The sequence below is a fragment of the Xenopus laevis genome, chromosome 1S, assembly GCF_017654675.1.
Source record: "Xenopus laevis strain J_2021 chromosome 1S, Xenopus_laevis_v10.1, whole genome shotgun sequence".
NCBI lineage: Eukaryota > Metazoa > Chordata > Amphibia > Anura > Pipidae > Xenopus > Xenopus laevis.
Window position 1 is genome coordinate 30,522,227 of NC_054372.1, and position 562,867 is coordinate 31,085,093.

At 36.8% G+C, this 562,867-nt stretch overlaps 1 protein-coding gene across 2 annotated transcripts; it reads right to left on the reverse strand.

Annotated features, from left to right (window-relative positions):
- Positions 1 to 23,190: 23,190 nt before the first annotated feature.
- Positions 23,191 to 449,577, reverse strand: sgcz.S (sarcoglycan zeta S homeolog). Of its 2 annotated transcripts, XM_041579488.1 has the most exons (11): positions 448,631 to 449,577; positions 285,981 to 286,077; positions 218,951 to 219,012; positions 218,764 to 218,828; positions 178,984 to 179,175; positions 96,552 to 96,653; positions 56,069 to 56,156; positions 49,452 to 49,574; positions 44,251 to 44,323; positions 35,688 to 35,811; positions 23,191 to 23,965 (listed from the first exon to the last, which is right to left on the reverse strand). In XM_041579488.1, the coding sequence occupies exons 5-11, from the start codon at positions 179,173 to 179,175 to the stop codon at positions 23,771 to 23,773; spliced, it is 897 nt and encodes a 298-aa protein (XP_041435422.1). In that variant the 5' UTR covers positions 218,764 to 218,828; positions 218,951 to 219,012; positions 285,981 to 286,077; positions 448,631 to 449,577; the 3' UTR covers positions 23,191 to 23,770. The 2 variants fall into 2 exon arrangements, with proteins under 2 accessions (XP_041435422.1, XP_018098649.1); XM_018243160.2 differs by lacking the exon at positions 218,951 to 219,012.
- Positions 449,578 to 562,867: the final 113,290 nt, after the last annotated feature.

Genomic DNA, 562,867 nt, shown 5'->3' on the forward strand with positions numbered 1-562,867 from the left:
TTTAACAGGAAAAATGTCAAGAAGCTATTACTACAACACTAAACATTAAAACAACACATTAAGGGGCAGATTTATTTAGGGTCGATTTGAAAATTCAAATTCAAATTTTTTTATGGTCTAAATGGTCAAATTCGACTAGTGAATTATCCAAACTTGAATCTAAGTTTTTTAAAAAAATTTAATTTGATTTTTGAGACTTATCAAACGCTGGCCCTAAGAATTCATATTTGACTATTTGTCACCCAAAACCTGTCAAATTCATGTATAAGTCAATGCGAGAGGTCCAGTGACCAATTTGAAGATGTTTGTATCCTACAGAGCTTATAATTAAAGTAATTTTGGATATAGAACTATAAGCAAAATAGGCAGTGGAACACAAAATGCTTAATTCTCTGTTTTATTTTTTCTAGATAGTGACGATCAATTATTTTCTCCAGACATGGACTTGCGGCGAATTTCTGCATTTTGCCATTTGGGATTTTTTTTACAAAACTGCGGTAAAAATTTGCCGCAAATTAATTCACTGTGATAAAAATGTTGCAGAAACAAAAAAGTCGCAGAGACAAAAAGTTGCCATGAGAAAAAACACCCAATGACTTTATTGCATTTGAAGTGAGAAAAACATGAGAAAAAAAAAATACATTGGCTTTAATGCATTTGGACATAAAGCCGCCAATACAAAAAAAACTAAAAAAAGTCTCCACATAAAAATACACCCTATCCCCCATATGTAATACAGTATAAGGCACTGAGTTTGCCCAGGAGTAGTAACCAAAAGCAACCAATCAGATTTTGCTTTTTGCAGTTTGCTTTTAAACAGGTGACCAGTAAATGCTACATGCTGATTGGTTGTTATAGTTTACTGCACCTGAGCAAACATAGTGCTTCTTATTACATAACCCCCATTGACTCTAATGCATTTGGAATAAAAGTCGCCAAGACAAAAAAGTTGCAGAGACAAAAAAGTTGCCACATGAAAAAACACCCATTGACTTTAATGCATTTGGAGAGAGAAAAAAAGAAATATGCGTAATAAACAATCGTGTAAAAAAAAATGAATGCCTATTGACTTCAATGCTCTTACACATTTTTTTGCTGTTTTGCAGCAAAGCAAAACAGGACAGATTTGCTCATCACTATTTCTAGATACTCTCTTTTAGTGATGGGCGAATTTATTCGCCAGGAGTGAATTCGCGGCGAATTCGCGCATTTCGCCGCGAGCTAATAAATTCGCGAAACGCCCGCGAAAATTCGCGGTAAAAATTCGCTGGCGTCAAAAACGAGACGCCGGCGCCGTTTCGCGAATTTTTCGCCGTTTCGCGAATTTCGCCCGAAATTCGCAAATTTTTCGGCGAAACGGCGCAAATTCGCCCATCACTACTCTCTTTTACTCTTTCTAGATAATTCTGTGAATACATAATACACAATAGAGATAATAGTAATAACTGACCCGGTGATAACTTATTTTTGATCTTACTGTTTTTTAACCAGAAGGATTCTTTCTGTGTAAAATGCTTAATTGTTATTTTTCTAGACTATGGATACTATTAAGCCTATCTGTCCCATTTCTCTGAAAAATTTGCTAAAAAATTTCATGAAATAAAGGAAAACTTGCAAAATGCATTAAAGTGAATGGAAGTTTTTTCACTGCGCTTCCCTCCATCAATGGGGGGTTATTTTGCTGCTTTTTTTTGCACATAATACATTGGAGTCAACAGACTTTTTTTGTTGCTTTTATCACACAAAATGCTTCAATGTTAATTGTTTTTTTTTCTTGGTATATTTTTGTGCAAAATAAATTAGAAAACTGGCTTTTTGCTGTATATGTGTACAAAATAAATTAGGCAATCACGGTGCTTTTTTCATGCAATAGGCATCGGCGTCAATGGGTGGTTTTTCTGCTGTGTATTTTCTGGTTGTTTCACTGTGAATCCATGTCTGCCATTGCAGAATTCCCTTCTTTTGTCTATGCTTTGAATATGAGGCACACCTCTCCCTCCCAAAAATTAATTGTTGAACTGTGGTGAGTTGAATAAATATGGCAAAACTATTTTCTTTCAGTGCTATATGTGCTATAACATTTTTCCTTTGCTTTCAAAATAAGACATATCTCTTTTTATCCTCAGGTTATGCCACTAATCCTGTCTTGCATGGATGAATACTTTTGATTGATTTCTCCCCCTATTGATAGCAAGTAAATGCAAGCATAATGCAAGCTTCAATACCAAAAGATATTTCCTGATTATCTGTGTTGTACATACAGTATTAGCGTGGTTAAGGGTAGGAACAGTCAGGGTTAAAACTTATTTTAAAGGTTATGTTTAGAATTGTAAGATTCAGTCAGTATGTGGTTACCTGTCTAATGACTTGCTTGAGCTGATCATTTCTTCCAGGGACTCCTAGAGGCCTTGTTTTCATGTTGTTCTGAGTGTAGTAAAGGAACCATAAATATTCTGTTACCTTTACTGATTTTAGCAACCTTTTATTTTATAATATAACCCTGTTTTGGTACACTTAAATTTGCGATTAACCCTTTGCAATCCAGGGCCCTGAATTCTCTTTGTGTATGAAAGATACTAGTATCTGGGATTTACAGTGAAGGCCTCCACCTAGTGGGCTCAGAGGATTTCAACTCAGGGAAATTCCACAAGGAACAATGTTGAAGTAAAAGTTGCAGTAAAACAAATATAAACTTTGTATAGAAATGTAATGAAAGAAAATGACCAGTCTAATACATAATGCACTCTTGCTCTGTGGACACTTGGGGACCTATCTAACTCACTAGTAGATATTACTCTGACTGTCCCTCTAACACAGTCCTTTTAATATCAAGCATGAAAGTGCTTAATGACCACACAGTTCAATTCAATATCCCTTCCCCAAGAGTTCTTATACACGAGGTAGCGCTACCAAAGTATATCTCCCTTTGGAAATCCATATCCGCTCTCACATGGCAGGTGTATGAGCAAGACCTGTCCTCACACAGGGGCCCCATACTTGCAATATCCTCCCTTGGATTGCTCACTCACCAGGGGTGCTTTCCGAGTCATTCACACTGGAGATTATAGGCAGCTCTGCAGCAGGATCAATCTCAATAGTGGTAACTTTCACCTCCTGATTCTCTAGCAGCTTGGCAGGGAACAGGATGGTCTCTTTGTACTCCAGAATGGCAGAACTTTAATCTACATCTACACAGAATGAAACAGCAGCCTGTCTGCACTCCTCGACAGTTTCAAACACTGGTTCTGGTTGGATGCTGCAGCAGGGGCACTTTTAGGCAACCCCTTGCATTTGGCTCCAAACCTAGGCTCTTCCTAGATCATCCTCTTTTCCCCAGACATACTCTGGTGCTTCCATCCAATTTGTCACTTTTCTGCCTGTAACCAGACTCTGTGATGTCACAGACAGAACAGGGGGAAGGCATGTCTGATCCCCTACAATAACATCATTGAATTTGTATACACAAGCTCCAATATCTTCATTGCATGGCATATCCTGTAACTCTGGCTATAACAATGACAAGAATCTTGTTATGTTAACACCTGTACCCCCATAAGTAATAAAAGGCTCTACATTTGCCCAGGTGCAGTAACCCATAACAACCAATGCAGGCAAATATGTTTGCTTTCAAAAAGGTGGCAAGCAAATGCTTTCTGCTGAGTGGTTGCTGTAGAGTACAGCACCTGGGCAAATGAAGAGTCTTTTATTACATAAACCAAATAGACTTGGACAAGTGGCATCATTGTCAAACAGAAAGCAGGCGAATAATCTAGAACTGCGGTATCTGGATCAAGGTCCTCTTTGATATTTAATTTTTAGCTTTTAACAAAGTAAAAGGTATAAGAAAACATTTCCAAAGCAGCCACATAGGCATAGTTCAAAAATATCTATGGCAACAAATATTTGCTCATCTGAAACCTGATTTAATTGGCTTTTAAGCTGGGCTTCCAAGTGTAAAACATTATTATTCCCAAATACTTCCCTAAGTGGCCTTATGACTGGGCCCCCATAAAGGCTCTGAGCCTCCTTCAATGGGACAAAAAACATCAACAACACCATGTACAAAAACCCCTGATGGGACAGTTATTTACAGTAACAAATAGAAAAGTTTTCTTTTATCTCTTGACACAGTAGTTTCTTTTTAATGTCATTTTATTTATTGTGTTTTAGAAACTCTACAGCACTATATTAAAAAGTTATGTATTCAGTGATTTGTCGCCAAAAAGATTATTTTATACAGAATATGATTCCCAGTTCTTTGAGCTATTTTTTTTCATCCGGCACTGTCATTGTACAGATGTAGTCAATCCATCAAAAACATATTTTGTTTTCATGCTCATTTCAGCTAGTATATGGGGAAAAAGCACAAAGAGGAAATGTTGAGTTTATCAGGTTTCAAAATGGGGTTTCGTTTTTTATTTGATGTGTTACTGTCCAAACTCTGAACTATAACTTTGAGATAGTGATGCTCTTTAGTTGCTGAACTATTTCTAATTCTGAGATACTCTAGTAAAAACAGTGGAGGCAATGCACAATATTTGTAAGTGTGTCACTATAGCTGCTTTAACCAATTGACCAGAACTTACAAAACAGATGTGGATATATAGCCCAGGCACAATTTATACCTTTCAGTGTGTGAATTTTAGTTATTTTAAAACTTTTCAATCCTAATGTTGCTGCAAAAACAGCTTTTTCTTTACTATGTAACATCAATTTTCTTTGTTGGTTTATAAAATAACGAGAAGACAAAATCAGCAGCATAGAGAGATTGGACTTACAGGAGATCATCTAGTGGCTAAAGTGTTTATCAGGAATGGCAGCTGCCGGCTATCACAGTCCATTAATACTTTCAAGCAATTTGAGCACTAGCGTGATTCCAGCCAGCACCTGTAAATCTCTGTTATGGTTATTCTATTTCTAAAACAATAATTCTATACATACAATTAGAGAAACTGCAAATGAAAGTTACAGTGAAGGACAGCAATAGACAATTTATAACGGCGTCTGTGAAAAATTTTATTTCATTTTTATTTTCACATCTGTTTATAATCCAGCCGACCCTTTTCATTTCCTTGCACTTATTAACCCTTGACAGTCAGATTAGCAACGGCAGGAAAACTTTTAGAAAAATGAGAAATATGGGCAGATTTAGGAGCAATCTTACCAGGAACAGGATATCACGAATGACACAGAGTTTGGAATCAAATATGGCTCCAACATTTTATGCTCATTATTATTGAAAAACATTCCTGAAAAGCTTAATTCAAACTAGTATGTACCATTAATGGTCTATATACCATATACAGTATCCATTTACTCTAGAGAAGAATAAGCATATACTGGAACACTGCGGTAGAAGGTTTTAAATGTTGGGTTGAAACTAAATTTCAGAATCATTTTGGTAACTGGTTTTTGATTTCTGTTTTTAAAACAAAGCTCTGCGCGTGGTCACAGTGTTTTCATATATTGTGTCTCTATACAGTCCCTGCCAAGGCTTAAACACCTTTTAAGTAGAAAAATCCTTTTTTCTAACTAAACAGGGTTTAGTTTAGTGCAACAACACATCCCCATATTCCCCAAGCTGGTATCAGGGAGGTCGAAATATAGGGGCCCATTCATTAAGTTCGAGTGAAGGAATAGAAATAAAAATACTTCGAATTTCGAAGTGTTTTTTGGCTACTTCGACCATCGAATGGGCTACTTCGACTACGAATTCGAATCGAAGGATTCGAACTAAAAATTGTTAGACTATTCGACCATTCGATAGTCGAAGTACTGTCTCTTTAAGAAAAAACATTGACCCCCTAGTTCGCCACCTAAAAGCTACCAAAGTCAATGTTAGCCTATGGGGAAGGTTCCCATAGGCTTGGCTATCTTTTTTTGGTCGAAGGATAATCCTTCGATCGTTGAATTAAAATCCTTTGAATCGTTAGATTAGAAGGATTTAATCGTTCGATCGAGCGATTATTCCTTCGATCCTTCGATCAAACTATTTGTACAAAATCCTTCGACTTCGATATTCAAAGTCGAAGGATTTTCATTCCCCAGTCGAATATCGAGGGATATTCGACCCTTGATACATTTGCCCCATAGTGTTGTTTTACTCGCAAAATCATAAAGGAAATTGCATCGGTTGATGTTTATTAATCATGTATGCTTTCTTGTTCTTCACTTTATATTTATATTCTCCTAGGCATTCCTTTAATCACTTGAGTGAACACTGTGCTGTTCTCTGGTTATTTTGTAACATACAGTGGCTAATATCACAGTCTCCAGAGCAAACTAGATTAGATAATTAGAACTGCTACATTACAGGGCTGTAGTGAAATGAGAGCACTGCTCTTTTATTAAAAGGTCTGCTATGTGTGTTTGGCTATTTTCTATTGGGACATTAATAAATTAAATCAGGTGAATGATGGTCTGGGTTTATAAACCCAACTCTTTGCTGATTTGCACAACAAGTAAATGCTGTTTAAATTGGTATGGTGTAAAAAATGTTGTTAGGGTTATTGTAGGAAATAAATGATCTTGTAGATTGTTAGGGTGAGATGTGCTAAAAGGAGCCAAAAAGCCCTTCGCAATTTGAGACATGCAGCATAAGCCATGCCTCATGATCCAATCATAGCACTGTCTTAATACCAAATGTGAGATTTTTAACTCTCTCACATAAGGCAATATGGGTGAATACATGTAAATAATTTATAGCACATACAGATGAAGCCACTTGGATTTGTGAGATAAATGCGTCATGACTCATGGTTAATTGAAGAAACTGCGTTATCTAAAGTCATCTTAACTCATTTAATGCATTTAACCTTTCCATTAGCATACCAAAGCACCATTGTGAACAATGGTGAATGCTTTAATTAGATGGGATGTTGTGACGCAGTTTTCTGTGTTAAATGAGATAAATGGGATATCTGTGTTTAGTTATTCTGTGTCAAACAGACAAACCAAAGTGGCTGCATCTGTATACGTACAGCACACAATACCTATATAAAAAGAATTTTCAAACAGATTGAAAAATCAGCATTCTTTCCTTTAGGAGAGATTCAGCATCTACCATACACCTACAGTACTGTGTATGTAAAAAAAGGGAATTAAGTTTGCCCAGCTGCAGTATGGTATGGGTTACTGCACCAGGTCAAACTTAGTAGAGGTCATTTACATTGAATGCAGTGTGCAAAGTGCAGTTTTCCATTATTTTCCACTTTGCACAATTTGCACAATTTTTGAGCACAAAGACCTGACCTTAAATAATGAACTCTATACAACCAGGAAGAGCAGAGGGAGGCTCGCAGGCCTCTAGTGTCTTTTATTACATATCCCAATCTTAAAATGGCTAAATTGTCAATTCATAGAATTGGTATTGTCAGGTTGTTTGGCCAGTTTGCAGGGCCGGATTTCTCTCAGTGGAGCCCTGAGGCCCCGTGGTCCTAGTGCCCACCCTTCCACCTCCGTGCGCACCCACCCCCCGCGCAAGGTTGCGCGCAACTGCCGTAGCACTGTGGTACTGTATGTTCCCAATGCAGCAAGCTGCCCTAGGCCAGGGCCTTTGTGACCTTGCCTCAAATCCGGGCCTGCCAATTTGACAAACTGTTGTTTGAATCTCCTTGCATTGTATCTGTCAAATGAAAATTTGGTTTGCTAATTCTTCCCATCTGCTTCTGTCGATGTTCTTTGGATAAACAAGGGAAAGTTGTGCTCACCAATATTTTTTAAAACCATTAGGCGGGGGTGCAATGAGGGTGTGACCACAAAATACATATAGTCAACTACAAGAGGTCCTCTGCACTCAACCCATTATCAATATATTTAAGACAGAGACATTTTGTGCATACTGCTACTAAAAAATGCCTTACCCTTTAAACAACACAGGGATTGTTTGTCCATATAGTGCAATATATTTAAGATGGCTAACTACGTCAAAGTCATCCCATATCTGGCCAGTCCTTCGCTTAGTTTTCATCTGATTCATTAAGAATTCAATTGCTTAATTATACATTTTACAAAGGGTAAGGCATTTTTTAGTAGCAGTATGCACAAAATGTCTCTGTCTTAAATATATTGATAATGGGTTGAGTGCAGAGGAATCTTGTAGTTGACTATATGTATTTTGTGGTCACACCCTCATTGCACCCCCGCCTAATGGTTTTAAAAAATAGTGGTGAGCACAACTTTCCCTTGTTTGTTATAGTTATACAGGAGCAGTGACCAGCTCCATGTTGTAGCTCCCACCCTTCCCAGCTATAGTCAGGTGATCCCACTGGTGTCTAATAAAAGGGCAGCCAAGTTTGGGAGTTTTACTTTGAAAGCAGCTAGTAAGTTGCAGGTAAAACTTAGTCCCTTTGTAAAATGTATAATTAAGCAATTGAATTCTTAATGAATCAGATGAAAATTAAGCGTAGGACTGGCCAGATATGGGATGACTTTGACGTAGTTGGCCAGCTTAAATATATTGCAATATATGGACAAACAATCCCTGTTTTGTTTAAAGGGTAAGGCATTTTTTAGTAGCAGTATGCACAAAATGTCTCTGTCTTAAATATATTGATAATGGGTTGAGTGCAGAGGACCTCTTGTAGTTGACTATATGTTCTTTGGATGACATACAGATCTAAATTTCACTGCAATTTGGCTAATATGAGCAGATAAATGTGTATATGATCCATCAATTGGACCAGCAGTTAAAACTAAAAATTGCCCATACCTGCCTTTAGCAGCAAGCTGTCACTGATGGCTAGGAACCTTTAGTTGTGCAAGTCACGTGAATAAAAATAAACCAGAAAACCAGGTCTAATTACCTATAACAACCAATAAGAAGGGAACATTTACTTATCAGCTGTTTTAAAGCAAAATCTTATTGGCTGCTATTAGTTACAGCACCAGGGCAAATATTTTGCTTTTCATTACATAAGGATAATATAATCAACAGCACATGGTAGTCAGGTACTGTACCTGCTGCAATCCATGGCAGGTAAGGGATTAAAAAGAATAACATGTATTTCAAGCAATACATAACTTTCCTACTACAAAAATGATGATGATAGAGTATATTAAAGCTAGCTAACTCCCCCCACCCATATTTTATTGGACACTACAAAAAGAGGGACTCATATTATACCTTAGAAATGAATGTGTGCAGCCTGAATAACTTCTTCAAAAGCTATTCTAGCCAAAAAAATGGTATCACATCCAAGCAGTATGCCTGATAGTCTAAGAATCATGGCAGTCATAAATCAGCAACTCAGATATGGCGGATGGGTACATGGCAGCATCACATGAATATCAAGCAGCAAATCTAAAGGACACAGGGAAACCACAAGGAGAAAAACACAACTCTCGGTAAGCATATAGAAGATATGGAAGAAATAATTTTAAAGATAATAGGTGACATTATTGTCAGTAGTGATTGGCGAATTTATTCGATAGGCGCGAATTCGCCGGCGAACGTGCGCCAGCATCCAAAAAACTGAAGCTGCCATCAAAAATGAACGCCAGCGCCGTTTCTCAAATTTTTTGCCGTTACGCGAATTTTGAGAAATAAATTTACTGAGAAAAACATTGACCTTTCAATAGAACCAAGCACAATGTCAAGAAGCTAACTGTCATTCTTCATGTTTTCTATGTGGGGTTTTCCACAGAATTCCAGCATAATTGCACAAACCCAAACCTGGTGCAAACATTTGGCATACACTGCAAAGCACAATCTATGATGCAACATGGTTGCACAGTATGCACATGTATAAATTGTACACTTTGCATTCAAGAAATTCTGGCCATTATGTTGGAGGAAAATTGTCTTAATCATACATTATTCTCAAATGGGTACAGCATATAAAGGTGCAAAGGAGCCAAATACTTTTTGCCTGTCAATGGTTACTTTTACTGGAGCATTTAAACACCATGCCTTTTGTCATTCATAAACCAGCTTTAGGTGCAATAAACACCGGGCACATTCTAATGCAAATAAATTACACTTGTTTTTACAATTATTATTTCCACCTGTATTAGTAAACTGGGCCCAATATTACCGTATATACTCGAGTATAAGCCGACCAGAGTATAAGCCGAGGTACCTAATTTTACCTACGAAAACTGGGTAAACGTATTGACTCGAGTATAAGCCTAGACACAACTACAGCCCTGTCTCCCAGCAGCGCAAATTCCGCCAAAGCGACCCCCCCAGCGATCAACCGGACTTATTTGCAAAGTTGATGGTGACAGAGAATTGCCAAACGGATTACTGTGTGCATTGTCCCACTGTCCCACTACCATGTGCAGAGGGCGCTGTGTGATATTGCAGTCACTGTTATTCTTTCATATAACCAACAGAGGGTGCTGTGTGATATTGCAGTCACTGTTATTCTTTCATATAACCAACAGAGGGTGCTGTGTGATATTGCAGTCACTGTTATTCTTTCATATAACCAACAGAGGGCGCTGTGTGATATTGCAGTCACTGTTATTCTTTCATATAACCAACAGAGAGCGCACTGTTATTCTTTCATATAACCAACAGAGGGCACTGTGTGATATTGCAGTCTCTCCCCAAGCGAACTGTTGGTATAGGAATGATTAAAAGTGACTGCAATCTCAGCTACTGCCCGCTGACTCAAGTATAAGAGGTAGACTTTTTCAGCACATTTTGGATGCTGAAAAACTCGACTTATACTCGAGTATATACGGTAGTTCTTTTTTTAATAAAACAATACTTGGCGTTTCACATGCTTCCAGGGAAGCAGACTCATCCAGTTATTGTCTTAGACACTCAAGAGAAGACATTGGATGCAATTGACATGGCAGATGTCTTGGTTGGTTGGCTTCCATGGATGGTAATAACTGACTCCAAAATCTAACACTGGTAAGTCACAAGGTTTGCTTCCAGGGGTGGTATCCTTGTTCTAAGTCACTTTGGATTGTAATGAAATACAGTGCATTATACATGAACAATGAAAGGTAAATATATATCTCGTTAGCATGTATAAAGCCTATTCATTTTCCTTAGGCAGTAAGGTGTGAGAGTATAGCATATTGCGTGAATACATTTATCCTCTGCATATTTCCATTTATTCATAGAAGTAGGAGATATTCTGGTAAGATTTGAATACAATAAGCACTATCTATATTTGACCACCGGATAATTAGGTTTTATGTAAATCTATGGATAATGCCTCCATGTCAAGCAAAATAATATGGTGGCTCTTTTGTGCATGTGTAAATTAGACAGGCACAGAGCAAATGCTCAGCGCATATAATGAACTGTCTAGTGGAAATAAACTGAAGAAAATCTTATAGAATTTGTGTTATCTTAAAGTTCAGGTGTAAGAAAATTATTCTTGGGGAAAGGTTCATCAGTTCAAAAACATTTATACGTGTCTTCCTAAAGCATGGAATTCAGATGATCTTCTACTGTTTATTATGTTACAGATATTGACGTTGGCCATTTTATTGTGTAACATTCATATAGCATTACAAAAATATTGGATAATTCCCATACAGGTAAGAAGTAATTCATCAGTAAAGTGACACTGTAGCTTTTTAAACAGTGTATTATGCAGAAGCACAAGAATATTGTGTGAGAGCTTCACAAGTGTTTCATGCAGCAGTTTGTGCATCAGACAGTTAGGGGCACATTTACTAATGGTCGAATATCGAGGGTTAATTAACCCTCGATATTCGACCCTCAATGTTAAATCCTTTGACTTCGAATATTGAAGTCGAAGGATTTAGCGCTATTCGTTCGATCGAATGATCGTTCGAATAATCATGGTCGAATAGTCGAACGATTTTTAGTTCGAATCGTTCGATTCAAAGGGGCAAATTCACTAAGATTTGTAGTTGCGCCAGCGTCCGCTTTGCCGCACTTCATCAGGCGTATTTTTGCCAGCGCTACGCAAATTTACTAAAATCTGAAGTTGCGCTCAGGGGAAGCATAAGGTTGCGAAGTTGCACTATCGTTAATTCGCCAGGCAAAGCGAAGTTACGCTAGCGATGCTTAATTTGCATACGGCACCAAATTGAAGTTACAATGGAGGAATATGTAGCATCACTACACAAGCCTGGGAAACCTTCAAAACATCAAATAAAATTGTATTTTGCCCTACACATGTGCCCACTGTATAGTTAAGTTGCCATGAGTTAGGAAATGTAGGGGGGAAAGGGGTAGCCCCAAAAAAAATTCGATCTTTTTCAGCCTATCACCCATAAAAAAAGAAAAACGCCAGCGTTTTTTGGGACTTAGAAAAATTTGTAACTTTTTTTGAAGCAATCCCTATCTACTCTATTGCACTTCGCCTGGTCTTAGGTGACGAAGGAAGTCTGGCGTAAAAGGCAGCGTTCGGAAAAATGCACGCGTCAGTGAATTTGCGTAGTTACATCCGTTGCGCAGATTCGCCAGGCGTAAGGGTGCGAAGTAACACTAGCGAATTTACGCCAGTGTCCGTTAGTGAATCAGCAAATTAACGAAAATGCGCTACGCTAGTGAATTAACGCTAGCATTAGGTGCTTCGTTCTTTAGTGAATTTGGCCCAAAGTCGTAGTCGAAGGTCGAAGTAGCCAAAAAAATACTTTGAAATTCGAAGTATTTTTTATTCTATTCCTTCACTCAAGCTAACTAAATGTGCCCCATACTATTCAGAGCAGAATTGGTGCTGCGATGCCTTCATTTGGCCAAATGCAGAGATGAGAACATTTTTTTCCCCAGGTATGGATTTGAAAATTCTGCATTTTGCCATTGGTTAATATATTTTCACTAAACTGCAAAAGAAAATATCATAGACTCTAATGTATTTTCATGGAAAAAGTAGCCACAGGAAAAAGTTGCTACGAGAAAGTCGCTGCATAAAAAAAAAATGTCCAATGACTTCAATGTGTTTCACAATTTTTTTAGCCTTTCCTGAATTTTCTCATGAATTCAAAAGATTTTTGGGAAAAAGCAAAATGAGACCTATTCACTCATCATCACTACAAGTTCATCAGCACTCAAGCTAACAGAAACAAGTTTATCTTGTTGTTCCATATAGACAAAAACAACAGAACCAGAAACTTTTCTTTAGGAAGGGTGACTATATAGAAAGCTAACCCCACAGCCATGGCCCGCCTGACATCACAGGTAGTGATGGGTGAATAAATTCGGCAGACATGAATTTGTGAGCAAAGCAAATTTAATCAAAACTGCAGTTTTTAATCAAAATCCTCTGCATCCAAAAAAATTTCCGCACATCAAAATTGGCGTGCGCATTAAAATTGGCGCGCATCAAATTTATTTGGACACCCATTGACTGTAATGCATTTGAACCAAATAGTCGCGCATATAAAAATTGACTCTGGCATCAAAATTGTTGCGCGTCCAAATAATTTTGTCGCCTATTGACTTCAATGCATTTCGCAAACTGCATAGATTCGCCCATCACTTATCACAGGCTCTGCTTCCTCTATAGCTACACCACTGTTCATATCCAAATCAGCAATCAGAGTTTTTTGATAAATAAGGGGAAACAACAGAGCATATTGAAGTCAAAATTGTCACTCTTATAGTAACTCACAGTCCATTAGATAAAGAAGTGCAACATCAAAGTTGAGAAGATGATAACTAATTTTAGCATCAGAAGCACGTCAGAATTTGGCAACTTGATAGAGCTAGAGTGTTTTGTATTTAAAACCCTGACCTAATGTATGATTCAAAGTGCACCCGGTTGTAGCCTCCACAATACCAGAATGCAGAATCATCATCAATTTTTGCTTTTGGACTGTGCAAAATATGATTTATCGTTTCATTTTTATGTCCATTCGATCTTCTTTTTTTTTTAATAAAAGCATGTTTTCATATATTTGAACACATTTCTACAATAAAGCAAACCTTGGAACTTCTATTTAAATCTGTATGAAAATCATAGCTGCTACTTATGTGCGTAATCTTTACATTTGTCATCAAAATGCCTCTATTACTTATTAGACATTGTACTAAACATAAAGGCCTTCACATTGCCTTAGATTGCTCTATATGTGTTTAAGCTTAAATTGTCCCCTGTGTAGTTTTTTCGCCGCAACTTTTCTCCTCCCTTATAAACTTGAAGTTTCTCCTGGTCTCTTAGAGCTGAATTCCAGCCATACAACTCTTGCCTGTACCCACAACTGAAGAGAAAGTTACAGAATCTGAAATCAAAGTAAATTAAACAAGGCAAGAATATTCCATAAAATATACACTAAGCACACTGTACGCACACAAGATGTACAGTATGTCTTCTCTAAGACCTCAATTGAAAGCCTAAAATAGGATTGGCAGGTTTTACCTGTGTCTGTGACTAGATAAAGAATAATTCATTGTTTAACTACAGGGGTGCAGTACAGAAAGTATTTACTCCGTGTCAGTGTAAGATCTTGCAGCAATCAGGAAAGGGGGGATCTTTAAATCTTTAGGTGGAATATAATTCTCCTTTAAAAACAATAATAAAAGACAAAAAATAAACCCTTGTTTACTAATTGAGGAAATAGAGCATAGCACAAAAATCTGTATATTCCACCATGTTTCTTCTTACGCTACAAAATTCTCTTCCAAAAATATCTGCATTAGTGATGGGCGAATAAATTCAATACTTTGATCGAATGATCGAAGGAATAATCGTTCGATCGAACGATTAAATCCTTCAAATCGAACGATTCAAAGGATTTTAATCCAACGATCGAAGGATTATCCTTTGACCAAAAAAACATAGCCAAGCTTATGGGGACCTTCCCCATAGGATAACATTGGGTTTGGTAGCTTTTAGGTGGTGAACTAGGGGGTCGAAGTTTTTTTTTAAAGCGACAGTACTTCGACTATCGAATGGTCGAATAGTCGAACGATTTTTAGTTTGAATCCTTCGATTCGAAGTCGTAGTCGAAGGTCAAAGTAGCCCATTCGATGGTAGAAGTAGCCAAAAAAACACTTCGAAATTCGAAGTATTTTTTCTTCTATTCCTTCACTCTAAGTTAATAAATTGGCCCCTAAAGGTTACAGTCATATGGCAAAAGCAGTTTCTATATGATTGTTAAGTAAATGAGCCCATTGTCTTACAATTAAATACAAATTTTAGCTGGCAAAACCAGAACTGTCATAGATATTAAATATGTTCTTAAAGGGCATGTAAAGCCAAAAAAATAAAATCCCATTTTTACTTTAAGGAAAAAGAAACGTATCTCCAATATACTTTAATTAAAAAATGTGTACAGTTTTTATAAGAAACCTGACTGTATGCAGTGAAATTCTCCCTTCATTTACTGCTGTGGATAGGAATTGTCAGATGGACCCTAACTGCTGGGCAGGGAAACGATCATACTTATGAACAGCAGGGGGAGCCCCCGCCTTACTTCCCAGCCATGCAGAACGCAAGCAGCTTTGTTTATGATGATCCCTATGCAGCCCAGACCACACTGAGCATGTGCACAGTCTTAGTCTTGCAAAGATGTTTAACAAAGTTACAAGATGGTGACCCCCTGTGGCCAACTTTGAAAGCATAAATTATTTGTTTGATTAGGCTTGTGGTGCAGTAAGTTCATGTTTATATTTAGTATACAAAATACAGCATTTCTAGCTTCAACCATCGGATCCTAACGGTGGCTTTCCGGGCTGTCGGATCGCGGGACCACATCAATGAACAGATTCGGCCACGATCCGACAGGATAGTCCCTATCCAGGATAGTCCACTTTCGGCCAGATCTCGATCAGGGAAGCCCATCGAGGGGCCCCATACATGGGCCAATAAGCTGCCTACTCGGTCCGTCGGCAGCTTTTATTGGCCCGTGTATGGGCACCTTTAGAGTGTGGAAAATGTCCTGAGACATGCACCAAGGACATTTTAAATCAACCAGAAATAGTGGGAAATAACCAAATTACCATTTTTAGGCATCTAGGAAATACAGAACAGAATCAAGTTTTGGCATTTGTTTCTTTTAGCAGGACATTTCTATTTCCTCAGAGAGAAAACAACACCAAACTAAAATACACCATCAGGGTAGCAAATTTTTTTAAATGAACAGAAAATCCTTGTTATCATCACTGACTGCTCAAAGAATCACTTTGGATTCTTAGGTTTAACAGTTAGCTCATTTTTGCGGAGGGACGGCTGTAGTTTAGGGAGTTAAATGCACTAAACAATAAATGTACAATATTTAAAATGCCTCTCTGCCTTTAAAATACCTCTCTGCCAGGTGTTGTTTGAATTTATGTTAATAACAAATACATGTTTGCAAACTCTAGAAACAGGGCATGGACTCAAAACAAATATAGATAAAGCAAACAGTAAACACATACTGACAGAATTGAGCCCGAAACCAAAAATAAATGAAAAATGTTGCACATTCATTATTCAGAGTTGCAGTTCTCTAAATCTTTCCCTAAGGTTACAAATGGGCATCAGTAACATTTTGTGATTGTACTTTTTTCTCTTGTATTATCATAATAATTATATTTTCCTAACAACACCGCACCCCACCAGTGGAGCAGTCCCTATAATGTATTATCCCTGAATAAATGAACATTTTTTTTTTTTTCGAAAAAACATCTAGATTGAGAAACTGTTTTGCACTGCTCAACTTTGTTGACTCAGTAACAGTAGCAAAAATGTAAATAATAGAAAATAGTTGCAACTAAAAGGCAGAAATAAAATCCCAAATACAATACACAGTGCATGAGTACATGTCATTCTATCGACTTGTAAAAATGTGCTTCAATTTTCAATAAAAAAATATTTCTTGTACTAACATAATGCCAATGCAAAACATGTTGTACATTATGGTTTGAGCTTCTGTACCAGCCCAAGGCAACCACAACCATTTAGTAGTAAACATCTGTGTCTCCAAAGATGCCCCAGTAGCTCCCCATCTTCTTTTCTGCTGATTCACTGCACATGCTCTGTGCTGCTGTCACTTACTGAGCTTAGGGAACCACTCACAATATACAGTACACATAGAATAGAAATGTCATAATATAAGACTGATTAGTAATTAATACAGATAATTACTACATGGCAGCACAGAAACTAGTGTAATTAGCTTCAGAATTTAATAATCAGCCCTGTAGCATCAGCTTATATTACAGACCAACCTCATTTTCTGCTGGATAATTAGTGACGAGCCCTAAGCTTAGCTTCTCAACAGCTGCTCAGAGCCCACTGAGCATGTGAGTGTCACAGACACTTTCCAAGATGGTGACCCCCTGTGACAAGTTTGAAGTCCTGGTGCCAGGGGTGCTTGTCGCCTCAGGCAGCAGCGCCCCACTAGGTACCAGGGGCAGCAAAAATGCTGCTCCTGGTACTTTAAGAGTGAATTTCCGGGGGGGGGGGGGCAGCAGCAACTGCTGCTGCCTCAGGCCGCGGAGGGGCCAGGATCGCCCCTGCCTGGTGCATAAATATCAGTACAAGTATAGGATCCGGAAACCTGTTATCCAGAAGGCTCTGAATTACTGGAAGGCCATCTCCCATAGACTCTGTTATCATTAAATAATTACAAATTTTAAAATGTATTTTTCTCTGTAATAATTAAAACAGTACCTTGTATTTGATCCCAACTAAGATTTTATTAATTAATCCTTATTGGAGGCAAAATATTCGTATTGGGTTTATTTACTGTTTGAATAATTTTTAATAGGCTTAAGGTATGGAGATTCAAATTATGAAAAGATCCCTTATTCAGAAAACCCCAGGTCCTGAGCATTCTGGATAACAAGTCCCATACAAGTATATCACATATGGCATTTTTTAGAGTTCAGTTCTCCTTTAGGCAGTATTTGGCATGTTGGAAGATGGGCGAAGAATAAGAGCGCCAAAGCCTTATGGTTTCAATTTTCACAGACTGCAAAGGAACAAGCAATTTATTGTAATATGCTGCAGACCCCATCATTTAAGGGGCTCAACCAGAAATGATTCTATATATGTATACTTCAATTCTTGAATATATTAAAGGAAATGGAAACCCTTAAAACAAATTAATGTTAAGCACTTTTGCAATTTGCAATTTTTTCCCAGAGTTTTAAAATATTAATAGTTTTTAAACCGCTAATATAATACATGGAATCAACAGTGCCACCTTGCTTTTGATCACTTGTTTTGTCTACGTTTTAAAGTTTTTATCCAAAATTTACCACCTCAAAGGAGAATTCAACAGTTTTCCAAAAAAAACCCTACCCCCCACCCCACGTAGACCCCCCCTCCCTCCTCCCCCCAGCATAGCTGCCCTCTGGGGAAATGCCCCTAACTTTATACTTACCCCTTGGTGCAGATTCAGGCATTGGAGTTCCACACGGCCGTCTTCCGGGTCTTCATGCCTTCTTCTGGCGCTTTAGCAGTTTTCGCGAGTTTCGGCGAATGCACAGTTGTCGCAAATCAGCAAATGGCTCCAACTGCGCATGCACCACCGCTCTGCCAGTCTCCCACTCAGCTTACCAAAGACCTGGAAGATGGCTGCGGGGAAATCTGATGCTTGAATCTGCGCCGAGGGGTAAGTATAAAGTTAGGGGCATTTCCCCGGGGGGCAGCTATGCTGGGGGGGAGGGAGGGGGGTCTACATGGGGTGGGGGGGTAGGGTTTTTTTTCGAAAATGGTTGAATTCTCTTTTAAACCTGGCCAGCCCACTTCACCATCGTGTATGCGGCTGTGCATTGATGTTGCGCAATTGAGTGCCAGATGAGTCCGATCTAGGGTTTGGCAGAAGAGGTAGTTGCCCAGCGCCCCCCAATCATTGCACCCTAGGCAGCTGTCTCTTCTGCCTACCCCTAGTTTCAGCCCTGCCCCAGCACTCCATTACATAACCTTAAAAGAAAACTAGAACCGAATTCTGCACACATTGAAGGGGTAATGTCTACATTTAGTAAAAAGAGACACTTTTAGTTACATAATTTGTACAAAATATGGGCAAGCTGTCACTCCCCTTCCCAACTCCAGCCCCTTTAAGGATAGTCCTTCCGTTAAGAAGGTGTTTAAAGGCCTAAAAAGCTGAATGGTTTCTTTGGAAGAGTTCACACCAAATAAAGAGAAAAGTAGGTATGCTCTTTCCCCAAGGAAAACACTCCCTTTTTTTTACTGCCTTGCACATCAGCTTACGCATACTTTGTACAAATCATGTAACTAAAAGTGTCTCTTGTTAATAAATGTAGACATTTTCCCTTCAATGTGTGCAGAATTATGTTCTGGTTTTCTCTTATATAATCGAGTGCTGGGGTAATGTGTTTAGTATGTGATACAAGCCACACCTACGTGCACCCAACTGGTTTTAATTGAAATTTGGGGATGAGCTGCATTTTTCTGTTTATTATTAGCTGCCACATTGGATTTGTACATGACTAACTATACAGTTCAGTATTTCTAAGAAAAATACTTTTTAGACCTAATTTTGTTAATGCTGTTAAAATGATTTTAGCTCTTTGGTCATAAACTTTTCTACTCTTGTTTTGTCATATATTTGGACAGCACTGACAAGCAACAAAATAACAGTCATCAACAAACATATAATCTCACTAAGGACCTCAGCATCCTGTGTGCCTTCAGTTTTCATTCTACATGTTCAAAAACAAGGCAGATTTCCAATAAAAATCCTAAAGATATAGAATTTTTTCTGGCAAATTCAAACTAAGTGCATAACATTTTTCAAGTACAATAAAAGAATAATTATGGATTTATTTGTTATAGTAACTTGTGCTCAAAGAATTTTAAGAATGAAAGGCTATGACGGTTTCAGTGTCACCTGCGTATTATGATAATAATTAAATTCAGTATAAAAGTGGCCTTTTTTAGTAGTGGGTTTATGGAGAGATGGTACTGTATGGTAAACAAAACTTTGCAAGTCATTAAATAATACAAAATTTCCCACCACACTGACTGAATACTGAGTAGAATATTTTATTAAAAAGTGCCTACAGTTTTATTTTTTATGAAGATGCCATTGTTAAAAAACAAGAATGGGATAAGAGAAAAAGATATTTTTAGGGAATGGGCTTGGCATTGGACTTGCCTGACATGAACACTTGGCAGCAAATTGTACTTTCTTTTGTACTTTATTTGATCTGAATGGTTAGTGGCAGGTCGGGAGATGGGAAAGTCCAATTGTACGATGATGATTCGTACGATCGGATCTTTGCGTCTGTGGCCAGTTTAAGTTCAGTAAGTTACAGCAGCAAAGAGCATGTGCAGCGAATCAGCAGAAAAGAAGATGGGGAGCTACTGGGGCATCTTTGGAGACACAGATATTTACTGCTAAAGGGATGTGGTTGCCTTGGGCTGGTACAGATGCCCAAAATATAATGTACAGCATTTCTAGCCTTTTTCTTTAGTTAAGCTTTAGTTCTTCTTTAAGTGTTACCATAGTTAGCATTTAGGTACACGGGGAGATGCAATCTCACATCCCATATTCAAAAATGTTGTAGTTTGATTGTGTGCATGCAAACTGCCCTTTAACTGTCTTGCCTCTCCTTGATGGTATCTAGTTCCATAGAAGCATACCAATCCTATTTTAATATCTGAGGCATAGTAAAGAAACTTTTCTAGGTGAAAGACCATGATATCTATCTTTACTTGATGTCCCTTGATGTTCCTTCAAAGCATAGACAGAGTAATACCCTTGAAAATCACAGTGATTATATTACCAAGGAGCCCTGTCTCATTTTATAATCTCTAGAAGTATAAAATAACACTAAATTGAATTCTTATACACTTAAATATTCTTTCAGAATTATGCTCACTACAAAGGAAAACCTTTTCTGATATAGTTATTTAAGATTTCTCTTAACCGTCAAAATCACTCGACGGTCTCTGCTAAGCAGTGGCATAAATGCCTAGGAAGCAGACCCCAGTCACTGGGGCAGGCCCGGACTGGCAATCTGGCAAATGCCAGAGGGGCTGCTATAAGGTCCCATAGAAAGTCAGTATTTAGTGGGCTGGTGGGGGCTGTTTGGGCCTCTATGTGGGCTGATTGGGCCTCTGTCTAACTGAAATGCCAGGGCCTATTTTAATTCTCTGTCTGGACCTGTACTGGGGGCCTGGGCCTGCTTCCTCGTAGTAGTATCTGCGGCAGGGGCGGCCTGCAGGAATGCGTGGTGCAGAATCACTAAAGGTATGTGTGACAGGGGTAAGGGAATCATAGGTCACCTGTGATTATGTGCATAGGGGGCCCAGAAGTTTTTTTTTGCAGGGAGACCTGGGCAATCTACAACGGAACACGTCCCCAATGTTCCCAATGTTATCATATTGTGATTAGTGATGGGCAAAATTGTTTTTGCTTTGTCGGAAAATTCGCAAATTTACAGCGAAATTCAAGAAATGGCAAAATTCACAAAACGCACTGAAGTCAATGGGTGTCTAAATAATTTTTATGCGTGCAACTATTCTCACACGCGCCAAAATCATTTTGACGCAACAGATTTTTTTGCCAGGGAATTTTTGACGCAGTTTTGCCAATTTATTCGCTGGTGGCGAAACGTGGAAATTCACCGCAAATTCGCACCTAGCAAATTTATTCGCCCATCACTAGTCATGCTTACTGTTAGCAGTTGTATACTACAAGACACTGCCGGGTGATGGCTGATTCAGTTAATGACTATAAGAATGGCTTGGATGATTTCTTGGACAGACATAATATCAAAGGCTATTGTGATACTAAACTCTATACTTAGTATAGCTATGGGTATATAGAATTTAATTAAAAGTAGGGAGGGGTGTGTGTATGGATGCTGGGTTTTCATTTGGAGGGGTCAGTAACGTAACTTGGTGGGGGCGGGCCCTGGTGCGGGCCGTGCAGACGGGCCCGCCCCCACCCTCGTCTGCGCCATTTTTCTCTGCCGCTGCAGCCGACTCCAGCCGGCTGCAGCGCGCATGATCTTCCGGGGGGGCCCTGCGGGGGTGCGGCCCCTGGCCCATTTGCACCCCCTGCTCCCCCGGTAGTTCCGCCCCTGGGAGGGGTTGAACTTGATGGACTTTGTCTTTTTTCAACCCAACTATGTAACTATGTAACTATGTAACTATGTAAAGACAGGTGTAGACTAAAACTGGAATCTAGAGCTCACCATACTGTACCTGTACCAATAATATTGTACAAAAAAACTTTCATTATTGTAGCACACAGATCCTGATTCATATTGGTAGGTTTGGGGATCATACAGGTTTAAAAACTGATGTACAGTGTTAGCCAGTGCTTGGTGCATCAGCAGCTGAAGAAGTGAGTGTCACAATCGACACCCTAAATCCAGAACCAATGCTAAGCACCCTGTTCACGGCTCTTGCATCTGCCTTTAACAGCCGCCTTTCACCTCGGGAGGAGCTCTCGGCTAATAGGATGCCACCAGGTCTTACAAATAGAGGTGCCAAGCTAGGGGTTCTGGACGAGCAAAGGGGCATGATAGTAAAGCAAAGTCTTTTTGGGCAAAAAGGTCACAGTTCAAGGAACAGACAAAAGCGAAGTCAAATCTGGGGGGGGCAGGGCAGGCTGAGTACAAGCAGAGTCAGACAGGCAAGGGTCAAACCAGGAGATCAATCAGAAGGGATGAGAATATAGTAGAGTCAGTAATCAGGCAGGGTAAGGATTTCAGAAGTCAGGATCGTCAAAACAGGCAAGGGTCACAACAGGTATCAGAAAACAGATTCACAAATCAGGAGCAGCAGGAACTCAAAAGAATGATCCTATAACGGGCAATGAAAAAATACAAAATGTCGAAATATTTAAATTTAGCACCATTGCGCCCGGCGTCATGACACCAGCGCGAATGCACCTATAAATACAGAAGCCACACCACTAGACCGCCATTTTGTAAATGACCACCTTACTGCAGTAACAACTTTATAGAAATTAGGGAGAGTAAAATAAGAAGGAAAAATAATCTTCAATTAAAAATTCTTTTAGACAAATAACAATAGACAATAAAAAAGGAATGATTAAATGATTATCTGAATAGTAATAACATATAAGTTCATCAGCATATCCCACTCACCTGGACCATCACAGAGTCTGTCTTAAAATAAATCAAGGAACATTAGAAAGAATTGTGATTAAGGGGCTGATTTATCAACATTCAAATTTGAATTATTACCGTGATTAAAATGTTTTTCCTCTAAACCTCACAATTTCAAATAGGCTTCCTTTCATGTTTGATAAGTATTCAGCAAAAACAATTATAAAATTCCAATCCAATATCCACAAATAACCACAAAAAAATGAGGCTTTGGATTTTTAAAAACATTTCTTGGATTTAATTGTTTAGTAAAGGCAATATCACACAATACTTACTGTATTTTATTTATTATTATGGGTTTTTTTTTCTCTTTTTATTTTCATCAAGGGATAAAAGTATACACCCAAAATACTGAATGGAAAAAATACTGAATGGAAAATTGTGCTTTAAAACTTTTTTTTACATAGTTATTTTATTGTTTTTTTCCCCAAAGTGATTTTCCAGTGAAGTTGATTGTGTTCTATATAGATACTGAACGTTTTCTTTGTTATAGGTTTCTGCAATATTTAGATCTCTGTGCTTCCCTTCCTTTAGCAAAGGCACCTGTGTAATACACCAGCAAAAAATGGACATTTTCATCCAGGTTTTCCACTGAACGCTGAACTGATGCAATGCTTTGAATCTTTGTATCCACCTCAGTGCTGGTTTCTTGTAAATCCACAACTGAAAGCAGGTTGGAAGAGGCCCTGTAGACCATCATTGGCTTCTGCCATATCACAAGGGAAACCAAGCAAACTGGTAATCAGAGAGTCAGTAGCAAAAGGCTATTCTGGTATGAGGAAACATGTAGTTCCTTCAGCTCCACAGGCAAATATTGCTATTTAATTGACACGTGGAGCTAGCTCCAGATGGAGAAAGATACAGTTTCCCATTCGGACATATGCACAGTTCATAGACAGTTTGCCGAGGCCCTACTGAATTAGGTGTCGATGATGAATATGAACCATGTGGTAGATTTCCAAGTCTGATATTGTCTGCATTTAAAAATATCTAAAAAGGAAATAAGAGAATATTAATGGCTACAAACGATAGCAGTGGTGATCCAAAAATATTTACAATTAACATCTGTATTTTCATTCCGAATAGCATTATGTACCGTATATACTCGAGTATAAGCCGACCCGAGTATAAGCCGAGGTACCTAATTTTACCTACGAAAACTGGGAAAACTTATTGACTCTAGTATAAGCCTAGACACAACTACAGCCCTGTCTCCCAGCAGCGCACATTCTGCCAAAGCAACCCCCCAGCGATCAACCGGACTTCTTTGCAAAGTTGATGGTGACAGAGAATTGCAAACGGATTACTGTGTGCATTGTCCCACTGTCCCACTACCATGTGCAGAGGGCGCTGTTTGATATTGCCATCACTGTTAATCTTTCATATAACCAACAGAGGGCACTGTGTGATATTGCAGTCACTGTTATTCTTCCATATAACCAACAGGTGGCGCTGTGTGATATTGCAGTCACTGTTATTCTTTCATATAACCAACAGAGGGTGCTGTGTGATATTGCAGTCACTGTTATTCTTTCATATAACCAACAGAGGGCGCACTGTTATTCTTTCATATAACCAACAGAGGGTGCTGTGTGGTATTGCAGTCACTGTTATTCTTTCATATAACCAACAGAGGGCGCACTGTTATTCTTTCATATAACCAACAGATGGCGCTGTGTGATATTGCAGTCACTGTTATTCTTTCATATAACCAACAGAGGGCGCACTGTTATTCTTTCATATAACCAACAGAGGGCATTGTGGGATATTGCAGTCTCTCCCCAAGTGAACTGTTGGTATAGGAATGATTAAAAGTGACTGCAATCTCAGCTACTCGGGTCGGGTGCCGCTGACCCGAGTATAAGCCGAGGTAGACTTTTTCAGCACATTTTGGATGCTGAAAAACTCGGCTTATACTCGGGTATATACGGTAATCAAATGCAATGATCTGTGGGAGGACATTCAAAATATTAAAGACTTGTTCCTAGGGATGCACCAAATCCAGAATTCGGTTTAGGATTCAGTCTTTTTCAGCAGGATTTGGATTTGGCCGAATCCTTCTGCCCGGACGAACTAAAACTGGATCCTAATTTGCATATGCAAATTAGGGGTGGGGAGGGAAATCAAGTGACTTTTAGTAAATCATGTTTTCCCCTTCCCACCCCTAATTTGCTTATGCGAATTAGGATTCAGGGGTTCGTTATTCGGCGGAATCTTCTGCGAACGATTCGTGGGTTCGGCCAAATCCAAAATAGTGGATTTGGTGCACCCTTACTTGTTTCAGCATATGCAAATTAGGATTTAGGAGTTCAGTCTTCAGCCGAATCTTTCGTGAACGATTTGGGGGTTCGGCCAAATCTAAAACAGTGGATTCGGTGCCCCCCTACTTGTCTCAGCATGCAAAATAATTGTCAAAATTGTTAAATCTAGCAAGCAATTTGCACTGGGCAGAAACTTTGACTTTGAAAAATGTCTCAATTTGTTATTATTTTCCTGATTGTCCTGACATTCAGGAAAGCGGCAATAAATTGGGAGAAGGTCTGCATTGCTGGGAATCATCGATGGATTCCCAGTTTGGACCTGGATACATTTGTCCTTTCATCTTCAACTGATCTAGAAAAGCAAAGAGGAAGTCAAAGTTGTTCAAGTATAAGGTAAAATTGTAACAACCAGACAAAATAACTAGTGATGGGCTAATTTGTCCCATAGTGCCGCACCGAAAAATTTGCAAAACTGCGAAAAATTCACAAAATACATTAAAGTCAATGGCCGTCAAAATTATTTTGACGTGAGTCAATTGAGATGCCTGCAACAATTTTTATACTTGCGCCTATTTTGTCCAAATGCATTAAAGTCAATGGGTGGCAATATTAATGCACACAACTAGTCTGACCCGTGCCCAAATTCGCGCCTGCGTATTTATTCGCCCATCACTAAAAATGACTTATTTGTAAAGGGTCCAGTCCACTACCATGTTTTACAGTCCTGATTGTGAACACATTCCATCAGTCATTAAGCTACACTGTGGCTGGAATAGACACCCTGTTAATCTTTGAACAAGGTTGTGGTTTAACAGAGAGAGTGTTATATGCAAGAGATCAAGGATTTTGCCAGTGGTTTTGAGTTAGGGTGGTGGCAGACAGGGAGTTTAGTCGCCCAATGACAAGTCTTCGCTTCTGCAGGTGACCAATCTCCCAAAATGCCTTCCCGCTGGTGGGATAGAATACAAACCGATTCGGAAGTTGTCCAAAGTTTCCTTGAGAGAAAACTTCAGAAGCAATTCGAATGCTGACATGAAGGCATTTCAGGGAGATTAGTCACTGCAGAAGTGAAAATTAGTTGCTGGGCGACTAATCTCCCTGTCTGCCACCACCCATAAAGATATTTGTGACTTATATAGACTATTATGTAGCTTGTTTTTATCACCTGCTTTATATTAACTTTCACTGTAATTCTACTTTTCAATGTCCCAGCCACAACAAGACCCTTCATGCAGAGTTTAATTACTGATATTGGCCCCATTGTTCATTTTTTTAAATAAATTTCATTGCCTAATATGCTCACTTTTAAATGCTTTTATAGAACTTTAACTTTGATATTTTGGAGCAGGTGGCACATTAATGGTTATTTGCTTACCACAGCTAGAAAGAACAAAATGCAATTTCAAGCTTAGTTGCCATGTTGTTTGGCCACAATGCAGCTCTTCTTTTCAGAATTTTCCCAGAATTTCATTGGGGAAGATGGGCCCGATGCAGTTGCAGCCTACAGTATGTATGAAAATGATGCTAAAAGTTTTCTGGTTTGCATTTTCAGCATTTAGCACGTGATGTGTGCCGTATGTTTTTAGCGCAGTTGCACTGCAGTGATTATGACAGGCCATCTGGAGCTAACGTCTGATTCGGAGGTGGACATAGTTAAAGGTAAGTCCAGGTTTCCTCTGCGTCAATTGGTGCAACTGTGCTCTAGTCAGAACTCTTATAATACAGAGATGTAGTCAATTATATCGTGCACACCTTAATCATTGGCTGGAGGGAACAGCCAATAGCTAATTGTGCCAACTGTCAATCCTGAGTGAAACTGTATCATCAGCAAAATTATATTATATTGTTATTTGTTTCTTTCTGATATCAGAGAAAGTCAGATATAAGGAAGCTGTATGAAAGCATGCATCAAAAAACCAATAACAGCTAAGACAAACAACAATAGCGAAAATAAATTTTAACTCTTGCCTTTCTTATTTTAAAATCTTCTTCCATGGCCTGTGTTATACTAGTTATTCCTATTTCTCACCCATCGTACATCTTATGCATCAATTCCACAAATGTCCACTTCAATGACATATTTACTATAGTGGATAATGATTTCAGCTTTTCTATAGACACATTGCCCTTCAAAGACATGCTTTATTTTTTACTAAATAAAGTAACATCATTCATCTCTCTTTCAAAAGACAATTCCTTTGCTTACAGTTGTGATCACATTTTTGGTATATTTCTCATATTTTTGCCCTGAGCACATCCATCATTTTTCTTTCCATAGCTACACACTCAATCATACTGTATCTGTAAATGTGTATGAATGCCGTTTGCCGTCAGTGTTGTCCTCTATGTATTTTGGAAAGCTATACATGTACAATAGTATAAAACTATAAGGGCACCAGTAGTGATGGGCGAATCTGTGCCGTCTTCGCGAAACGGTGAATTTTAATTTTGAATTTTTTTTCGCCGTGGCAGATTTTTTGCAGGTGAATTAATTCGGCGTGTGGCGAACATTGGAAATTTGTGTCTGGCGAATTTATTCGCCCATCACTAGGTGCCAGGTTTCTCAGTTCAAATTGTTTTCCACTGGATATATGAAGAGAAATTAAAGTTAAAATTCGTGTAGCTCGTATGTCATAGAAAACCTAAGAGTATTGCAATTCTGAGCTCTTTTATACCTGTCTGAAAGGGCGTTGCATTTTTTTTTATCTTGTAAATGTTATTAATTTAATGTCTTGAGAGCAAAGTATGTGGTGATGGTGAGTTGGGTTTCATACTAGTGGACAGACAATATACTGTATATATATATATATATATATATATATATATATATATATATATATATATATATATATATATATATATATATATATATATATATATACATACACAGGTATAAGATCCCTTATCCAGAAACCTGATATCTAGAAAGCTCCGAATTACGGAATGGCTGTCTCCCATAGACTCCATGTTATCCAAATAATCCCAATTTTTAAAAATGATTTCCTTTTTCTCTGTAATAATAAAACAGTGGCTTGTACTTGATCCCAACTAAGATATAATTAATCCTTATTGGAAGCAAAACCAGCCTATTGGGTTTATTTAATGTTTAAATTAATTTCCCTAGACGTACTCCATGTCAGTACGTTACGGGATAGCCCCTCCTCCCTGCTCCAATTAGAAGGAACCTCCCCAAGCCTTTAAAAGGCCACCACACCCACCTACCGGCGTCTTTTTTTTCCTTCTCTTATGCTCTTGGCTTTGTTCTCTGAACAAAGGCCTCAATCATTAGAAGCAAATTTTTGTTTTTCTCTTTTTATGCCTAGGAAAGCATTAGGCCTGCCCGGAAGGCGTCCTAGGGACAGGGGTTTTGGTCCATGGGACCTTTTTTCCCCCCAGCACACTACCTCAGACCTGGAGTCTTCTGAACTTCAGCTCCTGAATCAGGTAAGGCACTGAGGTGCAATGTTTGCTACTCCTTGTCTGCCTGTATTTCAGTTGCCTTCCTGTATTGCTATCAAGAGCATTGGGTGGCAGGTGCTTGTCCCCCCATTCGTGTGCCCTCCCGACCTGCCCAGAGGGCCTCAGGCGGCACTGGTGTATGTGGCCCCTACACCCCATTTTTACGAATGGGCGAGGGAGGTGGCAGTTAATTTAGGCTAATTAGTTAGGGGCCTGAACCTTACTGCCCCCTGTTACCTTTGTTTTATTTTTGTTTTAATGGGGGCAGGTCATGGCCAACTGCCTCCCTCAACAGACTTTCCTAAGGTGGAGGTAGTTAAAATAATAATAAAAAAATAAAAAATATAAAAAAAGTTTCGCTATAGGCTTCATATTATAGCAAACTTGGGCCTGTGCAGGAAGCACCAACACTAATTATCCAATTTGCCTCAGTATAACCCACGCAGTTGCTTTGGGTTCCCTGCCTATACAGACACCAGCTGAGTATAATCAACCCCCCACTGAGTGCAGACACCAGCTGAGTATAATCAGGTCCAGCTAAAGCAAGTGGAGATGGCTCCGCCCACTCTCTAACTCAGCAAGCGAGGAAGCTGCAGCCTCAGGTAAGTCCTGCTGTTGTCAGTAAACTTGTGAGGCCTGTTTTCCTGTTAACAATAGAGTGTCCTGGAATTTGTGACATTAAAGGGTCAGCTTCCAGCCTTGCATAATGAGCAGCAGGTAAGGAGTGTGTCCATATGCTGTTCTGCAGTGTACTAAAGTCTAACTAACTGCTTGCATGCTATATATTCATATGCTTATCTGCACTGTGCCTGGTTATGATTGTTTCCTGCCTGAAAGCACAAGCCATTTACAAATAGGACACCAGTAGCCCTATTGAATATGGATCACTGGGCTGGGGGGGCTGCTAGGCTCTGATATATACTTGCTATAAACATCAGATAATCCATAATATGTATTGCGCTATTTTTGTTCTGCATTCTATGTTTCGGCTATTGCTCACATAGAAAAGGTAGCCATAATGGAGGTCGAGCAAAGGTCTGGCTGAATGCTAGGGCCCGATATAAGCTTGCTCTATACAGCAGCTAATCTAAACTATGGACCTCATGTTTCCGTGATTGTACCTGTGCTCCTATTTTGTTCTACAGCTTAAGCTCTGGCTATTGCTCACAGGTAAAACGTGGCCCTACAGGATGTAGAGCACAGGTCTGGCTGGCAGCTAGGCCCTGAGACATGCTTGCTCGAAGCAGCAGCTAATCTAACTATGTATTTCATATTGCTGTGATTGTACCTGTGCTACTATTTTGTTATACAGCCTATGCTCTGGCTATTGCTCACAAAGAACACGTAGCCCTGCGATATGTAGAGCACAGATCTGTCTTGCTGCTAGGTCCTGATACATGCTTGCTATAAGCAGCAGCTAACCTAATTATGTATTGCATGTTTTCTGCAGTTTACGATTTGGCTATTTCTCTCATGGAACAAGTAGCCCTAATGGATGTAGAGCACAGGCCTTTTGAGTTGCTAGGCCCTGAGATATGCTTGCCCTAAGCAGCAGCTCATATAAACTATGTATTTCATGTTACTGTGATTGAATCTGTGCTTATATTTTCTTCTGCAGTATATACCCTGGCTATGGCTCACCTGGAATAGGTAGCCCTAAGGTATGTAAAGCACAGGCCTGGGAACGGCTAGGACCAGATTTACGCTTGCCCTAAGCAGTAGCTAATATTTTATGTATTACATGTTGCTGTGATCATATCTGTATGCTCCTATTCTCTGCAGTATGATATGCTCTAATTATTACTCACCTTGAACCAGTAGCTCTAATAGATGTACATCACTGGACTGGGTGGCTATGAAGGTCTGATATAGGTTTGCTCTGACTGCAGCTAACCTAAACTATGCATTACATGGGGTTGTAATTGTTTCTGGGGTACATTCAGGTTTAATCCAGATGAGTACTGATAGGAATACCTACATATGAAGGTCTTTTCATTCTATGGCATTGCTCCTGGGATAAGATATGGCTTAATAAATTAAACACTAGGCAATATTTTTTCCCGATGGCAGGTAAGCTTAACTTTGTCTTGATAAGCACTACAGGAGTTCTGAAGCCTGTCTGTCATAAGGATTGCTGGGTTAACAATAACCACAGGTATGTACTACTTTTGGGACCATTGAATGTAAATTTTTCCAGATTCTTGTATCACCGATCACTGCCTGAACGAATGGAGGACCAGATAATTGCTTTGCCCAGTCAATTGTGCAGTCTATTACTACCCACGCAGCTCAAGCTCTGGGGTCGGGTACTGTGCTCTACCAGGAGCTTAGGACTCTGACCGAGGTACATATTATTATCACATATTTTAATATATGCTTGCACCATGGCCCACATCCTGCAGGGGGATTCTACTGCCTTCAGAACAAATGCTCAATAAATGGATAAACTCCATAATACAACTGGTCTACCAAGCAACATATATGTTTGCATCTATAAGAGGGCCATAGGCAGGTGCATATATTTTATTATTAAGGCATGTATATGAGTGTGTATATATGTTTGCACAGATATCTATATATGATTTGTGTCCTTGGGATGGGTTCTTTTTTGGAACCAGAAACGTTGGCTCAATAAACCTATATTTTTATGCAACATATAGTATTTTTGAAGATTCCTGGAACAATCAGTACTTGAACTCTTCATCCATAAATTTCACTATAGCAGCCAGGACATCTGGCTAGTTTCGAGGGGTGCAACCTGTGGAAATTCCATATTCATAGGTTTAAGGAAGAACAAGGTATACAGTTCTCTATGCTTGGCTGAAGGATCCCCAGATGTATTTCTATCATTTTTTAGGGTGACTCCTTGGTGCCTCCTACAAATTAGAGAGGGGAGCCACTACCCAGTGTTATTCCTATACTATTTCTACTGATATTCTTAATGTCAGGATAGAGGGGACATTTTATCTGCCAATACAGGGTGTCTATAGAGACAGGGTACACATACATATCAGGCCACTGGGAATTTGCATAAGGTATATATTTCAAACCAAGGGTTTTCAGGCTATAGGAGTCCTCCAAAGTGTCTTGTTAGTCCATAGAGATGACCTCTGTTCAAGTCTGGCCCAGGATAGGGATATTCTGCTTATACTACCTTATACTATCATCAAAACGGCTTTGTGACTTAAGGCTCTGTGTCCAGAAGGCACTTATTTTGGGCCCATTTATTTTATTTATTTATTTATTTTTTCTTCAATTCTCAAACCCCTAGTTAGTGGTTTTTTAGAATACAGGGCCGGCTGTTCTTCCACACCAGATAGGTAACTGATTGGACAGCAGATGGAGGCATCCTAGGAGCGTTAATTATTTTCCCTCTCTATGTCTGTGCCCTCTTGGAACACCAGCAGTTTTGGATCTTTCCTCCTCACAGTTACATACTGCAGTTGCTACTTATCCTATTGCTTCGGCCGAAAATGTACTTGGCTCTTCTGAGCAGGATCATAGTCTTCCCTTAAGTGGGACGGTTGCAGTCATTACAGTAGAGTGTAATCTCTTACCACTTCCAGTCATTAATTTCATTGAGAATGAATTAAGGATAGTTTATGTATCTGTCCTACAGGTTTGTCTAGCTTCAAATGGGAGGCTTGGAAGTATTTTTTTTGTCTGTTTTGACCATGTCTGTCACATTATTCCCTATGCTAGGGGGATTACATTTACACCTGCTGAAAATTGTGTCTGAAACATTCGCACAGAGCTCAATGTCCAGGTAATTTCCAGATACAACACTCCTATTATCCTGGTTTGTTCTCGGATTCACATTCCTGTGCTACTCCTGATACATATGACCCAGCATTACTCTAGTAGATCAGAGGCCCTTCTGACACTTACTGGAACATCCATAGTGTCCCTCCAGTTCCAAGGTCAGCCTCAACGATTAAATATGTAGTATAGTTGATTCCACATCTAAGTGGGTCCCTTATGGGTAGAGAGAACACAGGTTTGTGGGTGACTATAAACATTTATCCAGGGCATATAATCTGCCTCCATAAATCTTGGAATTAGTCCTTTAGTTGCACTGTGGTTATTGGGATCTGTAACCTTAGGGGTATTCAGTTATACCTCTCAGAGTACTAGGTTGGGTCAACCAACAGGGGCTCTTTCTTAGGTACTGTAGTTGCTCAACTCTTTACAGTTAAATGAGTCTGCCTCATCACAGGACCTTACACAGGGTAAGGAATTCTAATCCCAATTATTTTCTCAGGTGCCCTTGTCTCCGATCTTTAGGATCTGCTTTCTGTTAGAACAGTCCTGACTAACATGCATTCTGATATGAAGATATTTATGGTACTGGCCTTGGGTACCTGAGGGTACATTGGATATCCTACATTTATGGATATATCCTAAGCAGATCATTTCTATATTGTGTCTGTTTTGGGTTCTTACTCCTACCAAGTGTTTCTTACAGGTACCTTGCAATGTGCACTGAAATTAGGCATACATGTGATGAATGCTTTTTGGTGAGTAGGAGAGTAAGTATTTCAGCTTGCTGAATTCGCCTTTTACAGGACTGTCTTCCTCTCTCTCTCTTCTGGAGGGTGAAGTGGTGGTTAGTGAGCTAACTTGTTCCTCACTCTCAGTGGGCTAACATCTCTCTCTCGCGCTCTCTCTCTCTTTCTCTATAGTATATGCTATACTATAGCTCTATTCTTAGCCTGGTGAACTTATTCTGGGGTTTTCACCTGGACTCTCTATATTAAGGTAAGGAGTTTGCATGATGGTGGACTATCTAGTCAGAGATACTCCTTTCCTTATTACAGTTTCTTCTTAAAGCATATTCCCTCCCATGGGATAACGTTAACTTGCTATGTCCCGTAACGTACTGACATGGAGTACGTCTAGGGAAAAAGGAAGATTATTTCATACTTACCGAGATCTTCCTTTCCTAGACGTACTCCATGTCAGTACACCCGCCCTTTCTTTTCCGGTAATTTAAGAGCTTGTTACAAAGACGCCGGTAGGTGGGTGTGGTGGCCTTTTAAAGGCTTGGGGAGGTTCCTTCTAATTGGAGGAGGGGCTATCCCGTAACGTACTGACATGGAGTACGTCTAGGAAAGGAAGATCTCGGTAAGTATGAAATAATCTTCCTTTTTCTAGTAGACTTAAGGCATGAAGACCCAAATTACGTAAAGATCCGTTATCCGGAAAACCCCAGGTCCCGAGCATTCTGGATAACAGGTCCCATACCTGTATATATAAATCCACTGGACTGGCACTCCAACCTGTAAGCCAAGTATGGGATCTATTATCTGGAAACCAGTTATCCAGAAAACCTTGAATTATGGGAAGGCCGTCTCCAATATTTTCCCAAATAATTCTAATCTTTAAAAATGGTTTCCTTTTTCTTTGTAATTATGAAACAGTAGCACTAACTTTGAAGCCATATAGGTGGTTCTTCACAGTGAGGACAGTGAGGTTATGGAATGCACTTCTGTGGTGATGTCTGATGTGATGGCTGATTCTGTTAATGCTAAGACTATTACTATACTAAACTCTATAGTTAGTATAGATATGGGTATATATAATTTATGTGAAGGTATGGAGGGGTGTGTGTATGGATGCTGGGTTTTCATTTGGAGGGGTTGAACTTGATGGACTTTGTCTTTTTTTCAACCCAATTTAACTATGTAACCGTGTAACTTGTACTTGATGGTAATTAAGATGCATTAATCCATATTGATGGCAACAATCCCAATGGGTTTATTTAATGTAATGTAATTTTAAAGTATGGTGATGCAAATTATGGAAAGGCCACGGGTCCTAAGCTTTCTGTATAATAGATTATATACCAGGCACAAAAGGATAGATAGATAGATAGATAGATAGATAGATAGATAGATAGATAGATAGATAGATAGATAGCACTGGTGGTGCTATGAATGAGAGGTGAGTACTCAGAATAATTTTATTTTTACAGGGAACTATATATTGTTCTGCTGCAATATATTTGGTAGGTAGAGGTCCAGCTCACTATATGTGTGTTCTTTAAACGGAATATAATTCCCTATTCGTTCTAATCCTTTCTTAACAATATTCTTGTAGATGGCATCTCGTTACTCGTAGAATGCAAAGTGTTTATTGCAAGTGAGAATACCGCAAGAGATGGAACTGTTTCAACTTTGTTTCAACTTTGCAGTAAATACGAGTGAGAGGTGATACTTTAAAGTTTGTCTATTAGTGCTGAGAGGTCCATGACCATCTACAATAATGTGTGACCCTGATTTTATTTGTTTATATAAACTATAGTAGTCTTTCTGAAGCAAACACTCCAGTTTTATCAGTGCAGGGCAACACTACATTATTTATTCATTACTTAAAAACACTTTCGTTTTTGATGTTACTGTTCCTTTAAGCTGGTGTGTTAAATAAATTCACACACAACATTCAGTTGGAAACCCAGTGTACTGTCCCTTATCTGGGTGAAAGGAGCTGCTGTTGCTACTTCCTAAAGAACACAATTATTTTTACTATGATCAGTTTTGGAAAGTAAATATGTTTATATGTTCAGATGGTATGCTTTTATTTTTAAAAAAAATCTAGTGTAGCATGTGCTACAGTCATTATGGCTGTAATTATTTTTTTATTGTTTTTAGTTTATTAAAACATTTGAGATTTTCAGCCTTATTGAAAATGAATGGGACAATGAGCTTCTCTCTGGCATGCAACTTTTTTTTTCCAGTGAAAAAACATGTGCAGGAATCCTTTGTCTCGTTTTTACTTAAATAGGCTAGCATTAGAGAAAAAAAGTTGCGCAAGTTTTGTTGCCTTTTTTTTGTCATCCATGTTTTTTTTTCCCACGAACTGGGATTTTGATAAATTTGCCCCTATGTGACCTAATCTCTGTCTATCTGTAACTTCCCAATTATTTTTGCCACCGACTAACATGACACCACAGTTTTTGTTTTGTGACTTGCTATATCCAAAAGTATACTTACCTCCCCATCTGTGGACTGTAAGTGCAATTCTTTTCTACAGCTGGCCTTAAATTCCCCTGCAACCGCACTAATGTGTACTCCCTTTGGTGCTTCCATTGTTAAAGATCTTGTTGGAGATTCAAGTCTGCAAAATCATAAAGTGGAAGGTCTATTGAGACAATAAAAAGACAGGACAGAATATCCAAATGACCATTGAAAGAAGAAAGACCAACAGAAGAAGAAAGTGATTGCAGGCTGATAAGAAGGGTGTTTTTTTAGGTAAACGACTAACTGTCATTTACTTTTGTGGCCAATATGTTTTTTTTTAAAGTTCACAAATACTCCTTGTTACTTTTCTTTGGTGTTTTGTAATTAATTCCATGTTGTATCCATACTGTATATCCCTGACAGTCAGTGAGACAGTTGTTGCAATCCCAGCTGTTTTTTGCACCAGTAAGAACCCATATCTTAATAAAAATGTGATGAAAATGGTGCACATTTTAAAAGTTAATTTAAAATATGTTTTATAAGATGCTTATTGCATTTATAAAGCAAATCAAATTAATGTACTCTTCATTTTTCTTAATTATTATAATAGCATCGTTTTAGCTTTTCCATTAAATAAATCATCTAATTTATAAAGCACCCCATCATCTTTTTTCAAACATATTTAGTGGGTTCAAGAGCTACACTGGGCTTTTATCACAATGATAATAAGTTGTGATTGCAGGACACAGCAGAGCATTATATAATGCATTAGTTATTAGTGCTTTTTTTATAATTAAGGTAGAACACTTTTTCAATATGACCTCAATCTGTTTGGCTAATGCTTAATATAGGTCTATATTACCCCCTAAAAGCATTAGATGCTAAGCATGTGGTTGGCTAAAATATTTTAAAATATAAAATCAAATAAATGCAAACTAGAAACTTGTTGAAAAGACACGTAGTTAACCATAATATATAAAAATGAATATGTATTTAAGAAAATGATATTATTTTTCTGCTGTATTCACTCCTTCAGCTGAAGAAACAGTTAGGAATGTAAAGGTTTGTGTGTTTGGGGAATGTTAAGGGAAATAATAATACGATTAGAGTATAAAGCAAAAAGGGATATAAAGGGCATGATCCAAATCCACCTTGGTGGGGCTATGTAACAATTTAAGTGATAGACAAAGATGTATTTTATAAAAAGCTTCTATTCAATAATCCAGTGGGGAGATATTTTATAGAAGCTAATTTTTCAACAAATGAGATGCTTTTGACTCTTTTCTTGAAGTCTGTTGCAAAAAAATAACACAATCGTTTTTTTTTCACACATGAACAATTTCCTTCTCATTATGCCCAGCATTAGCTTTTAGGATTATCTTGTGGACATTATTTGAAAGTCACTGGCATTAGCTAAGAAGCATATTGACAAGCAACAACAACAAAAAAAAGGTATTACATTTGATCTTCATATCCTTCCTTTGGAGCCCAAGGGTGAAAACAACCACAAAATAATGTGCCTTTCTTTTGTTAAGGTGATTAAGCCTATTGTTTTCAACTTGTACCTAACGCTTTGTGTTTTATGCATATATATTAGCAATTAGTATGGAATGTTTTAGGCAATGGTTTTGATTAAAAGCTACATTGTTTTAACACAAGGAATCAATTTCCCATTACTGCTCACTGCCAACATAGTTTCTGGAATATCTGTATTTTTTTTTTAATTTAAAAAGTTCTGAATTAAATCAATATTTGTCTTATTTTAAATGATTATGCACTAGATTGATTTTCTGGAGAAAATAGAAAAAAAAATCCAATTTCTTTTCAGTTGAAAGGAATATATGATCTTGTGAAGCTGATACAAAGCAATGGAAAGCCAAAGGTGGCTTTGTGTAAAACCTAAATAGGGACAGAAAGGGAGATGCACAAGTTGATATATTTTAGGAGACAATGTAAACATATTATAACAAATTAGTCATTTAAATTGCAGGTATAGAGGCAAGAACATAACCTGAGGGATGCTATTCCTGTAAAGCCTATATCACAAATGACACCAAGAAACCATATGCAATATTGAATATGCTAATACTTAAAGGACATATTGGTTTATTTGTATGGAGAATGTTTTGTCTGATGGGCATGTTATTGTCTACTTCTTGCTGGAAAACAGCAGCATTGTTATGCCTTTCTGACCTTATCACTTTTTTAGCTTTCTAACAAAGAAAAAGTCTGACATGAGTAATGGTAAGATTATTGACTAGTGGCTTCCATTGTATACATTTACAACACTTATAGCAGGGAAATTCAATAGAGATATAAGTAGTAAGAATGATAATAAAAGCCAGTTAAAGCAGACTGCCCTCAATCATGGTAATTCATCCAGTGATAAGTGTAAAACAGAAGGTACCTGCTCCACAAATAGGAGGATAATAAGTGCTGCAGTTTACAGTGGATGTTGCTATCAAGAGGAAGTTTTTGAGTTTATTTTTAAGAGAAGAGAGATTCTTTCTGGAGGGATGGCATTCCAAATGTGATGGGCAACAAAATAGAAGGGTTTAAGGTGGGAAACAGCAGTAGACGTGAGTAGTACAACCAAGTGGATGTTCTGAGTGGAATAGAGGTGTTGCATGAAGACACAAGAGAAAATATATTGCAGAGAAGCACTTTGTAAGTCGTGAGTTGGAGTTAGGGTCTGTTATTCTTGCTTAATTGGAAGTGAATTTGAGAATTTCAGGAGTAGAGGGACCTGTTAACATTTAGGGCAGATTCACTAAGCTCGAGTGAAGGATTCGAATGAAAAATACTTCGAATTTCGAAGTATTTTTTTGGTACTTCGACCATCGAATTGGTTAAATTCGTTCGAATTCGAACGAAATCGAACGAATCGAACGAAAAATCGTTCGACTATTCGACCATTCGATAGTCGAAGTACTTGCCCTTTAAAAAAAACTTCGACCCCCTACTTCGGCAGGTAAAACCTACCGAAGTCAATGTTAGCCTATGGGGAAGGTCCCCATAGGCTTGCTAACCTTTTTTTGATCGAAGGATTTTCGTTCGATCGTTGGATTCAAATCCTTCGAATCGTTCGATTCGAAGGATTTAATCGTTCGATCGAACGAAAAATCCTTCGATCGATCGATCGAAGGATTAGCGCTAAATCCTTCGACTTCGATATTCGAAGTCGAAGGATTTCAATCCGAGGGTCGAATTTCGAAGTATTTTTAACTTCGAAATTCGACCCTTAGTGAATCGGCCCCTTAGAGTTTTGCAGCAGAATTTAAGACACTAGAGCCCATTTAGTAACCCTGGGTACATTTTCTCATGAACAGTAACCCGTAATAACCAATCAGTGATTGCATTTTTTAGCAAGCTGTACAATAAAAGCAAACCACTGACTGGTTGCCATTGGTTACTGCCTAGGTACAAATGTGCTTAGTGTGTATAATCAGCTACTGAAGTGGGGAGAAATAAGATTGGGAGACCAGTTAGTAGCAAGTTGCAGTAGTCTAGGCTTGATAGAATGAGACCAAGGCTAAGCAGCTTAGCCCTGTCGACACTATGGGGTAGATTTATTAAGGGTCGATTTGAAAACTCAAATTCAAATTTTCATTTTTTTATGGTCAAAACTGTCAAATTTGACTAGAGAATTATCCTAACTCGATTCGAGTTTTTTTAAAAATTCAAATTAGATTTTCGAGATTTATGATTCTCTTTCCCTTTAAGAATACCAAAATCCAACTATTCACCACCTAAAACCTGCTGAATTACTGTTTAAGTCAATAGGAGCGGTCGATAGAATTCGATTTGAGTTTTTGGGTCATTTAAATTCATCTAAGTTTTAATAATTCAGCCAGGTCAAATTTCAAATTCATTCAAATTTAAGGGAGTTAAAAAAAACTCACATGAATTCGAAATTCGACCCTTGATAAATGTGCCTCCCCATGTGTAACTGTGATATCTGATTACTCCTAGGAAGACACTGAATTAATAAGATTTAAGCTTTATTGGTAATGTAGTAATATTGTTTCTATTAAGACAATTCATTTTTGGTAACCTAAAACTTAAAATACCCAGTGATTTTATGGATATAAAATACATTATGTTACATTTAAAACAAAAATGAACACATATATCTGTTAAGAGTTTTTTCAATATAACTTAAATTGTTTTATGCTTTACATTGTTTATTGTGCATTTCATCCTGTTGCTGTTTTTATCCTCTCATTCTAGTGTAAATAAAATGTCTTAATGCTAAGAAGAAAATAGTGTTTACAAACTAGAATGATACCGCTATGTACAAAATGTAATGTTGTGTTAAATGTATTACTTGAGGCTGTAGTAAAAAAATATCTCTTGTATCTTACACTCTTATGTTGTCTTACTTTGTAGTTCTATTACTGTCTTTAATGGTAGTTTAAAATAGGTACAGTGCATTGAAAGTCTTTTTTTAAGGTATCACAGTTAGGAGAACACATCTACATTAAAACTTTTAAAAAGCATAAATGTGTTACCTATATATAAGTCCTATATTAAGGGGCTGATTTATCAAGGGTCGAAGTGAAAATTCAAAGTAAAAAACATTCGAATTTAGAACTATTTTTGTGTACTTTGACTATTGAATAGGCAAAAATTCGATTCGAATTTGAAAAAAGTTTGACTATTCGAATATCGAAATTTAACATGTAGGGGCCCATTTACTAAGTGAATTTTCGAATTCAAAAACTACAAATTTCAATGTAATTTTTGGGTACTTCGACCATCGAATAGGCCAAAATTCAATTCGAATTGAAAAAACTTCGACTTCAAAAATTGAAGTACGGTCTCTTTATAAAACTTCGACTTCGACACTTCGCCACCTTAAACCTGCCGAATTGCTGTTTAGCCTATGGGGGACCTCCTATAACCTTTCTGAGTGTTACGTTTTGAGTAGTCAAAGTATTTTTTTGTAAAATGGTTCGAATCGCTCGATTCGATCGAAATATCAAATTGATGGTCGAATTTCGACGTTTTTTTACTTCGAAATTCGACCCTTAGTAAATGTGCCCCGTACTGTCTCTTTAAAATTTCGACCATTCTCCATCTAAAACCTGCTGAATTGCTGTTTTAGCCTATAGGGACCTCCTAAAACCTATCTAGAGTAATTTGGTGGACTTAGAAAAATGTAAGTTTCTGGGGGAAAGAAAATACTTTGTTTTGAATTTGATTAAATGCACTATAACTTTGATTTGAACTATTCAAATACAGCCTATTCACCCGAAGTTAAAAACTATGATTTTTTTTTAATTAATTTCGATTAGTCTTTTTTTATTCAAATTTGAAGTTATGGGAGTTCAAAAAAAAACTCCCATTACTTCGAAATTCGACCCTTGATAAATCTGCCCCTAAGTTCTCTTTTAGCAATATGATTGAAAAGGACCACCTTTTGCAAAATATTAAATAGCATTTATATTGTTAATTTACAAATGGAAGAAGAAAATACTTCTACAGGTATGGGATCCATTATTTGGAAACTTGTTATTGGAAACCTGTTATTTGGAAATGCCTATAGACTCAATTTTAATAAAATAATTTACATTTTTAAAAATGATTTTACTTTTACTCTGTAATAACAAAGCAGTACCTTGCACTTGATCCCAACTAAGATGTAATCAATCCTTACTGGAACCAAAACAACCCTGTTGTGCTTAAATAATGTTTTAATATAATACATTTTTTTAGTAGACTTAAGGTTTAGAGGTCCAAATTACAGAAAGCCCAGGTCCAGAGAATTCTGGATAACAGCTCCCATACCTGTAGTACCTCTGAGTAGGCTGTGGCCAAACACAGCAGTTCCTCGAGCTTCATTTTTATTTGTATTGTTCTACTGTTAACTGTTTTTAACTGAAAACACCCCGCTCATTTTGAGCGATTTGTTACTATCACGCTTTGCTGCTTGTAAGGGGCACATGATGTACAGGAGGACTATGGAAAATGATAAGGAATAATGTGGCCAGAGAATCCAAGGATATTATGCAAGACAAAAATTGACAGTACAAGCCTTATAGAATGTAAGGAGAACAAAACAAGATGGAAATAATAATATATCCCCCAATTATTAGTTTTATTACCAAAAATACTATTTGGTGGACATGTGCTTTTTATATTATATCAAAAACAAGATATCACTGTTATACCATTTCATTTGTATTATTACAAATATTCTAGTAATTCAAATTCTTCTATTACTGCTAACAAATATTAACCAATATTCAATTTCAAAGTGAAATATACACAAACCAAATCAAAAATCTTTACGATGAAGTGCATTAATAAGCCATGTATAGTCTCTTACTATCGAGGCTTAAGCAATACATGGCTACAGCTTTCATACTTTGGTGTGTTATGGTCTCAATATACTGTAATTGGGAACGAAACTGAGGTAAGTAATAATTAATGCAGAGAACTGGCTAGTGAACATTGTCATTGCTCTTTGCACAGGCAGCCACGTAGAATGCAATGAATGATTTTTTTAATGAAATGCACCTATGATCATACAGCTAACTAAAATAGAGAAAGTCACATCCAAATATACAGAAACAGCGCATGAGTATTGCATTTTATGCTGGGGACTACTCAAGGACTACTCTGTTTACAGTATCAAGGAAGCTTGAGGAAATATTCTCTATGCTAAAGGGCTGTTCCAGAATTAACAAATACCTGAAAGTGATTGCCTATCCATCTCCTTTCAAGAAAGAAGTTTTTGCAGAAAATATTGTAAGTTCTCAGCAAGCTTATCTTTTCTCCTAACTAAATGACCTTTACTACTCAGTGTTCAAGGTTTTTGGAGGGTATCCAGTGAATATGTGTTTTAGAATGCCATTCTTGTTTAGACTTTCATGAATAACTCATGAGCAAACACTTGGGGGCACATTTACTAAGCTCGAGTGAAGGATTCTAAGTAAAAAAAGTATTTTTTTGGGTACTTCGACCATCGAATAGGCAACTACGACCTTCGACTATGACTTTGACTTCGATTTGAACGATTCGAACTAAAAATCATTCGACTATTCGACCATTCGATAGTCGAAGTACTGCCCCTTTAAAAAAAACTTCATACTTTGGCAGTTTAAACCCACCGAGGTGCAATGTTAGCCTATGGGGACCTTCCCCATTAGTTTTCTATGGTTTTTTTTGTTCGATCGAATAATTTTTCCTTTGATCAATCGTATGATTTGCGGTAAATCCTTCGAATTCGATATTCGAATTTGTAGGATTTTACTTCGAGGGTCGAATTTGAGGTCGAATTTGATTTATTAACCCTCCATATTCGACCCTTAGTAAATGTGCCCCCAAGTGTCCTTCATTTTCTATTTTTCATAGCCAATTGCTAGTAAAGTCTACTGCAATATTTTCCTTAATTATAGTGAATAACTTCTTTAATTTTAAGAAGCAGAATATCTATATAGTTTTTCATTTTATATTAACTATATAATAACTGTATTTTTAAAGCAGTCTTTTGTACTGCTGGTGATGCTGGTGAAAGTTTTTAACTTTTTGGATATTGTTTGCCTAGAAACCCTCTGATATAGAGGATACATATTGGTAGGAGAATGGTTGTTTTTCAGCTCAGGTTCAACCCGGTCAGGGCCTGTTTACAGATATATGAGGAATTAGCACCTAGTCATTTGCTAGGTGCTGCTACATCATAATGTGGCTAATCTCTAGTACATAATAGATTCTACAGAAAATATCTTCTCTATGACTGCAGAATTTTAAACTAAAATTGTTCCTTCTTGTTGGTTTAATAATTGAAAAATTACTTATTATCACCATTTATTTAGGGCCTGATTGAATTAAAAACCCCAGTTTTGACAAGACACATTAGTACATTTTAAGCAGAGATACAAGATTCCTGAGAACCTGTGAAAAGCCCACTATGGAAAGCAGAGGGATGTCAGGTACTATCACTTCAGACATGGAACAAGGTGAGGGAGGGGGTTAAATGACTCAACCCAGCCTAAAGGGGGTTTAGGTAAATGGTTCCTGAGACTCAGAGGCAGACTATGGTGACCACAGGTGAATTCACTTTGCCTATCTGGAAACCAAAGGTAGCCAGACTTTAAACTAAGAGCCCGCCTGCTTGCTCAGAGTTGCAGGGGCAAGTAAGATGCATAGAAAACAACCGGTCACCAGTTTGAAGCCAGGCAGGCTGTGACAGAAATGGAGAGCATAAGTCTGGCTCTTTGGACCCTTCTTGCCGGAGAGGATGATAGTGTTGTAGACCTTGAAGCAAGAGGCCTCGGTAACAGAAGAAGGTGCAGCTATTTAGATTCAGGTTAAATCTCATAATTGTTCACTCTAGGGATGAGTGGTAGAGTGAGGGTAGTTTTCAAAGCAGCCCAAAGCTCCACTTAAGAGAATATGCTGGGCCTTACCCACCACCATAGCAAATCAAGTGGATAGGTTTAAGGATAGAAAGATCCCAAGAGGTGAACCAGTTAACCCCATATTAAAGGCCAATGCATGTTACCTGCTTCTGTATTTTACTTCTACTAAAGATGTAGAAAACTTTGCCCTTGTTATTACCTTCCCAAAAGCTTTTACATTAGTACCATACCTAAGGTCTTGGGAGGGTCCCGCTCTTATGTGTGGTGTTTCCACAGAGTGCTCAAAAATGGATCCTTCTGTCCCTGCAATAAGCAAAGACAAAGAGTTATAGAAATAGAAAAGAATGATTGGTAGTCATGGTTATCAACCATCAATTGTAAAGTTTACTTTGTAGTATTTAATGTAATGGTATTATACAACAGACTGGTATGCCAATCTCCAACTCTGTATTTATTCTACAAATCTACAAACAGCTTAAAAACACAAACACAAAAGACAATAATGATAATTACAACATTTGTTCAGTTACTGTACGTGTAAAATATCCTAGAAGAAAGTAGAGATAGACACAGTTAGTCTAGTACTCTATCTAGGATGCCGCTTGTTCCTTGCTACAAAAGATTCATTTGCTGCCTACCTGGTGCCAGGATTTGGAAGGTGGTTAATAGGGTAGACACACTATTCAGCGAGATTCAATTCAATTCAGCGAGAAAAAGTTAACTCGTGGTTTATCACGTGAAAACTCATAGACTAGCTTTAATTCAAGGAGAAAAAACATTTTCTCCAAAATCATTTCCAGTTTTTTCCCATAGACTTCAATAGAGTTTTCACGTGATAAACAGTGAGATACGTTTTTCAGAATTGAACTGCATCTGTAATTGAATCTCGTCCATGACTTTTCACATGTTAAACCTTTTTCTCACTGAATTGAATCTGGCCCATTATTGGATGTAGATAAATATGATCCACTGTCATATTTGTTCTAACGACATAATTAAAGGTCAATCTTTATCTTGACCTAAACCTTATCTTCATGCTTATTTATCCACACCAATTCCTAGCATCCCAAGATATATTGCAGATATTTATGTTTTTGCACTGTGACAGCTGTGATCTACACATCAGTGCACCCATTCTGTCTAATCTAGTGAATAAATTTGCTTGTCAGGAATTTGAGATGAATTTCCGTATTTCTCCTCTGGTGAATAAATTTGCGAATCTCCTGTCCGAAAAGTCGCTTGTGTCAAAATCGCTGCGTGGCAACACTATTCGGATGCCCATTGACTTTGACACCAGAGTCAAAATTGATGTGAGCACCAATTTACGAGTTTCTCATTTTTTTCACAAATTTTTCATTGTTTTGTAAATTTTGCCGGGAACAGGAGAAATTCGCCCATCACTAGTCCAATCTCCACGAGAGTGCCAATGTTGACTGGCCAATGATACATAAAGTGCATTTTGCTAAATCAAGAAGTAATGTTGATATTGTTTGATATGTTGATATTGTTTAAATAATCAGGATTAGGCCTGTGTCAGCACCTTATTTTGTTGGCAAAATAAACACATGAACAAAAATCAAAATTCAAATTAATTGCTTTTTATATATCACATTTTACTTTCAACTTAGAATCTTAAAACCACTGATTTTATGGCCAATACATAATGCTCTATCCTGTTCCTGTATTTGACAGATGAAAAAAAAAAAATATTTAACTAAAGGAGAAAGATAATGAGAATGATTTTCAGTATATTCTTCTGTATGACATCCAAGCAACAAGCAACACAATAACATTTCTTAGATAGTTGAAATCAATCAAAACATTTTTCAGTAATAAACAAAAAATGTTGGTATTGATGCTTCCAAAGGTGGAGGCCTGGGTATTGACAATGATAATCCCTTAATAAGGGGAGCAAACTGTTCTATGGTATAAAAAAGCGACAAATGAAAGTGGGACTATCACAGTGAACCAGTCCTTGCTGATTGAGAACATTATGTACAGCCCATTCAGTGGTTACTGATGGGTCATGGAAGTAAAAAAAATGAAATATGAAATTTAGGTTGCATACAGTACCTATATATTCTAAATGCATACCTACAGTATATGTGTATTTACTGTAAAATATACTGCTTGTTGGTTTCAATTTAATCTAAGCTCTTTCTAAACACAGCCCTTCAATTGCTTGGATAGTGCCTAAGAACATGATTTTTATTTAGCTGCTATTTTGGTTAATTCTCTGAACACTTTCACACTACATTAACTGCCAAGGCCTTGAATGTCATTTAACACCATACTGTGGTGTATTAATCTACATTGGCACTTACTGCTTTCCCCCTTAAGCTAAGATTCTACAAAACCCAAAACACAACAGTAATTTACAGTTTCCTTTGGACTCAAAAAAGACATTCAACTTTGGCTACCTTTATTTTACATCCAAAATGCCCCAAGAAGATGTAATTCTACAAGACGTTTCTAGGAGAAATGTGTAATTTTAGTTATAGATTTGTAGGGGTCTGATAAAGCTCATAGTTAGAGCAACAATGGCACTCATTTTACTATAGCTTTACACATGGCAACAAATTAGATTTAAATACTAATATCTATCTATCTATCTATCTATCTATCTATCATCTTTCTATCTATCGATCCATCAATCTATCTATATATTTATCTATACATACATATTAAATTGTTCGATGTACACAGCTATGGGTGCAGGATTCCTTAGATAGATTAATGCTTCAACACAGATATGTATATCAGATAGTTTTGTGGATGGTCAAGAAGCATAGGTAGCTTTGTCACCCGGCTGGTATTTTGTTGGTCTAACTGGTAAATTACCAACTTGTTCCAGGTTCTTTTTTTATATATTCACTGGTAATATACTTGTTGGTAAACTTGTAATTCCCTATCCTCACCCCACCTCCCAGTACTGTTATGTCCCCTAACCTGCCTACTCAACCCCTACTTCCACTCTTATCCCTGCTCCACCACAACCAGCTCCCCAGAGTCACTTTCAATTGATCCAGTCTCATGCCGGGCCACTCATTCCCTGCCCCCATGATGTGAATAGCCGACCCCTTTGTTGTCACCAGCTCCCTCCACTGCAATATGTCTCAGCAGAGATGGCAACCCTAGGCAAAGGTCAATTCTCGTTAGGCCAAGTTACTATTATTATTATTATTATCTTGTGCCTATTATTAAAAAATACCATTACCTATTGTACCAGCAAACTGGGCAAGGTAGCGCATAAATCAAGTTCAAATCAAAGAAAATATAAACAGTTAAAGGGGATATAATTTACAATCTACATGCACTATTTTCCTTACAGTTATAAAAATAGATGATCCAGTTCTCTCTGCTGCCTCAGGCAAAAGGACAGCCCTGCTCAGATGCTGAAAAAAATCTATTGGTCTCCAACCGCATTGCCCTCCTTACACATTCTAGAATAGTGATAGTAGGACTGGGCTGAGGCTGCCCTAGGCAACCCAGATTGTCTAGCTCTATAACTGTAAGAACAAAATAATGTATGAATATTGGACTTGCTTATTTTTTTGAATTATAAAAGACAGTTAGACATCACCTTCATAAACGGAACTGCTCTCTGTAAATGAGCAAAACACATAACAGTAGGTATGGAATTTTGATTGGAACAATTATACTCCCATTTAAGATGCACATAAAGAGGCAGATTTATCAAGGGTCAAATAGTAAGTTTGAATTCAAATTCACATTTTCGAGTGTCAATATTCACGCATTCGAACTTTAATCCCCCTCTGGGAAAGCAACTTCGAATGTGAGATTTATCACACCTCAACCATGGAAACAGTCCTAATTCAATATTCCCCACCTAAAACCTGCTAAATTCATTTACAAGACAATGGCATAGGTTCCTTGAGCCATTTGGTGATGTTAATAGCATAACTGACATTCAAGGTTTTTTTTTGGTAGAAAAACTCGATTCGAATCGAATATAATTAAAATTTTCAGGTCGGAACCATTAATTAGAATATTTGACATTCAATTTTTTTCTTAAATAACCTCCCAGTCGAATTGTGAGTATATTCAAATTCAGAAAAAATCACATGAATTCGAAATTTGAGCTTTGATAACTGGGCCTCCCTGACTATAAATAAGCCATAAAAAAGGCATGTGTATAGTCAGATTTAGGCATATTGTGTAAATGCAATTACATTTTTGGCCATACCTTCTGGTAACCATAGAATCAATGGAGAAGCAAGAGGGTGTACAGAAGAGACTTAGCATTAAAAGTTAAAAGAAGGAAATATGAAATAACTGGGGGTACCAAAAGTTAAGCACCCCACAGTAATTGTATTCACTTATCAGATACCCCAGCTCGGAGTCCTATTAGCAGAAAACTGCACTGTGTTAAAAGGGAGTCCACCAGGAATAAGAGGAGTGTATATAAGATGTTACCCTTACCCTTCAATTATTCCGGCTTGAGCTCCCTATAGCACTGTGTGTGATTTAATCCCTTTAAATCTCTGATTGCTTGCTAAGGGATACTGCAGTGCACAGATTGCTAGATTGCTAACTAGACACCCATCTTAGAAAAACACAGATAAACGCTGGATAAGGTAATGTACATGGTGCATGAAATATAGGCTAAAATGTGTCAGTAAAGATTTACTCATTATCTCACGCTGGAAGAGTGATAAATATAGTACCAGAAGCAAAGCAATAGACTGTTCATAAATAGATAATGTGTGCGTTAAAGTAGTAATATATTCATCCAACAGAAAGGTATCAGACAAATACATATTGTACTAGCTAATAGTGGTATAATAATTAAATATTGATTGATTGATTCTACCTTGGCATGAACAGTCAATGGATACATGCTTTCACATATCGTTATTTGCACCAGTGTGCAGCATGTGCAATAAAACATCTTACTGACAAATACGTTATATTTAATCAAATAAATGATGCCATGCTCAGTTAAGGTCATAAACTGTCTAAACATTATTACACTGGTAAAAGGGATTTGTGTCTTTGTGATCTTATATTTGCTTGTTTTTATTTCTTTTATGCCTTTCTTTGCATATTGTCCTAAATAAGAGAAGTCAAGAGAGACAATAGTCCATTTACACTGAAAGACAACAAACAGCAGCAGTTTGATAAACCCAAAGAACGCATTTTCATATGTAAGGGGCCTTTATGTCTCTGGGGTCTAAAGCAAATCTTAAATGGGTGAATTAGTAGACTATATTCTGAGATACTATGTAGTTGGTTTCTATCTTTAAGTGGAACTATGTTATTTACAAGTCTGAGTAGTCAATTCTCAGAAGCATGAGTCCCTACAAGGGTAAAGTGTTTCATTCATGTCACTGCTTTTGACCAAGCACTATACATTCTTGGTGTTTTCTAGATCAATGCTTGGGAACAACACAAGGATGCAATGCTTTACCTGTAACTCTGAGCCGGTCAGCTCCTATAACAATTTCCTCCTCATCTGCCATAAACAAAATCTTCTCGTCTTCGTGTGACTTAACTTCAAATCTTTTGCACTGGGCTTCCACAAAGTCTGCCCCTAGGAAGAGGAGGTGACAAAAATAATTTAGCATATAATGCAGGCTTATGCTAACAGATGAAATGATGGTAGTTGTTTTTTATACTACAATGCTTTGTAAGTCAAGGATGGCATTGACCCTTATGACTCATGTTGGAGTGCTCCTCTGTTATAGCATACTCTGTATATATGGCCTGGCCTGGTGCACACAGATCACCTGTAACTGCCCAGGTGCTGGAACAAAAATTCATAGTATTAAGCAACAAACAAGTCCGCACTCATAGGTCTTGTATTGTGAAAAAAGAAAAAAGAAAGAAAGAAGAAAATGTATTTATAAATACATTTTCTTTTTTCACAGTACAAGACCTATGAGTGCAGGCTTTTTTATTGTATATATATATATATATATATATATATATATATATATATATATATATATATATATATATGCAACACACTCTATCCACACTCTAAGGTAAACTCCTTCTACGCAGTTTGGTGCACATTTATAATTTATGTATATCCACTAATATCAGGAACCGACACACCCATACATATTAGGTCCAATGTCCAAATTAAACGTATAAAGACTGGAGGGAGCGGATATCTAACAAAATAGAACAGAACTCTACTTCCTGCTTTTCAGCTCTGAATGGAAACCGAGAGAGCTGAAAAGCAGGAAGTAGTGTTCTGTACTGTTATGTTAGACATCCAGTCACTCCAGCCTTTATACATTACATTATAGTTACATTTTTTGGCTAACTAACTATATTAGAAACATTTTTTATTTTGTACAGCCTATCTCTTTACCCACTTTTTATTTTTATACTGAACTGTTCCTTTAATATGACTTAACTTTTTCACATATGAGTGATAAATGACCTGCAGTGAGCACCAATCATTTGGTCTTTTGGTGTGCTACCACAATTAATGTGGACATGGTCTTGTGGTAACATGGGTGTGGTTTAAAGTGAGTGTGGTTTAAAAACAGGGAGTGGTCAACACTGGCTTCCATTATCGGCCCTCCACCATGAAGGCCAGAAATATTCTGGCCCACGGTACCACAGAAGTTGGACAGCACTGCTCTACTTAAATACCATCTGTACCATGAACATTTAACCAACATACTATATCATTTATGTCATAATTAGTGCATTACATAAATTAACACACTGAACAAAGCTGAAATCCTAACTAAAATTCACATTTGTACCATATCTGCAGGTCTAAGAAGAAGTTTTACCACACACGGAAGCTTGGTAACTGAGAGGGGTGCTAGATGGGGTTAGAATAGTTCAACATCTCCCTAATTAGCAGAGACTGATAGCAGTATGATAACATCTGGAACTGGCACTGGCACTCAATCTTAAATTATAAACTCTGGTCAACAGTAGCAAGAATATTCCATGCTATGGCTCTTCAGAAGGAAGATTTAGGGTTATCATAGTTTTTTTTATTTGTTACACCCACGGCAAAGGCCTGCCACTGTTTTGTAAAAAAAAACTAGCTTCTTCCCAATGTAATATTAAAAAGTCATTTGACCTACTTAAGAGGAAGAGCTCCAAGCAAAAAACTGTTTTAACACAGCTAAATGGAAAACATATTAGTTCATTTAAATAAGACCCAGCAGTTCTCACGTTCATGCTCATAATTTTCTTTTTTAAAATAACTGCTTTAGAGGAACATTATTTATTGTGCAGATTAAATATATTTTTGTTACGCCAATAGAACGCAGAATTACAGAGCTCAGCAATTTTTTTGTTGTTCCTTCTGCATTTGACCTCCAGGTTAATTATATTATTTAATAGTGTGCTTTTTTTCCTGTCTAATAGATTTGAAGCTAATTATACAAGAATAACTTTAAGAAAAGTTGAAATTCATTAATTGTTTCCAAATAATTCTGTTTTTACCAAATGATTCTTAAAGTTTCTGTCCAAAATACAAACAAGCCCCAAAAAGCTGTACTTTTTGTATGATGTAGTATTGTACAATAATATAAACATACATAAGGTCTATGCAGTGAACAATATCTCCATTGACAGTAATGCTTATGTCTCCATTAATTCAAGGCAAACAAAAATAGCAGCTCATGTTGATATGTATCAATGCAAAGGTTCTGGGCCCTCCATACTGTTATTTAGATATACAGTATAAGAGAAAAGAATTCTACATCTATTCCTAGTAGAATAGGATCTTTTATACCTTAATGTTTATGTAGCTAGTGTATTCTGAAGTCACCCTCATGTGTGTTTATAACAGTTGCTTAAAGGTTGACATATGATTTAGAAGGGCCTGGAAAAGATCCCTTAACTACACTCAACAAGATTCAATTGTGAGTGTCTATTCATTTCAATCAGATGGGTAGTAGAAAAAGCAAGACCAAGGCAGCAAGTCGCCTCGTAGTTTAGATAGCACTTTGACTTTGATATTGAGTTACTTCTGACCTCTTATGACTGCAAAATGCTGCACCAGTTTTATTCCTGGGTTTGGTTTCTGGGTAGCAAGTCAACTGTCTTATTTCTGTGTCATGTCAGATCCCATTTAGAACAATATTAATTAGAACTAGAGGAATGGGAATGGGATGGGAGTTTACATGGACTACAATGCACTTGGAGATAGCTGGACATTTTACAACTTCTGTTGAAATGATCCTTATATTTAAAATATTGTAAATTATTTTGTGTTGCCCTTAGATACTTTCAGAAATTATAATTATGAATAGGGAAATTTTTGCTATAAGATTTGAGCTTGATAATGGGGTCAAATTGGCTAAAATGTTGATGTGCGTCCATTGTTGCAATAAAATGATGTCTTATTATAGTCTTATTATATTCTAGCTCTCCTTGTATAATTATTGTCATGTTAGATGCTCATATAGTTTTCACATTATCCCAGATGTCCAACACTAAGTCGGGGCAGTTCTGCAGAGTTACAGTAACGTGTATTTCTACTTTCCTTTAAACACAATTTTTAAAAAATGTATTCCAGTTTATTTCTCAGTGTAACATCTAAAAAAGGAAACTGTATATCCAGAATGCTCTTAATAACAGGAATGTGACCTCATAGAGACTCCATTGTTACCAAATGTTTTTTTTAAATTGATTTCCTTTATTTTGATTTCGCTGTAATAATAAAACAGCACCCACATTTGATTGTAACTCAGCTACATGCAGTTTCTGGCACCCGATTATTGTGCACTTCATATAGTTACAGTTATACAATACCCTGCCTCCACACCGCTGCAAAGGCTCACCCTCTGGGAATACAATAGTAACAGTGCAGCTAATTTTAGTATAGGCTTGCATCTGAATTAACTTTTTTTTGCACCTAACAGATGTGCTGAAATGTTTCATATGCTAATAGATTGTTAGGAGTCATGAATATGATGATGATGATCTAGCCTTTATCAAAGTGTTTTCTACATTCAAATGGATAAAAAATAAACCAAGAAATGCACAATACAGAAACACAACTAAGCAAATCCTCATAGGACCATACTGCCATTAAACCTCATTGGGCGATGTGGCCAAGCATTGCAATGATAAAAACTAACACTGATACTGTTTTCTGTCAAATTGGTTAGAGCTTCATAAAGCAGATGCTGTGACACAAGTTAAACTCTGCACTGGGATGCACTCAACAACTGATACTGATTAATGAGGCATTATATGACTGTGTTAACAAAGCAATACATGAGTATTTTTTCTTCAAATGCAATGGCTTTATGAAATTATATATACTCTATAAATCTTCTCAAAAGGGCACAAGCTAATGACCCGCAAAGTAAATTTGTTCTCCCAGGTACTGATCAGCAGTCAGTCAGATATAAAGATTATCGCCCTTTATTATAACGGCAGAAAAAGCTCTATTGTGCCCTGCAGATCATCCAAAAAGAGCATTACACAATGAAATGAGCTGCTTTACATAACTAGCATAAATATCAATTAAACATAGTCTGACTTTATGGCCTTATATTTACATATTTGGAGGTCATTGTAGACATCTGTCTGCAAGCTTGGGAAATATTTTACCAAAGTTAGCATTTAATGTACACTATATGGGTATGTACACCAAGGGGCAGATTTACATATGGTCGAATATCGAGGGTTAATTAACCCTCGATATTCGACTGCCGAATGTAAATCCTTCGACTTCAAATATCAAAGTCGAAGGATTTACCGCAAATAGTTTGATTGAACGATCAAATGAAAAATCTTGCGATCGAACAATTAAATCCTTCGAATCGTTCGATTCGAATGATTTTAATCGATTGAACGATTTTTTATTGACCAAAAAATTGTTAGAAAGCCTATGGGGACCTTCCCCATAGGCTAACATTTCACCTCGGTAGGTTTCAGGTGGCGAAGTAGGGGGTCGAAGTTTTTTTTAAAGAGACAGTACTTCGACTATCGAATGGTCGAATATTCAAACGATTTTTAGTTCGAATCGTTTGTTTCAAAGTCGAAGGTCGAAGTAGCCAATTTGATGGTCGAAGTAGCCAAAAAAACCATTCGAAATTCGAAGTTTTTTTTATTCTATTCCTTCACTCGAGCAAAGTAAATGTGCCCCTAAATACAGGTATGGGATCCATTATCCAGAAATCCATTATCCAGAAAGCTCCAATTTATAAGAAGGCCATCTTCCATAGTCTCCATTTTAATCTAATAATTCCAAATTTTAAAAGTAATTTACTTTTTTCTCTTTAATAATAAAACAGTACCTTGTATTTGAACCTTAATTTATCCTAATTGGAGGCAAACAATAATATTGTGTTTGTTTAATGTTTAAATTATTTTTGAGTAGACTGAAGGTATGGAGATCCATATTGTGGAAAGATCCCTTATTCAAAAATCTCAGACATTCCAGGTAACAGATTCCATACCCCTATAGTAGCCTTCTGCTGCACATTATTTGATGCAGTAAAACAAAGACTATTCTTAAGAATTCTGCCATTGTAACAGATAAATTGCATGTATGAATTTTGGTCTCTGCTGACCATACAGCAGAAGAGAGTGGTGTGTAGTGATGGGCGAATTTGCGCCGCTTCGCTTTGTCGAAAAATTTGCGAATTTCGCGCGAAATTTGCGAAACAGCGAAAAATTCACGAAACGGCGCCGACGTCTCGTTTTTGACGCCGGCGCCCGTTTTTTCGACGCCGGTGCCCGTTTTTGACGCAAATTTTCACGGGCATTTCGCGAATTTATTCGCTGGCGGCGAATCGCGCAAATTCGCCGTGAATTCCCCCATCACTAGTGGTGTGATATACATAAATTCTTAACAGCTGACATCAAAAGCAATGCCAAGCCCCTGGCATTTAAAATACAGTAACAGTAGCATAGTATTGTAACTAAAAAGTAGTAGGTTTGCTTTCTATTAGAAAAATGAGTTGTCTCTTACTAAAAATGATAGCAAGAGGATAAAGATAAAGAAGAAGCAAACCATGGATAGTCCATTTCTCCAACAGGACACAATTAAAGGCTAATGATATTGTGCATTAGAAGTCCAAATTTATCTCTATATTTTCTGAAAAAAATTATGACAAAATCCGCACAGGTTTTTTGGGCTTATTTATTAATATACTTTCCCAAAAATTTTGTTTGAGGGAAAAAATTCGAAAAAAATTGTGAAAATCAGATTTTCAAGATTTTTTCGGATTTTATACCCGAAAACTCCAAGAAATTCAGGGTATTGCCAAAAACCCAGCGCACATCAAAAAATCAAAGGGACTTCTCCCATTGACTTATATACAACCTCGACAGGTCTGAGATGCTGGATTTTTCAGGATGGAAAAGAGGACTTTTCCATCCTCTGGGTTTAATAAATTCTGAAAAATTCGTGATTTTTTTTAAAAGTACGATTTTAAAAAAAAAATCACAAATTTTTCGTGATTTTTGTATTAGGAGTTTAGCAAATAACCCCCACAGCTACCCCCTGATCCAGAAATAGCTTTGCTATGCCTTTCCTCTAGGAAACTCACTTAATTTCAAAAGAAATTACTGTCACAACTTTTAGCCACAACATGAAGGATAATAGTGCTAAATTGACTCTCTCCAACCTTAGCAGTTTTACAGATGACTTCAAGAGTGGATCAGGTACACTCATTGTCTTACCTGTTCTCTCTAATGTCTAAAACCCCCATTTGAAACCTCTCCGATTTGCCTCAAAGGGGGAAAAATTCCTTCCTGACTCTAAAATGGCAATGTGACTAGTCTCTGGATCAACTTTGAGCTACAGTATCTTCCTTAACCCTGTATTCCCTCACTTGCTACATATACAGATCTATGGCTAGTTGCTTATATGTTGCTAATATGAATGCTAGTAGTGATGAACTGACACGTCACTTTCACTTTTTTCCATGAATGCAATTTTTTCTTTTGCCGTTGTCTCACATGATAGATTGCTGCAACAAAGACAAGCTTGAGAAAGGGTGCGTGTTGCCCAGAAACGTTGCATAGATATGGGACTCATGTATATTGATATTATTGATATTTGTTAAGATGGTACATATTACTCACCTACTGTCATTTGACCTGTTAACTGCCCATTCTCATTTCTTGCATTCACTGTAATATTTCTGTCCGACTGGAATACCACTGGGCTGTCCTGGAAAACAAGTTTTCAAAACATGACTGAGCAACGGTAACAGTCATATATTAGAAAAAAACATAAAGCATCTTACCACTCAGTAAAAAAGCTACTAAATACATTTCCATTTATCTTCAAAACCTGGATTGTTACAATCTTATAATGCAAAAGGCTAAGTTTTTCCCCAAAAAACCTTTGATTTTTCAAAGTCCACCAATTGACTCCAAATAGGTTCTAGGAGGGGCCCCATAGGCTAAAACAGCAATTCAGTAGGTTTATATGGTGAATGGTCAAAGTCAAATTTTTAAATGATAAATTTCGATATTCAAATTTTCGAATTTTTTTCAAATTCGAATTTGGACTATTCCCTAGTCGGAGTACACAAAAAATAGCTTGAAATTCGAATTTTATGAGTTCAAAAATTCACCTCGACCTCTGATAAATCTTCCTCCTGGGGGTACATTTACTATGGGTCGAATATCGAGGGTTAATTAACCCTCAATATTCGACCGTCGAAGTAAAATCCTTCGACTTCGAATATCGAAGTTGAAGGATTTACCACATTTCCTTCGTTCGTACGATCGAAGGGAAAATTGTTCGATCGAACGATTAAATCCTTCGAATCAAATGATTCAAAGGATTTTAATCCATCGATCAAACGATTTTCCTTCCCTGTAGGCTAACATTGATGCTGGATAGGTTTTAGGTGGCGAAGTAGGTGTTCGAATTTTTTTTTAAAGAGACAGTACTTCGACTATCGAATGGTCGAATACTTGAACGATTTTTAGTTCGAATCATTCGGTTCGTAGTCGAAGTAGCCAATTCGATGGTCGAAGTAGCCAAAAAAATACTTCGAAATTCAAACTATTTTTTATTCTAATCCTTCACTCGAGCTAAGTAAATGTGCCCCTTAATGTATGTTGTCATGTCAAAATAAAATGATGGTCAAATATCTGCTTTATACATTTCTTTCACCAGAGTTACTAATTACAGAAATGTGCAGCCTCTGTCTTTGTGTTTACAATTGTACATTTCCCCAGTGCATATAAACCAATTTCTGCATCTGAATGTTAGCCATTAACGTTATATAGAGTCCATACAGAATTAAATAACAGGTTCTGAACAGGTCTAAAGGTATAAACTGCATTAAAAACTGTTCCCAATATCACCCTGGCTTGTAACTTTATTAAACATGTCTAGGTATTCCTTTACTGGCATCAAGTAATACGCAAATAATTAAATACAGTAATAGCAGGGAACCCAGACAAAAAATAAAAGCTTATTTTGTTATCATAGTATCTCAACATATATAGTGATCAGCAAATCAGTCCTGTTTTTAAAAATATACAAAACCATGAAAAATTTCACAAAATAGTGAAAATCTGTGAAATGCATTGACATCAATGGGTTTTTTTCACCCAAAATACATTGTAGTGAGTCAGTGTTTTTTTCTTTTAATACATTTTTCATGCAAATCGATAGGCTGTGTTTTTCTTACATGCTTTCTTGCAGTGAAAATTTTGGCATGGTTTTGTACAATTTACTGACACAAATTTTGTGCAGAGTGTGCCTGGTGTAAAAACCAGTGATGGGCGAATTTGCAGAGTTTTGCTTTGCCGAAAAATTAGCGAATTTCCCACTAAATTTGCGAAATGGCAAAAGATTTGCGAAACGGCACTGACGTCTCGTCAAAAACGACCATTTTTTTCTGCCTTTTTTTTCGACGCCAGCAAATTTGCACTTGTCGTATAAATTCGCCCATCACTACTCATCACTACTGACCGCACAATTTTTTATGGGTACATACAGAAATGCTAAACTCATGCTAGGAAACGTAATAGCCATAGACATGTCTTGAAAGAGAAATATTACGTCAATAATAACTGAATAATAATATATCAGACAATAAAAGTCTCTCAGAATCTCTAGTTCTGGATTACTTGGAAGGAGTCCCCACAGCTGCAGTTCGGTGTATGGTATTGATGATGTAGACTTATGCGTTTGTTTGCATTATTAATACATATAGTGCATAAAAAATTAAAGAATGTCTACTTAACTTTCTAACTCTTTTGATAAGTCCTTTGAGCAATATCCTTTAGCAAACAAGTAACAGTGGTTTTGCTGTAACAGACTAAATAAAATTTATAAAATACTTGACATAGTAAATACTTAGAGGCATACAAGAGCATGCCACCTAGTGCTTAATTGCTGATTGTCTTTTTTGTTAAAGGACCAGTAACATCAAAAAATGAAATTGTTTTAAAGTAATAAAAATATAATATACGGTTGCCCTGTACTGGTAAAACTGGTGTGTTTGCTTCAGAAATACTACAATTGTTTATATAAAGAAGCTGCTGTGCAGCAATGGGGGGCAGCCATTCAAAGGAGAAAAGGCTCAGGTTACACAGCAGATAGCAGATAAACTCTGTAGAACATAATCTGTTTTCTGTTATCTATTATTTATCCTGTGTCATATAGCCTTTTTTCAATGTCCACCATTGCTACTCATTGCTATTAAGCAGCTTGTTTATATGATTTATAGTAGTGTTTCTGAAGCAAACAGATCAGTTTTACCAGTGCAGGGCAGGGTAATAATATTTTCATTACTTTAAAACACTTTCATTTTTTGGTGTTACTGTTCCCTTAAAGCTCTACTGCGCATTTGCAGCCACGAGAAGAAAGAAGAAGCAGGAAGAATATCAATCAGTGGTGCTCGCTGGAAGAACCCCCATGCCGGAGCGGTTTTCTGCTTATAGGAGCTTGGGGTGTTAGGTAAGTAAATACAATCACTTGGGGGTGCCTAACTTTTGATGCCCCCAATATTCCTGGGTGGTGTAAAATAAGTGCTGCCATTGGTCATTTAGTAGACCCTATGTGGACCGGCAGCCAAAACTTTCTTCCACCTCAAGGATTCAAAATTAAGCAGCTGCTTTGAGGACACTGGGAGCAACATCCAAGGGGTTGGTGAGCAACATGTTGCTCACAAGCCATTGGTTGGGGATAACTGCCATAGAATGTTCTATTATGAAGACAGAGAATCATCACATTTATGATTTCACTTTTGTAATAAATATTGGTATTACATTTAAATTGAATTCAGGAATGTTCAAGAATGATGAGGGCCAAAAAATCCTAATGAGATCCAAGCAATATGTCATGACTTTATTTAGTCAAATCGCAAACATAGAATCTCTAAAAAAAAGTTATGATGGTAACACATAGGCTGGGAGGACTGGAAGTCCCTTCCTTCAGTAGATATTATGAGGCAGCACATCTGAGACAGCTTTTAGCTTGGGCAAGTTGGTATCTTACTACTAAATGGGGTCTTATAGAGAATGAAATGTCCATTGTAGGCCATTTAAATCATTGGGTCTGGTCAAAGCCGGGTCCCTTGCAGGATAGGGAAATTTTGTTTTCATCTACACAGCATACACTCTTGTTATGGTATAAATTAAGAGAGAAGCATAACTTAGTCTCTGCAACTCAACAACCATGAATTTCACCCTGGGGTTCATCAGAATGTGATTACCAAATGGGTATCCACAGAAACACAGTCTATTGGTGATTTACTGGATCTTTATACCAAGGAGATCTTGCCATTTATTGAGCTAAGAAAGCCCAAGAGACTTTGATTTTTTTTTTTGATTTTTTTTTTTTAATATTTGGAACTTAGGCACTTTGCAAGGCCTTTCTGTTATTATTGCAAAATTGAACCCTCCTACGCCTTTTGAGCTATAAGCAAAATCTGGCCTTCCACAAAAGGGGCTAACCTCTAAGATATATCAGATGCTCTCTGAACCCCAGACAACACCAACACCTAGACATTCATATATGGCAATGCAGAGCACATTGGAGTAACAAGCTGTTAGCCCCCACACACCCCCAACCCACCTCCGGATTGCTAGGAAGCCAGCTTCTATTATTGAATTGTCATGTGCTTGCATGCACCAGGTCTATAGGTCACCTTCAACTGTAACCATTATGGGACCAGGTGAGATTCCGACTTCAGACAGCACAGCAGACTGATGCCCAGAGTTCCTGGTTGAGGGGGCAGAGATATTTCAGAATCACAAAACAAAAGGTGTCTGTGTTTCTCAACAAAAAACAGATTTGCAATTCCCTGTTTTACTTGCATCCTTAGGTTTCTGCACCACACATGGAACCTACACATGAAGAAGCCAATGAAGTAAGCAAACCCAATAGTGATGTATTACTGGTGGAATTTCTATGATTGTAGATGTTGATGATTATTTGGTGTGTGGTGTGTAACGTCCAATGGATCGGAGGGGGCATGTCTTTAGAACTACCTAGATACCCAGTTAATATTCAAATGTATGCATGTAAAACTTTTAGCCACATCTCTTGATCATTGTAGGGCATGGTACACTGATGAGAATTTTCATAGTGTATTAACAGAGTTTATAGTGTAAGCTTTCATTCTTGGTAAATTATCAATCATGCTATAATGACATGCTAGAGAGGATCTGTCAATTGAAGATGTTGATTCATTCATAATAAGCTATTACATTAACTTTACCTCTAGTCAAGAATGCTTATAATCTGGCCATTTAAGGCACTTGAAATCTAGAGCTGGAGTGCAGTGATAGCAGAAGTACTTTTGCTCTGAATGTTGATTGCAAAATCTGTTTATAACTAATGCATGGTAACCTCAAGGTCACTTATTGATGGTAGGGCATGACAAGCTGATATTACTTATAGGCTTCATTAAGCACATCCAAAACAGACGGTAGCTTCAGGGTTCCCACAGCAGTTGCCAATGTGGTGCATATGTTAATTACACTCACAGCCATGGAACGTGTGCCAACCTGACACAGAAAACTTTCAGAGCAATTGAATCCTATTTGTGTTGGGGTGAATGTCCAATTGCATCAGTTTTAACACATAAGCTGCATTTACTTCAGGTACATCACCTCAATTATGCATTGATGTTTACATACTGTATCTTTGTAACCATGTTCTGTGCTAGGGGGCCCTGGACAAATATTGGATCTTAAAAAGGAGCTTGACCAAAAAAAGTCTGGAAACTGCTGACCTAACGGTATTGTAGTTCAGCAGCTGATTACAAGTGGGAATTCCAAAACATTTTTCTCACCTGTGGATGGCTGAGATGGGTTCAGAACGCAATAGTCATACGGCAGCAACTGTTAACATAGCTATATACTTTTTAATAACACTGACTCAATTTAGTAGCCTAGCAAATAAATCTAAGTAACTTCAAAATTAAGGGAAATCATTATTCATGACTGTGCATGTAAATAAGCTTAGTTCCCCTTTAATAGCTAGAGTAGACTTATACTGTGGTTGCTACAGATTTACTGGGTTAGCACAATGGCTGCATGTTATTTTATAACACTGATTGAGGGAAACATGTTTAGTAGCTTATGTAATAGATACTCATTAGTATTAATGACATTCACACTTCATAGGATTAATATTATGCTGCCTGTACAGTACTTTATTAATGCCTCCAGATACACATACATATTGATTAACTGTGTCACTGACACCATTATTCATGGGCTGCCTGACACTGATTACCAATAACCTTTATTTTCAACATCATTATGTTTAGTTAGAGTGGCTGCAAATTGACTGTAATAAAGTGGCAGCAATGAAGTCAATGAAAATTACAATATAGTCATTTAGAGGTGGTCTAGACATTGTTGCCAGTTTTGCTACAGTAACTATTCAAGTGTCATAGTAAATTGAGCAAATTTATGTAAAACACCACCAAAGGTCTAGTTTACTAATGCGGGATCTCTGAGCCGGCAAGGGCAAGACACACAGCATATAGAGACTGTCCCAACTCTGTGTGCTCCATTCTGAAAGTGCATTTCCTGGGAGGCCATGTGCTTTGGGGATATGCATGTATAATTTTATATTTAACTAATTTTACAGTGTTTATATAATCTTTTAATCGTACTACAGAATCTGTCGGGTAAGTCAATTATATCTTGAAGTGGGCTGCCTTTTCCCGTATGTTTCAAATTAACAGGGTATGTGAGCTGCTTATTATCTAAATTCTGAACAGAATCCATGTTCAGCGTCCAAGTCCACTGTGGTTAGTCCACTCTTTTTAATAATACACGGTTTATGTTTTAATGATCAATTAGATGCTATCTACAAATGTCAAGTATAAAGTAGAATTCCAGTATCTATGGTCAGTGAATGATGCAAACATTTGGGTCTGCTATGTTTATTTTTTGTTTTTAATATTCACCTTTGACTTTTAGTTATTGTGCCACAGTTGAGGAAAAAGCCCCTCAAGTTCCCTCTGAAAATCTGCTATAAAATCTCTCTAGACAAAAATGAATGACAGTCAAATTAAGAGGCAGAAAACAAACCCGAGCACCAAGATGGCAAGGAGGAAAGATGTAAACTAGTCATGCATGACAAGACGCTGATCTCTGATGTTAGGGCAAACAATTGCTGACAAATAGCAAAAAAACTTTCCAAGGTATGTAATCCAGTAATAGAAAAACTATTGATAAAGCTGTGGACAACCTCCAAATGAAAGTGGGTAAAATGGGACAACAACTTACTTCAAACGACAAACTCCTCAGGGTGTTAGGGGAGACAAATTCTATTATGTAGAACATCACCTTCAACTAATAGACCTGAAAAGAATGTGCAAGAGATGGTGCAAGAGATGGAAGTCATAGTAAATAATATTGCAATGGCCACTATCTCATTTGCAATCCAAACTGAAGCCCTGCAAGTAAAGATAAAAAGGACTAGCTGTGCTACTCTAAAATATGGAACACCAAAGCCCCTGGCCCAAAAAAGGCAACAGGTAAACAAATTACATTATACAAGGCAATCCAAATGTTACATTGCCTGGATGTGGATGGCCAAAGATTACTTACTTTTAGGACTCTTAGCACTATCCCAAAGAAGAAAGCAGTTAATCAAGGAGGCATTCATAACATACAACCATTCCATCAAATTTAAAAACCTTTATACATTCATGGAGACTGTTAAAATTAAAACCCACTGCAGGTATAGTTTGTAGTTGTATATATTGTAGAATAAAATCGATTTACAGTTCTTGCGTATTACTCCAATTAGCAATAAGCCGAACCAGAGTAGGATTCCTTTTTACCAAAGTCATTTTATATAAGCTTATTGGAATATGTTAACATTTGTTATTTGTATGCATCTCCACTTCCAACCGTTATTACTGTCCACCAACACCAGCAACCTACATTGGTCAAAAATTGCTATACAAAAAAAAACAGATTGATTTCACCCACGCTTGGGGGCCCATTCATTAAGTTCGAGTGAAGGAATAGAAGAAAAAAAACTTTGAATTTCGAAGTGTTTTTTTGGCTACTTCGACCATCGAATGGGCTACTTCGACCTTTGACTACGACTTCGACTTCGAATCAAATGATTCAAACTAAAAATTGTTCGACTATTTGACTCTAAAAATCGTTCGACTATTCGACTTTAAGAAAAGACTTCGACCCCCTAGTTCGCCACCTAAAAGCTACTGAGCTCAATGTTAGCCTATGGGGAAGGTCCCCATAGGCTTGGCTAATTTTTTTTGGTCGAAGGATAATCCTTCGATCGTTGGATTAAAATCCTTCGAATTGTTTATTCGAAGGATTTAATCGGTCGATCGAACGATTATTCCTTCGATCGTTCGATTGAAGTATTTGCGCAAAATCCTTCAACTTCGATATTCGAAGTCGAAGGATTTTCATTCCCCAGTCGAATATCGAGGGTTAATTAACCCTTGATATTGGACCCTTGATGAATTTTCCCCTTGAAGTCTTGAAACATCTCCTTTCAGGTAGTTCTTTTTAACCACAACCTTTCCCAATGGATCCACCACTCCACACTTGCAACTTTTACACGCAGGTAACAGCCTCCTCCCTTTGTACTATGGCATCTACTTTATTTTTAGTGTGCGTTCCACCATGGAGTGCATATATGTGTTAATTTATGCTACTCCTTTCACCCAATTTTGAGTTTCCTTGGGCACTTTCTACTTGTTATTGAAGTGGGAGTATTAATTCATTGTTGAGTGGCAGACCATTTATCCTTATGGGTTGAATGAAGGAATTTAATTAGCCCCATTCCTGAAGAGAAGGTGAGCTGCTGATAGGGTTAATTGTGATGTGAGTAGTTTAAAACCACCTCCTTAATTGTAATTAACCAATGAATGGATAGGAAACATTTTAAACATCTGTTGGGATTCAAGGGAAATGTTTTTTGGTTTAATTTTTAAGTAAAGAGTGCCTGAGGAAGTTTAAAATTGAGTGAAACGTATAGCATAAATGCACATAAATAAGTAAAGTTTTGAATATTTGTATAGTTGTATTCGTAAGCGCTTATGCACTCCACTGTGGAACGCACACTAGAAATAAAGGATAGTGCAAACGAGGAAGAAGGTTGTTACCCGCAGGTAAAAGTTGCAAGTGTTGAGCGGTGGGATCCATTGGGAATGGTTGCGGTGAACAAGAACTGCCTGAAAGAAGGAGAGGTTTCCAGACTTCAAGTGTGGGTGAAATCAATCAGTTTTTTTGTATAGCAATTTTACAGCGCATATATATATTATATATATAGTAAAATGATCAATATTTACCTAGTCAGATAGTTTTTAAAAGTCTAGTGCCATTAGAATAATTATAGTAAAGATCTTATCTTATTAGTGCCATTAGAATAATTATAGTTAAGATCTTATTAGTTGTCTTGGTTTACTAAACGAGGACACATTTTGTCCATGTTGCTACAGTGTATATCAATTCTTGAATAAATCATTATAGGACTGCAGTCTCTTAAAACAAGGACACAGCAACCAATGTTGCATGAATTATACTCATGCGACGAAAAGGGTCATTATAACTTTAATAATGTTTTCTAAACCACTCTACTTCAGTATACTTTCACATATGGAGACATATTATTTTGGTATTGTAGCTATACACTTGTAGTACTTGTGAGATAAGATTTTTTTACTACTGATATTATGCAATGCACTCTGCCCTTCTTTACCTGATCGATGATCCGCTGCTGAATATCTATCATGCTGGATAATATTCTATCATCACATTCAAATCTAAACCAAACACATGGGGGCACATTTACTTAGGGTCGAATATCGAGGGTTAATTAACCCTCAATATTTGACTGTCGAAGTTAAATCCTTCGACTTCGAATATCGAAGTCAAAGGATTTACCCGAATTCGTTCGATCGAACGGATCGAAGGAAAATTCGATCAAACGATTAAATCCTTCGTTCAGAAAAATTGTAAGGAAGCCTATGGGGACCTTCCTCATAGGCTAACATTGCACCTCGGTAGGTTTTACTTGGCGAAGTAGGGGGTCAAAGTTTTTTTTAAAGAGACAGTACTTCGAATGGTCGAATAGTCGAAAGATTTTTAGTTCAAAACGTTCGATTCGAAGTCGAAGTCGAAGGTCGAAGTAGCCAATTCGATGGTTGAAGTAGCCAAAAAAACGTTAGAAATTCAAAGTATTTTTTCTTCTATTCCTTCACTCGAGCTAAGTAAATGTGCCCCATGGAGTGGAAAGTATTTCAAAAGTCATTCGATAGTCAGAACAATATTTGCCAACTACTGTGAGCAAGCAATGCAATCCTCCAAAGCTACAAATTCCCCTGTGGCTGCTTCCTCATCTTATATTCACCATGTTTTCAAATGACTTACCTACTGTGGGTCATAAATCCTTTTTGTATATAGCATCTATTGTCATTCTATTGTACAGCAGTTTGAAATTTAATGGCCATTTATACATACAGTATATATGTATAGCTTAATGGGGGCACTAGATTTGTCTCTCCAGCGAGAATCTTGTAACTTGTGTTTACTGTATAATGCAACTGAAACTTTCTCTTATAAGATCTATTTTTAATTTGTTGTTATATGAAAAGTAATAAAAAGAGTTCTCTCTCTCTCTCAGCGAGTTTCTTTCACGGTTGGCTAAGGTGTATATGAGCTCACAAGAACTGTCTCAGGAAAAGAATATGTATTCACAATGCCCTCTTCTTTCAGGCTAAAAGGTCAGCTGGAGGATTGATATCTTATTAAAAATCCCAACAATTATACATCCATTTTAATAGCAATACTACAGTATACACAGTATGTCAGTCAAACAATTTACAATAGTATCTGTCTGGCTATTTATTTTCTCTGCACTATTCTTCTATTTTGTTTCCAAAATGGTTTCATGCTTTATAAAAAGTGATGGGTGAATCTGACCTGTTCTGCTTCACCAAAAATACGTGAAACAGCGAAAATTCAGAAAAATGCATTGAAGTTTATGGACGACAAATTTTTCATGATGGGCAAGGCGTCGCAGCAAATTGTTTGATGCACAACTATTTTTTCCACCTATTGGAGTCCATAGGCGTTATTTTTGCAGCAAAACTTGGCAAACAATTTTGCTCATCTCTATTGATAGCTTAATCAACCCCTAGGAACTGGATAACAGTTTAAATTTAAAGCCTATGAGCTGCAATCTGCATAGAATTCTGCTGTCTACACCATGCTAAAAGGTGTGCAACCCATTTAAATGTTGATTTTATTGACGCCCTTGCTTATGCAGTGTGCATTTGTTATTTACAGTAATTATTTTTGCCATAGTATTCAAGGCAGTTTTTACTGTAGCTCTGTACTCTTGTGGTGCAGTGGCAGATGTACTGGAGGAGCAAGGGGTGTGCTTGCACCAGGCACCCGCTTATCCGCCAATAAGGTCTCTTCTAGAGGAGGGTGCCACATTTGTTTTAGGATGGCATCTCTTTGTCTTTATTTTGCTTCCTTGGACATTTTTTATAAGAGGCCACTTCAAGCATTTGCACCAACATTTTTAATAAAGACAGATATAAAACCTATACAGTATGTCCCCGCCCTATTCAAATTGACCTATGCATTGGGGTATTAACAAAGTTTCACTAGGCAGAAATGAACATTAGCGAAAGTTTACTATGAAATGCTTGCCCCGAGGAATTTATGCCAGTGCTCAACTGTAGAGATGTAACTTCACATTTTGATGAATTAGCATATGCGTTGCGAAATTAATGTCTGGTACACATTGTGGCGAAGCCTTCAAAAATTCTCCTTTTAGTGAATTTCCCCCCAAGATCCTTCAAGAAGATATTTTGGTTGATTTCGGTCAATTTGACACATTAGTGTTCAGAAACAAGAATTTTTTTGGTACTGTCCAGTTACAGTCTTGGAAATAAAAATGTGTCCATTGGAATAAACTGTTGAGAAATGGTACAGCAATTCATTGTAAATAGAAGATACTGATTGAATACTGTTTTTCAGCTGCACTGACTTTTGAAGAAAATGTCTCCCAGTAGCAGAGCTATAATTTTAATCAGCAGAAAGAGCTGCACTACAATTTCTGTTCTGAGAAATAATCATATCTTCTTGAAAGAGGTAATAAAACTCCTTACATTTGGAAACTTTTTTTTTTATTGTAGAATCTGAGTTACTGTATGTCTTATTTCTGTTCATTTGTACAAGGAACTAAAATAAATAGATACATATATTAAAATAAATATAGGTTGGCTACTTTTATTTTATCAAATGCTAACCTTATTATTATTATTGGTCCTGAAACCTTTGTGATTGGCAGCTGTGTTCATTTCAATAAATGGACTTCCTTTTGCTACAAGACAGCAGTGGGTCTCTTATCCAATACTTGAATTATATATATATATATATATATATATATATATATATATATATATATATATATATATATATATATATATATATATATATATATATATATATATATATAGTTTCTTGTGGGATTGGACAGCACTCCCGTCTTCAATAATTACCCAGGTGCAAGGTAAAAAATAGTTATATTGAAAAAAAGACCAGCAACACTGGGGTTTTCATACAAAACCCAACGTATTATTATGTTATATGCATAACCGACGTGAAGTTTAGTCCCCACTGGGACCTTTTTCAAGGTAAATATGCATGTAGTGATACACAATTTATACCCACCCTCCTTGAGCATGTGTAGTGTTTGAGAATGAGAATTCCCAAGTGGATTTAGACTAAAGCAGGTTAAATGTAAACACATGCAGTAGTTGAGAATATGTTAATGTTTCTGACCAAACTGATCTAAAACTGTAAAGTATTTGGAACGGCTGTTATCCTGTAAATGTATATACAGTATATATATAAATATATATATATATTTATTTATTTAGCTGAGCTCTATTCTGAAGCAAAGGCTTATTTTCCTTTCAGTGCAGCTTTATGAATAATGCAGAAGCTACCAGTAGTACTGCATACTAGTTTTCAGACAAAAGACCTCCTGGTCCTGGCAATCGCATGCAAATCTCACATGAAATAGAACTCTGAATTGGTGTGCAAATGATAAAGCATGGATCAAAATCAATGCACAGTGCCTTATTTTCCCATTTATAAATCTGCTTGAGAAATAAATCTACTACACAGTATGCCTTTTTTTATCAACAATTGGTGGAATGATGTCTTTCCATTGTAACCAAGACTTCTGATCCTTCAAACTTCCCTTTTCTACTTCTCTCCTTTTCAAACGTTTGGAATCCATATATTTGATGTTATAACAAATGGAACATGGATTAGAAAGGCCTTTGTTTCAGTAACAAAATCAAACTTTCATCTCAAAAGCTTCACTAAATAAACAAAGATGACATTGAAAAATGCCTGGGGAAAGCAAAGAGACCTACAGATAGGAGAGGTTAGCAATGCACAGTATCAAGAATAAATGCATAACAAAACAATGAGACATTCACAGAGACCGAAGGACATGAAACTTAACAATTTTCACCATAGTAACCACTGTAAAATGGTGCTTGGTTCTAGGAAATGCATCTGATATTGAAGACATTTAATACAGTCATCATAGCTGTCTGAATTTGTTGCTTCATTGGAACTGTACTTTGCCCTACCCAGACTCACCAGCAGCTTACCATATCCTACCATGCACTCCATTTAAATTGATAACTAGGGATGTAGCGAACTGTTCGCCGGCGAACTTGTTTGCGCGAACTTCGACCGTTCGCGTCCGCCGAATGTTCGCGAACGTCGCGCGACGTTCGCATTTTGCGTTCGCGTTCGATTCGAATACAAATCGTTCGACCATTCGACCATTCGAATTCCTTCGACCGCTAAAAATCGAACGATTTCCATTCGTTCGAACGATTGTAAGCATTCGATCGAATGAAAAGCATTTGATCGAATGCTTCGATCGTTCGATCGAACGATTAAAATCCTTCGATCGTTCGAATCGAACGATTTTAGCGGGTGTTCGAAGTTCGCGAACTGTTCGCGAACGTTCACATTTTTTGCCGGTGTTCGCGATCGGCGTTCGCGAACACCAAATCGACAGTTCACTACATCCCTATTGATAACACAGTTTTTTCCATTCCAGTTACTAGCTATTTCAGTGCTCAATTGAACCAAATCTTGGTCACATTTTTGCACCTCATAGTACTTTCTGTTCAAGTTTAGGTACATTACCCCAAAAGAGTTGCTTTTATTTAACGTACTCAATTAAGAACATTAAGGATAATGAAATAAAAAGTCTAAAGTTATGCCACATCTAGTAACCTATGTTTTTAAAAGCTAAACAGTAAATGCTGCCTGACTATTGGTTGCTTTGGGTTATCAGTCTCAATCTTTATTACATTACCCCATAAAAGTGAAAATACCTTATTTATATGATAACCATCACAAATATATTTAAAAAAATCCACTGAACTATACAGGTTAGGGGGTTATTCATGAAAATCTGAATTTATCTGATTTTATTAAAATAAAAAAGTCTGACCAAACTAGAATCCATGATTTGAACTTATTTAATGTTAAAAAAGTAACATTTCATTGGATCTGGGAAAAACTCAATAAAATAGAACAAAAACCCGAATCATATTATGTTTTCTTATTTTTTTCCTGAATCGCTTCAGGAATTGATTTTTTGGAGTTTTTTTTACCGAAAAGCCCAAATTTTTGGGATTTTTGCCGGAAAATCCAGAAATAGTCAATTTTTTTGGGCTAATTCCAACGCAAACCACAGAAACTACCAAATAGGATAGTGATCTCTCTCCCATTGACTTATATACAGCCTTGGCAGGTCTGAGATGACAGATTTTTAGATTCAGACTTTCTGCAGCCTCGGGGTTTGATAAATTTAGAAAAATCTGAGTCTTTTCTGGATTTTCTAGTAAAAAAACTAAATTTTTTAGCATTCAGACTAATAAATAAACCCCTAAATAATTCCTTCTCTTAAATATTTATTTTCTCTGATAGTTCTTGAAATAGTTCTTAGTTTAATAGTGTGCTTCCTCAATCTAACTTTTTCCTACTGCAGATGCAACTGCCAAAATGACAGAGGGACTTACAGAAAACTTTTGATATACACCACTGTAAAAAGAAATATTGTAAAATAGATTTATAAAACAGACACTACAGTTTAATAGTAGTTTATATTCCCCTTTTAGAAATATTGTATTAGTCGAAATGTCTAATAGTATGCCATATGTACTGAACCAATCAATATCAAGTTGCTGTATGCTATTTCTACTATTAATCATGAGAAACACATATTGGAAAGAAATGTACGATGTAAACTGCAATTTGCTTTGAAAACCATTAGGTCAATAAAAAACTGAAAAACGTTTGCATATAGAGTAATATATGCCGAATGCTGCTGCAGTGCTAATATGATATATTAATTGTGGTGCATGGTGCATGATTTTTAAAAGATGTAGATTTTAGCTGTTTGACAAAAACTTCAAGCAGAAGATTTATTTTTTAGTTTCTTTATTGAATTGTTGATATAATCAAGAGAAATGGCAAACAAGTAAGCAGTAAGGAATAGTAATACCTACTTTTAACTATTCCATTTAATTTGCTTGCTCCCAGAGTCTAAGGTTTTTAGCCTTAATCTGTCTCACACATTTAGTGAATCCTGAAGTCATTCTGCTTTCAGCATTCATGTGTCACCTTGATTCCTCATATGGGGTAATTAGAGGGCCTTTTATATGGCTTGGTGATCTGGTAGCTTCAGTCAGTAATGGTAATTTAGAGATCTGAATTTGTATCACTTATATGATTTAGCTTTTTAATCATCAGGGGAATCACTGACACTTGTCTTTTGAAGCTCAGAGATGCATCTTGATTAAGTGCTTCTGGTGATCTTTAATGTGACAGTGGAGGCCTTATATTTTCATGCATGGGTTGGTTCCTTTGGGAGAATTGTGTCAGCTTGTGCAAAAGGCCCCCATCAGGTTTATTCCTTTTGCTATTTCTGGATAACATTGCTAAAAAATGAATTTGTTAGAAGTATTTTTCTGACCCACAGGGAAACGGTTAGAGAAAGAAAATGGGTCATTTCATTCAAATATATGTAGCTGAATGTAGTTGAATGCATAAATATAAAGTATTCCTAAACCATTCATTAGGCCTCTGTACATTCTAGTAAATTACTTGGTATTTTGCATTTAACACCTCTATAATTATATTGTTTGCAAATTGTTTTATAATTTTGAGCTACCAACTTGTTCGAGCAGCTGTTGATTACGGTGTTAGACCATGTACTAAGGCAGCTATGAACTCCCTTTGCAACTTTACCCCAAAACACAGAGTCTGATAGGCAAGCACCACTGTGGACCTTACACCTAATGCACAATTCAATGTGGTATGCTGAGGTGACAGTTTCAACCATGGAATATAAACCAATCAACATGCCATGAAATATTCTGTGCTCTGCAGGGCTTTAAAGGAGAAGGAAAGCTCCAAGACAGTTTATTGCCAACATATTAGCCACAATAGTGCAAGCTAGAATGCTATATTTATTCTGCAGAATGCTTTACCATACCTAAGTAAACAGCTCTAGACATGGTCTCTGTTTGTTTAGGATAGAAGCTGCCATATAACCTTGGTGTGACATCACTTCCTGCCTGAGTCTCTCCCTGCTCACTTACAGCTCTGAGCTCAGATTACAGCAGAGATGGGAGGAGGGAGGGGGAGATGAGCAAACTGAGCATGCTCAAGCCCTGCCCTGGAGGTTTCAGCTGAAAACAGGAAGTCTGATACAGAAGCCCATGTGTACACAATAGAAGGAAAGAAATGCTGTGTTTCTTTTGACAGAGGACTCAGAGCAGCATTACTCTGAGGGTTTACTGGTGTATTTATATAGACCTGTCTGATAATGCATACTTAATTTTAGCCTTTCCTTCTCCTTTAATGCCTCATAAACTGTGCATTCCATAAATTAGTTAATGTACAAAAGTAGGCTACCTTGAATAAAAAAAAACATAAACAATTCTGAGAAACCTTTGCACGCCTAAAAAATCTTAAATTGTGTTATAATAAGCTATTATGGATGAGTAATTATTTTGCTTTGATTCATGTTTGCAGAAAAAATCACATTTCATCAGGCTTGAAAATTTCATGAATCTGAGATCAAATTCTGCCTTGCGCTTTGTTTCACCAGAAATTTTTTTTCCCTGCACTAAAAAAAAGCCATTGACTCCAGAATATTTGGAGGTTACTGTATTTACTAAAGTCAGATTTTTTCTGGATGAAGTTTTAAAGGGAAAAACACAATTTTTTCCTGGGAAAAAACTAAAATTTTTCGAGATTTATGAAACCCAGAGGCTGCTAAAAGTGTGACTCAAAAAATACTTCATCTCAAACCTGCCAATGTCAAGTAGAAATCAATTGCAGATGTTCTTTTTACAATTGGAAGATATCATGATCTGTGCTGGGTTTTGAGCGAGTCTTTTCCTACACTAGATTTGTTTGAGGTCATTTATTGATTAATACAGTAAAAATGTTGATTAGAGTTTGGTCCAAGTGGTTTTAAGAAAATAATGAGAAATATTCGGATTTTAGTAAATAATCTCCTTGGTGTTGAAAAAACACCCTTTGACAACAATTCATGTGGCACAAGAAAAAACTTGAGAACCAATGGCCATTGAGAAAAAACATGGCGAAAAATACGTCCGTTGACTCCAATGCATTTGGTGAAATTTCACCATTTCACAATTTTTTTGCATTATCACACATTTTTCCCACTGTTACACAAATTTTTCTCTGAAGCAAAAAATGTGTAGAAATGTCTTGTTTACATTTTAAATTCCTTTACTTGACTGTTTGCATCATAGTCCCTAAAGTTTAATACAACGTTAAAGGGCCACATAACTTTGTTCCTTGTGGACAGCGCTGGATTTGCAAAGAAGGTGACACTAGGCTGGGCACCTCTTGTGCCCCCCACCCTGATATATGCACTACCCCCACATGCTCATGTGCCTCCTATTCCCAGCTCAAAATAAAAACAAACTGCTCAGTCTGCTGTTCCGCCCCGGGTGTCCACTTTGGGTGTCCTGTTGAAACCCGGAAATATAGATGTCGTACCCACAAATGTGCCTCCCTAGGGCTTTGTGACCTTGCCAAAAATCCAGGCCTGCTCTTGGATTCATTTATTAATACAAGTATGGAACCTATTATCTAGAATGGATATTTGCACCTCAGTTATCATAAAGTACAAGGTACTGTGTTATTAATACAGAGAAGAAGAAAATCAATAAAGAAATTAAAAGATGTTTGATAAATAAGCACAGTGTAGTAAAATAGAATTCCTGTATTTAAGAGCTGTCTGGATAATGGGTTTCTAGATCCTGTATAAATTCAACAAGAAAGCCAAACTGCATTATGGCTCCAAATAGATATTGAAAGCAGAAATATATTATACTTTCTCTAATATATTGTTATAGTTAATCGCGTAGCTGATCGCAATTACTTAAATGTTACTTTTGAAAGGAAAATGACTTTAGAGCTGTCACACTTTCAAGGTCTCACATGACAGGCATAAGAACATGTATAATTTCAACAGGGAAAACCAACATTGAAATTGCAGTGTGTTTCTCTATGCTAGTATTTATGAAAATATTACTTTGGAGAGATCTTTACTAAATTATATATTTCATTGAAGGGCTTTGGAGTATGCTATCATTTTCATTTTCTTTAACATGCAGCCATGACTGACTTTTAAATCCTTTAACATCATTACTTTTTTTTTCTAGATGATATTGAAGAGGCAAATGAGACTTGTATTGTAATGGTATTATGTATTCACAGAATTTCAGATTTTAAATTAGAGATTTATATCTCTTTTTTTTATCTTTCCCTTCCCCAGTCGAACAGTATGATATTTTAAAAGTTTTTTTAAAGGTAAAAATGCTGTTGGTGTAGTGGGGTCGGTGGAGCGCCTGTCTCACTCACAGCAAGGGATTTCAACCAGATAAATGAAAAGGTTTATTAATATCCAATGTTTCAGTTCCTAATTGGAACTTTCATCAGGGAAAACCAAAAAACAACTTGCAGTGTACATTTAAAGCTAAGAATTGGCGCCAGCTGTGGTTACTAGGCAACCGGAAACAGGAAGTGCAGGTCCGTGAGAAGTGACAGGGAAGGAGAAGTGTAGCGCAATATTGCTACTAAGAACAGCAGGGTACTGACCTCCTCAGACGCATTATATTTCCCAGCTAAAGTGCGCAGAAGCATTCAAAGGCATGACCTCTTGTTTTTACTGTATATGGTCATAAAACTCCTCAGTAACTTATAATATCCATTTAATTTACAAGAAGGGGTACTTTATTCACTATATAAACTACACGTTCCTATGTCAGTACACGCCATTTAAATGGAACATCACTTCTGAACCTCCACACCCCTGCAGCTCTTCCTATATGCTTCCACCCTTTCTGTCTGACTCACATGCTCAGATTTTACTTACACAGCACAGGGCACTCCTCCTCTCTCACTCCCTGTCAGATATGGGCCCCTCATAGCTTCCTTTGTGCTTGGTATGGTCTCTCCCTGATCTGATCTCTATCACACAGTCTCATGTTTCACTCCCTGTCTGTCCATGTCTGCTCTGTGTAGCCCCCCTCTCTGGTCTCCCTACCCCTCACATGGTCTCTCTCCATTTTCACTCACTCCCAATTTTCGCATAACCTCCCTCTCAACTCACACTCCCCCACCCATCTTCAGTCTCCAGTCCTGCTTTAAGTCTCCTTACTTCCTTGGCCTTTCCCCTATGACATCACCTATCACCTGTGGCAGAAAGGGCAGAAAAAAGTAAAAGGAATTCAAATACAGGTACTATAGACCAGGCTACAGGGACAGATTACAGCAAGGGACACAGACTACAGAAAGGGGGACAGAAGCAAAACAGACACATTTTGTAGTACATATAACCGAGCCAGACATCTTTAGGAATCAAGACACTGCACCCAGAAGCTGTAGATTATAATGCATAATGTACCCCCTGCTGTAATTTGTAAAGATATTAATAGTCACCTTTGGCCTCGTGCTTTTATATGGTCACACAACTCCTCAATGACTTATAATGTCTTTATACATTACAGAAGGGGGTACATATATATATATATATATATATATATATATATATATATATATATATATATATATATATATATATATATATATATATATATATATATATATATATATATATATCCCATGGGACAGGCCTCATTTCAGGACCTCGGTCCCCGTAAAAAATTGACCTGTGAAGCATCCCCTTCTGCTCCCCATGGAGCAGTTGATCAGAGCTGCACTGCATTATTCTACAGGCAGGGGGCGCAGGAGAGAGCAGACAGCAGGTTGATGACATCATGACTGAGGAGACTGAAGAAAAAAGGCGGACCAATGCAAACCTCTGTGGACTCTGGACTTGGCTGACTGATCAGGGAGGATCGTGTTCCCTATGCTGCATATTCCCCCTCTCCCCCCTCCTCCCAGACAATAAGTGGCAGGCAGAGGATGCTGGTAAGGTTTTGTTTATTTTCTTTGTCTGTTCACTCCCCCCCCCCAATATTCCCTCATCAATGCTCTAGCAAAGTTTTAGCTGGTTCACCTAGTTTCTCCCATTGTGCCACCATTAACCATTTCCTTACCTTTAAATGATCAAATTTGCCTCTATGCCATCCTACGATGGGTTTTGGGGTATTGTACATGGAATCGCCTCTATGCTGCCTACACACCAATATTACAACTAAAAAAACACTTGCTGGTTCAGGAGTGAAATTTTATATTGTAGAGTCAATTATTTGCAGTGAAATGTAGAAATAAAAAATACATCATAAAAATCATAACAGAATCCCTTTAAAGAGTATTTACTTTTTAAATGGGGCCAGTGACCCCCATTTTGAGCAGAAGAAGTGCAAATAATATAAATAAATATATATAAATAAATATTAAAAAAAGTTGCTAGAATTGGCCATTCTAAAAGAAACTAAAAGTTAACTTAAGTGAGAACCACCCCTTTAAAGCAAATAATCATAAAATAATTCTACTATATGATGAAACACGGATTAGATTTAAACTACAAAGATTTTTACCATTTGCACAACTACAGACATAGAGAATACAGACATAAAAGAAGAGAGATTGATCAATGCACATTCCCTGGTCCCCTGTCATATAAGTAATCTATGCAGATGCATGTATTTACAAAGACAGGGTTTTTTTTAGTTACAAAATAATGATCATAAGATTGATAAGCCACCATACCACGTCAAGGTAAAACCCATATGGAGGTCCATAACTATTTACCTCTGGTCATAATACTCAAATGCTAAAGCCTCCCGGCATAACAGGATTACCTGAAATAAAGGTCTCCCACAACCTTTCCTTTTTGCATTTTGCATTGTAGCAGATCTATTGTCTTCGGAAGTTCAGCAGCTATGCTGCAGGCCAGGCTTCCGCATGGTTGCAGCACCCCCACACCGTCCCATGCCTTTGGAAATGGGTGTTGGTCTGGGCAGTTTCTCTCTCTTAAAAGCCTCAAGTCAGGGAGGATTAATCTCATGGAACCAATGCTATGGTCTAGGTAATCGCTCTCCTTTAAAAGCTAATGGCGGGGGAGCACTAAAGCTCCCCATAGACGCGACAATTCTTCTTGCCGAACGACCGATTTTAGGGAAGTCTGTCCAATCCTTCAAATTATCATGCGGTTAGTGGGATTCGAACGATCGTACATCTTACGATTTTTCGGCCGACATTTGTCAGGAAATTGATCGGCCAGGTCAAAAAATCTTTGTCGGTCCCAGTGCAATGTATCTATGTTTGCAGGGCCAAGCAGGCAGCTCCCCTTTGTTTTCCTGGCAAATTGGTCTTTTTATTTGATGGTCAGTTCGTACGATCGTTCCGAGAAAATCATGGTCTCACAATGAGGATCTGATCTTTTAAAAATCTCAACATCTATGGCCAGCTTAAGCCCTATGATTGAAACCAATGCATAGGTCTGGAGACCTTTATTTCAGGTAATTCTGTTATGAGTAGTATGACTAGTGGTAAATAGTTAGAGATCGCCATATGGGTTTTACCTTGATGTGGTATGGTGGCTTATCAATTTTATGATCATAATTTTGTAACTAAAACCCCTTTCTTTGTAAATAAATCCATCTGCATAGATTACTTATATGACAGGGGGCCAGGGAATGTGCATTTATCAATCTCTCTTCTCTATGTCTGTAGTTAATTTGGCCAGATAAGTAGCACTTACATTGTATTTTAGTATATTTTTATTTAGCCATGGAGTGTTCCCACAACCTTTCCTTTTTGCATTTGCACAACTAACCATGTTGTGAGCTGCAAGGAAATGGATATCTATTAAGATTATTTTTCTCTTATTTCTTTGGCAAAACTAATATTGTATTAATGACAATTTGCATTAAAGGTGATGAAAGACAGATATGTACAAAACGAATCCATCATTTGATCACAGGCAGCACAGTTTTGAAGATGTTGTGACATATTCTTTGTCATATTCTTGACAGATGAAGACGTTAAAAATTGCAGAAGTTATTTTCTTTCATATGAATGTTTTGCACCAGTTATTTTCAGCATATAGATTAAGCAGCATGTCATTAAATGAAAGAGAAACTTATCAAGCAAGTAGTTGCTTCATACACAAGCTCTGCTGTCTGTAGTGCGTAACAGTCACTAGCTTGTCTTTTATGCCAGTTATGAAACCAACGTTTCCTGTAGAAACCCCACCAACAGCAACCTTACTAAAAAACATGTGCCAATGAAAGCTATGGCAAAACACAGAGGGTGGCCTAGATGGACTGTAATTTACAAAATAGGCCTTTCAAGTCAGCAACAAACACAGGAATTTTACACATGGTTTCTAGTGGGGAGCGGGATGATGTAATGAGTCATGGCACAAAAATGTACTGTATAACCACAGATCTGTGGAAGGAGTTGGACTAGGAACCAGATATCTCCCCTTGCAAGTATTTACAGTCCACTGTTGGAACTTGGTTTTAAGGACACTGTCCTCTAATATGAAATTGTAAATTGGTGATTTTTTTTTTTTATTGGGGTAGTGATTTTTTTTTTTTCCATAAATAGATAAAAGGTTAATTTTTGTGAACCAGTTAAGAACGTTAATTCCTGAACTGGTCACTATTGAGGGGGTATGCATTAGGCTATATGCTGTCCCTCTCTGGGCCCCATCACTCTCTTTTTTCTAGTATATTTTTTAAAAAAAATTGTGCCTTTTGGACCTGCAAGAACTTGGTCACCTACTTTTTACATGACACCCAAGTCTTTCTCTAAATATTTCTGCACAAGTGTTATGGTAAGAGTATTTTCTGGCTCTTCTTTTCAGCAAAGATGGTTTTAATATGTATAACAAAATGCACATGTCCCATCAATTGCATGAAATAGTAATATCTACAGTATTGTATTGATTCTAATTCATTGATATTTATACAGTATGTAACAGGGAACATGGTTTCAATATTTCATTTAAGGGAAGTCCTTTTGGAGGTATACCTTACACAATACAATAAAACACGTAGAGTTCTATACATAGGGAATGGACAAACCCTTTATTTAGTATTTTTGCTTACTCACATATACTTGCAAGTCTTTGAACATGTGCTGCTGCCTTTTACAGGTACTTGGGCAAAGGGGTGGATTGTACAATGTAGCCAAATAAAGGCAGTATTTATTCTAAAACATGAAGCTTGCTTCCATTGGGAGACATATTCACTCTCATGTGCTCACACACATACACACACAACATAAACACTATGTATAAAAATCATATACACACTATACATTATACACAAACAAACACTATATACATTGTATGTAATCTGTATTAATTATACAGTTTATTTGCTGTTGCCAGTCAATGCCATGTTTGACTGTCTGTAAGTACTTTGTATATAATTTGTAACACTATTCCACATAATAAACAGCCAAATGTTATTAAAGATATATCAAATATTAGAGAATAAAAATGTTTCAAGGTTTCAATTTGAAAATGAGTCTGAATCACTAGTATTTTATAATTATGTTAAAACAGCAAATGCTAAATGTTCCATTAAATCAGGCAGGGTCAAACTGGCCCAACCGCATACTAAAAAAAATCCTGGTGGGCTCTGATCCTGTGGGGGTCTGTCACTTGCCCACAATCCAGCCACCATTGTTCAATTTAGAATTCAGATAAAATGGCTGCGTGATCCACTGTGGAATACATAACATTCTTTAAATGTTTCCCCTGGAGGTGCAGCAAAGTGGAGACAATGGGGGAAGCAGAGTGGAGGCAGGGTAGATCGCCCTTGACTTGGGTACCTGGTGGGCCCTGGATATCCCAGTCCAACTCTAGAATCTTGTAAAGTTTTGGCAAGTGATGAGAGTGCTTGATGTCCATCATGTCATGGTAGGGATAGAACTTGTAGTGATGGACAAATTTATTCACCAGGTTCAAATTCACGGCGAATCCCCGCGATTCGCCACCGGCGAATAAATTTGCGAAACCACCTTGAAAAATCGTCAGCATCAAAAAAGCACATTTTTTGCTGTTTTGTGAATTTCCCGTGAAATTCGCAAATTATTTGGCGAAACGCCACAGATTCTCCCGTCACAAGTAACTTGAACCCCATCAATGAGTATATGTTAGTTTACACTATGGTTCAGTTCTACTGACACCCCCCAAAGATGTAGATTTTTTAATTTTTTTTATAAAGGCTGTTTTTTTATAAAGAAAAATACTTTCTCTTTTAATTAATGCTCTAAGATAATCACTTCAGATAAGGCATTATGCATTATTCTCCACAGATAACATTGATTCAGAGGAAGTATTGACTAAAGAATTTCTTATAATCTTTAAATAATCATTTGTACTTGACATAGCTGCAGACCATATTTTATGATAATCATGGTTGATTAATACTCAGGTGAAGATTATGTTTCTATAACAATTGTGCATTTGTAAAGGCTGCAAGATGGGGCCATACATATTTTAACTTATTCAAATATTCACTTTAAAACAATGAAATTACCTCGAATTTCAACACATAATTAGAGAATTAGAAGAATATTACAAAATACAATCGATCTATATAACTTTTGCACAGGTTCGGCAACAGGCAGCTTTTGCAAGATAAAAAGAGACCATCTTCTTCTTATAATAACTAGAAATTGAACTACAGGTGAAATCAGGTTTATCCTGACAAAATATATGACAAAAGTTCCATAATTCAATATTGTACAACAAAAAAAAATCCACTTATTTTTCAGCACCACAAGTTCTTGCAGTATACTTATGATTAGTGATAGATACACTTTGACATATAAATGTCACTGCATAGTGTCATGAGGAACAATGAAACCAAAGCTATGTGCAAGTATGTGGTGGAAATTGCTTGGAACATAATGCAGAAAAGATTGATCATTTTTAATTACTGTCAGTCAATGGCTTAATGGAACAGTTTGTGCAAAACAGTGTGACCAAGTAAAATCTCAATTTACAAAATCACTTTTCTCAGTTTTGTATCATGGGAGCTTCATTAGCCAAGGGAAAAATCTTTTTTATATATGTATATTTGGGTTCCAGTGAATCATATATTTTGAAAAGCTCATGACCATAAGTAGTGTGGCCATAATATTAACTACAATATGAAAACAGATAAAGGTTATAAGACATACTTAAAGGGGACCCGTCACCCAAAAAAACTTATTCAAAATCCTATTTAATCACATTAGTCAAGTAAAATGAACTTTAATTACACAATATAAATTATTTGAATCTTGTTTCCTTCAGTCTGGGAATTCTTAATAATGGCAAGCAGACAGGGGCCATTTTGTGGACACTGTTATTAAGACAAGTCTTGCATCATCTCAAAATCTTGTTTGTGCACCAGAATGGGGGACCTGATGTCCATCCCCATGCACTGGCTACACAATTAAATGGTGAAGAGAACGGGGGAATGTGTGGAGAGCAGTGACATCTAGGAAGTGCTGAATGAAGTGAAAGTAATTGTCTGCCCCACCTCTATACCTAAGGCATAGAGGAGGGGCAAACAATATTAGATTGACAGCTGAATGAGCTCACAACAGCTATGAATGCTTTAAGAAAAATAAAATTAGACTATTATACAGATTTTTGTATCTTGGCGACAGGTCCACTTTAACAGTATGAATCAATTTGAAGACCAAACTTAACAGAATAAAGAGTAGGTTCTATAGCTGCAGGCATTCCATACATGTTAAAGATTTAGGGCTTGCTGGGCATAGTCACCAATGGCAAACTGCTGAGTTAGCCATTACAATTATTTTAGTAATTATACCGGTTAAACAGAAGTTAAATGCCATTCGTGGATCTATATAAACCTGTTGGATGAAACATTATTATTTAAAATGACTGAGCCTGGATATAAAAGAAAAGATCAAGATGTACTTGATTATTTGATAGAATTTACACAAGGTTGCCAAAGATACACAGATTTGGACCCCAGGGACCCAAACTTGTCGGGTATTATGATTACTGCTTTTGTTGGTGGGTTGTTAGATAAAGTAAGTGATGAGTTGAAACTAAGATGTTTAGATTATGAGCAAAAGCAGTGTTGGACTGGGATGCCAGGGGCCCACCAATAAACCTGAGACCGTGGGGACACTTTCCAAACTTTTATTCCTCCCTTCTTCACTCAACCTCATTGTTCTCCTAATCTTTCATATCTACATACTATACTCTATTCTTCCATTATTAAGCCCCTTCCCAAATAGGGAATGACCATGAAATAGGCCAAATGGTTACAAGCAAGAGGGCCCACTGACACCTGGGCCCACCGGGAATTTTCCTGGTATCCTGGTGGGCCAGTCTGACACTGAGCACAAGGCTTTAGATTAGGTAGCAGAAATAGCACAAAAGATTTATGAATTGGTATGTGATAAAACTATTCAGAGGGAGGAAGATAAGGCACATATGATGAACAAAACAGAGGCTTTATTTGGCAATAAATTAAATCAATAATAGCTTATCTGTGATAAAATGACTGCTTACAACAATTAGCAATATAGTATTTTTAAACCGACACAATGATAATAAGTGAATAATGAGTAACAAAGAAAAGGGAAGTTGGGTAAAACTTCAAAGGTTTGTGGTCAAGTTAACCTGGAGATTAATGAACATGATATACTCGCTAATATATATTCGATAAATTCAAAAATATGATGTCACTGATAAAGCAGTTTTTAACTAATCATATGAAAGAAATGATCAATAAATATATATTGATGGTTACTCTGCACTAGAAAAACTCTTGTAACAGTAGGTTGGAGAGATATCTCCTAGCTGCTGAATGCACTGTATTTTGCACTTGATATTTAATCCTCTCTGGGGATAAAGGCTGAATTAGACACTCAGACTTTTTGTTGCTTATATAATACAGTATGAAGGGGTGTTACCTGACCTTAATATTTGTAGTAGATTTGTCCAACCTTTCCTATGTTAAACACTCATTCTGAGAGGTAGAGTCTACCTTTTATACTCTATGGCAGATTTCCCCAACCTTTTTTTTACCTATGAGCCACATTCAAATGTAAAAAGAGTTGGGGAGCAACAGGAGCATGAAAAATGTTCCTGGTGGTGCCAAATAAGTGCAGTGATCGTCTATTTGGTAGCCCCTCTGTGGACTAGCAGCCTACAGGAGACTCGGTTTAGCAGTACTTTATTTTTTTCTTTGTATGCAACCAAATATTGCTCCCAAGACAGGAATTCAAAAATAAGCACCTGCTTTGAGGCCACTCCAAGGGGTTAGTGAGCATGGTTCTCTAGAGTCACTGGTTGGGGATCACTGATCTAAGGGAAACACACATGCACAATATTTATTGAATCCAACAGATTTGTAAGATAAGAGCTTGAATGGAGAAAGAATAGAACAGATGTGTGATGAAGCACTTTATATATAACCATCCAGGCAAACCAAAATACTAGCATTGCAGATTATTTACAATAGTCATTCAAAGGACTTGAGTTGTTTATTATTTAAGTGTATAGATAACCAAACCACTATAAACTAGGCACAATTGATATTTATCTCAGCACATGTAAATGTTGAAATTCAAGCAAAAAAGAAAAAAATATATACGCGTATGTTAAGCTTAAAAAGCAAATTCAATCATGTTTCACCTTCCATAGGTCTATAGTAAGCTGATCAAGTTAATGAGATAAGCACAAAAGAATTATGCTCACAATTTAGCCTTACATGGTTGAAATATAAATTCCTTCCTGACCCTAAATAGGCAATCACATAGCTTCTTGCATCAATTGCTACTGAATGTTTTATAACCTCATCTTCGATGCAAGCTTTGGAATTTAAGGATCTTTGAATTTAAAACAATTGTTCAGTACTTTCTAAAATGCTCCCAAGTCATAGCTAAAGTAAATGTGGAGGTGGTATGAATAGGTAATATATTAGTTACAGGTCACAAGTAAGTTAAACGTGATAAAGAAAATGTTATTGCCAATTGAATTAATGTAAATGAAAAATTAAATTAAGCTGCAAGGCAAAGTCATTGAAATGTAATTGCTATGAATGTCCTTGATAACAGCTACTTTGAATTGGCTACACAATGGTCAGTATATGATTAATTAATAGTAATGTTATGTTACAAACAACTTGTCTTTATATTATTGTTCTTGTTGTGTGCTGCATCTTTCTCGGTTTGTCTTCTCCCCCCCTGTAGTCCAGGAAGATGCTGTGACCCTTAATCCCCCTCCCCTCTTTAACTGTTCCCAGTTTACAGTTAGCAGCCATATTATGTGCTCCATAACTGACTATCCAACCCTGGTTAGAAAATATTCTCTGACCTACTGGTCTGATCAATGTATGGGAGATTTTCTTCAGTTTTGGAATAAACTACAGCAAAATCTGTCTATTTGTGTCAGTCTGGTTGAGTTCAACTGTCTGTGTAGATCTGCTCATAATAGTGAGTTGTGTCCTGTAAAGGTCCTGGCCCAGATCTAAGGGAACTATCACTAAGGACAGTGGGTTGAAACAGAACAAGTAACACACCTGTTTAAAAAGGGATTTGTGGACTAGCAGCCTACAGGAGACTCGGTTTAGCAGTACTTTATTTTTTTCTTTGTATGCAACCAAATATTGCTCCCAAGACAGGAATGCAAAAATAAGCACCTGCTTTGAGGCCACTCCAAGGGGTTGGTGAGGAGTGGGTTGAAACAGAACAAGTAACACACCTGTTTAAAAAGGGATTTCACAAATTAAGGTTCAGATTGGAAGTAAGTGTGAGCAGTTTAATGGTCACTCACTGCTGCAAAGCAAGCAAATGTCTAATTAAATTTTAAAAAAAAATCTAAAAATGGTCTCTCTTTTTCACTGTAATATACACTATGCACTTGTTGAAAATATTTAAAATCTTACTGCATAAAGTACAGTATATGTTCTCAGATTAATTTAAAAACGTGGCAAGGGTTACCATATTTCCCAGCTCCTTCCCCGGGCAAGGGGTGAACGGTGGCGTTATGGGGTTACCTTATGTAAATAATCCTTGGGGGGTACCCTAACATCAAGCACATACAAACTATATTTGTAAATGCCATAATCCCCAATCTGAAACTGTTAGCTGTGGTTTGCAGCCAAATTTCTGGAAAAAATGCATGTTGAAAAACGGTAAGGCCCGGACAGTATAAATCACAGTGCAGCAGCAACATAATACCTTCTTACCCAGTTTGCCATCAGATTTATATCAGATTTAGATCATTAGTAGTCATATGGAGCCCAGAAAATATATGGAGCACTGCTCCAGGGAATATATCTACCAATTCTATCCAGTGGGAGGGCCTAAAATGTTGGCACCCCCGTGAATAGGGCTTTTCGTGTTCTTTAATGGTTTCTCAATAATCTCAGTTTTGAGTTCACAGTGAATCAGAAAAGCATTGTGGTTTATTGTTCCTTTGTAATATCAACAATACAACGCATAACCCAGTCTTCCTATCCCCTAACTTGTGCATCATTAAGATGCGAAAGTTAATTTCAGGAGGCACTTCTTGATGTTGCTTTTTATACCAAGTATCAGATTTTTATATTTTGGTGCAGAGACCAGCATTCCTTAGGGCACAAGTGTTTCCAAAGTGAGCAATGACATTAAGTGGCATGCTATGTATGCTCTTGCACCTTTAGCACTCTAGCACTTGTTCCCCAAAGAATTAAAAATACCCCTTATATTGTGACCAAATGAGTCTTTGCCAGTGAAATGTAAAATGTATTACTTTAAGAACACTTTGTTTAAATCTACTCTGCCTCAGCATACATATAATAAGAACGAAATAATACATACAAGGCATACATAGGATTACCATTATTCCCAAAGAAAGATATTTTTGGCAGAATTAAATTGCATTTTTATCAAAACAGGTATTTAGAAAGTGGAATTCACTATTTTGTACATGATGCAGAAAATCCCCTGTATAATTTACAGCAGCTGCAACTCATAGATGAACATATTTGATCACCATTTGCAGTGACTGGTGCCTCTGTTACTAATACCTGACCTGGTAGCCAGTTCCTGCACCCCAGTGACCTCCTTTGCTAAATCCTGTGATAATTCAGCATAATATCACTGATGGCAATGCACTCAGTTAATTTGAGTTGAATGAGTGAAGGAGATAGGTCAAAAAGTGTAATGAACAAAAAGATACAGCCAGAATAAATCTTGGAATTTTTTATTAAAATATAGAATTGAATGTTTAAGTGACATTTTTTTTTTACCATGATCTAATCATTTCTTATTTCAAACTGTACCAAGCTTTGCAAAATCCAGCACATAGGTACCCAAATGTACACTGGAAGGCTCATTTACCATTGCCAAGGGGTACTAGTGATTGTACACTAAAGGATACATTTCTCTTGGGAACCTGATACAGAGCAATTGCACCCATGGAAATAGACAATGAAAGGTCAACATCACACAAATGTGCAGACCTTTGCTAAATTCTCCACCATGTTAGGGATCCAAAATTATTCCCTTTGGACATACAAGTGTAGGCTCTAAAGCTTTACAACATCAAGATCACTGCCCAATGTTAGTTAGGTGTGAAAAAAAAATAAAGCCCCTTTGGGCATATGAGGATAAGAGGTAGGGATGGGCAAATTTGAATTGTTTCGAAAAAAAATTACCCATCCCTAATAAAAGGCTCTAAAGCAGGGATTCCCAACCTTTAGAATCCGTGAGCAACATTCAGAAGTAAAAGGAGCTGAGGAGCAACACTAGCATGAAAAATGTTCCTGGCGTGCCAAATAAGGGCTTTTATTGCCAATTTAGTAGCCCCTATGTGGATTGTCAACCTACATTGAGACTCTGTTTGGCAGTGCAGCTGGTTTTTTACAACCAAAACTTGCCTCCAAGCCTGGAATTCAAAAATAAGCACCTGCTTTGAGGCCACTGGGAGCAACATCCAAGGGGTTGGAGAGCAACATGTTGCTCACGAGCTACTGGTTGGGGATCACTGCTCTAAAGCTCTAAAGCTAAGCAACAACACCAAATAAGCACACTTTTTCCTAATTTTCCACCCTGTTAGGGGGGCAAAATAAACTGATTTGATATACCCTGTATGACAGCTATTGGCTGAAGAGGCTGTCCTTTTTCCCCAATACTTGGGATAATAAGCTGGTGTCTTGATTAGCATGTGTATGGTTAAATTTTTGGTCATGGATCGGCAGTGTGTCATTCATAAGCAAGTAATTGGCCAAATACAGCAAAGCAAATTTTCTATGGATAAGTAGATCACTATTAATCAAGTTTTCCAACATTGCAGGTGAGGAGTGATCAAGATATTGTAATATGGAGAAGTTTATTTTATATTAAAAAACACATTCAAATATTGTTCAACATTGTTCAATTCAATGTTTCCTACAAATGTTATAATTGATTCTGTTTCCTTATATGCCATTATAGTAATCCACTTCCAGCACTAAGGATCTTTTTCCTGGCCTGTTCCAATGCAGCCAGATGCCACTTTCACGTTTACATTTATAGCAGTGATTTGATTGTTCGCTATTTATATAGCAGTTGATAATCTCAGCATATATATTCCTGCAGCAAGAATTTAAGACAGGTATACTGTATATAAGATAGAAGTTTTATTTATAAATTGGAATGTTTTGCTGTTTTTGTATCAGCACCTGCAGTTTTTAAATTGTATTTACTCTTAATAGAAGAGATATTTACACAGATATTTACACTTACAGATCACATGAGGGGTCTCCCATGACTGTAGTGACATCACTAGTCCCAATTAGTGTGACATTTGTCTGAACATGTGTTTTTCTGCCCTATATATTTATGGAACCATGACTGAATGGCTGATTCAACAATATTTTCAGAAGTCTTCTAAAGTAAGCCTTGCAAAAGAAAAAAGCAGAAAATAAATGGTTTAAACTAAATCTTATTTGTTTGGGGAAAAATAATACTTCTAGGGAGCCAAAAGGTGAAATATACCTCTTCTAAAATAGCTACAACAGCGCTGGCCCAATCTTTTCATAAAACAATCAGAGGAACTGTAATTATAAGTTCACTGAAGCAGGGGCTTTTCATGGGGGGGGGGGGTAACAAAGCACATAATACTTGTCTTAAAACTTTTGTCCTTTCAATACAAAAATAAATAAAAAGTATGGCTTAGTATAGGAGTGTTGTAATGTTTATAATGGTGTATAACATTTAACTTGTATTTAGCCCAGCCACCTTCTCAGTTATTAGAAAACGGTCGATATTTTATTGATTTAAGCACCAGTAGTAACAATGCTTGATTGTAGCACTGTGCTAATAGAATTCAGCTTTTTCCTTTTAGGTCTGATTGTTCCATTTCAGATCTATTTGCTCAAACTACCTGCATTTTTTTTCATATTCCAAGTCAGAATTTTAAAAAAGTATTGCTGCTACTGCTACTAGTATTAAAAATAATGCCAACATAAATAACAGTTTTTGAGAAACATAGGGGCACATTTACTTAGGGTCGAATATCGAGGGTTAAGTAACCCTCGATATTCGACCGTTGAAGTTAAATCCTTCAACTTCGAATATCGAAGTCGAAGGATTTAGCGTTATTCGTTCGATCGAACGATCGAAGGAATAATCGTTAGTTCGAAGGATTTTAATTCATCGATCGAACGATTTCCCTTCAATCAGAAATTGGCTAGAAAGCCTATGGGGACATTGATGCTCGGTGGGTTTTAGGTGGTGAAGAAGGTGGTCGAAGTTTTTTTAAAGAGACAGTACTTCGACTATCAAATGGTCGAATAGTCGAATGATTTTTAGTTCGAATTGTTCGATTCGAAGTCGTAGTCGAAGGTCGAAGTAGCCAAAAAAATACTTCGAAAAAAAATTTGAAGCATTATTTTATTTTATTCCTTCACTCGAGCTAAGTAAATGTGCCCCATAGCGTATTTTACTCACACACACAGAGCAAAAAAAGATCCCTCCTAGTTTCTCCTAGAACTGCTTGTCAGTAATGTTTGCCCAAAATATTCCTCTGATTTGTAAATGCAAGCATGCAAGCTGCAACTGTAACAAAAGAGTTGTACTGGGCGTGGGAAATGTGAATATATTGTCCTTGACTACAATTTTACCAAATGCAACAAATAGTGCACACATGCAGATTGTGCAAGTGGAGTCCTGTACATCTAGTCAATATCAAATATAAAACACCATCAGGTCCCCTTGCACTTTTGTACTTTGCATCTCACTGACATTAAAGCTGGCCAAAGACGCAAAGATCTCATCGTACAAATCGAGGATTCGTACGATTTTCGGAAAACGTGTGTGGAGAGTCCCGACATTTTTAGTCCGGCGGAGATCGTCGTTTGGTCGATTGGACAGGTTATATTGTCGGCTGCAGGTAATATTTCTGCGTGTATTACCGATTGTATGATTTTAACTAGCTTTGTTGGACATAACTATCGTACGATTGCTGTCAGGGGCAGAACATCGGCTGATCTGTTCTTTAACTACTTTATTTGGTCAGAAGACTTTGATCTGAATGGTTAGTGGCAGGTCGGGAGATGGGAAAGACCGATCGTACGATTGGATCTTTGCGTCTGTGGCCAGCTTAATAGACAGGTCCAACAGATGCAATGTTCAAAGCTCAAGAAAACTTGTGTGACTTCCAAATACACTACAAATATCAATAACTCGTAGAAGTCAATCTATTGATCTGCCAGAGTGCAAAAAATAATAGTAGTTTGCACTGCTATTTTCAATTTTCCACTCTGCCTTGCACTGGAGATGAGCCTTACTGGCTTCAGCTGGAGAATATGTAAACCACATTTTTAAGAATATAAATTCTACTGTATTAACCCATATCAATTAACGTCTTCATTTTCTAAGTACGAAAAAGGTAACTTTGCATGTTCTATGTTTAGTTAAAGTATTAAAAAGATTCTCTTTTTACTAAAACTCATTTACAATAAAAAATAAAGTAAAATATGAAGCTAAATATTTGATGAAGTTATCTTGCTTGATGGTAATGCATTTACAGCCGTCATTGAAAGAGCTTTCTTGAGCCAAGCACTCCATATGATTCCTTTGTTTGGAAATTCAGTTGAGAATTACTGGCTTTCTCAGGCTTAACACCTTTCAAGCATTAGCATATTTTCTAGGCTGTATTACTGGCATTTGATGTTTTATGATAAAGTAAAAATATGTGCACAGCACTGAACTTTCTTGTAGGAGGAATTTTTTGTATGAAAACTGCATCATGTAGACTAATTACTTGCCTCATGCAAAGCCATTTAGATAATGTTCCAATCAACATCAAGTCCAGAACATTTAAGCTTATTTGAACATCACTTTCTGCATGACGAGTTATATGGCAAAAGAAAATGCTTGAAATATATAAACAAATAAACTGGAAATCTGAATAGCAACAAAATTCCTGAACAGATAAAGAAGTCTTACTGAGACACTCCAAGCTAAGGATTAGCAGGTGTATTAATACATATAACCTCTAGATTTGTTTCTACATGGAACATGCATAATACATTTTTTTAAGATGTGTTTATAAATGGTATAGCATTTCTTTAGCACGCATGTAAAAAAACGTTTGATTGGAATAATGAAACCTGCACAGGCTTTGAATCTAGTGAGGAATAGATGCATCTCAATTTCTTGCCACAATGCAGTGTTTTGAGGCACAATCCTTGATGGGCTTTTAGGTGCAAAATAGAATGCGGACAAAGTGGGAGAACAACACTGCTCTTGAAAGTTTATTACATTACAAATTTAGAATGATAATAGATGGTGTAGGAAGGTAATTATTCAAAGGTGTATGTTTGTTGGATAGGGCTTACGAACACCCTTCTTTCTCACTATAGCTCCTGAGCTAAGGGTAGGTACACTAATCAGTCACGCTGGTTGCTGGGGGACTTGATTTTAAATGCACTACAAACTTAGAATGCTCACAAATAGTGTAGGAATCACATACAATGAGGGGCCTCGATGTGGCATGTGAGCTTACATATTTCGGCCAAAGTGTGGTACTAACACCTCATTTTCTGTAATAATTATTTTTAAAGCAATTTTCCACTTTCTCTTTGTGTACAAATATTGGCTTTTTATCGTTTATAGCAGCTGTGGGTTAGACCGAGCGCTGGCAATTTTTTTTTCTGGGTAAAGTGGGAGAACAGCAACAGTGGGACAACAACAATGAACTTGAAACAACTGAATTTATTGCGAACAGGCAGTGGTTTGAATTAGAGACTGGAATATGAATAGCAGAGGCCTGAATAAAAAGATTATAAAGTAAGTAACAGTAGCAATACAATTATAGCATCATAGAGCAATAGTTTTTTGCTACTACGGTCAGTGATCCCCATTTGAAAGCTAAATACGTAATAACATACTTAATAACACTACTTCCTGAGCATGATATTTTTTTTGTAAGCTTTGATGTAGCCAGCCTATATACATCCATTTCACACGAGTCTGGTCTTAATGCTACTCGTTTGCTTAATGCTACTCTAGTCATTTGAACACCACAGACTACACTATGCCACAAAAAAGCCTTCTTACTAGACTTGCTGGAGATTGTACTTATTTCCTATTTGAGGATTCTTTCTATATACAACAACGGGGGACTGCAATGGGTAGTAATGTTGCAAATTTATACATGGCTTACCTTGAAGAGACTACAATCTATACACACCCATTGTACCGACAGTAAGCTATATCTACGCTACTTAGATGATCTGTTGATCACTTGGGATGGTACGTTTGAAAGCTTAGGTGAGTTCCATAATTTTCTCAATGGCATGGAGCCTACATTGAGATTCACTTGTGTATCTGACAGAATAACCCTTAATTTTTTGGATGTCCGAATTATTTGGAAGGGCCCCAAACTGGATACGAATCTATTTAGAAAAGAAACAGATAGGAGTAATCTTCTACTTTACAGCAGTTTTCAACCTGACTCACTCAAAGCTTCACTGCCCCTGACATAGTTTACAAGATTGAAGCATATTGTAAGTAAAGAGGTGGCGTACCAAGGATGTGCATTTGAAATGACAGAAAGATTCAAACAGAGAGGTTATCCAGATGAGGTACTCAAAACCAATATGGATAAAGCACAAAAAAAAGTAGGGGTGAGTTACTTGCTCCTGCCAAAAGAGATGGTAAGAAGGGGCCTTTGTAACAAGTATACTACTGCTAGCAGACGGTTTTCAGTGGAAGAACCAAGAAGGGGTGGAAAAAGGCTTCTAATGCTTAAGAAACTTGAGATGATGTGGATCCAAAGACTGGACACTATTTGGCCCAGAGGCCTAAACAGAGAGTTCACACCTGCCAAGTTAATTTTTAGGTAGAGGATTGAATCCTGTGTATATTTTGATTTTGAATATGAGATTGCGATTGTATACCACAAAACTTAAAAAAATTTTCCCTTTTCATTTTAAGGTTATTAGTACCAAACACTCTGAGTGCCGACATCATTTCCAGCTTACCATTATGTTAGGAATGTGCTAAGTGCGATATGTGGAATGAGTCATGTGAGCGTCTCAGGTAACAAGTATTATGAATATATTGCGGATATCTTACAAAATATGTTGAGTGATATTGGTCTTCAAATTGTATTGCGGATATCTTGCAAAGTGTGCCGAGTAATATTGAGTATGTGACCTTTTGCATAAACCAATCACCTTTCAATTTTTCGCCCCCTTTTCTTGTCAAATCCCTTAAAAACATTTTTCCTTAAAGGTTTTTCAAAAAAGTATTTTCAAAACATTTTCTTGCAATTGGTCCTTATTTTATTTTTATTTTAGATTGTTCACAAAATACAGCATGTGATATGTGATATGAAATATGATGAGCACTTTGAACACAATTGACTTTTCATGAACAATTTATGAACTTCACTAAACAAAGTATAACACTACAACTTTTTTAATGATGTCACAGGAAGGGGAGTGGTTTCTTGTTCCACACCTCCTCCTCACTCTTTAAATATGGATTTGGAATTGTAACACTAGGCTTGATAAAGGGCCCAGGTGGCCCAAAAGTTGCCCTGTTTTAAATGTTTTTTGATACAATAAACTTCACACTTCTTCAAATCTAAAGTGTGCTGCTGACATCTGTCTTCAAAAAATATAAAAAGTATGAACAAAAAAAAGAGCTGAACGATGGGCTAAGAAATACATATACCTTTAAAACCTCTAAGAATGTTGGTAAATTTCTAGCTGAAAGAAAAATCCAAAAAACCTTTAAAAGTCCAAATGATTAAAAGAGATCCAATGAGATAAGCAAAGCTCCCACTGACTATCACCTAGACATCTTTTACTTTTTTTGCATTAGAGGTTTTCATGGCCTTTATAAAAAATTGTCCCCCGCCCAGGGGCGATCCTGGCCCCTCTGCCGCCTGAGGCAGCAGCAGTTGCTGCTGCCCCCCTCCCACGGAAATTCGCTCTTAAAGTACCAGGAGCAGCATTTTTGGAGGAGGCTGAAAAAAAAAAAACTACTATACTTAATTCCAACCGGAGTTCGGACTCTATTAGCACCCACCTTTGGTTGGGGATAACATTTTAGCCCAACAGGTGCCCTTTAATCTCGAAATTTAGAAATAGCATGAATTTTGCTAATACAAGATAATAGACCCATACCTGTATATACTGTACAAATCAGTTTAGGGAGCTATAAAAAATAAAAGGACTAAAAATGCTCTGTCTTTCCATTGTCTAATCAAGAACAGTTTCCATGTTTCTTTGGTTACATGAAAGTCATTGGCTTTAACAGGGAAATGAATATGAGATCTCTTTGCTCAGAAGCAAGCTAGCCATTTGATATTTACTTTATTGATTTGATTAAACAACATTACACCATTTGTCTCTAGAAGTCCATGTGTATAAATCTAATGGCTCTGCTGCCATAAAGGTTGTTTAATAAATTGCTGATCTACATTCATACACTGAATCTTGTTACTCTTGCTGAATCAAAGTAATTGTTATATTTAACTTGAGACGTTCCATTGTCTTGTTTGATCCAAATCGTAATGCTAATCCACAGCTTCTGAAAATATTTATTAGAATTAATGAAATGGTTTATGAAACACTGCACAACAGCTGTGATGAAACTACCCAAGCCTATAAAGAATTATATTCTAATTATAAAGCCATGGATTTAGCGAAGCATTGTATCATAGAAAAATAAATATCTATTAGCAAAGTTAGATGAAGGTTTCTGTAAATTAGCCATCATGGCTTTTTTTTTTTGTTATCTTTTTGGAAAGCTATTATAATTTTAACTCTGTATAAACATATTACATAATTACATATACATTATATTTAGCACATCGAATTCCTCTTTGACAAATGGAATCGCCCGCAAAGTATCTCTATGTGAGCCATGTAGCAGTTGTGTCTGCTTTTCCCTGCAACATTACTCATATTGGTATACCTTTAAGTAGCTAGCTATATTCATTGCAATACTCTACATTGAGCTTCTCAAAACTATGCTAGCATATCCTATTACGCTAACTCATTCATACCACTATATTAAAATACTGTATACTGTATAAAACCAGAACCATATTCAATCGATGTTTATTCATACTGTATAGCTCTGGTATCCTTAATTGATTTTTACCAGGATAATATGTGCAATGAGTTTGTATCTTCTCCTTGAGTTTGTGTGATTGTACTGTTGGTGCACCAATCATTCTTTTCCTTTAACAGTATTAAAACAACCAGATAAGTTAACTAACCAATGGAAAAGAGATTTGAGTGAATTTGTGTGAGAGTTGAAGGGGACTGTATTCTCCACATAGGTAGGGACTGGTGTGAATAATTATCCATAATCATACATTGTATTAAATATAGAGTAGTTCAGTACATGTGCACATAAATATTACATGCCAATACAGTAATTATGTTATGTGCAGAGAGCAGTGGTATCTGAACCTCCGGGATACCATTTTTATGTTCCAGCTGCTTGTGCACGTAAGCATTAGCAAACAGATACTTGTATAACAGTGTGTTATGGCTGATATACTGTACATTTGTGTGGTTCCTTCAAAAAATGGCCACTGTATTTGCAATGTCCCTGGTCTGTGTAGGATACAACATTCATCCTTTTACAATGTCTGTCCAATCCAAGCAGATGTCTACTATAGCACAAAGAAGATGGAGACATACAAAATAGTTGATGATCCAAACAAAACCAAAGATGGAGAAACACAGAATATTTGGTGGTCCAAACAAAGCTGTACTGCATTAATTAGCTAAGAGCAAGAACATATTACACAATTGTTTTTTTGGAGGACATTTTTGATATGCACACCTGATAATGGGGTCCACTAAGAAACAAAATCCTACACCATATATTTTCCAATATGCAGTGTGAAGTAGAGTTTTGCATGGGCCACCAAATAATCTGTGTGCGTATTTATTCTTTTTACTACTGTTTGTAAGTTTATATTCCTCCTCTTAATATATATTTTCTATGTCTTAGGGGCCGATTCACTAAGGGTCGAATATCGAGGGTTAATTAACCCTCGATATTCGACTAGGAACTAAAATCCTTTGACTTCGAATATCGAAGTCGAAGGATTTAGCGCAGATAGTACGATCGAAGGATTATTATCGAACGATTCGAAGGATTTAAATCCAACGTTCGAAGGAATATCCTTCGATCCAAAAAAGTTAGCCAAGCCTATGGGGACCTTCCCCATAGGCTAACATTGACTTCGGTAGCTTTTAGATGCCGAACTAGGGGGTTGAAGTTTTTTTTAAAGAGACAGTACTTCAACTATCGAATGGTTGAATAGTCGAACGATATTTACTTTGAATCCTTTGATTCAAAGTCGTAGTCGTAATCGAAGGTCGAAGTAGCCCATTCGATGGTCGAAGTAGCCCAAAAAAAACTTCAAAATTCGAAGTTTGTTTACTTCGAATCCTTCACTCGAAGTTAGTGAATCGGCCCCTAAATGTATGTTTCACTGTACAACAACATTTTGACAATGGCCATAAAATAAATACTGTAACATTTATATTAAACTGAAACAAAATACACTGTTAGTTGCATATATGCATGAAAATAATGCATATCTGTTTATCATTTCTAGCAGCTGGTCAACTCCAGAATACAGCTTAGACTGAGCATTGGCATATGGGTGCATCTAGCAGCCAGTCAATGCTATTTTGCTGGTGATTTTGTTATTTTATAACTGATGGCATCACTGAGCAGTAAAAAGATAAAATTGACAGATTATTTTTGACGTTTGTGTATAAATCCTTTGATTCCTTTATTTTAGATGTCAGTGCTGTTTTCTAGCCTTCCTTCAAATTCTCTTCAAGCCTACGCCTTTTGCTTGATATTCACACTTTTTCCAATATTCTTGTACTAAAATATAAATTCATATGCTTATTGCCTCAATGCTTGTACAACAGGAAATGTGAAAATCAATATCTCATACTTAATTTCAAAGTTTCTTTTTTCATTGGAAATAGGAAAAATATTATATTATGTACAATTTTTACAACATTTGATACAAAAATATGGCTTAGAAATAATAGCAATGTTTATCACTTACCTTCCGAGAGTGGATTTCCTTCACATACAACGGGAGAAGAAATTCAGATATACCTTCTAGTCGTACTCCTTTTTTGGTTATTCTTAAATTTCCCATGCCATCCTGCAAGGGTAAAAAAAAATCTGTTCTTTAAAAACAATATTTTCCATTAGCTTAATAGCAAATTTATTATGATGGCACATCAAGTTTACCAATACATTAGGGATGACTTAATTTATTTCAATAATTTTTATATTTTACCATAAAAAACGTTTTATGTTCCTCAAATGTGTTGTCATTTATGACCACAGGTGCAGAACACATATGTAGCGCATGTTGACACCATTCATTAAAGGTACTCTAACACAATGCTTGTGCTTCTGCATAGCTACACTAAGCCAATGACCAGTCTGCTCTGATGAATTTTGCACCAGTGTGTCTGTTGGCACTAGGGAACCCTGGAGGGTTAATTTCAGGGTTCCCACACTAGGTTGGGTCAAAAGGAGCATTATACTTGTGCCAAAAGAATCAGATTCTGATGGCACTTTAATGGCAACTGAGAAATTATATTAATTTTGACAGTGGCGTAACGACTAAGCGCTGGGCCACAGGGTCATCTTCTGAGGGGCCTGGTGCTAAAACCCCAACCAATACCTGTAACCAACTCCCTCTTCCCTTGCTTGCCTTGCTCACCACCTGCTCCCTGTCAGGAAAGGACAGATAAAGAGGAAGCAGACCCCAAGGTCCAGGTATTCCCCACCCCCCAGCTTCCTCTATTGTTACTCCACTGAATTTTGATGTATCAGCTGTAACAGGCCCAACTTCCCAGGCAGCTACAATGCCACTAGAATTCTGTAAAAAAAATGCTGCATCATGGGAAAAAAACATGGTGGCTCGTCTCTGAAAATTGCTGTTTGCGTGCATGGTAAATAAACATTCTTTTTATTTTATATCTAAGAAACGTATTGAAAATGCAGCTGTTCCTTCAGAATTACAACCCATTCCTTTATAATTTCCTACCTTGACTCTGTACCTCTCAGTCAGTTCCATACTAATAACATTCATTACTGTAACCCTCAATCAGAACTAATGTAAGTCACAACTGCTCATCTTCTACCTTTCATCTCTACTTATTACTACATTGGCTACCACTGCTATTCAGGAAGAAAATGTTACAGTGATTAACCTTTACATTTGTACATAACTGTGCTCTGTAATTCATCTTCAACTTGTTATGCACATAGAACAATTCTGCATACAAATACAGTATGTCCTATATCGATACATAAGGATGTGGGTGCCTATACTACTTGTTTTACCCATAATACTCTCAATAGGGTGTATCATTATGTATATATAGTGTAATGTATGTGTGCTATTGGGAGTGAGGAGATTCAACTGATGTCTATAACCCAGGAGATATCTCCTATTACTTGTGTTATAAATGTAATCTGAACTTTTTTCATTCTCTGAAAACAAGAAATCCAGAAATCCAGAAAAATACAACAAAAGGCCAGTGCCAAAACATGATATCTGGAAACTAGAGAGAACCGTGGATGCACCAAATCCAGGATTTTGGTTTAGGATTTAGGCAGTTTTCGGCCTTTATTAGCAGGATTCGGCCAATTCAGATTCAGATGAATCCTTGAGCCTGGTCAAAATGAATCAGAATCCTTAAAATTACATGACATTTCATCACATAGACATGGAAATACACGCTGCATGTGTTTTCCTTTCACCCTTCCCCAAACTAATTTGCATATGCAAATTAGGATTGCGATTTGGTTCAATATTTGACCAAATTTTTCACAGAGGATTCTGGTTTCGCCAAAAATCCAAAATATAGTGGATTCAAGGCATCTTTAGAAAGAACCGATTAGAATAAAGTATTTAAGCAACAATGACTGCAACCTTCTAACTTCTACTTTTAGCTTCTAAAGGCATACTTCCCACCATTCTTCTGAGGTGACATCTCAGACTGCACAGTATTTATGCTGTTGAGTATTAGGGGTAGAACCTAGTTTTACAGTAAATATAAAAGATAAATGCAGACAAAGCTTTTTTAAACAGGGGACCTGTATGGGATGGGGGTACCTTCAAAGATGGATCCTAGTAATGTTGAGTGAAATACATTACTGTAAAATGATAATATGCCAAATTTTGGTGATTTCAAAATAACTCTTTTTCCAGAGAGCTGGTATTATTGCTCAAAACACAATAGTCAGATTATTAATGGCCCACAAGTTACATTTTCAGCTTCTAGTCCCAGACGTTTATGTGTGTATTACATAATTTTTGATAGAAGACCATCATTAAAGACTATGCCTGACAATAAGTAATTTAAAATGTATGCTAACAGGGCAAGACCTGAGGATCTCTCAAACAGCTGTTAAGATGAGGGAGGAGGTATTTTAACAGCTGCTGTTTATTATAGCAGGATAATTCATATTTTGAGCATTTATTTAGGTTTGGTTAATACAGCCATTAATGTGAGGTTATTAGCCTTACAGAGGCATAAAAGCAATTTGGTTACTTTTACATCTAGTAATATCCAGTGAATAGGGATGTCGCGGACTGTTCGCCGGCGAACTTGTTCGCGCGAACATCGACTGTTCGCGCTCGCTGAATGTTCGCGAACGTCGCGCGACGTTCGCCATTTTGGGTTCGCCTTAGCTGGCGCTTTTTTTTGACCTCTCACCCCAGACCAGCAGATACATGGCAGCCAATCAGGAAGCTCTCCCTCCTGGACCACCCCCACACCCCTTGGACCACTCCCCTTCCATATATAAACTGAAGCCCTGCAGCGTTTTTTCATTCTGCCTGTGTGTGCTTGGAAGAGCTAGTGTAGGGAGAGAGCTGTTAGTGATTTGAGGGACAGTTGATAGTAAGTTTGCTGGCTAGTAATCTACTTGATACTGCTCTGTATTGGAGGGACAGAACTCTGCAGGGATTTGAGGGACATTTTAGGTTAGGTAGCTTTGCTGGCTAGTAATCTACCTTCTACTGCAGTGCTCTGTATGTAGCTGCTGTGGGCACTGATCTCTTCTGATCTCATCTGCTGACTGCTGCAATAACCCAATAGTCCTTGTAAGGACTGCTTTTATTTTATTTTCTTTTTTGTTTTTTTACTTTGCTACTATAAGAGCCCAGTGCTATTAGTCTAGCTGTGTTGGGGAGTGGGACTGGTGTGCTACTGTGCTGCTCCTAGTAGTTCAGCAGCACCAACCCGAGTAATTTTTTTTATTTTACTTATCTTACTGTTCTTTAACGTGTCCAGTGCTGTTTGCTGTTCTTCATAGTAGTGCACCAATAGTAGTGCACTTGCAGGCATTATTTGCCCAGTGTGTTCTTCAAACAACTATTCCCATAGGGAGGAAGCACACCAAACATAGGATTTTGCCTTTTAGGACATTTATTCAGCAGTGTTGGCACAAGCTTTCGGGGTCAACCCCTTCCTCAGGTGCACCTGAGGAAGGGGTTGACCCCGAAAGCTTGTGCCAACACTGCTGAATAAATGTCCTAAAAGGCAAAATCATATGTTTGGTGTGCTTCCTCCCTATGGGAATCGTTGTATGAAAACCAGGCTTGGAAGTAGCTGGAGGAGTTGAATGCACCCTAAAGAAAAAAGGAAAAGTAAGTGGTGTGCCGAAGAATATGTATGCTGGTATTCTTCAAACAACTGCCATCTAGCTGTGTGAGCTTTTTCACATTCTGTCTAAATATCAATAATAATACCGTCTCCAGAAACACCACCCGAGTGACGTTTTTCAAGCAGCAATAATATATTCCGTATCCACTGCTGTAGTAGTGTATACGTTGACCTTGTAGGCATTGTTTGCCCAGTGTGTTCTTCAAACAACTGCCATCTAGCTGTGTGAGCTTTTTCACATTCTGTCTAAATATCAATAATAATACCGTCTCCAGAACCACCACCCGAGTGACGTTTTTCAAGCAGCAATAATATATTCCGTATCCACTGCTGTAGTAGTGTATACGTTGACCTTGTAGGCATTGTTTGCCCAGTGTGTTCTTCAAACAACTGCCATCTAGCTGTGTGAGCTTTTTCACAATCTGTCTAAATATCAATAATAATACCGTCTCCAGAAACACCACCTGAGTTGTTGTTGTTTTAAAAATAATGCCAGGCAAAGGCAGGCCGCCACGCAGAGGCACTAGGGGCCGTGCTGCTATGCTATCCTGTGGCCCTAGGAAATTGCCCAGTTTTAAAAAGGCAATGACCCTGAACTCCCAAAATGCTGAAGAGGTAGTTGACTGGCTTACACAGCACAACCCATCCTCTACCGTTTCTAACTTTACCACAACATCCTCATCCTCCACTGCTATGGGCACCCCACGTAACACTTCCTCCACCACCGGCGCCCCTTCTTCACTGGAGTCAGAGGAGTTATTTACACATGAGTTTTTTGAACTGAGTGATGCGCAACCATTATTGGCAGAAGAAGATGAAGGAGATGAGGACGTTACACCAGATTTAATTCTGGCAGAGAACACAACAGAGATGGACATAATGAGTGATGAGGAGGTCCCCGCTGCTGCTTCCTTCTGTGAGCTGTTAGAAGAAATTGATGCATCTGAGGAGAATGATGATGAGGAGATTGATGTTTTGTGGGTGCCCAGTAGAAGAGAGCAAGAGGAGGATAGTTCAGATGGAGAGACGGAGAGTCAGAGAGGCAGGAGGAGAATAAGACTTAGAAGAAGCAGGGAGGACAGCTCGCAGGGAACAGTAGGGCAACAACATGTATCGGCACCTGTGGTCAGCCGGCCAACGCACCCGCCAACGCCGCCAACTTCTACTGTTACCGCCAGATTGCCAGCTTCAAAAAGGTCAGCAGTGTGGGATTTTTTTAATGTGTGTGCCTCTGACAAAAGCGTTGTAATTTGCAATGAGTGCAGTCAGAAACTGAGTCTTGGGAAGCCCAACAGCCACATAGGTACAACTTCTATGCGAAGGCACATGAACGGCAAGCACAAAGCACTTTGGGAGCAACACCTCAAAGGCAACAGACAAACTAAAAGCCACCCTCCTTCTGGTCCAGCATCTTACTGCTCTACCTCTGCTGTCCTTGACCCGTCTGAACCACCCTCCACTCCGCCTTCCACCTTGACCACCAGTTCCCATTCCCAGTCATCTGCCCCCAGCCAAGTTTCTGTGAGGGCCATGTTTGAGCGTAAGAAGCCAATGTCTGCGAGTCACCCCCTTGCCCGGCGTCTGACAGCTGGCTTGTCTGCACTCTTAGCCCGCCAGCTTTTACCATACCAGCTGGTGGACTCTGAGGCCTTCCGCAAATTTGTAGCAATTGGGACACTGCAGTGGAAGGTACCCAGCCGCAATTTTTTTTCAAAAAAGGGAATACCACACCTGTACCACCATGTGCAGAGCCAAGTCACCGCATCTCTGTCACTTAGTGTTGGGCCAAAGGTCCATATGACTACTGACGCATGGTCCTCCAAGCATGGTCAGGGCAGGTATGTCACCTACACTGCCCACTGGGTGAACTTGGTAATGGCTGGGAAGCAGGGAATGTGTGGCTCAACAACAACAGTGGAGTTGGTGTCACCGCCACGGATTGCACGCGGTTCTGCCACCACCTCTACTCCTCCTTCGCTCTCTACCTCCTGGAGGTGACAAGCTCAACTAGTAATTAACAACTATTATTTGCTCACTTGACGGTATCATTCATTAAAGCTCTTTGCGTTTTTTTGCGTTGCAGTAAGCGCCGCGTTTCGTCTTTGCGTGTGAACAGGCTGTAACCTTTACACGACTTGATTGGCATGTAGACGCCGGACGTTTTAAAGCAGTTTATTACACAGGTTTAGAAATGTAGTGTGATTTCTGCCCTTTACAGCACAAAACGCAGCGCTGTGTCAACAATGTATTTTTCAGATACATTTTTGCCCTTGATCCCCCTCTGGCATGCCACTGTCCAGGTCGTTGCACCCTTTAAACAACTTTAAAATAATAGCTTTAAAATAATAGCTTTTAAAATTCGCCTTCCCATTGAAGTCTATGGGGTTCGCGACGTTCGCAAACCGTTCGCATTTTTGACGCAAGTTCGCGAATATGTTCGCAAACTTTTTTTCCGACGTTCGCTACATCCCTACCAGTGAAATTAGAATTTCCTCGAGTTTTAGGAGTATTCTTTGTCTTTGCTTTAGTTTTGCATATATTCACTGCTAGAGCTGATATTGGGTTAGAATTACAAAAAAGACTTGAACATCTGGTCAGATAGGGCCTAATTATTTAGACAGAAACAGTGTCATCAGCATATACATTTGCCCCCTGTTTTCTATAACCCATTATAATGGGGCTGATATTTATTAGGTAGGCAGCAAGCGTATTTTTTTTTATTTCTGAAGCTATTTTAAGTTAGGTTTTCTGCTCCTATTCAAGTTGGCACCAACTGCCTACCCTGTGAGTATTCAGCAGAGAAGAGTGATCTATGTTCACAGATGAAATCTTTACTAAAAACTCCATCCGTGCATATTTGTGTTGAATATTCATAGAGCAGGCAGATTGTACAGCTGCAGCATCACTGTGTGACTACATCTGGAACACACCATAAGGTAGACAATACAACCCCATATTTATCACTGAAGCAATTTAGTCTTGGTCAAAAGAATCCCTTCAAAATTCCAGTTTTTACCATATTTTTCTTTAATATTTTAGGAGATAGAGCATTTGTTTATTGAATACGTTACTAAGCGGTTTCATCCTTCACTTTAAACAGGAAAGGAAGATCATGCCTGGAGAGATTGCTAATATGCTTGTTGTTGCTTTCTCAGCAAGAACTTGACAAAAATTTAAATATCTGTTGATGTGGAAAGTGCTGTCAGATGGTGGGCACATACTGAGATGCTAAAAGTACATTAAGATCATGTCACAGTTAGACACAAAGCAGCTGTCAGTTAAAAAACAAATTTTTAAATGGAAAATAAGAAATATTCCTTATGCATATACTATAAATAATTAATAGCAACGTAGTCACTGCAGTAAATTAAAGCGTAATTAAAGTTTAATATAATTAAAGTTATATCTAAAACTATGAGCAAAAAAAAAGAATACAGAGTTGAGAAAAAAAACACAAGCTTGAAGTAAGTTTGCACAATATAGTCATAGACTCTTTAGAATTATTGCGTGCTGTTCAGAGAGAAAATATCTGTTAGTTAAAAATGCATATAATAATAGTTAATGTATGGTCCACAAAAGACCTGGGTGGTACCATTGACCAAGTGCAGATATTAAAAACCCTAAAGGAGAATAATGTAAAGCAGGTGTGCAACAGTGCAAAAAGAGAACAAAAATAGATATGGACAAAGTCCACCAATTCTTAGCTGCTGTCATTCAACTAGAGATGTGAACCTTCCCAGGCTGAATTTTTGATCATGCCATGCCATACCCTAGCCATGCCCCATTGTGTCAACCCAATGCTCCCATCACAGACTTGCTCTTTCCAAACCAGAAATCTAAATACGGGACATCACAAAAAAATATTTAAGGGTTGATATGACTGTGCAAAAAGTAAAATGCCTATAGCAGAAGATGCTTAAGAATAAAGTAGCCACGTTTGGAAATTAAACTTGGGATGGGACCTGTTATCCGGAATGCCTGGAAGCTGGGGTTTTGTCAATAAGGGTTATTACCATTATTTAGATCTCCATACCTTAAATGTATTAAAAACTAATTTAAACATAAATTATGCCCTACTGGGTTGTTTTGTCTCCTATAAGGACTAATTAAATCTTAGTTGGGATCAAGTACAAGGTACTGTTTTATTATTAAAGAGGAATAGGAAATTATTTTTAAATGTTATAATTAGGAAGGTAATCACTTAAAAAATGTTTTTACTATAAATAGATAAACAAAACATCAAAAATTGAAAGGAAAGGGACTTCCAGCAGATTGACTGCAAAACATTTATTCCAGGTAGTGGCAACACAACATGTTTCGGGTCAAAACCCTTTGTAGTGTACAAGGACCATAACTAGTGATGGGCGAATTTATTCGGCAGGTGCAAATTTGCGGAGAATAAATTGGGAGTGAAAATTCGCCTGCGTAAAAAAAATGGCATTTTCGCCAAAAAAAGGACGTCGACGTCCAAAAAACGGACACCTGCATCAAAACCGGACGCCGGCATCAAAAACGAGACACCAGCGCAGTTTCACAAATTTTTCGCCGTTTCGCGAATGTAGCACGAAATTCGGTAATTTTTCAGCGAAGCAAAACCGCACAAATTCGCCCATCACTAACCATAACCATGTGTTTCTATTTAAAGCAAAATTGACCTTTAATCCATTAAGTCCAAGTAACTAATTAAGGTGAGAGCGAATTATATGACGTGTTGCCACTACCTGGAATAAATGTTTTGCAGTCAATCTGTTAGAGCTTCTTTTTCTTTAATTTTTTGAAGTTTTGTTTATTCAGCTGCTGCTCAGACCAACTAGAAGGATTTGGACATGTACCTTTTATTGTTTTGTACAGAACACCAACCCCATTTTTATTTGCTTTGGACTTAATATGCAGTAAATGGAGTCTATGGGACACAACTTTCTGGATAGCAGATTCCATACTGACATTTATTTTTCAACTATTTAAGTACAGATGAAACAGTCTTAAATAAAGTTTCTGGTAGATGTATATTCAAGTGGGTCAACTGTGACTGACACCGCACTAAATTTGTTCAAGGCTTTTACATTGCACAGAATAAGCTGGAGGCATTTTGCAAAGAATCACACTGTACATTTTATTGCACCACTGTTTCAGATACACAGTAAACCACATGAATATACTGTACATCAGTCAAATTTCTCATACATTAACCACTAGTCCTTTACCAGGGCCAGTCTGATCAACCAGGTGTAAGAACAGTCTCATGGAAGCAGCTTGAAGTAGTGGTGACGTCAACCCTGTATGTAATTACAGGTCCTCACCTTTCTTTTTGTCATGTAACTGCCACCTTGATCCCCATATTGTACCCAATACAGTGCCTCAGGTTCTCCAGGCCTCTGCAGTGTAATTATCCCCTAAAACATATTGTTGGGGCCTTGGCTTCCCTATTCACTAGTCTCTATCTTTCACTTCTAGGGTAAGTTTTACTTCTATCCTATCACTAGCTAGTACTGTGGAAGTCACAATATATGCAAACTCTGAATAGCATGTACTGTACATCAATACATAATTAAGAAAAACATACTTCAAAAAGGAACGAATACATAACATGAATTTAATAAAAAAGGATGCTGTTGCTCAGCCATTTTGACATTTACATATATAGGAAATGAATAACAAGAAAAAAAAACTGCTTTCGCTGATGCAGCAGGTACATTTTATATTCATCCAACAGAACTGTAGGCAATCCAATGAATTATGAGACACAATGATAAATGAGCCATAGTAAGTTTCCAATTTGTTAAATACAACATGCCATTACTATACCTTGAGCCATTCGCATACCTTAAAGGAGAAGTAAACGCTTGCTACTAATATCCCCTACCCCCTACCCTACATAGACCCCCCCCTCCCTGCTCTCCACCGAAGGGTAAGTAAAGAGTTAGGGGCATTTAGCAGGGTGGGGGGTCTATGTAGGGTAGGGGGTTAGGAGATTTTGGTAGCAAAGGTTTGTTTCTCCTAACTGTAGCAAAGGTTTGTTTCTCCTCTGTCTGCTAACAACATTTAAACATGAAATAAAGCCAATAGGAATTTCTGCCACTTATATCGGTTCATGCAGCTTAGTTACCATCAACTAAAAGCTACTGTTTTATTATTACAGGGAAAATGGAAAACATTTTTAAAAAAATAAAATATAGAGAGACAGAGGGAGGGAAGGTAGAGTGATAGAAGGCATGGAAGAGCAGCAGAGGTGAGAAAACAGACTAGGGGTAGGCAGAAGACCCTTTAACAGGTACCTACCAGCGCCACCTCTACCGTTGCTCTCTAGGCAGCTGCCTCTATTGCCAACACCTAGTTCTATCGCTAGACAAAAATACTGAACATCAGTTATATAGTGTATCATTGTAAAGGTACAATGAAGCAGGTTAGACTGATACTCTGTGGTATACACAGTCATAATATGTTCCTCTGAGTCAATCATAAACAAGGACAAACTGCTTGAAATGTATTTCTAACATGCATTTTGGGAATCATACATTTTGAGGCACATTTCTGCAGAAACTTTTGCAAAGGACCATTTTGTACTGCAAGTAAAAAACAGGTCTTTATATATCCTGCAATTTTTATTGCAGATTGTTAAAGGAGAACTAAACCCTAAAAATGAAAGTGGCTAAAATGCCATATTTTACATACTGAACTTCTTGCACCAGCCTAAAGTTTCAGCTTGTCAATAGCAGCAATGATCCAGAACTTCAAGCTTGTCACAGGGGGTCACCATCTTGGAAAGTGTCTGACACTCACATGCTCAGTGGGCTCTGAGCAGCTGTTGAGAAGCTAAGCTTAGGGGTTGTCGCAAATTATCAAGCAGAACATGAGGTTGGCCTGTAATATAAGCTGATGCTACAAGGCGTATTATTAAATTCTCATGCTAATTGCACTGGTTTCTGTGCTGGCATGTATTAATTATGTTTATTTAATACTAATCAGCTTTGTATTGAGACACATATTTTTGTGTACTATACTGTATAGTTTGAGTCAGCCCCTATGTTCAGTAAGTGACAGTAGCACAGAGCATGTGCAGTGAATCAGCAGAAAAGAAGATGGGGAACTACTGGGGCATCTTTGGAGACACAGATCTTCACTGCTAAAGGACTGTGGTTGCCTTGGGCTGGTATAGAATCCCGAAATATATTATTCAACAATTTTTATTAAAATTTTTAGCCTACTTCTTTAGTTAAGCTTTCGTGCTTGAAGTTGGCGGTGTAATCTTTTGGAGCAAACATAACTTTTTCATACACTGCACAAGGGTGCAAACTATAAAATTAGCAATCCAACTCACTATGGTGGATTTGGCAGCTCAACAGTTTCGGGGTTCACTTAAGCTATATTAAAATTGAGCAAAGGCATGCATTTTCACATTGTGAATATTTATCAATTACCAACTTTTATTAATTTTCTCCCTTAAGGTTTATTCACCAGTGGCAAGTATATGGTAAAAAAGGCAATAGCTGGTAACATAATAAGTAAATAAAATAAGAACATTGTTTTCAAACAAAAACTTTCCTTTTTCTGTTCTGATTTGAAATGTTTGAAATGAAAGTATGCAACAGATGTTACAGCAAATGGTGCTTACATTTCAAATAATATGAAAAAATATTCTGATAACAACTGCAGTCTTTCTGTCACAAGTAAGGTAATGTAAAGTCTAATCTTATGTACAAAAGAGCAATGAAACGCTTTGAACAGAGGACTGACTTAGCATTATGTATATCACTGCTTGGGTGAATGTTATTCCTCTTAGACATTTGTCACATATTTGCATTTATTTATTCCAATGTATTATTCATTGTAAAGAAGATACATCAGACAAAGGCATTCAGCCTTTTGTGTTTTCATACAGGTAGGTTGTTATTTCATTTAAGCACATTAAAGAAACATTTAATAAGATAAAGTTTGTATTTTATGTTTCTGTGTTCTGGATTCAATCATCTTTACCACCACCCCCTATAAAAAATCTTATGTATATCCTATATTTATAGGAAAATAAACTACCCAGTTGTCATAAATAATTCAAATGTGCATTTATACTAACTAAATTAACATACTACTAGTAGCTTCTGCTACATCAGAAAGAGATGACAGTAAAAAAAGATCATCCAAATCGTACCATTGTTACCAATGTAGAGGAATAGAAATCTTACTATACAAGAACTACAAACCCATGGGTTAAGTGCAAATAGAACAAGGTGGACTTTATTCAATCTTTTCCTGAGATATATCTGGATCTAACATAGAGCCTCCTGAAGACGTCTGTACTTGGGAGAACTCTAACACTGAAAAATAGACAAGAACATAGCCAGACATACAAAATATGCAATTGGTTAAGCATAGTCAAGATTCAGGCAAAGTTTAGGGGAGATGGCAACTGAATGGTCAGGAATAGATAAGAGGAGAAGCATGCCTTAAGTCTTGCATCTCTTGGTTGTGACTGAAAATAGAAAAAGAGACAAAACATTGGGGTATATTTATCAAAGAGTGAAGTTGGACAACTCCTCAGTGAAATTCCGCCACTCTCCATTCATTTCTATGGAATTTTGAAAGGCTATATATCAAAGGATGAGCTTTCACTTTCACCAATTGATAAATACTCTTTTAAAAATCCCATAGAAATGAATAGAGAGAAGCAGAATTTCACTCTAGTGGACTGTGGCGATCTCTAACTTCACTCTTTGATAAATATTCCCCATTGTCTTTGACAATCATGTGAGGTGAGTTAAACTGATTTAAGTATATTATTTCGTTTAATGTGGCTTAATTCACTGTGAGCACAGATTTATGGGTCAAATAATAAAAAAACTACTGTAACATAAAAGACTAGTAATGCCAAGTTTTGCTTAAAGATTATTCAACCTTTATTATTCAAAAGTTTCAGCCTTAGACCGTAAACAGGCAGCTGAGAAATGATGTCTCAGCTTGGAAAGCAGGATCAAGACAAGTAGTGAGTAGAGGCTGGCAGGAAGGGTTAACTTTCTCAATGAGAAGGACCAAGGTCAAACAGGCAAAAATCAAGCAAAATCCATTAAACAGACAGGGTTGTACTCAGCAGACAAAAACACAAGTAAACTCTCATCTCAATGCTGCTGTTAAACAAGGCCTTGCACAGGTAGAGGAGGAAGTTCGAGGAAGGTAAACGTTGTCAGATCACTGATGGGACCAATGTGGATGCATTCTCTGTAAAGAATTTCAAGATGATTATGGGCAATGCATTTATATAAGATGACTATACAGATCATTTGTCTGCCAGAATACATGTGCTACCAAAATGTGTGTAGTACAAATGCCCATAGACTTTTTGACCATTAGCTATTGATTATAATTTTAATTGAAGCTAACCGCTTTCACTTTGATGCATTATATTCTGATTATTTATCTTTGTTTATTTATATTTTGTAAATTTTATTAAAATTAACTAAATAACTAAATTAACAACACATATCAGGTTAAAATTAAGGAAAGCCAAACATCCCTTGAGGGTAAAAAGGACATGTAAAGTCAAAAAAAATAAAATCCCATTTTTACTTTCTTTAATGAAAAAGAAACCTGTCTCCAATATACTTTAATTAAAAAATGTGTACCGTTTTTATAAGAAACCTGACTGTATGCAGTGAAATTCTCCCTTCAATTACTGCTGTGGATAGGAATTGTCAGATGGTCCCTAACTGCTGAGCAGGGAAACAATAATACTTATGAACAGCAGGGGGAGCTCCCGCCTTACTTCCCAGCCATGCAGAACTCAAGCAGCTTTGTTTATGACGATCCCTAAGCAGCCCAGACCACACTGAGCATGTGCACAGTCTTGGTCTTGCAAAGATGTTTAACAAAGTTACAAGATGGTGACCCCCTGTAGCCAACTTTGAAAGCATAAATCATTTGTTTGATTAGGCTTGTGGTGCAGTAAGTTCATGTTTATATTTAGTATACAAAATACAGCATTTCTAGCCTGAATCTATTTTAGACTTTACATGCCCTTTAAAGACATCCATAGGCTTATACATGAATGTATTATCATACATAACTATATGCTCTATGAATTCTTATGCAATGACTCCAGGTTGCCTCCCATTTCACCACATCAGGCTCTACACAGATGCAGCCAGTTTCTCCACAAAAAATATTGTTTTACCAAATACAGTTCAATGGGCTATTTCTTGTGCAGAGTTTTCAAGTTGGCAAACTCACAAATTCAAGTTTTTTAAGCCTATAAACTTGAAGCACTCACATAAATATATTCCTGTCTGCATCTTTTTATGGTTGTCTTTTAACCTTTTCTGCAGGGATGTTTACCTGTTCTCTTCCCACCAGACTACATTTTACTGAAAGGAAAACAGAGTACTCTTTAATTGTTCTTTTGTTCTCAGTTTAGCATTTGATAGAGCATTCATTTACTTTTCCTTGCTACTCTTATGTACAAATTGATCAAACAGCATTATTAATTTGATTTATCCTGGTTGGTTATGGTTTTCTCGCTTTCACTAATGGAATGATATATAGCAAAGTCAAAATTCCAGCCTACTTTAACATTATGTACAGTATTTTAGTGACGGCACCATTAAATATTGTAAATATATATATATATATATATATATATATATATATATATATATATATATATATATATTATAAATATACTATATAATACATAAACCAACCTAAAAAATGGTCAGCATGCTGCAGTGAGATGTACAGTAGAATGGGGTCAGCCAAATATTAAAAACACTTCCACGCCCCAGACCTGGAGGTAGGACCTACAGTATAACATAGCCAATCAAAATTAATCATGACCTATAAGACCACATGACTTCCTCCTCACCACTGTTATTTTTTTGTCCTACTGGACAGGGAGGTAGGATCTCCCTCCTCAATCTTTTTTTTTTTGGTGAATTTTGATAGAAGTCAAACACAGTTTTAGTTTTTTCTTTTGTATTTTTTTTATTTTTTACCTCTGTGTAGATTCACAGGTAATTTACTTGATGCTTCAAAATGCATAATCTGTAAATTATTGCTTATTAGGAAGAAATCCAGGTGTGGGCCTACCCATGGTCATAGTCCTGTGCTAAAATAGTCCCCCTGATGTATGCCCAGCAAGGCACAAGATTCAATCTAGTGCTTTTTGGGAAGAGATACAGGTGTGGGCTTCCCACATTGTTACCTGTGAGCTTTTTGGCCTCCCCTTTTCTTTTGGGTTACGTGAGGCTTTACAGAACTTCTGCAAAAGGGCCATGGGTATGAATATGGGCTAGTTATAACAGCCTGAAGCTGGTGAGTATGATTCTTCAGTATCCACTATGTGTTTAAAATGCTCAGTGCACTGGGAAGTCTGCAAGCAAATTAGCTAATTATGTCCCTCAGCTGAATGCTATCAGGGTTTTGGCTGGAGTTTCCATCACGCTGACTAGTCACCATCTGGTAAGGGGCAGATGTTCCTTTCAGCCCCTTTGCTATTGTTGTTTAATATTTCAAGTTTTGTATTAGTGAACTTGGATCCCCTGTGCAGACACATCCTGCTGACTAGTCACTGCTATCAGGTAAGGTGCAGATACTCCTCTGGGCCTCTTTGCTATTGTTGTTTCTATTGTCCTCTGTGCAGACAAAGAGGTTATATTTGTCTTTTATTACACAGGGTGCTTGCAGGGTTGGCTGGAGGGTTGCACTGCTGCAGCAGTATGGTACCCCCTTCCTTCCTTACAATGAGTATGCTCCCAACAAGCAGCCTGCCACCAGGGCTCTGACAGGAGTATTCCTACTGTCTACCTCATGTTATCTGTTTGGGTGCCGATGTTCTTCTGACTTCTTGTATTGATGTCATCTGAGGTCTTAGGTTTGTAAGCCTGAGTTCTCTGTGCAGACACACTAGATATGTGTGCTCTTATTACACCTGGTATTTAAAGGACTGGCTAGGGGTTTGTTCTGCTGTAGCAGCATTGTACCCCATTTTTTCCTATGATGTTTCTGCACTTAACAGGCAGTTTTCCTATTTATATGGTGCCTTTTTGTGTGATGTAGGCTTTCTCTTAGAGATTCTAGTCCCATCTGGTGGTTTTAGTTAGGAGCTTTGTTGTAGTTCAACTACATCTACAGAATTTTGGTGGCTGTATGTTTCCCTTCTTTAATTATTGGTATGTTGAAGGATACGTACTGTAATGTCTGCTGGCACCTTAACAGGCTTGAAGGCAGATTGTAGTCTATGGTCCTTGATTTGGGTGGCCTCTGGCCTCTCGCCATGGAGCTTGGCTTGTGTGGACTCTGGCTTTCACTATTGCCCTTGGCTTGTGTAAGGGCCCTTGTTTTGGTCCTTGCCTAATGGATCTGTTACTTGCAGCTGGGGACATCTCCCCAAACCCTTGTCCCACTCACTCATTCCTCCCCTCACCTATTCCCACTCTCAGGCATTTAACAATGTTTCCAGTCTCTAAAACTGTACGCACTGCTTATCCTGCAAACCTTATTTACATAAAGCCAGCACCCTCTCTGTCTTTCTCATGTGCCCTCTGGAATGCACATGTTAATCTGCAATAAACTCACAGCAGTCCATAATCTCTTTATATCCAAATCCCTTCACCTTCTGGTTATCACTGAAACATGGCTCTCTCCCACAGACACTGCTTCATCTGCTGCCCTCTGCTATGGAGGCTTCTCGCTTAGTCACACCCCTAGACCGGATAGCCGCCATGGAGGTGGGGTAGGATTTCAAATGTAGGTTTAAAAATCTAACCACACCAACTTCTCTCTCTCCTTCACTTCTTTTGAAGTCCACAGCATTTGTTTGTTTTCTCCAATCTCTCTGCGTGTTGCTGTCATATATCATCCCCCTGGTCCCTACTCTACTTTCTTGGATCACTTTGCTGCTTGCCTTCCACACTTTCTCTCCAGCGAGACACCTGCTCTCATTTTAGGTGACTTCAACATCCCCATTGACAACTCTGTTTCTCCTGCCACCTCTAAACTCCTCTCTCTAACTTAATTTGATCTTTCTCAGTGGACCGACTCACCTACCCACATCGAGGGTCATGCTCTTGATCTTATATTCTGCCACTCGTGCCATCCGACCAACCTTACTAACTCTCCTTACCCCCTATCTGACCATCACCTACTCTCCTTTCAGATAACACTTTCACCTGCACTATCATAATCATCTCTCTGTACCCACACGTATAGAAACCTTAATGCCTTTGATCCACAATAATTATCAACAGTATCAGCACAGCCCATCTCACATATTAATTATTTTTCCTGTCTCAATATGGCAGCTTCTCTCTACAAAGATGCTCTTTCAACAGCTCTTGACTCCCTTGCTCTTTCTACCACCCATCACAGCCGATCAGCTAAACCCCAACCCTGGCACGCTAGTGTAACTCGGTACCTCAGAAGATGTAGTAGATCAGCTGAGCGACGGTGGAGAAAGTCACGAACTGATCCTGACTTCATCCACTTCAAATTCATGCTCTCCTTCTGCAATCGAGCTCTATCATTAGCTAAAAAACAATACTTCACTTCTTTAATCTCCACTTTGTCCTCTAAACCACAGGGACTCTTTGACACATTGCCCCCTCCACCCCTTATACCCATTAATGTAACTGCCCAAGATCTTGCTCATTTCTTTAATGAAAAAATCTCTCTCATTAAGCTGAGCATACCGTCTGACAACAATCTCAGACTAACGTGCAGTTCACTTACATCCACTTTGCACGCCTTCACCCCTGCAACACTAGATGACTTTAGCAACCTTCTAGCCTGCTCAAAACCCACAATCTTCTCCCTTGACCCCATACCCTCTCGCCACCTTTATCCAATCTCTGATACACTCTCTCCTGCACTTACCCACCTATTTAACCTTTCACTCTCTACTGGTACTTTTCTATCCTTATACAAACAAGCAACAATCACTCCTATCCCCAAAAAAACTTTCCCTTAATCCCACCTCTCCAACTAACTATCATCCAGTTTCCCTTCTTCCATTCACATCCAAACTACTATAAAGGCTTGTTTACAAATGCCTGAGTCAGCATCTCACTCACAACTCCCTTCTCGACCCCCTGCAATCTGGCTTCCGCCTAACACACTCAACTGAAACTGCAATCACCAAAGTAACCAACGATCGTCTACTGGCAAAGTCTAAGGTTACTATTCCATACTAATCCTTCTAGATCTCTCGGCAGCCTTTGACACAGTTGACCACACACTCCTCCTAGACATTCTATACTCAGCTGGCATTCGTGACACTGCTCTTTCATGTTTTACATCTTATCTGTCTGACTGTACCTTTAAAGTTGCCTTCTCTAACTCTACTTCTACTACGTTCCCTCTCTGTTGGAGTTCCTCAAGGCTCTGTTGTAGGTCCTTCGCTGTTCTCGCTCTTTACAACTTTACTAGGAAAACGTATTCAGTTGTTTGGACTTCAGTATCACCTTCATGCTGATGACACCCAACTCTACTTGTCTACTCCTGACCTCTCTCCTTTCCCAAGTCACAGACTGTCTCTCTGCTGTCTCCTCCTGGATGTCACTGCGCCACCTGAAACGGAACCTTTCAAAAACAGAACTCATTATATTCCCTACAAGATCTTCCCCTGTCCCTCAGATATCACTCACAGTAAACAAAACCACCTTTCATTCCACCACACAGGCACGCTGCCTAGGAGTTATCCTAGACTCACATCTGTCTTTTTCACCACATATTCAAACACTTGCAAAATCCTGTCGTATTCAACTGTGCAACATTGCCCAAATATGACCATATCTCAGTTCAGAATCAACTAAAACACTGATTCAGTCTCTCATCATCTCCCACCTTGATAACTGCAACCTACTCCTCACAGGTATTCCAACAATAGGGATGTAGCGAACCGCCGATAATGTGTTCGCGAATGCCGTTCGCGAACACCGGCAAAAAATGCGAACAGTTCGCGAACTTCGAACATCCGAAAATCGTTCGATTCGAACGATCGAAGGATTTTAATCGTTCGATCGAACGATTTTCGTTCGAATCGAACGATCGAAGCCATTCGATCGAATGATTTCATTCAATCCAATGGCTTCGATCGTTCGATTCGAACGAAAATCCTTCGATTTTAGCGATCGAACGATTTTGACGCGAACGCCTATTGGCGAACGTCGCGCGACGTTCGCGAACTTGCGGCGGACGCGAACAGCCGATGTTCGCGCGAACAAGTTCGCCGGCGAACAGTCCGCGACATCCCTATCCAACAAGTCACCTTCACAACTTCAATCTGTTCTAAATGCGGCCGCTAGACTCATTCATCTATCTCACTGCTCAGCATCAGCTGCTCCCATATGGATGTCCCTTCACTGGCTCCCAATCTCCTCTATAATCAAATTCAAATTACTAACACTCACATTCAAGGCCCTTAATAATGAAACCCTCCCTATATTTCATCTCTGATCTCCAAATACACTCCTTCACACAACCTTCGCTCTGCTTCTGATCTTTGCCTCGCTTCTCCTCTGTAAGGGTTACAGCGTGGAACCGCTGTGATAGTGGATAGCCATTCCATTGGGAGAGGATATGGCGGAAGCCCAGGGGTGTACCCATAGATGGTAAGGGAGGCAGACATGGTGAAAATAAAGCAGGTTTACTTGGAGCTTGCAAATAACACAGGAACAGTTCAAAATAAGGTAATTACCAGGAAGGTGAGGATAAGGAAACAATGCTGGAACAAGGCAACACAGGAGCTTGGGATACAGGTAAGGAATCACTGGAACAAGATACAGCGACCAGATACAGGATACGATTACAATTAATGACTCAGCCCTGAGCAAGGCTCAGGGCGGGGTTAAAGGGACGGTAATTGGGAAACACATGAGGGTAAACGAGGTGGGTGGAGAATGGGGAGGAACACAGTAGAAACTGACAGGTACATGAAACACAAGGGTAAGGATCAGCCTCAAAGAGCCCCCAGTGGCTCAAAAGAACAAACAATGTCCAGAATCTGGGAAATAAAGGTTCGAGTCCCGGGCTGATCCTTACAGTACCCCCTCCTTAAGGGTCGACCTCCGGGCGACCCAACGAAAGACCCCCATCCTTTTTAGTCCAATGACTGGAGATGGGGACAAAAGTTTGCCAGGGTCAAAGGCTGGAGAGCCGCCAGGGTCAAAGGCTGGAGAGCCGCCAGGATCGGAAGCCAGATCAGAGAAGTCGCCAGAGTCAGGAGCCAGATCAGAGAAGTCGCCAGGGTCAGGAGCCAGATCAGATGGATGGCCAGAGTCAGGAGCCAGATCAGAGAAGTCGCCAGGGTCAGGAGCCAGATCAGATGGATGGCCAGAGTCAGCCTGCATAGCAGAAGAACCAGCCAAGGCACCCATTACAGGCGGCGGACCAGCAGAGGCACCCATTACAGGTGGCGGACCAGCAGAGGCACCCATTACAGGTGGCGGATTGCCCAGGACAACAGGAAGACCACCACGAATAGCAACAAGACTGGTAGACTCTGGAGCACCAGAACTATCAGATCCTGCAGCAGGAATGGTAGGTCTAGAAGTAGATTTGTCCGTGGGCCCAGAGGCCATGGTACACAGGTCCTCACAGGCTGAACCCAGCAAGGCTGTTGGCACAGAGGCTGGAAGCGGCAAGGCTGCTGGCACAGAGGCTGGAAGCGGCAAGGCAGCTGGCAAGGCTGCTGGCAAGGCAGCTGGCACAGGAGCTGCAGGCGGGACCGCTGGCACAGGAGCTGCAGGCGGGACCGCTGGCACAGGAGCTGCAGGCGGGACCGCTGGCACAGGAGCTGCAGGCGGGACCGCTGGCACAGGAGCTGCAGGCGGGACCGCTGGCACAGGAGCTGCAGGCGGGACCGCTGGCACAGGAGCTGCAGGCGGGACCGCTGGCACAGGAGCTGCAGGCGGGACCGCTGGCACAGGAGCTGCAGGCGGGACCGCTGGCACAGGAGCTGCAGGCGGGACCGCTGGCACAGGAGCTGCAGGCGGGACCGCTGGCACAGGAGCTGCAGGCGGGACCGCTGGCACAGGAGCTGCAGGCGGGACCGCTGGCACAGGAGCTGCAGGCGGGACCGCTGGCACAGGAGCTGCAGGCGGGACCGCTGGCACAGGAGCTGCAGACACAGGAGCTGCAGACAGGACCGCTGGCACAGGAGTTGCAGACTGGACTGTAGGAACTGGAGCTGAAAACGTAATGGGAGACATGGAAATTGACAGAGACAGCTTTCGGGGAGCCGGCACAGGAACAGGCAGCTTTCGGAGAGCCGGCACAGGAGGCAGCTGCTGGGGGCCCGGCATTGGAACAAGAGGCAGCTGCTGGGGGACCTGCGCTGGAGCAAGAGACTGCTTTCGGGGAGCCGGCACTGGAGCAGGAGGCAGCTGCTGGAAGACTAACACTGGAACAGGAGGCAGCTGCTGGAGGACCGGCACTGGAACAAGAGGCAGCTTTCGGGGAGCCGGCACAGGAGCAGGCAGCTTTCGGAGAGCCGGCACAGGAGGCAGCTGCTGGGGGACCGGCACTGGAGCAAGAGACTGCTTTCGGGGAGCCGGCACTGGAGCAGGAGGCTGCTTTCAGGGAGCCGGCACTGGAGCAGGAGGCAGCTGCTGGAGGACCAACACTGGAACAGGAGGCAGCTGCTGGAGGACCGGCACTGGAACAAGAGGCAGCTTTCGGGGAGCCGGCACAGGGGGCAGCTGCTGGGGGTCTGGCACTGGAACAAGAGGCAGCTGCTGGGGGACCGGCACTGGAGCAAGAGGCTGCTTTCGGGGAGCCGGCACTGGAGCAAGAGGCTGCTTTCGGGGAGCCGGCACTGGAGCAGGAGGCAGCTGCTGGAGGACCAACACTGGAACAGGAGGCAGCTGCTGGAGGACCAACACTGGAACAGGAGGCAGCTTTCGGGGAGCCAGCACTGGAACAAGAGGCAGCTGCTGGGGGACCGGCACAGCAGACAGGACAGGCTGGGAAGCCGGCACAGCAGACAGGACAGGCTGGGAAGCCGGCACAGCAGACAGGACAGGCTGGGAAGCCGGCACAGCAGACAGGACAGGCTGGGAAGCCGGCACAGCAGACAGGACAGGCTGGGAAGCCGGCACAGCAGACAGCCAGTTGGGAGCCAGTCGTCGGGAAGGTCCAGCTGGACACTTGGGTAGCCGATGCTGCTGCGAAGCCTCCTCTCTTGGGGGTACTAGGCACGGCAGAAGCCCCATTTTGGGAGGCACAGAACATGACAGAAGCCCCTCTTCTGGGGGCACAGGACAAGGCAGAAGCCCCACTTCTGGGGGCACAGGACAAGGCAGAAGCCCCACTTCTGGGGGCACAGGACAAGGCAGAAGCCCCACTTCTGGGGGCACAGGACAAGGCAGAAGCCCCTCTTCTGGGGGCGCAGGACAAGGCAGAAGCTGGGCCAGGACTGGAGGTAGCTGTTGCAGAGGGGTAGCAGGACCGGGAACTGAAGCAGACCGCTGTGGGGTAGAGGGCCCAGGAATAGACTGCGGAGGGATGGCTGGTGCTGGAACAGGAGCAGACTGCAGAGGCATAGCTGGCCCTGGAACAGGAGCAGACTGCAGAGGCATAGCTGGCCCTGGAACAGGAGCAGACTGCAGAGGCATAGCTGGCCCTGGAACAGGAGCAGACTGCAGAGGCATAGCTGGCCCTGGAACAGGAGCAGACTGCAGAGGCATAGCTGGCCCTGGAACAGGAGCAGACTGCAGAGGCATAGCTGGCCCTGGAACAGGAGCAGACTGCAGAGGCATAGCTGGCCCTGGAACAGGAGCAGACTGCAGAGGCATAGCTGGCCCTGGAACAGGAGCAGACTGCAGAGGCATAGCTGGCCCTGGAACAGGAGCAGACTGCAGAGGCATAGCTGGCCCTGGAACAGGAGCAGACAGCGGTGGGGATTTCAAAGGCCAAGAAACTGGAGGTGGACGACCAGACACAGGCCAGATAGCAGTTTGTAGCTCATCTTCGCTCGAATCTGAATCTTCCCAGCCCACATCGAAGACTGAATCCTCCCAGTCATCGTCAGAGAGAAAATCCTGATAGACATCATCACAGAAATGGGAGCTGACTTTTGCCTCATTCTCCCCACCCCAAGGGAGTTGTAGTTCCACATCGGGACAAGAAAGCATGGAGGGCTTTCCCAAGGGCTTCTTGTTTGGCTGAGTCATTCTGTAAGGGTTACAGCGTGGAACCACTGTGATAGTGGATAGCCATTCCATTGGGAGAGGATATGGCGGAAGCCCAGGGGTGTACCCATAGATGGTAAGGGAGGCAGACATGGTGAAAATAAAGCAGGTTTACTTGGAGCTTGCAAATAACACAGGAACAGTTCAAAATAAGGTAATTACCAGGAAGGTGAGGATAAGGAAACAATGCTGGAACAAGGCAACACAGGAGCTTGGAATCCAGGAGCTTGGGATACAGGTAAGGAATCACTGGAACAAGATACAGCGACCAGATACAGGATACGATTACAATTAATGACTCAGCCCTGAGCAAGGCTCAGGGTGGGGTTAATAAAGGGACAGTAATTGGGAATGGGAAACACATGAGGGTAAACAAGGTGGGTGGAGAATGGGGAGGAACACACTAGAAACTGACAGGTACATGAAACACAAGACACACAAGGGTAAGGATCAGCCTCAAAGAGCCCCCAGTGGCTCAAAAGAACAAACAATGTCCAGAATCTGGGAAATAAAGGTTCGAGTCCCGGGCTGATCCTTACATCCTCTCATCACTTCTGCCCATTCTCATCTACAAGACTTCTCTTGGCTTCTGCTGTTCTCTGGAACTCTCTGCCTCAAGCCGTCAGATTTTCTCCTTCTTTCCAAACTTTCAAGCCATCTTTAAAGACCCACCTGTTTAAAGAAGCTTATTCAATGTACCTTAATTAATCAATCATTGCTGTGATAAAAAATCACAAAAATGTTTCTAAAATCCTAATGTCTCAATCGTACCCTAACCTTTAGTTTGTAAACTCTAATTTGTAGGACCCTCTAATCCTATTGTACTCTGTAACCCTTGTTTGTTATCCACACTTTACTCCCTGTTTGTTATAACTAAGGTAAAGCACTGCGTATCTTGTTGGCGATATATAAATAAAGGATGATGATTGGTATTCAGCAGCTGCCGTTGGTCATATGTTGTTGGTATTATAGCTGACCTTTGCTTCTGCCTTGCATGCATTGTTTTTGATCTTGTGGACCAGTGTTTTGCAAGTTCAATAACTGGCTTGTACTCCATTGTTTCATGTGTAGAAATTGACTTTTGTGTCAGGTGCCAGTGCAGTTGGTGGCCTTGTCTCCAAGGGTGGCATTCACAATAGCTGGCTTATGTACTATTGCTTGTGTAGTAGAGTTCCACTCTGGTGTTTTGCATAAACTGCAGCTGATGGATTGGATTCAGTAGCTTCAATGTATGGTCACAGGTTTGGTTCAGTAATTGCACTGTAGCATTGTGCAGCTTGAGATGTAGTGTCCTCTGCTTTTGTGGATGTTTTCTAGCACTGTAATTGGCTTGGGTCCCATTTGCTTGTGCAGCAGTTGGCTGGGGCAACAGTCTATCTTACTGGTAGATGGCCTTCAGTCACATTTGGCTGGTGTGTGTATGTACTGCTTTATTAATATATAAATAATATAGAATCTTGCATGAGGCATTGGTTGCAAATAAGCTCCTTAACAGATGTTGCAAATGTGAACTGACTCTTGAAGAAATGTAAACTAATATCAGAAAATATTATGTTAGGAGCAGATTATATTCCAGTTAGGTAAAGACAGCCTTCTTTATATATTTCTGGCTACCATAAAGATGCAATTTAAAGGAAATAGATGCACTCCATAGAATGGGTATTTAGTAATGGGTGAATTTGTCCCGTTGTCAATTCTCGGGCGTCAAAATTTAAATTTGCCGCCAAATTTTGCCAGCATCAAGGCTTTTCTTGACGCCGGTGTCGGAATTGTCGCCGGCATCCAAAAAGCCTTGATGCAGACAACATTTGTGAATTTATTCGCTTGTGGTGAAACACGGGAATTTGCGCCTGGCAAATAAATTTGCCCATCACTATGGGTATTCTTTCTTTCAATTTTTACATATCCTGAAGTTAAAATATGACCATAATCACTGCTTACAGAAGTAACAATATGACTTCCAAACATCTATCATGGCATTCTCTTACAACGTTTTATTTTACCCTAAAATAACAACTTATTCAAGCCTAAATTATTATATTAAATTCTTAAAGAAGTATTATTATATTAAAGTGAAAGTTATTCTGAAGCAAAGACCACACATTTCAGTGCAAATAATTCCAAATCCACACTTCCATTGTATATATTGTTCCCAGAAGGATAGAAAACAGAATAAAAAAATGGAATAAGTTAATGAATGAAAAGTATATATACAGTATGTATATTAGGAAAACATAGCAAACATAGTGTTGGATTTCCCTTACATTATCCATGTGAAAAAGGAAAAACATAGCACCAAACAATGCAGGTAGCTATAAAAATATATTGCATAAATCAGCTTAAATGTAAAACCATGCTTCCTCAAAACAAACCATTTTCATAAAAATATACTTTTTTAGTGGTATGTTGCATTGGGTATTGCTAAATAGAAAATTGCCATTTTAAGAAGTAAGGGCCGCCTCCTGGGATCATATGCTTTACAGTGCTCACAAAAAACAAGGGCACACATACATGTTAGTGCACATCAGCCAATTTAATAAACAAAGTTCTGTCTTTCACTCCCATACTTCTTCCTGTTACAGTTAGAGTTATTTCTGGTCAGGTGATCTGAAGCAGCACAAAATGGTGTCTCAATGTAAGAGATGCAAAAGAGCAATATTTACTGATGAATATTCCAGCTTTTTAAGATTCTTTAATAGGCCACTTAATAAGATATACATTATCTGTTGTATAAGTATTCATTCTGGGGTTATCATTTTCCTTTAAGAGTCAAGTTTAGTGATGGGCGAATTTATTCGCCAGGCGCGAATTCGCAGCGAATTTGCGCGATTCGCCGCCAGCGAATAAATTCGCGAAACTCCCGCGAAAATTCGCGGAAAAAATTCGCCGGCGTCAAAATTTTTTTTTCGAAAAACGAGCGCCGGCGTCGGAAAAACGGGCGCCGGCGTCAAAAACGAGACGCCGGCGCCGTTTCGCGAATTTTTCGCCGTTTCGCGAATTTCGCGCGAAATTCGCGAATTTTTCGGCGAAGCAAAACGGCGCAAATTCGCCCATCACTAGTCAAGTTAAATGAATATCACGTAGAAGTAAAAATCGTTGGATACAATTAATATGTATGAAACTGCTGATAAGAATTAAATACATGTGTTAGTAACATGCTAGTAATTTCAAACCTAGGATACTATCCCTGCACTGAAGAGCTTACAATAAAGCTGGCCATAGGCTCAAAGATTCGCTCGTTTGGCGACATCACCAAACGAGCGGATCTTTCCCCGATATGCTACTAACGGCAAGGCTATATCGGGGGTATTTCGAACGTTTGGCCGTATGGCCGAACAATTGAATTACAATACGCCAAGGGGCCCCAATGGGTCGGTCGGTTAATCAAACCTTCCCGATCGATATCATGGCCAGATATCGATCGGGAAGACCCGTCGGAAGCCCCCATACACGTACAGATAAGCTGTCAAATTGTTACAAAGACCGATATCAGCAGCTTAATCTGCCCGTGTATGGCCATTTTAAGTAATTTTAAATAAAGGGTATTTGCATTTTTCTCCAAAAGAATGGGACAGATTTAGTAGGCAAGGATTTATTGAATGTACCACATGACAATAGATCGAGTGCATTGTTTTTTTCCTGCAAGTAACAGAATTTAAATAGCTGAGAAATGTAAAACACCTTTACCCTTGGTCTGCAATATATCATGCTGGAATGACAAAGGAGTCAAAATGAAATAATGTCAAATCAGAAAATATTCCATTCACTGCAGGTATTCTCTAAAACATTCACACGCTAAAAGATTTGTATAGAAATATGACTTTAGACAAGTTGTGCTGATGATTCATTGGACTTTTGGCATTTCATTTTTCATGAAATTAGAATTACGTTCTTTCTGGTAAATTTCACACTGAATCTGCCACAATCAATTTCCTTATGTTTCTGGGAATATTCGATAGGATTAGACTTAAAAATAGAACTATGGGAGATAACTTATACTACAAAGACTTGTTCTGTCAGCACAAAATTCCCTGCAACGAGAGCATGTATTTACACCACAATTCCTATAAATGTCTTTAAATCTGGACCAAACCAGGTAACAAATCAGAGCCACTATCACTAATTTGTTAATTTTACAAGGCAACTGTGCCCTGTATGCTTAAATAATGTTTCCAAAATAGGTTTTATATGTTTTCCAATTATTATTTTTTTTTTAGCTCAACCTAACGTTGGTTTCATACTGCAAATAAATGTTGTTAGAGGTGTATTGCAAATTTCTGGCTCTTGTTGGAATCAACCAGGTGTAATCTGTCAGCAACAGAACATTTTACATTTATAGGGAAGGAATTACAATCCATCAGGTTTTTAATGAGTGATAATGATAGTTACAGATACTGTCACAGGAAAATATGTTTTTTTTTCAAAACACATCAGTTAAAGGCCATGTAAAGTCTAAAATAGAATAAGGCTAGAAATGCTGTATTTTGTATACTAAATATAAACATGAACTTATTGTACCACAAGCCTAATCAAACAAATAATTTATGCTTTCAAAGTTGGCTACAGGGGGTCACCATCCTGTAACTTTGTTAAACATCTTTGCAAGACTAAGACTGTGCACATTCTCAATGTGGTCTGGGCTGCTTAGGGATCGTCATAAACAAAGCTGCTTGAGTTCTGCATGACTGGGAAGGAAGGCAGGGGCTCCCCCTGCTGTTCATAAGTATGATTGTTTCCCTGCTCAGCAGTTAGGGACCGTCTGACAATTCCTATCCACAGCAGTAAATAAAGGGAGAATTTTACAGTCAGGTTTCTTATAAAAACGGTACACATTTTTTAATTAAAGTATATCGGAGACAGGTTTCTTTTTCATTAAAGAAAGTAAAAATGGGATTTTATTTTTTTGACTTTACATGCCCAAACTGATTTTTTTAATAATTAATTTTGAAATCTGACATGGGGCTAGACATGTTGTCCATTTCCCAAGTGTCCCCAACCATGTGAGTTGTGCTCTGACTTCAGCCACTCTTTACTGCTATATCAACAGATCATCAGCAGATTAAAGAACAATGGGCAACCAGTGCAGAATTTCCCGGACGGGCACCCCCAAGTCATGTGGTCCTAGTGCCCGGCGGTACTACCCCCCAGCGAGTGCACACACGCAAGTCCCGGAGCACTTTGGACGTGTATGTCCCTAATAATTTGCCACCCTAGTCCCAGGCATTTGTCGCCTCACCACAAATCCGGGCCTGTGGGCAACTAACCAGATAGCAGCTCCCTGACACCTCTGAAGAAGGATTTGTTTGCATAGCTAAAAAAAAAACCCTGCTTTTTCGTGCTTGGGTGCTATTCTCATGGGAGCATGACTTGGGTCATATTGAGAAGGAGAGAAATAATAGTGTCTTAAAGCGGGTTCACTCAAATAATAAAAAGCCAAGAGGTTTGATAAATGTGCTGATCTGTAAAGACTATCCTGATCTAGTAAAAATATTCCTGGCAGTCAGATTACAAAATGTAACATATGCAGAGAATAATGAAGATTTAGGGAGGCTTAGCCTACCCCAAAAGAAACTAATTTCTATACAGTATATGCACACATGCATCTTACTATAGGTTTACTATATGAAAGCCTTCAATTGGTTGTTTCCCTAAACTAAATGTCATTCTCCTCTCTTTTTTCACAAGAATTTTGTCAGCAAGTGTGAATATGAAACACAGCTCAGTATTTTTGAATTCCAACATCTTCTTGGAGATCATTCATGTTTTCTTTCCCCACAAACCTTAATAGATAGTACTGTGGGAGTCACTAGAGACTAGGTGAACTTTTTAGGTTTTTTAGTTTTTAAAAAAAATACAGTATGTCTATAAATTACTTAAGGCATAGTTGATTTTTTCAAGTGTTATAACCTGAGCAAACCATACTAATATTAAACTATTCAGGGATAATAAAGTATGACTCTTGCATAATTTATTCTACAGAGTTTTATATAAGATTTGGCAGCATGTCTCCAGCTTAGGGAAGAGGTGAAAATGATCAAATATTATATGAAGTGCATACCATTATTTTCTGAAATTGAGTGGTCTATATTTCTCTGCAGTGGCAAAACAGTCATTGAAAAAAAAACACTCCCAAGCTATATTATGTTCTTCAGGACATAATCAGCTCTCTAAGTTAGAAACCAGAATTAGAATTAGCAATTTTTTTCTAATTTAGCAGAGTTCCATCATGTTCAGATGTCCAGAGAGCTTCTATTCATTTTACAGATGCTCCAACATATAGGATTTCAGTTATATACAATTTTGTAAACCCACATTTAACAAAATGAAAGCTAAACAACTTTACACTATATAAAAGATCATACTACGGTATATGCTATTCAAACAGTATCTGTTCCCAGATCCAATTCCTAAACCAAGAGACTTTAACTTCACCCCTTTTTTTCAGCATTGTTAGAGAGTTACAGCAATATAGGGAATGCTAGGACATTATACCAAGTCTTTCACAAGACTGCATTTTATATCACTTTCCTGTCTTACAGCCGACATTCTTTATTTTATTCCTAAGGGGCATATTTATCAAGGGTCAAATTTCGAATTAAAAAACTTTGAAATTTCAATTCAAAAAGACCAACCGAAATTAAGGTTTTTTTTGATTGAATAGGTCAGTTTCTGATCTAATAGGTCCGCATTCAGCCGAATTCAAAATAATAGCGCATTTGATCGAATTCGATTCAAAATTTTTCCCCAAAAAAAACTTTGATTTTTCAAAGTCCACCAATTGACTCCAAATAGATTCTGGGAAGTCCCTCACAGGCTAAAACAGCAATTCGGCAGGTTTTAGATGGCGAATGGTTGAAGTCGAATTTTTAAAGAGACAGTACATGATAAATTCAAATTTTTGAATCTCTTTCAAATTCGAATCGAATTTGGACTATTCCCTAGTCGAAGTACGCAAAAAAATAGCTCGAAATTCCATCGACCTTTGATAAATCTGCCCCCTAATGTTCTTTACATCTAAAAGTCCTTAAATTGGTTCAAGAACAGTACAGGTAAAGGAGAACAGGATGCCTAAGAGTAAGCCTGTGCTACATCTAAGCCTGAATGTAATTGCTTCTGGCAAGTGTGTGATTCCAAAAAAAATAGAAAATTACCCTTTTATGCCTATTGAGTGAACCAGTACCAGTGAAGACAAGTACAAGTGTTGAATTCTTGTGTTCTTCTTATGTTCAGTTCAAAACCTTGTTTTATTTTTTGGTAGGTCTGTAGCAGTCATGGGTTAGTTTTCATATTACAAATAGTCGATATGCTGAAGACAAAATGGAAAAGCACCTATTGTTTGTACTAGTCAAGATACATAGATACAGTAGTATAAAACATGCTTGCTGATATCTCACAGTTAAATAGATACTTTCATCATAAAAATACAACTAAAAATGTATATAATATTTTTAAATTTGCTTTTTAAAAGAGATTCTTATTTACATATGGTAATGTACTTAATTTACCTCCCAATCACACAGTTCCAGCTCCCTCTATAATTATTTTGTATCTTTATTTACACATAGGGGCCCATTCACTAAGCTCGAGTGAAGGAATAGAGAAAAATAGTTAGAATTGTTTTTTTTGGCTACTTCGACCATCAAATTGGCTACTTCGACCTTCGACTACGTCCTTCGACTTCGAATCGAATGATTCGAACTAAAAATCGTTCGAATAGTCGACCATTCGATAATTGAAGTACTGTCTCTTTAAAAAAAACTTCGACCCCCTAGTTCGCCACCTAAAACCTACCGAGGCCAATGTTAGGCTATGGGGAAGGTCCCCATAGGATTTACAAGGTTTTTCTGATCGACGGATAATTCTTCGATCGATGGATTAAAATCCTTTGAACGAATTGCGCTAGATCCTTCGACTTCGATATTCGAAGGATTTTAATTTGGTAGTCGAATATCGAGGGTTAATTAACCCTCGATATTCGACCCTAGGTAAATGTGCCCCATAATGTTGTAAAAATGTATGTAAAAAATGTATGTCTGATGCTAGGCCAACAGAGAGGGGTGCATAAGGTTAACCCACACATCGAGACAAATATCACAGCACCCCCTTGGCATGAGGAATAGTCTAGAAGACTTCTTGACGTCTCTAATGCAGGGGGTGCATTGGCAACTGGGTAGATTTGGCTTGTGTAGCACCCCTTACCACTGTGTCCTAGACATGTGCCTCTTTTACCAACCTTGCATATAAATCACAGGGAAAATGCTGAAAATGCTGATCAATTCTGTTTTTGTATATGCTATTTTAATTGTGAACCTCACAATTTAGATTGAATGCAGGCAAAATAATAATTCCATACAGGGTCTGATACAGGGTCGGAACCAGGACAAGGACATGCTTGAAGCTCTTACACAGCAACTTGGGATACAGAAAACAAGAGCCAAGGAGATCTTGAGTTTACATAAGGTCTCAAAGGCTACTTAACAATAAGGAGGTCAATAATGTAGCAATCAGTATGACTCACATAAAGATGATGATCATTAATAAAACTTGCCAAGAATATTTTTTCTAATTTGTAAAGTACTGAAGTACATTATTATCAGAAGTTACATACAGATCAATGTTGGCCAAGTTTTCAGGCAGTATAACTTTGTTCGATAAAATTATAATGATGAATCTCCTTTTCTCTTAACTGAACTGTAAATACCAATGACTCTACATGCATTACTAATTGGGAGCAGAGAGCTGTGAAAGGATTAAAACCCATCTATTTTAAGTTAAAACCAGCTGTGAGCAAAAGAGCCTTTCAACACCTAAATAACTTTCCCCTTCAACATTAATATATATTTTAATGCATTGCTTTATCTTTTTTAACCTATGCAAATACCATTTAAAAATAAATCAAAACAGAAATTTAATGAATATCCAACCACTTGGTAATGTCAAAGCAACTGAGTTCTTAACATGTATTATATTTAACAGTCTCTGTATGAAGCAGGCACCCAGAGCTAAAAAAAACAATTCTTTAATTATAGCTTTATGTACTGACACTTGAAAACCAACACACAAATAATGAAATTGCATTTCAAAGCAACTAAAGCGGCTCGAAGCTTTGACCTCTTGTGATTTTAAATTCTAATGTCTTATAACTAGAAATTCTGAAGTGACATGTAAAGTGTTTCATACTGTAAATTTTATATTCAAAATAAGGCAGGGTAATTATTTATCTGGTATACTGTATAATTAATTTTCCTTCTTTTATGTGTTGAAAAAAAAGTCCTGCTGGTTTGCTCAAACTAAGCAAAATGTAAAGACTTTTGATATCATTATTGCTTTTTCTGTAAGAAAAGCATTACCTATACACTGATTTTTCATTTGTCGTGATGCTGTCAGAAATGTAACACAAGGAGGGGAAATTTTCATTTAGCTGTACATAATTATCATATATTAACTGTATGTTTTCCACAAAATAAAACTGTGATAGGTATAAACAAATATTATATATATATGTATACTTTTGAAGCAGGTCCGGACTGAGAATTAAAATAGACCCTGGCATTTCAGGTACACAGAGGCCCAATCAGCCCACATAGAGGCCCAAACAGCCCCCACCAGCCCACTAAATACTGACTTTATATGGGACCTTATAGCAGCCCCTCTGGCATTTGCCAGAACCCACAGATTGCCAGTCTGGGCTTGTTTTGAAGGTTGGGGCAGCACACTCTAGATAGCATTGACACATACCAATTGTGTAAAACGTTTTGGTCGTCATTAGGACCTTAATTAAGGAATCAGATACCAAACAGTGATTAATCTGTAATTTCTAACAAGTAATCAATAGTGCCAAATTTGTGTAATTTGTGTATATGTGTATATATATATATATATATATATATATATATATATATATATATATATATATATATATATATATATATATATATATATATATATATATACTGTATACAACCTAAGGGCAGCACTGATGTAATACTTGCTTAGCTGCACGGGGAATAATTTAAACATTTCAAAAAGACCAGCAACACTGAGCTATCTTATGTGCTACTGAAAAATGCCTTACCCTTTAAACAAAACAGGGATTGTTTGTCCATATATTGCAATATATTTGCAATATATGGACAAACTCTACTCTGCGCCTGCCAAATAAATTCGCCTATCATTCATCTATCTCACCGCTCAATTTCAGTTGCTCTGATATGCATGTCCCTTCACTGGCTCCCAATCTCATCTAGAATCAAATTCAAATAACTAACACTCACATTTAAGGTCCTTAACAATGAAGTATGATTGTTTTTTCTTATGGAACACTTATGTCATAATGCATTAAAGTCAATGGGTGTTTTTTCTAATGGTAACTTTTTTGTCCAAATGTATTAAAGTCAATGGGTGTCTTTTTTCTTATGGCGGACTTTTGTCATTCGCGAAAACATTTGCATATGGCAAAATGCGGAATTTAGCACCGAATCCATGGCTGGCAAATAAATCTGCTCAACACTAGTGAAACATTTTCAAGAAAAACTGAAAGGGGGTTATTTATCAAAGTCTGAATTTATCTCAATAGTTTCTGCTACAAACTCCGATCAAATTCATTCTGTTTTTTTACAATTATTTATTATTACATTTTCCCGAAAATTACCTTTGCAGTAAAAAATCTGATTTTCCTGAATTTTTTTGGATTTTTTTTGGATTTTCATGATTTTCAAAAATTTCGGAATTTTCACCCGAAAACTCAGAAAACTTTGGAGCTTTGCACGAAACCCAGCGCACATCAAAATATCATTGGGACTTCTACCATTGACTTATATGCAACCTCGACAGGTCTGAGATGCCGGATTATCAGATTCGGATTTTTCCATCCTCAGGGTTTAATAAATTCCAAAAAAATTCGCGATTTTTGCATTTGGAGTTTAGTAAATAACCCCCTAAATGTCCGGTTGATCTGATTCTACAAGATATTGTACTCAAGCATTTGCTTCCTAAAATGCGTTTGTGTTTTTCTTTTTTAAGTTATCTGGTCTTGAACCCAACATTTTATAGATAGATCATTAAATATTATAATATAATATATGGTATTTCAATATAATATATCATTATTTTATTGATAGATCATTATTGATAACAAATAATTTCTCACAAATTCACATATGCAATATTTGTATATTTGTATTACATTGTACAAAATAGGCAATTGAATAGAATTGCATAGAATAGAATAGCATTGAATAGTTTAAAAAAAGTAAAAACAGTCGATTTTTTTTCTATTTCTCTATACTTTTGGGGTTGTACATTTTTTTGGAGGTTATAATGTGAGACTAATAATTCTAATTATATAGAAGATGTATATGAATACAATAAATATAGCACTTGCTTTGCATGTGTTTTTAATTGGAATTTGAAAGTAATAATATGTTATCCTTTTCATAAATATTACCATTAGTAGGAAGTAAAGTGGTCTTTAGCCTGATTAAAAACATGAACAGTAAATAAATAAAATCCTACATTATTAAGTATCTATCTGTCATGTGGATTTCAGTGGTAGACTGGCACAAAACTGGACTTCACCCCAAACATAGATGCAAGTAAGGCACAAAACGCGTAAGGCCTCCCTCAGAGATGTTCCTTTTTGTATAAATAAAACTTTTTTACTTGCATGTATTTTTGGAGTGAAGTCCAGTTTTTGTGCCAGTCTACCACTGAAATCCCCATGTCTAATATTGCCTCCCTGAGCTGAAGGTCTGGGGCTTGAGCACCTGGACCCCCTTATTGTATTGGTAAGTTTACCTTACTACTTACATTTTTTGCTACACTGGACCCTTTTTCCCTTGTTTTTTCCCCCTTTTCTTATCCATTGTTACCCCTGCTAAATGTAATTATTAAGTATCTAACAGGAAATGTAATTATATGCTTGTTTACATACATGGGTATAAGTACCTTTTACCTTAAAGGAAAACTATACCCACCAAACAATGTCTCTATAAAAACAGCTGATATGTAAAACCCTGCTTCATGTAAATAAAAATTTTCATAATGATATACTTTTTAGTAGTATGTGCCATTGGGTAATCATAAATAGAAAATTGCCATTTTTAAAAATAAGGGCTGCCCCTTGGGATTCTGCGATTCATGGTGCACTCAAACAAACCATACATGTTAGGTCACATGAGCCAATTAACAATACAGGGATGGAGTGCTGCTTCCAGTGTTACCTCTTTGGTATCAGGTGCCTCTAGGTGTATGGCCCCAACACTGCCAAGGGCCCAAAATATTATCCATGAACAAAACACCAATGGCACATCTGATGCTGTTAAACCAGTTTTGAGTTGTTTATTAGCTCATAATAATGGAAATGTTTTGGGCCTGTACAAGACCCTTTGTCAAGCCAATTAACAGAGAGAGTTCTGTTTTTTTGCTTCACACTTCTTCCTGTTGGTTTATGGCAAGAGATTAGTGATGGGCGAATTTGCGCCGTTTCGCTTTGCCGAAAAATTTGCGAATTTCGCGAAACGGCGAAAAATTCGCGAAGCGGCACCGGCGTCTCTTTTTTGACGCCGGCGCCCGTTTTTGACGCCGGCGTCCGTTTTTTCGAAAAAATTTTTTGATGCCGGCGAATTTTTGCCTCGAATTTTCGCGGGCATTTCGCGAATTTAATCGCTGGCGGCGAATCGCGCAAATTCGCCTTGAATAAATTCGCCCATCACTACAAGAGATGTAAAAGGGCAATATTTAAAAATATGTATATATATATATATATATATATATATACTAGTTTAGTAAGATTCTTTAATATGACACTTAGGGGCGAATTAACCCTCGATATTCAACTGCCGAATTAAAATCCTTCGACTTCGAATATCGAAGTCAAAGGATTTTGCGCAATTTGTTCGATCAAACGATTCGAAGGATTTTAATCCATCGATCGAAGGATTATCCTTCGATCAGAAAATTGTTAGCAAGCAAGGTAGGTTTTAGCTGGCGAACTAGGGGGTCGAAGAAATTTTTAAAGAGACAGTACTTGGATTATCGAATGGTCGAATATTCGAACGATTTTTAGTTCGAATCGTTCGATTCTAAGTCGAAGGTTGTAGTAGAAGGTCGAAGTAGCCAAAAAAACATTTGAAAATCAAATTTTTTTTCCTCTATTTTCCTCTATTCCTTCACTCGAGCTTAGTGAATGGGCCCCTTAATTTGATAGAAATTAATTGGGTTACAGTTTTCCTTTAAAAACACTATTTCTGTATGTCACATAGATGTACATTTCTGCATATAGCCATTTGAACCCTAAATTATTTAAAAAATAATGTGATTATTTTAAACAAGGTTTTAATAAATTAAATACCAAAGGCATGCAGATTATTCATGTTGTCAAATTGTAGCTGCAATCCCAAAGCAGACCCATACAGTAGCATCATAATCACTATTATTCAAATTTGTAACACAGAGAAAGGCCCAATAAGCAAGTCAAAGGAAAATCCCATTGCTCTAGAAGCTTCGATAGAATGTATAAAACGTGCCATCTGTAGTTTAATACAGCCAAAAATACAGTCTTGTTGATTTCTTTAGGCAGAGAAATGAAAGTTTGACAGATAATAAAATGTAATTAGTTTGCCAATATTTTGAGAATAATATTTTTTAAAAAGATCTTAACAGAAGGATACTGCGATCACAACAAAAGGTGTTTACTTGAACATGAAAGTAATGTTTAATATTATGTACAGCAGCATGGTTTAGAAAAATATGTTACATGGTAAAATCAGTTAGCCTTTTTTTTAAAAGGATCCATCAAATGTACCACACTGCTATGTAAAACAGAGTTGCTCTGCATCTTGCACCTCATGCTCCAATGTTAGAGCAATCAGCCAATAGTTGCATGGCTCTAGTAAATTTTTTGCATCTTGAGAAGGACATAACAATCTTAAATACCTAAAATCTTCAAAGGAAACTGTGGTCAGAACAAAAAAATGGAAACAATGTCTAATATTATGTATTACGTTGGAGGTAGGGTCTCATCAGATTTCTGGTAGCATGGGTGATCTTTGGATCATGATGAGGCATGTCTAGATATGTTTTTTTTTTCTTTTTAATTCTTCCCACATAACAGGATTAGCTGGTCAATGTTTCGAGTAATGCAGACATTTTTTATGCAATGTAGGTTTGCTAGCTCTTTCCTCTAAAAACTAAACAACACTTTATGCCACTAGATGCTCCTGACTACACCACTGCATTGTGTGCTGGTAAGTTACGCGACTGACTACCAACCAATCATGGTCAGATGGGAATCCTTGTGATTTGTCTATTAAGTTGTGGGCCAAAATGAGCATTGTGGGAAACAAAAACATTGAGAATGGCACCATACACCATCCCTTGTTCATAAATGAGCCATTATTTAATTTATTATTATACATTATAGGGGAATGGTGATTTTGTTTCAGACAACCCTTAGACAGATGGCAAGTTTCTCACTATTATCCCTTTCAGCTTAGTTGGTTTCCTAACCATCAAGGCATGACTATTTTTGTAGAACTGTCTGACATACTTTTTAATCCAACACATTTACCACACTGCTGTGTAAACCATAAACATGCACCTAAAATGCTAGAAGGACCCTGGCCTACAGGTACATGCCCTTCAGTTATTGTAGTTCTATAATTAATATTTGCTCACAGTACAATATTTGTTAATATATTCCATTTGAATGGAAATATATAGAGTTTATGGTCATAATACGTTCTTAAACACAGCAAACAATTGAAATATAAAAAATATGAATAAATATTTAGAGGAGAGAAAAATTGGAAGGATGCAAAAGGGATTAGAAGGGTTTTAATGGGGTAGGAGCATGGGAAGATGGATACAGTATGCAATATGGTAGTAAGTGCAGTGAGTACATATAAGTGTTATACTAATGAGTTCATGAGTTAAGGTGGATTCATTTGCTGTTGGTTCTCTACTATCTGCTGGACTCATTTGCAGTTGGTCCTCTACTAACTATTGGACTTAATTGCTGTTAGTCTAAATGCTCTTGGAAAGAAGCTGTTAAATAGTCTCTTGCTCCTGGTATGCTTTCAGGCCTTCTGTGCCTGAGCGAGTAGTTGGGCTTGTGCCAGATGAGTAGTTCATGTCCCAGATGACTTGAGTCACTGGTGATGGATTTGATTTTATTCTTCTTGCATCTAGCCATGTCTAGGTCAGACAATGATGGAAGTGAAGTGGTGATGATAAGTTCAGCAGTTTTTACTACCCTCTGGAGAGAGCTTCTTTCCTGCTGTGTGATGCTACCATACCACACTGCTATATATCCAGTTAGAATGCTTTCGATTGTGGCTCTGGAGAAGGTGATTTGGGCAGTCTTGTTAACTCCACACCGTTTCAGTCTCCTGAGCAAATGAAGGCGTTGATGTGCTTTTCGTATTATGGCCTTGGTGTTGTCAGACCATTTTAAGGATTTTGCAATGTCTAGGCCCAGTAATTTTATGCTTTCAACCTGCTCTATTCTGACATTCTCAATTTGTAAGGGTTCATGATCATGAGGCCGTTTCCTGAAGTCTTTAATCATCTCCTTAGTCTTTGCTAAGGTCATGTTCTCTGCCATATTCAACAATATCGCACACTAGCTGTCTGTATCCGGTTTCGTCATTGTCCTGGATGAGGCCAAGCACCATCTTGTCATCTGCAAACTTCTGAAGTCTCTGCAGCATTCGTGAGCACAAAGTGAAACATAGTTTTCCCACTCACAACTTTAAGACTCATTTTGTATCTAATACACTATTTAAACTGAGTATTTTATCAACCCTGATGAGAACATCAATATAATTTAATGCACTTCCATGTATACTATGTATAACATTTACACACTGAGGTTACACACACACTGAATTATATAATAATATACTAATATATTGTGCAGGTTGGCACTAATAAAAGCTTGGCCATGTATTTACAAGTGAATATTAGGTGTAAGTGCTGCTCTACTACTGTATATGGAAAGCCCCATTGTTTAATTGCTTATAGGCTTATGTCAATGCACATACACCCAGTTGAAGTATGTATTTGTTTATGTGAATGAAGTTCTTTCATATTTGTTTCTTTTTACTGAGCCTAATTTGCTGCATACAATATATAAGTAGGAGCATAGATTTAGTGTGTGGGTTGTATGTCTGTTTCCCAGGTGAAAATATGATGATTTTGTTTTGTCTGAAAGTAGATTTATAGGAACTAAGGGGGTTATTTATCAAAATCTGACATTTTCTGATTTTTTTAAATAATAAAAGTCAGACCAAACTAGAATCCACAATTTGACCTTATTTATTATTTATATATTTTTTGGGTAAAAGCACAAAAAATCGGACGAGAAATTGTATTGTGTGATTTTTTTCAGGCTTTTTCCCAAATCGTATGATTTTCTTGGGTTTTTTCCCAAAAAGCTTGAAATGATCAGATTTTTGTGCTAAACCCAGTGCAGACCACAATATACAACCTCGGCAGATCTGAAATGGATTCGGATTTGGACCTTTTGCAGCCTCTGATACAATAAATCTTGAAAATTTGGATATTATAGTAAAAAAACTAAAATCTTTTTGAGTTTTTAGCATTAGGATTTTAATAAATAACCCCCTGTGTGTCACCTTTTTCCCTGTGGAGCATATCAGACCTTTAGTAGTAGCTAGTATGGAATGATATACATCTGAAAACACATTTAACATGTCACAATTAAAGCCATTTGTAAAGATTTGCATCAAGGCTCCTTAGCATATATTATGCCTGCAAAAGGACATGGATGAAGTATACATACAAATATATGTGAATAAAACCCAAAATACATTTCCAAGGTTATTTTTCTACCCCCACCACCCACAAAAGGTAAACATGTTTAAATCACCCTAATGCCCCAAGTCTTCAAAAAAAAACCCTGAATAAAATTCACATTCATTGGAAGTAGAGGTCTATGTGCCACCCTCACCTGCCCCTCATGAATACAGTGGTACTGAATGCAAGCAGCACTGTATTCATAGGGGTAAGGCTGAGTTTGGAGAGAGTTAGCAATGAGAGAACATGATAGTATATTGCAGGATTTGAAAAGCAAGTTCTAGAAGGGAGAGACGGGATAGGTCAAGTTGCCTTTTTGACTATAACCTTGACACAGATAGAAAAAAACTAGGAATGGTCAGCAGCTTAATGTCAAAGTAGGAATAAGGAATTAGGGTACACATTCTGTGTGGAAAGGACAAAAAAAAAACCTGGAACACATCTGAGGTACTTAAAGGGCAGGGACAGAGCAGCTGTCTTAGCGTGCAGAAGCCAAAGTGAATGGAGATCTGCTGTTAGAGTGAAAGAAAGGGATTTGTCACTGTCATACAAGCCAGAGAGTGGAGTATCTTTGGAAAACCACTGAAGAGCAAGCAACCTATTGGAGAGGGAAGAATCTTTGTGGCCCAAAGATTAGCTGTAGAAGAAACCTGCAATTTAGGATGAGGAGAGCAGTCCTTTGGATGCCCTGGAGATCCAAGGACTGTAGCTGGAGAAATAGTAGAACTGGGGTCTCCTGCACTAGTGCTACAGATTTTATGGATGTTTATACATTATAAGCTGGTACAGCTGAACCTGGACAGATTCAGGACATCTTTAGCATCAAATAGTGGTGAGCTAAATTTTTTACCAGTTTTCACCGCAAAAAAGATGCTCACAGATTCCAACTGGTGAAAAAAAAATGTTGCTTGTCAAAAATGTCGTCAATAGACTTCAATGCATTTGCCAAATTTTTTCCTTTGCCCAAATTTTCGGAAAAACGAATAGTGTCAGATTCACCCATCACTATCTGTGAGTACTAACTGCTATATGTTTGGATGTGTTTGCTGGTGTCCTGCTAACCAATGTAAGAACTATGTACTGACATTAAGCCCAAATTGTTTTTTGGGAAAAGTAATGGGGAACGTGGAATTCATTGGGGGGGTCAAGTTCTTTATCAAAGCCGAGGAGGATGGGGGTTTTACGCACAGGTGTGCCAAGGTGATTATGGTCTCCTCGGCATGGGCCCCAGGACAGTCTGGTTGCCTGCTCCCACTTGCCCACCTACTGTATCATTCTTGCAACAGGTGACCAGCATCGCAGATAGTCCATTTGGTGGTGTTTTTTTCTGGAGGGCAAGCATTTTGTGTGGTGTGTGTATTATGTTCTGTTAGAGTATTATTATTCTAAAATTGCTATTTGGTAAAATGTAATGTTTAATAACAACTTTGTTTATAAAGATGTGGCCTTTTACATCCCAAACTGGTTATCCTCATTGTCAATGGTTCTTTGTGAATAGTTGGAGGGTTAAAAAGGTCAAACCTACCAGTTTGACAATGCACAGTCAGGGTTCCGTAAATAAAAATGACAAGTCTTCATACCAGGGGCAACTCACTGGACATTCTTGTAAGCGATACAAAGAGACAGGCATTACTTTCTACTATAATACTACAATACTGCTGTAAAATTTGTAGGTGTAGTGTGTTTTCATGTAGTTGAACTTGACATAATTAAAAAAAAAATCAGGACATATTACTCCCTTCCAAACATTTTTAATCTTATCTTAAATTTCATTGTTTAGTTAAAAGAATAATTATGAGACAGCTCATTACAATACTCTCGTTTATGATAATGTAGTTTAATTTTTCAAAACACAGTTTATAATTACTGTTATTTTCTGTCACAATAGTGGTTCAGCATTTGTATATTCATATTTTTGAGAGGTTCAGTAGCTTTGTTTTCTCTTCATCAAAGAGATTTCTTATCTCTTCCACTCTCACAGCAAAACCACCTACACATTTCTTTAGACAGCTGTATCGGAAATTTAAATGAGTCTCAGATAAAGGAAACTTGATCCTCCCAGGTATCATAAAAGGACATTTGTATCACTGTATATCTGCCATAAAGCAAGACAGAACTTTTTTTTATTTTATTTTTTCAGTAGAGAGTGAATTTGCAAGTGAAGTTATACCCAGAGCATTTTTTTCACAATTCCAGTGTGAATGTCACTGGGAACTGTGGTCAAGTTTTGGGCGATGTATCTAAACACTCACAGTTGTGCTTCTGGTTTCATGGAAATCAGATGCAATTGAGCTGAACATTTCAGGTCAGAATGTTATCATTTCCAGATGTCTAAGGGTGGTGGCAGATGGGGAGATGAGTCAACCCAGCAGCAAATCTTCTCTACTGGTGGGACTAATCTCCTAGAAATGCCTTCCCGCTGGCGGATGGCATACAAATCGCTTCAGATTTCCAAGGTCGTCCAAAGTTTCCTCATGAGGCAGGTGCAAGTCTACAGTGCATATTTACACAAGCCACAGGAAAAACCCTGGAAATGCCACTAGCTTAAAGGTGGCAGTACCCCCTATGCCAATATGTGCAACTATATTGAAGTTAAATTAGTGTGTTTGGTTGCAAGTATCTTTAATCAATGGCATTATTTCATATAGCAACTGTAGTGATCATAAAGCATTCCTATAGTAGAAAATGCATATATTTCACCCTATAGTCAAGTTGTTTGTGTCAATGGTGTGCATGCATGTGCAGTAACAGAGGAATGAGGGGAGAGTGGCTGATGGGAAGGGAGAGCAGCTGATGGGAGAGGAGGTTTAGGAGAGAGGCTAATGGGAGAGGAGGGAGGGCAGATCGGCTGATGAGACGGGATGGGGGAGGAGAGCGGCTGATGGAAGGGAAAGGAGAGTGGCTGATGGGAGGGGAGGGTGGCAAAAGTGGCAGATGGGAGGGGAGGGAGGTGAGAGTGGCTGATGGGAGGGGAGGAGTGGCTGATGGGAGGGGAGGCAGGCCAGAGTGGCTGATGGGGGGGGAGACTGACAGAGAGGAGGAGAGAGGCACAGAGGGGAGGGAGGAGAGTGCAACACAGGGCACCAAACAGGGACTAGAGGTAGGCAGAAGATGCTTTTACAGGTAGGTGCTCAGAACCCCCCTGTTGTTGTGTCCTAGGCTGCTGCTCGATTACTTGCTGCAGGCAGCAACCTTCACAGCAGTGAACAGTATGCAGGGGGATTTCACTTCATCATCTTCTTCATCTGCTGTAATATAGCTACACTTCTGCTTTGTGTGCCACCTGTGGTTCAAACACAGCACACAATATAGCAGTGTAACTCACATAGCATGCGCCAGCCAGAAAAGATGAATGTTTACAAGAAATTCCATATAATATACGTGTATCATTAAACCATGGATAAATATTTCCAGTAATATGACAATTAATAAGATAAAAGGTAATATCATGCCTAAAACCTGTCAAGTTATTCATAAAGCCAATTGTGGGGGCTGGGAAAAAAAGCCATTAATGCCAAAAAATGTGAACAAGTTAAAGAACTGACTCACTATTCTTACTTTGTTTTACCCGAACCTGAGGAGCACTTTATTAATTATTGTTGCTGTATTAATTAGCAAATAATAGGTGCAGGTATGAAATTAATTGGTAGAATCATATTTAACTGTGGATAACAAACAAAAGTTAAAGGAAAACTATACCCCCAAAATGAATACTTAAGCAACAGATAGTTTATATCAAATTGAATGACATATTAAAGAATCTTACCAAACTGGAATATATATTTACATAAATCTTGCCCTTTTACATCTCTTGCCTTGAACCACCATTTCGTGACTCTATCTATACTGCCTCAGAGATCACCTGACCAGAAATACTACAACACTAACTGTAACAGGAAGAAGTGAGGAAGCAAAAGGCAGAACTCTGTCTGTTAATTGGCTCATGTGACCTTACATCTGGTTTGTATGTGTGCACAGTGAATCTTACGATCTCAGGGGGCGGCCCTTATTTTTTAAAATGGCAATTTTCTATTTATGATTACCCAATGGCACATACTACTAAAAAAGTATATTATTATGCTAATGGTTCATTTACATGAAGCAGGGTTTTACACATGAGCTGTTTTACTCAGTATCTTTTAATAGAGACCTACATTGTTTGGGGGGTATAGTTTTCCTTTAATTAATGTACCTTGCTGAGTAACTTAGTTATTTTAAAATTCAAAATCACCTCGAAAATATACCAAAAAAAGTATATAGTCAACTTTATTGGCATTATTATGCTTATTATCTGAAATGCTGTTTGAAAGCAAGAAATAAATCACATTGTTTTATTTTTTTTATTGTTTTTGGCAACCAGCAGAAAAAAAATGTATGCTTCCCGGTCTTAGAAAAATATTTACAAAGGAAATTTTTAATCCCACAACCACAAGTAAATCTTTCAGATTAGAAATAAATTTTGCAGTCAAAATAAACATAAGGGGCTTTAGCACAAACATTTATAAACACAAACTGAAATAGTTGTTATTTGATGTTATGGATTACAGAGATTTGCCTTGATAAAGCCATAGGCAAAACCTGCGTTGGCAAACTGCTAGCATTTTAGCAATTGGATTGGATTCCAAAAATGTATTTTATTAATCTTTTATAACCTTGAATATTTTAACCGTTTTTGACACCATTTGTATTTCTTCAATCTCTTTTACTATAAGGCTTTTGTGGTTTTATAGGGAAGTTCAGCTCTCCTTCAAAAGATAGTAAGGTAGACTCAAGACCACAGTCCTCAGTGTCCTACTTTCTCCTCGTGTGGGGTCCCAGGGTCTAGAAAATAAAATCCGGCAGTAGATTCTTGGGACTTCTCCACCTCTTAACTATTTTCCATTTCCTTGCTTTTATTTCTCAAATGCCGGTTTTGGTCTGTATATTATATAGTGAATAAAGTACCCCCCTCTTGTAAAATATAAGGATATTATAAGGCCGAGTGTTTTTATACAGGTCATGGAACTCCGAGGTAACTTCTAATATCCTAATATTTTTCAACTGGGGGTACTTTATTTATTATAATACACAAGTTTTAGTGAGTCATGTAACAGAAATGACATCAGAACTCACCGTTTATAACTGATGACATCAGAACTCACTGTTTATAAGGATATAATTTACAAGATATTCATGGCTTTTGTGTATTATAAATGGTTTATTAATTCACTTCCTACACCAAACAGCTCGGGCTCAACTTGTTTGCAATTTGTCTGTGATTGCAACTGGTGGATGGCACTAGCACTTTAAATGCATTGATTTAAGGGTGGTTGATCCTTGGTCGATTAATCCAATTGAAGATTCACTTTATACATTGAAATGGCACATGGCACTTTAAATGTTCTTATAAGCAATCGATTAGAGACTTAAGCACGTGGATAACAACATTTATAATAAAGCCTCATGGCAGTAATATAATTATGTTTTAAAATCTATTTATTGCACTAAGCACTTATTTTGTCTATAATTAGGTAGGGGTGTGGAAGGAAGGGGGGTTTACTTCTTTTTCTTGGTGTAAGTTTAATGTGTACAAGTAATTCACACATCCCTCCCTCCAGGAAGTGAAATTGTTAATTAGCAAGGTTCTTACAAGCCAAACCTTTCCGAATGGATTACAGGTAGTTAATAGTGATGGACGAATCTGTGGCGTTTCGCTGAATAATTCGTAAATTTCCCACGAAATGGCAAAAACATTTAGTCGTTTTTTTCCACCGGCGTCCATTTATTTTTACACCGGCACACATTCGCCAGCAAAAATGCGCCCGCGTCCAAAAACGGACGCCGGCGTCCATTTTTTTTGATGCTGGCAATTTTTTGTCTGCAAATTTTTTCGCCGGTTTCGCAAATTTATTCATCGCTGGCGAATCTCGGGAATTCACTGCAAATTTGCGCCTGTCGAATAAATTTGCCAATCACTAGTAGTTAAGAAACCAGAAGATGGCGGCATGCACTGCTTTTATGTGCTTCTTTCTTTGGAAATGCCATTTTCCTCATTATATTGGAAATTAAATATTTCTGGCTTTAGAATAGCCTTTTCATCCCCAGCAAGAGACAGAAATAAAATTGTATACAAACCTCTATAAATGTAACTTCCCATACTTATTTTACACGTCCTGAAAAGAAGGGACTTGCCACAGATATCCAGGTAAAACACTATAACTGATTAACTGTAACATCTGCCAGAGAAAGGTGGCTGCCGTCCCGTTTGCTTGTTTTCCAGCTACTGCATGTACGACCATTTGGGTTACTGGATGTTTGGAAACATGACAACCCACATACTGAACTGCAGTGCTTTTCCATATATCTTTCTGTCACTTCTCATTACAAAGTACTTTGTTTAAACCATACTGTAAACTGATTTGACATACTACTGGAGTTCAATGCCAAAATATCAGAGGGAGCTTTGAACAAACTCACCAAAAGCTGTTTGTAAAATCCAACTCATAATTTAAATTATTTCCATATCTCAGCAAGACTGGCACTGAAGAATCAAAGAGTGTCCAAAAAGCATTTATTTATAGCAATTATTTTTAAGTGAATAAAAATAGTTTGCTAAAAAAATGGTGTTAGCAATTGTAATGACAAAGTATGGGGTGGATAAAAATTTTAATTTCTATATCTAGGTAGCAATGTGACTATTTTTGCAAGGTCGATATAAAGCTACTGTAAAATGATTTATATTTTTTTTTAGCAAAATCTAACATTATATAACTATGTTAAGTCAGGATATTTTCTGAATCTGCCAACATCAAACACCTCAGAAAGTTTCCCCTTATCAACGCTTATCATTATTAACCAATATAGTTGTCATTCACTACAGGTATAGGATCAAATATCCGGAATGCTTGGGACCTGGGGTTTCTGGATAAGGGATGTTTCCATAATTTGGAGCAGCATAACTTAAATCTGCTAAAAATCATTTAAAGATAAAATAAACTCAAAGATTGTTTGCCACCAAGATGGATTCATACCATCAAGTATAGGTTTGGTACCTGGCATCCAGAATGCTTGGGACCTGGGGTTTTCTGGATAATAGATAGTAATAGGCTTTACACTGCCATCAACACTCCTTTCTTCACCTAGAGGCAGATTTCTTAATCTTGCAAATCTAGTTTTTTTTCGCAGTGATCAACTTTTTTTCATGAATGTCTTTTTTTTTAGATGATTTTCATATTTAAAAAAACTCTCAAATAGCTTAATATCTATCATGATTTCTACATTTAAGAAAACTCTCAAATCGCTTAATCTCTATAATGGCAAAAAAAAAAAGAATCATGGAAAAAACACAATGTAATTTTCTTAAATGCTTCTGTCTGTTGTCTGTTCTCATGGGCAGATTTTCACTAAGGCTTGGGGAGGCTAAGCCTCCCCAAACTTCCCTGTTATGTTAAAAGAATAAATCCAAAAAGTGTATTTAACCCCCCCCCCACCTGAAGTGACATACACTATGCCTGATTAAACTAGGGTTTTTATACAGCTCTTACTCGGAAGCCTGCCTCCCTCATAAATAATAGCTTCCATAAATTGCAGGCATAGTGGGGCAGACTGGGAGGCAGAAAATACGCTACGTTCTGAAGCTGGTAAAGAGGTGACTTCACAGGTCACTTGTGTTGGATCTCAGACATTCCTAAGCACGTTTAGTTCCCTTTGGAGGAGCCTGAGCCGTGAGTGAGTAACTTTGGTCTGCTGAGCTGATCCTTGCCCTTCTGTCTCTTGCAAAATCGCCTGGCAGTATCTGGTTTGTGGCTGGAGGCTTTGGAATCTCCCCAGGAAGTGTGCTATAGATTGCGAATGGTCCAATTATATGTTTTATATAGAACATACCTTACCCCTACTAGACTTCATCTGTTGAACCCCGCCATATCAGAAGTCTGTAATAGATGCACTGTGGAAAGGGGCACTTTGGTGCATGTGTTGTGGGAATGTAATGATGTCAAAGCTTTTCGGGCAGAAGTATTAAATAAACTAGATAAACTAGATAGCACTATTGATCTCATTCTACCCAGGACTCCTAAAACCTGTCTACTTAACATACTGGGCCGTGCAGTTCCCAATCAATACACCAGAATATTTGTCTAGGAAACACTCTTTTTGGATAAAAAATTAACAACACAAAACTGGAAAAGTAGAACCCCCCTGAGATCCAAATATGGATAAATACAGTAAATGAAACGTGTAACCTGGAACGTATAATCGACCTCAAAAGAGGCTGTATAACTACTTCCACTAAGTTTGGGATAATTGACTTGATAAAGACCCTCATAATGACTAATGAGCACTGCTTACTAGGCTTGGGCAAATTTGACCTGTTTTGTTTCGCCCAAAATTTGCCGACGGCGAAATGTCGCCGACGGCCATCAAAGTCAATGGGCGTCAACATTTTTTTGACGTGCGATGTCATAGAAGTCTATGGGCATCATTTCCGCAGCAAAACAAGGCAAAAAATTCGCCTATCCCTACTGCTTACCTCTGCGGTCTAGACATCTTCAAGTATTGAATGAAAGATAGTTATGTTTATGTAAATTGTTACCAACAAAAAAAATGTATGATTTATTAATGCCACGTAATGCAAATATGCCTCTGTTGAATATGTGCAGAGTGTGTCAACTTGATCATTTCCACTGCAATTTAATAACTTTGTCTCCTCTATATGTAAGACTAATGTATTGTACAAAAATCAAATATGTCAATTTAAGCTTCAAAATTTGCTCAATAAATGCTACCTGAATTAAAAAAAATAAATAAATAAAAGATGGAACTAAATAAAAAAAAAGTATCCAGAGGACCACTCTGAGTAAGTTTATATCAGTTCAATTTTTGATGGTTTAAGCCAGCCCATGTATGGCCACCTTCCCCACATAAACAAAACACCCTCCGCCTATGTCTGTTACTATCATATATTAGCACATATTGATAAGGGGCCAACATAATCCACAGTGCTGTGCGTTTATTATTGCATAGATTGTTTGTGCATTAGAGGTTCTTAAATCCAAAATATCTTACTGTATTATAAACTTATGATTGTAAGTCTGTATTTGCTAAACCGGTTATAAGGAATACAAGTACATTGTCTTACCTCTCAACTTACCTGCTTTAGGCCCATCTGCACCAGCATGAGGAATATACATCTGAATGCATGTATGCTGTGACACACAACAGTGCATTCTGGTGCAGCGCGGTCACCATTTTGCTACCAAATGTGAAAAAAAAGCATTCACTGGCCCTCTTTCCTTTCCCAAGCTGGCTCTGACACAGAACTGCCTAAGCCTATATCTTTCTTGCTTCCCTGGTTCCTGACTTGCTGATTGTTCCCTGCCTGCCTTGACTTCTTGACTGTCCTGACTACGATTCTGTTAACCCTTATGTGTACACTTTGGATCAAACTCACGCTGTGTCCAGGTTCTCTCTTTTGGTCCACAGGAGAAAGTTCCAGGGCCCCAAATGGGTGTTGGTGAAGACCGGCAGGTCTTGCTCATTTAAGCCTGAGATATTTCAATCAGGCCCCAGGTTTGAAAAATCATGACAATGTTACTTCACACACATTATAGCACCAGTTTTAAACGTACACAGAACTCACCGTATGTCAAATTACTGACTTTTACATAGTTCTATTATCTTGAGGCATCAAGGCCTTACTCAAATTCATCTGATACCATTCAGGTAAAATCTCACTCTACATGTGGGTCCAATTCTCTCAGGACCTCATCCTAATGCTGGAATTCCTAACAGACAGTGAATAGGGACACTATAACCACTAGGGGAACCACAACTTAAACCACATCATGAATGGGTAATATTCTTCCTTAAACTGTTATTGCATTGTGAATTTTAATTGAGCATTGTGAATTTTAATTGTACATTGTGAATTTTAATTGCGCATTGTCCACTTTTAAGAAGTGCTTGAAGGTGTCGTAATCTTTTGGAGCAAACTTTACAGATTTTTCAGTAAGAAGTCTTATTACATTTACTGCAGACTGGTGCAAACTATAAAATTTGCAAACCTTCTTCCCCTGTCGGAAATAATCGCTAAACAGTTTCCGGGTTCACAAAAGCTATATTAAATTTGCACAAAGGCAAATTTGTTCCCACAAAGGCACAACTTTTTGCATTGTGAATATTTTTTCTGTTACCGAATTTTATTGCATTCCCCTAAGATTCTAGAGCTGCTTGCTTTCATGCCTTGTGCTGCTAGGGCATTTCACACATTAGGCTTCCTTGGCATGGCTAGAAATTCTTTGTTGGGGAACCTTACCCTGACTATCTTTAAAGGGTATGTAAAGTCTAAAATAGAATAAGGCTAGAAATGCTGTATTTTGTATACTAAATATAAACATGAACTTACTGCACCACAAGCCTAATCAAACAAATAATTTATGCTTTCAAAGTTGGCTTCAGGGGGTCATCATCTTGTAACTTTGCAAGACTAAGACTGTGCACATGCTCAGTGTGGTCTGGACTGCTTAGGGATCGTCATAAACAAAGCTGCTTGAGTTCTGCATGGCTGGAAAGCAAGGCAAGGGCTCCCCCTGCTGTTCATAAGTATGATTGTTTCCTTGCTCAGCAGTTAGGGACCATCTGACAATTCCTATCCACAGCAGTAATTGAAGGGAGAATTTCTTTGCATACAGTCAGGTTTCTTATAAAAACGGTACACATTTTTTAATTAAAGTCTATTGGAGTTAGGTTTCTTTTTCATTAAAGAAAGTAAGAATGGGATTTTATTTTTTTTGCCTTTACATGCCCTTTAATGTGAGTCCCTAGATTCTTTCACTTCATTATGTTGCTTATAGCACATAAGGAGACACTTGGTCCTGCCTGCCTGTAGGCTATCCTTAGCATTCATATGACACTAGATAAGATTGCCAGTGGATGTAATCTAAGTGCTTCGATAATTCCTTCCCTCAGTGGAAATACTTGAGCTGTTTAATTATGTTTTACTGTATGTAGCTACTGAGATATCAGCATTAGTTGCAGTATTAATCCAACAATTTTATCCTGAGCAAAGCTACAATTAATGAGATGTAGTACACTTTTGATAATTAGCAATCTGCAAAGCTTAAACTAACCAGGTGGGCTTACATTTTGATGTTATTTTTAAGAGTGATAATGATGGTAGGCACACAAGGTATAGTATACAATGTTTGCAGTATCACACACGCTGTTGACATTAATCAGTAGATATTAACTGAAATATGGTACATCTAAGATAGAAAATATCTAAAGTGATGCAGAGGCAATACAGTTATTGGCTAATTAGGATAATTAGCTTTTATATGCTTTCAGAACATTCAGATTTATATGCTTTCAGAACATTCAGATTGCCTTCAATAAGGTTTAACTATATCTTATTGGGATCAAGTGCAAGATACTGTTTTATTATTACAGGGAAAAATGAAATACATCTTAACATTTTGAATTATTTGAATAAAATCGAGTCTATGGAAGATGGAAATTTCTAGATAACGGACAATGGATAAGGCACCCATTCTCAGGGTATTTATCCTTTCCCCCTGGGATAAACATTTGTAGCCAAATAATGTAAGTATGGATAACCTCAAAAAAATGTTTGGAGCAAGACATACTGTATATGCAGCAACAATTAGCCCGCAAGTTGGCAAACAACTCTGTAATATTAGAAAACGAAACATATTAGACTGGAATGTGAACAAGACACATTCCATCCAAAATGTAACCAGCCAACTAGTTCAGGCATTCATTGCAACAGTATATCTAAAACATAACTTTTAATCTCTGTTGCTGTTAAAAACCTGCTAGCACAACCAACACAGACTCACAGCATATACCACTCATAGCTGTGCAGGACCAAGTCCCTAAAATCACACTTACTTAAAAACAAGTGTGTAGAATGCAAAGGTGGTGGATAGTAACTTTTAGTTAGTAAAGAATTTTAATATCCATGGTTCACGATTCAATCTAGCACCGTGTGGGTTAATAAATAGAGCTCAGGTCGCCATCAGTGCCCACCCTTCCCTTCATTAACCCCCTACCTATCTATGTTAGGAAGAATGGGAGCTATCCACACCACCTTAAACCTACGCCGCCCTACGTGTTTCGCTGCCAAGCAACTTCGTCAGGGGCATAAGTGCTGCCCGTGCTCCACTTTCCAGTTTAAATAGGCAGATCGCGTGTTTTCTCTGCACGGTTTCAGATGTCATTCTGACGTCACTACCGGTTAGCCGCAGCCAGTTCTTCTCAGTATTGGCTCATCTCTTGCTTCATCCTTAGGCGTCTCAATTACTGTTTCCCAGTACTTTGCCGACTTTTAACACCACAAGTATATTATTCAGTGTACTGGATGGGATGCCTTGATACTGTATAGAGTATAACTTGACTTCAGGTTATGTGTCCAAGTCGCTAATTATTCTAAATAATCCCTTATATTTGGCCCCCATTCAATGAAAATGCCTTCTATACAAAAAAATAGAAAACAAATTCGAAAAATAAACAATATTCTGAAAATTAATTGAATGTAAATGCATTTTATTGATAATTATGAATTTCATATTAAATATTAAACAATAATTGATCTCCCATGAAGTTAGTGTATTTAGAGCTAAATTAAAGAAATGGTGTGAGGATGAATCCTTCATTTAATCCATTCAGAGCTTTACTTTTTAGCCAATATATCCATTGATAAACCAAATAAGAAGTCGGCAACATTCGAAAATAAGGATAGAATCCCACCCCAAGCCACCCCCAATCCTTCTACTACATCTACTTTTATAGGACCCCCATGGTTAGAAGGCCTGACAAGAGGGAGGCTAAGGGACAGACAGAGGTGGGGATATCGGCAACACCCCTATTAGATACTGAATCATTCCAAGTATTTAATCTGTCTAACATTACTATTAACAATTATCAAATGAGAGCATTGCAAAAGGAATTATCCTTTGCACCAATCAGTTCATTTAATATTTTTAATTGGATTTAAGACTTGAATTTATTTGGCAGGAAACTATTACTACACAAATATTTTAGCAAGGACCCCAAACATGACACCTTGTCTGTGGATGAATGTCAAGCACTGCAAGATCTTTGTTATTTATTGGATGACAATGAACAATACAGGGACAAAGTTAAAGTTCCATTTACTTCTATAAGACTGAAAAGTAACTTCACACCCCCTAACTCTCTATGCCCCAGGGTTGATGTATTCATTGAAGGTTGCACTTAAATGTCTCCATAATAAAATCAAAGAGAGACAACACAATCCACACAATCTAAAATGGCAAGAAAGAGAAGGTTTATAAGAGCTAGAGAGCAATAATGAAATTATAATCAAACCCAGCAACAAGGGGGGAAACATAATTTAATTTTGGATAGAACAGCATATGTACAGGAATGTCTACGACAGTTAACCGATAACACATGTTATGTAAAGCTGAAAAATGATACGACAACAACGTTTCAGCTTGAATTATTTGATATATTGAAAAGGAGCAGAGATAATCATCTGATTAACAAAGAAGAACATACTTTTTTAATGGTAAAATTTCTGGTCATACCTACATTCTACACTATCCCTAAAATACACAAAAACACAACGGTACCTCCAGGTTTCTGGGATAGGTAGCCTTACTGAACCAGCTAGCATCTATGTGGATACAATTTTGAAACCCTTTGTTGGTAACCTACCATCTTTTGTTCAGGACACTTAAGACATTTACAAGGCATCACTTTAAGCAGCCATGATTTCTTTGCATGTTTGGATGTAGAGTCACTATATACAAGCATCCTCCATGAGGTGGGTTTGAGGGCTGTCAAGGACACCCTAAGACAGAGGGGCCAACAATATATACAACATAATATGTTTGTGGTAGAACTCCTTGAATTTATTTTGAAGCACAACTATTTTACTTTCAATTCACAATATTACCATTAAATCAGGGGGACCGCCATGGGAAGTACGTGTGCCCCCAGCTATGCCAATATCTATTTGGGGTGGTGGGAGAGCAACTTTGTGTTTGGGGATGAACTTACTGAATATACACAACATATCCAAATGTGGCTTTGCTACATTGGCAATATTGTACTCATATGGTCTGGAACACAGGAAAAATTTCATGAATTTGTCAGCAAACTCAATATCAATTTTAAGGTGACAGCAGATATTGATAGAAACACAGGAAATTTCTTGGATACATGTATTTTTCGAGGTGCTAATAATAATATACAAACAACATTATATATGAAAAAGACAGCCACCAATAATCTCCTACACGCAAAGAGTCAACACCCACAAAATACCATTAAAGGCATTCCAACAGGTCAGTATTTGAGGGTAAGAAGGCTCAATGTAGCACCCGAGATGACTTTAAGGTCGAAGCTAAAAGGCTATATTCAAGGTTCAAACAAAGAGGCTTTAGCCATAATTCTTTAAAAAAGGTGTACAGAAAAGCTCTTGAAGCTGACAGAAATACCTTATTAATCCCAAGAAAATTAATTTCAGATAAAAAAGGGAATGAACATCTGAAAACCATCAGAATAATAGGTGATTTCAGTGCAGAACATGAGGAGATCAAACAAATCCTCAATAAACATGGGCACATTTTAGAACAGGACGACAACCTTAAAAAAGGTGATAGACCAACAGTCACTTTTAGGCGTAGTAGAAATCTGAAAGACAGATTAACTCGGAGCCATTACAGTAGTTCACCCAAATCAACCTGGCTTTCCAATAAGACTAAAGGATGCTACAAATGTGGAACTTGTAAAGCATGCCCCTGGATAAACAAAACAATCAAGGTAGAAGGCAGAGCAGACGTTAAAGGGTACGTAATTAAACATAAACTGTAAAACAGCAGGGGTCATATATATAATGAACTGTGAATGTGGCAAAAACGAAGTCAGAAAAACAAAAAGGGAGCTGAGACGTAGAGTTCTGGAACATGTAGGTGATGTGCTACATAAAAGAAACACGTCAGTAGCTAACCACATTAATCGATTTCATAATGGCAACACATCAGTGATGAAATTCATTGGTGTGGAACATATTAAATCCACAATCAGAATAGATGATATCAATAGAAAGTTGTTACAATGTGAAGCGCAATGGATATATTGGCTAAAAAGTAAAGCTCCGAATGGATTAAATGAAGGATTCACCTTCACACCATTTCTTTAATTTAGCTCTAAATACACTAACTTCATGGGAGATCAATTATTGATTAATATTTAATATGAAATTCATAATAATCAATAAAATTCATTTATAATTCATTTATATTCATATATATTAATTTTCAGAATATTGTTTATTTTTCGAATTTGTGTTCCATTCTTTTGTATAGAAAGCATTTTCACTGAATAGGCGCCAAATATTTAGGAATTATTTAGAATAATTAGCGACTTGGACACATAAACCTGAAGTCAAGGTATACTCTATACAGTATCAAGGCATCCCATCCAGTGCATTGAATAATATACTTGTGGTGTTAAAAGTCGGCAAAGTTCTGGCAAACAGTAATTGAGACGCCTAAGTATGAAGCAAGAGATGCGCACTTCCGCCAATCCTGAGAAGAACTGGCTGCGGCTAACCGGTAGTGGAGTCAGGATGACATCCGAAACCACACGGCAAAAACACGCTTTAGATATACTGTTGCAATGATTGCCTGAACTAGTTGGCTGGTAACATTTTGGATGGAATTGTGTCTTGTTCACATTCGACTCTATTGTGTTACAGTTTCGTTTTCTAATATTACAAAGTATGGATAACCTGCATGAATCTTGTGGATTCTCAGCCCTATTGATGGGTCAGGTAATAGGGGTCTACTAAGCTCCCATTGTCCCACACAGGCATGATGATGGTCCTGGGTAGTGCACTAAGTGTAAGATAACAATCTATAATACACAAAAGCCATGAATATCCTGTAAATTATATCCTTATAAACGGTGAGTTCTGATGTCATCAGTTATAAACGGTGAGTTCTGATGTCATTTCTGTCACATGACTCACTGAAATTTGTGTATTATAATAAATAAAGTACCCCCAGTTGTAAAATATGAGGATATTAGAAGTTACCTCGGAGTTCCATGACCTGTATAAAAACACGAGGCCGAAGGCCGAGTGTTTTTATATGGTCATGAAACTCCTCGGTAACTTATAATATCCCTATATTTTACAAAAGGGGGTACTTTATTCACTATATAATACCACACTGTAAAAGCAGTATGTGAAAGGGGCACATAAAAATGTGTAGAGTAACATTGTATGGATGGACTCTGGATTTTCAAAAATAAACCTAATTATTAGCTCTGGATGGATGTGGCCATGTAGGAGATCAATTAAGACTTACAGTATAATAATAGGTTTAGTCCAATGTATTAGAAGCAGTGGTTCAGTGGATAGCACTGCTTCCTTGCAGCACCGGGGACCTGGGTTTAATTCCTGTCAGGACATTTTTTTAAATCACCCTATGTGGCTTAATATAGAAGTAAAGAAGTTAATAGGAAAGAAGAGAAAGGCATTTAAAAACTACAAAGCTGCATTTAATGAATATAAACACTATAATAAATATTGTAAATCAGCAATCCGGAAGGCAAAGAAACAAAATGAAGAGTGCATTGCGGCGGAGGCTAAGACTAACCCCAAGAAGTTTTTTAAATATATCAATAGTATAAAGATGCAGGTTGAGAGTGTTGCTCCATTAAATAATGGTACCAGTATGGTTGTAACAGATACAGAAAAGGCAAATGTGCTTAATCAGTTCTTTTCTTCAGTGTATACAATAGAGGAGTCTGAGTTCCAAGGCTCCCTTCATAGCTGCACTGATGGCTCAGCTCAATCTAGTCAGTGGCTGACTCAGGATATGATCCATAAAGCGTTAATACAAATTAATGTAAACAAGGCTCCAGGGCCTGATGGCATACACCCCCGGGTTCTAAGAGAGCTTAGTTCAGTTTTAGACCAGCCCCTATTTCTGATTTTCTCAGATTCGCTTTCATCTGTTATGGTACCTATGGATTGGAGAAAGGTCATGTCAGACAAATTTGATTGCATTTTATGATGAGGTAAGTAAGATGCTTTGTGGGAGGGCAGTAGATGTGATCTATTTGGATGCCAAAGCATTTGATACTGTGCCCCACAAATGACTGCTTTCTAAACTAAGGTCTTTTGGGCTTAATGAAGCCGTTTGCATATGGATAGGAAACTGGCTACAGGATCGGGTACAGAGGGTGGTTGTTAATGGTACATTCTCTGCTTGGAATAAGGTTCTTAGTGGGGTCCCTCAGGGCTCGGTATTGGGTCCACTTTTATTTAACTTGCTCATTAATGACTTAGAGGAGGGTAGTGTAAGTAATGTATCAGTGTTTGCAGATGACATAAAACTATCCAGCCCAATAAATTCCATCCAGGATGTGTCATCCTTGCAACAGGATCTTGACAAACCTTACAATCTGGGCAGCTAAATGGCAAATGAGATTCAATGTTGATAAATGTAAAGTCCAAGTCACTTATACCCTTAATGGGTCTGCACTAGGCAAATCCATTATGGAAAAGGACCTTGGAGTCCTTGTAGATGATAAACTTGGCTGTAGCAAGCAATGCCAGTCAACAGCATCAAGGGCAAATAAGGTCTTGAGCTGTATTAAAAGGGGCATAGATTCACGGAGGGGGTCATTCTTCCACTGTATAGAGCACTGGTAAGGCCCCATCTAGAATATGCCGTAAAGCTTTGGACCCCATCACTCAAACAGGACATTATTGTATTAGACAGGGTGCAGAGAAAGGCAACTAAGGAGGAAAGACTGGCCAAATTGGGGATGTTCACGCTAAAGAAGAGGCACCTTAAGGGGTGATATGATAACTATGCATTAAGATAAAAGGGGATCATATAATAATTTCTCTAATGCTTTATTTACCAGTAGGTTCCAGCTGACACAAGATCACCCAGAAGAAAAGAGGTTCTGCCTAAATATTCGGAAGGGGTTTTTTACAGTGAGAGCTGTGAAGATGTGGAATTCTCTCCCTGAACCAGTTGTACTGGCTGATACATTAGATAGCTTTAAGAAGGGATTGGATGGCTTTTTAGCAAGTGAGGGAATACAGGGTTATGGGAGATAGCTCATAGTACAAGTTGATCCAGGGACTAGTCCGATTGCCATTTTTCCCCCTCTGAGGCAAATTGGATCAATCTCAAAAAACTATCCATCCATGATTAGGGCTTTGTGAGAACATGTATCCCTTATGCCCAAATAAAGGCAGATACAGTTGACTGCACAAGCTGTACAATGTGTTCCACTGCTCAGGAGATATATGATGGTCACTTAAAGTAAAAAATATATATTTTTCACTGTATTTTAAAACCTATAAATACATGGTATTAAAGAAGATCTCACACATTTCTTTCTCAGCATAAACTGTTATTTTTTGGGTGGGGGAATGGGATACATTTTCTCTATTCCACAAGTGTCCAAAGCTTTTAGGTGAATAAAAACATTTGTTAAGCCTCTTTTTCAATCACTTTTAATAAATAGTTGAAAATCCAATTCACCTTCTCTACTATTAATTAAATAAAACTATTATTGAAAATCATGGTACCATACATATAAATAATATGATTGCAATTTTTATAGATACACCCCAAGCAACACAAAATCAAATTGAATTGAACTGCAAACACTTTGGTAACTCTAGGAACATGTTTATGATTTATTTATATTTATTTGTTGCATACCTTGCCATATAGTTACCATTATGTGGATGTTTCACAATAACTGTGAATATGATTCAGAAGACATGCAACAACTATTATTTGATAATTTGTAGGTAGATCGATACGGTCCACAATAAATACTCTGTCATGTCTTTAAACAACACAAAACACTTGAACAGTTGGTAAATGCTATTGGCCTAAAGCATGAATACATCTTCAATGTCCATCTATCTGATTCTTGGGAATTAGATGATACTCGCAAAAGAGCTTTAAGAATAGACCTTCATTAAGGCAGTAATTGCTAAACCAAGAGTTATGTAATCTATTTATCAACCAACGACATACCTAATGTGACTCATTCAGGTCAGACAGTAAAAGTCAGGACTGTGCCCATCCATTTCTCAATTCATTAATTTTTTAACCCTAATTTAGCAACTCAAGTCCTTCCAGAATGAAGAACAAGTATATTTTCAATTGCATGAAATAAATCCAACTTGAAGATGAGCTTAATTTGAAACAGCCTTCACTAAAAAATACTGTGCCATTCTTGCACACTATAGGGATGTATAACTATCACTGCTGCAATGTTATTGTGCATATTGAGAGTTATCATCAAAGATACTTGATCCCCAAACTGTACTTTTTACTTCTAGTCTAACCAGACAAAAAAAAATACAAGAAACTATTGGCATAATTTATTAAGTTATATATGGAACAAGCCCTGTTAAAGCATTTGACACATCAGTAGTGATGGGCGAATTTGCGAAACGGCGAAAAATTCGCGAAACGGCGCCGGCGCCCGTTTTTGCCGCCGGCGTCCATTTTTTCGGAAATTTTTTTTTGACGCCGGCGAATTTTTTCGGCGAATTTTCGCGGGCGTTTCGCAAATTTATTCGCCTGCCGCAAATCGCGCGAATTCGCGCCTGGCGAATAAATTCGCCCATCACTACACATCAGCATCTAAAAAGACCAATAAACAATGAGTTCTGGTCTTAAGGAATAAGACTAATTAGAAGAATGCCTTAATACTATCAATCATTTCATTTGTGCTAATTTTCACGCTGCTACACAGGCCTATCAAAGATGGGATCAAACTTTTATTGTTATAACAAAGTGGTATTACTCTGCTAAATGTTTGTTCATAAGTCTTTTGAGCAAGGTGCTACTGCCCCATCTGGAATGCTTTATTTATGGATAACAATATTTCAGTGTAAACATTTCAATATGCAAAGAGGGAACATTATTCTTCATGAATTATCATCAACACCAGTGGCCAATGCTCAGGGAATGACTGTTTAGACATTGAACTCCCAAGTAACTTGTATATGTTGGATATCCCACATATCCCATAATGTTTTTCAAGGATGTAAGGTTGAAAAGGGCTCACAATAATTTTCCACTTCAGCCTTTCATCTCAATCTCAACCTTGATGGTTTTTCAGTGTATAGGAGATTTAAATGGATTCATTCCACCCAGTATTTTGACTTTCCTATTCTTTTAACCATGACTTGTGACTTATGAGATATATACATATGTAGTAAAGGTATGGGACCTATTATCCAGAATGCTTGGGACCTGGGGCTTTCCGGATAACGGGTCTTTCCGGAATTTGGATCTTCCCATCTTAAGTCTACTAGAAAATCATGTAAAAATTAAATACACCCAATAGGCTGGTTTTGCTTCCAATAAGGATTAATTATATCTTAGTTGGGATTGAGTACATGGTACTGTTTTATTATTACAGAGAAAAAGGAAATCATTTTTTAAAATTTGGATTATCTGATTATAATGGAGTCTATGGGAGACGGCCTTTCCGTAATTTGGAACTTTCTGGATAACGTTTTTCCGGATAACAGATCCCATACCTGTGCAAATTCGTTGTTTGTAAGATTGTAACTAATTAAGTAATGGAGCCCACTGTGTAGGGGCCAGCAAATATGCAGCCCGTGATTTTCTGCACCAATAACCCCTTAATTTGCTAAATTCCAACTGAGAGGGTAAGAGGTAGCTCTTTGCTTCATTCCTTTTAAAGTAGTTTCAAACATGACTATTGCACCTCAGCCCTATATTTTTTAGACCAAATAGATTTGAGAGGAATCTATTTTAGGACTCTAAGGGGCTGATTTACTAAGTTTCATATTTCATTTATTTTCACATATCACATTTTCCAATCACTAAAAATTGTGGATTATACTAATTACTCTAAAAAAAATCATAATTTATTAGACAAAAAGATATTTGAGAATTTCGAGGTTTTTGTTTTAGTATGTGAATTAGTTAGGCATTTTTATTTGTTCATGCCTTTTGCTGTTTATTAGGTTGTTTTAATAAATTACTTGGCATTCATGGTTTTAGATAAATGAAGAGTTTTTTTTCGTGGTTTCTAAAATCAGAATGTTGACATATGTTCCTCTAAATGCCAAAGCAAAGTAAAACTAAACATGCACATACTGTATTTTGAGATCCTCCACTTAGTGTATAGAATGTATAGAATGTAGTAATCTTGGTTATCTGAGGCTAGTTATGGACATTAGCAATCAGGACTCAACAAAAACAAAAATTTTAACCTATTAGTTGATTTGAAAGAAATCATGCAGGTTGACCATAAAATTGCTAATTACTAACTTTCATTTATTACACCTATCTCCCACTGCCCAAGCCCTTATATAGGTTTGAAAAGCTAGAGAGAATGATTACTGCATTTCAATCAGTCTGACCTGTCTGACACTGCTTTTATCAGGGCTTTTGTTTTAATCAATTTATTTCTTTGTGTTCTATAGGCACACTAAGGCTCAAACAGCAGAATAGCAAACTCTGAGAATACACAATAAAGCAAATACTTTACAGAACAAATTCCTAAAACATTCTGTGCATAGCTTAAATATATCTTGCAGTGCATGATTACAAGTTAATGAGAAATATTTTTCAGTTGTAAAATTAGTTGACGATGTAGTGTCCTTATTTACAAACTTTTTGGATAGTCTTTGCACCCTGTAAAGTCTGCGCCAGGCAGGCATGGAAGGAGCTGACTCGAATCAAAGATGCCATATTGTCCAGCATCTGTACAGTATTTGATGTTTTCCAGCAAAGCAATGCCAGCTTTAAAGCTGTCTGCAGAAGTTAAAATATGAAATGCTCACCTTTTGTTTGATAAAGATTTGCATTCTGATATTTTACAGTTGAAATAAACTATTATCATAGACAACTAAGTAAATCTGTCAATATAACATACTTTAACCTAGACTGTAATACAATAAACTAAAATAATTACTTATTAAAAGACAAACACAAAAAAATTATTATGGGGAGATATGTCATGTCCTAACTTCAGAGAAGCAGCTTTCCAGATCACTTTAAGGTATATTCAAGGTATATGTTCAAGGTATATTCACCATACCTAAACCATACCTAAACCATCCCTAAACCCCAAAGTATCTAGAATACAGTATTTACACATTTCTGCATATACAAATCTCTCTGGTTAGCCCTCAGGTACTTTGGTGTTATGGTATCTTAAAATCAAAACAATCTAGAAGCTCCAATGATGAAGAGCAAGTGTAGATTAAATAGTAAGAATAGTATCCATACCGATAGGCCGGCATAGTTCAAGCTTTACCAGTGCCAAAAATTTACCACCAAGGGTAAGGGAAGAGAAGCAGGATAGAAATTCATGGAAGGTGGTAAATATATCAGGGGACTGGAGCGGTAACAATGTCTGAAACAGGATCTAGTATATTGCAGAGTCACAAATCAGACACCAGGTAATCATGATCTGTAATGGGCAGTTAAGTACCAAATTATATATAGGGAAGTGCTATCCAACATCTGTGATGCCAAGGGCCGGAATTTTTCTGGCCTATGTGGTGGAGGGCCAATTATGGTAGCCAATGTTGACTGTTTGACTGTTTAAACCATGCCCATGTTATCACACGACCATACCCACATTGACGGTGGTAGCACACCAAAAACCAAAATGGTTGGTGCTCACTGCAAGGAGGGTATCAGCCATTAGTTTATTAAGTCATATACCGCCTCCCCCCCATGGATATCATACAAACCCCCAAGCACCTGATGAAACACCCTAGGGACCCCCTTACAACTATTTCCAATTGCCAACAAACCCTCACCAGGTTCACCACACACAGGCAGCATAGGGTAGGCAGAGTATGGCACACTAATGCAGAGTAGGGCAGGCACAGACAGCGTGGAGCAGGAAACAGGAAAAACAATTATTACCATGCAAATAACTGATCAGGGCCACTCTACACAATGCCCCTGATTCTCCTGTAGTCTTTGGGGCAAATTGACTAACCTCCGAAAATTCGCCCGCGACGGCTTTGCTCATTGCGCAACCCTTCGGCAGGTGTAGATTCGCCAGGGCAACTCTAATTCACTAAAATCCGAAATTGCGTCCAGGGCACGACCGCTGGTGAAGTTGCACTAGCGTTACTGTGCCAAGCGAAGTGAAGTTGCGCTAGCATTGCTTAATTTGCATACGGTGGGAAATTAAAGTTCAATGGACTATATGTTGCAGCAAATACATTAAACTAAGCAAGCTCGGGAAACCTTAATAAGATAAAATAAAGTTGTTATAATGCCCTACACAGTGTATAGTTTATGTGCCATATGTAGGGGGGAAGCCGGTTATCCCAAAAAAATGTTACACTCTTCTTCAGCTTATCACCCTGAAAAAAGGAAAAGACGCCAACTATTTTTTTTAGGAACTCCTTTCTATGCTATTGCACTTCGCCTGGTCTGAGGTGGTGAAGGCAAGTCTGGGGCAAAAGGCAACGTTCAGTAAAATTGCGTAGTAACGTCCATTAGCCAGAGCGCAAATTGGCCTGGTGTTAGGGAGCGAAGTACCGTTAGAGTCTATCTCCTTCACTAGCGAAGTTATGCCAGCGACCATAAAAGTAAACAATGCAAGAGTTTACAGTCTGAGTATGAAGTGTGAACAATGCAGAGACTTAGGGGTCTATTTATTAAGCCTCACATTTTTATGGTTGAGTTTTTAAGGGGTAAAACTCACATTTTTAGTGGGAAAAAAAATAGTGTTTTTCAAGATTTATTATGCTCCAAAGCTACTAAAAATCTGAATCTAAAAATACTCCAGCTAAAACCTGTCAAAGTCAATCGAAGATGCCCCCTATTATTAATGGAAGATTTTTTTGCCTTCATGATGTTCATGGGTTTGAGGCTGTTTGATGCTAGTTTTCATTTTCAGGAGACGATTTGATAAAGTTGCACAATTTGAATAACCGCACAATTTTGTTGAGACTTTTCCCAAAACATGCAATTTTTGTTCACATTTTTTTTTAAGTAAATGAATGGAGTTCATGGTTGGGAGTTTGATCGCATTTTTATAAGAAAAATAAATGAGTTTTAATATGAGGTGTGAGGATAAAGAAGAAATAACTACAACTCTATGAATTCGTTCTGGGTGAGGTAGCACTATATATGGGAATATCTATAGAAAACTGAACAATACAAGAGTGAGTTGATTGTTGGTACTAATAGTTTGCAATCTAATAACAATCAGTAAAATCAGTAAACTGTAAAGAGAGTCTGTTGCATCTGTTGCATCAATTAACTTAATCTGTTAGAAGTAGTAGCACAATAATAAAAAAAGTCAGCCATCTGCCTTCCTAGTGGTAAAATAAGACAGCTAGAAATCAGCAGGACAAGCCCAGGAGAAAGACAAATCTAGTGTAGATGTTCCAATATCTAATTTGATGGAGACACAAGAGACAGTTTTGACTAATTAATCAGTATGACCTTTAGGGATATCAACTAGAACAAACCTCTCATACAGTTTGCCTCCAAGAAACAATGACTTTCCTTGAAAACTGCCACAGCTCAAAACTAAATGCAACAAATTACTTGAGCAGTGTTTCCCTTAAAGAGAAAATACAGCATTTGTAAGAATGATCTCCCTTTTCTGAACCATTTTTGTTGCTAATTTTTAGCATTTCTGCCCTTACTTTGGACAAATCACAAATGCATTAATAACAATAACATTAAGGAGCAGATTTATCAAAGGTCGAGGTGAATTTTCGAATGAAAACAATTCTGATTTCAAGCTATTTTTTGTGTACTTCGACTAGGTAATAGTCCAAATTCAATTCGAAATGGAAAAAAATTCAAAATTCCGAATATCGACATTTATCATGTACTGTCTCTTTAAAAATTCAACTTCCACCATTAGCCATCTAATACCTGGCAAATTGCTGCTTTAGTCTATTCAACCAAAAAAAAAAAAAAAACTTTGACTTCATTTCGATTGGTCTTTTTGAATTAGAATTTCAACATTTTTTCAATTCTCAATTCGACCCTTGATAAATATGCCCCTCAATGACTACTTGCTGTTTTCCATGCTGTTATCCAAGACATTTAGGGGCATATTTATTTATTTATAATTCGAATTCAATTCGAAATTAAGTCAAAGTTTTTTTTTGGTTGAATGCGTCTGTTTTTAATCGAATAGATCCATATTCGGCCGAATTCGAATTGAACGAATTGAAGGAAAATCGCAATTGATCAAATTCGATTAAAAATTATTCCCCAAAAAAACATAGCTTTTTCAAAGTCCACCAATTGACTCCAAAGGTTCTAGGAGGTCCCCCACAGGCTAAAACAACAATTCGGCAGGTTTTAGATGGCGAATGGTCGAAGTCGAATTCGAAGAGACAGTACATGATACATTTTGATATTCTAATTTTCAAATTTGTTTCAAATTTGAATCGAATTTGGACTATTCCCTACTCGAAAAAATTCACCTCGAACTTTGATAAATTCGCCCCTTAAAAAGACAAAAAAAAAATACAATTAATATTATTTCCTTATAGAATTCTTGGGTTGGGGTGACAATATGAAATCTAAATAAACAACTATTTTTCCATTTGTTTAAAGCAGTGAAAATCCAAATGAAGAAGCCAGACATTCCCTGACCTTCCATTTTCAGTAAACATATGATCCAATTTGTGCCAATTGCATTTATTTATCCGTGACAGAAACCTGATAAAAATCATCTTAATGGTTCATTTCCATTCAGTACCATTCTGAAATCACTTATCTTTATTAATTTTTAACTGCAGCCTTTCAAACACTGATCAATTCAGCCTCACTAATACTAGAATTATATACTTTATCTCTTCTGCTTTGTTTTTATTATTAGATTTGCCTTAGCTGGATTAGCTCTAAGAAGGTCATCTCATTCTTATTCTGTAGTGTGTCTGTTTTGTCGGTGTTATATATTCTTCATTTGTACATTTCATACAGATAGTATAGAGATGTTTTAAAAGGCAAATAAAAATATTTGAGTTTTTTGTGGTAAAACTCATGTATTCAAATTAGAGTTTTCAAAACTCAATTTATTACAAACATAGACCATTTACAAATTATTTTAGAATATCCCCGTCTACAGTACATTGTACTAAAAGTTCATTAATCTATAGAACTCATCCAACTACTTTATATATTTGCTCCATTGGCCATTCCACCATTCCAGTGTTTCTATAACATTAAAAATGTAACAATACACTCATGATCAACCATATATTATGCAGCCAACCATATAGATATCATGTTAGTACAGAAGCATAAATCCTATATCAACATTAAAGGTAGTTAAGAATTTAAAGTTTTACTAATATTTTGTATAATATAATTTCCTGTATTTCTAAGTTATGCTCAATATTGCAATGGATTTGATGAGCTATGACTCCATTATTGTGACATTGCATGCAATAAGAATCCATAGCATTGGATACACTGACTCATTTATATTTACATGGTATACAATAAGAATCTATATTATTAGATATGCATGTCCTTGCCCTTACTTTGCTAAGTGTAAATTATGTACAGTATGGGGGTTATTAATCAAGGTCCGAATTTATCTCAATATCGGCTGCTACAAACTCTGATCTAACCCGCTCGGGTTTTCAACGCTTCTTTATTATTACATTTTCCCAAAAATTTGCATTGTGGGAAAAGCTCAGATTTTCACAATTTTTTTTCGTGAATTTTCCCTGAAACCTCAGAATTTTTCGGAGTTTTCACCCGAAAGCTCAGAAAACATTGTGAAATTGCCAGAAACCCCCGACACAACCAAAAATCAATGGGACTGTTCCCATTGACTTTTATGCAACCTCGACAGGTTTGAGTTGCCGTGCTTTTATATTCGGGCTTTATAGCCCTCGGGGTTTAATACATTTTGAAAAATTTGTGATTTTTTCAAAAGTCTGATTTTATAAAAAAAAAAAAATCACAATTTTTTCTGATTTTGGGGAATTGTGGGTATTCATGGCTTATTAAATAACCTCCTATGTGTTAGTATTCTAGAAAAAAAATGTTCCACAGTATTATTTGTATTTATAGAAAGCTCACTTATGTGCAGTCCTTAGCATCATAATTAGGGGACGTCTTAATGAATTATATCAGTTATTTTTCTAATTTTCTGGCTCTCAGTTGTAAGCTTTACTATGAGCTCTATACCCAGGCTCTTCAAATGAAGGCCAGTGGGCTTGATTTGGCCTTCTAAGGCATTTTTATAACTTCAGTAAGCCTCAGGGCTTCACTGACTTCTATCTGTAATTATTTTTATATAACCCAGCATGCAAATATGCCATGTCAATGAAAATCAACCATCATTGTGAGACAAAAATTGTCTCACAATGTAAGCATCAAAGAGATGGCCAATAAAGTCCTCTCCAGGTGGTGCATCACTTTTCTCTGGAAAAATTCATCCCATCTGCTTTGTGTTTTCATGGATGCCAACAAATGGGAGACTACATGCATGCCTGGTGGCTCTGCATTAGTGATGGACAAATTTATTCGCTAGGCATGGATTTGCGGCACATTTCTGAATTTCGCCACCAGCGAATAGTTTCACGAAACTGCTATAAAAATTAGCTGCGACAAATAATTTACTTGTGTAGAAATTTTTGCTATTAATTTTGACGCCCATTTACTTTATAGTAAATGCCCGTCAAAAATTGACAAGCGCATAAAAATTGTTGCACATTGAAATTATTTTGACGCCCGTTGACTTTAAATGCATTTGGACAAAAAAGTCACAGATAAAAATTGACGCTCATAGTAAAAAGCTCAAAATAATTTTGAGGCCTATTGCGTCATTTTTCAAATATTTTCGCTAATATAGTTTCACTCATTTTTTTGGCAAAGCGAAACAGGACAGATTCGCCCATTACTACACTGCACTAAAGTGAAAGTTTTCTGAACATAGGTCTTTCAGATGGATTTGAAGATATTTAACACAATGATATCCCGTACTCCAAAATTAGAACTATAGTGCTTACCATACACTTCTACGAATCCACAGGAAGCTACTCAAATACTGGCATCAGCACATCGGGTTGTGGCTTTAAACTCATTAGCATCCAAATTATCTCTACTACAGCTACATAAGAGACTCAACCATATTCAAAATATGCATTACCTTATAGCTAGATTGGAAGATAGTCTTGATGCCCATTCAGAGATATGGTCTGCTTGGGACACTTAAAGGAAAACTATACCCCCAAAATGATCACTTAAGCGACAGATAGTTCATATCATATTAAGTGGCATATTAAACAATCTTACCAAACTGGAATATACATTTAAGTAAATCTTGGCCTTTTACATCTCTTGCCTTGAGCCACCATTTTGTGATGGTCTGTGTGTTGCCTCAGAGATCACCTGACCAGAAATACTTTAACTCTAACTGTAACAGGAAGAAGTGTGGAAGCAAAAGACACAACTCTGTTAATTGGCTCATGTGACCTAACATGTATGGTTTGTTGGTATGTTTGTGAGTACAGTGAATCCTACGATCCCAGGGGCCGGCCCTTATTTTTTTAAAATGGCAATTTTCTATTTATGATTACCCAATGGCACATACTACTAGAAAAGTATATTATTAGGAAAATGTTTTATTTACATGAAGCAGGGTTTTACATATGAGCTGTTTTATGCAATATCTTTTTATAGAGACCTACATTGTTTGGGGGGTATAGTTTTCCTTTAAAAACCTACTACAGTCACATCTATGTACTGAGGTTATGTCAAATTAAATTATTTTCTTTAAATGGCTCCCTTATATAACACATGCATTGTTTCTGTAGCTCCACATGTATGCATCAGTAATGTTCATGTTTTATTTTTTTGTCTTCTTTTTCTTTCCTTTTTTAGTGTGTTTTCCTTTTTTTAAATTTTTTTAAAATCATAAATAAAGAGATATAAAAAATGTGGAACGTAACTGTCTTACTCTATCCAAATTTCTTGAATAGAACCCTAGTAGGTACAGGTATGGGACCTGTTCTCCAGAATGCTTGGGACCTGGGCTTTCTGGATAATGGATATTTCCGTAATTTGGATCTTCATACCTTAACTCTAGTAGAAAATCATGTAAATTATAAAGAAACCCAACCGGTTGGTTTTGCTTCCAATAAGGATTAATTATATCTTAGTTGGGATCAAGTACAAGCTACTGTTTTATTATTACAGAGAAAAGGGAAATCATTTTTAAAAATGTGGATTATTTGGATAAAATGGAGTCTATGGGAGACAGCTTTTCCATAATAATTTTTGGATAATGGGTTTCACGATAAGGGATCCAATACCTATATGTAGAATGCATAACCGTTGCTCTTCACCAACCACCTTCACTTCAGCCTTTTTGTGGCCTTACTCTCTAGGGACACAATAAACAAATGAAAGGAAAGAGTATACTGATCAATAGGTGGGTGACATTGGATATGGTGCAGGCATATTACAGGCTTACTTTATAATGCTGTTCTTCTCTAAAGTACTGTAAAACTTCACAGATTCTTAACATGCTTGTACTATTCTCACAATATCAGTCAAATGCAATACAACACATTTTGCTTTATATAATCTAAAATGAATGTGTTTTTAAAATGTGACTTTTTAAATTGTTTCCAGTTATTTAGCAATCAATAAACAATCTTCCTGAAAGCATGGCTTCTGCACCCACTATAATCCTACGGCATGTTTGCGTAATTAATAATTGAGTTAAACATTTTAACTGCAACTAAGAAACACATCAGGTATATGCTCTTTGGATTTCAAAGATGCATGTTGTTAGCCTATCAAATGTCCTAGATAAATATTACTAGTGTTTAACATAGCTTATTTACTGGGAAAATGTAACAATAAATAAGTGTAAAAAAACAGAGTGGATTTGATCGGAGTTTGTAGCAGAAAATATTGAGATACATTTGGACTTTGATAAATAACCCCCTTAAGGCTTTGCTAGGCCCATGCCCCTTCTCTGGATTCCGTCCCACATTGTTTCCAACTTTCTTCCAATCTTTCTACTTTTAACTAATCTCTTAAAGCATGTTTTTTTTAAAGGAGCTTGCCTTCATCTAGCCTATCATAGCTTTAGTGTCCTATAGTGTCCTATACAGTATGCTGCTAAATGCCATCAATGACGCATTTTTAAACTTGCTGACTTTGGATCTTGCCCAACCCAACACCTTCTGTTTCATACCTCTTTCTCATTCATGTAGAATGCAAGATGTTATAAAGGAGAACTAAAGCCTAACTAAATAAGACATTTATTTTAAGCTTCTGTACCAATCCAACCGCAGCCCTTTAGCAGAGAAGACCCATGCCTCCAAAGATGCCCCAGTAGTCCCCCATCTTCTTTTCTGCTGATTCACTGCACATTCTCTGTGCTGCTGTCACTGACTGAGCTTAGGGACCCACTCACAATATACTGTATATACAGAATAAAAATGTCACATTATAAGGTTAATTACTACATGGCAGCACAGAGACTACTGCAAGTAGCATCAGCATTTAAAAATCAGCCTTGTAGCATCAACTTAGATTTATTGATGAGTGAATCTGTCCTGTTTTGCTCCGTAGAAAAATATGCCTTGCCGAAAAATTCGAAACTACAGGAAAATTCGGAAGACGGCAAAAATTTCTCAAACTGGTTTTTGTGGAAAAAATTTGTTACATGACAAATTTTTTTGTTGCATGTAATTTTTGCAGCAAACTACATCAGTGTAATGGTACCTATTACAGCACTATGTTGCTGTTTAAGCAAAAAGTACCATCTATAGATTACATACTACTACTAGATTACTAACACAGGCTCAGATAATAATTAATCTGACCACCAACAGATACTCGGGTGGTTTGAATCCCACATTAAAATAAATCAACCATATAGTTATGTGTATTACACACACTTATTTACACAGTGGGATGGCTCAGATACCTTTGGTTGATGTGGAAGGAGAGAGGAAGGATACAATTACATATGAGTTTTTAGCATATGTTAATAAACTAATATAATATTATTAATAATATTATAGCTTCATTTTATGTATTTAACTTTTTGGTTCTAAGCAACCAGCTCTAAGCACCCTGCTTTCACACTTTCTTTATGCTTAATACTATCATTAATTATGAACATTTGAGGGGTTATTTACTAAAATCCAAATATTTCTCATTATTTTATTATGGGTGAATTTGTCCCGTTTTGCTTCGCCGAAAAATTCACTAAACAGCGAAAAATTAGCGGTCAATGGGCGTCAAAATGATTTTGATGTGCATCAATTTTGATGCCCACGTCATTTTCTATATGCGCGTCTATTTTGTGCAAATGCATTAAAGTCAATAGGCGTCCGAATAATTTTGACGTGTTACAGTTTTTATGCGCATATTCTGACACGCGCCCACATTTTTTTGCTGCATCGATTTTTCACTGGTGATTTTTTGTTGCAGTATTGTGAATTAATTAGCTCGTGACAAACGTGTAAATTTGCCACAAATTCGCGCGTGGCAAATTTTTTCGCCCATCACTAATTAAAACCACTTTGACCAAACTCCCATCCACATTTTTACCTTATTTATCAATAAATTAACTCTAAAAAACTGGTTCTGAAAAATCGGAGTTGCCCCCAAAAAACTAAATATTTTTTGGATTATCACTTGAAAACCACAAATTATTTCGGATTATTGTATGAAACCCAGTGCAGATCATGATATATTCCAATTGCAAAAGGGAAAACCTAGTGCAAACCTAGTGCAAATCATGATATCTTCCAAATGTAAAAGGGACATCATTGACTACATGATCTTGACAGGTACTTTTTGATTCAGTCTCTGGGGGGTTGTTGAGAGTTTTTTTCTACGAATTTTTTTCCCCTTTAAAACTCCAACCAGACACATTTGAACTTTAGTAACCTAAAGAGTTTGAACAACCTTCATTATAATTTTTGGAATAGCAGGACAGAGAAACACAGTGATCAGGATTATGAGCAAGAACACGAATTTAAGAAAAAAACAATGTTTTCATCACTCCAACACATTTCAATCAAGGCATTTAAAGATTTTTCAAATGAATTACCCATTATGGCTTAATTATGGGAAATTACTGTACAACAACAAATATAAGAAGAATATGGAAGTGGATGAAAGGAAAAAAGGACCATTGCCCTAACAGTATCAGATACAAGAGTTAATTAATAAGTAACAACATATGCAAAACAGTTAATTGAAGAGATATATGTGTGTTAATAGAAATTGTAAAACAATGACAAAAATAAGGAAAAGTATCAAAAGTAACTTGAACACCAATGGTCATGCCCCTGCTTATTTTTTCCACAGAATCAGATGGCCACATGTGCATATCGTAAAATGTATTTCAAGTTATATTTTATTGCTTACAACGAACATGCTTTAAAATACAGGAAAATGAATCAAGGGAGAAAATAAAAGGGATCCTGTACAAAACTGAGTATTTCAACTGAAGCCTGAGTGATTGAATTTGAAATTACAGTAGAATGAAAATTTGACCTTACTATAATGAGAGTGGCACATGCCCTGCAGAAACAGATAAGGCCAGAAGAATGGTTCTTTCCAAACTCACACTGTACTCCTTTTATATGAGGGTTGCCTGACCTGATCTGACTTGTGATGTTTTATGCTTTGCTGTCTGAAATGGACAAGGTGCTTTTCTTTCTTTTAAAGCAATGACACTAATAAATCAATGTATAAGGAAGATAGTTTTTCTAAACAAGTTGTTTATATGGTGTGTTTTTGCTTTTGATGTTTATTTAATATTGATTCTATTCAATCAGTAGTCTGTGAAAATGCTATCAGTTTTTCTCAGGTGTATAATCCTGACCAGGATTCTATTATTTCATGCCATTTACATGGGACAAAGAAAACTTTATTTATTAGGAATGAACGAAAGTGTCTTATCCGGTCCAATAAAATGATCCATGTTTTCACATGCCAAATAAATATCATTTAATTTGTTAGCCACACTAAACACTCTACTATCATCTCTTTATAATTACCTGGTGATACAATAATGATACAAGTCTTCCAAAACCATCATTCCAGGGAACTGTACTTAAACTGTAATGTGACTGGAACAAACCAAAAACAAAAGACTTAATCAAAAAGATCAATATTGGAATAAGGAAAACAACTGACAATTTACACTTGAGTAGATCATCACATGAACACCTGCTAGCATGCTCCTTATTCTACAAAAGAGAAGTAGAGATTAAGGGGGTTATTTGTTAAAAGTCCTATTTTTTCTGGTTGGAGTTTTAAAGAGGAAAACAATTTTGTGATTTATTAATATAATTAATGTGATTTTTTTTCAGGCTGCTAAAAGTCTGAATAAAAAAATACTCCATCTTAAACCTGTCGAGGTACATTTTTGTACAATAATCTGATTAATTTGTGGTTTTCAGGCGATAATCCCAAAAAAATCACGTGATTCAGATGTTTTAACTATTTTGAGTCTTTTCACCAGATTTTTTTTGAGTTAATTTATTGATAAATACGGTAAATATGTGGATGAAGTTTGGTCATAGTGATTTTAAGAAAGTTATGAGACAATTTCATATTTTAGTAAAAACCCCCAAGTGAAAGCAAGGGGTAGACAGTAGGAGGTAGACACCTACTCAAGACAAAATTAGCTAGAAAGTCAGTGGAGTTGTCAAGCAAGCCTGACCAAAGAGGCAGCAAACAAAGGATCAGATTTAATACATTGAGAAAAAGGTTTGTCATGTGAAAAGTCATGGACTAGATTCAATTTGAGGTGCAATTTAATTCAGAAAATCTCACGGCTTATCATATGAAAACTCTACTAAAGTTTATGGGGGAAAAATGGAACTGAATTAGGAGAAAAGGTTTTTTTTGCTCGAATTGAATCTCGACCCTGACATTTCAAGTGATAAACAGTGAGATATCTTTTTCTCACTGAATTGAATCTGGCCCAATGTGACACATAATGGTTTAAGAAAAGAAATAATAAATGATTTAGGTCATGTGAACCAAGCACAGTCAGCACTATCAAAGAAAAAGGCAGAAGAACCTGGGAGAAACTAAATGACAGACTTGAGATTTATGGGAATTTACTGGTACAAGTTTATCCTTGATAACAATCCTAATGATTCAAGCATATTTTAAACGGGGGCAACAGTCCAATGAAGTAACAGGTGTTTGCCCGGTACCCAGACAAGCCAGTCAGACACTGGCGATTGTGTAGTCATTTGTATTATGTTAGGGATGTTTCCCAACTTTTAATAAGATAATTATAATTAAATGACGATTCATTTAAAATGAACACAATACAAATAAAAGGGGGAACGTAATTCAGAAATGCCATATACTGTCGTATTAAAAATATAATATGCTTGAAGAAACTTAATGCATTCAAAAAAATGCTTTCAAATTCACAGCACAAAAGGAAAGCGAGCAACGTGGGCAAGGTTACCCCAGCACTAAAATATACTTGTATACTTGTGCAAGAAAAGCAGAATAGCAACTCACATATCTGCATATGTGAACAAAATATTAATAAAATATTAACTATGTTACTACCAACAAGATACAATATTAGTTGTAGGGTTTAATGTTCTGTAATAAAAGGCAGTTGGTCAAAGGATATACAATAAATACTTTTGCAAGGCATTGCATGTAGTCAGAGGATTGTTTGTATACAGTTTAGTTCTTCCAGTTATTTAGAATTAGAAGTAAAAAGAATTCTTCAGTCAATGGCACATCATTAAAATTACAATATTCATACTAGTAAAAGCCATATGGTAGAAAACTGATTACATGTAAAGGAACAAATATTTATATACATTCATAAAACAGAAATGCTGATTCTATTATTCCATATGAAAACAATGTGAGATATTACTATATTGTGATGCATTGGGGAAATTGCTTCACAAACTAAACAAGATAAGGGAAAACTATAATTTGATTTTTCTTTGATTTAACCCTTTCCTTTTGATGCATCAGAGAAAACAGAATTGTTGTTCCTGGACACAAATAGCTTTTTATTTTCATAAAAACATCTGTATTTTGTTATTAGGACTAGAATTATCACATTGGCCATGACAGCTTACTGAGGTGACAGCAAAGAAGCAATGTATTGTTGAATGTTATTGTTAATCACTTCCCATTGGGAACCTAAACATTAATTTCTGCTTCCCGATGTTATATTGTAGATGTCAACATTTTAATTTATAAGCATTATTTGCACAAATGGAAGAAAACAAAAGCATATAAAACTGAAACATTTTTCATTTATTTGGTATTCTTTCTTTGGCAGCTCTCATACAGCGAGAATGGATCAAAAAATACCTTTGACAGTAGCTATAGCTGGTAAGAAATTAATTATCATAACTTGCAGATGTTTTTTTTTTGTAAATTATAAAGATTTAAAAGGCAAAAAAGTAAAAAAAATATATATATACCGTATATAGTATTATTATTATTATTATTGTTAACATGTATTTATATTTATATTGCGTAGCACTGTAAAGTAAATGTGATTATACAACTAAATCACATGAATTATATACATAGAACATGGAGTTACATACATCACAATCAATACCGGTACAAAAGGTGAGGAAGGCCCTATGCAAAGGGCATACACTCTAAAGGGAAGGGAGTAATACACAAGGTGTGGGAGTGGGCAAGATTTAATTAAGTGGGTGCGAAATGTGTTACTGTATGTGGTGTTGCATTTGGGCATTAAGCAGAGTGAGGGTAAGCTTCTCAAAAGAAGTGCGTTTTCAGAGATTTCTTGAAAGCAGAAAGGTAGGGAGAAAATCAGACAGACTGTGGAAGAGAGTTCCAGAGGAGGGGTGCAGCCCTTGCAAAGTCTTGAATGTGAGCATGTGAGGAGGTAATGAGAGAAGAGTTGAGTAGCAGGTCAGTAGAGGAGCGTAGTAAGCGGTTGGGTGAGTATAAAGAGATGTGTTCAGAGATGAGTTCAGAGATGTAGGGTGGGCAGAGTTATGAAGTGCTTTGAATGTCAGGGTCATTAATTTGAATTTGATTCTGAAAGGTAGCGGAAGCCAGTGCAGGGATTGACAGAATGGCGTGGCAGAGGAGGAGCGGTTGCTGAGGTGTATGAGCCTCGCAGCAGTGTTCATTATGGACTGGAGAGGTGACAGTCTCTGGACGGGAAGGCCAATTAAAAGAGAGTTACAGTAGTCTAGACTTGATATGATGAGAGAGTGAATAAGAATTTTGGCAGCATCTTGGGTGATAAATGATCGTATTATGTTCCTTAGGTGGAAGTGACATGATTTAATAAGTGACTGGATATGAGGAGTGAATGACAGGGCAGAATCTAGGATAACCCCAAGGCACCGGGCCTGGGGAGAGGGGGTGATAGTAGAATTTTTAACTATGATGGATACTTCCGGGATGTTACTGGTGTTAGTTGGAAGTAAGAGAACCATATCAGTTTTAGAGAGGTTTAATTTAAGGTAGCGTTGCGACATCCAGGTAGAGATAGCGGACAGGCAGGAGGAGACCCGAGTTAGGAGTTCTGGGTTGAGATCAGGAGATGAGAGATAGATCTGAGTATCGTCAGCATAGAGGTGGTAGTGGAAACCGAGGGAGAAAGTATGGAGGGAGAATAGTAATGGTCCCAGGACAGAGCCTTGAGGAACCCCAACAGAAAGAGGTAGGGGAGAAGATGCTACTCCGTTGTAGGAGACACTGAAGGAACAATTGGTGATGTAAGAAGAGAACCAGGACAGGGCTGTGTCACGAAGGACTGGAGGAGGAGAGGGTGATCTACAGTGTCAAATGCAGCTGAGAGATCAAGCAGTATTAGTAGTGAGAAATGATTGTTGGCTTTAGCGGTTATATATATGTGGGTGTGTGTGTGCATGTGCAATGCTTGTGAAAGTCAAGGTGCAGTATCATATCATTTACCTTCCATCAGCCAAGTGCCCCTAAAAAATGTTGCATTTACACAAGTAATTAAAGAGATTATCAGATCATTTCTATTTCCTTTCCTATTACAAATTCACAGTGTTTTGTCAGAAAAAAAATTAGTTTTTTTGCACAGGAATGCATTTGTCACAAGAAAAAACTGGAATAAAAACACACGCTGACTCCAATGCAAATGGCAAAAATGTGGCAGAATGTAAACAAGAAAAACATGGACCAAAAATGCCCATTGATTCCAATGTCGTTGGTGAAAATTTGACAGAATATTACTATTTTGCAAATTTTTCCATGGTTACACAAAGAGAAACAGGGCAGTTTTTCTCATCCCTAGCTGCCATCTTAACGAAAGGAGATGTAATGAGCTCCATAGAGAGGGGCAAAGAATTTAGAAAGAATAGAATCTCAAAGAACTTATCATCATAATAGAAAAAAAACCTTCATTATAATTTTTTGTTGTTCTTATTCAATCTACCTGAGTTAATTATTGAAACGGCTAACTGGAAGGAAAATACATATGCTAAAGGGAGATAGGGTGTCAAGTAGGGACTTGACACCCTATCTCCCTTTATGTATCTGTCTGTCTGTTTATAGACATACAGTATAGACAAGCTCAAAATGATAGCATTCTAGATTTTAGGATGGGAGGGGAATAATAGATTAGATTCAGATGTACAATATATTAGCAGCCTGTTGCATTTGATTTAAATACATAAGATTGCTTGAAGTGTAAGAAATTGTTTATATACTAAACACCAAACACAAGAGTATAAATTATTAAGAAATACTGGGATTATTTTAGTGCACATTGAATAAATCTTTATCTTATCTATAATGCCCATGCTGATTCATTACAGAACTCACACTGGTATAATGCTGGTGCTGCTGATGCTTGCTTAGCAAACAATTAAATTCATTGACTAAGCTGGCTGTCCAGTGTACCGTACCATGAGTATACTGTGATATTTAATGGTCTACTGTAAACGTACAATAACCATCACAAATGAAAGGCATAAAATAAAAAAATGGTTTTATTTGCATTGGAAAAGTGAATTCGAATAATGCACAAACATGGAGAAAGTTTGAAAATAAAAGAAAATAAGGAATGAAATATTTAATTGGTTGGCAGCTAATTGCACGCAATGCAAGAAATGAGTGCAGTATGAACGTTTTTGCACTCGGCCCAGACACATGAGAGTCTCTGCTTTAACCCAATAAATACAGTATTGCCTTTGTTCTATAATTTGTTTATTATATTGTATTGCTCTATAATTTATTTGTAGCTTTATTATATAATGCACAGTATTCATGTTTGATATGATTTAATTCATGTCTTCGATACACAGAAATAGCAAAAGAAATCTGCTGAAAAGTTTATATTAAAAGGTTGATTTTTTTCTAATGCATTATGATCACAGTGTGAACACTCCAGTAATTGTGTATTGTAATAACCAGGTTTGCCACAAATGACTGCATATTGGTATTGCTTGCATAGCATTTCAAAATGTTATTTTACTGAAGTCGTTAAGCTTGAAGAACCATAATTACTTTAGCCACATACTTCACAGGTTACTGAACCAGCATCTTAAACACATTACATGAGATATTGGGTTGGCACTTTCGATAGATTTATTTTACTCACCAAGTTTATTTAGCAATTCATGAAAATTTAAACAACTTTGTTCTTGACTAATAAAAGTATTTTTCAGTTCATTCTACTTTAACACTAGATAGCGATGCAATGAGCCTTAAAACAGGCCCCAGCCCACACAGTACATCTATTCCAAAAACACATTGAACTTACACATTGTAATGGCATTCTCCCAAGGTCTGTTCAATGTTGAAACATATATTTTCCCCTGGCTACTATAGTACCGCTTTAAGAAAGACATGAACATTGTGGTATCTAATTAATTAAAACATATGTTGCCTGAAGACAAAACATAGGCAAAAGATAATATGCCAACCAATCAGGTGGAAAAATGTCATGAAAGTGCAAGATGGATGTTTTTTTATTAACATATGTACAGATAATGTTTTAAATGCCTATGCTCTGAGCATTTACCATTATACTAATAATACTGAAAACTGTGTTTCTTCAACATAGTGAACACTCATATTTTAAAACATGCCAGCTTTATGTACTGTATATATAGAGCTGCTTTAGGCACTCACTCCAGAGACTCCACGGACACGGTGTAAGATCAAAAACCCGTAATCTTTATTCCACAGGCGTTATCTGTGGAATAAAGATCACGGGTTTTTGATCTTACACTGTGTCCATGGAGTCTCTGGAGTGCGTGCCTAAAGCAGCTCTGCAAAGTAAAGTTTTCTCCCCAAGCTACGGGTTCGAGGCGCAGCACCTGGGCCATCAACGGAGAGCGGTGAGTGCACCTGATTTGAAAGAATATATCTAAGTGAGCGACAGGTTCGGGGCTGTGGAACACGAACCACATCAACACTTGGTGAGCGCGTGTGCAAAAATGAAAACATAAAAGTTTAAGCGCCCAAGAGGTTAATAATATAATTAAGCCTCTGTCTTGCATAAAAAAGGGCATTAACTCAAGGGATGAAAACATAATCATGCCTCTTTATAGGTCCCTGGTAAGGCCTCATCTGGAGTATGCAGTTCAGTTTTGGACTCCAGTCCTTAAGAGGGATATAAATGAGCTGGAGAGAGTGCAGAGACTAAGTGCAACTAAATTGGTTAGAGGGACGGAAGACTTAAATTATGAGGGTAGACTGTCAAGGTTGGGGTTGTTTTCTCTGGAAAAAAGGCGCTTGCGAGGGGACATGATTACACTTTACAAGTACATTAGAGGACATTATAGACAAATAGCAGGGGACCTTTTTACCCATAAAGTGGATCACCGTACCAGAGGCCACCCTTTAGACTAGAAGAAAAGAACTTTCATTTGAAGCAACGTAGGGGGTTCTTCACAGTCAGGACAGTGAGGTTGTGGAATGCACTGCCGGGTGATGTTGTGATGCTGATTCAGTTAATGCCTTTAAGAGTGGCTTGGATGATTTTTTGGACAGACATAATATCAAAGGCTATTGTGATACTAAGCTCTATAGTTAGTATAGGTATGGGTATATAGAATTTAATTAAAAGTAGAGAGGGGTGTATGTATGGATGCTGGGTTTTCATTTGGAGGGGTTGAACTTGATGGACTTTGTCTTTTTTCAACCCAATTTAACTATGTAACTATGTAAGCTAGCAGCACCTGTCTTAAGTTTGGCATCTGTATACTGTACATATAAACAATGTAGATGATAAAAAAAGGATGCAATTAACCATAAAGAGTTCAATAACACTTATTTATCTTTAAGTATCTTTAACAATGACAAAATGAATAAACAAACAAAGAAAAAAAGAAAGAGGCCATCAACTCACTTTACTTTATTCTTCTGATAAATGTTGAAATCAATCTTTAGTGTTAATATAATAGTCATGCATTAGTAGACAAAGACCACCAAATTAGAAAACAAATAGAAAACAAGGAATTGTTCACTAAAATTTGGTGTGCTTCAGAACTAGGGTATAAATCATTTTGTGCACTAATACTAGTGGCTGGTTAATGATATTTGGGACACCTAGGCCACATGCACATGTTCTCCTTCTAGGCTTCTGCTGGGTCTGGATGTGTGCAGATCCAGGAACAATTGAAACTGAATGCGGCAGTGGTGTTACTGGATCTGCAGCATCGGGGTGTATGTGCCTTGCTTGGTTTCTTTTCGCAGTAGGTGCAGCCAACTGGACCCAGCAGTGCAGATTAATTATAAAAAAAAAAAACAAAATTAAAAATTGAAAAAAAGCTAGATGGGCGTCTGGTCACATTGGACCCCTAGGCTATAGTCTAATGCATCCGGTGTATTAAACTGCCCCTGACTAATACAGCATAATAGAAGGCATGAGAGATGGGGTTTCATTTGAACAATTGATGCCCAGCTCCTGCCAAGAAAAGTGTTTCCCTTTTGCTCGACTGTATTATTTTTCTGAAAGAATATCATATTGTCAGGTGTGTCTAATGAGATACAACTGAAGGGATCCCTAGATCTTGTGATGAACTTGATCATCAAGATACAATACAAGAGATCTTTAGGGCGATTACCTACGGGACACAATAAATCTACATTGTGGGGCAGATTTATCAAAGGTCAAACTTCAAAGTTATGTGAATTTTTTTTAACTCAAATAAATTTGAATTTACTCACAATTTGAATGGGAGGTTATTCCTGAAAAAAACAAGAACATCTAATATTCAATCAAATATCAACGACCCGAAAATATGAATCAAATTCGAATCGAGTTTTCCTCCAAAAAAAACCTTGAATGTCAGGAACGCAATTAGCATCTTCAAATGGTTCAACGGACCTCTGCCATCGACTTTTAAATTAACTCAGCAGGTTTTAGGAGGCGAATATTAGAATTAGAACTTGTTGCAGGGTCGAGGTATGATAAATCTCACATTTAAATTCGAATTGGTGATTTAAAATTTAAATTTGTGAGTTTTGACCAAACATTCTAATTCTAATTGTCCATTCAAACCTTAATAAATCTGTCCCACGAAGACTGTTCAGGTTAAATGTAGAAGTATTTGGGGACAGCCCTGATTTTGCCTGAGGGAACTGCCTAAAGCAGGATGAGGATACTGAACTTCTGCTCATTTACTTAACATTCCATAGACAACAAACTAGAACATAACAATTTGATACAATTCTCTTACAAATACCTTACATTTAGAGCAGGTGCTGGTAGGAGCATATGCTTTGAAAATATTCAATGTTTTTTCTCAGAACTGAGCTAAAACTGTTACACGAGCAGTAACCAGGTTAAGCGCAACACAGTACTTCAAGAATCCTCAGTGAAATAGTTTAAAACATTAGCAGAGAATAAAAATGGTTATCTTAAATCAAAGCACCTAATCAATAGGATAGGGGAGATAATATGGTTGTGAGGAGATAGAATGACAGAGGCCAGACAGCCTACACACACATTCAGCAACCCTTCTTCTGTCTAACAAAATTATAAAATTGTACTTAAAGGAACAGTAACATCAAAAAATTAAATATAATGCGGTGTTGCCCTGCACTGGTAAAACTGCGGTGTTTGCTTCAGAAACACTACTGCTGTTTATATAAATAAGCTGCTGTGTAGCAATGGGGGCAGCTGTTCAAAAGATAAAAGGCTCAAGTTACACAGCGGATAACAGATAAGCTCTGTAGAACATGGTGTTATCCATTATTTAACCCGTGCCATATAGCCTTTTTTCATTTTCATGTGCAAGAAAAAAATTAAATATAAAGCAAATAGTTAATTTTGCTTGGCCAATTAAACATGGGGAGGAAGAGTTTCAAAGTTCAGATTTGAGTATTTTTCAGAATTAGAATAAAACACATTTGCCATTGACTTCTATAGAAACTTGCGAATATTTTTCTAGATTCTCTTTCACTTAATACATCTCAGCATTCCCATTCAGATTAAGCAGCTATTTGTCCATTATGCCAAGTCCAATAATGTTATGATAAACATGATACATTCAATCATATCATTTATAACATTAAGATTGTTTCATTTACACTGTCAAAAAATAAGTCACTGCAAACATGCAAAATTCTATGAAATTAGACAACTTATCTTATGCATAGCAGATACTTACTATTTTAAGGAAAACAAAAAATGTGTTCTATTTATTTTCTAGTTATTTTTTTCCCTGATTTACAATAGTTATTTAGACACAAATAGTTCAATGACAGTGAAGGAATTCAAAATAGAGATGTGAAAAATAATGGAAATAACAACCAGCCTACCAAGAAAGAATGGCACTTACCACTGTGAAATTCATAACCTTCAAAATCCATATCGTCATGGCTAAGTTAACAATCATAGTAACCAACAGCAGGAGGACAAAGAAGTACAAGCACCTCTTTCGCCATCCGTAAATCCCCACTGGATAAAATTGAGCATTTTCAGTTCGAAGATTATTTTGTTGTGTGGCCAATATGTACTGTTCGCGTGTCATCTAATAAAACAAAAAAAAAAAGCAAGAGATATATAAATATTCTACTTATACAAAATAACAAGTATTTTTGTGCAATTGTAACATGGTGTATGAACAAGTATAAAAATAGAAATCAGTCTACAAGTTAAACAACACAAATAACCCCACTGTTAAGATACAGAAAATAACAATGTAAAGATAAACTAAATGAAGTTTCCTTGTCATTAGTGATGGGCGAATTTATTCGCCAGATGCGAATTCGCGGCGAATTTGCGCGTTTCGCCGCCAGCGAATAAATTCGCGAAACGCCCGTGAAAATTCGCGTCAAAATTTTTTTTCGAAAAAACGGGCGCCGGCGCCAAAAACGGGCGCCGGCGTCGAAAAAACGGGCGCCGGCGTCACAAACGGGCGCCGGCGTCAAAAACGAATTTTTCGCCGTTTCGCGAATTTCGCGAATTTTTCGGCGAAGCGAAACGGCGCAAATTCGCCCATCACTACTTGTCATTTATTTCTTCCTAGTGTAAATATGCACATATAGACATTTGGTTTAACCAGAATATATTCCAATTTACACCTTCAGGATGAATAGCTGAGCAATGGAATCATACAAATAAGTGTTCAGACAGAGCTGTTGGTTGATATTCTACCATAAATTTTTGGGAATATCAGATAATGAAGGCTAAAAGACTACTTCTAATTTACTTTCCATGAGGATATGTAATTGACACGTTATTCTGAATAAGGCAATTAGATTTGTACCCATGTCTTCATATCTCACATTTATTTACGGTCTGTGGGTGAATATTTCTTCTGAGATGACTTTGCATAGACTTCACATGAGATTGCATTCTACCTTGAGATTTGCTACTGTTGTTTTCAGGGGGTTGCACCAAATGGTACAGAGGCTGCAACCTCACTTCAGTCCAGTAATCTGAAGGAGGTCCCATGGTCAATGAGAGTTTGATCTTTTAAATCAAAATAAAAAATACATAAATAAATGTAGAAAAATGATATATAGATATATATATATATATATATATATATATATATATATATATATATATATATATATATATATATATATATATGTATATATATATATATATATATATGTATATATATAGTCCATCGGATAGAAACCACACTCACCAGTCTTAAGTATTTTTTTAAAAATTTAATTTATTATCATATTGGCGGCTGACGTTTCAGCCTAGTCCTAGGCCTTTCTCAAAGTGTAAAATGCTTAATGAACATCCCATATATACAGGAAATGGCAGGAAAACAGCTGATGTAACAATGATGTATCCCCCTCGTCACCACTGAGCGACTCCATAGAAACATAACATAATAAATACATAGAGAACGAAGATATAATACTTATAACATCAAACAATCAGATCCTTACATCAACACTTATTACAAAACATCCAGATAAAAACAGGATAATGTAACTTTGTTATCTTAATATTAGTCATGTAGCAAATTCTCCCACTTATAAAGGTAACAAAATTGTTGCAGTTACTAAAGTATTATTCTTTGAGTTAGGTTTTGAGGTGGCTCAAAATACTATATGGCCAGCTATCCACAATAAATGTTATAAGTATGCTTACACTATACCCTTAGGCCTTACTTTCCCTTTAGAACATATATGTTTAGTTATGTGTATCAGTCCCACCTTGTTCAATGAGACCATTAGTTTAGTAAATTGTGATTTGCAACATTTAGACATCTTGTGTGAACCAGTCTCAAATCTTTGTTTTAAATCTTGCCACCAATGCTATTTATAAGTTGAAGTCTACATTCTTCTGTTTCGGGAGACTCCTTGCGCTGATCTTATTGCATCACAAACACTGACTGAACTGTATCACCTCCCCTGCGTTAACTCCTGTGTGTTCACCCGATAAATCACCCTTATCCACTCACCCTCAATCATTTTAAAGCAGGGTCACCGGAGTGTCTAACTTTGCCGGTATAGTACATACTATGTTTAGGAATAAAGGTAATAAATTAAATTTTTAAAAAATACTTAAGACCTGTGAGTGCGGTTTCTATCCGATGGACTATTACTTTGATTTTTGATACTGCACCCAGGCAAGTTATTTTGATTTTCGAGAGTGCCGACTTTTGGATGGATTATATATATATAATATATATAAACACAGTCCTACAGATTACTTAAAAGCCCATAATGCTGAATGTTTCTTTGGAAGAGGTCATGCCAAATAAAGAGAGAAGCAGGTATGGTCTTTCTCCTCCCAAAGAAAATACCCTTTTTCACTTAGGTAGGACTGATGCATGGACACTGCCTTGGCGGGGCGCATCAGCTTATGCATACTTTGTACAAACCATGTAACCAAAAGTGTCTCTTTTTGCCAAATTCAGATAAATTCTCTTTAATCCAATTGTTCCTTAAAGTTGTATAATGATAGTGCTGGGTTAATTTGTTTAGTTCAGTATATATATATATATATATATATATATATATATATATATATATATATATATATATATATATATATATATATAGCATATTTATCAAACCACTTTTAATGAACAATAATAATGTATTAGATGTATCCAAGACATTCATCATGTGGTCAGAATATCACGTCACAGTGTTTGAATTATAAATAAGGTTGGGTATTTATTTTACAAAGTCCTGAAACTCAATGAAATTAGGAAACTATACAAACAAATGTAAAGGGAAAAAAAAAGGTTTTGGTGCTTTAGACAATGGACCATTGAAGAAACATTCTGTATGTAGGAAAGTCTTTTAAGAGTTATTTCACAAACAGAATGCTTCACTGTATTGTCAAAAAGATGGATCTATTATACCTCACTTATTTGGTTGGCTACCAAAAACAGAGCAGAATGAATGGATCCCAGAACAGGGTGGAACTAGGGATCATTATAAAACCCAGGCAGTATATTTGCAGAAGACTGGTAGACTTCATTTAGGTTAATGGGAGTTGGAAAGGCCTTTACTATGTAAAACAAACATCTTACTCAAGGATGTGATGAACCAATACAGACTTCTATTAAGTAGCTCCAATACAGGGGTTGGCAAAGTACAAATAAATCAATATTAAGGCCAACTGACCCAACTTTTGTATGACTTTAGTTACAAATCACTACCACACCTACTGTACCCCATAGTTCCCCCTCAGAAGCCTCCACTACCCCCCTGTGGATGAACACTAGCAGAGTGCAATTAGCCTTTCTAGGGACCCTGCTCTTTACCCTCCAGGCTTCCCTTTCTCTGTCATCACCACATAACATGTTAAAGCTTCAGCCTTCAGCCTGTACATCTTCTCTAACCTACTCACTGAATGCTTAATCCCTAATTGGTGCACAATTGCCTGGGGTTCTTACCCCAGTTTGGGCCACAGACTGCTCTTGCTACCTAAACACCTAATTAATAACCCCTGGGATGATTCCTGCAGATTAAACTCCTAATCACCCTAGTTAAGTGCAGTGCCCCTTTCCTTCAGACTGGCCCAGTTTATATACTGCCAGGCCCATCAGTTCTTCTTAGGCCAAAAAGAGGAATGGGTTACTTGTGCACTCCTTTTTACACTCCTTTGCACACTCCTTTACAGTAAGCTCCTGCTGGGGAAATCTCCTCCAGGCCACCTCAGGGGTTGGTGACACCTGCTAACTGAACTGCAACATTCAGACTGAAATAAAATATGGAAAACACTGAAATAAAATATATTTCACCTCCTTACAAGTACATCATCATCATAACTAGTCATGAGTAATAGGGATGGGCGAATTTTTTCACCTTGTTTCACCACGGAAATGACACCCATAGACTTGTATGGTGTCGTGTGTCAAAAAAAAGACGCGCAACAAAAATATTTCGCCGTGCAACAAAAATTTTTTCGACGCCCATAGACTTTAATAAGCGTCTGTAACATTTAGCTGGCGGTGAATTTTTGGCAAAACTAAATGGGTCAAATTTGCCCATCCCTAAGAGTAATGACTAAGGTCTTTAGCTGTTAAAGGAATTTTAGAAAAGATATGGATATATCTATGTAAAGGATATAATTATTGGTCATAAAGGTGTCTTCAGTATGTTTTTCAAGCTATTTCTAGCTGTTAACTAGGGATGAGGAAACTTTTTCGACCAGTTTAATCAGTGGTGCATGACACCAAAATATTTAACAAAGGGTGTCCGGGACTGTGGGGAGGTGCTTGGAGCAGAGGGAACCCTGGGACTGATTACTTGGGGTAAAGGATTGGCTATTGGCACTAAAGGAAGGCTGGTATAAAATGGGAAATCCTTCTCTTTTGACATCATGGGCACCTGGAGTGCTGTGCAGGCTTGTCAGTGTGTCTGATCTCCCATAATGGCGACCGATTATCCTGCCACCCCTGCCCATTGCATTGTCATATTATACTGTATTTTGTTAATTAAGGTTTTCAAATTGTGTTATTTATACTGCTATTTGAGGTGTTTTTTTGCCACGCTTAGCGATCTTTTTTTGGTCGAAGAAAAATCGTCCGATCGATGGATGGATTTTTCGTTTGATAGAACTAATTGCGGTAAATCCTTCGACTTTGATATTCGAAGTCGAAGGATTTCCATTCAGCAGTCGAATATCGAGGGTTAATTAACCCTCGATGTTCAACCATAAGTAAATTTGCCCCTCAGTCTCTATAAAAAGATATTGCATAAACAGTTCATGTGAAACCCTGCTTCATGTAAATAACCAGTTTCATATTAATATACTTTTCAGTAGTACAGTATGTGACATTGGGTAATCATAAATAGAAAATTGCCTGAGATCCTAGGATTCACAGTGCACACAAACAAACCATGCATGTTCTGTCACATGAGCCAATTAACAGTTCTGTCTTTTGCTTCCACACTTCTTTTTGTTCCACTTAGATTTGTAGTATTTCTGGTCAGGTGATCTCTGAGGCAGCACACAGATCATCATGAAATGGTGGTTCAAGGCAAGAGATGTAAAAGGGCAATATTTGATTAAATATATATTCCAGTTTGGTAAGATTCTTTAATAGGCCACTTCATTTGATATAATCTGTTGCTTAGGTATTAATTTTGGGGGTATAATTTTCCTTTAATAGGGTTTCTCTTTACACGCCCACAGTGACTGGGTTGACTGGTATCTGGAGTAACCTATGTTGTAACATGGCAAGGATGGTTTTATCTGTTTTTGAATAAAGATGTGGCCGACCTCCACCCATTAAAAGGGAAACTAGATCTGTTGCAATAAGAATGTTTATATTACATACAAGCTACTGCCTCCCCACAGTCCAATCTTTTCCCCAGAATCTGTGCTAGTAGTAATTATACAGGCTGTTTCACTGAAAACACTTTGTTTACACAGAAAAAAACACAGATGTTATTATTCCTTCAATATCAACACTTTGAATGCACCTGCATTAACACTGCCACATATGGTATCTCTGCATCAAGATCAGCAACCTGACATCCCTGTGTTAAGAATGATTCATCTACAATCTCTGCTTCATGATGGACACAACTAAGCTATATGTTTCCCTTAATTTGGAGCTTTCTGGATAACGGTTTTACAGATAACAGGATGCTATACCTTTAGTAGGAACATGAAGATCATTACATCAGTTGCATGAAGATTGTGTTCTGGAATTTAAGACCTTGTAATTCTTGACACCTGCATAACTATGATGTTCACTTCCACCAACCAATAATAAAACTGAAAACCTTACACTGTCTTTTACATCATTGCTTACTGCTGAAATTCATATTTATGTTCTTGTCTCACACATTCATTACAGTTACCATTTGTATGGTAAGCACTTGTGGGATAGAGGTATCCGTTCCTCAGAGGCAGCGCTGTATCTCAACAGCCATTTCACCACCGACTGTGGCTTTTTCAAGAGGCAAATGGATACCCCTCTCCCATAAGTGCTTGGTGTGCTCAAGGTGGAACGCGGATAATAGGAATATCGGGCCGACGCATCAGATGGGTAGCAGTCCCAGCGGTGACACAACTGAACACACGGTCGGTAAAGAACGTTGTATTTTGCCCGGGCAGGACACTTGTCTCTTTGGAATAATCCCGTGATACACTGCTTACTTGCCTGTGACAATTATATTCTATATATCCCATATATTGTGCATTGGTCCCTAAGCTCAGTAAGTGACAGCAGCACAGAGCATGTGCAGTGAATCAGCAGAAAAGTAGATGGGGAGCTACTGGGGCATCTTTGGAGACACAGATCTTTACTGCTAAAGGGCTGTGGTTGCCTTGGGCTGGTATAGAAGCCCAAAACATAATGTACAACATTTCTAGCTACTTCTTTAGTTAAGCTTTAGTTCTCCTTTAAGTTATTTTAGACACAACTCTTTACTGGGTGTCCACAGATTGGAATGAGTCAGCAATCCTTTTAAAGGACCACTATACCTTCATTCTTTACTGTGCCTTGTAATAGAATTTCCAGAGGCACAGAATATTTACACTATAAATATTAGATATTAACATTAGGAGGGTTGGCAGCAACCATTGTTATCATCCCCCTCTATGTCATGCAAAAAATCCTCAAGCAAAAAAACAGAAGGGGACATGTAACAGTTTTGCTGAGTATTTCAATGTAGATTTGTTCCTTCATGTAACAAAATTATATGTTTTCAAATCATTGCTGTGATTCATAGCCCATCATCAGTTTCTGCATTTTTCTATGTTTGTTATGTTGTCTTCTTAAAACATGCTAGGACAAACACACAGGTGTATTTGCTCTAAAACAGCTATTATGCTGAGTCAAATATTAACTGGCAGCCATGAAACATTGGAGTTCGTGAACTAAAACTGTTCAGTGCAAAATAAATTATTCAGGTAGCAACATAATAGAATTTAAGGATTTGTGTCTTGTTTACTATCAGGCCTGCTGTGCTGAGCAATGCATCCGTATTCTAAGCTCATGAGCATGAAAGCCAAAAAGTGCTGCAAAAGCAGAACACTGATGTGTTGTTTTTAGTGCTCTGCCTTGTAAGCTCTCATGACGAGGAAGCCACACTTTCCTTTGTTTTGGTCTATGCATATAACAGATATGTATCTCAGGGCCCTGTATTTCTCAAATGCTGGCAAGTTTCAGTATTAGTAAAAAAAGTTATTTATTTCATTTCTATGAACATAGAAGGCCAAGCAATAAGAAGATTGTAATATTTGCTTCTATAAGGAATAGGTGGATATTAGAAAAGACACTTTGAAAAATGCATGAACAATATAAGATCTATCGAGAGTACGAGAGTAATTTACCAGATGTGTGGACTGAATAATAACACTTTCTTTTTATTACATCATTGCCATTTTAACTGCCTCTAGGTGTCATCCATGATTTATTATCTTATGCGAAGAAACAGAATAAGGCTGAGCTTAGGAATAGAAGATATGTTTGTAACCTGTAAAATGGCAAAAAGTTAAACAAAAAAATCTTTAAGAGTTTTAGGGACAAAAATAAAACATTACGTCCATGTATTACCTGAACACAAGGATTAATTTAGACTTAGGGGTCTAGTCAAAAGGTTCTGGTTCATAACCTGCATTTGTAATCATCAAGTATGACAAAAGAAAATATGTCTTTAATATCCTTCCTGTACTTGCTGCAATAGTTCATACTCATCGGATCTCATGGTGCTCAAGGGAAGGTTAAGCAAAAGCTACTTTTTTCTTGTATTTCTCTAAAAATGTAACTGTGAGGGTATGTGTATTGAGAACTTCCAATTCCTGTGATTATCATATTTGCGTATTGTTGCATCTTACATGAAAGATTAACATAATTTGGTATTAAAGATTATTATAATTTAATGTAATTTGTGCACGGTAATACAACATGAAAGATATGTGAGATTGAACAGAAGTCTACACATCTGGAATTGGGCTTAATTACAAATGCTGAAAGTGCAATAGGCATTAGTGCCTATAGCTTTGGCAGATATAAAATGGTTGAACATGCAAAGCACAGCTTGCATGCCTTTTTTTTATTATTATTGATTTTCACAAAAAGAAATAGACATAAGATTACAATAAACAATTAAAAAAAAAACATACAAAATTGACATGACTCTGGGAAAAATTCACTTACATAGCCTTAAGTTGTAGTTAAGTATTCTTAAGGGTTACACAAATCCGGATATCACAAGTCAATGCATATAGTGCCAATAGCTTGCAATTTTAGAAATTTTCCCCTAAATGCGGGCAATAGAACATTCGTAGATTGAAGTTTGATTAAGTTCATGCATAATTGAGTTTATTGTCTTGTCTTGAGACTTCCAATTCCTTGCTATTGCCATTCTGGTTGCAAATACGATGTGATATAACAAATAAAGTTGCTTTGTTATATTGTAATGTTAACATTGGATCCATTATTACTAATAATGTTAAGGGTGGGGTCAGCAAAACATTTGTTTTAGTGATCTTTTGAATCACAGTGTCCACTAATTCCCATAATGTTTGTATGACTGGGCACGACCACCAGATATGCAAGAAACTACCTGGGGCTCCACAATTTCTCCAGCAACTATTTGATGTACCATATATACTTTGTAATTTATTTGGTGTTAGGTACCATTGGTAAATTAGTTTCCTGGCATTCTCGAGGTGATTTAGAATAAAACGTGGTGATTTAAGAGCTTCATTCCATTGTTGCATTGTAAAAGTTTGTTGTAGATCGTTTTCCCATTTAAGATGAATCCTCTGGTGATACTAGCAGATTATACAGTACAGAGGTACCTTGCTTCTTAAGGGTTGGATTTCCGAAGAATACTTCCCAAACTGTAGGTGGTCTGTTGATGTGTTAAATCCATTTTTGTGAACAATGATGGATCTGAAGGTATTTATAGAATTCGGTACTCGCCAGGTGGGATTCTTTCTGTATGGAAGTAAATGATTTTAATGTTTGACCTTCCACTAGTTGTAGATGAGAATTTGCACCATTTTGAGAAAAAATATTACGTTGGAGAGAGGGTATGTCCATAGTAATTGTATCCAGTGGTAAAAGTGGAGATGGAAAAGGTGAAATATATTTTGACTTCCGTATCAGTTGCCAGTTTTTTATAATCCACCAAAGATGGGGTCGAATGGTTAGTGAATTACAAAGTGTTACTGGGCTGTTAGAAGTGACAATTTGAGTTGAAGTCCAAGGACATAAAAAAGGAATTTTCTATGTCAACCCAGTGTTTGGTTCCTTTAGGTAGATTTAATTCTGCTAACTGATCCAATAATGTTGCTTTATGATATATTGCAGTGGCAGGGGATGCCAGGCCTCCTTTTTTTAGTTCTTGTTGTAGAATATGTTGTGATAGGCAAGGTTTTTTAGCATTCCATATGAAGGTTGTAAAAACTTGTTGTAATTTCTGTAAGTATGATCGTGGTAAAGCAATAGCCTAGGCACAACTCACATTAAATGTAATACCTTGGGTAAACATATCATTTTCAGGGCATGTCTCCTGCCTATCCAAGATATAAACATTGTTTTCCATGAGGCAATCTCCTCTCTTATTGAGTGTAATAATGGAAAAAAGTTATCTTGTAGTAAATGTTTTATAGTATTTGATAGGTACATGCCCAAGTATGTAATCTCCTTTTGTTCCCATTCAAATGGGTAGGCCTGTTTTAACTGTACAATAGTGTGCTCAGGAATGTTTATCCCCATAGCTTGAGTTTTAGATTGGTTCAGCTTATACAGTGATATGTTGCTAAAATTTTGTAATAGTGTTGGTACTGCCATTTGGGGATTAGTGAGGAACAGTATTATATCATCAGCATATATCCCGATTTCGTGAATTACATTGGCTATGGCCATGCCTTAGCTCGCATGCCTTTTGTCCCCCAGCTCTGGATAGTACAGTGGAGTGAGAAAACAGAAGACGCAAACTAATAAAATGTTCTATTTGTTAAATAATTCAGGAAATCACTAATACAAGTTTTGTACCATCTTTGTTTTGCTGAAAATGCTCCAACCTGTGTAAAAGAGGTGAAAGCAAAGTAAATACTGCAGTGTCATTCGTGTTTCTGTCATTTACCTGCATGCTTCTGTGGGATGGCTCATGGGTGGGTGCCGTGCTATTAAAGTTATTGGCTACTATGACTAGTACTTTTACAGGATGTACTGTACAGTATCTCTATGTCATTTCTTTTAAGTTAAAAATGGATAGTGAAATGGTAAAGTAATTTAACTCTGATCCTTATTCTTCTGATGTCTTCTTTGTTCTTTATCAGGCTCCTAATTGAACAAGGACTATTTTAAATAATTGCACCATCTTCTTTCAAACACCTATTGTTAATTATGCAATATATTTCAGCTATACATTCACCTAGAAGGTTCTATTGTCTCTTTAGACATTAAGAATATATTTCTTTGGTTTGGCAGCAAGAACATTAAAGGGATACTGTCATGGGAAACATGTTTTTTTTTTCAAAAAACATCAGTTATTGGTGCTGCTCCAGCAGAATTCTGCACTGAAATCCATTTCTCAAAAGAGCAAACAGATTTTGTTATGTTCAGTTTTTAAATCTGACATGGGGCTAGACATTGTCAATTTCCCAGCTGCCCCAGTCATGTGACTTGTGCCTGCACTTTAGGATGGAATTATTTTCTGGCAGGCTCGTGGGACTTGGCTTTAACTATTGAGTGCTGTTCTTAGATCTACCAAGCAGCTGTTATCTTGTGTTAAGGATCTGTTATCTGGTTACCTTCCCATTGTTCTTTTGTTAGGCTGCTGGGAGAGAAAGGGAGGGGGTGATATCACTCCAACTTGCAGTACAGCAGTAAAGAGTGACTGAAGTTTATCAGAGCACAAGTCACATGGCTGGGGGCTCCTGGGAAACTGACAATATGTCTAGCCCCATGTCAGATTTCAAAATTTAATATAAAAAAATCTGTTTGCTCTTTTGAGATTTCAGTGCAGAATTTTGCTGGAGCAGCACTATTAACTAATGCGTTTTGAAAAAAACATGTTTTTCTCATGACATCATCCCTTTAATGTATGCATCTTAGCTTTATCACGTAAAATTATAATTGTATTTTGCTTATTGCTACTGTTGTTTTAATGTTGTAAATTTGAATACATATTTCCTCTCTGCACTAGTGGTTGTGGTTGAGGTTACTGTGGATAACGGACTTTGTAACTCTAGGCAGTGTCAATGTCTGCTAAAACTAATAAAACATTTTCTTGCATAAAAAGACTATTAACTTAAAGATGAAGGAAAGGTCTTTTAACTTGGGGTGTCAAAAATTAGGCACCCCCAAGAGATCGCATGTACTTACCTGAAACCCCGGGCCGTTGCTCCTATCAGAAGAAAACTGCACCAGCCCGGGATTCTTCCAGTGAGCACCACAGACCTTTTAACTTGGGGGTGCCAATGGCTTCATTATATTTTACTGCTAGTATGCACAGCCATAAACACCTTGAGTGTGCAGTGAAAATTTGGGTGACAATTTATAAGGAGGTTATCAATGAACTGGAAAGAGTGTAGAGGCATGCAACTAAACTGGTAAGAGGAATTAAACAATTAAAGATTATTAAAGTTGGTTTTGCTTTGATAGGAGAAGAACCATCTAAAATTACATCACCCCATGTTTACCTTGAAAGTAAGTCCATTGGTTTATTAAATAATAAACATAACCATAACATTACATGTTATACCCCTTATTGGGGAAAGCCATAGCTAACTTATCCTCCCAACTTAATTGAGGAAATACTGTATGTATCCAAGAAATACTTTTAGCAGAACTCCCAGAACGGTGACAAAAAAGACAAACAGCATCAACATATATAGCACCAAACGCAAAGCAGAGGTACTATTAAGTAGTTTTACCAGAAAAAACATGGTTTATTGTGGCAGAAAAAAAAGACTCCATTATTTTCTGCCCTTGCTTTCCACGTCTATTAATAGTATCGTGGCTCTACCCCTGTTTATCTAAGGGGCCGTGTTTGTCAGCAAGGAAGTCTCTTTTTTCCTATGAAGAACTGTTGTAACATAGTGGAGAGGAGCTTCTCTAACAAGGTAGAACAATGTATATGCTTTTATAGAGCTAAAAATACCTTAACCAAAATGTAATTTTGGCTTCCCAATAATTCTAATGCATTCACATGGAATTTATTAGTTTTGATAACTTTTCTGCAGTTTGGCAACATTTTCCAGAAAGCAATGTGCTGCAAATGTGCTCATTATTACACATAACCATACAAACAAGTGTGCCCATGTGTGGGAATTTGGAAAGTGGGAGCAGAATATCCAATTCCTGCAGCCATGGACTACCCCTTACCCAGCCAAAAATATATACGCACATTTTTTATGCAAAATCCATGAGTTATCTTTTTTGAAAGACACACAAAACTTCATGAGAATTAGGAATAGTGGGGGGGTAGATTATTTTTGGTCACTATGGACGTGACCAGCCTCTATATATCTATCCCCCACAAGGAGGGTGTTGAGGCAGTAAGGACTTTACTGCATGTGATCTGTATGATGAAAAGGAAATGTAGTCCCTAGTAATTTTCATTTTCATTTTGAACACAAAAGACTTTCACGTTAGGGTATGGTATTATATGCACTTGCGGGGGACATCGATGGGATCTGCCATCACCTCCGTCTCAATTCTTCCCCATGCATTGTGTGGCATGGTGGAGGTACATTGATGATACATTCCTCCTCTAGCAGAGTGACGTGGATCCCCTTGCCTCCTTCCACCAAGTTGCAAATGAAGCATTTGATGAGATTAGGTTTTCTATGAAATTTTATGTACATATAATAACTTTCCTAGATGTGGAAAATATTAGATTAGAATTGGGGTTTAGTACTAGGATTTGTTTCAAACCAACATGATTACACTTTACAAGTACATTAGAGGACATTATAGACAAATAGCAGGGGACCTTTTTTACCCATAAAGAGGATCACCGTACCAGAGGCCACCCCTTTAGACTAGAAGAAAAGAACTTTCATTTGAAGCAACGTAGGTGGTTCTTCACAGTCAGGACAGTGAGGTTGTGGAATGTACTACTGGGTGATGTTGTGATGGCTGATTCAGTTAATGCCTTTAAGAATGGCTTGGATGATTTCTTGGACAGACATAATATCAAAGGCTATTGTGATACTTAATTCTATAGTTAGTATAGATATGGCGCAGTGATCCCCAACCAGTAGCTCGTGAGTAACATGTTGCTCTCCAGCCCCTTGGATGTTGCTCCCAGTGACCTCAAAGCAGGAGCTTATTTTTGAATTTCTGGCTTGTGAGCAAGTTTTGGTTGCATAAAAACCAGGTGTACTGCCAAACAGAGCCTCAATGTAGGTTGACAATCCACATAGGGGCTACTAAATGGCCAATTACAGCCCTTATTTGGCACTCCGGGAAAATTTTTCATGCTAGTGTTGCTCCCCAACTCCTTTTAATTCTGAATGTTGCTCACGGTTTCAAAAGGTTGGGGATCCCTGGATATGGGTATAGTTTATGTGAAAGTATGGAGGGGTGTGTGTATGGATGCTGGGTTTTTATTTGGAGGAGTTGAACTTGATGGACTTTGTATTTTTTCAACCCAATTTAACTATGTAACTATGTAACAGATCAGAACCATCTGTCACCTTGTGGGGAAGAAAGCTATACCATACCAGTCAGGCCATTGACCTGTGTTTTAAGGATTTCCAATGATGATAACATGCTTGATACAGATATGAAAAAAATGAGGCAGGGTTACCCTGAGATAGTTTTGGAAGTTAAACAAGAGGAATCAATCGATTTGAATAAGTATGAAATGGAACACCAGAAAAATGGCCAAAACAGAATAGCTATTGTGGCATATGCACACACTGATTCGTCAGGTGTAAATTTTCAGATTTCATAAGAGTATAAAAGTATATTCCGTGAAATTGGTGTTCCAAGAGTACCCTATGATGTCTTTCTGTAGGGGCTGTTTTCTGCAGGATAGACTAGTGGCAGCAGATATAATCTCTGATACCCTTTCCTGAATGGAGGATCTGCGCACAACTCTTGTGGTATTTTCCCCGTAAGGTTCACAATCACGTGGGAGGATCTGCAGAGAATTTAAATGTATTCAAATATTGTGGTATGGTGGAACTGCTTGAAAATTGTCATGGATGCAGCCCGAAACATCTCAGAATGTTTTCCCTGCATATGAATGTTTTCCATTCGTACTATATGATGACAATGTAAGTAAAGATGTTCTGTAATGTAATGCAGCTCTATTGGATAGTACATACAGGTACAGGATCCACTATCTGTAATCTTGTTATCCAATAAACTCTGCGAAGGTCTTTTTCTATTAAATACATTTTAATTAAATTCTAATTTTTACAAATTATCCAGAAAACCTCAAGTGCCAAGCATTTTTGATAACAGATCCTGTATTATAGTGGAGTAACTAACCATGTGGAGCATTAGCAGCTGACTATATACTGTATATCGTGGATTGAAATGGGTACAATAACATCCTTGTTCCAATCAGTTTCAGCAGATGCCTTTTTTATGCAAAATTCTGATAAAAAAACATGCTGCTGCTGTACCATAGAATTACCAGACAACACCTAAAAATGAGCTGGAAATCATGCAAATCTTGCTACTCCACAAAAACCTCTCAATAGTCCCACTATTTTCCTACTCATAGAGGACAAGTTTGAATGGCTTAAAGTTTTTTTTTTCTCTTCTTGTAGCTCTAATGAAGATTGTAAATCGAAATGCTGTTTTATTCCACTTTCTTCCATTGGTATGCAGGATTAGTGCTCACCAGCAGATGATCATTGTTTGAATTAATTGGTTGCATTTGAATGTGGTTCTGCCCTTACCCAGTTACACAACTAAAACATTTGCTTTCTTTAACACAATCATCTAAGGAAAAAAAAGGATCTTTATCAAAAGCTGTTTCATTCATTTCATTATTGATTCGAAATCTATTGTTTCTGTGCTCTACTCGGTCTTCAGTGTTCGTGATATGCTACTGCATTTGCTATTGCTGATGACATAAAATAACTGTCTTGTTGAAAAGTAGAATCTATGAAGCCAGCTCATATCTGATCTACACTTCTTCTGATTGTAGCTACATCACTACCTGGCATAAAGTCAATTTTATTTACAAAGTTCTTTTTTTCTTTTTGAAATCAATGTATCCATACAGGCCCTGTGCATACATATAGTGTTTTATCTAGAATGCCTAGGATGTTGAGGCTCTCTTGATAAGCGGTTTAAAAAAAACAGAGCAAACAATCTAACATTTGCTTAAAGAGTAAACAAATCTTTAGCAAAATTTTAGAAAATGTTAGTTAATCTTTTGTACTTGATTTATGCTATAGTTAAGGAATAGTCTTATTGTTACTAAAGCGCTATAATAGCTTTCCCTAGAAAAATACAACCACATATAGACCACCTTTTTTGTTTTTACTTAATTTTGCATACACTCTATGGGGCCAATTCACTAAATGACGAAAATGCGCTAGCGATGCCTTCACCGCACTTCGCCAGACAAAGTTTCTCTGGGGCGCCGCTAATTCACTAAAATCAGAAGTTGCGCTCAGGGAGGTGAAAGGTAGCAAAGTTGCGTTAATTCATCAAGCAAAGCAAAGTTACACTAGCGATGCCTAATTTACATACGGCGCCAAGTTAAAGTACAATGGACGTATATGTAGCACCAAATACATTACACTACACAAGCCTGGGAAAGCTTCATAAAATAAAATAGAGTTGTTATTTTGCCCTATACATGTGCCCACTGTATAGTTTAGGTGCCATATGTTAGAAAATGTAGGGGGGAAGGAGGGTACCCCAGAAAAATGTACAATCTTTTTCAGCCTAGCACCTTTAAAAAAGTAAAAGACGCCAGCGTTTTTTGGGAAGCAATTTTTTTGAAGCAAGTCCTATCTACTCTATTGCAATTTGCCTGGTCTGAGGTGGCGAAGGCAAGTCTGGCACAAGAGGTAACGTTCAGTAAAATACGCAAGTTTGTGAATTAGCGTAGTTATGTCCCTTCGCTATAGTGCAGCTTTGCCTGGCGTAAGGGTGTGAAGTAGCGCTAGAGTAGGTCCACATCGCTAGCAAATTTACACCAGCGCCCGTTAGTAAATCAGCAAAGTAACTAATGACGTCACGCTGGCGAATTTTCGCTAGCGTTAGCCACTTCGCCCTTTAGTAAATTTGCCCCTTTGGGTCACAAACAGAAAATGATTAGATTTCTAAACCTTTAATCTTTCTCCTCCTGCCGGTCCAGATACAATCTCTTCAAGTATCAATACAAAATGTCCAACGAAATGGACAGTGCCGCATCACTAGCGGGGGAGTAAACAACAAAATCTAAAGTGCATATAGTGCAGTATGTTATAAAATAATCAAATCCCCCTTTGTGACAAATCAAATGTGGGTGTCTTAAAAGGTTTGGGTTATGTTGCCCTTTAAACCCTTAATAGAGGCCAGGGAAGGGCTGTAGTGTGAGGTTTTCAATCATGCAGTATCCTATTTGCCCAAAACAGACAGCACCAGTTCCATCAGCCGAATTTCCTACTCACAAGATTACACTTTTTTAGATGTGTATCAATAAATTAAATTGCTTCCCACATGGATCCTTAGCAGCAAACTATCAATAGAGAGGTGTATCACCGATAGCGTAAAAATCTTTTATTATCTAAAAATCTTAAACGTTATGCACTTATACTGTGCTTTCAAACAATTGCCTTTCTGTCCCAATGTTTAAACGGTTTTAATGTTCAGTGCATAAAAGATCAGGTAGGCAGCATTCCTTTACCTTGTATCATCGCTCATGCTGAATCCAGAAGTGATGCACTATATGCACTTTATATTTTGCTGTTTACTCCCCCCGCTAGCCGTGCAGCACTGGCCATACACTCTATGGGGCAGAGTGTGAAATTAAATCTTATCGCAGTAAAATTGTAGCACTTTCAATTCATTTCTAAGGGATTTTAAGAGGCATACTTCTCAATAGGTGTTAGAGTTCACTCCACAGTAGGCTGTTTTATAAGGTTTACAGAAAGGCAAATTTGTTAGTATTCATGTTCCCATTAAACCACAATTTGTACAACTCAAGGCAAAGGATATCACTTTTTTGCGACTGCAGATTATTTAAGGATTACGGAAAAAATTTGATTGTACCAAACAATTCATCATCTAAAAATAAAATTGTGGCACTTTTTTTTATCTTGCATGATCTAATTTTTTGATTGAAGATTTGGGATAGCACCAAATGAACAAATATTTTTCATTTGCTGTAAATCGTGACAAAAAAATTTAATTTGCAATTTTTGACTTTGATTTAAGTGTATCACTGCAAAACACAAAATTGTTGCGAACACAAAAATTCACGTCTTTCATAAATCCTGTGCCAAATTATTCCCTAATAATTAGTGATGAATTTGCGTGATTCGCCGCCAGCGAATAAATTTGTGAATTTTTCGCCGTTTCACGAATTTCGCGCGAAATTCGCAAATTTTCAGGCAAAGCAAAATTCGCCCATCACTGCTAAAAATGCCAAAATTTATGCCAATTTCAATGAACATCCAGCTAATGAATTTATGTGAAATAATATCTCAATAACACCAAGAGGCCCAAAAGTCGAATATTGAATTCATGTGAGTTTTTTAAAACTTCCCTAAACTCCCATAAATTCGAAATTCATTAAAAAAAATAAAAAAATTCAAACTCGGATGAATTAAATCGACCTGAAAACTTGAATTTGAATTTGATTCTAATATTTAAAAAAACTTGATTCGAGTTTTTTCTCTGAAAAAAACTTGAATGCCAGGAAGGCTGCAAACTCCAAATTGATCCCTGATCCCTCCCATTAACTTAAACAGCAATTCAGCAGGTTTTAGGTGGCGAATAGTCGAATTTGAGTTCTTAAATGGCAATGGAGTATGATAAATCTCAAAAATAAAATTAGAATTTTTTTTAAAAACTCTAATCAAATTTGAATACATTAACTCTTTAGTCAAATTTGACAATTTTGACCTTAAAAAAAATTGAAAATTCAAATTATCAATTTTAGGGATCTTAAAACTGCTGAAACCCAAATGGGTAAAATATAGTGATTTGCACGCATTTTTAATTTTTTTTACTTTGTTCTTGCTTTAGTAATGGAGCATTTTTTAATGTAATGAACTGATCAAAGCTGACTGCTAGCAACACTTATATACTGTACATGCAATGTATATCAATCACCCCAAACAGGGGAGTCTAACCTGTAGCCTGCAGCTGTTTTGTTAAGCTAGATCAGCGCTAGATGCTGGCAGCTGTAGTCATTCCACAGATTGAGGTCGGATATCACGGAGATACAGTCTATTTTTGCTGTAAGATAATTTATTTCAATGTGCCAATATTTTCCAAGAAGGAATATGAGATTGCAATCTTTTCATTTTGAGAGTGAATGACCTGAATGCTGTTAACTTTTCAGTTAATCTCAAACAGTAACGACAAAGCATTTTCCAATATACTGAAGTAAATAGAGATACTAGTATAATGGGATTTTTTTTTAATAAGCCATAGAAAAAGCAAAGTTTACCATGATGCTTGACAGTGGTGTCAAAACGGCTATATTTAGAAGGTATACAGTATTACACTTTCATGTATATACCCCTTCAATCAATACTAATAGCACGATATTAGACAACCTTGTATACAGAACAGCATGTTACTGGAACATGGAGGTGGGCAGTTGATATTTATTCCTCAACCTGCCAGCTGCATTTAGCAAAGCAGTTCCCATAGAATAAAACATACAGTATACCATAATACTGAATTGAATGTTGCCTGGCACTCTGTAATGCTTAGCTTCTAAAATTTAGAGTCTACATAATTGACATGCAAAAGGTTAAAGGGCAAGCAAAGTCTTCAGCACAGTTGTGTGGCAATATGCTCTCCCTCTGTGCATCTTAAATCACTGGGGTCAGTGCTCACCACATATACATATATGTATATAAAACAATTCTGATCTTTTTATTCCTATTGTATTGAAGTATAGGCAGCAGTCATCTTGGATACAAGGCACTTGGATTTTTTCCTTGTGAACTGGCATAACTAAAGACGAAGCAGGACCTGGAGATTTGCAGGTATGTGCAGATGTTCCAGGTGTGAGGCAGGCCAGGGGGGTCCTGGGCCCACCGTCATGTAGTTACACCATTACCCTTGAGGGTGATTCATGTTGATATTATGCATATGAAGCAATTGGTGAACTTTTGCTGCAGACAGGTTCCAAGTCAAGGAGGAAGGGGCCAGAAGCAAGAGCAGCCCATGGTTTTGCAGTCAATTATTTTAGTTTCTCTTTAAAATGACAAAGTTTCTCATGTTATGCCCATTTCTGTAAATAGTGATGCAATTCATCTGTATTTTACATCTATTTAGACTCACTTTAATTACAGGTGTAGGGAGGGGACTGATACATGCATCCCCATTTATAGTGCAATCCCCTAAGGATTGGTCACCAAGGATCATTCACCACTTCCTGGGTGTATAGCATGACTTATAGCTATCCTGGGTTTGGCCACAAGGTGGCAGAGTGCCCTAATATAAAAGGGTGAGCCTAGGGGCTTTTTGCCAGCAGCTTCCTCAAGGGAGAAGAGGGAAGGAGTGGAATCCCAGGAGAGCATAGGGTTAAGTGAGTATCCGTCAGCACCTTTAATAGTCTCTCTAGGAGAGCCAGTAAGGAATTGGGCTTCCTATATTGAACTGAGGTCTCCACCAAGGAGATTAGTAGGGATTAGAGTCCCAAAGGCATTGTGGCTGAGACAGGGAATAAGAGCCAGTTATAGGGAGCTAGATTTCCACCTGAGTTCCATATCAGTGGTTTCCCCCCAAGAAAACAGGAGAAACTCTAGGAGGACAGTGTGATATCCCCCTCTCAAGTGCTACTAGAGGGAAGACTCTTCTATAGTTCTGTATTGTGAGTATATTTGATTATCCATTTATTTAGCATTATTCTCCCTTTAGGAATTGTTATAACAGTCCAGTTCAGTTATTGTTCAAGAACCACCGTTTTTTTGACTGTACAGTGATATTGCACCCTGCCTCCACACCGTTGCAAGGGCTCACCCCTGAGGATAGAAGGCCTCATCCAGAGCACAATTTGGGGAACAGCTACTAGTGTAGAGCAACGGGGCTATTCATTTAATTATAAACTGACACAAGTTTCATTTCACACAGCCTAAGCCCTGTTGTATTTTTCAACACAAGTTGCATAAAACTCTAAATATGAATTTGCACTTGCTTAGTTTAGATTTTGCACATGGAATACAGAACTTGCCAGAAGGAAGATGTTCTCTTGCTATGCTGTAGGCTGTAGCACCTTGTCAAATGAAATAATGTTAATGTGTCTGCTACCAGGTGTTTCAGTACAATAGTGTGTTATATCAATGCTCCTGAAGGTATGAAAATCACACTTTTTACATTCAAATGAATACAAGCTCTCAAGCAATGAATTCCTTTAATAGAAATGGATTCTCTGGGGCATAGGCTCTTAGAAAAATGCATACATTATTTGCGCAAGATAACATTGGAACTGATAGAAGAATGAACCCCTGAATCATTTACAGAAAAACGGCTTTGGAGAGCCTAGTACAACCTTGACATGGTCACTTTGATTGGTCACCAATATTTTATCAACAAGTACTATTATATCTAGCTAGCTTGGGCTTTTGCTATATATGAGCCAAAATATCCACAAATGGAGATAGGAAAAACAAGCATTAGTACGGCAAACATTTTATGCTTCTAGAAGGTAAATCATTGTCTCTAAATCTGGTCCTTTTGCTATCAACATATTCCACTAAATAATAGCATTAACAAATGTTTGATATTTTTAAGGTTCTGTAAACAAATTAAATATGAAACAACTGAAAATTGTAGAGGTGTTGATTAGTGATGGAGCAATTTGTCCTGTTTAGCTTTGCTGAAAAATTTGTGAATTTACCGCAAAATTTGCAGCAAAATAGGCGTCAAAATAAATTGTCCAAATGCATTTAAGTCAATGGGCGTCCAAACAATTTTTGTGTGTGCGACTATTTTGACGTGCACCAACATTTTTCATCATTTTTCACCAGAGTTTTGAGAATTTATTTGATGGCGGCGTAACGCGAAAATTTGCTGCGAATTCAGGCCTGGAGAATTTATTCACCCATCAATCAAGTAAACATTAAATAAACCTAATAAACTGGCTTTGCTTCTAATAAGGATTCATTTTAATTTAATTTGCATCAAGTACAAGGTCCTTGTACTTTTACTAGAGAAAAAGGAAATCAGTTTTAAAAATTTGGATTATTTGATAATAATGGAGTCTATGGGAGACTGTCTTTCCATTAATTAGAGCTTTCTGGATAATGGGTTTCCAGATAATGGATCCCATACCTGTACCTTATTTGTTTGACTGCACCCATGCAAGTTGAACATTAAAGGAGATCAAAACCTCAAATTAGGGTTCTTGACTCCCGATTGTGTTAAAAACGTGGTTTTAGAAGTATAAAAATGCTAATATCTTAGAATTTTTTTTTAATGAATATTAATAGCAAATGTGCTTAGAGATAGAACATAATGGTGTGATTCACAAAAATCCAAACAATTGTAGTTAAAGGAACAGTAACACAAAAAAATTAAAGTGTTTTATAGGAATGAAAATAATGTATTAGCTGCACTGGTAAAACTGGTGTGTGTGCTTCAGAAACTCTATTATAGTTTATATAAACAAGCTGCTGTGTAGCCACGGGGGCAGCCATTCAAGCACAGGGTACACAGGAGATAACAGATAAGTACTACAAAATCCCATTGTATACTAGAAAGTTTATTTGTGTATCCTGTGCCTTTCTCCTTTTTCAGCTTTGAATGGCAGCCCCATGGCTACACAGCAGCTTGTTTATATAAACTTTAGTAGTGCTTTTGAAGCAAATACACCAGTTTTTACCAGTGCAGGGCAATGCTCAATTATATTGTTGTTCCTTTAATATACCTCTTTTTTTGGTGCTACTGCTCCTTTAAAAATACAAGAACATTTATTGGGACATAATAGAAAAAGCTTTAGGAGAGTCTTGCACTTACTTATAGGATCTTTAGGCTCTAACCTATGAGTAAGTGCCCAAACATTCACAAATGGGTTAAGGTGGCCATACACGGGCAGATTAAAGCTGCCGATATTGGTCCTTTAGACCCATTCGGCAGCTTATCTACCCATGTGTGGGGGTTCCCAACGAGGTTCTCCAGATCGATATCAGGCCAAAAATCGGCCAGATATTGGTTGGTCAAGTTTGATTTTTTTGTACGATCCAGGACTGCATCTGCTAGTTGATGCGGTCATGCAGTCCTGTGACCCGTCGGAGCCCATTCGTTGCATTGTAATCCGATCGGTTGGCCGAACGTTCGGATTCATCCGATATTGCCCAGCCGTTAGTGGGCATATCGGGTTAAGATCTTATAGTGTGTGGCCACCTTTAGGCTTTGTCTCTCAAGTTCCAATAAATGTTTTTGTATTTTTTAACTACTATTGTTTGGATTTGTGGGAATCTTACAACGTTATGTTCTAATTTCAAATATGCACCCCAGACTGGGTGGCGAGACTTTTTCCTTATCTTTATTTTTCTAATTGAACTGCTGTATATTTGGTTGGTGCCTCCACTTTATTTTATATTTTTTGATTTGGCATTCCGCGCCTCTAATCAAATTTTTTCACTTTAGTACTTAGAGATCAACCCTAATTAAATTTACAGTATGTCCTTTTTTTTTGATTTAAATCTCCTATTCCTTTAGCACCAACCTACTAATGCATTCCTGTAATTTTCTGGTAATTCTACAGATACAAATTGACAGTGCAGCTGGTTAATCATTTCCAGTCTACAAATGACCTAGTTATCTATATTTATTTATTTGGATTACATTTTATCTTAGCTTTAATTAGATTTAATAATTCAGAAGAAACCAGCATTTCTCTTAAGCCACAAGTAATAGTTTTGACATCAGTGTCAACTAGGCTTAAGTCAGCATGTCTGTTCTGATACAGCAATTTACTTGGTTTTATGTTGTCAATTAGAATTTTGCATTCCTGCTAAGTCAATACAATTAGATTTCTACAGAGACTTCATTACAGCCACAAGCAGGACCACAGCTGAGGTGTATACAATTTTCTCCATATGATGCCAACTCTGCTTTACAATCAGAGCGACTATAGCCAATAAAGCCACAATAAATCATATCTGCTTAAATATTAAGATGATTATTTTTTTTATATTGCAGCAAAACACAATTATAGCTATAGAAAAGAAATATAATAGTTTATGTTTGAATGCAAGAATATTCTGCAAACTGATTTTTCACAAAGTCTTAACAGTATAGGAAAACTGTCATTAAAGTTTATGCAAAGGCCAATGCTGTGCAAGTTTTCTGCTTTCACCTATGATATTTCATTTTCCATTCTTACTGGGTTTTTTTCTGCAGTTTTAATCGCCTTTAGCCTTTTTGGTTATCATGTTATGTTGTAGCTATTTTGCTTTTGTAGTCTGGTGACATTTACTATTGACACACTAAGATGAACATGTTTCTTAATTTCTTTGTCATCGCATTCCAACCTTTCTTGTGGCTTTGACTGAATCATCGCTGCCCATCGCTTCAAACCCCTTTGATGAAGATGAAAGATCTCAGTAAGTAGACTGACAATTTCTCACACCAGCTACTCCTGTTTCATGACATTTGGTCATGTTTGATGTCAAATTTTCTACAGATATACTTTTTTTCTTGTGTATTCGTTTTAGGGTTTTAGAGTTTTTTTTTATGGCATAGACGCCATTAAATTATTTGCAGCTATCCATAACACAACACAATTACTATGGACACATAAGTTATATAATAAAAAGGCATCTTTAAAATAAATTGAATAAGGTTTTTATATCAATACCAGACATGCTGTAACACTGACTAAACCTTAAAAAATTTGAGGACCACATTTGGGGGCTGATGCATCAAGGGTCGAATATCGAGGGTTAATTAACCCTCGATATTCGACTGGGGAATGGAAATCCTTTGACTTCGAATATCAAATACTGCAATCGATCGATCGAAGGAATAATAGTTCGATTGAACGATTAAATCCTTTGAATCGAACGATTCGAAGGATTTTTATACAACGATCAAAGGATTATCCTTCGACCAAAAAAAGTTAGGCAAGCCTATGGGGACCTTCCCCGTAGGCTAACATTGGGTTCGGTAGCTTTTAGGTGGCGAAGTAGGGGGTCGAAGTTTTTTCTTAAAGAGACAGTACTTCGACTATCGAATGGTCGAATGGTCGAATGGTCGAATAGTCGAACGATTTTTAGTTTGAATCCTTCGATCCGAAGTCGAAGTCATAGTCGAAGGTTGAAGTAGCCCATTCGATGGTCGAAGTAGCCCAAAAAACACTTCAAAATTCAAAGTTTTTTTACTTCGAATCCTTCACTCGAGCTTGGTGAATTGGCCCCTCGGTGTCGGCTGTAAATATTGATGGGTGAATCTGTACATAAAATTTGTGGATTTACTGTGAAATTCACGAAACGGCAAAAAATTTGTGAAATGTAGTGATTGGTGAATTTGGGGCGTTTCCCTGAAAAATTCCCGGATTTTGTGAGAAATTTGCAAAATGGCAAAAAATGTGCAAAACGGCGCCGGCGTCTCGTTTTTGATACCGGTGTCCATTTTATTGGTAGCCAGTGTCCGTTTTTGGCAAAATTGCGCCGACATCTAAAAAGTCGCCGCAAATTTGCGCCTGGCGAATAAATTTGCCCATCACTAGTGAAATGCATTGAAGTCAATAGGCGTCAAAATAATGATGTGAGCGTCAATTTTTATATTTGGTCAAAATGCATTAAAGTCAATTGGTGTCCGACTAATTTTGACGCGCGCCAATTTTTTATGCGCATGACAATTTTGACAGCAGGTTTTTCGCTGGCGAATTATCATTGCAGAATTAATTAGCTTGTGGCGAAACGCGGAAATTCACGATTCCCGAATTTATTTGCCCATCACTAGTTGTAAAGGGATCAGCTAGTCAGTAAACCTTTTTTTAATGTCTAAACTTACTTTAAATAGTGCCCAGAATAACTTTCTCCCTGTGTTCAGTCTCCTGTTGTTTCTATCACAAACAGCTTAACTGCAGTTCATTTCAGCTAGTTCCTGGTCTAGCGTGAAGCTCCTCCCCTTTTCTTTTCTGAGCTCTCCTCTTTTAAACTGTGAAAAAAGTCAAAGAGAGGCCTGCTGCACATGCCTCCCTTATTACCATTGGAGTAGAGGTAGCAAACATGTGCAGTAGACACCACTTTGACTTTGCTCACAATCAAAGAAAGGAATAGATGCTGGAAAAGAAAAAGGTAGGAGCTTCATGCCAGACCAGGAACTAGCTGAAATTAACTACAGTTGCTTGTGATTTAGAAACAACAGAAGATTGCATGGCTTACAGTAAAACACAAGGTGCATATTTTGCACCAAAAAAAAATATATATATTTTTTTGGGAGGTACGTCAGGTTTTCCGGATAAGGGATATTTCTGTAATTTGGATCATCATATCTCAAGTCTACTAAAAAGCATTTAAACATGATTAAACACAATAGGATTGTTCTGCCACAGATTCATGCAACTTGGTGCCCAGTAGGGAAAGGAGATGTAGGTAAAATGATGAAAGCTGATTTCTTTTGTAAATGGATCCGTGGAATCATGTAATGACTTGGATGGGTGCATACACAAAACACAATGGGGCAGATTCACTAAAGGCGAAGTGGCTAACGCTTGCGACTTTTCAGCAGCGTTACCATCTGCAGCGACATCGCCAATTCACTAACAGGCACAGGCACCAATTTGCTAGCGAAAGAGATCGTCACTAGCGTTTGTTCGCACTCTATTGCCAGGCGACTTTTCGCCGGAGTTGACTTTGCCACCTCAGACCAGGCAAAGTTCTAAAAAGAAGCTAGATCTTCATTAATCTTCTGTCACTTACGTCATATCCTGTGTGCTGAAATTGCATTAAAGTTTTTGAAGCGGGATTGCCTGCAAAAGTTGGTTAACCGGTTTTCTCCATAACATATGGAACATTCATTTTGCAGTGGACTCATGTATAGGGCATTATATAAATTCTCTTGTCTTTATTAAGGTTCCCTGGACAAGAAAAAGTGGTAACTTTAAGCATTTGGACCAACATTTATAATAAAGACCTCCATAGATTACCCGCCATATGCAAATTGACCTGAGATCACTAGTGAATTTGTCGATAGGCACAAACAAACGCTAGCGCATCTTCGCCTTGAAATGCTCGCGCTGCCAAAGTAACGATAGTGAAAAGTCGCCAGCATTCGACGCCCAGGGCACAACTTTGCATATTAGGGAATTAGCATAGTGGTAGTGAATTTGCACCTGGCGAAGTGGTGCAATGTGTGCGAATCGGTCAGTAGCGACAATTCACCCTTTACTGAGTCTGCCCCAATGTATCAATCACTTCTGATAATGTGGGCCTCACACCAGTGCTGGGCTCTCTTAGGGGCAAATTCACTAAGCGCCGAATCGCCGAACGCTAGCGTTAATTCGCTAGTGTTTGGCATTTTCGTTACTGCGCAAATTCACTAACGAACGCTGGCGTAGTTTCGCTAGTGTTACTTCGCACCCTTACGCCTGGAGAATTTTCGCTAGCGACGTAACTATGCAAATTCACTAACTTGCGCAGTGTACTGAATGCTACCTTTTAGGCTAGACTTCCTTCGCCACCTCAGACCTGGCGAAGCACAATAGAGTAGATAGTGATTGTTTCAAAAAAATTTCAAAATTTTTTCTAAGTCCCAAAAAATGCTGGCATGTTTTCTACATTATGGGTGGTAGGCTGAAAAAGATCGAACATTTTTTTGGGGCTCCCCTCCTTCCCCCCTACATTTCCTGACTCATGGCAACTTACCTAGACAGTGGGCACATGTGTAGGGCAAAATAAAATTTTTATTTGATGATTTGAAGGTTTTCTAGGCATTTGTAGTGCTGATACGTATTCCTCCATTGAAATTTGAATTTGGCCTTCGCTAGCGTAACTTCGCTTTACATAGCGAATCAACGCTAGCGCAACTTCGCAACCTTACGCTACCCCTGAGCGCAACTTCGGATTTTAGTGAATTTGCGGAGCGCTGGCGAACCTACGCCTGGCGAAGTGCGGCAAAGTTGCGCCTGCCGCAACTTCGCATCTTAGTGAATTTGCCCCTTAGAGTTCAGCTTGGGCGGGTCTGCAAACTCAGGCAACATAGTTGATTATACTGGATGTCCTTTTATTTAATTTCCTATATTTTTACAGAAAAAAGATGGTACAGCAGCTAATGACAGAGTTTCTTTAACATTCTGCATTTGTCAGTCAGGGTTTTTCAAGAGTCCTACATAACACACAAGTTGCCGCACTGCTTCTTTTATCAATTTAATTAGCTTGTAAATGTTCTGCCTAAGCTATTCTGCATCACCTGCCAATAACAATGACGATACTGTTGGAATGCTTTATCAGCGCAACGATTCAATGTTACTTCATTCATCTTAAGCTTGTATACTCCTTTTAAATAGTTTTGTATTTTTACTTAGCTCCTCGTGCTTTCTTTTAAAATCCAGATCCCCCATACTTACTGCTTCTTGTGGAGGACTAATAACAAATCTCACTTTCATATGGGTTCATTATTTATTGTTAGCTCTTTCAGAGTAGCCACAGCATGCCACTTATACTACTGTCAGTATGCCTAACCTTTAACACCAAAGTAAAAAGAGATAAAGACAACGTGTTCGATCCCCATTTGCATGAATGAAAATTGCATAATTACAGGGGAAACCATTTCCTTCAAGCTTACTGTAATCAGTAAATGGGGGGTTTAGTGCATTCATTTAACTGCATTTGCATCTGTGATGTCAGCTTGGAGAGGAGTCATTAGAGCTCAGAAAGCTTTCTTTATACTATTTCTACATGGTTGGCCGTTAAAAGTATCAACATTTATACATCATTTTTATACATAGTATATAATTACAAATAATGAGCAAATTGCTTAAAATGATAAAGAACATTTTAACCCAGAGTTCTGTGAGCTAAATAAAATATCAGCAAATGCTTCAGAGATCATTATGTTGTTTTTTAGCTCATGTTTTCCCATGTAAAATGAATGGGGCACCAGGAGCTTTTTAATTGTGAATCGTTCCATAAAAAAATTACTACATTCTATTTAAATAAAGTTCCTTACAGCTCTCCTTGTAATGCTGATATCAGTGTTCTATCTCCGAGAAGCTCTTTTTCTCATTAAGAAGCTGAGCAATCTCTAATGCCCTAGTGTACGCTGTTATTTCTGCTCACAGCAGCTGATTTACACAAAGGGAAATCTTATAGCTTTGAGCTGAGAGATTGTTAAGCTCTTTTTTATCTGGCTTAGAGGGCAAATTCTTGAGTTAAATTAGAAAGCAGTTTCTCTTCCCATTTATTCAGTGCAATAAACTCAAATTTTACTTCCATGTTACCTTTAACTTCTGCATTTTTGTAAAAAAGTGATTTGCAAACTTAAACCTACAACAGTTAAACTGTTGCTAAACTACAACTCCATCAGCATTGCATGCAGTTAATAAACTTTCACAGGACAAACTATAAAATACATATCACCAGTTCTCATTCACCAACACTGGGCACATTTGCACCTGGGTATTAAAAAGGCTAATGGGTTAGTGCCCAGTGTATGTAAGTGAGCTGCAGAGGCAAATTTATTAAAGGTTGAATTTTAGTGGTTTTAGAGGTTTTTGAAACCATGATTAAACTCTATTGGGGGGATGTAATAAAAGTCACAAAGAGCAAAACTATTTGCACAAATAAGAATACAAATTTGCATTTTGGAATGTAATACTCTTCCTTAAAGGAATACTGTCATGGGAAAACATATTTTTTTTCAAAACGAATCAGTTAATAGTGCTGCTCCAGGAGAATTCTTCACTGTAATCCATTTTTAAAAAGAACAAACAGATTTTGTTATATTTAATATTGTAATCTGACATGGGGCTAGACATATTGTCAGTTTCCCAGCTGCCCCCAGTCATTTGACTTGTGCTCTGATAAACTTCAGTCACTCTTTACTGCTGTACTGCAAGTTGGAGTCAAATCACCCCTCCCTTTTTCCCCCCAGCAGCCTAACAAAAGAGCAATGGGTAGGGAACCAGATAGCAGCTCCCTAACACAAGATAACAGCTACTTGGTAGATCTAAGAACAACACTTAAAAGTAAAAGCCAAGTCCCACTGAGACTTATTCAGTTACATTAAGTAGGAGAAATAACAGCCTGCTAGAAAGTAGTTCCATTCTAAAGTGACATGACTGGGGGCAGCTGGAAAACTGACAATATGTCTAGCCCTATGTCAGATTTCAAAATTGAATATAAAAAAATCAGTTTGCTCTTTTGAGAATTGAACTCAGTGCAGAATTCTGCTGGAGCAGCACTATTAACTGATGACGTGACAGTATCCCTTTAAACGGTTTACATTGCAAATTTTTATTGTGTATTGCGAATTTTAATTGCGCATTGCCCACTTTTAAAAAGTGCTTGAAGGTGTCATAATCTTTTGGAGCAAATATAACAACTAAGAAGTTTTATTACGTTCACTGCACACCGATGCAAACTATTAAATTCGCAAATCTTCTTTCACTGTCGGAAGTGGACGCTTAACAGGTTACAGGTTCGCAAAAGCTATATTAAATTTGCACAAAGGAAAATTTGTTCCCACAAAGGCATAACTTTTCACATTGCAAATATTTTTTCAGTTACTATTATTACATTCCCCCATATTTATCTAAAACCATGAATGCCTTGATCTTATTAAAAGATACAAATAGGAAGTATGAAAAAAAAACACTGAACAATGTGTTAAAAATACAAATACATGTAAAACCTCTAAAAATTCAGTTTTTTTTAGAATATATATATGTACGAATATATGTAAAACCTCTAAAAACTCAAGTTTTTTTGGACAATTACTAGCGACCCCTCCCCTAAATATCTGAATAGTTAAAAAAATGGTCTAATAGGATCAGCACAGCTTCCATTGGCTTCTATAGCTCCTTGACTACTTTTACTTGGAGTCGTTTTGTATTTGAGTTTTATGTGGTTTTTACACTTAATAAATCTCAAATTTTTGGAGTTTTATAGAAATAAAAAAAAAAGCCCAAATTTTATGAGGAAAAAAATAGAGATTGGAATATTAGTAAAAGGGCCCCTAAGATTATCCTGGTCATACATACCTTACATAACAAATGATATTATTATAAAATACAAATTTAAGATGAATGTATAGCATATATGAGAAAAGATATTAAATTGTCCATAGAGTATACCGTTTGTGGGCGGTCCCCAGCTATGCCCTTGTGTGTGATAAAAAGCCACTTAACATTTCTTTCTTAGCTGGTTTTGTGATTTTAGGAGTTGCATTATCTCTGAATTTATGTTGTGCTTTATTAATTGAACACAATGGAAAGGTGCTTTACAGTGTTTATGAAAAAGAGATATCCTAAAATATAGGACTCTCTAAGTAGCCAGGGAGTCATTTAATGTGCACCAGGCATCGCCATTCAGAAGCATGTACACATGCTGGCAACCATTATATTGTTTTTTTCCTTATCTATGCCAAACAGCTGAATAAATAAAGAGTAGCCCTCCTACCTATGTGTATCAGCTTATGACAATCCAACAATGACCCAGTTTTCTCACAATTACATTGTCATCCGCATTCTTTTTCAGCAAGGCTTAGAGAGTAAATCAGACAATCGCAAAAAACAGGAGAGCTCTGTTTTATTCATTGAGCTTTGCTGGGGATAGGAGACGAGATATAAGCTACCTATGACTACGACCCTTTTTTCTTTTTAAAAATTCTTTCACTCGCTTTTTTAAGAAAAAGATAAAACCGTACACATAAATGTGTCATTATACACTGAATCTAAACAACTAAAAAAAAAAATCTTGTGGCACACTTTTAAAGGAAAACTATACCCCCAAATAATGTAAGTCTCTATAAAAAAACCTTTTGCGGAAGACAGCTCATATGTAAAACCCTGCTTCATGTAAATAAACATTTTTAATAATAATTTATTTTTTAGTAGTATGTACCATTGGGTAATCCTAAATAGAAATTTGCAATTTGAAAGAAATAAGGGCCACCCCCTGGGACCCTACGATTCGCTGGTGCAAACAAACAAACCATACATTTAAACAGGTGCAAAATAACTGATAAAGTCAGTCTTTTGTTTCTACACTTTATTCTGTTACAGTAAGAGCTGCAGTATTTCTAGTCAGGTGATCTCTGAGGAGCACAAAGAATATCATAAAATGAGGGTTCAGGGAATAATATTAAAGGACAATATTTACTTTTATATATATATATAATAGTATTAAATATAATATGCCACTTAATATGGTGTAATGTAAATGTATGGTAAAGTATGATGATTTGTTGCTTAAAATAGAAACAAATCCGTTATTAAAAAAAACCCCTAACCCCCTACCCCACAGCCTAGCTGCTACCCCGGGCAAATACCCCTAACTTTTTACCTATCCCTCAGTGCAGATTCAGGGATCAGAGTTCACAACAGCCATCTTCAGGGCTTTGGTAATCTTAGGGGCATTTGCCTGGGAGGGAGGGGAGTCTATGTGGGATGGGAGTCTTTTTAATAAGGGGTTTGTTTCTCCTTTAAGTATTCATTTTGGGGGTAAAATTTTACTTTAACTATGCCCCATTAAAATAATTTAAATTAAGCATCTCTCAGCTGAGAGTTCAGCATGTGCTACTATAAAAGCTTATAAGTGACAACATTTGACCGAATAGCAGTTTTTGAAAGGAAAGTTGTAGGAGACATACATCACAGAATTCTCAATACAAGTTGGAAATACGTATATACTCGAGTATAAGCTGACCCGAGTATAAGCCAAGGTACCTAATTTTACCTACGAAAACTGGGAAAACTGGGAAAACTTATTGACTCGAGTATAGGCCTAGACACAACTACAGCCCTCTCTCCCAGCAGCGCACATTCCACCAAAGCGACCCCCCAGCGATCAACCGGACTTCTTTGCAAAGTTGATGGTGACAGAGAATTGCTAAATGGATTACTGTGTGCATTGTCCCACTGTCCCAATACCAGAGGGTGCTGTGTGATATTGCCATCACTGTTAATCCTTCGTATAACCAACAGAGGGCGCTGTGTGATATTGCCATCACTGTTAATCCTTCATATAACCAACAGAGGTCGCTGTGTGACATTGCAGTCACTGTTAATCTTTCATATAACCAACAGATGGCGCTGTGTGATATTGCAGTCACTGTTATTCTTTCATATAACCAACAGATGGCGCTGTGTGATATTGCAGTCACTGTTATTCTTTCATATAACCAACAGAGGTCGCTGTGTGATATTGCAGTCACTGTTAATCTTTCATATAACCAACAGATGGCGCTGTGTGATATTGCAGTTACTGTTATTCTTTCATATAACCAACAGAGGGCGCTGTGTGATATTGCAGTCTCTCCCCAAGCAAACTGTTGGTATAGGAATGATTAAAAGTGACTGCAATCTCAGCTACTGCCCGCTGATTCGAGTATAAGCGGAGGTAGACTTTTCAGCACATTTTGGATGCTGAAAAACTCAGCTTATACTTGAGTATATACGGTAAATGAAATGCCAGCACAATGCTGATGTAATAGCTTTCTATAGCATAAATAGCTTATGTCAGCTTTAGACACATTGTACAGATGTGCAGTGAATCAAATGCTTTAACTAAGGTTAATGTCCTCTAACTGCCAGTAATAACATTTTGTTAATAACTAGCTAGGTAAGATTTCCCTGAAAATAAACACATTCATAATGCTGCTCAAAAGTAACACATTCAGACCCTCACATATTCACCGTTTTGGTATTTTATTCAAACCACTACCTGTGGCATTAGAAGAATCAAACATCACAAGAAACTCATTTGTTGAGAATACTATTTTCCCCAGTATAGCACTGACAAGTGCATGTCACAGAACTCCTACATTTGAGACCACCGGTGGGCGTTTATTGCTCAGATATAGTGATGGGCAAATTTGGGGCGTTTTGCTTCACCGAAAAAATTCGCGAATTTCCACCGAATTTAGCGAAATGGCAAAAAATTCACAAAACTAAACCGGCGTCTCATTTTTCACGCCGGCGTCCGTTTTTGAAGCCGAGTCTGTTTTTGGACTTTAGAATGGCTCAGAAAAAAAAATCTTAAATGCCAGCAAACCATAAATAGGACTTCAAATTCAAATCAAATCTACACTAAATAAATTTCCAATAATTCTAATAACCTACAATTTCCAGCTGTTCAGTTTTTCCTTTATTTAAAGAATTTAGGCTAAGGAGTAAACAATGAAAGCAATCTTTCTTGCACATGCTTTGTTTGCATTTGTTACTCTTGATAAAAATATTTTACTCTGGATGATGAATTTTAAAAAGCATGAAAGAAATGTGTGGTCTCACACTGTTTGTTGTATCTTTTTTTTGAAATACAGCAGAACATTTACCATGGCAGTCTGCTTTTGTTGAATTAACACAAACCAATTGAATTTTCTGCTAAATCAAAAACACATCACCTTCTGTAATTTTATTCTGTTACAAATCTAGAAGTGTTTATTCTGTGACCTCTGTGACTATATGTTGTTCTGGTTGAGTACCTAACATTATTGACCCCTAAAACAAGAAAAGCCATCATAATTTATATATATATATATATATATATATATATATATATATATATATATATATATATATATATATATATATATATATATATATATATAGTCAATCCAGAAATGACGGCACTCTCAGGAAAAAATTCAAACAATCCAATAAGGTGAAACCATACGGTTTATTGTGATCCTACGTTTCGGTTCCTTCTTGGAACCTTCGTCCAAGAAGGAACCGAAACGTAGGATCACAATTAGTGATGGGCGAATTTGCGCTCTCATTTTCGACTCATTGACGCCGGCGTCCGTTTTTTCGAAAAAAAAAAATTGACGCCGGCGATTTTTTTCCGCGAATTTTCGCTGGCGTTTCGCAAATTTATTCGCTGGTGGCGAATCGCGCAAATTCGCAGCGAATTCGCCCATCACTAATCACAATAAACCGTATGGTTTCACCTTATTGGATTGTTTGAATTTTTTCCTGAGAGTGCCGTCATTTCTGGATTGACTTTATAATTTACATTTAGGCTGGCACCCAGGTTATTATTTACTTTATGGTGTGCGCTCCACGAACGGACTATATATAGCACACCCATATGTTGCATTATAATCAAATAATTCACATTTTTATAATGATTTACCTTTTCTCTGTAATAATAACACAGTACTTTGTGCATATTCCTAACCAAGTTGTATGAATCCATATTGATGGCAAAACAATCATATTGGGTTTATTTAATTCTCAAATTAATTTTAGCAGACTTAATGTCTGGATATTCAAATTATGGAAATAATCTGGAAGAGCTCAGGTCCCAGACATCCTGGCTAACAGGTCCCATACCTGAAATTCAGTTGAAAGAAGTATTTTATGATATCCTCACTTAAAATGTTAAGGCGATTAGCAAAAATTATTGGATGATAATTATTGGTTACCTAAACACAATGGGGGAAACGCAATAAAATTGGCAAAGAGCAAAACTTTGCAAATAAAAATTAGCATTTCACAGTGTAATTTTCTTCATTAGACTTTTATTGCATTGCAAATCTTAATTGCACACTTTAACTCCTGCTCTGCAGTTTTGTTAAATATTTTGTCGCAAAAAATGGTTTGCAATTGCGAAACTTTATTACATACACTGCACACTGGGCAAACTATAAAAATCGCAATCGCTATACAGGTATAGGATCCCTTATCCGGAAACCCAATATCCAGAAAGCTCCGAATTATGGAAAGGCTGTCTCCTATAGACTCCCTTTTTCTCTGTAATAATAAAACAGTAGCTTGTACTTGATCCCAACTAAGATATAATTAATCCGTATTGGAAGCAAAACCAGCCTATTGGGTTTATTTAATGTTTAAATGAATTTCTAGTAGACTTAAGGCATGAAGACCCAAATTACGGAAAGATCCGTTATCCGGAAAACCCTAGGTCCCGCGCATTCTGGATAACAGGTCCCATACCTGTATTACTGTTATGTGAGGGGCAAAGTGTTCACAAAGGCAACATTTTTTACTTTGCGAACATTTATTCGCATTGCAAATGGATTGAGAACTATTTCTGCATTAGCAGCCAATATTATATACCCCAAAAGGCCATTATAGAAAATGAGGGTCTTGAACACATAATTAAGACTAATGAGCTTGGGGAAAGCAATGGAATTGAAAGATATTCATAAAATTCTTTGCCATCCCTAATTTGGCAATAAGAGACAACCTGTTGACAAAATATCATATGTTTTTTCAGACCATGTACCTGAGAAAAGTCTCCAGGATTCAGACATCAATAGCAACTATTATTTTATGCTAGCTACGTTCTTTTGGAAGATCATGGCGGGCAATAACTAAATTCACCTACGGGACAGCAGATTCGATACAGGTAAATGAAGTGATGAAAGCTGCATGCAATCATTCATCTTAATATTGTAGACTTGTTATTGTAAAGGAACTTTGGAAGAAATAAGCATCACAGCTGTGTAGACATGATTAATATACTCCATATTTATGTTGCAACAGAGTAATGAATGGAAAAATCCATACCATCAAAGAAACTAATGGGGGCTTTCAATGCCAAGTCCTACATTAGGGAAAGTTAAGTAAACTGATTACCATAAACAAGGTGTATCATTTCAGCAACTCTATTCCTGATTGCTCTTGCATAAACAGAGTACAGAGAATAAGAAAGATTGAATTACAGTAGAGGTTGAAACACAACCCTTTGGGCATTAGAGCTATGAGTCTTCTAAGTTGGAGAGGGAGAAGATGTAGGGCTACTTAAGGATAAATGTTAAGTAGACCAAATAGATGAAGTTAAATGTCAATATTCATACCAGTTTTGAGTTTTGAAAGTAAACTGAAGGCAATTAAAAGCACTAAGAGAAGCAATATACTGAGAATCCCTGTTGTGTCCTTAAATTAAATCTTGCACACAGCTGGTCAACATTAAAAAATATATCTGTAAAAGAAAGAAGGAAGTGCACAATATAGTTTTGTATTGTAAATATAATGATAAGAACCCAGACACAATACGGTTAAAAGGTGTTTAAGTAGAATGTTAATTTGATCCACCCAAGGTGCACACATCTAGTCTGCTTCATCAAGGAGGGTCCCTGATTAAGCAAACTGGAGTGACTGTGAAATGCATAGGGTGGCACTGATTGCTATTCAATTAACTCATATCACTGCCATATCTCTGAACTCGGAGGAGTCCTGACTTTTACCTTTCAATGCTTATGATATACTTAGACACCTTTTAACTCTATTGTGTTTGTTTCATTAAATGTACAACACAAAATAATTTCGCCCTATGTGTGTTTCCTTCTTTTTGGAGAGAGTAAACTTGGTTTTGTACTTGGGGAGCACAGTGACAAACCTAGAGGTGCTGAGAAGGACAACACGTTTAGAATTAAGAAGTCAACAATGCCATTGTGCAACTTAACTCTTTATGAAGAAACATTAATATCCTAAATAGTGATGGGGGAATTTATTCGCCAGGCGCAAATTCTCGGCAAATTTCCATGTTTCATGCTGCAAAAATTTGCTGGCGAAAATTCTATGGCGTCAAAATATGTTTGACGCTGGCGACAATTCCGATGCAGGCGACAATTCTAGGAGCCCATTGACTTTAATGGGCGTCATAATTGTCGCCAGCGTCTGAATTGTCGCTGGCGTCGGAATAGTGGCCGGCATCAAAAATATTTGGACACTGGTGTCAAAATTCGAGTTTTGCTAATTTTTCGGCGTTTCGCGAATTTCGTGGGAAATTCGCAAATTGTTTCAGCGAAGCAAAACGCAAGAAATTCGCCCATTACTAATCCTAAACAACATAAAGGTTTTACTTTTTAATTTACAATCATGCTTCTATACTGTTCTTGTAAAACATGAAGAATTACTTTGTTAGTAAATTATCGCATTGGCAAATTCTTAGGGGCATATTAATTATTCTGTGTAAAATGAAATTTGCTGTAGAAGCGGTGAAAAAAGTTGTGCAAAATAAATGGCCCAAGGTGTGTGTAATTTTATTTCATGCGAACGCCAGATTTGACGTTGTTATCTTACAATGCTTCCGACAGAAGTCACTCTAAGAAAAATCTTGTAAAAATGTTATGCTGTTTTAACACGACGAAGCCTAGTGATGGGTGGTGTATTATCCTGACTTTTTTTTTTTAAATATGCCCAAAGTGTAAGGGGGCCTAACATTTCAAGTAATAATAATCTATAATAATCTATAGACACAGACAATTCAACAATCTATAATAGAGTAGATCAAAAGGAAGGAATAATACTAGATTGGTCAAATGTATGCAAGCAAGCTGAAGCCATAAAAAGACTGCCCTAGATTGGAACTCCCAATGTGCTAAAAACACTGTCCACTGTCAATAATTATGACTCTGTATATGTCATAATGAAATTTCTATTGGAAATGTGCTGTACTTTTACATGTTTCATCATCACCAAACCTATAGGCTCTGATTTATTCAGGCAATACTGTACTTTAGCTCGATTAACTTTGTATACTTTGTTAAACTATTAAAAATTAAATAGCATACACTTTACATTTCTTCAGAAATCCTTTACAAAGTTTTCCCTTGCACGTAATACATAAGAAATGGCTTTTCCTTTTCACATTTCTACAAGCTTCCTTTCAGTTTACTTAATAACAATTGTGTAACTGTTTTGACTAGACATTATTGAATGCTGTGGTCTCCAGGGTTATTAACATTCAATTCCTTTGGCAGTAACAGGATGCAGAACTAATCTGGGCAAGTTTTATTTATGTTTTATCTGCAATTAAGTCAAAATTTAGAAACCAGGAACATTTTTCTTTTTGCATTAATAGGATGATTTATTAAACTCTGATGGTTTTGATAGTGTCCAAAAGTGCTGAATGAATGCAAATGAGTTATTTCCTTTTAATAATATCACTGTGTTAGTTACTTGTTAATGTACACAGTAGAAGTTTAATAATTGTGTAATGCTTTTGTCATATTTATTCATATATCCACTGTCATGTCTTATCAACAAAATTATAAATATTGTTTGTCATATAACTATCATTAATATGGAAATTTACCATTATGCCAGCAGTGGATTTTATTTCAGAGTCTTTACTGAAAGTATCTTTTGCAGAAATTGCAATGTTTATTTATTATTTCTTAAACTGCTGGCCTCACATTTTGAGTCACTGGCCATGTGGTTTTAGCACTGTTTTCTTGCTGGTGCACTTTCTTGCCAGGATCTTGGCAAGGCTATGTTTTGGTCTATTTTTTAAATTAAAAGGCACTAAAGTATTGTAATTTCTTCTTTGTGTACCCCCAGAGGTACACATGCCAATTGTTGAACAATAACTGAATCAAAATGGAGTAACACAAGAGATTTACTGTGATTTGATGTCTCTGCAAAAAATTCAACATTAGGGGGCAGATTTACTAAACTCGAGTGAATAATTCGATTGCAAAATTATTCAAATTTCAAAGTACTTTTTTGGGTACTTCGACCATCGAATTGGTCAAATTCGATCGAATCAAATGATTTGAATGATTTGAAATTAAAAATCGTTCGACTATTTGACAATTCGATAATCAAAGGAGTCTCTTTAAAAAAAAACTTCGACTGCATACTTTGCCAAATAAAAGCTACCGAAGTGCAATTTTAGGCCAGAGCACTTTTCTAAGTTTTTTTTGATCGATTAAAAATCATTTGATCGATCCTTTAAAATCGTTTGAATCGTTAGATTCAAAAAATCATTTGATCAAACCTTTTGTGCTAAAATCCTTCTAATTTGATATTCGAATTCGAAGGATTTACTTCTAGGGTCAAATTCAAGGGTTTTTTAACCCTCGAAATTCGACCCTTGATAAATCTGCCCCTATGTTTCCAAGACTTGAATTTTTGAGATTTATAAAGTGCAAAGAATTTACAATAAAACATGTGCAAAAATCAGGCTAGTTCATACAAGTTTTTTTTTTCATTTTGGGATTTTTAGTTTTATGTTCAATTAAAACATTTAATACAGCTTGTTTATATTAGCCATATGAGTATAAATCAAAAAGATTACACAGCAAGTTGTTCAGACTTCCACTCTATCAGTCTGTTGTCCAGACTTATTTTTTTATTAATAAAAAATTAACTTCACCAGATTAAGGAGCTACAGAACTGATCTCAAAATACTTCTGCTTCAGGGAAACAGGAAAACAAGATGCCCTCTCCAACAGCTTCCCCAATCAAAAGAATGTGAAACATTAGGTTTATGACTAAGTAAAGGTTTTAAAGTGAACAACAAGTTTATACTTTTTTTTTAAAAAAAAAAAAAATCATACTGGGATTAAAATGCTGTGTAATAAACCATTATAACATTAAAAAATGAGCTGAGAAAACTGTAAGCTGTGCAAGCATAATCAAAAAGGTATACTTACTTTGTGAAACAAAGCCACTGCATTCTTTCTTATGGAGTTGGTCCAATCAGGATACAACTCTTTTCCTATAACAAAACACATTTGAAAAAGCTTTTAATTGCTCATGGAAGAAATGTTTTACAATCATAAATCTGCTTAAATTTATTTACATATACTTATCTAATTGGTAGGGAAGAATTTTTTTTACATTCCCAATTTTCATCTTTACTTGTTTCTTGTCATGGTGCGCAGATGGCTCTTTGTGGTGCCCTGGAAAAGAAAATACATTATTATTTAAAGAAGAAGAAAGGAAACTAAGTTGTAGAAGAATTTTAGAGAAATTGAATAAATGAGACAAAGTTGGGCTTTAAAATATGCAGAATTAACTGAGACAGGGTAGAGTCTACAAAATAAAATCAGGAGCCTATCTTTTCCAGCTGGGTAAACCTGTTCCCTATTGTCTATCTATATTTTCTATTTTCTATCTTCTGTATATAAAGAATTCTATTGCTATATGCTCAGTACTCCAGTATTGTAATGAAACATATCTGAAACTTAATCTGAGCCATTGAAATGTTCAAATATTAAGTAGTATGCATATATCCTGCATGCCACAAAATTAAAATATTAAAATTATGTTTAGTAATATTAAAAGCGTGTTTTATGACCTTTGCTGAATTTTGAGAGTAAAATTGCTGATAGAAACTGGTAAGAGATTCAAAAATTTACATGCAATTTCCATGTACATGTAAATTAACTAAGGGATACCAGCAGTTTACTTTTTAGTGTGATTAAAATATTTTTTATAATATTTTTTTTCCTGTTCTATAATATAACAATTAGAAATATTTTGGTAATTATTTAGTAAATATTAATTTATGTAATTTTTATTGGTTAATTAACAATTTCCAATATATGTATTTTGTATTGAGCATTTGTAACTCTGTTTTGAAGATGCAGATTTCATATAAAATTAAGTAAAAAAATTACATATATAGTCACCAACTTAGCTGGTATTTTTTTCTCTTGACGGACACTAAAGGTTTATTTTTATTATTACAGTGATTGTCTCTTAATTCTGCTTACTTTATTATATAAGCCAGTTATTGTGTCTCATTCTTTCTCTTTCATATATTCTTCTTCATGGTTATCTTGATTTTCTGTTCTTTCCTCTTTAAATAGTAATTTATTTTCTTTTCATAAAAGCCAGATCATTACCGAAAAACTGCAATTTCTTGAAAAACAGGGCACCACGCAAACACTTCAGTTATCCCTTGAGTAAAGTTTTTTGGAATCAATTAAATGTATATACCAACTTTCCAATCTAACACATAAAATAATGGACAAAATATTGTTAGAAACTTTGCTGGGCAAACTCTTTCTAGGGGTAAAATTGGAATGAAAAACATTTGTGGGACTACATGGATTCTAGCACATCTTTGTACCACATTAGAGGGTAATTTTGTGAAGTATGGTACAGCTCTAGTTCCCATGAATTATTTAGCATATGTTTTGTGCATCAGAATAGCAAATTGCTGTCTACATCAATTGGGAAAGTACTAATGTTTAGACTATCAGTTTTTTTCTAAACCACTAAAAATATTTAACAACAATATTTAACAAGATAGCCATGCAGAAAGAAAAATTACATTTATAATAACATAGAAGACAACTATTTCTTGTATCTGTGTAAAGATACTGAGATACACGTATTGAGTTGGAAAGTATAGCTATATTAGGTTAGGTTTAAAGAAAAACTAAAGCTTAAAGGAGAACTAAAGCTTAATCAAAGAAGTAGGACAGAAATGTCGTGGGCTTCTGTAGCAGTAAAGATCTGTGTCTCAAAATATGCCCCATAAGCTCTCCATCAGCACATGCACTATGCTGCTGTAAATTACTTTACTTAGTGACCAACACACAATATATTGAATATATATAGAATATAAATATCATAATATAAGGCTGAGGCTGATTAGTAAGTAATTAATGGCACATGATAACCCAGAAACCAGATTAATAATCTGCCCTGTAACATAAACCTATATGACAGATGAAGCTCATTTTATGCTTGATGATTTGTGATGTCCCACTAAGCTCAGCTTCTCAACAGTTGATCAAAGCACACTGAGCATGTGCAGTGTTGCAGACACTCCTAACAAAAACCAAGGTAGGAAACTTCTGTGACAACTTTGAAGACCTGGATTATTACTACTATGGAGATGCTGAACCTTTATGGTGGTGCAATAAGTTCAGAATTTAACATATGGCTTTTCTAGCCATATCCATTTTTTAAGGCTTAGTTCTCCACTAACTAAAGAAGGTGGGCAGAAATGGTGTACATTATGTTTTTGGCTTCCTTACCAGCCCAAGGTAACCACAACCCTTTAGCAGTAAATATTTGTTTGAAAATGCCCCAAGTAGCACCTCATCTTTTCTGATAATCCACTGCACATGTTATGTGCTGCTGTTCGTTATTGAGCTTAGGGACTGACACACAATATACTGAATATATATAATATACAGTAAATGTCACAATAAAATGGCTGATTAGCTGATGAATAATTCAGATTACTGGTACAGCTCAGAAACCAGCATACTGTAATTAGCATATGAATTTAATAATCAACCCTGTAGCATCAGCTTCTACAACAGGCAAATCTCATTTTATGCTTCATGATTTGTGACAACCCCTAAGCTTAGCTTCTCAACAGCTGCTCAAAGTACACTAAGCATGTACATGTTGCAGACACTCCTAACAAAATCCAAGATACCAAACTTATGCGACAGGCCTGGATCACTACTACTTTAGAGATGGTGAACATTTAGGATGGTTCAATGAGCTCAGTATATACAACATTGCATTCCTAGTCTTTTTTTTTAATTTTAGGATTTAGTTCTCCTTTAAAGGAGAACTAAACCCTAAAAATTAATGTGGCTAAAAATTACATATTTTACATACTGAACTTATTGCACCAGCCTTAAGTCTCAGCTTCTCAATAGCTGCAATGATCTGGGACTTCAAACTTGTCACAGGGGGTCGCCATCTTGGAAAGTGTCTGACACTCACATGCTCATGATTACTCTTCACAAGTACATTAGAAATCATTATAGACAGGTAGTGGGGGACCCTTTTTCCCATTAAAAATGATCACTGCATCAGAGACGACCTCTTTAAACTAGAAGAACAGAATTTTAATTTACAGCAGAATAGACGGTTAAGTGGGTACAGACACTGGGACCACAAACACCACAATGCCCTGGTCAGAATCAAACAGCGAGTATACTGCAATAGCCCATATCCCCATAAGCAAAACAACAGTGTAGCTTTCAATTAATACTTTTTCATGATAAACATAGGATAAACATTACAGATTAAATATAAAAGTGATAATGGTGCTGATCAACTAAAAATACGTTAAGAATAATAATTCAATTTCAGTATTCATTATTATGCCCTTTTTAAGCAACTAAAAACCAAAACATGTTTCAGTGTGTAAACGTTTTTAATTATCTTCTACATCTTATCCTAAACATCTCTAGAAGCTTAAGGAATTTCTGAGGTTTTTGTAAATATACTTTTGCTTCATTTGGTGCCCTTGTGTAGAGCTATTGTCTACATTGCAGCTCGGTTGTTATTCTGAATGCAAAGTACAAGAACATATAAACTCTAATATGGGATTGTTAAACATATTTACAAGTGTTTCATATTTAAGAGTGAAAACGTAACAGATGGGAATTTGCTTTAATTATACTTTGGTCATATTAATGGTTTTCAGATCACTTAATTTGAAAGAAGTGTCAGTGATTACATAGTTTAATGTTACAAATTAGAGCAGGTGCAGCTGCAAACAGTCCCTGATTAACAATTTAATTTAAATGTTATAACACATTTCTGTAGTGCAAAAGACTCCCAGAGGCAAAGAGTTATACTGTTTTTATAGCAACTTCCATGTTCCTCTAGAATTTAATTATTTGAGCAGTAACAAATGACCAAAGTATGCCAACACTTATAATATATTGATCATTACTTCTGAATCAGCTGCAGTAAAATACTTTTTATTGACATACTAATAGTACATTACATGTAAAATATATTTTGATAGCTGTGAGCATGATTTATGATAACATTTTCATATAGTTACAATTGTTAACCAAAAATCTTCCTTTGGGTTTAGGCACCATGCAAGCTATTCAACTTTTTCATTAAAAATACATCACCTAACCTGTTAGAGTAAGAAAGGCACTAAAAATGCTAAGCTCTGTCAGCCAGTACAGTGTGTACATTTTTAAATGGCAAAATTGCTACTTATCATAGTGAACAAGCATTTCTAATATATTAGAGCACAAAAACCTTGTTAACTCAATCCAAAAGAAGTAAAAATAACAACAACAAAAATAAATGCTATGCGTTATCCAAGTTTGATTATATTCAAATCAAATTGATTCAAGTTTCAAGTTAAATTCATCTGAGATTAAAAATTTTGATTCTATTAATAAATTTCCCCAAGTTGAGTTCCAAATTCATTTGAATTTTTAAAAAAATTCAGAAAACTTGAATTGAAAATATGTTTTACATATTGCTTAGGAAAATTCCCATTGACTTTTATATGAACTTGCCAACTTTTAGATGAATTTTTACATAAAGTTATTATTGTGCTAAATATATCTCAAGTTTCAGATATACGTTTCCAATTGGTTACCTGTATTTTGTTTTTAAATTCTTTTTTTTTTTAAAAATTCAGAAAACTTGAATTGAAAAAACGGCTTACATATTGCCTCAGACAATTTCCATTGACTTCTATATGAACTTGCCAGTTTTTGGATGCTGAAATTTTCTTTTTTTTTTGTGCTAAATAAATCTCAAATTTCAGAAACTGAGTACTGATGTACAGTATATAATTTTTCAATTAGCAATCTGTATTTTTTTTTTAAATAGTTTCATGTGTTCATGTGTAAACAAGAATACTGGTAAACATATTTATCATAAATCACATTTTCTAATTTCACGTTTTGTATATAAAAAAATATTTTAGCCTACCAAACACAAATTTGTACTTATTTCATTAAAAAAAACCTATCTGGAAAACTTGAATGCAAGGAAATAGCTTTGTGCCCACTTTTAAAAAAAATTCAGAAAATGTAAATTGAAAAAATATAACATATATATAACATATTGCCTAGGACAATTCCCATTGACTTCTGTATAAACTGGCCAGCTTTTTGATGTTGGATGTAAAATAAATCTCCAGTTTCAGAAATTGTAATTCGAGTTCATGAGTTTTAACACAAAAAAAACTTTGATAACAGCAAAAAGCCAAATTTGAAGTTGTTTCAACCATAAGCCTGTTAGTTTAACCTCAGTAGAAGAAAACAATTTCAAGGGAGAAATAAGTGATTAGATATTGAAAAACAATTAAAATCACAATGCCATAGGACTTATTCCAGCTGATCCAAAAATTGCAGTTTTACAAAAATTAACAGTCGGTGTGCGTATCAACACCATCAACGTACATCATTTGCCTTGCACATCAATTGCACAAGTTGTACTTGATGATGGTTGTTAATGGATTACATTACGGGATATTGGCCTGCAACATATTATTTGTTTATAGAGAACAGCCTGAAAGATAAATAACATGAAACATTTTTATTTGAACCAATGTTGCTAACAGCGTACCTCAGGGGCTTGTGCCTACTCCATTGTTTTTAAATTGTTAAAAAAATGGCCTTGAGGTCTCAGTTTTTGTTTTGATACTAATGAGTTGGGAAGAGAGTATGGAAAGGTGATTATGTGAAAATGGCACACGTATCAGCCATTTAGATATCTAGTGGTCAGACAATATGGCACCTCAGAGATGGTGAGGAAGCATAATATATAAAAATGTAAATACAGTATGTAAGATACGAAAAGTCTTAGAGGAGCTCTCTGAGCAATTTTGCTTTCGTTTCTGTGAGGTTTATATTCCGCTATGAATATTGTATTTTTCCAGGGTTGCCAAAGGTCTTAGCTGACATGTTACCAGACTAACTAGTAACATATCAGCTAAGGCCAAGGCCAGTATTACAAATTTACTGCCAATGGTCTTGGGGGTAAATTTGTAACACCCTCTAGTTCATAATCTGATTAACATCTTTGATCCACCCTGTTACATCATTGACCTGCCCTGTTGCATAATTGGAGAACACTTGTCATCAGACCTCATTGCATGTACAATATATATTTGCATGCTGTTCTTCCATTCCTATGCTTTATTGAGATATTACTAAGCTTTCTTAACTTTCTTAAGCTATCACTCTATATCGCTCTTTTAATACTTTTAAAGTCTATCCACCCATAGACTTCACCTTTTGTTTTAAAACAAACCCTTACATATAAGATTTGTTGTTTTATATGACTTTGTTAGGGGTATGGTCAATGTAATTCTCCATAGTATTACTTAGGGGCAGATTTATCAATGTTCAAAGTGAATTTGAGGGAATTTTCGAAGTAAAAAAATGCGAAATTCGAAATAATTTTTTGGATACTTCGACCATCGAATAAGATACTTAGGGGCAGATGTATCAAGGGTCGAATTTCGAGAGGTTAAATCCCTCGAAATTCGACTGGGGAATAGAATTGAATAGGCAATTTGGGCGAATTTACGCGCCGACGAATATTCGATCGAAGGATTTTCATTCAATGCCTTTTTATTCGATCAAAAACTTAAAAAACAAGCCTTTGGGACTTTCCCATAGGCTTTTAAAGCAATTCGGTAGGTTTTATGTGGTGAAGTAGGCAGTCTAAGTATTTTTAAAAGAGACAGTACTTCGACTATCGAATGGGCGAATAGTCGCAGCATTTTTGCGCTCGATCTATTCGAATCATTCTACTCAGGAGCACAAAAAACTACTCGAAATTCGAGTATTTTTCCCTCTATTCCTTCACTCGAACTTAGTGAATGGGCCCCTAAGACTTCGAATTTACTTCGAATTCGATTCAAAGTAAAAATAGTTTGACTATTCGACAATTCGATAATCAAAGTACTGTATCTTTAAAAAAAACTTCAACTTCAATAGTTTGCCAAATTAAACCTGCAAAGTGCTATGTTAGCCTATGGGGACCTTCTAGACCATTTTTCTAAGTCTTTACACATCGAAGTAAAATCTTCAATAGTATGCTAAAATTGTTTGATCGAACGATTTTACTTCGATCATTCGATGGGCAAATTCAGTGAAAAATCCTTCGACTTATTCGATATTCGAAGTCAATGTATTTTAATTCGATGGTCGAATTTCAAAGTATTTTTTACTTCGAATTTCGACCCTTGATAAATCTGCCCCTTAATCTTGTGAAATAGAACAGATGAAATACAAAACATTTTATAATGAACTATAGAAACAGTATTTACAGTATTTTTGTTGTAAATTGTTGAACACTGCAGTTATATGAAACGGCTTTTTGATAACACACACACACAAAAAATCTGATTGCTGCATTATTTATAAACATCTGCCAGAGTTCTAACGCCAACAGTATTTTATATGCAAAGCAGCAGAGAGAATGCTGTTTTGATAGAAGGAATTTGTTTTAATTTTCCACACTCAGAAAGAATTATTTCACGCAGTGAAATATCTTAAATTGAAATATCCTAAGTTTTGCATAAACATAATGTAACGTTACTGAAGTGTAAAACTGCACTGTATATTAGAGCAAGAATACAAGTTGTAACTTGTATGCAAAACCCTACACTCTACACAAGAACCCTTTGAAAATGTGCTTTAAAAATAGTAAATAAAGATAGGTGTGAATTATTAGTATACCTCCATATTAATTATGGTAGAAATTAACAGAACTGGAGGCTGAATAATAACTGGCAGATTTAATTGTTTTTTTATCAATACAGGAAATTAGACCATAGAGGTTATTTATATACTGATCCAAAGGTCAGTCATACTTTACATACAGATTTATCAAGGGTCAAATTTAGAATTGGAAAATACTTTGAAATTCGACCATCTAATTGAATACTACAAAATTCGAAGTTGAATTTGTAGGATTTTTCGATCATACTTGGAATGGTACGATTCTTAAGATTTTCCTTCGAATACAAAAAACTTAGAAATATGCTCTGGAAGCTCCCCATAGGCTAACATAGCACTTCAGCAGGTTTAAGTTGGCGAAGTATTGAAGTCGAAGTTTTTTTAAAGAGACAGTACTTAGATTATCAAATGGTCGAATAGTCGGACAATTTACTTCAAATCGAAAGTCGAAGTCGTAGTAGCCTATTCGATGGTCGAAGTATCCAAAAATTACTTTGAATTACGAATTCTTTTACTTTGAAAATTCCCTCTAATTCACTTCTACCCTTGATAAATCTGCCCCTACATTGCATGAGCAGGCCACCACATAGGAGTAATTGGCTTAAATGTGGGATCTCCTGCTAGAAACCCTGGTTGTTATCCCAGTGGCGACTCATTATGACCCTTGAAAAGTCACCTAAATTCCTTCTATCCCAACAAACTTAGTGAGTCTATAACGGCTGCCTTGTTTACTTTAAAGTGCTTTGAGTCCCATGCTATATAAAGATTATTTCCCACTCCATGGTTGGTATCAGATCAGTGCCCTTGTGGTAAATGAGTAGTTTTTGTATTGCTTATGCAGTCACATACCATACATTTATTTTTATTCATTATCAGAAATATCAAGTGGGGCCAGAAGTTATGAGAATTTTTGTTCATTACCTAAAATGATAACGAATAATAAAATACAGAATATTAGCTCTCCTTCCTATGGTATGCTTGTGGTATCATAGTTTGAGAGAAGAGACTTTCAGAAACTGACTTTCAGAAGTAGGACCTCTCAGCAGGTTTAGATTAGATTTGCTGTGACACAATAACCTGCAAGATATATCAAAGTACTAGAGAACCTTTTCATCCAGCAGATAATAAGAATGGAATATTTTGAGGCAAGATAAATTGAGATGTTTATTTACAGATTGATGCATAACTGGTATTATTCCACTATACACTAATTCATGTTCTGAGCCTGTCAACAATGTACTTAAACATGAAAATGGAATTCAGAATACTGTTATACTTATAATAATACTTCCACATTATTACGTATGATGTAGTGATATACTTATATTTCACAAAAAAACCTCCCGGATTTCACTTGTGGAGAGTTGGCATTTCTGCCATACGATTAAATCGAGGTTTTTTTTTTAATTAAAAAATAAGATAAAATCGGGAATGGGAGTTTGGTTGAGGTTTTTTTAATAAATCGTGAGATAAATTCAGATTTTAGTAAATAACCCCCTTCATGTCCAATTGAATTTAATTAATTCTACAAGACACTCTGTATCATGACCTGGATAAATGAGAATCTTCATAGACATATTTATATTTGTAATATACCTGGATTAAGTTTCCTTAATAGCTGAGTAGCTAAGACTGACTTCAAATGCAAACCCCTTCAAAGAACACTGTTCTTAAGATACAAATATAAATGCATCTATTATTAAGTAAAAATTGGAAATTTGTCAAAATATCCTATGGGAGATTTGATTTTTAGTAGATATCTACAACCTTTAGGAAAGCAGTTAGCACAGACAGCACAAGATGCTGCACAGGATGCGATCACATTTAGAAGAGAAATGTCAGGCCCTGTTGTGTTGCTTTGAGCTAAATTCTTCAAAAATTGTTGAGCTTTTGACACCCTTGCTCCTTCCCACCACCCTTCACATCTAGTTAAACGATAACTTTACCACAATAACTGAACTCAGTACCTCAGAAAATGAAGATTATCAGCTGAATACCAGAGAAGAAAATTACAAACTGATCCTGGCTTCATCCTGAATGTATGTTCTCCAGAGCCTGATTTAGTGGGTGCCTCCCTAAGCTGTGCGGTCCTAGAACCCGCCCACATACCCCCCTCCGGAGCGCTGGGGAGCTGTGCCGCCCCTATTATTCTGCCGCCATAGGCCCGGGCCTTTGTGGCCTCGCCACAAATCCGAACCTGATGTTCTCCTGTTACAATCAGCCTCTATCAATAGCTAAAAACCTGTACTTCTCGTCTATAATCTTCTCTCTATCCTCTAAACCTGGACTGTTTGCCAAATTTACCTTCCTACTGTGCACTCTGCCACACTGCATTGTCCACCCATTTCTTTTAAATCTTATCTTATATAGGTTGCTTTCTCTAACTCTACCTCCAGCTTATTCCTACTCTCTACTGGAGTTTGTTAAGGTTCAGTCTTACGCCCTCTGCTGTTCTCACTCTATACTACTTTTATACCCCTGTTATGCTGGACTTTAGTACCACCTTATGCTGATGATACCCAACTTCACTTGCCAACTCCTGACCTCTCTCTCCTGTCTTTTCCCAAGTTACAGGCTGCCTTTCTGCCATCTCCTTCTGGATTTCACAGCACCACCTGACACAATCTCTCTAAAACAGAATTTGTTAAATTATTGTAAGATCCCTGTTCATTATAAATTCATGTAAAGCACTTGCTATAGAAATACACAATGAAGATTATGAATTCTCTATCTATAAATCCTCAGACCACTTCCTATTTTCACAGGACACACTTTACAGAGATATTGTTTTGCCTTTTCATTTGCCAAGCTGATTAGGGAGTCCACAGTCCATTTGACAGCTGTGAGTCTATTGAAAAGATGCTGATCAAGCCTTCTTCTGCACAAAGGGAACTGTTACATTTTCTATAAATCTCTAAATTCTTTATACATTATCTCATAAAAAAAAGAAACCATTAAAATCAATAAATGTGTAAGGATATTAAAAATAGAACACTGTAATATTTTTGTGTCAATAACCTAGCATGGCAGATCATGCTATTTTCTGTCTCATCAGTTTTCTTCACACAGCTGCCTAGCACCTATGCTTGACCTGTAAGGTGTAAGACTTGTCAGCATTCCATTAATGAAGCACCACGTTCAATACTTTTTTCAAGATTGACATGGAAAACAGATTTCTATGTCTCAAAGGTTTGTTATAATATTAATTCTAATGCTAGAAGTAACATGCCCAGGGTGACTGTTACATTTGGAGCATTCCTTCATCCGGCGCACATTCTCTCATCACTAAATAAATAGATAGAAAAAAAAAATTTAACGCTAATCTGGGCTATCCAGATCACAAGGAGGTTACGTCCAGCTAGTGATATGAGCGTGGGTTACATTGCGACTCACACTTCAGGATCAGGGCCTTCGCTAAGTGGACGTTTCCCATAAGGGTGTAGTAGAACTACAACTCGCAGGCTACTGTATAGTAAAATAGGAATGATTGGACGCCAGGAGGTTCTTATGGTGAACAAAACAATGGTAGTTTATTGAGTGGCAGCACTCATAACACACTTGTGAAGATTGCCTCGGGTGCAGGGTAAGTAAACTAAATATTGAAAAAATTACTAGCAATTCCGAGATATTGGTGAATTATTAAAATGTGTATTAAAGAATCACATGACAAGCCAACATGACGTTTCAGTCGACACAGGGACCTTTCTCAAGGGCTTATCTCGAAGTTGCTGGTCATTTGTTCAAAAAATAAATAAATAAATAAATAAAATAAAAAATTATATATATATATATATATATATATATATATATATAACAACCAAGGGGTCGGTGCACACAGAGCACAAAATGGATGCCTAGGTGCTGGAGCAATTAAACATAGAATGGAGGTAACAAGAAGAGCCCGCACACACAGGACTTGAGTGAAGCAAAAAATTAATCGTTTATTCAACGTTTCGGCCCAGTCACATGAGCCGTCTCACTTCCTGAAGACGGCTCATGTGACTGGGCCGAAACGTTGAATAAACGATTAATTTTTTGCTTCACTCAAGTCCTGTGTGTGCGGGCTCTTCTTGTTACCTCCTATATATATATATATATATATATATATATATATATATATATATATATATATATATATATATATATATATATATATATATATATATACATATATATATACGTATATATATATATACATATTTTTTAATTCTAAGGTTATCAGTTATTACTTTTGTTTCCTTATATGCCCATAGATCTATTATCACTTAGTTCATTCTATTATCACTTTAGTTCTGCAAATAAGGGCTAGATTCTTTCTAATGATTACATTAAAGGGGCTGAATACCTTTAAATTAACTTTTAGTATGATGTAGAGTGATATTCTGAGACAATATGCAAGTGTGTTTTCTATTATGTGTTTTTTTAGTTATTTAGCTATACATTAAGCAGCTATACCATTTGAAATGTTAGCAATCTGGTTGCTAGGGTACAAATTACACTAGCAACCATGCATTGATTTGAATAAGGAATATGAATATGAATAGCAAAAGGCCAGAATAAAAAGATGAGTTTTTTTTTTGTAAAAAAACAACAAATGTGTAGCCTTATAGAGCCTTTGATTATTTAGATGGTGTCAATGACCCTCATTTGTAAACTGCTAATACTCAGAAGAAGGCAAATCATTCAAAAACTATAATGAACAAATAATTCAGATAAATTGAAAGTTACTTAGAATTGGCCATTCTATAACATACTATACTAAAAGTAAACCTAAAGGTTATTCCTTTAAAGCGATATAGACTCACAACACATTGCTTGCTAAAGCAATTCCACATCAGGAATTTTCTCCATTGTAGCCACCCAAATGTTGGGTCTCACTGGCCTGATCTAAAATGTATCTTTCATGTCAATTACTGTCTTTCATTCACCCATGTCTAGATTTCTTCTGCTTCTTGACTGCTGGGATTACCTTATTTTACCATATCTACAGTATACAGTATCTCATTGAACATTCGAGTAATAAAATGCATTCAATAGGCTACTGAGTTCCTATTCCAGTGTGTGCATGTGAATAGACACCTGAATTAAGAGCTCACTTTTGCTTTGAAATGTATAATGGCCATTTTCATTTATCATATCTTTATAGCTTTATCCTCCTACTTGTTTTTTATTTTTATTTCTTCAATGTACTAATCCCATATATTACTTCTCCATGAAAAACAAGCTTTTTTCCACCTACTGCATCTCTCTTTTGCTAGATTTCAACCTTTTGCAGCTCATCTACTGTATGTAGTTACTCATTTATAACTTTCAGGGAGTCTTGGGTGGTACAAATGTTACAGTAAACTTTAGGACAGTTTGCTCTTTACTGTATGTAGGGACCCGTAGGGTTAATTCCCTACTGAGTGACCACATGTCTGGAAAATCCCCTGTTGGGCTGAGCTATGGGGTTTCCTAGGGTTCTGGCAGGGGCAAGAGCCCATGTGCTGGTGCAGCATGGCAGATACTGGAGGAAGCCACTGCTGCACCACTATAAAAGGAGATGCCATGTGCTCAAGCAGCCATTGTTACAGTTTACAGATTTACTGTTACAGCCATCTGACTGCTGGATACTATTTCATGGAGGAGATAGTGATTCAGGCTGCCAAGATGTAGAGGCAGGTGGCCTCTGAGGTTGGGGTAAGCAGCCCAAAGCCTGGGAGCTAGACATGGAAGGTCTGGAGCTCCAAAATCTGGAATTCTCACTCACGTTATAGACAACATTGGGAGCTGGATGTGAGGAGTCAAGGGGGTAATCGTGCTTGCGTAATGGACAGCGTTGGGAGCAATACCCTGAAGGATTTAAAGCCTTGTTGCATGCTTGGCTAGGAGAGTCTGGAGCTTCTAAAGACCTCATCGCTGTGGATGCCTGTTCCACCTCTGTGTGAGCCGACCTGTCTGTGTGAATCCCCCGGGTGAGTGTTGCCTGAGGGAGGGTAGAAAAAGAATAAGGATCCAGCAGTCTCCTGTTTGGAAAACAGGCTGTTTGTGTGCCTGCCACATGGGAGTAAGTACTTTCCAGCGGGAAAGCTATTTGGGCAGGTGTGCTACCTGGGACATTGATACTCTTTTTGTGAAAAGGGACTGAGACTTTATGATTCTGCTAAAGGGAGTAGTGTGGGACTTTGCCTGGCAGGGAGGTGCCAGGATGGGGCTGCAACAGGTTCCCAGGGTAGTGGGTAAATTGTATGAATGCAAATGTACAGTTATACTTACCCTTTAATTTACATTTTCTTTGTCTAAAGTTGATGTTTTTATAAAAGCAAAGTGTGTGTTTGAATGTTTTCCTAATGGGGCCACCCGCAGGTGTATTCCCGAATCCCATTAGTTGGAGGCACTGCAAATGTACAGTTTTACTTACCCTTTAATTTACACTTTCTTTGTATAAAGTTGATGTTTTTATAAAAGCAAAGTGTGTGTTGAATGTTTTCCTAATAGGGCCACCCGCAGGTGTATTCCCGAATCCCATTAGTTGGAGGCATTGCCGGAGAGGAATTCCCAGTACCTTCCATCCTTGCAAAGGGGACTCAGAACCTTTAAATCGGTAATAATGTACAACCTTGGCACCAGGGGGGTCGCCAAGAGGGTGTTACATGTACATAGGGTTCATACAGCATACATCTTAATTAAACATATAGCACTACCATTAAAATAGGTCTGCAGCTTAAACCCCAGTTCCTGACATCCCATATAAAACTTCAGTACCACAGTATTAAAGCAGATATTGCTTACCTTGGGAGCGTTTATTATGAGATTACTTTTTAATTTTTGTTTTAGTCAGCATCCTTTGAAGTCCTCTTGTTCCATTTCTGATTAATTAAACTGTATTTAATTAATTGTTTTATCACATATGCACATTTTTATTTGCATAATACCAAAATGAATATGCTGTACATGGACATTTTATTTGTAGTTAATATGTTAATTTATACATAAAACATATGCTTGATTCAAAATTCACATTATTTCTTTTGTAGATTGCAGTAGCACAAACTCAACACTTTTTCCTCTTGATTAATGATTATACCTAAATCTGTGAATAAATCTAAAATTCAGATATTTTTTTAAGCATTTGCTTATTTTTCAGTTATTTTTACCCATTAATTAATTTATTTATCTTTGTAGATATTTCTATCATGGTGTTGCAACTCCAAGGGGAACTACGTTTCAAGGCTTATGGTTTCCTAATTTAGTTTTTAAGCAATCTGTTTAAAATGTTATTAGTTTAGAGTCCTTTTCAGATATACATTTTATAAATGACACAGAATAGTTGCAACTATTTTAACTTGCAGTTCAACTTTTATATGAGGAATTTTTATGATGTAAGCATTAGTCCAATATATATAGGCTTGTATATGCATTGTGTTTTTGTTCAGTATAAAAAATGTGCAACTTGAAAGACATTAAGATGATTGGAACAGTGTAGCATTGTGAACAAATATTCTTTTAAAATTGCTTATGTAGATGGTCTATTGGTGTCTGTGCTTCACAGAAAAAATGGTGACTTATCCACAGAGGGATAATATTTTGATGTAAAATGCACATTAACAGGTGCATGTTCAACTTTTCTGTTCAATTAATTGATTATTGATTCTGTAAGAATTACTTGGATGTCTCTCTCTGCAGAGGTTTAAAATTAGAGTCTAAGCTAGTTTATGAGCATATGAAATAGCAATTCATCTTTCCTCCTTGCTACAAAAATGTACACATTGAATAACATTTTACTGAATTCTCATTAGTTTTAAGTAAACAGATAATATGTACACATTTCAATTAGTTATGTTCTTCAAATTTGCATCTTTGCTTTTCGAATTGCTTTAACTGAAAAGTTCTTCAAGTATGAGCTGAATACTCTTTTAACATTAAAGTGTTGAAGAGATACCTACTCAAATTAATGGGCTGCATTACATTTTCTGGCAGAAGATTTCTTTAGTGTGCATAGTGTTGGCAGTCTCAGAAAGTAAACCAGTGATTTAATAAGCACAGAGAAAGACATATTGCTCTAAAGCTAATGTGAGTTAAAGTTGGAGATGCTTATTTAGCTGCCAGCATTTGTGCAGATAATCAATCTATCTTTAAAGCCAAGGAAATGGGGAGAACACAAAACAAAGTGGAATTTCCATAGTTTGTAAGTTTTATGATTATGGACCTCCTATTGTCAAGAACATTGCTTAGTAATGAAACCTGCCCATGCATGCATGATATATTAACCTTGATAGACCTTTAAATAAAAACTCAAAATCAAGAAGCAAGGCATTCAACGACAGGTCTCAAAAAAATCTACTTTTGCTACCTACATACAGAAAATTAACTTTGCTTCATATATTTGAAATGATGTGTAATTTGTTATTTATGTATGACCTTTCGGGTTGCCACCCTGTCACAATCGGCACCCAGAATCAATGCTAGGCTCCCTGGTCTCGACTCTTGCTTCCGCCTTTAACAGCCGCCTTTCACCTCCGGAGGAGCCCTTGGCTAATTGGATGCTGCCAGGTCTTATAAAGAGAGGAGCCAAGCTAAGGGTTCTGGACGAGCAGAGGGGCACGATTGTTAGCAAAATCTTTTTGGGCAGAAGGTCACAGTTCAAGGAGCAGACAGAAAACGTAGTTAAAACCAGGCCGGGTCGGTGCAGGCAGAATACAAGCAAAGTCAGAAAGGCATGGGTCAAAACCAGGAGATCAAATCAGAAGAGTCAAGCCAGGCATGGGTCAGATTACAGATTTCGGAATAGTCGGAATCACAGAAGTCAGCAAAGTCAGGCAGGGTCAAAACAGGAATCAGTGAGAAAATCTACAAGGTCCCTTTAAATACCTTTAAATCTTGTGCCCTTGCGCGATGACATCATCACGCCAGCGTCGTTTGTGCATAAACCCCGCAGGCCCACTAGACCACCAGGGTGAGTCCTGACACACCCTTTCTTGAAAAAAAAATACTGTTTGATACTGTTGATAACTTTGGCTTCACGCAACATTTTTATCAGGAATAATTTGTATTTTCTGCATTCGATTTTGCAAAGGGAGGTAGGGGCTGATGTTTCATAGTGGTTTGTCTATCATGCTGTGAAAAAGTGGAGTAAAACGTTATAGGTAATGTTACCCATAGCAACCTATCAGGAATTAGATTTCAACAGTTAGAAAACAAACGCAAAGATCTGATCTGCTATGAGCAACATCACCTGTAATGTTTTACTTCATGTTTTACACAGCATGATAAATATACCCCATAGTGTTCAACTACTAAGTAGCACTAAGCATTACCAATCTCTTAAATAAAATGGTAGTCAAATTTTCAGACCAACACATTCTGACAAACGGATGCAGATATCGTATTCAATATATTGTCAATGTGTTAAAAATGCTCCTGAGTTTTGATAAACAGGGAAAATGTGGAAATGCTGGGAAAGGCAAATACACTGCATAATCAGTATAATAACACCTGAATCCTTGAAATGTATATTGTTTGCAATAGTGCACTGTTGTTATAGTGCACAACTGATAAAAATTATAGGAATAAAGCTGGCCGTAGACGTGCAGATTACCTGCTATATCGGACAAATGATCGAACGTCCCAATCCTAAATTATGTCCGACAAAGCTGGTGACAGTCTCCCACTGAAAATCGTCAGGTTGGCAACACATGCAGAGATATTATTGGCAGCCGACAGAAATCTTCTAACCTGTTTGATCAACTGAATGACCGATCGGCATGGCACGACAAATGTCGGGACACTCCACACACAAAATCATATGAATCGAGGATTCACACAATCGGATCTTTGCGTCTATGGCCAGCTTAAGGCAATATCAGATTCAAAATTAAACATAATATTCCTTTCAGTTTGATATTTCCAGTGAAATTGCAGTTCAGTCATAACAGATCATGGTAAATGTAAAATATTATCCATAAATTGGACTCTGTATAGAGAATTAGACACTTCTTACTCAAGCTGAATCACTAACAAATCATCTCTCTACTCTGTTTACTATTAAATATCCCAAGGGACAAATAAATCACCTCAACGAAGTGTCTCCTTCTACATCACACAAGATTCATTCAGGCATTAGCCTTTAAGTATGACTGATGCTTTTGACAACTTTAAATTTGATATGGCAGTACACAAGAATGGCTTACAGATAGAAGTGTAAGATGTTTTTACATATATAGTTGTATTTAACAGTGGTTTATTTATTCATAATTAGGCCACCAGATAGCAAATCTTTTAGTCAAATAGGGGATTTAGTGCATTTATACTTTCTCTCTTATGTTGCTTAAATATTAATATACGACAGCTACTGTACATAATATTGACTACAATACTGAACCCCTTTAAAAAAATTATGAAGCAATATGCTTGCCATCTAAAAAGCAACATCATGTTAAAATATACTTCAATAAAGACTTGACAGCTACTGTATGCATTATAGCATATTATTTTTTTTATCCTAAATTCCACCTTGAGCACAGAACTGAACTCAACGCAACTTACAAATTAGTAATCAATTTAATAATTAGAACAGAAATATAATTCCTGATAAAAGGTGGAAATCATCTAATGATTTTGATTATGAATCAAGTCTTATATATATCCACCTGAAATATCAGTATTAACATAAAAATAAAACTATGTGGATGTAAGGAGTCATGTAATATGCAATTATGAAAACAATTTCTACTACTGTACAATTGTAAATATGACAGCCAGGAAGGAACATCCCTGAAAAGTCACAAAATAAAATTAAACTCAAACTGCAAATGTTCTTTATATGTAAGCTGTATGCTGTTTTTCTTGGTATCAGACCAACATAACTTTTATATGATCGCATTGTGAAAAGATTCAAGCCTCGCTGGGATCAATTTGTGGAAAACAAAACTATACACCCTATGCAATTTTAAGAATAGAATTCACAACCCAAAAGAAATTTGTATCTTTGACTTTTTTTTCTGTTAACAATGCAGGATGGAAACTATATGACATGGTGACACAAAAAAGAGTGTTAAGAAGTTGGCCATGATTTAGTAGTAATAGCATTGCTCAAACAAGCGCTAACCTATTTGCTAAGTATTAAATCTAAACATATCTGGGCGATTATTTATTAATCATATGAATAATACTTAAGAGTTTTTAAAATGTTGTAATTATTGGGGCACATTTTTTTTATGTGCAAGGTCATGCAGCCAATTTTATTATACCAGCAAATATGTGCACAAAGGTAAGATACAGAAAATGATAATTTATTTTTAACTTGCCCCAAGGAAAACGTTAATGACCTTAAGATTCTATGTGCACAAGGGCAGCTACGAGGTAGCTACTGGAAAGATGGTGCTGTCCTACGTGTATATAGTGAATAAAGTACCCCCTCTTGCAAAATATAAGGATATTATAAGTTACTGAGGAGTTTCATGACCATATATTTTTATACAGGTCACGGAACTCCGAGGTAACTTCTAATATCCTCATATTTTGCAACCGGGGGTACTTTATTTATTATAATACACAAGTTTCAGTGAGTCATATGACAGAAATGACATCAGAACTCACCGTTTATAACTGATGACATCAGAACTCACCGTTTATAAGGATATCATTTACAAGATATTCATAGCTTTTTTGTATTATATATATATATATAATATATATATATATATATATATATAATCCAAATGAATTAGGACACACAACCAAAAGTGTAGTTCAAATGCTGGGTGCCAGTCTGTAAAGTTTTATAAACATCCCCATAGGTGACGGCACTCCATATTCATCAGGCTAAACAAAACATTAAATCTTTCAAAGGTTTATTAGTGGACCAACATTTCAATTCAGTACAGGAATCTTCTTCAGGGTGACCCTGACGAAGATTCATGGACTGAATCTTCGTCATCTGTTCTGCTTTTTTCCCCAGTCAGCTTCCTTCTTGTTCCTCACTTTAAATCCTTAAAAAGAGGCCCAAAGAGGCATCTAGATTTTAGCAGGTAAACGGAGCAAACTTGTTGCAGAATACTGCCCTGGATGAAATCAGGACCCAGGATTGGCAAGGCAGAGTGCTACTGACTATTCCCCCTTGTTTATTTCTGCAAAAGTGGACCTCTTTTAACTATGGCATGTGTTGTAAGTTTGTTAACTATTCTACTGTACTTATTTTGTGCTTGTTTTCGACACACAAATGCTTACATGTTATGTATACTCAAATACACACATAGAAATAAAATGATTTTAGTAGTGAGAATTATTGATTAATATGCAATCTATTGCATATCAGTAGTTGTTGCTGAATAAACCTATTAGTAGTGATGGGCGAATTTGCGCCGTTTCGCTTCGCCGAAAAATTCACGAATTTCGCGCGAAATTCACGAAACCCGTTTTTGGCGCCGGCGTCCGTTTTTTGCGAATTTATTCGCTGGCGGCGAAACGCGCAAATTCGCCGCAAATTCGCGCCTGGCGAATAAATTCACCCATCACTACCTATTAGTGCTAAGTTGTTTGTGATTTATATTGAATTGGATATTGTACAGTATGCTTTACTGTTACTAGTTAATGGTCTGTAAAAATAATGAAATTTAAAGGATTTTGTTTTTCTTCATAGAAGAATGCCTCATTGAATAATTATGATATTCAGCGTCAGAATAATGAAATTAAAGAAGGGTACATTGAAGGTGAACTTGTACTACTACTGAAGTCATTAATCAGGAAGGAATAATTCCTCAAAGCTTGTATTGGGCTTTCTATGTACTCTAGGATCAGAAGTTATTATGGAATAGATGAAGGACTAATGTAATTATGTAGTTATGCAGACTGATGTTATCATTGTGTCTCACTGTAGTCTAATGACTGATAATTATAGTAATAGCTATATAGCTCTCTAAGATTAAATACAGACTAAATAGTTTACAGGTCCAGTAATTAAATAAGCAGCATTCTAATGTACGCTTTATTAACAAATATAATCAGAAACATATACTGTGATGTCACATTATCAGCATAATATAATAATAATACAAAGAATAAAAGTTATTATAAACATTATTTGAAATGTATATCATTAACATATTTTTAGCGTTGATCTGTTTAGTGCTGTATAACCCAATCAGACAGGATTTCTTCTAATTGGATGAATAAATGCCTTTTAGATAAACATCATGCTAGTAGTGTTCGATGTCAATACAATTCTAGACTATGATTCAGCATACTGGCATTTCTAACCCAATTTAACCTACCTTCAAACAATAACATCAATATACACAATAGTGGAGTTTGTTATTTGATTGCTTAATAAAGATGCGCTTGAGATAATGTTGTATTTCACAATCATTAACTTCATAATTAAGCCAGCCGTTTTTTTTCTCTGCTTCCATTTGTAAAAATTAGTATTTAATTTGGTTATTTTTTCAATTTACTTCTGGCTGTTAATCTTTTGCCATTATTGATGGATGATATAATTGGCAATGAAACAGTTTTTCTATTTACATTCTATTTAATCAATCCAGTATTTTATTATATGAAGTAATTAAAATGGAATAGTCAGTATATACTTCAAGAATTCAAACCAGGAGCCCAGCAGGAAATCTGCAACAGAATTGACGAGTCATGCAAAATTGTTTCCAAACATCCAGTTCTGAAACTTGAAATAATCCATGAAACTTGCAGAGTTTTTACAAGATATCATTATATCCTGGGTCCAGTTGTTAGGAGGAGACTGACTTTCATTTTGACCTCCTCATTTTGTTGTGTACAAATAAAAATCTTCTTTTACATTGAAGAAATTCATTAACAACAAAGCTCATTTACAGAAGTAAATTACACTCACCACAAGCCCTTTACTACTGTTGTGCCAGTTTTCTGTGGAATCAGGTATGTTTGTGTAGAAAAATTATGCATTACATTTATATTTATTTCTGGAAGTTCATGTGGCATTTATGCCCTTTTTATATCTGAACCCAACTGAATGAGATCATGTCAAAAATGGGGATATATTTTCTATTTAAGAAGATCATGATGAGACTGTGGAATCTGTATTAGGTGATTAAAGGAGCATTAATAGGGTAGTGTTCAATTGCAACATAACCTGAAGAGGTCTTAACGTGCAGATGATTAAAGACTACCTATTATCAACCTAGACAGTTTCTGGTTTTAAGCACATACTACAATACTACCCAATTACTATTCATTCAAAGAGAAAATTATTTTAGATAAAATAAACATGTTGCCTTCTACAAATGTAAATTTAAAATACCATGAAAGGAAAATGCTATAGTGGAAAGGCATCTGCAAAACATGTACATGAGCCTTTGTCTTTTAGTGAAGTTGGAGAAATTATCTCTATTCTAAACACATACAGTACACATGCTCCCTTCTTCTCCCCTCTCCCAAAAAATCTGAAACAGCAGTGGTTCTTAAAATAATTTGATTTGTTTGCTTAGCCCTTAGTCATAGATGTGAAACAAACAGGTGTTTTGGCCTCAGCAAATAAAAGCTTCCAAAGGAATTCCTGATGTTGGTTGTTCATACCGGATGTTCTTATAATTCTGCTATTCTTGTTGGTGCCTTTGACTGTAAAGTATATCTCCTACCTAGAGGTCCTCTTTTTTTCTGTATTGAGGCTCATGACATCATTCACCCTTCTCCATGAATGGGTTACAAAGAGGCCTAAAATGATTACTCCTCTTCCTTAATTACTTAAACATTACTTAATTACTTTGGGGAGTCCACCTGGCACACACCATACCTAACCTGAATGAGAAATGCCCACACACAGCTTATGTACTTAACTATCAGGAACTAAAATTCATGATCTACTAAAATACGAAGATGAATAATTAGCTAAACAGAATTAAATTACATAATCTTCTAAACTAATTAAAATCCTACCTACCTTTCAGTTCAGATAGCAATTTGCCAGACATAAAAAGTTGTGTAATATATGTCCTTTTCAAATTAAACAAGAAACCCAAATTATTTTTTTACTAAAACATCCATACCTATTATAAATGTATTTAAAAACCTTAACTGTCAATCATATATTGCCTGCCCCACCTCTATGCCTTAAGCAGGAAGGGCGGGGCAGGCAATTACTTTCACTTTCTATTATGTACTTCCTAGATATCACTGCACTCCTCACTGTCTAATTATATAGCCTGTACATGGGAATGGCCACCAGGTCCCCAATTATGGCACATAAACAAGATTTTGTCATGATAGAAAGCTTGTCTTAATAACAGTGTTCACAAAATGACTGCTGCCTACTTGCTATGATTGTGACTTCCAAAACTGAACAAAACAAGAAAATAGACATTATTATAGAGAGCAGTATGTAAAACTGATAAAAAAAGCCCCCAAAAAACTCAATTATAATCTTTAACATTAGGATAATTATATAACTATTACATTACAATTTATAGTGACAATGTGAATATTTAGGTTTGTCTCAACAGTTAGCTTTCTCACTGTTATATTCCACTATTAAACAACTTTATTACAACTATAGGGGGACCACATGGAAATGTATGTCGAAAAACCAGCTCTTACTCTCAGCCTAAGCCCTGATTAAAAACTAACAGGTATATCTTTCAGTTTTCAGAGTCTAAATGTTACTGTGCAGTAGAGAAGAAACAGTTCCCAATCACATTTTGTAATGTCACATACTGTAGATGTAGGTTGAATAAGTCAACTTTTTTATATAATTCTCTTATTCAACTGACTCAGTAATGATAGCGGGTTCAAAGCAATACATATTCTTAACAAAAGGCCACCTGACAGTGCAGAACAATGTTCTAAAACAGTGTTGTACTTCTTTTTTCTAGACAAGGGCAACTTTAATGCCTTTGACATTTCTATATTTTTTTCATTTCGAGTGTGAACTGCACTATTAGTTAAGCTTTGGTCTACAGGCCTAGTGCAGTAAGAATAGCTATACATTTCAGGAATAAAATAACCATCAAATGTTAAAGCTTTAGCCTCCTGTAGTGTCTTGCATTTCTTATCCTTCTCAATCTTTTATTCTGCTAACAAAGTCATGTAAAGCTTGGGTATTACACTTGGCAGTAGATATTTCAAGTGCTTGTTATAAAGTTCAGCTTTATGTGTAAAACCACTGCAATAACTAAAATATCTAAACCACAGCCATCTCCTTTTAAAGCCTTTTTAACAAATGTATGTGACTTTTTCCAGTTACTGCATAGCTAGGCCAATAGTTATAAAATGAATTTGTTTTTCAAATGCCACTAGCATTGTTTTTGGCACTTCACAAATAAATTACGTGTATATATTGGCCACAGATATGTGTACTGTGCATTTAAAGCCCCAGTTTTACTTTTCATTGGGAAGTAAAACTTTTCTTGAAATGTGCATTATATTTAATCTCAGAAATAGGTCACTCTCAATATAGAATTCATGATACCTGTACAAAAGACCCACATGTCATTTTATTGTCTTTTTAATAGGAAAATATTCACCCCTAGTTCATTCAGTTGAGAAAAAGGTTCAAAAAAGCACTATCTGAAGTTTAAAAAATAAATAAATATAAATTGATATTGTTTAACTCTGACATACCTGATATCACAGATTGGAAGCATACCATGATAGTCTGCTTGTGCCACGGGAACATTTCACCCCACCCTTTAATCTCAGAAAGATCCAGCCCCTCCCTTACCTTGTTCTGTTGTGAAACGATGGATTATAAAGCCCCTCTACTTTTCAGAGAGTCTATTTACCACCCACTATGAAAAACAGAGAGACTTCAAGTTCAAGAACACATCACTTCACAAAAAGAACAAGGGAGCAAGCAGTTGCAATACACTAAGAAGTCTATTTATCATGTTGTGTAAAAAGTGGAGTGATGCATTAACAGTAATCTTGTTCATGACAACCAATTAGATCTTTGCTTTTATATTTTAATTGCTGATTGGTTACTATGGGCACCATCACCAGTGATGCTTCACTCCAATTCTTACACAATATCTTAAATAGACCCTAAGCCTAAGGAAATTTTGGAGATGGTTCATCAGAGTGACATTGTTATCAGAGTGGGAGCAGAGCAAAACAATCCTATTGTGTTTATTTCATGGTTAAATCTTTATAAGAAGACTTAAGTGATCTAAATTATGAAAAGACTTCTTCCCTGAAAACCCCTATGCCCAATACATTCCAGATAACAGATCCTATATCTGTTTATAAGTTCCATTCACCAAAAAAAAAACAGAATAATGTGTAATATATATGAAACATTTTTATTTTTTGGTTTTACTGAACCCAGCAAATGTTCTAATTACTGTGTATTTCATATCATACAAGAAGTTTAGACAAGGGTATATTTATCAGAGAGTGAAGTTAGAGGTTGTTACAGCCCTCTAGAGGGAAATTCCACCACTCTCCATTCTATGGGATTTTTAAAAGAGTATTTTTCAATGAGTGAAAGTAAAAGTTCATCCTTTGATTAATATGCCTTTTAAAATCCAATAGAAATGAATGGAGAGTGTCAGAATTTCGCTCTAGAGGATTGTGGCGATCTCTAACTTCACTCTTTGATAAATATATCACAAAGTCTTCACCTGCTCTAATAACCACACCGTCCCCTCCAGCCCAAAGTCATAAGGTTAAACAGGTCCTGTGATTATTTTTCTGGTGCTTAGGCTTATCCTTTTTTATGTTTTTGAAAAAAGACAATTAAAAAGACTCAGAAATCCTCACGGTATATAACTTATTCCACTGCCACATTTAATTGGCATCAGTTAATAATTTAACAGGCACTAATCGTATGCTTGAAGTGATATTGGGAGAAACCTTTCTATATTAATCTACCTTTAAAGTTGTTTCTACATTAAACACTTGCTTCTGAAAATTTGAAAAATAAACCTCTAAATTGAAGTTCACTTCAACTTCCCTCATGAAGATTTGAGCTGATGCTCTGCAAATAGCTGCTATCAAGAGACAAATGTTTGGTATAGAGTAGGGATGCACCGAATCCAGGATTCGGCCAGGATTCGGCCTTTTTCAGCAGGATTCGGATTCGGCCGAATCCTTCTGCCTGGCCGAACCGAATCCAAACCCAAATTTGCATATGCAAATTAGGGGTGGGAGGGAAATCACGTGACTTTTTGTCAGAAAACGAGGAAGTAAAAAATGTTTTCCCCTTCCCACCCCTAATTTGCATATGCAAATTAGGGTTCGGATTCGGTTCGGTATTCGGCGAATCTTTCACAAAGGATTCGGGGGTTCGGCCAAATCCAAAATAGTGGATTCGGTGCATCCCTAGTATAGAGTAGGGATGAAAACATTTTTGTTGTATACGGATTTGTGGCAACATTAGCAGTGGTAAAAATATTTGCGAATCTGTGCTAGAATTTCTCCATGACCTTTGTTTTGTTGAAAAAAATGCAGTTTGTGTTTGGCATGAGAATAACTGGCCATTGACTCCAATTCAAGAAAAAAAAAACACGAGATAAAACTGCTTGTTGGTTGAATTTTCAAAATGTTGCTTTTGTGCAAATTGTGCAAATTTTTCTGCAGTTGTTCAAATGTTGCTGTAAAGTGGAACAGCACAGTTCTTCACATCACTAGTAGAGATCAAGAATAAGTAAAACAAATACAAAAATAATAAATAATTTTTAATTAAAAGTTCTGGTTTCTGAGCAAACAATCCAGACATAACATTTTCTTTAAGCATATTACAAATAGTTGAATATAGTTTTAAAATAAGTTTTTGTGTATAAATTATGTCATACTATATCATACACCTCCCTTTAAAAGTGTGTATTTTGAAATAAAGATATTTAATTATTGTTTTTATTGTAGTTTGTAAGTATGTAGTTCCATCCATATATTTTTCTTGCTGACTTTTTCTTGCTTTTCTTGTGACTTAAAAAAGTAATTCTGAAATTGTGAAAGTAATTTACTCCTAACATACTGTAGGGGATAAGAAAAGCCTTCCTCCTGTTCTGCCTGTGACATGATCAAGCCTGGTTTCAGGCAGAGGAGGTCTGGGAAAAAGAGAAGGATCCAGGAAGTGCCTGGGTTTGGAGAGAAACCATGGTGTTGGAGAGCTAATAAAATATCCCCTGCTGTAGCATCCAGTCAGAGCCAGAGGGAGAGAGAGGCAGCAGAGAGGGTACAGGTGCTGTTTGGAAAGATTGGCCAGGGAGATCTCGGAGAGGACTGAGGTATGCTTTGTCTCTCTGTTTTGAATATACAATTGAGCTCTTGCTATAAGGAGAGGCAAGTTTATGTTTCCTGCACATGGATACTTTTTCCATGTTCCCAATGTGAGGACAAGACTTGTTTGTGCACTTTGCCAAGGGTTGAATAGTCCACACAGGTTCCATAGTGCAGTGGATTACTGTGTAATTTGCATTCACAGCTATTTGTTTGCATTCACAGCTATTGTTTTATATATATATATATATATATATATATATATATATATATATATATATATATATATATATATATATATATATATATATATATGACACTCTGCTTGCACACAAGTAAAAGCACTATTCATATTTAACTCCTCTCAACTATAACAGATTCTACATGCCAGGAATAAATCAAATTTGCATGCAATCAATGACTTACCATATTGAGGAAATCTTTCTCTCTGCCATTATCTATTGTTAATTTAGTATTTTTGACTGTGAGGTTACATAAAGTCAGTATTAGGTAGAATATAATATGTTCCAAGCAGTCCCATGATTCTTAAAATTAGCATTCTAATATTCTATCCTACTAAAGACAAAGGAGTTATTCAGAATACTAATGAATCAGATAACGCTTATACATACAGTTTAGATGGTATAACATTTCAAATTAACTAGTGGTAAAAATAGAAGGGACAAATTATCCCCTATTGTGCTATAGAAGGATTTTACAAGACACCAAGGATGTCACAGATGGAATGTATTAATGCACAAGTACAAGGGCACATTATTGAAGTTAAGACACTATATTTGTATTTTACCCACGCTACCAAACATATATACACACATTCTACATGCAACAAAAAGTATCACTTTGAAGTGTATCCATAAAAAATACAATAGCACAAAAAATACACATGCATGTTTTCACAAAGGTTCTTTCACAATATGCATTACAATATCTTTTCTTATAAGTGTTTAAAACTTATACAAACCATATACTAAAATAAATATACAGTAATTAGCTTTTGTTTGCAGCAAACATAACCGTATTATCATCCAACAAGAAAAAACAAAACCTATTCTGGCCAGCTACAAAGTAGAATAATAGAAGCAGTTACTTTATTCATACCACAGTTATTAAAGTGACAACGCTTTGCTTAACTAAAAAAAAAAGTGTTTTTTTTAGATACATTGGAAAAGGTTAATATTAAAAGTATTAATGCCCTTCATTTTGGAGTTAATAGTTCTGATTTTATCTTTAACTGCAAAATAACAAAAACATGAATAATACAATTAATAATATGAATTAATAATTCAATTAATAAACTACTTAATATTAATGTTCTAGTTGCAACCAGGTTATTTTTTTTTTTGCATTCTCAGAAAACATTCATGTACAATGTTACTGAATCACTTAAAAAATAAGAGAAATACTTTTACTTTTCTGTTCTTTAAGATAATGAAGATAGAACAGCCTTACTTGAAATACATTGTTTTTAATAAATGGCTGTGTATTGTTTAATATTTAGCTGCTAAATCATTTCAAAATTGAGATATACTTTAATAAATTTAAAATATTCAAGGAAAACCATGAGTCTATTTTAATAAACTTGTTTTGTTTTTTATGCAGTAGTTATTTACATTGCTCAGGTTATTTCCCTGCTAAGAGGCATATTGAAAAAAAATGGAAAAGGGCGACATATCAAACTTATATTGTCCAATGGACACTTTTGGAATTACCACTGCCTTCAGGATGGTGGTATAGCTCCAGGGTGCTCCTACATCAATAGGGGCACTTCCGTGCAATTTATCAATGGCGAGTCACACAAATATGTGCAAATGCATAGAGCAAGTTTAGACACAAATATCTTTAGTTAATGGTGTCAATATATACAAAAACTATATCCATTCTTTTTTACTGAAGCTGTGGTATTGAATGAGCCCTAATAATTACTAACAGCACAGAAAGCATATAATTCAGTGATGCTTCAGAAAAATTATTCATGGAATTTTACTTCTTAAAGTGGACCTGTCACCCAGACACAAAATCTGTATAATAAAAGTCCTTTTCAAACTAAACATGAAATCCAATTATTTTTTATTAAAGCATTCATAGCTGTTGTAAGCTCATTTAAAAATCTCAGCTGTCAATCAAATATTGTCTGCCCCTCCTCTATGCCTTAGCCATAGAGGTGGGGTAGACAAGTACTTTCACTTTCCATTCTGCACTTCCTAGATGTCACTGCTCTCTCCACATACCCCTGTTCTCTTTACCATTTAATTGTGTAACCAGAGCATGGGAATGGACATCGGGTCCCCTATTCTGGTGCACAAACAAGATTCTGAGATGATACAAGGCTTGTCTTAATAACAGTGTCCACAAAATAGCTGCTGCCTGCTTGCTATAATTTTGAAATCCCAGACTGAAGGAAGCAAGATTCAAATAATTTATATAGTGTAATTAAAGTTCATTTTGCTTGACTAATGTGATAAATAGGATTTTGAATAATTTTTTTGGGTGACGAGTCCCCTTTAAGTCTAATTACCATTATCTTTCAGACTTTCCTAATGAAGTCCCACTTAAACAAATATCATTAGCCTTTTACAGTTTATATTTTATAATAATTTTTAAACAAGTTTTAGTTTGAGTTAAAGCTTGACTGGGTTCCAGGGGTGCTAAAGAGGTGACAAATCTACAGGAAATGGTATGAAGTAGCCCATTCTAATGAGAGATAGAATCCACTTGTCTTGCAAATGTGTTTGCTAAATGGGATATCATTCGGTTAGTCTTCCATTCGTGTGTGGTGTCATGCTGTATTCTGTTTACCTTTGTTGGGTTTTGGGTTGGGACTGACATGACTGTATGACCCTTTTAGAGTTTTGGGTAGATTGATTTGGCCTATAGGTTGGGTTGCAAAAAGTAAGAAAGTACCAGGTATGGAATGGTCATAAGCAGTAATTGTATGGTATTGAGGAAGTACTGTATCCTGTTTTTGTTTCTTACCAGATGGTAGAAAGGTGCTTTTTCCCACCATACCAGTGGTGATGATTTATTTGAGGCCTGGTCCAAATAATGAATCACTTGTGAACTGAGAGCTAGCAAGTCTTTTTTTGAAGCAGTATCTCTGAGCCAGTAGTGAAGCCAGAGTGATCTCCCGTCTACTACCATATTTACAATGAATTTTGCAGCCAGGCACACTATGCCATGTATCCATTTGATAGGAATGTGAAGGCATGACTGTTTATCTTGATCTTCGTTAGTATTGAGTGTTGTGATATACAGTAGATCTGCCGAGCTGTACATGCGAGACCTGTCGAGGATGTGGCTTGTTGGAGGATGGCAGTCACATGTCTGTAGCCTTTTGTAGAAGTGGATTCAAATAAATAGCCATGCTATTTTCTTCTGGATTAACTCCAGAGCATATGTGCCAAGCATGGACTAGAATATGCTTTTTCCACCAGTTTTACCATGTGGAGGAAAACGTCAGTACCTTGCCCAGATGGGGGCTACATCTAGCTAGGATTTCTGTAATTACTCTTCTAAGGCTGTATCTGCTGCTTAACAAGGCAAGCCCACTGTTCCACTTGCTGGCTAGATGCAATCAAGGATGGAAGCACGTCAGTCCTATGGGTAGCTCAGCATACCTCCCAAAAATATATATGCCTTCACTGACAGAAATGGCTGCCTTAGAGAAATATAGTGAAGTGTCTCCAGGGGTAAAGGAATACTTAACCCCCAAGGTTCTGCACTGACATGATGGGCCACCTTAAAAAAATACTTCTCTACAGTGACATTAAACATAGCAACTTTCCCCCAAGACATTTTCAGCATGTTAGCAAAGTTTTGGCAGAACATTTTTAATTCAAAACGTAGTGGGAATGTGAAATGATCAGAAATGATGGTTAAAATAAATGGTAGATGGAAGACCTTAAAGAATGATTTCAGGGATCTAGGCTCTAAGATCAAGGAAAGGTCTTTCAATGTCATCTTTTCTGAAATTTTGCCTGTGCCACGTGCAAGTTTAGGAAAACAGCGGGAGTTTAGGGAGCTAAATGCGTGGCTCAAGTCTTGGTGCAGGAAGGAAGGGTTTGGGTTCCTAGAACACTGGGCCGATTTTTCGTTGGGGTACAACCTATACAGTCATGACGGTTTGCACCTCAATGGAAGGGGGTCCGCGGTGCTAGGGGAAAGAATGGCTAAGAGGTTGGAGGAGTGTTTAAACTAGGCAAGGGGGGGGGGGTGGGTGAGATAAAGAATTATGGGGAAGCTAGGGTAGACGGGGCAGTGGGGTTAGTAAGGGGTCATGGGGGAGGAGTGAGGGGGCATACAGTTTACCAGCTAAGGAGGTTCCTCTGTTACAAGGAAAACAGAATAATACTAACTTAACGTATAATTCTTCACTAAGTAATGCAAATTTCAAAAGTAAAAGTAGTAACCTCCGCTGTATGCTGGCAAATGCACGGAGTATGTCAGGTAAAATGGGAGACCTGGAATTAATTGCATGCTCTAAAAATTATGATATAATTGGTATCACTGAGACCTGGTGGGATGAAACATGTGACTGGATTGTAAATTTAAATGGTTACACCCTTTTTAGGAGGGACAGAGGGATTAAAAAGGGTGGAGGAGTGTGTTTGTATGTAAAGCCTGAATTAAAGCCATGCGCTAAAGAAATAACAATAGCTGGCACTGGCGAGGGTGTAGAATCACTCTGGGTAGAGATTTTGACTGGGCAAAAGGTAACAAAAAGAATTATCATTGGTGTATGCTATAAACCACCTCGTATAAGTGTCGAGTATGAAGCCCAGCTACTCTTGCAGATACAAGCGGCTTCGCAGCTGGGTCAAGTTGTTGCTATGGGTGACTTCAATTATCCAGACATTGACTGGGGTAATGGAGTTGCTAAAACAGAAAAAGCTAGTAGGTTTGTAAATATGCTGAATGACAACTTTTTATTCCAGCTCGTTCAAGAACCTACTAGGAATAACTCTCTTTTGGACCTTGTAATAACTAACAATACTGAACTCATCTCTAACATTTATGTGGGTGAGCATTTAGGGAATAGTGATCATAACATGGTCTCCTTTGAGATTCTGTTGCAGAAGCAATTCTATAAGGGAGTAACTAAAACACTAAATTTCAGACGTGCAAACTTTGACAGTATAAGGGCATCTCTGCAACATATTAAGTGGGAAATGCTTTTCACAGGGTTAAACACAGAACAAAAATGGGAAGTCTTTAAAATGCTGCTTAATAAATATACTTGTCAGTATATTCCACTTGTAAGCAAGGAACGTTGTTGCAAAGCAAAACCTTTTTGGTTCAATAGAAGCGTTGGTGTTGAGGTGGGTAAGAAAAGACGTGCTTTTAAGGCTTTCAAGTTAGCTGGTACAGCCGAAACATTTATAAGGTACAAGGAGGCCAATAAATCATGCAAGGAAGCTATAAGGCAAGCTAATATTGCTATATAAAAGGATATTGCAGCTAGCAGTAAAAAAAAATCCCAAATTATTTTTTAAATATGTTAATAGTAAAAAAATGAAGCAGGAAGGGGTGGGACCCTTACTATCAGAGGGGGGTCAGCTGGTTGATGAAAACAAAATAAAAGCGCAGATTCTGAACTCATATTTTTCATCTGTCTACACAAATGAGGAACCAGTAAGTGAAGGTTTCCTTCTTAACAGTCCCAATTCTAGTAATACAACTAATGATGCATGGTTCACACATGAAGAAATTCAAAAGAGACTAGAACATGTTAAGATTAACAAAGGTCCAGGGCCAGATGGTATTCATCCCAGGGTAATTAGCGAGCTTAGCTCTGTGATTGCCAAACCTCTTTACTTAATTTTTCAGGATTCATTGAGATCTGGCATAGTGCCGAGAGACTGGCGAATTGCTAATGTGGTGCCCCTATTCAAAAAAGGATCCCGTTCTCAGCCTCAAAACTATAGGCCAGTTAGTCTGACGTCAGTGGTAGGAAAGCTTTTCGAAGGGTTAATAAAGGATAAGATACTGGACTTCATAGCAAATCATAATACTATGAGTTTGTGCCAGCATGGTTTTATGCGTAATAGATCTTGCCAGACTAACTTAATTTCTTTTTATGAGAAGTAGAGACCTCGATTCTGGGATGGCAGTGGATGTGATTTACTTAGACTTTGCTAAAGCATTTGATACAGTGCCACACAAAAGGTTACTGGTTAAATTAAGGAATGTTGGCCTGGAAGATAGTATTTGTACTTGGATAGAGAACTGGCTAAAAGATAGACTACAAAGAGTGGTGGTAAATGGAACATTTTCTAATTGGACCAGTGTTGTAATGGAGTACCACAGGGCTCTGTACTAGGTCCCTTGCTTTTCAACTTGTTTATTAATGACCTGGAGGTGGGCATTGAAAGTACTGTTTCTATTTTTGCAGATGATACTAAATTGTGCAGAACTATAGGTTCCATGCAGGATGCTGCCACTTTGCAGAGTGATTTGTCTAAATTGGAAAACTGGGCAGCAAACTGGAAAATGAGGTTCAATGTTGATAAATGTAAGGTTATGCACTTTGGCAAAAATAATATAAATGCAAGTTATACACTAAATGGCAGTGTGTTGGGAGTTTCCTTAAATGAGAAGGATCTAGGGGTCTTTGTAGATAACACGTTGTCTAATTCTGGGCAGTGTCATTCTGTGGCTACTAAAGCAAATAAAGTTCTGTCTTGCATAAAAAAGGGCATTAACTCAAGGGATGAAAACATAATTATGCCTCTTTATAGGTCCCTGGTAAGGCCTCATCTGGAGTATGCAGTTCAGTTTTGGACTCCAGTCCTTAAGAGGGATATAAATGAGCTGGAGAGAGTGCAGAGACGTGCAACTAAATTGGTTAGAGGGACGGAAGACTTAAATTATGAGGGTAGATGGCAAGGTTGGGGTTGTTTTCTCTGGAAAAAAGGCGCTTGCAAGGGGACATGATTACACTTTACAAGTACATTAGAGGACATTATAGACAAATGGCAGGGGACCTTTTTACCCATAAAATGGATCACTGTACCAGGGGCCACCCCTTTAGACTAGAAGAAAAGAACTTTCATTTGAAGCAACGTAGGGGGTTCTTCACAGTCAGGACAGTGAGGTTGTGGAATGCACTGCCGGGTGATGTTGTGATGCTGATTCAGTTAATGCCTTTAAGAATGGCTTGGAGGATTTTTTGGACAGACATAATATCAAAGGCTATTCTGATGATAAGCTCTATAGTTAGTATAGGTATGGGTATATAGAATTTAATTAAAAGTAGAGATGGGTGTATGTATGGATGCTGGGTTTTCATTTGGAGGGGTTGAACTTGATGGACTTTGTCTTTTTTCAACCCAATTTAACTATGTAACTATGTAACTATGATGTAGCTATGACTCAAAGCTAACAATTAAATTTTTGCAAAGCTGAACAGCTGAAACTTTTAGCGAATTTTGTGTGAATTAATGCAATAGCAGCATTTGTATTTTGCAACATTGGAATTTCCAGTGTGTACTTAAAGTTTTATTTAAGTTAGCCTTTGTGGCACTTTAAATTGCCTCAGAACTTCCCAAAATGCTATCCCCCCATCTGGAATGAAAGGCACTAATTTTGCCCTGGAACAGCAACTCATAGCAAACTGCTTTAAAAAAGGCTGCAAGTAAATTCTACTTGTTAATTTGTTGTAATAGGTTACTGCTCCTGGGCAAACTTGCTGCTATTTATTATATACTGTAACCTCGTTAATAAGGGTGAGTTAATGGAACTATAGGGTCATAATTAAATATATTCATTTTCTATAGCTATAGCTATATTTATACATCTCTCTTTTGAAAATAGGGATACCTTTTTATTGAAAACCTATTGTGCATCAGAGCCCATAGTGGAATAACCTACAATGTACATCTCATTAATAAGAACCAAATAGTATTACACAATCAGCATATCATAAAAATCATATAAATTGCTTCACAAAATGGAAAATAATGTGCTGACAAACAGGAAGAAAATAATTACGGGCAAAAAGCAGTATTACAGGTAACAGTTTATTTACATTTTTTTTTCCAGTCTTAAAGGAATAGTAATACCAAAATATAAAAGTGATTTAAAGTAATGAAAATAGAATATAGTGTTGTGCTGCACTGGTAACACTGGTGTGTTTGCTTCCGTTTGCTTTATGGTTTACATAAACTGCTGCTGTGTAGTCATGGGGGCAGCCATTCAAAGCTAAAATAAGAGAAAATGCACAGGACACACAGCAGATAACAGATAAGCTCTGTAGTATCCAGTTGGTTATCTACTACATATCCTATGATTGAATGGCTACACAGCTTGTTTATATAAACTATAGTTGTGTTTATGAAGCAAACACACAGCTTTTACCAGTGCAGGGCAACAGTACATTATAATGTTGTTCCTTTAAAACACTTTAAGTTTTTGGTGTTGCTGTTTCTTTAAGACAAAATACTATCCTATTCACCTTCACCGTATAAATTTACTATTGTGTACTGAAGGCATCATATTAGCCATTTGTTAAAATTGGGTACAAATTGCTTGTGTTCTGTAATAAACCATTAAAAAAACAGCATCCACCCAATGAAGGGTTTACACCCTAGATATATAAAGTAGATTGTTTTGTTACAAAGAAATATTGATTAGTATTATGTAGTGATATTGACTTAAAATGCACAGGATTGGATTTCATTTTCAACAAGACATTATTGCTGCATAGTATATTCAGCTAGTAAATAAATATATGAGAGCTCATGCTTTGCTGCAGTGTTTATTATAATACCATTCTTCATCTGTAAATGTAGCTCATAGTTGCAGAGAAAATAAATATCCCATATTCTTAAATGGATTTAAGCCTCTGTCTATGAGCAGTAACATATGACTCATTTAGACTAAGAAGTCAATTGGCAAATTCAGCCAGCATCATAAGACTCATTGTTTTAACCATGGTCTATATAAAAGCTGGGGAATGCAATATGATACCCAACAGCAATACAGAGCTCTTTCTTATGCCAACAGTTGGAGCTTGTACACAAGAAGTCATAGCTCCAATAAACACATGTGTGGAAACAAACTGTAAAAGATAAAATACAAAGGGGAACTGTTGGAGATCCTTTATAATTGTTTTGTAATATCAGAGACATAAAGGGGACTATTTTTTTTTTTTTTAACTCAGGTGAGATTTTTATTTGGTACAGTCAAAAGAAATTACACACATAGGCATGTTAAACCGTACAGAATCATACAATGTTGTCAAGTCATAAAGAGCAGCGGTGACACATCAATACAGAAAAACAAGTTCTCCCTGTCTCAGAACATACAGTAAGCATAAGAATTTATACATTCTCCAGGATCCACAGCTGCCATATTTCCATACATTTGTCAGAAGTATTGTTACGCCTAGCAATTAGTTGTTCTACATTACACATGTTTTGAACTGATTTTTCCCAGTCCGCATATAGAGGGGGGAGCTGAGATTTCCAAACTTGTGCTATGAGTCTACGTGCTTGAAATAGAATTTTATGTAGTATATTTTTTGCAGGGCGAGTCAGCTGGTTAGGGGGGTCCATACCTAAGATATACCACTTGGGGTCAAGTGGGATCTCAAAGCCTAGGATAGTGGTAATACGTGTTTGTATCCTGGCCCAATAATCCTGTAATACAGGGCAGGACCAGAACGTATGTAGTAAAGTTCCCTCCGCCGCATTGCACCTAACACAAGTATCCGGAATATCAGGATTGATCCTATGCAACCGAGATCTGGTATAATACGCCCCATGTATCAAGTACAGTTGCAAAATTCTGTATTTATATATGGGTGAAATAGACAGAGGGGTTAACAACACCTGGGCCCACTGATCGTCAGTAATATAATCAATGGAGCGCTCCCATTGCGCCCGTGCTTTTATAGATGTTTTCCGCAAAACCAAATTTTGTAGTTCTTTGTAGAAAAGAGTGATAGAGTGCCGGGAGTTCTCAGAAATCAGTAGTTCCATTATGGAAGAGGTACCAAATTGCAGACGTTTGGATTTATTCAGTCTATAAAGCGCAGCCCTCACTTTGTGGTATATTAGCCATTGAGAATTGGGCAAAGAATAGGACTGCCTTAACTCACTAAAGGGAACCATACCATTGTCGGACCAAACCTGGCCTACAGACCATATCCCCGCCTGGATCCACTCTTTTGGAGAGGACAGCTTGTCTAGAGGAGCAAGTTTACTGTTATACCATAAAGGGGTTTGCAGTTCTAGTACTACTGGATGGACCAGTTGGAGAGACCGTTGCAAACAGAATTTTTGCGATTCTACCAGAGAGCAATCACTCACCAATTGCTTTGTCTTATACAGGTTCAGGGCCAGAATGGCATAGAAAGGGGGGAGATCAGATTTCAATAAACATTGCCATAGCTGAAATAGGGCGTCCTCAGGCAGAGCACTTTTCAGAGTACGGGTTTGTGAGAGTTGGGCCGCGAGGTAATACAGATACATGAAAGGGGACTATTTATTATGCTGTGTAAAACTAAATTCGCCATGAAAAGTATAAAAAGCTGTGTAAAATAAATAATAGATTTATAAAGGTGTATTTTATTTTACGCCATGGAAATGACAGATTTGCCACAGTTATTTTACATTGCTTCCAGCAGAAAAAAAAAAGAAAGAAAAAACAAGTAAAAATTTTAAATTGTTTTTTAACACAACAAAGCCTGGTGATGTGGGGTGAATTATCTCAATGCTTTTTATATCATGCTTTTTACCCCATATAATAAATATGCCCCAAAATGTTTATTAGTCTGTTTAAACCTAGTCTATCAAGTGACCTATAATTGAGACATCTGAACTCATAGATATGGTTTAGTATTCAGCACTATCTTTTGTGAAGGATTTAGTATTTGGGCAAAATCCAAAAGATATAGATTTGTCGAAAATATGGTAATGGAAAAACACATTTTTCAAACTTGACCTACTCTCTGTCTACGGCAGGCAGAATACTAAATTGTCACTGGTTGTGATGTATCTGCAGTAGCTGCATTCTCTCCATAAGTTCCAGTTTGTTTCCTTTAGCAACAATAGTTTTAGCTCCATGAGAAGTATTTGCTCTGGGACCACCCGTGTTTCACACCGAGTGGTCAGCACAACTATAAGCTCTTCCTAGGATTCACGCTGGTAGTATATCAAACACCAAGAGCAGACTTGATTTGTTTATTTTCCTTAAAAACAGTGCATTTTATTTTCCAGCTTTCTTGGTGTCAGAAGGTGCTGAATATACAAATGAATGCTACAGAAGCTTTTATTATTTAATAAGTGCAGTAATAATGTACTATACATATTTATTACAAGACATTTTTGAACTACATGACATGATGGATTCCAATTATATTACCTATAGCATAAAACAAGCATGGAATACTATGTAATATGGGCATCCAGCAGAGCAGTGGGTAAAAAGTCTTTGTATTTGCAGAATATGCACAGATCAAAGGCATCAAGCCCTTACTTCTAAAGAAACTTGGAGCTATATGATTCGTTTGTCTATTTTTACTTTCTATCATTCTTCTGTGCTTCAAACCATCAAATACAAATCTCCTGTATTGCAGCACATTCTTAACTCGCATCTCATCACTTGAATCCATATATTGCTCACATCTTGTATCATTTTAATGCTCTGTTTTCTGTCTAATCTCAGAGACAAGTCTGTATGCTGAGCTTCTTTCTGTCACATCCTAACCCCAGAATAGAATTTGATAACTTATAAATTCTCCCAGGGCAATACAAGGTTAGTTATGTAACAGAGATCATAAAAGAAAATTCATTATTTTATACTCCTGGTAACAGATCTTATATGGGAAACTCATTAAGGTGCTGAGAGATCTCATTAAGGTAGCAGATATTTTGGGAAAGAAAGAACATACAGTCATTTGAAAGTCTATCAAGTGACCTATAATTGAGATTTCTGAGCCCATAGTATACTCAGAATACTCATACTAAACTTTAATGGGCATAATGTATTTAAAACCATGTAAAAATATAATTGCAAGGATAATGTGTGAGAGAATACTGTGCAAGAACATATTGTATTATCTGGAGGGATGTCATTACTTTTATTGTCGTGCCTTGCACTATCTTCCTGAAGTAGAGCCCGCTGAGCTCCCAGTAATATTAGTTACCAAAGGACCACTTATTTGAAAAAGCTGTTTATATCCAACTACTGATCATAGGATTTAACAGCATCAATTGGCTTATTAGAAAGAACATAATTAAGAGTGTTCGTTGCATGTGAACCAGGATTGGCCAGGAGTGTGGCACACAGGTGAACAATCAAAAAGCAGTCTATTAATTCTTTTCTTTTTTAGTCACATTCCCCATTGGTCCACCATTTCAACATGTTATTGCCATTCATATATTATTGTATTATTTATATTGAACCAAACTGTTATGCAGCATGAGAATGTAAATCAGATCCATCCCTGAAGACACCCACACAGGCACACACACACACATGTCAATTTTATAGACGTATATAGTTCTAGGGTGGTTTTCAGTGGAATGAAATACATGGACACAATGGGACAACATAACATATTTAGCAATGCTAGTCATTTTGTCACAATGCATCGTCTTAGATTTTTATTTTACAAGTTTTTCCAAACATAAACCACATTTAGTGGAAATGGTAAAATGGAAAGTACCACATATTTTAGAACCAATCTTAATACATAAACCATTATCACCTCACTCAATGATGCAAATAATCTGAATTGTCAACTCTGACTACAATGCAATGTTATCCTTTATTTACATTGTTGTGACATGTTCCTTAGCTAGCATGTTCCTTGACATCAGACCCTGGACCAGTAAAGCTTACAATCTAAGGTTTCTATCTCATTTGCACACAAAGGTTAATTTTATCAGAAGCAAAATAACCTTTCCTTGGAGAAAATCCATACAAGAATGGGGAGAACACAGAGAGGTTGATCTATCAAAACATTTAATTCTTGTCTTCAAGCTTTTTTTCTAAAAAAAAAACTAAACAAAAAAAATTTGAATGTGGCCAAAAAGGGGTTACAGTTAAATCGGGTTGAAAAAAGACAAAGTCCATCAAGTTCAACCCCTCTAAATGAAAACCCAGCATCCATACACACACCCTACTCTACTCTCAGATAAATTATAGATACCCATATCTATAATAACTATAGAGCTTAGTATCACAATAGCCTTTGATATTATGTCTATCCAAGAAATCATCCAAGCCATTCTTAAAGGCATTAAAGGAACAGTAACATCAAAAAATAAAAGTGTTTTAAAGTAATGAAAATAGAATGCAGTGTTGCCCTGCACTGGTAAAACTGCTGTGTTTGCTTAAGAAACACTATTATTGTTTATATAAATAAGCTGCTGTGTAGCAATGGGGGCAGCCGTTCAAAGGAGAAAAGGCTCAGGTTACACAGCAGATAGCAGATAAGCTCTGTCTGTCTAATGGTGTTATCTGTTATCCATTAGTTAACCTGTGCCATATATGGCCATTTTTCAATTTCTGCCATTGCTACACAGCAGCTTGTTTATATGAACTATAGTAGTGTTTCTGAAGCAAATAGATCAGTTTTACCTTATATTTTTTGGTGTTACTGTTCCTTTAACAGAATCAGCCATATATCACCTATATATACCATATATATATATATATATATATATATATACAAATGCATAATTCACAACAGCCATATCTTTCCCAAGACATTCAACTTAATAACAGGTTATTCTGCTGAAGAAAAAAATGTAATAATAGTGCTTAATTTAGAGCAGAAATAAAAAAAATATTGGTTTAGAGCTTAAACCTCATATTTTCAAGAGTGTAGCATAAATTAAAACAATTGTCCTTGTAACTAACATTGCTCAGCTGCACTGGGTTTCTTTTAAAAATATATTTATAATTATAGGAAGTGCAAAATCTTGTGTCTCATATTTTGGTGTATATAAAAAAAATACTGAGTACAAAATGGCAAATTATGTGTGAATGCACACAATATAGCAATTGGGGGGTTGGTGAAGCTACCTGTCATTAATCATAGTAAAAAAAAAAGGGTAGGGGGTGTTGGTGTATGTAACATACCAAAAGTGTCCTGCAGTGAACAGCAGGGAGGTGACAGCAGGTGGAATAGGGAAGATATTTAGATTTTTTGTGCATTTATTATGTTTGCTTGTAAATCCCTAGCTTGTGCAACAGCTGGTAACTACAGGGTTCTGACTGTGCCTGGAAGTAACATAGTAACATAGTAAGTTAGGTTGAAAAAAGACACACGCCCAGCAAGTTCAACCTTTTTAACTCTATTTCAACCTTCCTGATTTCTAGTTTATATACATAAACTACTGACAATACACTTTAGGCATAAGGGGAAACCCAGAATGTATATTCTTCCCCACCAATGTCATCCTACAGGTAAAACGCTATAATGTGACATGATTAGGTATCCTTTTTAATTAGTGGGAAAAATTACAAAAACATTTTGTGAGCGTTAGATTTTTTTTAAGCTTTTGTGATCAAAATTGTGTTGATGATTTCTGGGTCACAGGAATATTGGAACATTCTCTGCTCCAACTAAATATTTTGTTGGAATGTAATGCACAGAGGTAGCAGGTGTGAATTAATGAGAACAATGTTTAATTGTGTTGAGTTTTGGATGGAAAAAAAGTTAGATGTGGGGATTTTCTGTTTGCATGCAGCAACCCATTTCCTGCTACCATTTACTTTCTAACTATTAGAAATAATGTTATGCTTTAATTCAGGGTATCCTAGGTAAAAAGTCAGTGTCACCGACAGGATTGGGGATATTTCATCTGATAAATTTGCTAACATTAAATAGATAACTAACAAAATTAGATGAGGCACAGCAAACACATACAGTACATTTTAAATATATAAATAGCTGAAACCATAAGTTCTAATGCAACAGAAAATAACACAGTCTTAATGCTAACAGGATAAACATGTTCTAAGTAAAATCATTTTGGCACCCCTACATTATAAATACTGAATAAAATTGGAAATATTTTTTTAAAACCTTAAAGGTTAAGAAACCCCCGCCAATTCATGACAGCTGCCAAACTAAATGCAATTCATAACCCCACTAATGTAATGTGGTATGCAGGTATAGTAGACAGTGTCGGACTGGCCCACCGGGATACCAGGAAAATTCCCGGTGGGCCCAGGTGTCAGTGGGCCTCTTGCTTCTAATCATTTGGTCTATTTCATGGTCATTCCCTATTTATTTATGGAAAAAAAGAGGCTTAATAATGGAAGAATAGAGTATAGTATTTAGAGATAAAAGACTAGGAGAATAAAGAGGTTGAGTGAGGAGAGGAGGAATAATAGTTTGGAAAGTGGGCCCATGGTCTAAGGTTTTCTGGTGGGCCCCTGGCATCCCAGTCCGACACTGATAGTAGACAATCAACTCGTGTCACATATGACCCAAACCCCAGGGGAGTATCTAGATTCCTGTTTAGGCATGCTTTTCTGAAAGAGCCACCTTTGGCTTTGGGAATGGCCCTCAGCTGACTGGCTGCCACCAGATCCTACTACACAACTCATGACTCACACCTACAGGGATAGGCAAGACAAAGACAAATATACTGTATACTGGGAAGGAGATGGGACAGAGCTTGACTTTGTCAGACAGGCCAGGTTAGAACCAGCAACCAACCTCAGAATCGAAGTCAGGAAAAATTCGGGATCAAAATCAAGGAGTCAACACATGTACTAACTGGCAGTGAGTGAGTGTAGTATAGGGGATTTTATAGGTAGACTTATGGTTAGTTCTGAGCACCTGTGACCAGATTAACAGTAGCTGAACAAGAGATGCCTACTTGAAAACTCAAAAATACTAAGGCAGTGAACCAGGAACTTAGCCATCTATCCATATAGAGCAGAGGTATGATAATGTGTGTAGTAGATTGCAGGCCACTAGTTCAAACTCAGTCGGTAGGTTACAGTTTGTAGTGTATGTGAAAGTAAATCAGTCTTGATTTTGGAATTGTAATAAACATGTGTACATAATTATTATCAAGATTGGAGAGTTTTCAAGTTTTTTAGAAAACAAAATTTAAATTCTAAAATTCGAATTTAATAAATACGCTTCCTAAAGGCTAATTTATTTCACATTACTTTTTTTATTTGGGTTCAGACCCCTTTTAATTGGGAATTGTAAAATGGCAAGAATACAAAGAGAGGAGTAATGCTTTTTTTGCAATTATTTTACTGAAATATGCGTACTTTGCAGGCAGATTCCACAAACCTCTGTTGGGGTTAATGTGTGTGCCAAACTGGCATCATTCACTGTAGCATTATCTATAGGAAGGTACAGTACTTGCTACTAAAAGCTGATTCAGATTTGTTCATGGCTAAATCTAAAGTATACTGCAAAGACTGAAACAAAGAAATGAAATCCCTACTAGATACCTTAATACTGCATGCCTGCCAAAAAAAGTAGCTAACCAATAAATCAAAATAATTTAATTAGACACAAACATAAATCATATGAAAAAAATCTGGAGTGACCTACTCTAAATTGTATTTTTTTTATTTGTGGGTATTAATGGCCTCTACCCTAAGCTGAAATGTTTTTGAATAATTAATTGTTAAAGATTCTTTGACCTCCTCCCCCTTAGCTCCCACAAGAGTATACTAGTCAAAGCTTATGTTTGAATTGTTTTACTTCAAGGATTCCAGCCATAACAACTGACTGCAATTAAAACACTCTCTGGACTACAATGATTAGTGTGTTAATTAGCTGCAGCCCTTAACCAGGTGTATAGTTTAAGAATTAAAGGGGATCTAAACTCAAAAAAAATAAATTGATGTCATTTACCAATAGTTCTTATAATTTTCTATTTTTAATGGATTCTGATTTCTGAGGTATTAGCTGTTGCATGCAAAATGCAAAAGTGAAACATTCACTTCAGAGAAACATTCTAAGTAAGTTAACTTTAAAATTTTTGGTTATATCTAATAAACAATGAAAATTGGAGCACACGTGGGACTTATAAATAAGTGAAGTTATTGGTGGTTATGAACTTGAGAAAGGTCCTCTTGCTTGGACTGAAACTTTGATGACCACCAATAAATAACTTCACTTATTTATAAGTCCCACGTGTGCTCCAATTTTTATTGTATGGATACCCATTTCACTGGATGCACCCAAGCTATTGTTTTTGTTTGGGAGTGCGTTACTTCTACACCAGCTATTTATTGAATATATTTATTGAATATATTGTTATTTTTTAAAGCAAAAATAAGACATCAAATAGTTATGAGGCATATACAGTATTGCATTTTGCAAATCCTGTAACATCCTATTTAGAAAGTATAGAGAGTTGGACAGAAAAGTTGCTCAGAAATATAGATACGTCACTACATTTTATGCAGCTGTTTAAAATGTAAAAAGCAGTGTATATATAAGTATGAGATGCACCTAGGAAGCATTCAGTAAATATCTACATTAAAAAGTGTAGTACAAACCAGTGTAGTAAAAATATCTGTATAAAAGGGTAAACATATTTACCAATGATGCCCTTTGTGAGCAAATGGGGTAATGTAATAAAAGGCAAGTGAAGGATTATTTATTTTTTGGAAAGCCTAAACTTACAAACTCTAAAACCACAATTGCCAATTGAATTTAATAGAAGATCCGAATATAAAATCTAATATTCAGTAGAAAAAAACGCTGAACAATTGGTAAAAATCAAACAACATTCAAATTTAGTTTTTTTGTTTTTTACGAATTTTGAAAAATGTGTGGTTTTTCTATATTTCTAAAATTTCAAGATTTATTAAGTGTAAATACCATGAAAACCTCTAAGGCAAAACTTCGCCAAGTAAATGTTGACAAAGTCCATGAGAGCTTTGCTGCTCTGATTGAACTGCTTTAAATCAATACTGACTTTTTGAGTCTTTTGGATTTTTTTTTTGCTAGAAATGTTTAGAGGTATTCATATTTTTTACTGCATTGTTCAACTCTTTTTCTGTTCATACTTTTTATATTCAAATTATTAAATGATATCAATGACAATCGTGGTTTCAGAGTTAGTGAGTTTAACCGTGGTTTCAAAAACTTCCAAAACCACTAAAATCTGACCTTTAATAATTAAGGTTCTAAAAGTTCGATTTGATTTAAAATGGTCCAATAAGATCAGCACATCCTCCAACTGACCTCTGTAGCACCGCAACAACTTTTACTTGGCTTGGAGTTTTTCGCAATTCCATTGTTAGTAAATGGGCTCTTAAGTTTGTCCAGGAGCAGTAACCCATAGCAACCAACTTGGAGGTTGCATTTACTATTACTTTCTTAAAAGCAAACACCATATTGGTTGTTATAGGTTACTGCTCATGGTGCAAACGGTGCAATTTATTACATATGGGGGGCATTTTTATACATGTACTGTATACATTTTAGTTCCTAGTCACCTCAGTGGACTCTGACTCATTAAATGTCTGGTAAAATGCTTGCATATGCACTAAATATGCATACAACAGCTTTTACATTTGGAATGTATGCAAATGTATGCCAAATTGGAATTCCAGCTTCATAAATATATATTGACAATTTTACCATTAAAATGTATTAACCATATTAACACTGAGCCCTCAATACATAATTGTAATTTTCCTTTATCATATTTATTTAATTCACATCTACATTAAATGGCAATGTATACCTGCAAATAATTTGGATTTTTTTTGTCAAATTTTCTTTACATAGTAAAATGTTTTCATTCCTTCTACAAATCATAATGATTTTTACCCTGCGAATTTAATTTGCAGGAAAATTGCAGGAAAATTCTTAACAATTTGCTGATTCAAATCTTTCTCCTGATTTACTGCTTGAATCTTTCTTTCTTTCTTTCTTTCTTTCTTTCTTTCTTTCTTTCTTTCTTTCTTTCTTTCTTTCTTTCTTTCTTTCTTTCTGTTAATGGGTGCATCATTCAAAATAAATAATAGCAAAGAACCCATTCTGATTACTAAGGAGTTATTTCCTGGCACAGAAAGGTTTTTATATTTTTGGACATTATTATTCCAGTGGTGTCCCTGATTGCATATATGTGTGGCACGTACCGCACCTGCTGAGAATGAACACTTTGAAAGGATCATTAAGCAATTCCATTCCATAAAGACACTGGACAAGTGGGACTAGCACAAACAAGTAGCTCTGCACATACTGCAGTACCCAGTTAGGATGGCTGCATTATTTTGGGCTACAATTCAATTTGTTGAGATCTCTGCCTTTACTTTATTGTTTTGTAACATTAGATAAAAAAGAAAACCTTTATTCATGTATTGTATTCTTTTCAACGGACTAGCATACTTCAATAAAATATTTTATATTTTATATTTCTCATTTAAAATGGAAATAATTTATAAAAATATTAAACTAAACAGGGCAAACAACGTGCTATGTTTCGTCCTTGCATAATGGATATCTTCTAAAAGAATGGTCATTAACAAAAGGGTCAAAGGAAGAGGATGTATACTGGTAATCTAATTATTAGCTTTCTGTTCCTAAAAACAGTAATATTTCCCAGTCAGTATTTTTTGTTGGTTGTGAGACTGCTGCACACACCTCAGAATGGGGTAATTCTCTAGTGCCAAAAGAATATATATATATATATATATATATATATATATATATATATATATATATATATATATATCCATATTCGTCTGGGTGGCACACTGTGTCATGTCGAATACCCGGGTGCACGGTATATATTGAACAGTATATATATAGGAGATTTCATAAGAAATCTATTGCACTCAAGGGACTTTATGAAAAAGTGAAAACATTTTTTATTTAGATTGACGTTTCGATCCTCACTGGGGTGTTTATCAAGATAAAGACCCCAGTGAGGGTCAAAACGTATGTATACATATATATGCATTATACATTATGTAGTTATGTAGACAATAATGCAAATTTTGTATAAGAAATGTTTTCATCTCATGCAAGCATTCATATCCAAATATTGTCAAGGAAATGGTCATCTTAACTTTATAGAGTATCAACTCTAGCCCTCTAAAAGCTTTTATAACTATCATGCACTGCAATATTAGTAATAAACAAAGAAACAATGTATTTTTCTTGTCAACTCTCATGCATACATAAAAAAATTCTTTATTTTCTCTTGAGAATTTTTGAAACTCTAGGTTTAATTTATTAAACAATGTATATTGATTTGGGTATTATTTAAACTAGACTTTAAAGGAATAACTGGTTGACACCTAAATTGTTTATGATTAAGTTGCAAAATGGATTTACACAGTGAGAAAGATTGAAATAAGCCTATGCTGACTAAAATAGTCAAGCTAGTGCTTTCTGACCCTAACATTTCACAAACAAAGTAAGTAATATTCTTGATGTTTAAAGGCTTGAAAGTTGATTCTTAAATTATTTAGTATTCTTTTACTTATTTGTTCTTTATCGAATTGATTTTTATTGTTTTTGTAATTTCTTTGACACAAAACAATGATCAAAGGGAAGTTATACAATTAACATCAGATGACATTTTCGTGTGACAAATATTAGGAAAGGTACCTTTGTATAAAGCAATAGTGTTTAAAACATTTGTTGTAACCTTATAAAGGAATGCCTAGTTACATTTGAGTCAACTGTAATCTACAATAAAAATCCACAATAAACAATTGAACTGTTTTCCCAATAAACATGCCTACTGTTGTTTCTCAATGAGGGGGAGGTTAGGGTGGGGAGGGGGGAGAGCCGGGTCCAAGTAAAGGGAAAGGGTCTACTTATTGTGGTTGTTCGCTCTGAATCAACAGCGCAGGGAGATGTTCAGTTAACCATGGGGTCCATATCTTCTCAAATTTCTTTGGGCAACCTCGGCTAATGTAAGTTAGTTTATAGAGGGGGACTGAGTTATTTACTAATTTGATCCATTGCCTCTTTGTTGGAGGCTGTTCAGATTTCCATTTGAGGGCTATCAGTCGTTTTGCTTGTATGAGCAGGAAACATATTAATGTCCTTCCAGCAATAGTGGAGGCTGTGTCTTCAGTTTGATTTAGGATAAGAAGGGTTAGATCCAGTGGTATAATAAGCGCTAGGAGGGAGATAATTTCTTGCGCAATCTTACCCCAGAACTGTTTTATATTGAATTGTTTTAAACAATTTAATGCAGTGAGCAAGATCATTCACATTATGTCAGATTAAACAATAGCTTTGTATTTTATGCACTTCCTAAATGTATTTATTCCAACATTAACATGCCATTATTTTTTTATCAATCATAAAAAAAACTAGCTGATCAATCCATACAATTATGAATGAGTCATACTTGTAAAACAATAACATCAACAAAATCAAGATAAACTTCATGTAATATTACACACACAAAATATGATGTTATATGATTTTTAGGACAGGAGCAAATTAGGTAAATTATCTATAGATATATTTAGTGCACCCTTCGGTTCTCATGGCACAGATTGACTTCATCGAGGATAATATAAATTGTTAAGAGATTTCAGTAAAATGATGGCTATGCATCAAAGAGGAATGTATACTGTATGTGGGAGACATGTACAGTATTTTCCCACTGTAGGCTTTTTTAAAGAGTATCAGGTTCAGCCATCTGAGCTACTGAGATAAGAAAAATGAACAAAAATCTATTTGTGTCTCCCAAAACCTCAAACAGGATGTCATGGGATAACAGCATATATCGAGAGTCATGATAACAGAGAGTCAGTATTTTGGATTACAGAAAGAAAATTAAAAAAATAATTACAATGTCTACTGTCTGGTATCCATTCTCTCAAATGGAGGTTCAAAATAGATTTCTTTACATATATACCACCATGCATCACTGTATTCTCTTGAGTTGTATTAAAGTAATGTTGTGCAGTTACATTATGACAGTGTGTACAAATGGGCCTACTACAATGTTTCACTATAAACTGGATACAATGGCTGGTAGAAATTACTGGGCCTTCCTGCACCACTTGTGGACACTCACAGTGAGCTATAATGATAAAGAACCCTCACAATGTTTTATCAACATGTAAAGTCAAACTTAAAGAGCATGTAAAGGAAAAAAAATAAAATTCTATTTTTACTTTCTTTAATGAAAAAGAAACCTAAATACAATATACTTTAATTAAAAAAAAAGTGGACCGTTTTATAAGAAACCTGACTGTATGCAGTGAAATTCTCCCTTCATTTACTGCTGTGGATAGGAATTGTCAGACATCCCTAACTGCTCTGTAGGGAAACAATCATACTTATGAACAGCAGGGGGAGCCCACACCTTACTTCCCAGTCAAGCAGCTTTGTTTGTTTTCCTATAGAGCAGTCAGTGACTGTGTAGAGATTTGTATTGGATTTTATTTTTGTCTTTACATACCCTTTACTGTTTTCAACTCCAGCTGCATGGACAGAGATCATGGAACCAGATTTAAACAGATAAACTGGGATTCTATTTGGAGGATTATTTTGCTGCAGACACTGGTTCTGCAGAGAACACAGGATCCAGTGCAGTCTGCATATTCTAATTATTAATCAGTCTTGCTTCTGGCAGATACAGATGAAGACTCGGGATTATCTGAAGAAACTGTGTTATCTAAAGTCTAAAGTCATCTTAACTCATTTAATGCATTTAACCTTTTCATTAGCATACCAAAGCACCAATGTTCACAATGGTGAATTCTTTAATTAGATGGGATGCTGTGACACAATTTCTGTGTTAAATGGGATAACTGGGATATCTAGGTTTAGTTATTCTGTGTCATACACACAAACCAAAGTGGCTTCAGCTGTATTCTTTGACTCATGCTGTTTTGATAATTTATGATGATCCCTAAGTAGCCCAGACAACACTGAGCATGTGCAGTGTTATGGTCTTGCAAAGATGTTTAACAATGTTACAAGATGGTGACCCCCTGTGGCCAACTTTGAAAGCATAAATTATTTGTTTGATTAGGCTTGTGGTGCAGTATGTTCATGTTTATGTTTAGTATACAAAATACAGCATTTCTAGCATTAGTCTATTTTAGACTTTACTTTCCCTTTAAGTTTCCCTCATATTTAGTGATGGCCGAATTTCTCCCATTTTCATGAAACGGAAAAAAATTTGCGAAAAATTTGTAAAACTTGAAAATTGATGCCCGCATCAATTTTGGACACTGGTCTGAAAAGTTGCCTGTGTTTTGACGCGAGAGACTTTTTGGCTTTATGGTGTGAATAACAGAGGTGTTACAAGATGTGTTAAACAATGCAGGCGGGATTATATGTGTGAATAATACATGGGATTTAAACAATGCAAGGGCCAATTAATCTCTGTAGGTTTACCTTAAAAAAAAAGTGCAACAAAAAGTTGTTGACAAAATGAGCGTAAATATGAATTGTGCAACTTTTCCTAATTGTTGCTCTGAATACTTGACTTTGTCGAATCACTGCGCCAAAAACTCAAATTTATCATATTATCGAACGAAAATCATTACAAACATCGCAAGAATCCTGAAGGTAAAAAACATGTTCCAATTGTTAAAAGGACCATCTGCCATTGACTTCTATATGATTTCAATGCCTGGAATATTTTCGGAAGTACATTTTAAGCAGCTTCAGAGCACAATAAATCCACTTAAAAAAACTCAACCAGAAAAAAACGAGGTTTAATAAATATGCCCTCAAAAGTTGACATGAAGATGAACTACCCATCAAACTTTTTTTCCCAATATTTTGCAAATATTCCCCTTAAAGTTTGGATTTTTTTTCTATTTTTGTTTTTTGTTGTATTCAAAGAGACATAAATAAATAAAAGCAACAAATTAACTCTGGTGGACTTAGTGAAAGTTGCAAGACTATTAATTTGTACGAGCATTTACACTGTAAGGTTAAGTAGTTGTGAGAATATTCCATTCTAAGGCAGTCAACCAACAATGACTTTCAACAGTCACTTACAGTAGTAGGTATAAATAGATGCAATTATTCTCATCACTCTTTGGGGCAGCTTTATCAAGGGTCGAATTTCGAGGTAGAAAAAACTTTGAAATTCGACCATCGAATGGAATCCTCCGACATTCGAATTCGAAATCGGAGAATTTTATACATCGTACGATCGTATTCCAATCGTAGTACGATTGTACGATCGTACTACGGTCGTATTTCAAACGATTTCAATTTGGCAGGTTTAAGTCGGTGAAGTATTGAAGTTTTCTTAAAGAGACAGTACTTAGATTATCGAATGGTCGAATAGTTGAACGATTTTTACTTTGAATCGAAGTCGATGTAAATTCGAAGTCGTAGTATCCTATTCGATGGTCAAAGTATCCAAAAAATTACTTTGAATTTGGAATTTTTTTACTTCGAAAATTCCCTCAAATTCACTTTGACCCTTGATAAATCTGCCCCTTAGTGTATATTTACAAACATATATTTAGAAATATACAGCATAAACTGTTTTATTCAAAGAAAAATTAATTGGTAATTGTAAATTCAGTTTGTGTGCCTATTTATAAATAGTGAATTAAGTCAGTTAGACTTTGAGAAATCCATTGAAATCTATGAAGAAAAAGCTACAATTGTAAATCTTCCCTACGCATTTTTAACAATGGCACATTCTCAACTTTTTCCTGTTATAAATAGTCCTTTTGGAGGTCTAGAATGACAGAACTAGAACAGTCACAATACAGAGGAATAAGAGAAAAGATTACTTTTACATTCCAACTGGTAAACCCCAGACAGAAACTCATATAGCAAATAGAAAATTGAATCTGCAGTCTGTAAGAACCTCGAACTGGTGAAACATACCAAATAGTTACCTATCCAATAACTATAAGTCTTCCTCCATTTTCCTGCTTAAACATTGCATTTCCCTGTTTATCCTTGGAGAAATAAAGGTTAGATAGCATAGCAAATGTATGCTAAACTATGCTAAACATATTGGTAGAATATTAATAATACATTGTAATATACATACAGGGATTTCTTTGAAAGCAGTGCTTCAAAATTGTATTGCAATTACCACTCTGAACAAAGACTAATAAGAAGACTAATAAAGACTATTTATAGTAAGATCAAAAAAAAAATTACCAGAGATTTTCTCTAAATTGGTTTTAAACACTTGCTGATTTGTGTATCAATTCAGTTAACAGTTATCCTGTGTGTGTGCGCATTCTATTTTATAAAAAAAAATAATTTAAAAAGATTGTATTTTTAAAATATTGTTTTATAAGGAGTAGGACTAGCTTTATTTGTGATTAGATTATCTACCTTGCAAGGACCAAAGATGGAGCAACTTACATTTTTTAGCTCAAGAAATAAAACATATAAAAGGGATGTAATTAAAATCACTAGCGTTGTTTAAAATTGTGTTTTTGTGAAAGTTTAACTGCTCGCAGTGTAACATTGCTCATTATCGCTAAGCAAAGGTTAGCACTAACACCTGTTCTGTCTCTCTACATGAAGGAGTCAGTGTCAGATTTTGATTGTCAGTTAGGTATACTATATCTTTTGGGAGGAGGTTGCTTTGTCAGGAAGATGTATTTAAGTAATTCTAACTATTCTAGCACATATGTAGAAAGACAGGATTGTTTCAAAGTTGGTTATTTTGATACAGTGAGCTCTGATGCATCTTCTAGGGAGCCCCACCTCCCACTAATATATTAGACCTAACTGACACTGACTCCTGCATGAAGAAAGAATGAAAATAGACAGGTTATATAGAATTATATAGGTATATAGAGAGGGAGTGGAAAAATCCACATTTTTAATGTATAATATATATATATACAAAGGTTTGTATTACTGTTAGATGAAGATCATATTACATTTTCCATTTAGCAATAGTCCCCTTTAAAGATTCTAACATTATGAACACAAGTCAATGCCAAATATATATTAGAAAGTTAATCATACAATATATAGAAAGAAAATAAAGTGATAAGGGCATGACATTGCTTTTGTATGCTGGGACCACTTAGTGGTCCCAGCATAAACATTTATAACAAATAAAATTCGTTATTCGAGAAACCTGTGATTTGTTTTCATAACATTTTACAATGTCAACTGGCTTGCTCAATTCAATTCAATAGTACATTATATAACATGCATTTAACATGAAAATCATTCTAAGAATGTCACAAAATTCAAATTCACTTCTTGATTTCCACTGGTGAAATAATTCATTCTGCTTCAACATAGTTATAAATGGCCATGAGCATGAAACTATCTGTGGGTAATGTAGCAGATTAAAGATTCATAAAAAGAACAGAATGCATGCAAATTACCATAACAGATATGCAAATGCTAATAAAACATGCACAAGTATGAATATATTTTAGGTTCAGAGATTAAAACTCTATTTGGCTTCTTGCTTTAGAAGAACCAGAACATATTTTAACTGTGCTTTTCATGCGACGATGAAGTATGAATTTTGGATAGCTGAATGGAAAATAGACACAGTTTCACACTGCTGTTACATTATACATATGTATTACTGAAATACACATACTATCTTTGATTTTATATTTCATATTGCCTTATTCTTGGGAAATACTAAATAATGCCTGTGGTTTTTAGGTAATCACAAACAGATTGTGAAAGATACATAAAAGGCAGATTACCATCAGCAGCAAAGAAAGGTTCATATCTTGGAATAAGCCACATTTCATCTTGGAGCAAAAGGCAAGTACACTTGCTCTTTCTGACCAGGCAGTGCTGTGGCTGCTTTCTATCTACTAAAAGCCACAATCACCTTCTGATCTGAGGAGCAGGTGACTAAGGTTTCCTGTACGATCACTGTACCAGTATAGCTTAATCATAAGAAAAGTGACAAATAACATTTCATCCCATGGCATTTCATTCACCTAAAAAAAATCAGCTTGACCTTTGTATAAATGCTGGCAGGATCATCATCAATTTTATTTTGCAGCAAAAAGACAGAACGCGTGACTTAAGGCATACTTATGAATGCAGAGTGTTAGTTCAATAAAAGTCCAAATTAAAACAAATAATAACTGGCAAGCAGCCATATATTAAAAACTTTGGGCAATCTGTACAAATGAAAGGATAGCGGAATAACTTTCATCTATACATCTATTTTTGATCTACGTCTAGAACATGTTTAAGAGTCCCTATCGCTGCCAGAATCTGATATAGTAATATATACATATAGAATTACATGATTCATGGTACATGTAACATCAATCACAATTAGACTGATTCGGCCACAATAGTTTTTTAATAAATCTGACCCTTAGTTTTAACTAGTGGTGGGCGAATTTGCTGCGTTTCGCTTCCCCGAAAAATCCACGAAACAGCAAAAAATTTGCGAAACGGCACCGTTTTTGACGCCAGCGTCCGTTTTTGATTTTTTGACGACAGATTTTTTTTTTTTGACTCCGGCGAATTTTCACTGGCGTTTCACAAATTTGTTCCCCGGCGGTGAATCACGCAAATATGCCGCAAATTCACACCTGGCAAATAAATTCGCCAATTACTAGTTTTAACTCTGTTAAAGTGAAACGATGCAAGTGCCTATTGGTTACTATAACGAGAAAATGGTTACTACTTTGTTACTTAAGTAAAGAAACACATAACCCATTAGCTTTGAATAGACATATACAGTGCCTATGGGTCACTGGGTCCTTGGGTTTTCTCCGCACTCCAAATAGAAGTAAATGACCCAGGTGCTACCCATAAATGAAGTAAAATAAAAATATTTGTAGATGGGTGCACACCAGGAACGTTTAACACCAAGTTACTTAAAACATACTTTATTGTAGAAAATTATAAAAACAGGCCAACGTTTCGGTCTCCTTTTCAGACCATTATCAAGACCCGAAATCCCTTCCCTCCCAAGGGATTTCGGGTCTTGATAATGGTCTGAGAAGGAGACCGAAACGTTGGCCTGTTTTTATAATTTTCTACAATAAAGTATGTTTTAAGTAACTTGGTGTTAAACGTTCCTGGTGTGCACCCATCTACAAATATTTTTATATATATATATATATATACTGTATGCTTATTCAAAGCTAATTGCTTTTTTTCTTTAAGCCTGTTTGTCTTCAAAATTTCTGTAAAATCTCCATAGTTATGTCTCATTTTGAAAACTTCACAAATCAAATATACATTATAACCAAAAAGACCCTAAAAAGTTTATTTTTTCCAAATAACACTGGGGTAATGCTTTAGATTGCCTGATGAATGCAGACTGCAAATACTAATAATTTCTTTCTGCCTAGGAGATTCATAATTTCAACCCATTAACAATATATTTATTTCCATTCCTTTCAGCTACTTTATAATTTAATTGGAAGCAAAACTCTAGGGTTGATTTATAAAACCTATGGAGGCAGATCAAAGTCTTAAATTTCTAACTCATACCACTTTGAGGAAAAATATTCTAATGCTAGTAAATTACATGTCATAGTCTGTTTTTTTAACATGTTTCTCTGTAAAATATACAGATGCTCTCAGATTTGGAACAATTTGTTTTAGCACCAAATAAGGCTTTTCAAAATTTGCTAAAATGAATGTGTTCATTTTAGGAAATGAATAGTTTGGCATGGTGTTAGTGCTCAGTCGCAGTGAAAATGTTTCTGACGGTCATGAACTTTTATAAGTTGTAAAATCTGTAATAATTCTGCAGTATTTCCCAAGTACATACAAAACAACTGCTTATCATACAGACTGTAACTACAACCAGACTCTGTAATCTCTGGTATATGAGAGTGTATATTTTTTAATTTTTTATATTATAAAATATATCCTTATAAATGGTGATTTCGTCAGTTATAATCAGTGTGTAGCTATCACATAACTCACAATAGGAGTAAATTATTGTCTATATAATGTTATAAAAAGACATTGTGCTTTAGAGTGTATGAATTAAATCTGCTGGTGGGATTTTAGTGGTTTTAGAAGTTTTTAAAACTGCGACTAAACTCACAAACTATAAAACCATGATTTTCATTGCATTTTTTAACAAATATAAAAAGTATGGGAAAAAAACGCTTAACAATGTGCTAAAAGATACAAATACCTCAAAAACCTCTAAAAATTTGAGTTTTGTGGGAAAATTTTGAGAAATACAAAAATCTGAGAACCTCTAAAAGTCTAAATGGATTTAAAGCGGTCAAATCAGATCAGCGCAGCTTCCACTGACTTTTATAGGACCTACAACTTTTGCTTGGCAAAGTTTATTACCATTTTTTTACACTTAATAAATCTTGAATATTTAGAGCTTGTTAGAAATATAGGAAAAGCACCAATTTTCTGAGATTCGTGAAAAAAACCGAAATTCGATTGTTAGTAAATGGGCCCTACAGCAACAGAAAAGTAAAAAACAATCACCAGTTTTATTGTTTCATCTATCTATCTATCTATCTATCTATCTATCTATCTATCTATCTATCTATCTATCTATATATCTATCTATCTATCTATCATCTATCTATCACTATAGAAACCAGTCAGCAAGAAGTATTAAGTGGGCATTTGTTTCAAAGCAAACTTTCTCTTGGTTGCTTTTATTATTTTTCACCAAAAACATTTTCTTTCTACTAATCTTATCCTCTGGAAAGATTTACTAAGGAATAAGGAGCCAAAAAACTTCATTGTATAGTCCCCTTATATATTTAGACATGTTAACATGTCTGATTGTACTTTTAAAGGGGAAAACACCCTTTTTTAGTGTAAAAAAACTAAAAAAAATTGTGATTTATTAAACCCGATGGTGTTGAAAGTCAGAGTAAAAAAGTACTCCAACTCAGACCTGCCGAGTTCATTTAGAAGGAAAAAAAAAAAAGCATAAGAAAAAAACATCCCAAAGCTGCAGCTAGAGGTGAAACATTCATATAGTTACCCAGTATATTTTTGAAGGGAAAGTACACCCGGAGCCCCCCCTCTCCCCAAAGTGACGTTAAACTACATTTAAGAAGAAAATAATCTGTATAGCACAGAATTACTTAAACAGGGGGACTCACTACTGGGAATATATTATGTAAAACACACTTTTTTATTCGTATTACTTATTTATTTCAAATTTAAAACACACATACATATTAAAAACTGGACATAGCAGCAATGTGTTAGGTGTAGCATCAATCCATTTGTTTCACTAAAGGTAAAGATAGCACATTTATTTGAGTACCCGGGTACTGTTAGGGATTCAAAAAAGATTCCTATACAAATAATACTAGTAGGTGATAAGTAGAAATGTATGCCCAATGCCCCAGTTGCATTCCGGTATAAGCAAAAATAAATAATTTCACAAAATTGAGAGACTACAATGAAGGCAACCACCTGGCACTGCACAATACTTTAGTCCTCACCTTAACATTGCTGCAAGTCCACCCCAATTTTTAAGTAATTCTCCGCTATACGGATTCTTTTCTTCTTAAATGAGGTCATGTAGAAGTCAATTCCAAATGTCCCAAAGAAATCCTGATTTTCACAGTTTTTTTTAAAAAAAAGTTGCGGTATTCAGGCGTCAAATCGAAAAAGAAATTTTTCAGAAAATGTATTGATAAAAAGGGGGGCAAATCGGTGTGGATTTGGTAGGAGTTGTTTAAGAAAATTGTGAGAACTTTTTTAGATTTTGATAAATAACCCCCTTAATCTCTGCAAACATATTATGTTGTAGCATGAGCAAAACTATTCACTGTGTTTCACCATGAAAAAAACACCCATATATTAGTATAGTTAAAAAAAAAATTGCAGAGTTTGAAAAACACCCATTGATTTAAATGAATTTGGCGTTTGCTTTTTTCTCAAATTTTCTGCAAGCTGAAATGAGTCAGTTTTGCCCATCACTAGTTAGTTGGTAAAATTCCTTTTTCTGAACCGATTTCTATGGTGTGCATTATTTTGCATATGCGTGGAAGAAGATATTGAGCATATAAACAAGGATATCCTTATACTAATCTCACTTTTTATATATTTTTTTCAAGGGTCATGCCCAGTTCAGTTAAAATCACATGGTGACTAATTTAGCACTCATGTTGCTTTATTTCTGTTATTCTGCCAATTAAACTAATAAGTGCTGAATAGTAACTGTAGGGGTTTGGGCAACATGGCATTTTTAATACATTTTTATATTTTTTTCATTAATATCTATCCACAGCCCGCTGATTATGGTATAATTAAAAAATATGACAATATCTCAGAGTAATAAAGCAGTCTAGTATTATTAGAATGTAAGAATATTACACAGACCAATACATATGTAAAAACATTAATTAGCAAATTATAGGCACTGATAAAGGTTTTCTTTTTACTGATCATAGTGCATTCTATTTTACCCATTTCACATGTATGACTCCTGAGGTGCTTGTTGATGCTCCTTCATGCCCTACATACTATTCCCTGAATCCCTGACATGAACCATGCCTCTGATTTTGGCTTGTCTCATGGCTACTGACATCGGATGCCTGCCTTCTCTTTTTGCCTGGACCTCGATAACTCATCTGCTCACTGGTAAGGGAACTGGTAAGTGTCAAAACCTGTGGAGTTCTACTGCTAAGCCAAACAGATATTTAGCAACCCTATCTCTCAGTACAAAAACTGAGCATTATAATAACTTTAGAGAACAAGTGCCTCATGAATCAAATGCATCATTATCAATCTGTCTTAAAATAATACTGTCATATTTAACAAATATCCACGTAAAATTCGAATTTAAAATTATTTTTACCATCCTTCCTCATTTTGTTATGACTTAAAACCCAAGATTATGCTATAATAAAAGAGGGCTTTTTTACCCCAATACATTAAATCAGTTCAACCTGAATAATAAAATCCACAAATGTTGTGATATCCCCTAAAGAGTACCTTATCAATTTCCTAGAAAATCATAGGGCTGCACATTCTAGCCCTTTGAATCTAAAACTAGGGGGCACATTTACTAGGTATCAAATTTTGTTTTATTCCATGACTCACAAAAAATGTTTGGTTTTCCTATGTTTATTAAAATCTGAAATTTATTAAAGGAAAACTAGGTTTAGATCTCTATGCAGAGATATTGCATAAAACAGCTCAGGTGTAAACCCTGCTCAATGTAAATAAACCATTTTAATAATAATATACTTTTTTAGTAGTATGCTCCATTAGGTAATCATAAATAGAAAATTGCCATTTTAAAAAATAAGTGCTGCCCCCTGGGATCGTAGGATTCACTGTGCACTCAAACAAACCATACATGTTAGGTCACATGAGCCAAATAAAAGAGTTCCACATTTCTTCCTGTTACAATTGCATTATTTCTGGTAAGCTGATCTCAGAGGTAGAACACAGACCATCATGAAATGGCGGTTCAAGGCAAGAGACGTAAAAGGCAATATTTACTTAAATACTGTATATATACCATATTTGGTATATATATTTAATATGTCACTTATATCATATAAACTATCTGTTGCTAAAATATTCATTTTAGGGGTAAAGTTTTCAAAAAACGTGAAAAATATCAAACTTTGCCAAGTAAAAGTCGCTGAAGTGCTATAGAAGTCAAAGGAAGCTGCGCTGATCGTATTGGACTGCTTTTAACCAGCCTTTTTAGAGGTTTTTCAATTTGTTCACTAGGAATTATCCCAAAAACTTGAATTTTTAGAGGTTTTCAAGGCATATTTTTTAGCACATTGTTCAGTACTTTTTTTTTACATTCACACTTTTTATATTCAGATCTTTTAATAAATTCAAAGACAATTGTGGTTTTAGGTGTGTGGGGCTTATTTATAAACTGTGCAAAAAATTTAAAAAAACTGCGAAAAAGTCACCAGATGTATTGAATTCAATAGACATCAAACCATGTAACAATTGTTCAAACCATTTTTTTAAACCACATAACTATCCATTATAGTCTATCAACAAAATGAGGCAAAATATTCCACTCATCCCTAGAGGTAGAAAAAATGAACAACATGCATAAAACATTATAGATGGATGAATGTAGAAATACTTGAACAACATTTTGAGTATTAGGGAAAAAGACTATAAAAACTTTTACTTTTGAAGAATATACAATGTGTTAATATTCTGTGATGCTTTTACGTTTCATGCTGCTCTTTAATGAACAGGATCAAAACACGTACTAAACAGAATAACTCTCACGTACATACCTATATAAACAATCTAACACAGGGCATAGTTTATTTTAAAAAATTGTCCACATGTAACCTTTTGGATATTCAGGGATAAAATTCAATTTTCTGCTATTAAATCAGCCTCAGCTAACTTTTAATGAATTTAATTTTACTTTTCCCTTTTAAACCTCTTTGAAGTATATCATTATATAGAGCCATTCATCTCTGTAAAATTCATTTTTATTTTGAGCAGATAATTGACTGTCAGTGGTGTAGCCTCAAAAGACATCCCTGGCTTTCATTTTTATTACATTAAAAGACTCGTATCATTCTGCTTTTGGTGACAGCTTCACTCTAGCTGACAATAATTGGCAGAGATTTTCTTTGAAAGAGTTTTGTGTAAATTCCAACTGGACATCACCATTGTGACAACATTTACACAAAACACGTACCTATAGGCTGTGGGTGTCGCTTGCATTCTCTTAAGGTAATATTGAACTTATTAAATCAATAAATAATTTCTAGCTAAATGGCAATGCTTTTTTAACAAAAGAAGTTATTGGACTGCTGTCAGTTGTATTTTATAGTGAAATCATGAAAATTGCTGTCTTTTCCTATTGGCTTTGCTTTAGAACAGCACCAAATGCCTATTGTCTTGACAAAGTCCAGAATTGTTGGGACCTGGGGATTTCCGAATAACAGATCTTTCTATAATTTGTAATAGGCTGGTTCTGCTTCCAATAAGGATTAATTATATCTCGGTTTGGATCGTGTACAAGGTACTGTTTTATTATTTCAGAGAAAAAGGTAATCATTTTTTAAAATTTGGAGTATTTGGAGAAAATGGAGTCTGAGCTGTAAGTTTATTATGTTCTTGAAGCAGAACAGAATCCTTCCAAATCTGTTCTGATCAGTGCAGCCTAAAAGACTACACACTTTTGTCCTTTTCCTAAAATACTGTGTAACAGTCCAATAGCACCCCCTGCTCCCCCAGTAGTTACACCACTGGCGACTTTTTCCATGCAGAATACCCTGGTATCTATTGGAGTTTTATGAACAAAAAACATTGGGGCCTGTGTTTTTCTCACGGCAATAATTTTCATAGCAAATGGCAAAATATGGCATTTTGCAGCAAATTCATACCTTCATTCCATACCGTTATTCCATAAATTTGCCCATCACTAGAAACTATACATATTTCAAAAGGAAACAACGTATTTTAGAAATAAATAACTTTTCAAAGTACAGACTGTAAACTTTGCTTTTAAGGCATTTTCATTATTGGTCCTTCATGGGCTATTTCTATTTTCACTTAATTCACAATGAAGTTGACAGTTGCCATTAAAGACAGCTAAATTGCCTGACTGTTGCAGAATAGTTGTTTTTCTAGCACTTAGCAAAACTGATAAGCCTGCTCTCACTGACTAGCTAAGCTAAAGCTTAAAGAGATGTCTCAATAAAGCTAATTTTGGATTAATGCAGCACAATGTTTTAGTGTTGAATTAAATTCTCTCATTTTGAAAACTGAAAATGCAATGAAGGTAAGAAATTGTAGCATCTTTACTGCTAATTCCATTGTAAAGTGCTGTGAGATATGTTGCCAGTCTATAATAATGACAATGAACACATGTAAATAAATATTAATTGGGGATGGGGTCTATTAAAAAATATAAAATACTGCACCAGCCCAAGTAGGCATTCAGAAGGCTGCTGCACAGTTAAATGTTACAATATGTAAAATGAAACCAAGTGTTAAAATCAAATTTCCCAATATGCATATGCTGAAGAAATAAGTAAAGGTGTGGGATCCATTATCTGGAAACCCGTTATCCAGAAAGCTCTGAATTAAAGGGATACTGTCATGGGAAAAAAATGTTTTTCAAAATGAATCAGTTAATTGTGCTGCTCCAGCAGATTTCTGCACTGAAATCCATTTCTCAAAAGAGCAAACAGATTTTTTTATATTCAATTTTGAAATCTGACATGGGGCTAGACATTTTGTCAATTTCCCAGCTGCCCCGAGTCATGTGACTTGTGCTCTGATAAACTTCAATCACTCTTTACTGCTGTACTGCAAGTTGGAGTGATATCACCCCCTCCCTTTCCCCCCCCCAGCAGCCAAACAAAAGAACAATGGGAAGGTAACCAGATAACGGCTCCCTAACACAAGATAACAGCTGCCTGGTAGATCTGAGAACAACACTCAATAGTAAAAACCCATGTCCCACTGAGACACATTGAGAAGGAAAAACAGCAGCCTGCCAGAAAGTATTTCTCTCCTAAAGTGCAGGCACAAGTCACATGACCAGGGGCAGCTGGGAAATTGACAAAATGTCTAGCCCCATGTCAGATTTCAAAATTGAATATAAAAAAATCTGTTTGCTCATTTTTTTTCCCATGACAGTATCCCTTTAAGGAAAGACATCTCCCATAGACTCAATTTTATCCAAATTTCAATATTTTTTTCTCTGTAATAATAAAACAGTACCTTGTACTTGATCCAAACTAAGATATAATTAAACCTTACCGGAAGCAAAGTCAGCCCATTGGGGTTATTTAATCTTTAAATTATTTTTCTGGTCAAGTTTTTTAAAGGGGAAAAACTTGTTTTTGGAGCATCAATTCAAATTAATGCTTGATTTTGTCTCAACTTTTTCTTGCACCAATTTTTTCTAGAAGTTTTATTGGTAAATTAAGGGGATTTGAGTTTGGGAGTCTGCTCAATTTTTTTTTAAATAAAGTGAGAAAAAGTTGAGTTTTAGTAAATAATCCGCTAAGGGGCCAATTTATGATTTTTTTTCTGCTCAAGTTTTAAAGGGGAAGAAATACAAATTTCTGCTCCCCTAGCTGAGGGCTCAGGGTAGTGCACCTGGACCTCTTCCAAACAGTTCAAAAATCTCTAAAACCACTAAAATCCAACCTTCAATAGATACGCTTCCAAACGTTGCCAATATCATATATAAGTTTCTGAAAAAGTGAGCAAAATATTGCAAGATACTGTATGCTCTGTATCAGATCATTGAGTAAAGGAACAGTAACACCAACAAATAATAGTGTTTTAAAGTAATGAAAATATAAGGTACTGTTGTGCTGCACTGTTAAACTGGTATGTTTGTTTCAGAAACTCTGCAATAGTTTTTATAAACAAGCTGCTGTGTAACCATGGGGGCAGCCATTCAAAGCTGAAAAAGGAGAAAAGGCATTGGATATACAGCAGATAACAGATAAGCTCTGTACTATACAATGGGATTCTTCTACACAGCTTGTCTGTTATCTACTGGGTATTATATGCTTGAATAGCTGCTCCCATGGCTACACTTCAGCTTGTTATAAAAACTATAGTTGTGTTTCTGAAACAAATACACCTGTTTTACAGTGCAGGTAAAACATTAAGACTTTTTCATTGTTTGGTGTAACTGTTCCTTTAGAAAAACATAATGATATATAAACTCTGATCCATATCATTACAAAATAATATGCACAATTGGTCTTTTTTATGTTTTTCGAAATATTCCAGGTTTTAGTTTTCTATGCAGCTTTGCAGTAATTTAAATACAATCTAACTGTCAGCCTCACTGACCATTGCAAGTAGGCTATGTTGACCAGAAACATAAGTAATGCTATTCACAAAGGTACTTGAGTCAGTACATTTTAAGCTATAATATCTACAGTACATTGCAGAGAAGTTCTGTGCACATGGCTAATAAATTGTGTTATTAACAGCTGCCATATTATACAGTTCGATCCAGGGAATGGTCGTCTCCCATAGAATTCATTTTCTCTAAATAATCCAAATTATTAAAAATGATTTCCTTTTTCTCTGTAATAATAAACAGTACCTTGTACTTGATCCAAACTAAGGTATAGTTACTCATTGTTGGAAGCAAAACCAGCTCATTGGCCTATTATGTTTTCTAGACTTGAGGTATGAAAATCCAAATTACAGAAAGATCCATTATCCAAAAAAACCCAGGTCCCAAGCATTCTGGATAACAGGTTCCATAACTATATAGGATCCATGATCCGATTTGGGTTTGTCAGTCTGGTCAATTTTTTTTTTAAATAACGTAATTATTCTACGCCCAGTTGATTTTAGCAATTTCCCCTCTGGAACACACGCCTCTACGCAAATGGTCTCAGGAAATTCCTGCTATCACAGCAGATGATTGGGCTGATATACTTGACTCGCAATTTGAGTATTTAGTTGGGGCCAGAGACAAATTGCTTCAATTTAAATTTCTGCACAGGACCTATCTCATCCCTCATCGCCTGCACAGAATCTCAGACCAACACCCTGACGAGTGCCCAAGATGTCATCAATCCCCGGCAGATTACATACATATGATGTGGTCTTGCTTGGTACCAAGAAACTTCTGGGTGTCAGTTTCTGACTATATTACAAATGCAGTAGGGATCAACATACAACCTGACCCCCTAGTAATGCTGCTAAACCAAGTTTCCAATGTGACCGAGCAGCCAAGACAATGCCTGCTATAATACTAATGGCAGCTAAGAAATGCATTGTAATGCAATGGAAAGCGAGGAACCCTCCCTCACTACAATTATGGAAGAAGCTGGTTAACCAGGCGATCCCGCTATACAAACTTATATATGTGAGGAGGGGGCTGCCCGGATAAACACAATAAAGTGTGGGACCCTTGGCTAAATGCACAATAGTGTAGCCAATATGCAAACCATAGTACAGAGTAAACTATGGGACCTGTAGTGTCTCTATATCTGATATAGCATATGCAGAATGATTACCAGTTGGTAACACCCCCCTGAATACCCCTGTGCACAGTAAAGACCTGAACGATCCTCCCCCCCATTCCTCCCCCTCTACCCCCCCCCTTGACCCTATTATTTCCAAGCTACCCCCTCACCCCCTCCCTGCACAAATAAAAGGAAACAGAAAATGGCAGCAGGGCAGACTGTAACACCTTTATTCAAGTCAGTAAAACACTTTGGAGTGGTCTCCCTGCCCAAATCACACAAACATCACACCACACAGGTTTTCACGGGTACTAAATATGTTTATTGTCAATGCAACATCATAATGTATAAACCTGTCAAAATATGTAACGCAAAAGTCATTTTTGGATTATGTATGCCAAACATGTGTTCAATCAATAATATTTGAATTGTTAAAAAAAGAAATTGGAATCACAGCTTTTAGAAGGATGCAAGGGACCTGGGACAAATGAAAAGAAATACAAGGTAGATAGCTTCAATGATACCTAAATGATGCCATGCCATTTTGGTCGTATGATACATAAAATCTATTCAAATGTACATCATAAACTTTTATTGCGTTTATCATCAGCACAGGTACAGTGTCTTCCATATGGAATAGAAACAGAATATGTGCTATTGAGTACAGACTAACTGGTATACAACATTATTACTTGTACGTTATTGATCAACTGCATATTCAATAGGCCAGTATAGAACTCCTAATATTGAAAATAAAAAATGTAAAAATAATCTCAGAGCTCTCCAGTCTATGGGATCAATTTATTGCAAACCAACACAACTGTACAGTCTGGTTTCTTGTTTACAAACTCAGATGTCCCTACATCAGTATCAATATCAAGTATATGAACAACTTACTGATTCTTTAACTTAGCTAATGTTATAGTTGCTTTACTTTTATTTTATTATCTTTGTACTGCACCAAACTTAAAAGCTTTCAAGCTTTTTTTTCCACATTCAGAATTCATGCAGCATTTTGGTTTTCACCTTCCATTTCACCTTCTGTGCATCAAGAACGTCTGCGTTTGGATCAAACAAAATCCCAGCAGACTTCAAAACAAATATGAGATGCTCTAAGTATACAGTACAAAACTCCACAGGCAAGGTAAATACTGATAAGAAAAGTTAGAGGCAAAAAAGAAAGAGCATTATGATAATTGCCGAAATAAAATAAATATACAATGTTCTCTGTACGTAATAGCGGTCAACCTTTGCACAACGTATAGCGGATGTGATAACTTCAAGAAAACAGGAGAGTGACATTGTATAGCTCTCTTTTTTAAAAAAGTATAACAATTTTTTAAAAAAAATAATAAAATAAAGGTGTTTTATTCTCAAACAAGAGGCAGATGTGAAAATTTCACTTAGACAAATGTTGTCATCCATCAGTTTGTATACTGTACTTCGCAGGCAATAACTATTTAGCTATACAGATGATTACACATTTGCAAAAAATCTCCCACTGCTCATTCCATTCAGTTACACAGAATCCACTATTTTAGCCAAGATGCTACAGTACAGCAGAAGGGGAAGACAATATAATTGAAAATGCTTGTTTTGTCATTTTTCTGTTTCTAAGTGACAGCATTCCCATCAGATTATAATATGCCAAAAACCTGCAGTATCTTTTATAGAAATTGTAAGATTTGGAAAATAAGCTCTTATTTAAGCACATAAACTAAATGTGAAGCATATTCTTCATGAGTTAAACCTACGCCAGCTCAATAAACCCACACAAAATACATCACAAATGATTAAACAAAGTGCCACACTGTGGGGCCCATTTACGTGAATTTTCGAATTCAAAAACTTTGAATTTCGAAGTAATTTTTTGGGTACTTCGACCATCAAATAGGCCAAATTCGACTTTGATTCGAATTGAAAACTTTGAATATTCAACCATTCGAAAATGTAAGTACTGTCTCTTTAAAACACTTCGATTTCGCCAATTCGCCAACTTAAACCTGCAGAATTGCTATGTTAGCCTATGGGAACCTCATAGAACCTATAGCCAACATTTGGCTAAGTTTTTAGAAGTTTTTTTTTTTTGAAAATCGTTCTATCGATTAAATCGTTCGAATCGTTCTAATTGAAGGATTTCATCGATCGATTGAACAATTTTACTTCATTCGAATATGGCCATATTCAATAAAAAAAAAACTTTGACTTCGAATGTCGAACTACTGCAATTTGATGGTCGAATTTCAAAGTTTTTTTCACTTCGAATTTCGACCCTTAGTAAATGTGCCCCTGTGTGTCATTATAGTTTTTAATGTTCTTATTTGTACAATTACTTGTCCATATGATGTTAATCAAAATGCACAGCCTATATATGGCTTTGTACACCCTCATGAATTTTATTCCAGATATTGTCACTCAATATACAAAACAAATGCAGGATATCTGTTATTTAACAGATATGTTCCTACCTCAGACCATTGAGGACATCTGTGTTTGTCGCCCAAACTCCTTTTTCCTGTCTAGTAGGTCTCTGTGAGATTTACAAATTCTTCTTTACAATCCATCCTGCAAGAAAGCACATAGACATGTAATAGGAAGAATAAAAATAGGCAACAGATAAAGGAGATACAAAGAAAAAATACTATATCATTTTAATATTTACAATACCTATGCCTGTTCCTAGTTTTAACCTTCTCTATTCTGCAAACTGCCCACTTTTGCTTTACTTCATAGATTTTAAGTAGTTCTCCTTGTTATTTTCTTGCCTGACCCAAATCATGAATCTAGAATAACAGCCTTTGCAAAGATTTTTATGACAACACCCATTTTGCTTAATTTTAGGGTTATATTCCTCAAAAGTCTGAAAATGGATACGTGACCCGTTACTAATTAAAAATTGAACCTTCCCATGCTATAAGTTTCTGGTCTATAATTACAGAGGGAAATATTTGTTCACACTCCATGTAAATCAATGAATATAAGTTTCTTCTACAGAAGATTTAATTAATCCCATAAGCCACATGGTTCATATTTAAACTTCCAAACAGTAGTAATTCCTCATCTTTCTTGCATTCATGCACTGTAAATTGCTGAAATATAGCTGTAGTGGGAAACCACCAAAAAGAAGTCATGTTATTGATTATTTACTGTATTTTTATCAATGTATTTTTCTATTTTTTAAGAATAGATTACATGGAAATTGGCTTGTCATAGTATCAACTATATAAAAGTTTGTATTGCTTTACGTCATATATAATAAACTTTTGTCTATGGAGATCAACAAGACATGGACTTTGCATAGCTTTAATGTACATTGTTACATGTGCAGGTAGAACTATGAAATTTAATACAGGTATATCTGGAAACCTGTTATCCAGAAAGCTCCGAATTATGGAAAGGCTGTCTCCCATAGTCTTCTTTATTATGAAAAAATCCAGATTTTCTAAAATTATTTCTCTGTTATAATAAAACAGTACAGGTATGGGAGCCATTATCCAGAAAACCCGTTATTCAGAGAGCTCTGAATTATGAAAAGGCCATCTCCCATAGACTTAATTTTATCCAAATATTCCACATTTTTATTAATTATTTCATTCTTCTCTGTAATTATAACATTTTAAATTTTACATAAACTAAACTAATATATAAATAATCCTTATTGGAAGCAAAACCAGCATATTGGCTTTATTTAGATGTTTACATGATTCTCTAGTATATTTAAGGTATGAAGATCCAAATTAAGGAAAGATCCATTATCTGGAAAGCCCCAGGTCCTGAACATTCTGGATAACAGATCCCATACCTGTAACCTTGTACTTGATCCAAGCTAAGATATAATTAATCCTTATTGGAAGCAAAACCAGCCTATTGAGTTTATTTAATGTTTATATGATTTTCTAGTAAACTTATAGTATGAAGATCCAAATTACAGAAAGATTCATTATCTGGAAAACCCCAGGTCCCAAGCATTCTGGATAACAGGTCCCATACCTGTATAAGTCCAAACATTGAATTAAAGAACCTTAAACATCAGTACTTGAGAGGGATTTATACAATTTCATAATTAATTGTTAACCTGCACTTCTAAAAATGTTTTCTATCAAACAGAAATATGAACAGGCTTGTTTGTATCAGTGGCAGCAGCTATGTAGGGTCTCATAGGGCTGAAAGCTATTTAGAATACAATGGCTTTAATTGCTGATAAGCAACAGTGAAACAGTATTTATGGTTCTCCTATAGAATGTAAACCTTTCTAATACAAAATAAGGTTGGTGCTGCCAATTACTATTGTATTTGCATACGATGGATAAACAGATGTTGTGCACATATGGTTTGCATTTTAAAGTCCATAAAGCAAATGGAAAAAAGTGCAGTTACAATACACTTCTTTATTCTATAGCCATGGTACAATGGATAACATCACAAGTGGTTATGCCGCTATTAACTTTGGCTGTTGAGTAACAAGGAGTAAAAGAGTGGCTTAAAAAAAGGTGTTAGCTTCCAAAAGCCAGTGAATATTTTAAACTAGGCACTATACATGCTCAGTGTGCCCCAGGCTGATGTAAGTGCATACTGGGCATTCTCAAAGGTTGATCAACGCACATATCTGTACATTTTGTTAGTGATGGGTAGTAATGAAAAAAGAATCGTGAGAAACACCAGTCTTCTTCATTAAATGTTTCGCTACTTTCTGGTACAGAAGTCCAAGGTCTGTTTGAAATAAGTTCTGCTTTAACCCTTGTGAAGGTTGAGTTTTTCCATTAAAATGAAAAACATATCAATGAAAGAATTCCGTTGCAACCTTTGCTGAAATAGGAACGTAGAGGAGTACCGTAATAAAGCAAATATTACCTTCCTCGTCCCAACAGCAGGATTTTAACAAAATAAGCAGAATGTGAAATATTTCATTTACAGCATTAAATAGAACATGTTTAAAAGCAAGCACATGGATTGTGTATTAAAAGAATGCATTTCGATATGAAATGTTAATGAAGTGAATGCATTCACCAGTAAATTGCATATAAAATTATAATAGGCAAAAACATAAAAATGGTAATGGTTGAGTTTAATGCATGATAGATCTGCAATTCAAGTTATGTTGAGCTTTTTTTTGGGATTCAGTAAACCTTGAAAGTGAAAGAATGTACTTATGTCAGCGTATTGAAACAGGATATTATGATTACGCCTTCAGATCACAGTGATTATTCTTGTAAAATATTAGAAATAAATCTGTAAGCACATTATGAAAAATCACTTTAGAAATTGTTTTTGACTAGTCTGTTATTAATACCATGAGGTCATTTACAACCAAAATGATGAAAGATAATTTTTCAGTGGCCCAGTATGCACGTAGCACGCATTATCCAGATGGTTTTCCAGATTGTTACATAAATCGGATCGCTGTTAGTGATGGGCGAATTTGGGGCATTTTGCTTCGCCGGAAAATTCGTGAAACGGTGAAAAATTCCTTAAACCTCGCTGTCGGTGAATAAATTTGCAAAACCGCCGCAAAAATTCGCCAGTGAAAATTCGCCGGTGTCCAAAAAAACGGACACCGGTGTCCATTTTTTTTTTGATGCCGGCGAATTTTCGCTGCCGAATTTTCACGGCGGTTTGGAGAATTTATTCGCTGGTGGCGAATCACGGGAATTCATCGCAAACTCGCGACTGGTGAATAAATTCGCCCATCACTAATCACTGTACCTTAAGTTGCTAAACATTTAAAAAATAAATAACCCAATAGGATTGTGATGCCACTAATATGGATTCATGCAGCTTAGTTATAATCAAATACAATATTGCTTTATTATTAAAGAGATAATAAAAATATTGTTAAAAATTTGAATTATTTGTCTAAAAAACACTCTATAGTAGAGGGCATTGCCATAATTAAAAACTTTCTGAATAATAGGTTTCCAAATAAGGGTTCCCATTTCCTGACATGCTAGGATGAAATGGTCAAACTACTTAGTCAGTATCTATTTGTTGTTTTTTTTAAGCTCAAGGCTGTACAGCTTGCTGATCTTGGAAACTATCCTGAAAGCCATCATTTAACAAGAGAGGATTGACTTTGGGTTGTGAAGTCTAATATTGCTTTGTACAATTTGGGTCACAATAAGAATATTGTAACTATGTTTTGGACTGTGCATATAACTATATTAAGTACAATACATATTTATTGTCTCTTTTTTTTTTGGTGGGGCATACAGAATAAATTGGAAAATAGATTACAAAACAAAGTTGATCTACTGTATACGATTTTTTGGTCTCATTAAAACAAAAGTACAGTATCTCCTACAGTACATGAAAATATTCCATCTTTTTAAAACATGATCATATAGAAAAAAAATGTTAGGTTGTAGTTTTGTTGTCATTTGGTGAAAAAAAGTTGCAAGATTTTTGCAGCTTCTTACTTTATTTTCCTTTTTTGCTCATACTACTGTACAACCTGCTCTGTAATAATTTGGATAGGTGTGGCCATGGTGTTTATAAATGGGGATTAGACTTCCTAATTCGATGAGTTCTTCTTGTGTTTTTATTTGTAGCCACCAGTAAGGTTTACTTTGCAGACGTGCTGGAAATTGCCAACGTATGCAGTTCCATCAGTGTTGTTTCCTATTTCTTTACTGTTGTAAACATCTTATGCTAATTCAAGTTACACATAGGTTTATATGCTGGGGATGACACAGTATTTTCCTCATAGCAACAAATTGTTTGCAAATATATTTCCCATTTTCAAAAATCATAAATAACGGACTTCTTTGACATGTTATCAAGATGAATAAAAACATCTTTGTTTGTTTGCATATGATAAAGGCATGTCAGCTTTCGATGTAGTGTATTAAGCAACTACTACTGACGTGTTTCATGCCCCATAGCACCTACTCAGAGTATAACATTTCTTTCTACAATTCATTGTGGATTGTAGAAAGAAATATTATACTCTGAGGAAGTGCCATGGGGCACGAAATGCCAGTAGTAGTTGCTTAATGCTTAAAGGGATACTGTCATGGGAAAAAAAAAATTTTTCAAAATGAATCAGTTAATAGTGCTGCTCCAGCAGAATTCTACACTGAAATCCATTTCTCAAAAGAGCAAACAGATTTTTTTATATTCAATTTTAAAATCTGACATGGGGCTAGACATTCTGTCAATTTCCCAGCTGCCCCTGGTCATGTGACTTGTGCCTGCACTTTAGGAGAGAAATGCTTTCTGGCAGGCTGCTGTTTTTCCTTCTCAATGTAACTGAATGTGTCTCAGTGGGACATGGGTTTTTACTATTGATTGTTGTTCTTAGATCTACCAGGCAGCTGTTATCTAGTGTTAGGGAGCTGTTATCTGGTTAACTTCTGATTGTTCTTTGTTTGGCTGCTGGGTGGGAAATGGAGGGGGTGATATCACTCCAACTTGCAGTACAGCAGTAAAGAGTGATTGAAGTTTATCAGAGCACAAGTCACATGACTTGGGGCAGCTGGGAAATTGACACAATGTCTAGCCCCATGTCAGATTTCAAAATTCAATATAAAAAAATCTGTTTGCTCTTTTGAGAAATGGATTTCAGTGTAGAATTCTGCTGGAGTAGCACTATTAACTGATTCATTAAAGCTTACATGCCTTTATTATATGCCAACAAATAAAGTCGTTTTTATTCATCTTGATAACGTGTCAAAGAAGATCTCCACACTGGTGAGATATACTGTATATTTCCCATTTCACTGGATTATTATTTTTTATGGTTATTGCCTTTATACTTAATATTGACATTAAAATACTTGATCTGGCTGAAGGAGAAGAAAGAAAAAATAAGTGGTGACATGGTTGGATTTAGAGCAAGGAAAGTAGGACACAAACAGCAGAACCATGGGCGGGCCAAGCCAACCAGGCCCCCTAGGCAACCTGTCCAACCACCTCAATCCAATGTGCATGTGCGTGAATATTCACATACATGCATAGGGATGAGGGGTGCACAGAGGGAGGCTAGAGCAACAAACCCAGGAACTAGGGGTAGGCAGTGGACCCTAGGCACGTGTCTCTTCTGCCTACCGCTAGTTCTGGCCCTGGACAGAATACTGTATTTACAGCATATATGAAAAGGCATAACAGGCAAGACTTTAAAGCAAGCATTTTAATGTACAGTGGCTATTTTAGCTTTAAATCCATGACAACAAATCTATAGCTCTAACCCAGTAACAAAGCCACATATTCATACAAAAAATCTCCACTGACCAAAGATAAGTTTGACTCAAATCTCTAATAACACAATGTCACCAAACTCTGAATGATAATTATCTGTTGCTATGGATACATGATCAAGATAGCACATTTTAGATATAGTCCTCCAGCAGTCTTACATTTTAGAATAGAATCCATGGATTTATTCAAAGGATAATTTTGGCAACATTGCTAAAAATATACATATACCTGTAGGCCTTGAATGATATAATCAAACATTCTCTCCATCAAATTTATTCAGCATGAATAGTTTAGAATTAAATGTTGATGCCCTTTCCATATTTTAACGTCAGAGATGGAAACTTTTATTTTATAGATGCGTATTCCATTTTATAAATATGATGCAGTGCTATACTAACTACATTGCTTGGAACTGACATACTTTATGTCTTTAGTCCACTTTTTTATTGTTTCAGTTCTGTCGATCTCTTTCAGACTTCAGTACTCAAATAATAACATTTCCTTTTCCAATCTTATTTCATGTCCAATCGCAAAGCAAGTCTATTGGATTCAATAAATCTCCTAAATATATTGTGCAAATCAACAGGCGTTGAGTCTATGTTCCCATTGTGTTTTTGATTCTAGGTAAGATAATTTATGAAATACCCTTGAAAGGATAATTTTTTGAAATGATACAACAATACGCATGAGACATTACCAACTGATAATATGCAACTATAACAGTACCATTCACTGTTAAAGGGATTGTTTTATTTAAAAAATGCATTGTTTTACATTTATAAAGGTTGAATATGTTTTCCTGAAAAAAGTTCTTATATTTTACTACTATAAGCATGGGATCTGTTATACAGAATGCCTGGTGCCTGGGGTTTTCCGATAAACAGATCTTTCCATAAATTGGATCTTTATACCTTGAGTCTACTAGAAAATCATATAAACTTTAAATAAACCCAATAGGCTGGTTTTACTTCCAGTAAGGACTAATTATATCTTAGTTTTTATCCAGTACAAGATGCAAGAAACACTTGCATTTTGTTGCAAAAACCCATGTTGATTTTTATAAATAAAATTTTCCTTGCTTTATATACCTAGTTATGTTTTTTTTGGTCACCATGCCACAGGTAATGGCAAATGGCACATCCTTAAATGGTTTCTGGTGTTATGACATACCCAAGAGTTGCTGTTATATGATTTAAGTATCCTGTAAGGATTATACCTATAATGAAATATACCATTTACGCTCAACTAAACTTTTGCACCAAATGTTTAGTTTGCTTTTTTTGTTTTTCATGACTGTGTCTTCTTTCTATATGGGGGGGTTTGTGGATGCACACCTAAGGCCAATTTCAAAAAGTATAATTTCAAAAAGTATAAAGCCCTGTCTAAGTAATTCAAGTAAATATGCCAGTGCATGTAATTTTGAAACGGTTTTTTTGTTACAAAGTTATGATCATAATATTGATAAGCCACCATACCACGTCAAGGTAAAACCCCACATGGTGGTCCCTAACTTATTTATCTTTAATCATAGTAAACAAGGTACATTACCTCTCTGTAGTCTTCTTTCTACCCCTACTCCACACCTTTTAAAAAAATAGGTTCCAAAAGAAACTCTACACAGAGGACCCCCAGTGTAACCTTTGTGGTCCAGATTTAACATCGACCAGAAAAAAATTGAGGCTTCATAAATAGGCCCCTTAATTCCCTTTCTCTGAAACCATGAATCTTTATTCAACTTGACTATGAAGATTTTCATTCATCCAGGTCATGATATATCTAGTATAGGTAAATCTAAAAACAACTGGACTTGCTGAGTAATCAATGAAGATGTTTGACTACTCATCCGAGCAGCTTCTTCAGTTGAACTCGGATGAGTAGTGAAATGTTTTCATTGATTACTCAGCAAGTCCAGTTGTTTTTAGATTTACCTAAACTAGATATTCAACTTCTTTATTTTTTTCCTAGCAGTAAGCCATTGGAAAATATAAATTATAACATGAATGATAAAGTCAGCATTAAAATAAGTTTGGACCAAGTCATTCCTTTATTTCATGTTAAAAAGATTTATTGTATCACTATGGTAGACATAAGTGCCTTCTACCATTCTGTCTTTTTTAATGATGAACATGTTGTAACAGAAATACTTTATGCAATTTTAAAACCTGCCATCTCCTTAATAGATAATATCCATTCTTGTATATTATTAACATTAATAATAAAACATCTAGAACATTTATCTTGCATGCCTTCTCTTAGGATCTGCTGTGTTACAGCTTGTAGATATGAATAACTACCCATATGAGACAGACAGCATGACGGCTAGTTATTTTTTAAGAGCACATTTATGTAAATATGAAGAACGGGTCTACATGATTAACCGATACCATAAAATTCTGTCATTTTGATCCATGTGGCCTATGAGACAAGACTTTCTTAGCATTGTCCTCATTTACTATATTATTTAATTATGAATTTCATCAGCTAAACTTCAGAACTTCCTGAAAATATGTTCATCATTAACCAGTCCGCATTTACATAAAAAAGAAGTAATGTTAGAGGCCCATGATGGAAAAACAGACAATGCTTTTAGAGAAATATTCTGTTTTATTCTTATTTCTTTATTCTTATATTAGCCTTTTAAAACATAAAATGTAGTACAGTTCCTAAATGCAATTATGTGTAAGTGTGCTAAATTCAATTTGGGACCAAGTTTTCCCACATTAGAAATGATGATCCCTATCTTTTATGATCAATGTGGTAAGAAGCATTGTCTTCAGAGTCACTAAACATCATGAATGATGGAGAACCAGGAGGGAGGTCAAAAATAAGAGCTAGCAAGACACAATCCAATCTGTCAGACACACAAGGTCGGTCACTAAAGGCAGTGGCAGTAGGAGCAGGGGGTGTGACTGCTTCTCCCATGAGGCTCATGCAGGGGCCTTCAAAGTAGCACAATTAAAGAGATGTGCCATGGTAAGGAGGACAGGGTGGTGAGGTGAGTGGTAGTACAAGAATGCAAGGCACATAACTGATTTGAAAATTAACCAATTAACCCTACTAGCAGTAGTGTAATGTACCAGGATATGAAATCATGGAAATCCACCATCTTTCACTGACTAAATTAATGCAATGCTCAATGACTTAAAGGGATACTGTCATGGAAAAAAAAATATTTTCAAAATGAATCAGTTAATAGTGCTGCTCCAGCAGAATTCTGCACTGAAATCCATTTCTCAAAAGAGCAAACATATTTTTTTGTATTCAATTTTGAAATCTGACATGGGGCTAGACATTGTCAATTTCCCAGCTGCCCCAGGTCATGTGTCATGTGCTCTGATAAACTTCAATCACTCTTTACTGCTGTACTGCAAGTTGGAGTGATATCACCCCCTCCCTTCCCCCCCCCCCCAGCAGCCAAACAAAAGGACAATGGGAAGGTAACCAGATAGCAGCTCCCTAACACAAGATAACAGCTGCCTGGTAGATCTAAGAACAGCACTCAATAGTAAAAACCCATGTCCCACTGAGACACATTCAGTTACATAGAGAAGGAAAAACAGCAGCCTGCCAGAAAGCATTTCTCTCCTAAAGTGCAGGCACAAGTCACATGACCAGGGGCAGCTGGGAAACTGACAAAATGTCTAGCTCCATGTCAGATTTCAAAATTGAATATAAAAAAATCTGTTTGCTCTTTTGAGAAATGGACTTCACTGCAGAATTCGCTGGAGTAGCACCATTAACTGATGTGTTTAGTAAAAACATGTTTTCCGATGACAGGATCCCTTTAAAGAATGCAAGTTTAATGTGCTAAGCACAAAGAGATGCAGATACCTATTTTTCCCAACACACCGTATTTTTATTCAGAATTGCAAAAGTACCAAGATGCCTGCAAAAAAACATACTGTACCATGCAAAGAAATCCCCAAAAGTCACACCTGTTCAAAACTGGATTTTATTCCACGGCTTTTTTTTAGTAAAGAGCAATTGTGATGTAAGGTGCGAGTACAAAGGAACATATGAATAGCATATGAAACACAATATTTCCACTTGGGTTGGGATATGAGCCACATTTAATTGGACAATTGGACAATTTACAGTGGTGTGTGTTTCTTTTTTATCATAGAGTAACACTAAAAATAAAGTAATTATTTTACACCTCCTTGACTATTAAAGTCAATTGGACAATTTTCTCCAACACATAAATAAATTCTGCCATAAAATGTAAAAAGTGAGGGGACCTCAATATATTTTTTTAAGTTAATATACCTTTTTCTTTTTACACCAGTATTTATAATTGGCTACAAATTAACCAGAATGAATTGTATAGCTTTATAATGAATGGGATTTTCCACGGCATATGGTAGAATTAAGACATTCATTGCTGGACATACCGTACACAGATTCATAATAAGTATTGAACATAATACTTGATACTATTTTAATCACGTTCTAAACTTACAGTACAAATGCTTTAAGATATTTTTTTGCTATAGGGATTTTACTAGAAATAACTAGAATTATTTTACTGTGTAGTTTCCTTGTCATTTTATTTAATTCCCAGATGAAATCAAGCTAAATTCCTTAAAGAATACCCATAAAAAAGCAACATCTTTTGATTTTTATCTTTATTACACTATACAAGTTCCAGCTGAAATAGGATTATTGCAAAGGTTTCATGACTGTTCACAACATGCAGTTCACATTCAGCCAATGTTATTTCATTTTGGAACATAAGGGTAAAAAGTCATAAAAATGTTTATTGATATTTCCCATACATGATGAAAAGTTTAAAGGTTGTGACATTCTGTTCAAAAATGCAATTTCATTTACCACTTATTGCTAAAACACAATTAAAAAGGACATCTGCAGTTACCATACGTCACTCAGAAGCCCAGTGACAATATGCCCAATTTTCTCCTGAAATTTTATGAAGCTGTTTCTGTGGTTAAATTGCTAGGCATGCAATAAAAAATGGCATCATTTTTGAAACTCCTTTGTTTCTATTTATGCTTGTGAATTATTTAATAGGGTTTTGTTACATTCTCTTGGTAATATCCCATCCTTAAAACAATACTTACTAACATCTTACATGACAACCCACTTGATAAAGTGCCATTGTATTTTATCTCAAAGTAAGTCTCCTGCCAAGAAGCAACACCAGCACTTCCTCTGAGACACGCATTGTTTTTATGTGTTACAGGAAAAGCCATCAGATATCAGATCTGATATGGATTTAGTCAATGTACGTGAATAATTATATACATTTGTGGATTTGTTTGTGCAATTTTGTGTTACAGTATAAGGTGGAAAATCATGAGTTATTCGGAAAATAGGATTTCAGGCTTTAAGGGGTAGTAATAAAAAATCCCTTGGACGAACATTGGGTAAGACAAGGCGTCTAAAATTCCATTCATTATTTAATTTCAACTATCCATGTTTTTCATTCATTTCATTTATGCAAGCCAGCATAAATGGCATTTCTTCTGAGGTATGCCTTTTGGATTGTATGTAGAAGAAGATAATGAATTATTCAATTTCATATATACATAGTGCTGACTTAGTTTATACAAGGTTTATATCATCTTAGATGAGTGGGATAATTTATTGTATACCATTCATTTTTGTTTTATACAATATATACAGTATATATATATATATATATTCAAGAATCTGCACACCTTTAATGCAGTGCAAATCGCTTTATTTTCAAACAATGTTCATTCCGACATTTCAGTCCCATCTGGGAATTTTGCAAGTCAATTCCATACACTTCAGTAACTCCATAGAAGGTCAAAAAACACCCTGGTGTCATCATTGCATTCATTAACATCAATTAAGTGCAATATATAAAATATGAAATTTCTGGCTATTTTAATTTTTAGGGTTTAGTCCTCCTTTAATTATTCATGTTTATTATAGCTGCTTGCATTGTGATATGCCAATCTTCTTCCATGACATTCTTGTAAAAAGCACAGAATAGCAGGGAAAGCGATGTCAAAGTTGTGGAGATTGTGATCCAGAAGATCTTTTATAAGGTTATATAATTTCACAGAGAAATTATTTGATTTGAGTTTGAAAGACATGATTAAAATATTTTGCCATGTTTTATGAATTTTGGGATTTTGTTGGAGGTTTGTAGATAAAAAAAAGTTTTGCCAGCCCCTTTGAAATGGCAAAAATAACTCAGTGCTTTCTCTTCTGGATATTTCTCAATGTAGTTTTAATATTACTTTAATGCAGGATCCTGCAAAGAAATTAATTTGTTTCAAAAGACTAAAAAATATATACAAAAACTTTTCTTTGCATTTTTTTCATGTGTCTACATACAGTAATTCCCCCTCCCACCCCTATTGAATGGGTTGCTGTCTAACACGGGCAGTGTTCCATTCAGGGCACAGTCAACAGGTGTTCCATCTCCAAAGCAAAGTGTAGATGCCACCGTCTATTTGCATAATGCCAATGCAACGGACAAAATGCAACAAAATGGCAGATTATGCCCTTTCTTGCACTATACACATATTACACACTGATCGGGCATGAACTTTTATACACAGTTGCAAGAGAATATAGCTTTCTGGACAAAGGTAATAGAGGTAGGGGTGCTTTGACTGGGTTAGTCCCGCTTTAGGGAAGAAAGGGATATGTAATTGGAGAGTGGGATAAAGATAAAGTGTCACTGAGTGAGAAGAGAAAGGAAGCAATGACCAGAAGCCTTTTGGTGTCTGTTAGAAGCAGTTGGAGCAGTATCCCATCCTCCTGGTTGTTCTGGTGACAAGGCATGGCATTGTCCAGATTGGTAGTGGGGGTGTTTCTGTGGCATTCTTTAGGCAAGCATTTTGGATGGAGTAATATTTGGAATTAAACTTTACAGTTACTATTTGATAATATTGTTAATAAAAGCTGTGGCCTTTTCAAATCCACCCAGGAATTTTGGTGACCATGCAACATATCAACACACAATTTTCCATTGCACATAGGTTAGTATTAATGTGGCAAATATTATTATTAGGTTTTAGTGCCTGTAGTGCAAACTGTAGTACATTTAGTGCATGAAGAGAATAGTAGAAGCCACTTACTGTATAAGCCAGGTTATACTTACTTGAACTTTGAGGGTTACCTCCATCTAGCATGTACACATGTTGCACAAAACTGCAGAAAAGATAAGAGGACTAAGCAGCTCTCTCTTGGTATCCTAGATTCAGTTTGCAGTGCACTAACATCTATTCACAGATAATCCTTGGAATGTTTAACCACTTTATTAATCTAATAGCAGTACTGAAATGCGAATCTATCTTAAATATCCCAGTACATTCCCTCAAGCCAGCATTTCAACTATACCAGTTGTAAAAAGAAAAATGATTGAAATTAAATGCATCTATGTTTATCTTGATTCAAATTATGATTTTGCTCACTTAGTTCATGTAATCTGTCATTTTTATTGCAGAAATTAAACAAGATTTAATTCTTGCTGGGGTAGTAAAATTAAAACATAGATCATTTAGCTTTTCAGAGCTTCCTCTTTAATAGATTATAGATGCTAAAATAAAAAAATATGATTGAAATTATAATAATGCACATTATAGATTATTTATCATGGCAGAATGTAGCAGCTGGTACTAAAACATGCTTTGTAAGTCATAGGACACTAAAACAACTCTACAATTTTACCCCGGTGTAGTTTCCCATAGCAACAAGTCAGCAAATAACTTAGGCTGGTCAACTACAGTAAGGGGGTTATTTATCAAAGTCCGAATTTATCGCATCATGTTCTGCCAAAAATTCGCACATCCACACAGATATTTTCCGCTTATTTATTATTAGATTTTCCTGAAAATGTGGTTTAAATTCAAGATTTTACCGCCCAAAAACTCAGATTTTTTGTATGCTTTTTTCCTGAAAACTCTGAAATCTTCGGGATATTGCACGAAACACAGCACAGCACATCGTTGTGACTTCTCCGACTGATTTATATGCAACCTCGACAGGTCTGAGATACCGGATTTTCTGATTCAGACTTTTTCCATCCTCAGGGTATATTAAATTCTGAAAAATTCATGATTTTTTTTTAAGTCCGATTTTAAATTAAAAAATCACAAATTTTTCAGGATTTTTGCACTCCAAGTTTAGTAAATAACCCCCTAAATGTAATAAAATGAAATGTTTCAAAACTGTGTTATACCTGTTTTAGGTATTTATTCAATTTGTCATTTAAATATCAGATATAGACATGGATTTTAAAAAAACAGTGTGCCCATGCATGTGTATATATTAGCAGCTCCCAACCTACTGTACATGTAAAGAGGAAAACAGAATACCTGATCGTAGTTGCTCTAGTACACTGGCTTTTCAGGTCCATTGATCTCCTATTAAAACAATATGACAACATCTCATAGCCTAGACTTCTAGACAGCTTCTTACAATACTTATACTAGCTTCATATTCTTTTATCAAAACCTTATCTTGCCTTATGTCAGTTTCTTATAGGAGAACTATTGCAAATGTGATATATTAATATAAAGCTTCCTCTCACTAGAATAAGAAACTGAAACATGCTCAATGAAACATTTTGTAGTGTTAACTAGTGACGGGCGAATGTATTCGCCAGGCGCGAATTCGCGGCGAATTTGCGCGATTCGCGCCGAGCGAATAAATTCGCGAAACTCCCGCGAAAATTCGCGGTAAAAATTCGCCGGCGTCAAAAAAATTTTTTTCCGAAAAACGGATGCCGGCGTCAAAAACGGGCGCCAGCGCAAAAAACGGGCGCCGGCGTAGAAAAAACGGGCACTGGCGTCAAAAACGAGACGCCGGCGCCGTTTCGCGAATTTTTCGCCGTTTCGCGAATTTCGCGCGAAATTCGCTAATTTTTCGGCGCAAATTCGCCCATCACTAGTGTTAACCTTCACTATCCCCCATCTCCACCTGTCTCTTTTTCTCTTCATGGAGTCAGACTTTATGTCCAAAACATCATTTGGAGGTGGGTGTTCCATTTCCCTAGAATATGTATTAAAGTTCACTTAAAAAAACAACTCTAACATAAATACTGTCTCTCTACATGCAAGGCATGTTCATAAGTTAATTATTTTGTTAGCTTTTGTTTGTGCAAGATTTTGACATTCATGTTAACTCTAACACATCTGCTAGGAAAGGGAGCCTATCCCTGTTACAAGGACAGATTTATTAGTCTCAGAACATGCCTGTGTGTGCATATAACAAATTAGAACTTTGCTATGTAAACATTTTTTGTTTGCAATAAAAATTAGTTTTGTCATGCCCTAAGATAACTGGGGTATAATGATCATATGCATTCCTCTGATAGGATTGGGAGAAAATGATAAACACTGATTTTTTTAGCTTGAATGAGTTATAATAGCTATGGGGAATCTGAATTGCATTAGTTTTGCTATTTAACTACTACATAGTTTTTCCATATCCATGGATATATACACACAAACATATGTAATATACTTTGTGGAAAATAACCTTGCACTGAATTAGATAAAAAAAATGTCCTGTTTAATGATAAGCATTAATTCTGGATATAGAAAAAGAGTGGCAACCCTAGAAAAAGCATTGATTAACATTTCCCTAGAATTCAGATTCTTAAATATTTTTATGGGAGCAGAAACCTGCTATCCAGAAAACTCTGAATTGTGGAAAGGCCATGTTCTGTAGACTCCTTTTTATCCAAATAATCCAAATTTCAAAAGAAAGAAGTGCCTTTTCTCTGTAATAATTAAACAGTACCTTGTACATGATCCAAACTAAGATAGAAGTAATGCTTACTAGAAGCAGAACCAGACCATTGGGTTTATTTAATGTTTTCATGATTTTCTAGTAGACTTAAAGAGGAACTAGCGCAAAAATGAAAATGTAATATAAGAAAAAAAAGAAAAAATAGATTGTTTGCAGATTTGTTTTGCTGGGCAGCATAATATCCCTGCTCTAGGTGTCTCCAATGTGTTCTGCTGGCCCCTCTTATATACACACACAATCAAAGACAAATGGGCATATAGTCATGATAGTGGAATATTTGCTTAGCGTTCCCAAGTGATTAATTTTGAGTGCAACAAATCTCCAACATTGTTAGTGTCTTTGTTTCATTCAGCATCAAGTGCCATATCCACTTATTACTTTCAAAATTCATGTTTGATCATTATAATGTCCCTTTATTTTGGAATGCCTCAAGCAACACATATTTCTTATTTTATTAAATGTGCCTTTTTTCCATGAAACATGCAGTATGTGACATGTTAAGATTTTCTTTAATTTTTCTTTCTATTTTGTATATGTTGATTTTATTAAGGTGGGTAACATACCAAATTCCTTTGTGACTAGATTTCCCTTTCTGCTTTAATGCTCATTATATATTTCTTGCTCAGTTATTAAACAGTGATGGAAGATATTGAATGTTTTAGACATACTAAATTAATAGTAAATAAGTTGTCAGAATGTAATTTTCATATTAATATGAAATCTGATGAATTTGTTATTTCTATCAGAATATATTAAACACCAATGTCAGTTTTAAGAGCTATGCATAATGTGGAATTTAACTCTATTATACTGAGCATTATTGCTTGTTCAAATTTGCAATAAAATTGCTTTAAAAGAATATTGCTTTTGTGTTTTCTACAAAGGCACAATGGTCTGATAATATTATACAGTATTATACAGTATATATGTGTAAGCTATAACATTTTGCATAGGACATATTTTTTAAGGTATAAGATCATTTGGGAAACATTGTTAGGGTCTTACATGGGCATTTACATGCTGAATATGAAATACAAATGCATATATTGCCTTTATTTGTGTTTTTTAAATGTAGCCATCTATTCTATTTGCTTCTAAATGCATGTCAAATGCAAGTAAATGCAACACCATGCAGTAAAATGCAACTCTGAGAGCTCATAAGTAAAATCACAGAATCGTTTGAGTTTTTTCCCGAATTGCTTGATTTTTTCTGCATTTTCCGAAAAGCCCACATTTTTTTGAGTTTTGTCAGAAAAGGTTGGATTTTCAGGCTAATTCCAGCACAGACCACAGAAACTTCAAAATAAGATAGGGACCTCTGCCATTGACTTATACACAACCTTGGCAGGTTTGAGATTTTCAGATTTGGAATTTTTGCTTTAATAAATTTGAAAATTTTGAGTTTTGCCCCAAAAAGCCTGACCAGAATTTAATAAATAACCCCCTAAATGTTTAAAGGGGTGAAAAAAAATTGTCTGGTAATTATTAAGCAAAAAAAAAAAACCCTCGAAAATTTGAATTTAAAAATTGGCATGTAGATGCTGGCAAGTTCATGTAGAAGTGCATCAGAGTTGTCCTAGGCAAAATTTAAGCCGTTTTTTAAATTATTATTATTATTATTATAATTAACATGTATTTATATAGCGCCAACATATTGCGTAGCACTGTAAAGTAAATGTGATTATACAACTAAATCAAATGAATTACATACATAGAACATATGGAGTAACAAACATTACAATCAATACAGGCACAAAAAGGTGAGGAAGGCCCTATGCATAAGCATACAGTCTAAAGGGAAGGGAGTAATACACAAGATGTGGGAGTGGGCAAGATCAGATTAAGTGTGTGAGAAATGTGGTACTGTATGTGGTGTTGCGTTTGGTAGTTAAGCAGAGTGAGGATAGGCTTCTCAAAAGATGTGCGTTTTCAGAGATTTCTTGAAAGCAGAAAGGTTGGGAGAAAGTCGGACAGACCTTGGGAGAGAGTTCCAGAGGAGGGGTGCAGCCCTTGCAAAGTCTTGAATGCGAGCATGTGAGGAGGTAATGAGAGAAAAGTTGAGTAGCAGGTCAGTAGAGGAGCGTAGTAAGCGATTGGGTGAGTATATAGAGATGAGTTCAGAGATGTAGGGTGGGGCAGAGTTATGAAGTGCTTTGAAAGTCAGTGTCATTAATTTGAATTTGATTCTGAAAGGTAACGGAAGCCAGTGCAGGGATTAACAGAATGGCGAGGCAGAGGAGGAGCGGTTGCTGAGGTGTATGTGCCTCGCAGCAGTGTTCATTATGGACTGGAGAGGTGACAGTCTCTGGAGGGGGAGGCCAATTAAAAGAGAGTTACAGTAGTCTAGACCCGATATGATGAGAGAGTGAATAAGAATTTTGGCAGCGTCTTGGGTGATAAATGATCATATTTTGGATATGTTCCTTAGGTGGAAGTGACATGATTTAAGAAGTGACTGGATATGAGGAGTGAATGAAAGGGCAGAATCTAGGATAACCCCAAGGCACCGGGCCTGGGGAGAGGGGGTGATAGTGGAATTGTTAACTATGATGGATACTTCTGGGATGTTACTGGTGTTAGTTGGAGGAAAGAGAACCATTTCAGTTTTAGAGAGGTTTAATTTAAGGTAGCGTTGCGACATCCAGGTAGAGATAGCGGACAGGCAGGAGGAGACACGAGTTAGGAGTTCTGGGTTGAGATCAGAAGATGAGAGATAGATCTGAGTATCGTCAGCATAGAGGTGGTAGTGGAAACCATACGAATTTATTAATTTGCCGAGAGAGGAAGTATAGAGGGAGAATAGTAATGGTCCTAGGACAGAGCCTTGAGGAACTCCAACAGAAAGAGGTAGGGGAGAAGATGATACTCCATTATAGGAGACACTGAAGGAACGATTGGTGATGTAAGAAGAGAGCCAGGACAGGGCTGCGTCATGAAGTCCAAGTGACTGGAGGGACTGGAGGAGGAGAGGGTGATCTACAGTGTCAAATGCGGCTGAGAGATCAAGTAGTATTAGTAGTGAGAAATGATTGTTGGCTTTAGCGGTTAAAAGGTCATTAGTTAGTCGAGTCAGGGCAGTTTCCGTGGAGTGTTGTGGCTTAAAACCAGATTGTAGGGGGTCCAGCAGGTTATTGTCAGAGAGGAATGAGGTTAGTTGGTTGTAGACTAGGCGCTCTATTAGTTTAGAGATGAAAGGTAGCAGAGAAATAGGTCGGAGGTTGTCAAGATTGGAGGGATCAAGAGAGCGTTTTTTTTCAGAATGGGGATGACAAGAGCATGTTTTAGTTGAGAAGGAAACAGTCCAGTTGAGAGCGAAAGATTAAATAGGTGAGTTAAGGCTTTGATTAGACAAGGATTGGTATTGCGGAGAAGTTTTGAGGGAATTGGATCAAGCGGGCAGGTGGTAAGGTGAGAAGAGGCCAGAAGCTTTGAGACTTCCTCATCAGTGACAGGGGTGAAGGAGCACAGGATAGACCTGGGAGCGTGGAGGGAGGGTGGTGGGAGTCTAGGGGGGTTGAGTAGTGATGGCCGAATTTATTAGCCAGGCACAAATTCGAGGCAAATTTGCGCCAGCGAATAATTTTGCCGCCCACGAAAATTCGCCTGAAAAAATTTGCCGGCGTCAAAAACGAGACACCAGTGCCGTTTCGTGAATTTTTCGCCCGAAACGGCGCAAATTCACCCATCACTAGGGTTGAGTAGTGTAATGTCCCTTCTGATAGTGTCAATTTTGTTTTTGAAGTGCTCAGCAATATCTTGAGCAGAGACAGATGTGCATGGAGGGGGTGGAGAAGGGGAAAGGAGAGTGTTAAAGGTGGAGAAAAGTTGTGCTGGTTTTTTAGAAAGGGAGTTAATGAGTGAAGTAAAGTATGTTTGTTTGGCTTGGAAGAGGCTGGTGTTAAAGGAGCGCAGGGCAGATTTGTAGCTCCAAAAGTCTGATTCTGAACGGGATTTGCACCAGCGACGCTCAAGTGCACGTGAGTGTCTTTGGAGCGCTTTTGTATGAGCAGTATGCCAAGGTTGAAGTGGTTTGGGTCTAGAACGTTTAGTTTTTATAGGAGCAAGCTCATTTAGGGCAGTGGTGACAGTACTATAGTAGACAGAGGTAGCCACATTAGGACATGAGATGGCTTAGATATTAGAGTGAAGAGAGTCAAAGGAAGAAGAGAGATGTGACACGTCTACAGACGTTTTTTAAATTCAATTTAATTAATTTGTAAACTCAAATTCAAGGTTTTTTTAACCTTATAATTTCACACAAATGAGTGTAATCAAATTATAAACCTGAATTGTCTGCAGGTTAGTGTTCATTAAAGAACCAATATACTAAACAACCACCAGAGACACAGGGAAAGTAGAGAACTTTATAGAGACCCTGTCTCCTCCAAGCTAACCAGTTCAGACAAATTATTATGTAAAGTTGTATTAACAATAACTTAAAACGTAACTTTTAATCCAAGTCAGTTAAAAAACACACACACCCACAAAGACCATGCCAAATCTGACTCCATTCTCAGTGTATGGAAGTCCGGGACCATGTCCCTAAAAAATACATTTAAAAACAGGCATGCGATGGATTGGTGGGCAAAAAGTGTTGTCAACGTTAAATTCACAGCCTGACAACTCCAACATTAAAGTATTAGCCCAACTCATGTGGCCATTCCCACAACCTCCCTTCCAGTCATCCCCCAGTAATGATTCCTGCCTAGCTACGTGGGGAACAAGTGGGAGCTAGTTGCCCACCGTCCACCTATGCCATCAGCCCGACGCGTTTCACCGTATTTAACGGCTTCCTCAGGGGCATAAGTCAATCCATTGCATGCCTGTTTTTAAATGTGTTTTTTAGGGACATGGTCCCGGACTTCCATACACTGAGAATGGAGTCAGATTTGGCATGGTCTTTGTGGGTGTGTGTGTTTTTTAACTGACTTGGATTAAAAGTTACGTTTTAAGTTATTGTTAATACTACTTTACATAATAATTTGTTTGAACTGGTTAGCTTGGAGGTGACAGGGTCTCTATAAAGTTCTCTACTTTCCCTGTGTCTCTGGTGGTTGTTTAGTTTTTTTAAGCTTATAAGATATTCGAGTTTTACGATTGTATTCAAATTTTTTAAATTTTTCATAAATAAGCAAACAGTTATTTTAAACTGTGAGTTTTTTCAAAGAAGAAAAGAACTCTAAACCACACAAATTAAAATTTTGATTTGACTTAAGAGATCCAAAGGTTCAAGTATTCTGGATAAGAGGTCATAAATGACCGAACATTACTACTACATGATAAAAAAATGTAAAACTTTTTTTAACCCTGACATTGTATTTTTATTGCTATTAGTTTTTATTTTTCTCAAAAAACGTCCCCAAAGTTTCATTACTGTACCAGTATAAGAAATTGAAAGCTGGCCCCAAGGGGCAGCCATGTTAGCACTTGTCTTGCATGTAAGCAACTCCCTTGAAAAAAAAAGTGACATTCAGACATATTTTTATAGTCGTCTTGTCTGATACATGTGTTAATATGGGAATATGGGAAATCACTGACGCTTAAGAAATTTTTTATAAATGAAAAAAAACTGCAGGGGATTTCTATTCCATAAAGCCAGAGCATGTAGAACATCTTCATCAGGACAGGAAGTAGAAGTATCTAATGCACCTTGTGAACAGTGTTTTGAATTATACTTATCCAAATGCCCCCATGTGCCATATCCCTTAGATTAACACAAAAGCTGTCATTTGAAAGAATTGATACCGGTGCCCATCCAAGTAATAGTAATGTTTTTGGAAGTGTAATATGTTTTACTTAGTAAAGGGGGGGTTGGACATTTTAAAGAAAACAAATCTCTATCTCAGCTAGAAGATGTAGAAGAGGTTCATGATAAATATGTGTTATAGACCTCTTGTATGATTTGTAGCTTAACGTTATTTTCGATATATTTAGACATAACCACAGATTTTTTTATTTTCTTTGGTTGTGGAAGTATTCAGTAGTGGCTTTTTGTTGGCATTGTGACTACTAGCAATTATCGCTATCTGTGGAAGAACTTTCAATTAAAGAACAAAAGTACTGCTCCTTTGTGCTCCAGTAGCTAAGACTTATTCTTTTAAATATCCAGTCTCATTTCTTTTTTTTTCTTTTTTTTTTTTTTGATTTGTACTTTCTTTAGATGGAATCAGTTCCTGAAATAATTGGGCTGCATATCAATATTTAAAAAAAAATACAGCATGTATTAAAAAAGTTATTGCATTATATATTAGCTACTCTCAAATTTTGTGCAATTCATGACATCTGTCTGGAGATGAGAAAACACCACCATTTCAACAAGTAATTTTCCTATAAAGAAAACCAAACTGCTAAAAGTTTTTTTTACAAGATTACTTGTGAAACAATTTTGAAACTGGTGAAAAAGTTTAAAAATGCAACTCTTTATACAAGCGAAACCTACAATTCATGGTTAGAAATCTATGGGCACACCCAAACAAATAAATGTAAAGAAAATGTATAAAAATGTTCTGAGCAATTTTGCAATTTAGATACATTTTTAGATCTTTTATATTTAAATGAAATGATTGGTTTTAGACCACTGATATCAATAATTTACAATAGAATTACAACTTGCACAACCTGCTGTTTTGTCAGGCTACCAGTAGGTTATGTTACTGATGCAGGAAGTATCTCCTGATGCTTCTCTGTACAGTGTTATTGTTTGCCACAGCAAATGAGCAGAGTAACACCAGGAATGCCCTACGCTTTTCATGGCAGGCTGGAAAGAAGAACAGTATGTGCTCCTGTTGTCAATTCATGCTGTTACCAGTGTTAAAATATCACGAAAACAAAAATAAAATAATGTAAACTGCAGAAGTGCTCAACGATTTTCAGATTCTGTATTGCCAAATGCAGTCAGTATAAACTTGCTACAGCTGATATCTGAAAAGGAATGATGTATTAAATCACAAATTCATCTAGAGTGGTAAGTATTTATATTGTAATAAACAAAGGCTGGTCCTGCAAAGAAAATGGAATGTGGGTAATTGTGAGTCTTCATATGTGTACATTGCAAACAACCAGATATAGTGTGTAGTGATGAACGAATTGACTTTAATGCATTTGCACTAAAAAGTCATCCGGACAAAAAAGTCTCCACAATCAAAACGACCATTGCCTTTAATGCATTTTGAATTAATAAAAAAATTCACATAAAAAAAATTTGACTCCCATTGACTTCAATGTGTTTTGCTATTTTTTTCACCGTTTCAAGCATATCAGTATAATGTTTTTGCACATTCAGATGGTATAAAAAATGTATTAAAAAAAAATGTATTAACACTGGGCAACTTTGAAATCCATAGAAACCAATCAGTGATTGACTTTTTTTCAACCATCTGCAGGGAGAACGATAAATGCAATGATTTTATTGGTTGTCATGGGTTACTACCCACAAACAAATTTGCCCAGTGCTGATAAATGTCCCCCATTGTTTATTATCATTGTTGTCATTTGTCCAAATTGTCAATTTCATCTTCAACTTTATAACCAATTCACAGTCTTGTTGTACTTCAAAGTTGGATGGTATGGGTGCAATAAATTGTTTTCTTCATACATAAATCTTCCTTAAAATAGAACAGGAGAATAAGTATAGTAATGACTAGTGATGGGCGAATTTATTCGCCAGGCGCGAATTCGCGGTGAATTTGCGCGATTCGCGTCAGGTGAATAAATTCTCGAAACGCCAGCGAAAATTCGCGGAAAAAATTCGCCAGCGTCAAAAATTTTTTTTTCGAAAAAACGGGCGCCGGCGTCAAAAACGGGCGCCGGCGTCAAAAACGAGATGCCGGCGCCGTTTCGCAAATTTTTCGCCGTTTCGCAAATTTTTCGGCGAAGCGAAACGGCGCAAATTCGCCCATCACTAGTAATGACAGGGCATACAGTATAGATTCTCCAAGATCATAATTACATACAGTGTGTTGGCAATTTTTCTATGCTAAATCTGATATGGGTGTTAAGGTAAAGGGTTGTCTAGTTATATTTATCATGTTATTAAGTGATAAACATGAACTAAATATCAATTTAATATTAATTATTATTTAATTAAATATATTAATGAAATATTTACTACCACTTTCAGTGTTAAACTTTAATACTATGGTGTGGCAACATTCTAATTTCTACATGAATTTCTCAAAACATATTCAGTGTTTTGTGGAAACAATAAGGTTCATAGGCATAAAAAAAAACACATAATTTAATTAAATTTTTTCTATGTACCCTAAAGATAGCATCGTGCCCTAGAAAAATACTATTGAGTCAATAACTTCAGCTCACACAGATCACTCTCTGGCTACAGGGATTTGTGGAATGATATCATCTCTGTTCAGTTTAATGCATTTCTATTAGTCCTTTTGTATCTTTACTTGACATTGCTTGAGGTTATGAAGAAACATCAGATATGTATGTGCTTTATAAGCAACTAATTGTTTGACATAAATAATATAACAGACCAGACTGAAAACAATACATACTTTCAAGCAAAAATAAAAGAAAGTGAATATGAAAATTATGCCTCACAATTGTAGCTGTTATGGTTTTTAATTAGGTATAACACTTAAAACTGTTGGAATAGCTGTACTATATAGGTTTATTATACCTTTAGACAAAAATTGGGTCGTGAATACTGAGCTTTTAATCCCCATGCCTACTCTTTGATCATAATGTAATTTTTCCTACCCCACACCTGTAGTTCACCAATCCTGCAAATGGTAGTGCGTTTCTTCCGTTGACCCGGGCGGGTTCCTTAGCAACGAATGTGTATAGAAAATGGATCCGCACACACACTGGTTAATGCAGTCGGGGAGTATCCCCTTTTATTCAGCCACCAAACATTCAACTTTTCGGGGGGGAACACCCACCCTTCATCAGGATGACCTGATGAAGGGTGGGTATTCCCCTCCGAAACGTTGAATGTTTGGTGGCTGAATAAAAGGGGATACTCGATTATCCAAATTACAAAAGCACACCCTGGCCGTCCTGGAACTCAAATCCCTGGTGCCCAGCAAAGTGGTGGATCGGCCAACCCCTCAAAAACACAAAGGAAAAAAATTCACTGGCACTCAGGTAATGCTAGCAGGGTGAAACCCGTTTCGGGGACAACCCCTTTATCAAGCATGATGCTTGATAAAGGGGTTGTCCCCGAAACATTGCATGCCGCACTAAATAAATTTAAAGCAAGGGTTTCACCCTGATAGCATTACCTGAGTGCCAGTGAATTTTTTTCCTAAAAGGGGATACTCCCCGACTGCATTAACCAGTGTGTGTGCGGATCCATTTTCTATACACATTTGCTACTCTTTGATCATGCCAAAATGCTTGTTGCGAGATAGCACATGGGGTTTTTATTGAAGTCTGATTTTTTTCTGTTCGGTCTTTTAAAGGGAAAAACACCCTCAATTTTTTGTAGCTTTATAAAACCCCAATGGTGTTAAAAGTTTGAATTCAAAAGTACTCCAATTCAGACCTGCCGAGTAGTGATGGGCGAATTTGCACCGTTTCGCTTCGCAGAAAAATTTGTGAATTTCGCATGAAACTTGAAAAATTAGCAAAACGGCGCTGGCGTCTCGTTTTTGACGCCGCCGCCCGTTTTTGACGGCGGCGCCCATTTTTGACGCTGGCAAATTTTTTTCGCGAATTTTCGCTGGCGGCGAATCGCGCAATTCGCCGCGAATTCGTGCCTGGTGAATAAATTCGCCCATCACTACTGCCGAGTTCATATAGAAGTAAATGGCAGATGTCCCATTGACATTTTGAAGATATTCTGATCTGTACTGGATTTCGCTCAATAATCCGAATGGTGTGGTGTAGCTTAAAGAGCAATACAGAAACTTATATTCTGCTCCATTGGCTGCCAGGTCACTGTAATGTAAATTATAATTGTATGGCAGACAAGATGATAAAAGACACATATTCCTATTCTTTTCAGTATTTTTATCTTATAGTAAAATAAAAAGAAGACTGGTTTGTCAATTGATTGGTATAGTAGGGTTTTCTAATAATATTTTGTTCTCTCTATAGAAGCCATTTACATTTTCTAAATCCTTATATCCATGTGATTGACATCACCTTTGAAAGTCTAAATTGAATCTAGGGATGTCTCTTCGTATGGATGGGTTTTCAAAGAGTGCATAAAAAAGTGCAGCGTGGCTTCTTTTTAATCCTTCCCAGCCAGGTTCATTTGTTTGGGCTATAGGCCTATATGGATCACCAAAGTAGAAAATATCTGACCTTTTATTAATTACACTGGGATGTTCTACATTTATTGTAACATTATAACAACTTACAGCAATGTTTTAATTACATATACAGAATATTCCTGTATTTTCTAGATCTCTGATCCTACATTATTATGTATGTATGTATGTATATTTTTATTTGTAAAGCGCTCCTTGAGGGCAAAGCACTGTACAACAAAACAATAAATTAGTAGTAACAAACAAGGGGTCATTGGAATAAAAAGTAACAATAAGTGCATTATTAGAAATACAATTCACATAAATATAAAATATTATTACAATACAGATTAAGTGCTCAGTGTCAAGGAAACAAAAGGCTAGAGGACCCTACCCCGTAGGGCTTACAGTCTAAATGGGAGGGTAACAGACAGACACAATTCAGAGGGGTATTAAGGTGCTGTAGGTTACAGTTTGTTACACTGTTATATAAGTGCCAGTTCAGGAGTTATCCAGGTGCTCACAGAGGTAGTATTTGAGTTTTGTTTTAAAAACATTGAAGGAGTATTCTCTCCTGAGAGATTTAGGAATGGCATTCCAAATATAAGGAATTATATTATAAAGTGCCATGCTTCTAAAAGTAAAACAATTCTATAGGTGCAATTGTGCTGTGCCTATTGACGCTGGGCACAAAGGGACCCTGGAGCTACCTCCTGGTCATGAGGTGGCAGTAGTTCCAGGAGTCACCTGTGTCAAGATACACAGTAGCACTTAATTCAGAAGGAAAGACTGAGTAGCACCAATCACAACTATATGGGAGTGCAAGGAGTGCATTTTGACCCAAGTACCAAGGAAAATGGTTATATGAACAACTGACTGTGGGGAAATGGTGAGAACCCCAATTACACTTAAATGAGCCCTTAAAAATGTAGTTAATTTTACATGGTTTATTAACTTATAAACTTAGTTGTTAACTATTACTGATTTATTTTTTAATTGTTGCAATATGTATTCGTTGGTGATTTGTTAATTGTTATTGATTGGAAGGTACGTAAAGATCCACTTCCCTTAAATATATCCAATATTTCTCTTTCTCTAATATTCATCTTTTATAGGTATTCTATTTCTGTTCCCCCAAGCAGATGACTGCTGAGTTTGTTCCTGTCATCGGATCCATTTACTTTACCTTGAATATAAATATTAATAAAGCTATACACAGGGCATGCTTGGATGGTTAAATCGAAACAAATCTTACTTAAGAAATCTTTCTTTCTTTCTTTCTTTCTTTCTTTCTTTCTTTCTTTCTTTCTTTCTTTTTCTTTCTTTCTTTCTTTCTTTCTTTCTTTCTTTCTTTCTTTCTTTCTTTCTTTCTTTCTTTCTATCTTTCTCCGAATATTAATCAAGGAAATGTTTCACAGTGAACTGGTCTTGGCTTAAGGATTCAAGAAAATCAGAACAGTAGATGTGCTGAAGCATAAAATGCCAGCTGTATACTCAAAGTGTTTTTTTTTTTTAAGTTCTTCCTCCTCCAAGGCTAAGATAATGTCACAAACTGTTTTCAAATCACTGTGCATTCATTGCAGAAAGGTTTTAAAAGGGTAAATAAATCCTTAGAATGTGGGTGGAAAAAGCCAAGTAAAAAACAAATTGTCTGCTTGAAGAATTACAGCAGGAAAATGACAAGGATATACATTATATTTTAGGAAAATATTTTCTTCCTTACAAAGAGTGCCTATTTACATTTATACAAATATGTATACTACATTTTTATGTATACTTTAAATTTTTTAAAACACTGTTGACAATGTGTTTATGCCAAAAGATAAATTAATAAATATTTTCATCAATACACTATAAAATTTCTTAAAAAATGAAAAGCATTCATGAAACTTCAATAAGAAATAAAAAGGAAGTCCTGCAGAGGGTTCATAAAATAGGGAATGGGATATCCAATAGAGCTTAAAGGAGAAGGAAAGCTACGGAGGCATTTTATTGCCAATAGATTAGCTGCAATAGTGCAAGCTAGAATGCTATATTTATTCTGTAGAATTCTTTACCATACCTGAGTAAAAAGCTCTAGAAACTCTCTGTTTGTTTAGGATAGGAGCTGCAGTATTAACATGGTGTGACATCACTTCCTGCCTGAGTCTCTCCCTGCTCTGGGCTCAGATTACAGTAGAGAAGGGAGGGGGCGGGGGAAGAGGAGCAAACTGAGCATGCTCTTGCCCAGGGCAATGAGGTTTAAGTTGAAGGCAGGAAGTCTGATACAGAAGCCCATGTGTACACAATAGAAGGTAAGAAATGCAGTGTTTCTTTTGACAGGGGACTCAGAGCAACATTACTTTGGGGGTTTACTGGTGTATTTATATAGACCTTTCTGTTAAGGCTTACTTAGTTTTAACCTTTCCTTCTCCTTTAATGCCAATATATTAATACATTAATAAGAAGATAATATGACAGTAGAAGAATGATGAAATATACCCATGAAGAGTCAGTTTAACACAGTGTAAAATGCATGTATGTAAAGAGAGGTTATATTTAGTGATGGGCCAACCTGTCCACAATTTGTGAAAATTTGGAAAACACATTGAAGTCAATGGGCATTAAAATAATTTTTTTTTTTAACTTACAGATTCAATTGTTTACAACTGGATGAGTCTCCTTATATGGAATAATGGCAACTGTTTTTAACTAGCTCCAAGTAGCCGGTACAGATCTCCTGGTGTGTCATTGCACATATGGTGGACTATGAGAGGAGCCATAAAATTCACAATGTAGAGGGTCATAAAAGAGAGTAGCTACAAGTAGCTACATAAAGATATGTACTTATCACCTGTGATAGAGAGAATAGGTGAGATCTAACTTAATAGGGGGATTTATAAGGTCTGAGGTGGCATATTATAACCTTGACTTATTTATCACCATAATATGGGTTTAGAACGTACCAAATATGTATTGACACCCTTTCTGGAACTTCTGACAGTGTTATTCTCCTTGTGAGGCATTCACCTGTTGGCCTGGGACAAGTCACTCTTTGGTGCTGAGAGACTGGGTTCCTGGTACTCACTAGCACATTGTCATATTAAGTATTAACACTCATTCCAAATTTGACTTTTATACTCTTAATTGTATCTTTGGGCTTGTCTAACACTTAGGGGCGGATTTATTAAGGGTCGAATTGAAAATTCAAATTGACATTTTATGGTCAAAACTCGCAAATTCGATTAATGAATAATCTAAACTTGATTACAATTTAAATTGAAATTCAAGTTTGAATTTCGAGATTAATCATACTGTACCTTGGCCCTTAAAAAATTCAAATTTGACTATTCGCCACCTAAAAGGCTTATGGACATTGTTGTGGACATTTATCAGATGAAAATTAGATCTAGTAGGATTGCTGAAGGTCTTTGTTAAGGAAGCTCCAATCAAGCTTTTTTTTCACAAGAAAAATAACCTCTCCAGTCCTACTACCTGGGATACAGTATCTATGTGTTAATGCAGTATCAGGTTTTCTTCAGATGTTCATGGGAATGTTATGCAAAATAAATTATGATAAAATTGTATTTCAAAAAATACATTTGACTTTTATTGTACACTAATACTATAAAAGTAATCCACCAAAGCAAAAGTTCTAAGGCTTTTAAGATCTTTAAAATTTAATAAATTAAGTTTATATATTCATATTCTGCAGAGTTCTAATGGATATCTGCCAAGCCATGTTCACAGCTTCATTTTCTGCACAATACACTTTCAATTTTTGCTCAGCGGTGTCACCCTACACACACTCAACACATTATGTAAATCAATGAACTTCTAATGGAAACATCTAGTTTAGAGTTTCACATTAATTTACATAAATCATCTGTCTGGCCTCCTTACTGATACCCCAATACCAACAATTCATCTAAAATGCTTCACTCAGGATAATTTCATATTTGAAAAGATCTTGCTCTCCATTTATCACCTAATTGGTATTTCATCCCGTCATGAGTTTTTGCAGATTTAGATTTATTTATGCCAACTTGCAGCTGAGTTTGGCTCTGTCTGTTTTTGTCCACTGAACTGTTTTGTATTTTCTGTTAATTGGCGTTGACAGTACTAGTTACATAGATTTGTGTTGAGCTTCTTTCTTTTCTTCACTATGCTGTTTTTCATCATATCTATATTATTTCTTTGTGTGTCTCTCATATTATATACTGAATACATAGATATTAAAATTAAATACAGTTATGTAAATAAACAAATATATAAAAAATAAGGCATAGGCATAATCACTATAAATCCTTTCTGAGATTAAATAATGTATGCTTTGAGTCCATCCTTAATGGAGAAATAGAATGCATGAAACATTTCATTTATTAATGGTGTTCACAATCCAGGATTCTGCATTCATAAATGTAATTCTACTGAAATTTCCTAGACTTTTCTAAAGGCCTTTAGTGAAAGGGTTTTAATCAAACCACATAATGACATTACTTCTGAATTCATCCCAAGATCTATGTGGTGGACTGTAAAGTGATACAGAGTGGTGACATTTTACATATTTCTTTGCTCCATTGTCAGTGAAACAACTCACAATTCACAACTCAGAATCATACACAGTATCATGTTTTTAAAAAGATATTCAGTATTACTGCTTCAGCTTCTGCTTCACCTTTGATCCTATATTAGACAAGGAACAGTGTAGATTGCTTTTTGGAGTTCTACTGACACTAAAAAACTACTTTTTAAAATATCAATCTACATTAAAAGTTACCTATAGGTCATGTTGATCGTTTTTTTGTTTTTTTTTGCTGAGAGGTTTGTTTTTGTAAGTAATTGTTAGATGAAGTTTCTAAACCTGACTGTTTTGCAAACCAGCCTGTCAGTAAAGTTTCTAATGCTGCTGCACCAATAAGGCAGCCCCCTCATAGGGGAACATTGAGTATCAGACAGGTAATGTAAAAGCATTGTGCAAATACTTTATGGCAAAGTTATAAGTTTCTTTCAAAGGCAATTTTATGATAGATGTACGGTATAAAGGAGTTTAATTTTTGGTGTCAGTATCTCTTTAAAGCTACTAAGGTACCAAAGTCAGAAAACAAAAATGGTTTGAGGAATGTAATAGGAGGGAAAATAAAGAAAGGAAAGCTAAGAAAGGCAAGGTATATAGAACTTGGACTCTTGAAGATGTTAAAAAAAGCTACCAAAGGCATTCCCTACCCCAAACAAGATGCCGAAACGTTTGTCCTACAAATGGAACCGTTATGCCTCAGTTATTGATTAAATGGCATTGAAATCCAACAGGTATATCAGCAGGTATTGGGACCAGATTAGTGCATTGTAGTAGGAGATTAGTGCCGGCAGATGGCCAGAATGTTGCTTGGCCCCATAATAATGCCCAATTTAAGGTCTTCTGTGGTAATCTTAACAAACGCATTAGGGCCAAATGGCCTAAAAGAGCCGATGCTAAGCACCCTGTTCTCGGCTCTTGCTTCCGCCTTTAACAGCCGCCAGGTCTTATTAAGAGAGGTGCCAAACAAAGGGTTCTGAACGAGCAAAGGGGCATGACGGTAAGGCAAAGTCTTTTCAGCAGAAGTTACATTACAAGGCGTATACAAAAGGCGTAGTCAATTCAGGCCGGGTCTGGGCAGGCAGAGTACAAGCGGAGTCAGGCAGGCAAGGGTCAAACCAGGAGATCAATCAGAAGGGATACAGATGCAGCAAAGTCGGTTACCAGGCAGGGGTCAGGATACAGAAGTCAGAATCGTCAAAAACAGGCAGGGGTCACAACAGGAATCAGATATCAGACAGGAAAACACTACAGAAGCACCAGGAACTCTCAAAGTAAGAAACCTATATCGGCAATGAAAAAATATAAACTGGCACTTTAAATCAACAGGCCAACATGCCTACACCTATAAAAGAGGGGAATGCTCGCCGCACGCACCCTGAAGCGGAGGAAGAGGAGCGGCAAGGCGGGCGTCCCTGCCGCACCGCTAGACCACCAGGGTAAGTTGTTACAGCTAAGCCATGTCTCAACAGGAGGGATGCTAAATATTATAAACAAAGTCTTTACAACATATGGCTTCTCAAAGTACTCTAAAAATGTTAGGCCACAGGTGTGGCATGCCATACCTGTAACAAATATAATGCCCAAGGCACTATGCATCCCAAACCAGGGCAGTTTCCACCAGCAACATACCCATTTTAGACAATGGATTTTTATCAAACTCAATTAATAGGAGAACTAGAAATATTGCTTTGTAATTATAGATGCCATTTCCAGATGAGTGGAGGATTTTACCCTCAGTGTGACCAAGGTACTAACAAAAGAGATTATTTCACAATCTGGGATACGAGAGCACATCGATAGTGATAATTCATAAACCAGATCATCTCCCAACTAACAAAACATTTTTCTATTTCACTAAGAAACCACTGTGCTTATCATCCAAAATCGGCAGGGTTAGTGGAAAGGCACAATGGAATAATGAAAAACAGGCAAAGGAAATGAATGGAGGAAACAAAAATGACATGGGTGCCATTAGCATTATTGGCTATAAGAATTACTCCCAGCCACAAAGGACTAACCCCTAACCTGTGGGTGCTGTTGCATTCCTTGTATTCATGGCTTGTTGCAGAAATGCAAGCTCCATTCCGGTATGGGTGGTTAAGTTGGGGCACACAAATGCACATAATGAGCGAGTTCACCAGCTTAGTCATTATGTGCATGCATGTGACGTAAGCCTGGGGTTACGTCCACTGCTCCTTCTTCACGCAAAGGTGTATAATGAGCAAACCAGGAGAGTCACTCATTGTGTACATGTGCGTTATCAAATATGGCTACCAGGACCTTGTAGCATTTTCCCTCTGATGAAGAAAACTATTTTTCGGTTATAGATGCCCTTCAGTTATAAACAAGCTGTTTATATGGGAAAATGTTGCTGGTTATTAAAGTAGTAGTGAGTAAACAGACGATAGATATCCCACATCTTAATGTTTAATGTACACAATAGTAGTGGTGGCCAAATTTGTCCCATTTTGCCGAAAAATTTCCGAATTTAGTGAGATGGTGAAAAATGAGCAAAATGAGAATTTTGTAGCCCGTGTCAATTCCAACGTTTGAGTGAAGTTAAAGCCAATAGACACCCGAACAATGTTTATGCGTGACGGTTTTGTCGCAAGTGACTTTTCCGATGGGCATCTAAAAATTTTCGACGGCGACGAATTTTCACTGTAGTTTCGATGCGGCAAAAAGCATAAATTCATAGCAAATTTGCGTTTATAGTATATAGTATATACATAGGGGGTTATTTATCAAGGTCCGAATTTATCTCAGTATTTCTAATATCCAACTCCGAGCAACTCTGAATTCCCGAATGGACCTTATTTATGAAGAAAATAGGCCGAAAAATAGGGTCGACCAAAACTGCGAAAACTTTGGAGTTTCCCGCAAAAACCAAGATTTTTTCTGAGTTTTTTGCGCCGAAACCCTGAAATCATCGGATATCGGTACGGACATTAGCACAGATACTGGGATCTTCTCCATTGACTTATACAGAACCTCAAGAGGTTTTAGAGGCCGGGGTTTCAGATTCAGGGTTTTTAACCATCAGACTTTAAAAAATCTCGAAAAATTTGTAGTTTTTTTTTTCTCCAAAAACTACGAATTATTCGAGGTTCGAATATTCGGAGCTTGATAAATAACCCCCTAAATGTTTCTGTTGGTCACGGCAGCAGCTGAGTGAAATTCTCCTTGACAAATAATGCAGGAGAAACCAAGTAATTGTGAAATGTGAATGCAAAAATATTATTGTAATTGAATACACAAAGGTACCAGTGGTTATATTCTGTAACTAAGGCTGCCACTTGTAATTTGCTTATGAAGTCTTTCACAGCAGAAACAATTACCCATTTCCAAGAAACTCACATAATACTTTCCTTTCAATGATAATGATAGGAATTATCCTTGAACATCAGAGTCTGATAAAAAAAAATATATGTATAAAGTAGCTAATTGAATGCCCACCTTTTCTTAGGTTTTTCCTGTCAATTTTTTGCTATTTTCACCCACTATTATTTCAATGAGGCATCCAAGAAAAGGGCCTTCATATTAGAAGATGATAAAATATATTTATAAGAGCTGATTAAAATTATAACATACACATATAAACTGTGTTTATTTTGGGATTTACCATCTTGTTGGTACAATCCTTGTGCAAGATTGAAAATAACAGAAATGCAGAACAGGGTAGTATAATAAAATCAGTGCAGAACAGGGTCCAGGTATGGGATCTGTTATCTGGAAACCTGCTATCCAGAAGCTCAGATTCCATTCTAATCAAATAATTCAAATTTCTAAAAAATAATTTCCATTTTCCCTGTAAAAGGAAGATAGAACATACTATTTGATCCATACTAAGATAGAATTATTCTGTATTCAAGTTACAAAAATTATATTGGGCTTAATTAATGTTTAAATGATAATACTTTTTTAATAGTAAAAATACTCCATCCGAAACCTGTCAAAAAAATGCAGAAGTCAGTGGCAGATGTCCCTTGTCTTTCTTCTGTTCATGGTTTTAGGGTTTTTTGGATATTGTTGACGCTGACTTTTGTTCAACAATAATGAAAAAGTCGTAGTTATTGTGCAATGTTACATTTTTCTTGACTTTTCACGTTCATACTTTCTTATTTGAATTTTTAATAAATGTTATGACATTCACCATTTTAGAGTTTGTGAGTTTAAAATCCGACCTTTGATAAATAGGACTCTTAGGGTATGAAATGATGGAAAGATCGCATATTCAGAAAACCCTAGATCCAGAGCATTTTGGATAACAGGTCCCATACCTGTAGTATAAAATGTATGCAATGATATTACAGCTATGGGACCTGTTATCCAGAATGCTCGGGACCTGGGGGTTTCCGGATAATGGATCTTTCCGTAATATGGGTCTTCATACCTTAAGTCTACTAGAAATTAATTTAAACATTAAATAAACCTAATAGGCTGGTTTTGCTTCCAATAAGGATTAATTATATCTTAGTTGGGATCAAATACAAGGTACTGTTTTATTATTACAGAGAAAAAGGAAATCATTTTTAAAAATTTGTATTATTTGGATAAAATGGAATCTATTCGGAGCTTTCTGGATATCGGGTTTCCGGATAAGGGATCCTATACCTGTACTTACAGGTTGCTGGTTGGGCAAGTCACTTGCTGAAATGAGATTTTAAAAAAACAAAACATACAGTACTGTTCCCTTTCATTGTAACATTCAATTGGGAATTCAGAAATTCGAGTCTGGGAATATTTGGCCAAATTCTTTACTGTTATTTACATCTGTGCCTTTCAAAACAGTTTTATCACTGTGTTTTTTTTTAAAATGAATACTAAAACAATTTTGTAGACGATGGCTGATAAACAGGATGATCACAATTTTCAGCTGATAAAAGAACATTTATCTGCAGAGTGACATCGGGGTCATTCACAATGCTCCATGCTGTGAACAAAGTGCTATAAAAGGCTGTAATCACCTATTGTTTTGCACTTTGCCCACTGCAAGGACATTGAGCAAATATTCGCTGGCCTACAGAATGTCCAGTCAATACCCGCCCCTTACCTTGTGTATCATTCAGATGCACAAGGTGCAGAGCCAGTTAGTTCTCATCTGGAGCTCATTGCAAATTGCGGTGTGCACAGGAGCATAAGTGCGCCAGGAATGAGCACTAACAGCATGCTCAAGAATGACCCCTATAGAGCTATAGGCAACTCAGAAATCCTAGTCACTGAAACTCTAGCCAAATGGGTTATCTATATCCTTAAAAATAGCCATATAATGGTGTCAGTTACTCAGTACATATACCACATGTAGTACAACTAATCTCTAATCTAAAATAATCAAGTTTGAGAAGGATCTAGTCAGTATGACAACTTTTAAAACTTTTGAATAAAAGAAAGATATTCTATAAATAAGTACATGGGTCTGTAATCCAAAACGGCATTTTCCAGTTAAGGGATCTTTCCATAATTTGAATCTCTATACCTTAAGTCTTCTAAAAAAATATTTAAATATTAAATAAACCCAACAGGATTGTTTTGCTCCCAATAAGGATCAATTATACAATATCATAGTTGGGAACTTGGGATCGGTACAAGGTACTTTTTTATTATCACAGAGAATTACAGAGATTTGTTTTTTACATTTTAATTAATAGATAATTCAGAGCTTTATGGATAAGCATTTCCAGATAATGGATATGTCTATCGAACTGAAGTCTAAAGGTCTGCATAGATGTTGCACATACCACCACTGATGGGATATTTCATTCTTGGAATCCTCAATGTATCTGCATAAATTTAATTTAGGAAGATGTTACTATAAAAAGTATGTACTAAAGCAGATACAAATAATAAAATCCATGCACATTAGATTTCTATATTTAACAATAAACTAAAACTGGTTCAAATACCAAGCGCATGTTTTCCAACATGCTTAGAAAATGTGGTGAGGTAAATTCTGACTATATAAATAAATATAGGAATGGCAGCTGCTGCTTCTACAGAAAAAAAGCAAAATTGCCTTGCATAAGATTTGGCAAAATTGAGCACAAAATAAATCTAATACTGTAAGAGAGAAAGAACTATGGTAATATGCAGTGCAATTGACAAGTGTGCAATTCATTCTTTATTCAAGAGCACCTCTCATGTGAAGAATGGATGGAGACACTGGCAGCACCCTCTACACATGCCGGCACACATTTAAGGAGCCAGGAAGCTATGACATGAAATGGTGTGGTGCCCAACCAGATCACAGGCATGTATATATACAAGTGGGTGCATGAAAGTAATTCCAGGCAAAATCTTTGAGGACATCCCTGCCAATGATAGTATTACTTTCTCTAACATAGTAGGCTGTATTAGTTGCAGCTCCCATGGGCAGTGCGCAGATATGTGTACTTTATATCTATCCCGTACGAATAATTTATCCATTTGTTTCAAGCTACACCATGCTTTCTCAAACCTTAACAAAAACAAAGGATTTTGTGTAGATTGACCCACTCTATTGAGGAAAATAGCCCTATTATGTAACAGTAATGTTCAGTGTCAGACTGGGACACCAGGGGCCCACCAAAAAACTTTAGACCAGGGGCCCACCAAAAGTTTTTAGACCAGGGGCCCACCCTCAGTACTATTTTCTTCCTCTCCTCACTTGACCTCTATTCTCCTAGTCTATTTTCTTTACTTACTATAATCTATTATTCCACCTATTTAGCCCCTTTGTTATAGAAATAGGGAATGACCATGAAATAGGCCAAAAGTTAAGCAGCACGAGGGCCCCCTGACACCTTGGCCCACCGGGAGTTTTCCTGGTATCCAGTGGGCCAGTCCGACACTGGTAATGTTTCTATACGAAGGCAATATCTTAATCTTTGACACCGAAATAAGTATTTACTTTGGGTTGATGTGCCTTACAGGTTAGCGCAATACAGTTTAAAATAATTGTTCAATAGCCCCTCCCTCCTCCATGGCCAACAAAGCTACTAATTACTACTGTATGTGCAATGTGAGCTACTCTCACACACTCTACTGGTGATAAGGTAAAGAGAGAAGGCTCTTCTCTGCTTTTTCAGTACTGAAAATAATTGTCTGAATTGTGTCCTGACAGTTAGGGATGTTTGGATAAATAGCAAAACAAATCACACTGCATTACCAATTTTGAATCAATACTTACTGTAAATACAATTACTTCCCAAAGAGAAAAACTTGCCCCACCAAGTGATTTTGTTTTTTTTATATTTATTTATTAGATCTATGGGGCAAATTCACTAAGATGCGAAGTTGCGCCAGGCGCAACTTCGCCACACTTCGCCAGGCGTAGTTTCTCCAGGGCTCCGCAAATTCACTAAAATCCGAAGTTGCGCACAGGGGTAGCGTAAGGTTGCGAAGTTGCGCTAGCATTGATTCGCTATATAAAGCGAAGTTGCGCTAGCGAAGGCTAATTTGCATACGGCACAAAATTCAAATTTCAATGGAGGAACACGTATCTGCACTACAAATGCCTAGAAAACCTTCAAATCAGCAAATAAAATTTTTATTTTGCCCTACACATGTGCCCACTGTCTAGGTAAGTTGCCATGAGTCAGGAAATGTAGGGGGGAGGAAGGGGAGCCCCAAAAATTTTTCGATCTTTTTCAGCCTATCAGCCATCATGTAGAAAACACGCCAGCGTTTTTTGGGACTTCGAAAAAAAATTGACTTTTTTTAAACAATCCCTATCTACTCTATTGCGCTTCGCCAGGTCTAAGGTGCGAAGGAAGTCTATCGTAAAAGGTAGCGTTCAGTACACTGCGCAAGTTAGTGAATTTGCGTAGTTTCATCGCTAGCGAAGATTCGCCTGGCGTAAGGTTGCGAAGTAACACTAGTGAAACTACACCAGGGTTCGTTAGTGAATTTGCGCAGTAGCGAAAATGCCAAACGCTAGCGAATTAACGCTAGCGTTCGGCGCTTCGCGCCTTAGTGAATTTGCCCCCAAGTCTCCAGCCCTTCTCTAATTATATCTCATATACAGGTATAGGATCATTTAGCTGGAACCCATTATCCAGCACAATGGCAAGACCATCTCTCATAGGGGCAAATTCACTAACCTCCGACAATTCGCCAGCGACAGCTTCACTCACAGCACAACACTTCGCCAGGCGTAGATTCACCAGGACAATGCTAATTCACTAAAATCCGAAGTTGCGTCCATTTCGCCGAACGCTGGCGAAGTTGCGCTAGCGTTGCCTGATTTGCATACGGCGGGAAGTTAAAGTTGAATGGACGGATATATTGCAGCAAATACATTACGTTACACAAGTCCGGGAAACCTTAATAAAAGAAAATAGAGTTGTCATATTGCCTTACACATGTATCTCCTTCGCCAGCGTTAGTCACTTCGCCATTTAGTAAATGTGCCCCATTGAGTCCATTTTAAGCAAATATTTTCAATTTTGTTAAAAATTATTTCCTTTTTTTCTGTAATAAAACAGTTCCTTTTACATGAAGGCAACTAAGCTGCATTAATCCATATTGGAGGCAAGACAATCCTATTGGGTTTGTTTTCATGTTTAAAGTCTTAAGATTTGGTGACCCAAATTACAGTAAGATCTCTTGTCAGAAAAAATCCCATTCTGGGTAACAGATTCTATACCTGCATTAAGAAGTTATAGAGCATTTTAATTTAAGGGAATTAGGATACTCAGACACATACGCTTTACTCTTATTCTTATGCATTTGAATAAAATATGAATATTGTAAGGAAATGCAGTTGTCTCTGCTAGACTACACAATTGAAAGAATTACATGCAATCTTTTCTAGAAGCTTTACAATAACTTCTTTAATGTGATTTATGTGCGCCAGTTCTCAATTTTAACTTATATCAATGTTAAGGTCTCTGTATTAGTCAAGCCTCTGTCTGTGAAAGTTCTTCCACAAAGCAATGCTAGTTTGTCATTGTCACTTTGATAGCACAGCTCAATCCTTTTTAGTGCCAAATTCTCTTCTTGCTTATAAGTCTCTTAGTAGCACTTCACAAGAAATGACTCCAAACAATATGTTGCATCTGAACATTAAAGCTAAAAATAATATGGATAATATGATAGCCTTGATGATAAATTACACAGCTTATTTAACTATTTTATTAAAATGTAATGCGTGTTTACTCTGTGGTGCCTGTACCATCTGTTATCCTATTTCTTATCTGGATTTTGATGCATAGCAAGAAAAATGATCAGTGACAAAAATGGATGCATTGTGTGTTTGGTAAAAGGACGAAAAAGCCAACTTGGCAATAAGGGTAATCATATTAAAACATACACCATGTGCCCAAATAATAATTGCCTGTTCAACAGTTCATTCTGAAACCAAGACTATGTACATGGCTGCGTAATAGTCTCTACTCTTCTGCTAATGCTTTGCACTCAATTTTGGAACATTGTTGTGGAATTTACTTCCATTAAGAACAAGAGCATTAGTGAGGTTGGACACTGAGGTTGAGTGATTGGGCCTTGCTGGTAACCAGTTCCCAAAATGTGTTTGATTGGTTTGGGTCAGATTCCTTTGCAGGCCAATCAAGTTCTTTGTCTCCAATATATTATGGGGACGTTACCAGGAAGTGGCTTTCCTCAAACTGCCACTACAAATTAAGAAGCACTGATATCTCAAGAATGTCACTGTATATTATAGTATAAATGTGTGATTTAATAGTACAAGGGAGGCTAGCCTAAATCAAGACCATTATTCATCCTTCTCCAAACTTTGTGGTTGGCATTATACATGTGGGCAGGTAGAATTCTCTGCCAAACCCAGGTTCATCTTTGTCAGATAGAGAAGACTGTGTCGCCACAACAATCATTACGGATGCAAATGTTAGTCTTGTGTGTGTCTGCTCCCTTATACTCCTCTTTCCAATGAAAAGTACTTGTACTGACATTGCTTCCAAAGACAGTTAAGCATTGTTTATTGTGATCACAGGTTTTGCTTTGAATTTCTGCATATGTTCCTTTATTGGGAGTTGGAATTGCCAAGCAGCTTGCCCTGTGCGAGTTATACTGCGAGCTTTGGTTATGATCTCCAGATGTAAATTTAAGGCATCTAGGGCCAAGTTTAAGCAAAAAATGACCTTAACTATCCTGTGAAATATATTAGACACACCAGTACAGTAAAAGAATCTGAAGTGACACACAGCCGATTTTGTCTCCTTTGAGGTACTGTATAGGTCCCAAGGTCCAGTGGATACTAAATTACCCTGTGAACATTATGTAGCATTAACACAACAATTGGGCAGCTAGGGGTATGTCAGCTGCAGCAGATGGCTATGAATAGCTCTGTTAGTTAATACCTGGTTTATGGAAAAGGAATAACTATGTGGGTATTTGGGCGATGAAAACTGCTGCTATTCTTCTTGCTATGGAGATAGTTAGGAATGTCTTCTCATGATAATGCTAAATGCTGCTGAAAGGTTATAGACTCCCCTGTAGCAGAAGAAGCAATGTTTATCTGTGTCTGTATTTAGTAAGGAGGGTGGTTAGGAACACAACAATATGTACATTAACTTGGGTAGGTTAATTTAGCATACTCAAGAAATTGGTAGAAACTAGCAATTACTGTGTACAATTCACTAGAACTACAACTAGAATACAAATAAACGCTCAAGTAACTAGAATATAGATAAAGTGATAATGCAAATTCTCTAGTAATATGGACGGTTCAGGTCCTGTAGTATATTTCATTAATTAAGAGGTTCATTTATAGATAGAGCAAAAATAGCAAAATGAAATACAGCACATGTACACCATCCCTTAATCCCTCCAGTGGGGAGATATTGCACAGCAAGAGAATAATGTTGCCTTGGTTGAATACTGAACCCCTTTGTTGTATCATTTTATGTATATGCATGTACAACATATTCATATTTTTATTTGTACAGTGCATAAAATTGGTGTCAATGGGCATCAAAATAATTTTGATGCACAACAATTTTTATGCGTGCGCCAATTTTGATGCACGTCAAATTTTTGGCAGATTTTTTCACCGGTGAAATGTCACCAGTTTCGTGAATTAATTTGCTTGCATGAAACTCAGAAATTTGCTGTGAATTTGTGTCACTATTTGTAAACGCAAGTATGCGGTAGAGAATGGAGTCCCTGTCGTACAGAGCCCATTTGACAATAGCATTCAATCTTGTTTCTATATAACGTTTTTACTAACTGTTTTAACAATTGAAACACTGTTTTTAGTTAAAATAACAATCTTGTCATAATGGTCTGTGCATTGTGTATGTCAAAATCCAGTCTTTCACAGCACCACTGTTCCACAGATGACTGTTTTTTCAAGCAGAGTATGCTTGTGCCAAGGATATAGAAAGACTAGGAAACATTCATCTTCAGAAAAGTAAATATCTTTTCCTTTACCTGCAGCCCAGTGATAGGGTTTATAAATATGCTAGTGGAGTGTGACAGAAAGATTCCTAACAGAAGCCAACCCTTAATATAGAACCTGGTGATTGCTCTAGGCATAGTTTTTCATAAATGAACATGTTATAGAAAAATTACAGAAATGACTTTGAATAAATGAGTATTTTGCATTGCAAAAGAGGAAAGAAATAGTCACAAATCATGTGTTAGGAAGTATTGACATCCAGCCCATTGAGGCGCAGCAGTTAGTTATATAGGAAAAGCTTCCTACACATTAAAATGTCTTTTTTTTTGAATTGTGACTTAGGAGAAAGATAATGCTATTTTTTCAGTATAAAATAATGTTATATTACATCAGAGAATCTTACAACGTAATGTTGAAAATCAAAATTTAAAGTTCCAGATTAAGCTGCACTTTACACTGCTTCAGAACAACAAACTTGAAAAGTCATAATTTGCAGTTCTTTGAACATAGTCCACTTGTGCCGGCAACATGCATACAGATCATTTTGCTTGTTTTATTAAAAGAATACACTTTAAAAGAATTTGAAACATATTTCAAACATTGTTTAATTTTTTTCTGTAAAGACTACAAACCTCCCCGCTGTCGCTTATCCACTGCCTACAGCACATGCGTGCGCACGCTGCGTTGCCTAAGATGCCTGGTCTGCTTGGCCAGATGACGTATACAGGAGTTACTACAACTTGTGATTGGTTTGATCCAGTTCAAGTCAAGGAGTCATACAGACATTCTGGGGTATTTTGTCCCAATGTGATTTAAAACTTTGGACCGTAATCTCCACAAATTGTGGGTATACCCATGACAGCCAAATGTACATGAAAATATTTCCAAGCAACAATATTACATACTAGCAAGCATACACAATTCCACATTCTCAACGGTCTTAGATCCTGACCGAAACGTCGATCCTTGCGACTATGGTTTTAATCTTTTTTTAAATAAAGAAACAAATTTTTTAAACTCCGGTGTGCGCTGCTGTGGATTTGATATATATATATATATATATATATATATAGCTTATGTGAGTGTATGGAGGGGTCAGTGTGATTGTGTGTATGTATGTCACTGGGTTTCATTTGGAGCAGTTGAACTTGATGGACTTTGGTCTTTTTTCAACCCAACATAACTATGTAACTAACTATGTAATTTATAGTTTAATATGACTGATGTCTCGAGTAGACAATGACCAGATAATAATAACTCTCTTGTGGCTTCCTGCAGACAGCAATATCGTTGGACAAAGCACTGAGATTATATTTTTACCCAACAGGTTCCCTTTAAGAATCATTAACATTTGCAGATAAGTAAAGGTTAATGTCTTGAAATATCCAAAGCTTAAACACAGAGAGTACATGGCCTCCAATGGCAATAGGAAACATTCCCTGGATCAAACATTTGACATTAGTTGATTTTGAGATGTGGCAAGTAGAAAATGAGGCTGTGATGTTTAGTACATGCTTAGTATTTGCAAAGTCTTTTGACAAACTGGCCTGTATGGTAAATCACCCAGTTCTCTGGTGTGTGTTAGTGGGTAAATGGGCTAAATTACAAAATGCCTATTGATTGCTTTAATTTATGTATTATGTATTATTATGTATTATGTATTGTTCCATTAATTTAAAAACATTTTTTGTACATACATTTTTAGTGAGGTAAATTGGAAACTTGACAGGGCACAACATTTCCAGAAATGATAGCCAATAAATAGGAAATGTCATAACATTAATTTTTAATTCAGGTAAGTGTTCTATTCATCAACCTTTACAGTCATCAAAATATCCTTCATTTGCAGCAATTCCAGATTTCCTGACATTGGCCATTGTAGATGTCAGAAGACATGCATGGGACATTTCAGCACCCTGAAGGGTTAGGGTTAGTGTATTAGTGTATTATGGTTAGGGTTAGTGTTGGGGTTAGTGTATTAGCGTTAGGGTTAGTGTATTAGTGTACATAGTTCATCCAAGAGGTTCCACTGGCTTGTATGACATTTTCTGGTGAAGCTCTTCCTACAGGAGCTCGATGAAGTGGAATTCTGCTGACTGTACTGGTCAGTCTATCAAAGGCAGTACCTGTGGTTTCCTGTTCCTTCCCAAAATAGGGTGCTGTGTAGCAAAAAGAGTCTTTTTAAATTAAAATTTTCATCTCTTTCTCTATCTCTCTGCTGATTTGTAGGTCATACATTTTTTTTAAGTTGTGCTACAATAATTTATTGCACAGTAATACATCCGCATAACTGGAAGTTAAGAGGCAAACACAGCAAAAATATATGTTTTGTAGTATCATCATTATCAGGATGATTCTTTGTATAAATATACAAAATATTTGTCACCGAATAAAGGCTAGAGACTTTTTAACATTTATAAAGAAGCTAATATAATTTTAAAGATAAATGACTATGAGACTTATGAAAATGTATATAAAAAAATTTCAAGATCAAAACGTTGGACTTTAAAAATGATTATTATATTGACTAAACATTAACTTGACTAGTGATTCAGGCAGATATTCTTATAACTATTAAAATTAGGCTGGAAATTAGGCTGCTCATTGAAAGACATCATGCCATGGATAGCTGTAATTATCAGGGGCGCTCCACCAATGAGGCGAGTTGAGACACTCGCCTCAGGCGGCAGCGCCCCCCTGGTTGCCAGGGGCGGCAAAAATGCCGCTCCTGGTAACTAAGAGCCGAATTTCCGGTTTTCAAACCGGAAATTCGGCTCTTCTAGCGCAGAGAGCGCTATTGCGCTCTCTGCGCGAATCGTCGCGGACCGCCCCTGCCCTCTCCGGCGCTATAAAGGTTAGTGCCGGGAGGAGGGAAGGGGGCGGCGAAAGAAGGCCGCCTCAGGCGGCATTATACCAAGAATCGCCCCTGGTAATTATAATCTATAACAGTGGCCAATTTATTTCTATCCTGCCACTTTATTATGCCTTGGGGTTTTCATAATGTTATCATGGCAGAAGAATTTAATATTGACTACTCAGACATGCAAGACCTTATTCTAATTCTACATTTTAAATATAGCTGACTCTATTAAATGTATCTGCAATGTACTCATTTTTCAGAAGACCAACTGTATTTATAAAGGTTAAAAATAAATTCAAATGCAACAGCAAAAAAGCAGCTTGGGACAGACAAACAAGGGTTGAATCAAGGTAAAAGTTACAAAATTTTCATAAATACATTTTAGTAAGATAGGCATAAGCAAGTAGATGAGGTAGAACAGGATGAATTTAAGCTGGTAAATAATATTAACTGGTAAATAATATTAACTTGTAAATAATACTAACAGACTGTATCCAATTAACCCTCAATATTCGACTGGGAATTAAAATCCTTCGACTTCGAATATCGAAGTCGAACGATTTTAGCGAAAATAGTGCGATCGAACGATCGATGGATTATTCCTTCGATCGAACGATAAAATTCTTTCGAATCGACCGATTCGAAGGATTTTAATCCAACGATCGAAGGAATATCCTTCGATCAAAAAAACTTAGGAAAGCCTATGGGGACCTTCCCCATAGGCTAACATTGAGTTCGGTAGCTTTTAGATGGTGAACTAGGGGGTCGAAGTTTTTTCTTAAAAAGACAGTATTTTGACTATCGAATGGTCGAATAGTCGAACGATTTTTAGTTTGAATAGTTCGATTCAAAGTCATAGTCGTAGTCGAAGGTCGTAATAGCCCATTCGATGGTCAAAGTAGCCCAAAAAACACTTCAAAATTCGAAGTTTTTTTACTTCGAATCCTTCACTCGAAGTTAGTGAATCGGCCCCATAATCTCTATTTCTACATTTGAAGTATTATCATTATGCAGATATCAGTCAGCTACATGCAGTTTTCCAGGAAACACGGCTGTATCTGCTATGCACATATTAGACTTCTTCAACATTTGTTTGTAGCAGAGTCAGTTCTAAGCACCCCAGTTAAGTTAAATATCTATGTTTTGGACTACATTGAATGACCCACAAATATAATAAAAACACTACCATTTCGCAAAAAAGGCTGCAGATTTTTGTTTCATAGCATTAACAATATAAAAATAAATTCAAGTGTATCTATACCTATAACATGCAATTCACATTCTAGGCTTATCCACATACAGACTATTGTTCAATGCAAGCATTAAAACACCCGAAATCTCAACTTTCACAAAATACTTTGTTTTAGATCCTAGCAATAGTGATGGGCAAATTTATTCGCCAGGCGCGAATTCATGCGATTCGCAGCTGGCGAATAAACTTGCGAAACCGCTGCAAAAATTCGCCAGTGAAAAAACTAGACGTTTTGCTAATTTTTCACCGTTTCGAGAATTTCGAGGGAAAATCGCAAATTTTTTGGCGAAGCGAATTGCCCCAAATTCGCCCATCACTACTTAGCAACAAAGCTGACACAATGGTAATCTATAATACAAACACACACACACAGCTAATATCACCTTCCAAACTATTTCCTGCAGGACTATCATCCCATAATCTCCTACAACAAAACTACCAGTCTCCACTATCATGTTCCTTTCCTAATCATCACTTCTTATAGTCCAGTTCTTAGAGGTTCCATATTTAATTATTAGGGAGCAATGCAAGGTGAAATGTGTAATCAGAAAGAACGCAAGGGACTCTTCCCCACACTACATGTGTCTGAGACGATCTGCAAACAATATAAATAATTATATGTCAAAGTAAAATAAAAAGCGATTTTTATTCACCACCATGCCATATTGAACAAGTGAGATTAAAAGCATTTAAAATAATATAGAACTGAAGGGATCCCTTCTAAGAGGACAAAAAACCCAAAAGATGATTATATCAACCAGCTATGGGGAAAAATTAGCATGCTGTTAAGTATGGTAATAAATGATCTGTTGGTAATAGGAGATGTAATGGAGAAGCTCAGGAACAAGAATGTGGATATACAGTTGTAAACACCTTGGCTCGATTGGGTTCAGTTAGGTGAATCCATCTTGTTCCTAATCAGGAAAAAGTTCCAAAGCTTGTGCACAAAATGGCATGCAAGTATTCCCCTACTTCATGTGGCGTAGAACAGATTCGCGGGGTAAACACCTAAGTCTTTAATACTTGTAAACCCGTATTCAAGTAACTCCAATATTTGGGTTAATGCTTACTGAGCGTGCTGGGGTCTATATGGGGTAATTGTAACCACAATATTAAAACAATATATACTTTGTATCCTTGCCTAGAAAGACCAGATCGATCTCTGTAGATCTGTAGATATTGTGGTTACAATAACATTTCTGCCGGAATATCTCTTTGGATACAATTCATTCCTGATTAGGAACAAGATGGACCTGTTTTTGCTGGGGAACTCAGACAGGTGTTAAGCAAATGCTGCTTTCAATAGCAAATGTTTTTTACAAATAACTTAACTTAAAAGAACTAAAAAATTTAAATAAATATATATTGGAAAATTGCTTACATTTATGTTTTCTTTTATTAGGCAATTCTTTTGGGGTTTACTTGCACTTTAAGAAGCGGAATTCTGGGGAAAACGTGGCTCAACGGATCCCACACAAATTGTTACGGCAAATATATAACCTAAAACAAATTTTAAAAAGTGGGAACGGCACAAATATCTAAAATGTTCTTTTTACCGGTATAAAGTAAATCTTTGGATCAAAACATAAAATCATAGAAACAAAATTTGCTTCAATTTGCTTATAGGTGAGACTTTATAGCAGAGAGCATAGCAACTACAACTGGCAAATGCAGAACCAGTTTATCCAGCATCAATCAACAAGAAAGAATCACTGGAGCAGCACTCAGTCACATCACAGCTCACAAATGAGTGATTCATATGACACATTGGGGAATGTGAGCTTCCCGAGCTTTCTGGATAACTGATTAGCAGGGGTGCTCCGAAAAATAACCAATCACAAAAGTTAACTAAAGAACTTAATCACTTGTGTTTTGGCAGGAACCATCCAGGCAGCAGGCTAGCAACCATATTGTTGTCTTCAGCAGCCTCTGACACAGAGGAATTCAAAAAAATAAACTCAGTTGCCAGGCTTGGTCAAGAACAACACAAACTATGGTACTGAAACATCAATCAATAAACTTTTAGCACAAGCATGGGCAATTATTGGACAAAGCAAGGAACAAATTGGTTGGCTAATTATTGGTTGAAATCTAGTGGGGGTCAAACAGGATGAAATAGACCATGATTTAATAAACATTAAAAGAGAAGGACAGGCTTGCAGCACTTGGGGTGCCAAATGTTATGCACACCCAAGTGATTGAAGTTACTTACCTGAAACCCCGGGGCCGGTGCTCCAATCATCAGAAAACTGCACCAGTCCTGGGTTTTACCAGTGAGCAACATGGAGTGATCCACTTTGTCTTCTTCTGTCTTCAAATATCCTGGTGCAAACACATACTTTTTAGTTAAAGTTCGGCTTTTCGTTCTACTGTGCATACGCAGCTACGCGAGGAAGACGGAAAAAGATCGATCCGTGATGCTCACTGGTATAACCCCGGGCCAGTGCTCTCTGCTGATAGGAGCACCTGCCTGAGGTTACAGGTAAGTCAATACAATCACTTGGGGGTGCCTAACATTTGGCACATCCAAGTGCTGCAAGCCTTTCTTTCTCCTTTAAACACAGGATCACGCTAAATAAAATTGATTCAGGTTTCCAGAAAAGCTGGACTGAATTTATACAGGCTAAGAAAATGCCTCACCTGAAGTAGCATGTGACATGTTTTCCTTGACAAACTAATCTGAAGATAAAATGCTGAATCAACCACAAATTTAATAAAGTAAATGCAGTAATAGTGATGCGTGAATTTATTCGCCAGGCGTGAATTCACGGCAAATTTGCGCGTTTTTTTTCAAAAAAACGGACGCCGGCGCCAAAAATGGGCGCCGGCGTCAAAAACTAGACGCCGGCGCCATTTCGCGAATTTTTCGCCGTTTCGCGAAATTCGCGAATTTTTCGGCAAAGCGAAACGGCGCAAATTCGCCCATCACTATGCAGTAACTCATGTTCACTGATGAATGGTTTATAAAAGCTGACCACTAACTAGCTGCTATGGGTTATTGCACTAGTGCAGGGGTGCCCAAAAGGTTAATCAGGATCTACCAGTTGACCTTTAGCTTGTGAGCAGAAGATCTCAAGACACCGTCAACAAACAGCAAGTCTAAATCACCCTCCTGTTTCATGCTTTTCATTCAGACATTTAGGGGGCCGATATCACTAACTTCAAGTGAAGGATTCGAAGGAAAAAAACTTAGAATTTCGAAGGTTTTTTTGGGCTACTTCGACCATCGAATGGGCTACTTCGACCTTCGACTACGACTTCGAATCGAAGGATTCAAAGTAAAAATCGTTCGACTATTCGATCATTCGATAGTCGAAGTACTGTCTCTTTAAAAAAAAAACTTCGACCCCCTAGTTCACCATCTAAAAGCTACCGAAGTCAATGTTAGCCTATGGGGAAGGTCCCCATAGGCTTGGCTAAGTTTTTTTGATCGAAGGATATTAATTCGATCGTTGGATTAAAATCCTTCGAATAGTTCGATTCGAAAGATTTTATCGTTAGATCGAAGGAATTATCCTTCGATCGTTCGATCGAACTATCTGCGCTAAATCCTTCGACTTCGATATTCGAAGACGAAGACGAAGTTTCTGTATTTTATATATCATCAATATAGTTCAAAATGATGGCATACATCAGGTTAAACAAATTAATTAACAAATGTGTCTAAAAGTCTTGACTGTTTATATTTGGGTTCCTACTGTAACAGACTTGTGTGTCCCGCTGCTCTGTTTCACACTATAACATATTTGCCTTCAGTGAAACAGCAATGAGAGCTAATCACTTTACTGATGTAGACAGATGGATTAAGTCAATGCTTAACCTAACATACAGTAATGTCAATGAAAATACATAGTTTAAAAAGGAATAACTTGATGTCTACTTAATAAATCACAGACTGAAGATTCTTTCACACCAAGGGGGGACATTTATATTTAGTAATGGAGTTTTTAAAACTCTCATAATCACAAGAAAACACAAATGTAGCTTTTCACATGATCACTTTTGATCGTTGTTTTCAAATTCTCAGTCTCAAATAATAGCCACTTGACTGACAACTAAAAAAAAACATTCCATTGACTTTTATGGCATCTCAACAGGTTTTAGGTATTGAGTTCTATTTTTTAACAATGATTTGATGAAGCTCAAAATGTTTCAGAGAGTGTTCTGATCTCAAATTGTAAGAAATCCCCCACCCCCAGTACAATGAATTGGATCCTTTAGGCATGATGTGGTATTTACAATATGCCAGGCATCCCAAAAGCATTTCACAACTATGTGAAATCTGTTTTCTATGTTTAGCATGAGAACTTTCTCAATAATAAATAGTGATGGACGAATTTGTCCCATTTCGCTTCATCATGAATTTCTTGCAAAATTTGCGGAACTAGCGAAATGGCTATTTTGATGCCAGCAACAATTCACCAGTGTCAAAATATCCGCCGGCTTCAAAGTTGACGGCGGCGCCCATTAAATTCAGTGGAAAATACTTGACACCGGCTTTGAAATCCTGAAAACTGGCAAATTTGCTGCGAATTCGCACCTGGCAAATAAATTCGCCCATCACTAGTATTAAAATGTAATATATGTTGCACAGTATAAAACTGTATAGTTTAGTTACAATAGGTGGGAGAGATACAAATTGCAAAAAACATGACCAACAGACTAAGGGGCCAATTCATTAACTTCGAGTGAAGGAATAGAAGAAAAAATACTTCGAATTTCGAAGTGTTTTTTTGGCTACTTCGACCATCGAATGGGCTACTTCGACCTTCGACTACGACTTCGACTTCGAATCGAAGGATTCGAACTAAAATTCGTTCGACTATTCGACCATTCGATAGTCGAAGTACTGTCTCTTTAAGAAAAAACATCGACCCCCTAGTTCGCCACCTAAAAGCTACCGAAGTCAATGTTAGCCTATGGGGAAGGTCCCCATAGGCTTGGCTATCTTTTTTTGGTCGAAGGATAATCCTTCCATCGTTGGATTAAAATCCTTCGAATCGTTCGATTCGAAGGATTTCATCGTTCGATCGAACAATTATTCCTTAGATCGTTTGATCGAACTATTTGCGCAAAATCCTTCGACTTCGATATTCGAAGTCGAAGGATTTTAATTAACCCTCGATATTCGACCCTTGATGAATTTGCCCCTAACAGTGGATGTAGAAGTCAAGTGACCTGAGGTTTTTGCCTAAGCTATATAGGGAATAACTACTTGGAGTGCTCCATTATTTCAAAATATGAAATAATACTATTACAAATTCTAGATTTTTCATTTTAAAATCCGAATTTTCTAGTGTGAAAAAAACCTTGAATTTTGCTAGATTTAATATACCCCAAGGCTGCAAAAGGTGATTGTACCACAACCACTAGAGTGCCACATTTGGAAACCACACACACTTTTGCTCTCAACCATATCAACTGTGTGAATCATTTTCAAAACAAATTTATCCACATAACTATATATATATCTCTGCTTGTTAGGCTAACCCACTCTAATACACAGTGTGAAACTCCACATACAATAGCATAGAGATAAGTATATAAGGTGGGGGCACCCACCTTCCTTACCCAGGTGCAGGTACATTAGTATATAGTTTTTTATTATACCCCGAGGCTGCAAAAATCAGCCATCTCAGACCTGCCAAAGAGGGCCCTATCCTATTTGGTAGTTACTGTGGACTGCTCTGGAATTAGGCTAAAAATCTGACTATTTCGGGCAAAAGTCTGAAAATGTGTGCTTTTCTGAAAAAATCTCAAAAAAAATCACGGGATTCTGAAAATAAATCAGAAAAAAACATATGATTCAGATTTTCACTCAATTTGATTGCGTTTTCCCCTGATCCGATTAAATCGAGCTTCTTTAATAATAAATAATGTCAAATCGTGAATTCTAGTCTGACTTTTTAAATTAAATAACCCGAAAAATTTGTATTTTGATAAATAACCCCCTCAAAGAACTTAATAGTAGGTGAGAGGAAATGATTGAGAAATAATTTTTGAACGTACATTCTATTTTATTGCTGGTTTTGATGTTCAGAAACCTATATTTAATTTAAGCGAAGGGATGCTTTTAGGAACTAACTGTATAATCTAAAAGAGAAATACAAAGTGCAAAGGAGGTTTCTGGAGGCAGAAAGCAGTGACCCTACGTAGGCAGCTGTTTATAGTTTGTTAAGCACAGCAGTATTTTGGAAGTGCTGGGACATAATATGAATTATATGGTTATAAGGTTTAACAAAAGAGAATAACAGTAATAAATTACATCAATGAGTTTGCAGAGGCATTGAAATTAAAATGTGTGCAGTTATTGAGAGCAAATATTAACACTACAGAGTGATTGGAAATAAGAACTGTAAACATGTATGATTACAGCACAACATTGTAAAATGCAAAGCTTTTCATCAGAAGACAAACACTGGAACACACATTGCTGGAGAGATAATTGCAAAACCAAATATTAATTTTAATGAGTGTGTCTCACTTTATTGTGGCATCCAAGTCTGTAAATCCTATTCAATGACTCCAATAAATAATATTTATTCTTCGAGAACCTTTTTTTTCTTCTGAAACACAAATGGAGTTCTCACCTCTAAAAAGAGACTCTTTTGTATTGTCAGGTGCTGTACTAGGGGACCCATTCCTGCCATAGGGTCGTATCCATATGTCAAAGAAAATACCAGAAGTACACTGAGTTGTAGCAGTGCACAATAGATTTATTCAGCCCAAATCATACAATATAAGGCAATGTTTCAGGCCTACAAGGCCCATTATAAAGCCTCTGCATTTTTTTTTCTTCTGACCATCTTTATTCACTTGCCTATACTGTAGATTTGCATAAACAGAGAACCAAATTGTTATACACATAAACATAAAAAAGCAACTTGAACAAAAAAATGACATAAAATGTACATATTAAATTATATTGTGCTTGAAACATTAACATTTATGTGTATATTACTGATGGGCGAATAAATTCACCTGTGCCTGGTGAAAAAAAATTTGGACACGCGTCGAAAAAGTCAATCGCATCAACATTATTCGGACGCCAATTGACTTTAACGCCAGCATCACAATTGACGTGAGCATCAGAATTGACGTGGCAACATTTACACGGGCATCAAAATTCACGTTTCGCAGGAAATTTGCTAATTTTTCAGCGAATCAAAATGGGACAAATTCGCCCATCACTAGTGTATCTATGTGAGAACATTTGAAAAATAAGACCTGGTAGTGGCATGTTTTAGTATATAGGGTGTCAGGAAACACCATGGGGCAAATTCACTAAGATGCGAAGTTGCGCCAGGCGCAACTTCGCCGCACTTCGCCGCACTTCGGCAGGCGTAGTTTCGCCAGCGCTTCGCAAATTCACTAAAATCCGAAGTTGCGCATAGGGGTAGCGTAAGGTTGCGGAGTTGCGCTAGCGTTGTTTCGCTATATAAAGCGAAGTTGCGCTAGCGAAGGCTAATTTGCATACGGCGCGAAATTCAAATTTCAATGGAGGAACACGTATCTGCACTACAAATGCCTAGAAAACCTTCAAATCAGCAAATAAAAATTTTATTTTGCCCTACACATGTGCCCACTGTCTGGGTAAATTGCCATGAGTCAGGAAATGTAGGGGGAGGAAGGGGAGCCCCAAAAAATTTTCGATCTTTTTCAGCCATCATGTAGAAAACACGCCAGCGTTTTTTGGGACTTCGAAAAAATTTTGACTTTTTTTTAAACAATCCCTATCTACTCTATTGCGCTTCGCCAGGTCTGAGGTGACGAAGGAAGTCTAGCGTAAAAGGTAGCGTTCGCTACACTGCGCAAGTTAGTGAATTTGCGTAGTTTTGTCGCTAGCGAAGATTCGCCTGGCGTAAGGTTGCACAGTAACACTAGCGAAACTATGCCAGCGTTCGTTAGTGAATTTGCGCAGTAGCGAAAATGCCAAACGCTAGCGAATTAACGCTAGCGTTCGGCGCTTCGCGCCTTAGTGAATTTGCCCCCATAAGTGCAGTGGAAACATGAGGACTTATACTGTAGGTGCAACATGCAAAAGGAGACCTGGAAATTCCACCTGTCCCTCGATTAAATCAGATTGCTGGAAGTAAGAGATTTGACTTGCAGTGATCATAAATGTTTGTCAGATTTAACTGTGGGTGACAAACCTCACCATGTGCCAGAACCCTTAAATGCAATGTGTAATTATACACGGCCCCTTACTAACTATTAGTATGTTAGTTTATAAGTTAGTAAACAAGTTTTGAATACAAAGAATGCAGCACAAACAATTGATCAGAGATCAAAGATCAGAGCTCATTTTAAATGTCTCACTTTATTTGAATTGTGGTAATTATTATAACTTCAGCATGTAATTATAAATAGTGTAAATGATTATTGGCAAATCTAGAAGTGCATGTTAGATATGTCAGAATTTCTTCCACGTTGCGGAATATGTTGAAACTATATAATTAAAGCTAAATTCAAATGCTCCAACCAAAAATGCCCTTTACTGCCCCCAGTCCAGTGGCACTTGTCTTAACACTTTGACCATGCTTAGTGCCTTGAGCCATTCTGGACATTTGTACTCCAGCCTAGAAGGATCACATTGCCCTAGCCCAGCATGACCGAAGAATGCAGCTCACTTAACTGAAGCAGAGGGCATGGAGTAGTCATCATTGTAAAGCCTGTAGCCTCTGATTAGATGTAAAACTGACAAACATTACATTTCTGCTGATCATATAGAAGCGTCAGTATCACTTTAAATGCACTCAATGTTTTAATTTCATGAGGTTTACTGCAACATATTAAAATATATCAAAAGTTGATGAATTCTGCTAAGAGCAGTTTAATATATCCGGTATTGCATATCAATATATCCATCAAATAAATACTCGAAAGGGTGCTGATTCCAAAACACTCTGCTTATAGATAGATGTAAAACATTATGGGTGTGAAATAAAGACTGCACATATCCAACACTTACATCTGAAGCAGACTTTTACAGCATCTGGCATGTTGCACTTAAAATGTTGCCAAGCTTATCTTTCCATTTAGTGCCAACTGTACCTTGAAACGAAGATTCTCAAATGCAAACAATTGCATCAGTTTTTTTTGCTGTATTTCCTTAACAGTTTGAGCTATTTTAAGATGGGATTTAATACCTTTACTGTTTACATTTGTTTCAGCTGCTCCATCATGGTCCCTCAGTTCAGAACTAAGAATAAGCACCAACTGTTATCAAAGCTTCTTTAAAATTGGGGACTTTTAACTTTAACTTTCCCTTTGAATGTGTTTTCTTAATTGATTTTACAAGTTATTTACATATTCAATGTTTTTCCCTTATCCTTCACCCTACTCAGGGTCTTCTAATGGGAAATTAGTATATTGTTTTCGATAGAATTAAGTTGTTTGTAGTGATGAACAAAATTTTTCACCAAATGGATTTCGCAGGGAAATTACATTTCATTATCACAAATATTTTTGTGGCAAAATTTCACAGTGAAAATGTCCACTGAAATCAGTCATTGCAAAAACTGTCCATCCTCTTTAATGCTGTTGACTTTAATGCATTTTTAAGCAAAAATGATGCTGTGATAAAAAGGCAGGCAATTCAATGCATTGCTTGTATTTCCCCACGGTTTTGCAATGCAAAATAGGATAGATTTGCTCATCACCAGTTGCCTGGATTGGTTGACACTGTTCACTGGGTAAAAGGGTTGAACATACTGTACCTTACATACAACTTTCTTAGACCTTGTTCAGTTCAGCAAGCGAAATAAGGGGAAATCACTATGCCTAACATAAATAATATAAATATGTATAATATAAATATGTATATCAACTCAAGAATCAGTAACAATAGAGAACAATATAGATACTACACACTATGAATAACTCCATACAATGATAAGCATATTAGAAACACTAAACTAAATATGTTCAATGAATTACAATGTGATTATATAATAAAATCTATATATTAATATACAGAGCAGTATTAAAACACACCTTAATGTATGAATTGGTGGCAATCAGTTTCTAATCTGACTAGGTTTGCCACCTTCTGGCTGTATTGAGACCAGGCAGGGAGTCGGGTGGTGATGTCGGGGACCGAACCAGTTATGTCAAGGGTGGGATCAGTGACATCAGGGGTTGGGTTATGATTTGGCAATCGGCGGATAACCACATCAGTCTAATAAAGTTCTGCCCGGTTTTCCCAATTTGGAAAACCGACTGTTAGTTTTGACCTGGGCAGCCCTCCATACAATTCAATACAATACATACAATAGGGTTTGCAATTTCTCCCACTGAGTATTCTGTGCTAATCTCCAAATAGAGGCAAAAATTGTCCTAAAAATTAGCCTACCCTAAAACAAATGTGGCATGAGCTTCAAATGGTTAAAAAGTGTAAATAACATATATTTAACAGTTACAACTTTAAAACATAATCCCACATTAAAATATAATAAAACACCAGTTTTTTTTTTCTTTTTTATGACTTTTTTTGAATACAGGACATGATGTCACTGACGTAATAATGTTGAGGATATAGCTTCATCTTAACAATTCGCTGGGTAGATCCAGGCAAAGTCGGTGTAGCGCAAGGTATGCTGAACCCAGAACAAAGCCCAAGGTTCCAGTCTCAGCCCACACTTCCACCTGTAGCAGCCACTTTTGGCTTCAGGTGGAGCCCTCCACTGCTCAGATGCTGCCAGGTCTTATTGTGGGAGAACCTAGGTGAGAGTTCAGAGCGAGCAAGGGGACCGAGCGTAGTGTTATAGAATGTGAAACAAAGAATGTAGTCAAAAACCAAGCTGGGTAAGTAATAGATAGTTAATACGGTACATATGCAGGAGAAGTTGGGATTGTCGGGGTCACAGGCCAGGTCAAACACACAGAACTGCAGTACAAAATCAGAGTCTGAAAGAGTTGTCAAAAACCAGGCAATAATCAGGACAGGCAGCAGACAGGACGAGAACCAGGGACAGGTAGGATCAGTAACAGCAGGAAAAACCAGAAGAATCACACCCATAAATTTAATAACACAACACAAAATTTGCCCGTGGGCAATTACCCATAGCAACAAATTTGTCATGGCTAGTTACCCATCTCAACCAATCAGTGATTTGCTTTTTAAAATGAGCTGCAAGTTGAACAATGTATGCAACAATTTTAATTGGTGGCCATGGGTTATTGCCCATGGGCATATTTGCCCAGTGTTAATAAATGATTGTGTCTAGCTGTTCTTTCCCAAAAGTATCTACTGACACTGGGGTGGCTACTGCCACCCTGAACACACCCATAAATCACGGCCCTTTAAATATTTTAATTTTGTGCCGGCCAGTGACATCACGTTTGGCCCTTTCCAGATAAATCCGGAAACAACCAAAGTTGCAAACCCAGAAGAGATGTACAATGGAGCTGAACTAGACGGATGTGGTGGGTGTCCCTGACGAGGATGCAGTGAGCATCCCTGCTGCACACCCACTAGACCACCACAGCAGGCTTTGGTGATAAGGGTAACAAAATGGAAAGTACACTTTGCTAAATTTGCGGATTAAAAATCGTTCATCTGAGTGAAAATTTGTCTGGCAAAATGGCGTCAAAGTTCTCTAGCGCTGAGCTTTTTCCCTTGCAAATTGTCTCTCCTCCTTTCTTCACAATTTACCCTTTAGTAAATGTGTGCCTAAGATCACTGTGTGATGTTCCTCTCACTACTACTGGATTGTCCTATAACAACCAATCAGCCATTAGATTTAAACATTTACCCAGTTGCAAGTATCTGATTTATCACCAGAGATAACTATCTCTATTGTTAGTATACACACCCCTCAGATACTGAATGAGAATAAAAGAAAACAATGACGTTGTGGTACATTTCTTCAGAAGGGTCCAATTAGCTATAAGAAAATAAGTCCCTCAGCAAACATAAAATACATACTGTGGTTAAATGAATAAATATAGAGACATAAGAACACATTCAATACATTAAATTAAATGCCTAAATGCATTTTATAGAAATAAACTTGCAAATATCATATATAAGTAAGATGAACCCAAAAAATGAATCCTATCTCATATGTAGGCTTTCAGATTCATTAAAATGTTATACTGTGTATTTTTTTTCTGTACCGTGATAAAAAGTTTTGAGATGAAAGGTTTAACTTTTTTATGTTAATATGTAGTTTATGAGCCAATTAGTGCATATTGTTCAGAGTAGAACAAACTGTGAATCACAGTGAGAGTTCCTCTAATATCAACAATTAAATTTAGATTATCTGAGATAGGGAGGTGGGGGAGGTTAAATCCCTTTTACATATAACTGATTTTAGCTGAGCAGCCTCTTTCCTTATATCATCTTTTTGGAACTGTGAGAATTTTGCTAGGAAAGTGCTCTAGGGACACAGGCGCACAGGTATATGAAATTAACCACTGAACTTGACAAGAAGTCAGCAATAGCACAGCTGTAAAGCATTCCTATGGGCGGATTTATAAAGGTTTGAATGGTAAATTCGAATTTTCAAATTTGATTTTTGGTCAAAACTCACAAATTTGAATTTGAATGTGAGATTTAGCACATCTTGACCCGGGAAACAATTCTTATTTGAATATTCACCACCTAAAACCTGCCAAGTTCATTAACAAGTCAATAGCCGAGGTCCGATGAACCATTTGAAGATGTTAATTGCCTTGTTGACATTCAATTTTTTTTCGGAGGAAAACTTGATTTGAATTATATTAAAATGTTCAGGCCATTCATATTTGATCGAATAGTAGTTGTTCAAGTCTTTTCATAAATAACCTCCCATTCAAGTTCTAGTACATTCGAATTTATAAGAGTTAAAAAAAACACTTAACCTCGAAATTTGACCATTGATAGATTTGCCCCTTATTTTACTTAGCAAAATGACAGGTGGGCAATATTTTGCATTTTTTATCTACTATATAAAAATGATTTACATCTATAAGAAACAGCCTGTCTGCAAGGCAGAATAAATAGCATTAATCAATAAATGTTAATAAAAATGAATTTGCCATCTTCAAGCTGGATTAGCCAACTACAGTATATTTCCCAATCCATAAAGGCTATATTTTGGTAATTGGGGATTAAAGAACTCCCTTGTCAACGGGGAAAGGCACAAATAACTGACTAAGGGTAATTAATAACCTCTAATTGTATTAACCAAGAGAGCTAATCCTGACCATTGCCTAAATTATGACCATGGTAAACCTTTGGATATCATGCTATTGGACTTTGACCTATTTTGAAATGTCAAGCTGCATTCTAAGTCACAACTCAAAAGGCCGTGCCATTGGATCCAAAAATAGTGGTTCCAAAATGGCTGAGCCCATGGCCACAATGTTATTATATCATTAAACAATGCTAGGATGCTGGTGCATGACAATTGAGCTCCTTAAATTGGTGCCAAATTTAAAACTAATAGATGCCAAGGCCCTAGCTTCAATTCCCAATTGCAGGTCAAACTTCCTGGTTGTGTTCTTTATTGCTAATTTAATGTAATTAAAGTCGCAATGAGAAAAACCATTTGCACCAATAAGAATTAAAAATCTTCCTCTCACAATGTAATATTGTTCCTTAAACTGTTATAGCATTTTAATTGCACACTCTTAAGAAGTGCTTGCAGGAGATGTAATCTTTTGGTGCAAACATAACGATTTTTTTCAGTAAGTTTTATTACATTTACTGTGCATTGGCGCAAACTATAAAATTCGCAAACGGTCTTCCACTTTTGGAAGTGGTTGCTAAACAAAAGCTATATTAATTTCATGCAAAGCAAAATTTGTTTGCACAAAGGCATAACTATTCACATTGCGAATAGTTTACCATTACCGACCTTTATTATATTCCCCCGCAAGTCTTTGTCTAATCAGTCTGCCCAGAAACTCTATTGATCTGTTTACACCAGAAATTTAGAGCAAACTGCCTTTTAAAATTGTGTCATTGGGAGAAATTTTTTCATTAGTATGAGATTTGGGCATGACAACCAGAAAACATCCAACTCTATTCTTGCTCAACCCTCTTTTCCCATTATTTCCTTTCCACTGATTAATTTCAACTTCTCACCTCAAATGCTTTTAATTTCCTCCCCTCTTATCTTATCACATACAAAATTCTATTTCTTCCATCACTCATAATCACTGTCTCTTTTACTCCTTAACTTGCCCATTATGCAGAGTTTCTCAAATATCTATGTTTGTCATTGTCTCTTTTTTCATTTCTCTATTTTTCCAGATTCTTCATGTGGGTGAGTTTATTTACCTAATGTCCAATGGATTTGTATTTGATCCATATATTTAAAAATGTGGTAAAAATGAAATAAAGGTAACATTACTTATCAACTTGACTCAGGAGTGTGGCCAGCTTAAACAAATAATAGTAAAATTACAAAATATAACATATTAATGGTATACAGATATAGATTTTTACTGGACTTTTGCAAATGCCTTGAAATATCATTTCTGGTTACTTCTGTAGGCATCCAACAAATGATATACTAATTGGGCAGGATCATGAAGTTAAAAAAATTGAAACAGCAAGCAAATTGACTAACACGCTATTAAATTGTTTTGTATTACTTTTCCTTTCTAATAGAAATTCTGATTTTACTTATTATTCTCCTCAGCTGCTTATCAGTATTTTATCTTTGAATAAATGCAATTGACAGTAGTTATCAAGAAAGCTAATTTACTCTGAAAAATCTTTAGTATGTTCTGATCTGGATGTTTTCCACAGAAAGAACACTTTTCTGTAAAAATCTTAACTGGAAAATGTAAATAAAATACTTTACTCGCTGCATCACAGATTTCCATTTTAATTACTTTTAGATGTATTACCTTCTAAGCAAATGTTTGATATGTCATAGCATAAATATTTCAAAATAGGGATATTTTAATCAATTGCATGCTGTTATATTTCCACCATGATGCATGATCCAATTCATATAATTCTTATTTTAACAACAATGATTTATTTATAAAGCTTTAACAAAATTCATATATATGTTCAAAAGGGAAAATGAGCAAACTCCAAAAAGATGCTATCATAACAGTTATGCAAATGCACTGAATAAGAGAATAATAATTGGAAATTTAACTCCACGGAGCTTAGCATCTTTTTAAATAAAGGGAAAGCTGCATAATTGTGGTAAAAGCCAGGCCAGTTACAGAAATATTACATAGTGATATAGTAACATAGTAAATTAGGTTGAAAAAAGAAACATATCCATCAAGTTCAACCTTTCAACTATTTTAACCTGCCTAACTGCTAGTTGATCAAGAGGAAGGCAAAAAAATCAATTTGAAGCCTCTCCAATTTGCCTCAGAGGGGGAAAAAATTCCTTCCTGACTCCAAAACGGCAATTGGACTAGTCCCTGGATCAGCTTGTTCTATGAGCTATCTCTTATAACCCTGTATTCCCTCACTTGCTAAAAAAACAGCAAACCCCTTCTTAAAGGAATTGTTCAGTGTAAAAATAAAAATTGGGTACATAGATAGGCTGTGTGAAATAAAAAATGTTTCAAATATAGTTAGTTAGCCAAAAATGTAATGTATAAAGGCTGGAGTGACGGGATGTCTATTATCGGTAGCCAACAGAAATTTTCTAACCTGTCCGATCGTCTGAATGACCGATCGACATGGCACGAAAAATGTCGGGACACTCCACAAACGGCCGAAAAACGTACAAAATGGAAATTACGATCAAATTGTTGCATCTATGGCCATCTTAAGTATAATAGGAAATCCTATAATATCTGGCTATTACTTGACCTGACAAAGCAGACCCACAACCAATAAACATATTCACAATAAACAACCCACCTTTGAATGTACCAAACCAGTTAAACCAACAACTTCTATAAATATTCTTCTTCGATGCAGATTATTTCTTCTTTTTTTTTGTCCTACAAAACTAAGAACATCTTCCAAACGTATCCCTAAATTTTTGGAGCATATTATCACTGACAGCCTTGCTTTACTTGTCACTGTGTCACCCTGCTAAATTTATAATGCTGAACTTGTTCCACTCCTTACCTGAAATGATGGTCTTCAAATTACAGGCTTTTGCACTAGTTTACTCCGAGTAGAAGAAATCTATAGAGATATTTTGCTGTAACTGATCTTTTTTTCATGGAGGTATCAGCAGGCATCTCATAGGGAGCCAATTAGTCTGTAAGGCTTTTCTCTGCCCTTGCAACCATGCTGAGTAATATTTTTGTTCGTCATTAATAATGGACAATAATCTTGCATCTGAACCTTTATCAAAGATCTTTTGTGTAAGGTTATATGCCCTTTGGAATTCCAATGGAAATGTTTGCTTGGCTAAGGCTTAATGGCAAATATGAATATCAGTCTTTTCTTTGATCTTTATGATTTGTTTATGTCTCTAACAGTGTGTATTTATTACTGACAACATCTGTCTAACTAGGATTGGATAAAAAGCTAAACACTGAACAATATATTTATATTAATGGATTAATAACTCCACCCTTTGCCTTTAGAACATCATCTTAGGGTCCTGTCATACAAGACCTGAATGAAAGATCATTCTTGATTTTGCTTCACAGAAAAATTTGCAAAATTTCAGAAAAGTTTGTGAAAATTGGCAGACACGTTAGAGTCAATGGACATTTTTCCATTGCTTGTTTTTTCTCGCCCTCGCCCCTAATGAATTGGAGTCAATGGCTGTTTTTCTCAGTCCAGTTGCATTGGAGTCAATATGCATTTTTCTTGCGACTGCGGAAATGCAGGAAATGTTTCCCAACAAAACGAATGGCAAAATGATAGCACAGATTCTTGAAAATTCTTGTTATTGATGGAATATAAATTTTACCCCAGATCTGTATCATGCTAAATAATCTCCTCCCTACTTTACATTTTATGCTCCAGAAATATTAAGTCTGGTAATTTGGGAGGTCCTAACCATGATCAGTAATAATCACAAATGGTAACAGATGATCTATATCTTCAATTATTAAAGTACTAAATACCGATTCATCATTGTATATTTAAGAGAAAAATGAAAACAACATATATGAAGGATTTTCATATTTTGCTAGCCTATATTTTGGCTTTTTTTAAAGAGATGTACAATATCACTCTAAGGAATGCAAAAATAGAAAAGAATTCAGTGGATTAAGAGCAGAAGGCAAAATCTTAATGAAGAGTAAATGTAGAGTTTCAAATAAAAAGTTGTACAGAAGTACAATGGGACATAAAATATATATTCTTTTAAATGTGAATTATATTGCACTTTGAACTGTCTAAAATAAAATTGTAAAAGAACAGACAACTTAACCATAGTTTCTCTTTAAATCATTATTTCATTTTGTTGGTCATACACAAGGTCTGTTTTAAGGCTCTAGAAGAAGGGAATCCTAAAGTGGGAAAATATATATGATTTTTATTTTGCGACTAGTTCCTGTTCATAATTATATATTGGTATGAAGGACATGGCTCTTTCCCTATTCCTGGACTCTACTTTAGCAGGAGGCGGATCTGCCAGAGGTCCCAGAGGTCTTTAACCCATCTGGGTGCATGAGTATTTAATAGTGCATAAGGGCTCCAACACAATACTCTACATCAAACAGATTTAGTTTTAAAGGGAAATCTTTCAATACCTCCTTCTACCCCTTACACTTATAAGTATATAAGAGTTGCTGAGAACTGTAGATACAAAAAAATGCATTTGCTGAATGGTTGCAAATGTATTTACAGATTAGTTTATAGTTAAATAATCCAACTCGATCTTGTGGTTTCATGTCACTTCACTGCAGCTATAAATACTTTTCAAGCAGGTGACTAGTAAATGCTACTTGTTGATTGGTTGCCATTGGTAACTAGACTCTTAGAAACAATGCTTCTATTAAGTAGTAGTATTGCCCAAATATAACCTATCAGGTCACAATAAATTGCATTAACTTTTGGCGGCTCATTTATCAAAGGTCAAATTTTAGAGGTTTTTGAAACCACAGTTAAACTCTCTAAAAAGTTGCTAACGTATCTGAATATAACAAGTAACACTAAAAAACTAACAAACTGTGGACAATGCACTAAAAAGTTTGCTAGCAAAAAAAAATCAGAAAACCACAAAAATTTTGAATTGATTAAAAATGGTCCAATAGGATCAGTGCACTCCCATTTGCTTCTATAGGACCTTGACAGCTTTTACCTGGCAAATGTATGTATTACAGTTATTCATTGTTTTTACACTTCTTCTTACACTTTTTTACATCTCAAATTTTTATAGAAAATACTGCCCCTTAATATACAGGTGAAGCTATTGGAATTTCACATTTTGTTTCACCAGTTTTTAGTGATAAGTCCTGCCTCTAGATGGTGCTAGAGTGCAATGGCCTTAGTCCATCAGAAACAATGTACTGCACTTAGCACTAAAAAATTGTGTTTGGACATGGTGTGACAAAATATAAAATTCTGATGATTTCATCTGTACAGTAGATTCAAGTATAGGAGAAGGAAGAGGAACTCCAGCAGTATTACTGCAAACAACTTTTTATTCCAGGCAGTGGTAAACACAACATGTTTCGGGTTCAATACCCTTTATCAAGTGCCTGGAATAAAAAGTTGTTTGCAGTAATACTGCTGGAGTTCCTCTTCCTTCTCCTATACTTGGATCATTTGCAGCAGTTGTAGCACAGAGCAAATATTAAGGAATTGGACGCATACTATTTGGAAAAGCTGTGCTAACCACCACCCCCTCTTCTGTCTGTACAGTGGATTGTCTCACTGCACCTCTGGTTGGTATAAATACAGAAACAATGAGCAACAGTAATGTAGTGAGTTTTTATTGGCTCCTTTTTAGGGCTTTAGATAAATCATTTTAGATTTAAGGTTATGGTGAATAAACATGTACAGTAAGAAAATGGCCTAGGTACTTCGTTGCTGTATTAACTCCCAATCTTTTTGTTATGTCAGGATGGTATGTTGAATGGCAAATGGCCATTGACTCTCTGCCTTCAACATGCAATACATATGATTACTGTGCTGTATATGATTCAATCTCCTGGTAGCTAGCATTTAATAGGCTATGGGCAGATTTATCATTAGTCAATTTACTTCTGAGCTCAATCTCAACAAAAAAAGCATTTCTCCCAAGAGTTTTTGCCATTTATCAAATTTCTAAGGTCCTGCTATCCATTCAAAGCAGCATGGGTTTGAATTTATTTCACAAGGGAGAATTCTTAAATTATGTTACCACGGAAGCCTAAGGGAACCATTTTCACAGTGGAGGAAATTAGTGGTAGAAAAGACAAATTGAATTAAGTAATTTAACTTTCCCAAGCAAGATACTATTGAATGTATTTTGTAAGTTAATTCTAAAATTCAAAAATCTGCATAAGTCAGTTTAGCCCTATTGCTCCAACCTATAATTATTACTTCAACAGTGTGATATGATTCAGAATACATATGAAATAAATGAGACTGCTGAGAAAGTCATTGGTACCTTGTTTAAACTCAAGAACAGGTTCATAGAACATTGAGCTCTCAAAAGAAAAAGGTATACAGTAGATAATTAGAGGTTCTGTACTGTTCCATATGTACTTGCCATATAAATGACAAGTGACTACACTTCAAAACCTGCATTTTCATTTATAATTTATTAATGCCTTTAAACTATTAGATTTTATTATTATAAATTGTATCAATTGATTGAGCTACTTTCCAGACTAATTTCATCAATGCAATCAAAATGCAATCTAATATCAAATTATTATTAATCCTGAAGAAAGCCTGTAGCATTCTTCATTTGATCTTTGATAAATCTGACCCCAAATCTAAGATAAAATTGAATTCATATTTAGGAAAAAAATCAAGCACATCTAGATTTTTGAATTAGCTGTTAAACATTGCATCTTTGAGGAGCATGATTTCTGTTAACATAACTGACAACGCTCCATTTGTATCCATAAGGGAAATATGATTGAAACAGATTAACTACTTACTTAATTTAATTTGTAAAATCATGTTGCGTTTTGTAGAATTACTCAGTTGGCTTCCATTCTTTAGCAAGTAACATTTCGCTTTTAAAATACATTTAGAAGTGTTGCTTTATGTATTTGCCACATTACAAATAGAAATAAAAGATGTATAAAGCTGCAGGGGACAATTTAGTACAAAATCCAAAAATTATCAAAATTAATCACAAAGCAGTATTAAAATATTGTGTTTTATATCACATATAGCTATGCCAGCTTATCCATGGCAGATAGCCTTATCTCACTTTGGTTAGACATACATTGTATTGATAATAATCTAGAAATTAATTTTGTCCATGTTATAGGCCACATAGGTTACATCCTAATCCTATTACAGTTTTGGGAGATGTTAATAGTCATTAAATCAGAAGAGCAAGGCAGATTTAAGCCAAAGTCATACCACCATAGCATTATTTGTTTTATAGAACACAGATTCGCTATATTTTTAAAGATGATGAGGGGAACTTAAAAAAAAATACATACAGTATGTTGAATTATTCAGCATTTAATTTTAAGGTCTTGTATAACAAAGCATACCTGTAAGTATATCTCTTGTTTTTGAAGTTGAACTTTGCAACCACTTTTACCAGTATTTGTAATGCACAAAGTTCTTATAAATAAGAAGGTTCTGCTTAGGGGCATTTTGGCAGCCCAGGGGGCAGGTCTAGTGTCCCATAATAGTTCCAGCATTTCCTGCCATAGATCCAAAAAGGATGCCATAGATGCCAAAAGATCCAATGTAGACTATACAAATAAACTATATAGATAGATAGAATATATATATATATATATATATATAATTTGAGCAAAAAAGAGCACTCACGGCCATATGTCTGCTTCAAAGAGTATATAAAAGTTTTTATTGCATAACACCAACGCGTTTCAGTCCAAAGAGGACCGTCATCAGGGTCCTCTTTGGACTGAAACGCGTTGGTGTTATGCAATAAAAACTTTTATATACTCTTTGAAGCAGACATATGGCCGTGAGTGCTCTTTTTTGCTCAAATTGGATATTCCTTTGGATGAGCACCCGGCAGGCTGATCGATTGAATGGAGAGTGCCTATAGAAGCGGTGATTATATATATATATATATATATATATATATATATATATATATATATATATATATATATATATATATATATTCCCTTAAGAAATATGTTTTTCACTCAAGGATTTGTCTTTATTCTTATTTTAGCTATCTTTTTGGACTTTCTTTCACTCTCTCTCAATGTTTTACATTACTGCAATGAATCATTCAGAACTAACCATTAGCTGTATGCAAAATACATTGATATTCTGTGCCATGCATTACTGACTCTGATATCCTATATATCATGGATGTCTTCCAACTTCTTAAGCATAATCATTCTAAATAAAAATGAATCTCCCGTGTTTCATTTTTTTTTGTAACTGACTCATGCACAAAGACTGCATTAGCAGTTTTTCCTCTTGTTTCAAAATGTCAAAGCCTTTTTGGTTCATTCCACTATGACTACTTCAATATTAAACAAACTGTTAGGAGCTCTCTTGTCTAGAGCCAGGAACCTGCTGTTTACTGGTTGCAGCTCTTTCTTGTTCAGACACTAAAGGCCTACTGCTTTTGATGCTGTGGTCAGAGTCAAAGCACCCCCAATCCATTTTCTCCAGCTGACACAGTCTACAATCTAGACGCAGGCAATGGCCCAATGGTTATCCTCCAGCAACCTGTGCTGGATCATTATTCTATTTAACTATTTTTTTACTTAGCCATCTAAGTTCCTGTCATGACTTCCTGTCCTGTAAGTCAGTTTCTGGCCAGCCCAGTTCTGACTCCCCTGACCTGTTGACTGGGTTCCTGATAGTTTGCTGTCTGCCCTGACCTTGTGCCTGCTTTTGGGCTGTATTTTGCTTGCCACCTGCCTAGACCTGAACCAGCCTGAACCTAAACTTTGTTTGCTGTCTGCTCCATATACATATTGCTGCTAAGGCCCATGTTTTTTCAGTTTTTATTAATTACATCATTTGTTAAAAATATATTTTTTGGTAAAGCCTCCATATGTTGGCTAGAAGTTCCACAGCATGTAGGCTGCTCAATAACCAACATTTTCAGACACAGGCTTAACATATTCTGTAATCTATCCTTTTGGACAGCCATTTCTTCTTACATGTATCTACAAATGTTTACATGGCTCATTGTCCCAATATTAGTGTCAAATAAAATGTGTACCTGCCTATAAAAAGTAGTGTCTGTGGGTCAAGTTTGAATGTAGTCTGGGTAATATCTCAAAAAAATATCTACCTACATGCTCTCCTAGATATTAAAAAAAAAATAGGTTAGATTTGCTGTATTAAATATACCTTGTGATATATCCCAATGGCTGTGTTTTCATGTGTCTGGTACACAGCTCACCACAATGTTGAATTTCAAGATAATCTGCTCAATTTAACAGATTTGGGGGATGTACTAACTTCTCTTTAAATGTCTGACTTAATGATAAATGACATGATACAGTATATGTAACATTCAATTAATTCAGCTAAGTGAGCTGGAAAATAAAACACCAATGGATAAGCAGATTTTTGCATGTATGCGTTTTTGTACTGTATTTGGCACTGCTACAAAATACTGTATATATGTTGTTTTGTCTCCTTACATTTAATTGTGCAGAGAAACTAACCTTCCAGCATTGCATATTAACTGCTTCAATAAATGTAATCTGTTTAAATCTTCATGTGAACAATTTTTGTTCCTTATTCACCACCTAGATTCATTCCCATGTTGGTCACAGCTTAATCGAGATATCTATGACTAATGAGGAGGAAAAATAGCTAAAGAGGTTTGGATATTGTATAAATGAGAAATAAATGACATTTAAACAAATATGGAGATTAACCTTAAACGACTTTGCTATTATTTGCCTTGAAATTAAAAATGCTTTATATATTTATTATTTTAATGTCTCACTTTTCTTTTCCTTAATATATGAGTCAATTTGACTGGTTTTATAACAGTAATAACAATATCAATGTAGAGTTTAAAATGCTTAATTAATACTTGGAACAGTGTAATATTCAACAATATTTATAAGAACAAGACGTTCCTATATATATATAACTACATTAATCTGTTATTAAGAAAAATGACAACATAGCAACATTTATAATGTTGTAATGCCTACAAAGAATATTAGTTTGACAATTCTCAATCACAGTATATGTCTATTTCTTATAAAGAGATCTGAGTTGCTATTGTGTAATATTGTGTTGTGCTGGGGGAACCTTAAAGAGAATTCTCAATCACGGTATACGTCTATTTCTTATAAAGAGATCTGAGTTGCTATTGTGTATTATTGTGCTATGCTGGGTGAACCTAAAAGTGAAAGCTAATGGGGAGAATTCATACAATGTAAATTCCCCCCATACATTATATTAGCACAACAACATAAAATATAACACCAGGGGGCAGATTCACCAAGGGTCGAATATCGAGGCCTAATTAACCCTCGATATTCGACTGGGAATTAAAATCCTTCAACTTCGAATATTGAAGTCGAAGGATTTAGCGCAAATAGTTCGATCGAACGATCAAAGGATTATTACTTCGATCGAACGATAAAATCTTTCGAATCGAACGATAAAATCCTTCGAATCGAATGATAAAATCCTTTTGAATCGAACGATTTGAAGGATTTTAATCCAACGATCGAAGGAATATCCTTCGATCAAAAAAACTTAGGAAAGCCTATGGGGACCTTCCCCATAGGCTAACATTGAGTTCGGTAGCTTTTAGATGGCGAACTAGGGAGTTGAAGTTTTTTCTTAAAGAGACAGTACTTCGACCATCGAATGGTCGAATAGTCGAACGATTTTTAGTTCCAATCCTTCGATTCGAAGTCGTAGTCGAAGGTCGAAGTAGCCCATTCGATGGTCGAAGTAGCCCAAAAACACTTCGAAATTCGAAGTTTTTTTACTTCGAAGTTAGTGAATCGGCCCCCAGGTATAGAGAAAATTCAAGTTTCCAAATGGTTTTGTTTCATTAGGGCAAGAAATAGTGGTTGTCATAAAAGTGGCACAAAGCACTTTTGTAAAATTACATACTCATTGGATATTTTATGTATATTTGTATCTTATCTGCGGAAAACATTGACAAATCTGAATTAATTTCCGAGCACCTTGAATTATAATTTGGGTGTGATATAATCACACCAATAAATTAAATATTATACACAGTATATATATATAAAGATACAGCATACAATCTAAGCCAATGCTGAATCATGGTTACTTTGGGCAGGAACCAAGTTAAGCTCAATCATTTACAATACCCCATGCAGCACTCTGAAAACGAGTGTAGAGACCTCCGTTTATTAGCAGTGAGCAGAAGTTCATAAAGGGCCTCAATTGGCCTTTTGCGTGGGGCATTGTCCAAATAGAAGTAGGCCTCTGCACACCATTTCAGTGTGCAGAGACCTTGTGGAATGCATTTTAAAACAAGTGTTGCCCGCATTAGGCAGGTGGCAGGAGGCACCTAGGAGATGGAGAAGATGCAGCCTGTGTCAGAGCCTTGTTATAACTGCCAATACAGCTGGTAAAGACAGGGCTGGGGTGCGTCTCCTGACACTGCTTTTTGCACAGAGCGTCAGCTTTGGATGTATTTAAAGTAGCTAAATCGATTCAGACTTCAACTATAGCAACCATAACATTGATATTTTCATAGAAATAATGGATTAACATTTTCATTGGTCGATGTAAAATTGCATACAACTTTCTATTTAAGTTTAGACATTGCAAATCTTGCAATGGTAATGAGTCATCTTATTCAATATTATGGAACACCTCTTTCAATGAGTCACCGCCATATCAGTGGCAAAATAATCCAGTTGGTTTTATGTAATGATTATTTATGGAGATCCAAAATTATGGAAAGATCCCTTTATCTTGAAGAATAATAGATCTAATACCTGAAAGTAAACAAAGTAAGAGGCACATACAAATATTTTTATGTATTAATATCTAATAATTACTGATATATATTATGTTTATAAAAGACCCCTAGGTATCAATACTTTAGTATGGATGTTTCTAAGGCAGCAATTTTATAGAAGAGATTAAATAGATGATGTGTTTTTCATAGAAACTGGAAAATGACCTAATTAATGGAGATTGTGATGATGTCCACCCTGCAAGGAAAATTGGAACAGGAACGAAAAATAATAACGATTAATACGGATATATGAGTTGCACTGGGACAATGATTGTATCCAATGCCGATTTATACATTTCAAATTTCAAAGATAAGTAAAGTGCATGTCGTTTGTTCCAGCAGGAAGTACAGTTCAGCTGCAATCTTTCTAATTCATTGATGTTTCACAACTGATTAATTTAAAGGGTGTGTGTGTGGGAAGGGGGTACTGTTAACAGCAGGGGATTTGAAATGACTGGTTCGAATGCATAATCCATGCCTGGTGAATAAATTCACCCATCACTGTTAACAGGCCATTTTAATAGTAATACCTGCTTAAGTCAGAGCCTATGGGGCAAATTCACTAAGATGCGAAGTTGCGCCAGGCGCAACTTCGCCGCACTTCGCCGCACTTCGCCAGGCGTCGTTTCGCCAGCGCTTTGCAAATTCACTAAAATCCGAAGTTGCGCACAGGGGTAGCGTAAGGTTGCGGAGTTGCGCTAGCGTTGTTTCGCTATATAAAGCGAAGTTGCGCTAGCGAAGGCTAATTTGCATATGGCGCGAAATTCAAATTTCAATGGAGGAACACGTATCTGCACTACAAATGCCTAGAAAACCTTCAAATCTGCAAATAAAAATTTTATTTTGCCCTACACATGTGCCCACTGTCTAGGTAAGTTGCCATGAGTCAGGAAAAGTAGGGGGGAGGAAGGGGAGCCCCAAAAAATTTTCGATCTTTTTCAGCCTATCAGCCATCATGTAGAAAACACGCCAGCGTTTTTTGGGACTTAGAAAAAATTTTGACTTTTTTTGAAACAATCCCTATCTACTCTATTGCGCTTCGCCAGGTCTGAGGCGAAGGAAGTCTAGCGTAAAAGGTAGAGTTCAGTACACTGCACAAGTTAATGAATTTGCGTAGTTTCGTTGCTAGCGAAGATTCGCCTGGCGTAAGGTTGCGAAGTAACACTAGTGAAACTACGCCAGCGTTCGTTAGTGAATTTGCGCAGTAGCGAAAATGCCAAAAGCTAGCGAATTAACGCTAGCGTTCGGCGCTTCACGCCTTAGTGAATTTGCCCCACTATGAGTCAGAAAGCACCTTTTCCAGCCATCATACACTGACTGAGCCATACTCTAAAATTAAATGTGCCCCACAAAGTCAAACTTTCCACTTCAGTCTTGGTGTAACATGCTGTCTGGGATTGAACAGTGACCCGGTATTATCAGTGCCGCCTGCATTACCTCTACTCTATATGAGGTGCTAGTTCACTGCTACTGCTACCCTGTATTTCCAAGTAGGCATGAATGGTTTTCACCTGCTGCTAATATGCACACAGACGTTCTGATTTAGTCATTATTCTGGCTCTACAACTCCCTGCTCTACAGTGATTCACTGCTTGCTTGTTCCTAGGTGATATGTTCCCTGCAATTGTTGTTACTTTGACTCCTGCTACCTGCTCCTGTCCCCTGTTTGACTTGCTGATCCTGATTCCAGCTTGCTCCTGGCCTTGAGTTTGCCTCACGATTCTGCTCCCGTTATCTGATTTTGCCCCTGTTGGAGTACTGAATATTAGTGCGGTAAGTCCTTAGCGCCACCCGAGAAGTTGATGTCCAGGCCCAGCACCAAAGGTGGCTGCTACACTTAGGTAGGAATCCAATCACTCCACTGGGGTTTGGATTTGCCATGCGTGACACCTAGCCTGTATTACAACATTTTGTCAGCTGAAGATTTGAGTACAAGCATGGGAAGTGGTTTTCTGATACTTGCAATTAATTGTACCTCCATTCCATCTTAAAGGATAAGTAAACCCTTAAAATAAATGAATGTCAAATTGATGAGGGTGCTATTCTAATCCCTTTTGCAATGCACAATATACAGTGGTGTGAAAAACTATTTGCCCCCTTCCTGATTTCTTATTCTTTTGCATGTTTGTCACACTTAAATGTTTCTGCTCATCAAAAACCGTTAACTATAAGTCAAAGATAACATAATTGAACACAAAATGCAGTTTTTAAATGAAGGTTTACGTTATTAAGGGAGAAAAAAAACTCCAAATCTACATGGGCCTGTGTGAAAAAGTGATTGCCCTCCTTGTTAAAAAATAACTTAACTGTGGTTTATCACACCTGAGTTCAGTTTCAAAGGTTATAAAGCCATTTCTAAAGCTTTGGGACTCCAGCAAACCACAGTGAGAGCCATTATCCAAAAATGGCAAAAACACGGAACAGTGGTGAACCTTCCCAGGAGTGGCCGGCCGACCAAAATTACCCCAAGAGCGCAGAGACAACTCATCTGAGAGGCCACAAAAGACCCCAGGACAACATCTAAAGAACTGCAGGCCTCACTTGCCTCAATTAAGGTCAGTGTTCACGACTCCACCATAAGAAAGAGACTGGGCAAAAACGGCCTGCATGGCAGATTTCCAAGGCGCAAACCACTTTTAAGCAAAAAGAACATTAAGGCTCGTCTCAATTTTGCTAAAAAACATCTCAATGATTGCCAAGACTTTTGGGAAAATACCTTGTGGACCGACGAGACAAAAGTTGAACTTTTTGGAAGGTGCGCGTCCCGTTACATCTGGCGTAAAAGTAACACAGCATTTCAGAAAAAGAACATCATACCAACAGTAAAATATGGTGGTGGTAGTGTGATGGTCTGGGGTTGTTTTGCTGCTTCAGGACCTGGAAGACTTGCTGTGATAGATGGAACCATGAATTCTACTGGCTACCAAAAAATCCTGAAGGAGAATGTCCGGCCATCTGTTCGTCAACTCAAGCTGAAGCGATCTTGGGTGATGCAGCAGGACAATGACCCAAAACACACCAGCAAATCCACCTCTGAATGGCTGAAGAAAAACAAAATGAAGACTTTGGAGTGGCCTAGTCAAAGTCCTGACCTGAATCCTATTGAGATGTTGTGGCATGACCTTAAAAAGGCGGTTCATGCTAGAAAACCCTCAAATAAAGCTGAATTACAACAATTCTGCAAAGATGAGTGGGCCAAAATTCCTCCAGAGCGCTGTAAAAGACTCGTTGCAAGTTATCGCAAAGGGTGATTGCAGTTATTGCTGCTAAGGGTGGCCCAACCAGTTATTAGGTTCAGGGGGCAATTACTTTTTCACACAGGTTTGGATTTCTTTTCTCCCTAAATAAAAACCCTCATTTAAAAAACTGCATTTTGTGTTTACTTGTGTTATCTTTGACTAATAGTTAAATGTGTTTGATGATCAGAAACATTTTGTGTGACAAACATGCAAAAGAATAAGAAATCAGGAAGGGGGCAAATAGTTTTTCACACCACTGTATATATATATATATATATATATATATATATATATATATATATATATATATATATATATATATATATATATATATATATATATATATATATATATATATATATATATATATTGTTTCTACTGTAATTCGAAGAATGCATATTTTGTTATTATGAATGAGTTTATTTACAACAGCACCACTAGTTGGTCAGTTTTTGACCATTCCGACCACCAAGTAGTCAAGGAAATTGTCAAGAGAAAGAAAGAGGCCTGGTCTGATGTTCTGGTTAGGAAAAATTTGATAATGGTTTCTAAAACTCGAAAATTTGAATTTTCAATTTGACCCTTGATATATCTGCCCATAGACTTCTATATTCATATGTTTGGCACAGCTAGCCTTTCCAAAACTCCAGCAGTTTAGAAAAGTGGGCAAATGGTAGCAAAATAAAATATAATAAAATGCAAAAGGTGTTATTTACTAAACTCATAATTTATCTGGTTGGACTTTTTGGGGCAAAAACTGGAATTTTTTGTGGGAAAAAACACTAACATTTTTTTCTGATTTATTATACTCTGATGCTGCAAAAAGCCTGAATCTGAAAATCCGGCATCTCAGACCTGTCGAGGTTTTGTATAATTCAATAGGAGAGGCACCAATCTCAATTTGATTAGTTTAGCCCGAAATTTCAACAAAATCGGGGGTTTTGGGCAAAAAACAGAAAAAAATCAAGAGATTCGGGGGCAAAAGTCCAAAAATCGAAAGATTCGGGTTTTCGCTTGATTTTATTTTATTTTTTCCCGAGCCCACTAATTCAAGTTTTTTAATTAATAAATAAATTAAAATCGGGCATGGGAGTTTGGTTGTGGTTTTTTAAAATAAAATATGAGATAAATTCGGAGTAAACAACCCCTGACAGACTGATTTAACAAACCTTGTTTTTTTACTAGTTACCCTTGGTAAAAGCAAAGAGTCTTTACCACCCAACCCGATTTTCTGCATTGTAACTGATTCATAATAATTCAGTTAATAATTTATACCCATTAAAATTTTCCCAGAGAAGAGCACTGCATGAAACTGAACAGAATGCTCATTCTTTTTCTGTGTACTAATCGGTGTTAAGAGTTTGGCACTGCAAGCTGAACAACCATAGAAAAGAACTGCATTTGACTGCTGCTGTCATTTCACTACTGATTCGTTGACATTACTCTGCTTTGAAAAATACCAATTTGTTCAACCTTTCTCTGCCAGGAAAGTGTTAATAACTGTGAAAAAAAAAAACTCTTTCAGTATTCCCCAGTTCATATTAGCATGGTATCATGATATCAACTGGCAAATAACGCTATGTTTTCAGTTAGTGAGCCTCTAACTTTATATTCCACATAGCAGTGCTACGTACTGATTTTACTGTATATGGGGAAATGTCAGGACTCATATTTAGTCTCAACCTGAGATGCATCTGTATGATTAAAATCACAGAAAAATTAGAGATTTATGACTTTCTATAAGCTGGCAAGCATACTCAGGGTCTTGCTCATACACTTTTAAAGATATTTTTTTATATTCCCGTAAGCATCAGACAGCTGTAGAAGATTAGTAATGGGTGGTATTAGATTGCTTCTATTTATGGTGGCGATAGTTAATCAGTCATAGATTTCTGACAATCAAATACATCTCTGCTGGACACAGAGTATAACATGATTATCTGCAGTGGGGTTCAGATAAACAGGTGCAGCAGTATTTCTATTTGTGAGTCTTTTCTGCACAAACTTATTTAAAACCGAAAGCAGACATTTTAATATAAGAAATAGACATCACAATATCTATACTAATAGGTTACAGCTCTAGAAATGTTATCTATGAGACTATGACTGTTCTAATTAATTGCAGTGATATCTGTAGATGCTTTCCTAGATGCTCACCCTAAATATCTTTTCATAAAAGAAGTTGTTGCCATTCTATTTTAGAGATGGGAAAGCCAGTATACTGTATTAGCATACTATAGTTTCTTTTGGACAGAGGAACAGTCAAAGCTTCACTAACACTTCCACATCAGCAGACAAAGACCACGTCACATGACACTACATCTGTATGAGATCAATATGAGGGCACACCCATTAATTAATCTTAATATAGGTTTCTGTCTATTCCCTGTAAAAGAAGTGCCCCTTATGGGGCACATTCACATGTTTAAACTAACATTTTTTGTTGTTGTGTTGAGCATTTTGCATCATTTATGGGGGGCACAGCACTGCCTGTTTCCATCAAAGTTTATTAAAACACTCAAGCTTGCATCTGTATTTTACTGTCTAAAGCTGTCCATAAACTATAAGAACCGCTCATTTGACAAGGTGGCCAATGAGCAAATCTGTACCCTGAAATGCCCACCTAAGGTAAGCAATAACAAGTTAAATTTGATGTTTGGCCCTTGTGCCAAATGATCAGATTACAGAGTGGGAATAGGCGCCAAGGACCACATCAACTAGCCAGTGCAGTCCTTGATCTGATGGCAAAATCAAACCTTCCCAATTGACATCTGACTGATTTGTGGGCCATGCACATTGGTCTGAAAGATCCAAATCAACAGCTTAAATTCGCCCGTCTATGGCCACCTTAAGCCTTACTGTCAAGTTCATGTTTATATTTCGGGTTTGATGTTCTTCCTGAATTTTGCTATTTCTATCATCAACCCTGACTTTGATTTTGAAGTTTATACTTGACCTTTACTTTTGCCTACTGTCCATCTAGTTCAGAACATATGTAGACCCAAATGGGTGTTGATGACTACCCAAAAAACTGGCTCTTTCTGTCTTTGTTTTAGATTCTTGAATGGCAGTTTGCATCCTCCCTTCTGGATTCAAATGGACTTGGCATTTTACACATGAATTCTTTTGCATAATAGCTTAGCTTTTGACAGGGACTGGCTAAGTGCTATCATTAAATTTGACCTTTTCATGGGAACTTTAATCTGCTTGGTGTGTGCCACTGGGGACCCCTAAACATCCAATTATACAAGGACTTAAACTTTTAATTTAAATTACATTCTTTATATACATAGATCTTGATATACAATATTACAGATATATTTAGTGTCTGTGTGTATATTTAAATTATGACCTCATAGGATTAATTTTTAATGAGTTCTGCATTTTTTTTGTGACTAGAAAGGAAGAAGGTGATAGGTTATCAGTTACGGTCTTGGAAAAGATAAGCTTCAGATAAGGTACAGAAATCTTATTGCATATTGATGGATTTATTACAATAGAAAACGTCAAATAGCTTAAGCCAATGAGAAAAGGGATTTTGTCATTATTATTTATTGCTATTATTACTTTTTAAATATGTCTTTAGACCTGATCGCAATAGACAAGAATATGTAAAGTGGTGTTCTGAAAATCCTTCACTTATGGATAAGGAATTTGTAATGTTTTGCTGACATGAAAATGTTTCTTGCCTTATCTTAATTTATGGGGCAGATTTACTAATAGGCGAAGTGACTAATGCTGGCGACTATTCGCCAGTGGTAATGCTTTTTCTAACGGATGCAGGCGTCAATTTGCTAGCGAAGAAGATAGACGCTAGTGGTGATTCAGACTCTTAACGCAAGGGGGCATTTTCACTCTGGCGTATAGACGTTACTCTGCAAATTCTCTAAGATGCGGATTTAACTGAACGTTACCTGTTTCACCAGACTTTCCTTCGCCAGCTCAGACCAGGCGAAAAGTGCAATATTTTCATCTGGCAAAATGTTGCAATGACTGTGAAGCCATCGCTGGCAAATCTTTGCCTCTTAGTAAATTTACCCCATATGACTGATATTCTATGGATGAGGACAAGTGTCTCACAAGACACATCTTTATTTGCATTTCTAATTACATTTATAATATTGTTTGTGACTGATACAGGTATGGGATCCATTATCTGGAAACCCGCTATCCATAAAGCTCTGAATTACAGGAAGGTCGTATACCATAGACTCCATTATAATCAAATAATTGTTTTACTCTGTAAAATAAAACAGTAGAAGAGCCGAATTTCTGGTTTGAAAAAGCTTAACTGATTCAGACAAGTAAATACAACATACAGTCTTTTTAAACCAGATATAGATCAAAGTTAAACTTCTATTGTCACAGAAACGAGTGAATATTAAGAAAAGAAGTCATTATGTTTTGACAGTACCCTTTTAAGCTCCTATGCTTTTAACAATTTCATATTGTTGGCTCAGATTCCTGTGTTTATTTATTAAAATTATTTTAATATTTTTGATATAACTCCATTAAATTTAGTCAGTTATGCTTTATGGCAGGCAAGTACATTTTTATAGTGCACAGAACTACTCAGCTGTTTAATGTGGTTGACTGTGACCAACAGTCAATTAAATACTATCAGCAAGAATTCAAACCTTTCTGTGAACCTACTGATGGGATGCTCCATAGACAGTTTCTTAACTTTTATTGCTAGGGAGTTGTTAAAAATATATGGTGCTGAAAATGCTGAAATCTACTCCTGAAAAAATCCCGCAACATCCTGCGACTGCTGAGATTCATTCAAATGTGTTTTTTTCTAGAAGTACATTCCTTTCACCTGATATAGGTTGGCTTCATTCTCCTGTATCAAAAAGTTGTACAGGTATAGGATCCCTTATCCGGAAACCCGATATCCAGAAAGCTCTGAATTAATGAATGGCTGTCTCCCATAGACTTTATTTTATCCAAATAATGCAAATTTTTAAAAATTATTTCCTTTTTCTCTGTAATAATAAAACAGTAGCTTCTACTTGATTCCAACTAAGCTATAAGTAATCCTTATTGGAAGCAAAACCAGCCTATTGGGTTTATTTAATGTTTAAATGAATTTCTAGTAGACTTAAGGTATGAAGATCCAAATTATGGAAAGATCTGTTATCCGGAATACTCCAGGTCCCGAGCATGCTGGATAACAGGTCTGATACCTGTAATACAGTGTGCCCGTTCCCATGTGATTTTTGTTTATTGAAAAAGAAAAAATATTATAAGTGTACTTTGAAAAAAGGTATGTACTGCAAGGTCACAACAAGGAATATACAGGTATGGTATCCATTATCCAGAAACTCATTATCCATAAAACTCCTGAATTATGGAAAGGCCATCTCCCATAGACTCCCATAGACTCCATTATAATCAAATAAAACAATTTTTTTTAAATGATTTCCTTTTTCGCTGTAATAAAAAAAAAACCAGTAGTTTGTACTTGATCCCAACTAAAATATAATTAATCCTTATTTAAAAAACCAGCCAGTTGGGTTTATTTAATGTTTCTAGTAGACTTAAGGTATGAAGATCCAAATTACGCAAAGATCAGTCCCGAGCATTCTAGATAACAGGTCTCATACCTGCACTAATACAATTAATGTAGTGTTTCTGGAGGAAATGAAAGTTATTTCTGTATCATGAATAATGTCACATTGTGATTAGAATCAGCAGAGAAAGGGACAAACAGATACGACTTTTTGTTGGCATTATACTGCAAATATCTTTAAAACTGGAAAGTTGTTTAGAAACTGGAAAGTTGTTTAGAATTATAATTTATTCCATTAGGCAAAATTGTAATTTTGGGTTTACATCTCTTTAAATATAAGTTAGCCTAGAGCCTCCCACAAGCCAGGCCAGCAAATGCATATGTGCTTAAGAATACATTAGTGCCAGAGAAATGTAATGCAAGGCATAAATAAAAGTAGATTTCTGACAAACCATTAGTAAAAGCAATTTACTGTTAGTTCCCTGAAAAACAATTTGCTATAAGAATTTTGTCTCTATCACTACATATACTGCACATTCACCACCAGACTGATGGTTCATTAATACAATGTTTGCTTGATTTGATACCTTATAGGCTTTACCACTAGAACTAATTTAGAACAGGGGTCCCCAACCTTATGAAGCCGTGAGCAACATTCAGAAGTAAAAGGAGTTGGGGAGCAACACAAGAATGAGAAATGTTCTTGAGGTGCCAAATGAGTGCTGTGATTGACCATTTGGTAGCCTGTATGTGGATTGTCAATCTACATTGATACTCTGTTTGGCAGTGCATCTGGTTTTTATACAACTAAAACTTGCCTCCAAGCCTGGAATTCAAAAATAAGCCCCTGCTTTGAGGCCACTGGGAGCAACATCCAAGGGGTTGGAGAGTAACATGTTGCTCACGAGCTGCTGGTTGGGGATCACTGATCTAGAACATATACTGGGGAGAAAATAAATTCTACCTATTAAAACAAATGATTATCTGTACATTTGAAATGTATTTATCATAAAAAAAAATTTCTAGGTCAGACAATATACCATAGCAGATTGCTTTAATGTTTACATGACATATTGAACTTGCATGTATTGTCAGCATGCTGTACCAATGCTTGCCCTTGAGATAGAATGTTTTATTGTGAAAGAAGAGGAGAAACATATGTCATTGGCATTGTTTGCTCTTTTTAATATGAAGTACCAATAAAATAAACAGTTTAGTACTTCAGTTTTAGCTTCTTTATATCCCTGTTTACATTTCTAAGATGTAATGCATCCTATTATAGTCAAGCATCCAGCATGGAGCTGTTTTTCTCAAATGCCCAGTAGATGTTCACGCAAATTGTAGTTCTATCCTTGGTTCAATAGTTGTAGGGATTGTTGTAGAATTTGAGGATAAGTGGCCTATATTACATTTTGCTGTTATGGAAAAAACAATATTTTGCACATTTGTATATATTTTTATATATTTGTTTTGCTAAAATTTTGCTAAATCTGCCCCTACCTATTCCCTTTATCATTGTTTTCTGGTGTGGCCTAGGTCTATTTAGTTACTTTAATACAATGAGCAGCCGTACACTTTAACAGGATTGCCAGATTCAAAGACAGGTATGGGATCCACTATCCATTATCCAGAAAGCTCCTAATTACAGAAAGGCCGTCTCACATAGACCCCGTTTTATCCAAATAATCTTATTTCCTTTTTCTCTGTGATAATAAAACAGTACCTAATACAGTACTTGATCCAAACTAAGACTTAATCTTTATTGGAAGCAAAATCATCCTATTGGGTTTATTTAATGTTTTTGGATTGTTCTGGATAATGGGTTTCCGGATAACAGATCCCATACCAAGTTGAGATTTGGGGGCTGATTTATCAATGCTCAAATCTGAATTTTTACCACAATTCAAGGTTTTTTTTTTTAGCTAAAACTCAAAAATTCAAATTAGATTTTCAAAAACTTGAAAATGTAAAGATAAACTTGAAAAACTCACATTTTAAAAATCGACCTCTGTTATTAGAGGGAAATTTTCCTGGCTTCCTGCAACACCAGGCCCTTAACCTATTTATGGTATATAGATGACATATATACTTATCATATGGACAGCATCAGAAAAAGAACTATTGGCATTCCACCAAAGATTTAACCAATTCCACCCCACTATCAACCTCACCCTTAACAAATCGTATTCACACATAAACTTCCTGGCTATCACCATCTACATAAAAAATGGAACCATACAAACATCAATATACCAAAAACCAACAGGCCATCCTGCATATCTTTGGTGGGACAGTTTTCATCCTCATCACATCAAAAAATCAATTGTGTTTAGCTGGATTTGCTCAAACCTTGATTACAGAAATAAACATATCCATTCCTTGCAGAAAACTTTTGTTAATCAAGAATACAATCCGCATGTTATTGATCATCAAATCCACAGAGCAACTCAAATACTCAGAGACACACTCTTGGAATACAAAGAAAAGACAGAACACAACAGGTTACCTATTGTAGTTACCTACAACTGAACATAATTAGAAAAATATCCAGAGACCTGCAACTCATGCTCCATACAGATACCTAAAATAACAAAAGCAGGTACATTTCCCCACAACAGCAAAATGTTAGCCAATATAGTTATCCCTTCTACAATACTTTTTGTATTTGTTTCTTTTATTAGATAACATATCAATATATATAATATAACATATATTTTTAGCAAATAATGCTGTTGTTTGTATCCAATAAATAATGTATTTTATGGAGAGCCCAGTAGGGGCCACTATAACTTTATGTATAAAAGAACAACTGTGTTCAATTTATTGCAATCCTATTATTAAGATAGTTGCTCCCGAAACGCGTTAGGTGTTACATCAGCAGCCTGCTGCAATATAACTTTTTCCAGAAGTGCCGTCTAGTTGATGAGTTTGTGATGTGGATACAGTGGGGACACTGAGGAATGAGCACCTGGCAAGGGAGCAGCATATTGGAACAGTGAGCTGGAGCCGTCTTTTTGTTTTTAAAGCAGGTAGATTTCCCTACAACAGCAAAATGTTAGCCAATGTATGTATCGCGCATAACCGCTTCTCCAATCGAATAATGTATATATCGTGTCTACAATACTTTTTGTATTGGTTTGTTTTTTTATTCGTTATTTTTGCTACTGGCTAACACGGTGCCACAGTTTTTGATTTGTACTTCAGAATCACTACTATAGTTTATATGAATACAAGGGGGCAGCCATTCAAGCACAGGATACACTGTAGATAACAGATTTGTTCTGAAGAATCCCATTGTATACTATAGAGCGTATCTGTTATCTGCTGTGTATCCTGTGCCTTTTCCCCATTTTCATCAACAGCTTGTTTATATAACCTATAGCAGAGTTTCTGAAGCAAACACACCTGTTGTACCAGTGCAGGGCAACATTCCATTCTGGTTGTTGGTGTTACTGTTACTTTAAGCAATCTTTTCAATTAGTTTTTTTATGTTTCAAATTATTATGAAAATATTAGAAACATTAGAATTAGAATCAATAGCACTGTAACAAAGATTAAGAGATTTGCATCTTTTTTTTTTATAAAGGACACATTCTTAATGTGTAGTGCAAGTAAAATGCTTAGAAAAACTGTCAGGTTTATTCTGCAGGTGTACAGTAGAGTACAGAGATCTCTGATGTTCACTGGGACTATTCCTTTACTTACGTCATACACCTGCATAAAGCAAGTTTCACATGTTAAAGGACTAGAGGATACTGAAAAGAACAAAGTTTCTGATGATTTTAAAGAGGGGAGAAAAATAGAATAAACATTTTTGATATGGAAATATAAAATATCTATATCCAGGCAATATGCAATTTTTTTATTCACTATGGACGTTGAAAGCTTGTTAAACACCTTCCACCTTTTATGGAAGCAAGTGTGGTTGTGAATGAAAATTTTAATTTAGGACTTTATGTTATGATGTGAAGAAAGGAGCTTTCAACACAAGATATGTGCCAAGTGCCATTCTAAACTGTATTTAAGAACATACCCCGACACACTATATAATTGTGGAAATGAACAAATGAACAGATTAAAGTAACATAGTAAAGGATATTTTATTTGCCTCCAGTGTTTTTTCCCAAAATCTTTCAGCATCCTGGTCACTCGATTTTAATGTGCTTTGGCATCAGCTGTCACACAATTTCTCTCATGACCTTTGCATCTAGTGGAATAAAACAGTAAGAACACATTGATGAGACCAAACTACCGATGTACAAATATATTTAAAAAGTTATTTTACGTCTGTGCTTTTATAATTCATGTGCTTTTATCCAGCCTTAATTATTCTTTCTTTTGATCTGTCAAGACTCATAATAATATAAATGGCTGTATTTGTACAATTTTAGTCATTAGACATTGCAGAGATTGAAACCATTCCTCAAAACTCCATCAGCTTTGGTTCCTTATTTATCTTAGACTATTTTTATATACTAATTCAAAAGAAAGAAAGAGTTAACCCTTGAAATTGCACCACCCCATCATAGAACCCGATAACTCAGGGAACAGCATTAAAACGTAATTTTTACTAATAAATTAAATAAAATCGTGAGGCCAGGAAAACATTTAAAATAAAGTTAGGAACAGGGAGACGAAGAACCTAAATCAGGTTAAGCGATATATGCAAAGCATAAGATGAGTTTTAGGCTGATTCATTGAGTCTCTAGTAAAACACTACAGTGGTAATGTGGTGGCAATAAAGACAAATATATCATAGTCTATAGAAAATGGGTATCCAACCCAACTGCCAAACTTGGCATAAGCTCACTTGTGAGTCACAATTGGTCCGCCACCCCTTCACCCTTGTTTAAACCCTCCCAGTTTCCTGGTACAAAGAGACGGGTAAGTAAAGTGGCAATTACATGGATCGGTTGCACACAACCTGCCAATGAGGGTCATAAATTCACCCTCAGGCGTGCCCTCCCATTTCCATAGAAGGAGATAGTTCAACTGGGTGGTATCAAAGTTGACCCACTGTTCAATTAAAAGAAATAAATCGTGGTATTCTGAGTAGGCTCACATAAAAGTTCGCATTAAATTCTACCCAAAAAGAGGCTCCGTTGATAGCCCACCCCTTCACCCACAGAGCTTCCCTCCCGTTTCAGCTGTGAAGCGGTGGCCTATAAAAGTGTATAATGGTTCGGTCCCCCTGCCTAGCTAATCTAAAACGCGTTTCACCCGCATTTAGCAGGCTTTGTCAAAGGCAATTTTATATACTGCCAGATAAATCCCTGAATTTAGTGTGTTTGCTCATAAAAAGTTGCTGAAAATTCTGTTCATTCTGATATACAGGTACTATTTATATATTTATACTGCATCACGTCAGAATGAAGGTGATCATTTGTTAACATTAGAATTGCTATTTTTTTCAAGGTTGTTTTTTTCTTAACAATAATCCCATCAGCCATCACCTAAATTTGATATTTTTATAAAATCAAATATGTGTCCATTGATAAACATACACATGTTACTTCTGTTTATCCTTCTAATATATTCTAAAACTGCATAAACAGTACTTGATAACTGTGTAATTTAAACTTTGAATTAAAAAAGATGACAACGCATAGGGGTTTTTCAATCCCATCCCAGGGTCTTAGTGTAAGCAATGCTACTGATCTTATAAATAATTGATTTGGATGTGCACATTGTCTAACAATATACAAGCAATGAGCCTAAATAATCATCCAGTGCTATATCAACAACATGGGCAACAATTCAGTCTATTATTAACCTCTATGAATTCCATTTTTGCTGCAATTATTTGGTGTAGCTGGTTTCTTGCACAGAAATTGTGATCACTGCTATTGACAATATAACTTATACTAGAGAATGATTGAGGCAGAATGAGTGATTTCACCCTATAATAATGTAACAAGATTTACTTCAAAAACACACAGACAAGTAAGGGGTGTACATCATTTCATTTCCATTACTTTATACATGTTAAAAGCAACATGACCTAGTGGTATCAATTTCCCTTAGTTTAAAGTCTAAATACCATCATATCTTTTCATCCTCTCACCTTGTGAAATTGTAAAATCATCCTTTTGTACTTATAGTATTAATTATCCTAATTTGCCAGTACATTATGCTTTAAGACTATTGCGTAATACTGTACATCCCTTGGTTCCTATACATTGCACTTTTAATTGTGGTGGTAGCTCTTTCTCTGAAATAATCATCCAATCACAAACAGTTTCTCTAGATCTCCACACAATATAAACTCCTCTCAAAGCTTGCACAGCAATTAATACTATCACTCACTTTTTCTCATCTTTCCTCACTTAAACATATCTGATTGTTTTCCAACAAGATACAGCTAGGAGGAGAAAAAAAGGAATAATGGAGAAAAAGGAGAACAGGGTAGGCTTGGAAATGTGTTTCTTCCTTGTATTTACCACTATGCTACTAATATGGGGTGAACAAAGCATAATAATCCAGGATGAATCTTAGTAACTGTGAAGGCTTTGTGGCCTGGGGAATATAATAAAACTCGCAAAGAGCAAAACAAATAAAAATAAAAAGTCGCATTTCGCAATGTTAAATTCTTCCTTAAACTGTTATTGTATTGTGTTTTTAATTGCGCATTGTGAATTTTAATTGCCCATTGCCCACTTTTAAGAAGTGCTTGAATTATCGTAATTAGTGATGGGCGAATCTGACCCTTTTCACTTTCCCAAAAATTTGCAAAATGGCCAGAATGCATTTAAAGTCTATGGGCGTCAAATTTCTTTTGTCGTGTTAAATTATTTTTTGCAGTGAAACTTAGTAAAAATTTTGCTCATCACTAGGACTTGTAATCTTTTGGAGCAAACATAACAACTTTTCCGGTAAGAAGTTTTATTGCATTTACTGTGCACTGGTGCAAACTATAAAATTCACAAACCTACTGTCGGAAGAGGTTGCTAAACCTGGATTATCAAAAGCTATATTAAATTCGCACAAAGGGAAATTTGTTAGCGCAAAGGCATACATTTTCACACTGTGAATTTTTTTTCTGTTACCAACTTCTATTAAATTCCCCCATATGTCTAGAAATTGTCCTTGCAACCGAACATGGGGAGGAGAGATGAAGACAATTTAGCCAGGATTAATACCAGTGATGGGTGGACTGGAAAAGATTTAAGCCTGCAATCTACAGCCAACAACCACTTAAAAAAAGAGTTGTCATCTATGCCAGTGGAACAGGCCAGGCTGAATAACAAGGAAAAATAAATTACAGAGAAATTTAGGTGAGGGTGAAAGGAGTGGAAAATAGTCTAAGGAATTAATTGGGTGGCAGATTAGAGCATAGTGAACAGATTCTGTATTAAACTCAAACAAACTAGCTCGCTCTGAATCAATCAATTAATACCATAATTCAGGGAAACCTCTTTCCCAGAACCATATACAAATTCTGCATATAAGTTAATCAAATACGCAAATTCTATTTTCCTTAGTTCAACAGATTTTAGAAAAAACGGTTTTGTTGCATTGTTTGATGCAAAATTACACTTAAGACTCTGCAATGAAAAGGATCAGTGAACCTAAAAAAAATCTACATACTGTATGTTGCTGAAAATAGTAATGCTGCAATCTTCAAAACTGTGACAAAATTAAATAGATTTTTATCATCTGGAACAGTATCAGGATAAGTCAGAAGTTACAGAGAGGCAAATCTCTAGATGTGGATAAGAAATAAGATACTGGTACTACTATTTTATAGGGAATTGAGAAACAATACTTTTTAGCATTATTATTTCTTTTTGAAATCATCTACAGATTTACACATTTAAATTTAAAAGATTTTGAAAAAGGATTTTCACAAGTGTGAGTGCTGATTTATGGCATAAACAATTGGGCTTATGTGTGGTATACTTAATAAAAAAAAATCAAGCCAGGGATGCAAACTATACAGATAAGTCTTTAATTTATTTCTAGCAGAATAAATGGCACAATGTTGGATTCAAGTAAAATAATGCTTCACTGAAAAAGAAATCTGTGAAAATCAGATAACACCTTTTTGAATGGAACAACCTTCAATGAACATTTCAGGCTAAACTATATTTTAGGAAATCCATTAAGCTTTTTAGAGCGGTGGCAGACGAGGGTACTGGGGGAGAGGCAACTTTGGAAAGCCGAAGCGATCCGAGTGCCATCCCGCCGGTGATTTACATTCTAGTCAGCAGGAAGGCTATATGGGAGATTAGTCGCCCAAAGAAGAGGCAATTTGTTGCTGGGCGACTAATCTCCCCCAGTAGCCTCGTCTGCCTCCAGCATTAGTGTGTATTTCTGGGATACTCAAAATTCCCCCAAGAGATAAGTATGTCGTAAGATGCCATCATTTCCAAGTACTATAATTATTCATTGTAGTTATTCAATTTGCATAGTTTCAGTAAGGTACAGAACAGAAAGAAAAATTGCAAATTGCATAAATAAAGACAAATACAATAGGATTCCATGACACGACTGAACAAAGGGTTTTATTTTATAAGCTTTTACCTCTTAATTATATTGTGGGATACAAAGACAAAAGAAATAAAGGAGTGTTTAACTGATGATGAAGATCATCTACCACTGAGTACTACTATAATGCAGTAAAGCTATTTAGTTACAATTTGAAGAGTGGAAAGTAAATAAGGAACATCCGTTTTAATATACAATCCAGCACCAAATGTAAAAAATCGCAGACAGTAAAATGCCTTAAGCCAAATCAACAGGAAAACAGGATTATATTGGGATGAAATATGTAATATATAAAATCCTATTACATATTACAGTGATATGTAAAATGTTGTTTAATGGATATTTTATAAAACAAATTTTTAAGTAGAAACTCCAGATGTTGTACTTTAGAGACTGAACAATTCAGAGTTTGGGATGAGTTTAGGTCCGAAAATTATTTAGTTTTAGTTTAAAACCAATAGATTCCTCCCTATAATGTATTGTATAATAGCACAGAGAAAGTCTAGGACAACAGATAAATACCTGCCTTTTGCTTTTGTTGTGTCTTTTTTTTTTTTTACATTTGTTTGGCATCTAACCACAAACATTAGTAGAATTGTATTTGTTTTACTCCTGTTTCATCACAGAACATGTTGTGAGGCTTAGAAGAGTCATACAAAGTCATTTTAATTTATATTCTGTTTGACCTCAAATCAACTTCCTTTTTATGTCAAAATAACGGATTCCTAAGATAGCAAACTATCAGTACATTAAGAACCGTTCTAAAGCCATGGCACTTCTGTTTACTAAAAAAAGGATTGTGTGAGATCCACTGCATAATTTTTACAGGGATATGTTAACAAAAGACTGTCCTTGAAACACAAGTTCAATAAAAACCAGAGTATCTTCCATCTATGTAATCATGGTGACTATCGTTAGAATTTAACTTGAATTGATTTTGTATTATGTAAGATTTAGCTACATTGCTGTATCATTTTGCAAGCATACAGAATACAGTTTTGGGGCTGGGAAAAATAATATATTATGTCTCGGAGTCAAAAATCAATTGTATCTGTAGCAGGAATACAAAAAGCACAGATCAATCATGTCAGTTAAAATTATGCCAGAATTTCATGCTTTAAATGTTGAGAGAGTTTTTTTTTTATTTTAACAGCTTGAGAAAAGTAATATTTTAGGTGGTAACATTTAATTATAAATACACTATGAAATCTAGGAGTAATTTTACTGATGAAGCTCAAATACTTTCACTGGTAGAACCCCAGCTACTGTATTGCAGGGCACATATTACATTCAAACATTCAAACACAATTTATTGTAGTGCCAGATGCACCAGTAAAGTAATGGAAAGGGATGGTACATTATTTCCAGATCATGTATTAAAATCTCGTTTGCCTCAATTTCAGCAGCTTTCTTTTTGTTCTACCTTTACCTATGCTAGCTTCCTCTTTAAATTACAATTACTTCACAGTAAAGGACTTCTGCTGGCCTGGCTAGATTTGAGGCTTTCATAAATGAAAACAATAATTTATCTAATGTCATTGTATAAAAATAAGTAGCTTCCTTGGTTACCTTAGACTGGTAGAGAAAGGCTGATGTTACCTCAGATAAATACACTATATAATGGCATTTAAAAATAAATTTCATATGGCCTTTTTACTAAACTGATAGGATGAGTTGTGGTGGATATTAAGAAATGTTTCAGTTCTAATTTGACTCTGCTTTTATTCTAATGGAAATACTGTTCTATGCAGTGTCATTCATATAAGATATGACATCTTAAGTAAAACACATTTAGCTACTTAGCTAAAATGTTGAAATAACGCCTTTTACTGTTACTGTACAGTTTATTACTTCAAGTAGAACAGTCTGCACTAAAGGTTATTTGTTTTCAAACTTGTGCTCCCTCCCTAATTATAAAAAGAGGTGAAACGTTTTTAGCAGCAGTCATTTGGACTATAATAGATTTAGCAATGGCACTATGACTCCAAACTAGATCAATTGTGTACACATATATTCATCTTCTATAAAGATCTAAAGTATCAAGTTTCAATCTTGAACAGCCTTTCGACTTATTATGTTCTAATGTGGGTTTGTACACTCTGCCTAACTCTGGGTCACAACTATTTTTTAAGGGGACTATACCACACCACTGCTTGTAGCTCTACAGTTAATCCAGTTTAGCCCTCTAGATTTATAGACTGCCCCAAAATAATATTATTTATCCCAGTCTCACAATGTTAACTAGCCACCACCCACAAAGAGTCCATGGCAAACATCAAATAAACATCAAATAAAGTATGGTGACAGAGGCTACTGGGGTCAACATTTTTAAAATGCTTAGAACCTTGAATGGGTAGGCGTAAACAGAACGTAGTGTATAATTACCATAAGTAATTACAAATGTTGTCATGCTTTAATATTCTTTAAGATTATTTTGGCATACTATGGGATTAGTGAAAATATACACATTATGGCTGTGCAACCCATTATCCAAAATACTTATGGCCTAGCAATTACCACTTAAATGATCTTTCCAAACTATGGTGCATTATACATTTATAGACATAGATTGAAGCCTTCTTAGTAAACACTGAGAACAAAATAAATGTTTGATGAAATACAAAAGCAAATCATTCAACAGTACAACATTATTTATTTAACTAGGACCTTAAGGAGACTGCCATTTATGTTGCAGCAGGGGCCATGTTAATGTGAAATGATGTCAATTTATTGCTGAAAATATAAATACACTACAGCAAATGTAGTGAAAACGTTTGAAGTAGAGGCAAGTCTGAAAACAACTAGTTGTTAAGGCAGGTGGAGACCACTAACAAGTAATTTGGCAGACAAAGGGTCAGGACATGCAGCAAACAAAAGCATGTTTGTGCATTAGGCAGTGGTTGAGACAAGCACCAAACAAGAGTAAGTATGTGTATCAGGCTGAGGTCAACCAGGAAATAAAATAATCAAGGTTACAGGCTAGGCAGGAAAGCAAGTGAAAAACTGTAGTAGGAACCAAAACAGGACTGATGCAAGAACAAGGAGGCAGGATCAAAGAACAACGTTCAATAATCCAGCAAAGGAAAGGAAGGCTTAAGAAGGGCCTTAATAATATAATTATGGCATCTGACATTAATGAGACTGGAGAAGGAGAATATGTTATTTGGATCCTTATTAGCACTGCACACCAAAAGCCTCCAGTAGCTCAGTAGGATAAAGTACATGCAGGTCATATAAACCACCGTACAAACCAGCATTTGAATCCCCACATGTCTTGACAGCAAGTAAGCAAAATGTTTTTGTAGAAGCCAAGCCAACAAAGACTAATGGGTTTTACAAAAGCCCTACAGCACCATTTACTTCACAGAATGTTCTATCCACAGTAAAAATGTTGTACAGTACCTGCCTAATACATACTGCGTATAAAATGTTATGTTATTGTACTGGACCAGAGAAATCCTTCCCCTGTTTTTCTGTCTGTGACATCATCCAGCCCAGTTACAGGCTGGAGAGCCATCCAATTGGCTGGGCATCCTTGGGAGAGAGGTTGTGCCTGAGCCAAATGTATATGGTCTCTAACAGAGCTTAACAGGGGTTGTGTGGTGAAAGATCCAGCCAGAACCAAGACTTGTGAAACTGTCCAAACTGTTGAATCTGTGGAAGTACAGAAAGAGCCCATCCTGTTCCCTGCCAAGCTGCAAGAGACTCAGAAGGAGAAAGGTGCCACTGGTGATATTTATCCTGCTGCAGAGCTACCTGTGATCTCCAGTGTGATTGCCTCTGAGAGCATCCCGGTGAGTTAGCCACCCAAGGGAGGATACTGGCAAGGATCCCCAGATGGAGGCACTGCGCTGTTATTCCCAGTTCCCAGTACTTTTCATATGCAAAAGTGACTCAGGGCCCCTGGATTGCCAAGGGTTAATTGTGATTTAAAGAGACAGTAACCAAATTAGGGTTCCATTATTCACAGAGTCTAGATAGGATGCAGAAATGTCACTACAACCAAAAAACATTTGAAAGAGGCTTTGGCATCACATAGCATATTACAGCAGCTTTAATCAAAAATTGCCATTGCTTTTCATAATCATACAGTACCTAAAGCACAGTGATGGTGCATGATTTTAAATTACCTTTGTCTGAGCACAAACAGGATTCTTAAAAGTTAAGGTCTTAGAATAATTACAGCATTCTGAACTCTTCCAGGAACAACAGACCTAAACTACTAGTCTTCCTAAATGAATAAGATTGGGCATCTTGTAATTACACAAATATTTTAACATTGAAAAAAGTATTTCAATTAGGAAGAAAGCCAGACAAAATCTCAAAAATATCAGATGTTGTCCATGGTAGTCTTATATTTATTATATATGTAAAAGTACAATGGTGCATGTATTAAAAAGATTTTTAAAAAATAAATACATATACATACTGTATAGTGACAGTGTGGCTTCTAAACACATCCTGCTCTAAAAATGTGCATTTTAGGTGCATTGTATACACTGCAAAAGTGGCAGCACACCTATAGCTTCTCTTGTGTGTCTGGAGGAAAGACATAGGTCTGGCAGTTTCCACTGAGTAAGATGCTACTAGAGCCTTAAAGAGAGCCAAGTGGCCAGCAGGTCAATTTTCAAGAAAAGGCCCTTTGATGATGCAATTTTGCCAATCCCTCCCTTCTAGCTAATACTGCCCATTTATGAGTCATTAACATGGACTGGGTTAAGTGTACGTTCTGATCCACTTATTACTATATGCCTGATGTTATCATATTTTACATTTTGAAAAAAAAGATCAAGAATTCAGTTAACGAGTTATAACAACAAGTAATTGTCTATACTTCTAAACAAATGTAGATCTGTCCTCAAACCGCGATGGACAAATTTATTAAGATGCAAATTGATTATTAAAATTAGAAGGTTTTTTTTTTAGTTTTTCACAGCAAAAATGTTAAGTTCTTTATTAAGTGCAAAAAAATCGTATAGATACATATAGAGGTACATTTATTAAAGATTGAATTTAGAATTCATATGTGTTTTTAAACTCAAAATTTGACTAGGAGGTTATTTATGAAACAAAATTAAATATCTCAAACTCTGACCAATTTTACTGACTTAAACTCGAATAGAGTTTGAATCTAATTCGACTAAATTCGATTTGAGTTTTTTCTCTGAAAAAAACTTGAATGCCAGAAAGGCTACTAACATGTCCAAATTGGTCACTGGACCAGAGTATGATAAATCACAAAATTCGAATCGAAGACAAATTCAAATCGAGTTTATATAATTCACAATTCGAATTTGAGAGTTTTGATCATAAAAAATGAGAAAATTCAAATTCGAATTTTCAATTTGACCCTTAATAGATCTGCCCCTTAGCATCTAAAAATTAGCAAGTTCCTGTAGCAGTCAAAGGGAATCGTATTTTCAAATTTAAAACTATTTTGAGAAAAGATTAATTCAAAACTTGGCAGATTAATTGCTAATGAAGGGTAGAATGTGATCTTATTGTATTATATTAGCATTTTTATGTTTTTTAGCAAACAAAATTTTTTAAATCTTCAGTTTTCTTTTGAATTAGAGTGGCTATTGAGTGATATATATGGTACATTTTTAGCACAAGCTCACCATAGGCAGGTTATAAATATGCCAGTATTATACACAGAGGGGCAGATTTATCAAGGGTTGAATTTTGAGGTGATGGGAGTTTTTTTTAAAACGAAATTCGAATAAAAAGAGACCAACTGAAATCTATAAAAAATTAAATTTTTTAACTTCGGTGCATAGCCTGTATTTGATCATTCGATTTAAATTCAGATCATATTCGATCAAATTAAAAACAAATTATTTTTTCAAAAAAACTTTGATGTTTCAAAGTACACCAAATGACTCCAAATAAGTTCTATGAGGACCCCCATAGGCTAAAACAGCAATTCTGCAGGTTTAAGATGGCGAATAATCTAAATTGAAAGAGAGAGTACATGATAAATTTCAATATTAAAATTTTCAATTTTTTTGGACTATTCCCTAGTCAAAGTACACTAAAATAACCTCGGAATTAGAATTTAAAAATTAAAATTTTCACTTGACCCATGATAAATCTGCCGCAGAAGGTAGATATTAAAAAAAAATAAAGTTTGCATCCCCTTTTTCACTCAGTACTGCACATGCTAGGTAGCAGCTTTGTATATTTATCTGAGGTCTGCATCCATATTCTGATATGGCAGTTTTGCAGTTTCCCTGATTTGTATTGAACGGATAAACCTTATGTTGTCACCAGGTTTCCTCAGATACAAAAGGTGGGATTTATTCTTGGGACCTCAGAACCAGGTTATATCTTCATGCATACTTGTACATTCCAACAATGGTCACAGTTATGATATTAAAGGTTATATCACACCTACCTCTCAAATTGTGTGGTGTATGTGTTATTACATTTCTAATGTCAGTTTACATGTAAATTGATAATGGCGTCTTTGTTCTCTACAAAGTTTGCATTTAATAGAAAATTACTTCTGAATTCTAAGGGGCTGATTTATCAACATTTAATATATTAATCTTTACTACAATTCAGATTGTGTTTTTGCTCTAAAAAACTCATGAATCTGAATAATGATTTTTAAAACACAAATGTTGACATGTTCGACATTCAATAAGTGCAAAAATGTTGAAAAACTTGAATGCAAATATTTGACATCTAAAAGCTTAGGTACTAGTCCTACATAAGAAAAATCTAGAGATTTTTTCAGTTTTTCAATTTTTTTCTAATTTCTTAAGAGTTTATAGACCCACTGAAAATGACGAGTTGAATACAGTTAGCAAACATTTGAGTTAAATTTGCAGGAGACAATGTCAAGTTAAAACAATTGAATTGAATTAAAAGAGAAGTTAATGGAGTAATGTTGTGGGTCCCTCCCAAAGATTTACTACACACCTGTTAAGAAAATCCAATTACCCTTAGACACAGGAAAGAATAATCATGTAAAACAAGAATTCTATACTAAAACAAATCTCCCATAATAATTGACAGTAATAATAATACAGTCCAGGATGGGTGGGCTAAACCTGGTCCCTTATCAAATGAAAATAGCAATTTATTTCTATTTTGCCTCCCATTGCTGTCAGAATAATAATTTACCTGCACCATTTTACTGCTTTCCTCAGCTACAATAAATGTTCTGAAGTATGTGAGATAACAAATTTGATATGTTCTAAATGTATTCATGAAAAGCAATTACAAAGATAAAATAAAAAAGTTAAACCTTTACATTTCTATATTAATGAGCATGTTGCCGGATACCATAATTTGGAGTTTGTGGGTTTACACCTGTGAAAATGTATTTATTTTATAAACTCAATATAAAATGCTTCCAGGGTAATTTAATTTAAATATAACACTCCCCTTTTACTATTTGCATTAGAATACCTTTATTGGAAAAGCTGTCAGGAACTTTCTACTTAATCCTTATCAGCAAAGCAGTCCTCTTCCCATTCTTTATATTTTAATCATTTCTTTCTTACTGCCTTTTACCTACTCCAATTTCTAGTGTACATAATGTATGTACAGCAGTCTCATGTCTATTTGCTTTGGCACTTCACACAAAAGGCCCTAAACAAATAATACATTGATTTGCAGTAGTACTCCAAGAATGTCAATTACATTTAGAAAAGACTGAAGCTAAGGTTGCTAGAATAAACCAGCATAGTAAAATCTGTTAACTGTTTCATTTCAACTTTTCTTGTTTATGTTTATGAGAAATTCCAAAAAAGGCTAAAAATCCTCTTCATTGAAGAGTGGAGGGGAGGAACAATAGAAAAAATATTAGGGATGAATTGAACCCATTATTTTAGGATTTGTCCAAACCCGAAAAATCTTTGTGAAAGATTCGGCTGAATACTAAACTGAATCCAGATCCAAATTTGCACATGCAAATTAGGAGATAGGGGAGAAAAAGCTCTGCAATGTAGTTGTGTAGTTAAACACACTACCTATGGTTCTTCTCCATTCCTATGATATCACTTTAAAGACTGTAGCCGTGGCTGTACAAAGAATCTGCAGCGGTCCAAGTACCTACTTATTTCCCATCCAGATGCACAGTATACTAGAGCCTTTCAATGTGCTTATGGCAGGTATCTTTCATTGTGAAGTTATGGGTCACACAAGGAGTCCTCTGTTGCTGCTGTTTGTTACTAGGGATGTCTAGTGATGGGCAAATCTCCGAAAAAAGTTAGAGGAATGGCAAAACATTACTCTTTTGTCTGAATGCATTATAGTCCAAGGGTGTCCGAATAATTTTGATGAGCAGCAATTGTTTGTCGCAGAGAATTTTTCCACTGCGAATTTTCACTGCAGTTTTGCGAAAACACTCACAGTCGGTGAAATCTGGAAATTCGCGGTGTATCCATGTCTGGCGAATACATTCGACCATCACTAGTGATGTCAATGGTTTATGATCTGGTATACCATCTACATCCTGTTTTGCGCGGACACTGATTCCCATTAGATTCCCATTTTGCTCTTGAGGTTTTAAACATTTTGTAATTATTCGATTTTGTGTGTCTTTTCATGTCCTCATTCTTCACCTCTTGTGCTTTGTTTATACTTGGTTGCTATGACCAATTTTACTTCCAAAATCTAAATTTTTGCAAAATAGGAAATAATTAATTCACATACACAAAACGAATTCTACTCAGTGCATGTGTTTCCTACCCTATTTATTCAGGCCAATCCCATTACATAGACACTATAGAGAGGGGCTTAGCAGATATTGGGAGGGTTCAAAGCTAGTTTGTGGCATGTCTTGGCAGAACATGGTAGAGTATTTTACGGATTAACATATTTCAGTTTTCCTGAAATGTTTAGAGGAGGAAGGATTTGCTTAAGGGACCACAGTAAATTGTTTGGGAAATTTAAATTCTCAAAATTAAAATACATTTTGTGTTCATGGGGCATAAATAAAGATATAAATAGGGGGGAAATGTAAAGTCTGTGAGATTTAATTATGTGTGACATTAGGGGGCAGATTTGCATATGGACTAATATCGAGGGTTAATTAACCCTCGATATTCGACTGACGAATGTATATCCTTCGACTTTGAATATCGAAGTCAAAGGAATTACCGCAAATAGTACGATAGAGCGATCGAACAATTATATCCTTCGAATCGTTCGATTCGAAGGATTTTAATCCATCGATCGAATGATTTTTCTTTGACCAAAAAATTGCTAGGAAGCCTATGGGGACCTTCCACATAGGCTAACATTGCACCTCGGAAGTTTTAGGTGGCGAAGTAGGGGGTCGAAGTTTTTTTTAAAGAGACAGTACTTTGATTATCGAATGGTCGAATATTGGAACGATATTTAATTCGAATCGTTCGATTCGAAGTCGTAGTCGAAGTAGCCAAAAAAAACATTTGAAATTCGAAGTTTCCTTCACTCTAACTAAGTAAATGGGCCCCTAGTAGTTTATGTGGAGGCATATTCATTAGTGGTTTTAGAGTTTTAGAGGTTAGAGGAATGATCCAAAAATTAAATGCTATTATGTCAAAAACCTCTAAAAATTTGAGACACCAGCAAGAGCAATCTGTTAAAAGTGTAATAAACATACAATATTTAAAAAAAATTAAATATAAAAACAATCAATAGAATGCCGATAAATTTGGGACTTAAAAAATATGATCTCTGTAGTATTGGAAAAAATGTAACTAGAACTAGAGGGGTTATAATTGTAATACCTATTATGACCATAAAAAAATCCATAACTGATTTACAGTAAGTTCTTGGCTGAAAGCTGAGAATTTAAATGATCCATTATGTCTGCTGGCATAATTTCATTTCTGATCAGTAATATTTTGTTTGGAAAATTTCCAAGGCTTTAAGCACAAATACATATATCAGTATAAATTAAATATAAAGAGCCCACATTATAACAGACAAAATGTTAAAATGAATCGCGGCCAACTAGAAATATTTAGCACCTGAAACTCTAATGTGCTGTAATATGGTAATATTTTTAAATAGGCTGGGGAAATATACTTTACTCCTAGTTTTTCTCAAGTATACATAGTGAGGGGCTCCAGGCTAAGTATAATTAGCCTCAGCTTATGGGGAAATCTGGTGCCTCAGTCTGGGACTAGCTGGGGAGAGAGAAGCCTTTCTGAAGAGTTACTGCAAGGCAAATTGAGATGAGAACTCTGTGCTTCACCTTGTTTGGTTTAGAGGAGACCCTTATGTAGACTCCACAAGCGTGAGGACTCTGTTTTCTGTTAAATTGATGCCCCTGCAGAAGTGATTATGTTTGTTACACTGTTTTGTTTGCAACATGTTTTGCGGGTAATAAACTGTGCAGTGGCAAAAACGGCTTTAATTTGCAACTTGGCTTTCCTGACTCATGTCTACCTTAACTCTACCAATACCAATTTCAGCAAATCCCCATGAGGGGTACAAGACCCATTCTCACCTTAATCAGGTTATAGAAGTGTCATATCACCAAGTACTAGGCCTAATAATATATTTTAAAGGTTTCTGCAGGATTAAAATTTGGGGGCAGTATGACAGGTTCCCTACAGAGTCAGTAAAGTATTTTAAAGAAAAATGGCTTATTTCAGCCGACAGTTACAGGTATAAAATAAAGGAAGTTTTCTATCCAAAAACAACAAAAATAGCTTTAGGCAGTAGTGTCAAGATAATAATAACAAAAAGGCAGTCAAATTATAGACCTTCTATATGGGTGACTGTGTGTGCACAGAATCCACATCTCTCTCCTCTTGTCTCTCCAAGTCAGATAGCTCGAAAGACTTACCAGCCTGGGGTTTAAGGAGTGCTGATTAGCCACATGAGACTAATCAGACCAAGCTGGTCAGTCAGTAGCACGTTCCTCTGCTAAAGGCAGGATACTATAAACGGTCCTCAATTTACCCCCTTGTGCCATCCCACTGAACTCCATTGTTTTTTAATGAAACACCAGAAGTCATAAATGGAGTAAAATGGCCTCTAAGTTTATTATACTTTATCAAATTAATAATAAAAAAAGCCAGAATTCCATAAGAGATCGCTACAATGCTCTTCTATTCCTCACTGAAGACTTGAAATGAGAACTATGTAATTATATCCACCACTGAGTATTAGGCTGCCTCAACCTACAGAGAGGATGACCCCAAACTCTACTACCAGCAGGAGCTGCATCTAACACCATGAGACAAGTTCATCACCCTAAAAATGAATAAACCTGTAGCTAAAAAAAACATATTATGTATACTAAACTTATTGCACCAACCTAAAGTTTCAGCTTCTCAGTAGCTGCAATGATACAGGACTTCAAACTTGTCAAAAAATGATGTTAGCCTATAATATAAGCTGATGCTACAGGGTTGATTATTAAATATTGATGCTAGTTGTACTGGTTTCTGTGCTGCCATGTAGTAATTATCTGTATTATTTACTAATCAGCTTTATATTGTGACATTTATATTCTATGGGGGTTATTTATCAAGGTCCGAATTTATCTCAATATCGGCTGCTACAAACTCCGATCCAAGCCGCTCGGGTTTTTAACGCTTATTTATTATTACATTTTCCTGAAAATTTGCTTTGCGGGAAAAACTCAGATTTTTCCCCGAAAACTCAGAATTTTTCGGAGTTTTCACCCGAATGCTCTGAAAACATTGTGAAATTGCCCGAAATCCCTGACACAACCAAAAATCAATGGGACTGTTCCCATTGACTTTTATGCAACCTTGAACAGGTTTGAGATGCCGTGTTTTTATACTCAGGCTTTTTAGCTCTCTGGGTTTAATAAATTCCAAAAAATTCATGATTTTTTTAAAAGCCTATTATAACACAAAAAAATCACAAATTGTTCTGGGAACTTTGATTATTCGGAGCTTAGTAAATAACCCCCTACGTGTACTGTATATTGTGAGTAGGTACCTAGTAGGTGCAGCCTACTTCTTTGGTTAAGCTTTAGTTCTCCTTTAAAGGGCTCAAGCTATCTCAACCACCTTTATGCAAAGAAAAAAATACTTTTAAAAACAAAGATATTAAGAGATCAACCGTTGATACCTTATGCTCCAGGATATCCAGCTTATGCAAACAGAAGGATCACAGTGTACAAACTTGCAGTCCCATATGATGTGATGGATCACACATTATGGAGGCATAACAACAACATTTTAGGGCCAATTCACCAAGCTCGAGTGAAGGATTCGAAGTAAAAAAACTTAGAATTTCGAAGTGTTTTTTGGGCTACTTCGACCATCGAATGGGCTACTTCGACCTTCGACTTCTACGACGACTTTGAATCAAAGGATTCGAACTAAAAATCGTTCGACTATTTGACCATTCGATAGTCAAAGTACTGTCTCTGTAAGAAAAAACTTCGACCCCCTAGTTCGCCATCTAAAACCTACCGAACTTAATGTTAGCCTATGGGGAAGGTCCCCATAGGCTTTCCTAAGTTTTTTTGGTCGAAGGATAATCCTTCAATCGTTGGATTAAAATCCTTCGAAGGATTTAATCATTCGATCGAAGGATTATTCCTTCGATCGTTCGATCCAACTATTTTCAATATTCGAATTTGAAGGATTTTAATTCCCAGTCGAATATCGAGGGTTAATTAACCCTCGATATTCGACCCATGATGAATTTGCCCCTTAATGGCAACATTTTTGTTTTTGTGCATTTTCACACAGGCAAAATATGACTTTTTATTTAGAGTTCCTACAAATAAAACATACTTCATTTGGATTTTCCAGTTGAAACAAAAAAATGGTTAATCAATTCATTAATAAAAAGCACAATAAAGAATTTTCCCATGTCTTTTTGAGTTTATTTAAATTAACCTCAATTAAATATGCAATTTTATTTCTAAATCCCAGTATTAGTTCACATTTATATTTAGACTAAATGAGCTCAAATAAATTAATTAATGCAAAGTCAGAAGTAAAATTGATCTGTTCTGATTCACTCATACCATTTATAAAGTTTAACAAAAGAAAATCAAACCTGGAAAATGTATTGAAAACACTAGGATATATTAAAAGAAATCTGTTTTAGCACAAAGATTTGCATTGTCAGAAGGTATAAAAATGAAGTTAACTCTACGTACACAGTTGTAGTTCTAGGTAAAATAATGACTAAATTTAATTTAAAAATGGCAAAGTGTTTGCACTGAAAGTGGTTTAAGTTGCTCCATCAGGTAGTGGCAAAGACAGCACTACGGATTGATTAAACAATTCCGCTATCCTTTGGGTCTAAATTAGACTTTTGCAAGAAAATGCAATTTTCATAATAGATAAGTCATGTCACAGCTTAGGAAGTAAACTGAACTGAGAAAGAAGATTGTTTTCTAGTACAGCCCATCCATCTATGTTTTTTATGAACAGACAATACTCACTGTGATTAACTACAATACCCGGCTCTCAATTCCTTTTTTAATGCACTCCTAAGCTCCAGTAACACAGAAGAAAAAAACCAAGGACTGTTAGAAATATGCTTAAAGTTTAAAAAATACAAACGCACTCATGCAAATATATTTTAGCTTTAGATTATTTAGGGGCATTTACATCCACAATACATAGTACGATTTCAAGCACAACCACTTTCTGAAAATGTTCCGAAATTTCTGCTTGGATCATTTTCAGTGTTTGCTGTGAAAGGGACATGTGTGCTCAAATCTTTCCGTATAGACTACTGTGGGAACCCTGTAGTCAATAAGCGCAACTACATGAAATTCAGAACAGGAGGTGGGAGGAACCAAGCAGTGCCGAGTAAAACTTTAGAAATAAGTAAAAATAAACTTCACACTAAGGGCATATATATATTAAAGGGATACTGTCATGGGGAAAAAAAAAATCAAAATGAATCAGTTAATAGTGCTGCTCCAGCAGAATTCTGCACTGAAATCCATTTCTCAAAATAGCAAACAGATTTTTTTATATTCAATTTGGAAATCTGACATGGGGCTAGACATATTGTCAATTTCCCAGCTGCCCCAAGTCATGTGACTTTTGCTCTGATAAACTTCAGTCACTCTTTACTGCTGTACTGCAAGTTGGAGTGATATCACCCCCTCCCTTTTCCCCCCCAGCAGCCAAACAAAAGAACAATGGGAAGGTAACCAGATAGCAGCTCCCTAACACAAGATAACAGCTGCCTGGTAGATCTAAGAACAACACTCAATAGTAAAAACCCATGTCTCACTGAGACACATTGAGAAGGAAAAACAGCAGCCTGCCAGAAAGCATTTCTCTCCTAAAGTGCAGGCACAAGTTGCATGACCAGGGGCAGCTGGGAAATTGACAAAATGTCTAGCCCCATGTCAGAATTCAAAATTGAATATAAAAAAATCTGCTCTTTTGAGAAATGAATTCTGCTGGAGTAGCACTATTAACTGATGCGTTTTGAAAAAAACATGTTTTCCGATGACAGGATCCCTTTAAGTTTTAAAAAAAAGTATGAAGAATTTGAATTGAAATATCATCAACACATGGAACACTGCGTAAAATACATTTATTTTTTTAGTTTTTCCAGAATTCCACTGCCATTTCTGGCATAATGTGGACATTGAATCTGTACTTGGTGCAATTGTGCTGTGTCCAGCAAAACTACATCCAATTCATCAAAATGGACACTATTTCTAACATATTCGTGCTGAATACTTTCAAGGTAATTTCAGGTGTTCTGCATGCAATTGACATCTGCACCCAATTCTTTAAACATAACTGCACTGCACTGATTGGTGCAGTGAAGGAAATCCTGGAGTGATCACCTGGTCAAGAGGTAGCAGTAGCTGCAGGGTTTCCCTGCCTCAATAGGTGCAGTGGCACCCAATTCTGAAGACAGGAAAGAGTGCAGAGCTATACAGAAGTTCAAAGAGTGTATTTGGTTGCTTAATGAAAATGGTTTTAGATGCAACTCCAGCTGCGGTGGACATTCATGCACTGTAACTGCAAATTTATATGAGCTATTAAATTTTTTTTGTAATATCTAACAAGCAAATATGCAGAGACACTGGCACTGTCAGTTATGACAGTGCTATATACTGTAATGTTTTGCTCATTGTTGATCAAATGGGATTTTTAATACAAAAACCCAATATCCAGAAAGTTCCCTTGCAAGAAGGCCATCTGGCGCAGAGTGCAATTTAAAATGATTTCTTGTTTCTCTTATAATAATAAAAACAGCAGCTTTTACTTGATGGTAACCAATCTGAATGGGTTTGTTTAATGTTTAAAGGTTTTTAATTTATGGTGATTCAATTTACTTATACAAAAAAACTCAAGGTCCCAAACCTTCCAAATAATAAATCACATACCTGTACAAACAGATAATATAGCAATGACAAAGTCATACCAAAGCGAAACCAAGGATCCCGGAAGAGTGTGAGGTTATTAAAGATCAGGTTAGATGGATCTGGCCTATAAGATTCAAGCACCACACTAATATAGAAGATTTAAAATAATTATAAAAATGATATGATGCTATGAAAGAAGCAATGTATCTGCTATTAAGCCTAATCTATATATATATGTACAGTTATGCATTGAGTCGTCTATATATCATTTCTCTTTCTCTTTGCTTCATCTTTTTGTGCGATATTGTCACAACTTATATATAAAAGTCTTTGCTTATTTTTCATCATATATTTTAATATATATGTACGTAGTTGTACCATGATTATATTATATATATAACACTGCCATGTAACAAGATTTTATATTCTGCAATGTGAAAAGCTTGTTCTAAAAGAGTTATAATCAATGTAAATTTCTAAATGCTAAAATCTTATTGTTGTAAAAAAAATAAAAAGAAATTGCCGGTTGGAGAAGTTCTCTTGCAGCCTGACATGGATCAATCTTTGTTCATGCATGCAATAAATCTGCTCCGAGGCACCCAATGCATTCCAGCATCACTTTCAAATTTTTTTCATACAGAAAGATTTTACTTTAACTACTTTTGGCAGCGTAAGCTTTGATATATTGCTGTCCCTAGCACTTTATGCACTCTGCTTATCAGAACAGTAAATTTGTCAGCTCTTCTGCATTGACTGCTTTGATTCTTCTTAGGATTTTTACCTTTCTTTTATATAGCTGCCTCTCTAGAAATCCATATATGAATGTAAATTAAACAAAATGCTATCAAATGCTGCCTTTGCTGCAGTAATTCATCATTAACAATCACAGTAAATAAAGGAAGAAATTAAAATAACAATAGTCTTTACTTGTGTTTTCATTTTATCTAAAATTGTCAGCTGCAATACATACTGTCATGTTATAATGTAGATGACAGATTTATGATATAGAGAACAATGTAAAACCCTATTGTAAAATACAGGTATGGGATCTGTTATCTGAAAACTCATTATCCAAAAAGCTCTGAATTATGGGAAGGCCATCTTCTATAGACTTAATTTAATCAAATAATTACAATTTTTAAAAATGATTTACTTTTTCTCTGAAATAATAAAACAGTACCTTGTACTTGATCCTAACTAAGATATAATTAATCGTTATTAAAGGCAAAATGAGGTGCTCTCTAACCAGATAAAGCTATAAACTATCACGCCGGAAGGTTATGGAACTCCAAGGTAAATTTATAATTTTGCTATATTGTTATACAGATGCAGCCACTTTGGTTTGTCTGTTTGACACAGAATAACTAAACACAGATATCCCATTTATCTCATTTAACACAGAAAACTGTGTCACAACATCCCATCTAATTAAAGCATTCACCATTGTGAACAATGGTGCTTTGGTATGCTAATGAAAAGGTTAAATGCATTAAATGAGTTAAGATGACTTTAGATAACCCAGTTTCTTCAATTAACCCTGAGTCATGACGCATTTAACTCACAAATCCAAGTGGCTTCATCTGTATATTAAAGTAAGGGTGCTAGATAGATAAATAGACTCAAAAGTCTATCTTTCTACAAGAAATCATTTGGAGGCCATAAGACCTATGTCTTCACCTATGTTGGCTACATACAACAAACACATACACATGTACAGGGTAAAAAAACAAACACACTCACATGGCATTCCCAGGTCTTGTGAAAAGAAAAGTATATTGAGTGAGGGCAGACCCCAACCCTAAAGATGTGCACAAATGCAACACTAATAAATCATAAATATGAATCAAAGTGAAACACTGTTTGTAAGAACAGGACAGGGTAACTAAACAGATTGTGTTGCCCTATTATTAAATGATGGATTGTGGGTATCAACGTATGTCACAGAGCAGGAAACAATGATCAATTCTAATACTCCATGCAGGTGAAAAAGAGCTTACTGAGCAAGGCATATAGATATGTAGAAAACATCCTACATTCATGCTGCAGAAAAGGGATTCATGTATCGTGAACATTCCCTGTACCATAAATCAGGCCTGCTCATCTTTTGCAGCAGCTAACACTGAAAGAAGAGATAATGAGAACATGGAAATTAGGAGCTCATGATTCAAGCAGTCAGTATTTATAGACATGCAGCAAGTCACCATGACAAGTAACAGAACATTACTTGTTTTGTCTTAATCATTTGGACTCACTGTTAAGTTGCATAGAATTTCTAGGAAAAGCAAGCACATGGGGTTTTATTTGGGCATCCTTGCATGTCTCGGCACAACTTGTAATGCATGAACAGTAATCACTTCCAATGAAAAAAAAAAAAAAAAATATATATATATATATATATATATATATATATATATATATATATATATATATAAATGCTGTTTCACTCTAGGGACTTTTGCAGTAAAAAAGCTTTATTAGAATTTTTTTTTTTACTGCAAAAGTCCCTAGAGTGAAACAGCATTTTTGTAAATTCTATATAACACTTCTGTTAGCACCAGGGCATTATCTCCTTTTAAAGTGTGTGCAGCAGCCTTAACGACTTAATTCATTTATATATCTGAGTTATTGGTTATTAGAAATATTGACCCCTTTTTGTAACACTAATATAGTGATTGAAAAGATATGGTTCTCTATGTGTCTGGGGTGCCTGGTTTCTACAAGGAACAGGAATCTGTTCTGCTCTAGAAGGACAACCCTTTTAGTGAAAGTTGGGTAACATGGATCCTGTGAATGAAGTCAGTTATAGGTCTAGCTTTTGTCAAGAGTACGTTCTAGGAATGTATGGTAGTGAGGCAAGCTGGTGCAAGCAGCTTGTGCTCCAATAAGGATTGATAGCTGGATGTAGCACTCCCTTAGGCACTAAAAGCCTAAAATTGAGGGCCCACAGTACTAAAGAGGAATTCAGGTTATATTCTACATCTCTGAATCATGTAGTGGATCTGATCACTATTGCTGTAATTGTACAAGTGCATCTTAAAACATACCAAACTCTCTCCACAGTGGTGTTACAAATGCCTTTTTCATTTCGGCATACTCTACCTCAAGTAGATGAGGCCAAGATGAGGATCAGTTTGCAATTCACATGACACAGGGACAATTAAGGTTGCTTCTGGCAGAGATTAGTATCAACAAGACCTGGCAGAAATATTAATATACTTATTCATTTTTAAATATGTTTAAATATAAATAAACAACTAACTACATATTAGTAGGTATATTTGCAAATAACCATTGAAGGAGAAGCTGTACATGGTAAGAAACCTTATGCATATTCAGCCGCTACCAGTCAGAGCCCTCTTCCTCACAAAACTGCAGAATAGCTGCCATGGCAATGGTAATTTCCCTTTTACTAATGACCAAAACATAAACCACTAATTATGAAACTCTTCAATATTCTTATATAGTTATCCAAAGTGCAATAATTTACCATGAGATCATTTAATGACGCAGGTAGTATGTATTCTTGGAATGTTCATTTGCTGTTGCTAATTAAGTAGCAGACGCCACAGCAATTAATCCAGGTTAAAACTTATTTATATCATTTTTATGCCTCCAAACACATTTAAACAAGTAAAAGATGGGTACAATGACTGTAAAGCCTTCAATATTTCTATTTTGATGTCAAACCTTATCTTCAACATGATGTAAAAGTTTCAATTAAATTAGTGCCACACTGAAATGCCTGTCTGACAGTGCACCGACTGGCATATAAATTAAGGCTTATACTAGGTTCTCCCAACCTATTACAATCTAAAAATATTATAATTATAAAGCATAAAGCATTTTCAATTCCCAGATGCAAACATGACAAGCTATAATTACTGTACATTTCATTGTCAATAAATAAAGCAACTGGACAATCCATAATACACAGAAACAAACTAGCATTATTTTTATTTGTTCTATAAAGGAAGTATCTACTATCAATTGCTAATCTTTATTGTCTTTGAACTATTTATGATTCATTAATATAATCAAGCAAATGCAGTATTGTGAATTATAACTGGAAACACAGTTTGAAATTTACTTTACATTTAGGGGCAGACTTATCAAAGGTCCAATATTAGCGTTATTTAATAACAGTTATACGATAAACGGGCTCAGGGTAATGTCTGCTCCAAAAGCTTAAAAAAATGACAGAAACCTTAATTAATTTATAAGTTCATAATAAAGGGTATGAATGGCTTGTACTGATAAGGAAAATTATTGTAAATAGAATGGAGTTTATCTTTTCTGTTATTTTTCAAGATTTATTTGTTTATTTTATTTATTATTTATTGGTTTATGGTTTTAATGTGAAGTTTAAGGTTATTGTACTTAAAATGTTGTTCTTTCTTCGATTGCTAGTTCAGGATTTACCAATTTTATACACAATGAATATAAAATGAAAATAAGAAAAATGACAAGGGTAAGGGTAGGAGTAGACAGGTGTTTGTTGGAATGTTTTATCAAGATAAAGCCAAGATATTTACAATTTTTAACAATACTATTTTACAATTCCTGCATGGAAAATAATTGTTCAAATCATATTCCCAAACATGCATTTGGTACTGGGGAGAAAGGACTTGGAATGGTGATAGCGCTCAGTTTCCCTGCAGAGCAGCACTGAGCACTATATCACTACATCACTTCAATGATGTTCAACTGCTCAAGGCAAAATACTGTACCAGGAAACTTGATAAATCATAAAATAGATGTTGAAATTCCTTTTGGATTCTCCAGTTCCATCTGCAAAACAAATCTACCCCTATATTTACCTTTTTTTATATTTGTTTTAAATAGAAGGTATCAATTTCCACAATCAACATAGGCTGAGCTTTGTTTTGCATTGAGAGGTCACCCATTTGTACCCTAAAAGCTCCATACTTCACTGATAATTTCAATGTTAAATGATTATATCCAATGGAATCAATATTGATAAATCAATTGATTTGTTAATTGGCTGAACAACTGTTAAATTAGCCAACCACCTAGCATGACTCCTTTGCAGTGGCATATCTACCAGGGTAGCTGGGTGGGTCCATTTGGAGGCAGTAAAATGGAGGCAGTACAATGGAGGCAGTACAAAGGGAAGCCTGTTAGAGCTCCACAAGACCCATAGTGCTGTAGTGATACTGTACAACTCTGATCCAAGAAGGTGAGCGCCCTGTACAAAAGATGAGTCTTGGTGCAAATCTAGTTATGCCACTGTTTTATGAAGTAAGGGAAAATCCCCTCATGTTGTAAACAGGGTTAGCAGAAAATTAAAATATATTTTGCAGCACCTTGTGACTCAACCAACAATTGAAAAAAGATTGCTCAATATGATGTTTGCAACAGAGCGCAGTGAATGTCATCAAATTAATGAAAAAGCAGTTACTTTATGTGAAAAATAATATAATATGAGAATATCAAGCAATGATTTTAAAACAAAGGGACAGTCTAACATAAAAGCTTTGCATCTCATAGATAAACTAGGTCATCTATTGTAGTCAGTATAATCATAGGATGAGGGATGACTTCATAAATCAGTGGACAGGTCTGTTTTACAAAATACCAATTAGATTGATCAAGAAATTTAACATATTGACAACAGTGTCATGAGGTATTCCAACAGTGTATTGTATATTTGGCAATTTCACAATAGTTATTTAATCAATTGACATTGAATATACTTTCACTTTATGGACAGTCCCAACTGTTTGTGTGCTTATAATCTAATTTGCAGCTTTATTCTTACATGTATCTGCCCTCCAATTAATGGAATATTAACCACAGAACTTAAGGGAACCATTTTCACTTGCTACACATATACAAATTCATCTGTTATGTAAAAGACAACTTCATTGCTTCACAAGTTAAAGGACAAATTAGCCCTTGGTGAACCTTAGGTGTGTACTGACGTTGTGCAAAGTATAGCCAAGAGTAAAAGTTGGGTATACAAAGTGGTGTTATTACGGAACACTTTTTACAAGGCATTCTAAAATACAATTTACACGTGAAAAGTATGACAGGCATTAATTGCAGGGCACCCTTGTGTGTGAAAAACATCTAGGGGCAAATTTACTTATGGTCGAATATCGAGGGATAATTAACCCTCGATATTCGACTGCCGAATTGAAATCCTTCGACTTCGAATATTGAAGTCGAAGGATTTACCGCAATTCTTTCGATCGATCGAAAAATCGTTTAATCCATCGATCGAATGATTTTTCTTCAACCTAAAAATTGTTCCAAAGCCTATGGGGACCTTCGGTAGGTTTTAGGTGGCGAACTAGAGGGTCGAAGTTTATTTTTAAAGAGATAGTACTTCGACTATCGAATGGTCGAATAGTCGAATGACTTTTAGTTCGAATCGTTCGATTCAAAGTCGAAGTCGTAGTCAAAGGTCGAACTAAGTAAATGGGCCCCCTAATAAAAAGTTTACCTGAGTTCAGGAACTCACGGAAGGTTTCAGGAGAAAAAAGGGTTTCTTTAATGATTGCTTAAGCTGAGTTTTGGAACACAAGATGCAGAATTTTTTCTTATTTAAGAAAGTCTGCTTGTGGGGAAAAATACCTCAACTATTTTATTCTACTGAATATCAATATCAATGAGACCACCAATATCCTTCGGCAGATATTGGTTGGCTCGTCTCCCACCATACACACTGAATATCATACGAACATTAGGTTTATACAATATTATCAGTGTGTCTATGGCCACCTTTAGGGTATAAGTGTCAAGCAGTATGTGCCACTTCACGCTGAGCTTATCTACTTTCTAATTACCAGAACAAAAGTATTTTTATATTTGCTTTTAAACAGAATGATAGAAAATTAGATATCTCTACGATATACAATTCTAACTTAGCTGGTTATAACCATCAATAATTTAATTGCACTTTTTTGATTTTACAATGTGCTAATTATTCTCAGTTCCCAACCCCAATTATAGGAATATTTCTAGTTCAACAAATTCAGAAGGGCCACACTTTTGATATTCCTGTTACCAAGAATCAAGAACACTACTGAACATACTGTAGCTAGCTTAAATTGAAAGATTATTTGAAAGCAGTGAAATTCTTCATGGCATGATTAGTCTCAGAAATTATGGTTTCATCCTATTGTTTGTTCTTTGTTAGTGTCATTTTTCAAAGATTTCAAAGTTGTTTTAAAATCCTGATTTTAAGGTACTCTGTGTTTTGTACCCAAGTCAAGGATACAGTACAATAACCATTTCATTTATATGTAAATGAAGGTAATTTACTTAATTATTAGGTACAAAATTGATTCATTTATTTACACATACAGAAAGACAGCCGATGCATTTATGGGCTTGACCTAACTTTGACACGCTCCATCATTAACTAGGAATGATTTCAGGTTTGAGCTAAATATATTTGTCACTTGTAAGTTATGTTTTCAAAGAACAATTTCCATTTACCATATTAGCCCAACACACAGGTAATATCCATGAAAGTTTCTTAAATTGAATGGTTCTAAAATGTATTTTTATTATCATTAAAACATATTGGGGCAGATTCACTAAAGGGCGAATTGTCGCCAGCGAACGCTTCACACACATCGCACCACTTTGTCAGGCGCAAATTCGCTACCACCACGCTAATTCACTAATATGCAACATTGCGCCCTGGGTTCCGAACGCTGGTGACTTTTCACTAGTGTTACTTCGGCAGTACAAGCATTTCATAGCAAAGATGCTCTAGCTTTCGTTTGTGCCAAACGAAAATTTGCTAGTGGTTTTGCGATTAGGTCAATTTGCATACGGCGGGTAATATCAAGTAGTCTTTATTACAAATGTCCAGGGAACCTTAATAAAGACAATATAATTCATATGTAATGCCCTACACATGAGCCCACTGTAAAATGAATGTTCTGTATGTTATGAAATGTCTGGAGAAAACTGGCTACCCAAAAAAAGTTAGGACTTTTGCAGGCAATTCCACTGCATTTTCGGCACACATGGGGGCCGATTCACTAAATTCGAGTGAAGGATTCGAAGTAAAAAAACTTTGAATTTTGAAGTATTTTTTGGGCTACTTCGACCATCGAATGGGCTACTTCGACCTTCGACTACGACTTCGAATCGAAGGATTCGAACTAAAAATCGTTCGACTATTCGACCATTCGATAGTCGAAGTACTGTCTCTTTAAAAAAAACTTCGACCCCCTAGTTCGGCAGCTAAAAGCTACCGAAGTCAATGTTAGCCTATGGGGGAGGTCCCCATAGGCTTGGCTAACTTTTTTTGATCGAAGGATATTCCTTCGATCGTTGGATTAAAATCCTTCGAATCGTTTGATTCGAATGATTTAATCGTTCGATCGAAGGAATAACCTTCGATCGTACGATCACAGTATTTGCGCTAAATCCTTCGACTTCCATATTCGAAGTCGAAGGATTTTAATTCCTAGTCGAATATCGAGGGTTAATTAACCCTCGATATTCGACCCTTAGTGAATCAGCCCCATGATATTATACAAGTGACAGAAGATTGAGGAAGATCTAGCTTCTTATTAGCACTTCACCTGGTCTGGGGTGGCGAAACAAAATCAGTAAAATCCACACTTTACTGAATTTGCGGACTAACGCAAGTTCAGATGCCTGGTGATAGAGTGCAAACAAACACTATTGACTGTCTCTTTTCTAGCGAATTGGTGCCTGCGCCTGTTAGTGAATTGGCGATGTCCCTGTGGTTGACAACAATGGCAAACTGTCACTAGCGTTAGTCACTTCCTCCTAGTGAATCTACCCCATAGACTTTTAAATCTGCCGGCTGAAAAGTGATTGCCAACTATGAACTAATATACCATTAACATAATATACAGTTGTAATTTTTTTAGCTAGTTTTCAGCATTCAATAAAAATGTTAATTTGAAAAGCAGTTGAAATGTTTTTTATTGTTTTGGTAAACATTTTCTTACAATGGCCATATATTTTAGTGCATATTTGCAGCTCAGCCTTTACATGTTCATATCTGAAAAAATGAAATCTGAAAAATGTCGTCATACAAGAGTATAATATTTACACTGCTACTTACAGTTCTCTGTATATCCCTTAGCAAGGGATTATGTGCGTTTGATACGTCTTAAATTAAAAGCATCTGTATAATTCTGTGCTGTTTTTACAGAAAGCAGCCAGAAGATTATTTTAAACCTCTGAATAAATATAGATAAAAGATGTTCTCAACTATGTTGGAATGTTCAGCTCAGGGAGAAAATGTGGTCACTGATGTCACATCATAACAACAGTAGAAATAAATGGAAGACGAAAAGGTAGAATATGTGGCTTATTGTAGCAGAAAAAAAATAGATTTTTGTTCTATTAGTTCTGTGCTCTTAAGTAGTGATGGGCAAATTTGCGCGATTCACCACCAGCGAATAAATTCGCGAAATGCCTGCGGCAAAAATTCGCCAGCGTCAAAAAATTTTTTTACGAAAAACCGGACGCCAGCGTCAAAAACGGGCGCCGGTGTCAAAAACGGGACGCCGGCGCAGTTACGCAATTTTTTTGCAGTTTCGCGAATTTCGCACGAAATTGGCAAATTTTTCAGCGAAGCGAAACGGCGCAAATTCGCCCATCACTACTCTTAAGAAAAGGTAAAAAAAATACAGTGTATATATAGGAATGGAATGAAAGCACTCCTTCCTAATTCTTTCCCCATAATAAGATTAAATTAATATTTCTCTACAATTTCCTAATTAGTTCTTTAAACAGAGTCCGTATAAGAATATTTAAATTAGCATGTATATAAGATTTGTGGCTAGTGCCCATGGTGTTTGGCACACTAACTTACAGTTCATAAAAGGAAAGGTAACAAGAGGCATTTTAAATAACATTATTATAAAGAACTAATCCTTGTGCCACAAATAGCAACACTTCAACTATAGGACTTTCTCCTTCTCTCCACGCAGCTAATTATCTCCATATCATCAAGATTTGTGGTAATGCTGACTTGACAAGGAGGAAGAATTCTAATTTACAGGTACAGTGTCCAACAGATTTGATTTCAAATACAATAAAGTAACAAAAGGATAAACAGATGCTGTGCATTATAATTTACTGTATAGTTGAAAGAAAAGTCACAGTCAGGATTATCAGAAAAGGCAATGGGGGTGCACAGGTAGGAGGCCATGAGACAGATGGTTCATCAAGAGGTCCACTGCACACTACAATCAGTTAGTTATCCTCTCAGGGTTAGATAGCTAAGAATATACAATCACTAGCTTGTATGTTTCATACAGAGACATTAAAGATGGAACAAGACATGTACCAAGGCTACAATTAAAATGTAGCATGTTAAGGCTTTGTTAGTAACACAATTTGACTTGATGAATATGTTCTCTCCTATGATTTGTAAAAACAGTGACATCTTCAGTGATAATAGGCAGATGATGTTAGGTAAAATTATTTTATGGTTTTTTTATGTGCACAACAATATTATCTCACTCCAAATGCATTAGTGACTTTTCTTGTCTCAGCAACTTTTTTTGTCCAAATGCATCAGATTCAATAGGCGTTTCTTCTTATGGCGACTTTTGTGAAAATTTTATTGACATTTAATTGCTCATCGCTAATCCCAGTATGTCCCTTTCACATAAAAGTATTGGACTTGTTATCTAGAATGTTCAGGGCCTATTTTCTGGTTTAGGGATCTTTCTGTAATCTAGATCATGCTTTTAAGACAACTATGGGAGATTTAAACATGAAATAAACCCAATAGGATTGTTTTGGCTCCAGTAAGCATTAAAAATATGTAAGTTGGGATCAATTACAAGGTACTGTTTTATAATGTTGTATTATTATTATTATTATGATAGAAGAAAAGCAAATAGTTTTAAAAGTTGTAAATATTTTATTAAAATGGAGTTTATGGGAGCCTTTGCTATTTTCTATATAATAGGTTATGGATCTTATACCTGTATTAATTTTCTATTTGTATACACATCTAATGAGTGATGTATAGTTTTCTGGTAATGAATGTATCAACTTTAAATAAATCTACATATTTTACAAATAGTATGTAGTGATTAGCTTTGCTATGTTGTCTTACCTTGATCAATCTTCTGATTAATCCTGCTAAGGGTTCAGAGTCCTGCAGTAATCTTAATCATGTTTCATATAGGATCCACTGTGTTTTGAAAACATTTATAAGGCTTATGGTTTACAGGACCAGCTACGCTTTAGCCAGTTAACACTTTCCTTAGCAAAGTGTGAGAATCACTCTGCCCATGGCTGCACTATTTTAGTCTATGATTATTAAAAAACCCTCTTGTCATAGGCCTAAAGATAGCTAGAATTGCCCAAAAATAACCACACAGTTAAAAGTATGAAATAATTAACTGTGAGAGAGTGACCAAAGAAATAAGTCAAAAGGTGAGTCTGCCCTTTTCCATAAGTTTTCCATAGTGGAAGATACAAACTTCAAGGGAGATATTGATAAAAAGAGAACATTTTCTCTGTTTAAAGTCTTTAGCTGTTGAGTCCTGAAATCTGAAACAATTGTTTGCACTTCTATTCTTCTGGAAGAAAATTTTACCCACAATGTTGCTGTATTGCTAATAGGCAAAATTAACTACCTTTAAAAAGCACTTATTTTCAAGTGTTTTGTCACCTAAATTCCCAAGCTGAAAATCTCTGTGGAAACTAAACATCCGGAATAGTCCCATATGATGTTACCTTTAAAGTAGAGATGTGTGGCACCTTTCTTTATACACTTTTGCATATATACAACCCCTAGTTAAATATTTTGTGATTACATATCTGAAATTGTCATTTTTCATGGCTGAATGTTCAAAATAAAATGTTTATTTGGAGTCATTATCGTCCAGGTCCCAATGTGTGTAGCTGAATACAGACTATAGGAGGACTGACAAGATATAAACTAACCTACATTAAACAGTCTAATAACATTTAGGGGCCGATTCACTAAGGGTCGAATATCAAGGGTTAATTAACCCTCAATATTCGACTAGGAATTAAAATCCTTCGACTTCGAATATCGAAGTCGAAGGATTTAGCGCAGATAGTTCGATCGAACGATCGAAGGATAATTCCTTCGATCAAACAATTAAATCCTTCGAATCGTTCGATTCGAAGGATTTAAATCCAACGATCGAAGGAATATCCTTTGATCAAAAAAGTTAGGCAAGCCTATGGGGACCTTCCCCATAGGCTAACATTGAATTCGGTAGCTTTTAGATGGCGAAGTAGTTGGTCGAAGTTTTTTTTAAAGAGACAGTACTTCGACTATCGCATGGTCGAATAGTTGAACGATTTTTAGTTCGATTCGTAGTCGTAGTCGAAGGTCGAAGTAGCCCATTCGATGGTCGAAGTAGCCCAAAAAAAACTTCGAAATTCAAAGTTTTTTAACTTCGAATCCTTCACTCGAAGTTAGTGAATCGGCCCCTTAATTTGTAGATACATAAAACCAAGGACAACAGGTTAAAACTGAATATGTCAAAAAAGCACCACTCAACCAGTTCCATTAGCCTAATTTCATACTTTCATATTTACATTAAAGCTTTATTGTACGAATAAAAAACGATTCATGTAAAAAGCTAACTACTGAAAAGTCAATTAAAAGTCAATCTTCAGCCATGTTTCCAAAAGGAAGATCATGGGCTTATGTAACAGGCTTTTTTTAACAGTTAGATAAACCCAATTCAATAAAGTCCTGAATCTAATTAATTGCAATAACTATTTAACATTCATAATGCTGGCAAAAAGATTGTTGTTTAGATTTATCTTGCAAGGAAAAAAACTATCAATGTACCTTTATGTTATATTATTTAGAGTGGTATCTAATCTAAGACCAATATCACATGAGAAAATGTGCAACAGTTTTAATGGGCTATAAGAAGGTATCCATTTGGCAAGCCATGGGACATTAAAAGCTATTTTAAGAAAGCTGAAAGTCACAGATTTAAACTTCTACATCAAGGCTCCAAAATCAATACATTATTACATTTGTGCAGGCTGTATAAAGCATAGTTATCAAACATGACATCTACAGACAAAAAGCTAGAAACCCATCTATATACAGTATTCATTTCTTGGTCACAGCTGCATTGCACCTTCAGCTCAGCAAATTCATAGGTGGAGAAAGGTAAATGTAACAAATACAATATTACAAAATTGCAGTGCAGATTCACAAAACATTTTCCCTGTTTTTAGAATAAAAACTGCTCATCCCTAATTTTCATAGGACAATACATGCTTGATTGTCCTGACTTGGTATTGTTTTCTCATTTAAAAACTTAAAATAATTTATACTTTGAAAAAGTATTTGTTTGCATCTGTTGCATATAGGGACATCTGAACACTCCGTTACAGTAACCTAAATTGGCAGTACATGTCCATGATGATAACATTTTAATTAAATGCAAATTTGATTCACTAAGAATAAATAATTATCCAGTTTATTTTAATAATCTGTTTTTTTTTAGCTGTAAAATGTGCACAGAGTTATGAGGTGCATTATCTAGAAAACTGTTATCCAGAAAGATTTAAAAACTGGCAATGATTTTCCATAGTGTACTGTGTAAACCAACACGTCTTTCTTTTTGATTGATTTGTGTTTTCTCTGTTATAATAAGACAATGTTTTTGCTTGATGTTGACTAATCCAGCCTTAATCCCTGTGATTGTCAAAACAGTTTCTCCAGGGATTTTTAATGTTTATACATTTTTAGCAGATTTAAAGCATGCTGTTCCACATTATGTAAAGAAAATATAAAGCTGCACTGGATTTATTTAAAAAAATAAGCATTGCAGAACTAAGAGTTAAAATCAAATCAAGACACACATTTAAATTATCAAATCCTCTACAGGTGCAAAGTGCAAAAATAAAACACAGTTTTCTTGACCCATACGCTATAACATAGTATATTTATGAGGTAAGAGAATGTAGAGCAGTAACAACATGGGCAGTCAGGCATTTAAAGGATTCCACAAAGGGCCATAAAAAAAAAAGGTCTTTATCCAAAGTTACATTAAAAAGCATCTCCAAATGTCCTCTATGTTTCGTGTTCTAAGGACACCTAGGGGCACATTTACCTAGGGTCGAATATCGAGGAATTAACCCTCGATATTCGACTGCCGAATTGAAATCCTTCGACTTCGAATATCGAAGTCGAAGGATTTAGCGCAATTCGTTCGATCGAAGGAATAATCGTTCGATCGATTTAAATCCATCGATCAAACGAATTTCCTTCAATCAAAAAAACCTTGTAAAACCTTCCCCATAGGCTAACATTGGCCTCGGTAGGTTTTAGATGGCGAACTAGGGGGTCGAAGTTTTTTTTAAAGAGACAGTACAGTCGAATAGTCGAACGATTTTTAGTTTGAATCGCTCGATTTGAAGTCGAAGGTCGTAGTCGAAGGTCGAAATAGCCAATTCGATGGTCGAAGTAGCCAAAAAAAAACCATTCGAAATTCGAAGTTTTTTTCCTCTATTTTCCTCTATTCCTTCACTCGAGCTTAGTGAATGGGCCCCCTAATCATGCTGCCATGGGAAGGATGTTGGTCTCTGGGCCTCCCTTCATTTAGTATAGTTTCTCTTCCTTAAGGGGGTTTGGAATGTCTATAGGTTTCACAACAGTTGTTTCTCAGCAGTTTCCTCTAACTCCTTCATGGCTATGAGCCAAAATATCTTGTGTACACATTTTACACGTGTGATGTGCATTTTTATAAATTTTGTTCTCAGGTCAGAATGAATACAACATTTTGTGTTTTCACACAAAACTCTTGTGCTCACCCCAATGTGTAGGGGCACATTTACTTAGCTCGAGTGAAGGAGTAGAATAAAAAAAACTTCGAATTTCGAATGTTTTTTTTGGCTACTTCGACCTTCGACTTCGACTTTGGATCGAACGATTTGAACTAAAAATCGTTCGACTATTCGACCATTCGATAGTCGAAGTACTGTCTCTTTAAAAAAAACTTCGACCCCCTACTTCGCCACCTAAAAACTACTGAACCTCAATGTTAGCCTATGGGGAAGGTCTCCATAGGCTTTCTAAGCTTTTTTTGGTCGAAGAAAAATTGTTCGATCAATGGATTATGTATATATATATTATACTGTATATATATTGTATATATATAATATCTGTGAGTTATCATAGCTTTGCTTATAACTTAATGCAGACATAGCTTGTGAGTAGTGATGGGTGAATTTGCGTAGCTTCGCCCAAAAATTCACGAATTTCGCACGAAATTCACGAAACGGTGAAAAATTCGCGAAACGGCGCCTGCGTCGCATTTTTTCGACGCCGGCGAATTTTTTCGGCCGCATTTTCGCGGCGAATTTATTTGCTGGCGGCGAATCGCACAAATTCGCAGCGAATTCGCGCCTGGCGAATACATTCGCCCATCACTACTTCTGAGCGCTAGAACTCCTAACAAGAAATAAAGGATTGCAGTTGTGGACATCACCACAAAGAAATAAAATATACTGCTAGTCTATGATTAAAGAAACTATTATTTGATAATATTATTAATAATTATTATTAATGTAATTAAAATGACATTATCAAATAAAATAATTTGTAAGAAATCACTTATACATAGAGCATATTAAAAAGGGCCACTTTTTTAACATATTAAATTAAGTTCTGTAAATATTTACTTCCATGCGTGGTTCAGAAAGTCTGCAACTTGTTATTTTGGGTTATTGTATTGATATCAGACTGAAATATGTTTAATAAAGTGGGAGAGTAAGATCAGACTACCCAGCTAGCTGGAGACATATGGTTGCTGATGTGTGAAATTACATCAAACTCAGTGGCTGTGAAAACATATTTATGAGAATCTGGGCAACTTTTAACTGGTTATTAAATTTAATGTGCAAAATGTAATTCTTTTAAAGTTTTATTAAAATACTTACTAATACTATCTATCCCAATGAGAAATCAGCACATAGTCATGTTTCTGTTTAATATTTACTAATGCAGATTTCTGAATATTATTTTCGTTACTACCATTTAAGCTGTAAATGTTTGACCTTAATAAACACTGTGAAAAAAAATTCCAAAAGAGAAAACTATATGCCCAAATTATTATTATTTGTAACTGTATGCCAGAACTATTATTATTTGTAACGTCTATTTATTTTTACAGTCTTGTATAATTTAGGGAGTGGAAACGCAGACAATATCAGTTAGCTCTAGTACCATAACACCCTGGGCTATTGCATTTGCCGCAAGAACTTAAGATCGGGGGTATATTTATCAAAGAGTGAAGTTAGAGATCGCCACAGTCCACTAGAGTAGAATTCCGCCTCTCTCCATTCATTTCTATGGGATGTTTAAAAGAGTATTTATCACTGGGTGAAAGTAAAAGCTCATCCTTTGATAAATACTCCTTTCAAAATCCGGTAGAAATGAATGGAGAGTGGTGGAATTTCACTCTAGTGGGCGGTGGTGATCTCAGACTTCACTCTTTGATAAATATACCCCTACGTATTGTTACATCCCCAGGAAATGAAGATTTTTTTTAATTAAGAAAGATTGTAGACTGTGCAACTGTAGGATGTCAATTATAAATAGGCTGTAGCTCACCTTTAGTATATGTAGGTGGATTCTCCTGCAAGGTGTCCTGTGTCCACACCCAAATTGATACAGTCAGTATTATAGTACAAAGCAGGACTAGTGATGGGCGAATTCGCTCCGTTCGCGAAACGGCGCCGGCGTCTCGTGTTTGACGCTTTTTCGTAAAAAAAAATTTTGACGCCGTGAATTTTCGCGAATTTCTTCGCTGCCGGCGAATCGCGCAAATTCGCCCCGAATTCACGGCTGGCGAATAAATTCCCCCATCACTACGCAGGACAAATCCAAGGCAGTAGCTATGACTGCAAAGTGCTTTTATTGGGAAAAGTGCTCCACAACTGTAGGATGTGGCAGGGAGCTAGAGGCACTCTCTTGTACAACTAGGGCATTGACTCAAAAGGATAAAAGTATAATTGCAGTTCTTTATAGAACCCTCTCTAACATGACATTATGATTATGAAGCGAAATTTAGTATACCAGCCTGAAATTAATGGGCTGAGAAGAGTGCATAGGCATGCAACTATTTTCTCTAATGAAGGGCAACTTAATGAGAACATAGTAGTTCTTTACAAACAAATTAGAAGACATTATACTATAGGTAGTTATAGATTTATTTTTATGTAAAAAAGAACAAAGGACAAGAGGCCTACCCTTTACACTCAAGGAATATATTTTCACCTGATGCAGATGTTTCTTAACTGTGAGAGTAAAGTTGTGGAATACTTTGCTGAATAATATTATGATTTCCTCGATGGCTTTCAGAAGGATTTGGATGTCCTCTTGGACAGGCAATATATACAGAGCAACAGTTAGTTTTGTGTATGAATGTGAATCTATATATGTATAGTCATGTACTGTATGTCTGTATGTGTTATAAAGAAATATGTACATTTGTTCTGGGGGTCCAGGATGCTATGAGATCCATGGAAGGGTTGAATTTATGGAAATATATTTTTTTAACAATGTAACAATCAGAGCTGACTTCTCAGATTTTGAATATTTACACTGATGCTTTTATACATTTAAAAACAAAGAAAGAAAATAAAAATGTATACTGTCAAGAAACCACAATCTCAATGTTAGTTACGCCATTTTCTATTATTTTTGGTTCAATTTATAATACCAAACACAAAAATGTGTTTGGTTTTTGTGCAGTAGAGGGGGATTATGTTCTTTACAGGAAGAGAAAAACACATAGCAATGAAGGTTGTTTGTCTGGAACCAACTAAAGGGAAATATAAATTGTATGAAAGAGCTGATCCAGCATTACCACTTATAACTATTTGAGGAAATTACATGAAATAACAGGTCAGCAAAAGGCTGGCTGCACTAAATGTGCACCAGAGATGTGTCTAAGCTGATATCCTGGATCCCTGGGAAGCAGTAATACTGTGATTTCTCCTGATGCAACAAACTAAGGCGAAAGCAAGTCTATAAGTTGTTCACATTGAAATCTCAATGCACATTTCTAAAATACAGTACATTATGTAGAATTAGATGTTTCTTAGTGTATATGTTCACATCTGATTAAGTAGCCAGTAGTTCTTAGGTCTAAAGTCTTCCAAGCTAATATTTGGTAACAGTTTGGTGCCAGTGCTGCACCAATTTTACATTGAGAATATTTCACGTTGCTCTCACTATGTCACTATGACTTTTCTATTTTGCTATTGATCTCTCTAGGACACACCAGGAAGATACATCATAAAATGTAGCAAGATCTGACTGAGATTTTATAATAGAAACCTAAAAAACATAAAAGGGATGCAGCAAAATAATTATTGCACAGCACAATAAGTGAAGCCTAGTTATTTCTAATCATTTTATTTTACCAATACAGAATACCATAGGATTCAGGTAGCGGGGTGGTTCTCTGAGTTTCCTTTGACTACATGGGCGGAAATTGAGAGGAATTATATGCTAAAGGGGTCCCCTGCATGCACACTTTGGACGAGATGTAAGCAGGCTGCTCATATTCTCCCCTTAGAATCTATGAAACAGACGGCCACCTGTTGGAGTAAGGTGACTTCCCACTTAGGATTCCAACCTCACTTATCTCCACTAATCCCGCTACTCGATAACCAAGACTTTTTGCCGGGGATGGCGCCTTCTACTAGGGGACAACTAAATTTGGCCAAGACTACCCATCTTTATTCTCTATTTAACAAAACAGACGGTACCCTTTGCACCTATAGGGATATAATTGGGAGAGACGGTGGAGGCCTAATTTCTCCTTTCCTATATATACAGTTGAGGCACTATGCATTAACCATATTTCCAGCGGCACGACTTCCACAGAATCACCCTGCTCTAGCACTATGCAAACTCTTTCCTACACAAAAGGGTCTGATTACGAGGTGGTATCTGGCTCTCAGTGCACCGGATATCGAGAGGCATCCTCATAAGTATATGGCGCGGTGGGAGCATATGCTGGGAACTGAGATCCCCATCTCAACATGGGATAATATTTGGGAAAATGCTAGGGCAACCTCGGTTTGTGCTACCATTAAAGAAAACATATATAAAATTATATTGGGTTGGTATCATACCCCACAACTATTACACAAATTGTTCCCTGATTCCGCTGATTCTTGCTGCTGGAGGTGTGGGGATGTCGGGGGTTCGCTTCTCCATATGTTTTGGACCTGTCATAAGTTGAAACGGTTTTGGGATATGGTCAGGGGTTGGGTTGAAAAGGTAACTATGATAGTAGTGCCTCTGGATCCCTTGGTGTATGTGCTGGGTAATAAAATCCCTGCAATGCGGCATCCCACACAAAAAATGGTTAATTGCATTCTCACAGCGGCTAGGGGATTAATAGCAAAAAATTGGAAGGCTTTGGCTCCCCCATCAGAGAAGGAATTCCTGGATAGAATCAGATATGTTCGGAGGATGGATTATCTGACGGCACTCAAACATGATACGGTAGATCAGTTTAACAGGATCTGGGGTAGTTGGGATGCTATTGAGGCCCTGTCACACTTTTGAGCTACTGTTGGGAAATGATGTAAACCGGGTTGAGGGGATGTCAAATGTTGTCAAATTATGTCAATAAAGATGTCTTGGTAGGACGGTTGGGGGTTTGATATGTCTGTATGCTGGGGAAGGGCAGGATGGTGACTTGCCGGTATCATTGGGGACAAATGTTTTACTGTCATGCATAGGTAAAGTTTTGTTTTATTTACTATGGGCTTGTATTATTGGAATTCATTTCAAGCTGTTTATTTTGTAATGAGAGAAAATGTCATGGCCCACTGAGGGCAAACTGTTTGAAGTCTATGTGAAATTTGACAAAATAATAAAAATTTTCTTTAAAAAAAAAAGAATACCATAGAATTTGAAGTCAAATATGTTGGGAATTGCTAAACAAGTTAGAAATAATTTTAAAAGGTTAAAATACGAATAGAGGCAGCGTGCATTGTATGATCTATTCATGCCAAATATGCACAGACTAAAAGTTTCTTTGAGAAAATGGTATTCAAAACTCTGGTGTATCCACATAAAATGAATGCAGGAAAAAAGCATGAGAGAAAATGTACTTAGAGTTCTTGAAACTAGTACACATCAGATGAAAAAGAATATAGTATGTCCCAAGGCTTTTTTTTGCATAGGTCAACATAGCATAGGAGAAAAATAAGAGGCAAACAAGGTTAGAATTACAATTTGAAAAGAAGTGGGGTTTTTTTCTCCTAAAATTCATAAACTTTTTTTTTTTTGCCTTAATACAAATTCATTATTTAGAAACATAGAAACTAACAGTCTTTCTAGAGAGATGATAATACAGAACAAAGTGCTGGAGGCCCCCAAATGAAAATCCCATTGCTTAAAATATAAAAATGTCTGAAAAAGAATGTGAAATAACACCAGAATATGAAAATACTCGGAAGACAATTAATCAGTTTTCGATGTCATGTGTTTTTGAATGTTTGAAAAATATAAACATACAGTATTTGAACATCAACTTGGTTGAATGCTTCATATACATCCAGTGTCGGACTGGGACACCAGGGGCCCACCCAAGACCCTTAGACCAGGGGCCCACCCAAAAACCTTTAGACCAGGGGCCCACTCTAAGTATTATTTTCATCCTCTCCTGACTCAACCTCTATTCTCCTATTCTCTTTTCTTTACATACTTTAACCTGTTATTCCATCGATTTAGCCTCTTTATTCTCAGAAATAGGCAGTGACCATGAAATAGGCCAAATGTTTAGAAGCAGGAGGGCCCACCGGGAGTTTTCCTGGTATTCCGGAGGGCCAGTCCAACACTGTATACATCCATCCCCTTCCCCCATCCAGTGACTTGCAAGAAGAAGTCAAATTTGAATTGGAAATGCATGAAACAGAATATATTCAAAATCTTGTCTTTTGCCACAATTTACTTGATTGCAATGTTGACTTTTCATTAAATGAATAGGGTTGCCAACCATCACTTAACAAGCAGAACCACTACAGGTTCTGTAAAGTCAGTGCTTTGCAATAAATACTCAAAGGGATCTTTACCGAGATTTTTCCTTTATAATGATTTTTCTAGGCTGTGATCTAGCTCTGTGTTACTGATCCTGAGTTTACTAGAGTAATTTATTATGTGCAGGGCAGGGAGCAAGGGGAAAAAATTGGTGCAATCCCCATACTTGATTTCTAACTTGTACATTATTAAGACAAACAAGTTACGGAGCACTAGCAGGACCAACTCACAAAAGAGTCCAGTACTTACTGCCTGCCCAGTTACAGTCATTAAGGACAAGGCTGGCCTGCACCCCACTGATGTTGAGCTCTGCACGTTGGGATGGATTTGGAATCTGGCTAGTGGTGCAGATCACAGATGGAGACTGGACAGGTGTGATCTTTATATGAGCACTAAATTGTGTTTGTGCCCCGTAGTGCTTTGTACTTCTGTCCAGGGCCTTTGTAATTGACTTACGTGTCCTTGAGTTTCTGCCATTCCCCTCTGCCTTTAATTTTTCCATTCCCACATAGGCTGGCTTGCCAAGCTCTACTTCAGTTTACTGCCTGTATTCATGGGCGGATTTTCATTAAGGCTAGGGAAGGCTAGCTTGGCTGATATAAAAGAATTAAGAGAAGGGAAGAAAAAAAAACAAAAAAAAAAGCTTTACTTTCTGTTTTTTCCCCTCAACATATAAGTCCCGGTACAGCCTCAAGAGGATTGGCTAGGCTGGAGGAAGAACTTGAAACCAGCAGCCTAGCCAATCCCCTAGTGACAGGACCAAGGCTTGCACTTTTAGGGGAAAAAAAGCTGAAATTTAGTCCGTCTCTTGCATATCCATTCCTGGGTTATAGGTGTCAGGGCCAGCACCCGGGTAACTTTTATCTTTACCCTTGGGCTTTGTTTCCCTTTCCCTTCTGCCCCTTTCCCCGCCAGTCTGGAAACAGTATGCATATCAGGTTAGGGGAGCATGAAGTCAAAGCACAGGAATATGAATGGGGGTACCAAAATGCAAGATTACTACTAAAAATGCAAAGGGATCAGTAGTGGCACCTGCAGATGAGAAACTAGTAAGAAAGCAAAAGAATAAAAATAGGGGTGTACATGGGACAGCAGAATAGGGGGGGAGGGGCACCTCCCCTATGCATTAAACAGTGTCTCATATTGTGTATACTTTGCCTGCAGTGTCAGTACCCACAGCAGTTCACTGTTTATTATGTGCTTGTGGTGCATGAACCAATGTCAAAGTGCTGGGGGTGTCAGTTCCAACCATGTGCTGCTCCATGTCTGGTCCTTGCACTGTAGATAATTAGATTCACAGTTTCTCATTTATTTTCACTATTCTTAAAGGAACAGTAACACCAAAAAGTGTTTAAAGTAATGAAAATATCATGTACTGTTGCCCTGCACTTGTACAACTGATCTGTTTGCTTCAGAAACACTACTATAGTTCATATAAACAAGCTGCTGTGGAGCAATGGTGGAAATTGAAAAACGGCTATATGGCACAGGTTAACTAATGGATAACAGATAACACCATTAGACAGACAGAGCTTATCTGCTATCTGCTGTGTAACTTGAGCTTTTTATCCTTTGAATGGCTGCCCCCATTGCTACACAGCAGCTTATTTATATAAACAATAGTAGTGTTTCTTAAGCAAACACAGCAGTTTTACCAGTGCAGGGCAACACTGCATTATATTTTCATTACTTTAAAACACTTTTATATTTTGACATTACTGTTCCTTTAAAGCAGCAGTCTATTATGCAGTAGGAATAAGCACTACCCATAACCATATTGTCACTATAGAGAGGCAAAGAAATGTTTTGGCATTTTGTTTATTTATTATTGGGGTACTGACATAGGGTCATTATAAAAACTAGCTTTGTGTACTTGTGTACATGCCACAGATATTACATACTAGAGAGTTAGCTAAGTACAGAACAATAATTGTGATTTATTTTATGTCCTGCCCTGTTTACAGGACATAAGCAGTTAGGTAAAATCAAGGAATGGGTTACGTAGCCTCCCCAAGCACAAAAATCACCCTCCGTCTATGCCTGTATCAATCCTCATCTTTGTACTTTGTTAATATGGTTGTTGACTGCCCTGACCACTGGCCGATTTCAATTTCAGTTGCTGATGTACTTCCCACATAAAGGAGTCCCACCTGCCTCTGGTCTTACTATATTTCTTAGACTGACTTATTCAGTGCACAGGTTATTAACTGCAGGAGACTTCAATTTGTCCTATGACACTGAAAAAGAAAAAGATCATTTTGCTGGCTTCACTCCAGTACCCAAATTGCCTCTGTATAACTTAGTTTGTCATATTTTATAGCTTATCATACTTGATAAATGTGTATGTGAATTTCTTTAATGACACATGATATTGCTTAAATAGGCTACACAGATTCAATATTGGCTTAAAATGCTTCATTCAAACTGTTGCCTTATCAATTAAGATATTTGAGTATGATATTTGTTCTTTTATTTCTTGGTTAATCCATTCACTCCTGTATTCAACTAACACAAAACCATAAGATTATGAGATTTTCAAGGCACATTACTGGATGATTACTGATTTTATATAGAAAGCATATACAGTACATGCAGGAAAGAATTTTGAAAATTGCACATGCATCAAATGTAAAGTAAGGTTTAAACTGTATAAGTGAATCTAAGACAAAATTGTTAAGTCATTTTAAACGACAGTGTTGCATAATGGCCTAAATTAAGTTGATTGATTTTCTACAGAGGCTTGTAAAGACAGGGATTCAATATGTATGTGAACTCCATGCCTTGGCCACTTACTAATATTGAGTTTGTCAAATGCCAAAGTATAAAGAAGGGCAGGGCTGCCTAACAAATTCTTAACAATGAGAAATATAGCAAGATAAACTATTATGTTGTACTTAAATGATAGAGGCATTGTTTTAAATCATTTTGAGCAGAAAAAAATGAATTGGTGCAGTCCGCCACTACTAAATTGAAGCCCTACTAGCATTTACTAGTCCAGAATTTCAGTTAGGGCTGGAAATGCTAAAACCCCTAAGATTAGCTTCTCTGCAGCAGTTCAGAGCACAATGTATGTATGTATGTATGTATGTATGTATATTTTTATTTGTATCGCGCTCCTTGAGGGCAAAGCACTGTACAGCAAAACAATAAATTAGTAGTAACGAACAAAGGGTCATTGGAATAAAAAGTAACAATAAGTGCATCATTAAAAATACAATTCACATAAATATAAAATATAATTACAATACAGATTAAGTTCTCTGTGTCAAGGAGACAAAAGGCTGGAGGACCCTACCCCGTAGGGCTTACAGTCTAAAGTGCTGTAGGTTACAGTTTGTTACACTGTTATATAAGTGCCAGTTCCCAGTTCAGGTGTTTTCCAGGTGCTCCCAGAGGTAGTCTTTGAGTGTCGTTTTAAAAACATTGAAGGAGGATTCTCTCCGGAGAGTTTCAGGAATGACATTCCAAATATAAGGAGTCGCAAGAGAGAAAGGTTTAATACGGGAAACAGCAGTAGTAGTGGGGGGGGTGCAATCAAGTGGTTGCTCTGAGGGAAGCGGAGGTTTCGGCCAGGAACATATAGAGAAACAAGAGATGAGATGTAAATAGGTGCAGAGGAATGAAGGGATTTGAAGGTTATGAGGAGGAATTTATAATATGTTCTTTGTTTTATAGGAAGCCATGATGAGGACTTCAGCAGCGGAGGGGCCTGTATCCTTTTGGACGAGAGGAGGATAATTCTGGCAGCAGTGTTTAATACAGACTGTAGGGGGGAGAGATTAGGGATGCCAGGAGGAGGGAGGCCAGTTAGTTGAAGGTTACAGTAGTCTAGTCATTGTAGGATGAGAGCATGCATAAGGGTCTTGGATGTATCAGGTGAAAGAAAGGGACGGATTCTGGCAATATTGCGCAATTGAGCACAATGAGCATATGCAGTGACTATGACAATTCACATGCTCAGGCAAGCTCCCGTGTGCAACTTTGAAGGCATGGATCATTACAGCTTAAGGAGAGTTAAGACAAATTATTAAATTATTGAGAAACAGTATTTTTTTATGTAATGTATTTATTTAGGGGCCGATTCACAAAGGGTCGAATATCGAGGGTTAATTAACTGGGAAATAAAATCCTTCGACTTCGAATATCGATCGAACGATCGAAGAATTATTCCTTCGATCGAACGATAAAATCATTCGAATCGAACGATTCGAAGGATTTAAATCCAACGATCGAAGGATTTAAATCCAACGATCGAAGGAATATCCTTCGATCAAAAAAACTTAGGAAAGCCTATGGGGACCTTCCCCATAGGCTAACATTGAGTTCGGTAGCTTTTAGATGGCGAACTAGGGGGTCGAAGTTTTTTCTTAAAGAGACAGTACTTCGACTATCAAATGGTCGAATAGTCGAACGATTTTTAGTACGAATCCTTCGTTTCGAAGTCGTAGTCGAAGTTCGTAGTAGCCCATTCGATGGTCGAAGTAGCCCAAAAAACACTTTGAAATTCTGAGTTTTTTTACTTCGAATACTTCACTCGAAGTTAGTGAATCGGCCCCTAAATGTTACTGTTCATGAATAAAGCACTGTTGAATATTGTATACAGGGTAACATTCCAACAACTAATTTGGTTGAAAAGGTCTAACAGCAATTTACATAAACCTCTATAATGTTTTGTTTAGACGAGTGATGCACTTGCAACCAAAACAAGAAAAATACCTCAGTATCTAGAGTCCTCTAAATAAATGCAGTTAACGGGAAACATGTCACTGAAAGCTATAAAGGGGATTTCTAACATCACATGCAAAATGTGAAGCCATGCAAATAAGCTACTATTTTCGTCTGCAGGCCCTTAGCTATCTCAACAATGTGACATTCAGTACAGGGTTGGACTAGCGGGCCCCTCTGGACCCCCCCCCCACATCCCCCACATCCATTATGGTTTTCGGGCAGGTGTGGCAGGAAGGAGCTTGTAAATTGCAGGTCTGGGTGCAGATCTGGGCCGACGGGGCCCACAAGAGCTGTTTTTTTTCTCGGTGTCCCAACCCTGTTTCAGTACAAGAGCTATAAAACCTTTAAGACATGCTACATTTTAGCATTGCTGCAAAAGAAACTTCAGTTTATAGGGAAACTTTTAAATCTGAAGCACTGATTCAGCTCAATGGCTACAGTTAAAAATGATATGCCATATCATAATTTAGATTTGTAAAAGGTATCTCAAGCCTCTGCTGAGTTCAGCTTCAGTCAGTCTATATTTGTATTACCTTTAGATTAGAAGGAGCAAAGTGAGTTTTTTTGTAACTAGTAGTTTGTTGACAAATAAAGAATAATGTTCAGATATCCCAGGATATCTAGAATCCTTCAGTGGCCTTGACCTTCTTGGTGAGAAAACCAACACAATTGGCATCTGCTATCTGAGTTCAGAGAGCCTTAAATATGACTTTTATTGCTTCATACAGACATGGAGTCACACTAAATATGTATCTATAAACTTACCTTTAGTGCTATTTTATTTCTTTAAACAGAGGGTGTTGGTTTGTTATGTGAGCTGTCTAGTTTCATTTTAAGATGGGACTATAAGGTGGGGAACAAATAAAAGTACTGTTGTTTACAAGATTAGTGAAGTGGTATGCTTTTCAACATGCCTATCAAGATGTATTTGCTTTAAAGTTTTTGTTGAAAACTTTACAAAATATGCTCAGGCCAACATGCTGACTAACAGTAGAAATATTATGGACAATTACATTTACCCCCCCCCCCTCCAGTCTACTGGCTAGAAGTTCTGACAAATAACTATAAGGGGGTGATTCACAAAAGTGTCGGAAGCATTTTTTAGGTGTAAAAGTGGTGTTAAAACTGGTGTAAATACAATCTCCATATTCACAAATAAAAATCTGCCAAAATACAGACTCAACTACCACTTCTAATTTTTTGTGAAAGAACAGTTTGCAGACACTCTTGTGAAAATGTTGTTAAAAACTACAAAAATGGAGAAGCAAACAACATTTTTAATGACATTTTTTCCCAACATTTTCAAAATGGAGTAAAGCTCAGTGTAACTCTTCCACGTGTCCTCCACTCTGCATTGTTTCCTTCTGTCGACAATCACCCCACTTTTAGGTGCAGTATGGGGGACTAATTAGCATATTCATGGGGATCAGCAGCGTATTGTCAGTGTACAAGCCCTGTTTTCTGCATAATCAGAAACACTGGAAGCTATAAAGGGTAGTGATAGGCAAATAAATTGGTCAGGCATGGATTCGCAGCACACATAAAAATTAATGCGTGTCAAAATTATTCAGACGCTCATTGACTTTCATACAATAGTCAAACATATAAACATTGTCACTCACGTCAAAAATTGTCATGCATTATTTTGACGTCCAATGACTTCAATGCGTTTTTCCGAATTTCCGCTGTTTCGTGAATTATTTGTGGGAAGTGAAAATGGACAGATTCGTCCATCACTAATAACTGGGTTTTGAGCTATTGCACATGTTAATATGTAGATAAATAATTGAAATATATATGTGATAAAGTGTGTGGTCTGCCATATTGGCTTTTTAAAGTGGCAGGGAATCTTTTCTCTGAAGGGCACAACCATTAGTTTGATGTACAACTGAGATTCATTGAATGACAAACTGAGAAGTTTAGGAAGAGGTAAAGGCATATTCATAAAAAAATGTTGTTTGAAATGGCTTATTAAAAACACAATCTGGAAACTGTTCTGTGTAAAAGACAAATTCACAGAAGTGGAGATAGAGGTTTGTGAATATGGTGGGAAATTCCATCTCCACTTATTTTGTCTCAATTCCCTCACCCCCTCTCAGGTGTTTGCTGTGTATGTCCAGAAGATACTGAAGAAAAAAATCAGAACTGAAGAAACACATTGCTCCCAGTGGTCTGTGGAAGCCAGTTCCAACATAGAAAACTTTTCCATGGACACCAAGGACACCATTTTTATAAAAATCTTGACTGTTCCCTTTAGCTAGTGAATTTATTTATTCAAAATGTTTGACTTTTTTTTCAATAAATCTCAAAAAATCTTCAATAAATCTCAAAATAAAAAAAGTTTAAAAAAACTCATATTCAAATTTATGATTTTTTTGCTGCAAATTTAAAACATAGATTGCCCTAAATCACTAGAAGGTGTCATGGAATTCTACCAACCATTTTAGCTATATGTCATAGTCAGTGATATATTATCATTATATTAAGGGGCAGATTTACTAAGCTCGAGTGAATAATTCGAATGCAAAAATATTCAAATTTCTAAGTAATTTTTTAGGTACTTCTTTTTGATCGAATAAAAATCATTTGATCGATCGCTAAAAATCGTTCGAATCGTTCGTTTCGAAGGATTTTATCGTTCGATCGAACAATTATTTTTCGATCGTTCGATCACAGCTTTTGCGCTAAAACCTTTAAATTCGATATTCAAATTCGAAGGATTTTACTTTGAGAGTGGAATTTGAGGGTTTTTAAATGTCTTTGTATTCCATTCTCAGCAAAAAAATTAACCCAAAGGAAAATGTAGCAATAATTTATGATGTAATATAATAGATCGCTGAAAGAAAGCAATGAATAGTTTTTGAGCATTATGTTATCACAAATATACAATTTTTCATACACTTACATCTCACTGTTAATTGAACAGCACAAGAATTAATTCCACAACTTTAAAAACTGCTCTGTGTAATTTAAGTAATGTGTGCTTAAAGCTAGGAAACAGCATGTATAACATGACACTTTTGACAATTAAAACAAGAGATTCGTATGTTTGGTGCCTACAAAATATCTCTAAAAAATGTTTTCATGTATTGTTGTATGCCAAAATGATGCATTAGTAAGCTAATGGTTGGTTAAGGCTCTCAGTTTAACAGCTTTCTATTCAATTTATGTATTCAGTTAACCCTTGGATTCAATTCAAAAGCCTGGTATAAGTCATCTAAAAATGCAAATCAGAATCAAATCAGAAAATGAATGTGCTCGGGAATAACTTCTACTTGGTACACATTGGTGAAACTGTAGCATGTACTCAGCACGTGAGATTTTCCAGTCTTTTGTTTAAAAGGATCTATGGTATTGGTAGCTATGGGTTAGCAAACCAAGCTTAGATTTTGCTTCTTTGATTACATTACCCATATACATACTTTGAATTTAAAACATTTTAAAAACCTTAATGCATACTAAACTGTAAACTGTTAAACTAGGTTCCATTTGGTATCTAGGTTTATCATAATACACATACAGTACATGCTTCTGAATTCCTTGATGTTATTATTGCTTATCCAGCAAAAGAATCCGGTGAATATATATTTTTATTTAAACTTAATATAAATCCAGATGGCAGAGAATTATTACCTAAATAAATAGCATCTGTTTCTATCATGCCCATGAGCATAAAAATATATAAAGCATATAAAAATGTAACATAATATATGGTATGTAATGCTGTTTCCATTCTCAGTGTTTATAATCAATCATTTAGTGATTACCTACAATATTTTTTTCTTTACTTACACGACTCCCATTAGTTTGAAAACAAAGGAGAACTAAATCAATAGACAATGTCACAAACCTTAGAGTAGTAAATCATTTACACAGTACAAACTACAACACAGCGAGAAACATCATTTCTATAATGGGCAAGCTTTACCTGCATTGTACAAAATGAAAATTTTTACTACAGAAGCCAAGTTTTTTTTTTCTTTCCCGGTATGAGCTGATATTATTGGCTAGTGAATAGTGATGGGCGAATTTATTCACCAGGTGCAAATTCACAGCGAATTCCGCGTTTTGCCGCCGGAGAATAAATTCGCAAAATTGCTGCGTTTCGTGAATTTTACGTTGTTTCGCGCATTTCGCAGGAAATTCACAAATTTTCCGGCGAAGTGAAACAGGAGAAATTTGCCCATCACTACTAGTGAGTAAACTGATTAAAGGAGGACAGAAGAACTCTTTTATAGGATTGTGGAAGCTGAAATGTTAACCTGGAAGATGATGTTTTTTGAAAAGAAGTTGCCATCAAAGCATTGACACCCTCCCCCCCCTTTCAAGGAAACCATCAGTGTTTAGTTAGTAACATCAGTGCAAACCCTTCTTGATTGACTAAACTATCTACAATTGACAAGAAGACCATTGTGAACTTCCCAGTGAGTAATCACCAAAATGAGAGTTTTACAAAATATCTGAGATATCTTATCTCAGGGGATAGTCCCTGTCTTCCACAACTACATTTTAAAGCAAAGGCACTTTAGTGTAGGTACAGTAGCATCATGAAAATTGTTTATTGTATCTGTGGGTGGCACATTTATACACTTAACTTTTTATTTAATTGTCTATCTGGAGTCTTTTGAGGACCCACTAATTTTAAGTGGGTTGTGTTAGACACTGCAATGTGCTAGCAATGTTTTCAGTACACTTGGCAATACACTTATCTTTCTCTTCTTATATTAAAGCTATGGTTGTGGTGGATGGTGTGTTAGTGTTTTATATTTGTTGGATGACCCAAGGTGTATCCTTTAGGGTTAGTCCACACAAGGACATTCGGGGAGATTTAGTCGTCCTGGAGACTAATCGCCTCTTCTTCTGGGCGACAATTTCCTGTGTGCTTTAATGCAGGCTACTTATCATTATAGCGGATGGGAAGACACGCGAAGGCAGTTTGGGGAGATAGTTGCCCCAAGAAGAACCATAACCATTATTTGGTTCAAGAGTCTTAATAATTTATTTGGCAAACAGGGTTAAGAAATGATTACACATTTTATTTTTTTCCCAACATTTCAATCAATTATTTTTCATATTTTTTGCAAAGTTCTGTTGGGTGACTTCTAAAACACTCAATGGCACAGTAGTATCTGTTTATGTCTATATTTGACCTTCAGAGATATTTTCTGAAACTCTGGGAATTGTCATGGAAGCAGCAGACAGGTATATTTCTGCAAGCTAAAACAATCTACTGTTTATGTTTGTTTGTAAACCTAATAGAGACCATTGCACTCCCTAAAGGGGTATGAATCAAGTTTATAACAAGAACACCAAAAGCTTCAGACCTCACTAACTCAACCCAGGAGAAAAAACATGTATTTATTATTAAAGCTTCAGAATGATGGACAATATTTTTCGTTTGGGATCTTTGGTTAGACTAGTGGATTCATTCTGTATTTTATAAACATTTCTTATACTTGCAGCATGTAAAACAGTATTGCATATTCCAATAAGAACATTATATATTTCCTTACAGTTACATTATGCTTATAGAGTATACAGAATTTTGCTGTTACTATAGTAATTTCATACCAAATAACATGGAAAATATGCTTTATTTGATTTCTTATCGCAAATATATTAGAGATACTGTATATTAGGTGTTTTAAAGTATGCCCCTCCGAACCATCGAAGTTAAATCCTTTGACCTTGAATATCGAAGTCGAAGGATTTACCGCATTTCGTTCGATCGAAGGAAAAATCGTTCAAATGATTAAATCCTTCGAATCGAGCGATTCAAAGGATTTTAATCCATCGATCGAACGATTTTCCTTTGATCAAAAAAGCAAGGAAAGCTTATGGGGACCTTTCCCATAGGCTAACATTGGTGCTCGGTAGGTTTTAGGTGGCGAAGTAGGTGGTTGAAGTTTTTTTTAAAGAGACAGTACTTCGACTATCGAATGGTCAAATAGTCGAACGATTTTTAGTTCGAATCGTTCGATTCGAATTCGTAGACGAAGGTCGAAGTAGCCAATTCAATGGTCGAAGTAGCCAAAAAAAAAACTTCAAAATTCGAAGTATTTTTCATTCTAATCCTTCAGTCAAGCTAAGTAAATGTGCCCCTAAAGGTATAAAGCATGATATTTTATTTTAACGGCATATCCTAAGCACAAGTGTGGTACAGCTATGCTTTAACTGTTAATATTTTGTCATTTTCATTATATCCAATTATACACTTCTCCTTTTTTTTTTTTTACACTTGATTATATCCCACAGATAGCAGGGATGTTATCACATGACTTTCACAATTCTTTTTCACACAGTCCAACAAATATACCTAATATTCTCAGTATCCTATTCTATGCTACTTTCTTCAGACTATTCAACTCTTTGATGGCTGTCAAGGCCATGCATTTCTATTACTTCCACACAGTCCAACAAATATATCTAATAATCTCAGTATCCTATTCTATGCTACTTTCTTCAGACTATTCAACTCTTTGATTGCTGTCAAGGCCATGCATTTCTACTACTTCATCTTACACCAGTTTATTAGTACTTTATCACATTCAATGTTGCACATTCTTCCTCTCTCTTATAATATCTTTCTTTTTCTTCTAACCCTTTATGTTTTTATATCTTTCCCAACTGTAAAATTGTGCCCCACACACACACAGAAGGCTTTGGTTGTAGCCTTTATTCAACAGGCTGCAGAACTGCTTAACAGAACTGCTTAGCCAGCTCCACGTGGAAAGTGTCATAACCATAGAATCCTAGGATACTCTAAAATAATCCCTGGACTGCTGTAGAGGGTGCCCTCTAGCGTCAGCAGTGCTGCATAGCAATAAACATAAACAAGACATAATAAATATGTCCTTAGAAGGGGTAACAGCCAACCATCTCTGTTAATATGCATTGCATTTTATTCCTTCTGTACTCCTTTCAGTACTAACTTTCCGAAGATTATACTAGCAATCAACTCTAGGATTGCCACTTGCCGTTGTTTCTCCTCTCTAGTGGTAAAATAACAGCCAGGGCCAGTATGTAATCCCCAGTGGTTCTGCCCCAGCCCTCCCCAGTTCCTTCCCAATTTTTCTTTCCCTGCCCTCCCTCTATCGCCAAACAACTCTCTAATCCTGCATACTCACCCAGTCCTCACCCAAACTACATCTATATCTCAGCTCCACTCTTTTTACATCACAGCTGTAACCCCTCCAATCTCAGCCCCTGTCCAGGCTGGTTTTGGCACTTGCAAAAGGTATGAACTCTAATCACATCTTATCTTAGAGCTTTATAAATACATGTTAAAAATAACAGTAATAATAATATAATATAATATATTATAATATATATATAGTGAATAAAGTACCCCCTTTTGTAAAATATAGGGATATTATAAGTTACAGAGGAGTTTCATGACCATATAAAAACACGAGGCCGAAGGCCGAGTGTTTTTATACAGGTCATGGAACTCCGAGGTAACTTCTAATATCCTCATATTTTACAACTGGGGGTACTTTATTTATTATAATACACAAATTTCAATGAGTCATGTGACAGAAATGACATCAGAACTCACCGTTTATAACTGATGACATCAGAACTCACCGTTTATAAGGATATAATTTACAGGATATTCATGGTTTTTGTGTATTATATATATATAATATATATAATATAGTGAATAAAGTACCCCCTCTTGTAAAATATCAGGATATTATAAGTTACCGAGAAGTTTCATGACCATATAAAAACACGCGGCCGAAGGCCGAGTGTTTTTATACAAGTCATGGAACTCCAAGGTAACTTCTAATATCCTCATATTTTGCATCTGGGGGTACTTTATTTATTATAATACACAAGTTTTAGTGAGTCATGTGACAGAAATGACATCAGAACTCACCGTTTATAACTGATGAAATCAGAACTCACCGTTTATAAGGATATCATTTACAAGATATTCATGACTTTTGTCTATTATAGCTGTATAATATATATATAATAGCTGTATAAATATTACCAAGGATACAGACAGGATTCCAATATGTTTTGTTACATATTTTTAAAAGCAAACAGGTATGCTTAAAATCTGTTTTGTTCACTGAAAATTTTTCTTATCACCCATCATTAAAATTCCCATACATGGGAACAACAGGAGACCAAAGGCATATGATCAACTAAACATGAACAGTAATGGAAAATCCATCCATAGACCTAACAGAAATAAATGCTACATTTTATCCTAGCCAGGACTGTGCCATACTGTGTTAGCAGAGGTATAACTTTTATTAAGTCCAATCTAACCATATGTAGTGCCCCATTAAGAGTAAAAATTAATTATAAGGAGTAAAAGTAATACAACTTTTTTTGTTGTATTCTCTTGTTTGCCTTAATAACTTTACACAGAATATATATCACAATAAAAACCCCTTTATGCTTTATTAATTTATTCAGATAACAGAACGCCACTTTTAAGGTTAGCAGTACCAGCCGAGAGACTGACCTTTTTATTTCACAAGCAAAGACAGTTCATTTTGTTTAATGTTTGATTGGCTCAGTGGCATTTGTGAAATAAATGATTTACTTTCTAGAAAATTACCTGATGCTTTTAAACTTTAATGTCAATTTAAAAGTATTTTGTGTTCGGCTGCAATCGAAAAAAAGAGAGAACTGTATAACAAAATGTGAACATAACATAGTGAAGTTTACATATATTAAAAGTTTATAATATATGTATATTACTTTAAGTGGGGTTTTATGAGAAGTATGATTTAAGGATTATTTGTAGTTATGGGTGGATTTGGGGCATTTCGCTTCGCCAAAAAATTCGCAAATTCCCTGCGAAATTTGCGTAACAGAGAAAAATTCATGAAACGGCACTGGTATCTCGTTTTTCGCCGGCGGCGAACCGCAGGAATTAGCCGCAAATTCGCACCTGGCGAATAAATTCGCCCATCACTTGTAATAAATGAGCTGCAGTGATTGTAAGCTGATTGCTTTTAACTCCTTAGCCTTGTTTTCTAAAAGGTCCTAATTTTCACACAGTCGTATGCTTACCATGTAATAGAATGAGCGAGTGGGAGAGTTATAGACTAGCAGAGGCACAGAAGGAGCACAGCGATTTATCATCACATTTTCAGTGGACCCATAATAGAGTGTATACCCTACATATGTATTGTGTTTGTGTTTGTGTACCCTGACAGTGCTTCAATTCCAGTTCTCATTCTGCCATATCATACCTTTTACACACCAAACTAGACAGATGATATTCTTAATATTTAAAAAATAACTTTCTAGAACGGTGAATAATTCTTAAGGGGTAATGTAATAAATAGTCTTAGGTCTGCTACTTGACTAGTAACATACTGTATAGTTACCAATCAGCATGTAGCATTAACTCAGCATCTTCCATATTTTCTATAGAGGAAGGCCTTGAGTTACACACTGTCAGGTAGTGTTGGGATTTGAGCTGGGGACCTTTGGGTTCCGGGCTCAATGCCTTAACCACTTGGCCAGGTGAGCAGCCTTGTAGGGCTGCTCGCTATATGTTACCTGGCCTCTGCAGCCCCAGCCCAGCTGCAGCCTGATTAGTTACAATCAGCCAATCAGGGCTGACTCTACCCTATTTAAGGTCAGCCCTCCAAACATACCTTGCCAGAGCATTGTTTCCCAGACTAGCAGTGTGCCAGTTTCAGTTCTAGCCTCCTTGCCTTGTCTTGTCCTGCCTGGCTCTGAACCATGTCTTGTTCTGCTTTACCTTCCCTTTCTGGTTCTGCTCCGTTAAAGCTTCTCTCCTTGCTTTAACCTTGTCTTGACTTTGCCTGCTTTCCTTGCTATTCCGTATCTTGCTCTGTTCCTCACTCCAAACCTGATCTTGCCTTAACTTATTCTACCTTGTACCTTTCCCTGACTTCACCTTGTACTGACCTTGCCTCGCCTGTTCCTGATTCTTGCTTCCTGACGCTGCCTTTTAACTTGTACCCCCTTATCTCGCTCTGCATCTTGCCCTGCCTTTTCCAGGCCTCTCTTGCTATCCTGCTCTCCAGTCCTCTCTTTCTATCCTGCTCTCCAGTCCTCTCTTGCTATCCTGCTCTCCAGTCCTCTCTTGCTATCCTGCTCTCCAGACCTCTCCTGCTATACTGCTCTCCAGTCCTCTCCTGCTATCCTGCTATCCTGCTCTCCAGTCCTTTTTTGCTATCCTGCTCTCCAGTCCTTTTTTGCTATCCTGCTCTCCAGTCCTCTCTTGCTATCCTGCTCTCCAGTCCTCTCTTGCTATCTTGCTCTCCAGTCCTCTCTTGCTATCCTGCTCTCCAGACCTCTCCTGCTATACTGCTCTCCAGTCCTCTCCTGCTATCCTGCTCTCCAGTCCTCTTTTGCTATCCTGCTCTCCAGTCCTCTATCCTGCCCTTTACGTGTTCCTTAGGCACATACAGACTCGCCCTTTCCCCATCAGTCTCCACAGCGCCCCCTACCTAATCCTTGACACATACACCCGACTTAAATACAACTCAAACTTAAACGGGGGCTATTATAGTAACACTAGACATTAAGCCCGTTAAATTAACGGGCGCTAGAACATATGTAGAAGATTCGCCAGAGACGGTCCGCGGGGCACATGCGCAGTAGCGCCAGAGACGGTCCGTGGGGCACATGTGCAGTAGCGCAATCCCACGGACACAGGGACTGGACGCAGAGACACTTCAACTTTATTATATACGATTCTATGGTTTGCTTGACTTTAATTAGCACTTAGCTTTATTAACCACTTGCCCCAATACCCTTTGGTGTGTTCGTCTACTGCAGAGCACAGAAAGGCAAAAATAAATATGATGTTAAGACAGGCATCAGTCTAAGTTGCATTTAAAAAGTAAATGTATATGTTTCAATAATATACAAATTCAACTTAAGAATAAACCTACAGAACCAGGGGACTGCCTGTACTTGTCCAGGCCCAGATTTGTGACAAGGCCACAAAGGCGAGGTCTTAGGGCAGCAGAATTTCAGGGGAGGCATGCTGCCCAGCCACATTGGAGAGAAGCACCCCAGTTTCCAGTGCTGAGCTGCCCGACAGTTAAGACGTGCACATGCCAGCGTACGCAAAGGAAGGGAGCAGGAGGGGGATGCGGACAGGGAAGGGGATGCAGATGAGGAGGGGGATGGGGAGAAGGACAGGTGGGACAGGGACTAGCAGGCTTAAACTAGAACAAACGTTCATTAGATAAAAGGAAAATATATATTATCTAAGAATCATCTAAATATTAGTTTAATGCAGATATGGAATCTAATATCCAGAATATTTTAGACCTGGAGTTTTCCAGATAAGTGATATTTCCATAATTTAGATTATTTTTTATACCTTAATTGTGCTAAAAAAAACATTTAAACATTAAAGAAACCCAACAGAATTGTTTTGCTAACAATATTGATTCATGCAGCTTAATTAACATCAAGTACAAGAAACTGTTGTTACAGTATTACAGATAAAAGGTAAATCTTTTTAAAATTAGAATTACTGTATTTGCTTAAAACTGACTTTATGGGAAATGAACTTCCCATAATTTGGAGCTTTCTGGATAACAAGTTTCAGGATAAGGAATCCCACAACTATACAATTAATAACCATTAACTTACATTTTTATTACATTTTCTAAAAAATTCTTTGCGGGAAAAAAAATGATTTTCAAGATTTTTTTGTATTATTTTATCCGATTTTCAAAAATTTCAAGATTTTTTTGGAATTATTACCCGAAAACTTCGAGGTATAGCTGGAAACCCAGCGCAAATCAAAAATTAATTGGGACTTCTCCCATTGACTTATATGCAACCTCGACAGGTCTGAGATGCCGGATTTTCAGATTGAGACTTTTCCATCCTCAGGGCTTAATAAATTCTGAAAAAATCGTGATTTTTTAAAAGTCTGATTTTATAACAAAAAAATCACAAATTTTTGTGATTTTTGCATTCGGAGTTTAGTAAATAACCCCCATTGTGTTTTGTTACTTTAGGAGCAGTCATAGCCCATACATGGTCTGACTAAATTAACTTAATGTTATGATGCACATCCAAATATATTTATTTTTTATGAATCTCTAAAAATTTGTGCTTTTTCTATATTCATTTAAAAACGACAAAACTGAGATCTATAAAGCTTAAAAAACAAAAAAAAAACTCGAATATATTTTGCCAGGTAAAAGCTGCAGAGGTCCTATAAAAAACAATGAGAGCTGCGCTATTGGTCCATTTTTAATCAATTCTGACATTTAGAGGTTTTTGGGTTTTTTTTCCATCTATAAATTTTCTAAAAACTAGAATGTTTAGAGGTTTTAGATGTTTTTGTATTCTTTTAGCACATTGTTCAGTATTTTTTTTAACCATACTTTTTATATTTGGAACTTTTAAAAATCAAGATTTTCTAAAAAGTTCAGAGAAATAAAGTTTAATCGTGGTTACAAAAACCTTTTAAAACCACTAAAATTCAACCATTATAAAATAGGCATCCACTTATCCAGTGTTTCTGAATTGTTAAATTGTTAAATTGGTAAATACAGTAACAACAACATAAACTCTTGTCTACATAACTCTTGTCATTTTCATTTGTGTCTATAACAAATTTTAATATATTGTAATATAAAACAGTATAAGTTCAAAAAAGTGCATCACAGGCATTCATTTCCAACCATTTAAAAATATATATATGTTTACCCCTTGTTCATATCATCTGTTCAACAAAAAGACATACTATATCATTATGTAGGCTATTAACCAATATAACACTGTTATTTATGTAATTAGTGCAATGAATTCTTAATCTATGAAATGCAAACCTGCATGTTTATGACAGTTAGCTCAATATATTCTAATTTATTAGCCTTCACCAGGCGCCAGCTGAGACATTTTGTGTGATATTTATAGGGGGACAGATGATATAATCACTGGGAAACTTCCTGTGAAATCTGCAGCCTGATGCCTTTTCTATTGAGATTTCTCAAGTCCAAAACATATTGAGCAATGTGGCATTACAGCACACATAAAGATTCCTTACATGACTTCTGCTTTATGTCATTAGGCACGTGTGCAGACTATGTTAATTAGATCAATGTATAATGATATAAAATGTATATAAATGTTGCTGAAAATCAATACACAACTTGATAAATATTCTATTTGTGCAGCAATCTCTTTTGATGTGTTAGTGTATTTTTTTTTTAACAGTATGATAAATGGGCCACAAAGAGCACAAAGAGGAATAAAACAGCATAACAGGCAATTTCTGTTGGTTATATAAATCATTTACCGTAATGTACTTCTTCTGATCAGAAACAAGGCAGATTGATTAAAACAACACATGGACAAAATGCATAACTTCAAATAATCATAAAATTTGAAGAACTGTGTATGTTCTAAGGTTGGGAGGATGAGGGGTTAGACATGGCACACATGCAATTTGAATATGTTGATGCAGATGGCATTAAGGATGTATCGGTGATTTATAATTATAATTTTATGTCGCTCTCATTATGTCAGGGCTTTGTGGCTTAAAGATGAAGTCAGGACCAGGGAGTAAGCTGTTATACAGACTTGACAAAAATTAGTCAGGTTCATGGTATCCAAGGGGTAAAGGTTCATGGTCATATCCAGATGAAGATCAGGGCAGCCAGCAGTTAAAGGTAATCAGGAGATAAAGCAGTAAGGTCAACAGCCAGATCCCAAGATGCTATTTCAAATTTTCGCAACCTGCTTTCATTCCTATGGGCGTCCCCATCTTTGTTACTCCACATGGAGCGCACCCGATTGCTCCAGACACATTACTAGTGATGACTGAATCTGTACCATTTCTCTTCACAAAAAAATGTGCAAAACGGTGGAAATTTACGTCAATTGGTTCTTTTTTTGACAACTTTTTCCAAGCCGAGCAGCTTTTTTTTTTTTTTTTTACAATACTAGGAGCCCATGTTTTTTTTTGTGGCAAAAAAAAATAGGAAACATTTGAAAAGAAAATTACTTTACAGACATTAAAATTCTTTTTTAACTGATTCTGCATGTCCATCTGATCATATACCTATGGAACTATGGGGGAGATTATATTAAAGAGCGAAGTGGCTAACGCTGGCGAAGATTCACCAACATGATGTCATTTTGGCACTTTGCCGATTTACTTACTGTAGCTGGCGTAAATTCGAGATAGACTCTGGCGCAACTTCGCACTCTAACGCCAAGCGAATTTTCGGTCTGGCGAAGGAGCATAACTACGCAAATTCACTACGTTTTTGATTTTACTGACCGTTATCGCCAGACTTGCCTTCGCCACCTCAGACCAGGCAAAGTGCAATAGAGTAAATAGGAGTTCCTCAAAAAAAAGTTGAACATTTTTCTAAGTCCCAAAAAACTGAAGGGTGATAGATTGAAAAAGATCGTACATTTTTTGGGGGGGTACCCTCCTTCCCCCCTACATTTGTTAACATATGGCACATAAACTATACTGTGGGCACATGTGTAGGGCATTATAACAACTTTATATAATTTTATTAAGGTTCCCTGGCCTTGTGTAGTGTAATGTATTTGCTGCAGCATATATGGCGATTGTACTTTAACTGCACGCCGTATGCTAATTAGCCAACGATAGCGTAACTTCGAACTGCTGAGCGTAATTTCGCCGGTGTAATTTCGCCAGAGTTCGGTACCCTGTGTGCAACTTCAGATCTTCGTGAATTAGAGTTGTCCAGGCAAATTTACGCCTGGCGAAGTGTTGCGATGTGTGCAATGCCAACGCTGGCGAATTTTCGCCGGTTAGTGAATTTGCCCCTAAAATTTTCCCACATTTTACATTTTTTATTTGTAGTCCCACCAATTTATAATCCATTTCAATGGGTGCATTTCCCTGATTTTAAGTGATGTTTTTCCAGATTGTACATAAAAAAAATTGTCCTGATGTTCCCAAAAATTGCTGTTTGTCCTCTGTGAATGTTATTATCAGTGAAATAAAGAGGTTTAAAATACCAACCAGATGTATATTTTGCCATGGTTCTGCCCGTAAATGATCAATTCCAAATAGTCTGCCCCTTATACAGTCCTGCACCAATCGCTTGTGTATGTGACTGACAGTGAGGCACATGCCCCCCATAGTGTAACATTAATTCTGCAATGTTTAACCCTTGTTATTAGCACAATAAATATTGTATCTCAAATTTAAACTGTCTCTTGTACTTACTGTATATCCTCAGTACTTAAAAAGTTGCTTTAATAAATTTTCCTGATTTTATATTTTCCCGGATTTTACATAATTGGTTCCTGGATGTAAAAATGTGGGTTCAATTGTACTTGTCTTGTTTTCTTAAGTCAATACAACCTAACCTTGTCTGCTGAACAGAGATTAGTGCAAGGGAATTCCTATGATGATATATATGTGTTATATTATTTCTCAGTACAGACTGAATGCAAATGTAGGGAGATGTTCCATCTGAAGCTATACATGTGGAATTCCTTTAGTGACTGTGTCAGTTGCCTACAACCCTATGTAAGTGGATTCTAACACTACATGAGAGCTATAGGAGGTAATAAGAATAACCTACTAAGTGTAAACATTGTAGTGCCAATGCATGCATCTGCCTCTCTGTTCAGGAACAAGCAGCATGTCTTTATAATCCCTAAGAGTGTGACTGATAATAAATCTTCTACAGTCATTTTTTAATTTCATCTGTATGAGTGGCCTCTTATTGTTGCTTCTTTTCTCATCTCTGCGGATTTTTCTTAGATTCTATATTGTGTACTTGTACAGATTGGATTGAACTGTAAAATTAGTTTCTCCCACTTCATAAAGGCAATTTAATGTAACAATACTACCTGCATGTTATGCAAAGTATTTGACTAAAATGTGGAGTATTACAATAATTATCAGAAATTAACATGGTCTTTGGTCTGCTCTAGTGCCAGCGAACTCACTGTTTATCCAAGCTTTCTTACATTTTTGAACAGCTTGTTTAGCAGCACCATTTGAAGCTGGATAATATGCTGGGGTTATTTTGTGCTGGACATAATTTTGTTTTAAGAAGTACTGAAATTCCAGAGATGTCAATTGGGGTTCTATTATTAGAAACCAATTCCTTTGCCAGACCATACCATAGGGTACAACCAAGATAAAAAGCAAAGCAATAGCTTACTCATTTTAGTTTCTAACATCTCCAGCTGCTTGGCATAGCTTTCCATAACCACCTGAGATTTTTCTCATGGATATCTGTTTTAAATGGGCAAGGAACCCATGATCCTGAGAACATAAGATTCAATGTTATAGTTATATGTCAGAAGGCGGAATTCCCAGAATTGTATTCAAAGTGCTGCCTGGAATGGCAGAGTTTGACTCCAGACTGGCAATAACTGGTTTGTGATCAGTAACCAATGACAATTTCTTTGCATTAAGATATTTAGAAATTATTTTATTCCAAAAATTATATTGGGTGCCTCCTTCTCTATATGGTTCTAGAAGCAAAAGCAACAGTATAATTTTCACCATTATAAAGTATATGTAATATAACTGCTCCAACACTATAGGGTGAGTGATTGCATGTTAATCTTATAGGCTTACTGGGGCATAGCATGCTAGTCAATTGCTTTCCATCCTGAAATCCTTTTCCACACTCAAATGACCAAGCCAATTTGGTATCTTTCAGCAAATCTTTATGTAAGGTTTGAAGTGGACAGATCTAGAGACACCGTATATAGTACTTTAGCAGCCTTAAGCACAGTTCAGATACATTTGATAGCTAGGGTGCATTAACAATAGCAATTAACTTACTATCTATTGGATGAAGACCTTGCGCATCTACTGTATCCTTTGTATTCTAAAGACTCTTGGAGAAAGTGACATGCAGACAATTTTACAATTTTTACTTTTACATCTGGTCTGCAACAGATGAAGCTGTAATCAAAATGTCATCAAGAAAACAGACCTTATGACCTATTCCTTTAAGAATCTGATCGATGGCCTGCTGAAAGAGGGCTGGTGCTGTTGATACGCCAAATGGTTAGTGCTGCTATTGAAACAAACTCTTTTGTGTGTTGATGGTAAACTAAAGCTTTGAATTAGAATTTAGATTTGAATTTGTGAACATTTCTAGCTGTTATTAGGCATTTACTAAAGTATTTGCCTCCAGCAAGTTTAGAAAACAAGTCTTCTGCTTTTGATAGTGGGTAGAGTTCTGGTTCTACAAAGCAATTGACAGTGGGGGTAATGTAATAAATACAAGTTTGCCCAGGTACAATAACCCATTGCAATCAGCAAGTAGAATTTTGTGGTCATTTGTTTAAAACCAAACATCTCATTGATTGCTATAGATTACTATGAATGCGCAAACTTAGTGCCTTAGCACTGGTCTGCAGTTTTTGGAGTCTGTGCAATTTCCTATTGAGCCACCAGGGGCTCCTTGTTCTGATGCTGCTTGGTTTTCTCTAATGTGCATTTTTGTATTCCACCCTTCTGCTCCTTTTCCTCCATCTACCTTATTATCCTCTAGTGTCCTTCATTAAGTAATTAAGGTATTTTTGTCCTCCATTAAGTAATTAAGGGCTTATTCCAATCAACTGGTTGCTTGGTCCTTGAGCTCTTGATCCTGATTGAGCTGTCTACCCCATTGAATATTTACATGAACTCTGCCTTGTTCTAGCATCCAAGTTACTTGATGCTTTCTTTTTCCTGAGCCCTTGTCCTGTTCCCTGCCTGCTTTGTGTTGAACTCTTGGTACTAACCTTGGCCTGCTAACTGGATTTATGTTGTTTGCTACCTATACCTGATGTTTGGCCCATTACTGGGCTTGATTTCCTTAGTTTGCCTGAAAATACATTTAATTCTGTGCTGCCCCTAACTTATTTTTATTAAACTTCACATTCACTTTAATATGGCCTCTAGACCCAGTTCAGCCGTTTACGGCTATACTCCTGGCTACCTAGCCTTTAGGCACTCATCAGAAGGACAGGGCAACTGTTCCAGTTAGTGCCAAAATATTCCTTCTGGTCAGTCAGCAGAACAGGGTAAGCAGCTGTACCAGGGCTGTGCAGGTTCACTCTTATGTTCTCAGCCTGGATTCATCATCTATTTTTCTCTCTCCTACCAAAGATGAATCACAGACGAAAAAGATCTGTTATATATTCTTCTCAGGTCATACCGCTTCTCCACTGAGGGCAAGCAGCACACAGCACCAGCATGTGATAAAAGCCTGTACCTGTTAGCTCTAGTAGACATGTCTTTTAGCACTAATCAACTCCAGTCCCCTTAAATTCTGAAGATTTAAAATATGTTTACACTTCCCAGGTATATTACCTTGTTATATTTATAATTACATGATTTTTTTCAACCCCACCTTTCATGTGGAGCAGTTGATTTAGACATTATAGTTAGTTTAGGAATATCTGTAATTAACACAGTTAACACAGTAACATAGTTTTGCTATTTTAATTACTGGGAGTCACATCTGGGCATCTCTATAGCCAAAGCAAGGTTACAAGCAGACTTTAAAGTAAGATCATTTCCATTTAGCAGCTTATGCAGGTAGAACTCATCATGCAGGCCACATACAAACTTACCTGTCAAGGTCTGATAGCCACTTTAAATCTAGAATATAGTCTACAAGGCCTTGTTGTGATTCCTCCAATAAAATCTAAAGAGGTCAACAATGATGATTGACTTGGGTTTCTAATGATAAGATAGTGTCTGTAATTTTCTTATATGTTAACTCAGTGGCCTTAGCAGGAGCTGTAAGAGTTTTAAGGAGACTGTAGGTCTTTGCTGGCAGCATAGCAAGTAAAATAACACTTTATTTTCCTCACTGACATAATTTGCAGACAGTCATGTCTCAAATCTTTCCAAAGAAGAATGAAATTCCTAAGCAGATTCTGAGTACTCTGGACTTTTCCCAATGGCAGACACTGTGCTGAGAAAGAAATAATGCAGTCTGTGCAACCATTTTGCTTTTAATCTGAATCCAGCAATCATAAATGGCAAGCAGCTCGGTATCAGTGGGTTAAATTATTATGCTGGTACACTTCTGGTACATTTATTATAACATGGCTAGTAAAACTGGCCTGTTCCATGCTGGTTCTCAGCTATACAGGAAGTGGAATTGGGGACGGGACAGTATATGGAATCATAGACAAATGGCAAACAGTAGCAATGCCCTTAACAGTGCTGGCATTGGGGAGGGATGCACCTTCACTTCTTTATTTTTGTAAAATAGCATCCCCTCAAAGGGGATGCAAGAGTTTTGCATCCCAGAACTTTCTTTTCTTTTCTTAAAAAGAGAGAAAAGATTGCTGGGAGAGAAATAAAGAAGAGATAGCGAAGCATTAAACAGATAAAGAAGGTGGAGGCATCAGAGAGGTTATAGAGAAAAGGAGAAGAAGAAGAAAACAGGGGAAACAAAAAGAGAAAGTGAAGGTATTAAACAGCAGCAGATTAAGGAATAGTGAGAGAATGAGATATATATATATATATATATATATATATATATATATATATATATATATATATATATAGATATAAAATAATCTTGTATAATATAGAATATGATGGGGTTGTTATGACACAATACACAGGCAATGAGCTGTGTTTGCAGAAGCTGGATTGACTGCCAAGAAAAGTCATATGCACAATTTTTATTTTTGGGTCCCTACAGGTCACATACTAAATCTATGCATACTGGGCATTAAACTGTGCTTAGAAGGAAATACCAAAATGGAAGTAGCAAAATGGCTTTGCTGTAAAGTGGGTGAAACCAGAAAGTATTGGTGCACAAGGCTTATTATAACAATGGGTGTGTCTTATGGTTGTGGGAGGGGCTTGTTTTAGTACGCTGCGCTATGCTCAACACACAGAGCATCCCTCCACTTTTTTCACTCCAATTCAAGCACTTAACCAAAATGTCTGCACAAGAAGAGCTTACTATGGAACATATAACCATTACAGAATCAACATTACATACAGTAGGACTGCACTTCTAAGTAAACAACCCCAAACAGGCCATAAATGCAATGTTTCTATAAATGAGTGAATTTCCATCTAACTGTCCCTTTCCCTATCCAATGTGCAGGAGGGCAAGGAAGTAAAAATTAGGGATGCACTGCATTTTAGGGTTCAGCAAAGTCCCCAAAACCAGGGTTTTGGATTCAATTGATTACCGAACTGAACGCTTCTGTAGTGCCGGAAATGCAGAGGCACAAGTAAACAAACCTGATCCGCATGCAAAGCAGGAGCCTAAACTTGTAAGCATGTGCTGATTTTATTTAATTAGATTTGGTTCAGATTCGTATTTGGCCAGGCTCTTGGATTTAGCCAGATCCAAATCTTGTTAAAATAGCTCAGGATTCGGTGCATCCCTAGTAAAAATAATGGCCTTCAGAGCTCTTAATGTCTGAGAAGAGGATATGCCATAAACTCCACTTCTTTACACCATGTTCAGCAGTAAATGAATTAAATTCAAGTGAGATATTAGTAATTTTTTTAATTTTGGCACTGAACTGTAGCAACACATGAAGCTTGAAACAATCAGTTAAATGATGTAGAAAATGGAAAATTGCCCATTTCTGTCTGTCTTTATTTTAATAAAGTAAAGAAACTATTTAATTTCGGTATGGGCCACTTTGAACATGCACTACAGCCAAGTTAAACAATATCTGTTAAAAAGTCAAATGTATTAAAACAAGTTTTTCTCCATTAAAAAGTGCTGGATATAAGAGAAAAGCTTCAGGAATAAATTTGAAATGTTGGTACCACATCTAGCCGAATTCTGTAGAATCATGTCACTTTTATTCTTAAAGTCACGGGTTTCTCAATAATGGGCATGAGAAACATTTTTTCCATTTTCAATGGTATCTGTTGTTCTACACATCCACAGCATGAATTATGCCCAATGGCATACACTGTACAGTATATGTTTACGTTTAGCGTCGGCCTACTTATATTTTCTCTGGGATTACAGTGCAGTGATATCTGGTCATATTGGTCTGCATACTGTAGGTTTGCATATCATTTACTACATTGCTACTTTTTAGAAGCTACTCTCTGGTAAGGTGGGTTTGGAACATTTCCTAACCTTTTAATGTGCAGCCCAAAACAATTTACTATATAGCATGATTCATGAGAAATATTTTCGTTAATGTATTCATTACAAGAAAATATGTATCCCCAAATGTGTTAAAAGAGAACAAGAAACTTTTTAAAATATAGCAAATCAAAACTTTTCTTGTTTCTGAAATAATAATGGCATTGAATCAGTTATTAAATTTTAAGGGGCAGATTTACTAAGGGTCGAATATCGAGGGTTAATTAACCCTCGATATTCGACTAGGAACTAAAATCGTTCGACTTCGAATATCGAAGTCGAACGATTTAGCGCTAATCCTACGATCGAACGATCGAAGGATTATTCGTGCGATCGAACGATTAAATCCTTCGAATCGAACGATTCGAAGGATTTTAATACAACGATCGAAGGAATATCCTTCGATCAAAAAAACGCTGGCAAGCCTATGGGGACCTTCCCCATAGGCTAACATTGACTTCAGTAGCTTTTAGCTGCCGAAGTAGGGGGTCGAAGTTTTTCTTAAAGAGACAGTACTTCGATTATCGAATGGTCGAATAGTCGAACGATTTTTAGTTCGAATCGTTCGATTCGAAGTCGAAGTAGTAGTCGAAGGTCGAAGTAGCCCATTCGATGGTCGAAGTAGCCAAAAAAACACTTGGATTCGAATTAAAAAAACTTCGAATTTCGTTCACTCGAGCTTTGTAAATGTGCCCCTAAGTTCTTCTATAACCCCATACAGGCCCTTCAAACAGTATGAATTGTATGTTTAATAGTGAGACTACGAGAGAAGTTTAAGGAAATGAGAAAATTGTTCTAAAACGCTTTATATTACTTAGAAATGGATTTTCATATATTTCCAAACATTACACGAAGTTCAGTTTATCTTAAACTAAGGATATAGAAAATTGAATTTCAAAGATTTAGAAGCTCATTAAAATTTAGGATTTTTGAAACAACAACTAAACTCACAAACTCTAAAACCAACATTGCCATTGAAGTTCGAAGTACAAACAAAAAAGTGCTGAACAATGCGGTAAAAAATACAAAAACCTCAAAGACCTTTAAAAATTCTTTTTTTTCCCTGACAATTCCTAGCAAAGGAAAAATCTGAAAACCTCCAAAAGTCCAAACGATTTAAAGCTCCCATTATTTTCTAGCACCTCAATTACTTTTACTTGGCAAAGTGTTGCTAAGAGGTTTTCTCAGTTTTTACACTCAAGAGCTTTTTAGGAAAATAGGAAAACCACAACATTTTCGAGATTTGTGGAGAAAACAAATTGCAATTTGATTATTAGTAAATGGGCCCCTTGTTGTCATTATATTTGTGCTAATATTTTGCAGCCATACATTGCATTATGGGAAGAGAATCGCTGGGCTAAATCAGCATTAAGGAAACTATTACTTCATCTTATTGAAAATGCCAACATTTTCTTTGTAAGACTCCATATTAGTGATGGGCGAATCTGTCCCAAAAAAATTTGTGAAACGGCGAAAACTTTGTGAAACACATTGAAGTCAATGGGCGTCTGAATAATTTTGACGTGAGATAATTTTTTTATGCGTGCATCAATTCTGACGTGTGCTAATATTTTTGTTGCGGCAATAGCGGGCGGCCGCAAAAGATTGCCGCAAATCCATGCCTGGCGAATTTATTCGTCCATCACTGTTCCGTATAATTAGTCTATTATCACACAACAATATACATTTTCTTCATTTATGGCAGAAAATATATCACTTAACTAATGACAACAAATGAAAAATGTAATAAAAAAACAGCGAGAAAAAAATATGAATATGTAAACAGAATGGCTAAATAATGCTTTTATAATTAATTAGCAAAACTCATTTTGCATCACCTCAAAATGGGGGTTAAATTGTAAATGAATAGTCTGAGGGTTCTCAAATCCCTGAACACATTTTTCAACATAAAGCTGGCAATTTAGATGTTGATTCACAGCAATTCACTCATATACTGAGGCCAAATGGGCATAAATTTGATGCATATTTCTTATGAAAAAAATCACACATTCCACAATTTCAACATTTTAAACTGTGCAATTCCAAGATAAAAATGTGCTGTTTGTGTCTTGTAAGGGCTGTAAATAAGAATTTGAAGACTAAGTTTATCTTTCTCATGAATAATATGCACGTGTGTTGAATATAAGAAAAATAAAATGTAATTTGTATTTAAAATGTATTCTGCCAGGCATATAAACCATATTTTCTTTATTTACTTTTTATAATGTCTAGACCAAGGAACCCTGTGCTGCTCCTAACTGAGCCAGAGAAGACTTTCTGTGTTTCCCTTGTTGTTAATGATTGTTTGTATTCCCCTCTTCTATCATTGTTTACAACTAAAACAAAAGGTCCAGCTCCAAACAATTGCCTAATTATGGAGCTTTTTAAACCTACCTCTTCCTCCTTCCCAGGTAGATGATTGAGTTATCACCATGATCTAGTCTTTGTACCAGGTCCATATGCTTCTGTGTGTGCCAGTTTCCTCTTCCAGCCCTCTTGATCAAGTCCAGTCTCCAGGTTGTGACCACAGGCCAGTTATATGGATTTAAAGTAAAAAAAATATTTCCTTCAGGTGCTTATGCTCCTGGTTGGATATCACTTTCAGAAAGCAGAGGACAGGAAGTCAAGCTGCCAGACCCATGAACCCCACTGTTCACCTCTGCATTTTCAGCACAGATAGAGGAGAGCAGAGCTGTTTGGAGGGTTATCCTTGTTGCATTTGGGGAGGGGGGCTGTGCAAAACAACAATGTTCCTTTAAACGTACCACTACTAGAGACATCATGACCTGGATGAATAAAAACTATCACAGATATGCAAATATATAGTCCGATGAGTGCATTATAGGAATTTACTGTCAACCAGTAGTTGGTTGGAAACGGAGTCAAGAGAAGCACATTCTGCACAGTTTTGCTGTGGTCTTGTTCACTAATGAGAAAGCATATTTTTATGTAAGGCAGTTGTTTTTTAATGCCAGGTCTAAACTAACTAGTTTATATGTAGCCAAAACAGAGGGCATTCAATTAGCACCAAAGGTTTACAAGAGTTTGCTTATGGTATAGTATTGGCATATTGTGAGTTAACCTTAAGTTGTTCTTGTGCTTTATTGGCGTAACTGCAAACTCCTTTCAGTGACTAACATGTTTAATCTTTATTAAGAGAAATGGCTACATTATATTTTTCCCTTCCCCCCTCTGTTTCCTTTTTCTCTTGCTTTAAGCCACGCAATATATTTTGATTTATGAATAAAAGTAGGGTATTGGCATAGAAAATATAGTCTATTTGGTTTCCTGTTTGTCATGCCGTAAAACTAGGCCAGCGTAGTAATTTCCCTGTACTAAGTACAATCCTGCCAATTGAGCATATTATGATCCTTGAAGAGATTCAGGAGGTGGGAACATGTGTCATGTATAAATATTCATTCAAAAAACACTTACTAATAAAAGGATCTGTTAAATTGTTAGAAGTGAACCATGTAAAAAATAATATACCATATTCATTGAAAATTTGTAAGGCTTCTGCCATGTTGTTACTATAATACAGTCTCCTTTCTTCAATTGGTTGAACGAATATGGCTTGTATTGAACATATGTATTGCTTATTGTTTTAATTAGGAAATATGTAAGGATTTTGTTACTTTAAAACAAATCAGTAGTCCACTAACAAGTCCTCTGTATAATGAGCCCCTCCTTGCCACACAGCCAAACAGGCTCCAGCTGGGGGAAGGGAGGGGTTTGTTAATACAGGAGCTTCTCGTTTGACTGTTGGTGCAAAGCTGAAGTAGAATGTGACTTTAATTTCAATTTTAGATTTTGCACACAAAAACTTGGGGGAAGAAGCGTGCTGGTGATGGAGGAGTGTGGGGGGAGTAGTGTGCTGGGGGGGAAGCTTTACTCTGTACTTGCTGTTATACCAGTCAGCCCTTTATTTTTCAGTATGCCAGTCCAATGCTTTGCATAACATTTGAGTTGTTAAATTTGCTCTTCCTATACCTCATACTGTACATGATGAGTGAACCCCAGATGTATCAAATTCGATTTAGAATCAAGCAAGGCTTTAGTGCTCTTTTAAAGAGAGGTGACATTAAATAGTATTCAATTTTAATACAAAATATTCATGACAGCATTCACAAATACAAGTATGGGATCTGTAATCCAGAAAGCTCCAATTTAAGTCTGTATCCCATAGACTCCATTTTATCCAAACCTTTTTCTCTGTAATAATAAAACAATGCCTTGTACTTGATTCCAACCAAGATATAATTAATCCTTATTGGAAGCAACACCAGTCTATTGGGTTTATTTAATGTTTACACGATTTTCTAGTGGGTTTAGGGTATGAAGATTCAAATTACAGGTAATACATTCTGCATTCTGCATTCAGACTTGCTCTGTAGATATATTTGGTTGCTTTTGAAATTCGAATTGCAGTTTCTGTTGGGAAGCACTTTACTTCCAATCTATTTTAAAGATAAATGTAGCCTGACACTTGCTATAATTATATCATCATTTTTAAGGATTTTCATTAATAATTTGATTTTGGTTACGAATGCTATAAACCAAGCAATGTTCCTGATTATATGTACTACAGGAAGAATAGGGTAATCATGTCATATAATTTATGTCAATAAATGCTGCAAAAATTGTATGAGTGATTAAAATGGATTTGCATGCAATAATCTCATTTTCAGATACTGTACCAAACTGCCTTTGTTTTATTCAATATTCCTTTTGTGGGTTTCCAAATGTCTAGTTCTCAGAAGGGAAGCCAAATACTGTAGTTGTGTAGGTTACAAAATAGAAAGGTGAGAACTGTTCTTAATACAATTCCCTATGCAGATTTACTAAATTTCAAATTAGGTATCCTGAAGGATTTAGTAACACTTTTAGTAGGAAAGACCTTTTATTGCCATGTCACAGTAATGCCCCCACCTACACACACATAACAGTAAGACAAATTGTGAAACTGTAGGTTTCCTTGCTAGAGTTAATTTGCAAATATTAAGTGAAGTGTATAAAGTGCAATTCCAGACAGAATTTGCTATGATTTCACCCAGAATGAATATGTTTTCTTCCCAATTCCAACATAATAGCCAGCAGGGCTGGGCCAAGGTATTTTGGCACCCTAGGCAAGGGTTTCAATCAGTGCACCCCCAGCTGGTCCTAAATTATCATTTTCCCACCTTACCATTCATATTGCCACCTGTACCTGTGACAGCAGCCATCATTTAGTCACCTGTCATATTGCCCCCATTTGTAACTGTGCCAATGGCAGTCAATCCCTCAGATTGCTCCCAAACCCCCAATCTGTACCCACACCAGCATGAGACAAAACTTCCATCATATTGTTATCCCCAGACTGTACCTATGCCAATGCCAGCCAAAAATATCCATCATCTTGCCCCTAATTTGTACTTGTGCCAGCTTGAGCCAAAAATACAACATATTGCCCCAAACATCTGTGTACCTGTGCCAGCAGCCACCATATTGTCCCATTTACCTGAGCCAGCAGCAGCCAATTCTTCATATTGCCCTCAATCTGTACCTGTGCCAGCATCAGCCAAAAATCCACAATATTACCCCCAAATATTCATCATATAGCCATCATTTGTACCTGTGCCAACGGCAGTCAATCCCTCAGATTGCTCCCAAGCCCCCAATCTGTACCCGTGCCAGCATGAGCCAGAGCATCCATCATATTGCCCCTAATCATCTATTTATCTGTGCAAGTAGCAGCCAAGATATTGACCACAAATATGTACCTGTGCCAGCAGCTGCCAAGAGGGAGGTGGGGAATCATGGGCAAGAGGGGGTTGGCAAAGCAAACAAAAGGCTTAAAATAAAAATTCCCCTTAAAAGTGCGCCCCTCCCCCCATGATTGCACCCTAGGCAGGCACCTACTCTGCCTACCCCTAGTTCCGGCCCTGATAGCCAGGGAGTTAGTTTGCAATGATGGGTGTAATTTCCTGTACTTAGGGTCCAAAATGATGTTACTTTTTTGGCTCAAGTGTGCATTATCTGCACTGTATCCTGTACTTTAATTTTTTGGCGTTACTGTTCCTTTAAGCAGAAAATTCCAGGTTCCAGGCATTCTGGATAACATGTCCCATTCCTTTTACCCAGTTTTAAGACAAACTAGCACTGAGCAATGCAGAAGGATTAGCTATACCAGGTTATGTCCTTTGCCAGATCAGGTGAAAGAATGGCCCAGATCATCCCTTGTGCCCTAAAGTATTACAATATACAGTATTCTTACATCGTAGTGCTGTTAGATTTATGTTAGATTGTGAGCTCCCACTCAAACTTGTATTTACAGTAGATCCTGAAAACTGCAAAAATGAAAGTTTATATTCACAGTACTAATGCAAGGGAAATAGAATAGAATAAAAATAAACAGTCATTTCCCCTTAAATGCAATAACATTTCTAAATACACGCGTAGTAATGGACCAATATTGTAAATGGATCAATATACATAATGCAATAATATAACTGGTAAGTACATACATTTAGGAAACATGTCATTTAGTACTAGTAGCAAGATGCAAATAAATGAACTGGAGTGCCAGTAACTAAAAAATAATCTGCTTGCACTAGCTTAATAAAATATTAAAAATTGCATACACCATAATGGAAAGTAGAACTCAATGTCTTTTGATTTCAAGGCAAATAGTTAAGCATTAGAATTATATTTTATGTTATTGTTAGAGGACTGGTTTCCTGTACATACCGTAAAATACTGATTGAAATCCCAAATCTCATTAAAGGAAAACTATACCCTCCTCAACAATGTAGGTCTCTATAAAAAGATATTGCATAAACAGCTCATATGTAAAACCCTGCTTCATGTAAATAATCCATTTTCAAAATAATATACTTATTTAGTAGTATGTGCCATTGGGTAATCATAAATAGAAAACTGCCATTTTAAAAAATAAGGGCCGCCCCCTGGGATCCTAGGATTCACAGTGAACACAAACAAACCAAACATGTTAGGTCACATGAGCCAATTGATAGACAAGAGTCATGTTTTTTGCTTTCACACTTCTGGTTTAATGAGGGTCAGCAGTTAGAAGGTTAGGGTACGGATAAGGCAGCTGGGGGTTGGATTGCAGGTCCAAGGGTGTAAAAATGCAGGTTGCAGGTCAGCTCTAGGTTTGGACCTGTGCAAGACTATAATAGTATCTTTTTTGCCAACATATGCAAGTTACAGCATAAGCTTTCTACTCCACCCCTCCCCACCCCTGATTTGGTAAAGGGGTTCCTGAATGGGGAAGCAAATTCACCTTCAGGGCTTTAGTTCCCCTTTAAAATACAAATGGCTAAAAATAAGTTTATAGTTTTAACAAGTAGTATATTCTTTCTTCAACTTTGTAGTCCATGTTTTCATTTCATTATCCATTTTCTTTAGCTGTGTGTTAGTAGCATGGAATCATCCTTTGCTTAAGGAAGTATTTCCTTTGCTTCTTTTGTTGTTGCCAGGTTATCATGTATCTCAGCAGTTGTCCCCGAGCAAACGGATTGCTGAATACTTTGTTCTTCCTGTGCAAGTAGGTCTGTCCGACTGTACCGAAGGGTCATCTTCTGCAGCTTCTAGGTTTCCTTGATCCTGTTTCTTTATAGATACCACTATGTAAAAAATGTTTTGCTCCTCTGAATGGAAGATTTGTTTGGAGTAAAAATTCAATCCTATTTTTCTGTTATTGTATTTCTTTTTTTTTTTTTTTTTAATTTACTGTTTTTTAAAACAATTTCTAAATGAAAAAGAAGAAATTTGAATCTATCCATGGTAGCACAGAGCGGTTTAATAGACATAGGGACAAGGTCATACTGGTTAAATTTGCTTCTGTTGCATGCTGAGATGTAATCTGCCCATGGTCCGATTCCATTTTATTGATAATTCACTTGTAATAACTAATGCATTTCAGATATTCGAAGATGCGTAGTTTCAGATAAATGGATTGACACTAAAGTAGCATGTTTGTGTATAGTTCTCCCACACTCTTGTATAACTATATATAGTTCAATATATATATATATATATATATATATATATATATATATATATATATATATATATATATATATATATATATTTATTTATATATATACCACCAATCTCCGTGTTCCTATAAATTATGTAACATTCCTTCGTGTGAAAACTACAAATTCTCAGCACAGAGAGATTTATATAATTGATAAACCTCAAATTTAGAAAACTTGATCTAAAAAAAACAAAAATTTTTTCAGTTCTCTCTAATCATGGGAAAAACCCTGTTCCTGAATTTTAAGAAATAGGTTCCATAATATTATATATGAGACAATCATATTCATGCTGAATATTTTGTGTAGTATGAGACAATATTACACATTAACACAACAGTGCATAAAACATAAACAAAACTATCAGGCTTTCGGTATTCAAAAAATAGAGGTGGGACTCCATTTCATGGAACATCACCTTGAATTTGAATATTTAGATCAAAATGGTGTCCTAAAAGGGGCACGGCCATTTTTAGGGCACCATTAAGATCTAAGTATTTAAATGAGTTGAGTCCCAAATGAGTTGAGTCTGCATTTGATAGGGGATGAATCCAGATAAAAAAGTGCTTGAAAAATATACTAGTTATTTGCCAATTCATGAAATTCTATATGAAAAGGACAGCATCAGGGATGTAGCGAACCGCCGATAATGTGTCCGCGAACGCCGTTCGCGAACACCGGCAAAAAATGCGAACAGTTCGCGAACAGTTCGCGAACTTCGAACATCCGAAAATCGTTCGATTCGAACGATCGAAGGATTTTAATCGTTCGATTTTAGCGACCGAATGGTCGAATGGTCGAACGATTTTGACGCGAACGCCTATTGGCGAACGTCGCGCGAACAGCCGATGTTCGCGCGAACAAGTTCGCCGCAGAACAGTCCGCGACATCCCTAGACAGCATGTGCTTGAAAACTCTTTTATTGACCATTGTTCATGGGGTTAAGCATCTCTGTAAGTCCAAATGACCCCTTTGCAAAAACAAAACTCATGGGAAGGTTGTCAGAATCAGTAATAATCTTGTCGGGTCTGATTCGTTTCCATAATGTTTCATTTCTAAATGTATTGCTTCCATATATGCATATAGCCATTGTTTGAGCCAGCAACAGTAGAAATTGCACCTCAAGTCATTAAGAGCACCTATAGAAATAGTTTATGGAATAAAGCACTTAAGCAACCTTTACACAGTTGAGGCATCCAAAAATTCATAAAACAGTAAGCATGTATCTCTTAAAATATAACTTGTTACATAACCAAGCATAGAAATTGACTGGAGATAATAGTCAATGTTTGGAGAAAACTAAAATAAAACATATTTTGTCAGGAACTCAGCATCCCCCCCCAAAAAAAAAACTAAAACAAATCCACCTGTAGAAAAATACACCATATTGATACCCCAAAAAACGGGTGCCAGTGCACTTCTAGGTAATAACCACAGATGAAGTGACCTGCGGCACTAGCCATTCATGACATCATGTGGGTGTACAGATGGTTTAATTTTACATGAAGCAGAACACTTTTATTACTGTCAATGAAATGGCTTTGATTGACAGACATTTTATCATTTTCTCAATAGAACCACACTCAGTAATGTAAAACATTCCTCCTACGTATGTACACTTAACACTTACTATAGAGTATGGGAAAATGGCCGAATCACTTCCATAATCCATTTTTTTTAATTCCAATATAATAGCAAAGGGGAAAAAACGACCAAAAATATCCACTTTTTTATGACCAAACACTTAAGGGCAGATTTATCAAGGGTCGAATTAAAAATGTGAATTCTAAATTCAAAGTTTTTTATGGTCAAAACTGTCAAATTCGACTAGGGAGTTATTCAAATTCGATTAGAGTTTTTTTTTTTAATTCTAATTCAATTTTCAAGATTTATCATACTCTGGCCCTTTAAGAACTCAAATTCGACTATTTGCCACCTAAAACCTACTGAATTGCTGTTAAAGTCATTGGGAGACACCCAGGGATCAATTCTGAGTTGTTTGCAGCCTTCCTGAAATTCAGGGCTTTTTTCAGAGAGAATTTGAGTTGATTCGATTCTAATTCAATTTGAGTTTTTGGGATGATTACATTTATCCGAGATTGACTTTGATCAAATTTTGAATTTATGGGAGTTTTTAAAAACTCACATGAATTTGAAATTCGACCTTTGATAAATGTGCCTCTTTAAGTTAAAGAAAAATTCACAGATGAAGTGCCAAATATAATAATATAATGGAATACTTGAAGCAAAGACTAAAGTTATCCAACAGACATAGATGTGGGAAAATACTGTCTACCTATATGTAGCATTGCATTATGGGAAAACATTGTAGGGAGTGCTGGGTAGTGCTACACTCATGATGAATACTGCGATCACTATGTTCTCCTCAAACTCCCCATGGGCATCCTTAGCCTACAACAATGATGTCCAACCCTGAACCCTTAAAGCAGTGGCCCCAAGGCAGAACTTTAGCTGCCAGCGTGCACTCAGAGGATGAGGCTCAAGAACAGCTGTTAGGCTACTGGATGAACATCCCTAATGTAGAATAATGAATAATGCATCTTGAGTTTGCTTGATTTATCTCTGCAGAACAAATCAGCCCAAGTATCAAAGTGTCTTCATTCTGTAACTCAGCCATAAACGCAGAGGGGAAATAAATCTCTACCTTTCCCAAGCACTGTAATAATGTTTCCATATTGATACAGCGATAAAAATATTAATATGCATCAATGTGGTTATTCTCCCCTCAAGTAAATCTCCAAACATTCCAATGTACAGAACAAAATGCCATCAATCACATTGGCAATCTGCCAGGTGGCTTTTTAAAAGTATTATACATTTAAATCAGAGTTAATTACTGCAAGCATATATTAAAGTATTTCAGTAGGTACCGACTGTGTTATATATTGAATGCCAGTATCTTATATATTATCCTACCTGATTTCTTTATAGGAGATTGCTCAAGGAACTGAACCCACTGTGCATAAGTATCCATTAACAAAGAAGTATTTCCATTACAAGGCAAGATATTTGATAACTGTGATTTAGGGGGTTCCTGAATATATATTTTATTTTCTAAAACATTCTAAGGATTAGGGTAGAAACAAGGGGAACACCCCCCCCCCCCATTTCAAGTGTGCCAGCTGGATTGCATAATGAAGATTCAGGCTGCAGAATTCATGCATTTCTTGAGGACAATTAGCTCTGTGTAAACTCCCAACCCCGAGCCCAGACAGCACAGAACGTGCAGAATACAAGTGCGGAATACAAGTGTGGAATACCTTCACATGGCTGGGAAGAAGGAAAGTCATGCTCCACTGCATTCACTGTACTGACAGCTCCCAACTAAACACACTTTGTAACATTCACAGTACACCGCAATATTTCTATGAGCTGAAAAAAGAACAATTTTATAGTGATTCCAAACTAAGGCTACAGGATAAAAGCAAGCATGTTAGAGATAGGAAAGAACTATAGATTAGAAAGCAAAATTGTCCATACACTGTAAAGGCAGATGGTATTTTCTAATTTCTTACTGAAAGCTATCCACTCACAATATATAACCAACGGCACAACCAAATCCACACTGTCATTCCATACACTAGATACTTCCCCTCTTTTATTTAATGATCCCCTCCCTTTATAGCCCAAGCTGTTATGATGATGTGTAATATGTATGTATATCACATCCAGCAGCCATATTACATAACTATGTTCTGCTCCCATTATGGCAGGTGAAAAGTCCTTGGATACAAATTATTTTAAGCAAGGGATTACCTTTAGGGTGCCAATTTGTGCTAAAACAACTAAAGATATACCCCCTCATTCATGATGTAATTTACATAATGTATCATTTTTACAACTAACCAAAGCTGTTAAAATAGGATTTTGTCAGACCCCTAGTTGAACCTCTTTTGATCGTTTCCCACAGGCTAATAATTGGGAGGCTGAAACAAGACTAGGAATAGCAATGAATCATGCTGTGTATTTCAGCAGCAATCCTGGACATTGCTATGGGGCCAGAATGTGCTAGACATTGGCAAGTTTGGGTGAGACATTCCCGGGCTAGAGCTCTGAATACAGAGGAGCTACTATGTAAATGTGAGTCCATGCATTGTGCAGTGTGTCCCTGCCAGCGACTGAAAGTGGAGAGTGCACAGATCGTTAATTGTGCTAGTCTGGGCATTACCACGGCAGGTAGTAGAACATCTCCAGGGGCTGTGGAACTGTGGATAAACAGTGCTGTATTTGACCTAGTACAGACCATGTTTTATATTTGACCTGAGTTAGACTGTCCTATATATCTGATCTGGGACAGACTGTGCTTTTTTTTTTTTTTGCTGATACCAATCACTTGCAGTTCTGTGGTTTCTAGTCTTAATAAACATATCACAATTATTTGAGGACAACTTGGTTAAAATGATATGTAGTGGAGTATAGATAAAGTTGCAGATCTGTCGCCCTCAAATAACTTTGGATCTCTGTGTTCTGTAAGATCTCACATTGATTATGGAGCCCTTGGCACAATCATGAAAATAATCAGTTTAACCAGTGCCTACCTTGATGTTCTCAGTGCCCACCCTGAAGAAAGTGGAGGAAGTGATGGGGAAGTTGGCAGTTTGTAGATGCCTGGTTCTCAGAGAGTTGTCAGATCCCAGCAGTCCCTTCCAGGCTCATTATTCGACATGGGTCGGGAGTATAACATTATATAAATGCCAATAAAATCACTTAAAATGCTCCAGTAATGGTCAATAATCTACAGGTGATCCATTTCACCCAGATCCCTCTTTTGTTTAACCCGGAGTAGCAATAGGCTGGAGGCTCTCACTCTATGTATCCTTTCTGCAAGAAGCTACAAACAGGCAAATCGCTGCATCCTAAAGAAAAAGCTCTGCTTCCCTGGACAGCAGCATGCGGCAAATTCAGACATATGTTCACAAACTAGAAAATAGGCACTGGATAAGAAATGATTCTTGATCCTTTACTACTTAAATTGCATCCTGAATGCATAAAACAGTGCTGACCTATTCCACCGGCAGTGCTTACCAAGTGCTGCCTGCGACTGGCGTGGTGTCGTTTCCAGCAACAGAACTGAGGAGTCTCGGGGGAAGGGGGTTCCTTTGAAGGTTATGTTAGAGTTGGGAGAAGCTGAAGCTAGAAGTGCAGCTGTATGAGCAGGATGAGCTTTCTCTTCTGGTTCCCTCTGCTGCTTTTCTATCCTTCACCAGCAGGTGACTGACTTCGATCCTCTCTTCTCTGCGCCAGCACTGAAGGGATTTCTCTCTCAAGCCTTTCCCATGCCTGCCAGGTCTTAGTGCCTCCCTCCTCCTGCACACTCACATTAGCTTGCATGGAGTGGGGGGAATCTGCCAAAGAATCTCTTCCGTTTCTGCAAATTAGCTGGTGCTCACGATCGACTGTGTTGTGCCACAGTCTGTAGCCTGCCAGGCACTGAATACAGGCAGCAGCCTATATGGGTGGGGTTGAGTGCAGCATGCTTGCAGGCACAGCAGTGTTGCTTTCCATGGTGCTGAAATATAAAACACATAAGCATGGGTATCCGCAGAAAAAATTTCCAGGTGGAGCAAGTAAGCTTCACATAGGGTTCATCCCACTGATGATGAACCTAATTCAAGCTTCCATGGGGTGGGAAGTTAAAAAATGTTTTGTGTTGTTGGGAATTAAATTTACAAACAATTTCTTGGAACTAGCTGGAGAAGTCAGGGTGGGGCAAATGTCCCTTTTTGCTCCCTTCTGCAGACACCCATGTGCTCATAGCATAATAGCGTAGTGTAGATGTCCTGTAGATCAGTCAGCTTGCAAGCTTTTATAGGTACACCTTTCTATTCTATATAAGTTTCTCCGTTTAATTGTGTGAATCAGTAGCTTTCCCCTTAGTTGTTTCTCTGTGTATTTCCGCTTTCTTTCACGGAAATCCAATACAGTAAAACAGAAATGAAAATAAAGTAGCTGTTATGCCAGTTGCGATGTTTTAATCTGCTTCTGCTTGCAATCAAGTGGGGAATGTAAACAAATAATAAAATCACCACTGTTCGATTTCTCTCTGGGGGACTTTGGATCTTGCCAGGTGGTATCTCCCAGGATATCGCGGTGAGGAAGTTTTACTGCTGTCTGCAACTTCACACAAGGTTGTGTGCTTGTATGTAAAAGGGGAGGGGGTCTTTCACAGATACAGAGTATTGTGTAATAAAGCAAATTCTTTTGTTGCCCGCCCTATACAAGTAGGCAACACTATCAGCTGTGCTTGTCGGTGAAGCACTCGGCTGAGCAGGGATGTGGCTGCCTGGGAGAGACTCTTTATCTGTATCTCTAAACACAGTTAGCGTGGGCTGTATCGGCTGTGGGCAGTGTGCACTGAATATAAGGGGTAGTGTCAGCAGCCTGTACAAGGAAACAGCGAGGGCGGGTCCAATAATCAGTGTTTATTTTAAGGAAACCCCTGCCACAGCACTGTTCCTATTTAGGGAAAAATTCCAAGGGGATGCGCTCACCAGTGCTATACATCAAATTGCACCTTGTGGCTTGTGCCCAAAATGGGGTCATAAATGGGTTTTGTGGAGTACAATTGTGCTTTGTAAAAATTTCTGGATTTTGTAATTGTACCTTACAAAGAGTATCCGCATTATGTGCATCTGCAGCAAGTTGTGCACTTATTTTTTTCTTTTTTTACATGCCCTTCAGCGCAGTGTAATCGTGGCCCATTCAGCAACTTGCATGACTGACTAAGGTCTGGAGAGGAGAGCTTCTGGTGGGGCGTAAAACCTTATACTTACCGATCATCTACCCTTGCTGCAACCTTAACCACAAAATCCCTTCTTTTTTATAAAATAAGACAACACCCATTTTTTGTTGGATAATAATGGCCGCAGCTTCTTCTTTATTAATTCTTCTGCTCAAACATTCAAACATCAATAATCATAATCAATATTATTCATATTCAAAAGATTTGCAATATTTAACATCCATAACATTACATATTATTTTGTAACCCTAACTACTTTTAAACTGTCCTGATGGCTTTGGGCAGATGGTCCTGGGATTAATGTCCTGTGCATTGTACCTCCGTACCACTGCACCCCTCATGAATTTTGCTTACCTATCAGCCGCAGTACACTGACTCGATGGTATTAGTCATTTTTCCACCAGGGGACCCCATGCCCGACCTGGCCAATTATCCATTATTCCTACTTTATTCCGGAACTCCTAATAGTCCCTTATTTAACTCTTTGTTTTTTCCCAGGACCACCTCCAAATGCTGCGACAATACTAAAAACTTTCACATACTCACTCTACCGTAATTCCCATTCCAGGAAACCAGTTACCTGTATACTTACCAAAATCATCCCCGGCAGCCCCAAAAAACAAGGGAGGGTAGGGTGGGCTTGTGCTACCTGTGGTCCCCAGGTAGGAAAAGGAAGTACCCTCTCCCACACTTTCTATTTATTACCCCCGCCCCAGCACCACCCAGCCCCACCCCCCTATGCCTAACTTCCTTTTCCCCTTTTTTACCCATACTTCCAGCCAATTCTCTCCCCCCTTTACCTATCAGTCATGCCCTCCTTCCACCCATAACAGGGCTCCCTTGTTACTTTTTGCTTGCTTTTGATATACTTCTACTTCTGGGTTTTATTATCAAAAATCCAGATCTGGTTTATGAGAAAAATGACATTTCCCATCAAACTGTTATATAACATCTAAATCCGAGTTATTTTTAACAAAAAATAATTTCCCATCACCCTCTTTTATATAGCATCGATATATGGGTTATTTTAAAAAAAATACAACATTTCCCATATCTTCTGTGTTACATAATTAACAGGCATCATTATTATTATTTATGCCCCACACAATGTGCAAACTGCAAAAAAAAGGTTGTAGTTTACTATTGTTTTAAACTTTGCCCTCTGTGATGGACATCACACCTTTGCTGATACAATGCTGACTTTATTGGTGCTATGTTATGAAGGGATGGGTGGGAGGAGGTATGTAAATGTCCTTCCATCGTGGCCCCTACCTTATGTGTCATTCTGTAGGAGCGGAAGGAGGCACAGTCTGCATGGGAAGCTGTACTTACTGTCTGCCAAAAAAATGGACATGTGAGCTGAAAACCAGAACAAGGGCCAGTGGACACATGAGCAAAGGATGAATAAGGGCCAGTGGACACAAGAGCCAAAGGCCATAGAAAAGCCAGTGGCAAATGAGGCAAGTACCATAGTCCAGCAGCATTACCTGCCAACTGCTAGTGAAATAAGGTTGGCTCCTCATCTTCTAGCAGACACTCTAGACATGCCTGCAATGCACCAACTAAGAGAAGGAACCATGCACAAATATAGGACAATACCACAATACAAAGAAGTCAAACAGACGCACAAACACCTTACAGATAGCATGGACTTGTCAGCAGGATGAAAACTCCAGTCAGAACCCCGGAGGAAGGCTGCTTGTTAGCTGCAGCTAACCTCAGCTAGAGGCCCAGAGGAGCGCATGTACCTTACCAAATAACAGTGACTAGTCAGCAGGAAGGAACTCCCTGATAGCTTTCAGTTGAGGGACATAATTAGCTAATTAGCATAGAGACTTGCCAGTGCTCTGATCATTCCACACACAGTGGCTACTGAGGAATCATATTCACTGGACTCAGGCTTTCTTATAACTAGCCCATATTTATACCCATGGCCCATTTATCTAAACTGTTGGCCATGTATATCCTATATCATGTTCATAATGCCAAAGTCCCCTAAAGCTTCACAATACAATAGGAGATGGAAGGCTTCACAATAAGCACCTATTCTAGCACAGGGCTAGAACCATTGGTATGCCCACACCTGCATTTCTTCTAAATAGGTGACAACTAGTGATGGGTGAATCTGACTCCTTTAGCCAAATATTTGCGAAAATGCATTAAAGTCTATGGGGCAAATTTACTAAAGGGCGAAGTGACTAGCGCTGGCGAAAATTCGCCATCATGACTTCATTTCAGAACTGCGCTGATTTACTAATGGTCACCGGCATAATTTTGCTAGCGAAGGAGATAGATTTCACTTTTATCAAAATTCACCAAAAGAGTGAAGAGGGAGATACTACCTCCCAGTCCGGCAGGACAAAAAATAACAGTGGTGAGGATGAAGTTAGGTGGTGTTATACTGTATGTCATGATTATTTTTGTTTGGCTTTGGTATGGGTCCTACTTCCTTGTTTCGAAGGGGCAATATTGCCCATGTGTTCTGACATGGAAAGGGCACAGAAGAGAAGTAATCAATCAAACTGTTTATCTATACACAATGGCCCCATGCTGTGCAGTTGCCTTACAATATTATTGTCTGGTAATTGCTTACAACTGGGGCACTCTTCAAGACTTCTCTTCCCATGTCTGTGTCAGTAGAGAACATGTTACTTCTATGTCCAGGCCACTAGAGATTGATCTCAACAAAAAATGATTGAGAAACAATGATTTTGAACAGGCATGTTTCTTTCCCCAATCGTATACCTGTCAAGACCAAGATGACTGCGCCCAGGGTAAGACCTAACAACAGGCAATGATCACAAGACCACGGCACCTTTAAATTTCTCTCTATGGACATGATGACACACAGTGGGTAAAACCCAGAAGTGTGTGGCATGCACTCCCTAGGAACCACCGGTAACCATAGAGGAAGAGGCACCACGTGGCGGACATCACTAAAAATTCAGGCTGACATTCTAGCAACACTGATGGAGGAAAAGATTGCTGTCAAACCTGTATGGCTGGTTTTAAAAGAGAGACATGAAATGAGTTAGAGATCTTAAAATTATCAGGCAGCAGAGACGGACAGAGGAAGGATTAATAATTTCCACAATAGGATATGGACCAAAAGTCCCTTGAATTGTTCAAGGGACTGATTAACTCTTTCCATCTGACCATTGGTTTGAGGATGGTATGCAGTGGAAAATGATAAATTGATCCCAACCAAAAAGAAAAGGGCTCGCCAAAACTTAGAAACAAATTGTACTACCCTGTCAGACACAATATTGACTGGAAAACCACGCAATTTGAAAATGTAAAAAATAAACAAGTTTTTGCAGAAGGAAGGTGTGGAAGAGGAATAAAATGATTACTTGCTCAATCTATCAACCACCACCCAAATCACAGTTTTTCCTTGAGAGGGAGGAAGATCCACTATAAAATCCATCGACAGATAGGACCAGGGTCTATTAGGAATAGGCAATGACCTTAACAACCCTTGTTATACGTTTCTAGAGGATTTTGATCTTTGACAAACAGGACAAGAATTGACAAATTTTTGCACATCTTCTTTACGTTTTTGCAGAAGGAAGGTGTGGAAGAGGAATAAAATGACTCATTTAGCTGAATCTATCAACCACCACCCAAATCACAGTTTTTCCTTGAGAGGGAGGAAGATCCACTATAAAATCCATCGACAGATAGAACCAGGGTCTATTAGGAATAGGCAATGACCTTGTTTAAATGAAGGCCACCAAACATTTTGAGACAATAAAGCAGTAGTTTTGGAAATACCTGGATGACCCACAATTTTATAATTGTGAGCCTCACTGAGTAACTGCTCCCTCTGGAACATACAGTCTCCCAGAAGGAGTATCACCTGGAGCCAATGTCTGCACTTGAGACAGAAGTGTGGCAAGATGTGACCCTAAAGCTGCCACAATCACCTCTTTGGGAATAATGGAAACATACTCTAAAGGTTCAGACAGACTTGATTCAAAGTTCCTAGAGAGTGCATCTGCCTTAACATTTTTGGAACCAGACCTGTATGTTAGAGAGAAAATTAAATCTAGTAAAGAATAAAGCCCATCTGACCTGTCTCAGATTCAAACATTTTGCTGACTCATTATACAGAACATTCTTATGGTCAGTATAAACCGTGATAGTATGTTTAGCCCCCTCCAACACATGTCTCCATTCCTCAAAGGCCCATTTAATAGCCAACAATTCTCTATTACCAATATCATAATTGGCCTCAGAAGACAAGAGTTTCCTAGAAAAAAAGTGCAAGGATGTACCTTTCTAGTTATTGGATGCCTTTGGGAAAGAACTGGCCCTGCCTCAACTTCTGAGGCATCTACCTCCACAATAAAAGGTAGGGTTGTGTCAGGGTGACAAAGAATAGGGGCAAACACAAACTCTTTTTTTAAAAATTCAAAGACTTGGATAGCCTCAGGAGGCCAAATACTGGGATCCGCACCCTTCTTGGTCAGATCCATAATTTGGGACAGAACAATGGAAATTGTTTCATGAACTGTCTGTAGTAGTTCGCAAAACCTAAAAACCTTTGGGTTGCATATAATGAGAGGGTTCGAGTCCCTTCAAATATAGCCTTAAGCCTTATTGCATATGTTGAATTCCAAAAATTGTACTGAAGAAACCTCAAAGGTACATTTTTCTAGTTTAGCAAACAAATTTTTCTTTCTTAACCTAAGTAGAACCTCATGCAAATGTTGTTGGTGGTCACCCAAGTTAGAGAAAAAAATTAAAAGGTCATCAAAATACACCACTACAAACAGCCCAAGGAAATCCTGGAAAATGTCATTGACAAATTCTTGAAACATTGCGGGAGCACTGAATAGGCCAATTGGCATGACCAAATACTTGTAGTGGCCGTTTTTCCACTCATCCCCTTCCATAATACGAATGAGGTTATACGCACCTCTAAGATCAAGTTTAGTGTATATGGTAGCATTTCATTCAGAAATTAGCGGAAAGGGATAGCATTTTTTGATAGTGATTTTATTAAGGCCTCAAGAAACAATATATGGGCAAAGGGCCCCATCCCTTTTGCCCACAAAAAAAGAACCCAGCACCAGCAGGGGCATTGGAGAGTCTAATAAAACCTTTTTTAAGATTTTCTTTGAATAATCTTTCATAGCCTGAGCCTCAGGCAAGGAAAGAGGATATGTTCTCCCTCTAGGAGGAATAGACCCTGGAATCAGGTCCACAGGGCATATTGCCTATGTGGGGGTAGTGTTTCAACTGCTTTTTTTTTTTTTTAGAAAATACATCTGCAAAATCAGCATAGGAATACAGTAAACCCTCCAAGGAGGTAACTGCCACCATTTAAGGAGAAATTAGACAAGAATCTTTACACTTAGATTCCCACTGAATAACTTCCCCATTTACCCAATCTATGTGGGGGTTGTGTACCTGTAATCAGGGTAATCCCGAGAATTAGAGGAGAAGAAGAATCATAAATAATGTGGAAAGATAATTCCTTGTACATATGGTTAAAGCTGTAGCTTTTTCTGTTACCAGGCCTGACACAAGTGGACTCTTATCAGTTGGCAAGATTCTCATAGGAGGTATAAGGGGAACAAGGGGAATATTATACCTTACTGAGAAGGAAGCATCCAAGAAATTCCCCGCTCCCCAAAAATTCACAAAGGCAGATACTTTAACTGCACCCCCAGGCCAGGACAAAATGACAAGTACCAATATCCTAGAGGTAAATTGGGGGAGAGGAAACTTCTTGACCCAAATGGAGCTCCCCTTCTTTATTTAGGCTTTGAAGTTTCCCGGCTTCTTAGGACATTGGTTAAGGAAATGACCCTTTTCCCCACAGTTCATACACAGACCTTGGGATTGCCTTCGAGCCTTTTCCTCAGGGGACAGATGAGTGACTCCCAATTGCCTGGGTAACTCCTGAGGAAGAGGCAATGAAGGAGTTGGTGATTTGTCAGTACTATATACAGTAGGAAAATATGTACCCCTTTCAACCCGCCTTTCCCTTTGCCTCCGATCAATTTGCATGGCTAACCTCATGAGGTAATCCAGAGTGGATGGAGGGGGATAGTAAACAGGCTGTCTTTGACAGAGTCAGGAAGCCAGTCTCAACTGAACAGCAGCGGAATTCCATACAGTACTTCTCAATTACTCCTTTACCCTGACGGAGTCTACGAATCACGGTATCGGCAGAGGTAGCATGATCCGGATCATCGTATAATATGGCAATGGTACTAAAAAATACCTCTAGGGAAAAATGGGCAGGATCAGAAGGGAGTAACCTTAGTGCCCAAACTTGTAGGTCACCTTGTGGTAAGGTCATAAGAACCTTACTTTCTCCTCACCAGAAGAAAAGGAGTGAGGGGAAAAAACTGAGGTACAATTTGCATGCATCCTGGAAAATAAAAAAAATTAGTCCTATCCCCACTAAACTTATCAGGGAAGGAGATTTAGGTTCATGAAAACGACCTCTATTACACAGCATGGTAGACCTCCAGGGTATGTTACAACTGGACTTTATCTATAGTGCTTTTTCCTTGGTCTTCTCCATTAATTGGGCTGTGAGGTCCTGACAATATCTACCTGTTCAGAAATGTTAAGAGAGAAATGGGATACATAAAAGATGGGTTGGGATGAGGGGGCCAGGCTCCAGAATTTGTGTCAGCTGCTGAAGGTGTCTGGTTGGCTGGACTGGCCTGAATGGGTGGGCTGTTGGAGGCAGGCAAGTGAGCTTGTGATTGTAGGGCTTGGTGTAACCACCAAACACTAGGCAGAGTGTTGTTGTCCTTCACTTTATTTAAAAAATATATATATTTTACCTTAACAGACACATTTTTTGCAATTGTAATGTTGCAATTCAAGTTTCTAGCACAATTTCAAGTTTTTTTATGCTAAAAGTCACAAACATGAATTGCATTTTAAATGTAAAACTAAAACATAAAAATTTGGTTCATGTATATTTCAGTGGGATCAAACAAGGGAAAAGAATTTTAATACATTACAAAATGATTGTTTACTTACTTCGGCATATTGAGTACTTTACAGGAATGATGCTCCCAGAATAATGGCATTTTATATCACTCTTATAGCTCTCTAAAGTAGAACTTTATCCTGTTATTTTTTTTTTTTTGCTGGATCAACTCCTGGACTTGACTGCCAATTTCCAGCTTCAAATATTTATAATTTTTTATGTAGCATGGAACCTGATTTTCTGTTAAAATAAGAAATTAAAAATACATTAAGATAAGAATTTAAAAATACCTTTATAATATAAATATAAAACACTTTGGGGAAAATAGTTCAAACCGTGGGAAGATTCGTGAAATGAGAAGAACTTGTTGCAGTCAATGGGTGCTCTGTGACTTTTTTTCATGCCAACTTTTTCTGTGGAAAATACAATGGGGTCTATGGATGTTATTTTGCTGGAATCGTTTTTCACAGCAACTTTTCCCACACATAAGAAATTGGAGTCTATAGGTGTTTTTTTTCACAGCAACTGTTTTTTGAGCAAAACACATTATACGGGATTTAGTTTTTTTTCATATTCCTTACTTGAAAAGCAGGATACAGCATTATATTGTATCTTACTAAGGAAAGTTCATTGATTATGACAGGGCTGTGAAAATGGTGTTACTGGTCATTTAATATTATGTACATAAACATATAAGGTCAAATGTGTATAATCATAAAAAAATGCAAGGATTGAGTTAAATGATCAATTCATATATTTTTAAAAATAAAATAAATGCAGTGCATCGACTTAGTAGTCAGTGTTTATATCATACAGTGCTTTGTGGTCCTAAACTCTAGCCCTGGCATTATATTCAAGGAGTTTTCATTTTTGGCCATGTTTATATATTTAGAGAACATGCCCGTGTGATTTGGAAAAAGATAGCTTCTCTTCTACTTTCAGAAGTAAGTTCCAAGGTGAACATTTCATAAAAATGACATAATCTTTCCTTCTTTCCCCTGTAATATGTATGTAATTTGTATAATATTAAAGGACAAATACCTCTATTTTAACCTACTAATCTTTTTAACAACATATTAACAAACATGCTTAAAACATCTCTGGGACTTTCTCCTAAACCTAGAAAAACTTGAAAAAAATATTTACATTTTTGGAGAGGGGGAAGGAAGGTGATAATGTCAAGATTTTACAGTAAATACAGGTCTCATATACTTCACCAATTGCTTGAGCTGAAATGCTGAAATATTGTATTCATAAATTGCCCCCCCCAAGTTCAAAAGAGAAAATACAGCTTAAAATCCGAACTGAAAAAGCATGAATCGGAAAAATTGCTGAAAAGTTGCGAAAACCACAACTTTTTCATATTGTCATACAAAATATAAAAAAAACTCACAAGAAAACCCCTAAAACAACGAATCAAAGAAAGATTTACCAGTTTTAAAAGGGCCATCTGCCATTGACTACTGCATGATTTTGAGTTTTTAGTTTAGTATTTTCAGATTTGGAATTGTTGCAGTTTTGTCGCATAATAAATTCCAAAAAGTAGTGCTTTTTTTGCCGCAACTTTTTTGGATTTTTGCCATCAAAAAGCACGACTTGAAAAAGTTGCAAGAGTTAAAATATATTTAAATGAATATGAAATGTTCCAAGCAAGTAAGATCTTTCTGTAATTTGGATCTTCATACCTTACGTCTACTAGATGTTATAATTAGGTCTACTAGAGTCATGTAAATATACAAAGATTTTACATTTTTCCCATTTAAGGTTTGCATCCACCTGTAAGAGGCTGTAACGTTTTTGATACACATGAAAATACATGAAAATCCTGCTTTGCCTTACAACCAATGTAATATGTTAGAAAAACTTCCTTCTCTCCTATAAAACCCACTTTGCATTCTCAAGACAAACTGACTGGCTGACAAACTCTATTCAAGGCAATTTTATACATGCTCCGATGAACAACAAGAGCCACTGCAACCTTTCTCTGTGCTCTTGCAGTTGTTGTTTATTAAGTCAGACTCCATGAGAGACATCAGCAAGTAACAAGCAAGTTTAAATGATTGTTGATGTGTAGTGATGGGCGAATTTATTCGCCAGATGGGAATTCGTGGCGAATTCCCGCAATTTGCTGCCGCGAATAAATTCGCGAAACTTTTGAGAGTTTAGTCGTGGTTTCAAAAACCACTAAAATCTGACCTTTGATAAATCCTACCCCCATGTGTAAAAACATGAAAAATAGTTATGAGCAAATTTTTGTGAAACTGCGACAGAAATTTGCTGTGAAAAAATTTTGCAACAAAAAATAGCCAAGACAAAATTGTCACCGAGACCAAAAAAATCACACTTAAAAAAATGGCCATTGACTTAAATGCATTTGGAGTGAGATGTGTTGCGTGTGTAAAAAAAGATTTGTGGACTGTAGACTTCAATGTGTGTAGACTTCAAAATTTTTTGCCATTTCTCAAATTTTTTGCAGTTTTGCAATTTTTTTATCAAAGGGAAACAGGACAGATTCACTCATCACTAATGAAAACTCTAATACAAAACTTATCTAAAATCAGACAAAATCATGTAGGAGTCAATTGGAGCTGTCATTCTCCAATTGTAAAAACAATCTTTTGGGTTTATTTTCTTTTGCACACAAAAAACTATGATTTGAGATTTTTGTATTCTTATTCAGATTTGTTCTGCATTTTTATTAATTCATGCTTTTTATATTTAGATCTTGTAACAAATTAAACATTCATGGTTTTTAAAAATGTAAGTTTAGGGAAGTTGAAGAACACTCTTGGACTACACAAATCTAAATGTGAATGGTAATCATGGTAATTCTTTCATGAATGCATATTCGGTACCCAAATAAATAATATGTAGTCCTCTTCTACTTAATAGTTAAAAAAAACACATCAAAGAATAATAGTTAGGCCAAACAGGCACCTGCCTTCTTGATGTAGTTAAGCCCAAGTCCTGTTTGATTCGAGGTGAATTCCCGCGATTTGCCGCCGGCGAATAAATTCACGAAACCGCTACGAAAATTCACCAGCATAAAAAAAAATGGACGCCGGCGTCCCTTTTTTTGGACACCGGTGCATTTTCGCCAGCGAATTTGCTGGCCAAAAAACGGATACCGGTGTCAAAAACGGACGCCATCTTAAAAAACGAGATGCTGGTGCTGTTTCGTGAATTTCGCTGGAAATTTGCTAATTTTTTGGCGAATCGAAACGCCCCAAATTCGCCCATCATTATTTTTAACATTTTGCCTCTTATAACCTGCTGAGATGTCATGATAGCCAGAAAGTGTATCTTCAGTGTTCAAGTTGAAAATTTTGTGCCAGTGAAAGGGGCTCATTTTTCTAACACAAATCTGAAAAAAGTTGTGGGTTTTCCTATATTTCTTAAAGGGTATAAAGGCTCTAAAAATGTGTAAAAACCATTAAAACCTCTAATGCCAAACTGACAAATAAAAGTTGTTGAGGTGCTATAGAAGCCAACAGGAGCTGGGCTGATCCTATTGGACCATTTTTAATCCAATCAAAATGTTAGAAATTTTTGGAACTTCTTTTAATACAAATTGTTTGGTTTTAGAGGTATTCATATTTGTTTTATCATTCAGCTCTTTTTTTGTTCATACTTTTTATAATCTAAATGACAATCCTGGTTTTAGAGTTTAGGACCCAAATTCACTAAGCGCCGAAGCGCCTAACGCTAGCATCAATTCGCTAGCGTTGGGCATTTTCGTTACTTCACAAATTCACTAACGAACGCTGGCGTAAATTCGCTAGTGTTACTTTGCACCTTTACGCCTGGCGAATTTTCACTACGGACGTAACTACGCAAATTCACTACGTAACTGCGCATTGTTCTGAACGCTACCTTTTACGCTAGACTTCCTTCGCCACCTCAGACCAGTGACGCGCAATAGAGTAGATAGGGATTGCTTCAAAAAAGGTCAAATTTTTCCTAAGTCCCGAAAAACGCTGGCGTTTTTTCTATATTATGGGTGATAGGCTGAAAAAAATCAAACATTTTTTGGGGCTCCCCTCCTTCCCCCCTACATTTCCTAACTCATGGCAACTTAACCATGTGTAGGGCAAAAAAAAAAAAATTATTTGATGTTTTGAAGGTTTCCCAGGCATTTGTAGTGATTCTGCGTATTCCTCCATTGAAATTTGAATTTGGCGCCGTATGCAAATTGACCATCGATAGCGTAACTTCGCTTCCCTTAGCGAATCAACTCTAGCGCAACTTCACAACCTTACGCTACCCCTGTGCGCAACTTCGGATTTTAGTGAATTTGCGGAGCGCTGGCGAAACTACGCCTGGTGAAGTGTGGCGAAGTGCAGCGAAGTGCAGTGAAGTTGCGCCAGGCGCAACTACGAATCTTAGTGAATTTGCACCTATGAGTTTAGTTGGAACATTTTTTAGTACAAATTGTCTGGTTTTAGAGGTATTCGTATATGTTTTTAATGTTCAGCCCTTTTTTTCGTTCATACTTTTTATTATCAAAATGGTTTTAGAGTTTATGAGTTTAGTCATGGTTTCCAAAACAAGTCTCCACATGTGTTCACTTGCATGAAAATTAATAGAAAATCGTGATTCACAACATTTCCCATTTGTTGGTGGGAATTAACCCAACTGTGCTGATATCATTCAAGATTTTTCATAAATATGCTCATAATTTCATAAATATATTGCAATAGTGAAAAAGGGTCTAGATTGTAAATCACAATTTTTTTCCAGGATCATGATTTTAATCCCCATTTTTGAAAGATACACCCCATACTGTTCTTGTTTCTTAAGGAAATACTGTTGGTTCAAGAAAACAGAAAAAGTTTCTTAGAACAAATCATGAACCTAATACCACCCTGTTATACTAATTATCTTAAGATTCATACAATAAGGTAAGCTAAGGGATAAAATGTTTGTCTTAGTGGCAGATGTCATTAGGAAGATTGGTCTGAACTCATCAATGGCATGGTTTTTAAACCTGATTGAATCAAACTGCATTCAGGGGCAAAAGGGTATCCATGCAAATCAAGTGGAATTTTCATTTTTTTATATTACCCTCCTCCATGTGCCTGAATAAATTATTAGATAACATTTATACAGTTGTGCTTTAGCCAAATGGAGAATTACTGATGTGAATTGATTGAATATGAATACAGGGCACATAGGACCCTAACACAATAGATGAAAATGAAAATTGGTCACATTTGGTCAAACTCTCCTACTTTTCTTTTCAACATTTGCTTCAATTATTTATAAAAGCATGATTTTGCATGTATTGCTATTTTGTCCATTCTTTGCATAAATTATTCTGACAGATGTTTTGACAAAAGATGAACTATATTCAACTCCATACCTTATATCTTGCTACAGAATGGCTTTAAAGGTTTAAAAAATCAGAACTTTGCTACTGAAGTTAAATGAAAAAACTCACTAACAAAGTCATTAAAATGATATAACAATAATTGGAATTTTGCCATATTTTATTTTTTATTTTTTGTTAGCTATTCAATTTCCCTCAGTTTTGATGGTAGATGTCTTAATGCTTTATAATTTCCTTACAGTTTATAAATTTAATATATCCCAGGATGTATTAAAATTAGTTTTGTATTCTATTTCTAAGTGCAACGTTGGACACAATATCTTTTCATCTGGAATGTAGCCCATTCCCACAATTGCAGCATAATTTGGGTCGCAATTAGGAAATAGGCATTATTGTGCATGAATTATAACAGAGGCAGGATGGGCTCAACTATAGTGAAATGCAAGAAGTGTTTTTGAAAGCAAATGGTGCAATGACTGCATCCATTTTTGGAAGACCTCAAATGTCATAGTGACTATTGCCCTAGGTACATTATTCCTTGTATATTGTATATTGCACAAACAGAATGGGTATTTGTGTTTACTTTATTTACTCACATAACAATTAGTGATGGGCGAATTTCGAAAAAAAATTGACGCCGGCGAATTGTTGCCGCGAATTTTTCGCGGGCGTTTCGCAAATGTATTCGCTGGTGGTGAATCACGCAAATTTGCCGCGAATTCGCGCCTGGTGAATAAATTCGCCCATCACTAATAACAATACTTATTTTAAGATTTAAAGTAACTGTTTTTGTAATGTATCTCTTTAGCTTTCCACTGGAGAAAGCATTTACATTTTTTTCAGAAAGTGGACCACCTGCTTCATAAATGATTTTGAATTTCAATCCAATATTTTATACTGCAATTCATAATAATAATTCTGAAAAGGAGCACAGAGGACACAGCTTGCAAAGTGCAAAAAAAAAAACAGGCAATTGAATTTGTCCTACATTGAAGTCTCTGGTGTTGTTTTCCTTAAGCAGATTCTGACTGAGCAATTTAAGGAATTGTTTTTAAAAAGAAAAAACATTTTCATTCAACTGTTCTCTGGGAATAAAACATACTTATTTTATTAACTGTATAACACAATCAGCTGCCAGTTAAAGGGGTGGCTGTGTGAACAAATAGACCCCTCTCTTAGATAATATTTATTCCTTAATCACAGTCCTCTAATATGAAAAAATAGAAAGTCTTTCTATACAGTCAAATTCTTCAGATAGTTCGTGTGGGTGTTCATTACAGTTCAAGGAAAATGTTTAGAAGTATGTTGCAACAAATTACTTTGCATATTGAACCTTATTTGTGGACCTTTATCTGTCTGATGTGCCCTGCTCCAGGTAGACTCAGTGTATTGTGTCTGTTTAAACACCTTTATTAATAGTTTAAACAAACTAGAATTTAAATTTACTGTATGTTGAGAATTATCTAAATTTTTTTGTTTCTGAATTATTTGTAAAATTTCAATAAAATGCACTCAACAAGCTGAATGGGCTCTGCTTCTTACCGTCATTTACATTTAGGCTAACGCTATAGCATAGTTTATTTGATGACTTGTGTATACTTTGCTCTATTTATGGCTCAATGGGCACGGAATCTTCTTATGTTGAAGGCAATTGTTACTAATGACTTGGCTGCGGTTATTCTATGTGCAGTTAAGGATATAGACAGTATTAAACAAACAAGCAAAATAGAGATGTCACGTACAAAAACATTTATTAGTTGTAAAAACTTGATCAAATTACTCAAAATTGTATATACCATAGAAAACGAAATACAGGTGAATCCCAGTGCCACATGTTCCCCATGCTCCTTCCACCTTACATGTTTCAGCCATTGGGCACTTCATCAGGGAAGAAAACATGTAAGAGATGCTGGGATGCACCTGTATGCTGTTTGGTATGGTTTGCACAATTTTGATGTACAGTATTTGAATTATGAAACCAATAAATATTTTTGTATGTGACACCACTAATTTGGTTACTTGTTTAAATTCTGTGAATTCAAGACCTACATGCAACAGATGGATTTTTAATACCTTTAAAATAGTTATTTAAAGGTTATAGACATGGCTCACATATATTTCATTCCCAGATGCATATTATCTAATGTCACCTCATCTTAGCTGAATTGAGGACTTCTAAGGCAGATGCCCTCTATTATGGAAAATGTTCTGAGGAATGTATTTTGGTAGTAGGCTCTAAAGCCCTGTAGCCACACTATTGGTCTCAGCCTTTTCTTAAAAACTTTTTAGGGATGGGCGAATTTGACCCAATTAGGTTTGGTCGCTGACGCCCATTAAAGTCTAGGGGCGTCATTTTTGCGGCAAAACAAGGCGAAAAAAAATACCCATCCCTATTGAAAAGCCGTGAGTACAGATATAGACAGAGAATGCCCTGCTCTTAGTATAGTTAGCTAAACGTACTCAAAGCCTATGGAGCATGCTATGTCAGGAACCTAACACTATGGGGCCGATTCACTAACTTTGAGTGAAGGATTCGAAGGTAAAAAACTTCGAATTTTGACGTTTTTTTGGGCTACTTTGACCATCGAATGGGCTACTTCGACCTTCGACTACAACTTCGAATCGAAGGATTCAAAGTAAAAATCGTTCGACCATTCGACCATTCGATAGTCGAAGTACTGTCTCTTTAAAAAAAACTTTGAACCCCTATTTCGCCATCTAAAAGCTACCGAAGTCAATGTTAGCCTATGGGGAATGTCCCCATAGGCTTGGCTAACTGGCTATTCCTTCGATCGTTGGATTAAAATCCTTCGAATCGTTCGATTCAAAGGATTTTATCATTCGATCGAAGGAATTATCCTTCGATCGTTAGATCGAACTATCTGTTCTAAATCCTTCGACTTCGATATCCGAAGTCGAAGGATTTTAATTCCTAGTCGAATATCGAGAGGTTAATTAACCCTCGATATTCGACCCTTAATACTTGAGGTGTCACAATCACTTTAAATTCTGGCCAGTTCCACCTTTTAGAATAGGACTTGGCATCCTGAAAAGGGCTCTGAAGGGCTTATTTATAAAAGTGCAATGAATGCCAGAAAATGGAAATAAACAATTTGCCTATTTATACAGTTTGAAGACAGAATTTCTAAAAATATTGTTCAACTTTTGTCTAATTTTATATGTAAATAAATCAGTTTGACTATTGATAAAAGGGTTGCATAATAACATGGAAAATAATTCTAATATTTTACAGCACTCTAATCTTGTGCAGTCCATTGAAACGAATAGGACAGAACTACGCAAGTTTTTAATATTATTTTTGAAAGGGGGAGTTTTAGAATTGTAGAGACGCATTTACTGAGATTTATAAATACACGACTGTTTAAATTGTGTAATGTACTGTAAATCTGCCAAATAATTTATTTGCCGCTATTTCTTACGCCTTTTAACAGGCTCCTTGGTTACCGTAGTTCATTTTTTAACAGGTGGAAAACATATAGCTGTAGATGATGCAAAATGTCAAGTTGTTAGCTCTGAATGATGTGAAAAATGAGCTGCAAAGACTTTTACTGAATAATTGTTTTGCTGTAGCATATACTGTATGAAGATGCTGTAGGATTTATATCTCTGCCCCTCATCACATCTGAAAGCATGATGTAGTATGCACATTATATATGTAGTATGATGTTATCACTAATGATAATTGCTTATGCAGTCAGATTTTCAGATTCTAATCATTCTAATTATATATATATATATATATATATATATATATATATATATATATATAGATATACAACTCTAGTAGTGATAAGACTAAAGTAACTTACCTCAGCAAGGCCAGTTGCTTAAGAGTTAAACCTTCATGGACATTAAGAGGCAGATTAATGTCAGATTCATTCCTTGAATTTCACATTTTGATAAATCTAAGTATGTGAAATTTCTTCTTAGTCAACCTTCTTTTTGTATTTCAAGAATTCTTAGGACATTTTGAGATTTAGAACCTTGGAAAAGGGTGCAAAACCTGTAGAGACCTGGCATTGTGGTGTCTATAAGTAGGCAGTTATACAAAGGCTGTTTCTAAATATTTTCTCAATTTACATAGAAAGTGAATCGACCAAATAAGTTCCATGCAAGGAGGTGTTACTAGAGAAGCTGTATGTATTATAAATGGAAAAGTCTACCCAGGAAGGTATGGATTGTAAATGGGAAAGGCAAAACATCTCTTACTATGTTTTAACTTCTAGATGCAATTGTAAATTTTGTTTTAAAAATAAAAAACTTTTTCACTTATAGCAGATAGGAAATGATTCCACATGACACCAAGATCATCTTAATTAAGCTCTGTTCTATAATTCTTTAATCTATGTACCTAAGAATTTCCATCACTTACCCCAAAATACACAATACATAGGGGCACATTTACTAAGGGTCGAATATCGAGGGTTAATAAACCCTCAAATTCGACCCTCAAAGTAAAATCCTATGAATTCGAATATCGAATTTAAAGGATTTCATTTTTTTAACGAAAAAATTGTTTGAACTGTTTGAAGGATTTTAATCGATCGATCTAAGGATTTTTCTCTGATCAAAAAAACCTTAGAATACGGATGGGGAAGGTCCCCATAGGCTAACATTGTACCTCGGTAGGTTTAAACTGCCGAAGTATGTAGTCTAAGTTTTTTTTAAAGAGACAGTACTTTGACTATCGAATGGTCGAATAGTCGAACGATTTTTAGTTCAAATCATTCAAAGTCATAGTCAAAGGTTGTAGTAGCCTATTCGATGGTCGAAGTACCCAAAAAATACTTCGAAATTCAACGTTTTTTTACTTCTAATCCTTCACTCGAGCTTAGTAAATGTGCCCCATAAAGTTCATATATTAAGACTTGCAAAGAACTTGCATAGAAAATAGATCTATAGAGGCATTATCAAATAGTCTCAGTATTGACTGCAGTGAGCTACACAATGTTCTCTACAGTGACCTTTGCCTTTCCTAAGATAATACCCAAAGGCTCTCTGTCTGAACAGGCTGTGGGCAAAATAGCAGATTTAGGTGGAGTCAAAAAGGTTCATATAAAATCAATACTCATGTGAATAATAAAGTTGTTTTTGCTAAGGCTTGATCTAAGTATAGTCATACCCTAGGGTTGCCTAGAATCTATATGTAATCTTTCCAAAGGCCATTTCCTGGGAGCATAAAAAATGATGCATAGTGAGCCATGTATGCCGTGTGTTACATACTTTTTTAAAGAAATGTTATATTATTGATTGCCATAAAAAAGAATGCCCTTATGATTTTAGATATATAATTAGAAAAGAAGCAGTTATATCATCTCTGCTGTGACTTAAAGAGCTAAATTGCTATACATTTTCTCTGCTCATTTCATATATAGTTTCATAGTGCGCTGTGCATTTATCAAGACATTAGACAAACACTGTATTATTGTTTTCAAATCTTTGCAAGTGTCATTAAAATCGACAGGGAACAACTCTGCAGCATTATCAAGATCCTCTCTTTTTACTTTAAGCTTGAAATTACTCTGATTATTATAATTATGATTCATTATACTTCTGAGTAATGAGTAAATGCATTCTTTAAATTGTAGAGGGCAAGGCAAAGTCCATGCAAAATTATAGAAGTTTAATGAGCAAAGTGAAGTCTTTGTAAACAAATATAATGAGCAAGTAGAACTCCTTGGACATACTGTACTGTTTGTGGATGTGTAGTCAAGATTGCAAAGCCTGAGTAAATATTTGCAAGCGTAGCAAGCAAGGTAACTACTGTGTAAGTAAGTGGAAGTGAAGCAAGAAAGGCAACTAGTATGTAAATGGAATAGTGAGCAAAGCAATTACTTTGTAAGTGGAAATGTAGTGCAGAGACTCAGAGGTTTACGTATGGTTTCACCTGAATTTCGACACCCAAGTAGTCTTATGATTCACCCAGGCAGCTACTGTATGTCAATTGTAGTTTATCAAGGGTCGAATTTCGAAGGTAAAAAACTTTGAAATTCAACCATCGAATTGGCCAAATTCGATAGTCAAACGTTTCTTTTTGAATTTCTTGGACATTTTCGGTCAAAGTAAAATCAATTGATCATAGCAATCATTCGAATCAATCGATTCGAACTATTGAATCGATTGATCGAAGAACGATTTTCAAAACAAAAACGTTGACTTTTTAAAACTTAGCCAAATGTTGGCTCTAGGTTCTAGGAGGTCCCCATAGGCTAACATAGCAATTCAGCAGTTTTAAAGTGGCAAAGTGTCGAAGTCAAAGTTTTTTAAAGAGACAGTACTTCGATTTTCAAATGGTCAAATATTCAAAGTATTTTCAATTCGAATCAAAGTCGAATTTGGCCTATTCGATGGTCGAAGTACCCAAAAAATAATAATAATTCGAAAATTCACTTTGACCTTTAAAATTTGCCCCTAAGTCTTGCCCAGTAGGTGACAAGGTTTAAAAGTTTAAAATGAGAACTGTTATGTTATGTGCTGTTACTTTCAACCAGGATCCACCTGAGGGTAAGGTGCTTAAAGGGGCCACCACAGACTGCTGGGAGTTGTAGGGAGTCACACACTTCTCAGGCCCACTGACGGATGTGCTACATAAGCAAGGCAGTCCATAAAAAAAAACTGTAGAATTTTTAATCAGTAGTGATGAATGAAACTGCCACATTTTGTTTCATGGAAAAATCAAAGGAGAAATTTGAAAAAAGCAACATTTTGCCACATGCAATGGAGCCAGCCATTTTGTCAAAAGTTTTTTTAATTCCAAAAACATTGAAATTAATGGGAGTTTTTCCTGAAGTCAAATGCATCAGTCAGTTGACATTTTTTTTCACTAAATGCATCAATGAATGTTTTGACTTGCGCCAAATGCTTTGGAATGAATTGGTGGGGTTTTTTTTTGCGAGGTTATTCTATTTCCAAGACATTGAGTTTTTTTTCCTGCACAACAACTTTTTTTTCCGATGAACAAAAGATATTCCAAAATTCTAGAGCACAAAAAAATATTGCCATTTTCAGAAATTTAAATTATTCGACAAACATTTTTCAGGGGAAAAATGTGCACATCCGTGAAGTCCTTTTAAACATATGAAATATCTCAAGTAAAGAAAATTCAGTAATATATTCAGAATAATTGTGAGGAAGGCAAAGCCTGGGTGAATATGTCAAAATAGTTGTGAGGAAGGCAAAGCCTGGGTGAATATGTCAAAATAGTTGTGAGGAAGGCAAAGCCTGGGTGAATATGTCAAAATAGTTGTGAGGAAGGCAAAGCCTGGTTGAATATGTGGGTATGTAGTGAACAACAATAACTGAGAACAAATTGGGAAGTATAGTGAGTAAGGCAAAGAAGATGTAAATATATAAACATGTAGTGGGACAAATATATTAATTTGTAGCAAAAATGTCCTTTCTCCTACCTATCCAATCCAAGCTTAGCCAACCTTTCGTCATTAATAAGACTTGCCATAGCTTTTATTAGCTACTGTAGTGTAGCCCTTTTTGGACACTCTTTATACTGTATCATTAATATTCTTTTTAAGGAGACCAAAACTGTAATGCATATTCTAGATAGGGCCTTGCCAGTGCTTTGTAAAGAGGGAGCATGACCCTTTCCACCAATTCATTTATACTTAGTGATGGGTGAATTTGCCCCTTTTGCTTCGCCATGAAACAGGCAAATTCGCCGCAAATTTGCACCTGCCGAATAAATTTGCCCATCACTGGTTATACTCCTTTTAATACAGTTTAAAACCTTGCTGACATTGCTTGCTAAGCACATTATATACCATACATTATCTTTTGTTTAGTGTTTTCTACAGGTCATCAAACGGGTGTATGTTGACATAACATGGACACCAAAGCTGTGGCTCGTTTTAAGCTTATCCGTGAGTTCAGCCTATGGGCCAATGATCAGATCACATGGAGGATGCATGCAGTGTAAACAGCCCAATATGGTCATGATCCCACTGTACTACCTAGCTGTATGAATTTTTAAACAAACCCCAGTTAGATTTCACTCTGGATGGTTATCTTTTTGGCACTATTCACAGACAGTAAGGATACCAAGTAAGAATGGGCATGTTCTGGTGTTTGCTCTTTTACATGGACACTTTAACACATAATTTTTATCATTATTGATAAAGTTTTACTTGAAGGTATAAAAGCCTGGACATATACTAGAGTCCTGCAGCAGGTCGGGTACCCGCAAAAACCTGCAGTACCCTGTAGAAGTTGTGGGTAGAAGTTCCGGGTCCTGGTAAAGATGCGGGTCGGTGGTTCTGCGGGTTTGCGGGTTGGGCCACGGGTCTTCTTAATAGCCATATTTACTACTTTTTTCTGGCCACGTCTACTTCCAATGATGTCATTTTCGGTTTACAATGACAGCACTTCCTGTTTACACCTTTTTTTCTGATCTTGTCTACTTCCGATGATGTAACTTCGAGTTTACAATGACAGCACTTCCTGATTCTTGATGGTTAGCGGGTCGCGGTTGCGGATAAGGTACGTGCGGGTCGGGTAGCGGTTCCAAGCGGGTAAGAATGCGGGTCCGGGTTGCGGATTGCAGGTTGCATGTACGGGTCCCAAAAAATGGACCCGCACAAGACTCTAACATATACACAAAGCGGCATTATTCACTAATATAAGATGTTTCATTTATAAACTTAAATACAATAAGTGTTTAGATGTCAGAACAAAGTGTATACATATCAATTACTGTTGCCATTGTGTGTCTTCTTATAGTAATACATTGCCTGTTTATATATAAAGACCAACATTGCACATTCTTAAGGGGGAACTATCGTGAACATGAAAATTTAATATAAACTTCCTCATACTGAAGTAAGAAACTTTTTTAATATAATCAATTAAAAATGCTGTACCTTTTTTGAAATAATCAAGTTTATATTCAGTATTCCTATCTCAGCATCTGTTTCTCTACATTCTGTCTTCATGCAGCAGTTGGGTGTCAGATGAATGATCCAATATATGTTATAGAGGGGGCTTCCTTTCCTAGCAGAGGAATTAGAGCTCACTCAAATAACTGATTCCAGTACAAACAAAATCTAACAAAATAACTGCCTTTTGCACAAATCCTGCATGTAGAGAGACATGATGTCTCTCTGGCAAAAGGATCCCCCTATAAGATATATTGGATCATTCATCTGACACCCAACTCCTGCATCAATACAGAATGAGGAGAAACAGATGCTGAGAGAGGAATAGGGAAGATAAACTTGATTATTTCAGAAAAAGTACAGAATTTTTAATTGATTGTATTTAGAAAGTTTCTTATTTCGATATGCTGAAGCTGACATCCAATGTTCATTTTTGTGATAGTTCCCCTTTAAAAAAGCATTTGAGTGGCACAGCTGCAGTAGAATACATTTGCTATTCTCCTATGGATGCTGCCTGCCAGCTTGCACTGAAAGCTTTAGTGGCTGCCAAATCTCTACATGGCTTTTGTAATGTATGATGCCCTCAAATGACTCAGCTGAATAAAATGTCAATGGGGCAGTCTATTTATTAAAGTAATGGAAGAACCATTTAGAGTCTTTTATGAAAATCTGAGCTAAAAATCTGAACTAATGCTTGTTTCGGTGCACATTTAGTACTCTAGTTGAAAGGCACTCCAAATGACTGTAGTTAGGGTTAGTGCTGAGGCATTAGAGCTTGCATGTCTGTGAGATATACTGTTCCAATGCACTGGGACCCAATGATTGTATCTATTTATCTAGAAACGGAAAGAACACTCAAAGTCTGTCGAATGAAACCGAAATATATTAACAGGGAAATGAAACAGAAGCAGTGCAAGCTCTTTATTTACTGGGAGCATTGTAAACAGAAGCTCTGAATAGCAATTAGATACAGTAAGCTCATCTACGTCATTAATGCACAAATTAAATACAATTTTGCTCAATACAGAACCCTGTGGAACCCTACTCCAGGTAGAGAATGTACTATTTACAACCACCCTCTGTTCACAATTCTTTAGCCATTTTCCTATCCATGGATTCAAGTTAAACAATATTACTATTACCAATAGACCTTAGCAAATGTCTGTATGACACAGTATTAAACACCACACAAAATCCAAATAGATCACATCACATGCAACCCTATTGTCTGAGTTCCTACTTATCTCATCATAAAAAGATATACATTTTGTCTAACCATTTATTCTTCATAAAGTCATGCTGATTACTACTTATAACGCTACTCTTCATTACATAATCTTGAATTTGATTAGCTAGCCTATGACAGATGTCAGATTTACTGGTCTATAACTGCCAGTCAGTAGTACTTATGTTGTTCTTTGTAATTGTAGGCTTACAAATTATATTACTTGGCTGCAGTATATAGAAAACAGATGACTTATATAAATAGGCCCTCAATGAAACTGAGGCATAGTATTTAGTATTATCAGTGGTAAATGGTTCTCTTGGGTCAGTAATCCTAGATACTAGTTGAAATGCATGATATTTTTTTGGTACAGTATAGGTACTCTCGCAGATAATGCATGTTGTTTTATTCACCTGAAAACATCTATGGTCAGACATAGGGAAGATTGACAGAGCTGGACAAGAGTAGAAGATCTGTATCCAAGCGGCATTTATTGTTGAAAAGGAGTTCTAAAGATAAAGCTAGACATGCTCATAAAGATACATTTCTTGGTGAAATCAATAGTCTAAAATGGCCACCAAAGATGTGGGTGAAATAATGCTGATCCACAGGTTTTTCAAAGTGAACTAAAGCTTAACTAAAGAAGCAGGGCAGAAATATTGTACATTATGTAATGGGCTTCTGTACAAGCTCGTGGCAGACACAGCCCTTAAGCAGTGAAGATCCATGCATCTGAATATGCCCCTATATCTCCCCATCTTTTTTTCTGCTGATTTACCGCACAGAGATTCAATAATTATCCCTAGAGCTTTTGCTTATATGACAGACAAATCTCATTTTCTGCTTGATGCTTTGGAACGACCCCTAAGCTTAGCCTCTCAACAGCTGCTCAAAACACACTGAGCATGTGAATGACACTGATACAAATTCTAACTTTGGTGACATCTGTAAAGGCCTGAATCATCACTACTAAAGAGAGGCTGAAGCTTTGGCTGGTGCAGTAAGTTCTGGTAAGTTCAGTAAATAAAATACGACATTTAAAGCCATATTCCTTTTAAGGGTTTAGTTCTCCTTCAAGCCATTGGCAATTATTTGCTACCATATAAAAATAACTTCTGGTGCTTCACCCAGTTCCCCAAGTCAAGAACATGTACAAGGAAGGGCATTGATTATTCTATGTTCTTAACTTGGGAATCTGAGTATTGGGCTATGAAGGCAGGATATAAAGTGCACTCTGCACCCTGTCTCTCTACCAAAATGGCAGGTCTCTGTACTCCACTTTGAGTGGTTATGTATGCATATGGCATCAACTCATAGGTATGTCCTAAAACAGTCCCTGAAGTCCTTTAAGGGGTCCTTACAGGAAGGCAGAGTGAGGGTCAAGGGAAATGAGAAACATAGGTATAGAGAAGTACTGGTTATTGTTGACCTGTTACAAATCAAGTTAAATACTCCTATATAAAAACATTGGATGATTTAGAACATATGGGCAGCAGCAGTGAGTATCGAATGTATTGTGTGGAGACCTGATTCAGGGAGTCCAGCTAGTAATCTGTTACAGTAGTCTAACCTGGAGAAGAAGAGAGCCTGGGCCAGTGTTTTGTTAGTGGAGGGGTAGAGGAATGGGATTATCTTTTCAATGTTTCTTAGAAAGAAGCAGCATGTTCTGGTGAGGGATGTGATGTGGGCTGAGAATGTGAGAGATGGTTCTAAAGCAGGGATCCCCAACCTTTTGAACCCGTGAGCAACATTCAGAAGTAAAAGGAGTTGAGGAGCAACACTAGCATGAAAAATGTTCCTGGGGTGCCAAGTAAGTGCTGTAATTGGCCATTTGGTAGCCCCTAGATTGTAAACCTACATTGAGGCTCTGTTTGGCAGTATACCTGGTGTTTATACAACCAAAACTTGTCTCTAAGTCTGGAATTAAAAAATAAGCACCTACTTTGAGGCCACTGGGAGCAACATCCAAGGGGTTGGAGAGCAACATGTTACTCACGAGCTACTGGTTGGGGATCACTGTTCTAAAGTGACACCCAGACACCTGCCTTTGAGGACTGGATGTAGGGTGACATTTTTCGACTGCAATGTTAAACAGAGGGAGGGTGTCAGGTTTTGGTGGGACGATAAGTTCAGTCTTGGAGATGTTAAGCTTAAGGTGCTAGAAGCCATATAAGATGCAGTGAGAGTAAGTCACTGCATGATTTTTGCCTGAACAGTAGGGTTGAGATCAGGGCAGGAAAGGAAGGTCAGTTTGTCAAATAAGCACTGACCACATTTGGTGCCACAAATATTTTTGTGTCAAACTCACAATTTAGAAGCACCAAATCAAATGTAAATTTCTGATTTATCAATTTTAATATGTTAATTGCCGTCCTGACGTTCAAGTTTTTTTTTGGAGGAAAATGTTGATTTGAATTTTCGGGTGGGGACTATTCGATTGAATATTACACATTTGAGTTTTTTCTTAAATAACATCCCATTTGAGTTGTGAGTAAATTCAAATTTATTAAAGTAAAAAAAACTTTGAACTGTGATAAACAACCCCCTTAAAGTGTATTTAGAAGCCTTCTATCAGAAAATATAAAGTAGTAAGCAAACTCTGCTTTTAATACCCTTTACAAACACATTCCACTAACGTATATTGGAAAGTTTTTATTATATATAGTATGTATATAGTGTATTTTTTTATTTAAATTTTTTAAAAATAATTTAAAATAATGTTTTAATTATTCATGTGGAATTTACGTAATATGCCTTGATTTGCCTTACACGCAAGAAACTACTGAGAACCAGTGAGCAAATGAAGCCCCTCTTATCAAAGTGTGCAAATGCAGACTCTCTTTTTCTATTTCAGGCTAAAAAAGTAGTCCCTAAAGATTATAAAAAAAATTCAGATGAAGTGAATATATCATAGCTATATGCCTGGACCTTTCCTTTCATAGCCTGCAGATACCCATCATTTATATATAGAGCAACGCTCTTTTAATCCTCCGGATAGTGAATGACATTTGTCATTTTCAGCTAAGAAAAGATCATTAAAATTCAAGTTCATACCATTGATTATTTCAGTAACATGACATTTTTCAGACAGTAGGTTAAATGGCATTGAAAAAAAAAACAGTCATGCATTCATTATGCACTATGATCGCCCTCATAATCTAGCTGATACAAATGCAAGCACAACTATGCAGTCTCTCTACAAACACACAGACATGCAGTGATACAAGAGAATTCATAAACATCTGTTATTAAATTCATTAAACCCATATCAGTGAGTCATATTTAGGGGCTGATTCACTAAGGGTCGAATATCGAGGGTTAATTAACCCTCGAAATTCGACTGGGAATTGAAATCCTTCGACTTCGAATATCGAAGTTGAAGGATTTAGCGCAAATAGTGCGATCGTACGATCGAAGGATTATTCCTTCGATCGAACGATTAAATCCTTTGATCAAACGATTAAATCCTTCGAATCGAACGATTCGAAGGATTTAAATCCAACGATCGAAGGAATATCCTTCGATCAAAAAAAGTTAGCCAAGCCTATGGGGACCTTCCCCATAGGCTAACATTGAGTTCGGTAGCTTTTAGATGGCGAAATAGGGGGTCGAAGTTTTTTTTAAAGAGACAGTACTTCGACTACGATTCGATTCGAAGTCGTAGTCGAAGGTCGAAGTAGCCCAAAAAATACTTCGAAATTCGAAGTTTTTTTTACTTCGAATCCTTCACTCGAAGTTAGTGAATCGGCCCCCAAGTATTGTGCATTTACAATTAACCTAGTGCTGTAAATAAAACCATAACTTTTCCCTTAAAGAATTATAGTCTGACAGTTCCCTTTCATCCATAAGAGGCCAGAAAGGTAACCAGTGCATTTTGATGACTGGCTATAGGTGTCTTCAGCAGTTGAAATTTGAAATTTTCAACAGCTATGTTATATTGTTTTGGAATTTTTATTTTAAAGATTTTATTTTTCAATTTGTCAAACTACTAAACAGTGCAATAGGAGAAAAGAAGAAAGGAGAAGAAAAGAAAAACAGGAAAAGAAAGTGAGGCAAGGGGACAGAGTATACTTTGCCTGAATATGGCTCAAAGACAACTAACCATTCTGTAATTCAAGCCAGGTACTTAATATTTTAATAGCTTAAAGTTTCTTGGGGCAACCTCTCACTAGATAGGTGAGTTTGTGTCTTAGGAAGGAGTCATTTATTAGTTTGAGGGATAAGGATTTCCAGTGCATTAGAATGGCTTTTTAGCATAGTATAGCAACTGCAAATAGCGGACGCCCATTGACTTTAATGGGAGCCGGCATCAACTTTGACGTCGGCGTCAAAATGGGCGACCATTTTGACACCGGCAAATTGTCACTGTTGTCAAAATCGAAGTTTCATGAATTTTTAACCAGTTTTGCGAATTTCAGGTGAAATTTGCAAAATTCGTGGCGAAGCAAAACGGGACAAATTTGCCCATCACTAGAAATAATAGTTCTGACTATGAAGTTGTCACCAAGGGTAAATAATGGCAGAACATCCCCTGCACCCTACTAAAAAAAAATCTGCACCTATCCAGTTTAAAGGAACAGTTCAGTAAGGCAAGTGCAAAGCACAAATTGTGTACAAAATTGTAACCATTGCAACAGATACTGCTGCAAATTTTGCAATTGCAAAATGCAAGTAAACCTTGCACGTGATTTGCAAAATGTGTTGAATATTTGCTTACAAGGTGAAGCACCCAAGCTTTGTGCTGTAGGTCTCTTTAATTATGCTGGTTTTCATAATTGGTAAAAAAAAGAATTGCAACAGTAAATGGGCTAGAATTGTTTGCAAAATTGCACATGCAATGCATTCTGTATGTGAAGATTCTCATTCATGCAGGTCATGGTATATCTGTAGAAATGAGTCAAATCAATTGGACTTGCTGTGTTTTTTTCTTGAAGATGTTTTATCAGTCATCCAACTGGTTTTCTCAATTCAGAATGAGTTATTCTGAATTGAGAAAGCCAGTTGGATGACTGGTGAAACATCTTCAAGTAAAAACACAGCAAGTCCAGTTGCTTTGACTTATTTCTACAGATATGCAATACATTCTCTTAAAAGCATTTTGCAAGTTTACTTTTCAGGGAATTGGCAGGGATAAGTATAAAACATAGAAAATGTGGCATAAAGACTATAGGTCACAAAGTTTAATGGGTTGTAATGACAATATTGCTCCATTTATGAAACTTTTACCTACATGTAACAAAAACAAAACAAAACTGTAACCTACCATGTGTATTAAACCAGTAACCTTTTCAGATTTAAGATGCACAGTGTCATTTAACAAGATAATAAAGTAAATTGGGCAACAAAAACACAATTGGGCTAATTTCTAAACATTGGGCAAATTTGAACCTGGGCAGTAACCCATAGCAAATCAGTGACTGGCGATTTTCAGCCACCTACAGGCTGAGCAATGAAAGCAAATCTTTGATTGCCATGGGTTACTGCCTAGATCCAAATGTGCTCAGTGTGTACAGAGTTTCACAGAAACACTTCAAAATGAAAGATAGTGCTGGTAATGAGAGCAATGTTAAGGTGAGGAGCCAAGGATTTTGATATAAAGCCAAAGCCAAAGTTACTCAGCAATTCACTTTTTTTAACGTTTTAAACATGAAGAGATTTTTTTCTGCCACTGGGTTTAAGAACAGAGCAATCCGCATAGCAGAAGCCTGGTGGCTCTCATTTATAAAGAGTAGCCAATCGGAAATGAGCAGGGAAAGTACATAGTAGAGTGACTTACTGTGCACTATAACAGCAAGACAAGCACACTTTGTTTCAGATTGTAGACTTCTTTAAAGATAATGCATGGGCACTTAAGTGCTTGGATGGAATGATGAGGATGAAAACGATTCTTGATACATAGAATTGTGCAAGATTGGAATGTGTGCATGGGAATGGTAAACCAGACAGCTGTACAGTGAGTTTAGTCTCTAAGGAAGAGTGCACATGGTTTAAAGGTGGTGAGGCCCTTGGTCAGGTCGGAGGATACAGGTATCCTGTGAATAAGATGTAGACAGGACAGGGTAGTTCTCTGTAACAGCAATTCTGGACTAGGAAAGTGAGCCAAAGATAGAACTAGTGAGCAAGAGCAACCTGGCTCCAACTAGGAGGGATAGTAAGGGGGGTAGCTCTCCCCTCAGGCAAGACTGGGCTGTAGTGTAGGGATCACAGACTAATAGAAATTTAGGGTTAGTGATTTCCTTGACCCAACATGTGGGGATCCAGGTCACGGTACAGAGATCCTGAGGGCGCATCTATCAATGTGGTACACTATCTCCACAGGGATGTTACAAGGTGCTGGCTCTGAAATGTTGTGATGTTACCTGATATGTCCCTTATTTTGTGAGTATGAACTCCTGATTTGCGCTTTAAGAGAATAATGCCTGTTGCTATTTATTTTGTTCAAGAACCTTCTGGCGTCCAAGTATTTTATTTACTCACACAGCACAAGTGAGGTGCAATTTCTCAACACCATTCTTTCACCTATCAAGTAGCAAAGGCACATCCTGTGGAGAGACAGTGAAAAGTAACTGGTGCTCTACCTGTTTCTTAGCTGTTCTAGCCTAGCCTAGATGGGTTTACATATAGTATCTGTTTCAAATGATATAAAAAAAATAAAATCTTTGCCATTTTACTCCAAAAAGCCAACAGATATACTGTACATCAAACTGTGAAGCTTTGTCTGTTTCTTTTTTTTTTTATAGATTTAAATATACTATGTTCAGGCAGATATCACTTCTTCAAACCCTCTAGTAACATATCTGATAGTATCAACAATATGGCCTTCTGAGCATCTGTTCGATAGAAAAAAAAGGGAAAAAAGGGACCGCAAACAACTCGCCGTTCTCCCCTCACAAAACAGGTGCTCTGTCAGACAGTGTCCCCACTGTATATACACCAAAAATCCAAAAAGCAGACGGCACTTCTGAAAGGTGGGTTTTATTGGAGATCCTGCTGGAAATACCTTACGCGTTTCGGGAGTTATCCCTTAGTCATAGGTTCTTCTTCTTCTGAGCATCCCCTGCCAATGAAGAACAAGCAGGCAGCACTCCTCATCCATGCCACCAAATCCACTGCACACACAGTGGTCCATCAAACAGTGGTGGGCATATTTATATATATATATATAACTGTACAAATATGTACTGTATGAATAGCCAAACACTGACAAATGTAAAAAAATACAGGGTAAAATGATTTTCTTAATCGACATACAGATGTTTTATTCTAGACTGAAAGACTGCTCCCCTCAGTTAACAACAGTGGTATAAATACCTATTCATACAATTCACAAAGCTTTGTTTTCTGAATTATTCAGGAGAAAAAGTTCACCTCAAATGTAATTTTATTGACTAAACCCGTGATGCATTAAAAAGAAAACTGAATAACTGAGGCACCAGCTCTTTGAGTATAACATAAAAATTCTGCTTCACCTGCCTTGTGGGCCAGCATGTCACCCCTTCATCCATTTAGGCCATTAGGTTATCTTTCCTTTTGTTATGTCATAAACATAATCCTAATTCTACACGAGGGACGCAATGCTAATTTAAACATTGTAAATAGACAGACACTTAAAGGGCTATTTACTAAAACCCACATTTTTCTGGTGGAAAAAACCCTCAAATTTTTCGAGATTTATTATATCCCAAGGCTGCTAAAAGTCCAAATCCAAACATACTCCATCAAAATACTACATCTTAAACCTGCAGATGTTCCTTTTACAATTGGAAGATATCATGACCTGCACTGGGTTTCGTATGATTATCCAAAAAATGTGTGGTTTTCCTACGATAATTTGAAAACATGTTTAGGGTGTCAAATCTGAAAAAGTTGTATGTTTTGAATGTTTTCACAATTTCATCGAGTTTTTTCCCACACTAAATTTTTCAAGTTATTTTGGTGATAAGTAAGGCAAAATTGTGGATAGGAGTTTGGGCGAAGTTGTTTTAATAAAATAATGGGGGTTTATTTTAGTAAATAACCCCCTAAGTAGCATATTCAATAATCTTATTAAATTGGAACATAGATATCAGTAAATATTGCCATTTTACAGCTTTTCCCTTGAGTCGCTGTTTTGTGATGGTCTATGTCCTCTCCATCTTCTATCTAACAAAAAAAAAGTGCATGGGCGGCAAAGCGAGAAAGATGCAGCATCAGTGGGCCCCGAGCCACCCAGACCGACCCTGTCTGACCAGAAAAAATGCAGATGTAACTGTAACAGGAAGAGGTGTGGAAGGAAAAGACAGAACTCTGTGGGGCACATTTACTTAGGATCAAATATCGAGGGTTAATTAACCCTCGTTATTCGACCGTCGAAGTAAAATGTACCGATTTACCGAATTTCCTTCGTTCGTACGATCGATTAAATCCTTCGAATCGAACGATTTGAAGGATTTTAATCCATCGATCGAACGATTTTACTTTGATCAAAAAAACCTAGCAAAGCATATGTGGACCTTCCCCATAGGCTAACATTGATGTTCGGTAGGTTTTAGGTGCCGAAGTAGGTGGTCTAAGTTTTTTTTTTAAAGAGACAGTACTTCGACTATCGAATGGTCGAATGGTCGAATAGTCGAACGATTTTTAGTTCGAATCGTTCGATTCAAAGTCGTAATCGAAGGACGAAGTAGCCAATTCGATGGTCGAAGTAGCCAAAAAATACTTCGAAATTCAAAGTATTTTTTATTCTATTCCTTCACTCGAGTAAATGTGCCCCTGTCTGTTAATTGGCTCATAACATGTACAGTATGGTTTGTTTGATATGTTTGTGTGAATTGTAGGATCCCAAGGGGCAGCCCTTATTTTTTAAAATAGTAATATTCTATTTAGTATTACCCAATGGCACATACTACTAAAAAAAGTATATTATTATAAAAATGGTTTATTTACGTGAAGCAGGGTTTTACTTATGAGCTGTTTTACGCAATATATAGCGCTCTTTGTTTGTAAGTAAAGATTTGATTAAATTTGTAAAGACTGGGAAATACACCTAAGAGCTCCTGTATACAAGCCACAGAAAATGTTTGTGTTTTTTTCATTGATTTCAACAGATATAGGAAGAATTTACATTCACCATAAATATATCAAATTTTTTCTTTTTTTTTTATCAATTGTGGACCTTACTTTTTTTTAACACATATACATAATTTATGCTTTGTATGAGAAATAAAAACAGCCTCACAATAGAAATAGTACACAAACAAAAATTCATTTCCTCCCTAAATAACATGTAAGGTATCCAGGTGCTGAGCTGCAGAAAATAAAATATTCCGTTCATAGCAACAGTATCCACAGCTGCCTGATGTGAGTTTTTTTTAGTTATCCGCCAGCCGTAGCTTGCCAGTTCCTCACTGATGTGATACAATGCTGGTACCCTTATAATGCAGCTTCAGAAAATTAGATTTTAATTCTAAATATATCCAAAGTTCAGTCTTCAAGGAAGCGAGAATCAAGCTATTTTGATACATTATTATTCCTTACCTTGATTCACAAGTGTTTACAAGGCAATGAATTCACACAAGTTTATGGAGGAGCTACATAGATGCAATGCTGCTATTGTCAAAATGCCACTTGAACCAAATACATGTTATTTTCAATTAATTTTAAGAGTATGTTTTTATAGAATTTATATAAACGCTTTCGAAAAATGTTCATCCTAAATAAAAAGACAAAACCTTTTTCGTGAATAAGCAACAATAGAGTGCCACCTGGAGGAAAAGAAACACAGAAGAACAGCATGAATGGTTAGCACTGGATTCTTAATATCTCATGAAATATATATTTTAATTTTTAATTCTGCTTTTAACAGTAGCCATCAGTCTGCCATTAAACATGACTCAATCTAATCTCTAAAATGAGTGTTTAAAAACTGATTATCAGCAAAAACTCTAGAAGGTATAGACATTGAATAAAGAGTTTTAGCATACATCCTTTTTCAGCTTGGGGGTTATTATGCATAAACAAAAGTAAATGAAGCACACGGTAATACATAATGAAACTAATAGAATGTACACAAACATGCATTTTATTTATTTATTTTCAGCTAATCATGTGTACTTCCCTTTTTTATGGGAAGTCCTCATACTGCTACCCCCTTGCCAATACCTATATTAAATAATGGACAATGAGGCATGAGAGAATAAGGAGCTTACCGGATATCATATCAAAGAACTGTAAGGGCACATCACAGATTAAGTTTGGCAACTTAATTCATGAATGATTCGGTGGTGGTAAAACTCATTTGTCACTTCAGTCTTCCCTTAAGATTATCATCTTCATTTAGGGCAGGAATCCCACAATCTTTTTTTTAACCAGTGAGCTACATTCAAATTAATGATGTGCGCGCCGACCCGATAGCCGCGGGACCCGCGGGTCGTGCGGGTTTGGGTCGACCTCACACTGCTCCTCGCAGGTGGCGGGCGGGTGCGGGTTGAGCTCTTCTCCAGCTCTCCCCGCCAGCCACCTTCAAATGCCGGGTTCCTGTTTTATAGTCTTGCATCTACGCGGGTCTATACAAGGACCCCGGAAGTGCGGGTGCGGGCGGGCGCGGGCTGTAGCGGGGCGGGTTAGGGTCGGGTGCGGGTCAGGAAAACCCTGACCCGCACATCACTAATTCAAATGTAAAAAGAGTTGGGAAACAACACAAGCATGTAAAATATTCATAGGGAGTGACAAATAAGGGTGTGATTGGCTATTTGGCAGCACAATGTGGACTGGCAGCCAGCAGAAGGCTCTGTTTGGGAATGCACTCAGTTTTGGTGCCGTAAAAACTACAAACCGGGAATTAAGCACCTGTGTTGAGGCCACTGGAAGCAATATCAAATGGGTCAGTGAGCAAGTGAGCCAATATGTTGGCTGTATATATGCTCACATAAATACAATATTATATTTTTGCACAAATATACTCACTAGAACTAAATACCTTTCCACAGGACAGCCTTCCTGTGGAAAGTGAGCTTTAATCAGTGAGCTGAACTACTGGATTTGAGTACCTGGCTTGCCTGTTCTTTCCAGAATATTCCAGCCTCCAGGACCTGGCCACTAAAGCCTTTAAACAAAGAACATATTCTCTGTTTATTAACACCCTTGCTGAGCCTATGGTGCCTACCTCTTCTACTGGGGAGAAATAAAAGGACCTTTCCTCGGTCACTCTACCACAATATATATATACATATATATATATATATATATATATATATATATATATATATATCTTGATATGGGACCTATTATCCAGAATGCTCGGGACCTTGGGCTTTCCGGATAACAGGTCTTTCCATAATTTGGATCTTCACACTTTAAAAGGAAATCATTTTTAAAAATTTGAATTATTAGATTGTAATGGAGTCTATGGGAGATAACATTTCCGTAATTCAGAACTTTCTGGATAACGGGTTTCCCGATAACGGATCCCATAAATGTATATATATATACATATGTATATATATATATATATATATAACTATTCGAAATGGCCAAGCACTCCAATGCTGTATTAAACAATTAGCCCAGGTGCTATCTAATTGCCTTTGTTACATAAAAAATTCATATATAACATAGATGCACACTGGGACTTAAAAAAACATTACTTTTATTATTATGGAATTAAAAAACAGTTCGACTTTTCGGTTCCCTTCTAGAACCTTTATCAAGAAAATCTTCATTACATAAATACATTACAATAAATAGGTAAGAGAACACATGGACACCAATCAGTGCACAGCCTCACTCTGAAAATGTGACATCATATATTCCTTGTCCCACCTACCAAGTCAGAAAACAGGCATATCAGAATTAGGTTTCTGGTATCTTATTACTCAATATGAATTATTAGATTATAATGGAGTCTATGGGAGATAACATTTCCGTAATTCAGAACTTTCTGGATAACGGTTTTCCGGATAACGGATCCCATAAATGTATGTATGTATGTATGTATGTATGTGTATATATATATATACACATACACATATATATATATATATATATATATATATATATATATATATATATATATTTATATATATACAATATCAAAACAGGGGGTTGTGGGAGCACTCTAAAGGCTTTAAAGTATATATATAAGTATAATAAATGCTATTGCATATGTACCCAAAACAGGGGTTATTTTGTTACAAAGTTATGATCATAAAATTGATAAGCCACCATACCACGACAAGGTAAACCCCAAATGGCGGTCCCTAACTTGTTTTATTTTTTATGTGCATTCTAGCATTACCTGTAATCAATGTCCGTTGAGGGCTAAATCCTCCCCAACCAGCAATCAGGCTTTTAAAGGAGAGATTTTCCCAAAACAATTTTAAAAGCATAGGATCACCACTAGTTTAAAGGGGGGGTATGGGGTGCTACAACCACTGAAGCCCTAAGTGAAAAAACAGCGTTCAACGGACATTGATTACAGGTAATGCTATAATGCACATAAAAAATAAAACAAGTTAGGGACCGCCATTCGGGATTTACCTTGATGTGGTATGGTGGCTTATCAATTTTATGATCATAACTTTGTAACAAAATAACCCCTGTTTTGGGTACATAGCATTTATTATACTTATATATATATACTTTAAAGCCTTTAGAGTGCTCCCACAACCCCCCTGTTTTGATATTATATATATATATATATATATATATATATATATATATATATATATATATATATATATATACAAAATACACAAAATGGATAAGTGCTAGTTTCCCTTATCATTTCTTTGTGAGCTCAAGAAGATGACATTTTCAAGGTCCAAATCAATATTTTTGTTCAATTTTCCCCTACGGATAGATATTTATAAATGGATACAATGTTGGTTGCATTATAACCCCTTAAGCTCAAATACTTTTACAGCAGACTCATCCTTATGGGATTTATAAGAGAAAAGAGAAGAAAGTATTTTTATATCGATTTATCCATTACTGAGAGCTGTAGGAAAGATTTACCTCTTTAATACCAAATATGGGAGAAAATATACTTTTTGGGAAAAGTACCAATATTGTAAGATTTTTTTAATATGAAAGCCATATTTTAACTTGCACAGTTTGTGTTATATTTGATTAATTTTCTTATTTTTGAGGAGGCTATTAGCCAGTGCTAGAGATGGGAATGTGGACGTTCCTTAACTGCATACTGCATCTAATGATGGCAATGAGTAGATTCTCTACATCAGACTTCCATTCCTAAAACTTTTGTGTCTAGGTTTTCTTGTGTCTTCTAAAGGAACAAGCCTAATATTTCCAAATTACTGTGCTACAACTAGACCACACACTATGGTACCTGAGAACTGCCACTGGTCCATAAACAGTACTTTGGTTGATGAAAATGATAGAGATATTGTTGAAGGTCAATGTCCAACTACATTTTCAATCTGAGCAAACTTGTTCTGCTTTATAACATGTTAAACATTTGAAATGAACCATCTATGTTAAAGCATACCCCACACCCACAAAATTGAATGCAGTTCTTTAATTCCTCAACTGTAATAATATTTGCCAAGTTAAAGGGGTAGTTTACCTTTGAGTTAACTGTTAGTATGTTATAGAATGGCTAATTGTAAGCAACTATTTTTTTTTAGGTTTATAGGTTTTTTTTCTAGTTATTTGCATTTTTCTTCTGACTCTTTTCAACTGACCCCAGTTAAAAAACAATTGCTCTGTAGGGCTATGTATTATTGCTTTTGCTACTTTTCAGGGTTGGACTGGGTCCCGGTGAGCCCCACCAACTCAGACACAAACCCCGTTGCCCGTTCCCCCAGACTGCTGATCTCCCTCCCCCATCATGCTTTAGGTAAGTTCATCTTACACACGATCGGGGGAGGGCGGGTGGCTGGTGGCGGGCGGCCCCTGTTGTGGGGGCACAGTGTGGGCCCTGAGGCGGCAGTCCTGGTGGGCCCTGCACCTACCCAGCTACTTTTATTATTCATATTTTTATTTAGGCCCTCTCCTATTCATATACCGATCTCTTATTCAAATCAATGTGTGGTTGCTAGAGTAATTTGGACCCTATTGCTAAAACTGCAAATTGGAGAGCTGCTAAATGAAAGCTATAATAACTTGAAAAAAAATGAAAAACAAATGCAACCAATCTCAGAATCACTCTCTACACATCATACTTAGGGGCAGATTTACTAAGTTCAAGTGAATTTTCGAAGTTAAAAAAGTTCGAATTTCGAAGTAAATTTTTGGGTACTTCGACCATCGAATAGGCTATATTCGACCATTAGACCTTCGCAGTATAGTGAAAAATGAGCAGCAAATATTAATGGGTGAATTTGCTTAGCTGTAAAATTTGCGAAAAACGCTAATTTTGATACTGGTGACAATTACGATGCCGACGACAATTTTACGCGCATTAAAGTCAGTGGGAATGCACTGCCATTGGAATTCTCGCAGGCGTCACAATTGTTGCTGGCAAAATCATGACAAATTCGCAAATTTGTTTGGTGGCAAAACATGGAAATTAGTGCAAGCCAAATAATGGGCGAATTTGTCTCGTTTTCCCATAGCCGAAAAATTACTGAAAACGAAAATTTTGACACCGGCGACAATAACGACGCCGGCAACAATTACAATGTCGCCCACAATTTTACATGCATTAAAGTCAATGGGCGTGCGTTTAATTGTTGCCGGCATCGGAATTCTCGCAGGCGCCAGAATTTTGCTGGCAAAATCATGGCAAATTCGCAAATTTATTCGGCGGCAAAACACAGAAATTTGCTGCAAATTTGTGCGAGCCAAATAAATTCACCCATCACTAGCAGCAAACAATTGAGCCCTCTCCTTTACAGCTGTTTTTTTCCAGTATTTCTAGATTTCCTTTTGCATATTATGCTGTCAGGCACTCCTTTCTGTTGACACTGCATGATCTGACACATCCATATTCATACCACTGCAACTGGCAGTAGTTTTCCCAAGCAGGGGCAAGTTTTGCCCTTTTTTAGTGATGAGCAAAATTTTTCATCAAGTTTTGCCTTGAAAAAGACGTCCATAGACTCCAATAGAGGGGGGAATTGTTATGCGTCGCCCATGACTGCACAAATTGCATTGCACCTATTTTTTTTTTTTTTTTGCTGGAAAGCTAGGTAAAAAGTTGTGTTGTTAGTAGAAAAAAAAAGTAGGAAATAAATTTTCGCGCTGCGCTGGCTGTGAATGTTTTCTCGACAAAAAAATTAGTTGCGTGTCAAAATTGTTGCACGCATAAAAATTGTTGCACGTCAAAATTATTTGAATGCCCATTGACTTTAATGCAGTTGGACAAAATAGTTGCGCGTATAAAAATTGTTGCTCGCATCAAAAATTGTGGCACGTCAAAATGATTTTGACACCCATTGACTTCAATGCGTTTCACAAATTTTCTCTGCTTTGTGAATTTTCTGCCATTTCTTGAATTTTTTCGCTATTTCGCGAACAAGCCAGATTCGCCCATCACTAGTAAAATTTTTATTAGACAATTTTTATATTTCATCATGTTTTTTTCTAGACTTTACTCCCCATTCTGTGCATTTGGGATAATAAACCTCTACTTGCATTCAGCAGAACTGTTCCCATGGGGGGGGGGTGGGCTTGGGAGGAATGTAGACATTCCCCATACTGGGAGCACCAGCAGGTAAATGTATAAAGTTGCCCTGTTCTGCTTAAATAAAAGGTGCAAGTTAGAGGTTAAATACGAGATGTCTACCTGCCCCTTCTATCCCAAGAGGAAAGAGTTCCTAACAGATATAATGTGGTTTTAAATCATCTCACTTTTTTCTTTTAACCTTTCTGACATTGCTAATGATGACAAACCTAATAAGAAAAATCTGTCCTAAATCCAACAGAACCTGGCTAGCATAAATAGCACAGAACAGTATAAATATCAGGGTATAAAAATAGTTCATTTTTCAATACCGGACAAATGATATATTTAAATGAGTCTGCGTTTTTTTTCCAGGGTGATGAAACACAAATGCCTCCAGTCAATTTTACAAGCTATAAACATTTGAGCAAATGCATATAAAACCATTACCATTAATGTTTGTGCTTAGCAGCACCGAGAAAAATGCAGAATGGGCAATAAATAACTGGATTTCAATTGCAAGCAATGGTTTGAGTGTTTTACCCCTGAGCCCACAGATTATGGTAATTTCATCTCTATCAGGAACCTGTTGAGGTTTTTATTTACTGTGTGACCATCACAAATTCCAGTTTGTGTAAGCGATACAATTTTTCATTCTACTTTAATTATAAAAAAGCAGAATAGAGGTACACATATGGGATCTGTTATCCAGAAACCCATTATCTGGAATTTTTACAATTAGACTTCAAAATTTGACAATTTATCTTGACAACTCAAAACTTGAGACTTTTTCTCACTTTATAAAAAAAAAGTAAAATTTGATCAAACTCCCAAACTGAATCCCCTTAATTTACCAATAAATCCAAAAAAAAAGCATGTGCAGGAAAAAGTTGCAACAAAATCGTGCATGTAATTGAATCATGTGACCTTTCAATTTGACGCCCAAAAAAAAATCGACTTTTTCGGATTAACGAATCAAAACCAGTCTGAAAAGCTCAAAGATCATGAAGTCAAGAATCATCTTTAAATTGTAAAACGGACCATCTGCCATTGACTTTTACATGATTTTGACATGTTTTAGCTGTAGTATTGTCAGATTTGGATTTTAAGCAGCAAAATAAATCTTGAAAAATTTCCTCTAAACATTCGAGTTTTTCCCCCTAAAAAAACTTGACCAGAAAAAAAATCAAGGCTTCTATATAGCTTCAATTTTGAAAAAGCATTTACCATTTTTTTTATTAGAAGATGCTTGTGATAAAAGACATACTAGGCATAGTAGATAGTTGACATCCTCATTGTTTAAATGAAAAGTGAAAGACTCCTTTTATTAATTATTAGGAATTTGAAGAAAATAGATAGATAATGGCATTTCCTTTTTGCTAATAATTTTGAAACACCTTAGGTTGGTCTTTAGTCAATCCCCTGCTTTTGCCTTATAGTGTTTGGCAAATTTTTTCTCCAGCCATGAATTTGCGGTGAAATTATCATCATCATCATTTATTTATATAGCGCTTTCAAGATGAAATTCCATCTGAAAATGTTTTTGTAAAACTGCGGCAATAATTTGCTGTCGAAAATATGCTGAGACAAAAAAGTTGCTGCCGCAAAAAAGTTGTGCAACAAAAAAAACCTCTGAAATGCATTTGGATTTTAATGCATTTGGACAAAAAAAGTCGCCTTAAGAAAAAAACGTCCGTTGACTTCAATGCATTTGGAGCATTGAATGCGTTTCACAAATTTTTCGGGACAAATTTTCTCTTTACTACTTAAAAACATTTAAGGGCTGATTTTTTTTTTTTTACCTAGCAATAAAACATTAACTCAAAAAGCAACATTTTTGAAGATCAATAATCCTTTTTCGTTTAACTCAAAGCTTATTCATTTTCAGGGACTATCAATTTGGTGGGGTGTTAGAGCACTGCTGCAGAGCTCTAACAACCAACAGAAGAGAATGGTGTACTACTGCACAAAGCATCATTGCTGTGAAACTGTGCTTTAGATTTTTTGGCTTAATTAATTTTACGCAGCCATCATTAGGCAAACAGGTTTTCAAATAGAAAGTGACAAACTGTCTCCTGGATATACCACACTCTACTCAAGATTTTATCACAAAAGAGACATTGATTAATCACTCTCTTGAGAAGGCATGACTGTTGGCTCTCATAGCAATTCATCAGTCATGCAATCTAGGAAAGTCAATTGAACTCTCTTTATAAAAAAAAGGAACAGCAAAACAAAAAGAAATCCCCACCTCTTAGACTTTGAGACAACAAGTTTTCATGTTTTGATGCTGTCACTATGCTGATCCCTGCTTTATTCAGCAAGTTACTGTATGTAGCCACTAACAGATGCAAGTCAGAGAATGCAGTAAAAATTGGTACAAGAATTAAGTTTGTCATTTCTCTTATTTTAAATGCATCCCGGGTAACTGCGGTATCTTGGTTTAAAAATTAAATGACATTATAAATATTTTACAGTTAAAATCGTTGGTTATCACCTGTACTAGTGCTCCTTATATTGTACATAAGTACATTTACACTAAAAAAGGTAAATTTTAATGGTGTAATAATGAGGATTATTATATCACTGTCTTGTTTCATGTATGAAATGGAACCTTGGATTTCTGCTAACTGCTTCCATTTTATATTGCATAATGAATGATGAGTGAAACTGCCCCATTTCACTGTGTCAGAGAAACGTGCAAAATGCATTGAAGATAATGACATCAACAAGCATTTTCTCTTGCGTCAAATGCGTTCAAGGCTGTTTTTCTTGTGCCAAATGAATCCATTTTTTTCTCAAGCCAAATGCCTTTAGAATCTGTGGGCGGTTATTATTGTGTATATTCTTGCACCAAATTCATTGAAGTCTAAACTCATGGTGAAATTCTAGTGCAGATTAGTGATGGGCGTTTCGCCGCCAGCGAATAAATTCGCGAAACGCCCGCGAAAATTTGCGTCAAAAATTCGCTGGCGTCAAAAATTTTTTTCAAAAAAACGGACGACGGAGCCAAAAACGCGCCGTTTCGCGACTGTTTCGCCGTTTCGCGAATTTCGCGCGAAATTCTCAAATTTTCCGGCGAAGCGAAACGGCGCAAATTCGCCCATCACTAGTGCAGATTAGTGATGGCCGAATGAATTCAAAAATTCACAATGAATTTCTGCATTTCACAGCAAGCTAATGAATTTGAGAAACTGCAGCGACAATTTGCTGGCGAAAAATCCGTCACATCAAAAAAGATTGACAAAATTTTAGCCCTTAGCAAAATAGCACATTTTGCCTGGAAACTGTATCAGGCGAAAGAAAATGTGCTCATCCCATCCCTCACCAAAATTTGTATGTTGGTGAGGATAAAAATAACATAGTAACATGCTACGTATTAATTTATATATTTAGCTGTGCTGGCGCCTATGGTCTACCCGTGTAATGTGTTGCCAGTAAACACAGCACAGATCAAAAGAAGATATGAAGAATCAATGGTGCTCGCTCAATGGTACCTTTATCCTGATACTGTAGTGGGAATAATGAAAGATAGAGGTAATGGTTAATACCCTGCTGGCTGTAAGTAGATCTTATGGGGCAAATTTACATACCTCAGAAATTGCGCCATTGACGGCTTCGCTGACATTGCAACACTTTGGCAGGAGTAGATTCGCCAGGACAATGCTAATTTACGAAAATCTGAAGTTGCGTCCAGGGTACCGAACGCTTGTGAAGTTGCACTAGCCATAATACGATCAGCAGTTCAAAGTTATGCTAGCGATGCCTAATTACGGCGTGAAGTTAAATTACAATGGACGTATATGTTGCAGCAAATACATTACACTACACAAGCCCAGGGAACCTTAATAAAATAAAATAGAGTTGTTATATTGCCCTACACATGAGCCCACTGTATAGTTTATGTGCCATATGTTAGGAAATGTAGGGGGGAAGGAGGGTACTCCAATAAAAAATGTACGATCTTTTTCAGCCTATCACCCTGTAAAAAGTAAAAGACGCCAGTGTTTTTTGGGACTTAGAAACATTTTCAACTATTTTTAAACAAACTCCTATCTACTCTATTGCACTTCGCCTGGTCTGAGCTGGTGAAGTAAACTCTGGCGCAAGAGGTAACGTTCAGGAAAATCTGCATCTTCGCCAGAGTGCAACTTTGCCTGCCGTTAGGGAGCGAAGTACCGCTAGAGTCTATCTCCTTCACTATCGAATTTACGCTGGGGACCCTTAGTAAATCTGCGAAGTGGCAAAATGATGTCACGCTGTGTAAGCAAAATAAATGTTATATTTAGTTAAATCTGTGTCAAATATATATATGTGAACATTTAAATCCCTTCATCATGGGGTAAACAAATCTCAAATATATCATGATTGTACAAGGAAATAACCATGGCATGGCATGATCTTTTGTCATATAAAAAAAGTCAGCAATGTATTTTCTTTTAAAGTGGTTAATACCTCTTAAAGGAAACATATTGATATATTTGGCTACAGAGATCACATATTAGAGAATAAAGCAACATGGTGGATTTTTTTGTTGTATTTTTGTAAATAACCAAATGCAGGTGGGGGGGTGCGAATATATATAATTTCTCTGACATAGCACTTTCCATATCTGCAGATATCAAAAGTATTTCTTCCCAATATTTACATGTAAGTTCTCAAGCTCATTTCCTATAATATGCATCCTTATCATAATTCACCTTTGCTAGTACAGGTATAGAATCCCTTATCTGGAAACCCAATATCCAGAAAGCTCCGAATTACGGAATGGCTCCCATAGACTCCATTTTATCCAAATAATCCAAATTTTTAAAAATGATTTCTTTTTTCTCTGTAATAATACAATAGTAGCTTGTACTTGATCCCAACTAAGATATAATTAATCCTTATTGGAAGCAAAATCAGCCTATTGGGTTTATTTAATGTTTAAATAAATTTCTAGTAGACTTAAGGCATGAAGACCCAAAATATGGAAAAATCCGTTGTCCGGAAAACCCCAGGTCCCGAGCATTCTGGATAACAGATCCCATACCTGTATTACAATAGTAGGGATGAACACATTTTTTTGGCCAATACAGATTTGCAGTGAAATGCACATGCTCTTTTTTTAGGCAAGGGAAAAAAAAGCATGAGAAAAAAGCTTGACTCCAATGCAAATTTTTTTTAAAGCTGTGTAAAATAACTGACATCAACTAGTAAGAGTTAAGAGAAAAAACATGGTGTATTTTAAAAAGCTCAAGTGCTGTCCTGATTTCTGAATGGCTGCCATTTTTTGTAATTGCTGCAAACCTTAGGGGCAGATTTATCAAGGGTCGAAGTGAATTTGAGGGAATTTTCGAAGTAAAAAAATTCAAAATTCGTAATTTTTTGGATACTTAGACCATCGAATAGGATACTACGACTTCAAATTTACTTCGACTTCGATTCGAAGTAAAAGTTCCCGCTGACCTCCCCATAAAATGATAAAATGCAATTAAATTAGTCTGGCAAGATCTGTTGTGCATAAAACCATGCTGGCATAAACTCATAGTATTACTATCTGCAATGATCCAGAGGAGAGGGGAAAACATACAAAGAAGTACAGAAAATGATAGGTTGTTCAGCTAAAATGATCTCAAATGCTTTAAAATGGCAAAAACCTGAAAGACGGGGAATAAAACAGAAAACTGCCATCGAATGGATAGAAGAATAGACAAAATGGCAAAGACTCAGCCAATGATCAGATCAGGTCTAAAGTTACCTGTGATACTGTTACAATTAGAAGCCAAGCTATTGGCAAGAAGCCCCTGCAAAGTCCCATTGTTGAAAAAAAGACGTGCTGAAGAGCTTACAATTTGCCACATTGACTGGTCTAAAAAAAATGGTTGTTGTGGACTGATGAAAGCAAGATAGTGTGAAAACAGTGAAGCATAGTGACACAAGCATCATGGTATGAGGATGTGTCTTATACAATGGTATTGGTGTTGGTTATCGCAAACGAGGGATCATGGATCAGTTTAAATACAACAAAATACTTGAAGAGGTCATGTTGCCTTATGCAGAAGGAAATGCCCTTGAAATGGGGTGAAGACACATGAGTACACCAGTAGATACACCAGTAAACAAGCAACATCTTTGTTCAAGACCAACAAGATTGACGTTATGAAGTGGCCAGCCCAATCCCTGGACCTTAATCCAATAGAAAACTTGAGGGGTGACATCAAGTTTGAAGCAAAACCAAGAAATGCAGAAGAATAGTGGAATGTAACAGGTGCCAGAAGTTGGTGGACTCCATGAAACACAGATGTGCAGCAGTTCTCAGAAACACTGATTATACAACTAAATATTAGTTCAGTGATTCAAAGGAAAGAAAAATCTTTACATATTTTTCAGTTTAGACAGTGAATGTTTGAGTTTGCGCAGATACTGCTATTTTTTTGAACAGCCTTATATTCCATTTTCTTCACTTTCTGTAAAGGAATAACACAAATGTAATCATTTTTTTCATGTTTTGATTTGGAATAGAATGTGCAGTGTTCCCAATGCATTTGCGTGTATGGAAATAAAAGCTATTATAAGGATTTTGAGCTCTATTCACTTTTTTTTAACACACTGCTATTTTTCTGAACACAACTGTAGGTGTAGTAAACAGTTTTACGATTGCTTGTTCTTATTGAATAAAAGAGAATATTGAATAATAGTTTTATTTACTTTAATACTGTGTTTTCTTTATTGAACATTTGATTTTTGAATTTGGAATACAAATCCTCTGTGCATTTATGAATTTTAAAGTGAAAAGAAGTAAAGCTTGTGTTTCCCCTGGGAACAATAATTCTAAAATATGCCTGTAAGTATTTCCATGTAAACACTTGAATATTGAAGAATTCCAGTGTCCCTGTTGCAGTGTCAACTGTAAAATGGGAATTACCTGCCTGCTAAAGGCTATTAATGGTTAATATGTCTGTTACAAATACAGAAATGAAAATAGGTAATATTAAATAAATTTCTGGGCTGGTACTAATTTTTTTTTTTGTTTTAACTAGTGAACTGCAGGAAAATTTGCAAAACTTGAAAAATTAGTGAAAGGCATGATGAATGTTTCTTTACAGCAACTTTTTTTCCATGGCCAATTTTTTTCATGCAGAAAACAATGGAGTCTATTTGCGTTTTTATGCTGCAGCTTTTTATGGCAAAATCTTTGTAGTTTCATTTTTACTTCTTGCTAATAGGAAAATGTGGAATTTTAAGTCCTTATCTGCCACAGATTGTAGAATCTGACTAAGATTATCATAGATTACAGGTATGAGGCCTGTTATCCGGAATGCCCTGAACCTGGGGTTTTCTGGATAATTGATCTTTCTGTAATGTGGATCTTCATACCTTAAGTCTACTAGAAAGTCATGTAAACATTAACTAAACCCAATAGGCTGGTGTTGCTTCCAATAAGGATTAATTATATCTTAGTTGAGTACAAGCTACTAAAAGGAAAGGAAAAAGGAAACTAGTTTTTTATAAAAGTCAACCACATGGGAGGGGAAAATAACAAATATCTTGTTTTTTGGCTGTGTGCCATTCTACTCTTTGATGCCCCACCAAGACCAAGCATGCTATATTATGTATTAAATTCCTAAATGCTTACATAGTAACATAGTAAGTTAGGTTAAAAAAAAGACACACATCAAGTTCAACCTTTTGAGTCTATATTTAACCTGCCTAACTGCTATTTGGACATTTAAGGACATTAATACAAATCGACCACAAAAGAAAAAAAAGTCATGACATTTTTCATATGATAGAAACTTACATAACCCAGAACAGTATTTAGAAAAATAAGAATCCCTCAAGAAAGGCATTGAGGCAAGTGGATATATATATATTTAATGACCTCGAATTTTAAACTCCCTATTCGTTGTTTGATTGGTAAAGGTTATATACAAGTGCATTAAAGTAGCTAGATCTTCCTCAGTTTTCTGTCACTTACGTTATATTCTGTGAGCCGAAAATGCATAAAAGTCCAAAAACGCTGGCGACTTTTCCTTTTTTCAGCCTGATTGTCTGCAAAAGACCTAACAAACGTTTTTTGGGTAACCAGTTTTCCCCATACATTTGCAAACATATGGACCATTCATTTCACAGTGGGCTCATGTGTAGGGCATTAGAATAACTCTATTGTCTTTATTAAGGTTCCCTGGACTTGTGTTTTAAAAAAGTGTAATTTGTAATTATATGCACCAACATTTAACATAAAGACATCCATACAACTTTAAAGTTCCCACCCTATGAAAATTGACCTGAACGCACGATCCCTATCTAAGTTTCGCTAGGCAGAAATGAACGCTAGTGCATCTTCACTATCAAATGCTCGTATTGGCAAAGTAGCGCTAGCGAAAATTCACCAGTGTTCGGCGCCCACGATGAACCTCAGGATTTTAGTAAATTAGTGTAGTCTGAGCAAGTTTTCACCTGATGAAGTGGCGCGCTGGGTGTAAAGTGGACGCTGGCGACTTTTTGCCGGGTTAGTAAATCTACCCCTAAATTTAAGTGAGGTGTCCTTAACTATTTTGGCTTACTGATAATCTCCTTAAAAGAACTATTCAGTGGGTATGAGCTGCTACTACAACCAGTGGGCTAACATCTTTGGGGGCCATGGGTAGCTAGATACCGTACGTATTTCTTAAGCGATATTGACAAGTAATTAAATTACAATATATGAATACTGTGTACTATTGGGGATATATTTAAATGGATATAGATCACACACTTTTGTTGATAGTAGTCAGTATGTTTGAACAAGAGACTGGAATATGAATAGGAGAGGCCTGAATATAAAGATGAGTAATATAAAGCTGCAATAACAATTCATTTGTAGCCTTACTGTCTGTGACCTCTATTTGAAAGCTGGAAAGAATTGTAGGAAAGGGTAAGTAAGTCAAAAACTATAAAAAAAAAAAAAAGAAAAATGAAGGCCAATTGAAAAGCTGCTTAGAATTGGCCATTCTATAACATACTGAAAATCACCTTAAAGGTAAACCACCCCTTTAATACTCTAGCTCATTTTTCACTTCTTATGCACTGATTCATTTGTATTGGGTTCCAGACAGGATTTCCGACTTGCTTTATACCACATTGTTACATACTTTATTTTTACTGTGAAAAGTCTCACTGATCCTAAACTAAAAACCTATATAATGACTGTACCTTGTTGGTTACATGGCCTATTGAAAAGAGTCCCTGGCATGAGAGACTGCAATTGGTTCAATGCCTACTCATAAATTCAATTTTAAATTATTTAAAGTCTATGAATTGATGCATCTGATCTATGGCGCTCATTTATGCTTATAATCTTTGCTTTTATAACAGCTCATTTTTTTCAGACTTCTACAATATGTATTCTACGTCAGCCATTCTTTGCAGTGTTTGACTCTATATTAAAGAGAGCACTGAGAGGATTATGCAAATAACGTACCTCCTATAAAGTTAATACCCTCTAGATAGTAATTTTATGGAAATAAGCCATGCACATAATCCTTTTACTCTAATAATAATTATATTCTGTAGTAGAAAAAACATACTCGTACAACAAATTATATGTGATCTTTTTCTTGAGTTGTGATTCAGAAATGTATGCCTGTCACTCACAGTGAGTAAAGTAAATCAGTGCAAGTCATCCTGTGGCTAGAATAATAAGGCTTCAGCCAGGACAAACATTTTTTAAAAGTGCAGTTACACCTATAATGCTCGTGCTTGTAGTTTTCTATAAAAATATGTTTTATAGTCTTCTATGGGGGTATGTGGTCTGTTATCTCTTCATGGAAAATCCTTACCCTAAAAATATATAATAATAAGCCAGCTAAAAATAACAGTCCCTGTGATAAAAGTCATATTTTACAAGCCTTTGTACTAGAATAACAGCACTAACATTGCAGTGTAAAGAGAGTTTATTGCTAGAGACCAGCACAAAATGTTTCAGTGGGAGCACTTATTCGACATAACTTGGCCCCAGCGTGCTAAACGTCCACCGTCATCTCAAATGGTAAATTCATGTCTGACTTGCAAAAAATGAAGCATAGAGGAAGCCAGTATAAAATTGTAAAAAGTCTAAATGTATTTGGTGCACACTAAAAATTACAAATTACAGCAGCATGCCTCAGGTCTTGGCTTCCCACCACTTCATCAGAAGCTTCGTGCTCTGTTTATTGCACTTTATTGCAAGTTAAAAGAGAGTTTATTGGAAATGTGTTTACCTGTCTAGCTACACAAAACTGCCTTGTGTTATGTTTTGGTAGCCAATGATGAGTAGAGTATAAAAGTGCTTTATTAGCAGGTTCATGCAGCCATTACACTTCAACAGTAGCTTCAACTCTAATACTCTAATACTTTTAAGCAGTATAGAAAGTACTATGTACACAGTATAACTCTTGTGCACAGTGACAACTACAGGCCCTGTGTATAAACACCATGCATTGGTTCTGAAATAATCATTCTGGGAGGCCAATAAAGCAAAGTAAGAAATTAACATAGATTTAAGTGGCTGTGAATTTGTGCCAATAAGTTAATAGATAATTTAGAATGTCACACAACACCATCTGATCTGCATACCATGCATAAATATGAATAAGGGACTGGCATATGAATAGGGGAGACCATGAATAGAGAAAGGAGTGATAAAAAGTAGCAATAACACTTTAAATGTGTAGCCTTACAGAGCATTTTTTTATTACATGGGGTCAGTGACCCACATTTGAAAAAAAACTATTAAAAAGAAAAAAATGAAGGAAAGTTTCTTAGAAAAATAACATACTAAAAGTTAATTTAAAGGTGAACCACCCCTTTAACATATTCAAAGGCATATACATGAATTGCCAACTTCTTCATGAACTTGGCAGGTCTGAGTTGGAGTACTTTTTTATTTGGACTTTTAGCAGATTACTAAATCTAAAAAAAGGGGGTTTTTTTTCAAAGAAAAAGTTGTTTTTTTCCTTTTAAAATCTGACCAGAAAAAAATTGGAATGTAATAAATAACCCCCTAAAGGGTATTATTTTATTTACCTAGGCCAGGGTCAGCAGTGTTTTCCTAGCATCTACCCAAGAAATAAAGCCAACATCCCCTAAATGTTGGAGAATTTGAAGTTCAAAAGATTCATAACCTGATAATGCTATGATAATGTGGCAGGCCCACAAAAACAATGTGCTGCATATACAGTAGCAACTAAACATGCTGCAACTGACAAAGCATATACATACATATTGCATTTACACACTGATACTGAACTATAAAATATATAGGAAATACGATTTAATTGCTAAGCTTCTAACATTGTAGTTACTACAAGCCCAGAAGATGAAAAACCTCTGTGGATTAATACATTATATAAACCTTTAATATCAGAAATGACAATGATATCTTAATGTATCTAGAAATGAGGTAATGGTACCAAGCATGGGTACTTCACTAATGTGCTTGGTTCAATAAAGGGATGTCAATTAATTTCTAAGCATCAATATCTGTACTGGTTTCATCAGCCATACTATGTTACACTGAGTAAACAAAAATTAATATGAAATATATACAATGCAGGTTTCATCTAACACTTGGATTGTGTTGGCCAGCTATAACTGTAGGTTATAACAGTGACAGATAGAAGCCAAGTCATTCAAAACATTAATAACAGGTTCATTTCCCTTGCTGGTATCTGCAAAACTCCATGTTCTCTAGAAACAAACACAAAACTAACCATGTTTGTTTTCAGAATAGGTTGCAGAACTTTTGGAAAAGAATGATGGGATTGAACAATGCCCTATGGGTAGAACTTTTCACAGATTGTAAGGAAACAGGGATGTTTATTGTAAAGTAGTAGGCTACAGACTCTTTCAAGTGAAAAGGAGAGGAATCAGTTCCTGTTAAAAGTAAAAAAGGCTGCAGGTTTGGGGAAAGTCTTATTAATTAGGGATTTTAATTACCTTGATATTGACTGGAGAACCTAGGTAATAGTGACCATAATATTATCTCATCTGCATGCTTGTTTGCTAAAAGGTGAACGTTTAAAATTTGAGTATTTTCACCACAAATAAAAACTCACCAATTTACAAAAGAAAGAGTACAACAAGTTTTAAATAATTGGTGAAAATTCACTTTGCATTCGTGAACATTTACATTTTTTTGGCCTGGTGAGATTTCACCAGTGCCAATCTGTGAATAATCCTCCATTTTTCATGATTATTATTATATGTATTTTTAGAGCACCGACATATTGTGCAGCGATGTAAGACAAAATGTGTTTTTACAAAGAAGAACCTTGTTAGTCCTCACTTGCATTAAAGGGGATGGAGATTCAGGGATGGAGAGGGTAATATTTTCTACAAGAGATGTGAAGGCCCCTTCTTGCGTATGCTGCACAGTTTGGTCTCCAGTGCTTAAAAAGAATATTAATGAAAAAGACCAAACAATAGTAACTCAGTTAATAATGGGTATTTAATGGATCTCAGTAGTGATGGGCGAATTTATTCTCCAGGCGCGAATTCGCGGCGAATTTGCGCGTTTCGCCACCAGCGAATAAATTCGCGAAACACCCGCGGCAAAAATTCGCCGGCGTCAAAAAATGTTTTTTCGAAAAAACGGACGTCGGCGCCAAAAAACGGGCGCCGGCGTCAAAAACGGGCACTGGCGTTGAAAAAACGGGCGCCGTTTCGCTAATTTTTCGCCGTTTCGCGAATTTCGCTAATTTTTCGGCGAAGCGAAACGGCGCAAATTCGCCCATCACTAGATCTCAGTTATGGGGTTAAGTTATGTTGGGAATGTCTACACTAGACTTAAGGGGGGTATGATAACTATAAATATACAAGGAGGCGCATAATAAACTTTCTGACATGATATTTTCTAGTAGATCCTTCCAGCAGACACATTATCATACATTTAGATTAGAAGAATGAAAGTTTCATCTTAAAATGAAAAAGGTGTTTTTAAAGTGAGTGGTGTGGAATTTTCTCCCTGAAGTGGATGTACTACCATAGACATTAGATTGTTGTATGAAATTGGTGCCTTTTCTAGAAAATACATAGTTATGGAAATTGACTCTAAGTACATGTTGATCCAGGAACTGGCCCTGTTGCCCTCTCTGAGACAAACTGAAGAGGTTGCAGATGTTTTTATTTTCATATATTCCCCTTCATATAGATCAGCTAGCATTTGGATCGGTTTCACATGGAAAAAAGAATGATCTTAAGGGATTTATGCATGTTTAAACACTATCTACTATTATAAATTACAATTATAAAAGGTCAAAGTATAAGTCCTGGAGTCTGCTTTTGCCAGGGATATACAGTACTTGTACATTATATACAGTACCTCACTCCCCATATAGAAACCACACCTCGTCAGTTGCAAGAAAGGGAGACTGAGAACTTAAGCATGAGAGTGAAGGTTGAAAGAAGAGAGAAATGATATAAGAAAATGTTACAATTCTAAGAAAAGGCAACAATAGATAAGGGGAGAAGAAATTATTCATAAAATATAATAATAGGTAGTATGATGTTAAAAGAAAAATCCATTAACTGTTGGAATAAAGAACATGAAATAAAAATAAAAGGGAGTAAGGTAAAACCACAGAATACTGATGAAACAAATCAACAGAATACAAAAAGAGGAAAGCACAAGGACAATAATAAATAATACAAATGTGAAAGAACGTGGAGTATAAACCAGAAATAATGATACAAAATGTAAAGAACACATCAAAAACAGTGCTCTATTGTATTCAGATATTTAAGAGCAGGTCACAAGCCAAACTGTTTCTATTATTGTGTTTCTTCTTTATTCTACTTTATCATTCATTCAACAGATGTGATTTGCCTGAAGAATAAGAAGCCAGCTTTGAGCTGCACAAATTTAATGAGTAGTTCTTCGAGTGTAGCGTTATAAACAACATGTGGGACAAGTTCCCTCTAAACCTTTGTTATTCCATAGAACCTACAGCTGAATGCAATTTATACCTGAAGTGAAGATAAGATAAACACAAATTCTTCATATACATATTAATATGCAAGGACAGCCATTTCTTTTAACTGTCCAGTCCACAGTAGATTCCAGTAAGACATAAAGTATATTTTCTGAACTGGCTGAAGCCCTTTAACTCTACCTTCCACTTTAGGCAGCTTCCTATAAAGATTCAGTGATGTTTCGATATGATCATTAGGAAGGTTATAGGAAGTTTATGTATATTTTCGATTTGTTGTGATTTATTTGAACATTTAATAAACATGCCCATTTGTATTTCATACCCATCAATTTTGTATGCTCTTGTCCAGTTATGAAATTCTTATTCTTGACTTACATACTTGCTTAATCTATAATCTATATGAACATCAAAAGAGGATGTACTCCATTTTAAAAAGACAAAATGCCTTCAGGAAGTGACTGCCCGGTTGTAGGGGCTGAAAAGTTGAATAAAGAGAATCTGTTTTCACATATTAAGAAAGTCCTGTGAGTGCAGTCATTTTGCTTAGACTGTCTATGTAGTAATTTGGATCCAACCCCCAGGCATTACCTCCAGGTTTTTCGTAGTGCACCAAAATGCATTAATTTAACGGGCATTTTTCTTGTGCCGACTTTTTTGTCCAAATGCATTAAAGTCAATGGGGTTTTATTCTTATGCTGACTTTTTGGTCTTGGTGACGATTTTGTCTCTGCAACGTTTTTGTTGCAGCAAAACTTTTTGCTGTGGTTTCAGGAAAAAATATGCAGATGGAAAAATATAGAAATTCTCTGTGAAACCATGCCTATTGAAAAAAATCACTACTGGCCACAGATGAACAACCAGAAATATGTCAAAGGTTCTGGTATAATCCAGTGCTGGGACTAGTTACTCTGGAACCCAAGGCAAAGTTGCATTATTAGCCCTTCTCAGAAGTTCTGTTCATCCAGTTCAAAATGATTTCTATGTTGGTTCAGCTTCCTTATATACCTGTGTATTTCACTCTAAGTCATTGTTAAAGGGGACCTGTCACCCTAAGAAATAATTTCAAATTATTTTCTATCATGTTGGTTGAGCAAAATAAACTTTACTTACACTGTATTTATAATTTCAATTTTGTTTCCTTCTGTCTTGGAATTATACAATCACAGGCAGCAGCCATTTTGTGGACACGTTATTAAGGGAAATTGTGTATCACCCCAAAATCTTGTGTATGCACCAGAATGGGGGACCTAATGTCCATGTGCAGTGCCCTACACAATTATAGAGCCTGAGGAGGGAAGGGGGAATGGGAGGAGAGCTGTGACATGTAGGAAGTGCTGAATGGAAAGTGAAAGTAATTGACTGCCCCTCCTCTATGCCACGGGCATAGAGGCGGGGCAGGTAATATTTGATTGACAGTTTAGATATCTAAACACCTTTATAACAGGTATGGATGTTTTAATGAAAACATTTTTTGTGGTTTCATATTTAATTTGCAAAGGACTTTCATTATGCAGCTTTTTATGTCTAGGTGACAGGTCCACTTTAAATAAGGCATAGGCATTCCATATAGAAGTGTGAACAATATTAGAGCAACAGCACACTGGGTAATGTTGGACACTTTGGTACCTAAGGAGGCAGTGCCAAATCACCCCTCACCCCCATGCCCCAAATAGATTATTCCATCCTACTTTGTCTTATAGGGCAATTTATTTGGTCCTGAGAATATATCAAGAATCCCCATAATAAATAGAAACAGTCATATGTTATGATAAATATTGTTCATGATATTCAAGTAGTGATAAGTCTAGCAACTGCACTTTGAGAAATCTTGCAAATGTTTCACCATTCATCTGAGGGTCATCTGCAACTGAACTAAGATAAATGGTTAAAAATGGAGGAGAACCAAATGGAAACAAATTAAGTATTTAGTGGATTGAAACAAATATTTAATGAGAAAGGTAATAAAACTAATTCCCTTTTAGAATGTAAATTAAGAAACAAGCAGACTCATCACAGCATAATTCCAATTAGAGGAAAGCGAATAAAATAACATATTCCCAAGGAAATTTTAGGGATACTATAGTGAACTTTGTAATTCACTCAGCTAACTAAGCACTAGAACATTTTAAAGTAATTTTAAGTTCATTAGATCTCTCTCAGAAACAATCATCAGTAGCCAGAGGATATACCTGCATCTGAACCACACATAACCATTTCAAAGTACACTCAAAATTAAAATATATTATGATTAATAAAGGATAATCTAATCTCTAAAATGGTAGCTTTTTATTCTTTTGGAATTTATACATTTCCATAGAAACTGCACACTCTTTTTTTAAAGGAAAGGATAAAACTAAGTAAGCCTTATCAGAAAGGTCCACCTAAATATACCAGTAAACCCCCTGTCAAAAGAAACACAGCATTTCTTTCTTTCTATTGTGTACACATGGGCTTCTGTATCAGACTTCCTGCCTTCAGCTTAAACCTCCTTGCCCTGGGGGCGTGAGCATGCTCAGTTTGCTCCTCTTCCCCCCACCCTTCTCTGCTGTAATCTGAGCCCAGAGTAGTGATGGATGAATTTATTTGCCAGGCGAGAATTCGCAGGGAATTTCCGCGTTTCGCTGCCGGCGAAAAAATCAAATAAATTTGCCGGCAAATAAACATACTCCCCTCTACTTTAATGTGTGTCAAATGTTGCCAGTGACAGAATTGTCGCCAGCATCAATTATGATGCCTGCAAATTGACGATGCCGTCAAAATTCACGTTTCATGAATTTTTCTGCTGTTTCTCTGAATTTTTTGGCGAAACAGGACAAATTCGCCCATTACTAGCCCAGAGCTATAAGTGAGCAGGAATAGACTCAGGCAGGAAGTGCACCCAGCTAATAATGCAGCTGCCACTTATGTGACAACTGTAGAAAACTTTGGGAGGGATATACCCTTTAATAAAGGCACTAAGAACCCATTTACTAAAATCTGATTTTTTCTCATTATTTTATTAAAACAACTTTGACCAAACTGCCATCTATAATTTTACCTTATTTATAAATAAAGTAACTTGAAAAAATCTGGTGCGGGAAAAGACTTGATAACATTTTGAAAAAATCATATGATTTCTTGGGATTTGACACCTGAAATCTCTGTATATGTATTAAACCTAGTGCAGATCATGGTATCTTAAAATTGTAAAAGGGATATCTGGCACTGACCTCTACATTATCCTGGCATTGCCTCAGGGTATGGAAAATCTTGAAAAATGTAAGGTTTGTTTTTACCATGAAAATTTGATATTTAGTAAATAGCCCCCTGAATTTTGCTACGCTTGTCACATCCATGGTTGCACTAAAGAGGTTAAAGCTCATTTAAAGTAGTGTGTTCAATAACCATGATATTGGAATGGTGATACCTCCTGTGGGGCAACAGCTGTGCAGTACAACAAAAAGGAATGAGTGAAGTGTTAAATTAGTGAAATTTAACAGTGAGAAAATGTTTTTAAAAGTTTTATGGCATGACATACCATAAGCATGGGACAAACAACATGTAAAATCCAATTAAATTATAGCAGCAAACCATGGTGGAGGTCTACTGCAAAAGGTACTGTTATAACTTCTTTCTACATCATTTATTTTGGATGAAAAAAGGCAAAAGTCCATATAGTTCATGCACTCAAAATGGCACCCAGTGTACATGTATCGCTTACAAACCTATCTACATACACTCACATACAGTTAGGTCGATACATATTTGGACAGAGACAACTTTTTTTTCCTAATTTTGGTTCTGTACATTACCACAATGAATTTTAAATGAAACAACTCAAGATGCAGCTGCAGACTTTCAGCTTTAATTCAGTGAGTTGAACAAAAAATTGCATAAAAATGTGAGGCACTAAAGCCTTTTTTTTTTATATATATATTTATTGTTTTATTATTTTCCATTAATGTTTACAGAAGTAAAGAGGAAAAAATAAAAAGAGAATACACAAATTAAGCATTTGTAATAAATTTCAATATTTAAACCTATAAACATCGGCTTAAAGACATTAACGTCAAAAAATAAAAGTGTATGAAAATATAATGCAGTGTTGCCCTGCACTGGTAAAACTGATGTGTTTGCTTCAGAAACACTACTATTGTTTATATAAATAAGCTGCTGTATAGCAATGGGGGCAGCCATTCAAAGGAGAAAAGGCTCAGGTTACACATCAGATAGCAGATAAGCTCTGTCTGTCTAATGGTGTTATCTGTTATCCATTCGTTAACCTGTGCCATACAGCCGTTTTTCAATTTCCGCCATTGCTCCACAGCAGCTTGTTTATATGAACTATAGTAGTGTTTCTGAAGCAAACAGATCAGATTTACCAGTGCAGGGCAAAACTACATGATATTTGCATTACTTTAAAACACTTACATTTTTTGGTGTTACTGTTCCTTTAAGTATCCTTAATATATGATTCTATATATCTGTTTCATTATATCTTTAGGTTGTCTTTCTTCTAGGTTTCTAAAGTGTCTGCTTTGACAACATATAGTCACAAGAGTGAATAGGTGTGGGGGGGGTAGATAAAGGAAGGAAAGGGGGGGGAGACAGGTAAAGAAAAATAAAGAAAGCATATAGTAAACTATTTAGAGTACTGAATGGAAGCCAGGTACTTCCCAAAATACTGTATAATCTCTTACATATTGGGAATATTTCTGGGTTGACGACACTAGAGGTATTGGGCCCATGGATACCACTCCAGCCCCCCCTAGTAACTCCTGTCTAGGAGTTTATCTCTGATGGATTCTATTACTCTGATCCAATTTACCTTGGTCTCCAGGGTTTGCCGACTAGGGATGGGTGAATTTGACCCGTTTGGCCAAAAATTTGCCGCCAGCGAAATGTCGTCAACGCCCATTAAAGTCTATGGGCATCAAAAAAATTTTGTTGTGCACCGAAGTTTATTTGACACGAGTCTTTTTTATTTTGATGCACAACGCCATACAAGTCTATGGGGGTCATTTTTTCGGCAAAACAATGACAAAAAAATTTGCCCATCCCTATTGCCGACCTGATATTTGTGGCCGTTTCCAATGAGCAGCTAATAGTGATCTTGCTGCTGTCAGGATATGTGTGGCTAATTTGTGAGATTGTTTAGAGCTAATAGCCCTGATTTTCATATGTATGGGGGGCTGCTTGAATGGTGCAATGAAGTACCTCAGAGAGCAGAGTCGCTATCATTCTCCAGAATTCCTGTTCTACTGCGCAAGTCCACCAGGTGTGTAGAAATGATCCTCGTTCACCGCATCCTCTGAAACATAATGAATGGTCTGGGTTGCCACTAAGTTGTTACTGATACGTGTGGGAGTGTAGTACCATCGAAAAATAATTTTGTATGCTCTTTCACTGGAAACTGCACATAGAGAAGTTTTTCTAGCTGTATCCCACACGTATGTCCAAGACTTTTAGGATAATATAATATTTAGATCCTCTTCCCATTTAGACATGTATGAGTCGTGTAAGTCAGTATTGTCTGATGAGAGACAACTATAAAGTAAAGAGATTAAATGTGTTGGATAAGATTGTTTGAAGCATATTGCTTCAAAGTAGGTTGGAGTCTGAACTGCTTGATTTTCTTCCACACAGTCTGTGAGTTGTAGGTATCGAAAAAATTGTGAACAAGGGATGTTTAGTTCCTCTTTACACTTTTGGAAAGGTATTGTTGTCTGATCTGAGTGAAAGTTAGCAATGATAAACATATTCGCATCTATCAAGGGTTTAAAATCTGTCGGGTTGAAGCCCGGTTGAAAATCCTTGTCATAAAATATGGTTCTGTGTCTGATGCTGCGAGTACTTAATTTCAGTTTGAGATCTATTGAATCCCACAGTTCTAGAGCTTGTTGCGATGTAGGTAAAAGATTCTTAGGGGTAACCCTAGATGACTTGGGTATCCAAAAGAGGTGAGATAGTTTCAAAGGGGATGTATCGTGATTCTCAATATCTTTCCATGGCTCAGCTGTTGGGGCATGTATGTGGATCATAGCCTCCAATCTGCTGGCCAAATAATATCTAAAAATGTGTGGGACTCCCAGTCCTCCCATTGATTTAGGCTTAGTCATAATTGACGCCTTAATTCTGGGTCTCTTTCCTCCCCAAATTAAATCTGAGATAGCTTTTTGTAGTGAAGAGGCTGTCTTTTCTGCAAAATGTATTGACAATGACCGAAATAGATATAGAAGTCTTGGTAACAGCGTCATCTTAACGGCTGCTATTCTGCCAAACCAGGAAAGGTGATATGTATGCCATATGGATAAATCTTTTTTGAGTTTGTCAACTAAAGCCTTTTTTAACACAATTACTTCATTTCAGGGGCTCAAAAGTAATTAGACAAATTGAAAAACTGAAATTAAAATGTTTATTTCTAATGTGTGGTTGAAACCCCATTTGCTGGCAATGACAGCCTGAAGTATTGAACTCATGGACATCACCAGATTCTGGGTTTCCTCCTGTTTAATGCACTGCCAGGTCTTTACTGCAGTGGCTTTCAGTTGCTGTTTGTTTGTGGGCCTTTCTGTCAGAAGTTTAGTCTTCAACAAGTGAAATGCAGCTCAATTGGGTTCAGATCAGGTGACTGACTTGTCTATTCAAGAATATTCCAATTCTTTGCTTTAAATAAACTCCTGGGTTGCTTTGGCTGTATGTTTTGGGTCATTGTCTGTATTATGAAACACCTCCCAATCAATTTGACTGCATTTAGCTGGATGTGAGCAGACAGTAGATCTCTGAACACTTCAGAATTAATTTGTCTGCTTCTGTCCTTTGTCACATCATGGATAAACACTAGTGTCCCAGTGCCACTGGCAGCCATGCACGCTCAAGCCATCACACTGCCTCTGCCATGTTTTATAGAGATGTGGTATGCTTTAGATCATGAGCTGTTCCACACCTTCTCCATACTTTTTTCTTTCTTCATTCATTCTGGTAGAGGTTGATCTTGGTTTCATCTGTCCAAAGAATGTTTTTCCAGAACTGTGCTGGCTTTGTTAAATTTTTTTTTTTAAGCAAAGTCCAATCTAACCTTTCTATTCTTGATGCATATGAGTGGCTTGCACCTTGCACTGCACCCTCTGTATTTACTTTCATTCAGTCTTCTCTTTATGGTAGACTTGGATATTGATACGCCTACCTCCTGGAGAGTGTTGTTCACTTGTTTGGAGAGAGTAATCGTGTCTCCTTGCAAATACCTTTTCTTCAGAAAAAGCAACCCTAACCTTAACAGTCTTTATACATAGTTTAATTGATATATTGTTTTTTACCAGTTTAGTTGCATGCCTTGCATTTTATTCAGTTTATTAATATCCCGTTTAAGGACTGGAGCCCAAAACTACACTGCATACTCCAGATGAGGTGTTACCAGGGATCGTTGAAGAGGAACATTTTGTTTTCATCCCTCCAGTCAATGCTCTTTTTGTTCAGGACATTACTGTATTTGCTTTAGTAGCTGTCTTGTGATGTTGTATGGTATTTGCAGCCCCCTGCTACTCCTTTGTATTCGGTATCATAAACTTACCTAATAAATACTACACACCAAAGCTGAACTCTCAAGTGTATTTTGCTATTTAAAGATGTATGAGAAGCATTATTAAGACAGGAGATGAACACGGTACTTCAATAATGCAAACTAAAAGAAGCAAAGTCTATATACTGCAATTCTGTTACAATCATGAAAAAATGATACCTAATCGTTATTATATATACTGAAACAAGACAGACTTGAACTTTTTCCCTCTCTCCTTTATTTCAGAATAGATGTTTTTGATTTAAAGAGACACTATAATCTGAATGAGACTTGACTGTTTTTGCTAGAGACCTCTGTACCTGACAAGTGAATGAGAGAATACTGGAAAAAAATTATTTGGTCTCATATTACAAAGCTTACATCACTTTTCTGCATGTATCTTCAAAGACCATATGGGCCCATATATTTTATACCAACTATTTGATAACTTGGCAAACAGAAATCAACACATCGTTATTATGCATGAAATATTAATTATGATGGATGGAAAAGGAAAACTACTGTGTTCTATGAAAGTATTCCTCTGCCTATTCACAGGCCCTAGGCTGTGGTGTTGTAAACAATCAGTTCCCTGTAGACAGGTAAAATCCTAAATAGAAAAATTTTATTTTATATGGCAATATATTAAGCAAATTATTTATTCTCAGCAATAAATTAATGGTGGTGGTTTTTGTTTGTTGGCTTGTTGTTGTGATATAACATAGAAATAGATAGTTAATAATCTGATAAAATATGGAAAGAGATTATAATCATGCATGTACTACTGTAGTACTACAACATATAATAAAAAAATGATTGTGAGTAGAGAAGTGTCCACTGGTGAGGAGGCTGGCAAAAAAGAAGAAAAAGCACTTATTTATATATACAGTATAGGCACTTGTGTGCCACCTCTGAAGCTGCTACTCTAGGCTTCATACCATTGCTGCCTCTATAGAACATATGGCCCTGATTATACTGTATATCATAAAGAAAAAAAGAACAATACATATTTTTATCCTGACAACCTTAAAACCTCAATATGCCCATAAAGTTTAGGTAACACAATAATAAGAGAAATCTGAGCCTTTAGCCCTACAATGAAATTGTCACTACATCTGTAACGTTTTTCTCTCCTTACATATAATAAAACTTTGGTACAAAAAGGATTAGAAACTGTTGATTAACAATTACTAATTTATACCCTTGATTAGAATTGAGGTCTGATGGTTTCAGTATATTCGTAATTAAGATCAAAAAGAAAAGAAAAGAACCCCTCTTCTGTCAAGTACTACAGGTCTCACAATATAAATTAATCCTAAAACTTCCTAAAGTATCAACCACACATTAATCAAATGGTTACCAGCTCCACAATTCCCCTTTTCCCTGGCGGTTAACACATTTTTGTATTAAAGTGCTAGTGCAATAAATTATTGTCTAGATAATCAACTGGATCCCAGTTAGTACCTAAAAAGCTATATACATGAGGTGCTGATACAATAGATTGCAATTATTCAGATAAATTAATTGATTGCTGGTATTTAAAGTAAAGTGCCAATAAATAAGTTCATGAATTTATCAGGAAGTTATGAATTTATTATTGCTTATATAATTAAATTCAGTTTACTCAATTCCTTAGTTATGAATTATTAAATTAATAAAGTGCAGTGCCGAAAAATAGAATCTCCCAATTGATAGTGATTATCACTAAAATTAGTTATGACCATGATTATATTTTTAAGGATAAATTAAGTCAAATCAACTCAGTCCAAAGTAGTATTAGAAGGAAATTGAGATTAAGAAAGGTGGAGTTGTCTCAATGTCTTCTACCTATGATTTTCTATCCCTGGGACACCACAAAGATTGAGAAAGACAGGGCAACCAAGACTGTGGTCTCAAAAGTTAGCTTAGCTTACCCTAAGTTGTTGAAGAGCTATCTTTGCCTCAAAAAACACAAATCTATGGTCCCCTTAGAACCCCAGTGGGGAACTGCAATAAGAGAAGGAGAAGGAGATTGAACTGAGTGACGATTAAAAATTAGCCCACCCCACTTGACCAATTCCAAATATTCAAACTAAAGACTCTTGTATTTAGCTTTTTAGGTACTATTAACTGGTATCCAGTTGATTATCTAGACAATAATTTATTGCACTAGCACTTTGATACAAAAAATTGTTAACCAACAGGGAAAAGTGGAATTGTGGAGCTGGTAACCATTTAATTAATGTGTAGTAGTTGATAGAAGAGGGGTTCTTTTCTTTTCTTTTTGATCTTAATATAATAACACTTAAAATGCATCAAACATTTAAAGGGGTGTGTCACCTTTCCATTAACATCAAGTGGCACATTTATCAATGGTCAAATTTCGAATTCATGTGAGTTTTTTTTAGTTCACATTAATTCGATTGTACTCAAAATACAATTTAAGAAAATTAATCGAATATGCAAAACTTGTATGAATTTTACCAACCCAAAAACTTGAATAAAATTCAAAGAAACACGATTCTAGTTTTTTTTTTCTCCGACAAAAACTCAAATGTCAGGAAGGCTACAAACATCTCCAAATTGATCACTGGACCTCTCCCATTGACTTACAGTACAGTAATTTGCCAGGGTTTAGGTGGTGAATAGCCCAATTTGAATTCTTAAAGCGCCAGAGTTTGCTAAATCTTAAAATTTGAATTTTTTAAGTAATGCAAATTTGACAGTTATGAACATCAAGGAAATTCAAAATTAAAATTTGAATTAAAATTTTCAATTCGACCCTTAATAAATCTGCCCCTGAATATTTTATATAGTAGCCAATTCTAATCAACGTTCGTCTTCATAATTTATTTTTTATAGTTTATAAATTATTTGCCTTTGTCTTCTGACTCTTCCCAGCTTTCAAATGGGGGTCACTGAACACATCTAAATAACAAATGCTCTGTAAGGCTACAAAGTTATTGTTACTTTGTATTACTCGTCTTTTCTATTCAGGCCCTCTACTATTCATATTCCAATCTCTTATTCAAATGAATGCTTGGATGTTACAGTAATTTGGAATTTAGCAACCAGATAGTATTATATTATATCTGGTATAGCTTCCTGTAGAGTTTTACTAATGCACTTTATTTTGGCCATGGGAGAGATTAAAGGAGAAGGAAACCCCCTGGGCACAAAAATCCCTCCCCCCTCCCTTCTCCACCCTGGCCTACCTGTCCCCATGGGCAAATGCCCCTAACTTGTTACTCACCTCTCTGCGCAGGTCCTGTCCATGGAGCTCACAGGCGCCATCTTCTCCCAAGCGGTCTGAGTGATAGCGATAGGGCATTTATAGCATTTATATGGGGGATGTAATAAAAGTCACAAAGAGCAAAACAATTTGCACAAATAAAAATTTGCATTTCACAATGTAATATTCTTCCTTGAACAATTATTGCATTTCAAATTTTAATTGCACATTGGCCAGTTTTAAGAAGTGATTGAAGGTGTTGTAATCTTTTGGATCAAACATAGCATTTTCAGTAAGACGTTTTATTACATTCACTAAGTCCTGGCGCAAACCATAGAGGTTCGCTAAACAGTTTCCAGGTACGCAAAAGCTATATTTCACATTGCAAATATTTTGTCTATATTTTTATTACATTCCCCCATTAGTGCTTTATAAACTTTTGCAGCATTATATTAGTAAGTGTAAAAATGTTGAAAAGCAGAAATGATTCAACTATGTCACCATTGTGTTAAATTAGAGCAATGGTCATTTTTTTTTCTGGTGTCATCTTTCTCTTCCTTAATGCATTTTCCCCCCAATTCCAGCAATGCTGCCATTGCAAGGTTGTGAATGCAACTGCACAATCATCTTGTTACAAATAATGATGGGCGGAAAATTCGTGAAACGGCGCTGGCGTCTCGTTTTTGACGCCGGCGCCCTTTTTTTGACGCCGGCGCCCGTTTTTGACGCCAGCGCCCGGTTTTTCGAAAAAATTCGCCCATCACTAGTTACAAATTCGACTCATTGTGATTAAGGCCCCTTGTCGTCATTTCTGGTGTGTGTGAGTAATGTCTGTGTCCAATTTCTTACACAAAAGTGCACTGCGTCTATTGACACAGGGTGCAAAAGGAACCCTACAGCTACCGCCTTGTCTGGAGGAGGTGGAAGCTCCAGGGTTCCCCTGTGTCAATAGGAACAGCTATGATCAATTTGTAACAGAATGGGCCGTGCAGCACCAAGCTATGTAAGTGCATAGACTATACGGAAGCGCATAGAGAGCGTTTTGATGAAGTACCTTAAAAGAATGGGGTTTATTGTGCAACTGACTGCAGGAAAATTTGCAAAAGCACAACATTTGCCATAACGAGTAAAATAAAGGCAAAATTACTATATGCACGGCTGGGTATAAAGTACAAAAAGTGGACAGAAATCTCCCAGTGCTGTACTTTACTCCCTGTAGAAGATTTTTAATCCAGCACAGAGCACAGTAAGGCACTGGAAGCACATGTTGTAAAAAGAATGGGTGGGATTTTGTGCCCAGGACATAAACAAATGACCCCGAGGAAACCACATTCTGGATTTTTCACATGATCAGATCATATACTACAGGCAGTTTTCCCCCTCTAAATGCTAAATCCTCCAGGAGATTTCAAAAGTACGGGATCTCTTTTCCAAACTTACAATATTCAAAACTATATCCACAGCTGCAGCCCCCATAAAGTGTCTCTTGAGCACAAATGATCTATCAGTTCTAATAAGTATTTCAAAATCTTAAATTTCCATCATGTGAAGTGACTTCCCACCATCTATGTGTACCCCAGAGATTACTAGTGCAGGCTAGCAAAAGGGAAAATGACAAATTATACACAAGTGGTTTATATTTTGGGTCACTGAGCATATTATATGTATGAACATTCTGTGCCTAGTAGTAGTGCAATAATATTCTATGTATAAAATGCTTTACAGAGATTATAGAAAATTAGCACTAGTCCCTGACCCATCTGAGTTTTTAATCTAAGCTCCCGATCACATTTACACACATTATAAACAATATCACCAGGAGCCAGTTAACCTGCCTGTTTTTGGTGTTTGAGACAAAACCAGAGCAGCAAAAGGAAATCCATACAGCAAACATAAGCAGAACATACAAATCCACTGCAGACAATGCCAACACTGGAATCAAAGGTGCAAGGCAAGGGTTCTGCCCACTGAGCAACCCTGCTGCATACTCTCTGATCTAATCACCTACTTAAGCTTCACAAACTTATTTCAGGTAAGCAAATTTTTCTCTGAAATGTTGAATTCAAGAAAGTAAAGTTTTCTCCAACTGGGATATTAATTTGCCATTTGGCATTAAGGAAATCTAAAATCTAATATCAAAATGTATGTGTAAATGTTTTGTCAGTGGGGAAATTGTGATTCCCTAAGTAAAAATTCATTAACTTGATGTTGGAAATTGCTTTTTGAGGCGTGTAGCATAGAATACGGCAGAAGATGAATAAATTTGCTGTAAATGTTTTTATCTGTATAGCTTCTCATTTGAAAATGTTTAACACCATCAAAGTAAAACATAAACTGTAAAAATATTGAAATCAATAAATGCAGATTTCTTCGCTGATTAGCTATGCATTCTATGCTTGATAGAAAGAAGGTGAGTTTCTAGTGAATTGGGGTTCAATGCTTGTAGCAAGGATTGATTGAGTGGACCATGGGGGTGATTTCAATTGTATTGCTACTAGTGATGGGTGAATTTATTCGCCAGGCGCGAATTTGCGGTGAATTAGCGCGATTCGCCGCCAGCGAATAAATTCGCGAAACACCCACGAAAATTCGCGGAAAAAATTTGCCTGCGTCAATTTTTTTTTCGAAAAAACGGTCACCGGCGTCAAAAACGGACGCCGGCGTCAAAAACGGGCGAATTTCGCAAATTGTTCGGCGAAGCGAGACGCCGCAAATTCGCCCATCACTAATTGCTACTGTATATTTGTCAAGGAGGCAGTTGAGAAGGTCCCATATACAAGCAGATACACTGCCATGGAGGGGCAAATCGGCATCCTAAATCTGGCCATGTATGGCCTGCTTTAGTCCATTTATCAACCCCAATCATGTTACATTCAAACACCCCTATAAACCTGAACCAGTGCCCAGCTACACCCAGGCCTAAACATGATCTGCTTGAAGCTGAGCTCTGGGATTCCGGACTGTCCCACCTTAATCATGGCCAGTAAAATATGACCAGACCCCTTGGTCCTATTCTTGTAACTTATGTGCCCACTGGTATCTGGCAGAGCTGCGGTAGGCACAGAGGATTTAAAGAAGCAGCAGAGAAAAGTTAAATAGGAGGAGGAGTTACTTGGAGTGTAGTTCACTGTAGTGGGACATATTGTAGGGCATAAATCTGATAGAAGGACAGATAGAGGGACATGATAGAGTCTGATAGAGGGACATTTTTTTTAGGTTTCCCCCAAAAATGGGATGGATAGTGACATTAGATTACACACTTGTTGAGAAAATCTATTAGCTAAACTGAATATTTTATTACAGTACTTTAAAACTCAAGTATTAAAGTAATAATGTATTCAAATATTTTGTTGTTAATGTTCTGCTCAGTTTGATAACTTTAATGCTTATTACTTTATAATTTTAATACGTAATACTTTTATGAGAGTCATCACATTTCCCCTTTAATGCCAAAAAAAATGTAAATCTGCAACGTATTTGACCACTTTTTTCACTCCATTTAAAAACCTTACCTATAAAAAGCAAATATTAAAGAGTTTGGGTCAGCACAGTTTATGCTAATAATAATAATTATAATGAGGCTGGATTGTACTCCTTCCACAAATTGGTGCTTCTAGGTAAGGTAAGGTAAGGGCCATTGACACTGTTAAAAACAATTATGAATAGTGATCTTAGTGAGAGGTCGTAGTGTTAATAACTTTGCTTTCCTAAGTCTGTAAGGCTTAGGGCATCAATGGAAATGCACCATAAATAATATTTGCTGGTGAAGGTAAGACAAAGGTCTGAGCATGCCAAAGTTCAAGCTTTTAAACCCCTGCAGAATTTCATGTTGATGACATATTATAACAAGTTTGGGGAGACGGTGTCCATATTTTAAATGATTATTCTTTGACACCTTTTGGTTTAATTATATTATAAACTTGATTTACCTATATACATATTTAATCCAATGATACAAAACATTATTGCTATTTATATTATTATTATCATTCTAATGATTATCATTAAACTATAGGCAGACATTAATGCAGGTGTCTGATTTGATGTGCGAGTTTACAATAGTTCTTCACTGTTCCTGCAGAAAGCTGGCAGCCTAGACTTTTAATTAAAGAGATTGTCCCTGAGAAGTCATCTGATACTTTACCACTAATTAATGAGTTGGCAGAACACCTAGAACTCCTGGGGCATAGACAGGGATCAAATATTTTGTTGTTAATGTTCCGCTCAGTCTGATTAGCATAAATGATGACCCTACATAAGGAATCATTTATCAAAGGCCAAAAGTCAAGCAAGAGAAATTTTGCAGATTGAGTTGCTACGTTGTGTAACAAAAGGAAAAAAATGACAGTAAAAATGTGTCACATACACAGTCAATTACTCACGTTTGCCCTCTCACAATTAAATAGTGACTATATCAAAATCAAAATACTGTCCTTACAGTCAGTGTTGTGTGGTCAATCAGGGGGAGTTAAACACTGCTAATTTTCTGCTCAGACCTCACCGTTTATAAGGATATAATTTAGAAGATATTCGTAGCTTTTGTGTATTATATATGTAGCACTATAGTAAATTGTGTGTTATTTACACCACTATTGAGCTCCACTCCCAATAAATGTGCACCGGATGAGACCTCTAATCTTAGGGAGTGAGCCCACACAACGGTGTGGAGGCAGGGTGTAGTGCAACTGTAACTGGATTCAGGGTATAATAATTGGGCGCCAGTGGTTCTTATAACTTAAACATGAACTTGTTTATTGAACATACACAATCCTCAGTGGAGTATACAATAGAGCATGACAGGATTTAGCATCACATTGAATAGGCAATACTCACAGCACCATATGGTCAGTAATAGTCCCCACAGGCAAGAGGACAAGCTCAGCAGCAATAAAGGTACACCCAGCTTTCAGCCTTTTCCCTAAGTGGAACCTGAGGGGAATCTATCTACCCTGTTCCTATACACTTAGTCCCTACTTCTGGGCTATAAGTACCCGGGATCTTAATCCCTCTGACTCTCCTCGTCAGAGCCTGGAGCTGCTCAACTAAATAACCTGTCTATCTGTTATTCCTAGAGTAACCTATAATGGTGAGTAGCCTATTCTTACTAGACCTGACCTGTTTAGGTTCCACAGAGCTCTGCCTGCCTGTTCAGGTCAGAGCCAGCACAAGATGGATGACTCAAAGCCTGGCTTCAGAGCAGAAAAGAGCAAACAGTACCCCTCCCAACTGTATTTTAGGACCCATTTAGGTGTCCATAACATTGAGGGACTGCCTGCACAAAATACTAGGGGTGGCTATTTTACACATCCCTACATATATATTAGGAGACTGTTACAATTGGTATCCCAAACCCAGAACAAACCCCAAGGCCCCGGTCTTCTGCCTATAACAACCACCTTTTGCTTTTGGAGGAGCCCTGCACTACTCCAGTGCCACCAGGTCTTAGTGTGAGAGGACCAGGGAAAGAGTTCTGGGCAGGCAAGGGAACCGCTCGTTGTACAGGAACGGAGAACAAGAAGTAGTAGTCAGGGTCACAGGCCGGGTTCGAACCAAACAGGAAAGGCAATACAGATTCAGCAAGCAAGAGAATATTCTGGGTCACAGGCTGGGTCAAAACACATCAATATCGCAGTACCAGGCAGAAGTTTAAGAGAGTTGTCAAAACGGGCAATGGTTAGGACAGGCAGCAGACTAGACAAAAAAACAGGAACAGAAATAAGTTAAAGCACAGTAGAAAGAACCCAGGAACTTCAGAAAAGACCTTTATGTTGGGCAATGAGAATTTGCCTATGGCCCCTTTAAATATTTAAAGTTCGCGCCAAACACTATGACTAATGACGCACAGAAGTGGGCCAGTGCACACGCCGTAGAGAAGATGCACATCAAGTGCAGAAGGTTTAGGGCATCCCCACCAGCCCCCTGGGCCCAGTAGACCACCAGTTTATCTCACAGAGACCGCTGATGTTCAGACCCAGATCGAAGACTGCTTAATAGCTATCTCCTCCTGAATGAAACAACGCCCCCTCAAGCAAAAGTGACGCTAAAAACGCTTTAGACCCAAACCTAGCCCTTCTTTTCCTTACAACATTACTATTGATTACCCTGTTAACTCAACACGCTGCTTGGGGGTCATCTTTGACCAGTCCCTCTCCTCCGCTAATCATATTAATAATTCTGCCAAAACTACTTCCTCTCCTCCTCAATGCAGCCCCTTTCTTTCACAAACAACAGCCAAAACAATAATCCATATACTAAATAACAAAAAAAGGTGAAGGAAGCCTCAAAAGCAAATCTTTGCTGCAATTCGTTTTGTGCCACATGTTTCGGCCAGTTGCATTTGATAAAGGGCTTGTGGCCCGAAACATGTAGTGGCACAAAACGAATAAATCTAATTGCAGTAAAGATCTGCTTTTGAGGCTTCCTTCACCTTTCTTGGTTATTTACTACAAGATTTGTGTGGGACGACAGGAACACATGGTGGAGCCAGCCTAAGACATTTTTTCAGCCAAAATTGGAACACAGGATACCTTTGCTTAGTAAATAATCCATATACTATTCTTCCCACTGTGTCTCTTACCACATACCACTTAAGCTCTGTGTCCTTATATGAGCTCTGTGTATATTTATTGTATTTATTGTATGACTTGTCCTCCCTGTGTAAACTTTAATATATTGTACCTTTATTTATATTGTACTTTTATGCATTGTACAGTGCTGTGAAAAGTTTCTTTTGAAGCCAAATGGTATTGAAGCAGTTGTTAATGTTGTAATGAAAAATTATCTCAAAGCAGTACAATTTTGTCATCCCATTATTTTAATACAGTTTAAAAAACTTCTAAAGAGTTATCACTGGGTAGTACAATACTGATGGCTTCTCTAATTTTCCCTAACAGTTCTTCATCCTCCTATGCTTGGAATTTCCATTACTAGGGGACAGGTAGGGGTGCGACAATGGATGCGTGAATACAGCACTGACTAATGCAGTGAGTGCAGAATTGAGGCAAAAGAAAGAAAAAAGTGCACAAACTCAGCTCTTGCAATGTATTTACTCTGCTTGTATACAGCCACATCTGCAGAAAGAAGCTGGAACAGTTGAACTGGAAGTAAATAGAAGAGAGGGATAAGGATACAGCAGAAGCAAAAGGGAGAAAAGTATTGGGTGCAGTCCTCCAAAGTGATCAGTGGAGCAATGGGTATAATAGAATGAGGGAACATCATGAGAGATAGCAGCTTTAATCTGAGAACATAGGTGTGCGTTTATACTGTATATATGTATGGGGTGCTTAAAAAAATGTGCCTGTCCGAAATCGAAACTTAAGTGTATTTTTTTTAAACCTCTTTGCTTATAGTAGTACGTCTGTATTTTAAAATGAAACTAGCTAATGCGATTCAATATTGGAAATGTCTTTATTTGTGTATTGATAATAGATCCTTCCTTGACTTTTCCCTTTGCAAACCATTATACAAAAGCCATTTATCATGCCAGCATACACCATGAATAGGAAGCAGATTCTGGGAAACTGATGCTGGTTTATATCAATATATTTATTGATTGTATGTTGTCATTGCATCTTTATACAAATAAATTCAAGGTCAATACAAATAAGTTCCATGGAATATTTCGTTTCAGGTATGCACAGAGAGCAAGAGATAATTCCATGAGATTAAAGGGACAGCGAATTTCACCTTCAGCAAGGGAAAATGTTTCTTCAATGTGGAAGAAAAACTCAAAGGCAATGGGTGACAATTGTTTCAGTTGTGTTACATTTCATTTTAACATATGGATAACTTTTGGATTAAAATGCTGCTTTAAAGGAGAAGAAGTAGGTAGGAATGTTGTACAGTATGTTTTGGCCTTCTGTACCAGCCCAAGGCAACCACAGCCCTTTAGCAGTAAAGATCTGTGTCTCCAAAAATGCCCCAGTAGCTCCCCATCTTCTTCTCTGCTGATTCACTGCACATGCTCTGTGCTGCTTGGAACTTGGGGGCAAACTCAAACTATACAGTATAGTACACTCAGGGGAAGATTTATCAAGGCTCGAATTCTGAGTTCACGGAATTCTGAGTTCAGGATGTCTTACATAGGCTAAAACAGCAATTGGCAGGTTTAAGGTGGTGAAAAGTCGAATTTGAGTTCTTATAAATGGCTAGTGTATGATGAGTCTCGAAAATCAAATCAAATTTTTAAAAAAAACTCGAATCTAATTATAACAATTCCCTAGTCGAATTTGACAGTTTTGGCCATAAAAAAACTTTAAAATTTTCACTTCGACCTTTCATAAATCTGCCCCATAGAATATAAATGTCACAATATAAGGCTAATACAGATAATTACTACAGGGCAGCACAGAAACCAGTGAAATAGCATCAGAATTTAATAATCAGCCCTGTAGCATCAGCTTATATTACAGACAAACTTAATTTTCTTGTCGATGATTTGCGATAACACCTAAGCTCAGCTACGCACTGAGCACGTGAGTGTTGCAGACACTTTCCAAGATGGTGACCCCCTGTGACAAGTTTGAAGTCCTGGATCATTGCTGCTATTGACAAGCTGAAACTTTAGGCTGGTGCAATAAGTTCATTATATAAAATATGGCAGTTTTAGCCACATTCATTTGTTCAGGGGTTAGTTCTCCGCTAAGCAAAATGCCTGGTCATTTATTTATTTGTATCTATATCTTTTAAACCTTAATTTTGCTCATCAGACCAGTGGTGGTTTTCTGAACATATAGGAAGCATTAAACCTTAAATGTATTTTTCATGTTTAATTTAATAAAAGAAAAACAATTATATTTATTGTGTGCACAGATATAACTTGTCTATTAGCCACAGATGTCAGACTCCCTCTGAAAAAAACCCTTGGATAATGTGACCCTCTTGCATACATTTAGGGGGATGCAACAGCTACTTCTTGTGATTGTTACATGCAGTGGTCAGTATTTTGAGCCATCAATAGAAAATGAGAAAAGAAGAGAAGGGACATGACTGATCTGCTCCAACATAAAGAGCATACAAGAAGTTTCACATTATGTGTGGGCCTAGAGAGCTAAATGGAAACTTTCCATAATTATTTCAGTGTATCGTAAGCAAGATTCAAACACAAATTGGATATCTCCTTGGTATAATAGTCTCAATTGCTCAATCGCACAGTGGTGGGGTTCGCCAGGTCCACATAAACTTCAAGGTACAAATAATGATTCCACTGGAGAGCTGGTTACAATGCAGTGTTGTGTGCTTATGCATCTTCAATAAAACACAACACTGCATTGTAACCAGCTCTCCAGTGGAATCATTATTTGTACCTATTGTAAGCAAGACAGTGTTTCCAAATTATTTAGTCGATACTCACTGTAATGCTATATGAGTGTTTCTCATCAATGAAATGTTATTTGGGTGCTTCTCATCAAATAAAACAAAAATGGTATAAGAATAACTTATTATTTTTATTATTTTTGATGATTTCAATAACAATCAAGAATCTCTCACAACATTGTCACTGACATCACTGACCCCCATCACAACCCAGAGCAGATTCTCATCATCAACAGAATATGTTGTAAGTCCCCTGGCGGATATCTTACAGAGAATGGATTGAAGCAAGGCATGGATTGTGCACACTGGTTAGCTACTGATTTGCTCACCTCCACAGGCATGGCTAAGGAAACATCATCATGAGTGAGAGATACAATGTGGATAACAAAGGCAGGCAAATGGAAATATCAGTGAGACAGAAAAGATCAAGTAAATAGTGGAAAAATTAACCTAGCACAGTGAGGAGATTTATGAAAATACCAAGGTCAGAAAAGAAAATTAAAGACAAATATATTTCTTCTTTCTCCGCAGTGCAGTGAATCCAGAGTGTGCATGGTGCAGTGCCTTCAGCTCAAAAACTGGATGAATCTCAATGAACATGGAATATTCTGTCTCTAGAACGTCTCGCTGCCAATATTAAAACAAATGTTTTAATGGTTATTCCAGTATTTCATTTCATTATGATTTATTCTTTGAATCAATAAACCTGCAGTACATAAACTATACAACTAAGAGGCACTCATAATTGTCAAGTAATACTGTAGGTTGTCGCAATACCCCAAAATATCCTGTTTAAGGGAAACTATTTCCTTATGGCTGAAACTTCAATTCAATTCACAAGCAGGTGTATGTTTTACTCATTAGCTGTAACCCATAGCAACCAAATACACTTTTATTTTTGGTAGCCTTACAGGCAGATATAATTCCAGGTGCAATCATCTGGCACTCAGCACAAATGGATGAGCCACATATTTTGGGCAAATTTGAGTAACACCCAAATTGGATCAAGCAAGAAGGAAACAGCTACTGCAATCCCAACAGTTACACTTATTCCTTGACAAATGCCATTAATTTATCCAGACCTCTTCCTCTTTATATTTGTATATTGCATATGTTTGAGTTTTGAGTAAAAGCCCTTAAAGCATTACTGTAAATTAGACAATCTGGAGTCCTGAAAACAGGCATCACATTTTGATCTACTTCTCTAATTTCCTTAAATTAAAGCAACTTCTTTTGAAGCATTAATGGCTCATAAATAGGAGAGTCTGCCACTTTCACAAATGTTTCCCTTAAGTCTCCCCAATTTAACTCTGAAAATGGTGCTAAAGCTGCAAGAGGGGGGCATAGAGCTTTGATATTATGATAAAACCCCAAACCTCAAGACTCCCTGCTTAGTAGAGTATGGTTAATTTATATGATAGGAACATCAGAATGCTGTGAACATATCATTTTCTCTGTTATTTTCTGTGGATGTATTTACAGGGCAATCTTAACATGGTAGAGCATGGTTAATTTCTATGGATATAATTATAAATAGTATGATTAATCTACATGATCAGAACATCTGTATGCTGGGAAGGTATTCTTTTCTATGTTCTTTTCTGTGGATGTCATGACAGGGTTATAAGTCCTATTAACTCAGCTCAAAGATGACCCCCAAGCAGCATTCTGAGTTAACAGGGTTAATGGTCAGCTATCAATAGTAATGTTGAAAAGAAGAGAATGACTAGGTTTGGGTGGAAAGAAGAGATCACTTTTGCTTGAGGTGGTGTTGTTTCATTCAGGAGGAGATAAGCAGTCTGCAATCTGGGTCTGAACATCAGCGGTTAGTGAAGAGGTGTCCAACACTTTAGCTCTGGACTGCAAAAATCCTCACTGAAAAAAGAAAGGGTCTCAATGCTTTAGCAACCTAGAACATCAAATATACTATACAAAGGAATGCAACCATGAACATATCTGTCAGCCTTGCATATTTATGCATCCTGATATATTTGTATAACAGCATTGGTTGACTGTGGATATTGAACACTAATTAAACTTTACTCCAAAGTTCATTTCCCACATCTCATTTTTGAGCACACATTCATTGGACAAATGCCTCTATATATTCTCAATAGAGAGCCACTTTCTTATGGATCAAGCGTCCTCCCTTATTTAAACAGTGTTTAAATTACAAACAATGTTGGGGGTTATGACCACATACTCCAATAATAATGTTTATCTTATGTCATAACAGGAGTGTTCCTGTAACAAAGTAAATATGTTTAAAGGAGAAGGAAAGGCAAGAAACATTACCTATCTACCTTTAATGTACGCCTAAGGTTCTCCTAATTCGCTAAATTTTTACCTAGGCCAATCCTATCGCTTACAATCCGTCATGTTTTTCTGCTCTCATGCTGAATAATGCAGGTGCCATGTTTGTAAAGGAAAGAACAATTCCTCCGCCTCTTTTCCCTTAGTGCGCATGCGCAGTAAAAAAAACGTGACCCCCCAGAGCACGTGACTGATGACGTATGCCTCACCATAGCCTGCTTGTATAGTGTCCCCTCGCTGTGCACCGCTTAAAGGGATACTGTCATGGGAAAAAATAATATTTTCAAAATGAATCAGTTAATAGTGCTGCTCCAGCAGAATTCTGCACTGAAATCCATTTCACAAAAGAGCAAACAGATTTTTTTATATTCAATTTTGAAATCTGACATGGGGCTAGACATTTTGTCAATTTCCTAGCTGCCCCAAGTCATGTGCTCTGAAAAACTTCAATCACTCTTTACTTCTGTACTGCAAGTTGGAGTGATATCACCCCCCTCCCTTTCCCTCCCCCCAGCAACCAAACAAAAGAACAATGGGAAGGTAACCAGATAGCAGCTCCCTAACACAAGATAACAGCTGATCTAAGAACAACACTCAATAGTAAAAACCTATGTCTCACTGAGACACATTCAGTTACATTGAGAAGGAAAAACAGCAGCCTGCCAGAAAGCATTTCTCTCCTAAAGAGCAAGCACAAGTCACATGACCAGGGGCAGCTGGGAAATTGACAAAATGTCTGGCCCCATGTCAGATTTCAAAATTAAATATAAAAAAATCTGTTTGCTCTTTTGAAAAATGGATTTCAGTGCAGAATTCTGCTGGAGTAGCACTATTAACTGATGCGTTTTGAAAAAAACATGTTTTCCAATGACAGGATCCCTTTAAAGATGTTGTTTGCTGTCCCCAGTGTAATACATTAAATTAGGCTTGTGCATCTCTTTAGACGCTTCTAATCTGATTGGCTGGGGGGCGTGTTATCATGGGTCAATGATGATGCGCACCTAGCCACATTTGCATGTGCGTCATCAACTGATAGAGAAAGCAGTGCCCCTTAAGACATGCACATGGAACATAAATTGTTATTTATGCGCTTCAAGGCTGCCTCTGGCGACAGGGAAGAAGTTGCCTGCCAAATCATTGACGTCACCCAAGTCACACACGGCAGTCTGCACAGTGCGCTCATTCTTGAACGGAACAACAGGCAGACAACTTTCAAAAGCTCCAGTAAGTTATCAGTACTACAGACTTAGAATAGAAAGGCATTTATGTTTTGCCTTTCCTTCTCCTTTAAAGAAGGAAGTAGCCACGTAGCAAGAAGGTTCTCAAATCTGTGGACTCCCTGGGGCTCTTAAACCCATAGATATTGTTCAATGAGGGACCTTATAAAAGAAGTGTAAATCAGTCCATACATGTACGGTAAGTATTTGTATTCTACTTGCAAATTGTAAAAAAAATGTAAATAGAATGGTAGGGTCAAATGAATAAGGATACCAGTAAAACTACTGCTGGAAGCTGGTTTGATGTAACATGTCCAGCCACTACTCCATATAGTTGTGCAATATTGACCGCTAACTAGTTTCAAATTATACAACAGCTAATGCATTTGTCACCAATTAGATTGTACTGTTCTTACAAAGCATTGTGGATTGTTACAGATACTAGAAAAACTAAGAAAAATTACAGCCTGTCAGCTTTACAAATATAAAAGCAAGAGCAGCAGGTATGAGATCTGCAGAGAGGGCTAACCCACAGGTTGTAAATCGACTCAGAGTTTGCCACTGATAGACAAATGGAATCCTAAAGCATTTAGTTAACGCAGCATCCAACCCACAGAGCTCCTAAATGAAATGTGAACAAACTCAGATGGATTTCAAGTGACATGAAAACAAACCATGGAGATGAATATTGCTGTACCATAATCAGATTCTGAACCACATACTGCAATTGACTGGATACCTAACCTACAGAGCTTACAGCTGATAGGGGCCTCATCCCAGGAACTTGATATCCTAAGAAGCTTATATAAAGCTCTTCTAATCTATATATCTATTGAACCATAGATTATGCATATTCCAAGGACTCTGGGCTGCAAAGCTTATAACGGGAATAGAACTTGACTTGAAGACCTTGAAACTAGAAAAGAAAAGTAATAAACAAACTGTACTTTATATAAAATCACCCTTATTCACACTGTTAAAGGAACAGTAACATTAATTAAAATACAATGTACTGTTTCCCTGCACTGGGAACACTACTATCGTTTATATAAACAAACATGGAGGCAGTCAATAATTGCACAGGTTATAAAGCAGATAACAGATACATTATGCAGAATCATATCATATATCTATTGCAGAGCTTATCTGTTATCTTCTAAACAGCCTTTTCTCTTTTTTAGCTTGATGGCTGCCCCCAAGGCTACACAATAGTCTAATTACATATAATATTGTTCGTTTTCTAAAGGAAACACATAACTTTTACCAATGCTTAGTGTACTGCTTAGTTTACTATGCCCTTGTCATTAGTAATGGGCGAATCTATGGCAAAAGAATTGTGAATTTACCGCAAAATTGATTTGAAGTCAATAGGTGTCAAAATAATTAAAATTTTGACACGAGCGACAATTTTTATATGGTCGACTATTTGGTCTAAATGCATTAAAGTCAATGGGCGTCCGAATCATTTTAACGCACGACAATTTTTATGCGTGCGGCTATTTTGACAAGGCAGATTTTTCACCGGTAAATTGTCAATGTAGTTTCGTGAATTACTTTGCTTGCGGCGAAACGCAGAAAGTTATTCACCCCTCACTACAAGCACAACATCAGTGACATCAGTGCACAATACGTATATAAGCGATTTTCAATATTACAGACTTGCTATGTTTAACATGTTAGATGATCAGTGTATAAATATCTTTTGTCTTTTGCTTTGTGTGATTGTGTGGATATCCATCATCATTCAGCCGACATCTGAATCCACTAACATATACAAAAAGATGGATGCTCAAGGCAATATGACTCAAGCAGCACAATGCAACTCTATATTGATTTTTTAATATATACTTTTATTACTGCACTATAATGGATAACAGCATATAGACAACAGGCTACTAAACAATGCTTCGAATGCATAAAGAATGTCAGTCAGGCTAAAAAGGTAATATAAAAATACAAGAGCAAAAAGAATTATATGGAGCAACTTCTAGATCCCCTTGATGTTTCTGAACTGCAACTTTATTAATCCCTAGTGCAGAAAAGAGATGAGCTAAAGCAAGGCTGTTCCATTGGAGGTGCAAAGGCAGAATATTGTCCACCGATCCATTTTTACAGTAACCCATTCAAAGGGTCTCTAGAATTTGATATATTATGTCATCATTGTGATAGGCTTCCACCTATAAACATGTTGTCCACTAACTAACTTGGCCAGCAGCAAATTAGATAATAGAAAGCAATTTTATTGGAGAAGTAGAAGAGACAAATAAACAAGATTTTGTGGGTCCGATTTTATCTGATTCTGCATGCAACACCACGCAATGCCGCCCAACAGCACAAGCTTTTGTAGGATGCTACAAAATCTGATGCCCCTAGATTGGAACGTAATGTCAGATCAGATAACTTGGATGGAGTCTTTAGTTCATGCATTTACATCCGACAGTCAATATATTTCAATGAGTAAAAAAGTCTTTCCGACACCATACGTTTTTATCTTGTCGAATGAAGAGTTCACATCCGACAGTCGTGTTGTGTCGAATGGAAAATTTCACATGCAGTTAATGCATATGATTTTTGTATCAGTCCCATTATATTTTAATCCACACGACAACATCCGACTTGTAGGATGCGTTTGGATATCCTACAAAAGCGCTTGTGTAGTTCTATCCTTAGACAAGAATGGACAAAATGAATGACCCAGGTACCGTCACATTATGCTTCCATTTGCAGGAACTTTGATAGAATACAACATGCACTTCCAAAGGCCTACCTCTGATGTTGGGGGGTTCCTGTAATGGAATCTACCTCAGGTCGTCAAGATGGCGTCCAAGATGGCGTCCAAGATGGCGACCACCTGCCTCACCACATGGCTCCTGCTGGGCACAGCTCTATGACCTCACCTTCTTCCCACTCCCGGATTGGTCATCGGCGACGGAACGGACGCCGGCGTCAGAATCGGGCGCCGGCGTCAAGACGTCAGCGTGAGGACGCTGGCGTCTGCGTCTGACGCAAGCGCGTCAAAATTTGGCGCCAACTCAGAGACTATTTAAACCTACTTCCCCTTCCAGTCCTTGCCCAACTATAGGTTCCTGCTACAGAGTTCCTGGGTGTGATTATCTATATTTGATTCTTGTGTACCGATTCCTGCCTGTTCTTCGATTCTGCTTGTCTTCTGCCTGGTCTGACCTATTTGCCTGTATTTTGACGATTCTTTGGATAAACCCTCTTGTACCTCGAACCTGGTCTGGTCTCCTCTTTGGTCTACACTATTACTGTGCCTTCGGGCCCGTTACAGTATAGTTGGGCCATGGACCCTTCGGAGGAGACTCCAGCTCCACCTGATGTCGGTGGCGCTATCCGCGGTCTGGCTTCCCGCATGCAGTCATACGAAGCCCAGCAGTCACACTTCGCTCAGGCTCTTGAAGCTATCCTGGACAAACTGTCGGCATTGTCACCTGTGGCCCTGGTCCCTGTGGCCGTTCCTGCAAGCCCACTTCAGCCTTCGGAACCTCGCATTCCTGCGCCTCCCCTCTTCAGCGGCGATCCTGATGCATGCAGAGGTTTCATCAACCAGTGCGAGATCCAGTTCGCCCTGCTGCCAGGTCAGTTTGTATCCGAACGAGCTAAAGTGGGGTACATGATTACTCGCCTGCAGGGGAAGGCTTTGGAGTGGGCATCACCTCTGTGGGAGAAGGGGGACCCTTTGATTGACAACGCCAGTGCCTTCATCCGTGAACTTCGGGTCGTCTTTGATGCCCCTGGTCGAGCTATGGCATCCTCTGCTCGTCTGTTCCAGATCCAGCAAGGCACTCGCTCTGTTCCAGAGTACGCTATTGAGTTCCGCACCCTAGTTGCGGAGACCACCTGGAACAATGATGGGTACCATGCCGCCTTCTACAACGGCCTAGCCATGCGGATCAAAAACGACTTGGTCTCCCGGGAAATTCCTTCTCGGTGGGAGGATCTGGTGGCGTTGGCTATAAAGGTTGACACCCGGCAGAGGGAATTTCAACTCGAGCTCGACAGAGAGCGTTCGAAGAAGTATCCCCGGTTCCAATCCACCCTGGCTCCTCGCTTCCAGAGACCCCTACTCTTCAATCCGGCTTCTGCTTTTTCCTCTCCTACTCCTGCGGTTTCTGCTTCCTCTGCTCCATCTACTGAGGAACCCATGCAGATCGGACGGGCTCGTCTTTCCGAACAGGAGAAGCTACGGAGAAGGGCTGCCGGCCTATGCCTGTATTGTGGGGGCAAATCGCACTTCGCCCATGAGTGTCCTGTGAAGCCGGGAAACGCCAGCACCTAGGTAGGTTTGGGGAGACCTATCTGGGTGGTGTTTGTCATTCTCCCCAACCCTCTACTCAACGCTTCGTTCTTCCAGCACAGATCCAATTTGGTTCCCAGAAGATCCCAGTGCAAGCTTTCCTGGACTCTGGTGCTGCCGGAAATTTCATGGACAGAGATTTTGCTGCTCGTCATGCGGTTCCCCTACAACCCTTGGCCTCTCCTCTGCGGGTGTTGGCTATTGATGACCGCCCTCTGTCTTCGGCCATTATTTCTCAAACCACCGCTGAACTTTCTCTTAGAGTGGGCACCATGCATCTGGAGAGATTGGCCTTCCTACTCATCGATTGCCCTTCAACTCCACTCGTTTTGGGACTTCCCTGGTTGTGCACCCATAATCCAGTCATTGACTGGTCCTCCTCTCAAGTCTCCCGCTGGAGCCCCTATTGCCAACGGAACTGTTTGCCTGCTGTACCCCTTATCAAGGTTTCTTCTGTTTCTTCCAAGTTGTCCCTTCCATTCGTCTATCAAGATTTTGCTGATGTCTTCAATAAGGGCTCTGCAGAGACCCTTCCTCCTCATCGACCCTATGACTGTCCGGTTGAACTTCTTCCTGGTTCCATGCCTCCCCGGGGTCGCACCTATCCTCTTTCCCCCTCTGAGACGGCTGCCATGAAGACCTACATTCAGGAAAATCTCCAAAGAGGCTTCATCCACCCTTCTTCCTCCCCTGCTGGTGCTGGATTTTTCTTTGTTGAAAAGAAGGACGGAGGTCTGCGACCATGCATCGACTATAGGGGGTTAAACAAAATCACCATTAAAAACCGTTACCCTCTCCCCCTAATATCCGAACTCTTCGATCAGTTAAGAGGGGCCAAGATCTTCACTAAGCTGGATCTTCGGGGTGCCTATAACCTCATTAGAGTTCGTGAAGGGGACGAATGGAAGACCGCCTTCAATACCCGAGACGGGCATTATGAATATCTAGTCATGCCGTTTGGACTATGTAATGCCCCCGCGGTCTTCCAGGAGTTTGTAAATGATATATTCAGAGACCTGTTGGGGCAAAGTGTCGTCGTCTATCTGGATGACATTCTTATCTTTTCCAAAAATCTCCTCGAGCATCGCTTCCAAGTGAAGGAAGTTCTTCTTCGCCTAAGAAAGAATAATCTCTTCGCTAAATTGGAAAAGTGTTCGTTTGAAGTGTCTTCCATCCCTTTTCTTGGGTACATCATCTCCCAGCAGGGTTTCAAGATGGATCCAGCCAAGGTTTCAGCAATTCTTGATTGGCCCCTCCCCACAAGTGTCAAGGCTATCCAAAGGTTTATTGGCTTTGCCAACTATTACAGACAATTTATTAAAGGTTTCTCTTCCAAGATCTCTCCTATCCTGGCCCTTATCCGCAAAGGGGGTAAACCACAGCACTGGCCTCCTCTAGCCTTGGAAGCCTTTGAAGCCTTGAAAACTGCCTTTTCTTCTGCACCTATTCTCAGACACCCCGAACTTCTTCTTCCCTTCTTCCTCGAAGTCGACGCCTCAGATGTGGGAGTTGGAGCTGTCTTGTCACAGAGATCATCCTTGGATGGGAAGCTACATCCCTGTGCATTCTTTTCTAAGAAATTTTCCTCCTCCGAGCAGAACTACGATGTGGGGAATCGTGAGTTATTGGCAGTGAAACTCGCCCTGGAGGAGTGGAGACATTTATTGGAGGGATCCTCCATTCCCGTGACCATCTTTACAGACCATAAGAACCTTGAATTTATCCAGTCCCTCAAACGTTTGAATCCTCGACAAGCTAGATGGTCACTGTTCTTCTCCCGTTTTAACTTCGTCATCACCTTTCGTCCTGGCTCTAGAAATAGAAAGGCTGATGCTTTGTCAAGAAGTTTTGTTCCTGAAGTTCCCTGCTCCGAAGATCCTGAACCCATTGTGCCTTCCTCCAAGATCGTCGCTGCCCTATTTCCCTCCTTGGCTTTGCAAATCCTTTCCGCTCAAGCTTCTGCTCCTGACAATATTCCTCTAGGGGTTGCCTTTGTCCCTCCTGATTGTCGCCAGTCTATCCTATCCCAGGCTCACAGTTCCAAACAGGCCGGTCATCCCGGAGTGGAGAAGACTACCGAACTCCTTTCTCGCCTGGTGTGGTGGCCATCCATGAGAAAGGATGTTAAAGATTTTGTTTCTTCTTGTACCATCTGTGCCATTTCCAAGTCTGGACATTCTCCTCCCAAAGGACTCCTTCTTCCATTACCCATTCCATCTCGTCCTTGGACTCATCTTGCCATGGATTTTATTGTGGATCTGCCTGTCTCCTCCGGTCACACTGTCATCTGGGTTGTCGTTGACAGGTTCAGCAAAATGGCTCATTTCATTCCCCTCCACAAACTTCCCTCTGCTCCTGAACTTTCCAAGCTTTTCATCCAACATATTTTTCGTCTCCATGGGTTTCCTGCCGAGATCGTCTCTGACCGTGGCTCACAATTCGTGTCTAGATTCTGGAGATCCTTGTGCAAAGCTCTCAACATTTCTTTGCAATTTTCTTCTGCCTATCACCCACAGTCCAATGGAGCTGCTGAGAGAGTAAACCAGGCTTTGGAACAGTTTCTTCGCTGCCATGTTTCCCTGTGCCAAGACGACTGGTCGGATCTCCTTCCCTGGGCTGAGTTCGCCCATAACAATGCTTTGCATTCTTCTTCGCATCAGTCCCCTTTCTTCTGTGTCTACGGTCAGAATCCTTTGGCGTTCCCTCAGGATCTTCTCCTCACTAATGTTCCTGCTGCCAACGATCAGGCTGCCCACATGATGGCTATTTGGGCTGCTGTTGCCTCTAACCTGCAGAAGAGCTCCCTGGTCCAGAAGAGGTTTGCCGACAAGAAGAGGGTTTCCGCTCCACCTTATGCTCCTGGTGACAAAGTTTGGCTTTCCACCAGTAACATCCGCCTGAAGATTCCTACCCCAAATTTTGGTCCCAGATTCATCGGTCCCTTTCCTGTCATTGAAATCATCAATCCGGTGGCGGTTCGTCTTCAACTCCCTCCAGAGATGCGGATCCCGAATGCCTTCCATGTCTCTCTCCTTAAGCCTGCTGTGTCCTTTTCTTCTTCTTCTTCTTCTTCTTCCCCAGCTCCAGTCCTGGTCGACGATCACCAGGAATTTGAGGTGAAGAGGATCTTGGACTCTCGTTTTTCCAGGGGCACTCTTCAATATCTCATCGAGTGGAAGGGATTCGGTCCCGAGGAGTGCTCCTGGGTCAGGAGCTCAGATGTCCATGCGCCCATCTTGGTTCGTAGATTCCATAAACTATTCCCTCTCTCCCCTAGACTCGGTGGTCCTGAGGCCCCCCCTAAGGAGGGGGGTACTGTAATGGAATCTACCTCAGGTCGTCAAGATGGCGTCCAAGATGGCGACCACCTGCCTCACCACATGGCTCCTGCTGGGCACAGCTCTATGACCTCACCTTCTTCCCACTCCCGGATTGGTCATCGGCGACGGAACGGACGCCGGCGTCAGAATCGGGCGCCGGCGTCAAGACATCAGCGTGAGGACGCTGGCGTCTGCGTCTGACGCAAGCGCGTCAAAATTTGGCGCCAACCCAGAGACTATTTAAACCTACTTCCCCTTCCAGTCCTTGCCCAACTATAGGTTCCTGCTACAGAGTTCCTGGGTGTGATTATCTATATTTGATTCTTGTGTACCGATTCCTGCCTGTTCTTCGATTCTGCTTGTCTTCTGCCTGGTCTGACCTATTTGCCTGTATTTTGACGATTCTTTGGATAAACCCTCTTGTACCTCGAACCTGGTCTGGTCTCCTCTTTGGTCTACACTATTACTGTGCCTTCGGGCCCGTTACAGTTCCCTATCTCACCCCTGTCATTAATTCAGCCTAAAAAGCAGACAGTATTTTCCTCAGTGTACTAGAGGCATTCACTTGAGGAAACCATGCTGTTTTCAATTTCACCATCAAGAGGGATTTTCTTTTTCAATAGTACAGCTAATACAGAGAAACATGCTTTCAAGTATAAAGCTTAACTTTCCCAGGAACATTTTCAATGTATTGCCATTTGCCATAATATTACAGATTGATGTGCATCAACCCTTCCAGACACCCACAGTTATTACAAAGCAAAAAAATGCCAATTATTAAAATTCAGACACATAACACCCATAGAGAATAAATCATTTGCCATTATAAGTGTACTCACACATATAAAAACATACATAGGGAATCACTGTGCTGTGTGGGTTTTTTTTAGTACAGGTATATGAGCCCTTATCCGGAAACCCAATATCCAGAAAGCTCCGAATTACGGAATGGCTGTCTCCCATAGACTCCATTTTATCCAAATAATCCAAATTTTTAAAAATGATTTCCCTTTTCTCTGTAATAATAAAACCGTAGCTTGTGTTTGATCCCAACAAAGATATAATTAATCCTTATTGGAAGCATAACCAGCCTATTGGGTTTGTTTAAAATTTAAATGAATTTATCGTAGACTTAAGGCATGAAGACCCAAATTACGGAAAGATCTGTTATCCGGAAACCCCCAGGTCCCGAGCATTCTGGATAACAGGTCCCATACCTGTATACAAATATCACCAAATGAAGAAGGATTAATTGAAGAAGGGAGCTGCTGCCTGTAAAACAGCAAAAAAAAAGGCATTGCTACAGCTTAATATTAATCAGATGTTTCTGTTCAGAAACTAATTCAGGGTGGGAAACCAATGCAAATATAAATCTCTGGAAGAAAGGTTATAACCCAACATATGCACCCCCTTGAAATGTAAGTGTTAGCTTTCCTGCCTAAAGTTGTACTGTATTAATTACTTAGTTCAGTAAATAATGAGGGATGGGTGCTGAAGGCTGGACACATTTGCTCATTCATAGATTATAGTGACAGTGACTTCCTTTGCCATTTGTAGTGTCTATAAAACATGACCACAGATTATACTCCAGACTCATTACAGTCAGAATATTTTGCTCGTCTTCTAATTAGTTGTTATATCTTGTATCTTCTTTCCTTCTTCCACTGGTGTAAATATAGAGAATGAATGGGTGCTCGGGTCTGTGTCCTTATGTGCGCCATAGTTGACCCTCGATTTCCACTGCGGAGAGCTGGAAACATTTTTTTATATTGTGCCACAGCCTTCTTCCTCTTATTGTTGGATTTAATCTATTAATTATTGGTGACAGAGGGGAACGTGGCTGTCACTTAGACAACACAAAGGCCTGAATCTGCAGTGTGTCGATGATAGGAAATCCAAGCAGGCTGCCCCCTAGCACAAGCAGTAGTAGCGTCTGTATCAATCAACCCACTGTGCAGTCACAGGAGAGAACCTCCTTTCTCCCTCTTCTAAACTTACCTGTGCAGTACTCTGGCAAGCTCCTACTGCTGCTGTGGCAAACAAAACTTAAAATATAATATCATATGTGCACTGTTTTGATCAAGAGGAAGGCAAAAAACCCAGCCGAAGTCAGTGCCAATTATGCTTCAAGAGGGAAAAAAAAACCTTTCTGACCCAATGGTGATCGGAAACATTCCCTGGATCAAGAAGTTGACATCATTTAACATAAATGAATACAATCCAGACTCTCACAATTAAACTGTATAAAGATACAGAAACCACAAAGTAACAGCACATTCAGAAAAAAACATCCATATTCCCTTATTAATAGATAATATGAAAAGATAAAGAAGGAAGCTCCTAACATTTCACAAAATATGCAAAATGGGGAAGAGTGGGTGGGATGTTTCTACCTGCTCAGATGATAAGGAAGTGAACTGTTTCTTCCCCTGACGTCACACCCCTCTCTGACTCCACCCCTGGGCCCAGCCATCTTCTGCTTTAATTAATTTATTCTCATCTAAACACAGCTACATGTGATTCTGCACATCTCTAACCTATACCAGTATAATTTGGCTGCGGGTCATTCAGATCCCTTGTCATGCAGCCCCTGGGCTTATATCTCCAAGGCTTTCCTTTCTGGTCTTCTGAGTCACTAAAAAGCTTGAATAAATCCATTGAAATTACCTTTTCCATGTACATTCAGAAAGTCCTTACACTTAACTACTATTTTCTAATTTAGGAAAATACTTCACAGGGGTTTATCATTTGATTTTTTTTTCCTGTAAATCGCAAATGAACCCCTTTAGCAAAACATATTTGTCTTTTATACTGCATATGTCCAGTTGATCTATAGTGCTCTCCTAGAAATGTTTTATCTGAGAGCACTAATATACATCTGGTTCTACTTAAAAATATGAAACTAGAATTAATGTGCTGGTCTCTCCTACATATTAAATCAATGGCACGGTTTTGACAGTTTTGATTGATGAACAAAACCCATTATAAATGTAGATTCATCTGTTACTTTAATGGTTGACTCACTGACTCACTCACTCACAGAAGTTTTATTCCACCACCTACACAAGTTATTTATTTATTTATCATCTTATTATTATTAAGTTCCATCAACAATATATTTAGGACATTGAGACATTTTGTGCCTTAAGCTACTAAAAAATGCGTTATCCTTTAAACAAAACAGGGATTGTTTGTCCATATATTGCAATATATTTAAGCTGGCCAACTACGTCAAAGTCATCCCTGGTCTGGCCAATCCTACACTCAACTTTCATCTGATTCATTAAGAATTCTATTACTTCATTATACATTTTACACAGGGATGACTTCGATGATTTAACTTTGCACCGTCCCTTAATGGTTTAAAAATAAGTGGTTAGCACAATTTTTTCTTATTTAGCATTCAGACACATTGTTCTATTCCTAGTGGTTTCTAAATCACTTACACTTCCTGCTAAAAATTTAGTATGCGCCCAAGCCAACAAGCCAAAAGGGGAGTCTTCTTTATCAGTCTTTTTGGCACTAATTTCCCTACTCACATTTCGAAACAGATTATTTTTGTACTGCTGTTATCAGTGTACAACCTTGGTGAAATATTTAACTCTATATGCTGCTACTAGTTCATTATTCTTCAGGTAAATATAATAGGACCAAGGTCTTTCTAAAGGACAAACAACTATCCAGTGGGGAATATTTGTCTGAATACTGCGGCACTGCCACTCTGGTTTTCAGTTCGATGTTATATATTATCAGCTCCAATGTACCATCTCTGTTCTTTATCTACTGTACATTTAAACTGGGCACTAGATAAACAAGCACAATCCATGAAGATTCTCAAGAGTTAACAGATATTTTTGATTCTCTCAGAAATGTTACATATTTATATTGTAAATCTGTTTATGATTTTGAGAAAATTTGCTTTCTTTCACTCTTGCCTGTGCACTGGAACATCACTTACTATGACAGTAAGGCATTGTACCACAATACATTGTTTCCTGCAATACATAATTATATACAGAACCTTGAGCTCCATCTGTAAGCATAATGATGCAGGTTCTACAATTACAGTAATGGCAGCAATTTGTTATCAATTATAGACAAAATTGTGGTGCATAGAAATCCATGTGAATATCAAAATGTTGGGGTGATTACTGTGTTATGCCTTCACTATAATGGAAAGAAATACTGTACATGGTACTATTTCATACAGTATAGTACCATTAATTTTTATAGGGAAAGACATATATGCCATAATGCTGTCAATTATAAGAAACCACTATTATGATTGTCTATGTCTACAGTGATAGCTGGAAAACAAACATGCGGTATTGTGCTATGAGTAAGTGTCCTTGTATACAGTATATTGTTACTTAAAGTATATCTTGAATAACAGGAATTGTACTCATATGCATTTAAGGCATTTTGCCAATTTTATTGAGCCACAGGCTGGCTTGTAATGAACTTCATCCATGCCGGTCTGTGGCTCAGGAAAACTGACTAAATGCCTTAGATGCATATGAGTGTCATTCCTGTTAAAATTTAAGATATTGGTACTATTGGTACTCAAGCTAATGTCACATGGTGATGCCTAGCCAGACATTCAGGGAGTTCATGTTAAGTGCATTACTAAAATTTTGGATAAACAGAGTTTTATATTCATTTTAACAATGTCACTTCCTTAAACAGTGATACCTGTATGTAAGAATGATAATATTAAAAAGAAAACTGAACTGAAACATATTCAGTGGCCCAAATCAATAATTCATTTATAGAATTATAATGGTACACTTTTTCTAGCTTCTTTACATGCTTATGGGTGATGCAACAATATTACCCACAGCAGCAAAAATGTGGATCTGCTGCCTAGTGGTTGGTACAAAATCTGTATTTTATGTGATGATACTCATTCCAGGAGAAGGTTTACCCTATAAGGCTGAAGGATGCAGGTGTGGTAAGACACCTAAGAGACCTAAAACACTTGCAAGGGAATGTAATTAAAGTCACAAAGCGTAAAACAATCTGCGACGATAAGACTTAAAAGCCACATGTCGCAATGTAATATTGTTCCTTAAACTGTTATTGCGAATTGTAATTGCGTAAGTGCTTGAAGGTGTTGTAATCTTTTGGAGAAAACATAGCGACTTTTTCAGAAGAAGTTTTATTACATTGACTGCGCATTGTCGCAGACTATAAAATTCGCAAACTGTCTTCCACTGTCGGAAGTGGACGCTAAACAGTTTTCGCAAAAGCTATATTACATTCGCGCAAAGCAAAATTTGTTCGCGCAAAGGCATATCTTTTCACATTGCGAATAGTTTTTTGGTGAGTGACTAATATTACATTTCCCCCTTGGAGGTATATTTATCAAAGGTTGAATTTCGAATTCATGTTTTTAAAAAGTCCCCTAAACTCCCATAAATTCGAAATACAACCAATCGAAATGTATTTAAAAATCAGATTTTTTTAAACTCGAATGAATAGAATTGACCTGAAAACTTGAATCAAATTTGATTAAAATTTTAAAAACTCGATTCGAGCTTTGTCTCCGAAAAAAACTCAAATATCAGGAAAGCTGCAAACAACTCAAAATTGAGCCCTGGACCTCTCCCATTGACTTAAACAGTAATTTGAAGGTTTTAAATGGCGAATAGTCGAATTCGAGTTCTTAAAGGGCCATAAGAAAAATTATAAATCTTTTGAGGATAAATCTTAAAAATCTAATTTGAATTTTTTTTAAAAAATTTGAATTTGACAGATTTGACAATAACATTTTTTTTCAATTCAACCCTTGATAAATCTGCCCCTTGTTATTCACTCACAGATTGAGGACTTTCTGCTGTTTTGAGTTATAGGAGCAACTAAGAGAGAGTTGAAATTTGGCTTGTGGTTATACTGTACCAGTTCAGAGACAGGCCAAAGGACAGGGCTGACAACAAAAAATCATATCTGTTAGATCAGTGAAAGGTATTCATATGCTGGGCCTTTCTAGCTTTCATTTGTATTTTGCCTGACGAAGGGGCCTTGGTGCTCCGAAAGCTTGCAATGTATTTTTTGTTATTGTTAGCCAATATAGGTATCACTTCTACAATACATTTTGTATTTGTTTGTTTTTTTTATTTGTTATTTTTGCTACTGGCTAACACGGTACCACAGTTTTTGTTTTGTGCTTTTAAATGGAAACAATAGAAGAGATTTTATTGAAGAAGAAGTGTCTTGGTGCTCTGTGAATATGTTATATACATAGATTGCATATACATAGAGAATATAAAATATTCTCAATCAATCTATGATATACTCCCAAAATCTTATAACCACTAAGGGTATGATTAAATACTTGGAGCAAAGTGGTGGATAGAAACAGGATAAACCTTTACTAGTGATAATAGTACCAATTCACATATAAAGAATAGTGATGGGCGACGTTGTCCCGTTTCGCTTTGCCACAAATTTCGCAAATTTCCCACGAAATTCGCGAAACTGACGAAAATCCGAAAAAATCCGAAGATGGCATCCATGAGCTCCGCTGCGCCTACTCCTCATGCAAATTCACCCCAGAGAAACCAATGTGTGTATTAAAGTTTCTATTGCTCTTCTTGCAAATATGAAATATGGCCACAGAAAAGAATTATCATTGGATTTGTCCATCTAACTGTAACTTGGGCATTTCCTAGGCATGAGTTATTGAAATTCACTGTTAGTAGCATTAGCTGTCATCTATAACCAAAATGGTCGTTGACATGTAATTTACCCGTAAACCAAAACCCTCTTTCTATTACTTATTTACATATGTAAATTTGAAAAAAAAAAAAAAGATAATAAGAACAGAAGGCATAGCTAGATGTAGTCTTTCTTAATCAAGATTTGGTTTTCTTAATCAAATTTGAATATAAATAGTTCAAATAAGGCTAAAACATTTTAATATCTGGATTCTTCATAATACAACCTATAATTACTACAAAGACAGGCACACTACATTATTTTGATATAATGAATGGCTGAAGCCTTTGCTGTGTCAGAATGATTCCATCTGTGATTTTTATAAAATATTTTTGTTAAGCAAGGAATAGCTGTTTTTTGCAGTATGATTATGCTGACAGGAAAATCATCTGCCTCTGATGCGTGGGATGATGCCAGAGATTAATTGCTCTAGTATTTTCATAATCTGAAGCCTTGCAATGTCCCCAACTGCTATCGTCTACAATTTAAATCCAATGATTATTATTGGTTTATCTGGGTCAATTGAATTAAATATATCAAACAAGGTGAAGTTGTGCTCACTAGTGATGGGCGAATTTGCGCAATGCTTCGCCGCAAAATTTGCGAATTTCGCGCAAAATTTGCGAAACGGCTTTTTCGCGGGCGTTTCGCGAATTTATTCGCGGGCGTTTTGCAAATTTATTCGCTGGCGGCGAATCGCGCAAATTCGCCGCGAAATCGCGCCTGGAGAATAAATTCGCCCATCACTAGTGCTCACCACTCATTTTTAAAACCATTAGGCAGGGGTGCAATGAGGCAGTGACAACAAAATACACATTATCAATATATATAACACTTATACCTTAAACATATTAATAATGGGTTGAGTGCAGAGGACCTCTTGTATTCAGGGCCGGGCCATACTGGCCTGGCGCCCCAGGCAACTCGGCTGGCTGAGTCGCCCCCTCCACAGAGCATGCGCGTACATGATCGTGCGCATGCATGCTAAGAACCGCATGCCACCACTCCAATTACATAGGCGCAGTCACGTCATTGTGCATGCCACACTTCCCTCACGTAGGCGTGCACGTGCATGCGCACGAGGAGTAGGGCGCCCCCCAAGCTTTGCGCCCTAGGCACGGGCCTACTCTGCCTACCCCTAGTTCCGGCCCTGCTTGTATTTGTCTATATGAATATATGTTCAACTGGTTTGCTTGGAGACTGATGAAAACAACATGCACTGACAAGCAGCATGCAACACTTTTGAAGATAACAAGGACTTGATGACTTGGATCATGCCCACACCTACAACTGTAAAATTATAGTTTTTTAATAAATAAAAAAAACCTCAGTTGTATACTCAGGTTTAGAAGTCTCCAAAATGTGTGTGGCTTTAGTGTATTTGATTAAAAGGAATGACTAATGTGTTTCCAATCATTGCTTATTTTTTAAACTAGATATACAGTTTACTGGGATCACTGCTTTAATCAGGGGGTCAGTGTTTTTTCCTATGTTTTAATCATGTGTCAAGCAAGGTAGTTGTTTTCTAAATACTCTATGTAGAAACATCATTTTTAACCACCACTCCTCAACCCTTGAGGGACAACAGAATGAAACACTTTTAAATGTGATGCTCCTTTATTCTGCATGTAAAGATTATGTGTTTGATCATAAAGCTTTATTACCTTTTCTAGAAATTAGCCTATTTGTTGAAACTGTCTTAGTATTTAGAAGACAATGGTTTTAGTATTTATGTTTTAACAGATACCATTATGAATCCCCATGTACCCAAAGGAATGCTACTGCATTTAATGATTTTATTTACAGTTACTGGGTAGAAATAAATTGTACTGCTAGAAATAGTGTAAACTTATTCTTCTTCTGTAATAGGTTTTTCCCTTATAAATGAATGTCCTTCCAATACTATTCTTCTGTTTAAACACTTAAATCCTGCACATTCTCCATAATAAATGCAAAGCGAAAATGTACTGACAAACAAAAACAGAAAATACGTTCAGCAGAAAATAATATCTTCCAGATACAATGCAGTTTTCCAGTTATACTAATTGGTTTCTAGGTTGTTGTCTTCAAGGATATTCAGTGGTAAAGGAGGCTGCAGCAGTCATAGGACAGATTAGAAACGTTGCATTGCATTGCTCTAGTGGGCCTTAAGTCCTTAGAAAACTATTATGGATATACTAAATCCATGATCACTGGAACTGTCCAAATTCCACAACCGCTTAATACCAAACTTAAATAGTTTCAACATTTATGCAACATTTATGCAATTCACAATAGCAATAGTTTAAGGCGCCAATTCATTAACTTCGAGTGAAGGAATAGAAGAAAAAATACTTCGAATTTTGAAGTGTTTTTTTGGCTACTTCGACCATCGAATGGGCTACTTCGACCTTCGACTATGACTTTGACTTCAAATTGAAGGATTCGAACTAAAAATCGTTCGACTATTCGACCATTCGATAGTCAAAGTACTGTCTCTTAAAGAAAAAACTTCGACCCATAGTTCGCCACCTAAAAGCTACCGAACCCAATGTTAGCCTGTGGGGAAGGTTCCCATAGGCTTGGCTAAGTTTTTTTGGTCGAAGGATAATCCTTCGATCGTTGGATTAAAATCCTTCGAATTGTTTGATTAGAAGGATTTAATCGTTCGATCGAACGATTATTCCTTCGATCGTTCGATCGAAGTATTTGCGCAAAATCCTTCGACTTCGATATTCGAAGTCGAAGGATTTTCATTCCCAGTCGAATATCGAGGGTTAATTAACCCTCGATATTCGACCCTTGAAGAATTTGCCCCCTAATGTTACCAACATAACTGATGCAAGTAATGAAATCAATGCAAGTCAAATATTATTGAGAACACCAATAAACTGACAGAAACTTCAAATTGTTGTAAGTTGTTCTGACAGATTTGTCTTGAGTAAGTTGGTCCTCCAAATTCATAAAAATGACACCAAAGTGTCAATGCTGTATTTACAAAATGGAGTAATGCATTTTTGTGCATCTGATTGATGCCAATGTAATGCCTTACATAATAACCCTACAGAATAGAATGTTATAGGTGATGGATTCAGATATGCATATGATTTAAATAAAAATAATTTCTCTCTTTAAATTCAAAGATATTTGTGGGGGGTATGAGCATTTTCTGCTTAGTATATTTTTGACTTGGTCCTATGTTTGTCAGATTGACAGCAGCTTTCAGAAGACTGATGGTGTGTTTGATATTTGGCAAATCTACATAATAAGGTTTAGCATAAAACAATACATTTTTAATTTGTTTTTAAAATCCCTACACATTTAAGAAAGACGATCGTATAAAGCAAGCTTGCAAAGCAATCATATGAAATATCTCCTCTTTAATGAAGAAGCAGCAGAACATATATGACAGTAGGATGTTTTACAGAATGAAAAGGAAATTAAATACAGCAGTGAGAAAATTAAAAAATAACTGAAGATATAATCAGCTCTGCTATAATTAGATGGGATCAGATGCTCCCACATTACAGAAGTAAAGTATGCATAAAAATAAATTGATTACAAAAAAGAAAAACGCTTGCTATGATACGGAAGTATTGCAGATGTCTAATTCTGTGCTGGAATCCACATCAAAAACCTACATTTTAATTAAAAAAAACTATGCAAAAGTGCAGTGCTACATACAAATATGACTTACATTTATTAAGAGTAGTACAGCAGATACAATATATGTGGATTATAAGTATTATCTTAAATATGGATTGGTTGTATTGAGAAAGATCACAGGAAGCACATGGGTTATATCTTGTCATCAAAAGTAAGTCTTCGCTGCTGCTACAAAGTTCCATTGGGGAGAATGTATTTTGCTCTTACAAATATTTCTGGAAGCCCACTTTAAAGACTAAGATTTGAGGAGAACACTTCTTTGATCTGAATGGTTATTGCAGTAACATTTTCACATGACTAAAATGTTTTTTTTTTTTTAAACAAAGGGAGCCCCGGACAAATGCTGAGCATCAAAAAGGGGCTTGAGCTAAAAAAAATCTGGCAACCACTGCATTGAGTGCCCTAAGTTATTAGTATTTTAGCCCTGCAATAATGGAATAACTTCAAAACAACTGGATGGTTTTTTCAAAACACATCAGTTAATAGTGCTGCTCCAACATAATTCTGCACTGAAATCCATTTCTCAAAAGAGCAAATAGATTGTTTTATATTTCATTTTGACATGGGGCTAGACATATTGTCCCTTTCCCAGCTGCCCCCAGTCATGTTATTTGTGCTCTGATAAACTTCAGTCACTCTTTACTGCTGTACTACAGTACAACAGAAAAATGTGAAGGCAATCAACTCCCTAACACAAGATAACAGCTGCTTGGTAGACCTAAGAGCCCGGACACACTTACGGTTTTACTGCGTGGAATCATGGCACCTTTTTTTAAACACAGACTGCGTGTAAATATGCAAAGCAGTTTCAAGCATCAGCAATGGCACACTAGCTTAGTGTATTTATGTGGTGGTCCCACTGCGTCACATAGATGCAAAGATCCGATCGTACAAATCATCGTACGATCGGACTTTTCCATCTCCCGACCCGCCACTAACCATTCAGATCAAAGTCTTACCAGTCAGATTAGTAAAAGAACAGATCAGCAATGTTCTGCCCCTGACAGCAATCGTACGATATCTATGTCCAACCAAAGCTAGTGACAGTCTCCCACTGAAAATCGTACGATCGGCAATACACGCAGAGATATTATCGGCAGCCGACAGAAATTTTCTAACCTGTCCCATCGACCAAACGACCGATCTCCGCCGGACGAAAAATGTCGTGACTCTCCACACACGTTCCGAAACAAACGGGAGGGGGGGTGTATGGTTTGCGCCGACTAGGTTTCCTTCCCCTTTAAGGGGTCATATTGTAAAAGCCACAAAGTTTGCCCAGATCTATCATCCCATACCATCCTATAAGATCCTTTTTTTTATTAAACACAGTTAAACAGGTAACCAGTAAATGATATCTTCTGTTTGTTACTCTGTTTTAATAGGACGGTAACAAAATAAGCACTGTTTATAACATTGCCCCTAAATATATTGTGTTTTTAATCTGCCAGAAACAATTTGGCTGTTATTGTAATTTGTTCTCCATCTTGCTATTTTTGTAACATTATGTGCATAAAAGTTGCCATAACAAAAAGCACCCATTGATTTTAATGTATTTGAACAAAAAGTCACAGAGACAAAAAAGTTGGTGCAAAAAAAAACACCCATTGACTTTAATGGGTTTGGAGTGAGAATGCACTTTAATATGTTTCCTGAAATTTTTGCCATTTCGCAAATTTTTGAGCGGTTTTGTGAATTTTTCAGCACAGGGAAAGATGCGTGCATCACTGCTTTCTAAGTGAGCACTATGGGGTGTGCTCTTGCATTCCTTAGCACTCTAGCACTGGGGTAATAAAAATAGACTCTACATTCATACTGTATAGTTATAACGTATATACTGATTACTACATCTCTAATGCCAGACACAAGAACTGGGCATGTTATTGGATGTGATTTCAGTTGTTTTTCAGACTAGTAGTGGCAAAGAAGTTTTTAGGAGTCATTTACATTAACCGAGGCACCAGTACTAGAGTGCTAAAGGGCACTAGAGAACTCACATAGCAAGCAATTGCACTCTGCTCCTATGTCCTACATGTGTGCCCTCACCCACCCCTCTCGGAAAGCGTTTTGTTGAATGCAGGCAGCACCACATTCAAAGGGAAATGGTAGGTCTCTGTGCTTCGAGTAAGAGCTCAGAGACCTGTGGCAATCCAGGACATGTGGGAAACGCGTTATAAAAAGTACAACAAAATTGGCAAACTGCAGCCTTTTTTTGAACATCATGTAAATTTGCCCCAATATATCTATAAATAGTTAGTAACTGCAATTATAACTCAACAATATAAGGAAATTGTTGCACTGAAATTGTTGCTGATTCATCATCAGGAAAAATAGCAGCAAAACTTCATAGAACAAATGGCAAATCAGTTTGAGATTGCGAATTACAATTTTTCATTATTGCAATTCAAATCACATACAGCAAATTACAAAGTCAATTGGTGTTTTGTGCTGCAATTTATTTCATATTATAGCAAATTGACCATACCATGATGGTATTTTAAAATGATTCCTAACTGATTAACAAACAGATAAGTGATTATATTTTTATATCCATTAAGAGTGCCCAGGAAATAGTGGAGAATGAATTACCAATGCTAATGTTCTCACATTTGTGAATGAAATGTTGTACATTATATTTTGTGCTTCTGTACCAGCCCAAGGCAACCACAGCCCTTTAGCAGTAAATATCTGTGTCTCCAAAGATGCCCCAGTAGCTCCCCGTCTTCTTTTCTGCTGATTCACTGCACATGCTCTGTGCTGCTGTCACTTACTGAGCTTAGGGACCCACTCACAATATACAGTACACATAGAATAGAAATGTCACAATATAAGGCTGATTAGTAATTAATACAGATAATTACTATGTGGCAGCACAGAAATCAGTGCAATTAGCATCAGAATTTAATAATCAGCCCTGTAGCATCAGCTGATATTACAGGCCAACTTCATTTTCTGCTTGATAATTAGTGACGACCCCTAAGCTTAGCTTCTCAACAGCTGCTCAGAGCCCACTGAGCATGTGAGTGTCACAGACATTTTCCAAGATGGTGACCCCCTGTGACAAGTTTGAAGTCCTGGATCATTGCTGCTATTGACAAGCTGAAACTTTAGACTGATGCAATAAGTTCATTATATAAAATATGACATTTTTAGCCACATTCATTATTAGGGCTTAGTTCTCCTTAAGCAAAACTCCTCTGGTGCTAATTGGGAAACAAAAAATGCTGACTTATACACAGATCCAGCTTTCCTAATGCTTTCAGTTTCCACCGTTCAAAGTACAATAAATCCCTTTATACACATTTGGATTTGGTAAGACAGTTTAGCCAATTTCGACTATACTGCCTAACCAACTGGTATGGCAAGTTGGAGGGCCATTTTAACAGATAAGGGAAGATCTGTCCTGATAGAAAATGTATGTTAATAGTCTGAAAGATGATGAAGGGGAGTCACAACACCTCATTGACACTCATTGATGGAGAACCCCTGTAGACAAAGCAAGGCATAGATAATAACTTTTATGGGGTTGCCTAACGTCTGGGCTGGTACAGTAAGTTCATTATATAATAAAAACTTTAATTCTAGTCATAGTCATTTATTCAGTGCTAAAAGCTGGATGGTATTTGAGGGGCAAATTTCTCCCATTTTGCTTTGCCGAAAAATAGCAAAAGATTTGCTCGGAAATTGATGCCTGCGTCAATTTTGACGCCGGGATTAAAGTCAATGGGCATCCGAATAGTGTCAACTATAGTGTCGAAATTTTAGCGGGAGTTTCACAAATTTATTCGCCGGTGCCGAAACCCAGAAATTCGCCGCAAATTTGTGCTGGGCCAAATTGCGCAGGGCAAATTTATTCGCCCATCACTACTGGATGGACCAGAGAGACTTATATTATTGTGTTTTACTAATTATTTTAAATATTTGTTGCTCTTTTGCCTTTCTTCAGCCAGCACAAAAAATACAATGGGTCCATTAAGTATACCCTGGACACAGGCGTTAGAGCACTTTGGGGAGCAGAAAACTCAGAGGAATTAGTGAGTACTTTTGTTTATTCAAATAAACTTGAAACCTTACCAAACTCCAATGTGTACTTATTAAAGGAAAAACTTCAATATAAAAACTCAATCCAATAAAAATGTGAAAAGCAAATGTGAGCACAACAAATTTGTTCAAGAAAATTTTAAATAATTGAAAAGCTCAAATTTAAAAAAAATTTTTTTAGGACAACTCCAATTGACTTCTATATCATTTTACCAGCTTTTAGATGCCATATTTTTACATTTCGGATTTTTGAGTTTTTTTTAACTTAATTTCATTTCTAAAATTTGAGTTTTAAAATTTTTAATTTGAATACTAGGCATACCATGGACTGGTCACTCATAAATACAGTCCTGCTGAAGGACAGAGTGCATAGTGCAAAAAGCATGAAAGGCTGCATCTGTTTTTCCCCATTTGCACGTTGCCCCACCATCAAGGGTCACCGAACATTTAAACAAAAAAAGATTTAATTTCAATGATTGTTTTTCTATCGGAGGGCCACTCCATGAATCCTTCATGATATTAATCAGTATATATTTTCCTTCTAAACTTAGTCCCAAAACGTTGGTGTCTTGTTAAAGAAGAACTAAACACTGAACATGAATAGGGCTAAAAAGGCCATGTTTTATATACTGAATTTATTGCACCAGCCTAAAGTTTTAGCTTCTCAATAGCAGAAATGATCCAGGACTAGGGATGTCGCGGACTGTTCGCCCGCGAACTAATTCGCGCGAACATCGACCGTTCGCGTCCGCCGAATGTTCGCGAACGTCGCGCGACGTTCGCCAATTTGGGTTCGCCTTAGCTGGCGCTTATTTTTGCCCTCTCACCCCAGAGTAGCAGATACATGGCAGCCAATCAGGAAGCTCTCCCTCCTGGACCACCCCCACACCCCCTGGACCACTCCCCTTCCATATATAAACTGAAGCCCTGCAGCGTTTTTTCATTCTGCCTGTGTGTGCTTGGAAGAGCTAGTGTAGGGAGAGAGCTGTTAGTGATTTGAGGGACAGTTGATAGTAACTTTGCTGGCTAGTAATCTACTTAATACTGCTCTGTATTGTAGGGACAGAACTCTGCAGGGATTTGAGGGACAGTGAGTTTAGGTTAGTTATTTTTGCTGACTAGTAATCTACCTTCTACTGCAGTGCTCTGTATGTAGCTGCTGTGGGCACTGCTTCTGATCTCATCTGCTGATTGCTGTAATAACCCAATAGTCCTTGTAAGGACTGCTTTTATTTTCTTTTTTGTTTTTTTACTTTGCTACTATAAGAGCCCAGTGCTATTAGTCTAGCTGTGTTGGGGAGTGGGACTGGTGTGCTGCTCCTAGTAGTTCAGCACCAACCAGAGTAATTTTTTTTTTTAATATATATATATTTTTTTTTATTTTACTTATCTTACTGTTCTTTAACGTGTCCAGTGCTGTTTGCTGTTCTTCATAGTAGTGCACCAATAGTAGTGCACTTGCAGGCATTGTTTGCCCAGTGTGTTCTTCAAGCAACTGCCACCTAGCTGTGTGAGCTTTTTCACATTCTGTCTAAATAACAATAATAATTCCGTGTCCGTAAACATCACCTGAGTGATGTTTTTACAGCAGCAATAATATATTCCGTACCCACTACTGTATACGTTGCCCTTGCAGGCATTGTTTGCCCAGTCTTTAACCAAGTGCCACCTAGCTGTGTGAGCTTTTTCACATTCCGTGTCCAGAAACATCACCTGAGTGACGTAGTGTGATTTCTGCCCTTTACAGCACAAAACGCAGCACTGTGTCAACAATGTATTTTTCAGATACATTTTTGCCCTTGATCCCCCTCTGGCATGCCACTGTCCAGGTCGTTGCACCCTTTAAACAACTTTAAAATCATTTTTCTGGCCAGAAATGTCTTTTCTAGCTTTTAAAATTCGCCTTCCCATTGAAGTCTATGGGGTTCGCGACGTTCGCGAACCGTTCGCATTTTTGACGCAAGTTCGCGAATATGTTCGCGAACATTTTTTCCGCCGTTCGCTACATCCCTATCCAGGACTTCAAACTTGTCACAGGGAGTCACCATCTTGGAAAGTGACTGCGACACTCACATGCTCAGTGGGCTCTGCTGAGGCAGCTTTTGAGAAGCTAAGCTTATCAAGCAGAAGAACAAGAAAATGAGGTTGGTCTTTAATATAAGCTGATGCTACAGGGCTGATTATTGAATTGTGATGCTAATTGCACTGGTTTCTGTGCTGCCATGTAGTAATTATCTGTATTAATTACTAATCAGGCTTATATTGTGACATTTCTATTCTATGTGTACTGTATATTGTGAGTGGGTCCCTAAGCTCAGTAAGTGACAGCAGCACAGAGCATGTGCAGTGAATCAGCAGAAAAGAAGATGGGGAGCTACTGGGGCATTTTTTGGAGACACAGATCTTTACTGCTAAAGAGCTTTGGTTGCCTTGGGCTGGTACAGAAGCCCAAAACATAACGTACAACATTTCTAGTTACTTCTTTAGTTTTACTTTCCTTGTCCTTTAAGGTCTAAATGCAGATATACTTTCTAGCTGGGAGCAGAGAACGAAGAGGTTAAGAAGTTCTAAACATTCTAAAACTGCATGTCTGCAATCTCCTAGATAAATGTGTATTTGTGCTGACTGATATAATATAAACGGAAAAATAAAAATGACATTACTTACTGAAGTTCTTCAATATAGATTGAAAAGCTATTGAAAATAATCTTGTAAAACAGAAGCAATAGTAAATGGTTTAGAAAAAGCCTACTGCAACAATGATGGTTTTTCTGTTGACAGGTTGTTTTCCTGTGATCCATCAATTTTGAAGGCCTCTCATCCATTTTCTGCAGTTACCTAAATTCTCGTTACTCTTTCTTGTCACGCAAGAATCACACCTGCTTTGTATCAGAAGCTTTTTTTCTGGAATTAAACTGAAATCTAAAATAATATCTGCAAGCGACACTTTCAATTTCAGATCTCAGGTTGTCAAACTCTGTTGTGAGCAGATCATGCTTCATCAGTCTATGAATATTGCAGCTGATGCATGCATTAGAATGATCATGTTCTCAAATTCTAGATTTGACCCGGTACAGTGATAAACAAAGACATATTAGGGCAACAAAATGCGAACAGGTCACTTTGAGTTCATCCAACCACAAGATGGTCTGATATCAATCAATATTTAACAAAAGGTTCAAATGACATTGAACTCACCAAAAGAAAACATAATAGTTCAATTTATTTGTATGGGGGTTTGGAGCCAAGTTTCTGTTCACTCTTTAATACAATTAGGGGCAGATTTATCAAGGGTCGAATTTCGAGTTTATGGGAGTTTCTAAAAACTCACATCAACTCCCATAAACTCGAAAATTGTAAAAAAAAAAAAAGATGACCAATCATTTTTTTTATATATTTGGATGAATAAGATTGACCTTCAAACTCGAATCGAATTCGATTCAAATTTTTTCACCAACAAAAAAAAAAAGTCCACCAAACGACTCCAAATTGATTGTAGGAGGTCCCCCATAGGCAAATTCTTAAAGGGACAGTACGTGATAAATTTCAAAATTAGAATTTCGATTTTTTTTTTTTTTATCTCAAATCGAATTTGGACTATTCCCTAGTTGAATTACACTAGGGGGGCCATTTACTTAGCTTGAGTGAAGGAATAGAGGAAAAAAACCCTCGAATTTCGAATGTTTTTTTGGCTACTTCGACCATCGAATGGGCTACTTCGACTTCAACCTTCGACTTCGAAACAAACGATTCAAACTAAAAATCATTCGACTTTTCGACAATTAGATAGTCGAAGTACTGTCTCTTTAAGAAAAAACTTCAACCCCCTAGTTCGCCACCTAAAAGCTACCGAAGTCAATGTCAAAGTATTTTTTGGTCAAACAAAAATCGTTCGATCGATGGATTAAAATCCTTCCAATCAAACGATTCGAAGGATTTAACTTCGACAGTCGAATATCGAGGGTTAATTAATCCTCGATATTCGACTTTAAGTAAATTTGCCCCTTAAATAAACTTGAAATTCGAAATTAAAAATTTGAATTTTCAATTCGACCCTTGATTAATCTGCCCCTTAATATACCAAACTCTGCTGCTGTTGGCTTGGTTTGTTTTCAGTAGTTTATTAGGGAAATCATGAAAATGGCAGATGGCAAACAAATTCTGGCAATTAAGCAGGTTATGTGTAACATTCTAGCAAAGGACATACTGAAGTGTACTTAGGCCAATTGTTATGTAGTGTACTACAAAATTATTAACCCTCGATATTCGTAAATTTGCCCCTAAAAGTCATAATTTCGACTCTTTAAAGTCATAATTATGAGATTAAAAGTCATAATTTTGACTTTTTTTAAGTCACAATTATGAGATTAAATGTCATAATTACGAGTTAAATCATAATTATGAGATTAAAAATCATAATTTTGACTTTTTAAAGTCACAATTATGAGATTAAGGGGCCGATTCACTAAGGGTCGAATATCGAGAGTTAATTAACCCTCGATATTCGACTAGGAATTAAAATCCTTCGACTTCGAATATCGAAGTCAAAGGATTTAGCGCAGATATTTCGATCGATAATTCCTTCGATCGAACGATAAAATCCTTTGAATCGAACGATTCAAAGGATTTTAATCCAACGATCGAAGGAATATCCTTCGATCAAAAAAAGTTAGCCAAGCCTATGGGGACCTTCCCCATAGGCTAACATTGACTTCGGTAGCTTTTAGATGGCGAACTAGGGGGTCGAAGTTTTTTTTAAAGAGACAGTACTTCGACTATCGAATGGTCGAATAGTCGAACGATTTTTACTTTGAATCCTTCAATTCGAAGTCGTAGTCGAAGGTCGAAGTAGCCCATTCGAGGGTCGAAGTAGCCCAAAAAAAAACTTCGAAATTCTAAGTTTTTTACCTTCGAATCCTTCACTCGAAGTTAGTGAATTGGCCCCTAAATGTCATAATTACGAGTTTAATTCGTTAGAATTTTATTTGCTGGCCTCAGTGCTCTTCCGTACAGTGTAGCATACTTGTCAAAGTGTGAAAAGCCAGTTATGTGCAAAACTCTAATAAAATAACCCAAAATCCTATATAATTGAAACATGTTGGCTTTTATATATTTTGTGAAATATTACTTTTATCTCCTTTTACATCCTTTGATAAATATACCCATAATGTTCTGTATAATCCACATCTAGCAAACAAAGGCACGGCTTGAACGAAGGTACACGGGATTCAAAAATCCCCAAAGCATAAATAATGGAATAAAAGAACTTATTGACTGGAGAAATGGAATAGAAACACTAAGCACAAAACTGTCAGTCAAATGCTAGAACCAGGTACCAAAGAAATCACAGGTATTGACAGCAGCAGAAAAATAGTGAGATAGGACTTAAACCTTATGTTAAATGAACTGAAAATCCTTAACAGTTTTAGTTAGGTCTGTCCCATATGGATGGAGGTTATAAACCAAACTGTAAGTGAAAGAGAAACTCATGAATATATTAGAGAGAAGAACAATACCTGATCAGACAAATACAATCACGGAGAAAGAAAAAAGGATATTGGAAGTAAATAAAAAATATTGGAAGCAGCAGTGGGAAACAAGCTTCTGCTTCTGAGGCTTCTTTTTGCTGACAGCAGTGGCCTGAAGCAGCGTTTCAACTTCAAGACAGCAGTTGCTTGGGAGAAAATATCATTCCTTTTCTAAATGCCTTACAAAATACATATCCTATAAATACTGTGATCCTACAGGACTTCTATTCTTTGTTTACTGAAGTTCCTCTGTTACTATTACTTGTGTTAAGCATCACAGTCATGGAATATTATTGCACAGATACTGTATTCATTTTTTGTTGTGCCGACACATGATTTAATAGGGCACCTATCTCCAGGAAACATTTTGTTTTAACAATACTTTGCACTACAATTCCAGGATTAGTGATTTCTTAGAGCAATAATTTTAGCACCTCTACAGCAGCCAAAAGCATTGATCATGTGCAAAGTCACTAACAACAATCAATAGATGGCCTAACAATATAGGAATATGGGAAGCCATCATGGAAAACGAACATGACAACATGGCTCACGAACCTTTGGGCTGATGAAGTAAGCATACAATATTTATAGCCATATACTTTATTAGACTTTACTTTTCCTTTAATATAAAACATATAATCAAAGTCTTTGTAAAAATGGGTATCCCCTGGGCAATTTATAGAAATTTGCACACTCCTTTGCAGCCGGCAAATATTGGAACCATATAAAGTTATTAATCAAAAGCAAGTCATGTTAGTGGGGACAGCTACACAACTACAGTACACTATATAACAATTGGCCTAAGTACACTTCAGTATGTCCTTTGCTAGAATGTTACACGTAACCTGCTTAATTGCCAGAATTTTTTTGCCATCTGCCATTTTCATGATTTCCCTAATAAACTACTGAAAACAAACCAAGCCAACAGCAGCAGAGTTTGGTATATTAAGGGGCAGATTAATCAAGGGTCGAATTGAAAATTCAAATTTTTAAATTCGAATTTCAAGTTTATTTAAGGGGCAAATTTACTTAAAGTCGAATATCGAGGATTAATTAACCCTCGATATTCGACTGTCGAAGTTAAATCCTTCGAATCGTTTGATTGGAAGGATTTTAATCCATCGATCGAACGATTTTTGTTTGACCAAAAAATGGGTATCCCCTGGGCAATTTATAGAAATTTGCACACTCCTTTGCAGCCGGCAAATATTGGAACCATATAAAGTTATTAATCAAAAGCAAGTCATGTTAGTGGGGAACCTCAGCTACACAACTACAGTACACTATATAACAATTGGCCTAAGTACACTTCAGTATGTCCTTTGCTAGAATGTTACACGTAACCTGCTTAATTGCCAGAATTTTTTTGCCATCTTTCGACTTCGAATATCGAAGTCGAAGGATTTAGCGTTATACGATTAAATCCTTTGAATTATTCGATTCGAAGGATTTTAATCCATCGATCAAACGATTTTTGTTCTACCAAAAAAAGCTAGCAAAGCCTATGGGGACCTTCCCCATAGGCTAACATTGACTTTGGTAGCTTTTAGGTGGCGAACTAGGGGGTCGAAGTTTTTTTTTTAAAGAGACAGCACTTCGACGATCGAATGGTCGAATAGTCGAACGATTTTTAGTTCGAATCGTTCTATTCGAAGTCGAAGGTCGAAGTAGCCAAAAAAAAAAACACTCAAGATAAGTAAATGGGCCCCTTAATCTCATAATTATGATTTTTAATCTCATAAATAGGGATGTAGCGAACTGTTCGCCGGCGAACTAGTTCGCGCGAACTTCGACTGTTCGCGTCCGCCGCAAGTTCGCGAACGTCGCGCGACGTTCGCCAATAGGCGTTCGCGTCAAAATCGGTCGCCCATTCGACCATTCGATCGCTAAAATCGAACGATTTTCGTTCGATTCGAACGAAAATCGTTCGATCGAACGATTAAAATCCTTCGATCGTTCGAATCGAACGATTTTCGGATGATCGAAGTTCGCGAACAGTTCGCGAACAGTTCGCAAATTATGCCGGTGTTCGCGAACGGCGTTCGCGAACACATCGGCGGCGGTTCGCTACATCCCTACTCATAAATAAATCTCATAATTATGATTTTTAATCTCATAATTATGACTTTAAAAAGTCAAAATTATGACTTTTAAACTCATATTTATGACTTTAAAAAGTCAACATTATGAGTTTAAAAGTCATAATTATGAGATTAAAAATCATAATTTCGACTTTTTGAAGTCATAATTATGAATTTAAAAGTCATAATTATGACTTTTTAAAGTCATAATTATGAGATTAAAAGTCATAATTTTGATTTTATTAAAGTCAAAATTATGACTTTTAAACTCATATTTATGACTTTTAAAAGTCAAAATTATGACTTTTAACATTATGAGTTTAAAAGTCATAATTATGAGATTAAAGTCATATTTATGAGATCAAAAGTCATAATTTTGAGTTTAAAAACTGGCCCCAGTGCCCTTCCGTAACATTGAGCATATGTAGCTAGGGGAATAATGTTGCATCTGAAAGACCTAAGCACATTTCTTCTGCCCTACCTATACCTTAACTGGCTATTTTAATAGTGATGAAGGTCACTCATAATCACTTATCACTTGAAAATATGTTGTTGCTCCCATCTGACAATAATCGTGCATGCAGGATGATCCAGCTTTGATTCCCAATTGTATCAATGCAAAGTGATTCCCTTTAGGTAATGGGTAGATTGATCCGTAGTCGAACTGCTATGTGAGCATTTTCCTAAACCTGCATAATAAAGTAATGTACACTTGTATGTTCTACATCATATTTACAATGCCTTTTTAAAACTATTTTATATATTGCAAAAATCAGCTTCTTGCTCTGAAATACAATAATCAAGTCACTGTGCTTTTATCTTAATAAATTGTCTCTCCCATAATAGTTACTGTAGTAATTATCACCCTCTATAGATACATAAACTCATAGATGAGTAATAAAGTATGTCTGGATCTTCGACAAAAGAAGCAGTGTATTAGTCTTACAGTGGCTTAACTATAGAAGAAGCAGAATCCACAATTGTGGGGAGCTGGGGAAAACACAGGCCTGGGAATGCAGGGATTGCTTCCTCAGTAGTTCTAAGGTATCCCCTCTTTCCAGTCACTTTCTTACCCATTACAACTAGAGCCACTGGAGAGCAGCGGTGTGTGCAGGCTGGTGGTAAGGTTACAACACCTTATGGAAAATAGTGGATACGTAGACACAGGCCATGGATATTTATATGAGGTTTTTCCTCCCTTTGCAGCTATAATATTCTCTATGTGTTGGAAAGGGCTTTACACTAGATCTTGAAATATTGTTGGTGTGAGGTTGGGCAAACACATTTGGTTGCTGAGTTTGGTTTAGGTCTGGTCTATAGCTTTTGTGTGATGTAGAGTTAAAGGACATGTAAACAGTGAAATGGTTATATATACAAAAGTGACATCCTTAGAAGAGGCAATTCTTTTCTTGTGATGTCAAGTGTAGAGGTTGGGGTTACCACCTTTTCTCAAAAGAATAATGGCCTACCTATTTTCCTTTCTTTCCTATCAAACATACTGGAGCAAGGCCAGGCCAGAAAAACACCAGCCAGTTGGCAACCCTAGTTGAGGTCCTTCAAAAAATGTACAATCCCTGCAATGCAGCCCTTCCTTGTAGGGTCAGAGCACTGATATACAGATCAAAGAGTGAGGGTGATACTGGCACAAATTTAATGGAGGTAGGGCAAACGAAGAGTCTGTACCTGAACCCATCAGTGCCTTATACCAAGGTGAAATGTCAGATCTAATAATACCACAAACCCTTTCACGTGTGCTTTACTAGTTCTGCCATATACACTGCTACTGCCCACGTCAAAAACTGACCAGCTCAGTGACTCACTTGAACATTCAAAATATTTATTGGGTATTGGAAAATCTGTTTTTCTTCTACAAGAAATTGATACTTGCATGCATCCCATTGGTTGTGACATATCATGCGGAACTATGTCATGTTATTTTTAAAAATTCAGTCAGGTGTCCCAAGAGCTGCTTTTAGGCCTTGGTGGGCCCTGGGCAAAGATCAAATCAGTGGGCCCCCTCACTTAATGGAACAGCAACACTAAAAAAATAATGATGTAATTAAAATATAAGGTACTGTTGCCCTGCAGTGTAAAACTGGTGTGTTTGCTTCAGAAATGCTACTATAACATATAAAAGCTGTTGTGTTACCAAGGGGGCTGCAATTTAATCTAAAAAGATGGAAAAAGGCAGGTTAGATACCAGATAAGCTCTAGTCTACAGAGTTAGATTCCTGTGTAAGATCTAAACCCATTGTACGCTACGATTTATCTCTTATCTGCTATTTAGCCTGTGTCATATAGACCTATGTCAATTTGAATGACTGCCTCCATTGCTACACAGCAGCTTATTGATATAAACTATGGTGTGTTTGCTTCACAAACACTATAAGGGCAGAGACACTCTCAGATTCGGGGAAATTAGCCACCCGGCGACAAATATCCTCTTCTTTGGGGTGAATAATCTCCCTGAACTGCCTCCCCTGCCTTCCCGCTGGCTAGAATGTAAATCGCCGGCGGGATGGCACCCGGAGCACTTCGTTTTCTGAAGTCGCCCAAAGTTGCCTCAAGAGGAAACTTCGGTCGACCACGGAAAACAAAGCGCTCCGAGTGCCATTCCGCTGGCGATTTTACATTCTAGCTGGCAGGGGAGGCAGTTCCAGTAGAGAAAAGTTTTTATATTTTACGCGATTTATTATGCAACAAAACTACGACAAATCCAAAAATACTCAAGCTAAAACCTGTCGAAGTCATGTAGAAGTCAATGGCAGATGTCCCTTTTAAAACAGCAGATATTTCTTGCCTTGATCTTCAAGGGTTTTGGGCATTTTGACCCTGGTTTTTGTGGTTTTCGAGCGACAAATTTGTAAAATTTGCATGAATTATTTTGTCGTTCAGATTTTTTAGGAAATATATGTAATTTGTGAGAATTTGGCTGTTTTTTTTTTTTTTTAAGCGTTTTAATAAACATCCCTCCAAGAGGCTTATTTCTTAAAGATTGGAATTCAGTGGCTTTAGAAACCACAACTAAACTTACAGACTCTAAATTAGGGGGAAATTCACTAAGGTGCAAAGTGTTGAACGCTGGCTAAAATTCGCCAGCGTTAAATAAGTTCGATACTTCGCCTATTTACTAATGGGCGCTGGTGAACATACGCTAGCGAAGGAGATAGACTCTAGCACAACTTCGCACTCTAACGGCAGGCGAATCAAGAAGTTGATTTTATGGAACGTTACCTCTTACGCCAGACTTGCCTTCTCCAACTCATACCTGGCGAAGTGCAATAGAGTAGATAGGACTTAAAAAAAAAATAGTACAATTTTTTTGAAGTCCCAAAAAACGCTGGTGTGTTTTCCATTTTCATGGGTGATAGGCTACAAAGGGGCAATAAAACATCTCTATTTGCATTTATTAAGGTTCCCTGGGCTTGTGCAGTTTTATGTATTTGCTGTAACATATACGTCCATTTAAACTTTAAGTTCCCGCCGTATGCAAATTCCCCTTCGCTTTGCTTGTCGAATTTTCGCTAGTGCAACTTTGCTACCTTTCGATTTGCTGAGCGCAACTTCGCATTTTAGGGAATTTGCGGAGCGCTATTGAAAATTCGCCAGGTGAAGTGCGGCGAAGCCATAGCTGTCGCAACTCGCCGGTTAGTAAATTTGCCCCTAAAACTACGATTGTCATTTAATTTATTAAAAGATCGAAATGTAAAAATTATGAACGAAAAAAGTGCTGTAAAAATAGGAATACTTCAAAAATCTCTAAAACTTTTTTTTTTATGGACAATTTTGAGCAGAGAAAAAAAATCAAAAACCTCTAAATAGTCCAATATGATCAGTGCAGCTCCCACTGACTTCTATAGCACTTTGACAACTTTTACTTGGCAAAATTTCGCCTTTCGAGTTTTTTCTTTAATAAATCCCAATTTTTTTGTATTTTATAGAAATATAGGAAAACCACAATTTTTTTTGAATTTCATGGAAAAAATATGAAATTCAATGGTTAATAAATGGGCCCCTTAGAGATTGTGAGTTTATTTGTGGTTCCAAAAACACAATAAATAAGTCTCCATGTGCCTTTTCCCTTAGATTTTTATATCACTGCAGTTAAAGGGGTTGTTCACCTTCAATGTACAAATCTTATGAAACCACTAACAATGCTCTCAATGTGTTAGAAAAACCATTTTCCATAACAAAAAGTAAAAATGCCATTGTAAAAGCTAATTTTTATACCTATTAACTCAGTCCTTCTCCTGTCTCTCTGACCAGTTTTCTGAAGTGATGGGAGTGGCCTATTTTGAACCTGACACACCAAGAACTTCCTATATGATGACATCATCATGCCCAGGCTTTGCCCTTACTTGTTTCCTATTGGATGTTGATACTGCCCTCCTCCTAGTAATTTATTGGCTGCTTGTGAACTGTAACCAGTCACATAATTTGAATGGTCATTGGTTGATTACTCAATTGAAATGGCAGAGGTTAACAGACGCAGCATATAAACAAACCTGCCTTGTAATAAACAATCACACAGCCATGCAGACAAATACTGCAGAAAAGGAAGGAGCAACATTGTTCTCCCAATTCTGCCTAGACTAAAACTGAATGGAGTGCCAAAGGGGTGCAACCTTTTCTGGGAATAAATGTTTTTATCTTTTAATACCTTTGGCATTAAGCATAATGTCAGTTATTTACAAAATTGCAACAAAAACCAGCACTGACTTGCTTAGAAACGTATGTAACTTACACATCTAGCAGGGACAGTAGGGCTGCCACCTCACCCTTTTAAAACCAAACACATATGAAATCCACAGGCTGCATGGCTAATTATCAACTCATTTAGATGCTGCAGACTGAACTGATTTCTGTGCAGCCATGTATCATGTATCTAAATTAATTGCTAATTAGCCATGCAGGCTGTGGATTTCATATGTGTTTGGTTTTAAAAGGGTGAGGTGGAAACCCTAAGTGATTTTGTGCGCTCACCTGGGGGGGGGGGCGGTAATTTACCTAGGAAAACGATACCTTTTTTAAGTGGTTAAGTGTTCCACTTCTGGAACAAGATTTAGAGCTCTAAATACCAAAAAATTAAAAAGTTATATTTTTCATGATATAGGGATCTATACCAGAAAAATATTTTACTTTATGCACAAAAATTCAACTCATTTGGAAAGCCTCAAGCTCATACAAATAGTCAGCTGCTGAATAATGATTTTTATGAGGTAAATACACAAAATAATACATGCCCCCCCCAAATAATATATTTCGGGAAAGTACAAGTGTCATCTCCCATAGTATCCATTTTAAAAATGATTTCTTTTTTCTCTGTAATAATAAAATAGTCGCTTGTATTTGAGCCCAACTAAGATATAATTAATCCTTATTGGAAGCAAAACCAGCCTATTGGGTTTATTTAATGTTTACATGATTTTCTAGTAGACTTAAGGTATGAAGATCCAAATTATGGAAAGATCCATTATCCGTAAAACTCCAGGTCCCAAGAACCTTGATCCCCCCCCATCTGCACAGTTGAAGTCTCTGCAGCCCAAGCCCACACTCCCCCTCCCTCACAAACTTGTAACAGTTTCTCTTCAGTACCTGAATGCTGCTCAAATTCCCCAGCACAGGAAGCAGTGGCAGATTGACAGCAGACATAGCCAATAGGAGTTAAGTTAGCTGCCAGTACAAAGTGTGATGTCATATAAGGAAGAGGAAGTGAACACTGTAGTGTTTTTGGGGGTCAGTGACCCCCTCCCAGCACAGGGTCTGTGTGGAACTGAAGGATTAGTACAGGGACACTTCTGAGGTGAATATCTCTTGAACTGTACTTTTTCTGTTAACTATTTCTATGGAAAAGTTTGTTCTATTCATGTGAACTGTTAGATTTGTCATTTTGTTACAAAGGTGAACAACCCCTTTAAGTGAAAAACTGCCAAACCAAAAACCACAAATTTGCCCTGCTGATATAACTGAAGGGGGGGGGCAAATATAACTGATGGGATTGCTACTAATTGCTTGAAGCCAGTGTGCTCCAACCATCTCCAGTTGCACCGCCACCATCGGGAAAAACATTGCTAAAGTTACGCATATTGCAAAAGGTACATTAGAAGTTATGTTAAAACTTCTGCATAATCAGTCCTAACTTTCTAGGAATGTAACTGATCAAGCAATGTCAATGCAGAGAAGCTTAAAGGAGAACCAAACCCTTAATTATAAAAACCCCTACCCTACATAGACCAATTTGACAGATCTGAGACAGTGTTCAGGCCATTTTGGTTTCATCATGGGGAGGGTGACTAGCGTTGTCACCTTTTTTAGAAAGTAACACCTGCCTTCCTATATATTTATATTTTTCCCTATTATTAACAATAGGGTGAAGCATAAATTTTACTTGTCAGGCTGGTAAAATACCGACCAAGTGGCAACCCTAAGGGTGACACATGCAAATACATACAGAGACTGGAAAATATATACCAAAAAAATTATATTCACATGCATACAGATGTATATTTCCATATAATACACAAAAGCTATGAATATCTTGTAAATTATATCCTTATAAACGGTGAGTTCTGATGTCATCAGTTATAAACGGTGATTGCTGATGTCATTTCTGTCACATGACTCGCTGAAACTTGTGTATTATAATAAATAAAGTACGCCCAGTTGCAAAATATGAGGATATTAGAAGTAACCTCGGAGTTCCATGAGGGGGTACTTTATTCAAATGTGCTAATCAGTGATTGGCAAATTTCTCCCATTCGCTGTAAAATTCGCGAATTTCCCGCAAAATTCGCGAAACGGTGAAAAAACTTGAAATTCGAACATTTTCAC

Coding starts and splice junctions, on each gene's coding strand:
- sgcz.S (XM_018243160.2), bottom strand. CDS start 179,175: ATGACACGCGAACAGTACATATTGGCCACACAACAAAATAATCTTCGA. Junction 96,654..178,983: donor AGGTTATGAATTTCACAGTG/GTAAGTGCCATT, acceptor TTACCCTTGCAG/GATGGCATGGGAAATTTAAG. Junction 49,575..56,068: donor AACAGGTCAAATGACAGTAG/GTGAGTAATATG, acceptor TCCTCTTCCTAG/GGGCAGACTTTGTGGAAGCC.